This window comes from Schistocerca serialis, chromosome 7 (genome assembly GCF_023864345.2).
Source record: "Schistocerca serialis cubense isolate TAMUIC-IGC-003099 chromosome 7, iqSchSeri2.2, whole genome shotgun sequence".
NCBI lineage: Eukaryota > Metazoa > Arthropoda > Insecta > Orthoptera > Acrididae > Schistocerca > Schistocerca serialis.
The window spans coordinates 272,181,700-272,682,820 of NC_064644.1; the positions used below are offsets into that span (position 1 = coordinate 272,181,700).

The 501,121-nt window shown below is 41.0% G+C and overlaps 3 protein-coding genes and 1 non-coding gene across 9 annotated transcripts; 2 read left to right on the top strand and 2 right to left on the bottom strand.

Annotated features, from left to right (window-relative positions):
• Positions 1–86,197: 86,197 nt before the first annotated feature.
• On the top strand, positions 86,198–178,414 carry LOC126413010 (protein inscuteable homolog). The gene is made up of 10 exons (XM_050082902.1): positions 86,198–86,229; positions 99,930–100,242; positions 109,179–109,372; positions 126,487–126,723; positions 129,590–129,842; positions 134,273–134,512; positions 136,249–136,420; positions 142,581–142,938; positions 146,451–146,574; positions 174,933–178,414. The coding sequence occupies exons 1-10, from the start codon at positions 86,198–86,200 to the stop codon at positions 175,062–175,064; spliced, it is 2,055 nt and encodes a 684-aa protein (XP_049938859.1). The 3' UTR covers positions 175,065–178,414.
• Positions 178,415–202,512: 24,098 nt separating this feature from the next.
• Positions 202,513–325,650, bottom strand: LOC126412863 (MIT domain-containing protein 1-like). 6 transcript variants are annotated; one of them, XM_050082730.1, is made up of 7 exons: positions 325,577–325,650; positions 325,269–325,331; positions 283,903–284,118; positions 275,720–275,958; positions 254,738–254,943; positions 224,606–224,760; positions 202,513–203,887 (listed from the first exon to the last, which is right to left on the bottom strand). In XM_050082730.1, the coding sequence occupies exons 3-6, from the start codon at positions 284,036–284,038 to the stop codon at positions 224,616–224,618; spliced, it is 726 nt and encodes a 241-aa protein (XP_049938687.1). In that variant the 5' UTR covers positions 284,039–284,118; positions 325,269–325,331; positions 325,577–325,650; the 3' UTR covers positions 202,513–203,887; positions 224,606–224,615. The 6 variants fall into 6 exon arrangements, with proteins under 6 accessions (XP_049938687.1, XP_049938685.1, XP_049938686.1 ...); XM_050082728.1 differs by having other exon boundaries at positions 283,903–284,058; positions 325,300–325,331; positions 325,508–325,634; XM_050082729.1 differs by having other exon boundaries at positions 325,508–325,619.
• Trnas-uga (transfer RNA serine (anticodon UGA)) lies at positions 211,475–211,551 on the bottom strand. The gene has a single exon. It is a non-coding gene; the product is annotated as a tRNA-Ser (tRNA).
• Positions 325,651–325,715: 65 nt separating the features above from the next.
• On the top strand, positions 325,716–473,595 carry LOC126412861 (zinc finger protein 354B-like). Its single transcript, XM_050082727.1, has 9 exons — positions 325,716–325,842; positions 358,108–358,830; positions 383,646–383,975; positions 390,003–390,289; positions 395,207–395,518; positions 402,164–402,647; positions 424,963–425,239; positions 453,469–453,617; positions 468,763–473,595. Exons 2-9 carry the CDS (start codon positions 358,147–358,149, stop codon positions 469,033–469,035), a joined length of 2,796 nt encoding a protein of 931 aa, XP_049938684.1. The 5' UTR covers positions 325,716–325,842; positions 358,108–358,146; the 3' UTR covers positions 469,036–473,595.
• The last annotated feature ends 27,526 nt before the right edge of the window (positions 473,596–501,121 follow it).

Here is a 501,121-nt window from a genome sequence, read left to right on the forward strand (position 1 = left end):
GACTAGAAGAAGGGATCGGTTGGTAGGACATGTTTTGAGGCATCAAGGGATCACAAATTTAGCATTGGAGGGCAGCGTGGAGGGTAAAAATCGTAGAGGGAGACCAAGAGATGAATACACTAAGCAGATTCAGAAGGATGTAGGTTGCAGTAGGTACTGGGAGATGAAGCAGCTTGCACAGGATACGGTAGCATGGAGAGCTGCATCAAACCAGTCTCAGGACTGAAGACCACAACAACAACAACAACATTTTAATGTACGTGAGTCCTCTTCTTTGTCATACGGGATGATTTTACGAGATGACTCGGTTCAAGCAGAAAAAAATTTCCGACAGTGAGTACACCTTTTGGACGCTAAGGGGAAGGGCTAGAAATCTTTGCTCGGAAGACATTTACGCTCCACTGCAGAAAAAGGATAACATTTTGTTTAAAGAACCCACCCCGCCAATTGCTTGACGGTTTTTAGAAAAACCTACACTAGGCTTACTTTTTGTGTAAGTGGATCTAGTAGGCTGATGCAGTGTGTCTAAGGCAAGCTATTGAGACCCACATTGTCGGTCGCCGTGAATCATCCTGCTGGAATGCGCGGACGTGCAACTATTCCTCGTAGGCTCTGACACATGCTTACAGATGTTCCTGGACAAACAGCTACGCCTCTAATGTCCATTGTGGACGAGAACATAGCACATTATTGTACGCCCCCCCCACACACACACACACACACTCTCTAAGGTGATACATTATTCACATTATGAGAGTATACCTTCCAAGAACAATCAGGCAAAATATTAGTTCGTTCTACATACAGCGATGGGCAAATCAGAGAAAATAAAGTTCATACTGAGGGCACTGACAATCGTTTTCTCAAAGCACCACCTACATCTACACCTATTCTCCGAAGCCACCTCATTGTATATGGTGGAGGGTACTTTGTGTAACATTGTCATTTCCCACCACTACCAACACCACCACCCTCCCAAGCCGCACCTTCTCCCTTATCCTGTTAAAGGTGCGAATGATAGTAAGTTTCAGCATGAGCTCAGTCTCTCTAATTTTACCTTCATGTTCTTTTCGTAAGTTATACGCAGGTGGAGTCAATACATTGTCCAACCACATTAATGTGAACACCTCTCAAAGGCTGAATAACCACCTTTCGCTGCGCGGGCCGGTTTGAGACGTGCAGGAAGAGTGTCATTGAGTTTCTAGAAGTTACCGAAAGGCATGTCCAGCAAAGCCGACTCCAGTGTTGTGGCCAGCTGCACTAGGTTTCCCGGTTCAGGATTCATGGGCGAATAGCCCCATAGAGATGCTCCCACAGATCCTCGACAGGGCCTCAATCCGGGGAGTTTGGTGTCCAGGGTAGTTTGTGAATTCATCTGGGTGCTCTTCGAACCACGCACGTACAACGCGAGCTGTGTGACACGTTGGGCCGGCCGCCGTGGACGAGCGGTTCTAGGCGCATCAGTCCGGAGCCGCGCTGCTGCTACGGTTGCAGGTTCGAATCCTGCCTTGGGTATGGATGTGTGTGATGTCCTTAGGTTAGTTAGGTTTACGTCTAAGTCTGAGTCTAAATCGAAGTCTAGGGGACTGATGATCTCAGGTGTTCAGTCCCATAGTGCTTAGTCATTCGAACCATATGTGTGATACGTTGCATTGTCCTGCTGGCAGATGCCATAGCGCCGAGGAGAAACGAACTGCATTTAAGGGTCCCCACGGCTAAATGCATATTTGTGTTGATCCATCGTGGCTTCCAGAATGACAGATCACCCAGGGAATGCCACAAAAACATTCGCCAGACCATAACGCTCCTACCTCCTGTCTGAACCCTCCCGACGATTGTTGCAGGCTGTCGGCCGTCTGTCCGGTGGAGCATGAAACGTAATGAATCTCAGAAGGCCACCTATCACCACTCAATGGACGTCCAGTCGCGGTACTGCTGTGCAAATTCCAGCCTTTGTCGCTGCTGTTGTCAGCATGGGTGGATGAACCAGGAGCCTGCTACGGAGACCTATTTGCAGCAACATTCGCTGAACGGTCGCTGAGGAGAGACTGTTGGTAGGCTCTTGGTTCATCTGGGCGGTCAGTTGCTCAACAGTTGCGTGTCTATTTGCCCTTACACGTCTGCGCAGCCTTCGTTTACTCCTGTTATCTATGGGCCGTGGTGCACCACAGGTGCCTCTTTGCCGGTTTTGGACAGCGCCATTTTACCATGCACAGTATAGTTTAACCACGGCAGCACACGAATAATTTACAAACTTAACCGTTTCAGAAGTGCTTCCACAACCTCCTCCCGACATCTCGGCGAGAGGAGGTCATTTTGGCCAGGTTGCGGATTGGGTATTGGCGGTTTAGCCACCGCTACCTGCTATCCGGTGACCCCGCCCCGCAGTGCCCTTGTGGTCATTGACAGTGCGCCATGTTTTATTGTCGTGTCCCCGTTTTAATCGATCTCGTGTTGTCTTGGCTCTGCCATCTACCTTACAGAAAATTTTAGCTGATGACGCTCGAGCAGCTGCTCGTGTTCTTCGTTTTATTACTTTGACGGACTTGTCCAAAGACATCTAACTCTTTTAATTATTTTATCTGCGTCTTTGTAAGAACTTTCTGGTGTGTCCCCCCGCCCCCTTGAGTTTTACCAGATTATATGTGCACTTACATTTGTGACTGGGCGCTAATGACCTTAATAGTTGAGCGCCCTAAAACCCCACAAAAACAAAACAAAAAAAGTGCTTCCGCCTTTGGCCTGAAAGCCGATGATCATGGACGTCAGACAATCGCTTTACGACAACGATTGCACTGTTTTCCGCGTCTTCCTAACACTTTACATGTTGTCCACTGGCAGTGCTACCACCTGCCGCCTGAGAGTGGTTATTGCACGTTGACGTCATAGGCGGCGGTCACAATAGTGTGACTGGACCGTGTATACTGGTTTATTTTCTAGGAAGGTGCGCTCCCTGAATTTTAACAGTAAACAACGCCATGATGTACACCACCTGTATTGTAGGGTGTGCCACTGGCGTTGAGCAATCTCCCCGTGGATCTCAGTTTGTTGTCTGCCTTTTCTACGATGTGTTTTATGTTGTCGTTCCACTTTAATTCTTTCCGCACGCATATCGCCACATATTTAATTGACGAGACCGTTTCCAGTGTTGGAAAATCGTGAAATCATACAGTAACGGATCTGTCCATCTACTTATACGCCATCTACATCTACATGGTTACTCTGCAATTCACACTTAAGTGCCTGACAGAGGGTTCATCGAACCATTCCTACTTCTCTACCATTCGTCTCTCGAATTGCGCGTGGGGAAAAGGAACACCTAAATCTTTCCGTTCCGGTTCTGATTTCTCTTATTTTATTATTATGATCATTTCTCCCTACTTAGGTGGGTGTCAACAAAATATTTACGCAATCAGAAGAGAAAGTTGGTGATTAAAATTTCGCAAATAGATCTCGCCCCAAAGAAAACCGCCTTTGTTTCAGTGACTGCCACCCCAACTCGCGTATCATATGTGTGACACTCTCACCCCTATTGTGCGGTAACACAAAACGAGCTGCCCTTCTTTGTACTTTTTGTATGTCCTCCGTCAATCCTACCTGGTAAGGATCCCATACCGCGCAGCAATATTCCAGCAGAGGACGGACAAATGTAATGTAGGCTGCCTCTTTAGTAGGTTTGTCGCATCTTCTAAGTGTTCTGCCAACAAAGAGCCGTCTTTGTTTCGCCTTCCCCACAATATTATCTATGTAGTCTTTCCAATTTAAGTTGCTCGTGATTGTGATTCCTAGATATTTAGTTCAATTGACAGCCCTTAGATTTGTGCGATTTATCGTATACCCAAAACTTATAGGATTTCTTTTAGTACCCATGTGGATGACCTCGCACTTTTCTTTGTTTAGTGCTAATTACCACTTTTCGCGCCATAGAGAAATTCTCTCTAGATCATTTTGTAATTGGAAATGATCGTCTGATGATTTTACTAGACGGTAAAATACAGCGTCATCTGCAAACAATCTAAGGGGCTGTTCAGATTATCACCCAGATCATTTATATAAATCAGGAACAGCAGAGGGCCTATGACACTACCTTGCATTTGTTTGTGCTGAGAGTCAAATGCAGATCACTGCAACAAACGTGGACCCTCTACACTTATTCCCGCAGTTGGATATTGCTGTCTAGCGTTGCGATTTCTCTGCATGTAAGAATAGCCGCGAAAGCAGCCGAAAAAATGAGTAAATTGTAATGGTACAGGAAGTACCCTACGCCTCGCACCTTAAGGCAGCTTGCTGAATGTAGAAGTGTAAGTGTACCAAAACGTAAACCCATCAGGTGCTCAGACTGTGATGAATATTATGTTCCGCAGGGGACAAAGAACTATAAAAAGGCAGACTTCGTGTATATCTCGTTCCGGAATGCGTGCAGTGCGTTTGTTACTGTGACTCACGGTGCCAGGTCGCCAGACTGACGATAGCGCGAGGCAGTAAAGCAGCAAGCAGCTACCGGAATGCAGGTGTGTAAATCTCCGTCCCGGAGACTGCGCCGCGCCGCGCTCCGTGAGTCAAGCCGCACCGTCAAAGAACGGTCGCTGCTCTCAGGCCCTTAGCCGCTATCGATGCCGTCGGCTCAGAACCGCACTGCAACGTCTCTTCTACACGATGATTTACGGCGGACTCTTGCGGAAAGACGTATTTCGTTATCACATCTACTGAGGTGAGAAGTTACAGCATGAGGGGAAAGAAAGCAATGCCACGATGCGATATCAGTGATCTCACTCGACTTAGCACCCGAACGCTTTATGTTTCTTGCAAAACGACCTTCCTGTCCCTCTCCAGCGCACCAGTACGTACACACACACACACACACACACACACACACACACACACACAAAAGATTCAACCGACGTCACAAGTCTACTGGGTGACTCAAACCTTTTGGGTCAAATTGAAACAGGTGATAGTGAGTCCACAACAGATTGTAGAGGCTGTTTCACAATTTTTTACACACTTCTAGAGTTTATAAAGGGGACTTAATATATCAATTTCCACATATAAACCCATGTCGGGAAACGCCATTTAACGATTTCAAAGTTATAGGCGCCGGCGCCTGGCAATGTAGTTACGGATAAATGTATCAATACGAAGAAAGGGTCTCTCGTCCGAAACGAACAGTCGAAAGTTATAAGTGAAAATCATTCTAATACCTCTGACAGTGGAGTACATATACCGGTACTGTTGTTGCCAAGAATGTAGGGTATGCAACTTCCAGAGCTGGTAGTATGGACCAAGACAAGAAAGAATATCTAGTAAACCTCGGCTCTAAAATTCATACCTGAGCAGCTATGAGCGCTTGTTCATCTACATCTACACTCCGCAAGCCACCTGACGGTGTGTGGCGGAGGGTACATTAAGTACCTCTATCGGTTCTCCCTTCTATTCCAGTCCCGTACTGTTTGTGGAAAGAAAGATTGCCACCTGACGGTGTGTGGCGGAGGGTACCTTGAGTACCTCTATCGGTTCTCCCTTTTATTCCAGTCTCGTACTGATTGTGGAAAGAATGATTGTCGGTATGCCTCTGTGTGGACTCTAATCTCTCTGATTTTATCCTCATGGTCTCTTCACGAGATATACTCCTTGGTGAAGGTTGTTCTCGAAACTTCAACAAAAGCCTGTACCGAGCTATTGAGCGTCTCTCCCGCAGAGTCTTCCACTGGAGTTCATCTATCATCTCCGTAACGCTTTCGCGATTACTAAATGATCCTGTAACGAAGCGCGCTGCTCTCCGTTGGATCTTCTCTCTCTCTTCTATCAACCCTATCTGGTACGGATCCTACACTGGTGAGCAGTATTCAAGCAGTGGGCGAACAAGGGTACTGTAACCTACTTCCTTTGTTTTCGGATTGCATTTCCGTAGGATTCTTCCAATGAATCTGTCTGGCATCTGCTTCACCGACGATCAACTTTATATGAGCATTCCATTTTAAATCACTCCTAATGCGTACTCCCAGATAATTTGTGGAATTAACTGCTTCCAGTTGCTGAACTGCTATATTGTAGCTAAATAAGGGATCTTTCTTTCTGTGTATTCGCAGCACATTACACTTGTCTACATTGAGATTCAATTGCCATTCCCTGCACCATGCGTCAATTCGCTGCAGTCCTCCTGCATTCCAGTACAATTTTCCATAGTTACAACCTCTCGATATACCACAGCATCATCCGCTAAAAGCCTCAGTGAACTTCCGATGTCATCCACAAGGTCGTTTATGTATATTGTGAATAGCAACGCTCCTACAACACTCCCCTGCGGCACACCTGAAATCACTCTCACTTCGGAAGACTTCTTTCTATTGAGAATGACATGCTGCGTTCTGTTATCTCGGAACTCTTGAATCCAATCACACAATTGGTCTGATAGTCCATATGCTCTTACTTTGTTCATTAAATGACTGTGGGGAACTGTATCAAACGCCTTGCGGAAGTCAAGAAACACGGCATCTACCTGGGAACCCGTGTCTATGGCCCTCTGAGTCTCGTTGACGAATAGCGCGAGCTGGGTTTCACACGATCGTCTTTTTCGAAACCCATGCTGATTCCTACTGAGTATATTTCTAGTCTCCAGAAAAGCCATTATACTCGAACATAATATGTTTTCCAAAATTCTACAACTGATCGACGTTAGAGATATAGGTCTATAGTTCTGCACATCTGTTCGACGTCCCTTCTTGGAAACGGGGACGACCTGTGCCCTTTTCCAATCCTTTGGAACGCTACGTTCTTCTAGAGACCTACGGTACCCCGCTGCAAGAAGGGGGGCAAGGTCCTTTGCATACTCTGTGTAAAATCGAACTGGTATCCCACCAGGTCCAGCGGCCTTTCCTCTTTTGAGCGATTTTAATTGTTTTTCTATCCCTCTGTTGTCGATTTCGATATCTACCATTTTGTCATCTGTGCGACAATCTAGAGAAGGAATTACAGTGCAGTCTCCCTCTGTGAAACAGCTTTGGAAAAAGACATTTAGTAATTCGGCCTTTAGTCTGTCATCCTCTGTTTCAGTGCCGTTTTGGTCACAGAGTGTCTGGACATTTTGTTTTGATCCACCTACTGCTTTGACATAAGATCAAAATTTCTTAGGATTTTCTACCAAGTCAGTACATAGAACTTTACTTTCGAATTCATGGAACGCCTCTCGCATAGCCCTCCTCACACTACATTTCGCTTCGGGTAATTTTTGTTTGTCTGCAAGGCTTTAGCTATGTTTATGTTTGCTGTGAAGTTCCCTTTGCTTCCGCAGCAGTATTCTAACTCGGTTGTTGTACCACGGTGGCCCTTTTCCATCTCTTACGATCTTGCTTGGCACATTCACATCTAACGCATATTGTACGATGTTTTTGAACTTTGTCCACTGATCCTCAACTCTATCTGTACTTGAGACAAAACTTTTGTGTTGACCCGTCAGGTACTCTTAAATCTGCTTTTTATCACTTTCGCTAAACAGAAAAACTTCCTACCTTTTTTAATCTTCGCTACTATGAAATACATCTCCGTTGAACAAGTTCTAATAGCTCTTAAGGTGTGTTTTAGAACCCATGTTTACTGGACTTTTTTTTGTTGTTTTGGTCCATACTACCACCAGTGAAAGTTGCCTGCCCAACATTCTTAGCAATAACAGTACCGGTACATGTATTCCACTGTCAAAAGGTATCAAAATGGTTTTCACTTACAACTTTTGATTCGTTCGTTTCCGGTAAACGGACTCTTATCTTAAATTGATACATGTATCCTTCGTCAGTCGAATCAACAAACCTGGTTGATTTTTCATAAGCTTGTATTTTGTTCTGTGAGCTACGATGCGGGACTGTTGAAAGGCTTCCGGAAGACGAACACGGCATCAACCTGGTCCGATATCTGCTGCCTTCTGGGACTCGCGGAAGAACAGAGCGGGATATCACACGATCGTCACTAGTGGAATCTACGTTGATTCCGACAGAGCAGATTTTTGGCCTCCAGCACAAAAACTGTGACGTCACAGAATCACCCTGTATGTGCATTAATTTACAGGCGCCGGTGCCTACAACTTTGACGCTTTGTAGCGTCGTCGGATGACGTTTCTGGACATAGATTCCTGTGACAAAGTTGATCTATTGAGTCCCTTCCACAACACCTAGAAGCTTGTATAATGATTTGTGAAACACCCTGTATACTAAGACAGGGAACCAATGATCGGAGACATACCCAGAGAACACCGCGTAACAGCAACGCAGCTCATAGGAATTGTTCAAAGCGTCAACTGCCAGGTCAGACATGTAGTACACAACTTGGTTCTTAGTATGTGTGTCACGTGGCGGCCGCGTGCGTTGTATCGCCACATTAACCTATGCCGCACGCACACCACTATCCTTGGTGTCAGTTATCCATTGCATCGGACATCTTGTGATGTGCCCATGGTGAGATGTGTTATTGTGTACAGTGGATGACACGTAGCCAAAGATGGAACGAGAGTTGGCAGACATGCATTTAATTTACGGTGCGGCAGGACGTTAGTGCCCGTAAAGCAGCACGAATCTACAAATCGTTCAAATGGCTCTGAGCACTATGCGACTTAACTTCTGAGGTCATCAGTCTCCTAGAACTTAGAACTACTTAAACCTAACTAACCTAAGGACATCACACACATCCATGCCCGAGGCAGGATTCGAACCTGCGACCGTAGCGGTTGCACGGTTCCAGACTGTAGCGCCTCAACCGCTCGGCCACCCCGACCGGCACGAATCTACAGAGAACGCTTTCCCAACAGGCATCATCCTCATTGGAAGAAGTTTGTCTTTGTGGATACCAACTTGATAGAAACGGGATCGTTCACGGCACAGGGCGCCGGTCAAGGTTCCCGCCAAAGGCATCTCCGAACACAGTTTTTAGGAGATACTGTTGGAGCTAGTGATCAAACATCCAGCAATGAGTACCCGTCAACTTGCCCACGAAATGCACACTTTGAAGGATACAGTGGGGAGAGTACTGGTGAAACAAGCATTGCACCCCTTTCACAAAGAACATGCGAAAGCACGTATTTTGAACCCCGCATTTACTTTGAGTGGATTATTCACTCCAGTACTGTAGTGTCGAACTTCGTAGAGTTTGTATTGTTCACGGATGAGGCCTCCTTCTTCGTGATGGTGTTTTCAAAGCCGCAACAGCCATGTTTGCAGTAAGGACTATCCGCACGCGACCCACCAGCAATGATTCTCTGTCAACGTAAGGCCGGGCATTGTTCAACATCACCTAATAAGACCTTATTTGCTGCTTACCGTTTGACTTGTCCACATTACCTGGTGTTCCTGCGAGGTGTACTGCCACAGTTCATGGAGACTGTACCATTTTTTGTCCGCGACAGTGCACCAGTCCGCTTCGATGTTAATGTCCGCGAGTACCTGGACGACAGGTACCCTCAGTGTTGGGTTGGAAGGGGAGGTCCTGCCCCATGGCCAGCGCGAAAACCGGTTCTCTCAGCTGTGGATCTTTTCCTCTGGGGTTACGTCAAGACGTTGGTCTAAGACACCGCCGTAGAAACGGAAGACGACGTGCTTGCTGGGGTCCAAGCTGCCTGTCTCCTGATACAACAGACGCCAGTTATCTTTAAGAGAGTGCGCCAGAACTTCATGCACCGTTGCGTATGCATGCATTGAGACTCGCGATCGTCACTTAAAAACAGTTACTATGAGCTACATTGCAGTTATGCTGTACACGCTGTATATGTCCATAACAATAAATATGAATTTCCGACTATTGGTTCCCTATCTCAATATAATCTGTTGTGTACCCACTATCACCTATTTCAATTTGACCCAAAAAACACCATGTAGATCTTCTACATGAATGGATATAGAAACTTGCATGAAATTTTAACTTAAGCATAGACGTGCAGTATTTATTTTCAAACGAATGCTCCAATTTTACTATGTTATATCTCTTACATGCATGAACACATTACCTTGGACTATGGTCTACAATTACTTGTAGATTCGAAGTTTTCACGACAAACACCCAGACGGTAGTCAGACTAGTCCCATACTTCTGTGAGTTTGGATTTTTTGCATTCAGTGCTATGATATGCTACGCCGTATATCACAGCAAAGGTTCTGGAATGGGAGACACTGACAGAGTCTTTCACAAAGCCTCTCCCTCCTCTCGGAAAAAAGTCGCATACATGAACCAGGCGACCTTGAAGGCCAATGGCAATTGCGGAAAAACCCAGATGTGCAACGTATCCAGGAAACTATACATGTATCCGAGCGAGCTCTTGAATCAGCAGTTTACAAGTGCAGCCAAGGTAAGCTTTTAGTTTGCACAAGTAAGTTAAAATTCATGCCAAGCTTCATCTCCAGTCATCTTGGAGAAAATACCGTCTTGTGAAATAGGATGAATCTCTTTGGGATACTGTGTATCTTGTGAAAAGGTAATGTGCTATAGCACTGCCTTGCGGTACGCCTGAAGATTTATCCCCAGACGCGTTGTCGTCAGTCGAATCAACAAACCTGGTTGATTTTTCGTAAGCTTGTATTTTATTCTGTGGGCTACGATGCGGGACTGTTGAAAGGCTTCCGGAAGACGAACACGGGATCAACCTGGTCGTATATCAACTGCCGTCTGGGACTCGTGGAAGAACAGAGCGGGATATCACGCTCGTCACTAGCGGAATCTACGTTGATTTCGACAGAGGATCTAGGCGCTCAATCCGGAGCCGCGCGACTGCTACGGTCGCAGGTTCGAATCCTGCCTCGGGCATGGATGTGTGTGATGTCCTTAGGTTAGTTAGGTTTAAGTAGTTCTAAGATCTAGGGGACTGATGACCATAGATGTTAAGTCCCATAGTGCTCAGAGCCATTTGAACCATTTCGACAGAGGACATTTTTGGCCTCCAGCACAAAGACTGTTCCGAAATGTTCAAATGGCTCTGAGCACTATGGGACTTAACTTCTGAGGTCGTCAGTCCCCTAGATTTAGAACTACTTAAACCTAACTAACCTAAGGACATCACACACATCCATGCCTGAGGCAGGATTCGAACCTGCGCGGTTCCAGACTGTAGCGCCTAGAACAGCTCGGCCACTACGGCCGGCTCCGATGTTGCAACAGATTGACGTCAGATAGTATACACTGATGAGTCAAAACATTATGACCACCTGCTTAGTAGCCTGTTTATCCATCTTTGGAACTAAATACGTCACTGATTCTGCGTACCAGAGATCAGATAGTTTGTTGGTAGGTTTTTGGAGTTATGTGGTATCTGCTGTCTACGTACAGGTTATGTAATTCGCGTAAATAACGAGCCGCCGATTTTCGTATGCGATGACGGGATCCAGATAGGTTCCGTAGGATTTGCATCAGACGAATTTGCTCGCCGAGGTATCAACATGAGTTCCCTATAATGCTCGTCAGACCAATGTAGCGCGGTTTTAACTCCGAGAAGCGGACAATTATATTGCTGAAAGATGGCATCACCGTCGCAGAAGACATCAATCATGAACGGATGCAGGTGGTCCTCAGCTGTCACCGTGTCTTCGATTACTACCACAGGTCCCATGCAAGCGCAGAGGAATGTCTCCCATAGCGTAATACTGCTCCCACCCGCCTGCGTCCGTGTCGCGCTGCACGTTTCGAGCCGCCGTTAACGGCGATGATGGCGTTGGTGGAAACGACTATCGACCCAGACTAGCAAAAATGTGATTCACACAAAGAGCCGACTCGTTTCCATGATCGACGGTCGAATCCCGATGGTCCCGTGCTCGTCCGCAGCTCGTGGTCTCGCGGTTGCGTTCTCGCTTCCCCAGCACGGTGTCCCGGGTTCGATGCTCGGCGGGATCAGGTATTTTCACGTGCCTCGAGATGACTGGGTGTTTGTGTTGTCCTCATCATTTCATCATCATCCAGGAAAGTGGCAAAATTGGGCTGAGCAAAGGTTGGGAAATTGTACGGGCGCTGATCACCGCGCAGTTGAGCGCCCCACAAACCAAACATCATCATCGGTCCCGTGCCCAATGAAATAGTAACTGACGATGTCGTTGGGACAACATGTGAACACGTAGTGGTGGTCAACCGTGGAGCAATACACGACGAACGGTGTGGTCCTAAACCCTTGTGCGTGCACCAACATTGTTCTCTTTCTGCAGAGATGCCACATATCACCATCTACCCTACTTTAGAGAGCAGACAAGCCTCTGAGTCCCTTGTTCTGTGAAGAGTCGTGAACGTCCAACCATTTAGAGCCTAGTGATAGTTAACTCTCCTTCTACCTTTTTCCATACAAGCTCACGAAAGTAGCACGTGGACATTCGACCAGCTTCGCCATTCTCGTGATACTTGTTCACAGGCTTTGCGTAAGAATAATTCACCCCTTGTCAAAGTCTCTTATCTCAACAGACTTACCCATTTGCAGCCCATGTCTTCAATAGGGTGATCCCCCACTCGTGTCTGCTCCGCATAAATACTTTGGTTACCGCTTCCCGTGTCCGCAACGCTACCAGATGGCATCCAAGGTCGCGGTGGGCAATGGTCATAATGTTTTGGCGTATCAGTGTATAAATACTGTCTCATAAAAGATATCGGACATCCCTATATAATGCGGAATTGACCATTAGATGTCACGAAATATGAACCCGACTGTGCAAAAGTAGACAGGGTGGAGGGGGAGGATTATTGTGGTGTTAGCAGAAAAGCGGTAACAGCAGAATGGGGTCGGTCAGAGTGGTTAGTGGCTTCGAATGTGGACTGGTCACTGAAATTTCAGTTGAGTAACTAATCCGTGCGGGACATTTCAAGCCTTCTAAAGGAAGCTGTCCAAGTCGACCATTGGTGGTGTGATTGTGAAATGGAAACGTGAAGGAACAACCACAGTTAAGCCAAGACCTCCTGTACTGATCGACAAGGACCGTCGATCAAGGTGCTTGTAAAAAATCACCTGAAATCAGTGAAAGGAATCACTCGTGAGTTCCAAACTGTTACTAGCGGTCAAGGTAACATGATGACTTAGCAAAACGGGGTACAGTGGTTGAGCAGGTCCTCATAAGCCACACATTTTTATAGTCAATGATAACTAAGGTGGCGTAAACATCGGCGACAATGGATAGTGGATGTCAGGAAACGAGTGGAATCACGCTGTTCCCTGCGGCAATCCGATGGTTGGTTTAGGGTTCGGCGAATGTGCTTAACAAAACCTAAATACGGAAGGATATGAATACATTTTACAGCATTGTGTTCTGCGTACTGTAGAGCTAACAATGGTTTGTGGACAATGACATTCCTGAAACGGAATGGATTCCCCGAGCCCCATCCATGAACCGATCACCTTTGGGACGAATTAGAATGTTGACTTCGCTCCAAACCCCAGAGTGCAGCATCACTACTTTCTGTGGTTTCGGCTCTTATGGAAGAATGGGCTGCCATTCGTCCAGAGATATTCAGACACCGCTTTGAAAGTGTCCCCAGCGTAGTTCAAGCAGTCATAGAGGCGAAGGATGGACACCCCTCATATTAATGTCCACTAATGGCTGTTCGGCACTTCTAGTCAGACTGTGGTTTCGAACATTTTCCCGACGAACTTTTTTTGTAAACGGGAATGACCTGCGCATTTTTCCTACCATCTGGAACGCTTTGTTCCTCCAGCGGCATATATCGCCTGGTCAGAGCAACGAGCTTTTACGATCCCGTCGACGATGAGATCGTCAAGGGCTGCGAAGCGACTTTGGCTGCAGCTTCCGAAGCTTTTATCAGCAGGCATACAAAAGGAGACCGGAAGGACGGGCCTGTGTTGTGGCGTGATCTGGTATGGCGAGAGTGCGATGGGTCAGGGCGGAAAGACAGCTGTGTCGCTTCCTGCAGGGCAGGGCCACGCGACAGCTGCGCTGGTGTAGTCCTAGCCAGGTGTGCAGGCACGAGCCGACACGTGCGAGAGGCGCAGGGGCTGTGCGGCTGGGAATAGCAGCCCCCCCAAGTCCAGGTGCGCAGTTCCGGCTGCTACTGCCGGATTCTGAGGCCAGACGTCAGGTCCGCACTGCTCTGCAACGGAAGGAACCGCCGAGACAGCTGGAGCGGAACAAACAACAGCAGCGGCAGCGGTGTAGGCACTGCTGTTTGAATCCTCATTCTGGGGGAAATGTTTAACGTATTGTAGCTCTGGAAATTCTGTGTCACTGGTGGGAGGATAAAGATACAATTGCTAATAGGCTGCAGCGGCGGCGACGACCTTTCATTCTATGATGAAATTTGATTATTGTAAGCACACAGTATGATGAAATGTGGTAGACTATTGGAAGCATACAGGACAAAAAAGCAGCCAGAATACCGCGTAACCCGCTCCAGCCTTGATAACGACTTCATGAGTTCGGAGAGGAAGTGAGTCGACAAGTTTCCTCTGCTATTCAGTATCCACCGGAAGCCAGATTACGGTTATGTTGATTGCTAAGTTTCGCCCGCTCCTCCGGATAGTTCCAGACATTTCCTGTAGGACCAAGGTCGGGTGATTCAGAGGGCCAGGAGGTAAGACAGGATGCCTGATTGGTTCGTAAAACCAGAAACGTATGCGTGCAGCCCAGCGAACACAGCTGTTGTCACCTTGGAAGACCAGTGCGTTCGCAGCATACGTATCTTCAGTATGTACACTGATGAGCCAAACCGTTATAACCACGTACTTAAAAGCGTGTTGGTCCACTTCTGGAACGCAATTCAACCGTGATTCTGCGTGCCATGGATTAGACAGGTTTTCAGAGGTTTGTGCCACCAGATGCCTAAGTACAGCTTACACACTTCAGGTAATTTACGGGCGGCTTGATTGTGGGCGCGGAGCTGGCACCCGACAGCGTCCCAGCTGGGTTTCATCGGATTCAGATACGCATAATTTGATGGCAAATACATCAACGTGATTTCACTATCAGGCTCCTCAGCCCATTGCAGCACGATTCTGGTCTTGTGACACGGACAGTTATCCTGCTGGAAGATGCCATTGCTGTTGACGGAGACATCAGGCACAACTGGTTACAGGTGGTCCCTGATAATATTCACGTAGTCCATAGCTGTCATGGCGCCTTTCTATTACTACCGCAGGTCCCATGGAAGCCCAGGTGAATGCACCCCTTAACATGATAGTGCACGCACCGGCCCTCGTCCGTGGCGCGCTACATGTTTCGAGGAGCCGTTCGCTCGGTTGGTTGGTTTTGGGGAAGGGGACCAAACAGCGAGGTCATCGGTCCCATCGGTTAAGGGAATGATGGAGAAGGAAGTCGGCCGTGCCCTTACAAAAGAACCATCCCGGCATTTGCCTGAAGCGTTTTAGGGAAATCACGGAAAACCTAAATCAGGATGGCCGGACGCGGGATTGAACCGTCGTCCTCTCGAATCCGAGTACAGTGTGCTAACCACTGTACCACCTCGCTCGGGTGTTCGCCTAGATGACGGTGTGTCTGGACACGGACTTCGACCTGGTATAACAATAAAATCGATTCATCAGACCAGGCGACACGATTCGAATGATTTACGGTCCAATCTCGATGATCCTGTGCCCACTGTACTCATAATTGACGATGTTGTTGGGCCCTCTGCTGTGGAACACCATGTTCAACACTGTGCACTGTACAGTGTGCTCCAAAACACTCGTGCCTGCGCCAACACTGTACTGTGTTCTGTGATGAGGTATGGACGTCCAACGTCTTGTTGCCTATTCGTGGTTTCAGCATTCTTCAACTAGTTTCCGCATATGCTCACGACAGTAGCACGCCAACAGCCGACCAGCTTCGCCGTTTCTGAATTGCTCGCCCCCCAGGCACTGAGCCGCAATATTCTGGCTTTTGTCAAAGTCGCTTAAGTCGGCGGATTTCCGCATTTGCGCCCACGTATCGTCGCTATAATGATGCCCTATTGGTCCATAATCCGCGTAACGTGTCCTCAGCGCCACCAGGCAGCATACAACCTCGTGGTGCGCAGTAGTCATAATGTTCTGGCTCATCGTCTGTACTTCGCAAGTCACTTTACAGTGTATGGTGGAGGGTACTTTGTGTACCACTGTCACTTCCTCTTTTTCCAGTTGCAGTTTTGAATTGTTTGCGGGAAGAATGATCGCTGGTAAACCTCCGTGTGGGCTCCAAGCTCTCACGTTTTACGTGCTTGCTCTTTTCGCAAGATACACTTACGCCGACGGAATAAGCTAGGCTCGCTGCACGCGAGCGATAACAACCGCGCGTTTTCGCAGCGAGATCGCGGTGTCAAAAATTGTTTGAATGCAAACACGGCGACATCGCAGCGAACTAGTTTGTTCGCGTCGGTAGCTGCGCAGTCAGCGCGATTCCAGGCCGGGTCGGAGAATTTTTCCTCTCGAGGACTGGGTGTCGTGTTCTCCTTACTTCCGTATCGTCTCATAAATGACACTCCGCTGTTGAGATGGGCTCGTCCCGGAAGAAGAAAAAGGAAAAAAAAGACCAGTGAACTAGACTGCAGCAAACCATTATGACGTAGACAGAAGAAAGCAGGCAGTGTTTGCTTATTTCCATATTGGATGTATTAAAAAACGCAACAGGTTTTGGACTCACTCAATGGTTAGTTCACGTCTGCCGAAAGGAGCGTTCGTGACACTACACATAGATTTAAAAGAAGATGAAAGTAAGTTCTTCATTTTCGAATGAATTTACAGTCGTATGGTGAATTAACAATAGAACAGCAGCTGTAGCGTTAACTGTTCATATTTTCCAGATATCTGGGTAGTGGCTACACTCTGATTTGCAGTGTCAGTATAGAATCGGTCACACAACACTGTGTAAAATAGTAAGGATATTTTGTGAAGCTGTGTGGGAAGTCTTGTACAAAGAGTGCGTACCCAAATTCACACACAAGACGCCTGAAAAGTGCCAGGTGAATTTGAAAAGCGTTTTATGTGACCTTGAGAATGAAATACTGTTAACCTGAGAAGGAAGTTATCTTAGTAACACAACAAATGTTTTCATGATTACTTTATAGACTGGCAAAGTAGCATGGCTTGACGAATGTATCTGAATCTGGCCATTATCAATCGCACTGAACACTGAATCAATTATTTCCGAACTTGAAAGGCTTTTCAGTTTATATCACAGCTGAAATGTGTGTAGTTATGTATTTTGTGGCTGCAATACAATAAAGCATTGATTACCTTTCCTAAAGCCAAACTGATCGTCATCTAACACACGCTCAATTTTCTTTTCCATTCTTGTGTACATTATTCTTGTGAGCAACTTGGATGCATAAGGTGTTAAGCTGATTGTACGATAATTCTCGCACTTGTCAGCTCTTGCAGTCTTCGGAATTGTTTGGATGATTTTTTCTCGAAAGTCAGATGGTATGTCGCCAGACTTAAACATTCTGCATACCAACGTGAATAGTCCTTTTGTTCCCACTTCCCCCAGTGACTTTAGGAATTCCGATGGAATGTTATCTATCCCTTCTGCCTCATTTGATCTCAAGTCCTCCAAAGATCTCTTAAATTCTGATTTTAATACCGGATCCCCGATCTCTTCTAAATCGACTCCTGTTGCTTCTATTACATTAGACAAATCCTCGTCCTCATAGAGGCCTTAAGTGTACACTTTCCTCCTATCCGCTCTCTTCGCTGCATTTACAGGGTGTTTCAAAAATGACCGGTATATTTGAAACGGAAATACAAACTAAACGAGCAGCGATAGAAATACACCGTTTGTTGCAATATGCTTGGGACAACAGTACATTTTCAGGCAGACAAACTTTCGAAATTACAGTAGTTACAATTGTCAACAACAGATGGCGCTGCGGTCTGGGAAACTCTATAGTACGATATTTTCCACATATCCACCATGCGTAGCAATAATATGGCGTAGTCTCTGAGTGAAATTACCCGAAACCTTTGACAACGTGTCTGGCGGAATGGCTTCACATGCAGATGAGATGTACTGCTTCAGCTGTTCAATTGTTTCTGGATTCTGGCGGTACACCTGGTTTTTCACGTGTCCCCACAGAAAGAAGTTACAGGGGTTCATGTCTGGCGAATAGGGAGGCCAATCCACGCCGCCTTCTGTATGTTTCGGATAGCCCAAAGCAATCACACGATCATCGAAATATTCATTCAGGAAATTAAAGACGTCGGCCGTGCGATGTGGCCGGGCACCATCTTGCATAAACCACGAGGTGTTCGCAGTGTCGTCTAAGGCAGTTTGTACCGCCACAAATTCACGAAGAATGTCCAGATAGCGAGATGCAGTAATCGTTTCGGATCTGAAAAATGGGCCAATGATTCCTTTGGAAGAAATGGCAGCCCAGACCAGTACTTTTTGAGGATGCAGGGACGATGGGACTGCAACATGGGGCTTTTCGGTTCCCCATATGCGCCAGTTCTGTTTATTGACGAAGCCGTCCAGGTAAAAATAAGCTTCGTCAGTAAACCAAATGCTGCCCACATGCATATCGCCGTCATCAATCCTGTGCACTATATCGTTAGCGAATGTCTCTCGTGCAGCAATGGTAGCGGCGCTGAGGGGTTGCCGTGTTTGAATTTTGTATGGATAGAGGTATAAACTCTGGCGCATGAGACGATACGTGGACGTTGGCGTCATTTGGACCGCAGCTGCAACACGGCGAACGGAAACCCGAGGCCGCTGTTGGATCACCTGCTGCACTAGCTGCGCGTTGCCCTCTGTGGTTGCCGTACGCGGTCGCCCTACCTTTCCAGCACGTTCATCCGTCACGTTCCCAGTCCGTTGAAATTTTTCAAACAGATCCTTTATTGTATCGCTTTTCGGTCCTTTGGTTACATTAAACCTCCGTTGAAAACTTCGTCTGTGTTCTAGGCGGTGGAATTCCAACACCAGAAAAATCCTCTGTTCTAAGGAATAAACCATGTTGTCTACAGCACACTTGCACGTTGTGAACAGCACACGCTTACACCAGAAAGACGACGTACAGAATGGCGCACCCACAGACTGCGTTGTCTTCTATATCTTTCACATCACTTGCAGCGCCATCTGTTGTTGAAAATTGTAACTACTGTAATTTCGAAAGTTTGACCGCCTGAAAATGTACTGTTGTCCCAAGCCTATTGCAACAAACGGTGTATTTCTATCGCTGCTCGTTTAGTTTTTATTGCCGTTTCAAATATACCGGTCATTTTTGAAACACCCTGTAACAGTGGAATTCCCATTGCACTCTTAATGTTACAACCCTTGCTTTTAATTTCACCGAAGTGTGTTTTGATTCTCTTATATGCTGACTCATTCCTCCCGACAATCATTTCTTTTTCAATTTGTTCACATTTTTCATGCGGCAGTTTCGTCTTAGCTTCCCTGCACTTCCTATTTATTTCATTCCTCAGTGACTTGTATTTCTGTATTCCTGAATTTCCCTGAACTTTTTTTTTTACATCCTTCTTTCACCGATCAACTGAAGTATTTCTTCTGTTACCCATGGTCTCTTCGCAGTTACCTTCTTTGTACCTATCATTTTCTTTCCAACTTCTGTGATTGCTCTTTTTAGAGATGTCCATTTCTCTTCAACTGTACTGCCTACTTGCCTATTCTATATTGCTGTATCTACAGCCTTAGATAACTTCAAGCGTATCTGGCCATTCCTTGGTACTTAAGTATACCACTTCGTTGTTTAGAAACGTACGCTTTCGAAATTTTAACAGTAAAGTGCACCGTGAAGCACGTGCGTCTCTTGCGGCTTCCGCCGCTGGAGTTGGCTGAACATCTAAAAAAGGCGCGGCGTAGACACTAGGCCAACGAACGACGCAGACTGGATTCGGCAGAACGTTGGTCGCCAATGCATTGGCGATGGGCTTCTTGTGCACACCAAAGGAAGAGTTTGGGGCCAAGGGATTCGGCCATGTGGAATCGCACTTGGCTCTGATAATTTGACATCGTCGTTTTGCTATTGTTATAAAGTACCATTTTAATTATAGTTTCACCGGCCGATATTATGAGGAGAGAAAAGGATTTAGCAATCGTCGCATGTGCAGCAATTATTTTACTGCAAAGAGCTGATCTGAAGAAGAAGAAGAAGAAGAAGAAGAAGAAGAAACGGCGTTGTTGTACGACCTCTATTTTTTAAAGAAATAGGAAGCAGTGCGATGTGCGATGGGACGACGTCTACCTTAAAGCTGAATTGGAATACGAATTAGTTCATAATTTTTTCCTAATGAAGGCTACAGGTTTCGAATTTTTATTGAATTGTGTAGGCCCTAAAATTTCTAAAGGCAGCACTTCTTGTAGGAGAGCTGTACGTGCAGCAGTAGTTTAATTGTCACACCCAGATTTGTTTGTTTCCCTTTGTCGTCTAGGTGAAAAAAAGTCAATAGACATCATTTTCCTTTTCACATCGTACGTATCACTCTTTTATCACCTGAGCTGTCTCCGTCCAAGCGTATAGACTCTTCAGTTTGTTTTTATAATCGCAGGAGCCCGTAAACATTCCCGTTCACGATAAAACTTGTCAGCTTTAATGCGCTCTCCACATTCCACTCCATACTCCAATATTTTTAAACACAGTAAATACACACCCTTAGCGAGAGCTGATATTGCTTGCAGGGGAAACAGCGACTGTTGAAATTAACTGCGTTCGCTCTTTAATTTAACATATAACTACTGTACCTCAGACTATAAGTCTGATGATGCTCTTGTGTTACATTAAGGAGCAAAACCGTCAGTAAAACATACCAAGTGCGAAACAGAGTGAAAATCTCATTCTGTATACCAAGTGCGACTTGTGGCTTTCTTGAAATAGAAAAATACACGCCTGTTGTAGAGACCCAACAAATCGTTACTGAACAAGTGAACATTCGACCCGGCGTCCACACCAGGAGAGGGGTCCCAACGCCAACCACCAACGCTTTGATGTTACCGCCAGCAGATCGAACCGACTCAAGGCCGCCCTTGCACACTAGTCAATTCTCTGCCAACGAAGCGGTTGGCTGACGTTCATTGGCCTTGTGTGTCCGTGCCTTTAAATGAACCTCCAACCAAACGCACTGTTCTTCTACGGGTCTTCTCTGTTTCCTCTTACAATCCTAACTGGTACGAATACCAGACTGACGCGAAACATTCAAGTATTGGCCGAACAACGGTTTTGTAAGGTACCTCCTTTGCAGTTGAAATACACTTCCTGGGGTTTCTTCCGATGAATGTCTGGCACCTGCCTTACCTGCAATTTCTTATATGTGATCCTTCCAACTTAAATCGCCCCGTAAGCAATTCCTAGATATTTAATGGATGTGAGTGCTGTCGCCATTGTTCTGCAATCGTTTAACCTTAGAATAATAGATCTTTCTGCCTATTTATGTTAAGAGTCAACTGCCAAGCCCTGCACCAAGGTTGACCCCCCTGTAGGTCTTTCTACAGTTCAATGCAATTTTCTAGCGTAGAAGCGGAAAAGAGAAGGCAAAACGTCGTCACCAAGAATTTTGAAATAAACATCGGAGAGGGGGGGGGGCATGTTCACGGTAATCTGAATGAGTGGATCCAAGTCATGATATGTAAAACACCCCGAAATATCACCCGCTGCTGTTGTCTTTCGAAAAGGAAATGACTACTTCTCTTTCAAATATCACCTCAGTAACTCTCATATTGATGAGAGGGTCCCTGAGGCAGGGGTCCTCCGTATTGTCACAGAAGCGGTTGAATGTTTTGGACAGGTGTGAATTGTTTCGCGAAGGAGGACGTGCCTGCCGAACGCTTCAGCCATTGCTTATGCAGCGCGCGGTGTCTGGCGGCTGCTAGCAGTCTGCAATCAGCTCGGGCACGGTGACCTCCGCGCTGTGGTTGGACGCAGGCTGTTGTGTGCTGACGACGTCGGGTTTTGCGGGCGTCACGCCACGGGCTCCCTTTGTAGCGTCGAATTAAGTGCCTCGATCGTGGGACTCCTTTTTGTTGCGAAACTCGTTTTATTACTTCGCTGGTCGGACACTTAAGTAGCCGCCGGAATAGGCTATCACAAGTCAGGCTATGGGCGCCTTTAAAGCCAATGCAAACAGCTGAGTCAGGCCCGAGGAGCCGATTTGTGGGACCTGAGGATTCCCCCTGCTGCAGTCATTGACCCATAGCTTCATCATCAGGGTATATAAAAAGAGCTTCGTCTCCTTATAAAAGTGTGTGTGTGTGTGTGTGTGTGTGTGTGTGTGTGTGTGTGTGTGTGTACTAAACCATTGAATCGATTTCAAAGCTTGATGTACATTTATCTTACTGTCAAGCGCCAGTCACTGTGGAAGTAAGAACTACCTGCCTATAAAACAGGTGGGGGTGAAAAAGAAGCGTAGTACGCGACCCGGGAATTCCCAGACTTCATTCACACAGTATTTGAGAAGGAGAAAGCTTAGTGACTTGCAAAAAAAAACTCCACACACAGTTTCTACGTTAATTTCATGTAATCACTCCATCCAATCCAGATAACTATAGCTGTAGTAACCGCGTAATTATCAGTGTAAAGATCGAAAGAAATGCCTACCACAGTTGAGACTTTTTGGTAGGGAGATGTTATCTTGGATGGAGAGTCATCGTCATATTTAGAAGGAACTTCGGGTGTACTGCAGGGAAGTGTGTTGGGACCCTTGCTGTTTATGTTGTATATTAACGACCTGGCAGACAATATTAACAGGTGCTTCAGACATTTTGCAGATGATGCAGTTGTCTGTAATGAAGTACTATCTGAAAGAAAGTGCATAAAACTTAAGTCAGATATTGATAAGACTTAGAAGTGGTGCAAAGAGTAGCAACTTGCTTTAAACGTTCAGAAATGTAAAATTGTGCACTTAATAAAGCGAAAAAAATAGTACCCTAAGTATCACTGAGTCACTGTTGGGATCGACCAACTATAGAAATACCTGGGTGTAACACTGTCCGGTGGTATGAAATGGAATGATCACATAGGCACAGTTGTGGGTAAAGCAGGTGTTAGACTTCGGTTTATTGGTAGAATAATGGGGAAGTGCAATCAGTCTACACGGGAGATTGCTTACAAAACACTAGTGCGACCATTTCCAGAATATGCTCTAGTGTGTTGGACTAACGGGGGATATTGAACGTTTACAGAGAAGGGCAGCACGAATGGTCACGGGTTCATTTGATCTGTGGAAGAGTATCACAGAGAAACTGAAGGGACTAAACTGGAAGGCTCCTGAAGATAGATGTAAACTATCCTGAGAAAGTCTGTTAACAAAGTTTCAAGAGTTGGCTTCAGATGATAATTCTAGGAATATACTACAGTCCCCTACGCATCGCTCACATAGGGATCGTGAGGATAAGAATAATTACTGCACGCACAGAGGCATTCAAATAATCATTCTTCCCGCGCTCCATACCAGAATGCAGCGGAAGAAAACAGTAATATGGTACATTGACAAGTACCCTCTGCCATGCACCTCACGGTGGTTTGCAGAGTATAGGTGTAGTTATAGATGACCATGGAGATTTGCTCCTCAGTTTGGTTCTTGGGAACTAGAGGTGTAAAACAAAGTAAAATAAAAAGATACCAAAAAAAGAAGTCCTAAACATCCTCCGAAATTGTTTCGGTAGAGTTCTTGTTCACCCTTTTATACCCTTGTTTCGTTGATACTATAACCGTTCATAGCTTCTTAAAGCATGAACCTTCCTGATAGATTACCACAAGTGTCAAACAGGGGGTGGACCAGGTTCTTTATCAGTCGTGGCCAATACTGTTAGTTTACGAGCTATCCACGCACACGGCGCGGTTTGATTCATAGCTTCAGTCTGCGAGTATTGTATATCTCTTACTCTCCATTATTACGAAACCTCTCCTACACGGCAAAGATCCAGAAAGTTCCACAACAGCGACCACCCCGCTCCGATGATGATGATGATGATGATGATGATGATGATTGGTTTGTGGGGCGCTAAACTGCGCGGTCATAAGTGCCCGTAGGAAGTCTCAGTTTTTACATCATTTTTTTCACATTCCAAACTGGTCAATGTCACAGATGATGATGATGATGATGATGATGATGATGATGATGATGATGATGATGATGATGATGATGATGACAGCACAAACACCCAATCCCCTGGCAAAGAAAATCCCCAACTCGGCCGGGAATCTAACCCGGTACCCCGTGATCCAGAGGCAGCAGCGCTAGCCACTAGACCGCTTCAAAGAGGAAAGATTTGTAGGAAATTACTATTTGCACTCTTTGCGAACTGCATGCCGAGAAGAATACTGGAATGCTTCCTACACGGATGCCAGTGCCATATGGTCCCCTACGAGGCCTCGCTGGCTAACGTCCCCACTGCAGTGGGACGGGAGAAGATACGCAGAACAGAAATCTTCCGAAGGTCGTTGTGTTGGCAGCGGTACGTGAACTTCAAGACAGCTTATTAGGTTCAAATGGCTCTGAGCACTATGGGACTTACCGAGCGAGGTGGCGCAGTGGTTAGCACACTGGACTCGCATTCGGGAGGACGACGGTTCAATCCCGTCTCCGGCCATCCTGATTTAGGTTTTCCGTGATTTCCCTAAATCTCTTCAGGCAAATGCCGGGATGGTTCCTTTGAAAGGGCACCGCCGATTTCCTTCCCCATCCTTCCCTCACCCGAGCTTGCGCTCCGTCTCTAATGACCTCGTTGTCGACGGGACGTTAAACACTAATCTCCTCCTCCTCCTCCTCCTCCACTATGGGACTTAACATCTGAGGTCATCAGTCCCCTAGAGCTTAGAACTACTTAAACCTAACTAACCTAAGGACATAACACAAGTCCATGGCCGAGGTAGGATTCGAACCTGCGACCGTAGCGGTCGCGCGGTTCCAGACTGAAGCGTCTATAACCGCTCGTCCACTGCGGCCGGCCAGCTTATTAGGCCTCTGGGTGAAATCAGTTACCACGCCGTGAGAAGCCGATTCGTTAGGCCCAAGCTGTTTACTACTGAAAACACTGCAAGCGAAAGAACCACGAAAAAAAAAAGCTGGTGCCCCTTCGTCGTATTCTGACATGAAGTCCTGTATAGAGAAAGAGTAAAGCAAAATAATTTAATTCAGAGCTACGCAAAGCATATTTCTCAGAAATCTATAGAAACTTGTGAGATTTATTATAGTAGTAAAACTGCTATTGTCGGAGTTTCAACGACACTTTATTAACAATATTCTTCACTTCACCTATGTTTACATCGAAACTTCGCTAGCCATCTGACGGCGTGTGGCGGATATACTTCTGGTGTCAATAACTGATCCCCCCTTTCGTGTTCCACTCGCGGGTAGACGTTGGAAGAATCATTTTTGGTAAACCTATATATTAGCTTCAATTTCTCGAATTTTCTCGTTGTGGTTATTTCGCGAGACATATGTGGGAGGAAGTAATATGTTGTCCGAGTCATCCCAGAGAGTACTCTCTCGTAGTTTCAATAGTTAACCGCTGTGTGATGCACAACTCCTCTCTTGTATCGTCTGCCACTGGAGTTTTTTGAGCACCTCTGTAACGCTTTCGACCAGACTAAAAACATCCCATGACGAAACGCGCCGCTCTTCGTTGACTTCTCTCTCTCTCTCTCTCTCTCTCTCTCTCTCTCTCTCTCTCTCTCTCTCTCTCTCTCTCTCTCTCTCTCCCCCCTCTCCCTCTCCCTCTCCCTCTCCTCTCCTCTCCTCTCCTCTCCCTCTGCCTCCCATCTGTCCTACATGGGAAGCGTCCCAGATTAATGAACAATATTCAAGAACCGGTCGATAAGTGTCTTGTAACCCACTTCTTTAGTGGATGAATGACATTTCCTTAAGATTCTTCCTACAAATCTGTGTGGCATATGATTTGTCTACTGCTTGCTTTATGTGGTCATTCCACTTAAGGTCGCTCCTGATAGACACCCTTAGATATTTTACGGTGGTTACCGTTTCCAGTAGTTTGTCACCAATAGTGTGGTTGTACAGTAGTGGATTTCTTCTCCTATGTACGCGCAATATGTTACATTAACTTACATTCATGGTGAACTGCCAGTCCGTGTACCATTCATCAGTCCTCTGTAGGTAAAATTTCGAGGGAAAGACCGACTCCAGTCGCAATCGGGCATCGAAAAAAAGCAGTCATGAAAGTTGAAAATTTTTTGTGCCGGACCGGGACTCGAACCCGTACCTCCCGCTTAACGCGAGCGGTTACCTTAACCACGTCGGACATCCAAACATGTTTCCCGTCCGAACCAAATTCTTAACTTGTTACTCGCGAGTAGCGCGCACTGCCCAATGACCTACTTACTCTCTGCGAGTCCTGCGTTCCCGAAAGAGGCACGGACCCTGTTGTGCATTCGCACTGAAGTTATCGAGGCTGTCTCGCATACAGATATACTGTATAGTACGTCTGTTTGGTCCTTCTGCATATCGTTATTGTCTTCTAGCGTCGCTACCTTCATATAGGCAACCACATCGTTTGCGAACAACCTTAAAGAGCTTCTGACGCAGTCTATTAGATCATTTATATTTCATTATTAACAGTAGAAAACGGTCCTGTCACACTTCCCTGCGGTATGCCCGAAATTACCTTTACGTCTATCGATTTTGTTCCGTTAAAAGCGACATGTTGAGTTTGTCTGCAAGAAACTCTTGAATCAACCTGCGAATCTGGTCAGACACTCGGTAAGCTCGCATTTTTTTTTGCTAAGTCCATGTCGTTGTTTCGTTCCCGCCAGTAGATATCACGAGGCGAGCTGTGCGTTGTTCATAACAGACCTCAGTGTATCTCCGTAAACAGGATCTGATGATAGTAGCAGGCGAAACGACGTAATAAATAAAGAACTACATTAGCGATCGAGACGGTTTTATTCAAAAAATGTTCACTATGGTTGCGGAGTGACACGGAAAATTTATATGCTTTATTAACGTCATTTAGAGGAAACTACATTTTAGCTGTGAAGCATCTGTCTACAGCGCGTGCGAAAACCGAGGCGGCAGCGGCACTGGATGGCTCGCGACCTTCCTCAGGCCGGGAGGCCAAGGATGGGAACGGAGGCATTCCTGGCCGCCGCCACACGGCGGGTAACAACAGGTGCGGCGAACGCACGCAGGCTGGCGAAAGGCCTAAGCGGGGCTCAGGTGGCGTGAATTCCGTTTCAGCGCTGGAGGCGGCGGCTCTCCTGTCTTCTGGCCAGCGGCGCACTGAAATAAACTGCCCAGTTTTGCACCACCTTCATGACTTGCTTAGTTTCTCTTTTTGACGTGGAAAAAGAGTATTTGCTCGTCGGTCGAAATTTCTTGTGTAGCAAAATACCGTCAGATTTGAACAGCTAATAACTATGAGACTAATAATTTGTAAACAATGGTAAAAATGAGAACTGTCACGACGTCAAACACTTGAAGCATACCTCCGCCGTCTTCGTTACCCCCAAAACATTACCTTCAGGTCTTTTTCTATTATTTCGAGTCTTGAAAGCTCTTTGATAAAAAATGGCAGCTTACGTCGTTAAAGGGTTTACTACTCGTGATTGTAGTCGAAGGTCTTTGTTGGGAAGTGTTTCGTCATAGGTATAAAACTAATTTTTCCCGGATGAAAGTAAATGAATATTGAATGAATGAAATTGTAGCTGACTGCGCTAATATGTTTCTTTGATTGAAATATTATGAAGAGGAGGATTTTTTTGGTAAATCACACAGATTACTTTCTTAATCATAGATTTTCTGTACTGCAAACATTCTGAACGTTTAATCTCGTAAAACTTGTGTGCTTTCCTCTTGTATAATCGATTTAAAATAGTTAGATTTTTTTCTGATTATTCAAAGTTTGTACCTGAGTTGCATCTTCTTAGTTGTTTATTTGTAAAGCAAGCTTAGAACAATTGGCTCTGAAATTTGACACACACTGAACATGTCAGTTCTGGGGTACCCACAACCTATGTTGTAGCGAGTCTCAAAACTCAGTCTATATTGTTTGCACAGGATTTGGAGGAGTTGTCTCTGAATATAACAGGTGTAACATTCGTGAGTTAAGTTCTTCTGGTAAATATAACCGTTTGCTATCCTGAAGGACAAACGTGATTTTGCGCGTCTCAATGACTACATATGTTGACGCACTTTAAAAACAGTTTCTCCTTTAAGTGTGTTTGGTCTAGTGTATGTTTTTCCTCTGGTTTCCACATTTTTTTTCCCTGTAGTAGCCAATGATTTTTTAAGATAAATCGGTTCTGCTCCTTCGACATTTCAAGAATATTTCAGTTTGTTGACATCCACAAGTCACGCTAGGCATGGCTGCCTTACTTCTTTCCGCATTGCACACATTTATGAGCTAACGAAAAAAACGTAAGGACGTTTTTTTATTGTTGATCCCAGCCCCAAGGGTTAGTAGAGCTTTCTTATTCCTACAATATTTTTTATATAAATAATGCGTCGTGTATATACCAAATTCGGTTGATATTGCTCCAGACCCAGGCGTTCCTGAATTGTACATTTATGTAACCCTTCTTCACCTCCACCCTCAACCATAGAGGTCTTAATGTCACAGTAATTTTTTCCATATAGCAAGTAATTCGTGTGCGAAAGTCCGTAGAAATTGCTTCAGACGTTACAGAGAGATGCTAACATGTCACCGTCCAAGCACCGAACCCCCTCACCACCACTGGGCGTAAAACGTCATCTGGAATGTCACCGATGACCCTAGCGACGCTGGAAAGATTGGATTCTATACTAATACCGGTCGTTATCAATATTTTTATACACTACATCTTCTCTCTCTCTCTCTCTCTCTCTCTCTCTCTCTCTCTCTCTCTCTCTCTCTCTCCATCCCTCCCTCCCTCCCTCTCTCCATCCCTCCCTCCCTCCCTCTCTCCATCCCTCCCTCCCTCCCTCTCTCACTTCCCCACCCCCCCACTCAAACCACACCGCTAGGGGTGTACGGTTACATTAACCCGACAGTATATTTTATACAAATAGTGAGTCATGTGTATACTGCAATTTGCATGAAAATGCTGTTAGGCGACGCGGCCATTTGGATGCACTTCTAAGAACTTGTTTTGACCATTCTTTTATTTTTCAACAACCTTTGAATCTGACGGAGAGTCGAAACGCTAAGTTTGTTGAAAAATAAATGTGTGGGCAAGACAAGTAAAGTTATTAAAAGGGCATCAGATGTGTACAATATTTGTTTCCTTCAGACGTTCCTGAGTTGTGGTTCTATATCATCCGCTTTTCACCCCCACCCCTATAGGAAGTAAGTGTATCTAACCCCCATATTTTTTTTTCTTTCGAGATAGTGATATGTGTACCAAGTTTGGCTGAAACAGACCCAGTGGTTTACGAGATGTGCAGCGTACATTTATACATACAATTGTTTTTGTAAATACGAAATATATAGACGTACGGCAGCAGAAATAATAACCACTGTGCTGCTTATGAAGAAACTCTGAAATATGCGCTAGTAAAAGTTTGCTTTCAGAAGGCAGCTGCCTATTGAGGTGTGTCAACTCGTCCCGCCACTGGAATGCTGACTTAATTCGTAAGGCATTAGTCATGTCTCGGCAGAGCGCTGGTTTTATCTTCTTAGGAGGCTGTGCCAACTACTTCAGATTCAGCAGGTCCCGCCGGTACGTCGGCTGTAGCGCCACTTAGATATGGATGAGACGGCACAAAAGTGGCGTCACCTCTGCTCGTCGCCACCGCACGCGAAGTGATCGCCGGACTACCAGGAGAGGAGAGGGCACTACATACCCGGCCGGCCTTCCGGATTCTCGCTGCCGGCCACCTGCTGCGACGCACGCCGACCCTGGACAGGCTGTTGCGTACGGCTTCTCGTGGGAAGCCTCTCAAATTACGCAGCCGCTCTTTGGACGGGCATATACTGTGCACCAGGGCGACGTTCCGCTTCCGTTCCAGCTAACGGACTATATAAATTCGTAAGCTACATTCGACCTTGCCGTCGCCGCCTCAAATACGAGATTCGCAAGGGGTAAAATTCATGTGACTGGCTCTAATGTAGGCGATCGCCTTAACTTGTAACCAGACTTCATTAACAAGACTGTTGCTACATCAGTTATTTAAGGATGATCGCAGTGATTTATTGGCAGTAGAGGGTTGTTGAAATCAGTACCCGCCTACAAGCGATTATAAGCTTTGTATTTAGACCAAATGTGTAACTTGTTAAAAAAAAAGCACTAAACAATCATTTTTCGTGTAAATGTGTCAAGCGGTCGTCAAGTGAGTGGGGGGAGGGGGGGGGGGCGGGGCGGGCCGGGCCGGGCCGGGCCGGGCTTTTACTGCAGATACAGTATAAAGAGCCTTTGATAGATATCAATCGTGGAAAATTCAGAATCGAAGATAGGAATCAAAGAAATTTCATATCACCAGAGCCATTCCCAGCAACTCTAGAAGAAAAATTAATTACACAAAGAAGGGATCGTATATCTTTTCGCTAATTACGATGTACTATTTGTCCCTAATGCAGATAAACATTAGCTTCTAATGGAAGAGTAAATTTAAAAATAATCCCGAATATAAATTACGCGCTGTAAGTATTTTATACAAGCACATCGACAAGGAAATAGTTCAAATGAACGGTGAAGGTGCAGAATCTGTTCATGAGTTTTTGTATTTATGGCAGTGGAAGAACGACTGAATTGACTGCAAAAGAAATGATAAAAATAGTGGGGAATACTGTCGGTAATCTAGACAGTAATCATCTTGAGGTTGAAGCTCTTCTGTGCGTGTTCGCTTCCGAATAGATTTCTGGAGAGGGTCCGCCTTGAGCAAAACATAATTTTAATTTTTATTTCCCAGACATATTTCGCTGGAATTTTTATTACCTTTCAGTAAAACAGGAAAAATGTTTTTTACTACTTGTACAATTAAAATTTGAGTTTTTAAGACAGTATTTACATATCTTAAAAGCCCAGTTTTCTACATTTCCTTGTTACCACAAGCTGTGGATTTCCTGGATTTTTGTGTTATTTAATGCAGTTTTGTTTCACAATTTTTCATCTGCGAACATACGGAACTGTAGAACAGTTATGTGCAGCAACTTCAGCGAAACATGACTGGGAAATAAAAATAGAAATTGTGTTTGCTCAAGATGGTCCCTCTCCAACAACAAATAAATCTTTATTTTGAAAAATTTAAGAAGAGTTTAAACTGGAAAAATTTACAACTGGTGTGTATTTTATTTACGGCAGTAAAACTTCGAATAATAATTCAAAACAGATGGTTGATCAGCAGGCGTGTTGGACTTGCAGGAGGACGCAGCAAAGTAAAAATTGAATCAGGGCACAGGTTGCAGTGGAAGGTGTAATTCCGCGTACAATGAATATGCAATGGAGACAGACAGGGCACGCAGCAAGGAGAATGATAGTAGATGTAGGTCTTGGAAATTCTTCTCTAGATACAAAGAGATAAGAAAATACCGATACGATGACCTAATGGGAGGTGAATAGATGATATTGAAAACATTTAGGAGAAACATGTATGTATATGGGTGGCGACCACTGTGCATGGTAAAAATCGGAAGTTTTTACCCAGTAATGGATGTCATGTAGCTGTTGCTGCTTGTGGTTGTGGTGGTGGTATGATGATGATTAGATGATGATGATGATGATGATGATGATGATGATGATGATGATGATGATGCATTTGCCAGGTCGTCCTGTATAAGCTTGATGAATCCATGTTTGTACGGATCTAATGTAGGGGTATCACACTAATATCAGTTGCATACAAAATTGTATCCCAGTGTCTTCTCGGTAGAGCACAGAAACGACTTGTACCAAAAATTGGAAATCACCATGCAGGATTCATACCAGGCCGCTCGTGTCCAGAGTAAATCTTGAACCTAAAGCTAATTCTAAGACATGTGAAAATTTGTAGCAAAAATTTATTCCGCACTTTGTTCATTTCAAAAAAATCTTATGACTCAGTTGACTGGGAATCACTTTTCTGAATATTAAAACCAACAAGTTCTAGAACTGAAAACACAAGCAGTGATAAAACACTGACAGATACAAGTTCAGGGTTAAATTTACGGCCGAACTCTCAGATCCGATCCAAATCGAAACGGGAGTAACACAAGGAGATGGGCTGTCCCCATTGCTTTTCAACTGTTTCCCTGAGAATGTGATAAAAAAACGCGTACAGAAATCAGTCCGCAGTTGATCAACTAATCACGTTAGGTAGAGTCAACTTACCTATAGGTTTCTTGGCATTTTCCCTCGAGGGAAGGAGTGGTTTCATTGAAGCTGTGTATGACACCTTTTGAGGCCTTTTTGTGTCAGTTCCGAGCGGTGGTTTCAAATGTCTCTGGGCGTCTGGGTTCTGTCCTCCATCGCAGACTCTTCCAGAGAAGGGGTGTAACGGGGTGTGACAAATTTCCCATCGTGTGCGGTGACATTTGGTGCCAATGTGACATCGTTAACCCATCCCTTAAACTTTTCCGCATTTGTCGACACCTTGCTATTTGAAGTTACCAGAGGGTGAAGCAGCAAGGCCGCACATTTTTGCATTACTACAGAGGAAGGGTTTTACGCACCCACGAGCGCCATATTTCGAAGTTCTGTGTCGCAGTGGGAGACAGCTAGGAAATTCCGAAAAAGTAACCCTTTCCAGAATGAGATTTTCACTCTGCAGCGGAGTGTGCGCTGATATGAAACTTCCTGGCAGATTAAAACTGTGTGCCGGACCGAGACTCGAACTCGGGACCTTTGCCCTTAGCGGGAAAGTGCTCTACCAACTGAGCTACCCAAGCACGATTCACGCCCCGTCCTCACAGCTTTACTTCTGCCAGTAGCTCGTCTCCTACCTTCCAAACTTTACACAAGCTCTCATTCTGGAAACATCCCCCAGACTGTGGCTAAGCCATGTCTCCGCAATTTCCTTTCTTTCAGGAGTGCTAGTTCTGCAAGGTTCGCAGGAAAGCTTCTGTAAAGTTTGGAAGGTAGGAGACGAGCTACTGGCAGAAGTAAAGCTGTGAGGACGGTGCGTGAATCGTGCTTGGGTAGCTCGGTTGGTAGAGCACTTGTTCGCGAAAGGCAAAGGTCCCGAGTTCGAGTCTCGGTCCGGCACACAGTTTTAATCTGCCAGGAAGTTTCAAAGTAACCCTTTATTTGTGATGCGCAGTGTAGTGGTGGTGTGGAATGGTACGGCTGGGACGCGGCCAGCAGGTGGCAATGCTCAGGTGTTGATGGCACAGTGGCAGGCGTGCGTTGTTTGCCGGCATTGTGGGTGAAGGGCGCGTCCCGCCCGCTGACTCACTGCCACAGGAAGCTCTGCGCGCTGTCCCACGGGCGGGCGCGTTATCTCGCGCAGCGCCGGTTATGCAACGCGCGCATTCTCCTCGCCGCTCCCGTTACGTCCCACAGTCTTCCCTGCCTTATCTGAGTGGCGTCTCGCGTCAGGACCACGCGGGAAGCAATGCGAGCCGCCCACACAGGCGACACGACTCTCACCTCACCACAAGCCAAGCAGCATGCTCTACAAATCACCGTGCCCTTAAGGACACGGAAGAAGTACAGATTCTTCTTCGTATCGAGTACTTCTTTCTTTTCAGCCTCGGAAAAAAGTGTCGCAAATACTGACTCAGCAAACAGAAAACTCTATACAAAACTTCACCGAAATTAGAAGCAAGGGCGGGAACATTAAGAGTGCAATGGGAATTCCAGTGTTAATTGCAGAGAAGAGAGCGGATAGGTGGAAGGAGTAACTGAAGGCCTCTAAGAGGAGGACAATTTGTCTGATGGCGTGATGGAAGAAGAAACAGGAGTCGACAGGCAAGAGAAAGGGATCCGGCATTGGAATCGGAATTTTAAAGAGCTTTGAACGAATGAAGATCAAATAAGACAGAAAGGATAGATAACAATCCAACGCAATTTCTTAACTCTGTGGGGGGGGAGTGGCAACAAATCGACTATTCACATATTGGTGTGTAGAATATATGAGCCAGACGGAGTGGCCGAGCGATTCTAGGCCCTACAGTCTGGAACGGCAAGTCCCATAGTGCTCAGAACCATTTGAACCATTTTAATATATGAGACTGCTTTATACCGTCAGACTACGTCCACACAATTTCGAAGATTGCAAGAGCCGACAAATGCGAGCATTACTGCACAATGAGCCTAACAACTCAAGCATACAAGTTGCTGACAAGTGATATATACAGAAGAATGGAAAAGAAAATTGAGAATCTGGCCTGCCGCTGTGACCGAGCGGTTCTAGGCGCTTCAGTCCGGAACCGCGCTGCTGCTACGGTCGCAGGTTCGAATCTTACCTCGGGCATGGATGTGTGTGATGTCCTTAGGTTAGTGAGGTTTAAGTAATTCAAAGTCTAGTTAACTGACGACCTTGGATGGTAAGTCCCATAGTGCTTAGAGCCATTTGAACTAGCGCAAGCAAGACTGAAGAAAAATTACGACACGTTCATAGGATTTGTCGACCTGGAAAAAGCATTTCGCAATATCAAATGGTGCAAGATTTTCGTAATTCTGAAATAAATGTGGTTAAGTTATATGGAAAGACGGATAATATACAATATGTGCAAGAACCAAGAGGAACACTAAGACTGGAAGACCGAGAACGGAGTGTTCGGATTAAAAAGAACGTAAGACAGGATGTAGTTCTTCACCCCTATTGATCAGTCTATACATCGAAGAAGTAATGACGGATATAAAAGAAAGGTCAACAGTGAAATTAAATTTGAAGATGAAAGATATCAGTGATCAGATTCTCTGATGACATTGCAATCCTGAATGAAAGTGAAGAAAAATTACATGATCTGCTTAATGAAATGGACAGTCTATTAAATACAGAATATGAATCCAGAGTAAATCGAAGAAAGATCAAAGTAATGAGAAGTAGCAGAAGTGAGAACAGCAAGAAACGTAACATCAGAATTGGGGATCACGGTTTAGACAAAGTAGTTCTGCTACCTAGGCAGCAAAATAACCCATGATGGACGGAGCAAGGAGGACATAAAAAGCAGACTAGCACTGGCAAGAAGGGCATTCCAGGCCAAGTGAAGTCTACTGGTCTCAAACGCAGACCTTAATTTGAGGAAGAAATGTCTTAGAAAGTACGTTTGGAGCACAGTATTGTATCGGAACAAAAGAGAACCGAAACATTTGAGATGTGATGCTACAGAAGGATGTTGAAAATTTGATGGACTGATAAGGTCAGGAATGTGGAGGTTCTCCGCAGAAGTGGCGAGGATACGAATATGTGGAAAACAGTGAAAAAAAGGAGGTACGGGATGATGGGACATCTGTTGAGACATCAGGGAATAACTTCCATGGTACAAGAGGGAGGTGTAGAGGAAGGCCTGAATTGAAATACATCCAGCAAATAATTGAGGACGTAGGTTGCAACGGCTGCTATAAGATGAAAAGGTTGGCTCAGGAAAAGAATTCGTGGCGGGCCGCATCAAATCACCAGAAGACTGATGACGAGGAAAAAAAAGAATCTAGACCTTCATCTCAATATGTTTCAGTTGATATTTTCACCCACGTTGATACAATCGCATCGAATGATACCGGTTGCATTTTTTACTGTTGCATTCAGTCTGAAGACTGGTTTGATGCATATCTCCGGGCTACTCTATCGTGCAAGCCTCTTCATCTCCCAATAACTACTGCACTCGGCATCCTTTTGAACGTGCTTACACTTCCCTCCAGTACTATATTGATGACCCATTGATTTCTGAGAATGTGTCCTACCAACAGATCCCTTCTTTTGCTCAAGATGTGCCAGAAAACTCTTCTCCCTAGTCCGATTCAGTACCTCGTCATTTGTTTCAGCTAAACTTCTGCATTCTTCTGTAGCGTCACATGTCAAAAACCTCTGTCCTCGTTTTATCTGAATTATGAGGGATAGTCAAATGAAAACAGAGTATCCGCTACATCGGGATCATGGAATGGTTCCATTCAAAAGCAATCACCGCGCGGCGCGCATTAAGACATTTATCCTACTGGGAGATGAAACGAGCCGATACGATCAGTTCCAGCTCGTAGAATATCGGCGGCTGTTGACAGATCCACAGTCGCACCCACTCTTGCACTTCTTCGTCTGACGTCCACGCATGTCTATCTCCGGGTCGTCAAAGATATGAAAAACCACACGGTGAAAGATCCGAACAGTGTTTCCCAACCAATTCGCTGAAGCGTGGCCTTCGTCTAATTGGTAGTGTGGGGATGGGCGTTACCGTGCAACAGAATGATTCCAACAGCCCACGGGCAAATGGCAAAGCCAGCAGTGGAAACATCCCACATCTTCCCCGGCAGATAAATCCAAAGCTGTTCACACAATTTCCGGTAAGGGCATGATGGCCGCCGCCTTCGAACGTAGAGGCCCCACTGTTCGTCGAGGTTTTCGAGCGTGTGTCTAGCCACAATCACTGCGCAGCACTATGAAGACAATTTGCAGAAACTTCAACACTTCATCCTGATGCACCGTAAGGCTTGCCTCCACACTGCCAGTCGGACGAAGGCTACGCCCCAGCGATTTGATTGGGAAACACAACATCCTACTTGCAGCCCAGATTTTTCTCAGCGTGATTTTTTCAAATCTTTGGCGACCTAAAGAAAGACATCCGTGGACGTCGGTTTCAGACGGACGAGGAAGTGCAAGAGTTGCAGCGTTCTACAGCAACTGATCCTCTCGTTCCCCAGTGGGATGAATGTCTTAATAAACATGGTAATGACTTTTGTATGGAACCATTCCACGTTCCCATTGTGATGGATATTCGGTTTTCATTTGACTGCCTCTTATACTTATCGTCCACGTTTCACTTCTATACAAGGACTCCGGACAGATATCTTCAAAAAAGGCTTTCTGCAACTTTTTTTTTTAATTTCAGATTATTATCTTTCGGTTCGAACCCATTCAGTGATCTCAGTAATGGAAAGACGATAAGACAGTGTGTTTGAGACAATGTTCTTGTCAGCTACGGCGATACGAATGTAAGGACAACACATCTAGTCCCCGAGCGGAGAAAATCTCCGACTCGACCATAAATCGAACCAGGGCCCCTTCGGGTAGCGATCAGCCTCTCTGACCCCGCAGCTACCGAGGCCGATGTTTTTTCTAACACTTGAATTTATATTCCATGTTAACAGGTTTCTCTCCTTTAGGAACATCTTTCTTGTCGAGCCAGTGTACATCTTAAATCATATCTGCTTCGCCGTTGTCAGCTATTTTCTTGCCCAAATAGTATAACTCCTCAACTACTTTTAATGTCTCATTTCCTTATCTAATTCTCCCCGCATCGTTGTTGAATTCGGTTACATTCCCTTATTTTGTTTTTGTTGATGTCCATCTTATATCCTCCTGTCTAGACGCTGTCCATTCCATTCATCTAATCTTCTACATCTAAGTGATTACTCTGCTATTTACAATAAAGTGCCTGGCAGAGGGTTCAGTGAACCCAAGCCCTTTGCTGTCTCTGACAGAATTGCAATGTTATCAGCTAACCTTTGATGACGTTTACAGTTTTGTGAAGGTTAGATGGAGAAATCAGATAATTACTGACGAGGAACTGAAACGAATCAACCAAAAACACTTGCAACTGTGAGGTCCGCGTGACTAACGGAAGGTAAGGTAACTGAAGTTACCAGATTTCAAACAGCGTTATGGTCTCCCCCCACCCCTCTACCTCTTTCCAGGCCTTCATAATACAATATTTCATGTGTGTCCTCAGGCCAGAGCCTGAACCCAGTGTCGACACATAGCTTTTTTTCTGTTTGTTATATCTCTCAGTTTGCAGCACATTCCATTTTCAGTTCTCATTGTGCTACTTCCTTCCATAGCCACATGTCTGCCAATCTATCAAATCCGAGAGAGAGAGAGAGAGAGAGAGAGAGAGAGAGAGAGAGAGAGAGAAATATATATATATATATATATATATATATATATATATATATATATATATACACTCCTGGAAATTGAAATAAGAACACCGTGAATTCATTGTCCCAGGAAGGGGAAACTTTATTGACACATTCCTGGGGTCAGATACATCACATGATCACACTGAGAGAACCACAGGCACATAGACACAGGCAACAGAGCATGCACAATGTCGGCACTAGTACAGTGTATATCCACCTTTCGCAGCAATGCAGGCTGCTATTCTCCCATGGAGACGATCGTAGAGATGCTGGATGTAGTCCTGTGGAACGGCTTGCCATGCCATTTCCACCTGGCGCCTCAGTTGGACCAGCGTTCGTGCTGGACGTGCAGACCGCGTGAGACGACGCTTCATCCAGTCCCAAACATGCTCAATGGGGGACAGATCCGGAGATCTTGCTGGCCAGGGTAGTTGACTTACACCTTCTAGAGCACGTTGGGTGGCACGGGATACATGCGGACGTGCATTGTCCTGTTCCCTTGCCGGTCTAGGAATGGTAGAACGATGGGTTCGATGACGGTTTGGATGTACCGTGCACTATTCAGTGTCCCCTCGACGATCACCAGTGGTGTACGGCCAGTGTAGGAGATCGGTCCCCACACCATGATGCCGGGTGTTGGCCCTGTGTGCCTCGGTCGTATGCAGTCCTGATTGTGGCGCTCACCTGCACGGCGCCATACACGCATACGACCATCATTGGCACCAAGGCAGAAGCGACTCTCATCGCTGAAGACGACACGTCTCCATTCGTCCCTCCATTCACGCCTGTCGCGACACCACTGGAGGTGGGCTGCACGATGTTGGGGCGTGAGCGGAAGACGGCCTAACGGTGTGCGGGACCGTAGACCAGCTTCATGGAGACGGTTGCGAATGGTCCTCGCCGATACCCCAGGAGCAACAGTGTCCCTAATTTGCTGGGAAGTGGCGGTGCGGTCCCCTACGGCACTGCGTAGGATCCTACGGTCTTGGCGTGCATCCGTGCGTCGCTGCGGTCCGGTCCCAGGTCGACGGGCACGTGCACCTTCCGTCGGCCACTGGCGACAACATCGATGTACTGTGGAGACCTCACGCCCCACGTGTTGAGCAATTCGGCGGTACGTCCACCCGGCCTCCCGCATGCCCACTATACGCCCTCGCTCAAAGTCCGTCAACTGCACATACGGTTCACGTCCACGCTGTCGCGGCATGCTACCAGTGTTAAAGACTGCGATGGAGCTCCGTATGCCACGGCAAACTGGCTGACACTGACGGCGGCGGTGCACAAATGCTGCGCAGCTAGCGCCATTCGACGGCCAACACCGCGGTTCCTGGTGTGTCCGCTGTGCCGTGCGTGTGATCATTGCTTGTACAGCCCTCTCGCAGTGTCCGGAGCAAGTATGGTGGGTCTGACACACCGGTGTCAATGTGTTCTTTTTTCCATTTCCAGGAGTGTATATATATATATATATATATATATATATATATATATATATATATATATTTGCGACTCCAAATCTTCAAATTTTCTTGATCTCTTTCATCTCACTTTTTTGGTTTGTAAATAAGGTGAATGGAATATTGTTTTTAATTTTTTCTGATACAGATAGATAGAACTTTATTACGTAAGATTTTGTGTCATCCCGATTAAAAGCAATATAGCCGTCACAGGATATTACGAAGCAGATTAAAAGGTCGTTAATTCTACGTAGTTAAGAGTGACGATGTCCATGTGATTTACATTGCAATACTTAAAGGTTTGGGTAGTAAACAGACTGAATCTCAGTTCACTGCACTTTTTGAATTTTTGAGACAGAAACAGCCCAAAGCCACAGAAAGAAAATGAGAAGTGCTGTCAATTTCTGACACGTATTAAAATCAACGTGAGGCTATGGGAATCAGCACATTTACGTGAATTAGCTACGCTGACAGTTTTAGGAAATTCGGAAGTTAAATACATTTTTTAAGAATCCATATTGTGCCACTTCAAGTATATTTGTCGTGAAAGTAACGACGAAAATGATCACGCGCTGAAAATGGGTATGCTCCTTCTTGAATAGCCAATATATTAGCGGCATCCCGCAACCGAAGAGACAAGTCGATGGTACATACTGCTTGCTCTTAGAAAGCATTTCATTCCGACATCGACTGATGAAAACAATTGAAGCAGTCGTTAGAGAAACCCAATTTTCCATTATTAACTAGCTTTACGTCTCGACGAAATCGTTTGAAGATTGATATTGTTTTTTTTTTCACAATATAAAAAACTTACGGGCTCAAGCATACGCGTATGTTAAGTGTGCAGAAATGATAAATTATATCACAAAAATAAATTATCTGCTTGAAACAGGTGCGATATTCAGCAACTGCAGCCATATTTCGGTATCATTTAACGATTTTATTTCACCACAAGATTTTTAGTCAATCCAAGCGTATTCACCCTCTTAACATCTCCTTACTGCTCGTTAGACATCTTTTGTGGAATGTCACTCAGATACTGAAAGTCTTCCACTTAATGTTCTCATTGTAATTACAAACTCCTATAATATTTGATAATCCTCTGAGCTGAAACTGATTTCTGTTATCTGTTAACATACGCTAAAGAAATATCTCCCCCCTCCACCCCCTGACGTATATTAGGTCATGTGATAACCGCGCATTGACACACTCAATAATATAGAGAATTTTGGTGCTGGAACCTACGAGAATAGACTTCACGAAGATGCTCTATTAGAGAAATCCGGTAAGTTTCCAGTTTTTCAGCACTTACTTGTAAACAGCAAGCGTATGCCATATCGGTTCCCACACAGAATAATCATTGTCTTCGACTGAAGTAGTCAAATATATCGATAACAAATGAGCGTCTATTTAAAGGGTGAGTACGATATTAGAGCAGAATCGGTTATTGCGCCATCGATGTGTGTTCGCTGCACAGCTGCTTGCATCATGGGTTGCTGCTGGCAATGGATAAGATTCCAATCAACTTCGCTTCGGTGTGTTCACAGGTAACGTTCATGATGTTTTGTACAATTTGAATCGTAAACGAGAATTTGAGATTTTCACTTCGTTTGCTTTCTTCTGGGCCGCAACATATTTTGCAAAAATAAAAAAATAACGCCGTCGTTTGTTAAATAATTTTCGATTTTGCAAACTGTATATTTGTTTCTAGGTTTGTATCAATTTTTACATGCATCGTACCAGTCTATCGTCATATGCAAGTCGAAAACGCTTTAGGACCTTCAAGTCGTGCACAACTTTTTGCTTACTGAGATGTAGTTCATTTAGTTTTTAGCACTATTTGGTCCTTGAACAGTCTAATTGCTAGTAGTGGGTCAAGCGGATTTAGGATACTATACGTCAACTTCGAGCAGTGTTGTAACGTTTGTTGTGACGTTACCTCTTAATGTGTATTCGAGCTGCATTTCTCTATATAGCGTTGTCCCGTTTTATATTTTCTCTGGTTTTGAAACTCGTTTTTTTATCTCCGCTGTACATTAGAAAAGGAATATTGCATTTTCTGGTTCGGTGGTAATTATAAAATTTCGCAGAATTTTCAGTTTCGTAAAAATTAACACCATTTTAAGAAGCAAAAAAGAAAAAAAAAACAGACAGTAAAAGTTTTTGGGGCTCGCCGTTGCGAGAAGTACAGTAATAGAGATGCAAGAAATGAAGCAGTTGCTTGATTGTTGGAAAGCGAAGTGAAGTATTTTATTTGTTCAACACTTCTAAGGGACAATTGTGTTACCACCACTGAGTGGACGTCAATTTTGACGGTAGCTAAGAAATTGAATTTTTTAGGACTTTTCCCCACCCAACAAATTTGTTTCTGGAAATCGTGTTGGGCCAATGTAAAGACACAATAGAATGCAAACAAAATCTGATTAAGTTACTACGGCCAGCAAGGAAAAGGCGTTAACTCTTTTTTATAAATACATTTTTAATAAATTCCACACCCTTTGCACTGACTCGTGTTACTTCCTTTTCTGCTGTTTTGGAATTGATTTGTAGACAATGTTTCATCACGAAGTTCCGTTGGATGCTTTGTATACATTTTAATACTCTCTGATTAAGATTGGCGTCTGAGATTGGTTGTTACCCTTAACGAAAACTATCCGTGACGATTCCAAAACGTATCTGCACTTTTGCCATCAGGAGATACGATGGAGATATGATCATAGTCCATAGCGCATAGAACATCAGCAGAACGTGCTATTTGATAATAACCACACTGGGTTTTCATCATATCATTTTTCTTAATTGGGCATTTTGATCAGCCCTTTCTTCAGACAGGTAATATAGGGCGATACCTTGTGGACAGCTCTGCAAGCTGTTTGCTCCATCTTGTTTTAAACAAAGCACTACCATCATCTGAAAGCTTGCTATAGCATTTAATCTTAATGTTAGAAGTAGCTTGCACGCGTTGGAGTCAGTTGCTGGTTTCTTTTGGTGGTTTCAGTTAATACATACGTACTCCCTCAACCTTTGGTCTAACTGCTGCTGCAGTATTTTTGTCCAAGCGAAGTTTCGCCTTGTATAATTTACAGTTTAATGTCGAGAGTGAGTTCGCCGTCTGCCGTCGTGGTAAACACATCGGAATACTCAGATATGTGTAAAGTAAACGAAGGAATGTTCACATCGCGTATGTTTCTTGCTCACGGAATGCTGCCCACCACAGTGGCCCAGAACGCTTAAAAATAATTATTTCTATTACCATTACAGTGGGGAACGTAGTATCCAATAGAAAAAAGTCTTAGCAACATACGTAACTGTTCAGAGAAAATATTTCGAATTATCCTTTCTTACTCTGCTGCTGAGTGTCTATAAAATGGCTCTAAATTAATCACGTAAATTATGAAAGGTCACCAAGAACTGTCCCGAAAACTCTGCATATAGCTGAAAAATGACTTAACCTCTCCTGGCAGATCGAAGAAAATATTTCGATCTTCAATAGTGCGGAGTGGCGTTATTTACGTGTCAGCAACTTCTGTATTATTTCAGTTTGTAGTTGTACACAAGAAAAGCGTTGTTTTGTAAACTGATGATTACATTTGAACCTGTCTGCTCCATGATTTTTCCTCGGTCAGAGTTGATTTTACTTCACGACGATAGGTTACCAGACGTTGTGTGTTCATTTTGTTCCAAAACTCATGTGCCAGAACTTTATATGTAAGAATAATTTCTCGGCTCGTTAAGAGACATAATTAATGCTTAAATCTGACTGGTGATTCTGTAGAAAAGTAATACAGAGTTGTAATTTTAAATTTTTTCTAATGTTTACTGTCTAATGCCCATTTTACTTGAGCGACTTTCTGGTCAAAATCGATTACTCCAAGTGCCTGCGTGTAGATCAGCAACCAGCCACATCGCGAGTGTGTCTATGACGTCAGTGACTTCAGCTTGTGCCGAGTTTGGAGTTGTGAATTTCCGAGTATGGTTTTTCTATACAGGGTGTTACAAAAAGGTACGGCCAAACTTTCAGGAAACATTCCTCACACACAAAGAAAGAAAATATGTTATGTGGACATGTGTCCGGAAACGCTTACTTTCCATGTTAGAGCTCATATTATTACTTCTCTTCAAATCACATTAATCATGGAATGGAAACACACAGCAACAGAACGTACCAGCGTGACTTCAAACACTTTGTTACAGGAAATGTTCAAAATGTCCTCCGTTAGCGAAGATACATGCATCCACCCTCCGTCGCATGGAATCCCTGATGCGCTGATGCAGCCCTGGAGGATGGCGTATTGTATCACAGCCGTCCACAATACGAGCACGAAGAGTCTCTACCTTTGGTACCGGGGTTGCGTAGACAAGAGCTTTCAAATGCCCCCATAAATGAAAGTCAAGAGGGTTGAGGTCAGGAGAGCGTGGAGGCAATGGAATTGATCCGCCTCTGCCAATCCATCGGTCACCGAATCTGTTGTTGAGAAGCGTACGAACACTTGGACTGAAATGTGCAGGAGCTCCATCGTGCATGAACCACATGTTGTGTCGTACTTGTAAAGGCACATATTCTAGCAGCACAGGTAGAGTATACCGTATGAAATCATGATAACGTGCTCCATTGAGCGTAGGTGGAAGAATATGGGGCCCAATCAAGACATCACCAACAATGCCTGCCCAAACGTTCACAGAAAACCCGCGTTGGTGACGTGATTGCACAATTGCGTGCGGATTCTCGTCAATTGGGCCAGCTGGTGATGAATCGAGAGAGTGCAGTACATACTGACGAAACTAAAATAAGCTCTAACATGGAAATTAAGCGTTTCCGGACACATGTACACATAACATCTTTTCTTTATTTGTGTGTGAGGAATGTTTCCTGAAAGTTAGGCCGTACCTTTTTGTAACACCCTGTATACACTGCCCATGCGCAGAGACAGGGGCCTATGGCGGCGTCTGCTAACCTCGGAAGTTATAACCTGTTCTGGTCGTGCTCAGTCCCATTTCAGAAATGGTTTTAGTGCTTCCGTGTCTTCTTAATCTTTATCATTTCGTTTGTTTTGCTTTCATGGCAGAGTGAAAGGTTACACAATGTCCTATAATTTTTTTTTTCTACTAGTGTTCTTCTGGTCTTCAAGAGCGACGAAATATTCGATAGCAAAAGGAAAAAATCTATACAGACGTAAATAAGATCATAAGTAGATAAATGTGTTAAATGAAAGTTATTGGACGAAATAATTTCCGTTGTTGTTTACACTTAGCAAGAAAACAAGATTCAAAGGATAATGCAGAAAAGGCACTATTTACTGCGTCCTGCGCATTGTCTGATGTGTTTGCAAGTATGTACTTTCTACAGCGATAAACGTATATGTTCTGATATGTTTGGATGATACTTTTCGTATCCTTCCAGTGATTAAGAATGTGAACAATTTATCAGACGACATTTGCCAAGAACTTACACTATGAATTCTGCTTATATCATTAATAAACTCCATTGTCATTGCTTGTTACTACATTTTGTTACTATATTTCGATTTTTTCGTAAAAAGGATAGCCCTCATAACCTCGCTTTCAGCATTCAGATGCCAAACTGCGCACCGGCAATTTTGGCGCTGATGTCTAAATGAAAATGACCACTCGAGAAGACTCGGTACGACAATAAAACGCCATGGGCGCTACAGTAGACGCACTTGTTTAAAGTATTCAATTGAAACAAGAAAATCGATCGTATAAAAGGGTACTTTCCGGATAGCCCACGTGTGAATATATGTAGCCATTCAACAAAAGTGGTACTGGTTACGATGGTTCTTTTAGGACGCCAAACACTCTCGTAATTTGAGAGCAATCGTAGTTAAAATAGCGTCGCAAATGCACGTTGTTGACTTACAACATAGTGTGAGATTAAACACCAGTTTCTCGACGACTTTTGTAGTGGACACGAAATGATCCGTCAGAGGCTTCCTGGAATTTTCGTGAGCCGTCTGCGAACGGCGGGAAATCGGTTCGGCGGAAACGTGCCGCTTGCGCGTCGGCCTTGTGCTTTGATGAATCGGAAGCCGCGCCGCTGCCCTCGTCCCTGAGCAACCTTTACTCAGCAGCTGAGGCGTGAGTCAGTCACAAGCAGAGCTGTCGCCTTCCTGGTAAGCTGCTGACTGCTGCAGATGCCGAACCCCCTCCGCTCCCGCGTCAAGGCGCACGTGTCTCTCCGCTTGCTCACGCACTGCGCTCTACGTTTGTATGTGTGCGCTCGCGCACGTAGAGCGTCTCCGCCGTGCGTTGAAGTCTTATACAGTAGCGTAACCCTAATAGCTGTGATGCGCTGGTGCGCTAGTAGATCAGTAGTTTTGTTATGATGAAATGAGCTGGTAATTTATAAATTAGATTAGATTAGTACTTGTTCCATAGACCATGAATACGACACTTCGTAATGATGTGGAACGTGTCAAGTTAATAAAATGTGTCTATACAAGATATTACATTACACAAAATATTACATGACACTCAATTGTTTTTTATTTATTTATTTATTTATTTATTTTTGAGGTTGGGAAATTACCCACTTACTATATCCAGAAATTCATCTAATGAGTAGGAGTTGCCATTAAGAAATTCTTTTAATTTCCTTTTAAATGCTATATGTCTATCTGTCAGACTTTTGATGCTATTAGTTAAGTGACCAAAGACTTTTGTGGGAGCATAATTTACCCCCTTCTGAGCCAAAGTTAGATTTAACCTTGAGTAGCGAAGGTCATCCTTTCTCCTAGTGTTGTAGCTATGTACACTGCTATTACTTTTGAATTCGCTCGGATTGTTAATAACAAATTTCATAAGTGAATATATATATATTGTGAGGCTACAGTGAAGACCTCTAGCTCTTTAAATAAGCGTCTGCAGGATGATCTTGGATGAGCTGCAGCAATCATTCTGATTACACACTTTTGTGCAATGAAGTCTCTTTTACTCAATGATGAGTTACCCCAGAATATGATGCCATACGAAAGCAGAGAATGAAAATAGGCGTGGTAAGCTAATTTACTGAGATGTATATCGCCAAAATTTGCAATGACCCTAATAGCGTAAGTAGCTGAACTCAAACGTTTCAGCAGATCCTCATTGTGTTTTTTCCAGTCCAACCCCTCAGCAATAGATACACCTAGAAATTTTGAATATTCTACCTTAGCTACCGATTTCTGATTGAAGTCTATATTTATTAATGGTGTCATTCCATTTACTGTGTTGAACTGTATATACTGTGTTTTGTCATAGTTTAATTAGAGGCCATTTGCAGAGAACCACTTAATGATTTTCTGAAAAACATCGTTTACAATTTCACCAGTTAATTCTTGTCTGTCGGGTGTGATAGCTATACTTGTATCATCGGCAAAAAGTACAAGCTTTGCATATCTGGGTATTTAGTGGAGTAGATGTGTGTGTTAATGTATATAGTGTAACTCTTCAGGCTTTCCCGGCGAGATCTTGACACGTGGAATAATCGGGTCTACTGCCGGATGTTTGTGTCGCTCTGGCACAATATTTCGGCCACGTAACTCGTTGCCTTCTTCAGGTGCTACCTGTATATAGTGTACATAACGAATGTTTCTATTGTTTCGCTGTATACCGAATTTTGGTTAAAATAGCTAAAAAATTCTTTCCAATTATTTACTGTATGATCTTAACACAGTTCTATAAACAACGTTCCTGATCTTGCATTCTTTCGCGAGAATGTAAGGATTTAATGGATTGGATGCACCTGTGCACACCACATTGTACACATAGCACGAGCTCTATTTGTGCTCATTAGTGGACATTGCACCCTTTCAAAATGAAAAGACAGATCCGTCGGTTATAATTGGGATTCGTGTAATCAAAATATTTTCCCTGTTGATGTGCCTCTGACCGCTACGGTCGCAGGCTCGAATCCTGCCTCGGGCATGGATGTGTGTGATGTCCTTAGGTAACTTAGGTACTACATCTACATCCATACTCCTCAAGCCACCTGACGGTGTGTGGCGAGGGGTACTTTGAGTACCTCTATCGGTTCTCCCTTCTATTCCAGTCTCGTATTGTTGGAAAGAAAGATTGTCGGTATGCCTTTGTGTGGGCTCTAATCTCTCTGATTTTATCCTCATGTCTCTTCGCGAGATATACGAGATATACGTAGAAGGGAGCAATATACTGCTTGACTCCTCCGTGAAGGTACATTCTCGAAACTTCAACAAAAGCCCGTACCGAGCTGCAGAGTCTTCCACTGGAGCTTATGTGTCATCTGCGTAACACTTTCGCGATTACTAAATGATCCTGTAACGAAGCGCGTTGCTCTCCGTTGGATCTTCTCTCTCTCTTCCATCAACCCTATTCGGTACGGATCCCACAGGGAGCAATATTCAAGCAGTGGGCGAACAAGTGTGCTGTAACTTACTTCCAATAAGTATGTAACTGCCTAGGTTTAAGTAGTTCTAAGTTCTAGGGGTCTGATGACCTCAGATGTTAAGTCCCATAGTGCTTAGAGCCATTTGAATCATTTGATGTGCCTCTAATTACATAAGAGGTGACCAAAAAGTTGTCGTTGTAAGGCCGTACACTCCAGAATCGGTACACCAATGAGGCAAAATCGCCGTGAACACTGAGGCAATGATCCCTTCAACGCACCAGGCTGAAGAGATCTGTTTGGTAAAACACAGTGTCCTGCTGCGTGAAGAAGTATGTAACTGTCTGCTGCACATCCTCGTCCAACAGCAATCGTCGACCCTTCGAGGCCTCTTTTAAGGGATTGAAGGCGCCATAATCGCGTGGGGAGAGATCAGGACTATAGGTGGATTTGGGGGTGGGGAGGGGGGGGGGGAATGCTCGAGTGTCTTCCAATGGAGTTGACGTAACTTTGCTAGGCCCTATATGGGAATGTGCGTTATCTTGAAGCAAAAGCACCTACTTGTGGCAGTTTTCGACAGACAGCCCCATACGCATTTTTAATTTTCCGATGAATGCGGACCGGTGTTGGTCTTCGGCATCCAAGAAAAGAATAACAGCACGTTCGTCCTGTTTAGATGCGTTTGATGATAACGTCGCGATAATTCGTTTCCGCATTTACCGCACGCACTTCGGAAAGACACAAATGCCACACTAATACCTTGTCTACATGTCGGTGCTTATATACCCGCACCGGAGTCGCGGTACATTGCATATACTCTGCAGCAACGCCCTCAGACGGAAGTGTGTTGATAGCCCATCGTCCCCCCCCCCCCCCCCCCCATAATAGCCGTACAGTATTTCGGCCGAGTTACGATATTTGTGTGTACTATTACACAATCTGGTCGCATCAAGATTTCACAATAACAGGACCGGAACACCAACCTTTAACCTCAGTTTATGAGGAGGCACTCCTGACAGTTACAGAGTGTAAAGAAATTCAATAGCGTATGTGGAGACTTGCTCAGTATTCATAATAATATCGACAGATAGTTAACAACGGTCAGGAGCGCGCATCACTGCACCTTGTTACTGATGTAGCTGTACATTATATAACAAATTTAATAATTTTTTTAACATGGTTTATGTTCACTATGTAAAAAGTTTCATTCCCTGCTTTATCCTGAGGTAAATCGTTTTTAAGTGGATTGAAGCTACCTCTATACCAAATTTCATCGAAATAGCTTCAGTGCTTAAGTCGTGAAAACGTAGCATACAGTTACTTTCGCGTTTATAATATTAGTATACATTTCATGCTAAAGCTCTGTTCAGAGCTGTGATGTCGCTAGTTCCTCGCAAATTTTCTATCAGTTTACCTCAGGCTCCGCTAAATAGAAACCCGGTAATAGATATGTCATGTTATCAAAAAGCTCCCGAAATTAGAATTTTCCGCGTAAATCCTGACAAGTTCACTGAAATGCCGCTAGGTCTCTCTCCTGACATCCTTCTTATAGAGAGCATACATAAACAGAGTAGTATATAGACTCTCTTCCTTGTTGGATACGTGTGGCTGATCTGAAACTTGGAAAAAACGCTGAAGAAACGTATCAAATGCTGAAACAAGCTTCAGGAGACAAGCTTACGACTATATAAAAGCGTTTCGAAAACTTGCGTACATCAGCTGAAGATATCGACCGTTCAGCTCCGCTATCGACACCGGAAAATGCTCAGAAAGTGAGAGATCCGATTTTGCAAGGTCATAGACATACCATCCAAGACGTCTGCAACACCTCGGGAGTTCTTCATGGTACATGTTACCGCTTTCTGTCGGAAGATTTGAATATGAGAATGATTGCACTGAAGTTTGTGTCACGTCTGCTTCGAGGCCATTAGGAGCAACATCACCTATAAGTCGGTAGGGAACTGAAACAGCTGCTTCAAGACGATCCAGACTTCCTTTCTAAGGATGTCACTGGTGACGAAAGTTGTGTTTATGGCTACAACCTTGCAACGAAGCAACAGCCATCGCAGTGGAAGAGTCTTTCTTCACCTCAGCCAGAAGAGCGTAGAGACGTCAAGTCCTTATATATATATATATGTCCATAAAGAGTTTGTTCCTCCTGGTCAGATGATCACAGGTGGTCAATACAGATTTCTACCGGGCTTTTATGAGAAACAGGGCATTGGGAGGAAACGTCCACAGTAGTAGCGTAACAACGACTGGGTAATCCATGCATACGGACATAATTTATGACGGAAAACGATGGGTTATGGGAAACGAGACTGGAAGGGGCGGATGAGTCAGTGTGAGTAATGCACTGAATTTGAGAAACATGATTTTTAGACACGCGTTTCCTTCCTGCCCCTCTGTTTTCCGCATCATACTGGCGAGAGAGGAAGAAAGTACACTATGTCGATTTCCGTCGAGTGAACAATCATAAATAAGAAAAGTTCACAGAAAGCTTGGATGGAAAAACCATAGTGTTATTAACTAGTCAGTACTCGTGTAGTTAGCAGCCACATACCTGAGTTTTGCTCGTATGATTGTAAGAAATTGTTTTTACATGTACAGAACAAGTGAGGTACACGGAAATTCTGAGCTTACTTTTATTCAAATAAGACCTAATGCCTCGGCTACCTCTTATAGTATAACTACTACAGAAGAAAAGGCGACGTGACGCAGGATTGATCGGAGTCTGGAAAAGAAACGAGTTTGAAAATCTGCGTCCAGCTAAAATAACTGTTACATGGTCACAAAGCGGTCATTCCTTATTAATTATGAGCTCTATCCAATTATGTGGCCCAGGCTGCTTAGATGAGGCAGTAACTTCTCGAAAACGCTTATCTGTGACTACTGATGATGCTAAGCAGCGCACTTAAGACGAGATAAAACCGGTCCCTTCTGGCTACCAGGCCCGCCGTCTTAAGAGGGAAGCAACTTTATTTTGCCTCTCGAGCCTCTTTAGGAGAGCCGTAGGGAAGATAAGCTTGCTAGCAGCAGGCGTAACTTCCAACACCCACATAACTGTTGGTGGTGGGGGGGACGGAGGATGGGGGTGGAACAAGTGGGGGAGTGTCAAAAAAAATGGCTCTGAGCACTATGCGACTTAACTTCTGAGGTCATCAGTCGCCTAGAACTTAGAACTAATTAAACCTAACTAACCTAAGGACATCACACACATCCATGCCCGAGGCAGGATTCGAACCTGCGACCGAATCGGTCGCTCGACTCCAGGTTGTAGCGCCTAGAACCGCACGGCCACTCCGGCCGGCGGGGGAGTGTCACTGGGTCTCTTACGAAGAACATGGTGACCCGCAGTCAACTGTTGAAACACGTGAAAGAATGCGAAGGTTTTTCTAAATAGTTGCGAATCGTGTCGCTGAAGCGGGAATTCATGTAGTGGGGATGTGCGAAACCAGCTTACCACCACATCCAGACTGGCCGCCACACTGACCCTCGTAGTTAATCCTCCGAGAGGATTCGATTCCCAGCCGACGCACCTGCCCGTACCGGAAGCGTCTCTGTAACACACGTGGCTACTTGGGCGGGTAATAAAATTAATTGCATGCCATGTGTAAGTTTCATTTTTTCGATCGAATGCTTTTTGACCTGTACATTTCTCTGAAATCTACAAGGTGTAAAACTTTGATTCCGCCGTTTTTTCCCCAACATTTGAGGCTTTGATAAAAAAATTGGTCACACATGTATCATTCAAAGTATTTTCCATCGCTGGCCACTACTTTCTCCCATCTTTCGGGCAGTGTACGAATCCCGCGCCGAAAAAATTGTTCATATAGTGAAGCGATCCACGAATCGGTCCAGTTTGTGACTTCCTTATGAGATCGAAAGTGTTGGTCAACCAGGCCATGCGCCATTGATCTAATCAGGTAATAGTCAGAGGGAGCAATGTCTGGAGAATACGGCGGGTGGGGTAGGACTTCCCATTTTAACGTTTCCAAGTACGTTTTGACCTCTTTTGCAACGTGGGGTCGAGCGTTGTCTTGCTGTAAAATCACTTTATCGTTCCTCTTGCTATATTGCGGCTGTTTGTCTTTTACTGCTCTGCTAACACCTCATAGTACACGACGCCGAGCTAGTCCCACCAAATGCAGAGCATGATCTTGGAGCTGTGAATATTAGGTTTGGCAGTCGACGTGGAAGCATGGCCGGGATATCTCCATGATTTTTTGCGTTTAGGGTTATCGTAATGAACCCAGTTTTCGTCCCCGGTCACAATGCGCTGCAGAAATCCCTTCCGTTTTTGCATCTGAAGCAACTGTTCACAAACACACAAACGCCGTTCAATGTCTCTTGGTTTCAGCTCACACGGGACCCAAGTTCCTTCTTTCTGAATCATGCCCATAGCCTTGATGTTTTGAAATAGCTTGCTGTGTCATTCGCACTAATCGTGCCAATTCTTCTTGAGTTTGACGCGAGTCTTCACTCAGCAATGTCTCTAACTCAGCATCTTTTAAAACATTCTCTCTTCCACCACTATGCCGGTCTACGACGTTAAAATCACCGTTCTTGAAGCGCTGAAACTACTCACGACACGTTCTTTCACTAATAGCGTCCTTACCATACGTACTTGAGAGCATTCGATGAGACTCAGCCACTGTATTCTTCATACTGAAACAAAAGAGTAACACCTCCCGCAAATGACGAGAATTAGGCTCGTAAACTGACATTTTCAATCAAGAACAACTTTATGATGCAGACACAAATCGACTAATGTTTGAATGAGTATATGTTGACCGAGGTCCAAGCTAACTGCCGGACGTCTACGATCTATTTCTTCCGACCGCTACTTACCGTTGTCGCCACCTATCGGCACTGCACTGTACTAACAACTAGTCTGAACAAATTATAAGCGAGGGTTACAGCAAGCTATAACTGTGGAAGGGGGAAGAACCCAATAATAAACTCTAACCCCTCCACAGAACCCAATCCTTGATCCACACATAAACTCCATTTGTAGATGCACCTCGCTAGGGGTATACTCCTCCAGTGAATTGGTCTGGCATATGCCTTCCCGACGGCTAGACTCGATGGGGTCAGTGCTCCTTAAATCCTCTGGATGAATCCCTCTAGATATTTGAGACTAAAGATTCATGCCAGTGTCACAACGGCAATTGACTGCTAAAACGATATTTGATGTCTTCGGCATTTTACGTATTTGCTTGTGTTCGCCAGTCCGCTGCATCATTGTCTCTGGCCGCCTCTCCGCATTGAAGACATTTCTCCTACGCGAACCGTACCGCGGCTGACGACGTTTGTACTATCGTTTTTAACGGACGCAAAGATGCCAAATAGATGGTGTAGAGACGTGCATTTTCGTCGGGGACATAAATCCCGTAATTTGTTGTTAGGTATCATCAGCTTCTAGCTAGGTCTTTTGTTTTCTCTCTCACGATTAGGGTTGGCAGACCCAAAAATAGAAATGCCGGATTCAGCGTTATATTTAACCCGACATTTTCCCCTAAAAACCAGACTATCTACTTTAAAGAGAAATAGTTATGTATTTTCAGTTATTAATAATTAATTGTCAGTTTCGTGCTTGATCTAAAAAACAGTCAGTAAGCAGTCTTATAATTTGGCGGCTATGATAGCAACTAAGTGCTCAGGTTTCTGAATTGCTCACTCTTGCTCGTAAGATAACCGTATGTCGTAATAAACTAAAAGTTCTTCGTTAAACAAAATTGCCTATTCCTGTGGGACAGAAAACGAAAAGATATTCAGAAATATTTTGATTACTTCATTCACACTTATAAAGAAATAACGCAGACTTAACACTCATTCGCACAAACGTAATGGGGCATGACAGGTTGGCATCGGCTGATCGGCACATCTATTTTTTCCTCCCTCGCTCGCCCTGCGCCTAGGGTAGTTGTGACATTGTGTGTTAGGCTCTGTCGGCCTACTAACAAGAATGTATGAGAACAGTATTGGTTTCTATAACTATATCCTTGTCGTATATTTCCTTATTCCTCGCGTTTACGTCATTAGCTTCGAACGGGCCTTAGTTGTGCTTTCTCTACGTCATCGCTTAAAAGCCTAACACAAGCGGGTCTTGGGTAGATTTGGGCGGAAAAACTGACACCTGGCAGCCCTACTCACTATAGTATTTGAATGTTCGAATGATGTCGCTAGTTCGACAAAAAACTTCCTGTGCTGACAACCCTTTTGTCGTAACTGAAAATGTGCTCACGGTCACAGCCTGCAATGACCTTTTGAGCCATGTTGACAAACAGCAGTGCACACAAGCCGTATTGTAAGCAGTTTAGATTAGGCTAAATAACGTTGTTTCAAGACACAAATGACCTTATCTCGGAGAGAGAAGTTGACTAGTGTGTTGTTGCATTCATTTGTAACCCAACTCCACCCTCTCGTAACCCTCGTCGAAATCTCCTCCTCCCTGCTTTTATACCACCTCCGCCCTGGGAACCTCACCCCAGTGAGACCTGACGCATCCGCACTCCGCAGTCCTTGCGAGACGACGTGAGTCATGTGCCACATGTTGCGGTCTCGCGTTCCATCGAGGGGACGCGTCTGTCCCGGTTGCCGCCGACACGTCACTGTATTAATCATCAGCTGAGTGTGCGCTCTCGTACTCAAGTGCAATCACTCCTGCGGCTCCGTGCTTATGCGGATGTCCTTGAGGTACGGGCACAGTGATTCGGCAACTCGTGTTGTGACGTAAAGGCCCACAGCGGCTGCCAAAGCCGCGAATTTCATGATGTGACCTGCGTAGCTCTCTTCATTCCTGCGATGGACTGTGGCATCTGTATTGGCGTCATAAAACTCGACAGTATCATTACTGCTATTAGTATGGTGCTACTTTTTTTTAATACGGGAAGAACCCAAATTGCACCGTCTCAATTTGCTCCTTTTACTGCCGGTGCTCGTTGTTATACGTCCCCGTCTCGGTAGCTGCACTGTTAGCGCGGCCAGCACGGCTGATTGCCAACCGTAGGGTCCCGCGTTCAATTCTCGGTCTGGTCGGAGATTTTCTCCGCTCGGGGACAGGATGTTATATTAACGTATCAACGTAACTGACAAGAAAATTGTTTCCAGTACGCTATCGTATCGTCTTTCCAGTACTGAGATGACTCAATGGGCACGACGCGAAAGCCAAAAATTGAAATTAAAAGTTACTGTTGAAAATAGTTGTGCCCGCTTTGTTCTTAACCCTCAAACTTACATTCAATAATGATTCGTTCTGCCTCTTTTTTGTTACGGCAGTGTTAGTTGTTTGTTTATGTGATACTCAGAAGAATGGTAGGCTTGCTTACAAACGAAGGCCGGCCGCTGTGACCGAGCGGTACTAGGCGCTTCAGTCCATAACCGCGCTGCTGCTACGGCCGCAGGTTCGAATCCTGCCTCGGGCATGGATGTGTGTGATGTCCTTAGGTTTAAGTAGCTCTAAGTTCTTGGGGACTGATGACCTAAGATGTTAAGTCCCTTAGTGCTCAGAGCCATTTGAACCATTTACAAACGGAGAGTTGTCCGAAGTGCACCTCGTACATGCGTTCACTGAATGCAATGGAAAAAAATGAATAAATGTTACTAAAATATCGCTATGCTGAGCTTGTTACCACAGCGTTGGCAGTCTCCTTACAGTGTACACGTTTCGTCTTACTGCAGGCGCGGATCCTGTTTTGAGTTCTAGGATGGCGATTTACAGTTTATTACTGTCTCCTCCCCTCCGCTCCATCTCCCCTACCCACCGCAATATTAAGGAATCTACTGCTTGGCGCTACCACCAAAGCAGTACCACGGCGATTGACTGCTGCTTCATCGTTACGTTAGACGTCATTGGACGTTAAAACGTTGGAGCATTATATGGTCACAACACAGATTTCCGAGATACACATGCGAAACAAGGATACTGATCGATAACCCGTTTCAGTCCATATATGCTTATTGTAAGCTCATCGGACAAAAAATTAATCTCCCTAGAGAAACCAGTACAAGCATTATTCAGTACCTTGTAAATCCGCCTCTGGCATTGATAACAGCCTGGATTCGTTTACGAAGTGAGCCCACAGGGTTGTGCAGGTACGTCGCATCCAAGTTAAGCCACTCGCTGGGGATTTGGTTGCGTAATTCCACCAAATTGCACAGATACTGATGTTTGCGTTTTACCGGCTATTTCACGTTTCTTTCTGCGTGATTCAAAGCAGTGCAGGCTAGCCGAGATTCAATAGGAAGGGGGAGTGTTCAGAAAACCAGTCACATATTCTTCCAGACCGATGAACTTCGCTGTGCCTGTGTGGGCAATGGTCTCTTGCGAGGTGATCGAGCCCAAGCATGCAGTTCCCGTCGCAATGTTCTGTCCATTACAGGATGGGATGGTCTTCCATTCACTGCCTGCATCAATTCCTGTCTGGTTTGCAAGCAATTTGGATCACAAGCCGTGAAACGCGTCTCTGTTCTCTCTCGGTCAGGATCTTTTTCCGACCACCGTTGTGACGTCGTATTTCGTGGCCACGTGTGTTACACCACTGCTTGTACTTGCGCTGAACAGTCAGCCGCGAAACACCAACAAATCCAGCAACTTCACACACCGTATGCCCACGTCCTTACATTTACCTGTGTTTATGCACAATGCCCGCCTGAAAATTGTCTCACTGGCTGGCACTCTCCTTATGTTCACGTAAAGGCAATACGAGCCGGCTGAGCACTTGACTCGACTGCTGCGCCATCCGTAACGGCTTAACAAATGGTTCAAATGGCTCTAAGCACTATGGGACTTAACATCTGAGGTCATCAGTCCCCTAGACTTAGGACTACTTAAACCTAACTAACCTGAGGACATCACACACAGCCACGCCCGAGGCAGGATTCGAACCCGCGACCGTAAGCAGCAGCGCGGTTCCGGACTGAAGACGGCTTAACATTTCATCTGTGCGTGTGTACTGGGACGACTAATGTTTTGTCAAGTGAGCTTATTTTCCTACAATAAAAGTCGATTAATTAACTTGCAATTTAGGAAAGCATGTCTGGCACGCCTAGAGGGTGCGGTTTAGTCCTCTTTTAATTCTTATCTGTGATATTCCAAAATCAAGAACTCCTTGGGCATTGGGCGAGTTAGAAATAAGCGAACATTGAAGGAGGCAACTAACATGATGTCAAATCTGATTTTAATAAGTGGATAAATGTGAACGTCTGTTTTGTAAGCCCCGGAAACATGAAGCACTTGCAGAGCAGACTAGGATATCGATTATGCCTCACATATAGGGAAACCTTGCAGTGCCGTTCCGTCTGCAGTCGGATTAGGGGGTGGGGGAGGGGGGGAGAGGGCTTCAGCGGAAGTTGTTGGGGGCGTATGGGGGACTGCAGACAACGATGAGTCACACGTGGAAACCACATATAGCACAGGGAACACGACAGCCTGTGTTTAAAAATACGTTGCAGACTTGACAGAAGTACAGTAGAGCCCCGGTAATTCGACCTAGTTGGGACTGAAGCTACCTCGAATTACAAAAAGTCGGATATTACGGAAATATCAATAAATCAATGGGTAAATTGTGAATAAATGTTTAATGAGCACAATAGTGATTAAAAATAAGTAAAAACCGATATAGTACATACCTGTGTTATATGTACATATATGGGCACACATTTCCAAGTTGTAAAAATATGAGTTACATTTTGAAGAAATTGTTCATAGTCGTTTTTTAAATGGAATCTCGGTTTTTAGCAGCAATGTCGCTCCATCTTCTAAGACGCATGTTGTCAGTTGGAGTAGCTTCCTGTTGCTGCTTGCCACATGTAGCGCTGCCAAAGCGTCGGTGTGAGTGATCACTGGTACAACTTCTTCAGGCAATTCCTCGTTGTCACAGTCTTCAGCGGGTTCACTAACCATTTGAACAATCGCAAGATCGGTCACTTCAAACTGTTCATCTATTCTGAAATATCACTCGCATTCACATTTTCACAGCCAGCAAGCGTTTTCATCAGTTCCGCTAACGGTAGATTATCTTCGTCTGTACTGTAGGTATCCTTTTGATTCTGTAAAATCTGGTTCCAAGAGTTTTTTTAGTGTCTCCGCCTTTATTTCAGACAATGAATCGGCTGTCCAGTAAACTACGTCTTTTCTCGTAGTTTTTTTTTTAGAAATTGTTAGAAATTATATTCACCATCTGTTGCTCGTGGAAGTGTCTGAAAAACGACGACGGTACTTTTTTATTAAGCATTGTAAAACGCCTTGGTCCATAGACTGCACTGAACTCGTAAAGTTGGGATAACAACAGCGCGCAAATACCGTCACATTGTAAATCTTCCTCATCAGGGTGTGAATCAGCGTTGAGATTGCTTTGGAAGGCAAGCACCCTTTCTTTAGATATCTTTTGGTCTATGAAAGAAAATCTTCGAAAAACCACTTCTTAAAAATATTTTTGCTCATCCAAGCAGATTTTTGCTTGATGTACAGTATGTAACAGTAAGTGCAGAAGCAGTGGTAATTTTTAAAACGCTATGCTTAGCGGACTTCTCTACTACCAGCAGCTTCAGTTTGTGGTCTCCACTTGCATTCAGTGCAGCAAGAACTCTACATTTATTGTTGCCCGGGGCTGCCTTTTCTTCTTTTGAAGCTAGAGTTTTAGATGTAAGCACTTTATAATTTAGCCCTGTCTCACCACAGTTATACAGCTGATAAGGAGTAAGATTTTCATCTTGTACTATAATTTTTATTAATTTCTCATAAAACTGTGTAACGGCTTAAGAGTCCATAGAAAGCTTTTCACTGGAAATTTAAAGCCGCCTTACGCCATATCGATTCTTCCACCTATACAACCATCCCGAACTTGCACTAAAATCATCCTTACCTTTCTTTAACTCATTTCTAAAAAACTCAGCTGCTTCTTCCAGAATAGGCCCTAAAATTGGATTTCCTTGTTGTCTTTGTTGAGTAAACCAAACGTACAAAGCTTCATTCGTTTTTTTCAGATTCGTTCATTGACTTCCAGTTCAGCTGACGAAATAGAACACCTGTTTGAATAACACTTTTCAATTTTGCCTATGTTTCTACGCCAGTCTCCAACTGTCAAGATACCCACTCCATAATCAGCAGCAAGTTGTTTTTTTATGTTTCTCCATTGTATAGCCTTTCCAAAGTCTCCAGTTGCACAGTCAACACCAGAAATTTTCACTTACTTCTAGTACTCATTGTAATGTACAAGGTGTACAACTTTGCTACCGCCGTTTGCCGATAGGTGGCGATAACGGTAAGCAGCGGTCGAAAGAAATAGATCGCAGACCTCAGGTAGTTAGCTTGGACCTCGGTCAACATAATCTCATTCAATCATTAGTCGATTTGGGTCTGCATCATAAAGTTGTTCTTAATTGAAAACGTCACTTTACGAGCCTAATTATCGTCATTTGCGGGCGGTATTACTGTTTTGTTTCAAAATGAAGAAAACAGCGGCTGAGTCTCATTGAATGCTCTCAAGGACGTATGGTAAGGACGCTATTACTGAAAGAACGTGTCGTGAGTGGTTTCAGCGCTTCAAGAACGGTGATTTTAACGTCGTAGACCGGCGTAGTGGTGGAAGAGAGAATGTTTTCGAAGATGCTCAGTTAGAGACATTGCTGAGTGAAGATTCGCGTCAAACTCAAGAAGAATTGGCACTATTAGTGGGAGAGACACAGAAAGCCATTTCAAAACGTCTCAAGGCTTTGAGCATGATTGAGAAAGAAGGAACTTGGGTCCCGCGTGAGCTGAAACCAAGAGACGTTGAACGGCGTTTGTGTGTTTGTGAACAGTTGCTTCAGAGGCAAAAACGGATGGGATTTCTGCATCGCATTGTGACCGAGGACAAAAAATTGGTTCATTACGATAACCCTAAAAGCAAAAAATCATGGGGATATCCCAGCCATGCTTCCACATAGATGGCCTAACCGAAGATCATACTCACATTTGGTGGGACCAGCTCGGCGTCGTGTACTTTGAGGTGTTAACACCAAGTGAACAATCACAGTTGTTCGTTATCGAACGCAATTAATGCGTCTGAGCAGAGCAGTAAAAGACAAACGGCCGCAATACAGCGAGAGGCACGATAAAGTGATTTTGCAGCACGACAACGCTCGATGCCACGTTTTAAAAGAGGTCAGAACGTGCCGTCAGTGTTCCATCAGTCACTATCAGTCGTGGTCTAGAGCCATACCAGATCATGGGGCAAGGAGTAACAACCCTGTGCCTATTCAAAACTTGGAAGAGTTGGACCTCTCTCTAGGTGGCCGTCGGCCGCCATACCCGCTGACGCAGTGCAGAGCACGATTCTCGCTTATCACAGTAGGGAGCCACTCAACAGTCCAACCCGTTCACGGCATCTCTACAAACGCAGCCGTTTGTGTTGTGTTAACGGCATGGGAAACTAATTCCCTAGTGCGGCTGCTGTTATTCTCCGACGAATGTTGGGGGATGACATAGAACGTTATGAATAGTTTTTGGATGGCAAACACGGATGTGAAGGGGTTATCGATGTATTTTCTGTGCGGTACGACGATACCCCCTTGGGGTCGTCAGAAATGATCGGCGGGAGTCTTGACGACGCATATTCCTGCCCTCACGTTTCCAAACAGTTAAACATCGTGTCACTGTATCGTTCGAATGCCCCACAAATCTGAAGATTGCAAGATTCGCCATCCGGCAAAATGGAGACTCAAAATAAAATACCTTTGAAACTGACAGGTACTGATAACACGAACAGCACTAATGTTCTCTGGTAGCCGTTTTACGTTTACTGCAAATTGGAACTCTTAAGCATTTGCATATTCGCCTATGGTGTGTACATATACGAATTTACATTAACTTTCGACAATTTCTTCTGGGCGCTTCACTTTTTTTGACTGGTAGCTTAGTTCTTTTCGAGTAAACACACAAATTGTAATTATTTTCACAGAAATTTTGAGCGGATATTGGAAAAAAACCGTGAGTTTTTCGCACTGAAATAATCAGTAAATTCATATGTCGTTAATGTGTAGCACGATCACGCAGGCTTTTCACCAGCTTTACTTCGACCGAAGTTGTTTCTGGCTGACGTTCCAAATAAACCATTATTTTGTGCAGCTGCCTTTGTTACCTTTGTAATTAGCACAGTGTCTTTGATCGCAAACTTAGTCAGCTACTGCATCTATATCGTCAGTCTTTGCAAACGAACAAAAAGTGATTATTACATCATAAATCACACCGTAACCAGTGTCATAGTCATGCAGCCAGATATTTACGTGTTAACGCCGGTGTATGATCATTGTGGAATGTTTGCAAATGCTTCAACGAATTCTGACGTACCAACATTGTCATCAGTTTCTGTGTTCAGTGTCTGAGCTGCGTTAAAGGGCTTACAAAAGGCCGGCCACATCGTTCCAATTTGACACCTTCGAAGCTTCCACAGCAAATTCATCAGCATTTTTCAACAGTTCTTTGTCCTTTTTATATAGGACATCCAACATTTTATTTTGGACATTGCCAACTTCTTTGTCTTTGACATATCTCGCAACAAGCAGAGGCAGTACAACACAATGATATACTGTTAAATTACAATAAAAATATTCAAATGTGTGTGAAATCTTACGGGACGTAACTGCTAAGGTCATCAGTCCCTAAGCTTACACACTACTTAACCTGAATTATCCTAAGGACAAAAACAAACACACACACACACACACACACACGCACACGCACACGCACACGCACACACACACACACGCCCGAGGGAGGACTCGAACCTCCGCCGGGACCAGCACAGTCCATGACTGCAGCGCCTAAGACCGCTCGGCTAATCCCGCAGGGCTGTTAAATTAAATCCTATAAGGCGGGTCCACACAGCGCGCCACGCCGCGCAGCATTGCTGCACCCCGCGCACTGTGTTCCAGTTGGAGCGCGCGCGCGCGCGCATGGTCTTAAGATGGAGCGAGCCGAAGCCCCGTCTATAAACTTTGCGTGCGCAAACGCGCCACTTCCTTTGATGTACCGACAACAGCCTGAAAACTGCGCGGCGCGGCACGGTTCGCCGTCCACTCTGAGCGCGCAGAGCCGTTTAGCGCAGCGCTGCGCGCTCAGTGTGGACCCGCCTCTACACCGATACGTGTATGGCGGTTGGCTGAATTCATTTATTGTTGTCGTCGATTAGTGCTGTTATTACTTCTCGGATGTCAGATTCTGCTTACTCATTTATTTATTTATTTATCCAACGGTCACCTGTAGAACGTGGATGTAGTAAATGCGTTGCGCTAACAATGAGCCTCCACTGCTTATTCTCATGCACCTCGGTGTTGATCGAAAGGTTTTACCTTTTGAAGTGTTTTGTGTTACGGTCCTGATATTAATGAAATTACTACGTGGCAGGCCGCGGTGGCCGTGCGGTTCTAGGCGCTGCAGTTCTGTTGCTGATTCGCTGTACTGGCCCTATAGAGAACAGCTGTAGACAATGCGTTGTGTCATCAGTCTCCATCCGTTCTGTCTGTTGCCGATTCCTCCCAGTTGATTACATTCATAGCTTCCGCATATTCTTTACGTCGTCGTTTTTTATCCTGCCCAGGGGTCTTTTTGTTGTAACGTGGACAATGAAAACTTGCTTTGGAAGTAGTCTCTGGCATACAGATTACATGACCTGCCCATTGTAGTCGTCCACTCTCTTAATACGATGTCACCAACTGAATTATTATTCCTTGCTCTCGAAGTACATCCATCTTTCACTGGCCCCAGATTCTGCGTCGCCTTCCTTTCAAATGTTAGCGTTAGTGTCCCTCGTTTAGTTACTATCCAGCTTTCAGAGCCATAGAGGAGAATGAGGCTTATAACGGCATTTTATATCCTTATTTTCACAGCGTGTAACACGGCTTTAGACTTGAACGTTTCTCTGGAGCCTGTGGAAATTCTTTCATTTACATCTATAGGTATTTGAGTGTAAGAATCGTACCAACTTTTCAGGTACTTGTAATGATCAACAGACTTGAACTTGTCTCCGTCAACAGTGAAGTGCTCTAATCAGCTCAGTGAGTTTGTTTGGGATTCAAAACTTAACTGTACGTAAAATACTCCGGATGAATCGGAGATTCGTATTATGAAGGCAGGAGAAAAGAGCATATTGCAAAACAGTTTAAATGAAGATAATAGCAGAGGAATATTTTATCTGGCGTTCATGTACGCTACGTGCCAGCAAGGAGGAGGATTTAGAAAGTGGGAAGCAACTAAACGCTTGGTAATAATAGCACAGTTAACGTGCGTGCCCGTTCCAAATGTAAGGGAGACCGCGACTGTTTGTATACAGATAGCGAGCAGGAGATTACGACTGACTTGACTGTGTGCCGAGTCCGGCAGTATCGGCGGAAGGCTTGAAGACGCGGGGACAACTCTTCGGAGATGGTGCGTAGCCGCTTGATGTGTTGCCCTTGCTGCAGAGTGCTGCCGATTTTGACTTATGTCGAAAGGTAAACCACTGTCGTGTGTGTGTGTGTGTGTGTGTGTGTGTGTGTGTGTGTGTGTGTGTAAAATCCCATTCTCCCCTCCCCTCCTTCTACCCCATCCCCTCTTTCAATAGTTCCACCCTCATCCACTACTCTACGCTACTGCGTTCTCCATTGTTTCCTCCGTTCTTTTCCCACGGTATCAAGGCTCGGAAGGAGAAATACTTAAATGAACAAAGCGCTATTTCTTATCGTGCGTTCTTTCAGAAACAAGCGTAGTGAACAACTCCAACCTCGCGGAAGCTGGGAACGGTATTTGAACATTTTAAAACGTGACTTTTCTTAAATAACTAATATTGGGTTTTGATGTTTGTGCTTCGAAGTCACGTAAGTTTCTGACACGTCTGCTCATAAGAGATCTAAACGCTATGCATGGCCTTAGACTTAAAATAGTTGTACTGGAAAGTTTCAAATGCGGCCGGTAGGTTCCATTAAACTTTCCTAAGGTTCTGTCGCCATGTCCGTCCACACATCACACGGCAGCCGCGGGTGTCATCTTCAGGTCATCAGACGGACTACAGAAAGGATGAAACTCATGCATCCGCACTGACTACAGCCTATGAGTTGGAAAGATGTCTCCGGTGAAGGATCACCTATTTATTTCATATGGTTTCATTGTTTCCACCTCGACCAATTAGCGACGGAAGTTGTGATCGATGTGGACTGACGACACAGGGGTCACTGCGACGAAATTGTGTTGTCTTGTGGATTGCGCCTGTTCAGAATGTGAGGTCATCATCAGTCACATTTGGCATATTTCGTTCTACATTTAATACGTCCTTGGTTATAAGGAATACTTTCCATTGGCAGTTCTCAGCACCTGGCAAAGAACACTCGTAAACGCTACTTTACCGCATGGCGATAGTGTTTGTTGACATTAAGGTTGCAACACCGCGGAGAAGGGAGCGGGAGGATGGGAATACAAAGATATTCTGTTTTAAAACACTAGTAAGACGCGTGAAATGTTGAAGCCTGGCAAACTTGTAAGACGCTGGAACAAACGTGTTATTTACAAAAATTGGTCATTTGAATGCTATACACTGTATTAATATCTATCCTAATTTCGTCTTTTTAAATTGCTGTATCATGAACTGCTATCAGTAGATTTTGTTGCTCTATCGGTAGAACTTCGTTCCTATCAGCTGGATGCGACAGCGTCAGTGTCCTGATCACACACAACTACTTTCAAGTCTAATCTGTACTGAAACTTACAAGTTGCTGCTGCACTGGAACATAGTTCCCTTTGAAATATTTGAAGGTGTTCACGTCCTTTCGGCCTGTTATCTACTGTCTGTACTTTCATGTTGCTTTTTCTGTTCCTTCGTAATTTTCAACAAAACCTATAGATAACGAGTACAGGGTGCAAACGATAATTGTTTACAAGGTACCTCAGTGGTGTAGGTGAAGTCGGGACTCCTTGTTCTTGTAATAATAAAATTTAGAAGTGACTTTATCGCCAGGGTATTGAAAGAAAAGACTTTTGTAAACGTAATGGAAAAACTCTAATAACGTGTAACCGTAACTCTTACAAGCACAGTGGTTTCATTGTTAGAAGATCAGACAAACAAAACGATTTAATTCTTAATTTTATGCTGTAAAAAATCACAGTATTTTGAGGTAAGATTTACTAAAACGTGATTTTATATTTTGTAAGTGCAAGAACGTGAGGTATTTAATATTCAAGGACGATTTTAGCCAAAATCTCGCGAGGTACGCGTGCGTTGTAGCATGGGTGGCTTTTGCAGGCCAGTATGTTTCCTGGTTTTATGGACTACAAGTGTCTTGCATCAGTTTGTACGTTTCGAATTCACCAGCACCTCTGTGGCACGCTGTAAACAATCATCGTTTACACCCTGATAATTTAGTTACGTTCCGAAACAGTTCTTTTGGGTTCAGATCGCAGTTTCAGTGAAACAATCACAACACAGAAAAGTTGTTTTTCTTTTATCATTAGACCAGAGTAACGCTCGGTTTTTGGTACCGATATTCATGATTTTTTTTTCAATAAAATAGCAAACAAATTACAAAACTGCCTTTAGACCGTTATTGCTGCACACCATTAAGATTATATTTTGCATCTTTTTTTTAAGTGAAAAATGTACAGTACACGACATCGACAGAAGACCTTCGCGCAGTGCGGGCCACAATTTTGAATCTAGAACAAAATTTCAAAAAGTTACATTGAAACTGATGATATTGTCTAACGTATTATGTAGGATATTTAAAAAAAGTGGTTCTTAACAAAATGACGGCAGTTTGAAATAGGAAATTAAAGTATATCTCAAAAATCCTAGGTACTACAATAGAAAAAACTTAAGTCACAAAAAAGTATAATGTAATTGCAAGTATATTTCATCAGTTATACAAGCCACCAACTTGAAACATGTTTATTCAAAATAAAGTTTTAACATGCCTTTTTTAATATTTTAATGAAACAAACCTTTGATCAGCGGTGCCAACACCGTACAATTTTCCTTCATTTTTGCACAATTGGAATTACTTTTCGAACCTTTTCGATTAGTGTAATTATATTTGTTATTTTCAAGCACTCGCGTTTTAATTGGTATTAAAAGGAAGCACACGCAAGACAAGCACGTTCTTTCAGATTGTTTACCATAAACGAATCATGTTACATAGAGAAAACTTGTTTAGAAAAGTATGTTAGTTGCTACTAATGCGCTCTGTCGTACTATCCGAAACTAACAGGATCCCTATTCCGTCGGTAACTACTATAGTATTATATCGTTTCCATTCGAGCGCTCGGGTACGCCAATCCCCCATGCAGTAAATTGCGATTTTAACCTTTATGACACACTTTATATGAATGAATCTAAAATAGACACCTTAAGGAATAATTTAAACCGATAAAAAATTAGGCAAAAAAGTTCTACCCTAGTCTGTCTCCCTCAAATAATTTTAAAAAAATCTCTGTATTTAGTAAGTAACAATTCATAAGAATCATTATGAAATCTCAGGTTTTTGTATTCATCTGCCCTAAAAACCCTTAACGGTGGCACTGATTTGTACATTTCGATCGATCTTGATTTGAGCTCATATTAGTAGAGTAACGCAAGACCAAAAGCGAACAAACAAGTTTCAATCAATGACCTCTATATATTTTCGATGTCGGACTCCAGCTTTCAATCAATGATCTCTATATATTTTCGATGTCGAACTGCAGCTGTCTGAACGTGCCGGCCAAAGATAATCGTAATTTGTTTCTTGCCAGATTACGACATAGCTGGCACGAAATTTCACTAGAACACATTATGAAAGTACTTTGGATTCTCCTCTTACATAAACCTATTACGTCGCACATTGATATAAGATCAAAGACAGAAATAAGTAAAGAATTCTTTATAACGTACAGACCGATGGATTTTTTCCTAACTGAACCATGGCGGACTATGCAGAGGGCAAGAATATGCTGGGGCACGTCAAAAAGTTCCATGCTCTGAGAGAAGAGAGCTACATCACAGGCAGTACGGAGCTCACTGGTTTTAGTTATTGAAAACCCACATGAGAACACGTCAGGCGAATGTGAATGTTCTGTCTGTACAAGTGTCTTAGCTCCACAATGTAGACAGTAGTGAGCTAGAGCACCATCAGGTAGTAACAAAGTTACCCTTGGTATCACCAAAGGCTAGGCTTGCCATATTTTTGTGGGTCCTACCCAGGGCATATATTTTAAATTGTTTAAAAACCTTTTATTTTTCAGTTGTATTTTTCACTGTAAAAGTCCTTTTTACAGAAATGGTTTGTATACAAAGTGGGATGAACAACCAATACCTAAAATAGGTCTTTCTGAACACATTTTGGTTACCCTTTCTCTTCACATCACAAAAATTACTTTTGGTGTTATCAGCAGAACATCAAACCAATCTTTCGTCAACTTTTTACTTTTTCACACTGTACGGAAGATACCGAGTAAAAATTTTAGCTGTTTCATCGAAATTGAAAAAGTTTCACTTGGACAAGATTACTTCACTTCTGTTCGATACTGGTATGTAATCAACGTTTTGCAAAGACCGTAACACACGTTCAAGTATAAATGGCGAAATAACGCTAACAATAATTGCCTCGAATTTGTTTATAGTAGATTGAACTTTTGGGCCATATAACGTTTTAACCAGTACAGATGTGTAGTCTGATGTTTTGAAACTGAGTTCTTGTGAAGCAATGAAAATTTTTGGCGGAACCGATAGCCACGCCTCCCCGACGTTAGTGCTTGCTTAAAGATCGACTGAGAGAATGTTTGAAAACGCCATGTCGAATGTACAGGGCTGAAATTTAAGTAAGTCCTCGGCAGTTGTAATAATCTCAAACCTCGGACATATTTGCAACCCCCAGAGAGCATTAAAAAAACTAGGACTGTCTGGACTAATCCCGAACATATGGTAAGCCTACCAAAGACACGCCTTCCAACAGGCGAGGCAGGGTCACCCTTCAGGAAGTGCGTATATACCTCACCTGTGAGGCATTTAGGGAGAATGAGTGATCCCACGAGACGGTCACCGGTAATACCATCCCGCACGTTATGTTGATGGTTCGCTGCCACCATACCATGGGGACTCTTCACAGCCCACAGGTGGGTGGGCGTTGTGAAGGTTGATAATACCGCCCCTCTTAAAAATAGCCTCGTCTTTGAATGGGATGGATGATAAAAAGTGATGCAGATAGTGGCAGTTCTTGTGGAGAATGATACACATGTTGGCGAGCCACCTGCCTGGTGTTGATATTGGGGTATCTGTCAAAGATCTTTTATCTCCACCTTAAAGCGTGTGTACCACCACTGGAACACATTTCTGGTCATATGCCCACATGACCTTATTTGCCCCTACTCAGGGATCTTTTTCTGCAGCCCACACACGTTTAATATTATTGTACAATATTGCCCGTCTACAGGACGCTCTACTGCCAACCCTGGGAGGTCCAACAGTCCAGGCAAAGAGCGTCCAGCGCTCAAGTCGCGCCGAGGGGCAAGGAAGGTAGGATGCGTGCTCCCGCAGATGGCACGCAAGCACGCACGAACTCCTCGACATGGCCGCCGACAGCGGACAATGGGCAGCGCAGCTGGGCTATTCACGGCAGGATTGTGTGCAGTCTCGCAGGACCAGCCGCCGGTGAAACGACGACCGACCTTGTGGCCGGCAAATGAACCGAAGAGGACGGATACTGCCTGCACGCAGGCGACCTCCGCCAGACAACTCAATGTTCCATTGCCGAAAAATACATCCCAATTATTTTAACTAATTATTTACCACACTGCTTTACCTCTCAGTGGTATCAGACTTGCCTGTATGACTTAATGACAGCGAACCAAAACAAAACAAAAAAACACACTACACTTGATTATTGCCTCAATTAGGCGAGGAATAGAGTCCAGGAATTTCTTTAGGGGTGCTGTTTCCAGCTGAAGCTACAGACTAACAATTAGAGCTACCTCTTTCATAACTACACTACTGGCCATTAAAATTGCTACACCACGAAGATGACGTGCTACAGACGCGAAATTTAACCAACAGGAAGAAGATGCTGTGATATGCAAATGAATAGCTTTTCAGAACATTCACACAAGTTTGGCGACAGTGGCGACACCTACAACGTGCTGACATGAGGAAAGTTTCCAACCGATTTCTCATACACAAACAGCAGTTGACCGGCGTTGCCTGGTGAAACGTTGTTGTGATGCCTCGTGTAAGGAGGAGAAATGCGTACCATCACGTTTCCGGCTTTGATAAAGGTCGAATTATAGCCTGTCGCGATTGCGGTTTATCGTATCGCGACATTGTTGTTTGCGTTGGTCGAGATCCAATGACTGTTAGCAGAATATGGAATCGGTGGGTTCAGGAGAGTAGTAAGGAACGCCGTGCTGGATCTCAACGGCCTCGTATCACTAGCAGTCGAGATGACAGGCACCATATCCGCATGGCTGTAACGGATCGTGCAGCCACGTCTCGATCCCTGAGTCAACAGATGGGGACGTTTGCAAGACAACAACCATCTGCACGAACAGTTCGACGACGTTTGCAGCAGCACGAACTATCAGCTTGGAGACCATGGCTGCGGTTACCCTTGACGCTGCATCACAGACAGGAGCGCCTGCGATGGTGTACTCAACAACTAATCTGGGTGCACGAATGGCAAAACGTCATTTTGCGGATGAATCCAGGTTCTGTTTACAGCATCATGATGATGGTCGCATCCGTGTTTGGCGACATTGCGGTGAACGCACATTGGAAGCGTGTACTCGTCATTGCCATACTGGCGTATCAGCCGGCGTGATGGTATGGGGTGCCACTGGTTACACGTCTCGGTCACCTCTTGTTCGCAATGACGGCACTTTGAACAGTGGACTTTACATTTCAGATGTGTTACGACCCGTGGCTCTACCCTTCATTCGATCCCTGCGAAATTCTACATTTCAGCAGGATAATGCACGACCGCATGTTGCAGGTCCTGTACGGGCATTTCTGGATACAGAAAATGTTAGACTGCTGCCCCGGCCAGCACATTCTCCAGATCTCTCACCAATTGAAAACGTCTGGTCAATGGTGGCCGAGCAACTGACTCGTCACAATACGCCAGTCACTACTCTTGATGAACTGTGGTATCGTGTTGAAGCTGCATGGGCAGCTGCACCTGTACACGCCATCCAAGATCTGGTTGACTCAATGCCCAGGCGTATCAAGGCCGTTATTACGGGTAGAGGTGGTTGTTCTGTGTACTGACTTCTCAGGATCTATGCACTCAAATTGCGTGAAAATGTAATCACATGCCAGTTCTAGTATAATATATTTGTCCAATGAATACCCGTTTATCATCTGCATTTCTTCTTGGTGTAGCAATTTTAATGGCCAGTAGTGTAGTTCCAGACATTTCTACGGGATTAAGATTGGGTGAAGGCCTGAGAGTTCCTCAAACGGGAAACGTATGAGTGCAGCCCTGCAAACAATGATGATGTCATCGTGTATGATGATAGTATGGATGAAAGTCTTGTCTCCGAGAATGTTGAAATCAACAACCCAGTTCACGTTCTCTATAAGCTGAATTTGTTGTCATAGCTCCTATTCAAAGTATTGGGTGTGAGATTTTGGTGTGTTTCAGATTGACGTGGTCACCCATCATTTTCGAGTAGTCTTCCAGCCACAGTAATCTGGGCCATTTCAGTGTATTTGTACTGGTATTTTACAGTTGATTTTTATCTACAGTTATTTTATCTACATTTTAAGGTTACAGGCACGCCAGACGCTTGGCGCGTCAGTACTAAGCGACTCACCTGGTGCCTCACCTTGTTAAGCAAACAGCTGTTGAACTTACGAGAAAGGCCGCACTGGGCGCTAGGTGACCAAGCCAGTCTATCTGGCGTGTCGCTAGACGAACGATCGTGTTCGTTCTTCCTGGCGTGTCGCCTAATAGCTTCGAAAATTATACTACCTAATAAACACTGCTGATCACGTAATTTTGTTCGTTTCTTCTCTAAATCGGCAGTTTTCAGAAGGGAAAATCTTCAATTTCTTGGAAATGTAAATTAAGTTTTAGAAAGTTTATTTTTACTTACTCATTTTGTAGTACGCATTCGTCCTGTAGAACTCCTTTAAAAATATAAGACGAATTTATGTTTAATCACCCTAATGTTACCACTAGACGCTCCTCAGGAGATATGCTAGCACTGTAATTAGTAGTTTGTTTTTGTAGTTTTTCTATAATAGCCGTGAGAAAGATGTCGACCGATTTTAACGTCTTTCGCAAATAACCAAAAAAATTGTATTGAACGTCCCCAAAGTTTTTTGTACAACACACACACCTGGTTTACATGGGCCTCCCAAAACAGGATTTTTTAAGCCGATTTCCCAATACCGTTTCTAGGACATCATGTAAATAATTCTAAATCGATCCTGCAAATCCGCCTATAGTTGCCAGTTTTCCAACTCAGCAGTCGATTTGCGCTCCCATATAAACGCAACCGGTTGTGAAACGCGCTTGGGTTGTCAAGTTACGTCTTACTTTCAGAATACTCTTTTAAAAGGGACTTATTGTGCAGTGAAGGAGAAGCAAACATATTAGACGGAGCATGAAGGGGTCTACTTGTAGTAAGTGAAGAGAAATAACAACTGTGTTGACTGAATCAGAAACTGGAACAGCTGTTTTCCGGACGCCATGTTTAACTGTGCTAACAAGTCCGCTTCAGACGTTGACATGTAAACGCAACAGCGAAAAACTGTTTTCGAAATTCGGTTTTCGTCTTTCGAAAGATATGTCGCATGTAAAGATAGTGATTAAATTCACCACATTCACTTCTCGCACAATTAATATTATGTACCCAGTGTGATGGCAGTTTTCGTAACAGTTCATATTTCAAATATTCCAGGAGCATTTTCCGACTCAGCATTTTCCAACCTGCATTGGAAGAGACATTTCAACAGTGTGAGTGAGTAACACGTCTATGGCACCAAGCGAGGCACGAGGTAAGCTTACCCAGGGGCGTAGGGTAGGGTGACCAAACGTCCCGGAAAACCGGGATTGTCCCTGTTTTCATCCCTGTGTTCCGGTGTCCCGAAAATTTGCTTCGGGACGCTCAAAAGTCCCGAAATTCAGTTTTTAAAAACATTTCGTGAAACTTTCTCAAATTTTTGGGATTTCGCTATATTAAAGGAAATACAACACAAGAAATTAATATATTTTAGCTTATTTGCCTAAAACCTCCATTGTCCCATACTAGTAATCACACTATCAGTATTGATACACTCAGGCAATAATTTACTTTGAGCGGTACTTTGGCCAACAAGTCGTAAGTTGTATTATTGTAACAGAGCTATGAAACCGTCCGATTGTCGCGCCACTTACACTAATTGTCAGAACAGTTTAGTAGTTGATGTTTCGTCAGACAAACTGCAATAGTTTTTTCTCATATTAGTGGTGTTATTGCTGCAGTACTGTGAAACGCAATGCCGAAACGTGCCAGCAAGTTCAGTGACTGTTATTCCAAGGAATGGAATTTCATTAAGGTCGTTTTGATTACGAAGCAGTGTGTTCCGTATGTAACTGTTTTATTAGTATAAGTCATGGGGACGTTTCCACATAGTTGATCACATCAGGTCAAAGAAACACATTAACAGATACAGTGGTGCCGGTCGGACTGACCGAGTGGTTCTAGGCGCTACAGTCTGGAACCGCGCGACCGCTACGGTCGCAGGTTCGAATCCTGCCTCGGGCATGGATGTGTGTGATGTCCTTAGGTTAGTTAGGTTTAAGTAGTTCTAAGTTCTAGGGGACTTATGACCTCAGCAGTTGAGTCCCATAGTGCTCAGAGCCATTTGAACCATTTTGATACAGTTTAGTAAAACTCTACAAAATTATTTAGTGAAACATCAGTCAAGTGAAGAGATGAAAGTTCGAGCAGCCGGGCTTACACTAGCCTACCACACGGTAAAACATCACCAAACTTTTAGATCTAGTGATTGTACTAATAAGCTTAACAGCATTATGTTTGATTATTCTTCCACTGAAAAAAAGTTTAGTTCAGCAAGAACTAAAGTGTCAGCCTTAGTGAAAGGAGTTATTGCTCCCCAGAGTGTAAAGGAAAGCCTTGAACACATCAAAGTCTTCTTACTACGGAATATCCACTAATGCCAGCAATCATAAGGCCACTAAAATCTTTCCGTTTGTTGTTCAGTTTTTCGATATTAATCAGGGAATACAGACCAAACTTTTGAAGGTGAGTTCCCTACCTAATGAAACATCTGACGAAATTTCAAGATTTTGTATGAATACTATCGAAATGTTTGATCTTGAGAAAAATAAATGTGTGGCATTTTGTGGAGACAACACCAACACAAAGTTTGGTGGTTTAAAAAGACAAGGCAAATTCAACGTATTTACCAATTTAAAGGCAACATTGCATGAAAACATTGCAGGCATAGGGTGCCCTGCACATGTTTTACACAATAGCGTGCAGACATCTGCTGACAGTTGAAGCTGTGATGTTGAAGCTATCGTCATGAAGGTATACTCACAGTTCTACATATATACTGTTATAACAGAGAGGCTTAAGGAGTTCTGTGATTATGTGGGATCTGAATATATGAATGTAATGTGTCATTCGAAAACTCGCTGGTTATCACTGTTTCCAGCAGTTGAAAGAATAATCCGCCTGTTTGAATCGTTAAAAGATTTTTTCCTAAATGAAGACAAAGCCCCCAAAATATTGGTTCAGTTTTTTAGTAACCCTTTCAGTGAAGCCTACTTATGTTTCATTCACAGTCAGCTTAGAACTTTGCAACATGGGATAAAGGAAATTGAGGGAAGCACGAAAAATGTAATAGAGGTAAATGATGTTTTGAAAAATACTCTGGAAACTGTTCCTAAGAGGAGAGAACAGCAGTTCATTTCTTTTAATGTTAAATGTGTCCTTAAAAGTATCAGAAGCAGCGGAAAGGAGTTTTAGAGAAGAAGTTAAAAAGTTTTATAACACTTGTGTAGAATATCTCAGCAAGTGGAGCGCCTCATATTTACTCTCATCGCCGGTGTTTAATTGGATGCTACTGAAGAGAGTGCCAAAATGGGAAAGTGTTGAAGACACAGTTTCTTATTTGAAGAGTAAAGAGATTGAAATTGATGATTCCATTCTCTTTGATCAGTTCGGCATACTGACAAATTTTGTTGAAGAAAGCCTTCACAAGTGGAATGATGCAAAAAAAACACCATTGGAATGTCATGAGAATTGGGTGAGTTTTTTTTTAAAAGCTGTGACTATTTTCAGCATTACTCTGAGTTGGTAATAATTGCATGGTATTTATTTGCAATCCTAGCCCATAATGCCAATGTGGAAAGAATATTTTCGTTCATGAATATTCAGTGGACTGATGAAAGAAACAGAATGGAGGTGGACTCTCTTGAAGCAATCCTGCAGATCCTGTGCAACTACAAAATGGATTGTGCCGAGTTTTATCACTGTGTCTCAAAGAACAAAGACATGATCAAGAAGGCTGGAGGCAGTGAAAAATACCCTTTTCTCCAAGGACAGCCAATTCCATCTACAAGTGCTCAGTAATATTAAAGCTCATGTTAGTATTAATTGATTAAAAGATGATTGGCTGTAAAATTTTGTAAAATCGTAATACATTTCTTTATTACTGTATACGTTTATTACTGTATACGTTTATCAAATGCATTAATTATACAGATAATCTAGATATATATCAATCTTTTGTATCCTCTTATTAGTTATAATAATCGTGTTAACCAAATGTATTAACAAAACATTAATATTTAAAATTAGGAAACCTGGGTACATGTGGAATGAGGTGTCCATTGGCACCCGGGTGAATGTGTCCCGGTTTTCACCGAAAATAATTTGGTCACCCTAGCGTAGGGGGTGCGTCCGGTCTGGGCCTTATGGATGGTTTTTATAACCCTCCCAATGTGAGTGTTGCGTGTTAAATTCTTGTTTGATGACAGAGCGTGATTTCAAATTGATGACAGAGCATGATTTCAGAATATATTATTGTTTTCATAAATTTTAACTACCGTCATCTTTCTCTGTTTCACGCACAGACGCTGACGAACTCGCAGGTTAGCCCCCTAAAACACTAAACAGAAAACCGTGGTAGGAAAACATCTCCAAAATTTCACAGAATCTTCCCGGGTGTAAAGTATGCCCTCCACACAATGCGCCTTAAACGCATAATTGGGTCGTTGGTGCACTCGACGCCTTTCATCATTTGAAAACGAGCAAAATCGCGACTCGTCGGAATACACCACACGCCTCTAGGCAGCCCCAGTCGAATCGCGACTCGTCGGAATACACCACACACCTCTAGCAAGACCACCTACAATGAATGTATTGTAGGTGGTCTTGCCTCTAGGCAGCCCCAGTCGAATCGGTGTCGTTTGTCGTAATGGAGATTTGAAACTAAATGTGCCGCCGTAACAGCGGATAATGTGAGGTACCTGACTGCAAATGTAGAGTAGAATTTGGTTGAGGTGGACCTACATTTTCGCTGACAAGAGCAATTCATGTCAGATTTGAATCCGATTCTCATTTACAATGTGTAACAATCACCTCCAGTCCCTGTTGGAATATTCTTGTGACCACTGTTTCTACGCTGTGTTAATGGATGCGGGTGATCAGCCATTTCTTGTATGCACGTTGAACAGTTCTTATTGAAACAACGATAGATTGGACAACTTCACTCAAGGCATGGTCTTGAGTATGCCCCAACATGATAGTGCCATTCTGCTACTGTTTCACGCATCACGTGATACATCTTACTAGGATAATTCACTTCACTACCACGGCTCAAGTCACTTGTGGAGGGATGAACGGCTGATACCAGTTTACACCATGTACAGGGCTCAAAAACGACAAGCGTGCTATTTTGTGGGTGGGGGTGGGGACAATATGCTTGCAGGTGAGGTGATCTACCGACGGCAAGCACTGGAATCAGTCAAGCGTGATTTCAAGGATTGAGTAGTTAGTTACTGTACACTACATCCACGTTAGAACTTCGCACATTTCGTAATGGATAGGAACGGAGGAATGGGTAGCAGTTGGCTGGCATTGACTTGTTTGCCTTCAGTTCCAACAAAATTAGGAAACATTGCCGTATGCAGTGGTATTGTGTAGTAGTATTCTGTAAATTGTAGCCACAAAATAACTTTTACGGCTGTATAAAATCAGTTAAGCAGTCTTCAAATCTTCTTTCTTGTGAACAAAGGGGTCAATGTTTATGTTATACTTGCGTGCAGGACAGTACTAAATGTGCAAGACAAGGATCGTTTAATTAGCTCCCACCAATCCCCGTGTGAACTGCGAACTTAAATTACGCGTGTGGGCCTACTATAGTCTAGTCCAGGGGCTTCCAAACATTTCCTCTGACGGAACAATTTGAGGAATCTGGTACTTTGATGGAACCCCTTGCTTATTTTGAAGGGTAATAAAAGTTTTAAAAATGAGAAAAAATAGCTTTATTCAGTGATGACTTCAATTTTAAGTCGTAACTAATAAATCAGAAATCATCATAAAATAAAAACGTTGTATCGTCACTCGGAAAAAAACCGTCATGTTATTAGTAGTTTCTCGCGTATCGCTTATTCACTAAGAGTACCGTGGAAGACAGTTTGGGAAACTTTAGTCTAATGAGTCTACCCTGGCCTTCACCGCGGCTGTTATTCCTATACACTGCAGAACATCTACAATATTTTTTCGTTGGATAGTTAGAAAGGAAATATTTCAAAAGAAATTGCCACGTATCATGTAATCGCAGAGTAAAAAGGCAGTTTTCAGAATAACAGAGAGCCCTTACCGTTTCGTTACAGAACAAAAAAATAAAAAAAAAAGAATACAAGCTACGGAGAGCGGTTGTAGAAGCGGCATATCTCAAAAATTCCGTACAGATATATTGTTGCATTTGACTATGCACCATACCACACACTTTAGACAGTGAAGCTACGAACCAAGCGAAAATACACTTTGGTGTTTGGAAACAACAATCTCTCACTGTCAGAAGAAATGACCAAGCAAGAACTGTTGGAAATTAAGAACAGACTTCAGGAATAAAGTTCGACGTTTAATGACAAATGGGCTAATGCTCGGAAGGAATTTTGATTTTACACGCAGAGCATCATTATTTGAAAATCAAAGACAGTAACCTATACCATTAACCAATGTAGCGTATTTGACCATACTTTATATCTTCTTGAAGAAATACAAGGTATTAGTGAATGACGTTTTCCAAGCCTGCAGTTTTGTAGAGACTGACACAGTGCGCCAGTTTCGGCCAGGGAGTCATAACTGGAAATGACAAATAAGTCACCTCAGCTCTAGATGTTCGACGTTATCTGCTCCTCTCTTTCAATGTCATGCGAATTGGAGGATTTGTAAATAACATAAATAACCTAAATGCCTGTTTATTATGCCTCTGCTAAGCTGTGCATTTAGACCGCTAGCCTAAAGGAATGTTTCTTAAGCTTCTGCTAAGCTCCGGGTATCCAGACCGCCTTTAGTTGATATGCAAACAATGGTAACTTCCGGACGCGGGATCACACATCGCAGAAGAATATGCTGGTATTTGCTGTACATTTCCGATTTGTGGCGAGTGGTTGTTAGTCGGGCTAGTATTATGATGCCTCCTCCCGTTTTCTTTTCCTAAGCTACTAGCGAATTGTGCGCTGGAACATAAAACCATGTGTGGGAACAAGTAATATGTTGCCTAACTCGTTCTGGGTCTTATGGCTCATGAATTTTATGGCACAACATGACTAAAAGGAGGGCTCGGTTGGCGGGACACGTACAGGGGCATCAAGGAGTTGGAGAGAGACAAGAGCCAGAACACAGTAAGCAGGTCCAAATGGACGTAGATTGCAATATTTACGCAGAGATGAATATTGAACAGAATTAGGGTTGCCAATTGTCCGGCTGGAGCAAGATGTTAGCAGGCTCTTTTACGGTCGTTTCCGAGCAAACACGTATTTACAAGTCTGAACAGACCGGCTGTTGTTTAGCTTTTTATCGATGAGAAAACGCCCGTTCCAAGCTAAGCGCGAGTAACAGATATTTAAGGAGGAATAATGAAATACACCATAACAATATACAAATATACCAACAATTGCTATTTTAAAAAATCTCTCTTCTTTGTTCACTGGCGAAATTTCTCGAAAATCGTGGAACGTATAAAGACGACTGTGCCATTAACCTTTTCGGTCATGGCGTCCGCATACAAGAACATACTATATAAATGCTTAGTATATTAAAATTCGTTAAAATTTCCAATTGTAATTGTCCTCATATCGTCACAAGCAGAGCGTTTATTTGATAAGTGTCGACACCTCCTGTACACACATGGTCGCTTCCCAGTAATCTTTGTACCGCCCATCAGCGGGCTAATTTCTTTTGAGTCTAGGCAAAATATATAATTTGCGTAGAATGGTGCGTTCTTGAATATAAAAACTAAAGGTGTCTTTCAGAACGAAAGGTGACATACTTATAATTTTATACATGTCTCCAAATGAGGACATTGTGATTGAAAGGTTGTAATAGCATAGAAATTTAGGACATTATTTCGCTGTCTTTTTAGTAATCTTACGGTGACTTCACAATGCCCCGTGTCCAAGACAGATGAAGGCCACTTACAGGAGAAGTTTAGAGCTTCTTAATTAATCTGAAATTGACAATCCATCCGATGATCCTGGCGATAATTTTGAACAAGAGGATAATGATGGAGGTAGTGTTGGACGTTTCATATCATACGGTATATAGTAAGCTGAGTAGCCTAGACGCAAAATCCACTAAGTGCATGATAAATGACACTGAAATAATCCCGAAACACTCGTCCCATCCAAGTGACAATGCATTGGCAGCAAGAACGTTATTGTTCCATAAGAATTTGTTACAGCGCAGCCAACATAAAGCTGAATAAGAAAAATATCCATTCTAATCGTAACAGACTAAAAGGTAGCTCTGAATGGCCAGATTGGTAAGTCGGATATCTGTTCACGTGCTTTGTATCCGGACATGGCAGGGCGACAGCCACGCCTATTAGGCATTTAGCAAGCTTTGCACCCAAAGACAACATGCAGTTGGCTGCTTATGAAACCGAACACGATTTTCGACGGTTTATAGCCGCTTTTGCAACCTGAAAGTGGACGCATGTTTGCTCATGCAATTGATATTTCATATACAGGGTGTTACAAAAAGGTAAGGCCAAACTTCCAGGAAACATCCCTCACACACAAATAAAGAAAAGATGTTAAGCGGACGTGTGTCCGGAAACGCTTAATTTCCATGTTAGAGCTCATTTTAGATTCGTCAGTATGTACTGTATTTCCTCGATTCACCGCCAGTTGGCCCAATTGAAGGAAGGTAATGTTGACTTCGGTGCTTGTGTTGACATGCGACTCATTGCTCTACAGTACTAGCGTCAAGCACATCAGTACGTAGCATCAACAGGTTAGTGTTCATCACGAACGTGGTTTTGCAGTCAGTGCAATGTTTAGAAATGCGGGGTTGGCAGATGCCCATTTGATCTATGGATTAGCACGGGGCAATATCCGTGGCGCGGTACGTTTGTATGAGGCAGATTTCCAGAATGAAGGTGCCCCGACAGGAAGACGTTCGAAGCAATTGATCGGCGTCTTAGGGAGCACGGAACATTTTAGCCTATGACTCGCGACTGGGGAAGACCTAGAACGACGAGGACACCTGCAATGGACGAGGCAATTCTTCGTGCAGTTGACGATAACTCTAATGTTAGCGTAAGGTAACGTTGACCACGTCACTGTACGGAGAGTGCTACGGGAGAACCAGTTGTTTCCGTACCATGTACAGCGTGTGCAGGCACTATCAGCAGCCGATTGGCCTCCACGGGACCACTTCTGCGAATGGTTCATCCAACAATGTGTCAATCCTCATTTCAGTGCAAATGTTCTCTTTACGGATGAGGCTTCATTCCAACGTAATCAAATTGTAAATTTTCACAATCAACATGTGTGGGCTGACGAGATTCCGCACGCAATTGTGCAATCACGTCATCAACACTGATTTTCTGTAAACGTTTGGGCAGGCATTGTTGGTGATGTCTTTATTGGGCCCCATGTTTTTCCACCTACGCTCAATGGAGCACGTTGTCATGATTTCATACGGGATACTCTACCTGTGCTGCTGGAACATGTGCCTTTACAAGTACGACACAACATGTGGTTCATGCACGATGGAGCTCCTGCACATTTCAGTCCAAGTGTTCGTACGCTTCTCAACAACAGATTCGGTGACCGATGGATTGGGAGAGGCGGACCAATTCCATGGCCTCCACGCTCTCCTGACCTCAACCCTCTTGACTTTCATTTGTGGGGGCATTTGAAAGCTCTTGTCTACGCAACCCCGGTACCAAAGGTAGAGACTCTTCGTGCTCGTATTGTGGACGGCTGTGATACAATACGCCATCCTCCAGGGCTGCATCAGCGCATCAGGGATTCCATGCGACGGAGGGTGGATGCATGTATCTTCGCTAACGGAGGACATTTTGAACATTTCCTGTAACAAAGTGTTTGAAGTCACGCTGGTACGTTCTGTTGCTGTGTGTTTCCATTCCATGATTAATGTGATTTGAAGAGAAGTAATAATATGAGCTCTAACATGGAAAGTAAGCGTTTCCGGACACATGTCCACATAACATATTTTCTTTCTTTGTGTGTGAGGAATGTTTCCTGAAAGTTTGGCCGTACCTTTTTGTAACACCCTGTATAAATGCATGGACTGAGTACAAGAAAAACGCATCAGAAATAGGTGCTCCTAAATAATAAGACCCTTGATTTGCTTCACTTTACGGCAAGTGTGGCCAAAGTACTGACAAAAATAGATAATCTAGCTGCCAGAATAAGGATGCGTGCCATTATTGAGAGTCCAGGTACTTCAAAACGAGCCAATGCGGAAGTTCGTCCATAAGCTGAAGTTCGTTTGGACAACGGTGGGCGTCTTCCAGTGATCAGTGACAAAAAATCATTTGACAGGCGCAAGAAACCGGGTTGCAAAGGCAAAATGACATTTTATTATGTAAAACGTAACATTCACTTATGTCTGTATAGAAAAAATTGTCTCTTTGATTATCGTTCTTCCCAAGTGTAAAACCATAGTTTATGTATATAATGATTAAGTAAGCTTTGTGTAATTTATGCATGTTGGTGAAATAAAATCAAATAAACCATGATTTTTTTTTCAGGAAAAAAAAATTTTTTTGACTGAAAGGTTTAAAAAGCTCTTTGTTCATGAAAAAATGGACACCTTATTTCAAAACACGTAATAATAAAATTTTATTCGGAATTAGTGAAATTGGAAGAATATTACTTTGCAATTTTAGGCCTTAATGCCAACGTAGAAAGTGTGTTCCGTTTCGTAAAAGCCGAGTCGATAAAGGGGTGTAATAAACTGCAAAGCGACACAGTCACAAATATGTTTTTGTTATTGTGTAAGTTAAAATTGTGCACTCAACGTGAGAGAGTCCGGAGTTTCACGAAATGATTTCCAAAATAACATTTTTGATACAGAGGGTTCAAATCAGAAATATTAATGCTTAGCTACAGATTATTGTTATTGCTTTATAAATCTAATTTAAATGGCCAGAGTTAATTGAATATATTTTCGTTTTCCGTGCCATAAAAACAGAGGATAGTTTCTCGTGGAATAAAAACCGCAAACAGCTGTAAGCAAGCTCCTTTATTTGGAACCACAACCGTTTCTTAAAGCCATATGTTTAGTGGGCGTATACTGTGAATTACGTCGTATGAGGCCCAACGTGAGGATGGATAGAAGACCAGACATTCACTGTCCAAATAATAGTGATGCGCCAAATGAGCGCGTACTGTTAAATAGTAAATAGGCGAATTGTGCCATCAACATCACCCGAAAATAGAGCCGAAACCAAAATTCAATAACATGATCTCATTGCACCGTATGAACTCTAGCAACAACATGTTCGTACTCGTATGACATAATTTATACATCCTCCTGAAGATATGGCTCTAACTTGTGAAATCGGTTATGGTTCGCAATAAAGAATCTTACGTACAGCTGTCTACGGTTTTCATTCCACAAGATATACATTCATAGCTGGAGTTGCCCTGAACAAAAAGTTGTTTGGAAGAGATTTGTCTATATCCTTTCACGAAGAATTTTTAGTTTATTTCGACATAAAATTATTTTAGAAAGAAGACTGAGCACTTAATTCTATCATAAATGCCAATTCATAAGGCAGTTTACAGAGTTTTTACTTTTTAGGTTAAGCATGTTTGAGGGTGAAGAGTTGCAATACGACGGTGAACCCCGAAGGGGATATCCCGGCCTATAAATGCCATACGATCATTTCATTTCAAGGATGAACTTGCGAAAAACAAACTGATTGTTTTTCGAGAATGTTTTAATTTCAATAATATAATTACGACACAAACTCATGCAGGAGGAACGCGACCGTTATAACAATCAGTAGTTCTGCATTCAGGTTGACAGGTGAAAGCCAAACATCAGGCAAGGAATGACTATTGCTCATATGACGTATTTCGGAATGTATCCATCATCAGATATTCAGGAGCGATTGCTCCACGTAGATACGGTGTTTCAAGTTGTATGTGAAACAATCATTTGCAGACTAGTCTTGATATGCCGTATCTGCGTGCAACAATCGCTCCTGAATAGGCCGACCGCTGTGGCAGAGCGGTATAGGCGCTTCAGTCCGGAACCGCGCTGCTGCTACGGTCGCAGGTTCGAATCCTGCCTTTGGCATGGAGGTGTGTGATGTCCTTAGGTTAGTTAGGTTTAAGTAGTCCTAAGTCTAGAGGACTGATGACCTCAGATGTTAAGTCCCATAGTGCTTAGAGCCATTTGAGCTTCTGAATATCTGAAGATGGATGTATTCCGAAACACGTCATATGAGCAACAAAGTCATTCCATACCTGACATTTGCCTTATACCATTGCGACACAATCAGCCGGAATGCAGAACTACTGATTATTTTTAATTCAAGTTAGACGTCGGATAAATGATTTCAAAAGAAATATTTTTTTCGTGTGACTTGGTTACGAATTCACAATTTTCGGATTTTTTCCCTTTATTTGTAGTGTTAAATCTTACTTCACCCCAAATTTCATGATTCTAGGTCAAAGGTAAGTACCCTGTGGGTTTTGATGAATGAGTTTGCGAGTGTCAAAGTGAGACAAATGGCCGATCTTTTGATTGCATTGACTTAGAAGCTAACTGTTATTGTACCGCCAAGGGTCCATTGACCTTATGGGACATAAATTTCAGCTTGATATGTGTGCCCATTCTTGTGAAAAAAGTATCTTAACCAGACAGGAAGACAGACAACAAAGTGATCTCATAAGGGTCCCGTTTTTAACGGTTGACATACGGAACCCTAAAGATAGATAGTCTTGTCTTTCAGGGCAACATGCCCGCCTAAATATGACGCTGAATTTGGCTTTTCTATTTTTGGACCTGGCAGCCTTAAACAGGACAGTCCAGCGTGGAGTGGGCATCGAACCAGTCTTCCGACTGAGCAGTGCAGCAACGACGAACAATAAAAACAACAGTTTTTTATTACTTTGTGTAGCTAGAACAGATTGGCCCGTTGAAAGGATTGACAGGGAAATATTGGTGGAACACCTTATGCTACACCACCACCACCACCTGACTAACATGTCATTGCGTTGCAGCAAAAACGTTTGGCCGCCTCTCCAGCTGGAGAGGAGCCCCGCCTGCTGCGCTGGCCCGCATCCCGCAGTAGCAGGGTGTGCGACCGTTAGGGCAGCTGCGCCATTGGGCGTTCCAACGGTCTCCGGTGACGCAGCCACGCGCCGGGCTCTCACGGGAATGTTGCAGCGCCGGCGCCAGGGGGTGGGGTCATTCCCCACGCCCAGAGTGCCATACTGGCTTAGGGAAGTCGTCCTGCCCCTCACGTCTGCGACCACCGTGTATACAGTAGATACGATGGAGCGCTACTTGCACGTCTTCGTCCCCCCCCCTTCCCCCCAACACGCCATCCCTGCCCTCAAACGCGAAGTTCTCATGCGCAGAGACCAGTCGATCCGCAACACTCAACTGGAGCGTGCCAGTTTCTGTTTGCTGTTTTGATGTATCCTTAATTTTTATTAAATTCGGTGCAGAATACATCGCTCATATCAACAGTTAGAGGCGTCTCCTGAACTAGTTACTGGACTCATGTGCGACGATGTGGTGAAATCTCGTAATTTCTCTGCGCCTTCCTACAATAAGATCCGTGGGGGGTGGGGAGGGGGGTACGTGGGCTAAGGACGACGTGGATTTCCGTGTGTTGCTGTGCGTTTGGTTCATCGTGGTAGTTGTACGACCAGCCACAGGTAATACTTCACTATGTTCTCTGTAATTTAAATTCAACAGTTCTTTACAATGTATCAACTTCCGCCAAGAATTTTCTCTTTGTTGGAGAGTAGGTATAGGTGCTAGCATGTCTTGTGCGGACAAGTGGGTTATGGTGGTGGTGAAGGGGGGTGGGGGTGAATGATCAAGAACGGTACGGTTCAACACCATGTCGACAAAGTGGTAGTTAGGTATGCGATAGGAAACACTGCCCTATCCATTTTATCCATCCAGGTATTTGCCTTAACCGAATTAGGGCAGGTACAGTCAACATTTCGCGCTCACTGTAACGAATCACTGACGGTGCGTCACTCCCAGTGTCAGCTGAGCTGACAAATGCACATTATAACGTGACGGTTACAAAACTATTTGCGGTTTTAGCGGAAACAGAACAGTTTGTGGAATGCGTTCTACTCCTTACCTTAGCAACATGGCGAAGGGGATCTAATTTTCGACTGTGCACGTCGTTTGTTCTATAAACTATCATCAGACGGCCTCATAAAAGAAGGGTAGGCCGTTCGAATTGTTCATTTTACCTTTCAGCTATGGTAGTTCGTTATTAACTAGCGTTCCAGGTTCACTTTCATTGTTCGTTATAATGTTATCCACTGACTGATGCCGTTTAGGCACCTGTGTGTCAACTAACTTTAATAACCACGGAATGCGGAACGTAGCACATGGTCCATTTTAAATCGTTATTTGGGCTCTTATGACAGCGCTAATGACACCCAAACATGAATGACAGTGCGAGGTGTCGAAGCATGGATCTATCCGAAGGCGAGTTTTATGTTTGAACCACTGTGGCATCTTGCTTGGCATGAGGATTACAAAGCAGCTACTTGAAGTTCAAGTACCGACTAAATTTTCGAAAGCCGGCTGTAGGGACTGGAAAATCTCGTGCCAGTGTGACTGGCGCATCTCTTAAATCTGTGGTGCATAAAAGTTATGATGAACGAACTTTGTATTCCCACCTGACCATCGACATTTAGATGCTCTCTGGTTCCTGTATATAGATTTACTCGAATGTCAGGACCTTTACTTTGAAAAGGGCACTGCCAATTTCTTTAACTATGCTTCAACAAACCTAGCATGTGTCACTAATGACCTCGTTGTCGTTGTCAGGAAATTAAAACGTATTCCTCCTTTCTTTCCTTCTGGCGTCCAGGCCTTAGAAAATAAACAAACGATTGTTCTGCATCACGCAATCATCCACGGCCTGATAATTGATTTTGAAATTGATTTTTCTATACATTCTCTGTTAGATGCAGCCTAGAAATTAAATCCGCGATCTAATACTAGAAAAATGTGGCCCAGAAGAAGTCCCCGTCTTAACATTTAGTGAAACCACGGACTGCTCTAAATCTGGATGTCGGACGGAGTCTCGAGCCGCATACAACCCCAAAGGCGAGTCCAGAATTTTAACCACTGTGCCAGATTGCTCAACGTGTTGAACAAAGAAGCTGCTTGAAAGAGAAGTATCAGTTACGATCTCGAAAACCGAAGTTGTTATCTTCATGCCAAAGACTGGTTTGATGCACCTCACCATGCTAAAATAGTCTGCCCTTTGCAAGTCTTTTCCTCTCTCCCTAACTGTCACAACTTACATTCATTTAAATCCGCCTGCTGTATTCAAGTCTTGGTCTCCCTCTACTGTTTAACCCCCCCCCCTCCCCCTCATTTCCCTCCAAATACTAAACTGAAGAATCCTTGATGCTCAGAATGTGTCCTGTTAACCGATCCCTTTTATTCAAGTTGTGCCGTAAATTTCTGTTTTCTCCAATTCGATCCATTATCTTCTCATTACTTATTCGAACTATCTATCTAATCCTCAGCATTCTTCTGCGGCAACACATTTCAAAAGCTTGTATTCTCTTATTGCACGTACTTTACATAGTCCACATTTCATTTACATACAAGGCTGCACTCCAGACAAATACCTCCACAAACTTCCTAGCACTTAAATTTATATTAGATATTAACAAATATCACTTTTTCAGGAATGCTCTTCTTGTTGCCAGTTTGCGTTTTATATCTTCCCTGCTTTTGCCATGATCAGCTATTTTGCTGCATAAATTATAAAACTCATCTACCACTTTTAGTGGTTCATTTGCTAATCTGATTCCCTCCGTGTAACCTGATTTAATTCGACTACATTGCATTACCCCTGTTTTACTTTTATTGGTGGTAATGGCGAGAAAGATTGATTACGGTTTTGTCAGGTACGCTGCAGGAGTTTAGTCTCAGTGGTTGATTATGGGTCTAGGGTTCGATCCCCAGTCGATCATAGGAATTTTTTTTATCACCCTTGTGACAATGATTTTTATTAATGTTGAAAGCGTCATGTAGTGTCTTGGTTAGTCCAGAGATCGGCAGAAGGCAAGGCCATTTAAGAGCGCTGCAAAGGTTACACGAAAAAAGTGAGAAGCGTCGTACCATTTCTCTTAGCCAACCGCTCACAGCTTTTGTATGACGACAGTACGGATATGACTGACTTAATCAATATTTTCAGTCAGGAAATATGAAACGCTGCTTAGGCGGCCAAAAATGTAACTGAAAGACCGACCAGCATGCATGATTAAATACTTTCTGCAGGCGTGCTTGACCTTCTCTGTCGTATTTTGCTCAAACATTACGGTTGTTTAAGCTGCTGATCGATTTACAGTCATACAAGCTTATGCAAGCATTTCAAAGCAACAACGCTTGAGCATGTGTACCGACAATGTGCAGGCTCGTTGTGGCAAACGTCAGTTGAAGCAGTCTTCGTAGCGGTCTTAGTCGATCGGAATGAAGAAAATCAGTAGCTTATTCGCTTGTACGAAAGGTAGCCATGTTACTACAGCATTAAATCGGGAGCTTATTACTTTAAGGCAAAGAAGAATGTTGTCTACGTTATACTTGTAATAAAATACAAAGCATCTACCCCTTTCGTAAACATATCATTATCAATACGATTGTCCCAGAATCAGTTACAGGAGGGGAAAAAATGGAAGGAAGGGATGAAGTAAACAAGTCAACTCGAGTGTGTTACATGCAGTATCCACTGAGTCGTCAGGCACATTTTCTCTAGCAAATACTGTTAATCACGTCCAGTATCAACGGAAGGCGTGGGTTTGTTTCCTTGTACCAATAAAATTATTTTTAAAGCAGAATTTTACGTGCCTATTCGATAGAGGGGCCCCAAATAAGTCTCGGGCGATATTCGTTTTACCGATACGAATTAAAGGGCGCGTTGACTGCTATTGCCATGCTGCAGCATCTCGTTGTCGCCTCTGGAGTACTGGTTATTCTTCGTATTTCACGAGGCGTGTTTTTCAAGTAAGTACCGTTTTGAAATTAAAAATAGACGTGCGAAGATATCTCAATGATTTTATTTTTACATGAAAGCCTGTACTTTAATCTACGTTTCTACATAATTTCCGTCAATATTGGGGCACTTGTCATAACGTTGTACCAGTTTTTGAATACCCTCCTCATGTAAGTCTTCCGCCTGAGTTGTTAACCACTGCATCACCACTGTTTTGACTTCGTCATCGTCTTAAAGACGCTGACGGCCCAGGTGTAGATGGTAGTAACTGGGCGCAAGATCGGGGCTGTACGGAGGATGATCTAGAGTTTCCCATCGAAAAGATGTGATGAGATCGTTGGTCTGATTCGCCACATGTGGACGGGCATTGTATTGTAGCAAAACGATGCCCTTGCTCAACTTCCATGGACTGCTGCTTTGGTTCTGGTGTGACGTAGGCCACCCATGTTTCATCGCCCGTAACAATTTGGCTTAAGAAATCATGACCGTCGTTGTGGTACCGCTCAAGGAAAGTCAATACACTGTCTTAACGTTTGGTTTTGTGCACATCCGTCAACATTTTCGGTACCCAACGTGCGTACAATTTTCGGTAATTCATGTGCTCGGTCACAATGCCATACAAAACACTACGATGCCATACAAAACACTACGAGAAACGTTAGGAAAGTCATCCCGCAAGGAGAAAATCGCAAAGCGTCTGTTTTCTTTCACCTTATTGTCCACTTCCTGCACCAAAATTTCATTAAAGACCGAAGGACGCCCACTCCGTTGTTCATCATGCACATTTGTGCGGCCATCTTTAAATGCTCTCACCCACTTTCTTACCATTCCATCACTCATAATGTTTTCTCCGTAAACTGCACAGATCTCACAATGAATATCGAGCACTTTTAGGCTTTTAGCACTAAGAAATCTTATAACAGCGCGTACTTGACAGTCGGCGGGACTCATGATTATCGGAGGCATCTTAAACACTCAGTACACAACGTAAAAAAGGAAGAATCAGACTGTAATGGCGTCAGTGCGTAGATTAAGGTACAGGCTTCATGTAAAAATAAAATTATTGAGATATCTTAGCACGTCTTTTTTAATTTCAAAACGTTACTTACTTAAAAAACACGCCTCTTACTGTTCCTGTTAGTTCATATCGGTAAGACGAATGTCGCAGTAGACTAATTTTGGGTCGCTCCATCGAATGGGCACGTGAAAATCCGCTTTAAATATCGTTTTATTCGTAACTGGAAACAAACTCGCGCTTTTCGTAGACACTGGACGTCGCATGAATGACATGATGAACAGTTTGTGATGACTCCAGCTGCACATGGCCAAAAAAGAAATACTGCAAATATCTGCCGAAACACCCGAGAACAAGTACCCGACGACTCTTAGGAGACACACCCTGTATAAGCGTATTTGATCGTTTTCATAGCCCGTTCACTGCGCGAGAAATGGCAACATTGGTGTCAGTTTTTGTGTGATGTTGCAGTTTCTACCATAATTGCATCTTACTTCTTAATCAAAGATGTTGCGAACAACAGGAGATTCGAATAATTACTCTGTTTATTCTGAAATAAGTACGCCAGTCATGTGGGTACTTCTTAATGTGAGAATATGTTTCTCGCTTCATCAACCGGTCTTTCTCCAACATATCGCGTTTCTTCTTCTGCTTTTTTTCGTCATAGAGGCAAAGCCTTAAAAACTAACATCGTCTTCGCACGAGCTCCAAATAGTCGAATCACAAACTGATGCTAGTACAAGCGTGCTTGTTCTGTGTAGAGGCAAAGGGTATTTCTGAATGCTTGAACAAAACGTGCGTCTGACAATCTTGCATTTACATCTGTGATACACGTTTAGACCACGCGCTGTACGCACATAAGTTCTTTACCAAAAACTAAATAAGTTATGAATGGAAATCATCTCGATGACAATGAGGACGTTATTTAAACATTCCTGACATCAGCTTGTAGTTTCTCTGAGGTAAGTGCTTCGTAAGTGGCGGTACTGGCATTCAGTGTGAGGTATACATCATATTTTCAAGATGGACTCACCACCATTTCTGTATGCATTCTGACACCGTTTCTCAGTTTTTCCGTTTCAAAATAATTACCGTAACTGCAAACTCGGGTGTTTCCAGAGGTGGAAGTGCCACAGAAATGATCCGAAAACTGGAATGGGAAACGCTGTGCGTCCCCGACTCTAAATTCCTAGTGCGTTGAGATTGAGAAATTGAGACAACATATTAGTTCCTCCAGCATAAATCTGACGTAATGACCATTAAGGAAAAATTAAATAAATTCTGGCTTAATACAGAGGCGTGCCGACTGTATTCCGCGTACGGTCAGCAAGTGGAATAGAGAAGAGGGGAAATGGTTAGTACACTTTGTACCCCCCGGCACACACCGTACCGTGGTTTGGGAGTACATCTTTAGAAGTACAGACGTAATCGTGTTCTTCATAGTTTTGAGAAAGCGTCCAGTCACTGTCAATGTAGTGATAAAACATTTGTATTGCATTATCGCCGAGCGAGGTGGTGCAAATTTAACTCGCATTGGAGAGGACGACGATTCAAATTCACGTCCAGCCATCCAGATTTAGGTCTTCCGTGATTTTCCTAAATCCCTCGAGGCAAATGCCGGTATGGATCCTTTGGAAGGGCAAGGCCGATTTCCTTCCCTATCCTTGGCACAGTCGGAGCTTGTGCCCCGTCTCTAATGACAGCGATGTCGACGAGTCGTTAACGCTAATCTTCCTTCCTGGAGCAATATGTACACTTGACAAGGGCAACTTGAAACGTGTTACGTAATTTTCGGTGTACCTGCACCATAATAGTCTTACTTCAAAATCCACGGTGCTCACATTGTACGGGTCTTTTCCACGAGCTGTTCCGTTGCACAGTGATTTACTCTTTACTGAAACTCCACACTTCCACTTAGCTGACAAATAAGGGAAGGACGTAGGAAAACAATTTGTTTTGCGAATTGTGAGTCCATAAGTACTGTGTATGTTAATATACAATAATTTAAACAAATGTTCAGCATTTGTCAGAGATTACTTCCTTTATGACCTATGAGAATCTACGGGACATATCTGCTTCAGCGACTTAGGCTTCTATAGTCTTAAGATTCGTTAATGTTCAAACATTGAATGTACATAAATACAGAGCTTCATAGATATACGGGTTGGACAAAAATTTGGAAACACCAACAACGCAACACAGCAGCATGCATAATACGGTATAGCAAAGCATTTGGCATTTAAAACAGTTCCAGTCGTCTCGGGTTGGTAAATACAGTTCATGTGTGGTTTTCATGCGAATCTTGTACCATTCTTCCAGCAAAACAGTGGAAAATTCCGGTAACGATGATGGAGGTGGATAGCGATCACGGACCCTTCTCTCCAAAGTAAACCACAAAGGCTCTATAATACTGAGATCTGGTGACTGCAGTGGGCGGGGGATATGCGACAGTTCATTCTTGAGCTCTACAAAAAACAGACCTGGACGATACTAGCTGTATGAACAGGGCCTTGTCGTCCTGGAACATAGCGTCACCATTGCGGAACAAACATTGTACCATGGGATGAACCTGCTCAGCCAAAATGGTCACATTATCCTTAGCAGTTATGCGACCTTGCCGAGTAACAACGGTGCCTATGGATTACCACTATATGGCTGCCCAAATCATCGAACCCCCGCCGTGTTTCACTCTTGGGCGTAAACTCGACCCGAAGTTGAGTTTGCATCACTATTTTTTAGTGAGGGGTTGTGAATTTCAGCTCGCCCGCAGTTCTCTGCTCATGGAGCTCCCTTCGTGTTTTTCCTGTGCTGACAGGCTTCGCGAGTGTGACATTCATTTCTGCTGTGATATTTGCGGCTGTCGTAGTCTTATTTTTTGTCACAGTCTTAGCGGAAGATGTTTTTCCGCTTGCCCTGTATGCGGTATAAATCTTCGATACGATGCCTCTTCAAGCACCAAACACTTAAGCTACCTTGGTTACGGAAGAACTCACCATAGGAGCACTAACTGTTTGCCCTCGTTCGAATTCACTTAGCTCCGACACGGTCACTCACAACTACACAAAACACTGTTCTGACCAGGACTGACATTTGCGATGTATTAAGGACATTGCAAAGATGCTGTTTGCGGTCAAATACAACAGCGCGATTCGTAGGCTCGGCTAGCATCTGCATTTATGTCAAGCAAGCATTTCTCGCTTTGTTTGCATATTTTTGTGCAGTTTCAGTAAATCATCTTGATCGGTGGTAGAACAGCCAAGTTTCCGTAGTTTAAACTAATTTTAATTCAGTTTTAGCCATTCGAGTTTAGGTACTTTCTTGTAAGAAACTCGTCACTTCCGCCATGGAATGACCCAGAAGAAAACTGCCGTCTTTTGCCGGTGTGTCGCACCGGCCTTGTGCCCCCATGTTACACATGGTGAACTATACGGGCACTATCGTGCTTTATCTCCATGGGTGCTTGCCAAGTCACTAATCGTTTTGTCCAGTGAGCCTGTCTTCGTGTGTGAGAAAGATATTGTACTTGAATTTGGCAAAAAAAATGTTCTCACAGTATTTGTCATTCAGCTCAATGCATTTAGTCCAAGGAAGCTTCTGCTATATAGAGTAATAGAAATTTGTTTCAAACTCTGCATAGTACTCGTTTAGATCAGAAATGTCCTCTGAATTCGATGAAACTTTTTTCTGTAAATCTGATTTCTCGTTAGGGTAAAGAACGTATTAGTTGATGCTAAATCTGAAGAATAGAGTTAGTGGGAAATATTTTCCAAGCTGAACGCATATACTTTAATTCAAATAACACTACGGAGCAGTCGCTTTGGTGCTGTGTAGGGTATTCATTTCAAAGTAATTTCCAAATGTGCTTCCTTAATCGGGTTTGATCTGGAATCGAACACGTCATTAACACGCAGTCTACGTCACCAGATGCAAAAATTTCGTATGTCATCGTTCGTATGAGACGGCTGCCATCTTGAAAATCTCGCAATGCCCTTCTGCGTCCTCCACAAATTTTATAAACCATTTCTTTAGAAGAAAATACATTCGGGATTTCAAATACTTTATACTTAGATTACCACATTTGACACCATTTATCGTCATCGTCTTCAGTGCGAAGATTGGTTTGATACAGCTCTCCATGCTAGTGCATGCCGTCTAAGTGTCTTAATCTGCATAACTATGGCAACCTACGTCCGTTTTCTTCTGCTTATTGTATGAAACATATTATTTCCCTACAATTTTTACACCATACATGCATCTTCATTAACAAATTAACTGTTTGTTGATGTCTTAGGATGTATCTTAACGACCTATTTATTCGATTCAATTCAGGACAACTTCATCAGTGACCCAGTCTGCCATCCAGTCTTCAGCATTCTTCCGTGGCATATTTCTGTCCTGCTCTTGTCTGTATTGCTTATCGTCCGCGTTCCATTGCCATTTTAAGTTAAACCCCAAATACTGTCTGAATGTTTAAAACATTTCTCAATTTTAGGAAAGCCCTTATTGCTATTGCCGACCTGTGTATTATATCCTTTTATTTCGGCCATCGTCAGATATTTTGATGCTGAAATAACAAACCTCAGCTGTATGGTACCTTCATCGTCCCCTTTCCACATTAGCTCTCAGGGGCGGCTGACTTCGACTACACTCCATTATCCCTGTTTTACTTGTACTGATGTTCCTCTTATAAACTGTTTTCAAGACAGTATTTACCCCGTTCAGCTGATCGTCAAGGCCGTTCGCCGTCTCTCACAGAACTACAATGCCTCGGCATAAGTTCATCTATCCTGTAAGAAACGATAATAAGCGCTGGTGCGGTGTCCTTATGAAGTTCTTCGAAGTTGGTTTCTATATTAGTCAGGGGCGTCTATACCCGGGGGAGGGGTATAGGGAAAGGGAGAAGTAAAGTGTAATTAAATGTTTTTCTTTAAAAAAAATTAAAATTGGTAATACACACCCTTTTAACATGGTCTGAACTGTAACTTTTTAAATGGCTATTTACAAGTCGGCATTCGTCTCCCAGAATATTAAAAATACTGCATACCCCCCAGATCTAGCCCCTCCACCCTTACAAACTATTGTATGGATGCCCTTGATGTTAGCTGCGACCCTCTTATTTTCATCAATATGTTTCATCCATGCTCGAAACTGGTGTTTACTGATTTATAGGAAAATTGTGACACAGATCGCTTACCATAGGGCCATAACTGTTACGAAGTTCGAAAAAACACTCGAAATAATCATATTTTAACAATATTCATGTCTCTTAATAACATTCCCCTCTACTTCGTAGAAATTACCGTATCAATACTTGCGTTCGCATGAAAAAAGGAACATCTTAAATAAAAAGGCAGCCTGCGTGTTAATGATACGTTTGTACATGGGCTATGGAGATGGAAAAGTATACCAAAGTGAGGCTAGAAACGTTAATCTGGAAAGGAATGAGTGGAGAATTAATAAACCGATTGTTATGGGGTAACTCTGACAGTGGAATACCAAAAACGAGGAATCGTTCGTAGATGCAAAAAGTTCTAGTTGTTAACTTCGCAGTATAGGTAACCCTCAGCCAGCTTTTATGCGTATATCATGATGGATTTGGAAAAGTAATTTTACAAATTCCCTTCGTGTGGTGTATCGTGGACACACACATCGTTAGTCCTGGGGTGAATATCTGAAAAACTGCGGTGTTTGTTTAAAAGTGGAAGTGTACAGTCCATAAGCCATAGTGAAATGGCATTGTAACCACATACGAAATCAGCAGGAATGATTTTCATATACAGATATCCTAGTGGAAACTGTCTAGACTCTGACAAGCTCTAGTGTTGAAAGTGTACACAAAGGATACACCCAAAGTACACCCGGTCCCAGCCTGCCTCAGGTCTGCGAGAATAAGAAAAATACGATCTGCATCCACTTGATCCGTATATACATTCCAAGTCATTTATTCGCATCCACGAATATTAACATATTGTAAACCACTTTAACACGTTCGGTACGCTGTAGTCCTGATGGTAGGTTTGCACCTGGTCTGGATTTTGTCTGCCGAAATCGGGCCTCATAGTCATCATTTAATTATTGGATAGCAGTCCTTTAATACGGAATTTCCTAAAATTTCTGCAGAATATTTCCTCATCAGTAGAAAGGCAAACGAAGTCGTTTTACAAGTTATTACACCGTGTATACTGTTAAATGCTATTCATGTACTTCATTTGTCTACGGTAGCTGACCATCATGTGCTATACTTCTCAATGTAATAAACACTGCATTATGTATGTGTAAATATATGAGATAAAAGTTGGTGTTATCACTGATTTTAAACCGAATATGATCTGTGTCGTATGTGATATAAAAGTAAGAACATAGAGCGAAGATTACAGTGGTGTCTCAGAAGAATGTATATATACTTTGAAATGTTGTAGAAAATTTGTCCAACATCGACACATTCCTGGTTACTATCCGCGCAAACCAAGTTGACACTTTGCGCGGTGGCTGAAGGGAGCTACAGTAAATGGAAAATACATTTACGGTCGTTCCCATCTGCTGCCGCGCCGAATATCAACTTGTTTTGTGCAAACCATACGAGTCACTATTGATTCCGTTTTCGCACCAAAGTGTCTAGTGTAATTTCTGTCCACACTGCTTGAATCGCAACCCTAGTTCGTCCAAGTTACGTGGTTTACGACAGTACACCACATCTTTTACTGTGCCTCATAATATTGATGCTTTTATTCAACTTGTAAACACGAAGTAATTGTATGCCGGATACTCACATTCGCGGATGTCCGCATCGGGGCAGGTTTTAGTCTGCAAAGTCAATACTGCAGATATCCGCATCTGCGCACAACTCTAATTAAGGGAAATATGGCAAATGGTATCACAAAACGACTAGGGAGGACAATACAAAACCGAAACAAATTCTGGTCATCTGCAAGGGCTGTTAGTGACATCATTATTAGGGTCCAGATATTCGTGGACGAGACAGGAACTAAAATTGAGGGAAGCAAAGCAAAGCTAAGCCGAAATGCTGAACCCTTTTTTCAAAGTTCCTTTACAAAAGAAAATCCAAGAGTACTGCCACAATTTAAATATCGTGCACTGTAAAAATGAGGAAAATAGAAATTATTGTGAGTGACACTGAGAAACAGCTGATATCGTTAAAACTTAGGCCTAACGGAACCCATGTAAGGCACTACACAGATTTGCCGTTGTGTAAGCACATCTTTCAACCATTGCATACCGCAGATCACTGCAAGAAAAACGGTACCCAGTGATTGGAAGAATGGGCAGGTCATACCTATCTACAAGAAAGGCAGCAGAAGTGATCTGCGAAACTACCGTCCAATATCCTTTACATCCATTTGTACTCAAATGTAGTGACGTATCTCCAACAGAAAGACCTCCTCCAGTCCAACCAACATGGTTGGCTTTCAATGAGTGAAAGTTTAATTATAACCCCCCTGCAGTCCAGAGCCTCGGAAATGTCACGGCCGCCACGTGAGGGACCCATCTGACTCACTTATTAAGCATTTTAACCGTAAAACATAAAAGCATCGTTTTATAGCCAAAAGAAATTAACAATGGATGTTACACTGTTTAACTTGATAGAATAACTTGAAAGCGTTGTGAGGAAAGGAAGCAGAGGTCTTGCAAGACTGTAGATCCGTAAGAAATTATGTGGATGTGGTGTCAACCATCTCAGAAAAGGATTAGTTGGAAAACGCGTACCAGACGGGACAAAGGGGAGTGCTATTAATTACGCTGAAGGTAGGTTCACAAATACGATATTTTACGGTGTTCCGGAGTGTGCTAAAGCGAGTCTCACATATCGCTATGAGACAGTGCACGAAATAAACAAACTGGGTCGCATGATTAACACGGATAATATACTTTTATACTTGAAAGTACAGATAACGTTTCACGTCCGCAGGCATAAAGCAAGTCGGAGAATATACACTCCTGGAAATGGAAAAAAAGAACACATTGACACCGGTGTGTCAGACCCACCATACTTGCTCCGGACACTGCGAGAGGGCTGTACAAGCAATGATCACAGGCACGGCACAGCGGACACACCAGGAACCGCGGTGTTGGCCGTCGAATGGCGCTAGCTGCGCAGCATTTGTGCACCGCCGCCGTCAGTGTCAGCCAGTTTGCCGTGGCATACGGAGCTCCATCGCAGTCTTTAACACTGGTAGCATGCCGCGACAGCGTGGACGTGAACCGTATGTGCAGTTGACGGACTTTGAGCGAGGGCGTATAGTGGGCATGCGGGAGGCCGGGTGGACGTACCGCCGAATTGCTCAACACGTGGGGCGTGAGGTCTCCACAGTACATCGATGTTGTCGCCAGTGGTCGGTGGAAGGTGCACGTGCCCGTCTACCTGGGACCGGACCGCAGCGACGCACGGATGCACGCCAAGACCATAGGATCCTACGCAGTGCCGTAGGGGACTGCACCGCCACTTCCCAGCAAATTAGGGACACTGTTGCTCCTGGGGTATCGGCGAGGACCATTCGCAACCGTCTCCATGAAGCTGGTCTACGGTCCCGCACACCGTTAGGCCGTCTTCCACTCACGCCCCAACATCGTGCAGCCCGCCTCCAGTGGTGTCGCGACAGGCGTGAATGGAGGGACGAATGGAGACGTGTCGTCTTCAGCGATGAGAGTCGCTTCTGCCTTGGTGCCAATGATGGCCGTATGCGTGTTTGGCGCCGTGCAGGTGAGCGCCACAATCAGGACTGCATACGACCGAGGCACACAGGGCCAACACCCGGCATCATGGTGTGGGGACCGATCTCCTACACTGGCCGTACACCACTGGTGATCGTCGAGGGGACACTGAATAGTGCACGGTACATCCAAACCGTCATCGAACCCATCGTTCTACCATTCCTAGACCGGCAAGGGAACTTGCTGTTCCAACAGGACAATGCACGTCCGCATGTATCCCGTGCCACCCAACGTGCTCTAGAAGGTGTAAGTCAACTACCCTGGCCAGCAAGATCTCCGGATCTGTCCCCCATTGAGCATGTTTGGGACTGGATGAAGCGTCGTCTCACGCGGTCTGCACGTCCAGCACGAACGCTGGTCCAACTGAGGCGCCAGGTGGAAATGGCATGGCAAGCCGTTCCACAGGACTACATCCAGCATCTCTACGATCGTCTCCATGGGAGAATAGCAGCCTGCATTGCTGCGAAAGGTGGATATACACTGTACTAGTGCCGACATTGTGCATGCTCTGTTGCCTGTGTCTATGTGCCTGTGGTTCTGTGAGTGTGATCATGTGATGTATCTGACCCCAGGAATGTGTCAATAAAGTTTCCCCTTCCTGGGACAATGAATTCACGGTGTTCTTATTTCAGTTTCCAGGAGTGTACTTCACCCGAGAATGTTCTCAGAAAGCTGTTTAAAGTGAGGTCTGTAGCATACCGCGAGCAGAGTAAGTTCTGTCGAGATTAAGTTTTCGGAGCTTTACTTAGCAAAAACGGCAGAATTTATTTTGCTTGGAAGGCAAAAACAAAGAAAAAACTACTTCCCGAATGTCATGAACAAAGAAGGGGCGGCCTTTCAAACGACTTGAGAATAAAAACATTTTTGTTGTTATTTAGCAGACCCATGTTTTCTGACTGATGTACAAGAAGACTTAGGTATATACTAGACAACTGTGTCACTGATATTTTTACATGTTCATCATCATGCTTTCTCGCAGCATAAATCTTATATTGTGTTGTATCTGATAGAAGTAGACGTGTAAGAAAAATTAATAACTGGTTTTTTACAAACCAGCGATCTGTTTCTCGAACGAACCGCATGGCCGAACGCATACTAGACGCGCGAGACCATTATGCATAGTACTATCTGGTGTTAGAAAACTCTGACAGAGTTCCGGTTTGGAGTCGATGTAAATGTCACGTAATCGTAAGATTCGGCTCGCATAATTTTCCCCGAATGTCGAAAATTCGATAAATACGCAAGAAAATGCATCTACATCTACATTTATACTCCGCAAGCCACCCAACGGTGTGTGGCGGAAGGCACTTTACGTGCCACTATCATCACCTCCCTTTCCTGTTCCAGTCGCGTATGGTTCGCGGGAAGAACGACTGCCGGAAACCCTGAGTGCGCGCTCGAATCTCTCTAATTTTACATTCGTGATATCCTCGGGAGATATAAGTAGGGGGAAGCAATATATTGGATACCTCATCCAGAAACACACCCTCTCGAAACCTGGACAGCAAGCTACATCGCGATGCAGAGCGCCTCTCTTGCAGAATCTGCCACTTGAGTTTGCTAACCATCTTCGTAACGCTATCACGTTTACCAAATAACGCTATGACGAAACGCTCTTCTTTGGATCTTCTCTATCTCCTCCGTCTTCCCGACCTGGTACGGATCCTACACTGATGAGCAATACTCAAGTATAGGTCGAACGAGTGTTTTGTAAGCCACCTCCTTTGTTGATAGACTGCATTTTCTAAGGACTCTCCCAATGAATCTAAACTGGCACCCGCCTTACCAACAACTAATTTTATATGATCATTCCACTTCAAATCGTTCCGTACGCATACTCCCAGATATTTTACAGAAGTAACTGCTACCAGTGTTTGTTCTGCTATACAATAAAGGATCCTTCTTTCTAGGTATTCGCAATACATTACATTTGTCTATGTTAAGGGTCAGTTGCCACTCCCTGCGCTAAGTACCTTAAGTACCTATCCGCTGCAGATCTTCCTGCATTTCGCTGCAATTTTGTAATGTTTGTAGTGTTCGTGATCGCGTTCATAAGTTGTTGCCGCACATAAAAATAAAATCGAAACGTAGTGCAACTCTTCCAGAACAGACTGCCGGACACGACAGACGACACATCGACAACCTTCTCAAGAGGGAGGGGATGTAGTGAGAAGAAACTCCGTCAGAGAATACCCTTCGATTTTTTTTATCATACGAAATTGAGAACTTTCTCAGAGGATGTTCTTTTGCACTGACAATCTTCTGCGGAGTATTTTTTTTCTATTTTATTCATAGGAGCCAGTGAGTGTCCTGTGGTATATCCTAGTTTATCCAGAGTAAAGGTTGAAACCAGGATCGAAATTGGTCTGAAATGTTTAGCAGTGTCGTGTCACAGGATAAGGTGGAAGAAATGAATGGTTCAAATGGCTCTGAGCACTGTGGGACTCGCTATGGTCGCAGGTTCGAATCCTGCCTCGGGCATGGATGTGTGTGATGTCCTTTGGTTAGTTAGGTTTAAATAGTTCTAAGTTCTAGGGGACTGATGACCTCCGAAGTTAAGTCCCATAGTGCTCAGAGCCATTTGAACTATGGGACTTAAGTGCTGAGGTCATCAGTCCCCTAGAACTTAGAACTACTTAAACCTAACTAACCTAAGGACATCACACACATCCATGCCCCAGGCAGAATTCGAACCTGCGACTGTAGTGGTCGCGCGGTTCCATACTGTAGCGCCTAGAACCGCTCGGACACTCCGGCCGGCTGAAGAAATGAATGATCTGAAAGCAATTAAAGGTGTCAACTCCAGTAACTGTCTGTCTGCACTCCGGCTCCTATATACAGGTTTTGAGCGGAAACTGAACGCTTTGCAGGGTGGAGTCTCCCGGGTGCAGAGCGGCGCCCGGCGCGCCATCTGGCGGCGAGTGGCGGCGCCGGCCCAGCAAGGCGTGGGCCAGCGAGCCGCCGGGCCTGGTGGTGGGGGCGGGCCGCGCCGCCTCCGCCAGCCCCGGCGCCGCCTCGCTCGACTCGGGCTACTCGGACGCCCAGCTGCCGCCGGCCAGGCCCGCCACTCCGGAGCCCGACGCCTACGCGGACATCCTCAAGACGCCCGAAGCCTTCAACGCCTCCTTCTCCCCGCTGCGCACAGACACGCGACTCAGCTGGCTGGCGGAACTAGAGGAACCGGTGAGTGCGTTACGAAGGTCATCAAACTTGAAGTAACTAAACACACCGGGCAAAAAATTAGTCACCCACAGGTGACGTCACGCTGACGCTACGTAACAGTACTTTGAGCCTCGATAATTGACTCAGTTCGGCAAGGAAATGAACTCACAAACTTCTTCGAGTTTGTTATGTAAATTGGTGGTGGAAGGAGGAGGGGGGGGTGAGAAAGGAAAAGGATGGAAGGAACTAATGATATAAGCTGCACTGGAACCTCATGCTGAATCAGGGGCATTCAAACCTGGGATCTGTTGCTTACTTAGCAGTTGTGTCAACCTCTGCGCCACCCGGAGACTGTATTTATCACAAGTGCACAGACTTTCTCAGTCCTTATCCGTGTCCTCCACACTTGCTAATATTAGTTTCCTGCTGGAGGTCGAAAGTAAATATGCGTCTGCACTTCAGGTTCTGGATTCATTACCCATCTTTTGGACATGCCCAAAAGAACATACACCTTGCATTCATATAATTGATTCTCCTCGATGGGCAATGAACCCACACGCTTCAGTGTGGGTGCACATTTATATTCGACTTCCAGGGGGAATCTAAAATTAAAGAGCTTGGAGGATGTGGATGGGTACTGTGGATCAGTGGCACTGTGTGAGAATGTGACTCCGCTTGGGGTATTTCTGAGATAGTCCACAGCTTTTTGGTAAACACTGTGTCCGGGTAGTGCAGAGGTAAATGCAAGTGCCTTGTAAGTGGGGGATCCTGGGTTCGAGTTGTGGTCCAACACACACTTTCACTCATCACCACTGATTCCACAAAAAGTCCCAATGTAGCATGTAGCTGATATCATTAGTTCCTTCCTCTGCTTTTCCTTCTCCCCCCCCCCCCCCCCCTCCCTCCCCCCTCTTACAAAAAAATGGTTCAAATGGCTCTGAGCGCTATGCAACTTAACTTCTGAGGTAATCAGTCGCCTAGAACTTAGAACTAATTAAACCTAACTAACCTAAGGACATCACACACATCCATGCCCAAGGCAGGATTTGAACCTGCGACCGTAGCGGTCGCTCGGTTCCAAACTGTATTGCCTAGAACCGTACAGCCACTCCGGCCAGCCCCCTCTTACAAGTTGAGTTTTCATAATGTGTATTACAGCTGTTCTTTCGGACATGGCTAAAAGAACAGAGACCATGCATTAATATAATTCTTCAACTTTGCCATATCCAGCTGAAGCGACTCATATATATTTAGATCCTGCAGAGCTACCAAATTGCGGGGTTGTTGATTGCTGCATTTCACTCATCAGTGCAATTTCTAAAGGACTTGGATCGAGTGATTTAGTGTGCAAATTGAGGTGGACAGCGTGCCGGAGTGTTTCTGAAACCAGAAATATTTGTATGCAGTGCTGTCAAAATAAAGTTGTCACATTAGAAGAGGGAGTGTTCACAACATACCCATTATGAGGGTTAGGATTAAAGAGCAACACTTACCATGGGACCGCGTCTGCTCATCACCACCAATTTCATCTAGATTTTTAGCATATGTAGGGCTTGGCCAGAAATGAAAGTGACAGTATTGGGAGCTCTGGATGGCCAGGTATTTATGGAAAAAAGAAGAAGAAAAAAATAGCATAATAGCAGCAGAATAGCGTAATAGCAGCAGAATAGCGGCATAATAGTAATGGCGAGTGTTTATCAGAGCTAGAGTATCAACAGGAGTGCCACAGGGAAGTGTGATAGGCCCACTGTTATTTTCTATATACATAAATGATCTGGCAGACAGGGTAAGCAGCAGTCTGCTAATAATGCCATGGTGTTTAGGAAGATATCATTGAGTGATGTAGCAAGATACAAGATGGCTTGGACAAAATTTCTAGTTGTTGTGATGGATGGCAGCCAGCTCTAAATGTAGAAAAACATAAGTGAATGCAGTTGAACAGGAAAAACAAACCCATGATTTTTGAATACAGCATTAGTAGTGTGCTGCTTGACACAGTGACGTCAGTTTAATATCCAAGCATAACTTTGCAAAGCAATAATAAATGGAATGAGCATGTAAGTACTGTAGTAGGGAAGGCAAATGGTCAGCTTTGATTTATTGGGAGAATTTTAGGAATGTGTGGTTCATCTTTAAAGGAGACTGCATATAGGACACTAGTGTGACCCATTGTTGAGTACTGTTTGAGTGCTTGGAATACGCACCAAGTCACATTAAAGGAAGACATTGAAGCAATTCGAAGGCGGGCTGCTAGATTTGTTACTGCTGGTCGTTTATGCTAGTGGCATTTTCAGGCAGCTGTTAGCACAGTGAAAAGATTGCAGAATGGTAATTGGAGGGTCATGAATTTGAGTACATCTGCAGAAACCTTTTTCAATTTTTACTGTACTTATACTGTAAATGAACTGATACACACAATAAACATTACTTATTATAATTTTCATAAGAGGCATGAAAAGGAAAGGCATAGGAAAGTTTGGGATTGCAGATAAATTTGCAAGAATGGATTGCACTTTTAACATCCACAAGACCTATGAATCCTGCCTAACTCAGTTCACTCCTCCATCCAACCGTGATCCACCCCCACTGCCCCCAAATCACCCCTGTTAACTTTCCAGAATTTCTTAACCTCGACCTTCCCTTACCATCATTCCCCAAATCCCTCATCATGCAAACTAACCTTACATCCACAGAAAGAACCACAGTCTACCATCTAAAAACTGATCCCAGCCGTATAATCTTACTTGCAGACAAAGGTTCCACCAGAACCACAAGGATTACTTGGCAGAAGGACTCCAACAGCTACAATCCTTGCCACAGTGGCCCCATTCCAGAAATCCAGCAGGTTCTCCAGTTACTCCTCAAATCATTAAGCCCATCCCAGAACCTCTTCCCAGAGTCCATCTTTCTGCTCACCCATACCACTCCCCACACTCCTACCTTGTAATGCTTCCTAAAGTCCATAATCCCAACCACCCAGGACACCCCATTGTGGCCAGTCACTGTGCCCCCACTGAGAAAATATCTACTCTAATAGACCAACACCTTCAACCTGTGCTACCCGGAACCTAACCTCCTATATAAGAGATACCAGCTATTTCCTCCACTGACTCTCCCACAGTTCCCATCCCTTTACCACACGGTGCCCTTTACATTAACATCCCTAATACCCATGGCCTTACTGCTATTAAAAACTACCTTTCCCAGTGCCTGAAGGATTCCAAAGCGACGATCTCCTTCCTAGTCACCATGACCATCTATATCCTCAATTACTTTTCCTTTGAAGGCATTACCTACAAACAAATCCAGGGTACAGCTATGGGCACCCGCATGGCACCATCTTAGGCCAACATATCCTTCCTAAACACCCATAATCATAAACCCCTCACCTGGTTCATATTCATTTATGACATCTTTGCGATTTGGATTGAGAGTGAGGACACTGTGTCCACATTCTTCCACAACCTCAAGAACTTCTCCCCCATTTGCTTCACCTGGTCCTCTCTCTCTCTCTCTCTCTCTCTCTCTCTCTCTCTCTCTCTCTTTTTTTTTCATCAGTCTACTGACTGGTTTGATGCGGCCCGCCACGAATACCTTTCCTGTGCTAACCTCTTCATCTCAGAGTAGCACTTGCAACCTACGTCCTCAATTATTTGCTTGATGTATTCCAATCTCTGTCTTCCTCTACAGTTTTTGCCCTCTACCGCTCCCTCTAGTACCATGGAAGTCATTCCCTCATGTCTTAGCAGATGTCCTATCATCCTGTCCCATCTCCTTATCAGTGTTTTCCACATATTCCTTTCCTCTCCGATTCTGCGTAGAACCTCCTCATTCCTTACCTTAGCAGTCCACTTAATTCTCAACATTCGTGTGTAGCACCATATCTCAAATGCTTCGATTCTCTTGTGTTCCGGTTTTCCCACAGTCCATGTTTCACTACCATACAATGCTGTACTCCAGACGTACATCCTCAGACATTTCTTCCTCAAATTAAGGCCGGTATTTGATATTAGTAGACTTCTCTTGGCCAGAAATGCCTTTTTTGCCATAGCGAGTCTGCTTTTGATGTCCTCCTTGCTCCGTCCGTCATTGGTTATTTTACTGCCTAGGTAGCAGAATTCCTTAACTTCATTGACTTCGTGACCATCAATCCTGATGTTAAGTTTCTCGCTGTTCTCATTTCTACTACTTCTCATTACCTTCGTCTTTCTCCGATTTGCTCTCAAACCATACTGTGTACTCATTAGACTGTTCATTCCGTTCAGCAGATCATTTAATTCTTCTTCACTTTCACTCAGGATAGCAATGTCATCAGCGAATCGTATCATTGATATCCTTTCGCCTTGTATTTTAATTCCACTCCTGAACCTTTCTTTTATTTCCATCATTGCTTCCTCGATGTACAGATTGAAGAGTAGGGGCGAAAGGCTACAGCCTTGTCTTACACCCTTCTTAATACGAGCACTTCGTTCTTGATCGTCCACTCTTATTATTCCCTCTTGGTTGTTGTACATATTGTATATGACCCGTCTCTCCCTATAGCTTACCCCTACTTTTTTCAGAATCTCGAACAGCTTGCACCATTTTATATTGCCGAACGCTTTTTCCAGGTCGACAAATCCTATGAAAGTGTCTTGATTTTTCTTTAGCCTTGCTTACATTATTAGCCGTAATGTCAGAATTGCCTCTCTCGTCCCTTTACTTTTCCTAAAGCCAAACTGATCGTCACCTAGTGCATTCTCAATTTTCTTTTCCACTTTTCTGTATATTATTCTTGTAAGCAGCTTCGATGCATGAGCTGTTAAGCTGATTGTGCGATAATTCTTGCACTTGTCAGCTCTTGCCGTCTTCGGAATTCTGTGGACAATGCTTTTCCGAAAGTCAGTTGGTATATCGCCAGACTCATATATTCTACACACCAACGTGAATAGTCGTTTTGTTGCCACTTCCCCCAATGATTTTCGAAATTCTGATGGAATGTTATCTATCCCTTCTGCCTTATTTGACCGTAAGTCCTCCAAAACTCTTTTAAATTCCGATTCTAATACTGGATCCCTTATCTCTTCTAAATCGACCCCTGTTTCTTCTTCTATCACATAGACAAATCTTCACCCTCATAGAGGCTTTCAATGTATTCTTTCCACCTATCTGCCCTCTCCTCTGCATTTAACGGTGGAATTCCCGTTGCACTCTTAATGTTACCACCGTTGCTTTTAATGTCACCAAAGGTTGTTTTGACTTTCCTGTATGCTGAGTCTGTCCTTCCGACAATCATATCTTTTTCGATGTCTTCACATTTTTCCTGCAGCCATTTCGTCTTAGCTTCCCTGCACTTCCTATTTATTTCATTCCTCAGTGACTTGTATTTCTGTATTCCTGATTTTCCCGGAACATGTTTGTACTTCCTCTTTTCATCAATCAACTGAAGTATTTCTTCTGTTACTCATGGTTTCTTCGCAGCTACCTTCTTTGTACCTATGTTTTCCTTCCCAACTTCTGTGATGGCCCTTTTTAGAGATGTCCATTCCTCTTCAACTGTACTGCCTACTGCGCTATTCCTTATTGCTGTATCTATAGCGTTAGAGAACTTCAAACGTATCTCGTCATTCCTTAGTACTTCCGTACCCCACTTCTTTACGTATTGATTCTTCCTGACTAATGTCTTGAACTTCAGCCTACTCTTCATCACTACTATATTGTGATCTGAGTCTATATCTGCTCCTGGGTATGCCTTACAATACAGTATCTGATTTCGGAATCTCTGTCTGACCATGATGTAATCTAATTGAAATCTTCCCGTATCTCCCGGCCTTTTCCAAGTATACCTCCTCCTCTTGTGATTCTTGAACATGGTATTCGCTATTACTAGCTGAAACTTGTTACAGAACTCAATTAGTCTTTCTCCTCCTTCATTCCTTGTCCCAAGCCCATATTCTCCTGTAACCTTTTCTTCTGCTCCTTCCCCTACAACTGCATTCCAGTCGCCCATAACTATTAGATTTTCGTCCCCCTTTACATACTGCATTACCTTTTCAATATCCTCATACACTTTCTCTATCTGTTCATCTTCAGCTTGCGATGCCGGCATGTATACCTGAACTATCGTTGTCGCTGTTCGTCTGCTGTTGATTCTGATTAGAACAACTCGGTCACTGAACTGTTCACAGTAACACACCCTCTGCCCTACCTTCCTATTCATAACGACTCCTACACCTGTTATACCATTTTCTGCTGCTGTTGATATTACCCGATACTCATCTGGCCAGAAATCCTTGTCTTCCTTCCACTTCACTTCACTGACCCCTACTGTATCTAGATTGAGCCTTTGTATTTCCCTTTTCAGATTTTCTAGTTTCCCTACCACGTTCAAGCTTCTGACATTCCATGCCCCAACTCGTAGAACGTTATCCTTTCGTTGATTATTCAATCTTTTTCTCATGGTAACCTCCCCCTTGGCAGTCCCCTCCCAGAGATCCGAATGGGGGACTATTCTGGAATCTTTTGCGAATGGAGAGATCATCATGACCTCCTTCAATTACAGGCCACATGCCCTGTGGATACACGTTAAGTGTCTTTAATGCAGTGGTTTCCATTGTCTTCTGCATTCTCATGTCGTTGATCATTGCTGATTCTTCCGCCTTTAGGGGCAATTTCCCACCCCTAGGACAAGAGTGTGCCCTGAAACTCTATCCGCTCCTCCACCCTCTTTTACAAGGCCGTTGGCAGAATGAGGCGTACTTCTTATGCCGAAAGTCTTCGGCCGCCAATGCTGATTATTTATCAAAATTTAGGCAATGGCGGGGATCAACCCGGGACCGAAGACGTTTTGATTATGAATCAAAGACGCTACCCCTAGACCACGGGTACCCTGGTCCTACTCAACCCAAAAAACTACGTTCCTAGATGTTGACCTCTTCCTCGAAGATGGCTACATCAAACCCAGCAATACCTCCACTTCGACAGCTGCCACCCATTCCATACCAAGGAGTCCCTTTTATACAGCCTAGCAACCATTGGTCATCGCATCTGCAGTGATGAGTGGCGCCTCTCGAAATATACCAAGGGTCTCACTGAAGCGTTTGCTGACCATAGTTATCCTCCCAACATTAAAAACAAGTATCCTGTGCCTTATCTTTCCAGTCTCCCACCACCTCCCAAAGTCCCACTGTCCGGCTACAGAGGTGCATTCCCCCCCTCCCCCCGCGACCCCCCTAACCCCCCCCCCAGACCACCCAACCCCACCCCCCAACTCAACACCCCCCCAGGGCTGGAGCAATTGAATTACATTTTCTGCCAGGGTTTGGACTACCTCTTGTTGTGCTCTGAAATGAGAAATATCCTGCCCGCTAGGAAATATCCTGCCCACTATTCTCCCGACCCCTCCCACAGTGGTTTTCCTCGTCCACCTAACCTACACAATATACTTGTCCATCCCTACACAACACCTGCTCCCAACCCCTTACGTCATGGCTCATACTCCTGTAATAGGCCTAGATGCAACACCTGTCCCATACATCCTCCCACCTCCACCACCACCACCACCACCACCACCACCACCACCACCACCACCACCTACTCGAGTCCAGTCGCATTCACCTATCGCATCAAAGGCAGTGCTCCCTGTGAAACCAGTCATGTGACCTACAAGCTGAGCTGCAACCACTGTGCTGTCTTCTATGTAGCCACAACAACCAACAAGCTGTCTGTCCGTATGAATGGCCACTGACAAACTGTGGCCAAGAAACAAGTGGACTACCCAGTTGCTGAGCATGCTGCCAAACATGACATCCTTCATTTCAGTGACTGGTTTACAGCCTGTGCCATATGGATCATTCCAAAAAACACGAGCTTTTCTGAATTGCGCAGGTGGGAACTTTCGCTGTAATATATCTTATGTTCCCTCAACCCTCCTGACGTCAACCTTCGTTAGTCACTGTCCTTACCCAGCCAGCCTCCCTGTTCCTATTCCAGCACTATACACCCCTCATTCCACCATTTTACCCAGTCTTTTTACTTCTCTCCATTTCCACTACCTCCCCTCTCCACATCTCCCCTGCCTTCCGTCTAACCTGCAGCATTTCACTATCCGCCACCCCTACCCTACTATCCCTTCCCTTCCCCACCCCAGCCTCCTCCTTACCTCCACCCAATCACCTCTTCCATTGTGCACAGGTGCTGCTGCTCGCAGTGTTGTTTCAGTTGCCTGAAACAGCAGTCGTGTGTGTGTGTGTGTGTGTGTGTGTGTGTGTGTGTGTGTGTGTGTGTGTGTCACCATCTGTGCTATATGGTGAATAGCAAGTTTCCTTCTCATAACACTGTTACATTCCCTCCTCGATTTTCCATTGTTTGATACGTAAATATAATAATGCTACTTTGGTAGTATGTACTTCTCAAGGATTTTCAAGACAACTAGGTTCGAATTTTTATGAAACATTTAAACAACATATAAGTTATTGGAGCACCATCATCACGATGATCTATGTTGACAGACCATAAAGTGTGCCAAATGTCCTGCATTTGATTATTGTCTTTTTTTCACCCTACCAAACACTTTTATCACTTCAATGTATCATGTGCCTTTGAGAATCATCGTCATCGTCATCATCACCACCATCATCATCTTCTTCTTCTTGTTCTACATCATCATCATCATCATCTGACGACAGTGAAGACAACGATGATAATGATAATAGTGGTATACATAAGTGGTGAAATATAATGGAGATGAAATAAGGCATCTCATGAAATTACATAAATCTCTTTGGTACACCCTGTACAGTGAACTGGGTGATCAAATGCTTCTCATAAATTACAGAAATACCTATTCCTAATTTTTTGTCAAATTAGTCAGTTTCATTCACAGGAAAGACATTAAATGATGCAAAATTTTGATTTGTGCATGTGATGAGCTGTTATGAGGGCCTTTGCTGATTCAAGAGAGGATGTTTCTGTGGCAGGATGTGGACACCGATAGTAGTTCCCGCAGGGACAGCCGGCCAGAGGCAGAGCAGAGTCCCGTGGTTGACTCTCCGCTTGACTGCCAGCCTGTCTGCACGTCTACCCCCAAAGGACACACTGAGGCCCGCAAAGCCGCCAGGCCTCAGCGCGTGCGTCTGCGCCCACCACACAACCTGCTGCCAGAGTTCAACAGGTGCGTAGTTAATTGTCATATCATTGTTGAGTGAAGGTGCAGCTGTTTGTTGGTTGTATGTAAAGCCTGTTAGTGGCACCAAAGGTAGTGCCCAGTCCCTAGTGAATGAGACAGGAACTGAAATTGAGGGTAGCAAAGCAAAAGCTGAAATGCTTAACTTCATTTTCATATGTTCTTTTACAAAGGAAAATCCAGAAGAATTGCCCCAACTTAATCCTTGTGCGACTGAAAAGATCAATGACATGAGTATTAGTGTCAGTGGTGTTGAGAAACAGCTGAAATCGTTAAAATTGTACAAAGCTCCAGGCCCCAATGTAATCCCTTTCAGATTTCAAACTGAATGTCAGGTTGCGCTAGCTGCTCTTCTAACTGTGATCTATCATAGATTCCTTGAACAAAAAACGGTGCCCATTTGTTCGAAAAGGGCATGGGTCACACTCCTGTACAAGAAGGATAATAACAGTGATCCACAAAACCACCATCCAGTATCCTTGACATTGGTTTGTTGTAGAATCTTACAACATACGCTGACCTCAAACGTAATAAGGTATCTTGAACAGAATGACCTCCTCAATGACAACCAGCATGAATTTCGAAAACATCAATTGTGACAAACTTATAACTAAATTTTCCCTGAGACATTTAAGTCTCATCTTTATCTACTATAATAATGGAAGCTGAAGAGTGAATTAAAATTTGTGCCACGGGCAGGACTCAAACCTGGGTCTTCTTGTCTACTAGGTAGAAATGCTGATCATTACACCACCACAGCTCAATGGTTAACATTACTGCTTGAACTACCCTTAGTGACAATATAGGGGGAAATTAAGCTGAAGATATGAATTGAAATTTGTGTTGGGGACGGCATTTGACATGGGCAGTTCGTTCAGCAATGTTAATCATAGTGCTGTGGTGGTGTAATGGTCAGGGTTTCTGCCTAGTAGGCAAGAAGACCCGGTTTCGAGTCCTGGCCATGGCACATTATTGTCTGAAACCTCACACTTTTCTCATGACGTTCTGAAAGCCTTGCATCAAGGCATCCAGGTAGATGCTGTATTTCATATGGGGTATCAAGTGAAATTTGTGGCTGGATTGAGGACTTTTTGGCAGGGAGGACACAGCATGTTACCGTGGATGGAGAGTCATTGTCAGATGTAGAAGTAACTTCGGGTGTACTGCAGGGAAGTGTGCTGGGACACTTGGGTGTTCATACTGTATATTAATGATCTTGCAGACAATATTATTAGTAAAATCAGCCTTTTCATAGATGATGCAATTATCTCTAATGAAGTATAGTCTGAAAGAAGCTACATAAATATTCAGTCATATCTTGATAAGATTTCAATGTGATGCAGAGATTGGCAACTTGCTCTAAATGTTCAGAAATGTACAATTTTGCACTTCACATGACAAAAAAGTAGTAGTATCTTGTGATTATAATATCAATAAGTCACTTTTGTAATCAGCCAACTCGTACAAATACCTGGGAGTAACACTTTTTAGGGATATGAAATGGGACGATCAGATAGATTGCATTGTGGGTACAGATGTAGAAGTAACTTTGTTTTATTGGTAGAATACTGGGGAGGTGCAACCAGTCTACAAAGGAGACCAGTTCTATAATATTGTCCCAGTGTGTGGGACCTGCACCAAATAGGACTAACAGGGGATATTGAACGTATACAGAGAATAACAGCATGAATAGTTACAGGTTTATTTAATTCTTGGGAGAGTGACACAGAGATACTGAAGGAACTGAAATGGCAGACTCTTGATGACTATCCCGAGAAAGTCTATTAACGAAGTTTCAAGAACCGGCTTTAAATGATTACTCTAGGAATATACTACAACCCCCTATGTATCGCTCATGCAGGGATTGTGAGGATAAGATAAGAATAATTAGTGCATGCACAGAGGCATTCAGATACTCATTCTTCCCACACTCCATATGTGAATGTAACAGGAAAAAACCTTAATAACGGGTACAATGGGACGTACCCTCTGTTAGGCACCACAGAGTGGTTTACGGAATATAGATCTAGGTGTTGATGTAGACCCTTGCGAATGATGGAGAACATAACTACAAATATAACTGAACTTTCAGGAGACATTCCTTACACTGGGGTGGTTGCCTTTCCTAAAAGAAATGTGGATTGAGGATTGAATTTAATTAAATTTTATTCAGTGTCCTAAGATCCTGAATATTGTAGTTCATTAGAAATTCAGATTATTGTTTACCATTCAAAACCGAACAGTCAAAAATGGAAAAATGGGTACGCCAATCAGGCAAAATTGCTGTGAGCATTGAAGTAATCATCCACTAGGTTGAAGATATTTGTTTGGCACAACACTATGTCCTGCTGGGTGAAAAAGCCCGTAACTGCCTGGTGCACATCTTCATCCAACAGGAATCGTTGACCCTCTGAGGCTTTCTGCATGGGGAGAGGTCAGAGTTATAGAGCAGGTGCTGAGTGTTTCCCACTTGCCCATAATGAATGAGGCTGGCGTCTCAGGTCAACGGGTATCTTCTTTTAAGTACCTCTTAGGGCTATCAGCTGGCTTACCAGGTTGTAATATATGGATTGTCTTAGAGCATTCAAATTCTTGCTGGTTTGTATAATGTCTGTGAAAAAATGAACCATCCACACTTGTGAATTTTCTACAGTTTTTTAGGAACTCAGGTTGGACATTTTCAAAACCTGGAGCTTCTTATGGCTTAAAGAGCTGTTGAGATTTATTTACAAGTGAAGAGGTGGTATTGTGTGGTTTGTGTGGCTTTGGCTTTGAAGTTTCTGAGTTCTTGTTTAATCTTGATAGTATGTGCTTTTTCTTTCAGTGCTCTGGATATCTCACTAGATGTGGAACAATGGCATTTGTATTAAGTGTTGTTTTAGTCCTTTGTGTGGGGACCACCTCCTTTGTTTCCTTAATAAGGTCCACAGTTGTCTCTCGACATCTGAAAATTCAGACTTTCTACTGTCTTCAACCACTTTTGCAACCTCACCATGTCTAGACTGTTTGGTAATTCATTTGTTATTACCCGATCACCATTTTCAAGGAAGTTCTGCTATGACTCCTCACTGTTACGTATTGCTTTCAGTAGTCACTTGGTATACATTTCATGAAGTAAACAGTATATATGATGATTTATCAATACACACAGGCAACATTAAATTATTTGGTTATAAACCAGACAAAAAGCTTTGTTGAGTAAACCAAACTAAGTCTGTGTGTAAAAAAAAATGAACAGTGACCAGTGTCTGTTAAGCCAGTTGGAAAAAAATAGTTTCTAGCCAAACTTTAAAAAGTTTGTGTTATGGAACAATTTATCCATTTCTTAATTATTACATTGAACTGTGAGACAGAGAGAGACATACACCTCAATGGAATGAATATTGATATTGCAGAGAAGAGCAATTAGGTTATTACAGGGACTAAGGTGCTGTCATGACTCATTTGTCAAATATAGAAATGTGATAATATATTCCTTTTATTTGTATAAACTTTTAATTGTCATGCATAGTCAAAACAAAGTTAATGTACAGCGATATATGTAATTATGACACCAAAAGTCAAGGTAACTACATCAGACAGTGGACAAAAATTAAAAATAACAGGCGATAATCTACATATCAATGAGATAGCGGCAGGAAGGACATCCAGTCACCCCTAATACTAACCTTGCCAAATCTGTTCTAACCGCGCCGACCCTGCGGTCGCTGCAGGACTATGGCATAAGCGAAAGAAAGAAAGAAAGAAATCTACATATCAAAGAGCAGATATGGTTCAACAAACTGCCACATACTGTGAAAACTAGTGAAGTAAAGTTGTTTGAAAGGAAAATAACGCTTGCTTAATAAATGTTCAGATTCATTCAGTGAATAATTCTGAGCAACAGGACCACTGTTGCAACCCGAAAATATATTAAAAATATTAAGATGAATACCAAACTATATGTAAGTGTTATTCATATATCATACTGTAATAGTATTACTTTTCCCTAAGTGTCACTTCTGCAAAAGTCATCAACTTGGCTTAAAAAAAAGGGGGGGGGGGGCAGCCTCTGCATGTTATCCATCCTGAAACCTGGATACAAATTTTTTATTCTTTGTTGATTCTCATGAGAGAAAGAAAGAAAGAAAGAAAGATTATATGTGAGTCTACTAAATAACATTTAGCATTGTTGAGTGTGACCAGAAATTCTATGATATCAGCAATCACTTTATAACTCTGGTTTGTTTGGTTGTCTTGTCTAGCTGTTGTTGGAATGGAAAGTATGATATTCCTGTGCTAAAGTGGCAGATTTTACACTCTTGTGCAGTAAAGGTGGATGTGAACCCTTATAGAACAGTGCCGAAAAATATTACTACAATCTATTTTCTATCACTTCCTGCTAGAGCCCTTTTCAAGCTACAGAAAATAACAGGTCAAATTTATCTGGAGCACCGAGTCCATTGCCATTTCGCAGAATGCTCCCCTCCACAATGTAAACTTAAATGTAGTGTACACGAGGTCAACATTTGCCCACAATTCCCACAAGGCCAACCATCCATCTTGCATTGCAAATCGGTCATAATGCTACAAATTTACCTATAATTTATACTCATATTGTTTTCTTGACTAGAAAACAATATGTCAAATTAGGAAAATGAGGGTGTCCCAGTTCAACATTAATCTGTTAGTCAATTCTACTGACCAGTCAGAAATCGATCTTGAGAGATTTCCTGCATTCAACTACTTACATGCTTGGCCTGATTTACACACTCCACAAGCAACACAGAAAATTTAACTTCCAAAACTTATGAGTATTCGTTCAACTTTATACAGTTACCATTGAAATACAGAGACATGAAAATAGTGCAATACAACTGGTGACACAGACATATTTGAAGTATAGTAAGTAAACAATGTTATGGACGGCATCAGAGTTGAACGAATGTGTATTTTCTGTTTCTTCACTTTGAAGAGTACTCAGTCAAATTTTTGCCTTTTAATTTTTGTTGATATTTTTGATATCATCTGTATGTTGTTACATTGTTATAGAATTGGCAGTGACATGTGAGTGCTAGGTTCATAGTAGAGCTCTTATGTTTTTCCATTCATACAGCAACATAAAGCTGAAGATGGAGCTTTTGTTAAGAAATAAAAACCAGAATACAGACTCAGGGTAACAAGCAAGCAGAGACCACTTGTCTCTTATACCAATATACGCAGAAATATCCTGGGACAACTCCTGAAAATTTTCAGCTGAGTTTGGGTTCATGCTGTGGAAAGCCTTGTATAGTGCACTCTCAAGTGTCCATCAAATATTCAAGGAACAGTGCAACTGTATTGGCTGGAGAGCCATTTTTCAAGGAGCCAGAAAAAAGCTGTGCAATTTATGAGCTTAATACAGCCAGTTCAGTTATATGAAGGTAAGTTGCTGCTCACCATATAGTTGAGATGCTGAGTCGCAGGTAGGCACAACAAAGAGCCTGTTCTAAACAAAGCTTTCAGCCTGTAAGGCCTTCGTGAAAAATAGACCACACACACACACACACACACACACACACACACACACACACACACTCTCTCTCTCTCTCTCTCTCTCTCTCTCTCTCTCTCTCTCTCTCTCAGGCAACTGTAGTCACACTCACTGTTGCCTTAGACTGTTTTAATGAAGGCTGGGGGAGAGCTTTATTTGGAACAGTCTTCATTGTTTAATGTTTGTGATAGACAGGTATTGACTTTACCTATCTATAGACAGCCATAGTGTAACGGAGTTATGTTAGATACATTCATAACTTGAAATATTGGATAAAAGCAACAGCTGAGTAGCAGAAGAGCAGCAGCAGCAGTGGCTTTTATTTCTTTTTTCCCCCTGTCTCCGAAGTAACTGTTTACTCTTAATATACATAACAGTAGTAGTTCCCATAATCATTGGTATAAGTAGATTAACACTAGTTCTACTTTGTTGTTAGCATATTTTAGCACTGTTCATAATTTGTTGTTAATATACTTTACGGTAATAACCTGCTGTGCTCCTTGTCATTTTTAACGTATAACTTGCCTCATAACATGTTCCTGAAGGCTACTCGTCATGATGGGATTTACAGAACATAATATCTGAATATTGTTGTAACTTGGACACACAACACAACCAAGAATGTTAGTTCAACTTTATTAGGCTGTGGCATGTATGCCATCCACTATAACATACACTGAACACAATAAGATAAGGCAAATGCATGGAAGCAGTAATAACATGATAACTGAGTGTGAGCATAGTGCAGCAGGCTCTATCGGAAGTTCACAGTATTGTTCTCTCATGATGCACTCTGACAGATGCCAACACATTGCTAATGCACATGGCTTTCAAGTGTGTACGCATTACTTTATTCCTCTTTTCTTGGGGAACAACTCAGATTTGCGAGATGTCCATGATGTCTTCCTCTGTGTGGCTCTGACTGAGGTGTCATGCTGATTTGGTGCATATGGTCGTAAGTACTTGGGGCACAGGCAGCATCACAGTCCGCCTTCTCACGTCAACCCATACAGTAGGATGAGTGATGTTGGAACGAGCTCCATGTCCACATCATGTCCACAGCCTGATAGTGGTGGTGTCCCCCTGCAGTTGGAGGCTGAAGTGGAGGAAACAGCTCCAGTGTGGACAGAAGCTGCATTGGTACTGCTAGCGGTATTGAAAAAGCTGTGCCACGTGACAAGGGGTACCCTTGTATGTCATGACAGTGACCCATCCTCATCAGGTGATCCGTCAAGCAACACAGACTGCTGTGGCAATGTCAGTCTTCCGGCCAGGGTTGTCTGGTCATCCACGTGCAGGCAAAACTGATGATAATGATGTGCACATAGGCCCTCCTCTGTATGGACATCGTGATGGTGACCACGGCATCTGGAGGTGACAGCAGGAATCCATTTTGGGTGACGACCAAACCCGCATGCCCAGACAGCCATCCTGGGGCGGAAACGTGTCAACACCTGCACAGATTGGCATCCCTAGCTGGGCCACAGGGGATGCAGGAGTGTCCAGTGTTGACGCTTGTGGAGCATTGCGACAGGGCTGTTGTTGCCGAATGGCATGAGCTGATAGGATGACAGAAATTGATTTAAGGCAATGTTGGATGGGGACCGAGTCATGTACTCCTTCATTTTCATGTTGAATGTTCTAACCTTTCAGCCTCACTATTGGACTGCAAATGGGAGGACAGGGTGGAAATGTGGCAAATCCCACAGGTGTTGCAGAAGGTGGCAAACCCCTGCAACACAAACTGAGGGCTGTTATCAGAGACAAGTGTTGCCGGAAATCCTTCACTGGAAAAACTTTTCCAGCAGGGCTGCTATGGTGGCAGAGGCTGAAGTTGACAGGCAACAAACAATGTATGGAAACTGAGAGAATGCTTCAATTACTATTAGCCAGTATGCATTAATGGAAGGGCTCGTGAAATTGATGTAGAGATGGTCTCAGGCCTGCGAAGATCGCAGCTGTGGAGATCACATTGCCTGCAGAGCAGCTTGCTGGGCAGTGCATCGAGAACATGCTATAACCAAACAAGTGACGTTGCCATCCAAACCAGGTGGGCTAATACCTTGATGCTTGACATCCCCCAGTTATCATACTACAGCAGTTGCAAGAGCTCCAAATGGAGAGGCAAGGGAATCACAGCACGAGAACCTAAATGGTCTGTATCAAGGAGTAGAACACCATCAATGACACAGAAACATTGCCGAAACACATAGTGGTTATGGAGGGGGTCAAATACCCACAATGGGGGTACCTCAGACCAGCCACGTTGTATGAAATGTATTGTTTCTGTAAATCAGATTGGTAGCGCTAGCCTGTGCAACCCAAGTCCTGGCGATTGGAAAGCCATTGACAGTTTGTTGAGCTCATTCATGAATGTGGAAAACAGAGTAACTCCTCCTGATCAAAAACTGGGTCTGGACCGACTGAAAGATGGGAGAATGCATCAGCAATTGCATGTTTAGCTGTGGGGAAGAAGTGAATCTCGTAGATGTACCAAGAGAGGAACAGCACCCAATGTTGAAGGCAATGTTTTGCTTTTTCTGGCAATGATGCTGAGGCATTTGACACCATAAAGGAAAACATTAAACTTCTTTAAGGTGTAAACAATGGCGAGGGCTTCTTCCTCTATTTTTGAATATCTAGTTTGAGCCAAATTAAAAGTCTTCGACATGTATGCAGTAGGCCGCTTGGAGCCATCAGAATATTTATGAGCTAACATCGCACACAGCCCATGCTGGGAAGCATCTGCTGCTAACACTAAATGTTGACCCGGTTGGTAGGTTATTAGGCAAGGTGGAGATTTTAACATAGACTTCAATTTGGAAAACGCCGTTTCACACACATGCAACAAGTAGAAAGACGCCCACTTATGGAGCAAAGCATGGAAAGATTGTACAACCGGTGCTGCCCCAGGCAAAAACTGATGATAATAAGTAGAGACTGGATTATATGCATCATAAAAAGCTTAAACTATGCATGAAAAGTGCCGAAATATGCAATATAAAATAATATAAAAACATGGTTGTTACTGCATGCATTATATCTCAAAGTCGAACCTATGGACATCAATTATGAGGAAGAGCACCAGCTGCGTGTAAAATCTGTATATTTAGAATGCTGATATCTTTTTCTGAATATTTTTTGGTAGAAGTTAGGAAGGGGGACTTTCGGGGATTATTTTCTAAAAATTTGCAAAATGGGGACGCAGTCCGTGTTTCAAGAATTGTTCCTTCTTTGCTATTGTCGGTAACAAGCGGATACGATGTGAGTGAGTCACAGCAAAACAATCAATATGTCCAGGACCAACTTCGAGATATCACTTGCAGAGGGACATGCTCAAAAACTCCATAATATTTTATTTAAAAAAAAAAAAAAACCACAATGTATAATCATGAATTTTTTTGAACAGCGTTAACTTCTAATTAATGCTATTGTACCAAAGCATCATTTACAGTTTATTTTACATTGTTTCTACTATTGTAAACACAAGCGACCAAGTACTGTTCCAAATGTTCAGTAGGAAGATTGTGTCTTCAATCACTCAAAACATTTTTATTAGCAGAAAAGGACCGTTCTACATCAACTGAGGTAACTGGACAGTATTCTATGTTGGCACTTATTCTTAATAAAACTATCAATTTAGCACAAAGGTTCAAAGCCTGTGTTATTGTTTAAAACATTTTCAAACTTTTCTTTAAGTTTTCTTGGAAATAGCTCCGGCAATGAAGAGTTCATTAGAATAATTTTATTCATTAACTGAATAGGGGCAGATGTGGACTCTGACCACAATCTATTGGTTATGAACTGTAGATTAAAACTGAAGAAACTGCAAAAAGGTGGGAATTTAAGGAGATGGGATCTGGATAAACTGAAAGAAGCAGGTTGTGCAGAGTTTCAGGGAGAGCATAAGGGAACAATTGACAGAATGGGGGAAGGTTGGTTGGTTGTTTCGTGGAAGGAGACCAGACAGCGAGGTCATCGGTCTCATCGGATTAGGGAAGGACGGGGAAGGAAGTCGGCCGTGCCCTTTGAAAGGAACCATCCCGGCATTTGCCTGGAGCGATTTAGGGAAATCACGGAAAACCTAAATCAGGATGGCCGGACGCGGGATTAAACCGTCGTCCTCCAGAATGTGAGTCCAGTGTCTAACCACTGCACAGAATGGGGGAAGGAAATACAGTAGAAGAAGAATGGGTAGCTTTGGGGGATGAAATAGTGAAGGCAGGAGAGAATCAAAAAGGTAAAAAGACTAGGGCTAGTAGAAACCCTTGGGTAACAGAAGAAATATTGAATTTAATTGATGAAAGGAGAAAACATAAAAACGCAAAGGAGAAAATATAAAAATGCAGTAAATGAAGCAGGCAAAAAGGAATACAAACATCTCAAAAATGAGATCGACAGGAAGTTCAAAATGGCTAAGCAGGGATGGCTAGAGGACAAATGTAAGGATGTAGAGGCTTATCTCAGTAGGGGTAAGATACATACTGCCTACAGGAAAATTAAAGAAACTTTTGGAGAAAAGAGAAGCACTTGCATGAATATCAAGAGTTCAGATGGAAACCAAGTTCTAAGCAAAGAAGGGAAAGCAGAAAGATGGAAGGAGTATATAGAAGGTCTATACAGGGGAGATATACTTGAGGACAATATTATGGAAATGGAAGAGAATGTAGATGAAGATGCAATGGGAGATATAATACTGCGTGAAGAGCTTGACAGAGCACTGAAAGACCTGAGTCGAAACAAGGCCCCAGGAGTAGACAACATTCCATTAGAACTACTAGCAGCCTTGGGAGAGCCAATCCTGACGAAACTCTACCATCTGGTGAGCAAGATGTATGAGACAGGTGAAATTCCCTCAGACTTCAAGAAGAATAATAATTCCAATCCCAAAGAAAGCAGGTGTTGACAGATGTGAAAATTACCGAACTATTAGTTTAATAAGTCACAGCTGCAAAATACTGATGCGAATTCTTTACAGACAAATGGAAAAACTGGTAGAAACTGACCTCGGGGAAGATCAGTTTGGATTCCGTAGAAATATTGGAACACGTGAGGCAATAATGACCCTACAACTTATCTTAGAAGATAGATTAAGGAAAGGCAAACCTATGTTTCTAGCATTTGTAGACTTAGAGAAAGTTTTTGACAATGTTGACTGGATTACTCTTTCAAATTCTGAAGGTGGCAGGGGTAAAATACAGGGAGCGAAAGGCTATTTACAATTTGTACAGAAACCAGATGGCAGTTACAAGAGTCGAGGGACATGAAAAGGAAGCAGTGTTTGGGAAGGGAGTGAGACAGGGTTGTAGCTATCTCCGATGTTATTCAATCTGTATATTGAGCAAGCAGTAAAGGAAACAAAAGAAAAGTTCAGAGTAGGTATTAAAATCCATGGAGAAGAAATTAAAACTTTGAGGTTTGCCGATGCCATTGTAATTCTGTCAGAGACAGCAAAGGACCTGGTAGAGCAGTTGAACGGAATGGACAGTGTCTTGAAAGGAGGGTAGAAGATGAACATCAACAAAAGCAAAACAAGGATAATGGAATGTAGTCGAATTAAGTCGGGTGATGCTGAGGGAATTAGATCAGGAAATGAGACACTTAAAATAGTAAAGGAGTTTTGCTATTTGGGGAGCAAAATAACTGATGATGGTCGAAATAGAGAGGATATAAAATGTAGACTGGCAGTGGCAAGGAAAGCACTTCTGAAGAAGAGAAATTTGTTAACATCGAGTATAGATTTAAATGTGAGGAAGTCGTTTCTGAAAGTCTTTGTATGGAGTGTGGCCATGTATGGAAGTGAAACGTGGGCGATAAATAGTTTAGACAAGAAGAGAATAGAAGCTTTCAAAATGTGGTGCTACAGAAGAATGCTGAAGATTAGATGGGTAGATCACATAACTAATGAGGAGGTAATGAATAGAATTGGGGAGAAGAGGAGTTTGTCACAATTTGATGAGAAGAAGGGATCGGTCGGTAGGACATGTTCTGAGGCATCGAGGGATCACCAATTTAGTATTGGAGGGCAGCGTGGAGGGTAAAAATCGTAGGGGGAGACCAAGAGATGAATACACTAAGCAGATTCAGAAGGATGTAGGCTGCAGTAGGTACTGGGAGATGAAGAAGCTTGCACAGGATAGAGTAGCATGGAGGGCTGCATCAAACCAGTCTCAGGACTGAAGACCACCACAACAACAACTGAATAGGCTCATTCAACACCAAACCTTGAGTTTGAAGCCTTTTAATACTTGCAGGTACTTGGGAAAAGTGAGTGCTAATCACAGCAATGTCTTTGCTTCCTTGCACTGTCAAACTGCCAAAGCCTCTGCACTAACGAAGTTGTTTAACACCTCCAATGGCCATGAAATGTTCATTGTAGAACAACACAGCATCGGCCCACATACCCCAATGAGTTACCACTGGTTCAGGAGGTAAAGGCACATTTGCTAGTTTCTCTTTGTAGGTCTTGATGTGAACTGGAGCCTTTAGAAACATTTTCTTTGTGGGTGAAATCAGTTTATTCAAATTCACAAATGTGGAATGAGCTCCTTCAGCTAGGCGATGTACTCCATGAGCAAAACGCATCACATGAATCAAATTGGGATAAAATACTCTGAGGCCTTTTCCTGCTTTGATCGTATAGGGAGCAGCATCTGAAATAAACACACAGCCTTTCATCTGCAGAAGATTCTGGAAATATTTTTCTAATACACTCATTCACAAATCTGATGTTGGTAGAATGATTTATTTTTTCGAGCTATTTGTAGGCCGCTGAATAGGAAGAAGTAGGCTCCTCTTTTAAAGCACCAACAATTAAATTTGCAATGTAATGGCCACAAGTGTCTGTGGTTTCGTCAGCTGAAATCTGGATAATGCTCTCCTTGAGTTCATTGCATATTTCTTCCAGAACATTTACGAAAACTGTCGGTATGTTATTTTTACGCAATGTTGATTCATCTGGTAAATTCTGATTTAAGTAATATTTGCACAGGAAACCTTTGAGGATAGGATTTGTAAGTTTGTGAAGAGGAATATTGCTTGCAATAAATGCTTCACATAGGCCCATGTTAAACTGACTTTTTTGGTTATTTGTGGACAAATCCCTGGTACTGCAAACTTGCTGTTGTCAGAAGTTGTTGTTGTGGTACTTTCTTCTGCATTCCTGCAATATGAAGACTTGTCTTGTCTTGCTGGTCAATTTGAAACTTCTTTTTGCACGGAATGTTTTTCTCGCAAACTCAATAATATAAAACAGTTCCGTCATATGTAAATGTTCCAGGATGGTCAGCTATCCACGAAATGACGTTTTCTTTTTTGGGCGGCATGGTGCAGAACGTGTTACACGGTACACATTGTAAACACGTTTGACTGTGTGGAAGTAGATAGAAAGCTAAACTGAAGCAATGGACGTGCAACTAAAAGCTTGTGTAGTTTAATTTAATTGTTGCTGATGCATATGGTATGACAGTGGAGGGGCCCAGGGGTAGGTGCGCAGGAGCATTGACTCTGTCTGCCTGTTCCTGTTCCTCTTTTGTAATGATTTTGCTAGGCAGTGGCCTCTCGGTTAGCAATTGCATGCAATTCTACGTCGTGGTCAATCTTTGAGACATCAAATCTAGATTGAGCTAGAAACTGCCCATCTAAATTTTTAAAATATTATAAACATAGAGTGAAAATATGCATCGTCACTAGTTTTTAGCTAAAATATGCAATGACTGGTGAAAAGGAGCCAAATATGCAAAAGTATATTCAACATGCAAATGCATATAATTTGGTCTCTAATAATAAGTGAACTTATCTAGAAAAAACCTGGAGCTCATTGACTAATGTAGGATACGGAAGACCCATAATGGCAGAGACATTCTGTTGAAGGGATTTGATGCCGGCACTAGATACCTCACACTCAAGATAAACAATGGAAGGCTGAAAGAAGCAGCACTTTTCCAAATTGCTTTTTAATCCAGCAGCCTGTAACACCAAAAAGAGCATATATAAGTTCCTGAGATGTTCACCAGTGGTGCAGCTGGAGGCCACAGTGTCATCAAGATAGTTGGCACAGCCAGGCACAGACCAGATGAGTTGTTCGAGAAACCGTTGAAAAAATGCCAGGGCACTGGCCACACCAAATGGTAACCAGAAGCATTGATACAAGCCAAAAGGTGTGCTAATGGCCAAGAGCTATTGAGAGTCCATATCAATGGGAAGCTGCAAATACGCATCAGAGTGGTTGTTCTTGGAAAAATACTGACCACCAGTGAGCTTAGCAAAAAGTTCATCAGAGTGCAGCAAGGGATATGTGTAAATGAAAGACTGAGCATTGACAGAAACTCTGAAATTGCTGCAAATGTGTAACCATCCTGATGGCTTCTTAACAGTGACTAAGGGGACAGGCTATTTGCTGGATACATTTGGTTGGGCAGCCCCGGAGGCAGTGAGGCAATTGATCTCCGCCATGACTTGGTCACGGAGTGCAATTGGAGCTTGTTAAGCCTGAAAGAAATTGAGTCTGGCCAAAAGTTTCATGGTAATTTGGGCTTTGAAATTATTGGTACAGTCCTAACTCACAGAAAACAGGGCAGAAAATTCAGAGCATAAAGAGACGAGTTGTGTTTAAGACACTTTATCAGAGACTTCATTGGAAATAGTTAACCGGAAAAGGTTAAAGGCATCCAAATCAAACAAATTTTCAGTGTGTGCATTTTTCACCACCAAAAAAGGCAGTTGATGAACCACAGATTTGTGTGTGACTGGGGCCAAGAAACTACATAAAATCAGAATGCTTCATTTATTGTAGGTGACTAATGTACTTGACACTGTTGCTGAAGGGGGAGAACCCAAGTCCATGTATGTTTGCTGGCTGAGTAATGACACGGCAGCACCAGTGTCACCTTGCTTGTGTAAAACCTTCTGATAAACCTTGACATCAATAAAAAGCTTATTGGATGCAACAGAGATTGCTGATACACAATTGCATCCATGTTAGTATCCACCATAGGCTTTTGAATTTTGCATTACAAACAGGAGCACTGTCATTGCACTGGTGGCAAATGGCCCACTGCATAGGACTATCTGACCTATCAAGAGTGACAAAACACGACATACAAGAGGGAAGCGTCGAGCTCTTGGGTTGTTATCCATTACCGGGCTTGTACTGTAAATGCAGCTGTGGCTGCCGTACTGAGGTAGGCAAGCTGCTATGATGTTTTGCTCGCACACAGACTGCTGCCACCCTATCATTCCCCTGCGAACCATCCCGAAAATGGTGGGGGAAGCAGCTTGAACTTCTACAACCTCACACCACAATTCAATTTGAGTACCCACAGCCCTAAAAAACTCAAATGATCGTGCAATAGTCAGAATGTTGGAGAGGGTGGGGTTTTCACATTGAAGGGCTCGCTCACAAACCTCGTGATCAGTGGCCATCCGAATGATTGCACCACAAACTATTTGGTTGGCATACTACTCCTTATGTACATCATTTCTTGCGAGACCAATAGGGCTCAACTCGAGGAGCAATGACGTGCGTCTGTTTACAGTAGTATTTCGAAGGGAGGTCACACATGTTCTCAAAAGAGAGTGAAGACAGGTCCTGTGTGGCGGCCACTTGGCAAAGGAATTGATATGTGCAAGGTGATAACCAAGACAAAAATAGAAAGAACGGCATAAGGTAACATCAGTAAAACCAAATGCATGAAAATGCTACCACAACCATTTTTCATAGGCTTCCCATTCTTCGACAGACTCATTATAAGCCGAAAACAAACGACCATGGTAGCGGCAGGTGACATAGGTTGAGACAGATTCCAAACTGGCCAAAACGGAGGCAAGTGTTCATAATACCTGGATTTGATTGCGCTGTGCTGTGGCAAACGCATCCTGCTGTTGACTGAGGTGCTGCAACATCTCAGTAAGAACCCCTTGCTGATCAACCAGCTGGCATAAAAACTAATCAGCAGTACCGTCAAACATTGTAGACACAACAGAGGACCAACCAGAGACTTAAAACCACACAGAGAACAATCCCGCACTTGTCATCACGTATGTTATAACTTGGACAAACAACACAACGGAGAATGTTAGTACAACTTTATTAGACTGTGGCATGTACAGCAATAGCCATAATGTACACTGAACACAATAAGATAAGGCAAATGTGTGCAATCAATAGTGTGGCAGGGTTTAAGTAGGCAGTCATCTGTGGCAGGCTCTGTCGGAAGTTCACAATATTGCTCTTTTGCAGTGTACTCTCGCAGATGACAACACACTGCTAATGCATGCAACTTTCAAGTGTGTTTGCATTATTTCAAATACAGGTACAATATTCTTCAAATTTTGCAGTTTTGTCACCCTTCTGCTTTATATTTATAATGAGGAGCTTTGCAAATGAATTTTACTTTTCACATTCTAATAATGCATAAAATTGTGAAAAGCTCCAGATTTTTGAACAATGTTTTGCATTGATTTACATTTAAAGAAAATTCATTTCAGTGCATGCTCCGATACAATGTGATGTTCAAGTTGGGTTAAACTCCAAGGCTGTGACTAAGCCATTCTGTGAATGTTTGGGAGAGTGGTGCTGACAGATATAAATTCTGAGTGATCCATAAGCATGAACTGTGTGTAAAAGTTAAATATCCACTGTTGAAGCCATATTTGATTCTCAGTGTTACTCTTTTGAAGCCATTGACGTACAAATCATTGTCAGTGTTGTTCCTCCTTGGAGAGTTGTGCACCTGATTCCATCCTGCACTTTTCACAAACTAAAATACTGAACCTATTTTTAATATTACTGAAGTTTGATGACAGCATTAAAAATTGCTGCACCTCTGTGTAGAGCACAAAGTTTTGACACATGGCAATGTAAACATAAATTATAACTTGTGAAAACCCTCCCTATTAGAGACTATAAAATTGACTTAGATTTACTTCTATCTTGGTGAACACCATAACTGCAATAATATTTTACAGAAGAGGAAAATTTTACTCCTAAATTTTGCTTCAGCAGTTTGATTAGTTTGTGGCTGCAGCCCAAGAAGTTATCCAATTATCATACAATGTTGAATTACTGGAGCACCAGATATTCACAGTACAGCACAGTAATTGTTACCAACTTATTTCAGTTCACTTTACTGTTGTAGAGTCATTGAATTGTTTGGGCTGAATGATATGCTGAGTTTCTTATAAGCAGATTCTTATAAAGTTGAAAGAAAAATAATTTAAAGGTTAATTTGTGAGTAGGCTGGAAGGAGCTGAAGTGAACATTTTCTTACACATTGTTAATTTATATTGCATGGCAAGGCTCAGGTTACATTACAGCACCATGTCAGAAATTATTGCTCCTGGATACCTGTTTATTCAAATTGAAGAGTATAGGGTACAAATGACAGAATGAAATTCAGTAATGTTTCCATTATCTTTCTATCTCTACTGCACATCTTGTATAATATCAATCCAATGCTGGTAATGGCATACTTTCATGATGTATCCCCCCCACCCCATCTCCCAACCCTCCTTGTACTGCAGTTTTTTGGGAATATCTGATAACCACTTATCCACAAGTGAGTCTTTATTATGTAATTTTTCTTTCCAGAAGTCAATCTCTAGAAGAAACTGCAGAACCACATAAAAATTTGGCTGTTCACTGTTGGCTGAAAGATTTAGCTGGTATATATGAACCAGAGTGCACAACAACACTGCAGAGCAAGTCATTATCAGCGGAAATCACAAAAAAAGTGGAAAATATGGCAGAACTTCTTTCACATGCTAAATTTCGCCACTTACAGCAACAAACAACACTTATTTCTACAGAGCTTTCAAAGTTCAGAAGGTGAGTTCTGAGACGAAAATATAAATGTTAGAATTAAATTTGAGCACATCTTGATATTGGTGTCCTATAGTAAAAAACCAATTTTCATTCTTTTACTTAAGAGATTAAATGTTACAGTATTCTTCTTGAAGTGCTATAGTTTTTGAGGAGTACATTGTGGCCTAGCTTTTGACAAAAAATCTGTCAACTCAAAACCTTAAGTGAGCAAAGGTTCAGTTCATTAGGACCTGTAGATTGGAGAGCCTTAATTTCTAAGGCGGTTAGTGCTCACTAGCCTTAAGCAAAGCTTTTCAGTGTTCCAAATAAGAGGTGCGACACAGAACTTTCCAGAGATATTTTTTTTTTTTTTTTTTATAATTTTTGGTCATTTATACACAGTGATCAAAAGTATCCAGACACTCCCAAGAACATGGTTTTTCATATTAGGTGCATTGTGCGGCCACCTACTGCCAGGTACTCCATATCAGTGACCTCAGTAGTCATTTGACATCGTGAGAGAGCAGAATTGGGTGTTCCGCAGAACTCACGGACTTCGAACGTAGTCAGGTGATTGGGTGTCACTTGTCATATGTCTGTATCCGTGATTTCCACACTCTTATACATCCCTAGGTCCACTGTTACCAATGTGGTAGTGAAGTGGAAACATGAAGGGACACATGCAGCACAAAAGCGTACAGGCTGACCTTGTCTGTTGACTGACAGAGACAGATGACGTTGAAGAGGGTCGTAATGTGTAATGGGCAGACATCTATCCAGACCATCACACAGGAATTCCAAACTGCATCACGGCGCACTGCAAATAGTATGACAGCTAGGTGGGAGCTGTGAAAACTTGGATTTCTTGGTCGAGTTGCTGCTCATAAGCCACACATCACGCCAGTAAATGCCAAACGACACCTCGCTTGGTGTAAGGATCGTAAACATTGGATGATTGAACAGTGGAAAAATGTTGTGTGGAGTGATGAATCATGGTACACAATGTAGCGATCTGATGGCAGGGTGTGGGTATGGCGAATGCCCAGTGAACGTCATCTGCCAGCGTGTGTAGTGCCAACAGTAAAACTCGAAGGTGGTAGTGTTATGGTGTGGTCGTGTTTTTCATGTGGGGGGGGGGGGGGGGGGGGGGGCTTGCACCCCTTGTCATTTTCCATGGCACTATCACAGCACAGGCCTACATTGATGTTTTAGGCACCTTCTTGCTTTCCACTGTTGAAGAGCAATCGGGGATGGCGATTGCATCTTTCAACATGACCAAGCACCTGTTCATAATGCATGGCCTGTGGCGGAGTGGTTACAGGACAATAACATCCCTGTAATGGACTGTCCTACACAGGGTCCTGACCTGAATCCTATAGAACACCTTTGGGATGTTTTGGAAATCCAGCTTCGTGCCAGGCTTCACCGATCGACATTGATACTTCTCCTCAGTGCAGCACTCCGTGAAGAATGGGCTGCCATTCCCCAAGAAACCTTCCATTACATGATTGGAAGTATGCCTGCAAGAGTGGAAGCTCTCATCGAGGCTAAGGGTGGGCCAACACCATACTGAATTCCAACATTGCCATTGCCGATGGAGGACACCATGAACTTGTAAGTCACTTTCAGCCAGGTGTGCGGATACTTTTGATCACATAGTGTATATAATTGCATACCATACTGGTACTTGCTCGCCAGTGGAAAGAATTACAGTAATGGGCTGCAAGCACTCGGGCCCTATAGGATATATGTGAAGGATGGTCTTTTAGACGGGTGTCAAAAATATGAAATTTTTACATCAAGGTTGGAGCTTTGGCTCCAAAGAGGCCCAACAGTTTTTTAGACTCAACGTGTTGTAAGAAAGCTTTTCGAATTTAATATTTAAATTTTATCTTATGCTGTTTTAGACAGACATCATAAATTTAAAATAATGTGCAATGATAATTCAAAGCAAGGGGACTTCTTTATCTGTACAGTCATTTTTCCCTATTGTGTCTTCAGGATTCACCATCCAAATCAATACACCATATTTGCTGAAGAGCTTCATGCCATCTTGAAGGCATCAGGACAAATAAGGCATCTTCAGAATAAAATGTTAATCGTGTGTTCCAATTCCATTACTACTCCATTGGTAATGCAACGAATGCACTGAGCAAAGAAAATGAAACGAAACATATTGGACACCCTTATCCTTCTTCAATAGGAAGAAAAATATCTTTCATTCTGCTGGGTACCAGTGCATGAAGCAAGGAGACAAAGCAGCCAAGGGGGTCTGCAGACAACACAGTATAAAACAAGGCACCATTTCCTGAAGGGTATCTTTTCACTGTGCTGTCAGAGATCCAGGCAGCTGTGGAAGTTGTGGTTGCTTGCAGTGAAGAACAATAGACTGCAGTCTGTCAGAGTTCACTATTCTCAAACTTACGTCCTACACACACACACACACACACACACACACACACACACACACACACACACACACACACACACACACACACACACAGAGAGAGAGAGAGAGAGAGAGAGAGAGAGAGAGAGAGAGACAGGGACAGGAATTTCCACTGTTGTTAAACTGTGATGGTCATTATTTAAATGTTGGTGTATTACATGTCTTGTACCTTAAAGCACATGTTCACTTGCATTCCTCAGTTTGTTAAATATAATGTTTTTCATCATTCAGTGTTTCATGAGAGACATACAAACATTGATGAATGCCATCTTCTTCAAATAAGAACATAGATCTCAGCTCTCTTCCATGTGGAACTGCTTCTGTGCATTCCCATTCTCAACACACATTGAAGAAGTCTAAACTGTTTCACACTGAGAATGCTAAATTTTTTGTATTTCATCATATAATCACTTACACAAACTAATGATTTTGAATGTTCAGGCAGCTGGATTATGGTGGTCTGGAGCACGTAGGACCATTAGCGCAGAGCCTGTCTGGACACATCTTGGAATTCTGCCAGGAGGTATCCCCCACTGATACCAACATGGAGCAGCAACTGGAATCAGCATGTGACAGGTTAAGAAGTGTAGCTGCTGCATCACAGCTAGATGCTGACCAGATTGCCGAAAAGACAATGGAACTGGAACATCATCTAAGTGCTTTGCTTGATCATACATTGAAGCAGCACATACTGGTAAGCAGCATTTGAAGAAAATATGATAAACTGTGTTTAGAAAAACATAGAGAACATTCAGTTAATTACTACAGCTTATGATTCATTGACATTATATTGCTATTACCCCCCCCCCCCCCTCTCCCTCTCTCTCTCTCTCTCTCTCTCTCTCTCTCTCTCTCTCTCTCTCTATTTCTGATTTGATAGAGTGATGGACAAGTAGCTATCAGTGCAAGTAGCAAATTGAAGATTGCAAATACGACTTAAGTATCTGAGAAATGCAAAACATAGCAGGTCAGTGAATACTGTCTGCACTTCAAACAAAACCACATGTGAGGAAAAGTTTTGGAAAAAATATGTTTAATGTATCAATGAACTGATCCGAAAAGCATGTTCAGCTTCTCTCACCCAGTAGCCATCTTAGATTGTTAGCAGATGACCTGTCATTTACTGTCTTGTAAAGTCATCAGATGACCAAAATGAATTGCAAAAAGATTTAGGTCAGATGTCTGTATGGTGTGAAAAGTGGCAATTGACCCCGAATAAAGGAAAGTGTGAAGTTATTCATATGAGTACTAAAAGAAATCCTCTAAATTTTGATTACGTGGTAAGTCTCACCAATCTGAAGGCTGTAAATTCAACTAAATACTAAGGGATTACAAGTACAAATATCCTAAATTGGAACGATCTCATAGATAATGTTGTGGGTAGAGCCAACCAAAGACTGTGATTCATTGGCAGAACACTTGGAAGGTGCAACAGGTCTACTAAAGAGACAGCTTACACCAACTTGTCTGCCCTATTTTGGAGTATTGCTGTGTGGTGCGGGATCCACATCAGATGGGACAGACGGATGACATCGAAAAAGTACAAAGGAGGACAGCTCGTTTTGTATTATTGTGAAGTAGGGGAGATAGTGCCACAGACATGATATGTAAATTGGAGTGGCAATCATTAAAACAAAGGCATTTTTCGTTGCGATGGGGTCTTCTTATGAAATTTCAATCGCCAGTTTTCTCCTCCGATTGCGAAAACATTCTGTTAGCAGCCACCTACATAGGGAGAAATGATCGTCACAATAAAATAAGAGAAATCAGGGCTCTCACGGAAAAATTTAAGTGCTCGTTTTTTCTGTGTGCCGTTCGAGAGTGGAACGGTAGAGAGACAGCACGAAGGTGGTTCATTGAACCCTCTGCCGGGCACTTTATTGTGAATAGCAGAGTAATCACATAGATGTAGGAATAACAAACCAGTAGTTCCAGTTGCAAAATGGTTTGTTCATATGGACAGTTTCAATTAGCAGTTAATAAAATCATTTGTTCATAGATCATGTTCCATCAACAAAGTGATTAGTGCTAATCTGTCCACATGATAGTTCTGGGAATTCGTTTGTAAGTGTACACCTATGTATATCAGGAGAAAAGAGAGAGCCACTGTTGTCCCCTCATCAGGCGTTAGGTGAAATATTCTAATGAGATCACCTGGGTATGGGGGAGGGGGGAGGAATGACACTCCAGCAGTGGCCTTCTCCATACTAACATGCAATTTCCTTTTTTTTTTTTTTTTTTTTGCTGTGTTAATTTTATCTCTATTTTTAGATATCTATTTCATCTTTATCCTATCTTACGTAAGTGACAGATAATAACAAAAAGTAATAGATTACAAATTTTGGGAACCCCTAAACCTTTTCGCTGGCTATATTAATCTTCAGCAAGTGCATGAAGACGCCGGGACTGAAAATTCCACAGTTATTATCATCAAGATTATTTGTAATCCACCCCTCCCTCCTTTCCTTACCACCTCTCATCACCAAGCGAGGCAGCACAGTGGTTAGCACTTTCGACTCACATTTAGGTGGATGATGGTTCAAATCTGTCTCTGGCCATCCTGATTTAGGTTTTCTGTGATTTTCTTAAACACTTATGGCAAATGCCTCTGATGTTTCATTTGAAAGGGCATGGCCAATGTCTTTCCTTAATCCAAGCTTGTGCTCCAGACCTTATTGTTGATGGGACATGAAAAACTAAGATTTCTTATCACCATGCAACACAAAGATGACACTATAACACCACATACATATCCATAACAGTCACCTACACTCAACAGAAGACTATAAACTCTCACACACCATGAGGAAACTGGTCATTGTGCACTTAAAGAGTAAACCCATTCCAGTCAAGCAGTTGAAGCTACTGGTCTCCCTGCCAGTAATGCCATATAATTCCTTATTTCTTTTTAACCGCCAACACAAATAGAGGGGTGTCATAAGTTTAACATGTGTATCTCTCTGTGGTCCTTTTGCTTCCAAATGAAAGGTCTGATTTTAATGCAGATTTTTTATTTGAAAACTGTTTTAATTGGGATGGTTTTTAGCTATGTTCCATGAATGTCTGTTCTGCCATTTATATTTCATCAGATAAATGAAGTAAAAATGTTTACTGCCAGCACTCTCTCTTGATATATGCTGCGCAATATTCACGAGCTACATCAAGCTACATAGTACCAAATTGTAGAGCTCAAAAAAGACACAAATAAAAGTCCATGAGAACATATGTTTATCTTTTATGGTTGACCAACAATGATGATTTTTGTCTTTTGAAGTCTCCCTCTTCAGTACACAAAAAGCAGAAAAAGGGTGATCATGACTCAACTGTAAAAGATAAAGCTATCCTCTCACAGCCTTTTTGTATTTCTTTTTGAGGTCTACAGTTCACTATTAAATCAAATGATTGTGCCCTAACAGTTTAGGCATCCTATTGCAAGAGAGCTCAATGACACCCCACCTTCTTCAGACTTGATTTAGAAATATCACCTCTGCTTATTGCTTATGTTACCTAAATTAGCTAAATATACTAAAACATAGTCAGTAAGTTTGTGTGTGTGTGAAATAAAGAAAGACACATAAATCAAACAAGTGACAATGGTAAAATATGATGAAAACCTTAAGTGTTATAGACGAACATATTCCTGAATTAACCACTATCAGCGACAATAATAACTGTACTTGATTGCCAGTTCATAAACCGTGTAGAAAAACGGAACCACCTTTACAAATTATGAGGAAAAGAAGAGCAGAACAACTGTCTTGGTTCCACTTGGTCCCTCATGGCAGAAACGGGCTACAGGAAAATCGGTTTCATCTGATTTCACTATTAGATTGTCGACAATACCATGTCTACTAGTAAAATACAAAAAGCATGAAGTAAAACTGAAATTAAAAATTTAAAAAAGACCTTGACACAAAAAACTTCCAAATGTAAAAAAATAATATGACATATTGCCCGTTTAAGTTTAATTTAAGTCATAATTTTGGGATCCTAGCATCGTTGCATTGTTGTAGCTAAGTAAATAAAATAAAAACAGAACATATCTAAAAATGATAAAGTATGAAATTTAAATACAAGTAAGCTACCTTTGTTAATGTAGGTAAATATCAAAACAACAATACCAAGTTATTAATTAATTTACTCCAAAAATTCCACAATATAGACATAACTGTAAATGATGACTGCCCATTTGGGTCGCTGTGCTTGATATCACCTGACATGGCACATACTGCACAGCACACAACTTGGATTCATGGTTCAGTGAAGCATGAGTCAGTGCACTATCATCAAACCGCTGCAGGACTTAGGCCTCATAAGACAGATTAATGCATGAAACGAAATTCATATGTTAACTATTTAAAAAGATGATATAAGACAAATAGGTAACTCTATTCTTTAACAATGTTAGGCTAATAAAGCTAGATTTGTTTCATATTTTATGTAATAAATAATTATGCTTCACTACCTATTTTGAGGTGTGGATACGAGACACACAGGACTGGAAGAGATGACATGAAACAGAAGAGGCTTATATTTTGTGTAGAGGTTTTTTAAATTTTTAATTTAAGTTTTATCTAACAATAGGATTAGTTACTAATCAAAGCTGGTAATGTCAATATACCCTTAAGCAATTGGAGCTGTTAAGCAAGCAGTATCTCATTTCCATTAGAGCTTTTCTTGCTACCTGTGTGAAATGCTTCACTATAACTTTTTATAGTGCAAATAGAATAAGACATATTACCAATATTTTATTTTAAAAATCTCTCTCATTCTGTATCCAGAGGTATATTCTCAAATGGATCTACAGAACTCTAAATAAATACCACAAAGAAATTCTCTCGTGTGTGTGTGTGTGTGTGTGTGTGTGTGTGTGTGTGTGTGTGTGTGTGTGTGAGAGAGAGAGAGAGAGAGAGAGAGAGAGAGAGAGAGAGAGAGAGAGAGAGAGAGAGAGAGAGAGAGAGAGAGAGAGAGAGATTAAAACTGTGTGCCAGGCCGAGACTTGAACTTGGCACACAGTTTTAATCTGTCAGGAAGTTTCATATCAGCGCACACTCTGCTGCAAAGTGAAAATTTCATTCCGCAGAAATTAAATGTCGTTGTCATAATTTGAGCTGATGATTACAGGGTTTATTGGCACGTGTGGAGGAACCACCAAATGACTTAGTACTGCGAGCTGCTCTTTCTGGCCTAACAACACTTGGACTGGAGAGTCCAGGAGCAGGACAGTTGGTAGCTGAATGTGGTGGCATTCATAGTTTGCTTACCATCACACTCGATTCTCATTCAAGTTTTGTTCGCACTGCATCACTAAGAGCTCTTGCTGCAGTTTGCTGTGTTGCAATGAGCATACGACAGTTTGAACAGGTGAGTAACACTAATGCCATGTGGAATTCAGCTTTGTTTTGTTTACTTGAACTCTGTATTCCATTGCAGATATTTAGACATTGTTTAAGAAAGATAAAGTGTTCAACAATTTCAGGGAGGAAAGAAATTGTATTTACCATGTGTCTCCTTGTTATTGCAAATAGCTTTTCTTCATACTCACCTCATAAATCGCAGATAGGCACAACAAAAAGACTGTCACAAATATGCTTTCGGCCACTAAGGCCTTTGTCTACAATAGACGACAGAGACAGTGTGGTTTCAGTTGCCTGAGCTGCACTCGAGTTTGTGAGTTGAGTTTGCATCAGTGCGCGTGTGCGTCTGTTGACTATTTTGACAAAGGCCTTAATGACGGAAAGCTTAATTTGTGACAGTCTTTTTGTTGTGCCTATCAACGACTCAGCATCTCTGCTACATGGTGAGTAGCAACTTTCCTATCCCGGATTTTCCGTTGTTTGATTTTCACCTCATAAATCCTCTGTTAAAACCAGTACATTGTCCTTGAGTTGTTGCACTTCTTATACAGGGTTATTACTCTCGCACCTTTAACCATTGTTGATGATCAGTCATAGTTTTGAGCACCTGCACAACTGATGTTTTAGGTAGCAGCAGCAGCAGCAGCAGCGGTGGTGGTGGTGGTGGTGGTGGTGGTGGTGTTTTAGATTCTGTAAAAGGATGTCTAAATTTGTAAAAGTAAATGTTGTATAAACTTAGATTGTAAGAATATGTACATACTTACTTTCACTTCTTTTCTGTTGATACTAAATGTAACTGTATCCTCATTTTGTTGACCTGCATAATATTACATGTACAATTTTTGCTCCAAGATAAAACTGGACCAATACAAATCGATGCATCAGAAGTGAAACCAATGTCAAGCAAGTTGCTCAGGCAAAAAATCAGTTCGTAGTTTAAATGTGTTTCACAGATGCTGTAGAGTATTTATTGGTCCAGAAAAACAATAGTACAAGGGGCAATCAAATGAAAATGAGACATGTGGAAAAAGTAAGTAAATTATGTATTATTTTAAAAGCTATCATCATAACTATTAATACATTTATCTCACTGTGAGACAGGACAGTCAGTGCCTTTGTGGGGAAAATGTTTGCTGTTGCATACAGAACTGTGATTGTACCCAGGCAAGCACCTCTTCTCCAAAGTAAATCGACAATTGTGAATGTCCTCCTTCAGGTCTCCACAAATACAGAAATCTCATAGGGAGATAGCACCACAGTTACTGCACCAGTGGTACGTGGACACTTTGTATAAATTGAAATGCACCCTCAGGTCCAAATACCCAGGAATGTTGACAAACAACACCATTCTGTTGCAGGTTAATACCTGCCCACATGTTGCCAAGGATGTTCCGACTATGCTGTAGAAATTTTGCTGCATAGCCCTTACACATCCTCCATACAGGTCTTATGTCTCCCCACGTGATTTCATATTTTTGAGCCCTGAACAAAGACGTTTGTGGTTGGCTTGGACAAAGTAGTGCACACTCGGGTACAACTGCGGTTCCGTAAGCAACAGCAAACATTTTTTTATGAAAGCACTGACCATCTGGTCTCTCAGTGGGACAAATGTATTACCAATTATGGCATTTACTTTTGAAATAATAAACAGTGTACTTACTTCTTTCCATCTGTCTCATTTTCATTTGATTACTCTTTATAGCATACTGACCGTGTTTCAGCAACTTAGAAATATCTTTTCAGGCAGGTGGTGTTGAAATTTTATCTGAACTGCTAGCAGATGAATCGCGCCCTATATCAGAGTTGTCTGAAGCTGTTGGAGTTTTGGCTCAAATTACTTCTCCTTGGGTAGAAGATAATCACAGTGTCCATGGTTTGGCTGAACATTTGCCATCACTAGTCAAATCCCTCACGAGTAAGTTGCTTTAACTTCTTAAGTTTTTTTCCAATGCAGTTGCTCATTGTTATTATTTTTTTTTATTCTCATGTAGTGCAACCAAATTTGCTGCCAAAACAAAGGTAACACAAATTGGCATTTATGTAAATTATTGCTAATTATTTGTGTCAGTGGTTACTAAACCATCACCTGCTTTGTCTACACATTTATTTTATAAATACCTTCTTCCTGTTACACAATTCATTTAACACAGAAATTTTATAGAACACAGTGTTACTTTTAATAGTTTTATTTACAGTTTGTTAGATCCTGAATGTGCACCCACATATGAATTTTTACTTATTTTGTGTGAATGATCAGTGAGGTACTGGTATTTCATAAAGTCTTGTCATAGACATTTCTTTCTGTTACTTATGAACTTCTATTATATATGAGGCATTGCATGTTTGCATGGTTTGACATAAAACATGTAAAAATCACCTTCATGTGGTGCAATCTAGTATTACAGATGGCTTGAAAACAGATGAAAATAATTTATTATTTCACTGTCAGACTCCTAATGAACAAGCAAACAAGTAGGTAGAATATCAAAGAAAACTCTACTGCTTTCAGAGACATACTACTGTAGGGAAAAGAATCGTTAGTAATTGATGGTATAAGATAGCATATAAGTGCATTATTTAAAAGATTCAAATATATTTGTAAACTAAAGTCTAATTTCAGAAAGTGATGCCTCCTAGCAAAACATTTGTTATATTGGATTAGATTGATGTGAATGTCTATAGGGGCTGGAGAATATTGGAAAGGGGGGGGGGGGGGGGACCCATAGAGAAAATTGCTGAAGTGTAAATTCATGTGTTTCAGATAGTGGAATGTTATAAATTACTAAATAGGATACCACGCAGCCAAACTAAACTGGTGGCCAAAATTAAAGCAACAAATGGAAAATTTGCAAAGTTGCATTCGTTTTGCCATATAAAGTATAAACGTGATAGTAAAGTAGAAACATTGTAAATAATGCAGAACGTAAACAAATGCAACATGCATAATGGTAGACAAAAATGTTCTTCGTGTTTTCAAACTTAATGGATCTGCTCACACATTCCGACAACTAGTTAATGTGCTCATTATGGGATGTGACCACCCCTGGCAGCAACACAGGCCTGACAATGACAAGGCATGCTGTGAAATATGTCATCAATCTCATGTTGAGGCAGTAAGAGGCAGTAACCCCCATACTTCCTGCAGAGCTTCTCGCAAGCCTTGGAGAGTGGTTGGTGGATGCTGACGTTACGCGACCCATCTCCCAGTGCATCCCAGACGTGCTCTATGGGATTCAAATCAGGATAGTAAGCAGGTCACACCATGCATGCAATATTTTCCATATCCAAAAAAACATCAATCACCCATGCTCTATAAGGTCGAATATTAACATCCATCAATAAGAGGTGTGGGCCCACGGCACCTCACGGCAACTGCATATGAGGTCCCAATATCTGGTCACAGTACCTGATAGTAGTTAAACCTTGCTGATTTATGTGTACAGTTTCATGAAGAAGTGTTCAAGTGATCAGCATAATCCCTGTCCACATCATTAGAGATCCTCCTCAAGATTAGTCTCTTGCCACACTGTTTGGGTCCAGAAATCATGTTCAGCATTCCCTCCAGATGCAAATCCATCAAGAATCACTCTCCAGATCAAATTGTGACTCATCTGTGAAAAGACATTGACCCACTGTTCAACCATCCAGGTGCCATGTTGATGACTCCACTCTAGATGTTCCCTCTGTGAAGAAGCATCAGAGATACACACACAGCAGGTCTCTGACAATAATGGACACACTGCTGAAGCCTCTGCCGAAGCCTAATGTACACCATTTGCCTCGATACAAAGTGTCCAGTGGATGATGTGAGGCCGGATACCGGTTGTCGTGCAGTACTAAGACAGTACCATTGTGCCTTTAAAAATGGGTGTCCATTTCATTTTCATTGAAAAAGGGGACATTTCGAATAAATTAGAGAAAAACCTGGGACAATGAAGAAAAAAAAAACGGGACATAAATATTGTATTGACTAAATTTAATACACATACAACTTTAACTTTACATCGTGCACTCAGATGATCCCAAATCACTTTTTACAATTATTCTGCCACACTATCACCGTACTTTTTACTTTTATGTACATTATCAAGAAGTGCATTTTCGTTTGAAATGGTATCATAAGTCAGTACACGATACACCATTAAAGTGTGTTCTGACAATGAGCAAAGCCCTCACTGTTTCAACTTTCATTCTGTTTTTTTCATCTGACCACAAATAGTTCACTAATGAAAACACACGTTCCACAGCAGCATTTGACCCAGGAATTGCCAGACAAAACTCCACCAAATGAATCCTGTTTTTCATGTTAATGTTGTTACTTTTGAAATAAGCAAATATTTTACACCACGTTGCACCAACGCTTTCTTTCTATCCTTCTTCACTTTTAATGAAGTTCTGTGCACATGAAAATTCATCGAACAGTTCGTCTTCATCAATAGGAAAATTTGGTACAATACTTTTAACAAAAACACAACAGTCCTGAATATCCTTCCACTGTAGCTGCTCCTTTTCAGTATTAACCCAGTCAAATGCTTTAAAAGGTGTGAGAAATGGTAAACACCATTCTTTAATATACTCTATGCAAGATTCATAGAAGATGTCAGCATAAACATGAAATTTTTCTACAGTAACTTCACTCTCTTCTTCCAGCTTTCTTAGAGTCTCATGTACAAAGGATGTAAGAAATCTTCCAGATTTTCTGCATTGTAATTTGCCCAATAATTGGTTTATTTCTTGATAAACTTCCACTATTGTGATTTCTTGTTTCTCAATACATTTAATTGTTGTGGAGAAAGGTTTTAGCTGGCTAACAAGAAACCGTAGAAGAACAATAGACACAGGGTTATCAAAGAATTGTTTAAGGATAACACGACACTTATCAAGGGAAATGAAATATGACACTGGACTCGCATTCGGGAGGACGACGGTTCAATCCCGCGTCCGGCCATCCTGATTTAGGTTTTCCGTGATTTCCCTAAAATCGCTCCAGGCAAATGCCGGGATGGTTCCTCTGAAAGGGCACGGCCAACTTCCTTCCCTGTCCTTCCCTAATCCGATGAGACCGATGACCTCGCTGTTTGGTCTCTTTCCCCAAAACCAACCAACCAAATGAAATATGATTTCAAAGCAGGAAATATCGCTACAATTCTTTCCAATGCTGGTAGCAGAGATAGCCACCTTGTCTTGCTGTGCCCAAGTACAGTTTTGTATTAAGTTTCAGTAAACTTACAGAATGACTTCAGAGATTCAACCCTTACTGTATATGTGTGTGTGGAAATGATGGTAGATTTTGTTTACAATTAACTGGCAGTCGATGGGTAGGCAATCCGAGTCAGTTCGTAAGGAATTGTGCACCACATGTGCTGGCCGGTCAACACCTACTATATTATTCACTGTGTTCCGTTGCAGTTTATAGAACAAATTGTTTTTTCCTTTACCCTGCTTACTACCAAAATTGGTGTTAGTGTTGTTTGCAGAAACTGCAATCAGCTTTCCCTCAAGATCACATTTCTTTAAAACCCCCAGCACATAATTCTGAAGTAAATCTGAAGTTTCTCCAGGTAAATTAACCAATTCGAGCACTTTCACCGTGATGCCATTTTCAGGGTGAAAATACCTGATAAGGAGAGGAACCAACTACAAATCCAGATGATTTGATGTATCAATCATTACAGAAATGAATCGAGCACTTTTCAGTTCATTTAAAACCTGCTGAGCTGCATACGGTGCAATAACATTTGAGATGATTGCATTACATTTTGTGTGTCCACATGTGAATTTAGGATTGAAAAGTTTTTAACAACTGCTGTAGTACAGTCCTTTGACTTAAAGCTATGGTTATGCATTGCACTGTGGTATGCAAATGTAGCTTCTTGTGCTGCCAGCTGTCTATCCATTTCTGTTACTGATTTTAAGTTTACATAGCAGTCACTCACGCATTTGTTTGCTCTTTTCGTTTGATCACTCACGCGATGTTTCTTCGTCTTAATGTGATTCACAATGTCAGACCTTCCACCATGACCAATAGCAAATTTTGATCTGCACAACGTACATTCTACAGTTTCTCCACTACCAGTGATAAAAGGAAACTCGCTTTTTATATTGCAGTTAAAATTACACTTTCGTTTTGGCACAATGAGACAGTGATTGTACAGTGCAAAACATTAACAGTGTGGTGACGAAAGCCAGAGAGCAAGTATCAAGGTGTAAAGTATCTCTGGACTGAAAGGACGGATTCAGTGGATCGATTTAGAAGAGAAGAATCTTCGTTGTTATTCGTAACCTATAGTGCGTTTAAAATTACTTGCGATTTCTGACAGCTCGATACATGTTTGGGGTATGCTGAAAGTCATCACACGCTTCCTAGCGTAAATAATTGCGCAGTTAATAGCAAGTCAAACAACCAGTAGCGTAAAATACTCTAGCCAAGCGGAATCTTAAGAAAACGGGACATTTGAGCGTCCCCAAAAAAACTTTCGGGACAGCGGGACATTTTGGTAAAAAACGGGACTGTCCTGGGAAAAACGGGACGAATGGACACCCTACTTTAAAACCAAATAACGATCGTCTATTTCTGATGTCACTTACTGCATTGTCTGTAACTGTGTTGATGTGGAACTACCCGGCAAACATTACCCTGTTTTATAGTTGCCCTGACGGCATCATTGTCATGTTTGTTCATTGACCGGAATGCCATCTTCCATGAAGAATGCAATCAAAGGCACATCTGTTGACAGTTTATATGATTATGTTGTGAATTAGACATAGGTTGGGTAAATAGCGGTTTGTGGCTTTAATTTTGACACCAGTGGATGATGTTCACAATAAGTGAAAATATAAACTACTGATATGACAGATATTACTAGAGAAGTGATAGGACTCAAGTAAACTAAGAGACGACAGGTATTACTAAACAAAAGTCAGGAGTGATTGAGGAAGTGGAGCACTGCTGCTAATTTTGATGAAATTAGCTGCAAAGAGTGTGTATATGGGTGTTATCTGCAGAGAAAGAAAATTCATACAATTGCTCTGTTACCTCAGAAATATGCTGCAAAGAGTGTTGATTACACAAATGTCTAGTGAGTTGAAACCCAAGTCAGGTTGTCCAGAACCGGAAAAAAGACCAAGAAGTTCTCTTTTTAAATAATATTTCACTACCTAACCACCTTTGTTCAACAGTCCAATCCAACTAAAGTTTGTTGTAATTCATATTTTATCTGCTTTGTGTAGCATAATTTTTTTTTGCATTGGTTGTACATTAACCCTTTCGTGGCTTCTGGGGCCAAGTGTCCTACCAGCCCGGCTGGATGAAGGGGGTGGATGCATTGTGTGCCTCGCCAGTGGGCAACTGACTCAGCCCTAAGAATGCTGCAGACTGCAGCCACAGTTGGCTAATTGCAAATTCCAGAGCTGATGATATTGTTAAAGTGTGGTGCAGACCCCATGGATCCAAATTGTCAGCAAGGCACCGTCTAAGCTGGTGGTGGGTCCATAATGATGTGGGCTGTGATGGAATGGACTGGGTCTTCTGGTCCATCTGAACTGATCATTGACTGGAAATGGACTACTTGGGGACCATTTGGGACTTTGTTCCCAAACAATGATGGAATTTTTGTGGATGATAAGGTGCCATGCCAGAACATTCTGGACAATGCGAGCCAATTATTTGGCCACCCACATAGATTTGCATGTCTCACCTGCCTCAATTGTCAAGTATATTAACACACAGAACAGGATAGAGACAACTGAGTTATTTACCACTAATTTGGTCCACCTTATCTTAGTCTTTTCGTGCATCAGTCGGCTACATTTTGTGTGATATACCTACTGCTCATTTGAACATAAATTAAGTTTTTGATGTACAGTGTTTAGAAGAATGGGGGAATTTCTTGATCTCTTAAGAAAATCTCCAACACTAGTTAGCAGCTGTGAAGTTAAATTTGTTTGTAAATAATTAAATTTTATTTTCAATAGTTGGGAACTCAATTTGTTGTTTTTTATGTTTTTCCAATAATAACAGACATATAACTAAAACTGGATAAATAATTTCAGTGAGTACTAATATTATGTTTTAGGGATGGCAACTCCAAAAGCTGATGAGCAGACCTTGCTGTTAGTAGCTGCTGCACTTGCCAATATGAGTCACCTTGAGCCAAGGTGTGTCTGGCCCCTATTGGAATATTCAACAATAGGTCACCTTCTGGCAGCAGTAAGATACCAAGGGCCAAATGCTCCTGTTTTCTTAAGAGAACAGACTGCTACTTTACTTGCAAATGTAGCAGCAGTTCCTGAAACAAGGCATTCATTGGCATCGCAGGGAGCTACACTTGCTCTTGTGTGTTTTCTTCAAGTACGTTCCTGCCCGTTGCAGACAGGAGCAGAAATTACAGCTGCAGAAAGATTACAACAAAAATCTGCTATTGCACTGTCCAGGTATGTGGTACACTATGTGATTTATTAAAAAGTTCTGAAGTTTTCATATGTATGTATGAGCAGCAAAATCTACTTTCGTGAATGTTGACTTATTAAGATACTCTATCACCATCAAGCTGGCTGATGATTACATATCATCATAAATTTTAGAACAAGATAGTTAGTCATACCACAGTATCACTTATCATTCTGGTAGATCCAATAAATATAACATGTATTTTTTCTTTTGTTTAGCACACCTATGTTTTGAAGAAAGCAAATACATAAGGAATTTTGTGCTATTAAATAAGAGATGTTTATGATCAGTGTAGGATAAAAGAATGAAAGCATTATAACTATTGTAACTTTATTAGAAATCTAGATGGAGTTACTACTGTTGTAGACAAGACTTACATTATTTAGGCCTGAAAGTTGAGAGAGATTATGGCGAATCCTATATGTTGAATCTGAAAATGAATTTATTGTTGGTTTACTAGAGAGAGAGAGAGAGAGAGAGAGAGAGAGAGAGAGAGAGAGAGAGAATTGCCAGACCACTTATAAATGTACATTGTGGAAGTGGAGGGAAAAGTTACCACTAACCATTTCATAATCATCCTATAAGAAATAGGCATATCTGATTCCTATTACCTGCCAAGCTAGAAGCATCTCAAGGAACTTGCTGAGCAATAGCTGAGTGAATTTGATAAAGAAGTGCCTCGAGTGCCAAGATTTCCAACACCACCATTTCTCTATCACTAATAGAATACGAGTATGCTTAATCCATTCATCACATTCTGTAGCTTCCATCATGTAGGAAAACCTTCAGGGTTGTGGAACAAATCAAAACATACATTAACAAAGGGGAGCAGCTATTAATACAGCAGCTGTGTACTGTTTTAAGGATGAACCATCACAACTTTGCCATTTACTGTTTGTGCTTATACAAGCTAAAAATAAAACAGTAAAAGTAGTTACTTTGAAGAAAAAAATGAAGAGTCCAGGATGGAATAACAATATTATGAAAAAGCCTGATTGCTAATCACTTTGAAAAAAGCTGCTGCTTGTTCAGATGATTGACTTTGTGTACAATAGTGGAATATTGGACATTTCAGAAAATGGAAATCTGACTGGAAGTGCATGGATTGCATTGTGAGAAACAGAGAAGTCTCCATAACTACTTTTGTTAAAAAATCAGTATAGGGCTACATGTAAGAAAACTTTATTTCAAGAGGTGGAGGTGCTAGATTGTAGACAGTCACTGTATCTTGCAAGCCTTCTTTTGGTTGCACATACAACATGGTTGTTTTTGACTGGCTCCTGTCCCTTGTCAAGGCATAAAGACCACTGCACACTTCATGCAGCAGAGAGACAGAGCAGTCACACAGCAGACCCTCTGCAGGTCAGTGCATAGCACTCATGCAACACAGCACTCTTGAGTTTGAAAGGAATTGTTCATTTTATAATTTTATTGGCGCTGTTGGCGGGTAACATGCTACAGTCAGAGAACCTCTGTTATCTGTTTCCCCTTATTTAAATTATAAACGGCATTGCTTTGTAGTCTTAATGGCTATGTTATACATTTACTTCTATAGTTGTGAGTTAAAAGAGCAGGTTTAGTGATGAAAACTTTTTTCCAAATCAAATATTAGAAAAAAAGCTACATAATGGGATTCTACATATCCAGTTCCTGGACAATATAATGGAACTTCTCACCATGTAGCAGAGATGCTGAGTGGCGATAGGCACATCAAAAAGATTCACACAATTATAGCTTTCAGCCATTAAGACCTTTGTCAGCAATAGACACACATACACACAAGCGTGCACACACTCACGCAAATGCAACTTGTACACGTCTGCAGTCTCAGATAGCTGAAACCACACTGGCTGAAGTTACTGTCCTTGGTACCTGTATACAAATATGGAGACAATATAATAATTTAAGCTTAATCAAAAGACTAAGTTTATCATCTGTACAGATTCCCTGTTGAACCAATGTTCTTGGTAGGAAAAAAGATCCAGTACATAAGGAATAAAGTATAATTATGCTCGATATTAGAGTATGCAGGGATTCAGGGGAAAACAGAAACTAAAGTAACTATTTAGGAATAGATTCAAAAAAGTTGCTCTAAAAAGCTAAAAATATGTGTTTATCTCTTACATAGGATTATCTTCTGTGGTGAAAGTGGTGACTTTTCATCTGTGCTTTACCAATCTCTCTATGCAGTTTTATTAACCACTAGCATTTAATATACTGATATGGAAACCTATTGTCCATATTATGTTTTTATGAGAGAAGTGTGGTGTGAGAGTCGCATTCCTTTGCAGAATCTGCGGTGTCCCCTAAATTGACTGAAGGAAAAATGAGGTGGTTGAAGTGTCTCTACCCCCCCATGCCCCCTCCTGCCAAAAAGGCAGAGGCCAATTGTCCACAACAATTACAATATGATCAAAACTTGTATTCAGTTTTTAAAGACTTTGTCATAATTGGTCCATAAGGCCCCAACCATCCTATTTTTCGTCAATCGGCCATCTAGCTGTATGTATTTTTTCTTCTAGAATGAATTTTAATCTATAAACACTTCATAATTTTAGAAAAGTTTATTTTTCACTTGTTCATTTTTAAACCTACTTTTAATTTAATTCAGTTTGAAGGTGCTGAAGACTAAATTTTTAGTACCCAGAAAAAATTTCTGTCTCCAGTTCTGGAATTTTGGTATGCTGTGGTAGCAATAGCTTAACACAGTTCTGTGAAGTACTTTGTTTTCATTGTATCATGCCCCCATGCTCCCCTCCATTTTCTCTCCCATTCTCCATTTCCTTCCCCATTTGTCAGCTGCAGAATATGTTACTGACTTCTATCTCAGATATTATTTATACATACTCTATTGTTTCCACTTTTTTGTTTACTTGGGTTTGTGTCCAACCATTACATATTTTTGCTGGATTTTCCATTCATATTTAAGATTGTTGCCATAGTGTTCGTACAGTAATTACTAGTCTTAAGTAGAATTGGTGTAAAGTTCTTCTTTGTCTTGTTCTTCAAGAATTACAATTGTATATTGTTGTCTAATGTATTCAGACAGCTGCCTCAATTGGTCTTTATTTTCTGTAGTTATAGTATATGGCAGACACACACACACACACACACACACACACACACACACACACACACACACACACACACACACAGAGAGAGAGAGAGAGAGAGAGAGAGAGAGAGAGAGAGAGAGAGAGAGAGAGATATTTCATAAAACTTCCTTAGGATTAAAGCATGTTATTGTTTAAAATTTCTATATTTTGAGAAGAGTTTCTCCCTGTCATCAACTAAGTCCATTGATAATCAATGACAAAAAGAATGTTATTTGGTCTGAGATTACTTAATATGAAATTTTTACACAAGTTAACATTGGCACGAGAACTATATTTAAATTTTACATAAAGTTGTTAGCTTGATCTTGATTTTGCTGTGTCCTAAAATAATGTATACCCATAAGTTTCAAAGATATTATATTTGAAATTGCTATTTACAGGCTTTGCACCGACAAAGCTGTGGCTCAAGAGATAGTAGATCTGCAAGGGGTAACACGACTGGTGAGGCTGTGCCGGGAAGATCGTGAAAGGAATCACAGTGATGGAGTTCTTGTTGCCTGCTTGGTAATAACATCATTTCTCCTATCCCAAACATATTCAAACAAATTAGGTCTTATAGTCTTAGGCCTATTTTCTTTAGTGTCATGTACACTCATCAGGTATTGTATTAGAGGCATCTACTATGCTGCATATAATACTCCTTTCTGTCTTTGTAATGAGAATGATGTATAATGGTTTCTACAAGACATCAAAAGAATTGGGGAGCCATTCCAATCCATGACCTCCTGCATCTAGTAATGAATTGGTGCCTTGTCGCACTGAATGTATGATTCACCTGTTGGATGTAGTATGTGACAGGTGGGGATGGATGATGGAACAGTAGATTCTGTAACATTTGTTGGTGAGATACAAAGATTAGCACATCAGGTACCACAATTTCATCCTATGCATACCCCCCTCACATGAGAATCCCTTCATCAGCTAACAGTATACTGTTCGCAAGGAGGACATCGCCTTTTATAGTTTCATTGTGCTCATGTCCTGCCTTCAATGTGTCTCAAGAGCCAACAGTACAGGTGACCTGTGGTTACATGAGAGACCCAGTGGTTGTTTTCTTGACCTATGTTGATGTCTTTGCTTTGTGGAGTGCAATTAAAGTAGTACACATGTGTGGCAGTGGCTTCTATATGCTGTAGAAGGTGGTGTTTGCGGATAATGTGACAGGCCACTGGTTGTGGTTGTTGCTGTTGCTCAATATTGAATTTGTGAGTGATTTGCTGCAATGCAGCCTGTGTGCTGACTGCTGTCATCAATGTGTTACCTGTGGTAGTTAACTCTGGTGGGGCAGGTTTCCTGAATTGAAGTACTCACAGTACATCTTTGACATAATGGCACTTGAGAAGCTCAGTGGGTGCATGAACTCGGAGGTGCGCTGTCCCATGTTCTGTGTATTCAGGACGTGGCCACAATCAGATTTTTTAGTATTGCACATCTTGTCGATTTTGCACTAGACTATCAGGCCAATAGCCAGTAGATGCTCTGACAACAACCCAAGTGTCATAGTTATTGGAGTGATCTTTCTGTGACACCATACCAATCTCTAATTCAGTTGCTCCATGGGTGTATACAGTTAATGACCTGAAAAAGTTTCTCAGTAGGTCGTAATTAAGAAACATGTTAATGCAGCTATTGCTACAGGGGAAAAAATCAAATTTAATCAGTAAAAGAAGATAAACTTGCTGCACTCCTTAACTGTAAAATCGTATAACAGTGTAGGCTTCTGTGGTTGGTGTCAAAATGATTAAAATTCTTCTAACCATGTCATTGTATAAAATACTTTATATTTTAAACTATTAAACTGACATTTGGGCTGTATTACAATGGCCTTCCTCTGGGCAAGAAAGGGTCTTGCCCTGAGAAAGGCTATTGTTATACAGCCGAAATGTTGGTTTAACAGTTTAGAATAGAAAGTATTTTATACAATGACATGGTACAACATTCAGGACCATTTTAATCATCTTGTCCAGTCATAGATAATATTAAACACTTCATATATTTTGTGTTGAAGTAACATTAAAACATACCATTTAAATTTTTAAATGCATTTATAAAATGCACAATGAAAGTGCCATATATTTTGCCAAGTGTAGTTTGTGTATCGTTAAGAATTTTGTTTTTACATTGGCTAATTATGTTGTCTCTACATTATTGCAGCACATTATTTATAATTTTAATTACAGCATAGTGAAAATTAAAGTTGCATTCTGTGCCAGGTGTGTGCGCACAACCACATTCATGCTCGCTCTCTCTCTCTCTCTCTCTCTCTCTCTCTCTCTCTCTCTCTCTCTCTCTCTCACACACACACACACACACACACACACACACACACAGAGAGAGAGAGAGAGAGAGAGAGAGAGAGAGAGAGAGAAACTTCCTTATTTCCTGTTGATTCCATATGATAGACTCAGTGACAAAATCACATGTAGTGTTCTTGGTATTCTGTAGCACTCTGCATGTTTCCCAGTAAATCTACCTCACTATTGTCCATTGTATGAATGCTAGCGAGGCATGCTCTCTGCTAGGTGCAACTACTGTACATCGTAACTGAAGACAAAAGGTATAGGAAAGAACCTCTGATTAGCCTACAAGCAGTCTTAAAACATATCTAGTATAAACATAATTTACTTCTGGAACACAGTGACCACCAGAAAATGTGTACATAGTAAGTAAAATGTTTCAACCAATTCTATACCTAGCAACATACCACTGTAGCACCACCACTATTTTTTGGCACTACTGAGTAAAATAATGATGCTGTCACAGCTGTTGCAAAAGGCTATGGGAGCGGGCAAGAATGAAGCAGAACAAAACACCATTACATCAGATGCAGCTATGCCACCAGATGATTTCAACTTCACAGGCTGAGCCAGAGGCAGCAACACATTAACAACAGCAAGTGGAAAGGCAGAGCAACTGTGGCATAAGCTGGATGTTTACGATACACCCCCTCCCCCCAAGCTATGGGCCTGTTTTGGCTTACGTGGTTGGAAGCAGTGCTTCGGCGAAACAAGTAGACACCAAACTAGCATAAAGCCAATCATTTTTACCCAAAGAGATCACAGTCTGGCAGCACTATCTACAAGGGGATGTCTATGCCTGTCAGCAGGAGACATGGTCCTGCAAGCAGCCACTATGAGACTTTGCATTTACCAACTGCAGGTCTACTGCTGGCACTAAATCCACTGTGGACTTAGCACCCTCCAGCCAGTGGACTGGACTAACTACACCCACAGCCAGCCTTCTACCCAGGGAGCAGCTGTTAAAGGCTGGATGGTGGAGCTGCTCAACCAAGGCATACTAATGTAAACTTCTGTTCACAAGAGCAGACACCGTTACTGGGTGCTGTCTTCTGCTGCAAGTATCATGGTGAGTTTCTGTGCCTATTAGCACACTCTGCCCAGAAAGTGCATGTGCTGCCATGGCCTCTGTACATCAGCATTCCCATCTAGCCACTGGCATCATAACATGTGCCACCAAATGCTGTCTTTGGCAAACGCCCAGAGGGGACTGCCACTGCAGAGCGTCCCCCCAGGGGATCCACAACTCTTTTGTGGATACGTGCGTAGCGAGCGCGGGACCCCGAGCTAATGTGGCCTTCCTTCCTTTCCAGGGTGCATACCTTCCCTTTCCGCATCCTTCCCCATCCCCCATCTTGCCCCCCCCCCCCCTCCCCCCCTCACCTCTGGCTCTTTCCTTCCCTTTCTCCCCCTCTGGGAGTATGGTTTGTGCCTACGTCCGGAGACGGACGCTTGTAAATGTACCGCATTCTTCGCCTTCCTTGCTTGTATGTCTTCATCCTTCCTTTGTCCTTCTCTTTTCCTTACCTCTTCTCTTTATCCTTTTCTCAGCTGCAGCGTTTGAGACCTCTCTTCTTTCCTTTCCCTTTCTCTTTCTTCCTCCCTGTGCGTGTCTGAAGGCCGACCCACGCACTTCCATGTGTAGCCGGTGACGGGGTAACGCATAATTCCCCGCCCCGGGTAGACAGGTAGGACACGTACGTACCCCCTGGTAATGGCCAGGCCCAGGGAGGGGTGATTACCCGAGCTGATACCTTCCGAAAGTGCCGATTGGTCCCTCCGTCCGTTTGTTGGGAGGTGTGACCTGAGGTGTGAACAATCACCTAAGGCGGGAGTGCCCTCAGAGAGGGCCTCCACAAGGGAGGAGTGCGCCATCGGAGACGCCGGTAATCATGGGGGATTCTTCCGCAATGGTTTCCTCACCTTCCACTATGTCTGCTCACAAACGTAAGTTCACTGAGTCTCAGCCACAGTCAGTTCTTCCATCGTTGCCACAGTTCCTTGTTGTTTCTCGGTCTGACGGTCACGACTTCTCCACGGTCAACCCTTTCATTATTCAGAAAGGTGTCGACGCAATTGCAGGTCCTGTAAAGTCTTGTTCCAGATTACGGAATGGCACCCTGTTGTTAGAAACAGTCAGTGCCCTCCAGGCACAAAAATTGCTGCGTACCTCACTACTACACACCTTCCCTGTCCGGGTGGAACCGCACCGTACTTTACATTCCTCGCGTGGAGTCGTTTATACACGCTCCCTCGATGGATTGTCTGACGAAGAAATTCAGCACTACCTGTCTGACCAGGGCGTAACGGCTGTTCATAGGGTTATGAAAAGGGTTGACACGAACATCATTCCAACCCACACTGTCTTCTTGACATTTGACAAAGTTCAGCTCCCATCGAAAATCAAAGCAGGCTATGAGATAATTTCCGTTCGCCCTTACGTCCCAAACCCTACGCGTTGCTATTGGTGTCAGCGGTTCAATCACACCAGCCAGTCCTGTTCCAATCCGGCCAAATGTGTTACGTGTGGCAAGGATGCCCATGAGGGTGCTTGTCCACCTCCATTCCCTCGCTGCATCAACTATATGGGTGACCACGCTGCTTCCTCTCGAGATTGTCCCATTTTTAAGGACGAAAAGCTCATCCAGGAAATTAGAGTAAAGGAAAAGGTGTCGACCTTTGCTGCTCGAAAATTATTCGCCAGTCGACAGCCCACCGTGCCTCAGAAAGGAAAATACAGCACTGTCCTTGCTTCTCCTCGGCCAACAAAGGAGGCGGCCACGCAGACTTGCGACCTCACCTTTAGTGCCACGGTCGTCAGATCAGCCAGCGCAACCTCACCACTTTCGCCTGCCCACTCTCTGGCTCACCCTTCGTCGAGTTCTGCTAAATCTCGAGCCCAAAAGTCAGACACCAAGACTTCGAAAAAAGAGCATACTCGTGAAGAGTTTTTACGTACGGCAACTTCCCAACCATCGGTTCCTCCTTCCTCTAAACATCATATTTCCAAGAAGGCTACAAAGAAACCCAGTTCCTCTCCTTCTCCGCCAAGGCGTGTCCCATCTACAGCACCACCTGGCGGAAATCGCCCTCGGCCGTCTTCTGTGTCGCCGAGGCGCACTGCTGGCGGTCGATCAACCGGCTGATCGCTGGTGGCAGGAGCTGCTCCTGACCAACCTATGGATCAGGCTCTTCTGCCTTCGGCTGAATGCCATTCCATGCTGTCGGTCGCAAGCTCAGAGCAGTCGTTGAGTTGACAGCGACCTTGGTCACACTCCTCCATTTTCTGTTCACCATATGTCCATTATCCACTGGAATATCCGCAGTATTAGAGCCAATCGGGATGAATTGTCGATCCTCTTACGAACCTACTCGCCGGTCATCTTCTGTCTTCAGGAAACAAAGCTGCGTCCCCATGACCGCTTTGTTCTCCCTCATTTTCAGTCCGTCTGATATGATCTCCCCTCTGTTGAAGGCACTCCAGCACATGGAGGACTCATGATTCTTCTCCATGAAACTCTCCATTATCACCCAATCCATTTAAACACTTCCTTCCAAGCTGTCGCCGTCCGTCTTTCCCTTTCCGGATACACGTTCTCTCTTTGTACTGTAGACATTCCATCGTCCACACCAATGGCACGAGCTGATCTCCTTCATCATCTTGGTCAGCTTCCACCCCCATATTTGCTGGTTGGGGACTTCAGTGCCCACCACCCGCTTTGGGGATCTCCACATCCTTGTCCACGTGGCTCACTGTTGCTAGACGTCTTCCACCAAGCAGATCTAGTTTGCCTCAACACTCGGGTCCCTACATTTTTGTCTGCCTCCACGACAAATTTATCTCATTTGGACCTTGCGGTCCGTACTGTTCCGCTAGCTCGGCGCTTCGAATGGTTCGCCCTTGATGATACACACTCGAGTGACCACTTTCCATGTGTCCTTAGACTGCAGCCTCAACTGCCCTACATGCGCCCGCGACGCTGGAAGTTTTCCCAAGCCGATTGGACACTTTTTTCGTCTCTAGCGACATTCGATGACCGTCACTTTCCCAGCGTCGACGATGAGGTCACACATATTACTGACGTTATTCTTACAGCTGCGGAACATTCAATACCACGCACCTCCGAATTGCCCTGGCGGCCCCCAGTTCCTTAGTGGAACAAGGCATGCCGTGATGCAATACGTGAGCGGCGACATGCTCTCCGCGTTTTCCGCCACCATCCTACTTTGGCCAACTGTATCCGCTATAAGCAGTTCCGAGCACGATGCCGTCGTGTCATCCGCGATAGCAAGAAGGCAAGCTGGAAATTCTTTATTAGCTCATTTAACACCTTCACTCCCTCCTCGGAAGTTTCGAGTTGGCTTCGACGGTTCTCAGGCGCGCCTAGTTTCTCCCCGGTCTCTAGGCTCACTTTCGGGCATGACACATTAGTGGACCCCGTCGCAATTTCTAACTCATTGGGTCAGCACTTTGCTGAGATTTCGAGCTCTTCAAATTACCCGCCAGCGTTTCTCCCGAAGAAACGTGCAGCGGAAGTGCGACCTCTTGCTTTCTCCTCTCAAAATCGCGAAAGCTACAATACTGTTTTCTCCTTGCGGGAACTCCAACATGCACTCTCTTCTTCTCGCTCCTCCACCGCAGGACCGGATGGTATCCACGTCCAAATGTTGCTGCATTTATCAGCCCATAGTCTGCGTTACCTCCTTCACCTTTATAATCGAATTTGGACCGACAGTACTTTTCCCAGATGATGGCGGGAAGCTATCGTCGTTCCTGTTCCGAAACCTGGAAAGGACAAACATCTCCCCTCTAGCTATCGCCCCATTTCTCTCACGAGTAGTGTCTGTAAGGTTTTGGAGCGTATGGTGAATTACCGTTTAGCGTGGTGGCTGGAATCCCGCAGTCTTTTAACACCTGCCCAATGCGGATTCCGAAAGCATCGTTCTGCAGTTGACCATCTTCTTGCTCTCTCCACTTATATCACGAACAATTTTCTCCGGAAACGCCAAACAGTAGCAATATTTTTTGATCTGGAGAGAGCATACGATACCTGTTGGAGGACAGGCATCCTCCGCACACTGTTCTCTTGGGGCTTTCGAGGTCGGCTGCCCCTTTTTCTTTGCGAATTTATGGCAGAGCGCACATTTAGGGTGCGGGTGAACACTACTCTCTCCCGTACTTTCTCCCAAGATAACGGGGTACCCCAGGGCTCCGTGCTGAGTGTTGTACTGTTTGCCATTGCCATCAATCCAATTATGGATTGTCTCCTTCCTGATGTCTCGGGCTCCCTCTTTGTGGACGATTTTGCGATCTACTACAGCTCTCAACGGACCAGCCTTCTTTAATGACGTCTTCAAGGATGTCTCGATCGCCTCCACTCTTGGAGCATCGAAACCGGCTTCCGTTTTTCTCCCAGTAAGACAGTTTGTGTTATTTTTTGGCGACGTAAGGAGTTTCTTCCGCCCTCCTTACATCTAGGTCCTGTCAACCTTCCGTTTTCAAACATCACTAAATTCTTGGGCCTTATGTTTGACAGAAAACTGTGCTGGTCCTCCCACGTTTCCTATCTTTCGGCTCGCTGTCTGCGATCCCTCAACACCCTCCGTGTCCTGAATGGTACCTCCTGGGGAGCGGACCGAGTGGTCCTTCTCCGCCACTATCGCGCCTTAGTGCGCTCGAAATTGGACTAGGGAAGCATAGTCTACTCCTCTGCTCGGCCGTCTATTCTTCGGCGTCTCGACTCTATCCACCACCGTGGATTACGTTTAGTGTCTGGAGCTTTTTACACCAGCCCTGTGGAAAGCCTTTATGCTGAGACTGCTGAACCTCTGCTGTCCAATCGGCGAGCAGTCCTTCTGAGTCGTTATGCTAGCCATCTGTCTTCCATGCCTGCTAATCCAGCCCATGACATTTTTTTTGACGCCTCCTTTGATGTAGGGTATGCCGGCCGCCCCTCCTCCCTACTAGCACCGGGAGTCCGCTTCCGTCAACTGCTCCATTCTCTTTCCTTCCGCTTTCCTAAAACCTTCTTGACAACTTGGGGTACAGCACCGCCTTGGCTCCATCCCCTGATCTGCCTGCTCCGTGACCTTTGTCGATTTCCCAAGGATGGTACTCCTTCACTTGTTTATCGTCGGGCATTTGCTGCTCTATGTGCACAAATGACGGACGCCACATTTATTTACACTGACGGCTCGAAAACATCGTTAGGTGTAGGGAGTGCCTATATTGTTGGCGACACCCCAAATCACTTTCGGCTTCCCGACCAGTGTTCGGTTTATACTGCGGAGCTTTACGCTGTTCTCCAGGCTGTCCACTACATCCGCTGCCATCAGCGGATACAGTACGTTATCTGCTCAGATTCTCTCAGCTCTCTCCTCAGTCTCCAAGCTCTTTATCCTGTGCACCCTCTGGTCCACCGGATTCAGGACTGTCTGCGCTTGCTCCACCTGGGGGGCGTCTCGGTGGCGTTCCTCTGGCTCCCGGGACACGTTGGTATCTGTGGAAATGAGGCGGCCGATATTACAGCCAAGGCTGCAGTCTCTCTTCCTCGGCCAGTTATTCAATCGATTCCCTTTGCCGATCTACGGAGCGTTCTATGTCGACGTGTTGTTCATTTATGGCACACGCATTGGTCGACACTTACCCATAATAAATTGCGGGACATGAAAGCTCTTCCTTGTGCTTGGACCTCTTCCTCCCGAACGCGTCGTCGGGAGGAGGTAATTTTAACTAGACTATGGATAGGGCACTGTCTTTTTAGCCATCGACATCTTTTAAGTGGCGATCCTCCCCCACTCTGTCCCCACTGCTCTCAGCTGTGGACGGTAAGACACCTTTTAATTGAGTGCCCCTATTTTAATCCGTTACGCTCCCGTCTACAGCTATCGCCTGATATATCGTCGATTTTAGCAGATGACACGCGCTCAGCCGACCGCGTTCTCAAGTTTATTAGTGCCAGTGAAATGATGTCAGTCATTTGAAGCTTTTTTTGGGGACAACCAACCCCTTTCTGTAGTGGATTTTTAAGCCTTCCTTCTGCTTTTAGTTTCTCCAATTTTATGACTTTCGTTCCCATTGCTGCTTGGTTTTCAATTTCGGTTTTTTACTGTTTCCTAAGTCACGGACCGGGCGCTAATGACCATAGCAGTTTTGCGCCCTAAAACCAAAACAAAACAAAAAACTGCAGAGCGTAGCTACGAGTCTTGTAGCTGTTCTCCTATAAAGTGTGTGAGTACGACTAATAATGACATTTCTGTGATCGACCATCAGTCATCATCTTGATGACAACCCACCGCCTCAGTTCAACCCTGCTACTGTAGAGATCATTCACCTGGGCATTTCCATTTTGGTGTCAGATTTGGGATCAAGATCTGCAGCTGGACCAGGAACCTCGTCTAGAGCCACAACTTCCAGTGTAAACACATAGTAATGTTTAATTTTGTTTTTGTATGTGAAATGTGTCAGGTGAACTCTGACAAGTTTGAGACTGTGTAAATATGAATGTTGGTTTTCACCTGCTTAATACAGGAAATGTGCCTTATCATGAACAAGAGGTGTGACTTATTGTCTAGAAGTATATAGTGTATTAATGTGTAGTGATTCTGGAGGTGAAGATGAGTTTTATCAAGAAGTACTATGATAGAGTTATAATTAAGTCATTGCATTTTTGTTGTATGTACTGAATAAGAGTTTCCATGATGTCAGAGTATGAGAATTATAGGAAATATGTGCTAGTCAGTGTCATTTAATAGGGTTAATTATCTCATTGTTGATACTACAGAAAGATCCCTGGAGGGAATGTTGCTAAGAGTAGCAGCTGAGATAGCTCAAAGTACTAACATCGTAGAAGTTAAGGCGAGTGACAAAGAATCATAAGCTCCAATATCGTGTGAAAATGTGGAGTCAGGATCATCTGTAGTGCCAGACAGAGTAAGTGTATGTTCAGGGTGTAGCTGGCCGGAGTGGCCGAGTGGTTCTAGGTGCTACAGTCTGGAGCCGCACGACCGCTACGGTAGCAGGTTCGAATCCTGCCTCGGGGATGGATGTGTGTGATGTCCTTAGGTTAGTTAGGTTTAAGTAGTTCTAAGTTCTAGGAGACTGATGATCTCTGCAGTTAAGTCCCATAGTGCTCAAAGCCATTTTTCAGGGTGTATACGACCCGGGACAACCGGGAGATCCGGAAATAACCCGGGAATTTTTTCATCCGAGAGAAAACTGGGAAAAACCCTGGAATTTTTTAGAATTCTGGGAATTTTTCAATGTTTTAGTTTTCCGTTAAAGTTCTGTAATTTTGACTGGTAAGAACCGTTACTCTAACAAAGGATATTACTGTATCCTGCTACTGCAGAATAATACTTCAACAATAAAACATAAACGAGATAAAAAAAGGAAAATAACTGAAATTGTAAAGGAAATGCGCCATATACAACAACGACACATAGTCCTCATGCAAGCGTCTGCCAACAGCAAATATGTCAAAGGCTTTATGAAGACTATGCAATACTTCATAACAACAAATTCCCTCCGATGAGCATGAAGTCACAACTGTTTACATTTGATTCGTGTTAGCAATTACAAGTGGGCTCATGCGCATGCGCTGTTGAGGCGTGTTTGAGTAGTAGATTCTTCCACTTCTGGCTACAGGAATGTGGCCGTTACTGTGCAAGCAGTTGCAGCAAGCAGCTAGACGCTTCCGAGAAAAGGGGGCACCAAATTCATATTCTCGAGGAAAAAAAAAACGTGTTTCACAAAGTGCCCAGCATCCAGCACACGTTCATCTATCGATCATTTATATGATTTTGAAACACATCCCTGTTGGTTTTTGTATATTTTTGAACACATTTTAAGTTCATTTCTGAATGAATCATAAGTTGAATTTTGAATACGTGCATAGTGCATGTGATGTGTCTGTCAGGAGAATCCCCATCGCATCTAGAAATAAACTTTCCACAGACAAAAGGGGATTGGGCTATATGAGCTGAGCGGAGTAAAGCCAAATGGATGAATGCCAATGCTGTCGTGTTATATGGTTGACTGGGTTTTCAAATGATCAGCGTTGTTATAATTATTAGCGAAATCCATAGATTCAGTCTACCAGAATGGAAATAAATGACCCTACAGAAATAACGAGTGAGAAAGATTACGTATTATCTTCTTGTTGTATCCAAGAAAATGAAATTTTGACAGAAAATTTTTAGCCAGATCGCTACACTAGGAAGGACCAATTGTACAGTCCCCCGGCTAGCAGCCGCTTAAGTTCTATTTTGGAACTAACAGAGAAAATGTTTTGTACACCTAACCGCAGAATAGTCGCGGGGTAACTAAACCGGTGATTGTGGCAGGGTTAGTGAAGTTAATCGGCAAAGAGATTTTGACAATGGCAGGAATAGCTACAGAATTGGTGATGACAAGATTGTTAGAATGAGGAAACAGAAGAAACGGGGACATTACACAAATTATGGAAGAATAAGACGATTCCAAATTTATATAAAAATTTCGTAATACTACTTTTCGATTTCATGCTTGAGAAACTGGTGTGTATGAATGAAATGTGAAACTATTTCCTAACATAAAGCTTTTTGCTTGTAGTAGGCCTAATAGGCATTTGACATTGGTACTTTGTGAATTATATTCTGTTGTGTTATAAAAATGACCATTTGTGCCAAAACAGTCTCACTTATTTGGTGTGTGTTACAAAATTGCTGCAATATTAGAAATGCTTATTTTGTTTTATCTAGCATACAGTGACAAAATAGACGTAATCAGATCGAGAAACCACACCAGTCTTGGGTATTATTAATATTAACAGCTTTTTCACTATTAGATAGCAAAATTTCGATTTTCATGTAGCAAAACGTTTGATGAACTTTGGTGAGGTAATAGATTCTTGCACAGAAAGGAAAGCATGCCATGTAAAACTGTAACAAGATTAGAGAGGAAAAAATGCTAGGAGCTAAGGATTGAAGAAATTTGTACTTTCTTGCTTGTCTCTTGTCTATATTGGTTTTATGTATCCTATATTTAATTTTATGTCACACAAAACAGCAAGTTATTAGCTAATAGGCAATAAAGAGTGCAAATTTTCTGAAGAGGTCTTGTTCTCCTGATTACAAATAATCCCATCCGCTATTAATGGCGAGTTAAAAAGAGAGAGAGAGCGAGAGGGGGGGGGGGGGGGGGCAGGCTATCAAACCGGCTGACTGGGGGCAGGAGAGGTACCACAGGACATTTCAATTTCCACTGTCCTGAATATAGTTTGATGGCATCGCTTACAAAATATACACGTTTCAATTCCACAGAGTGAAATAGTGACGTGCGATACAAGAATGCTGTATGATGAGGCGTGGCATTGCACTTTGGCACACTTAAGACCAAATAACATGTCTTACATTTTCTCGAACACACGTTTTATGTTTCAAACTTTTCAGAATGATGTGCCCTACAAGATGCACATGTTTTTGAAAATTCAATTTCTTTTAGTACTGACTCGGTTCGCAAATATCGTAGATCTGGGGCTGACGCACAGAGCATCCTGAGTTATAGTGAGAAGTCTCCACGTGACCCGTGTTTACGTTTAGTGATTTTGCTGTGTCCCCTTCGTTTACTCTCACGTCAAATGAAAACAAAACAGATATCTGTGGCCGGGATGTATCAAGTGGATTAAAATACATTCACATAATTACGGAAGGCTAAAATATGTTATTAGTTCAGATTTTTTTTTTATTTCCACCTTTCTGACTGTGTATATTAATTTAAACCATTAACTTGTGTGTTACCGCTACTTAACAATGATGTTGCTATTGGCTGACTACATCACGCATCCTATGCTCTAAATATTCGCTGTCATCGGCTGGTGAGATCACGTGACATAAGCTATGACATCCACATCTGCGTGATTACTCTGCTATTCATAATAAAGTGCCCGGCAGAGGGTTCAATGAACCACCTTCATGCTGTCTCTCTACAGTTCCACTCTCAAACGGCACATGGGAAAAACGAGCGCTTAAATTTTTCCGTGCGAGCCCTGATTTCTCTTGTTTTACCGTGACGATCATTTCTTCCTATGTAGGTGGCTGCTAACAGAATGTTTTCGCAATCAGAGGAGAAAATTTGTGATTGAAATTTCATGAGAAGACCCCATTGCAACGAAAAATGCCTTTGTTTTAATGATTACCACTCCGATTCACATATCATGTCTGTAGCACTATCTCCCCTACTTCGCGATAATACAAAACAAGCTGCCCTTCTTTGTACTTTTTCGACGTCATCAGTCAGTCCCACCTGATGTGGATCCCACACAGCACAGCAGTTCTCCAGAATAGGGTGGACAAGCGTAGTGTAAGCAGTCTATTTTGGTAGACCTGTTGCACCTTCTAAGTGTTCTGCCAGTGAATCACAGTCTTTGGTTTGCTCTACCCACAATATTATCTATGTGATTGTTCCAATTTAGGTTATTTGTAATTGTAATCCCTAAGTATTTGGCTGAATTTACAGCCCTCAGATTTGTGTGACTTATCGCATAATCGAAATTTAGCTGATGTCTTTTAGTACTCATGTGAATAACTTCACACTTTTCTTTTTTCAGGGTCAACTGTCACTTTTTGCACCAAACAGATATCTTATCTAAATCATTTTGCAAGTCGTTTTGATCATCTGACGACTTTACAAGACAGTAAATGACAGATCATCTGCAAACAATCTAAGACTGCTACTCAGATTGTCTCCTATGTCGTTAATATACATCAGGAACAATAGAGGGCCTATAACACTTCCTTGGGGACCGCTGGATATTACTTCTGTTTTACTCGATGACTTTCCATCTATTACTACGAACTGTGACCTTTCTGACAGGAAATCACGAATCCAGTCGCACAACTGAGGCGGTACTCTGTAGGTATGCAGTTTGGTTAGAAGACAGTTGTGAGGAATGGTGTCGAAAGCCTTTTGGAAATCTAAAAATATGGAATCAATTTGACATCCCCTGTTGATAGGACTTATTACTTCATGAGTATAAAGAGCTAGTGGTATTTCACAAGAACGATATTTTCTGAATCCGTGCTGACTATATGTCAATAAATCATTTTCTTCGAGGTACTTCATAATGTTCGAATACAGTATATGTTCTAAAACCCTACTGCAAATCGACGTTAGTGATATATGCCTGTAATTCAGCAGATTACTCCTACTTCCCTTTTTGGGTATTGGTGTGACTTGAGCAATTTTCCAGTCTTTCTGTGAGCGAGTGGTTGTATATAATTGCTAAATATGGAGCTATTTTATGAGCATACTCTGAGGGGAACCTGACTGGTATACAATCTGGACTGGAGGCCTTGCCTTTATTAAGTGATTTAAGCTGCTTTGATACAACGAGGATATTGTACTGGTCCGTGACCGGCAGTACCCAAGATCGATTAACAACGACAAGGGATCGTGCTGTACCAACGTCTCTGTGCCATTACTGCAGAATATCCTGTTGCGCAAAGTACTTAGGCCACCAGTCAACCAGCACACCTTTAATTAGGTACAGTTTCTTATTTTTAACTAGATGTTAAGACTGTAGAACGCTATCTAATTGCAGAAGATTCCAGTTGGAGAGGAGCCTCTGATGACATCTAGAATCTAGTCCGTGCCGCAATCACACTGGCAATGAACCAATCGGACATGAAATCAGCCTTAGTACAGTTAATATTGCAGCCACCTCAACCGCTGACCATGCAAACAGCCTGTCTGCCAAATAATGGGAACAACACCCTGCCTAGACACGACGCCGAAATCATACCAAGACACAACAGAACTGCGAATAATCACTTAACAATATTCACACGCCAATGATTACTGAAGTTAAGCAGTAGTGAATAAATGGGCCCTATTTAATGAACCACTCTCGTTGTCTATGATACTGATCTCGTCAGAGCAACAAATTACTTTAATTTCAGTACCTGATTATCTTGCGTGATGATAAATGCGACATCCAACTAGCAATTGTTATCTTTTGCAACGAGCTTTTCACAATGCAGTACGTACTCTCTGACATAAACTCAGAACTATTTTATTACTTGTACTAAAATACCAATCTGTCTACCGTCTTGAAATGATTATTCTGTTTGTGGACACTTCCATCACTACTGTTCGGAATTAAAACATTTTTAATTCTCCCTTAAATATTTTTCCAACTCGACGCAGCGATAATATGTAAGTGATGAGACTTCGCATGTGTCACAGAACAACGAATCTTTGTTAGTAGCAAAATCTTTGGCCTTTCCGTAAATAATTCAATTACTTCAATTTAACTTATTCATCATTTAGAAAACTTTTTTCCTCAATTGAAATCTTTTCTTTAATATTGAGAAGATCTACTTTCAGTAGCTTATTTATAATTTCTGTCGTTCAAGAACCTTTTACCAAACACATTTGAAAACACCACATTATACGTGATATCGACTCCACTGTATCAATATCTCTAAATTACACTCTTTTATACTTCCGAAAATTATGTAGATATATTCACACTAGATACCAATTAAATAGACTGGGAAGTTTCCTTTAACCCCAATGAAATTGGATTTATTTTCCTTCTAGGTATCTCAATACACGTTGGTTATCACCAGTAAACGAGTCCAGCAAATATATTATCAGTCCCCACAATACGGAAACAAGTCATAAAAAAAATTAATCAAAAATCCTAATTGTCACCGCCACCTGTCAGCTAACTTTAAGTTACAATTTAAAAGCAAATCTTGACCTCTTCAGGCGTTGACCACACATGACCCGCTAAGTTCCCTAACATTTATATCGGCCACTCGTCACCTTGATGAATCAAGTTTTGGTTTAGCTACGTGTAGCTCGTTAAATGGTTCCTTCAGTTTACTATCGCTTGTCTACTCAGTGATACGTGCACACCATCACCATATAGTGAAACAGTTCATTGTTCTATGAGCCAGTTCGCTGTCTGCTGCAAGCTAGTGATCTTGAAAATACAACTACCAACATGTGTTTGAGGCTTCCCTTCTCGATACACACATGCACAATAGCCAAACCACCTCCATAAAAGCGACAAGCAACCCAATTACCTCTCGTCGCGACCACTCAACATACAATGCAGATGGGATATCGGTCAGACTGATTCCACAAAACTCAGCACCTAATAAATCAATCTCTCAATTAAATCAGGCTCACGCTGGACTCACCCCAGCAAATTTTACGAACGAAACTGTTCCCACAACTATAATCGACAGAATTCTGTGCACTCTCCCAAGACTTAGGTGTCAACTGAGTAGCCTCACTACACCATGCAGTGAAATGCCGTAAGACCAGACCTGATATACACCACTACCACCACTTGGTCGGTGAGAGGTCTATCCAGGAACTAACTAACCGTTTTCATTGTACAATAAGAACCATTTAAAATGAACAAACACGCAATGCCACGCCAACTTTTAACAATTAATGTAATAATCATCGATGCTGTCGATTCTTCGCAATAGCGGCCGGCTGCTGCGCGTTGCTTAGGCAGCATCTCTGGACGCAACGAGGGCAATACGGTATATCACTGCAGTCGCACATACTCGCCACCTGCTATTCCGTAGACGCTCTCATATCATCTAGAACACAATTTGATTTTGGTTTTACCACATCATACACATATATTATCATTACCACCAGGTGTTATTATTGATTTATCACACAGGACACTCAGAACCAGTGAGGGTGAACGTACCTCGTGCATTTTGACACAGCACAATATCTATGAGGGTATTTCGGAGAGTAAAGATACACCGTACGCCAGAGGAACAGAAGAGTTTTGGCGAACAAGTTGGCAACACTGGTGTTAACCTTGAAGCGTTAGCTTTCTCCTCGCGGTCATTTGGCAGTGGAACGTTGCTTCTGGTTGGAGTAGGTCACGTTTAAAATGGCTGCACCGATTCAGAATCCCGCCAAATGCGAAGTGCGCTCCATCTTACGTTTTCTTCATGAAAAAGGTCAACGACCAGCGGATATTCACAAAGAAATTGTTTCTGTTTATGGGAACATTGTGAATCGACAAAATGTAATGAAATGGTGTCGTCATTTCTCTGAAGGTAGGACCGATGTTCATGACGATCTGTGATCTCTGATGCCCTTCTTCGGAGAATGGAGGAAGTAATTCGTGTGAATAGACGTCTCACATTGAAAGAATTGCTTCAGATCATACTGGACGTGTCAATGACAACTCTTTATGACGTTGTGACTGTCAAGTTAGGGTACAGGAAATTGTGTGTGCGCTGGGTCCCAAAACTGTTAACGGAAGAACACAAAAAGAAAAGGATGGGCTTCGCACTCGACTTCCTCACACGCTATGCTGAAGCAGGTGACGAGTTCCTTGATCACATTGTGACAGGTGACGAGATGTGGGTTTATCATCATACACCTGAATCCAAGCAACAATCAATGCAATGGCGCCATTCAAATTCACCAAAAGCCAAGAAATGTAAAACGTCGATTTCAGCGAAGAAAATCATGGCTTCTGTTTTTTGGGACAGACAAGGCATTCTTCTGTTGGAATTTATGCCTCCTGGAACGACAATTAATGCTGCTGCATATTGCCAGACTTTGAAACGTCTTTGAAGGGCAATTCAAAACAAACACAGGGGAATGCTGACAAGTGGAGTCCGCTTGCTTCGTGACAATGCTTGGCCTCACACAGCACTCGTAACCAAAGCACTACTCAAACAATTCAAACAGGACATATTGGACCATCCACCATACAGCCCGGACCTTGCGCCCACCGGCCGCCCGGTGTGGCCGTGCGGTTAAAGGCGCTTCAGTCTGGAACTGCGTGACCGCTACGGTCGCAGGTTCGAATCCTGCCTCGGGCATGGATGTGTGTGATGTCCTTAGGTTAGTTAGGTTTAATTAGTTCCAAGTTCTAGGCGACTGATGACCTCAGAAGTTAAGTTGCATAGTGCTCAGAGCCATTTGAACCATTTTGAACCTTGCGCCCACCAACTTCCATGTCTTCTGTTACTTGAAGTCACATCTTGGTGGAAAATCATTCCACAACAATGAAGAGATCAAAGATGAAGTTGAAATGTGGTTCCAACAACAGGCGGCAACCTTCTATGACTGTGGGATACAAAAACTTGTGCACCGACTTAACAAATGTTTGGATAACGGGGGTGATTATTCGAAAAATAACAAATAATCCAGTTAATAAGATGTAACTGACGTTTTCTAAGTAAATGTTCTATTTAAGGACTGCGAGCCATTGTATCTTCACTTTTCGAAATACCCTCGTACTTCTATGTTTCTCATCTTGGCAGTTGTTCTTGATTGGAATTCAGGAATACTTACTTCGTCTTCTTTGGTGAAGGAGTTTCAGAAAACCATGTTTAATAACTCTGCTTTAGTGATACTGTCGTCAATGAATTCACCGTTGTTATCGAGCAGTGAAGGTATTGATTATGTCTTGCTATTGGTGTGCTTTATGTATGACCAGAATCTCTTTGGGTTTTCTGCCAGATTTCGAGACAGAATTTCGTTGTGGAAATTATTAAAAGCATCTCGCATTGAAGTACGTGCCATATTTCGAACTTCTGTAAAACTTTGTCAATCTTGGGGATTTTGCATTCTTTTAAATTTGGCATGCTTTTTTCGTTGCTTCTGCAACAACGATCTGACCCATTTTGTGTACTATGGGGGATCAATACATCTACATCTACATCTACGTCTATACTCCGCAAGCCACCTGACTCTGTGTGGCGGATGGTACCTTGAGTACCTCTTTCAGTTCTCCCTTCTATTCCATTCTCATATTGTTCGTGGAAAGAAGGATTGTCGATATGCCTCTGTGTGGGCTCTAATCTCTCTGATTTTATCCTCATGGTCTCTTCACGAGATATATGTAGGAGGGAGCAATATACTGCTTGACTCCTTGGTGGAGGTATGTTCTCTAAACTTCAACAAAAGCCCATACCGAGCTACTGAGCATCTCTCCTGCAGAGTCTTCCACTGGAGTTTATCTATCATCTCCGTAATGCTTTTGCGATTACTAAATGATCCTGTAACAAAGCGCGCTGCTCTCAGTTGGATCTTCTCTATCTCTTCTATCAGTCCTATCTGGTACGGATCCCACACTGCTGAGCAATGGGTGAACAAGCATACTGTAACCTACTTCCTTTGTTTTCGGATTGCATTTCCTTAGGATTCTTCCAATGAATCTCAGTCTGGCATCTGCTTTACCGACGATCAACTTTATATGATAATTCCATTTTAAATCACTCCTAATGCATACTCCCAGATAATTTATGGAATTAATTGCTTCCAGTTGCTGACCTGCTATATTGTAGCTAAATGATAAGGGATCTTTCTTTCTATGTATTCACAGCACATTACACTTGTCTACATTGAGATTCAATTGCCATTCCCTGCCCCATGCGTCAATTCGCTGCAGATCCTCCTGTATTTCAGTACAACCTCTCGATATACCACAGCATCATCTGCAAAAAGCCTCAGTGAACTTCCGATGTCATCCACAAGGTCATTTATGTATATTGTGAATAGCAACGGTCCTACGACACTCCCCTCTGGCACACCTGAAATCACTCTTACTTCAGAAGACTTCTCTCCATTGAGAATGACATGCTGCATTCTGTTATCTAGGAACTCTTCAATCCAATCACTTAATTGGTCTGATAGTCCATATGCTCTTACTTTGTTCATTAAACGACTGTGGGGAACTGTATCGAATGCCTTGCGGAAGTCAAGAAACACAGTATCTACCTGGGAACCCGTGTCTATGGCCCTCTGAGTCTCGTGGACGAATAGCATGAGCTGGGTTTCACACGATCGTCTTTTTCGAAACCCATGCTGATTCCTACAGAGTAGATTTCTAGTCTCCAGAAAAGTCATTATACTCTATCATAATACGTGTTCCAAAATTCTACAACTGATAGCCGTTAGAGATATAGATCTATCACTTATTGATTTATGTGGTATATATCTCTCAATTGCTGTCGATACTATCTCTCTGAAAGCATTCCACAACTTTTTTGCACTTACATGATCACATCGCAAGGAGTGAAGACAGTCTCTTAAAAAGGCATTAAGATCATTTTTATCAGCTTTTGTAATTAGGTATACGTTGCCTTTCTTTTTCATAGTTGTAGGTGTTTACGGTATTCAGCCTAGCAGCAACTACCTTGTGGTTGCTAATCCCTGTATTCGTCACAACACTCACTATTTGTCAAGGATTATTTGTTGCTAAAAGGTCAAGTATGCTTTCACAACCATTTACGCTTCGAGTGGGCTCATGAACTAATTGTTCAAAATAATTTTCTGAGAAAGCATTCAGTACAATTTCGGATGATGTTTTATGCCTGCCGCCAGCTTTAAACGTATAATTTTGGTGGTGAACTGACTATAATTGTATGGGCGGGGTACCTATTTGAAATGACTCAAGTTTTTTTGAACTGTTGAGCAGCTATGTCTTCTGAGTCGGGGGTCGGTAAAATGATCCAATTAATAGTTTAGTCTGATTGTCAGCTATAACCTCTACCCATACTATTTCACATGAACTATCTACTTCAATTTCACTACAAGGCAAACTGCCTCTGACAGCAATAAATACTCCACCACCAACTGTATTTAATCTATCCTTTCTGAACACTGTTAGATCATTTTAAAACATTTCGGCTGAACTTATTTCCGGCAACTGGCTTACAAAAGCACATCGCAATCTGAAAAAAATTCGGCTGAACTTATTTCCGGCAACTGGCTTACAAAAGCACATCGCAATCTTGATTTCAGTGATTCAGAAAGTAACATGCAGTGTTTGGTGGAATTCCAATGTATACTTTCATAATACGAAAATACGCAGCATACATGTTGCTGCACATCAAAGATATTTCCAAAACGTGTCTTTTTCCCTGAGTTTCGTTTTCTAAAGTGCCGGGAAATTCTACGCCCTTGTCCAAAACCATAACAATTTAAAGGATTGATAAGTTTTGCAGTTCCGAGGGAAAATATACTGTCACTTAAGATGGAAAAAGTGTGTTTTCATCTGGGAGAAAGTGTATTTTTAACTGGGAAATCCGGGAATTTTTTTTTTTTTCCTTGTCCGCATATACACCCTGATGTTGCACTGAAATAAAAAGTGTGTGTGGATAACCACAAGGGTGAGCTAGATACTACCACATAGTATCTACCACATTAGGTGATAATGGGAGTTATTTAGAGACCATGAAGCCTGGACCAGATGAACAGGGAAGTGCATGTGCCAATGATTTTGTATCATGTGGAGTGGAATTGCAGACAGTAATTTTGCTACAGATACTCTGAAGAATGCACAACAAGCTGTTATTCAGGTTGAGTGTGTTGCAGACGTTGTGAGTAATGAAGTGGTACAGATGTATTTATTTCTGAAGGATACATATTTGTCACCACCTGAGGTAGTGCCACCACCTCACAAGGAGGAAAACAAAATATATTTGTAATGTTAATGATTGGACTTAGTAGTCTAAATTCTGTGAAGTATGTGTACCTGAAGATGGGAGATTCACAAATGTAAAGTTTTTGCCAGTGATAAATAGCTGCAAGGTTCATCTGTCACGTAGGACAATCCAGTTTAACTGGCGGTAAAATCATTAAGGCTAAATTCGTGTGATGTAGTACCACAAGCTGCAAGGATATGTAACATCGCAAGGATGATTCAATCTGTCATTAGCATTGCAATGAAGGAAGTAAATGGAACAACTTGTCGATGTATTGTGAGTGATAGTACTGTATGTGGGTTTGCTTTAGCATAGTTTAGGAGTGTGTTATCTAGGAAAATGGAAGGGGAGCCATTGCTGTAGAGACAAAGTTCTGAATGATGTAGCCAAACAGGTAAAGAAACTACTGCATAAACAAACAGAGGTGCCAAGCATAAGATATAAATGGAGTCAGATCATTTACTGGTAAAGATGATTTGTCAAGAATAATGTGTTATGTGAGAAAGAGGGTTTTCCAGCACTATTTTTTATTTGATCTGTTTTTATTGGTGACGACATTGGAATGTTTATTATTTTACGTGAATATTTGTTGTGATTAATAGTAGGAAAGTGTTGTTCAATGATTAGAATGTCTAATGGATAACATAGTAGAGTATCTGGGAGTTCTGAGTGATTGTATCTTGTGCTGTAATTCACAGTTGAAATTAATGATGTAGTGCATTAATCAATTTTTGTACGATCATGAATAAGGCATTTAAACTATTTATGGCACTTTGAAGCTTTGTCAGTGATTTTGTGGATTAGTAGGAATCCGTGTTAACAGTTGTGTTTTGTTTTGCATAATTTTTTGGTTTCGGCAGTGTACTTGAAATGATATCTTGTTGCTAGTAATTGCAAGGGTAGACTGGGCCATCTGCCGAGCATAAGATAAAACTAAATAGAGCCAAGTGCTGTGGAAAACAAGTCGTGAAGCAAGTTTGTTCAGAAGGAAAGCATCATCATTGTACAGTTCCAATTTTCTTGTTACTGTTAATGAGCCTCTTCTATTTTCTTCTATCTGTGCATAATCTGTCACGGAGGACATTATCCATTTTCCTTCTTCTGGCAATGTAGTCTTCCTTCATCATGTCCAACCAGCGGGTTCTGGGTCTTGTTACAGGACGTTTTCCTTCCACCTCTCTTTATATATATATATATATATATATATATATATATATATATATATATATATATATATATATAACAGAGGGAAACATTTCACGCGGGAAAAATATATCTAAAAACAAAGATGATGTGACTTAGCAAACGAAAGCGCTGGCAGGTCGATAGACACACAAACATACACATAAAATTCAAGCTTTCGCAACCAACGGTTGCTTCATCAGGAAAGAGGGAAGGAGAGGGAAAGACGAAAGGATGTGGGTTTTAAGGGAGAGGGTAAGGAGTCATTCCAATCAATCCAAAAAACAACACTTTTACACCTTTTCTCCAGTTGCTTTCCAGTTCACCTTTATCTCTCCTCATATATTTTTATTTTCATTTCAGCCTCATGTTACACTTTCCACCTTCTAATACCATGTCACCCTCACACCAACCCCACAACGACCCCATTAAGTTTTATTTACATTCCCTCCGCAAACATGCCTTTGCCCTAGCCAGATTACACTCCCATATTTTATTTTCTCAGGATTGTCTGACATTTGGCATTACCCCCAAAGGCCTCACACTTAAAGTTCCCATCTCTGGCTGTAACCCTTCTTTCCATCAGTCCCTATACCAGTTCCAAACTGAACAATCCATTGCCCTCACCCACCTAATCCATCACCTACACATCAACTCAGCAAATGAACACACCCGTCAACTCCTATCCTTGATAAAAGTCCTTGGTCTTTCCTCTCCCACATCCACACTGGCTGTTCAGAGCATCCTCCTACAGGCCAACCGCAAATTAGAACAGCATACCACCCTCCACCTCAAAAAACTATCCAATCTCCTGGTTTCCCACCTCCGGAAAGGCAACTCACTCACCCTTCACAACCTTTCCAGCAAACCTCAACCTCCTCTCATTGCACACAAACCCAGTGTCTCCCATCTACTCAATCTCCCACTTCCAGCTCCACTCCCCCCAAAACCTCAAAATTCCAATCAACAGAATCTGGAACCACAACACCCTAATTCAGTAGTTAACCTTTCCTCCAAACCTCTCTCCCAATCTGAAACCTCTGTCCTATCCAAAGGCCTCACCTTCAGCCCCATTCCCAGATTCAACCAAACAGCCCTTGTCAAAGATTTACTGTCCTACACCCGTACTCTCTGCTGGAAATATCACTTTGCCACGAAGAAAAATGATCCTAATCCTACTCCTAATGATCCAACTCCCCAACAGACTATCCAAATTGAACCCTGCCTGGAACAGTTCCGTCCTCCGTCACAGCGGGACCACTTCCTCTACCTCAAAACCACCCTCTCCAACTTTCCAGGAATTTCTGACTTCCAGCCTTGCCTCTCAATCCTTCTTAAAAAACCTTAATCCTACTCCCAACATCACCACTGCTGAAGCCCAGGCTATCCGTGATCTGAAGGCTGACCGGTCCATCGTCATTCTTCCGGCGGACAAGGGTTCCACGACCGTGGTACTTGATCGTCGGGAGTATGTGGCTGAGGGACTGCGTCAGCTTTCAGACAACACTACATACAAAGTTTGCCAAGGTAATCCCATTCCTGATGTCCAGGCGGAGCTTCAAGGAATCCTCAGAACCTTAGGCCCCCTACAAAACCTTTCACCTGACTCCATCAACCTCCTGACCCCACCAACACCCCGCACCCCTACCTTCTTCCTAAAATTCACAAACCCAATCATCCCGGCCGTCCCATTGTAGCTGGTTACCAAACCCCCACAGAACGTATCTCTGCCTGCCTACGTAGATCAACACCTTCAACCCATTACATGCAGTCTCCCATCCTTCATCAAAGACACCAACCACGTTCTCGAATGCCTGGAATCGTTACCCAGTCTGTTACCCCTGGAAACCATCCTTGTAACCATTGATGCCACTTCCTTATACACAAATATTCCGCATGTCCAGGGCCTCACTGCGATGGAGCACTTCCTTTCACGCCGATCACCTGCCACTCTACCTAAAACCTCTTTCCTCATTACCTTAGCCAGCTTCATCCTGACCCACAACTTCTTCACTTTCGAAAGCCAGACATACCAACAATTAAAGGGAACAACCATGGGTACCAGGATGGCCCCCTCATACGCCAACCTATTCATGGGTCGCTTAGAGGAAGCCTTCTTAGTTACCCAGGCCTGCCAACCCAAAGTTTGGTACAGATTGATGACATTTTCATGATCTGGACTCACAGTGAAGAAGAACTCCAGAATTTCCTCTCCAATCTCAACTCCTTTGGTTCCATCAGATTCACCTGGTCCTACTCCAAATCCCATGCCACTTTCCTTCACGTTGACCTCCACCTGTCCAATGGTCAGCTTCACACGTCCGCCCACGTCAAACCCACCAACAAGCAACAGTACCTCCATTATGACAGCTGCCACCCATTACACATCAAACGGTCCCTTCCCTACAGCCTAGGTCTTCGTGGCAAACGAATCTGCTCCAGTCCGGAATCCCTGAACCATTACACCAACAACCTGAAAACAGCTTTTGCATCCCGCAACTACCCTCCCAACCTGGTACAGAAGCAAATAACCAGAGCCTCATCTCCTCAAACCCAGAACCTCCCACAGAAGAACCCCAAAAGTGCCCCACTTGTGACAGGATACTTTCCGGGACTGGATCAGACTCTGAATGTGGCTCTCCAGCAGGGATACGACTTCCTCAAATCCTGCCCTGAAATGAGATCCATCCTTCATTAAATCCTCCCCACTCCACCAAGAGTGTCTTTCTGCCGTCCACCTAACCTTCGTAACCTCTTAGTTCATCCCTATGAAATCCCCAAACCACCTTCCCTACCCTCTGGCTCCTCCCATTGTAACCGCCCCCGGTGTAAAACCTGTCCCATGCACCCTCCCACCACCACCTACTCCAGTCCTGTAACCCGGAAGGTGTACACGATCAAAGGCAGAGCCGCATGTGAAAGCACCCACGTGATTTACCAACTGACCTGCCTACACTGTGAAGTTTTCTATGTGGAAATGACCAGCAACATTCGCATGAATGGACACAGGCAGACAGTGTTTGTTGGTAATGAGGATCACCCTGTGGCTAAACATGCCTTGGTGCACGGCCAGCACATCTTGGCGCCGTGTTACACCGTCCGGGTTATCTGGATACTTCCCACTAACACCAACCTGTCAGAACTCCGGAGATGGGAACTTGCCCTTCAGTATATCCTCTCTTGTCATTATCCGCCAGGCCTCAATCTCCACTAATTTCAATTTGCGGCCGCTCATACCTCACCTGTCTTTCAACAACATTTTTGCCTCTGTACTTCCGCCTCGACTGACATCTCTGCCCAAACTCTTTGCCTTTACAAATGTCTGCTTGTTTCTGTGTATGTGCGGATGGATGTGTGTGTGTGTGTGTGTGTGTGTGTGTGTGTGTGTGTGTGTGTGTGTGTGTGGGCGCGCGCGCGAGTGTATGCCTGTCCTTTTTCCCCCTAAGGTAAGTCTTTCCGCTCCCGGGATTGGAATGACTCCTTACCCTCTCCCTTAAAAGCCACATCCTTTCGTCTTTCCCTCTCCTTCCCTCTTTCCTGATGAAGCAACCGTTGGTTGCAAAAGCTTGAATTTTGTGTGTGTGTTTGTGTTTGTTTGTGTGTCTATCAACATGCCAACACTTTTGCTTGGTAAGTTACATCATCCTTGTTTTCTTATATATATTTTTTTCCCCCTCCAACTTCATTATATGCCTGTAACACTATAGCTTGGGAGCACGGATTCAGTCTAAAACATGTGTCTTGATTCGGGAATTCTTCCTCACCTCCTCATTTCTTACTTTATCCTTCTCGGTCTTCTTAATAGTAAATCTAAGGAATTACATTCTTGATGCCTGGAGTCTCAATGTCTCTCTTTGATACTGTAGGTCAATATTGGTATGTCATAGCTGATGAATGTCACTAATTTTGCTTTTTCTGGAATTTTCTTGTCCCATAGTAGGGTTTTCACTTGTTTTTAGCAATCAGCACCCTTTTGTTCTGTTAGTAATCTTGCGGCTAATCGAATTATCGCTGGTGATTATACTCCTGAGGGCGGAAAACTGTCCACACGCTCTAGCTGGTGGTCTCCTAGTTTCACACTTACAGGATTCCCATCTGTGTTGACTGTCTTCATCTCACTGATGTGAAGGTTGAACTCATGGAAATGGGATTTCCACATGTTTGGTCTGAACTTTGTCTTCTGTTTCACCCCAGATCATGACATAATCACAAAAACAATTGCATTAATTTCACCAAAGCTTTTCCTGGTGTTCTTTATATCATACATAACAGTGGTGAAGAGTAGTGGAGACAGTGCACTGCCTTTTTGAACTCCGCTCTTGGTCTTAAACCTTGAAGGTCATCACTCTCCAACTTGTACACAGCTAGTATAGGCCTGAAATAGCATCTGGATTTTACTTACCTGTCCTTCAGGTAAATTCTTTTTCCTCTGGCACTCCAAGATCTTTTCCCTTGCAACACTATAAGATGCCTTTATGTATATAAGAACACAGTTAATGGGCCTTCACCTTTCTCCTAGCGTTTTTCCATCAACATGCTGGTACTGAAAATTAGATCCACTGTTGATACGTTATTTCTGAAACCAAACCACTCCTCTTTCAGCTGTGGCTTATGATAATTCTCAATCTTTACTCTATGATCTTCTCTAGAATTTTCAGCTCATGTGCCAACAGAGTTATTCCTCTATAATTAGCGGGCTTTCATCTACTGATGTTCTGGAACAGAGTAATTATGACACCCTTTGCTCCAGTCTGTGGGCATCTTGTTGTCTTTCCACGTTGCATTGAATGTTCTGTGCAGCCATTGTAAGTCTTGAATGCCCACTGCCCTTTCTTCTGCACCTGGAGATTTTCCTTTAGGCACAGATTTTAAAGCTGTCCCTATTTCTGTCCAGGTGGTGGAAGGGTCCTCACTGTAGATTTGAATATCTGGTTCTATGTTATGTTCTTCAACTGGGCCATTCAGTAGTTGATAGATATGGTCTTTCAGGACTTTTCTGACATTAGAACATTTTCTAAGCAGATTTCCATTGACACCTTAATGCACCTTTACGACATATCTTTGTTTTCTCTTCTGTGACTGCCAGTTTTCTTTCCCCAGTGTAAGTCGGTGTTTAAAGAAAAGTGGCCATGGGAAAATGTGCAAAGCAATGAGCTAATACCGTAACTTAAGTACACAGTCAATGAACCCAAGTATGCAGTCTGTGAACCTTGTGAGTTAACTTGACTGCATCATTAATGGCCACAGTGCCTGTTTTTATACAGTGTCTGTATCTTCACAATACAATGTTCTTTGGACATACATGTATATTTGTCTCCCTGTGCAGGACTCACAAATTGTATGAGCATAAGTGTTGTGACTATGTTGCAAAACTGGTTAATGTGACCACCTGCAATTTGTGAGGTCCTGGTCTGGCACAGATTTTCACGTGTTGCAAACAGCCAATGTGAGTGCATAGTCACAAAATGCAAATCTATTTCATAATTAAACTGACTGGTCCTAAGAAAAATGTACTGTACGCAACTGGAAAGTAAACAACAATGCAGCACAGCACTGATTGGGTTGGAACACTTCATGTGATTGTTGGATAAATTGTGTTTGCTCCTGTGTGTTAATTTAAGTGCCCTGACAAGTGCATGCGATATAGCTTCACAACCTTTCCTTTGCTATACCTCTGTCAGTAATTGTCACACTTTCATGTGTATTTCACCTCAGTTTTTTCCATTACTGTGTACATGATCTGAGTGGATGTAACTTTAGCAAAATTTCTAATAATGCTAATCCTTATCATAACTAATCTCCTTTTGGTAGACAGTTCTTACGTTTTTTTTTTTCTTTTCAACATAATATTTTCCACATGATTCACCTCAAATTCATTAAAAGATTGTATCAGTAATGTTTTATTGTTCACAGGCTGCTCTTCGCAAAATAGCAGCCAACTGTGGTACAGAGGTTATTGAAGAGCTGGATGCCATGGAACTTGTGGAACCCCGTCTGCTGGACTCTTTCCTCTTGTATTCCTCTCGTCAAGAAAGTTATGTGTGAGTGAAGTAATTTTGGCTGTGATTAGCTCTCTATGGAGGAATAGAAACTGCTCATATTGTGTGTGAGGTTAAAGAAATGTGAACCCTTTATACTGATACATAGTGTCAGAATGTAGGTGGATGTACAAAGTGGTAAATGGATTTGCTGGACTGAATGGAAGAGTCTGAATGACACAACTTTGCGTGTTAAAAGTCAACATAACATCATCAGTTAAAAGCAAAGATGTGTTCTAATTAAGTCTGAGGATTGTGATGTTTTATATGTTGTCCTTAAAAACACTATTTTCACACAGTGAATAAATAATTGCCTGAGCTGTCTCCAAAGAAGAGTTTCTCTGTGTGTCATATAAACTCAGAAAAGTCTTGTTTTTGATACAGGCAGATGTTTGTCTATTGGCTGTGAAGGTGTGTAAATGATTTAATTCTTAATGAGTCAAAAACAGTAAAAAAATTACCAAACAGAAAACCCACCAAAGACTTGAATCATAATATTTTAATAAAGCTGTTGTGTTATCAGTATCATCATGCAACAGAGGATCAAGACTTTTCTCCAAGTTTATACAGGGACCAAAGAGTTTAGTCAGACCATAGTTACTGGAAGAATGAAGATTGTAGTTATTAACTGGATTGTTGCAAGTAATGTGACCTAAGTGTACAGTTATAAGAAACATTCAATTATGACATGAACATTCATCTCATTTTGAGTACACAGTGTTCATGATGTGTATAAATAAATGACAGTTGCTCTCTAATAATATTCATACACAATGTACTTGTTTGTGTAAAGCTGTTCACTTAAGAGAGTTATTGTAAATTTTAGGATGTGTCAATGTTTCAATGTTTTTATATAATATTCTAAGTCATGTGAGGCATTTTGTTGGCTTGACAATCTTGAATACTCAATGAGCAAGCATATGTCTATGGGTGAACAGAAATTGGATTATGTCTTCAGACTATGTAAAATTCTTAAAAGTCTCTGATTTGTTAAATCAGCTACTCTTTTTCTTTTAGACTGCAAATAATTCCTCTTCTCTTTTGTTTTAAACTCTGTATTACTGCACTGATTGTGGAGTGTACTGTGAAATAGGCAATCCCTTAAGATTAAGACATTGTGCTAGATTGAGATTTGAACCCTGATCATTGCAAGCAATACTTTGCCAGCTAATGCACTTGGAGAAATCTTACGAACTGTTTGAAACCTCCAGTCTAACTGTAAGTAAAAAGGCAGCTTGAAGTCTGAGTCCTGCACAAGCAAGCTCAAGGTATAAATGTAAACAAGTGGTAGACCTGATTAATGTGCATCTGTTAAGTATAAAGAAAACATTTGACACATTGTTACTTATAAAGCTGTTGTTATGTGACATCTTAGTATCACAGTGATTTCTTAAATTAATTATTTCATTCATACTTTTAGGAGATTAATTGAATAGTTTTTTTACAGTTTTGTATTAGTTCCATTATATTTGAACTGGGAAGATATCAGAGTTTTATATGAAGCACTTTTTAAAATTCACAATTTCTGGTAACAACTCAGTTTAGCTGGTTCTGCATAATTCTGACTTACAAAAGAGTGACTTGATGAATGCCCATATCTTCATTTCACTGCTGCACAATTGTACCTACCCAGTATTTAAGCATTTTTAGTGCTGCCTTGCACTCGTTAATGATATTTTTCTCTTCCTGCCAGTTAACTGAGTGATTCTTTCCTTTCACTTTGATAAAGTAGCTATTTCTTCATGTATTGTATACCCAGTGGAATAAAGTATCCCTAAAACTCTTTCTGTATGTATATCCCCACCACAGCAGCAATACCACTCAGTAATTCTGCTTTCAGCACACCACCTGTCAGCTCCATGGCTATCAGCAAACTTCATTACATTTTGATACTCACTATGAAGTCAAAAGGAGGACTTTCGGCACAAATACGGTGCAATAAATTGATTAGGTAGGGAGGATTCATGTCTAATATTTGCAGAGCAGCCAGAAAATAAGTTATGATTGGAAGGAAATTTGGAGGAACTTCTAACAGAGAGAGTTCTGATACAAAAAATGTAAATATAGAAATCAGGGAAAATAGCAAATATATGAAATGCATGATTTTTGTGAATAATGGAAGTAGTCAATAGTGAAAGTCACTCTCACTTTAAGGGTCTTTATGCTTATTGTTCTCATATGACCTTTTTAATCATGAAACATTCATGACTATTGCAAACACTGATATCAAACACACATTTAATGTACTCAATTGTATTATAGTTCTTATTAGAGGGACTAATGTGTGGTCTTCATAAAAAAGTTTGCCTACACTTAACAAGACACAAAGTTTGCGAAGTTTGTGCTTCAACATGTGTAAATTCAAACTGTTTTAAGAAGCATCTGATGTAACAGTGGTCACATTTGTTAAAGTGATCCAAAGATTGTGCTGTGTCCTGGTACTTCTTTTTCATAAAAAGAAATTGTGATATTAGACCTTAATAAATCTTAGGAAGTCACTATTGCACTCATTAACAAGATCATCCTTTACTCTGCACAAATTATGTTTGTCTTATAATGCAGAACACTTTGTTTCTCAGCAGACAGTAAGCTCCAATATACTATTCTAGTAACTAGATGGGAATGGGGATAGGCATAAAGTCAAAAATAGGTTTGCTCCTGATGTGAAGCATGCAGAAACTGTATTTTGACATGTTTTACTGTTGATGTTGTCACAAAATAAAAGTGTAGCGTTTGTTTTCTTGTGTAGAAATGACTATTAGAAGCATGCTTTATATTTGCTGTCTGAAGATTTACAAAGAGCAAATACTGCAGAAGATGAATCCTTATCTGACCATTTCCAGCCTAAAATACTGGGAGCTTTCCAAAGTCATAATACAGTGTAGTCTATAGGAAGGCCATAAGCTAAAATTGAAACTGTGGGTACATAATTACAGTTGTTTTAAATTGTTAAGTAGTTTGAAGAAATTTAAAAACCTTTTATTGAGAGATTAATGATAATGAAATGCCTGGGATAATTGAAAGACTGTGTGGCTACACCATGCAGAGAATGCACTAAGTTAATCAACCATTGTAAACACTGTTACACACAGACAAAAATGTTCATAAAATGGCATACAATTTAATGATGCCAGGTTTTGTACCAGCGAGTTGGTGTCTGATTGCTGACACTGTAGGAAATATCAGTGGATAAAAAGTGCAATATGTGTGTTTGTATTCAGTCTCTGCATATGTCATGAATGTGTGATGATAAAAAATGAATTCAGTGTACGTAATAAGCATATAAATTTAGATACATCACTTAATATAAGAAATAATTTCAGGTCCTAAGAAAATTAGTTTCAGATTCTTTATATATATATATATATATATATATATATATATATATATATATATATATATATATATATATTTGGTAAAACTTACCAAACGAAATCGTTGGTATGTTGATACACATTCTATCAACGTACCAATGATTTCAAAAAACAAAGATTAAAATTGAAATTTTCAGTTGTCTTTTTAATCACTGTTGAATACAACAACCAATATGCAGAAATGACAAAGTGAGTGCTATATCAACTTACTGCATTGTAAGTCAGTGATACATGGTTATGTTACATATTTGGCATTATTTCAAAATCATTGTTACCAGAAATTGTCCCTTATAGCATGTCTGCTGCAAAAAATCTTTTAATTTCACTCTGATAGCTGCAACTTGCTATCTGTTTATGATGGAAAAACATAGAATAATTAATTAATTAATTAACTCTCTCTAATTAAAAATAAGACTATAGTTCATAGACCTTGGCCTCAAGTTTCTTTGAAGATGACACATAACAACAACAAAACAATTGACATAAGGTAAAATAGCCTTGAAACCTAAATGGAAAAGACTGTACTGTACTGGCAAAGGATAACTTTAGTTGAAAGTATGTCAATCTCTCATTATTGCTGTAAATTTTTGTACTTTTGTGTGTACATAAAAATGTTGACTGAAATTTAATTTGTATCTATCATTCTAATGGCCAAAGAAATTAAAATGCAATTATAGTGAAAACTAATGTATATGTTTGTAAGTTGGCAAAGCCATAAATCAGAAAAGTTGCCAGTTGGTTTTTCACATTACTTTGATGCATGCAATTGTTCAGCTATCTCTTCACCATGTCAATAGACAAATCTGTGCCTTTTTCTCATAAAATAGATATCCAACACTTCTTGAACAGGTGCTGTCCAGTCACAGAATAATACCCCCAGTCATTTCGTTCCATTCAGGACTGTAATAAACAAACCACATTTTCTGTGTAGGCTTCTGCGCCATATTGCTCTGAAATGAGGAAGATAGTGCTGATCCCTCTTGAACTATTATTCTGCCCTCCACCCAATCTACTCAATGACTTGCCCAGTTCTAACATGGAAAGGTTGCTAGTCATGGGATCAACAATTTGAAATCATTTATATGGTGATATAGTTCAAGGCCCCAGGTATTACACCTTGGAGCCATTCACCCTGGTGGACCCTCATTTATGAGTAATCACAAAAAACACAATTCTGGAATTTTGTGTTACTCTCAATAGCTTTAAAAATAGTGGCGTAGTATGGTATAAATTGGTTGTGTAGTGTAATAGCTAGGGTAAGGGTCAAAAATGCAAAAGGTTGTGGGTGCGAATCTCACCAGGTGCATTAAAATGTATTTTTAATTTCAATCAAAATGACTTTGATCATTATTTTTGGTCTATTAAGTGACATGAATGTATTTTTTTTTAATTTCTGTACCTTTGCCTCAACATTTTAATTATCATATCAGCTTCTTCAATCATTCTTGTTTTTCTTCGTATCGTTCTTTTTCCACTTGGCATTTTTGTGAATGGGAATTAAATTATATTTATTTATCTATTATAATATTTAAACATTCGAAAATGTCAGTCTATCAGTTAAAAAACAAAAGTCAAGATAATCTATTTATATTGAGTGTACAATGATGTCAAAAATGTATTTTTCATTACAAGATGTGTATTTTTTTGGATAGTAATAGTAATACAAACATTTCAAACAATAAATTCCTTTTGCTCTACGGACAAATTATGAGGATGAAGATTTAAACGAAAGAGGAGATTGGAAATAAGATGAAACCAATCAAAATAGAAATAATGAATGCAGTAATGTGGATGAAATAATAGAATGACAAAACTAAAGAAATTAAAGCAAACATAAAAATAATTAAAATCACATGAACAAAGATTCCAAGTGGGAAAAGAAAGACGGGAAGAAAAATAAGGGCAAATGAAAAATTTGATACAAGAGAGTAGGAACAAAAAATTACCCTTAAAATCAGGTAACTGAATAAAAATAATGAACCAAGTAATTTCTTTAAGATTTAAAAATAAAAATAAAAATTAAAACACCTGATGAGATTAGAATCCGCAACCTTCTGTATGTGAGGCCTATACCATCTCCATTGTGCTATGCACCATGTTTGTATAAATTAATTTGTTTCGAGCTACTGAGATTTGCACTTTTTTTTTTCTCCACTGATTACTCACGAATGAGTGCCCACCAGGGTGAAGGGCTGCAGGGTGTGTTACATGGGATCTTAAACTACATCACATCTTAAACTACAACTAAAAGTCGAATCCCACATCTCCTTTAAGTCACTCCTGCCACTAATCCCATTTGCCCATAGGTCACATCTGTGTGAAAGACACAGATAAAAGACATGTCCTACACATTCACCAGTTTCTACTTAGCCCTTTCATTGGCAGACCCCCAAGTGAAAGCAGAGAGGTTATCTACCAACTGTGTGACCACAGTGCAACATTTTATAAACCAAACATCGATCTGTGTGAATGGCCACTGTTAAACCACAGCTAAGGAACTGGACCACCAAGATGTGAAACATATTGTTCAGAATAATGTGGTCCACTTGTCAGCGGATGTGACACATGTTGTGCCTAGTAATGAAATGAAAAGGGCTACAGAATTAATTTTTTTGTTTGCTGGTAAATGTTTGCAGCCATGGTACATATGGAAATCCTGCTGCTAAATGTTTGCAGCCCTGGTACACAATGAAATCCCTCAATCACAGTACTGCATTACATCACTAGATGAGCCAAAACAAGACGGCTCAGCCTGTTGATTAAATGGCACCATTTTGTTTTGATTTCTATAGTGGCATGCTATGGTACTGTGTTGATGGAACTTCAGTGTGTACCAGGACTGCAGGCTGGTACCTGCTTACTTTACTGACCGTGTAGATCATGCACTGCATCAGCAGTCTGCCTCCATTGCATTCTGGCTGTTGCTGTTACCTCCCAGTTGACCACATTCAGAGCTTCAGCATCTTTCTATGCATCATCTTCCCACGTGTTTCATGGTCTACCCAAGGGCTTTTTGTTGTAATGTGAGCAATGAAAACTTGCTTAGGTAATCGGATCTGGTATATGGATTATGTGACCTGTCCATTTGAAGTCATCTGATATTGTAAAATGTTGGGCTGGTTCACGATCTCGTGTACCTGCTAATAAACAAAAAAATAACTTGAAAAATGTATAAAGTTCTGATTACCACATCCAAAAAAGTGATTGCCCCACATAGATAAAATGGCTGTATATCTGTGCTTTGCAACAGAAGCTGAAAGGGGGCCTGTGTATATCATAAATTCTTTATGGGAATTGTCTGGTAAATTATTTATTTGTTTACAGCCATATGTGCAAAAATTAGAGACTTTCAGATGGGAATTTATTGAACAGGTAACTGATTAAATGCTGTCTCTCCATCTGCCTGTCGTGGATTTGACAGTTAATATCGTCTGAGTGTTCGACTTAAGATTCAGTACATGTTTAACATAAGACAAACAAGAACACACAGAACCATGTCTTTTGGTACTTTACTGTTATAAATAAGTAAAAAGTTGAAACTTCCTGGCAGAGAGAGTTGCAGGAGAGCTTCTGTAAAGTTTGGAAGGTAGGAGACGAGATACTGGCAGAAGTAAAGCTGTGAGGACCGGGCGTGAGTCGTGCTTCGGTAGCTCAGATGGTAGAGCACTTGCCCGCGAAAGGCAAAGGTCCCGAGTTCGAGTCTCGGTCGGGCACACAGTTTTAATCTGCCAGGAAGTTTCATATCAGCGCACACTCCGCTGCAGAGTGAAAATCTCATTCAAGTAACAAGTTGTCTCTTAGACTTTTTAAAATATTTGTAAACATAGTTATTTACTGTTTTAGAGGTACCAAAATAACTAGGTTGTGTGATGAGCTTACACTGGCATGAGAAAAACAAACTTGCCTCAAGCCAACTGCAGTCAATATGAAAAATGCATGCTACGAGAGAAAATTTCGGTCTCTGAAATTCAAAGAGCATATCAGTGGCAACAATCTGATTAAGGCATGAACAGTTTCTCCTTGTGCAAGTCCAGTAAAAATAATGGCCTCTGCTACTCTGTTATGCAGAACTTAAACTTGCTTCCAAGAGCCATTGTGATGTTTCAGCAGTGTTTTCACTGGTGTGCCCATAGAAATTATAAGCCTATGGTATTGGAGCTTTGATAGTTTTAAAGTATTTACATGTTCTACAGGGTGATGAATGCCATCATCTGTATTTATTAACATGCCTACTGAATTGTACACCAGTTCTTCTTTCGCTTCGGCCTATTTCAGGAGCTTATGCCAATGACAGCACTTGGTCATTTTCGAGTAAGAATGGCTCTGTCTCAAAACCATTCTCTAATCTAGTCCTTAATTTGGCGCAATATCGGAACAAATTATTTTTGGAATCCTGAACTGGAGTCACTGCAATACAGAAACAGTTTAGGATAGGTACCCTATGTCTCCAACTTGATCAGAAGGTGTGGAGTATACCCATCTGAACTGAAGGTAAGATTTTAAAATACTATTAAGTGATCCACATCCACATCAACTCCCTGTCTCTGGATCTGAAATGTGTATACACACACCACCACCTACATCTACATCATACTCCGCAAGGCATCTAATGGTGTGTGGGGGAGGGTACTTTCGGTACCACTATCTGATCCCGACAATCCCATTCCACTTGCGAATAGCGTGTGGGAAAAATGATTGTTGGTAAGCCTCTTTATTGGCTCTAATTTCTCGAATTTTCCCCTTGTGGTCAATACGCGAGATGTATGTGGAGGGGAAGTAATATGTTTTCTGACTCCTCCTGAAAAGTGCTGTCCCAAAATTTCAAGTCTCTCCGTGATGCACGTCTCTCTTGTAATGTCTACCAGTGGAGTTTGTTTAGCATTTCCATAACGCTCTCTCGCCAGCGATCCCATGATGAACTGCACCACTCTTTGTTGGATCTTCTCTATCTCCTCTATCAGTCCTACCTGATAGGGATCCCAGATAGTTGAACAGTACTCAAGAATTGGGCGAACAAGTGCCTTATAAACCACTTCTTTTGTGGATGACTTAATTTTCTTAAGATTCTTCCAAAGAATCTGTGTCTTGTGCTGCTTTTCTCATTATCTGTTTTATATGGTCATTCCACTTAGGGGCGCTCTGGATAGTTATGCATAGATATTTTACGGCAGATGCTATCTCCAGCTGTACAGTAGTGGATTTCTTTCCTATGTATGTGCAATATGTTATATTTACTTACATTCAGGGTCAACTGCCAGAGCCTGCACCATCCATCAATTCTCTGCAGGTCGTTCTGCAAATTCTTACTATCTTCTGGCATTGCTACTTTGGTATAAACAACTGCATCATCTGCAACCAGCCTTAAAGAGCATTCAACACTTTCTACTAGATCATTTATATATATTGTGAACAGCAACGGTCCTATCACACTTCCCTGTGGTACTCCGAATATTTACCTTTACCTCTGTCGATTTAGCTCTGTTAAGAGTGACATGTTTAGTTCTATATGCAAGAAAGTCTTTACTGTTATAAATAAGTAAAAAGTTGAAACTTCCTGGCAGAGAGAGTTGCAGGAGAGCTTCTGTAAAGTTTGGAAGGTAGGAGACGAGATACTGGCAGAAGTAAAGCTGTGAGGACCGGGCGTGAGTCGTGCTTCGGTAGCTCAGATGGTAGAGCACTTGCCCGCGAAAGGCAAAGGTCCCGAGTTCGAGTCTCGGTCGGGCACACAGTTTTAATCTGCCAGGAAGTTTCATATCAGCGCACACTCCGCTGCAGAGTGAAAATCTCATTCAAGTAACAAGTTGTCTCTTAGACTTTTTAAAATATTTGTAAACATAGTTATTTACTGTTTTAGAGGTACCAAAATAACTAGGTTGTGTGATGAGCTTACACTGGCATGAGAAAAACAAACTTGCCTCAAGCCAACTGCAGTCAATATGAAAAATGCATGCTACGAGAGAAAATTTCGGTCTCTGAAATTCAAAGAGCATATCAGTGGCAACAATCTGATTAAGGCATGAACAGTTTCTCCTTGTGCAAGTCCAGTAAAAATAATGGCCTCTGCTACTCTGTTATGCAGAACTTAAACTTGCTTCCAAGAGCCATTGTGATGTTTCAGCAGTGTTTTCACTGGTGTGCCCATAGAAATTATAAGCCTATGGTATTGGAGCTTTGATAGTTTTAAAGTATTTACATGTTCTACAGGGTGATGAATGCCATCATCTGTATTTATTAACATGCCTACTGAATTGTACACCAGTTCTTCTTTCGCTTCGGCCTATTTCAGGAGCTTATGCCAATGACAGCACTTGGTCATTTTCGAGTAAGAATGGCTCTGTCTCAAAACCATTCTCTAATCTAGTCCTTAATTTGGCGCAATATCGGAACAAATTATTTTTGGAATCCTGAACTGGAGTCACTGCAATACAGAAACAGTTTAGGATAGGTACCCTATGTCTCCAACTTGATCAGAAGGTGTGGAGTATACCCATCTGAACTGAAGGTAAGATTTTAAAATACTATTAAGTGATCCACATCCACATCAACTCCCTGTCTCTGGATCTGAAATGTGTATACACACACCACCACCTACATCTACATCATACTCCGCAAGGCATCTAATGGTGTGTGGGGGAGGGTACTTTCGGTACCACTATCTGATCCCGACAATCCCATTCCACTTGCGAATAGCGTGTGGGAAAAATGATTGTTGGTAAGCCTCTTTATTGGCTCTAATTTCTCGAATTTTCCCCTTGTGGTCAATACGCGAGATGTATGTGGAGGGGAAGTAATATGTTTTCTGACTCCTCCTGAAAAGTGCTGTCCCAAAATTTCAAGTCTCTCCGTGATGCACGTCTCTCTTGTAATGTCTACCAGTGGAGTTTGTTTAGCATTTCCATAACGCTCTCTCGCCAGCGATCCCATGATGAACTGCACCACTCTTTGTTGGATCTTCTCTATCTCCTCTATCAGTCCTACCTGATAGGGATCCCAGATAGTTGAACAGTACTCAAGAATTGGGCGAACAAGTGCCTTATAAACCACTTCTTTTGTGGATGACTTAATTTTCTTAAGATTCTTCCAAAGAATCTGTGTCTTGTGCTGCTTTTCTCATTATCTGTTTTATATGGTCATTCCACTTAGGGGCGCTCTGGATAGTTATGCATAGATATTTTACGGCAGATGCTATCTCCAGCTGTACAGTAGTGGATTTCTTTCCTATGTATGTGCAATATGTTATATTTACTTACATTCAGGGTCAACTGCCAGAGCCTGCACCATCCATCAATTCTCTGCAGGTCGTTCTGCAAATTCTTACTATCTTCTGGCATTGCTACTTTGGTATAAACAACTGCATCATCTGCAACCAGCCTTAAAGAGCATTCAACACTTTCTACTAGATCATTTATATATATTGTGAACAGCAACGGTCCTATCACACTTCCCTGTGGTACTCCGAATATTTACCTTTACCTCTGTCGATTTAGCTCTGTTAAGAGTGACATGTTTAGTTCTATATGCAAGAAAGTCTTGAATCCAATCGCAGGTCTGTTCTGATACTCTGTAAGCTCACATTTTTTTTCATTAAACGGCAATGCGGGATGGTGTCAAATGCCTTACTGAAGTCAAGGACCATGGCATCAGCCTAAGTGCCATTGTCCACTGTGCTGTGGATCTCGTGGAGGAACAGAGCGAGCTTAGTTTCACACGATATCTGTTTGCGGAATCCATGTTGATTTTTATAGAGGAGCTGCTCATTTTCCAAAAATGTCATAATTCTTGAGCATAAAACCTGTTCCATAATTCTACAACAGATTGACATCAATGATAAAGGTCTAGAATGGTGAGGATCTGTCTTACCGCCTTCCATAAAAACGGGAATGACCTGTGCTTTTTTCCAGTCATCAGGCACCTTTCATTCCTCAAGCGATCTGCGATAAATTACTGCTAGAAAGGGAGCAAGTTCTTTTGCATAATCTTTATAGAATCTTATAGGTATCTCATCTGGTCCTGAAGGCTTTCCACTACTAAGGGATTGTAGCTGCTTTTCAATTCCGCGATCAGTTATCTCAATATCTGCCATTTCCACGTTCGCATGACGATTGAAAGTAGGGACAGTGTTATGATCTTCCGTGGTGAAACAATGATCGAATAGTTATCTTCCGTTTCGGTGCTGGTGTGGTCGCTGAGAGAATGAATAGATGATTTTGAGCCACTTACTGAATTTACATACGACCAAAATCTCTTAGGGTTTTTGCTCAGGTCAGTCAACGACGTTTTACTTTCAAATTCATTGAACGCTTCTCTCATTGCTCTGCTTACACTCATGTTCACTTCTTTCAGCTTTTGTTTGTCAGCTAGGTTTTTACTTCTCTTGAATCTGAGATGAAGTGCTCTTTGTTCACGTAGTGCTTTTCTAACATGGCCATTAAACCATGGTAGATCTTTCCCATCCCTTAAAACCTTACTCATAACATTTTTGTCTAGGGCATATTGAACGATGCCTTTGAAATTTTTCCATTTGTTACCCACATCTTTGTCCTCATCACTGAATATTTGATGCTGACTACTGAGATATTGTATCCTATCACCCTGGCTGAGCAAATATATCTTCCTACCTTTCTTAACATTCCTAGTAGGACCTGTTCGCATAGTGTAGTGATTCAAGAATTTCTGTGTAAATTCTAGAACCACTCAGCCTTCTATCGTCTCAAACACACGATATTCTGGATATGAGTGTGGTATGGTAGCATCCTACCTTCTGCACATCACATGTTTGTGTGTGCACGTTTAAAATCAGTCGCAGGAAGAAAGTAGACATGGCGGTCGGATGGCAGTCCCAGGTACCTGTCGGGCAATCCATAGATGTTTTAGTGAGTGTGTAAGGAAGAACCATGGAATTTATATGCAGCTTTGTGCTTATTTTGTCATTGACTATTGTTATTAAAACAAGAACAGTTGAAAAAGTACTCTTGTAGACTCTTGACGCAACCTTGTTAGAGGCAAGTCTCATTTTATGATTCATGTTAAGAAAGGTCTTGGTATCCAAGCCAACTTTCTTTTAACCGTAACTCAATTTGTTTGTAACGTCTGACTATATGAGAGACTTACAGGAAGTTAAATATTCATGTGAAAAGTGAAATTTTTATTGTGTATGGAGGTCAAATACATTGTTAGTTAATGAAAAGTAAAGTTTGTATGTCTACTTATTTCATAAGTAGAAAGAGTCAAAAAATTCCTGTACCTAGCATTATTTGACGGAGAAGAAGTCAAGAGGGTTTCCATCAGCCGGCTATTCAGTAAAGAAGAGTGGCTGCAAATTCCAAGTAAGTCACCTCGTAAAGAAGTGGAAGGTGGTTTGGGGGAGTAAGCCGATATAACCCTATGATCACTGATACCTTCCTGTAAGTTAACTGATTCGGCAAGTTCAGGTCTCTTTGTTGCCAGGTGGTCTAAGACGTTGCTCTCATGAGTTGGTTGTCTATCTATCTGCTAAAGGTAACTTTCAGAGAAGACATCCAGAGCAATGCCACAGGATTCTGTCTCTCTGGCACCAGTTTTGATGGCATAACACTCCCAATCTATACCTGGTAAGTTTAAGTCACCCCCTATTACAACGGTATGATCAGGAAAATTACTAATGATATTCTGCAAGCTCTGTCTGAAGTGCTCTACAACTAATCCTGACCCAGGTGGTCTACAAAAGCATCCGATCACCATTTTTGACCGTTCTTTGATACTCAGTTTCACCCAGATTAATTCACATTCAGAATCCGTGATAACCTTGCTAGATTTTCTCAAATTTTTTACCCCAATAAATACGCTGCCACCATTGGCGACTAACCTGTCCTTACAATAAACATTCCAGTCTGAACTTAGGATTTCGTTATCATTGATGTCTTGCTTCAACCAGCTTTCTGTTCCCAATACTGTCTGTGCATCATAACCTTCAATAAGCTGTACTAATTCTGGGACCTTTCCTTGGATGCTCCTGCAATTTACTAAAATCATATTAATCTTTTCTATCTCTGATCTGCGAGGACCAAGGTTCACTGAGGTCGCTGTGGTTGATTTAACTGGCAAATCATGTTTGTTCCCAAGGGAGGGGTCCTCTAACCTAAAAAAAGCCCCGTGTGCTCACCACATGTACTCTGCTACCCTACTATTCTGCAGCCGATAGTGGCTGGGGAAATTTGCGTCCAATACCATTATAGAGCCATCTGAGCATCTGGTTTAGACGTTCCACTCTGCTTCAGACCAGAGGACCGCGATCAACGCTGGGTTCATTGCTGCAAATAAACAGCTTAGCCTGCACCTCGCATGAGTTGCTAGCTGCCTCCACCAAATCAGACAGCCGCCGAAAGGAGCCGAGGATGGCCTCAGAACCCAAGCGGCAGCCATCATTTGTGCCACTACATGCAGCCAGTTGCACCCTGTGCGCTCAATAGCTGCCAGCAGGGCCTTCTCCACATCATGGATGAGACCTCCCGGCAGACATTCTGAATACACACTGGAATTCTTTTTTGCGTTGCCTGCTGTCTCCCTGAGGGGCTCCATTACCTGCCTAACATTGGAGCTCCCAATGACTAGCATACCCACCCTCTGTACTTGTCTGGACAGGGCAGGAAACTCGACTGCTGGCCCAACAGGAGAGGCATCCTGTGCTGGCTCAGAGCTATCAACACTGGGAAGCGCCTTGTACCTGTTGCTAAAGCGTAGGGAGCCAGCCGCATGGCCTGCTCCCTCTTTCACCTTCCACCCAGTGACAAGCGAACCCACCACTGTCTGCCACCCACTCTGGAGTGAGGATGGACCGATCAGATGTTGCGTATTGGAAGCCACAGTGATGTCCGGGCCACCAGGGGATTCCAGTGGCACCAAAGGTGTCACAGGTCTTGTCACTGGCACCCCAACATCATCACAACTTCGAGCATTAGCTAGAAGCTTGTCGACGGTAGCCAACGCAGCTTCCAGCTGTTTATGGACAGCAGCCAACTCTCCTTGTGTCCGCTCACAACAAGCACAGTCCCTAGCCATATCGTACTGTGTATAAAATAGATACAAGGACTCAAATGGCACTACTGAGTTTGAAAATATACCAAAGGCGAAGAAAGTAACACTAAAAGTTGGTGTGCAGATTTCTCATTGAACTCTGAGATCTCAAGCTATTAAACAGAAATAAATTAATTTCTCTACATGGAAAATTTACACTAGGAAGCTGCCTTACACAAGGATATTCTCAAGACTTGTGCAAAAAACAAAAACTACGATTAATTTTCTAACCGCTAGTCTACACAGTAAAATACGCACGTATGAGACTAAATTAATTTACAGTTTATCACACAAGTGCTGCTTCTGTTGCGCATCCGCTCAGCTTGGCGGCTGCCACTACACTCCATACTGCTCCTGATTCTTCTATTTGCTCTCATGGTTCCTTGTAGGTCCTAATGTTTTTCTGAAAAATTGGCATTCTCTGAGCTCCAGTGTATTGAGTAGGCATTCCTGATCTAGAGTGTGTGTGTGTGTGTGTGTGTGTGTGTGTGTGTGTGTGTGTGTTTTTGTTTTTTTGTAGCACAAGTACCTGAAGCCTTATTACAACAGTGTAGTGGTGGATTCTGTCATTTTTCCTCATATTTCTCATGTTTAATATTATGTTGTTCAGTGATAGTGCTGTATGCTGTTTCCAGTTTAGTCAGTTAGTTATTTAGTTAATTAGTTTGTTACATGTTCCATGGATCATTTTGCATGATGGATCACAATGATGGGGAAGGTGCCATTTTCAGTTCACAACTTTGCAAATTAGTTTGTACATACGGTTATATTCTGAACATTTCTAAGTTTTTCAAAAAGAAAAAATATATACATGGATGTGAGTTAGTAATTCCTATCCATCACCTTTTACGCATTACAATAATAGAAATTCTTCTACAGAGTAGGAGTTGTCATGAAGAAACTGGAGGAACTTTCTTAGTTTGTTATTAAATTTTACTCCACTCTCTATCATACCTTTCACATCACTGGGTAAGTGATCAAATATTTTTGCTGCAGCATTGTGCACCTGTTTTTGTGCTGAAGACAACATTAATGTGGAGTAATGAATGTCATTTTTCCTTCTGATACTATAATCATGTTCCCCATTGTTCCTTTTGAACTGTAGAGGATTATTCACAACAAACTTCATTAGAGGTCAGAATGCCTAACTGCTTAAACAGATATCTACAAGATGATTGTGGGTGAGCACGACTTATTAGTCTTATAGCACTTTTTGCACAATGAAGACTTTCTTTCTTAAAGATGAGTTACCCCAGAACATTATTCCATTTGACATTATTGAACAAAAATATGCAAAATATGTCAACTTACTGATTTATCTCTCCACAAGATTTGCAAAGATTCTAAGTGCAAATGTGGCTGAAGTAAATTGTTTTAGGAGTTCCAATTTTTTTTCTTTTTTTTTTTTTTCAGTTTAAATTCTCATCAGTATGGGCCCCTGAAAAGTTTGAAGTTTCCACTCTATTTATTATTTCCTCACCATGTTTATTCTTGGTGTAGTACTTCTAGATGTGCAGAACTGAATATGCTGTGCCTTTTTGAAGTTGAGGGTGAGACCATTCACAGAAAACCAGTCGATGATACTTTTAACAACTTTGTTCACCATTTCTTCTGTTTCCATGTGTATGCTTGGATTGATTACAATACCAGTCACATCTGAAAAAAGAACAAATTCCGCTTGTTATTTACTAGATGAAGATTGTTTACATATGTGAGGAACCATAGTCGACCTAAGACTGAACCTTTGGGAACCCCGTACGTGATTTCTCCCCAGTCAGAATTATGTCCCAGGGCTATACTACTTGAATTACTAAGTACAACTTTCTGCTTTCTTTCGGTTAGATATGACATTATCCATTGGTTCAGTCCCATAAAATGTCAATTTATCTAGGAGAATACTGTTATTCACTCAGTAGATTGCAGAAAATACCAGCTGGTGTTTTTTTTTTATTATTTGATGCTTGTCAAATCTGGTGAGTGAATGTGTAAATGGCATTCTCAGTAGTGCAACCCTTTCAAAACCCAAACTGTGATTGCTAATGCTACTATTGTTGCTAAGGTGAGATACTATTCCGGAATACATCACCTTCTCAAAAATTTTGTAGAATGATGTCAGCAGGGAAACAAATGGTAGTTGACATCTTTTTATCACCTTTCTTAAAGAGGGGTTTAACAATGGCATTTTCAGTCTCTCTAGAAAAATGCCTTGACTCAGCGATGCATTACATATTTCAGATATGACTGGGCTTATTACATGTGAACAAATTTTTAACACACTATTAGAAACACCATCAAAACCAGATGAGCTTTTATTTTTGAGAGAATATACAAGTTTCTTAATTTCAGAAGGAGAAATTGGTGACACATTCATATGACTGAATTTTATGAAAGGTACATTTTTATCATACTGACTTGATTTTGTTCTTGAACTGTTTGTTCCTATGCTTTCTACTATATTTAAGCACTGATTAGTAAATGCATTTGCTACCTCTGACTCATCATTTATAACCCTTCAAATCAGTCAGCTGTGATGTTGTTGTGTTCTGTACTGTCTCTCATTTCACTACATTCCCATATAGCCATAAGTCTGTAGTTGGAAGGACTTATTTCTGACATTATACACGTGTTCTTTGATTTTTTAAATAACCTTTCTCAATAATTTTGAGTAATTTTTGTAATGTGCAACTAATGCAGGAGCCCTTCTTATTCTTGCCAGAAGATATATTTCCTTTTCCTTTCATAAGATACTTCAATCCCTCTAGAGATCCATGGTTTTTTACTGGCTGTTTAGTGTCTTTCTGATTAGCTTTAATAATGTGAGTCTTAGTTGTCTGTCTTTCTATGATGATCTCTGAAATTATTCCACCAAAAGTACTTAAACTTTGGAACCCATTTGGTTGCAAACTAACATCCCAAACATGTTCGGGTTCACATACAGTTCCTTTTAGTCAAAATATTTTGGCTCGAACTCGTCTAAGGGTTGAACCACACATGTTGCATTACACGCCCTAAATTAGACACTTCTGACACTTTGGTTAAATTGTCTGGCTGATGACAAGTTTGCGAAGTACAAAGTTAACATAACATACAATAACAGTAATAATAATATCAGGAACTACAATGACGACCCATAGATGATGTACGCCACACAGTTGCTATTTGGTTAGAATAATGTTTATTCAGAAAGCAAACTAATAGCGAAAGTAGTCGTGTTTAGAGTTACTGTTACACTTGAACGTATATGCATTTGACACAGTTCGATAATTCACAGTCTCATTGTGAAATAAAGGTTATCTACACGAAAAGTTAAGAGTTCACACCAGGTGCTTGGCTGCTCACCAATCAGACTTAAGTCCCACGATACCAGACAACATGAAATTTTCTAAGTCATTTCACTTCCTAACTGCCTAAAGACAGTCTGTCTGTTCCAGCACTGTCTCTCTGCCCGAACCCGGCTGTACTTCCGTGCGCCGAATATCCTCGCTCAACTGACTAGGGCAGTTCCCTTTCCTGAAGCCATCCATCTGATTGGCTACAGCTTATTTTACATTTTAACATATTTAAATAATCAAAGCTTAACCACTTTCACGCTCTAAATAAAGTAACAATAATATCCATTGCATGTTGTTGTTGTTGTTGTTGTTGTTGTTGTTGTGGTCTTCAGTCCTGAGACTGGTTTGATGCAGATCTCCATGCTACTCTATCCTGTGCAAGCTTCTTCATCTCCCAGTACCTACTGCAGCCTACATCCTTCTGAATCTGCTTAGTGTATTCATCTCTTGGTCTCCCTCAACGATTTTTACCCTCCACACTGCCCTCCAATACTAAATTTGTGATCCCTTGATGCCTTGGAACATGTCCTACCAACCGATCCCTTCTTCTAGTCACGTTGTGCCACAAACTCCTGTTCTCCCCAATTCTATTCAATACCTCCACATTAGTTATGTGATCTACCCATCTAATCTTCAGCATTCTTCTGTAGCACCACATTTTGAAAGCTTCTTTTCTCTTCTTGTACAAAATATTTATCGTCCATGTTTCACTTCCATACACATGACTACACTCCATACAAATACTTTCAGAAATGACCTCCTGACACTTAAATCTATACTCAATGTTAAAAATTTCTCTTCTGCAGAAACGCTTTCCTTGCCACTGCCAGTCTACATTTTATATCCTCTTCACCTCAACCATCATCAGTTATTTTGCTCTCCAAATAGCATAACTCCTTTACTACTTTAAGTGTCTCATTTCCTAATCTAAATCCGTCAGCATCACCCAACTTAATTCGACTACATTCCATTATCCTTGTTTTGCTTTCGTTGTTGTTCATCTTATATCCTCCTTTCAAGCCACTGTCCATTCTGTTCAACTGCTCTTCCAAGACCTTTGCTGTCTCTGACAGAATTACAATGTCATCGGCAAACCTCAAAGTTTTTATTTCTTCTCCATGGATCTTAATACCTACTCCGAATTTTTCTTTTGTTTCCTTTACTGCTTGCTCAATATACAGATTGAATAACATCAGAGATACGCTACAACCCTGTCTCACTCCCTTCCCAAACACTGCTTCCTTTTCATGTCCCTCGACTCTCGTAACTGCCATCTGGTTTCTGTACAAATTGTAAATAGCCTTTCGCTCCCTGTATTTTACCCCTGCCACCTTCAGAATTTGAAAGAGTAATCCAGCCAACATTGTCAAAAGCTTTCTCTAAGTCTACAAATGCTAGAAACATAGGTTTGCCTTTCCTTAATCTATCTTCTAAGATAAGTTGTAGGGTTATTATTGCCTCACGTGTTCCAATATCTCTACGGAATCCAAACTGATCTTCCCCGAGGTCAGTTTCTACCAGTTTTTCCATTTGTCCGTAAAGAATTCGCATCAGTATTTTGCAGCTGTGACTTATTAAACTGATAGTTCGGTAATTTTCACATCTGTCAACACCTGCTTTCTTTGACATTGGAATTATTATATTCTTCTTGAAGTCTGAGGGTATTTCACCTGTCTCATACATCTTGCTCACCAGATGGTAGAGTTCTGTCAGCACTGGCTCTCCCAAGGCTGTCACTAATTCTAATGGAATGTTGTCTACTCCCGGGGCCTTGTTTTGACTCAGGTCTTTCAGTGCTCTGTCAAACTCTTCACTCAGTATCGTATCTCCCATTTCATCTTCATCTACATCCTCTTCCATTTCCATAATATTGTCCTCAAGTACATTGCCCTTGTATAGATCCTCTAAATACTCCTTTTCCCTTCTTTGCTTAGAACTGGGTTTCCATCTGAGCTCTTGATATTCATACAAGTGGTTCTCTTTTCTCCAAAGGTCTCTCTAATTTTCCTGTAAGCAGTATCTATCTTACTCCTAGTGAGATAAGCCTCTACATCCTTACATTTTTCATCTAGCCATCCCTGCTTAGCCATTTTGCACTTCCTGTTGATCTCATTTTTGAGACTTTTGTATTCCTTTTTGACTGCTTCATTTACTGCATTTTTATATTTTGTCCTTTCATCAATTAAGTTCAATATTTCTTCTGCTAACCAAGGATTTCTACTAGCCCTCGTCTTTTTACCTATTTGATCCTCTGCTGCCTTCACTACTTCATCCCTCAAAGCTACCCATTCTTCTTCTACTGTATTTCTTTCCCCCATTCCTGAGTTGAAAGGTACTTTCTTGTAAAGAGCTCCCTGGAGTCCATCACCTCATCACATTCTGGTGTCAACTGTTGGTGTTTCGTTGTATGTGAATTGGTTATGGTCTCTGTGCATTTTGTACGACCTTTCCATTGAGTACCCTCCAGCAGTTTGCCTGTTTCTCTGCTAGCTTTTGAGTGAATGTGCTTGTGATGACTGATAATGCTGTGTCAAAATTTGTATTGGTTCTCTTGGATCTTGGTAAGTGTTTGATTTTGAGTGGATCTATCTTCACGAGAATGAAATAGTGGTCTGTATGTAGGTCAAGCCTTTGTTTGACTGATACATTATGAATATCTCCATAGTTCTTAGCAGAGATGGCAACATGGTTGACCTGGAATTTGTCTAGAAGATTGTTAGGTGCTTTCCACACGTCTCTTGCATAATGGTTTACAGAAAATAGTGAGCATACCTTCAGGTGGTAATTTCTACAGAGTTCTACAATCTCACTCCATTCTTATTGGTGCTAAACTGTGCTGAAAAATTGCCTATAATGTCTTTTTCATATTGTTCATGTCCAAGCTGAGTGTTGAAGCCTCAAAGAAAAACTTTTGCATGATATTTTGGGATTCTATTCTAGCAAAGTCCAACACACTTTTACTTGTTCTGGATGCTCACTGTTGTCTCTGTTAACAAGTGCATGCTCATTGATTAATGTATGCAATTTGCATTCTTCTAAGTATACCTATAGGGCAGGGTGGGGATAGTGTAGAAGTTTTTGTTTTTTTTTTTTGTTTCATGCTTTATCCTGAAACCATTTGAGGCATTTTTTTTTAAATTCAACATCTTTGGATTCACCAGTTTTAACACTCCCGGAATCAGTAAAGCAATTCTTTGTACCTTCAACATTTTGACCACCAGCTTCCTTTTTTTTTTTAAAAAAAAAAGGGGCATGACTGTTCAGAAATATGAGTAGGCAATTATCTTTCAAACAGCTCATCTGCATGCTTCAAAACAATTCGGTTTTCATGTATCGAGATTTGTTGGCGAATCCAATACAACCACTGGTGCACCATCCACAAATTTGTCTTTCATATGAACTCGTGGAAAAATGAACACTGGTGAGTATGGCCATCCCTGAGGCTGAACAGAAAGCACACATCGCTTGTGATGCACCCATTCCCACTTGCTTCTTACCACATTCTGCAATAACTTTAGGAGGCTGCATTCTGGTAGGAATGCCACACTCGCCCAAGTTCATTATCCTGTCTGGAGTTAACTTAACTTTGTCCAATACACTCAAAAAATTGTCAAAGAAAGGGTTAACATTTACTTTGTTAAATGCTGCATCTCTTTCGAAGCTCATATTTTCAGATCTGCGAAGAGATAGCTTCTGTTTCCTATGTAAAAATCATACAAACAGTCCTTTCCTGCCATATGCCTTACATCCCAGCTCTTAGGGTAATTTCTTTTTTTGCAGTTTTTTTACTATACATATACGCTAGTTGGTGTGCTTGGTTGTAGTAAATTCGAAACCTTCATGAAGTTTTAAACTACTAATTTCTCTTGAGGATCTGTAAAAACTTTGTGAACTCTGTAATTGGACTCTGTCGTATTAAGTGTTTAGATTTCTTCATCTGAATTTCCAGAATCACTTCCATCACATGGATCTGAAAAAAATATATAACGTAGTCTGCCACAATGTGATTTTTGCAGTTACATAACTGTACCTGTTATTTGCCTACGACAGATGGTTTACAAAGAACAATATAATTATTATATGGTGGCATAATTGTTTGGGAACTCACCTGGACAGATCTGAATGTGTTCGGCAGCATATTTCTTAGCTGTGGTGACGTGTTTCTGTAGGATAGGCTTAATCGCTTTCTGAACTTTTTTGTCATCAATATTAGCCCTGTCAATTTTCCGGATATAAGTCCTCACCATCTACAATATAGATAATTTACTAAAATCATTTATAAACATAAAATTATGAAACTAAAAGTTGGCCTCTGTTCTAAATCAGGACTGGGGTAACAGTGGACACCGTCCACACTTGCCCATCTTCAAGTGTCCACACTTGCCCCAAGGATCCATGTTGTATATGAAATCAAATTTTAGCGAATGTGTTGTATTTAGATGAAACATTACACAAGCAAAACTTAGGGAAATCTTTATAAATTTATAAACCACAACTGATAATATGTTCAGTACTAACCTTTTGAATGAATCTTGAAATTTGTTTATGACAAAAATCGAATAGAAAGGACAGAAATCAAATTTTCACTTCTCTTGCTTGCAAAAATAACCAGACTGGCACCAAATTTTGTTTGATTGTTTACTACATCCTACAGAACTATGAATGTAAACACACAAAAATCCCAAAGATTATTCTTTAAAATAATTCCGTGTCCACTCTTACCCCATGTCCACACTGGCCCCTCTCTCCCATATCTGACAGTAAGTATACCTAGGTGGTTATTGATGCTGTTGTACCCAGTACTCCACAGACAATTAATTTATGCACTAGAAATCCAGTCTGCAGATGTGCCTTACATTTATTATTGTCTTGTATGTACCTGATTTGAAGAATTAATAATTGTAATGGTCCTGCAGCATGTTTTCCATCAGCACTGTCTCCTGCAGAGCAAATATCTTGACTTCTCTCTCTTCAATGGTTTTAATGAAATGTCTCAGTGGAGGTGGATTGGGCACCACTGGGGCAATCTCTTGTGAATAGTATTGTCTCATGCTTGTGAAGGTAGGTAAGGGTGTATGAGTTAATGACTGTATCACTAAATAAAATAATGGTCAGATGCAGAGTATGTAGACAGTAACACCACTACGTGAACAGACACTGGTCGGTAGCTGCTGGGTATCAGCAATGATGTTAGTGGATTTAGGCGTGTGTAGCTTTCATTTGGTCCTTAATGCAGGAGCGCCACTTCTTCCAGTTTCCCCCATACTGATGATTTTCATCTCCACCTTCACTTCTGTTGAGGTCTTTTCACTATGATCCTGGAATTGGACCCTCAAAAGATGCTGTCACCAGGGCTAGATGAACTAAGGTTTCTCTTGCAATGACCTGGGGAGGCATCCAGCAAAGCAAGCTCTATCTGGATTTTGAGACAATCGTGGCAACTGACATGTTATTTTGGTTACAATAATGAAATATTATTTCACACTGTCTCACAGGCTAACTTCCTACACCACATATTTTGAAGACTCAAAAGATCCAGCCAATTTATCTCCATATCTCACTGCTGTTCACTGGCAGACAACAGTTGTTGGTGATAGTCATTGCTGTATAACTTCCATGGAGTGAAACAGAATACACTCATCTGAACAAGTTCTATCCACCTCTATACCTGATTGTTGGTCAGTGGCTGACTGCCATGCAGAGAAGCCGGGTTTGATGCCCATTACTGCCAGAAATTTTTACTTGATTTGGTGTGTGTGTGTGTGTGTGTGTGTGTGTGTGTGTGTGTGTGTGTGTGTGGGGGGGGGGGGGGGGGGGGAGGTTGGGTGGGTGGAATGGTGTGCACTCAGCCTCATAATGCCAATTGATGAGACCTTGATTGAGTAGTAGTGGCTCCAGGTCATGAAAACTGACAACACCCACGAGAGAGGTATGCAATTCCCTACCCGGTCATACTGCATTCAGTGACACCACTGGCAGAGGATGACGCAGCAGTCAGTTGATACTGTTGGACCTGCCAGAGTATCAGCCTTGAACAGCACCTGAATCTAGCAAAATCCATATCCAAATACACTGGTAATCTCATACTGCAATACTGTAATGGCATTAATGATTGGATGTTCATGGTAAACAAATCCACCACAGTTATAAAATACTTTATTGACTGAAGTCTTACACCATGGAAGTTGCCATACACTGCCATATTTTGGGGTCTTAGCCCCATCATCGGGTACATCTGAAATGTAGGAGTAGTAGGACGTCATGTTAAGGCCCTTACAACTAATAGGCTAACATCAACTGTAGGCGGACTATCAAATGACATCCCAAATCATGGCTGCAGAGAACCCCAACTTTCAATCATGGCCTGGGAAAATACCTTTTATCCCAAAATTGCCACCAGAAATGCATGCAGTCAAATACTGATACAGTGCACCTATGTCACCCATGAGGCTATGCTCAGGGTCACACAGGTGCACTGTATCAGTGTTTGACCAAAATGCATTCCCGGTGGCAGTTTTGGGACAACAGGTATTTTCCCAGGCTATGATTGAAAGTTGGAGTTCTTTGCAGCCACAATTTGTGATGTTATCTGATGGTCGACCTATGGTAGACATTTGCCTATAAGTTGTTAGGGCAGGTGATGTCCTGTTGCTGCTAGATTTCAGATACACCTGATGATGGGACTAAGACTCTGAAACCGTGGTGTGTTTAGCATTCCGACCCAAGATACTGGAGTTGGCGGTCCTGTGTGCATGAGGTGTGCTTGCTTGTATGTATGAATGGCATGTGTTTCTCTTTTGCTAATAAAAGCTGTGGCCGAAAGCTTTATGTAAATATCTTTTAATTGTGCCTATCTGCAAATTAACTTGCCATCTTTATGGTAAGTAGCAATCTATCTTTTCCTGCATTGTTGATATAGCAACTTCTGTCATGCAAGACTTTGGTCAATGAAGTATTTTACAACTGTAGTGGATTTGTTTACCATGAACATATTGCAGAAGAGTTGTGGATGTGCAACAAATAAAAATTTATAGTAACTTTTGGCCTGTGTCAGTTGAAAGTACATCCATCTAATAACTCCATGACCTATGACCCACTGGCTATTTGACCTATAGCTTTCTCTTGAGCTAGCCTGACATACACTCATTGTGCTGTCATTTCCTGGGTGAACCATAGTGCAAAACTGCATATGATGCCTTTAGTTGGCTCTTTTCCAATTTCAAGAGGGACTGAGTCTTTAAGACTTTTTGGATTGAACAACACTTAATGGAAAATTTATGTACATTACTATTCTGTGACATCTATGCTTACTGTGTTATACACATGTATGTGAAATACTGCATGATATGTACAACAGTAGGACATATTTTTACCAGTGTGACTATTAAGTTTGGTAGCCCTCTTTGCTAATGTTTTCAGCATGCAGGTTCCTAGTCAAAGCTTGTTAAATGTTGTCCACAGTTATTAAATGATTTATTTCCAGTGCCTTCTTTATTCAATGGGGGAAAAAAAGTTATCAAGAGAAGGATTGGAACTTGGGTGTTTGGGCAATGAAGCCATACTGTTCTTGACGAGCAGGCAAGTATTGCCACATACTATGTTGTGGTGCAGTAACCAGTTGGCACAAATGTCTTTTCCAGCACAACTGATCCTTTGTTTCGGTCTTTTAAATATTTCAACATAAAAAGCATTATGAATGTCCACCCATCAGTTAACAAGCCCAGGAAGGCGCACTTTCATTCATCAAAGAATACACTGAGATTGTCCTTTGCCTAAGAGAGGATTACAGATGCCACTTCAAAGTCTGGTGTTTTATGCTCAGATCAAATTCATATAACCAAAACAACTGGTAATAATTATTTTGAATGTACTTGAGGAACAAACATGTGGTTCTAATGGTCTCCAGTTAACTTTTTGTCAACTGGCTTGGCATACACCCTAATCATCCCCAAATGCTACGTAAAATTTTTGTGTGCAGTGGTTTTGTCTATCTCTATAGCCTGCTATCATTTGTACATTTAATCAACCATCAGTATTAAACAGTTTGCACACTCCTCAGGACAAAGTCTAGATCAGAGCCAGTGTCAGTCATCGTGCTGTTTCTCTGCTCCTCATAGGCTGGTAATAAATTACTTTCCTGTAGCCAATGGGATGATATTTTCACATAACAAATGAGAGCCAAGGAAAGAGGCAATGAATTTCTAGCACCAAAATTGAAACCATTCTCTTCTTTGTCATTACAGCAACTATTTGACATATTTGGAAAACAAGTCATGAGTTGTGAGGTTGTGGCTAGGTTGGGCTCTAATAGCACAGCTTAAATTGCAGCATGTGAAATGATCAGCAATTAAATTTATAACCTTGGTAGTCATAAATTTTGGCCTGTTTCTTCCGAATATGTTAATATTTCCAAGGCTGTGTTATACTGGTGCGAGACTGTGACATTATCCCTTTGTGCTTTGTTTCAAAATATGTCAGCTGTCCACTACTATGTCACTGACTGCAGAGAATCAGCATTTGACACAGCCCCTTTCATTTCCATAACACATCATGGTGAATGCTGACAACTTTGCTGCACAAAATGCATTAGTGCACCACTGGCACTAATCTTGCTTGCTTTATCTTGAGATTTTGACAGGCTCTCACCCTTAAAGTCTGACTAAAACGTTGGGACTGTCACAGTTAGAGATCTGCCAAGATAAACACAAAACTGATGGCGTATTGTTTCTGATGGAAAAGTGCATTGTGGTCTTTGTGCATGTGACAAAACGTGTCCACTTTATTCTCAATCTTGACCAAGGGAGAGCACATGGGGCAAAGCTGAAGCTGAGACAGATTCCTACCACTACTACTGGCCAAAACAAGTGTGCAGTGAGCAATAGGAAAGCCAAGAAAAATTTGGCTGCATTATGTTCTGGACAATTTACATAAACAGCAGATATCTGAATTGTGTTCTCACATTTATTTGCTTTGTTTCCATCGGTTTTCTCTTTATTTACACATTTGTCTTTTAACACACTATTATCAGACCACAATTTCTAATTCTCTCCCATGCAGCATAAATAAATAGCCTGCTATACAAATGAGTAATGTCTGGTCTTAGCCCTCAATTGATTGCTGCTACCATTTGGCAACAAAAAGTTTACATATAATTTTAAGGAAACCACTTGCAAATGCATGATGTTACCCAATGACAAAAAACACAATCTCGCTGCATCAAGCTAAACTTTGATTGCTGTCATCAGGCTAGCAGAAAAGTTGAAAATCAGTCACATTTGCTGAAGGTCGAATGTATGTAAACACATGTGAAAGCAGCTGAAAGTGAATAATTTCTGCCACTTAGATCAGATCCAGATGGATTTTTGAGGTATTTAAAATGATGCTTAATGAATGATTAATAATTTTAACCTGAAGTACTGAATAAATCAAAATTGAATCACAATATTTATTTTCAAGCTGTTATATAGTATTTGGTGTGCCAGATCCTACCCCAGATATCTTTTTCACTGAAACTGGTTTCCAAAAAAGGTCATGCAATATGGGGTTAGTGTCTAGTCTTTTCCTCTTCCTAAAATTCAACTGTTGATTAAAATTCCTAAATTTTACAAGGTATTACTCCAAAACATTGAAAAATATAGCTAATAAAAATTAGACTCTTCAACTTTTTTTACAATAAATTGTAACATTTATTCGACAAAAAGTATTAAAAAAATCTTTTAATATTACAGTATGGATCCAAAGTCCCACATGACCTTGTTAAAATTATATAAGTACACAAGCTTCAGTCAACAGACCAAAAAGCTGGCAACTGAAGTAACAAATATTTAATTTTCAATATAAATTTTTCATTCGTCAATAGCTGAAGCTTCCTCTGTGCATGTTTACCAGATGTGTGCTACTAAGTCTTGGTTTAGTCCACTCAGTCACTGTTACTCAGTTTAAACTTGCATCAAAGGACAACTGTGGGAACCAGCATTTTGTTTTCTGAATGGAGTCTAGCAAATCTGCTTAAAGGGTATGATTACTAACACACTTCCTACCTACCCATCATCATTTAGGAACTCCAGATAAAATATAATTAAAGTTAACAAAAATGTAAAATTCACAATCCATGTACAAGCAATACCCCTTAAAAATACATGTGGTCCCTAAATATTTTAAGGTTTTACAATGTAACACTTACACAAAGATCATTATTGGCACAAAATGTAAACTTTGGGCAAGGAACTGCTATTATAAAAAGGTGTCTGAACGTGAATCAGTGTGGCTAGCTATCAACACCAGTTTTCTTCGACAACAGGCTCACAAACTGATGGAAGACATTAACTTGCAGTCAAACACAGTAACTACAGTGCCATTGTCAAATAATGACAACTTTAAATTTTGTACTTTTAGTTAGTTCATATAAATACAAACCACTGTGTGTGTAAATATGATATTCAAACACTGTTTTCATGTGTTTGTTTCAAATAATATTCATGATGCAGAAATAGTATTTTCTGACCTGAACTGAGCAGTCAGTCTCTTATCTAGCTAATATCAAGTCATACAAAAAAATTTAACCACAATTATGTTGTAATTCTTCAAGCTTTCCCAGCGAGGCATTGTCATGTTGATTAATCAGGTTTCTGCTGGTTACTCATGTCTTTCCTGCATGATATTTCACTTTGTGAAATATCAGTCTTCTTCAGGTGCTGTTGTTTATCCCCTGTGAGGAACTTCCATCTATATGTGTGTAAGTCACCCAAAGGTCTCGGCATTTTTTCCCTCTAACATAGTGAACTCCACATCATTGTATGTGCCATAAATAATCAAATTCAGTATAGAGTTCAATGTTCTATCAGTAATTAAACTGGCCATGAAAGCCCACAGACTTACGTAAGAATTAAATAATTCACAAATAAATACTCTCTCTTTAGATTGTGCGCTTCTGAAGAGTTCAGCTTATACTAAATTGAAATAACACCTTCTTTGTGCACTGGTTGATTAAGTAAAAGACAAACACAGACACTTCCTGAGTGTCAGCAGTCATTATTCTGCACTGTGGCATCCTGGAATGTGACATGGGACATCTGCAACATTTGAGATGACATTAGAACATTATATTACAATTTGTACGTCACATTCATTCCAAATGATATGAGTAGGGCTTGGATATTGTGTAATGATCAATGCCTGACAATGAGAATATTGATCAAGACACATTGGCAGACAAAATAAAAAAATCCAAAGCATACAAACAATATCTCAACTTTTGCATTATGTCTCACTATATACAATTCCAAATCACAGTAGAACTTAATGTGATTCAGACCTATTTCACATGGTATTAAGCATTGGTATGAAAGCAGTTTTATGTTGAGAACCTTGTATCATACTTTTAATCCATGTCAAAACTGCAAACATTCTTAGCAGGACTTCTTTAACTATTGAAGGCCTTATTTCAACAGTGGTACACCTCCAATTTTGATCATTTCAAGATACTGAATTAAACATAACCAAGTGATAACAATTTTCTGTTCGAGATACCTGAAATACTGCAGTCCATCAACTGCTCCAAGAGATTTCTTTCTATTGGCTTCACTCAATTTTGTTTAAGCCTCAAATATCTCAAAATGAATTAAATTGGAGGAGTACCACTTTTTAAATAAGGACTTCAATTGATAAAGCACATTTCCCTTTCTCACTAAGCTCAATGAGTCACAGTTCTCAAAACAGTACCTGAAATAAGGTTTTTTTCTAGTTCTGAAATCTTTGGTTGATTGCTATTATTAATAAGTTTGTATTGATTTTTAAAATCCATGTTCAGCTAAGATCAAATGAGACAGAACCATGACTTTCCAATGCAACTAACAGAATGCAGGCAGGCATTATTGTGGAGTAGCATCACTTCACACAATCCTTATGTTCACTGTTCCTGGATTGCACCTGCAAGACTTCTTCGTTGTTAGCAGTAAATGTTAACAGTGACGGTTACACTTTTCCTTAATCACCAGTAACGATACAGGACAGGAATGGTTGGCGTTGTTCATGAGCCAGCTGATGATAAGCAGGCAGAGATGCACATGTGGCCACCCACAGATTTTTTGACACTTTTGCTTAGAACATGTGATACCCATACACCCGATTTTTGGACCTTCCCCATTGCACGCAAATGTCAATGTGGAATGATCACAGTTCACTACATTTGCCAGTTCTCTGGTGTGGATCATTGCGGATTAATGTATTTAAATGATCTTCATCTAACCATGAATGCCTTCTTGAACTTGGAGAGTCACTAAAGTCAAAACGATCCTCCTTAGAATGAGAAAACCATTTTATTGGCATACTCTATATAACGATATTATTCCCATACACAACGGAAATGTTTCTGGCTACCTGTGCCGCTGTCAGCCCTATACTGAACTCAAACAGAAAAATATATTGGAAATGTTCTGGTTTCTTCACTTGGCACTCCATTTTCTATTGTCCACAGCTCCACTCACTACCTCCAACTGACAGTAATGACAGTATGTTAACTCAAATGGCAACAGTGAACTACAAATGAAAAATGACAACCAATGAATCAACCCATAGCAACTGGGATGACAACATGCAAAACCAAACTGCTACAAACTTATGCACCAAGCTGATACTTTCTCAGTCAATTGATACAAAATGCAAAAATGTGGAATTTATAGTGATGATGATGATGCAGCAAAGGTACATTCATCCCCTTCTTTATAGTCTCAATTTAGTGGCAATTTATTGGCATAATTTCCAAAATTTGTAACTTTTTAATACTATCACTCAAGATATTTAAAAAATGTTTTGTACAATCTATTCTCTGTAATACATTTCTGACTCATCTATGTGGAGAGAGAGTGTTGTATTCAGAATACACATAGCTCAGACTTAGGTGAAGTAGGTAGCAGACTTTGGTTCATAGGTAGAATATTGGTAAAATGAAATTAGTCTGCAAAGGAGATTGCTTACAAAAAATCATACAACCCATATTAATACTGTTCAAGTGTGTGGATCCGTACCAAGAAGGGATACTGAGGGCTGCATGAATAGTTACAAGTTCGTTTGACAAATAGTAGTGTGTCGCAGAGAAACAGAAAAACATGAACTGGCAGATACCTTCCAACACTTAGTATTACAGACCTAGAAAATCCAACTAAGGTGAGATGCAGTCAAAGACAGAATAGAGCTAGGAGAAGCCTTAATACTGGTGAAATTTTAATAAACCAAGAGCTGGAAATCATGTATTGTTTAAATTAAACCTCTGTCCTAGTTTATTAGGTTTTTTGACATTGATTTCTACAGACTCAGTTACACTGTCCCAGAAACTTGGCACTTACACCAACTGTTGTATTTTATTTCTTGATTATTCATCTACCAGAGCTGGATGATGATGATGATGATGATGATGATGATGATGATTGGTTTGTGGAGCGCTCAACTGTGAGGTTATCAGTGCCTGTACAAATTCCCAACCTTTGCTCAGCCCACTCTTGCCACTTTCAGGAATGATGATGAAATGATGAGGACAGCACAAACACCCAATCATCTCGAGGCAGGTGAAAATCCCTGGCCCCGTCGGGAATCGAACGCGGGACCCCGTGCTCGGGAAGGGAGAACACGACCGCGAGACCACGAGCTGCGGACTACCAGAGCTGGAAAACACAGAGACAATGTGTGTTACATGGACTAACAGCATGGGCTCTGGGAAACAAAAATAAGTACTGAAGAGCATTGCAGGCTCAGGGAGTTGAACTTGGCTATGAATAGCAGTGTGAAACTAACAGCACTTCAAATTCTGGTAGCGAGAATACATAACAAGACACCTTTGCAGCACTTGAAGAAAATAACTGTTTCAGTTGTCAAAACATCATACATAAAAATGGAATCAATAAGTTGGTCGAAACACAAAAGCACTCCATAACTTGTGAAGTGAGTCTCCTGTAACACTTCAGTTTACAGTCTGTTATGGGACAATATTTTATAGCTTTCTAAATGAGCAATGAAATTATTTGAAATCAGTTCTAGATTGCAACACAATATGCTATTGTGATTGATAACTGGTTTAAAACTGTTTTTCAAGCAAGCCACTTTCAATTGGTGATCCTTCCAGAAACATCATGGGTACTGTCTTTATACGAATTATGTTATGTAGATCACATATGTGGTAACAGAAAATAAGAATGAATTCCACAATTTTGCCATAATGGCAACTCTTATTTCAACCACAGTTTCCTATGGTATGTTGTTGTTTTATTATTATTATTATTATTAGTATTGTTGTTATTTCATTAGTGAGTCATCTTACAGTTACAACTGTTATAATAATTATTCTTGTCTGCTGTCTTGTTCATTTGAGACATTTACTACATATGTCTAACACAATGTTCATCTGACCATTTCCCACAAGTTTTCTGTTTCTAATCTAACGAAGTCCCACACATCTTGATAGCTCTTTTGTGTCTCCTGGTTCTCCTATTTCCTTTATGCATTATGTTGATTGCATTTATGTTTTATATTATAATTTGTCTCCAGAACTGCTACTAGAGCACTGAGAAATTGTTTACAACAGCAGTATCTTGCTGGCCATGTGATGCAGCACTGATCTGTAATGTTGTAATAGCCAGTCCAAGTCTTGCTTTCTAAGCCAGTCTCTTTTTTTCATTTTCTTTGATGAAGTTCTAAATGGCCAGAATGGTATCCAGTAACAAAATCTCTGTTCTCCTACTTGCTGTTGCGTGAACTGAATATCGACTTTTGTTAATAGTCAACCTTTTGCCTGATTGATAAAAAAAATTCATTATTTCTGGCATAGTGATCCCATATCAGTAAGCTGACAGTTCAAGTCGATACCAGTGGATTTCTAGGTTAACATCAGTTTTGTAATACCTATCACCAGAAGTGGATTTATTTATAGATAAGTTACTGTTTCCTCTAGTGTGGAAAATCAACAGCACTTTACCATATAAGAGGTATGTTTTCCATATAGAGTAAAGGAAGGCATTACAGACAATCAATTGCCAAGCCAGAATAATGTTTCTTTACCACAGTATTAGGGAAAAACTAGTGTCAAACCTGCAACCCTCACCACAAAAAGTTTCCATAGTGTGTGTTAAGTGTCTCCCATTCAGTTGACGCACTGTGTATCTTCCATATCTTCCAATAATGACAGAATATTCTATTGCTAGGAAAGTTGTTATGTCTCCTCAGCAGAGGCCTACAATACTAAAAGGACAATTTTTGCATAAGATTTCTGTAACAGTGTATGTCTAGCTCAGACTGGAACACTGATGTGTTGCAATTCATCTACATCAGTCCTGTATAGTACTTTAATTATGGCTGTGATTTCTGCTGAAGCACATTTGTATTCTTGTGTGTAGAGTGCTCTTGAATTTTATCCACTGATAGATCAATCTGCAACCAGTTTGCTGACATGATTATTAAACAGAAATAGCTTCCTGAACTGACACTATACCAGCTCTTAAGGTGATCTATAAAGCACTCATTTATATGTCTGAATGAGGTGGCACAGTGGTAAGACCCTTAAGTCACATTCGGAAGGATAGTGGTTCATATCGCTATTGGGGCACCCAGATCTAAGTTTTTTGTGTTTTCCTAAAATATGTGTTAAACCCTAATCTTTATTATGATTATAATGTTTGACTCACCTTTAATATTTACTTTCATCCAAATAATCTGCAATTACTTCAGTAGATATTATATAGTGATTTATTACAATACACATGTTGCTACCACTGGTGACCATCCTATCTTTGTGATATGAAGTCCAAATGCAATTTCTGATTTTCTGGTATCGGCCAGCTTTCTATTCTTAGTAATCAGTGGGAATTATTACTGTTTGGAAATGACACTTATCACAGGACCATATCATGGATGCCCCTGCAGTTAATTAAAATTCTCTCCTCTTGCCATAAAATGATGAATGTTCTCTTGCATATTTAATGTTGGTGGTCTATGCCTCTCTTCAAGCACAGTAAACAATTGATTGTCAGGTCTATTGAGCAGTTTCTCTACCCTTAAAAACTATGTGAGCACCCTACACGTAATTTGTAAGTAAGTAACCATTTACTGCATCTCGTACACACCTGAAATTTATCCATGCAATAGTAGACATAACAAAATCCACAAAGGAGTGTGAACTTGTGGTTTAAATCCTCCACCTGATTCGAAAGAAGGAACTGTGATCATTTGGTTATAACAAATTCCAAGATATGCTTACACTATACATCTGAAGCTAGCTCTCAACATCTATTCAGAGAGTGATGAAATGGAACTGAAGGCATCGAATGAACCCAGGCAGGAGGATTCATTGCCCACCTAACACTGAAACTCCTATTGACCACCATATCAAGCCTCAGCTTGTTTGAGGCTGCTATAAAAAGACATCAAACTATATGACTGTGGCACTGCAGATGGTACAATGCTAAACTGTCAAATTTACAAACTACTAAGAGTGAAAACAAGAAAATAAATACTGGCCCTCGTGTACTTTAGATGGTGTTAACACACACAAACTTTCTATGGAAGCCGGACAGCCAGTACAGACATAGTACTGGGCATTACAGCACCATACTTGTGCAGTCAACTCCCTAGAGTTAAAAAACATGTATATAACATACAATAAGTCTTTAGTAAACAAAGAAACTTTTATAGCTGGATGGAGAACTGATCATAATGCCAACAGCAATAATGATTAAAACAGATCTCTGTATTAGTTACATATTTATTATACCACTACATATTAATGCAACATCCATAGTAAAATAATCCCCAGCTCAGATCTTTGAGGGGAGGGGTGGGGAATATGCTGAAAGAAGGAATCAAAAATCAAGGCAGAAAAGTATAAGACATGTAAACAGGAAAATGGCAAAAATGCTGTGGCTTACATAAGACATGATTTTGAGAATGGAGGAGACAAGAAAATTAAAAAATAGGAGCAATGAAGATGCAAGAAAGACAAAAGGCTGAATAACGAACTGCATAGAGAAGCAGTGCAGGCTAAAAAAAAATGGCTTAAAAAGGAGAGTGATGCAACTGACTTGGAGAGGAAGAGAAAATATGATTTACTATAAAACACAGCAAAGACTACAACATGGGATCAAAACAGGCCAGGAACTGCTACTTTGGAAATTGTCAGTAAAGACAAAAATGTAGTGTGCAAAGATGGGACAGGAATTTTTGAAATCAGTAATGATTCCAATACTAAACAAAGAAGGAAGCGAGAAATGCAGTGAGTACATGAAATCAGCATAATTTTATATGCAATGAAGTTATGTTAAGAATTGTTAACAAAATATCGGAAAAGGTAATGGAGGAGAATCTGGCTGAGGAGGAATTTAGTTTTAGATGGAATAGAGGCAAAAGATATGCAATAGGATTCTTGTGAATTCCTAAGAGAAATTCATTGAAATGAGAAGAGAACCACCACATATGTGTGTGTCTAACACACAATTAAACAGCCAACCGGTTGCACGTAAATGGTAGGTACACTGACCTAGGTTTCGAAACCTACTAAGACTGTCTTCATGAGGATAAATGTTGCTAAATCCTATAAAATAATACATGGCAAATGAGGTATAACCAAAAACACAATAATGAAAATTACAATTTTCATGACACAAAGATTACTTAACATAAAATTACATTCCTAAAAAGCAAAAGTCAGAATTTGGAGCAGCTATGCTCCTGTCAAAAGTAAAATATAACATTATAGGCTTTGCCACGTGTGGCCAGCTGGGAACATCATCAGACTGATTGGCCCAGAGGCTTATATTGCTGCCACGAAAACAATACGCGTGCCCATTTGAAACATTATAACAGAAATTACTGCTAGGCCGTAAAGCCTAACAGATGGCTCTACTATACTTAATTGCTTGACTACTGTGTATTTTCAAACAATGGAAAATCCAGGATGGAATGTAACAATATTATGACAAGGGAAGTTGCTACTCACGATATAGTGGAGATGCTGAGTCAGACTCAGATAAGCACAACAAAAAGACTGTCACAAATAAGCTTTCTGCCAGCAAGGCCTTCGTCAAAAATAGAACACACATACATACACGACTGCAGTCTCTGGCAACTGAAGCCACACTGCAAGCGGCAGCACCACTGCATGATGGGAGGGCCGACTGAGTGGGGATGAGGAAGGACTTGGGCAGGGAAGGGGAGACAGTAAAGTGCTGCTGGGGAGCATGCAGAGGGTAGGGCAGCTATGTGCAGTCGGCAGGTGGGGTTAAGCGAAAAGGCTGGGTGTAGCAGTGGAATAAGGCTGTGTAGTGCTGGAATGGGGACAGGGAAAGGGCTGGATGGGTGAGGACAATGGCTAAAGAAGATTGAGGCCAGGAGGGTTATCGGAATGTAGGATATATTGCATGGAAAATTCCCACCTGAGCAATTCAGATAAGTTGGTGTTAGTGGGAAGGATGCATATGACACAGGGTGAGAAGCAGTCATTGAAATGTAGATCTACCTCTCACCGTGCCCTGAAATGAGAAATGTCCTGCCCACTATCCTCCCCAACCCTCCCACAGTGTTATTCCGCTGACCACCAAACCTACACAAAATATCCAGAATGAGATTTTCACTCTGCAGTGGAGTGTGCGCTGATATGAAACTTCCTGGCAGATTAAAACTGCGTGCCGGGCCGAGACTCGAACTCGGGACCTTTGCCTTTCAAAGGCAAGTGCTCTTCCAGCTGAGCTACCCAAGCACAACTCACATCCCGTCCTCACAGCTTTACGTCTGCCAGTGCCTCATCTCCTACCTTCCAAACTTTACAGAAGCTCTCTTGCGAACCATGGAGGACTAGCACTCCTGCATGGTTTGCAGGAGAACTTCTGTACAGTTTGGAAGGTAGGAGACAAGGTAATGGTGGAAGTAAAGCTGTGAAGACAGGGCGTGAGTCATGCTTTGGTAGCTCAGTTGGTAGAGCACTTGCCCGCGAAAGGCAAAGGTCCCGAGTTCGAGTCTCAGTTCGGTACACAGTTTTAATCTGCCAGGAAGTTTCATATCAGCGCACACTCTGCTGCAGAGTGAAAATCTCACTCTGGAAACTCCCCAAGGCTGTGGCTAAGCCATGTCTCCGCAATATCCTTTCTTTCAGGAGTGCTAGTTCTGCCTGGTTTGCAGGAGAGCTTCTGTAAAGTTTGGAAGGTAGGAGATGAGGTACTGGCAGAAGTAAAGCTGTGAGAACAGAGCGGGAGTCGTGCTTGGGTAGCTCTGTTGGTAGAGCACTTGCCTGTGAAAGGCAAATGTCCCGAGTTCGAGTTTCGGTCCGGCAGACTGTTTTAATTTGCCAGGAAGTTTCTACACAATATACTTGTCCATCCCTACACAACCCCAGTTCCCAACTGTGGTATACATCACTTCTAACAAACACCGAACAACGCGCTCCAGTAAGCAGCCGCCAAATACATCGCTGGCCGCACTTCTCTGGGCGGCCCGCTGCGTCCATCGCTGGCCGTCTTCACACGCACGCTCCCTTACGTGGCCGAGAAATACATCGCTGGCCGCACTTCTCTGGGCGGCTTGCGGCTACCATCACTGGCTGCCTTCGCACGCGCGCGCGTTTGTCAGCACACAGCAATTGGCTACGCCAGGAAACATTGCGATTGGTTTTCCCTGGAAAACAGTGACCCCAGCCGACGGCTCCATTAACTAGCAAGCCTTATATAAACCCGGTCGCCGCCGCAAACGACAGTTCTCATCAGGAAGTGCAGTACGCCGTGTTCCAGCTGCTTGTGGATGACTCGCCACACCACTCAAGGTTACCTGGCTGCTCGGCGGAAAATCTTGCGACTTCACTTGGAGAGACTGGACTTGGGAATAATTACGGGACGTGCACCCCACCATGCACATTTGGACATTGGTATAACCAAACTTTAATAATGCATTACTTCTGAGTGTGAGCCTGGGTAGACGCTTGGCTAACATAATTGTTAAAAAGTGATTTGTGATGTAATAAACCAGACTGAAGAGGTTATTGTGTTATTCCTGATTATAACACAAGAAAATGGCGACGAGCACGCACCAGGAGACGTTGGAAGATCTCCTCAAGAAACTTCTCCAGCAGCAGGACGAGAACCACAGGCTGCTACTCAACACCCTCCAGCCACTTATATAAGGGTTCATGCAGACGCAGGCCACGCAGCAAGTACCGCCGTTTCCGTCTTTTGCAGAAACGTTAGAGGACTGGGAAGCCTACGAATCCCGAATGCTGGAACATTTCCATGATTTCAAGGTAACTGACGTTGGCCTCATGAAATCTTTTTTTTTGTCTTGGTCTAAACCTGAGATTTATCGGCTCTTGTGCATACTGGCCCCCTTATCAAAACCTTCGGAGCTGACTTTTGCCGAGATTCGCTCGTTGCTCACTAAATATTACCAGCGCCATACCCATGTTGTTTCATCTCGAGTCGCCTTTTACCAATGCAAGAAACAGCCGAATCAGACGCATAGAGAGTGGGCAGCGGAATTGCAAGGCTTGGGGCGACGATGTCACTTTGTTACCTCTAAAAATAAGTACTCCTACGCCGAAGAAATGATCCGGGACATGATAATCAGGGGTACGCCAGACAGGGAGTTCCAACATGAGGCCCTTCAGCTCATTGACCCCTCATTGGATAAAGTCTTGGACTTGGCACAAAGCTTCGAGGTGACCCGTGCAGCAGGCGAGAAACTAGAATCATGGGTCGACATTGCAGCCGTCAATGTAAACACATCAGAGCCGGCGGCTAAGGCCCACATGAGTGACGATTCCGAAATAGCAATAGTGCGGGCAGGCCGCTGGTCAACTCAGCAGAACCGTCTGCCACCTCGCTCCAACCACTCAAACCAGTCGTGGGTGCCAAAATGTTTGCCATCATGTCCTGCTTGTTTTAAAAAATATCAACGAGATGACTGTCCTGATCGATGGGCCTTTTGCTACAAATGTTCTTCCGAGGGCCATTTAGCTTCTGTGTGTCGAAAGTCCTGCCGGCTGCAGCAACCTTCGGATCTTCCGATGGATGTTAATCTGATCGCCGCTATTGATCATCAGGAGACCACCAATAGGCTTTTTATGGAAGTCCTGATTGCGGAAAAACCGATTCAATTACAGGTCGACACTGGCGCAGCCGTGAGCATTCTAAATTATGCCACATATATGAGACTTGGTGCTCCTCCCTTGCACGACACGCAGCGACGCCTCATGGCATATGGTAAACTTTCCATTCCAGTCCGCGGTCAAGTCGACTTGCCAACGACATACCGGAATGTCACCCGCCAGATCACCTTCTTAGTCATTAACAGGGATTCCTCTGAGAATTTATTTGGGCTGGACGCATTTTGGAAATTTGGTTTTTCAATCGACGATTCTGTGAATTTGGTGTCTGACGAGGTTCTGTACTCAGATCTGGACAGGCTTTGCCAGGATTATGCAGACCTGTTCACCCCCGGCCTCGGTTCCGCAAAGAATTTTGAGGCACACATCAGACTGAAACGGAATGCGCGGCCTCGATATTTTCGTGCCCGTGCCGCTCCTTTAGCTCTCAGAGATCAAGTGAAGAAGGAGTTGGACCGCCTCACAGCAAGTGGCGTTCTTGAGCCTATTCCTTCTAGTCAGTGGGCTACTCCCCTTGTCGTTGTTCGGAAGCCGTCAGGGCAGCTCCGTCTCTGCGGCGACTTTAAAGTAACAGTTAACGCCCAATCAGAGATCGAGACATATCCTATTCCAAAGCCGGAGGAGTTGCTGTCCAAATTAAAGGATGGAAAATTCTTCTCAAAAATAGACCTCGCTGAAGCATACCTACAACTCCCACTTGATGCCGCATCTCAGCAGTTCCTGACCCTCAACACACCGCACGGGTTATATCGTCTGAAACGCCTTATGTTTGGGATAGCCAGTGCCCCTGCTATTTTCCAGCGGTTTTTGGAACAATTAGTCCTTAAAGTGGATAGATGCATTAACTATTTGGACGACATCGTGGTGACGGGTCGTACGACAGAGGAACAGCTTCACAACCTGCAATCTTTATTCCATGTCTTACGGGAGGCTGGCCTCAAATGTAGGAAAGAAAAATGTTGTTTTTTCCAACCTGAAATTGAGTACCTGGGCCACGTCATTTCCTGTTCGGGTGTTCGTCCGTTAGAGAAACATATAGAAGCCATCATCAAGCTGCCACGACCTACGACGATGACACAAGTTCGTTCCTTTCTGCGGAAGATTTCATATTACCGAAAATTCTTACCCGCAGCTGCGACGGCAACTGCGCCCTTGTCTCAGTTATGCAAAAAAGGGGTTCCTTTCGAGTGGACGCCGGCATGCGATCACACCTTCCACAGGTTGAAATCCCAATTACTGCAGGCCCCGTGCCTCGCACGTTTTGACCCTACTAAGCAAATCGTCATTGCAATGGATGCCTCGGATACAGGCATTGGGGCAGTCCTGGCTCACAGGAAGGCAGATGGATTGGAGCACCCTGTGGCCTATGCATCGAAAACATTAACCGATACGCAGTGCCGGTATTCCCAAACTGAAAAAGAGGCACTGGCCATCATCTTCGCCTTAAAGAAGTTCCATGTTTTTGTGTATGGTACAAAGTTTCACCTCATTACAGATCATAAACCCCTCATATCATTATTCAATCCTGCAGCAAAGATCCCTGACCGGACTGCACACCATCTTCAGCGCTGGGCTGTCCGCCATCAGCTTCAGTTGGTTGACGGGGCCCTTCTACTTCTTTCGGACGACGGACATCCACGGGTCGTCATTCCGCAGTCTTTAGGTCAGCACATTCTGCACCTGTTACACCAAGGTCATTGGGGGATATCCCGGACGAAGCTTTTGGCTCGCCGGTTCACATACTGGCCCGCAATGACTCAGGAGATTGAACGCCTCACGCAGATGTGCCCCTCCTGCCAACGCCAGCAGGCAGCTCCACGACATTCCTTTGCCTCTTGGCCACCATGTGCTCGCCCTTGGGAACGGGTGCACATTGATTTTCTGGGCCGGTGTTTAATGCCATGTTTTTTATTGTCGTCAACGCATATTCCAGGTTTCCATATATTGTCCGCTGCAACTCCATTTCCACCTCCACCACTATTGCAGCCTGAGAAAAAATATTTGCCATTGAAGGTCTGCCGGAGGTTCTCGTCTCGGATAACGGTCTGCAGTTCCGCAGTGAGGGTTTTCGGATTTTCTGTGCCCGGCATGGCATTCGCCACATTCCGACGCCCACCTTCCATCCTCAATCTAATGGCGAGGCAGAGAGGATGGTCCGCACCTTCAAAACACAGATGAAGAAATACCTCCAGGATCACTCCCCGACGCATCTCTTACTTTTTTCTTGAGCAGTCACAGGTCCACGCCAATCGGAGATAAAAGCCCGGTGGAACTTCTTCACGGACGGCAGCCCCGGACCCTCTTGAATCTGCCTCTGCCGACACCTCGGTTGGCTCCGTCGCTGTCTGCATCTCGTTTCCGCCCAGGTACTCTGGTGTGGGCGAAGGGATTCGGCCGACAACCAGCCTGGATTCCGGCCACCATCATCCAGGGCTGGGGCAGGAAAGTCTTCCGGGTTCAACTTCCCGACCGGGAGGTTCTTCGACATGCCAATCAGCTTCACCCTCACCTGCCTTCCCAATCGTTTTTCTCCTCCCCCCCCCCTCGGCATATTCTCCTCCCGTCCCCTGTTTCCCCTGATTCCCCATGCCAACCAGAGGAGGACACGCCAGGGTGGTTCTCGCAGTTGGCCCCCGGTCGGCTCACGGATGACGCCTCCCAGCCAGAGCTTCTTTCCCCGGGCGTGGACCAGACCCAGCCACAGCCAGCCGGGGTCTCCCCCGATCACCACCCCCAGGTCACTCAGGATGCTGATGAAGACATGCCACTGGTTCCTCCTGCACTGCCTCCTCTGCTGCCGCGGTCCGCACGCTATAACCTTTGCCCCCGGCCGGGGCGTTTTCGCCCGTATGCTCCTGTGACCAGTCTCACCGCCGACGCCAAGGTTTCGGAGGGGGAGGACGCCATGGACGTGGCGTTCATTCGCAGCCAATGTTTCCACGCTTCCCCACGAGGGAAGGGGTGTGGTATACACCACTTCTAACAAACACCAAACAACGCGCTCCAGTACGTGGCCGCCAAATACATCGATGGCCGTCTTCACACGCACGCTCCCTTACATGGCCGAGAAATACATCGCTGGCTGCACTTCTCTGGGCGGCTCGCGGCTATCATCGCTGGCCGCCTTCGTGCGCGCGTGTTTGTCAGCACACAGCAATTGGCTACGCCAGGAAACATTGTGATTGGTTTTCCCTGGAAAACAGCAACCCCAGCCGACGGCTCCATTAACTAGCAAGCCTTATATAAACCAGGCCGCTGCCGCAAACGACAGTTATCATCAGGAAGTGCAGTATGCCGTGTTCCAGCTGCTTGTGGATGGCTCGCCGCACCACTCGAGGTTACCTGGCTGCTCGGCGGAAAATCTTGCGACTTCACTTGGAGAGACTGAACTTCACTGGACTTGGGAATAATTACGGGAGGTGCACCCCACCATGCACATTTGGACATTGGTATAACCAAACTTTAATAATGCATTACTTCTGAGTGTGAGCCTGGGTAGACGCTTGGCTAACATAATTGTTAAAAAGTGATTTGTGATGTAATAAACCAGACTGAAGAGGTTATTGTGTTATTCCCGGTTATAACACCAACCCTTTATCTCATTGCTCATATCCCTGTAACAGATACAGATGCAAGAACTGTCCCACACATCCTCCCACCAACACCTACTTCAGCCCAGTCAAACGTCACCTATCCCATCAAAGGCAATGTTACCTGTGAAACCAGTCATGTGATCTACAAGCTAGGCTGCAACCACTGTGCTGCGTTCTTTCTGGGCAACCAACAAGCTGTCTAGCCACATGAATGGCCACTGACAAACTGTGGTCCAAGAAACAAATGGACCACCCTGTTGTTGAACACACTGCCCAACACGACATCCTTCATTTCAATGAGTGCCTCACAGCCTCTGCCACATGGGTCCTTCCCACTAACACCAGCTTTTCTGAATTGCATAGCTTGGAATTTTCTCTGTAATACACTCCTGGAAATGGAAAAAAGAACACATTGACACCGGTGTGTCAGACCCACCATACTTGCTCCGGACACTGCGAGAGGGCTGTACAAGCAATGATCACATGCACGGCACAGCGGACACACCAGGAACCGCGGTGTTGGCCGTCGAATGGCGCTAGCTGCGCAGCATTTGTGCACCGCCGCCGTCAGTGTCAGCCAGTTTGCCGTGGCATACGGAGCTCCATCGCAGTCTTTAACACTGGTAGTATGCCGCGACAGCGTGGACGTGAACCGTATGTGCAGTTGATGGACTCTGAGCGAGGGCGTATAGTGGGCATGCGGGAGGCCGGGTGGACGTACCGCCGAATTGCTCAACACGTGGGGCGTGAGGTCTCCACAGTACGTCGATGTTGTCACCAGTGGTCGGCGGAAGGAGCACGTGCCCGTCGACCTGGGACCGGACCGCAATGACGCACGGATGCACGCCAAGACCGTAGGATCCTACCCAGTGCCGTAGGGGACAGCACCGCCACTTCCCAGCAAATTAGGGACACTGTTGCTCCTGGGGTATCGGCGAGGACCATTCGCAACCGTCTCCATGAAGCTGGGCTACGGTCCCGCACACCGTTAGGCCGTCTTCCGCTCACGCCCCAACATCGTGCAGCCCGCCTCCAGTGGTGTCGCGACAGGCGTGAATGGAGGGACGAATGGAGACGTGTCGTCTTCAGCGATGAGAGTCGCTTCTGCCTTGGTGCCAATGATGGTCGTATGCGTGTTTGGCGCCGTAAGGTGAGCGCCACAATCAGGACTGCATATGACCGAGGCACACAGGGCCAACACCCGGCATCATGGTGTGGGGAGCGATCTCCTACACTGGCCGTACACCACTGGTGATCGTCGAGGGGACACTGAATAGTGCACGGTACATCCAAACCGTCATCGAACCCATCGTTCTACCATTCCTAGACCGGCAAGGGAACTTGCTGTTCCAACAGGACAATGCACGTCCGCATGTATCCCGTGCCACCCAACGTGCTCTAGAAGGTGTAAGTCAACTACCCTGGCCAGCAAGATCTCCGGATCTGTCCCCCATTGAGCATGTTTGGGACTGGATGAAGCGTCGTCTCACGCGGTCTGCACGTCCAGCACGAACGCTGGTCCAACTGAGGCGCCAGGTGGAAATGGCATGGCAAGCCGTTCCACAGGACTACATCCAGCATCTCTACGATCGTCTCCATGGGAGAAAAGCAGCCTGCATTGCTGCGAAAGGTGGATATACACTGTACTAGTGCCGACATTGTGCATGCTCTGTTGCCTGTGTCTATGTGCCTGTGGTTCTGTCAGTGTGATCATGTGATGTATCTGACCCCAGCAATGTGTCAATAAAGTTTCCCCTTCCTGGGACAATGAATTCACGGTGTTCTTATTTCAATTTCTAGGAGTGTATATCCTATTTTCCGTAACTCTCCTGGCCTCAACCTTTGTTAGTCATTGTCCTCACCCATCTAGCCCGTTCCCTGTTGCCATTCCAGCATTACACAGCCCTCATTTCACAACTGCACCCAGTCTTTTTACTTCTCTCCTTTTCCACTAACCCCACCACCTCTACTCTGCTCTTCATCTAACTTTCCAACTGCACATAGCTGCCCTACCCTCTCTCCACCTCGTCTCTGTGTGCTCCCTAGCAGTACTTCAGTGTCTGCCAGCCCTTCCCTACTATCCCTCCCCCTCCCCCTTCTAGCCTTCTCCTTACCCCCATCCAATCACCATTTCCATCATGCACTGACACTGCCATTAACATTGTGGCTTCAGTTGCCAGAGACTGCAGTCAATTGTGTGTGTGTCTCATCCATTTTTCATCATGAAGGCCTTGCCGGCCAAAAGCTTATTTCTGACAGTCTTTTTGTTATGCCTATCTGCGATTCAGCATCTCTGCTACATGGTGAGCAGCAACTTCCCTTTTCATAATACTGTTCTCCCCCCCCCCCCCCCCCCCCCAAGTATTTCTGTTATAATGTTTCAAATGGGCACATTTTACTTGTCCACGCCTGATAGATGGCGCAAATTGTATTGTTTTCAGCCTGATGTTATTCCTAGCTCTGCACACATGGCAATGGCTGCAAAGTTATATTTTACTTTTCACAGGAGCATAGCTGCTCCAAATTCTGTCTTTGGTTTTATAGGAATGTAATTATGTAAATAACTTTTATGTGTCCTGAACATTGTCATCTTGATTAATGCGTTTTTGGTCACATCTCATTTCCTATTTATTATTTTATACCATTTAGCAACATTTATTCTGATCAAGACACCCCTAATAGGTATCGAAACCTAGGTCAATGTACCTATCATTTATGTGCAACCGGTTGGCTGTTTAATTCTATGTTGAAACCAATATATGGCTGCTGAATAACAACCATGTTCAACACTGATAAGAAGCGACAAAATAATCTTACAGTTTTTGCCGCCACATGGTTGAGCAAGTGGTTGGTGAGGGATGGTGTGGATAGGCGCGTTTCACAGCATACACATGGACATTTGTAGTCGCCATGGAGCAGTGGTCAGTTGAGCATTGCACATTTGTTGTCGAGGCATTTTTTTAAAAGTGGTGATTCCTGTGTTGGTGTGCAGCAGTAGTTCCATAGGCATTTTAATTTAGGTATGCGAGGAAAAGTTCTGACATGCAACACAATTATGCTGTGGATGAGTAACTTCAGAGCTACCAGTTCAGTGTTGAAACAGAAGTTGGCAGGCCATCCAAGGACAGCCCGGACACCAGAGAATATCGATAGAGTGAGAGTTGTGGAAGCTAGTCCTCAGGGCTGACCCTTAAACAAGCTGCTGCTTTGCATATGTCTGACTGCTCGGTAAGATGAATTTTGTGGTTTGATCTGCATTTCCATCCATACAAAATGGCTATTGTTCAGCAGTTAAAGCCCAATGACTATGTGAAGCGAAAAGCATTTTCAGAGCAAATTACTGATTTGATGATATACGAGGTGCATTCAAGTTCTAAGGCCTCCGATTTTTTTTCTCCAGACTGGAAGGAGATAGAAACATGCGCATTGTTTTAAAATGAGGCCGCATTCATTGTCAATACGTCCCAGAGATGGCAGCACCGTACAGCAGATGGAATTTTACTGCCAGCGGCGAGAATGAGAACTGTTTTAAATACTTAAAATGGCAACGTTTTCCTTACTTGAACAGTGTGCAATCTTTCGTTTTCTGAATTTGCGTGGTGTGAAACCAATTGAAATTCATCGACAGTTGAAGGAGACATGTGGTGATGGAGTTATGGATGTGTCGAAAGTGCGTTCTTGGGTGCGACAGTTTAGTGAAGGCAGAACATCGTGTGACAACAACCTTGGGCTCGCACAAGACGGTCTGATGACATGATCGAGAAAGTGGAGAGAATTTTTTTGGGGGATCGCCGAATGACTGTTGAACAGAGTTGGCATTTCTGTGGGTTCTGTGCACACAATCCTGCATGACGACCTGAAAATGCGAAAAGTATCATCCAGGTCGGTGCTAGGAATGCTGACAGACGACCACATGGCTGCCCGTGTGGCATGTTGCCAAGCAATGTTGACGCGCAACGACAGCACGAATGGGACTTTGTTTTCGTCGGTTGTGACAATGGATGAGACGTGGATGCCATTTTTCAATCCAGAAAGAAATTGCCAGTCAGCTCAATGGAAGCACACAGATTCACCGCCACCAAAAAAATTTCGGGTAACTGCCAGTGCTGAAAAAATGATGGTGTCCATGTTCTGGGACAGTGAGAGCGTAATCCTTACCCATTGCGTTCCAAAGGGCACTATGGTAACAGGTGCATCCTACGAAAATGTTTTGAAGAACAAATTCCTTCCTGCACTGCAACAAAAACGTCCGGGAAGGGCTGCACGTGTGCTGTTTCACCAAGACAATGCACCCACACATCGAGCTAACGTTACGCAACAGTTTCTTCGTGATAACAACTTTGAAGTGATTCCTCATGCTCCCTACTCACCTGACCTGGCTCCTAGTGACTTTTGGCTTTTTCCAACAATGAAAGACGCTCTCCGTGGCCGCACATTCACCAGACTGCTGCTATTGCCTCAGCGATTTTCCAGTGGTCAAAACAGACTCCTAAAGAAGCCTTCGCCACTGCCATGGAATCATGGCGTCAGTGTTGTGAAAAATGTGTACGCCTGCAGGGCGATTACGTCGAGAAGTAACGCCAGTTTAATCGATTTCGGGTGAGTAGTTAATTAGAAAAAAAATCGGAGGTCTTAGAACTTGAATGCACCTCGTATTTAAAAAAATTTCGTGATGAGGGATGAGGTGCATTTTCATCTGGATGGTTATGTGAACAAACTGAACTTTCATTATTGGTCAGCCACAAATCCTGAAGAACTGCATAGTCCTAAGGTCACTGTGTGGTGTGGTGTAACAAAAACTTGTCACTGGGCCATACTTCTTTGAAGAGGGTGGTCAAACTGTTATGGTCAATTCGCAACATTATCTGTTGATATTACAAAACTTCTTGATCCCTGAACTTTGGAGAAAATGCTTAGTGCACAGTAGAACGTGGTTCCAGCAGGATGGGGCAACTGCCCGTACAGCCAGCAAGGTGATGGACTTTTTGAAAAGTAAGTTTCATGGTCGAGTAATCTCATGTTTCCGGGATATTGCATGGTCAGCACACTCCTTTGATCTAAGAACTTGTAATTTTTTCTTGTGATCAAGAGCCGACACAAACAAGCCCTGCACATTGGGAGAACTTAGGGTGGGCATAACTCAAGAAATCGCCAACCTGCCTTCTGCAATGTTAGGGAAGGTATTTGACAGTCTTGGTGCGAGATTAGAAGAGTGCTTCATCACAGAAGGGCACTGTTTGAAGGATGTCATCTTCAAATCTTAAAGTGATGAAATTGCTTGTTCCAACATTGTTTTCTTTAATTTCCATTAACACTATTCTGTAATAACCAATAAGACATTTTTATCACTCTTAATATTTGTGTTATTTGTACTTTAAAACTGTCAGATCATTTTTCCGCTCCCTATATATGTGTTTTATACCTGGAAAACGCACTTGATAATGTGTCTTGGGATAAGCCTGCAGCTATAATGTGGGAAAAGAGAGTGGACTGGAAAACTGGATGACTTTATATTATATTTTAATAAGGAAGCACTGATGGAGGCAAAAGTACCACCTGGCTAGGACTATAAAAAGAAGTAAGACAAGGCTATTGTCTGTCTCGTATTCTTTTCAATCTGTACTTTAAAAAATTACTGACCATTACCCACTGAGTGACAATTGCTTAACAGTCAGAGGATGAAAAATACGATGTTTGAGATTAGCAAATGATATGGTCCTTCTAGCAACAGATGAAAAAGAATTACAGGATATAGTGGATTCCATTAAAGCTAACAGAAAGATTTACAGAATGAAAACCAATACTATGATGAATGTGCATGTGCATTGCTGTGAATATATAAGAAGCAGGATACAAACTTTCTAAAAGAGTAAACCAACATTAGACTGTGTTTTACTGTATTTATCTTCTACACTTTCTAGATTTCTGTTTTTATGCTGTTATCAAATACAATTATGAAAGATGTTAGAAAAATGACATAATAATGGTCTAACAACATTTAGCATTGTACTTGATAATGGCATAAAAGTTGAAATCTAGAGAGCACAGAAAATAAATATAGTAGAACACAGTCAAATGACAGTTTAGTCTTTTAAAAAGTATTGTGTGACTGTGGCTCAACACCATTGAAAACTTTTTAGGATAGAAACTGACTGGAAGAACAGCACAGAAAACCAGGATAACAATAGTGAAAGAGGCATTTTGTAAAAAAAGGAAAACTTTTGTAACAATATGGACAAAGACTTGAGGAAAATATTAGTAAAATGTTTTGTATGGAGTGTTCTCCTGTATGGTGCTGAAACATGGACACTATGGAAGAAAGCTAAAGCAAGGCTGCAGGCCTTTGAGATGTGGAAGATGGAAAGAATAAGAGTGAAAAATGTAGATGTACAAAGATGACTGGAAGACCAAAGACAATACTTGAATGTAATAAAAGGAAACTGGATTGGACATATATTGAGAAAGAAGGAACATCTTGTAAAAACAGTCATAGAAGGGTAGGTGGATGGGAAGGGAAGCTGAGGGAGGAAGAGATTTCACATCCTGGGTATTGTGGTGGATGGCAGCACTTACAGTAACATTTAGAAGGAAGCAATGGATCACAGGAGGAAGCTGCTAATGCAGCTGAGAACTGATGACGATGATGATGAGATACTTCTGTGTTTCACACCTTTGTCTTCAAGTGGTAAATCACACAGTTACAGATGTGAAATCAATGAAGAACACAGATGCCTTTTCACAGCAATTGGAAAACTGAAAACCAGGTTATATTTTGACTTCTGAGCAAAAGATAAAATATAACCTAGTTCCCTCTTGGTTTGCTCCTGTGCAAAAGCATCTGTGCTCCTCACCAATACCATAAGGAAACTACATAATTTTCAACCAAAAGATGATGGTGTGAACCACTGAAATGTGCAGTGCTAAAATAAATACACAAATGATACAAAAATGTTTCATTTGTGTTTAATAAATTAACAGTAAGAGACAGTTAGCATTAAACTATTTTTCTGCCAGGAAGCTGCAATAAATTTTATAATAAGGTTAGAAGGAAATTACTGTACAAATCTTACCATTTAGCTTTTATTTCTTTGAATGATAAATGTCAACTGTGGTCTGGTAGCAATATCTGAAGTCAAGTTCAAAGTTCCCAACTGCAAATTTATTTTCTGGTGGTTTGAAATAGTCAAGTCCTCGACCAATTTTAATGATCCACCCATTGTCCAATCTGAAAAAGAACAGCACAAGTATAATGTGAGTACAAAGTTAGCTAAAAATAAATATTTTATTTTGCCTTTTTTATAAAAATTGGTGGTGATGCATTGTGCGGCACTGTCATCATTCATGTAATTTATTTGTTCAGTTTTTGTATTGGGCACCTCATTAGTGGCACAATGTTGTAGGGTACTTAATAATATGCATACAGTATAATGTACTGAATGACAATAAAACATGAAATGTCAGAATGAAAATAACAAGAATATGATATGATAAGGTTAGTGACTGAAATTAGAGAAAGCAAGTCAAAATTTTGACATTTTCATCTCCACTATCTGCTGTTATCCTCAACACAAAAGTCAGAACTCTGACATCTAAAGGGATCTGTAACATGATACTTTCAGATCAGATTCTTACTGATATAAACCTCCAAGAATTTAGAATATTCTCTTTCATTTATTCATTTTCCTTCATGCATTATTATTAACAGTGTGTCACACTTTGGGCTGTATGTAATTGCAAGTACTGTATTTTATCTAAGTTCCAGTTGCAGAGAAACAGTAAACACCCCTCAATAAAATTTTCTTTGCATTTCCAACTTTTGAAGTCTAATAGACTTTGTTATAATACTTGCAACATCAGTGAAGTGAACTATTTTTGCTTCTTTGATATGCCATGGCAACTAATTTACGTATAACAAGAATGTGAACCATAGACCTTGTTGTGGTGTGGTGGCTTGTGTGTCTCAACGCATACCCGAACCCTAGGTGCAACCGCAGTGGAGATAGATCCGATGGGAGGCCAGAAAAACATGTAGTGACTAAAGAGGGGCAGCAGCCTTTGGGCAACAGTCTATATGATTAACTGATATGGCCCTGTAACATCAACCAACACAGCCTTGCTGTGCTGGTAATGCGAATAGCCTAAAGCAGTGGAAGACTACACTCACTATCTTCACCAAGGGCATGCAGCTCTACTGTTTTGACTGAATGATGATGGTATTCTCTTGAAGAAAATATTCTGGAGGTAAAATAGTACCCCATTTGGATCTCCAGGCAGGGACTTCTCAGAAGGATGTCCCCAACAGGAAAAATAAAATGCATCTACAGGGTGGAGCATTGAATGTTATGGGCAGATAGGTTGAAGTTAGATAGAGTGGGATTTAGTGAAGTTTGTTGGCAGGAGAAACAGGGTTGTAAATACAAAATTAAATACGGATAATGCAGGAGTAGGTCTAATAATGAAGATCAAAATAGAAATGTGGGTAAGTTACTATGGACAGCACAGTTAATACAGTATCATATCCAAGACAGACACAAAAGGAACACCTGCCACAGTAGTACAAGTTTATATGTCAACTATCTCTGGAGATGATGAAGAGATTGAAAAAAATGTATCATGAGACAAAAGGATGAGTTAAAGGAGCGAAAAATTTACCTGAGATGAGGGACTGGAATTTGATGGCAGGAAAAGGAAGAGAAGGAAAAATAGGTAAATACGGACTGGAAGAGAGGAATGAAAGAGGAAGCTGCTTGCTAGAATTTAGCGCAAAGCATAATTTGATAATCGCTAACACATAGTTTAACACATTCAACACTGCTATCTCTCCTTTTCAATTGCATAGGTGAACCAGCAATTTTCTAGCAAATTTAAAGAATAATTACATAGCGGTCAAGCATCTTAAGGCACACATGTAGCATAATTTTTAACTTCTTACTATATAAATTAGGAAATATGCTTGCTTATATATATATATATGTTCAGATCAGTACTGGTGCATTAGCATTTCCTAAAACAAGGAAACAACTCCCCCCCCGCCCCCTCCCCCCAGAAACATTTGCTCACAAAGATATTGATGAGACATAAAAAAAATATCAGAAGTGCATATTTATTTCATATCTTATAACAAAAAAATATTACATGTAATTTATATGTAATTTTCTTCCTAATGGTAGTCTTGAAAACATTGCAGTATGCAAAACCCATCATTGCAGGCTTTGAACAACCCTTTGCTTCCTTTCCTTATCCGCCTGCCAGTCTCTTTCTTTACTTTGTTGGAGCTAACCTCATAATAGCATGTGGCATTTCTTTGTTGGCAGTGGAGGATCTATTCCAGAAAATGGCGACCAAAATTTCTATCTAGGCTAGCGGCTGTTGTTGGTTCCAATGATCAAATGTCTCCTTCTGCAGCTTCTTTTATAAATTTCACCAGATAGTACTTCTGCTTGGTGACACCCTTATACAATATAAAATGATTCACAGCAGACATTAGGAAAACATGAAAGAATAGTTTTTTCCACCACTTGACTGTTTTGCTTGCAAATGGGTAGGAACTGTAAAGCTGATTGATGCTCTATACCAGTCTTGCTCATGTTATAATCTATGCCAATATTCAGTTTTACTGTTCTTGTAAAACTTTCTTTTGAACATACAGAAACCCCTTTGGTAATTGCCTGATGTTTTGTGGAGAGTCAACATACATCACATTTACTTTTGCATTGTATCTCTAGAATAGGTCCCTTCCCAAAAAAATGAAAATTCATTTTGCTTCAGCTTCCTTGTTTTGATACTTATTGGTAGGCCCTTTCTGTTCTTCATGACAGTTCAGCCAGCTAGTGTCAGATGTTGCTACAAAATGTTCAGTAAAGACACACTTGTAAATTAACTCCTGTTGCATCTAGTGGACAAAATATGAACTGCTATGGCTATCTTACAAGTGTCAGTTGTGTAGCAAGTGGTAGAAACACATTTCAGTGAATGGAAAACCTACACCTGTATGGGACACAGGCACTGTCCACATGGCTGATAAATGCGTGCCCATATTACATAGGGGCATAGTGCTGAATGTGTTAAGAATCATGAAAGAAGGTTCTGTATGTGGACCTAGAGAAACTGAAAAGTTTCAGTAAGACAGAGATTCTGGAAACAGATTTTAAACTGTTAGACATTTCGGGGGGTGTATGTGGACTGTGCTGAATGTGTAAGAATCATGAAAGAAGGTTCTGTATGTGGACCTAGAGAAACTGAAAAGTTTCAGTAAGACAGAGATTCTGGAAACAGATTTTAAACTGTTAGACATTTCTGGGGATGTATGTGGACTGTGAACACAATTTATTGGTTATGAACTGTAGACTAAAACTGAAGAAATTGCAAAACGGTAGGAAATTAAGGAGATAGGATGTGGGTAAGCTGAAAGAACCAGAAGTAGTTGAGAGTTTTGATGGAGCATTAGGCAACAACTGACAGAAACAGGGGAAAGGAATACAGTGGAAGATGAGTGGGTTGCTTTGAGAGATGAAATAGTGAAGGCCTAGAAGAAATCTTTGGATTTCACTGGAGATACTGAATTTAATTGATGAAAGGAGAAAATGCCGCAACTGAAGCTGGTGAAAGGGAATACAAAGTCTAAAAAATGAGATTTACAGGAACTGCAAAAAAGGCCAAATGGGAATGGCTATAGGACAAATTAATGAGAAGCCACTGTATTAACATCAAGAACTCAGATGGAAAACCAATATTAAACAAAAATCAGAAATCTGAAAGATGGAGTGATTACATAGAGCCATACTAGGGAAATGCACTTGAAGGCAACATTATAGAATAGAAAGATGATTTAGATACAGAGAAATGGGGGAGTGTGAGAAGAATTTGACAGAGCACTGAAAGACCATCATCATCATCATCATCATCATCATCATTTAAGACTGATTATGCCCTTCAGCGTTCAGTCTGGAGCATAGCCCCCCTTATACAGTTCCTCCATGATCCCCTATTCAGTGCTAACATTGGTGCCTCTTCTGATGTTAAACCTATTACTTCAAAATCATTCTTAACCGAATCCAGGTACCTTCTCCTCGGTCTGCCCCGACTCCTCCTACCCTCTACTGCTGAATCCATGAGTCTCTTGGGTAACCTTGCTTCTCCCATGCGTGTAACATGACCCCACCATCTAAGCCTGTTCGCCCTGACTGCTACATCTATAGAGTTCATTCCCAGTTTTTCTTTGATTTCCTCATTGTGGACACCCTCCTGCCATTGTTCCCATCTACTAGTACCTGCAATCATCCTAGCTACTTTCATATCCGTAACCTCAACCTTGTTGATAAGGTAACCTGAATCCACCCAGCTTTCGCTCCCATACAACAAAGTTGGTCGAAAGATTGAATGGTGCACGGATAACTTAGGCTTGGTACTGACTTCCTTCTTGCAGAAGAGAGTAGATCGTAGCTGAGCGCTCACTGCATTAGCTTTGCTACACCTCGCTTCCAGTTCTTTCACTATGTTGCCATCCTGTGAGAATATGCATCCTAAGTACTTGAAACTGTCCACCTGTTCTAACTTTGTTCCTCCTATTTGGCACTCAATCCGTTTATATTTCTTTCCCACTGACATTACTTTCGTTTTGGAGATGCTAATCTTCATACCATAGTCCTTACATTTCTGATCTAGCTCTGAAATATTACTTTGCAAACTTTCAATCGAATCTGCCATCACAACTAAGTCATCCGCATATGCAAGACTGCTTATTTTGTGTTCACATATCTTAATCTCACCCAGCCAGTCTATTGTTTTCAACATATGATCCATTAATAATATGAACAACAGTGGAGACAGGTTGCAGCCTTGTCTTACCCCTGAAACTACTCTGAACCATGAACTCAATTTACCGTCAACTCTAACTGCTGCCTGACTATCCATGTAAAGACCTTTAATTGCTTGCAAAAGTTTGCCTCCTATTCCATAATCTTGTAGAACAGACAATAACTTCCCCCTAGGAACACGGTCATATGCCTTTTCTAGATCTATAAAGCATAGATACAATTCCCTGTTCCACTCATAAGACTTCTCCATTATTTGCCGTAAGCTAAAGATCTGGTCCTGACAACCTCTAAGAGGCCTAAACCCACACTGATTTTCATCCAATTGGTCCTCAACTAATACTCGCACTTTCCTTTCAACAATACCTGAGAAGATTTTACCCACAACGCTGATTAAAGAGATATCTCTGTAGTTGTTACAATCTTTTCTGTTTCCATGTTTAAAGATTGGTGTGATTACTGCTTTTGTCCAGTCTGATGGAACCTGTCCCGACTCCCAGGCCATTTCAATTATCCTGTGTAGCCATTTAAGACCTAACATTCCACTGTATTTGATGAGTTCCGACTTAATTTCATCCACCCCAGCCGCTTTATTGCACTGCAATCTATTGACCATTTTTTCCACTTCCTCAAATGTGATCCTATTCCCATCATCATTCCTATCCCATTCTACCTCGAAATCTGAAACATTACTGATCGTATTTTCACCTACATTGAGCAACTCTTCAAAATATTCCCTCCATCTGCCCAAGGCATCCACAGGATTCACAAGCAGTTTTCCTGACCTGTCCAAAATGCTTGTCATTTCCTTCTTACCTCCCTTTCGAAGACTGCTAATTACACTCCAGAATGGTTTTCCAGCAGCTTGACCCATAGTCTCCAACCTGTTTCCAAAGTCTTCCCACGATTTCTTCTTGGATGCTGCAATTATCTGTTTGGCTTTGTTTCTTTCTTCAACATAACTTTCTCTGTCTACCTGGGTTCTGGTATGTAGCCATTTTTGATACGCCTTCTTTTTCTTTTTACAGGCTGCCTTGACTGTATCATTCCACCAAGCTGTTTTCTTCATCCTACTTTTACACACTACTATTCCAAGACATTCTTTAGCCACTTCTAGTACTGTGTCCCTGTACCTTGTCCATTCCTTTTCCAATGACTGTAATTGACTACATTCAACTAACTGGTACCTTTCTGAGATCGCTGTTATGTACTTGTGCCTGATTTCCTTATCCTGAAGTTTCTCCACTCTTATCCTCCTACATATGGACCTGACCTCTTGCACTTTTGGCCTCACAATCCCAATTTCACTGCAGATTAAATAATGATCAGTGTCATCAAAGAATTCCCTGAATACACGTGTGTCCCTCACAGCCTTCCTGAATTCCTGATCTGTTATTATATAGTCAATGACAGATCTGGTTCCCCTGCCTTCCCAAGTATACCGGTGAATTTTCTTATGTTTAAAAAGGAAGTTTGTGATTAGTAAGCCCATACTGGCATAGAAATCCAAGAGTTGTTTCCCGTTCCTGTTGGCCTCCATATCCTCTCCAAATTTACCCATAACCTTTTCATACCCTTCTGTACGATTTCCAATCCTGGCATTAAAATCACCCATGAGCAGAACACTGTCCTTGTCCTTTACTCTAACAACTACATCACTGAGTGCCTCATAAAAACTATCCATCTTATCTTGATCTGTCCCTTCACAATGCGAATATACTGACACAATCCTAATTTTCTTGCTAGACACTGTCAAATCTATCCACATCAGTTGTTCATTTACATATCTTATTGCAACTATGCTGGGTTCCATTTCTTTCCTGATGTAAAGCCCTACACCCCATTGTGCTATTCCTGCTTTGACTCCTGACAGGTAGACCTTGTATTCTCCCACTTCCTCTTCTTTCTCACCCCTTATCTGGATGTCACTAACAACTAAAACGTCCAGCCCCATCTTACTTGCAGCCTCTGCCAGCTCTACCTTCTTCCCAGAGTAGCCCCCATTGATATTAATAGCTCCCCATCTCATTACCATTTGTTTGCCAAGTCGTATCTTAGGAGTCCCTGGTTTGTCAGTTAGAGGTGGGACTCCGTCACCTCCAAAGGTCCGAGGCATTTTGCTCTGATTGTTGCCAGCATCATATTTAAAGTACCAGGGAAGCAGGTTGCTAGCCTTACTTGCCCCGAGTCCCATTGGGTTTTACCCCTAACGGCTGAGGGACTAACCGGTGGATTTGATAGTCTTTGCCTTATGAGAACAAAGGTGACCACAACTCAGAATATGTCCGAGATGCCCAGCCTTATCCCAAAGTAACTGGTATCCCGACTGTCGGGACCACTTACTTGACCACTCATACGTTGCCCGTGGTTCATGAACTAGGACATGACTACAGGAACCCACTCCATGAACCACTAAGTTGAAAAAATGCCAATGGAGCAGATGACATTTGTTTAGAAATTACTGACATCCTTGAGATAGCCAGACATAAAAAATCTATTCTACCTGTTGTGCAAGGTGTAGACATAGGCAAAATACTCTCAGACTTAAAGAAGAATGTAATAATCCCAATTCCAAAGAAAGCAGGTGCTGACAGAAGTAAATATTACTGAACTGTCAGTTTAATAATTTAGGATTGCAAAGTACTAACACAGATAAGAAGAATGGAAAAAGTGGTAGAAGCCAACCTTGAGGCTCAAATGGCTCTGAGCACTATGGGACTCAACTGCTGCGGTCATTAGTCCCCTAGAACTTAGAACTAGTTAAACCTAACTAACCTAAGGACATCACAAACATCCATGCCCGAGGCAGGATTCGAACCTGCGACCGTAGCGGTCTTGCGGTTCCAGACTGCAGCGCCTTTAACCGCACGGCCACTTCGGCCGGCCAACCTTGAGGAAGATAATCTTGGGTTCTGGAGAAATGTAGGAACATGCAAGGCAATACTGATGCTATCATTTTTCTTAGAAGATAAGTTAAGGAAGGGAAAACCTACACTTATAATATTTGTAGGCCTAGAGAAACCTTTTGACAATGTTGACTGGAATACACTCCTTGAAATTCTGAGGCTAGCAGGAGTAAAAGCCTATTTACGACTTGTACAGACATCATGCAGCGGTTATAAGAGTCGAGGGGCATGAAAGGGAAGCAGTGGTTGAGAAGGGAGTAAGACAGAATTTTAGCCTATCCCCAGTGTTATGCCATCTGTGCATTGGGCTAGCAGTAAACTAAACCATTTTGTTATGGACTTAAAGTTCGAGGAATTGGAAGAACAGCTGAACAGAATAAACAGTGTCATGAAAGGAGGATATAAGATGAACATCAACAAAAGCAAAACAAGGTTAATGGAATGTGGTCATATTAAATCAGGTGATACTGAGAGAATCAGATTAGGAAACAAGAGACTAAAGGAGTACTAGGTGAGTTTTGCTATTTGGGCAGTAAAAAATCTGATGTTGGCCGAATTAGAGAGGATATAAAATATAGACTGGCAATAGTGAGAAAAGTGTTTCTGAAGAAGAGAAATCTGTTATCATTGAATGTAGATGTAGATTAGATTAGATTTACTTTCATTCCAATTGATCTGTAGTGAGGAGGTCCTCCAGGATGTAGAACATGTCAGAAAAACAATAATACATGACAAATATTTACAACTCAAACAAATAAGCTGATGTACCATTCCACAGGTCACAAGTGGAATGATCATTATTTTTTTTTAATGAACACTATATGAAAGAATCATTTTACAAACACTAATGTACATTGCAAACAGGGATTTGTTAAGATGCTTCAGCAGTTCTGTGGTGTGCTCCTCCCAGTTGAATTTATCATCAAGCTGTAATCCCAAGAATTTAACACTGCCCACTTCTTCTATCTGCTTTTCATAGTATATTAGGCATATACTCGTGAACTGCATTTAGTGTGTTTTTTCAAAGTTTAGTGACAAAGAATTGGCTAGGAACCAGTGTTTAATGCTCACAAATATTTAATAGCCGATCTTTCTAAGACTACACTTGATTTGCTATTTATTGCAATGTTTGTATCATCGGCAAACAAAACGAACTTGGTAACTGGTAATGTTACTGATGAAAGGTCATTGATATACACCAGAAAAAGTAAGGTCCCTAAAATGGAACCTTGTGGGAACCCACATGTAATTAGTTCCCAGTTGGATGATGCCTGATAGCTTAATACATGTCTCTTTCCTAATAACACCCTTTGTTTCCTGCCAGAGATATAAGATTTGAACCATTTTGCAGCATTTCCTGTTACACCATACTATTCTAATTTACTTAAAAGGATATTGTGATTTACACAGTCAAATGCCTTTGACAGATCACAAAATATACCAGTTGCTTGCAATTTTTTGTCAAATGAATTAAGCACATTTTCATTGTAAGTGTAGATAGCCTTCTCAATATCAGAACCCTTTAGAAATCTGAACTGCGACTTTGACAGTATGTTATTTGAGGTAAGATGGTTATAAAGCCCATTGTTCATTACTTTTTCTAAAATTTTTGAGAATGCTGGCAAAAGTGAAATGGGATGGAAATTTGATGCTATTTCTTTGCCACTTCTTAAATAGTGGCTTGTTGTTGTTGTTGTGGTCTTCAGTCCTGAGACTGGTTTGATGCAGCTCTCCATGCTACTCTATCCTGTGCAAGCTTTTTCATCTCCCAGTACCTACTGCAACCTACATCCTTCTGAATCTGCTTAGTGTATTCATCTCTTGGTCTCCCTCTACGATTTTTACCCTCCACGCTCCCCTCCAATACTAAATTGGTGATCCCTTGGTGCCTCAGAACATGTCCTACCAACCGATCCCTTCTTCTGGTCAAGTTGTGCCACAAACTTCTCTTCTCCCCAATCCTATTCAATACTTCCTCATTAGTTATGTGATCTACCCATCTAATCTTCAGCATTCTTCTGTAGCACCACATTTCGAAAGCTTCTATTCTCTTCTTGTCCAAACTATTTATCGTCCATGTTTCACTTCCATACATGGCTACACTCCATACGAATACTTTCAGAAATGACTTCCTGACACTTAAATCAATACTGGATGTTAACAAATTTCTCTTCTTCAGAAACGCTTTCCTTGCCATTGCCAGTCTACATTTTATATCCTCTCTACTTCGACCATCATCAGTTATTTTGCTCCCCAAATAGCAAAACTCCTTTACTACTTTAAGTGCCTCATTTCCTAATCTAATTCCCTCAGCATCACCCGACTTAATTAGACTACATTCCATTATCCTTGTTTTGCTTTTGTTGATGTTCATCTTATATCCTCCTTTCAAGACACTGTCCATTCCATTCAACTGCTCTTCCAAGTCCTTTGCTGTCTCTGACAGAATTACAATGTCATCGGCGAACCTCAAAGTTTTTATTTCTACTCCATGAATTTTAATACCTACTCCGAATTTTTCTTTTGTTTCCTTTACTGCTTGCTCAATATACAGATTGAACAACATCGGGGAGAGGCTACAACCCTGTCTTACTTCCTTCCCAACCACTGCTTCCCTTTCATGTCCCTCGACTCTTATAACTGCCATCTGGTTTCTGTACAAATTGTAAATAGCCTTTCGCTCCCTGTATTTTACCCCTGCCACCTTTAGAATTTGAAAGAGAGTATTCCAGTCAACATTGTCAAAAGCTTTCTCTAAGTCTACAAATGCTAGAAACGTAGGTTTGCCTTTCCTTAGTCTTTCTTCTAAGATAAGTCGTAAGGTCAGTATTGCCTCACGTGTTCCAGTGTTTCTACGGAATCCAAACTGATCTTCCCCGAGGTTGGCTTCTACTAGTTTTTCCATTCGTCTGTAAAGAATTCGTGTTAGTATTTTGCAGCTGTGGCTTATTAAGCTGATAGTTCGGTAATTTTCACATCTGTCAACACCTGCTTTCTTTGGGATTGGAATTATTATATTCTTCCTGAAGTCTGAGGGTATTTCGCCTGTTTCATACATCTTGCTCACCAGATGGTAGAGTTTTGTCAGGACTGGCTCTCCCACGGCCGTCAGTAGTTCCAATGGAATATTGTCTACTCCGGGGGCCTTGTTTCGACTCAGGTCTTTCAGTGCTCTGTCAAACTCTCCACGCAGTATCATATCTCCCATTTCATCTTCATCTACATCCTCTTCCATTTCCATAATATTGTCCTCAAGTACATCGCCCTTGTATAGACCCTCTATATACTCCTTCCACCTTTCTGCTTTCCCTTCTTTGCTAAGAACTGGGTTTCCATCTGAGCTCTTGATATTCATACAAGTCGTTCTCTTATCTCCAAAGGTCTCTTTAATTTTCCTGTAGGCAGTATCTATCTTACCCCTAGTGAGATAGGCCTCTACATCCTTACATTTGTCCTCTAGCCATCCCTGCTTAGCCATTTTGCACTTCCTGTCGATCTCATTTTTGAGACGTTTGTATTCCTTTTTGCCTGTTTCACTTACTGCATTTTTATATTTTCTCCTTTCATCAATTAAATTCAATATTTCTTCTGTTACCCAAGGATTTCTACTAGCCCTCGTCTTTTTACCTACTTGATCCACTGCTGCCTTCACTACTTCATCCCTCAAAGCTACCCATTCTTCTTCTACTGTATTTATTTCCCCCATTCCTGTCAATTGCTCCCTTATGCTCTCCCTGAATCTCTGTACAACCTCTGGTTCTTTTAGTTTATCCAGGTCCCATCTCCTTACATTCTCACCTTTTTGCAGTTTCTTCAGTTTTAATCTACAGGTCATAACCAATAGATTGTGGTCAGAGTCCACATCTGCCCCTGGAAATGTCTTACAATTTAAAACCTGGTTCCTAAATCTCTGTCTTACCATCATATAATCTATCTGATACCTTTTAGTATCTCCAGGGTTCTTCCATGTATACAACCTTCTTTCATGATTCTTAAACCAAGTGTTAGTTATGATTATGTTGTGCTCTGTGCAAAATTCTAACAGGCGGCTTCCTCTTTCATTTCTGTCCCCCAATCCATATTCACCTACTATGTTTCCTTCTCTCCCTTTTCCTACACTCGAATTCCAGTCACCCGTGACTATTAAATTTTCGTCTCCCTTCACAATCTGAATAATTTCTTTTATTTCATCATACATTTCTTCAATTTCTTCGTCATCTGCAGAGCTAGTTGGCATATAAACTTGTACTACTGTAGTAGGTGTGGGCTTCGTATCTATCTTGGCCACAATAATGCGTAATAGTGGCTTAACTTTAGCATATTTCAACCATTCAGGAAATATTCCACTTATAAATGACTGGTTACACAGATAGCTTAATATGTTACTTTACTCAGAATCACATTCTTTAATTAACTTTGTTGATATTTCATCATACCCACTAGATGTTTTTGATTTAAAAGATTTTATGATGGACATTATTTCTGCTGGGTTAGTGAGGGTCAAATTCATATTGTGGAAGTTACTTGAAACGTCTGGTCTGAGGTATTCCATAGCAGCATCTACAAAACCCAACAACCCCATCTTTTCACTGACAGTTATAAAATGTTTGTTAAAAAGTTCTGCAACACTATAAACTTCTGTCACCAATGTATCATTTACTCTTAATGCTATTTGTCCCTCTTCATGTCTGGTTCTACCGGTCTCCTCCTTCACTATATCCCATATTGTCTTTATTTTGTTATCTGACATGACTGTCTTTTCCTTGTAATATATTTGCTTTGATGTCCATATTACAGTGTTTAATATTTTGCAGTATTTCTTGTAATGTGCTATAGCATCAACATCAGAACTGTTTCGGAATGACAGATGCAGTTTTCTTTTTGTTTTACAAGATACCCCTATTCCTTGAGTAATCCATGGCTTCTTCGTAGACTTTGCTCTAACCTTGGTTAGTTTTGGGGGAAAACTGTTCAAATAAGGTAAGCACTTTATTAGCAAAAGTGTTATATTTTTCATTCATGCCATGAGCACTGTAAACATCAGTCCAGTGAATGTCTCTGAGGAGTGTCCTAAAATAATCAATTTTTGGCTTATTGATTAACCTCTTGAGCTCAGATTTAACAGATTTTATATCTTGTTAAGTATTAACATTTAACAGAAGGTCTCAGAGGCCACTGACATTAGGAAGTCTTTACTGAAGGTATGTGTCTGAGTGTAGTCTTGTATGGCAGTGAAATGTGGACAATAAACACTTTAGATAAGAAGAGAACAGAAGCTTTTGATGTGTGACACTACAGAAGAATGCTGAAGATTAGATGGTTAGATCATGTAACTAATGGGAGGTACTGAATAGAACTGGAGTGAAAGAAAATTGTGACGCAACTTGATTAAATGAAGGGGCTGATTGATATGACACATTTTGTGACACCAAGGGGTACTGGAGGGAAAGTGAGTGAGTGTGTGTGTCTGTGTGTGTGTGTGTGTGTGTCTGTGTGTGTGTGTGTGTGTCTGTGTGTGTGTGGAGGGGGGGGGGGGGGCAATTATAGAGGAAATCAAGAGATGAATACAGTATGCAGGTTCAAAAGGACGTAGGTTGCAGCACTTATTCGGAGATAAAGAGCTTGCATTGGATAGAGTGCCATGGAGAGCAACATCGAACTAGTCTTCGGACTGAAGACCACAACACAACAAGAACAAAAGAGATATTCTCTGACACCATAATATTTGAGCCTCTCAAATGCTTTTGACAAACTTATAGGAAGTTCAGAGCCAGTTAAATAGGGCTGCCAATGAAGTATTTTTGTGTTGTATTTGTTCCACTGTAAGGCAAGTAAAGTTGTGCACAAGCCAATGGTTGGTTTGAACATTGCAGTGCTTTATTAAGCATGGTGTTTTGCTCTGGACTTCCTCCCACCTCTGAATTGACTAACACAGCAAATTAAGAGGAGACCTGCAGTTCAGCATTTACTCCAAAAACATGGCACAACTTGACTTGGCATTTTTCTCATCGTGAGAGATGAAAGAAGCAATAAGTAACAGCAAAAAATCATAGAACTAACATGTGATTGAATGCAGAACTTTTGGCTTTGTGATCTGGAACTTAACACACTGCAGCACTGAAGCGCATTTATGTACAATCCATTAATAAATTATTTCTCAAATAAAAACTGCACTTATTCAAGGACAGTAAAAACAGAAAATACAATGGCATTCTAAGTTATTCATTATTTAACTCACAAATACTTTATTTGCAAATAAATTTGTTTGAATGATCTACTTACTTGAATAATTATCTAGATAGAAATTTATTTGACTAATACTCGTCTCTGCTTTACCTCCACACCTGTGCTTTCTTCCTCTTTCTGTTCACTGCAGTTCATATTATCAACAGTACCAATCCTATTAGTCCATTTGTTTGATTTATGCACAACAGCCTACAGTGAAACTATTGAATTTTTTTGTCAATTATAAACAAATTTGACAATTATAATCAGTTGTTATGCTCATCGGTATAAATCTGTTTCATTTGTTCTGTCTAAAATGTTTCTCAGTGTCAGTACAAGTTTAGCAGCAAACTGAATATGAACATGATTTCATCAGCTATTCTTTCATGCAAATTTACAGGTCCCAGCTAAATCAATCACCTTCAGTTTTCAATTATCACTTTAATGTTTGTTATATATGATCACACCCAATCAGTGTGGTAATACTCCATGAATCTCAGGTATATAACATCCACTTCCCTCCATAGAAAACATGGAAAATAAAAAGCTAAAAGGAAATTCCAATTTTAAGCATATTTCCACGCATGCAGAGCCCATTAGTGCCACTACATTGTGATGAAGCTGTATTTAGTCTATGTTTCTGTAGCCATGTGGCAGGGGCAGCCATGACAGCACACTTCTCAATGACTGTGAGCTGCCAGCTCCATGCTTCTGCAATGCATGCAAGTGAGTTATGGTAAGTCAGTGCTGCTCATGTGGTTTCACCACGCAGATGGATTGCTCTGTTTAGAAGGGCTTGCTAGTATCTTAAAATCTATTAACCAGTTGTCAAATGATTTCCTCCTGGTCAAAACTAATAGTTCAAAGCAAGTGAAACTTCTACTGAAGTCAAAAAAATTGGGTGACTATGACATAGTTGTTGAGATGCACACCTTCCTTAGTCAGGCAAGTGTGTTGTCAGAGCCCTTGGTGGAAGTATGAACATTGTTCTATAATCAGGGACAGGAGGGCAGCTATGTGAAGGTTGAATCAGTGCTCTTCGGATGAGAATCTTGCAACCATTTGGATGGTGAGGACAAAGGAAAAGAATTCCTGAACTACATCAACAGGTCCATACACACACGTAAAGTATGAGAAGCCATTAGGAGGTTTTCCAGGTGGAACTCATGACCATCAATAGCAGCTACATGAGAATATAGGTGCCTCATAGTGTTGCTGGGATATGTCACTTGGACATTGGCTGAATCCTATAAGAACATTATGACTGATTATGGTTAGGATACAGGTTTTTGATATTATCAGGCAACACTGGAAAGGGTTGGTCTTGATTTCCATTCCACCAATATGGAGGAATACAACTCTTTCTTCTTTGGGAGTTGGAATCTGCATAGCTCATGACACTGTGCCTGGTCACAACCTGATAATGTACAGCATGTTAAAGCAGTTGAATGAGCAGTCAAAGGACATCCTATTTCAGCTTTTTAATGAAATTTGGATGACAGGAGTATTTTCCAACTTGGGGAAAGAAACTGTTTTAGTCCTCATTTTAAAACTGGGGAAGAATCACACTAACCCCAGTGGTTATCAGAGTATAAGTCCCACTAGCTGCATAGGTAAGCCATTTGAGTGTATGGTCAACTGGTGTCTAGTGTGGGTTCTTGAAACTAGGTTGGTTCTCGAAACCAGGTCACTACTAAGTCACCCCCAGTGCAGGTACACATTCGATAACTTCACCCTACTAGAAACAGCAGTTAACATGCTTCCTTATGTAAATAGCACCTTGCTGGTGTATTTGGAAAAGAGCTATGACACTACCTGGAGGCAAAATATTTTGTTGGAGCTGTGTGATTGAGTTTTCCTTACAAGGGAACCTCCCCATCGCACCCCCCTCAGATTTAGTTATAAGTTGGCACAGTGGATAGGCCTTGAAAAACTGAAAACAGATCAATTGAGAAAACAGGGAGAAGTTGTGTGGAACCGTGAAAAAATAAGCAAAATATACAAACTGAGTAGTTCATGGGACGTCAAGGACACTCCGAAGGCAGGAGCGCCGTGGTCTCGTGGTAATGTGAGCAGCTGTGGAGTGAAAGGTCCTTGGTTCAAATCTTCCATCGAGTGAAAAGTTTAATTTTTTATTTTCAGTTTATGTGACAAACTCTTATGTTTTCATCACTTTTTTGGGAGTGATTATCACATCCACAAGAAAACCTAAATCGGGCAAGGTAGAAGAGTCTTTTTACCCCTTCGCCAAGTGTACAAGTTAGGTGGGTCGACAACATATTCCTGTCATGTGACGCACATGCCGTCACCAGTGTCGTATAGAATATATCAGATGTGTTTTCCTGTGGAGGAATCGGTTGATCTATGACCTTGCGATCAAATGTTTTCGGTTCCAATTGGAGAGGCACGTCCTTTCGTCTACTAATCGCACGGTTTTGCGATGCGGTCGCAAAACACAGACACTAAACTTATTACAGTGAACAAAGACGTCAATGAACGAATGGACAGATAATAACCACGCAAAAATAAAGAAAATAAAATTTTCACTCGAGGGAAGCTTTGAACCAAGGTCCTCTCGTTCAGCAGCGGCTCACGCTACCACGGGACCACGACGCTCAGGAGCTCACTGTCTCCATGATGTTGCCTATCCGTCCCGTGGACTACTCAGTTTGTATATTTTGCTTATTTTTTCACAGTTCCACACAACTTCTTCCTGTTTTCTCAATTGATCTGTGTTCAGTTTATCAAGGCATATCCACTGTGCCAACTTATAACTAAATCTGAGGGGGGGCGATGGGGAGGTTCCCTTGTTAGATGTCTCCCCACTTTCCTACAGTCCCCCCTCTCAGAAATATATTTCAGATTCAGGATCAGGAAATTCCTGTCTGACTATTTTAAGTAGGGGAACAGCATCCCTCAAGGGGGTGTTTTAAGTGTAATGGCATTTGCCATTGCGATAAACAGTATTAGGTGCACAGTAAGGATTTCATTATTCCTGGGCATTTTCTTCATCTTATGTACATGCTCCAACCTTTTTAATCGTTCCCTCTTGCTTTTTAATCTATCTGTTTCGAAACTGGGGTATCTCGTTTTCACTTTTTAGGAGAAGGTGAAATATTTGGGACCTACTTTTGATAAATGACTTACATGGCTGCCACACCTTACAGAAATCAAATTACAATGCGTCAATGCTTTAAACATCCTCAAATGTGTCAGTCAAGTCTTGGGGTGCCAACAGGGCACATCTGCTCCTATTTTATAAAGTTTCATGCAACCCCGGCTTGAACACGGCTGCAAAGTTTATGGATCAGTAAAGTCTTCACACCTCAAAATGATGCTGGATGGGGTTCACAAGGATTGCATTAAGCTGTCAACAGGAGTTTACCACATGAGTCCAATTACTAACTTGTGTGCAGAGGCTGAGGAGTCTCCACTGTCTGGGAGGTCTCTTTCCTGTGGTATGCCGAGCATATCAATACATGCTCTTTCTGTTCCAAAAACACCAGCACCCATCCCTATTGCTGACATGCCACTGGAATGTCTGTTCCATAACTGTCCATGAGCAATGAGGTCATTTGGGATCCATGTAAGGGAGAGCCTTGAGGTATTATATGTGGACAGCATTAAGGTCCAAAGCCAGGGTTGGAGTAGGGAATCCCCTTGGCTACTAAAGAGGCCCAGGTTACTTTTTGAACTGACTGGATAAAGGGTGAACTACATACCAGATTATATTTTCAAAATTAAATTTTACATTGTTTTAAACCATCACCAGGATTTTATTAATATCTACACTGTTGTGTCTATGCAGGGGGTCTTTGTCAGCTCCTCCATCATTTTCCCTGAATTTGTTCTTAGGATAGGGCTCCCAGGGCAGTTTTCTGTTTATTATGCAGAACTGTTTGCTATCCTGAGGGTGCTGGGGCAGTTGAGATGGAACTGTGGCAAGAATTTCCTCATCTGCCCAGATCCACACAGCACACTTTTCGCTATTGATCAGATTTACTCAGTTGATAGCTTGGTGCAACAAGTCATTGTTTTGCAAAAGCAGCAAAAACAAATAATTTTCTGCTAGGTTCTAGGGTACATAGGGATCCTAGGAAACGAACTCCCTGATGTGGCTGCCAAGGGGCTCGCTCCCTTTGAACTCATGCTCACTGTTCAGTCTTCCTTTTACCACAAATGTGACCCAGAAGATCATGTGTTAGTGGGGGGCTCAGTGGTTGGAAGCAATGAATAATAAGCTATGGTCAGTGAAATCTTCAGGGTGACCATGGCTTACCTTCTTCCAGCCACGACAAATTGAAGAAGTAGGCCTTACAAGGCTTAGAGCTGGACATTTTTCATTGAGACCTGGCTTTCTCTTATGTTGAGAGAAGCCACCACTGTCTCACAGATGTGGAACACAGCTGTCAATAAGACATATTTTAATTGAGTGTGTTTTATGTGACAACCTGGGGCAGACCTGGACCTTCCTTAGGATCTGCCCTTTATTTTAAATGATAATGAGGTAAGTGTGGCTTATGTTTTAAGATTTTTTTGCTTATGTTTTAAGATTTTTTTGTGATGTCAGGACTACTTTCCAAGATATTGGAAGTGAGATTTTAATGTTTCCCCTTGGCCCCTATCTGGTTATTTTGCTGTGTTTTGTCTGCATTTTATGGTACATATTTTATGAATCTCAAATGTCAGTTCTTTATTTTCAACTTTTGTTTGGTGATATAGCTTGGTTATAAAATGTATTGTTATTTTTTAATACAATTCACCACTTTCATGCAAGGGAGCTGATGACCTTGCCATTTAGTGCCCTACCAAACTAATCATCATCATTATCCAAATACCTAAGGGAACAGAAATCTAGATGTCTTCCGGTATTTTAAAATGAATCATTCCTTCCGCAGCATTGCCTTTATTTTTTTTTTTTTTTTTAACTTTCCAGAAAATTAAAACTGTGTGACAGACTGGGGCTTGAACCTTGAACCCTTGTTTCATGGACAATATTCTTACTGACCGAGCTATGCAAGCTCAATTCGTGAGTGACTGAAATTCACAGGTTCTCTTCTGCTAACACCTCTTTCCCATTTTCCAAACTTCACAGAAACACTTCTACATACACTAAGTGATCAAAAGTAGCTGGACACCCCCCAAAACATAAGTTTTTCATGCTAGGTGCTTTTTGCTGCCACCTACTGCCAGGTACTCCATATCAGTGATCTCAGTAGTCATTAGACACTATGAGAGAGCAGAATGGGGCGCTCCGCTGAACTCATGGTCTTCAAACATGGTCAGGTGATTAGGTGACACTTGTGTCATACATCTCTCAGCAAGATTTTCACACTCATAAACATCTCTAGGTCCACTGTTTCTGATGTGATAGTGAAGTGGGAATGTCAAGGAGACGTACAGCACAAAAACATAGAGGCCAACCTCGTCTGTTGACTGACAGAGACCGCCAACAGTTGAAGAGTGTCATAATGTGTAATAGGCAGACATCTATCCAGACCATCACACAGGAATTCCAAACTGCATCAGGATCCACTGCAATTACTATGACAGTGAGACAGGAGGTGAGGAAACGGATTTCATCGTCGAGCAGCTGCTTGTAAGCCACACATCATGCCGGTAAATGCCAAACGCCGCCTCGCTTGGTGTAAGGAGTGTAAACATAGGACGATTGAACAGTGGAAAAACATTATGTGGAGTGACGAATCATGGCACACAATGTGGTGACCCGATGGCAGGGTGTGGGTATGATCAACACCCGATGAACGTCATCTGCCTGTGTGTGAAGTGCCAACAGTAAAATTTGGAGGCGGTGGTGTTATGGTGTGGTCGTGTTTTTCATGGAGGCAGCTTGCACCCCTTGTTGTTTTGCACGGCACTATCACAGCACAGGCCTACATTGATGTTTTAAGCACCTTCTTGCTTCCCACTGTTGAAGAGCAATCTGGGGATGGTGATCACATCTTTCAACACGATTGAGCACCTTTTTGTAATGCACGACCTGTGGCAGAGTAGTTACACGACAATAACATCCCTGTAATGGACTGGCCTGGGCAGAATACTGACCTGAATCCTACAGAACACCTTTGGGATGTTTTGGAATGCCGACTTCATGCAAGGCCTCAACGACCAACATCAATACCTCTCCTCAGTGCAGCACTCCATGAAGAATGGGCTGCCATTCCCCAAGAAACCTTCCAGCACCTGACTGAACATATGCCTGCAAGAGTGGAAGCTGTCAGCAAGGCTAAGGGTGGGCCAACACCATATTGAATTTCAGCATTACTGATGGAGGGTGCCACAAACTTATGTAAGTCATGTTCAGCTAGGTCTCTGGATACTTTTGATCACGTAGTGTAGCTTGCTGCACTATCATTCCAAGCAGAAAGAGAAGTTACTTCAATAGAGTGACTCAAATGTAGTGATGAAGCAAGCATTACCATTTTTATTTACAAAAATTATGTAATGGAACAGAATCAGACAAACAAAATGTGTCACAAGTACTGCCACTAAGATGCCATAGTTGTGCACAACTGAGTAAGGCTTCCCAAAGTTTGTAGAGTACATAGGTGTGTTAGAAAAAGGAATTGATGAATATGTAATTAATTCATTTGGGGAATTAGTACTTGTGACTTGCATGACATGTTTGAGAGAGTCCTGGATGCCGGGGAGTTTAGAGCATGCAACCAAGGATTGCGGAACGGGTTGCTATTAACTCTGCGTTACACAGTGGGTTTGGGCCACTGAGGATCTGAGTCCAGAAAGTCATTAATAACTAACAATAAGAACACAAAAGAATATCTTACTAAATAATTATTCTTGTAACAGCATATTATCAGTTTCATGTTTTTTTATAGTTATCCTATCTGTGTCAGTGCTCAAGTTTGTGTTTTATGTGTACAATGATTCCACACACAATCAATAAATGTAAACCGTATCACATAGCAGGGACACTGAGTTGCATACAGGCACAATGGAAAGACTAGACATTCAAGTTATTGGACAAGAGAGTCATTCTTTAAAAATAGAATCCACACACACATTCACAAAAGCACAACTTCACACACATAGCTACTTATCCAGCCACTGTGGCCCTGCTGTGGACTACAACAGCATCTGATGACAGCAGAAATCCGGTGAGATTCCTGTTCACATCAGATGTGGCTGCAGTCTGTAGTTGGATCACAGTGGCTGGAGAGAGTGATAATGGGTGTGTTTTCTATTTTAGAAGGAGGACTCTTTCTTACCTGAAAGCTTAAATGTTTAGTCTTTTCATTGTACCTGCCTGCGACTCAGCACCTCCTCTTTGTAGTGAGTAGCGACCCAGCCTTTTGTAATATTACTGTTATTCCATCCTGGACGTTCCATTGTTTGACAACCATTACCTGTATTTAATAAAAACGTGTGTGTGTGTGTGTGTGTTTATATATCACCCCCACTTCCACTTGATTGTGTTGATAACATTAATATAATGACTCCTTCTTCCTTTAATTCTTTCTTTATGCCAGTTTAATATACTCTTATAATCTCCCAGTTAATGAAAAAGATACAAAAATCTTTACACAGAACTGTGTACTTCACAATTCCAGTGGCGTTGTGTTTGGCTGTTGTGCACTTATGCAGATAGGAAGCAGCACTCGAGGCTGCAAATAGGTGAGAGCATTGTTGCTTGTGCATTCCCGATCAGGCATGCTGACTGCTGGGGAAAGGTCATTCCTTTTTATTTATTCCACTTGTGTTGGGCTTAAGAACTGTGTACCATATTGTTGAATGTGATAACAGGTAGAATAAGATTATTATCCAGCTTCCAGCTATTTGATTCATTTTTCAGTTCTTTTGTTTTATAGAAAACTTTAACTATGGTCTTGCATCCCTAATAAATAAGTTCTGTGGCTGTAAGTGAACTTCAACACATTAGGTTTCCACAGCTGTCTCACCACAAGAAAGTTACAACTAAGAAAGAGAGGTCACCCAACATCTGATATTCTAACATCTCAGTCACACATAAGCAACAATAAGAAATATATTCATAGCTTTAATTCTGAATGTTACCAATCGGAAGCTTGCACAGGATAGGGTAGCATGGAGAGCTGCATCAAACCAGTCTCAGGACTGAAGACCACAACAACAACAACAACAACAACAACAACAACAACAACCAATCGGAAAGTTGACTTTGTAGCTGTGAAAATTGTTTTTCTTTCCATGTCTACTATTTGGAGATGATATAACACAGATAAAACACAGTTTTAGAAATATAAATAAAAAGAAAGAAAAAAATGAAATGCATGAGACGTCAAATAAAAATATTATGAAAAGGAAAGTCGCCACTCACCATATAGTGGAGATGCTGAGTTGCAGATAGGCACAACAAAAAGACTCTCACAATTAAAGCTTTTGGACATAGGGCCTTCGTCAACAACAGACAACAGACACACACATGCACACACCCTCACAAATGGAACTCACACACACAAATGAAAACTCAGGCAACTGAAAGCACACTGTAATAAGTATGCTGGTAATGTAGTTTCACTGTCACTTTTAGGAAATGAATGTATTCAGGAGAAACTTAGTGAGACATATAGGCTATCAATCAATGAGAATAATATAAATGTTAAAAAATACTGTGAATTTTTTTGCAAAATAATATATTGCATTTTCTTTTGTGGAAACTTCAAAATTCCCTTAACTGGACATGGTGAAACCAACTATTCAGTGAAGCCATTTAACTTAGATTCAGATTTGAAGAATTATTTATAAATCGGTGCAGTCTTCCAAGGTGTTTCTAACACCATTCAGAACTGGATATTTCACCACCTCTTACAAATATACCAGGAGGAGATAAGGATGGAAATTAGAAAAGTGTCCTTTGTATCTGTCATTCGTAATGACAACAGATGTTTCAGAACATACTCAAATGATCCTTATTCTATGGTATGTACTGAGTGGGGAAATATCTGAGCATTTTTTGGGACTCTTTGTTCTAGAACATAAAACTGTAGACGTCATATCATAACTTATTTTTGAACAACTGGACATGATCCTTCAAGGAAAGAACACAAACTGATAGCTCAGACATCTTTGGTTGCGCAAATGTCACAAAAGGCAAAGAACAGGAGTTGAAGTAAAAATAAAAGTAGTTTATAGTAATGCACATTTCACCCAACTGTTATGCACAATTTAATAATGAGATATGCATCAGGTATTACATGACGTAACACAAGAATAATTTCCTGTAACACACTGGCTATTCGAACATTCTTCTTAAGAAATACATAGACATCAACATTCCACATCCAGCTTCTACAAGGTAAAGCTGAAACATATGGACCATAACCAGACTTCATGAAAATTGGTAAACTTAAAAAAAAAAAAAAAAAAAAAAAAAAAAAAAAAAAAAAAAAAAAAAAAAAAAAAAAAAAAAGAAACCTGACTTACTGAAATTCAGTCAACATCAAATGCAGATCAAACCACTACAGAAGTAACAGGAATTTTAAAACACCTGATTAATGATGATTTCAAGTTTTGTTTGGAGCTTTTGTAACAGACTGTGTTGAAATAATTTACAATCAAATGCAGTCTCAAGAAATTAGTGTTTTCAATTAATAAATATGTAACAAATTTCAAAACTATTATTTCAGAATTAATAAATTCAATGGTGTTCATGGTGTGGTTTCCTTTAGTCATGTCCTAGTTCATGAACCATGGGCAACGTATGAGTGGCCAAGTAAGTGGTCCCGACAGTCGGGATACCAGTTACTTTGCAATAAGGCTGGGCATCTCAGACATATTCTGAGTTATGGTCACCTTTGTGCTCATACGGCAAAGACTACCAAATCCACCGGTTAGTCCCTCAACCGTTAGGGGTAAAACTCAATGGGACTCGGGGCAAGTAAGGCTAGCAACCTGCTTCCCTGGTACTTTAAATATGATGCTGGCAACAATCAGAGCAAAATGCCTCGGACCTTTGGAGGTGACGGAGTCCCACCTCTAACTGACAAACCAGGGACTCCTAAGATACGACTTGGCAAACAAATGGTAATGAGATGGGGAGCTATTAATATCAATGGAGGCTACTCTGGGAAGAAGGTAGAGCTGGCAGAGGCTGCAAGTAAGATGGGGCTGGATGTTTTAACTGTTAGTGACATTCGGGTAAGGGATGAGAAAGAAGAGGAAGTGGGAGAATACAAGGTCTACTTGTCAGGAGTCAAAGCAGGAATAGCACAATGGGGTGTAGGGCTTTACATCAGGAAAGAAATGGAACCCAGCGTAGTTGCAATAAGGTATGTAAACGAACGACTGGTGTGGATAGATTTGACAGTGTCTAGCAAGAAAATTAGGATTGTGTCAGTATATTCGCATTGTGAAGGGACAGATCAAGATAAGATGGATAGTTTTTATGATGCGCTCAGTGATGTAGTTGTTAGAGTAAAGGACAAGGACAGTGTTCTGCTCATGGGTGATTTTAATGCCAGGATTGGAATCGAACAGAAGGGTATGAAAAGGTTATGGGTAAATTTGGAGAGGATATGGAGGCCAACAGGAATGGGAAACAACTCTTGGATTTCTATGCCAGTATGGGCTTAGTAATCACAAACTCCTTTTTTAAACATAAGAACATTCACCGGTATACTTGGGAAGGCAGGGGAACCAGATCTGTCATTGACTATATAATAACAGATCAGGAATTCAGGAAGGCTGTGAGGGACACACTTGTATTCAGGGGATTCTTGGATGACACTGATCATTATTTAATCTGCAGCGAAATTGGTATTGTGAGGCCAAAAGTGCAGGAGGTCAGGTCCATATGTAGGAGGATAAGATTGGAGAAACTTCAGGATAAGGAAATCAGGCACAAGTACATAACAATGATCTCAGAAAGGTACCTGCTAGTTGAATGTAGTCAATTACAGTCATTGGAAAAGGAATGGACAAGGTACAGGGACACAGTACTAGAAGTGGCTAAAGAATGTCTTGGAACAGCAGTGTGTAAAGGTAGGATGAAGCAAACAGCTTGGTGGAATGACACAGTCAAGGCAGCCTGTAAAAGGAAAAAGAAGGCGTATCAAAAATGGCTACATACTAGAACTCAGGTAGACAGAGAAAGTTATGTTGAAGAAAGAAACAAAGCCAAACAGATAACTGCAGCATCCAAGAAGAAACCTTGGGAAGACTTTGGAAACAGGTTGGAGACTTTGGGTCAAGCTGCTGGAAAACCATTCTGGAGTGTAATTAGCAGTCTTCGAAAGGGAGGTAAGAAGGAAATGACAAGTATTTTGGACAGGTCAGGAAAACTGCTTGTGAATCCTGTGGATTCCTTGGGCAGATGGAGGGAATATTTTGAAGAGTTGCTCAATGTAGGTGAAAATACAATCAGTAATTTTTCAGATTTCGATGTACAATGGGATAGGAATGAGGATGGAAATAGGATCACATTTGAGGAAGTGGTGAAAATGGTCAATAGATTGCAGTGCAATAAAGCAGCTGGGGTGGATGAAATTAAGTCGGAACTCATCAAATACAGTGGAATGTCAGGTCTTAAATGGCTACACAGGATAATTGAAATGGCCTGGGAGTCGGGACAGGTTCCATCAGACTGGATAAAAGCAGTAATCACACCAATCTTTAAACATGGAAACAGAAAAGATTGAAACAACTACAGAGGTATCTCTTTAATCAGCGTTGTGGGTAAAATCTTCTCAGGTATTGTTGAAAGGAAAGTGCGAGTACTAGTTGAGGACCAATTGGATGAAAATCAGTGTGGGTTTAGGCCTCTTGAGGTTGTCAGGACCAGATCTTTAGCTTACGGCAAATAATGGAGAAGTGTTATGAATGGAATAGGGAATTGTATCTATGCTTTATAGATCTAGAAAAGGCATATGATCGGGTTCCTAGGAGGAAGTTATTGTCTGTTCTACGAGATTATGGAATAGGACGTAAACTTTTGCAAGCAATTAAAGGTCTTTACATGGATAGTCAGGCAGCAGTTAGAGTTGACGGTAAATTGAGTTCACAGTTCAGAGTAGTTTCAGGGGTAAGGCAAGGCTGCAACCTGTCTCCACTGTTGTTCATATTATATATGGATCATATGTTGAAAACAATAGACTGGCTGGGTGAGATTAAGATGTGTGAACACAAAATAAGCAGTCTTGCATATGCGGATGACTTAGTTGTGATGGCAGATTCGATTGAAAGTTTGCAAAGTAATATTTCAGAGCTAGATCAGAAATGTAAGGACTATGGTATGAAGATTAGCATCTCCAAAACAAAAGTAATGTCAGTGGGAAAGAAATATAAACGGATTGAGTGCCAAATAGGAGGAACAAAGTTAGAACAGGTGGGCAGCTTCAAGTACTTAGGATGCATATTCTCACAGGATGGCAACATAGTGAAAGAACTGGAAGCAAGGTGCAGCAAAGCTATGCAGTGAGTGCTCAGCTACGATCTACTCTCTTCTGCAAGAAGGAAGTCAGTACCAAGCCTAAGTTATCCGTGCACCATTCAATCTTTCGACCAACTTTGTTGTATGGGAGCGAAAGCTGGGTGTATTCAGGGTACCTTATCAATAAGGTTGAGGTAACGGATATGAAAGTAGCTAGGATGATTGCAGGTACTAGTAGATGGGAACAATGGCAGGAGGGTGTCCACAATGAGGAAATCAAAGAAAAACTGGGAGTGAACTCTATAGATGTAGCAGTCAGGGCGAACAGGCTTAGATGGTGGGGTCATGTTACATGCATAGGAGAAGCAAGGTTACCGAAGAGACTCATGGGTTCAGCAGTAGAGGGTAGGAGGAATCGGGGCAGACCAAGGAGAAGGTACCTGGATGCGGTTAAGAATGATTTTGAAGTAATAGGCTTAACATCAGAAGAGGCACCAATGTTAGCACAGAATAGGGGATCATGGAGGAATTTTATAAAGGGGACTATGCTCCAGACTGAACGCTGAAAGGCATAATCAGTCTTAAATGATGATGATGATGATAAATTCAAAGTGCTGTGAGAATCCTTCAAAGATACTCAAGCCAGAAGCTAGTGTGCAGTTATATACGTGCTGATACAATGAACCGATATTCATCCACTAAACACATTTTAGCTCCTAAGTTGTTAAACAAGAAAAGTTTGACTAGTTTTTTTTTTTTTTTTTTTTAAAAAAACCTACAGATGACATAGTACTGACCAGTGAAGCATAAATCGTGACTGACAAAGAAAAGCGTGAACTGCACTAAAAGTATTCTGCTGTAGGTATAATATTCCTGGTATGCAAATTAATCAAACTGCTGAAATTTATCTTCAAAAATAATCTATATGATGTTCTTAGTGGGTCTATGAAACTGAGACAATCCTCTTGACAGTTGCCATGACTACATCAGATGCAGAACATTGCTTTTCAGCACTGAAAAGAATAAAAACTTTTCTAAGAAACTTTATGAATTAAGAAGGACTAACTGCACTTGCAATGTTTTCCATGGAGAGAAATTTCCTTAGTTGTCTTCCAGAGATCAAGAAGAAAATTACTGATCTTTTCATGCAAATTGAAACAAGAAGAGTGGATTTAATTTTTAAATGCACATATCAAGCTCGAATTGTAACAATTTAGGTTAAAGTAACTAAAAAATATTTGATTTTCTTCTTTTATGCAAACTGACTGAGAGGTAGTGGCTCTGAGGTCGGAATGTAGACAAGGGATAGGAGTATGGTGTGTTGACCCAATGCTCCTCCATACTGCATCCAATCATGACTGCAGATGACATGGTGGCCGGTCAACTATTCACGATCTTCAGGGCCTGGTCTTGGGGTTTCCTTTTCCTTTCCTTTTACATCTATATTCTGCAAATGACTGTGAAGTCCATGGCAGAGGTTATGTCTCACTGTATCAGTTATTAGGATTTCTTCCCGTTCCATTCCCAAACGGAGTGCAGGAAGAATGATTTTGTAATTAATCATTTAACACTGCTAGGAAAAAATAACATAAAATAAAAATGTGATGGTAGCAGCTGGCATCAAACCCGAGCTGACCAATTGCCAGGTGGTGTGCACGATACATGAACTGTGCTCAACAATCCCCAATACTCTAGGCATAAATCTTTAGAGAGCATTTTACCTCTTCCTATGACCCACTCAGGCGAAATATCTAGGAACTTGAAAGGTGCATCTGCTTCTATTTACATAGTTTGAGCCAAATCAATGAGCCTCATCCCAGGTCTTCCTGTTGGAGTAGATCTATGTAACTCTTTAAATATCACTTTCTCCTCCAAAAATCTACTGGAAAAGAGACTCTTTAGCAGACCATCTACAGAAAAAAATTTTATATTAAATTTCCTCATACACTTGCTTTTTTATCACCATCTATAGTCTTTTGACTTGGAAGAGTAATAATCATAACTAAATTGAATATATTAATTTTAAATATGTAAATTGAACTGTTTAAATGTATTTAACTTTTATAATTAAAAGTTTAACATTGCAAGTGACAGAAAGAGGGGGGGGGGGGGGGGGGGGGCATGGACAGAAAAATGATGGTGGCAGCAGCAGGAATTGAACTCAAATTGACAGATTGCCAGTCAGTGTACTTGACCACTTGGCCACAGCAACATTATGTCAACTGCTCCTTAAAAATCCCTCATACTCTATGCTTGCATAATACGTTACATGCACTGTCAAAGACACATACTGACCTGTTGCTGTGAGCAATGTGGAAGGAATGATGTCACATGAGAGCATGAGTAGTCAAAAACAGACAGCTGTGTCCCTTCTCCGAGTTGATCATCATTTTCGTTCTCGGCACTGGTTTCTAATTATCAAGGAGAGAGTGCATACCAACACATATTTGGAGAGAAATGGCATAATTTTAGTGTGATTTCCAGCTTGCATTCGAAGAGAAGTGGCTAAATTTTAGTGCGATATCTACAGTGAGCTATAGCACATTAGCACTTGATAATCGGGCACCACTGGTTGTTAAAGATGTGGGTAACTATTTTTCTTTTAATAATGCCAAAGGGGATAAACAGCAGTTTTTTTTTTTTCGAGCTAGTGGCTTCTCTTCTTATTTACAAAGTTAAATTAACCTAGCGTAAGGTCCAAATACAAGAGGTACAATGAATCTTTGTTGTTAATACATTGTACAAATTAAGTTTCTGAGAGTCAACCCTATTTTGTGAATGCATATCTTGACTCTTTCTGCATGCCTGAAGGTTCTCTTTCTTTGCAGGATCAGTGGATTAATGGTGTGGGAAAGAGCATGTATACCATTATCAACACTTGAAGCCCACTTTATGAAAGCAGATTAGTTTTTAAACTGTTAGCTAGTACCATGATAAGGTGCACTGGACACAAAATGCTGAAAAGGAGGACCCATCGAAGAAAAAGAGGAATAATGTAACAAGGGTGTTCATTGCAAGTGCAAACATCAGCACATTAGGAAAGTGTTGTACCGCATTTCACTGAGGACATAAAAAAATACATTGTTGATAGAAGACACCCAAATGGGAATCACTTGTTTGACTTTGAGAACACAAAGAAGTTGATAAAGAAAAAAATGCTACATTGCTTATGGTCTATAGGATTAATTTAGTCAAGTTAACTGGTTTTCATCTTACAAGGTCATGATCATTATTGTCACCAAAGAGGTTGCAGTGTTTGCATAAATATTGGAAAAGATGTTACTGAACTAGACTGAGGCACAAACATCCAGTAAATGTCTCTTTGACAATGCACTGGTAATGCAAAGTCAAAGCATTGTCAAAGATGTCATTTATTGGAAGTTTGTGCCTCGATCTAGATCAGTAACATTTTTTCCAATGTTGTATATAAACATTGCAACTTATTTGGTGATGACAGTTAGTTAAGGTCTGATGATGGCCTTGTAAACTAAAAACTGGTTAACTTGAATAAATTAATCCTGTAGAACAGTAGCAATGTAGTACTTTTCACTTACTATTATGTTGTTCTATCAAGAAGTGACGTAAGAATCAGTTAGCATGACAGAGATGCTGGGTGATTAACCTCCTGAGAAAACATAACAAAAGAAGGCACATTATTAACTAAAAATATTTTAGTCAACTGAAATTAAGGCTACTAACTCAGATTCACAAGTAATTGCAGGGAAATACAAGGTACTTCAAAAATTACATAACATATGACATAGCTAGTTCTCTGCATCTGATAGTATGACTGCTAATGATAGGCATCAGTACTACATGAATATCATACTTTACTAAGACTGAAAGATAAGTAACATGCAATGACAGACTTACCTAATCTGTCGATCATGAAGTGTTGGAGAAAGCTGTACAACAAGTTCAACATTCTCTTTCAGAAGACTTGTTCTAATATCCTGCAGCCACTTCATCTGATTAGTATGCTCATTCACTTGAAGTGGAGATGATGTAACCAACACAATACTCTTCAAATTGTTGCAGGATTGTAGCAGCAACTCACATAAACGAAGAAAATTCTGGCACTGAAATTGGAATTTAAAGTATACAGATCAGGGTGACATGTGAAGCACTTCATGGAAAGTATATCAGAACAGAAACCCGCTAAAAGGTTTTAAGATTTTTCAGGTATCATTACTACACAAATACGTACCATAGCAAATCTGTATTATTACAAAAGTACTTTGTACTACATAACACATAAACTGTTGTGCCATTGGCATGCAGAAATTCTTCCATTTCATTAATTAACAATAACTATTGTTTTGCCAGTACAGTTGTTTTGTTGCAACAAAGCTTTGTGCAAGTACTTCATGAGAAAGCAAATAAGTCAATAATATTTGTTCTGCATTAATGTCGAATTTCTGGAGCAATAAATCACAAGAATGATCCAACATTAATTAATGAAGCACTTGAATAGCATAATATTTCATGACTCCTACAGATCATATAGCATGATGATCACTGCCCCTAAATCAGTACCAAGAAGCAGTATGCAGAGAGCTACCACTATAAATGCCAATGAGTAACTTTGGCATAGTCTCAAAAGACAGAAATTTAATGTTAACAAGCATGCCATTATTTTATCATGACTTTCTGGTTAATGGCATTATTGAGCTTTATATTTTTGTAATCTGAGAATAAAAAACACCATGATGGTAAAAGCAGAACATTACTGACATACTTTTATACAGAGTTTATGGAGGAAATTAAGTGTTGTTGTTGTTGTTGTTATTGTTGTTGTTGTGGTCTTCGGTCCAAACACTGGTTTGATGTGGCTCCCCGAGATACTCTACTCTGTGCAAGCCTCTTCATTTCTAAATGACCACTAAAACCTACATCCTATAGAATCTGCTTACTGTATTCATATCTTGGTCTTCCTCTACAATTTTTACTCCTCCAGTATTAAATTGATGTCTATCAACTGATCCCTTCTTTTAGTTGAGCTATGGCACACATTTATTTTCTCACCAATTTTTCTGAAAGCACCTCATTTCAATTGCTTCTGTTGTCTTCTTGTCTGAACTGTTTATTGTCCATGTTTCATTTGTGACAAGGCTACACTCTGGTATTTTACTCCTGCTACCTTCAGAATTTCGAACAGTGTATTCCAGCTGACATTATGAAAAGCTTTCCCCAAATCTACAAAAGCTATAAACACAGATTTGTCATTCCTTAATTTATCTTCTAAAACAAGTTGTAACGTCAGTCTTGCCCTGTGTGTTCATACATTTCTTCAGAATTCGAACTGAACTTCCCTGAGGCTGGCTTATACCACTTTTTCTACTCTCTTGTAAACAGTGTGTGTCAGTATTTTGCAATCATTACTTATTAAACTCGTAGTTTGGCAATATTCGCATCTGTCAGCACCTGCTTTCTTTGGAATTGGGAATATCACATTCTTCTTGAGGTCTGGGGGTATTTTGCCTGTCGCATACATCTTGCACACCAGATGGAATAATTTTGTCATGGCTGGCGATCCCAAAGATATCAGCAATTCTGATCGAATGTTGTCTACTCCAAGGGCCTTGTTTTGACTTAGGTCTTTCAGTGCTCTGTCAAATTATTCTCACAGTACCATATCTCCCATTTCATTGTCATTTACATCCTCTTTCCTTTCTATAATACTGCCTTCATTTCTCTTGTGTAGCTCCTCTATATGCTCCTTTAACCTTTCAGATATCCCTTCTTTGTTTTGTAGTGGTTTTCCATCTGAGCTGTCGATATTCATATAGCTGCTTCTCTTTCTTCCCCAAGGCCTCTTTAATTTTCCTATAGAGAGTATCTGTCTTTCCCCTAGTTATACGTATATGCTTCTATATCCTTATATTTGTCCTCTAGCCATTTCTCTGCTTAGCCATTTTGCAACTTCTGTCAGTCTCATTTTTAGGTATATGTATTTCCTTTAACCAACTTCATTTGCTGCGATTTCATATTTTCTCCTTTCATCAAGTAAATTGAATACCGTCAGTGATATCCAATGCTTTCTTGTAGGCATACACTATTTCATCTCTCAAAGCAACCCATTCATCTTCCTCTGTATTCCTTTCCCCTGTTTCAGTCAATTGCTGCCTAATGCTCACTCTGAAACTCTCAAAACATTTGGTTCCTTCATTGTATCCAGGTGTCAACCCCTTAATTTTCTACCTTTTTGCAGCTTCTTCAGTTTTAATCTACAGTTCATAAACATTAAATTGAGGTCAGAGTCCACATCTGCCCTTAGAAATGTCTTAAAATTTACAATATGGTTCCAAAATCTCTGTCTTACCATTATCTAATCAATCTGAAACCTTCCAGTGTCCCCAGGTCTCTACCGCATATACAAACTTCTTTAATGATTCTTAAACCAAACAACAGTGATGATTAAACTGTGCTCTGTGCAAATTTCTACTAGGTGGTTTCTTTTTCATTCCCCCCCCCCCCCCCCCCTCCCTTGTCCACAGTCCTCTACGATTTTTCCTCTCTTCCTTTGCCTGTTATCAAATTCCAGTCCCCCCCATAACAATTAAATTTTTCTCTCCCTTAACTATCTGAATTTCTTTTGTCTCATTATACATTGTTTCAATCTCTTATTCATCTGCAGAGCTAGCTGGCATATAAACTTGCACTATTGTCGCGGGTGTCTACTTTGTGTCTATGTTGGATCATCAGTACATTAACTATGCTGTCCATAGTAGCTTACCCAAATTCCTACTTCTTTATTCATTATTACTCCTGCTCCTTCATTACCCCTATTTGATTTTGTTTTTATGACCCTGTACTCATCTGACCAAAAGTCCTGTTCCTCCAACCACCTAACTACACTAATTCCCACTATAACTTCAAACTACCCATTTCCCTTTTTAAATTTTCTAACCTACCTGCCCTATTTCAAATTCTGATCCATAGAATGCCAGTTTAGTTTGTGCTGGTGATGACATCCTACTGAATAGTCCCCACCTGGAGATCTTAATGTGGAACTATTTTACCTCCGGAATATTTTACCCAAGAGGATGCCATCATCACTTAACCATACAATACAGCTGCAAGTCCTTGGGAAAAATTACAGCTACAGTTTCCCCTTGCTTGCAGTACCAACAGGGCAAGGTAAAGCTGGTTGATGTTACAAGGCCAGATCAGTCAATCATCCAGCTGCCCCTCTACACAAACCACACATTTGTTTTGCCTCTCACCAGACACCCTTCCACAGCGGTTCCCTCTATGGTACAGCTATCTGTATTGTGAGGCATGCAAGCCACCAATACCATAGCAAGTTCCTGGGTTCATGAGGGAGGAATTACACATTATGGATTTATTTACACTGAAGTGCCAAAGAAACTGGTATAGGCATGTGTATTCCAATACAGAATTATGCAAACAGGCAGAATATGGTGCTGCGGTCGACAACGCCTATATAAGACAACAAGTGTCTGACGCAGTTGGTTACTGCTGCTACAATAGCAGGTTATCAAGATTTGAGTGAGTTTGAATGTGGTGTTATAGTTGGCACATGAGCGATGGGACACAGCACCTCTGAGTAGTGATGAAGTGGGGATTTGCACGTATGACCATTTCACCAGAGTACCGTGATTATCAGGAATCCAGCAAAACATCAAATCTGTGACATCGCTGCGGCCAGAAAAGTACGGGAGCAAAGATGACTGAAGAGAATCATTCAACATGACAGAAGTGCAACCCTTCCACAAATTGCTGCAGACTTCAATGCTCGGCCATCAACAAGTATCAGCGTGCGAACCATTCAACGAAACAACATTGATATGGGCTTTCGGAGCCGAAGGCCCACTTGTATACCCTTGATGACTACGTGACACAAAGCTTTCCGCCTCTCCTGGGCCTGTCATCACCAACATTGGACTGTTGATGACTGGAAACATGTCAGCCAAGTCTCGTTTAAAACTGTATTGAGCATATGGACGTGTATGGGTATGGAGGGATCTTCATGAATCTATGGACCCTGCATGTCAATAGGGGACTGTTCAAGCTGGTGGAGGCTTGGTAATTTTGTGGGGTGCGTGCAGTTGGAGTGATATGGGGCCCCTGATATGTATAGTTATGACTCTGACAGGTGACTCTTACGTAAGCATTCTGTCTGATCACCTGCATCCATTCATGTCCACTGTGCATTTCAACGGACTTGGGCAATTCTACCAGGACACTGTGGCACGCCACACATCCAGAATTGTTACATAGTGGCTCCAGGACCACTCTTATGAGTTTAAACACTTCAACTGGCCACCAAACTCTCCAGGCTTGAACGTTATTGACCATATCTGGGATGCCTTGCAACATGCTGTTCAGAAGAGATCTCCACTTCCTCGTACTCTTACGGATTTATGGCCAGCCCGGCAGGATTCATGGTGTCAGTTCCCTCCAGCACTACTTCAAACATTAGTCAAGCCCATGCCATGTCATGTTGTCGCACTTCTGTTCGCTGGTGGGGTGCCTACACGATATTAGGAAGATGTACCAGTTTCTTTGGCTCTTAAGTATATGATTCACATAGGGTAATGCCACTTACTACATCTTCCATCTACATCTACAGTCATACTTAGGGTATCTTTCTATTTCACACGCATACTGAGCACGAGAATAACGACTCATTACAGGAGCAATGTGTAGGGGGCTGTAGTACATTCCTAGATTGCCATCTTAATACTGGTTCTTGAAACATCATGGATAGCTTTTGGCAGGATAATTAGTATTTTATCCATCTTCAGCAATTTTAGTCATATATAATGAAATAATAAGCAACCAGTTGCATAAAAGAAATTTAATTTCTTTGCTGGTTTCGGACACTTCGTGCCCTTCTTCAGAAGGCTATACCTATTGCAAATAATGCATTAGGTGACTGGTTGCTTATTTTGCAGGATAGTTGGTGTCTCTCTCCTGTGAGTTAAAAAAGTCTGTGACCATCCATGCTACTCGCCTTTATGTGTGTTCAACAGCCACAAGCTTGAGCAATATTTTAAGATAAGTCACACAAATATTTTGTAAACAATCTTCTTTGCAGACTTAATACATTCTCTCAATGTAACATCAAAAAACCAAAGTGATACGTGATCATTCAGTGTATTTGTAAGCACAAATTGTCATATCCAGGTTTTTGTATGAGTTGACTGATTCCAAATGTAACTCACCGATATCACAGCCACAGAATATCACATTTCTGCCTATTCTAAGCAGCACAGTTTTATATTTCTGAACAATTAAAACCCCACTGCCAATGTTTGCAACATTCTGAAATTTTTCAGATAGTACAGCATAGTAGAAAACTGCATCATCTGCTGAAAGTCTAACAAGAAGACCAACCAGCTATTGGATTTTTGTAATTTTTTTATGTTTATGGTATGTGAAGTTCAATTGTCAAAAACTGTTCAGTGCAACTCTAAACACTTCTCGAGAAAATAAACTTTGAAGCTTTCTGAGGAGCTTTAATGCACTTCAGTGCATTAACGCAACTTTCATATTAGGCCATGTGGCTCCCTTATTAGCATCACAGAATGGTAATTAATGAACTGCTCATTTGAGTCTCACTACGGCCCTTTTTTTTTTAATTCTAATATCTACATCATATAAATACAAAATTCAGCAAATATGAGCTAATTAACACATATCTAATCATCATTCTTTTTTTTATGAAAAATGCACATCATCTTGTTTCTAATGCATATCACTTTTAAAATTTGCGTTTTTCACTGCCAAAATAAATTCTTAATTATTGATATTTTTTAAAAGATTGTTAATAATTTTGTAATGTTTTTTAATTTAAATAATCTTTATTAACAATCGTTTATAAAATATCAACAATTAAGAATTTATATTTGCAATCTTCATGACATGTAATTAGAAAAAAAAGACATGCACTTTTCATAACAAGTGATGTGTGTGTCAATTTGATGAACTTTACTTTTAAATGATGTAGATATTTGAACTAAATAGAGAAAAATTAAAAAGACCATAGGGAGATTCAAACCAGTGATCCATTGATTACCCAACTACCAATGTTATCAAGTGAGCCATGTGGCCCATCATGAAAATGGCCTTGTCTTTAATGAATTAAAATTCCTTAAAAACTGAAGTCGATTTCTCAAGAAGTTTTTTGAGTCCCATTGAAACGCTTTGGCAATTGATATTAAAATCCTGAAACTCATGTACCATAAATGTAAAAATTACAAATATCCAACTGACGGGTGGTCTGCTTATGAGGTTACTATTAATAGCTTCAGCTAGCTCATTAATTATAATGTTTTCAGTAAGGGTCCTAACACACTTCTCTGATACATGATTTGAAGTTGCTGCCACATCTGTCTCTCGGTCCAAGATAACATGCAGTGTTTTTCTTATCAAGAAATTCTCAGACCAGTCACAAAATCCATTTGACACCTTAAATGATCATACTTTAATTAATGAACATTGATGTATAGTTGGGTCAAAAGCTTTTCAAAAACCAATAAACACTGCAACCACCTAAATGCATTAGTACATGGCTTTCAGGATGTCCAAGATGGGTTTCACATAACCAATGTTTTCAGAATTCATGCTGTTTGTCATGGAGACCGTCATCCTGGTCAAGATACAGCATTACACTTGAGCTTACAAAATGTTCTACAATTCTACAACAAATGGATGCCAAGGATACTGGATGATGATGTTGTGGATAATTTCTGTTACCCTTGTAGATGGGTATGACCTGAGCTTTCTTCCAACCACTGAGCTCAGTTTTTTATCTGAGATATTCACAGTACATTATGATTATAAGAGTGTCTAACTCAGCTGCAGGTTCAAAATAGAAACAATCAGGTCAACTATTCTTCCAAACTTGAGCCACAGTTCCTTTACATGTCCCTGTCTAAAGCTGAAGGTTTCAAATTTCTCTTTTGAGATATGACATTACTGCCTATTTATATAGTCTACTGAGCATGTAAATCTTTCTGTTTCTTTTTATTGCCTTTTGTACTTCAGTAATCAATTTTTCTTTAATTGCTTCATGTTCACTGATGCCAGTTTCAATATGAGCATCCTCAAAAAGTCTGAGTGGGCTTCTGAATCCTCTCTTCAAAGTTGTCTTCAGAGAAAGCATCCAGTATTGTTTTGCAGGATGTCTTACATGCCCATAATTTACAAAATTAATTAACCCAATCAATTGTTGCATACTTGATGTCACCTCCAATGATGATAGCATCATTGGGTAATACATATAAAGCAAGATAAGGTTTCCCTAAAGCTGTTGGTTACATACAGTGGTGAATCTGGTGATCAACAGAAGGACCTAATTATAAGCCTTGCCCATATGGTCTTACATGCAGCTTTGGTTTCTATCTCACTGGATTTGAGTTTACTGTTTGAAGTGCTGAAAACACTACCCATTTGATGTACACAAAAGATTTACCATAAAAATCTCAAATTTCCAGTTATGTTTGTTTATAGTCTCGTGTAAGCATTCACAGGTTACATATCGCATACACTTTGCGATAACTGCCGTCAAGTAACATCTTGTCAAAAACATAACTGTCAACATTTAGCTGTCTACAGACTTTCTTGATCATAGTCTGCAATCATCACGGATGATTGGCTGAGATGCTGTTCATTATGAGGGAAGCCAGCTGGGCAAAACAGCCGAGGGTGTGGTTTATCGTATGTATCCTTTTCATCTCTAGAGAAATATAGTATTCACTGCCTCAGATTACTTGTGTATACTGTATTGTCTCCAAGTGGAAATGGATTTCAATTGCTGCTCTTTGTTTAGCAGTGAGGAACTGAATGACACACATCTCTGTTTTATATGCACCTCAATGTCAGATGGAATTTTGGAATGCTCCGCTGCTGCTGTTGTCTGTCACAGGACAACAAAACCAACTGGATATTAGCAGGAAGAATAAAAAATTAGTACTACACCAACATAATCTAGACTGAACTCGCAAAGTCTACACAAAAAATAAGAGGCCTTCATTTTGGGATGGCCTTCATACTATTTTCTTTTCCCTTAATGGAGAAAGGCACCTTCAAACATAAGAAGCTGATCTCCTGTTGATTGTTATGGAATGACGCTAGCAGTTTCTACATACTATATGAAATGGACTGGTTACTTGTATAAGGCTGCAGGAAAGTTAACACTGATTTGGAAATCACTTATATTATTTGATGATTGGTTCTTTCATTTGTTGGTTACCATATAGGTGCTCCAATAAGATGGATGTTGGAATAGTGATGTTCATTGGAAGCATAAATTTTCCTTTAGTTTTGGTCATTTGATTCCAATAAGAACTTCCAAAACCTTCTTTGGTTAGTGATGCATTGGTATATGTGCACATGATGCCTACTCACTTGCAAAATTAGTTTACCAGGAGCCAGAAAAAATTAGGCCTAATGAGGCTTCTAGCTGAGAAAGGTGTATTGATAACCAGCATAAAAGTGGTGCACTCTCTGGGCATATCTGTTTTGGTAATATAAGGTCGCATATTCACAAACTCCACCATGCCAGGGAGTGGGTGGAGAGGTACAAAATATGTCTCTTCCCTCAATATTTAAGGGTAAAATTTACACATATTAGCTGTTGAATATTTGCTAAGAACTTATTGTCTGCAAAGTGGGTGGATTTTAATAATTATTTTACACTGAGATATTGATGTCGTATCTGTAGTCGGACTTGTTCATCTTTACCAGCAAGGCATTTGTTGATAGAGAGACTAATTCACCAAGGCGAATTCCAAGTGTATCATATTGCTGCTTTTCAATCCAATAAAATCAGAAGCAAAACCAAAGTACAGAAATGATTAACTGAAATGGGACATAATGACAATATAATGAATATTTGCGACTCACTAAACAGCAGAGATTCTGATTTGCAGAAATACACAACAAAAAGACTGTCACACAATTAGCTTTCAGCCAACAAGCTTTTGTCAAAATTAGACAACACACACACACACACACACACACACACACACACACAGAGTCTATGGCAGCTGGAACCAGACTGCAAGCAGCAGGGTATTTTGGGAGAGGCAACCGGGTGGGGATAAGTAGGTGACTGGGGTGGGGATGGGGAGGGACAGCAGAGTAGGGGTGGGAGATGGTAAAGTGCTGCTGGGATCATGCAGGGATGAGGTGGAAAGAGGGGCAGCTAGGTGGTGTGGTTGGGAGGTTAGACGGAGGGCAGGGGGGAGAGAGAGAGAGAGAGAGAGAGAGAGAGAGAGAGAGAGAGAGAGAGAGAGTGAGTGGGGTTAGCAGAAAAGGAGAGAAGTAAAAACATTGGGTGCTTGGAATGGCAACGTAGAAGGAGCTAGATGGGTAAGGACAATGACTAATGAAGGTTGAGACCAGGAGGGTTACGGGAACGTAGGACATATTGCAGGGAGAGTTCCCATCTGCGCAACTCAGAAAAGTTGGAGTTTGTAGGAAGGATCCAGATGGCATAGGCTGAGAAGCAGTCATTGAAATGAGGGACATTGTGTTGCGTGGTGTGCTCAGCAACTGAGTGGTCCAGTTGTTTCTTGGCCACAGTTCGTCGGTGGCCACTCATATGGACAGACAGCTTGTTGGTTGACATGCCAATGTAGAATGCAGCACAGTGCTTGCAGCTTAGCTTTTAGATCACATGACTGGTTGCACAGGTAGCTGTGCCTTTGAAGGGATGGGGGATGTTTGTGACAGGACTGGAGTTGGTGGTGGGAGGAAGATGCATGGGACATAATAAAGTATACTAGGAGTCCAACTATCTAGTCTCCTTCCCAGTTGACATTCTAATATGTTTAAGGTACAGGAGTTCATTTCAGTGGATAACCTCTTCATTTTGTGTCCAAGTACAGTATCAACAGCCTTATTTTATCATTTTCATACAAAAAATTGAGACAAAATTATTATAGATTTACTTTTGGAGTATAGATTTCATAATTAACAATCATGCAAATGATCATGCTGCAGCTATCAGTAAGTTTTTTACTTACCTTTTCTAACTGAAATACAAATGAAAAATGTTTCAAAATAATAATTTCATTTCACAAAATTAATTTTCATAATCATATATTGTTGCAATAATTAGAATGTTTACTATTTGCTTATGTCCATCATTGTTTTGTATTTTCTTTCTCTGTAAAATATGTCTCTGTCTTTATTCTCTTTTGGATGTTTTGGCAGGGGATGTTGTTGTACAACAGTTTTGGCATAGCAAGCAAAGTGAGTAGATGTTCATATGGTTGCATCGAAGAGAGATGCGTTATGGCTAGCAATGTGTCAAATTGTGTGTGCACAGGCAGAGTGGAAATATATGTTTAAAATGTTATATGTAAATAAGCAGTTGAGTGATTAACACTGGATGTTGGGTTCAATTTAAGAAACATCTTATCCGCATGTTGTATTCAAAATAATTAAAATGCAGAATTTTTCTGAAAATAACGAAACAGCTATCAACAACCACTGAAGGCAATACATAAAGATAAAAGTTTTGCTTCCTCCTCTTGAATAATTGTATATAATAAACATCATTTTTGATTAAACAGTAGCAACAGTTAAATTCTATATAAATTCAATATTCATGATTCAATGAGATCAGGAGCGTTAGAATGCCCATTGATAAAGATATATAAATTGACTTTTTACAGCTTTCAGTAGGGTATTTAATGTGCAGATTCCACTGGGACTTTTTGTCACTGAAGTCTGAACCTGAAAATCATATGTTCTAGCTTCAAAATGAGAGTCTATGGTAGCTGGTACCATGTAACTATAACTATGGAAGATATGCTATCAGAGAGGCTTAAAGTCTAGTTGCTATCAAGTATGATGATAATTTAGACATAGAACGGTCAGTTTTACGCAGGCTCTTGCTACCATTTCATAGCCAGAATAAATAAATAGACCATGAACACATTATTGAAGCTTTATGTTAGGATTTAAGTTTTTATGTAAGTATATCACAAACATGTCAACAGGAGTGGTGGTGGGGAGGGAGATGGGGGAAAGGTGGAATGCCATGTCTACAGTTTCTTAGCTAACTGAGAAACAACACCTTGTTGTTATTACCACCACTATGATCTTTGCTATGTTATCCTTCCCAGGACTTGAGGGTGCAGTTTAGAGACATTTTGGGGCTGTAACTGAGGGCACTGCTTGGAAGCTGACAATATTTTTTAACAGAAACAACTAGGGTCTTCTTCCAGTCCGGCACTTGACTAAAACCACTGCAAATGAGTTTTTGTTCTTGCACTGGCAGGTACAATATTGTACGCTAATGTATGTTGTGGAGGTCTTTTACCTTGCAGCATTGCTCAGTACAGTTCTTCAACTTTGAAATGTTTACACAATCATTGAGGCTGTTGTGGGTACTTTCTGACAAATTACCTTTTGTCTTTTGTCTCAGAATCTTTGGCTGCTGTCTGATTAATAATTTTTTTGATGTTTTGCCACAAACACATGCTGGCAAAAGACATTAAACATACACTGGCTGAAGATGCCAAAACAAAAACCAACAAGCAATATGTTTTGTGCATTTATTTACAAAACAATCATTATCTTCCTTTATCTAATTTGTATGCAGAACAACTGAATTATGTGCTCAGTGCTGCAGCAAGCAGTTCACAATACTTGATACTTATGTACGAAATCTGTTGCCATCATATGTTCAGCACAGTCTTATCTTACGTCATATGATCACCCAATGATTTTCTTATGAAATGAATAACAGAAGCTGAAATGTAGCAATGTAAAGCTTTTCTGCTTGGTTTGGTATAACTTACAGATTAAGTAAGTGCTATTTTTTTTACTTTCTGAAATTTACATTTACACGTACAAACTGTTTGGAAGGTATTTTAACATAAAAATTTCATTGCTTATTTGAAAATGTAATAATACTGGTTACAATTCCTTCAAAATAATAGGGCCTAGCTAATTAGTATTCAAAAATATGTACAAATTTCTAACAGAACAAGGAAATATTTGTTAATTATGTTAGTTATAAATGGAAATGGAAAAATGGAAATGAGCGTTTGACGTCATGGGCTGGGAGGCCCATTGTGGGGCAGGTCTGGCTGCCTTGGTGGAGGTCTTATTACATTCAATGCCACATTGGGTGACCTGTGCGCCAGATGGGGATGAAATGATGATGAAGACAGAACAACACCCAGTCCCTGAGTGGAGAAAATCCCCGACCCAGCCGGGAATCGAACGTGGGCCTATAGCACGGCAATCTGTCACGTTGACCACTCAGCTATCGGGGCGGACAATGGAAATGAAGTTAGTATAATCTGCATGAAATAAGCCTTTTTAAACAATTTTTGAAGTAATAGTAGAAATACAGTATACCTTTTAAGAGAGATTTGTGACAGTATTGTTAATAGTAGTATGTGATGTATGACACTCTCATTGTGTAAACGGAGAGCTGCATAATTACAGCACAGGAGTTGAAGTTGATTACCCTATCAAGAGTGCCCCATTAAAATTGGCTGATAAATATTCTGAAAAAGCCAGTTGATTATTACACAGTAGATAACCAGGCAGTTTTTAAAAAAATGTAAAAGCACTACCAGTGTTCAAAATAAAACTAAGACAACATAATGAAAAGTATGGATTGTTACTCACTGTATAGTGGAGGTATTGAGCCACAGATGGGCACACCAAAAACACTGTCAAATGAGTAAGCTTTCAGTCAAAAAGGCCTTCATCTGAATCTCACACACACACACACACACACACACACACACACACACACACACATGACCACTTTCTTTGGCCAGACTGTGAGCAGCTGCACTTGATGGGAGAAGCAGTCTGTGTGTGTGTGTGTGTGTGTGTGTGTGTGTGTGTGTGTGTGTGTGTGTGTGTGTGTGGTTTTTTTTGGGGGGGGGGGGGAAGGAGGAGGCTGGGACAGAGAGGGGGAAGGATAGCAGGGCAGGGGTGCTTGTGGGAGGATACAGGGATGAGATGGAGAGAGGGTAGAACAGCTAGCTGCAGTCAGGAGGTTAACAGAGAGTGGGGGGGGAGGGGTGAGAGGGAAGGGGAGGCAGCGGAAAAGGAGAGAAGAAAAAAGACTGTGAGTCCATTGGTGGAGTAGAGGGCTGCGTACTGCTGGAATGGGAACAGGGAAGAGGATAGAAAGGAGAAGGGTAATGACTAATGAAAGTTGAGGACAGGATGGTTACGGGAATATGGGTATATTGCAGGGAAATTCCCACCTGCACATTTCAATCTGAGGTACGGCAATGGGCACCCACAAGGTGCTAGCCTATGCCAATCTATTCATGGGCCATCTAGAGGAATACTTTCTAAGCAGCCAGAATCCCAAAACCTCAACTGGTTCAGATTCATTGATGGCATCTTTACGATGTGGATTGAGGCTAGGGACACCCCATCCACATTCCTCCAGAACCTCAACAACTTCGCCCCCATTCACTTCACCAGGTCTTCCTCAACCCAACAAGCCACGTTCCTTGTTGTTGACTTCCACCTCAAATATGGCTACATCAGTACCTCTGTTCAAATCAAACCTAGAAACAACCAGCAGTACCTCCATTTCGACAGCTGCCACCAAGAGCCCCTTCCATACAGTCCAGCTACCGATGACCATTACATCTGTGAGACAAGCAGTCCATCTCGAAATATACACTCCTGGAAATGGAAAAAAGAACACATTGACACCGGTGTGTCAGACCCACCATACTTGCTCCGGACACTGCGAGAGGGCTGTACAAGCAATGATCACACGCACGGCACAGTGGACACACCAGGAACCGCGGTGTTGGCCGTCGAATGGCGCTAGCTGCGCAGCATTTGTGCACCGCCGCCGTCAGTGTCAGCCAGTTTGCCGTGGCATACGGAGCTCCATCGCAGTCTTTAACACTGGTAGCATGCCGCGACAGCGTGGACGTGAACCGTATGTGCAGTTGACGGACTTTGAGCGAGGGCGTATAGTGGGCATGCGGGAGGCTGGGTGGACGTACCGCCGAATTGCTCAACACGTGGGGCGTGAGGTCTCCACAGTACATCGATGTTGTCGCCAGTGGTCGGTGGAAGGTGCACGTGCCCGTCGACCTGGGACCGGACCGCAGCGACGCACGGATGCACGCCAAGACCATAGGATCCTACGCAGTGCCGTAGGGGACTGCACCGCCACTTCCCAGCAAATTAGGGACACTGTTGCTCCTGGGGTATCGGCGAGGACCATTCGCAACCGTCTCCATGAAGCTGGGCTACGGTCCTGCACACCGTTAGGCCGTCTTCCACTCACGCCCCAACATCGTGCAGCCCGCCTCCAGTGGTGTCGCGACAGGCGTGAATGGAGGGACGAATGGAGACGTGTCGTCTTCAGCGATGAGAGTCGCTTCTGCCTTGGTGCCAATGATGGTCGTATGCGTGTTTGGCGCCGTGCAGGTGAGCGCCACAATCAGGACTGCGTACGACCGAGGCACACAGGGCCAAAACCCGGCATCATGGTGTGGGGAGCGATCTCCTACACTGGCCGTACACCACTGGTGATTGTCGAGGGGACACTGAATAGTGCACGGTACATCCAAACCGTCATCGAACCCATCGTTCTACCATTCCTAGACCGGCAAGGGAACTTGCTGTTCCAACAGGACAATGCAAGTCCGCATGTATCCCGTGCCACCCAACGTGCTCTAGAAGGTGTAAGTCAACTACCCTGGCCAGCAAGATCTCTGGATCTGTCCCCCATTGAGCATGTTTGGGACTGGATGAAGCATCGTCTCACACGGTCTGCACGTCCAGCACGAATGCTGGTCCAACTGAGGCGCCAGGTGGAAATGGCATGGCAAGCCGTTCCACAGGACTACATCCAGCATCTCTACGATCGTCTCCATGGGAGAATAGCAGCCTGCATTGCTGCGAAAGGTGGATATACACTGTACTAGTGCCGACATTGTGCATGCTCTGTTGCCTGTGTCTATGTGCCTGTGGTTCTGTCAGTGTGATCATGTGATGTATCTGACCCCAGGAATGTGTCAATAAAGTTTCCCCTTCCTGGGACAATGAATTCACGGTGTTCTTATTTCAATTTCCAGGAGTGTACCATGGGTCTCATTGACATCTTCACAAACTGTAATTACCCTTCCAACCTTGTACAGAAACAGATCTCCCATGCCTTATCTCTCCTATTACCCCCTCCCCCCCACCTCCCAAAGTCCCACCATCCAACCACAGAGGATCATTCCCCTTGTGCCTCAGTAACATCCAGCCGGGACTGGAGCAACTGAATCATATTTTATGCAAGGTTTTTTCTACCTCTCGTCATGCCCTGAAATGAGGATTGTCATATCCCCTATCCTTCCCACTCTTCACACAATGGTATCTTGCAGCACACCAAACTTACACAATATCCTCTCCCATTCCTACACAACTCCTGCTCTCAACCCCTTGGCCCACAGTTCACATCCGTGTAACAGAATTAGATGCAAGACCTGTCCAATGCATCCTCCCACCATGGCCTACTCCAGTCCAGTCACAAGCATCACTTACCGCATCAAACGTCGGGCTACCTGTGAAAGTAGACATGTGATATACAAGCTAAGTTGCAACCACTGTTTTGAATTCTACATGGGCATAACAACCAAAAAACTGTCTATCTGCCTGAATGGCCACCAACAAACTGTGACCAACCAGTTGGTGAGCACACTGCACAACACAACATTCTTCGTTTTAATGACTGCTTCACGAGCTATCCATCTGGATCCTTCCTACCAACACCAGCTTTTCTGAATTGCACAGGTGGGAACTCTCCCTGCAATATATCCAACATTCCTGTAGCCTTCCTGGCCTCAACCTTTGTTAGTCATTGTCATTCACCCACCTGTCGCTTCCCTGTCCCTACTCCTGCACTACACAGCCCTCTATTCCACCAACATGCCCACAGTCTTTTTATTTCTCTCCTTTTCCACTGCCCCCACCCCATCCACCCTCTGTCTAACCTCCCACCTGTACCTAGCTGCCATATGCTCTCTCCCCCTCATCCCTGTATCCTCCCACAAGTAGCACTTTTGTATCCCCCAAGTCCACCCTGCTATCCGTCTTCCTCCCCACCCCTCCCTCCATGCCAAATGGTGAGCATTAAACCGTCTAGTAGTAATTTAGGATTTGTACTGCATTGTCCGCCTCCATAGCTGAGTGGTCAGCACATCATAATGCCATGCGAGAGGCCCGAATTAGATTTCTGGCTGGGTCAGAGATTTTCTCTGCTCAGGGACTGGATGTTTGTGTTGTTTTCATCGTCACTTAATTCTCATCGACATTCAAGTCGCTGAAGTGGCATCAATTAAAAAGACTTGCACCAGGTGACAAGTCTCCTTGACAGCATGCCCTAGTCACACGTTTCATTTCATTTGTACTGCATAGATAGTCACTTTCAGTACATATGACAAGCATTCCCTATGGTGTCATCAAGTGATACAACAATACCAGTCTCAATAGAATATGGTGGGACAGTGACTAAGGCAGTGTTGTACACTGGTTAGTCTTAGTAAAGAGAAAACTGTGGTAATACAACACTGTCTTGCACTCAATTTTGGAGTTCTGCAATATTTATTATTGTTATAAACTTTGCTATGCTATCACAAAATTTCAGTTACAGTAATTCTTAGATCCTTAATTTTATAACAACTCACAAACACCATTTCATTTATGCCACAGTATCAGCTACTGGTGTCATAAGAAAGTACCAACATTTCCTAATGATAGTTTTCTGGCATTGTTTAGACTGCAGCTGACAATATAACCTTTAGTGGTTCAACAGTATTTAAGTTGTGGTCTTCAGTCCTGAGACTGGTTTGATGCAGCTCTCCATGCTACTCTATCCTGTGCAAGCTTCTTCATCTCCCAGTACCTACTGCAGCCTACATCCTTCTGAATCTGCTTAGTGTATTCATCTCTTGGTCTCCCTCTACGATTTTTACCCTCCACGCTGCCCTCCAATCCTAAAATGGTGATCCCTCGATGTCTCAGAACATGTCCTACCCACCGATCCCTTCTTCTAGTCAAGTTGTGCCACAAGCTCCTCTTCTCCCTAATTCTATTCAATACTTCCTCATTAGTTATGTGATATACCCATCTAATCTTCAGCATTCTTCTGTAGCACCACATTTCGAAAGCTTCTATTCTCTTATTGTCTAAACTATTTATTGTCCATGTTTCACTTCCATACATGGCTACACTCCATACAAATACTTTCAGAAACGACTTCCTGACACTTAAATCTACACGCGATGTTAACAAAGTTTTCTTCTTCAGAAACGCTTTCCTTGCCATTACCAGTCTACATTTTATATCCTCTCTACTTCGACCATCATCAGCTATTTTGCTCCCCAAATAGCAAAACTCCTTTACTATTTTAAGTGTCTCATTTCCTAATCTAATTCCCTCAGCATCACCCAACTTAATTTGACTACATTCCATTATCCTAGTTTTGCTTTTGTTGATGTTCATCTTATACCCTCCTTTCAAGGCACTGTCCATTCTGTTCAACTGCTCTTCCAAGTCCTTTGCTGTCTCTGACAGAATTACAATGTCATCGGCGAACCTCAAAGTTTTTATTTCTTCTCCATGGATTTTAATTCCTACTTCGAACTTTTCTTTTGTTTCCTTTATTGCTTGCTCAATATACAGATTGAATAACATCGGGGATAGGCTGCAACCCTGTCTCACTCCCTTCCCAATCACTGCTTCCCTTTCATGCCCCTCGACTCTTATAACTGCCATCTGCTTTCTGTACAAATTGTAAATAGCCTTTCGCTCCCTGTATTTTACCCCTGCCACCTTCAGAATTTGAAAGAGAGTATGCCAATCAACATTGTCAAAAGCTTTCACCAAGTCTACAAATGCTAGAAACGTAGGTTTGCCTTTCCTTAATCTTTCTTCTAAGATAAGTCGTAGGGTCAGTATTGCCTCACGTGTTCCAACATTTCTACGGAATCCAATCTGATCTTCCCCGAGTTCGGCTTCTATCAGTTTTTTCCATTCGTCTGTAAAGAATTCGCGTTAGTATTTTGCAGCTGTGACTTATTAAACTGATAGTTCGGTAATTTTCACATCTGTTAACACCTGGTTTCTTTGGAATTGGAATTATTATATTCTTCTTGAAGTCTGAGGGTATTTCGCCTGTCTCATACATCTTGCTCACCAGATGGTAGACTTTTGTCAGGACTGGCTCTCCCAAGGCTGTCAGTAGTTCTAATGGAATGTTGTCTACTCCGGGGGCCTTGTTTTGACTCAGGTCTTTCAGTGCTCTGTCAAACTCTTCATGCAGTATCATATCTCCAATTTCATCTTCATCTACATCTTCTTCCATTTCCATAATATTGTCCTCAAGTACATCGCCCTTGTATAGACCCTCTATACACTCCTTCCACCTTTCTGCTTTCCCTTCTTTGCTTAGAACTGGGTTTCCATCAAAGCTCTTGATATTCATGCAAGTGGTTCTCCTTTCTCCAAAGGTCTCTTTAATTTTCCTATCGCAGTATCTATCTTACCCCTAGTGAGGTAAGCTTCTACATCCTTACATTTGTCCTCTAGCCATCCCTGCTTAGCCATTTTGCACTTCCTGTCGATCTCATTTTTGAGACGTTTGTATTCCTTTTTGCCTGCTTCATTTACTGCATTTTTATATTTTCTCCTTTCATCAAATAAATTCAATATTTCTTCTGTTACACAAGGGGTTCTACTAGCCGTCATATTTTTACCAATTTGATCCTCTGCTGCCTTCACTATTTCATCCCTCAAAGCTACCCATTCTTCTTCTACTGTATTTCTTTCCCCCATTCCTGTCAGTTGTTCCCTTATGCTCTCCCTGAAACTCTGTACAACCTCTGGTTCTTTCAGTTTATCCAGGTCCCATCTCATTAAATTCCCACCTTTTTGCAGTTTCTTCAGTTTTAATCTACAGTTCATAACCAATAGATTGTGGTCAGAGTCCACATCTTAGCCTTAAATATTAAAAATTGAAGCCTGTGGAATCAACTGAACTAAAAATATGGACACACAAAGAATTTCTCCAAAATATAACAACAACATAAAATAATACAATTAAATACTACAACAATGTATACTTGCAAAAAATCAATGGTTGTACTCTACAGGCATCTGTAATATTAGCAGTAAATCGTTGAACAACATAGTTACTTCTCCTTTGAAGGAAAGGTACACAAACAAATCTGTGGCACAGCTATAGGCACCCCTATGGCAACCTCCCATGCCAGCCTGTTTACAGGCCATCAAGAGGAAACTTTCCTAGTCTCCCAACCCCCAAACCATTCCTTCATAATCTCAATGCCTTCTCTCCCATTCACTTCACCTGGTCCTCTTCAACCTAGCATGTCATTTTCCTAGACATGGACCTCCTCCTTTCTAATGTCTCCTTCCACATCTCTGTCCACATTAAACCAACAAACCACCAACAGTACCTGTGTTTTACCAGTCGCCATCCCTTCCACACACAAAAAAATCCCTTCTTCAATAGCCTGGCCACTATGGGAGAGTGTCTCTGCAGTGACAAGGACTCTCTCTTGCACTATTCCCCAGACCTACTTCGCAAATAGCTTTCCCCATGTCATATCTGCACACACTTCCCATCCACCCAACACCACCAAGAACCAGCTACAAAAGAGGGACCCCTTCATCACCCAACACCACTGTGGACCAGAACAACTGAACTAAATCCTTCATCAGAGCCTTATCTATCATTATGCTCTGACATGAGGGATATCTCACCTAAGCAACTTCCCCACCCCTCCTAAGGTGGTGTTCTGTACTCACATAACCTCCACAATATTATGTGCATGCCTAAGCCACTCCAAATCCCAGCCATTTGTCACAGGGACCATATCCCTGTAGAAGACTGAGGTGCAAGACCTTCCCAAACCACCCACCCAGCACTTCCTATTCCAGTCTTACCACAAGCTTATCCAAACCCATCAATGCTGGGCCACCTGTGAAACCAGCCACATCATATACCAGCATCACTGCGATCACTGCACAGCTTTTCATATTGGTACAGTTACCAACTTGCTGTCCACCAGGAATGACACGGCCACCACCAAACTATGGCCATGAACAAAGGGATTACCCTGTAGCAAAACACGCAACTGAACATAACACACTTGATTTCAATTTCTGATTCACAACACAGGCCATCTGGATACTCCCCTCCACCACCAACTTTTCTGAACTATGTGGATGGATGGAAGTTAGCCTTACAACACATTCTCTGCTTCCAAAATTATTCTGGTCTCAACCTATGATAACCTACTGTCCCCACGCCTTCCACCCAACAGTTTTCTGACCCTTTTAAACTATAACATCCTCCAATTCATGTCCCCTCACCCTTGTTGTGCACCACTCTCTACCAATGCACCCACCAGTCTTTTCCCTTCCTTGCTCCTCTCCTTTTTCACTTCCCCCCCCCCCCCCCCCCCCTAATCCCTTCGCCCCGAAGTCATCCAATGCTGCACTTGGCAGCATTGTTCTGCCATCTTCTATGACTTGCATGCTCTGCTGGATAGTTCTCTTCTCTCCTCCTCACTCATGTACTGCTATCTCTTCCCTTCCCTGCCCCACTCCAGATTGTTGCTTTCATTCAACACAACAGTTGTAGTCTGGCCAGAGCCCACAAAGATAGTCATCATGTGTGCCTGCTTGTGTGCATGTGTGTTTGTTTTCCTTTCTTTTTTGATGAATGCTTTGGCTGAAAGCTCACAGTGTAATAGTATTTTTGCTGTACCTGGCTGCAAATCAATATGTCATCTTTATGGTGACAGCAGTCTATCCTTTTCATAATTACCTTAGAATTATACTGACAAAAAAACATACCTGATGAAATGTTCTAATATAAGGATCCTCTACTCTGACTCCTGTAACATCTGCATCAAGGAAACGGCCAAAGACACTTTTGTAACTATGACCTCTTGAATCATTGTCAATCACAACTTGTTCATGGAAACTACCAGCATCTTTCTGTGTTTCTATATGTTTTTTCAGTTTCTCTGCACGCTGCATATAACTTTCAATCTTCCCACGCACAGCTGACTTTTTCTGGGCATTTCCTTCAGCTAATAAAAAAGAAAACTCTGATGAAACAAAATGCAACAACTACTCAGTTTCTATATTTCTATCTCTCACACAACTGGATAATGGCTACTTTCTGTGTTAATGTTTCAATTTTTAAAGAAAAAAATGTAAATTACACATCTATTTACTTTGTAACGGAAGTTCCTAAAGGAGGTTTTTGCAGAAGCCAGAAGTGGAATACAATCAGATGGAGAAGGGAAGGAGACAAAGAATCCATTTCTAAAAGGTAAGGAAGGTAAAGTCTTCAAGAATTTGTCTAGTAAAGAACAGAAGTTAATATGGAATAGAGTTTGAAAATTGGCATTAACAAAATTTAAAACAGAACAAATGCATCTGCTCAGCAGCTGGCAACATAGAAATAGCTTGTTCAGAGCTGACTGGCATACAGATTAAACAAACACCATTAAATCTATAGCTTTTGAAATACTTAAAAAATCTTCATCATGAAAAACAGGAATTAGGAGAATGGAGTTGAAGAAAATTAAAAAGTACCTCAAACTTAGCACTAGCATGACATGAGGTACGATAACGTCTCTCTCCTGTACACTACACAGTGGTCTGAAAAATGTAGATATAACTTCAGTACTTGTGCATCTTATCCTAGTCCTGTTTATTTGTCAGTTTTTATATTTAAGGAATTATTTTTTATTCTGAAATCTACAGTTACTACTGTGTTTTTAATGTCTTCCAGCCCTGTAGTTATTGGTGTTTCCTTGTAAACTCATTGTTTTAATTTTCCCCACAGACAATAGTCAAGAGCTGTTAGACCGGCAATCGTACTGGCTGTCGTGTGTTTCCAAAACGACCAATTGAATTATCTCCAAATGTTCTATTAAGAAAGTCTGTAATTACCTGTGCAGAATGGTTGGGATATCCATCATGGTACCACATGGATTGCTTTATGTCCAACAGGATGTATTTCAATAACCGTGGGAGCACATCTGTTATGAAGTGTAGATACATGTTACTATTTAGGGTCTCATCAGTAAAACAGGAAACAATGATGCAATTTTTGAGAAACCCACACCACACATTGACACATCAACATCATCGTTTATCCACTTTGCTCAGTAAGTGTGGAATTTCACAGTCCAATAACGCATATTGCAAAAACTGATTTGCACACCATTCGTAAACTATACTTCATAGGTAAACAAAATTTTGTACAGAAATGCAGCATTACTCCGCAGTTTTTGTATGCACCACTTGGAGAATGGTAACCAATTCTGAAAGTTATTGCTTTAAAACTGTTGGTGGAGCAAAATGTTGAAAAGATAAAATGTGTTGGGATGTAGTATTCACAGAAAATGCCTTTGACTGATCTCTCTTGCACACTTAAGTTCTCTCATAGTGACAACTGTTTGTTCCTTTTGTAACTTGAAAAGACATATTTTCAGCAGCTGGTCAGCATCCAAACCATCACAGAGCTGCATGACTGATTGAGATTACAAAGTAACACCTACTGCTCTACCAAGAGAAAGGCTATCTGCTAAGATAAATAAGATAAATGGAGGACTCTGAGATGGTATGGTGAGCCACATTTGTAATGTGATCCACCCACTCCTAGATGCTATCTCTGTATTAAAAATGGTCAGTTTGTTGTACAGCAACCAATTTTCTGTGCTGATCATTCTTCTTGGCAGCTTCCTTTAGAGGACTAATCTGGGAAATGGATCCAGAGTAAGAAGTGTACAGTGGAATACAATGTATCACCGACTTCCCCATGAGGAGAATCTACAGGGACTGAGGAACAGACGTCTGTGGTGAAGGATGACCCTGTACTAGTGTTTAAATGTTTGTACCAGCGAATGTTGAGGATACAGAGCACCTAAGGCTCTATGAGACTCTACAACTTGGCACCTTGGAGAAGTAAAGCATGAATGTGTCAAATTTTTACAGCAGTGAAAACAGTCAGAAGGGTTGTATTATGAAGTTTGTGGAAGGTCAGTGCCTCTTGCAGATGTAAGCAGTATGAACAAAGAGTTATCTTTTCTGGTACAAGAATTTTTCTAGCTGCTGTATGAATGTCTGTAACCTCGGGGGATAACACAGCAACCTCTCTTTTGACCTTATTCTCAGTATAGTTATCCTTAGAATAAAGGATGTAACTGCTCAACAGAGTGAAATCAATGAGTTTCAAATTCACTTCTTGCAAACATAAGTGCAGTGGTGTTTAATGTGTCATGAGTTTCAGTTTCTCTTTGTGTATCCTGAATCTCATGATGTTTCACAGCAATGTGAGAACAGTCTTAGTGGTGCAGTTTCTCATCTTTTTCTTCCAGAAAGTCTTAATTACACAGGTAAAAGTATCATTAGATTCACCAGATAAAACTAGAGTTGAAAAGGCAGAAGGCTTTCATTATTATGCTTTCTGCTTTATGTTCCCAGCTTAGTTTTGAGTGATGAGGATGGGCAGTTAATTACTATAGAGACAATAATATAATTAATTTTGACTTATGTGCAAACATGGTTTGCTGCACATTACTTGAAAGAGTAGGCTTCATTAGCTGCACTTTAACAAGCACAGGACTTTTCAGTTTCATTGCTCTCTGTCCCTCTAAAAATGCTAACACTTTGCACTAGTAATTTAGTGCAGTGGTAAAAGATGAAAATATTGATGATACTAGTATCTTACTTTTTTCCTCTACTGTGTGATAAATGTTTAATTTCCCGACTTTTTTATCAGGTAAAATTTGCTTTAATATATTCTGAAAGAATGTATATATTGAAAATCAATGCCTCTCTCAGCACCTTTCGTAGCTCACCATTAACTTTTTTTATATTATTTCATACATCAGTGAAACCATCAGCCTTCCCTTCACCATTAACACGTTAGAGTTTAAATCCATTAAGGTGATGTAAGACACAGGCCCTTTGCTGAAATTAAGGGTAGCGTACAGTTTTATCATGACTGGGTGCTCATCAAGTTGTTTTGTGCACCGAAAAATTATGTATTTAAATGAAGTGACGGTTTCTACAGTAAAGCCCCATTCCAGAGGTCTTTCATTGACTTCAGAGTTATTCTGTACAATGCTTTCTGTATGCAAAAAGGTGAAAGCTTTTCTATGTACCTTCTTTTGCCTATACAATCAAAGAAAGTCCTGCTTAATAATCACACTTCGGAAGCAAAGTGAGTCAGAGTCTGCTACCCACTGGACTAAATGTATTATGAGTGAAAGAAAGACTGGCTGACTAACAGCTAGCTAAATCATGACACTGAATGGAGATATCAAGGCTCTACTGGCAAGTGATCACCGAGCAAATTGGTTATGAGGCTCTAAGGATCTGAGATTCAGAAGTGCTCAAGTCTGAGTGGAGACCACTGTGAGCGTGCTCTGCCAAGATTTAGCACTGTTCATAGCTTGTCAAACTCTTTGCACCTTCGCAAGCTACTGTACCATGAGTAGGCTTGTTGGAGGCTCTACAGTGGCATGCTAGTTGCTGAAACTTTGTCATCCCAGATCAGGTGAAAGAATGTTGGGAGCAGTAAACTGATGGAAATCTGACAATGGCATTGGGTCATGTGGTTCACTCAGATGTTTACGCCACTACACTTGTTACGTGAAGTTTGGATAAATAAATAAAAACATGGATATTAGAAACCCAGCTGCTTCTACTCATTTTTTTAGGGTGCATAAATTGCATAATTGAAGGATTCAAAGAGTTTGAAGGGTTAAAACTTCTCCTTACTCTAAATTCAATGATTAAAATTCCTGCAACTATTTAACTACTCTCAGCAAGATTCTGAGATCTGACCATTTGTCTGTGATAGCTAACAGCTCATGCACTGCTTCCAACTGGTCCCTAACAAATTCCACCAACAATCTCGACAACAACAAAATGGGAATACAGACACCGATGAAAAAGTCACACAAAAAACGCCAAAATTCATTTTCTACAGAAACAAATATAATTTCTTTATTTTAATTAAACACTATCAAGTCTTTTTCATTCATTAAACACCACCTCCAGCTAATTAATGACTTCATGTTCTGCTATGAGTCATTTTCCAACTGAGTAAGTTCACACTCACAAAACCCTAACACCTATTGAGGGAAACATGAAAATATCTAAGCAGCAGAATTCCACGTTCGTGTTTGGGAGACCACTTTTGAATGCTTTGTATGCCCTCCAAACTGAAAAAGTGATCTTGTTAATCACATCGGTTGACTAACTCCCGACATCCAAAATTATAAACACTCTTAAAACAGAAACTCTGGGCAGCGGAGACCATGACTTGCCATTTAATCCCCATGAGGGCTGCTGGCTGACTCCAAAAATCTGTGCACACCAAACTGCTTCACAAAATTGTTATAACATCTTGTTCTTTCAGTCTCTGGAACTAAAAAGCTGGCATTTTGCATTCTCACTAACAGTGCTTCTATAAGCTGCTGCGCCCTGCCAGGATATTTTGAAATTTCTTTCCATAAGGTTTTGGGAAATATTGGCTAGTGTGGAAACTCACAAGCCCTTTTAGCCAGCTGTGCAGGCTCCAGGCACAATCTGTTTAGGAGGATTAGCATGAGCCTAGCGCATCATCACCAGGCTGAATTAAAACTTCCTGACGCTAGTAGCAACACTCATGTATACAATAGCACTGGTGCGGTCAGAAAATTATATGTTGTAACCGTGGTCACCATAACATGCTCAGAGCTTAAAGTTGTAGAAGACTGGTGGCACCACCTGCTCCTCAGTTTGGGAACTTTGGGTTTGCCAAACCTGTATCAGAGCAAGACTGGCAGAGTTTGCCTAGGTACGTGCCATTCAGCATGATCCAGAACGGATGGTGTGGAGAAGGAGGAAGGGGCATATATGTCTTATCAGATGACACAGGCATGGAGAGCATTTATCTAAGTGTGAATTATGGAGCACTTTCAACTGAACTTGGTACACGTAACTTAGTACCTGAAAAAAAAGAGTACTATTCAGATGAGACACTACTAAAAACTGTAAGGGAATTCTTGGTGTTGGTTTTGGTGGTGACAATGGTGGTGAGCGACATGTAAAAATGATGGAAGATCATCTTTTTTTTTTTTTTGTAGTGTATTCAGCATGACCAGATTAGGGCCTTAGGTCCTCTCTTACATCTGACCAGGAACAACACATACAAAAAATATTAAATAACAATCACAATAATAATAATAATAATAATAATAATAATAATAATAACACTAATAATGATGATACAATAATAGAGGAATTATGCATATTAACTACTTACTACACAACAAACTCAACAATAATAATTTGCACTATTAACAAAAGTAATAATCTGCAGTAATAAAAATATTAGTAATAATAATAATAAACATTGGAGGGCTTGAGAATGATACTGATGCTTAATTTAGAACTTCAGAAGCCTTGTTTGCTATTAGAAGAAGTGGAAGGGATAATGAAAGAGGAGAGGACTGAAATGAAAGTGATAATGGTTGATAGGAAAGAAAGAATTCCAACAGCGAGCTCTGTAGACAAGGGGAGGGAAAAGTGGTGGGGGAGAGCGGAATGGTGAGATTGAGCTGCAAGAAGAGATCACTATTGTGATAGAAGGTGGGCTCTTAGCTGCCTTTTGAAGTTTGAAAGGATTTTAATTTCTCTCATATTTTGATGAAGATTTGTTGAAAGTCAGGTTCCTGATATAGAAAATGATTGATAGAACATGGTAGTGCTGTGTAGTTGTACAAAGAAGATTTTACTTTGTTGGGAACAAGTATTTCTGGTGTGACATTCAAATAGTAGAGTAAGGTTTTAAGATAAACTGGAAGGAGTGTAATGACTGAGAAAACGATACAGTAAATACAGGGTATGACAGTCTCTATTCTTATTGGCACTGAGCTGCTAGGCTGACTGGTGACACTACTCTCGGGGTGGAAGCTGACCTGCAAAAATTGCCCATCAGGGTTCCTAAATGCATTTAATCTAGCTCAGTTGTCACTATAACTTCAATTTAAAGTGTCATCTCTCATAACCTTGACACACCAAAACTTTGCGGCAGCTAAAGGTCAGGTGTAAAGACGATGCTGCACGATGCAATTGCAGTGATCATCGCAACAAGAAAATGAGGGGTTGAGTTTCAGTTCCTATCCCATTAATTCAGACAACTCTCTCATTTTAGCTTAAAAGAGTGCAAACTCTCTCAATTTAGCTTAAGAGAGTGCAATTTCATGTGAGATTTCCACTCTGGATCATGATAAGCAACTCATAAGGGCAGTCCATTAGTTTTGTAGTGAGAGAGAACTTTTGTGGTTGAATGGCAAAAACACCCCAGAAGGCGGGAGGCAACAAAATGAAACTTCATGGATTGAGAGGGAATGTGATTTTATTTCAGCGAGTCAAATTTACAATGAGTTGGCAATGTGAACCCATTTAGCACTATGACACTGCACCCTCTCTGGGCCAGACGCATGCACCGATTCTTGATATCCTGGACATAGCATTGGGATGGAGTTGATGTCTGAGCTGGTTCCACAAATATTCTGGGGATCTTGGCTGCCCATGAGAGTGCTTTAACATCACACACACAGTTCATAGAGACACATGCCGTGTGAAGGTGATCACTATTCTGTTGAAAAATGGCACCACAGTACTGCTGCATGACAGGTAACAAATTGGGATCCTGAATATTCTTGACGTACAATTGTGCCTTCATCACTACCAACCATGACCCGATTGCTCCCAACACCATGACCCCAGGTGTAACACCACTGTGGTTCTCTAAAACATTTGAAGAATGGGACCTCTCCCCATGTCACCACCACACGTGCTGCCATTTGGGCTAGTGCAGAACCATGATTCATACTTAATATAGTGCGATGCCATTCATCAGCAGTCCATGCTTCCCCATCACAGCACCACTAAAAATGCAACTGTTTGTCTTGTGGTGTTCACAGCAGCCTATGCATGGGATAGTAATTCCCTAGTCTGATTGCTGTTAAGTCTCTGATTAATTGTGTGGGATGATACAGAATATTGCAGGGAGTCCATTAATTGTTCTCAGATGGCAGGCACATTTGTGAAAGAGTAACAATATGTTTAGTGCACAATATGGCAGTCCTCCCTTGTAGCAGTCAGATGTGGTTGGCCAGATCCATGATGAGGAGTGTGGCTGCCCTCATGTTTCCATGTTGTCCAACGTCGAGCCACTGTCACATCCGAATACCGCATAAGTCTGGATACTGCACGATTTGACCAGCAGGCCAAATGGAGACCCAGAATGAAGTCCCTTTCATACTAAGTCTGGTGGCAACAATGCTGTCTCGTGCGTACGCAGCATCTGTGTGTCCTTAACAGCAATCATTCAATGTCTGACACTGGTCTGGTAACAACACTAAAAATGAACTACACTAATTCATTCTGGTAGCTATTCTATGTGGCACAGAGAATTGCAGATCTAATCATTTACATATCCACTGATGGTGTGTATGTGAACAAAGGTCCATTGACATCTGACAACGCTTCTGGGTGTTTCACACTTTTTGTCAGGCAGGTATAACCTGATAATGTCAATTAGTCAAAATTGTGATTGGCACCAATAAAATTTGTTGGACCCAGTCTCATCAAATTAACTTTATGTTACTTGCTCAGTGGTAAGTTCACCCACAAATCAATTTATTTTCACTCTTGGAGAAGACACTACTCAACTAGTGGCTTAAGTTAATATTATGGTGAACTTGCAAAGACTTATTTTCTGTGTACTGCATTCATACTTCCAAAAACAAGTCAATAAAATAATTTTGTTTTTACACTATAGATAGATCTGATTCTTTTTCCTGTCTAATAGAAGACTGGGATGAATAAGTAAGGAGGCAATGCCAATAATCAGTTAACACAATGCCAATAATCAGTTAATAAGCTCATAAAGAAAGATTAACTAGCACGTAGGCATATTGAATTTTTTCTCATGCTGACTCTCTTTTCAAACAACTTACTTTTGAGAAAATTCACCAGAAGTTGTAGACCCTCCTGGTAACAAACCAGTGCTTCAGTGAAACGATGCTTCTCATCTAGCTCAACAGCACGACAAAGTATGCTGGTAGCTGCTTTCTCCAAATTTGAATTACTCATGGTCAGTATGCACAAATGTCCTAATATTTTTCAAAATCTGTAAGTATTCATATTTCTAACAACTTCTTAACATTTCTCATCTGGAAAGAGGTAAAAATGATCACAATATAATTAAAATACAAAATTACCTTTTCTTTGTTTGCCTTATGTCTATAGATAGTTTGTTAATAGCATTTACACTAAGACAACCCACTCTAAACTCCTGACAAGGAAGTAAAGCTTACATGGAACTAGTTTTTGTGTCTTGTGTTGAGGCTGTGTAAACCACAATTTATCTAAAATGGATTTAGTCTAGTGTATACCCAGGATCTGAGCAAAGGGGCACAGTGCTGAGGGTGAGAAAGGGGAAGCAACTCATTTTTTTAGTTTCAAGGACAAATATAATTACTTATAAAATGAAACACAAAACTATAAAAAAAGTGTTCATTACTAACCAAACATACTAAAGATACAAACTACTAATATGATTCTATAGTACAATGTACTGACTTTTGCTGCCCCTTACTGGGTATAAACTTGACCAATAAACACATTGGAAAATAAAGTGGAGGTATTCCAGTACATCTGAAGAAACAAAGAGTTTCCTTCTTCTCACAAAATTGCACTCGCTCTCTCACTGTGTGTGTGTGTGTGTGTGTGTGACAAGACCCAGCCATATAGCTTTGTTTCCCATCTGCTGCACGAAGCTTACTCTTCTTTTAAATCTACATATACATTCATATTCCACAAGCCAGTATATGGTGCATGGTGGAACATACACTGTACCACTACTAATCATTTCTTCCCCATTATGTTTGCAAACAGAGTGAGGCAAAAACAGCTAACTGTATGCCTCTGTACAAGCCCCAATTTCTCTTATCTTATCTTGGTGGTCTTTATGTGAAATGTAGATTGGTAGCAGAAGAATTGTTCTGCATTCAGCTTCAAATGCCTGTTCTCTAAATTTGCCCAATAGTGTTTCTTGAAAAGAATGCTGTCTTCCCTCCAGGGATTCACATTTTTTGAGTAACTTGCATGTTGATCGAACCTATTGATAACAAATCTGGCAGCGCACCTCTGAATTGCTTTGATGTCTTCTTTTAATCTGACATGGTGGGGATCCCAAACACTTGAGCAATATTCAAGAACGGGTCACAGTAGTGCTCTACACATGGTCTCATTTACAGATAGACCAAACCTCCCTAAAATTTCTCCTAATTGACCAAAAATGATCATTCACTTTCCCTACTACAATCCTTACATGCTCATTCCATTTCATATTGTTTTGAACTGTTTGCCTAACTAATTGATGTGACTGTATGAAGCAGAACACTACTAATGGTGTACTCAAACACTACATGATTGTTTTTCCTGCTCATTTTTAACTTACATTTTTCTATGTTTAGATGTAGCTGCAATTCATCACACCAACTGGAAGTTTTGTCTATGTCATCTTGTATTCTCCTTCAGGCACTCAAAAATGGTATCTTTCAATACACCACAGCATCATCAGCAAAAAGCTTCTGACTGCTGCTCATTGTGTCCATCAGATCATTTATTTATACTGAAAACACCACACCACACTCCCCTGGGGCACTCCTGATGGTACTCGTGTCTCTGATGAGTGCTCACTGTCATGGAAAACACACTAGGTTCTATTAACTAAGAAGCCTTCGAACCACTCACATATCTGGGAATCTATTCCATATACTTGTACCTTCCTTACCAGTTTGCAGTGGGGCACCGTGTCAAACACTTTTCAGAAATCTACGAATAAGGAATCTGCCTGCTGCCCTTCATCCATAGTTCACAGGATATCATGTCAGAAAAGGGCAAGCTGAGTTTCACATAAGCAATGCTTTCATCTTCTATTAACAACAAATGCAAAACTTCTTTGTTTGCACCATAACACAGCAACAGTTTAGCAGTGAAAAAAATAGGAATCCCCGTTATTTGGAAAGAAAAAGACTGTGAGAATCAAGACAGTCATATCCATAACAATAACATGAAAGGAAAAACTGCTACTCAGCATACAGCGGAGATGGTGAGTCACAGATAGGCAACAACAAAAAGAGGGTCAAACAAGCGAGCTTTCAGCCAAAAAGGCCTTCGTCAGAATTAGAAGACAACACACACACACACACACACACACACACACACACACACACACACACACACACATGAACACAACTCACACAATCATGACAACAGTCTCTGGCTGCTGAGGTCAGACTGTGAGCAGCAGCACATGATGGGAGGAGCAGTCTGGATGGTGGGACTAAGGAGGAGGCTGTGTTATGGAGGGGACAGGACAGCAGGGTAGGAATAGAGGATGGTAAAGTGCTGCTTGTGAAAGCATACAGGGACAAGGTGAAGAGAGGATAGGGCAGCTAGTTGGAATCAGGAGGTTAGATGGATGGCAGGAGGGAAGGAGCAGTGGAAAAGGAGAGACGTAAAAGGACTGCTGGTGCACTGAAAGATCTCCTGTGCCTTCTCTTATCCCCTACCTCCCAAAGTCCCCACACTCCAGGCATAGAGGAGCATTCCCCTCGTGACTCAGTACCACCCAGGACTGGAGCAACTGAATCACATTCTCCGTCAGGGTTTCGACTAACTCTTGTCATGCCGTGAAATGAATAATGTCCTATCCACTATCCTTCCCAAACCTCACACAGTGGTATTCCACCACTCACTGAACCTACACAATACCCTTGTCCATCCCATAACAACCCCTGCTCCCAGCTCCTTGCTTCACAGCTCATGGCTCATATCCCTGTAATAGACCTGCCCACATGAATGTCCACTGACAAACTGTGGCAAAGGAACAGCTGGACCACCCAGTTGCTGAGCACACTGTCCAACACAACATTCTTTATTAAAATGACTGCTTCACATCCTGTGCCATCTTCATCCTTCCTGCCAACACCAGCTTTTCTGAACTGCAGAGGTGAGAAATCTCCCTCCAACATTTCCTACATTCCAGTAACTCTTCTGGCCTCAAAGTTTGTTAGTCATTGTCCTACACCCATCTCTCTCCTTTCTTGTTCCCACTCCAGCACTACACAGCCCTCAATTCCAGCAATGCACCCACAGCTCCATTTCTTCTCTCCCTTTTCGTCCCCCCCCCCCCCCCCCCCCCCCGCATCCCCCCCACTGCCCTCCTGACCGCACTTAGCTCACCTACCCTCTCTCCATCTCGTTGTCCCTGTATGCTTCCACTAATTCTGAAGATGGCTTTTTTGGCCAAAAGCTTACTTGTTTGACAGTATTTTTCTTGTTGCTTATCTGTGACTCAGCATCTCCACCGTATGGTGTGTAGCAGTCTATCATAATACTGTCATTATTCCATCATGGACCGTCTTATTCACATTATATGTATTACATATATGATGGGAAAACAAGTTATATGCAACTACGCACTAAAGTAACATCATGAGTCAGTCTGTGGAGGCATCTGTATTTCTTTCCAAATCTGGAATGGAGAAAAACAAAGATATGCAGTTGCACTTATGACATAGTATTAACTATTAACTATAATATCCATTGTTTATGGTAAAACATGTCTTTAGAGTCCTGTAATCAGTATTTAAAAGCATGAGTCTCAGTATTATATACTATTCCTATGAAGATTCAGTCCTTTGCTACAGTAACAATTTTCAGGGATCGACTACAAAAATGATTCATAGGAACAATAATGAAAACAATAACCAGACTTACTGCAAAAAATTTCCACAAATAGTTGGGGATTCTATCCAAGTACATCTACTAATGCATTAAGAAAGAACATTAGTAACTATTACACTGCCAGCTCTGTTAACTATCATGGAACATGGCCTCAGCAGCCAGAGACAGTGGTCATGTGTGTGTGAGCTGTGTGTGTGTGTGTGTGTGTGTGTGTGCGTGTGTGTGTGTGTTTGTGTGAGTGTGTTGCCTATTTTGTAACAAGGCCTTCTGGCCATAAGCTTTCGTATTCTGTAGTCTTTTTGTTGTGCCTGTCTGCAACTCAACATCTCCACTATATGGTGAGTAGCAACCATAATATTAATTTAGTAGCAATCATAATATTACCATGGAACAAGAACTAGAGTTAATTTACATGTAGCAGGAAAATATAAACAAACTGCTCAAAACAGTATTTTCTGGGAATCTCCTGGAATAAACAGCTTATGGAAATGAATAAGATAATTAAAATCAATATGTTTAATAAGACTGTTAAAGCATATCTCTTACACAATACATACTACACATTGAAGGACTGCTTAAATAACACAAAAGAAAGGTTTATTAAAAAGGCTGGTACAGATGAAAATTGAAACATATACTTCCACACATTTCTGACAAACTGTCAGTAGGAACAGTGACCAACACAATCAGAGAAAATGATTTGCTGTAGTCCATTGTTGCACTGCTTATTCAGGCTACTGGCTACTGGTTTCAGTGCAAAGTACCACAATTAGACTATCCGTGGCATGCAGTCACCAAGTCACTAGATAAAAATAACATTTAGTGTAGTGAAGGTGTATTACATTCACACTTTAAAATGTAACTGGATAGGGAAAAATCTACTCACCAAGTGGTGGCAAGGTTTCAGAGCCAGTGGCTCCTTCTTCAGGGCGAAGGGTTGTGGGGGACGCAAGAGGGTTGAAGAAAAAGGATCGGAGAAGTCTAAGAAAAGGGATAGAGTTTGGAAAAGTCACCCAGAACCCCACGTCAGGGGAACTTACCGGACGGGATGGGAAGGAAAGACTGATTGTTGAGGACTGCACCCGCTGAGATTTGAAAACCTGAGAGCTTAAAGGTGGAAGACAGGGTAATATACAAGGCAGAACTTACTGCTAAAACATTGTGTATGAGTTAATAAATGTGAGAAGCTAAGTGCATTGCACATTAACAGAGCTAGCAAGGGGACGGCAAAAAATAAGACAGGTAAGAAAGTGAAAGGTGCAGAAAGCTAAAATGGACTGAAGAAAGGAGTAGTTACTGTGAAGAAATGCCAAGACAGAAGAAATTAACATAAATTAAGGCCCGGTGAAAGGTGAGGACCAAGGACATGTTGTAGCGCTAGTTCCCACCTGTGGAGTTCTGATAAACTGGTGTCTGGGGGAAGAATCCAGATAGCGCATGTTGTGAAACAGGCACCAAGGTCATGATTATCCTCCCAGCAGACAAAGAATCTGCCACTGTGTTACTTGATTGAAAGGAGTATGTTAGTGAAGGTCTACGCCAGCTGTCCGACACCTCTACATACAGCATCTACCATTAAGATCCCATCCCTGTGATTCAAATTACCTGCAGTTCCTCCTTAAAACATCAGGTCTCTCACAAGGACTAACACATCAATCCATAGAACTTCTCACCCCCACCAAAACCATGCACCCCACCTTTTACGTTCTTTCTAGGATCCACAAACCCAACCAATCTGTCCGTCCTACAGCTGCTGGCTTCAAAGCACCCACCAAATGTATATCTGCCTTAGCTGCTCAACACCTACAACCCCTAGCACAAAGAGTTCCTTCCTACATTAAAGACACCAACCATTTACTTGATTGTTTGAAATATGGGTCTGTCCCACTCTCATCACACACCTTGTTTGTCAACATTGATGCCATCTCTCTCCATACTAACATGCCCCATGTACATGGTCTGTCTGCTGCTGAGCATTTCAGCACTCATCTGATTCCAAAACTATGACACCCTTCCTACTCACCTTAATCAACTTTATACTCACCAACAACTAATTCACCTTTGAGGGGCAGGCCTACAAACAAATCAGGGCTATGGCAATGGCAACAAGGACGACGCCTTCCTATGCAAACCTTTTCATGGGTTGCTTGGAGGGGGCTTTCTTGGGATTCATAAGTGTTTATATCCTGGTTTGGTTTAGATACATTGATGACATCTTTACCATACGGACTCATGGCGAGGCTGACCTGTTAAAATTCCTGGAATCTCTGAATACCTTCTCCCAATTATATTTCACATGGTCCTATTCTGAATCCCCTGCCACTTTCCTTGATGTTAATTTTGCCTTCATCAAAGCCCAGCTACACACCTCTGTCCACATTAAACCTACTAACAAAAAACTGGGCTTACATTTTGACAGTTGCCATCCTTTCCACGTCAAACGTTCCCTTCCACATAGCCTTGGCATTTGAGGCAGATGTATTTGTTAGGGTGCAGACTCTTCACATTGATACACAACCATTCTCACCTCAGCCTTCACTGGACGCAATTACCCCACCAGCCTAACTCGAAAGTAGGTTTCCTGGGCCATCACATGTGATGCTGGTACTACTGATCCCTTCAAAAAAACAACTTCAGAGCACACCACTGGTCACTCAGTATTATTCTGGTCTGGAATATATTAATCAGCTACTTCGACAAGGCCATGACTTCCTAAAATCATGGCCTGAAATGAGGCCCATTCTGTCTGAGATTTTGCCCACCACACCTAGAGTAGCTTTTTGTCAGCCTCCCATTCCCCGCAATATTCTTGTCAGACCTTACCCTCCTCCTACACCCATCTCCCTACCCTACGGCTCCTACCCCTGTGACCATCCCTGCTGCAAGAGTTGCCCTATGCACCCTCCTACCGATACCTATAGCAGCCCTGTAACAGGAAAACATATACTATCAAAGGGAGGGCCACCTGTGAAACAACACATCATATACCAGCCACCATGCAAACATTGTTTGGCCTTCTACATCAGCATGATTACCACCACATTATCAGTAAGGATGAATGGGCATAGGTAGAGGGTATATATTGGCAACATACAATATCCTGTTGCAAAGCATGCTCTACAATATGACAAATGTGACGTTGGTGCCTGTTTCACCTCATGTGCGATATGGATTCTTCCTCCAGACACCAGTTTCTCAAAACTCCACAGATGAGAACTAGAGCTACAACATAGCCTTGATTCTTGCCATCCACCTGGCCTCAATTTACGTTAATTTCTTCCATCTCAGCATTTCTTTACAGTAACTACTCCTTTCTTTGCTTCATTTCAGTTTTCTACATCTTTCATTTTCTTACCTGTCTATTTTTCACCATCCTCTCACACCTATGTTATGTACAATGCACTTAGCTTCTTACGCTTATTAACTCATACACATTGTTTTAGCAGTAAGCTCTACCTTGCGTATTACCCTGTGTTCTATCTCTAAGCTCTCAGGTTTTCAAATCTTGTCCGATCCAGTCCCTAACAACCAGTCTTCTCTTCTCATCCTGTACCGTAAGTCTCCCCTGACCCGAGGTTCTGAGTGACATTTCCGAACTCTACCCCTTTTCCTAGATCTATCCAGTACTTTTGCTTCACCCCTCTTGCTTCCCCTTCAGCCCTTCAGTCTAAAGAGGGAGCCACTGGCTCTGAAACCTTGCCTAATCATAACTTTCTTTTATAAGTGTGTTCTGCCACTGCATGGTGAGTAGATATTTTATCTATTCAATTACATTATACTGTCAAAAGTTGATTGTTTTTGTTGTCATACTAATTCACACTTTGACGTCTATGTCCACAGATAATCTTACCAGCCCCTTGTCTCAGTACATAAATCTGATAATGCCCCATTTCACTAAATGTTAAAGAAAAAAATGTTTAAAATGTTTAAAGAAAGACAAAATAACAAGAAAAACGAGTAGTACTAAAGGAAACAAAGGAGCAACATACACTGCAGCTGTCCACTGTAATGCATCTCCTTGTTAGCAAGAGGAAGTGGAAAGCTTTGAGGTATACAGTGAGTTGTGGAACATATTTTTGTGGCGGCGTTCGTAGCGACAAACAATTCGCTGTAGAAACGGCTTACGAAGTCACCGCCACACTTTTAATAGCGGGCCGACCGGTCCGCTGGAACAGTGAACAGAAAGATGAAAACCCCAAACACTCTGATTAAATAAAAGTCCGTACTTATCTTTATTAACGAAGATACCGAAACACAGTAGTGAACTCCGTGTCTACAGAAATCTGTCTAGTTCGAGTCGGAGCGGCTAGGTCAACGTCGGCTGACGACAAACAACACTCTGCTGCGAAGAACACACAACTGACTAGCAAGTACACAATTCAGTGGCGAGTATACAACTGAGCGGCGAATACAGAACTGTCCTAGTGCTCGCGACTCCAGCGCTTAAGAAACCAGAAGCCAGCGGTGGCGCGCGCAGACTTGCGGCGATTTCCTGTCTCGCTGGCGCTGCTTATGCGGACGGCGTCCGGACTTTGATGCTGCCAACCTTTTGGCAGCGGGCTCGGGTGGCATTACTGGCTAGGATATAACACTCCTCCCCCCCAAATCGCCGCACCGTCGTTGAATAATGATGTGGCGAGCGTCGATGGCGGGGGAGGGGTCTGGCCGCAGGCGTAGCAGAAGAGACCGGGGCGGAGACTGTTGTCGGTGGCAGTCCCCGGTCCGCACCCCAGCATTGGCTGCGCGGGGCCTCGGGAAACACCGACTGAAAACCGAGGTCAGGGTGCACGCCTGTGACCACGGGCGCAGCTTCTGGTACTGGACGCGACGGGGCGTCGGGACCCACGAAGAGAGGCAGCGTCTCCTGACGCTGCGTCGACGGCTGCTGAGTGGGCGCCGGACAAGGCGCTGCGGTGTCAGACTCCTTGGGGGTGCCCAAGAAAAGCGGCTGCAGGACAGGCTGCACAGCTTGGGAAGGCGGCCCGGCTGAGGGGTCGACGTCCATCAGCTCCGAAGGCGGTGGCGACTGAAGAGGGACCGCAGGCGCCGGAGCGACCACCTGGGGCGCTCCCGGATGAAGCTGCGTGGGAGGCGTCAACGGGACGGGCTGTCGGCGTGGTAGCGGCGACGGCTGCTGCTGCTGCCCTGGGGGTGGCAGCGAAGTTGGAAGGCGCGGCTGGAACCCGCCGTGGACCAAATCTGTGGACAAAGAACGAGCAGCAGAATCCGGGCGGCCAGCGCGGCGCAACTGGTTCTGATGCCTCCTGTGCACCCCAGTAGCACCTTGAACAGTATAAAAACCGCGACCCTGGACACTTATCACGGTACCACGTTCCCAACGACGGCGACCGTGATAAACTCTGAAAAAAACGGCGTCGTTGCGCTGAAAACGCGTGCGATGCTCAGAAGCGGCGGGTCGATCCGGGGGGGTGCAACAACCGTAGTAGGGTGCGATGACGACGGCCGTGGAGAAGCTCCGCAGGCGAAGGGCTGTCGCGTGGCGTGGTCCGGTACGACGACAGGAACGTGATGAGGGCCTGCTGACGGGAGTGCGTAGCACGAAGGCGGTCCATATGATCCTTGAATGCGCGTACAAAACGTTCCGCTGCACCATTCGATTGAGGGTGGAACGGCGGAGTAAGAACATGGCGAATGCCATTGGCAGAACAAAAACTTTCAAATTCAGCAGAGGTAAATTGTGGACCATTGTCAGACACTAAAACTTCTGGAAGACCCTCAATACAAAAAATTGAAGTCAACGCCTGTATAGTTTGTGCAGACGTTGTAGACTGCATGGGCACAACAAACGGAAAATTACTAAATGCATCTATCACAATGAGCCAACGAGAATTCCAATATGGACCAGCGAAATCAATATGTACTCGCTGCCAGGGACCGGCAGGGCGTGCCCACTCAAAATAGCGTTGAGGCGGAGCAGCTTGGTGTTCGGCACACGTCGAACAATCTGTAGACATCTGCGTAATCTGCTTATCAATGCCGATCCATGTACAATGACGGCGGGCAAGCTGCTTGGTGCGGACCACTCCCCAATGACGATGCAACAAGTCGAGGACCTTGGATTGGAGCACTTGGGGAACCACTACACGAAGCTGGTCATTCTCGGTGCGTAACAGCAAAACTCCGTGCGAAACAGACAACAGATGACGTTGCGGATAATAGCGACGAACCACAGGATCCGATATGTCCTTTGCCTTGGACGGCCAACCACGTTGAACAAAACGTAATAGTAAACTCAGATGAGGATCCGTAGCTGTCTCACGTGCCACCTGACGATAATCAATCGGAAAATCCCGGAGGGATTGATGCTCATCAGCGTCAATCTGATGGCAAGAGTCGTCAGAGGAATCGAAGACATCATCCGCAGCAATCGGCAATCTAGAAAGCGCGTCAGCGTTTGCATGCTGAGCTGTAGGGCGATACAGTATCTCATACTGGTATTGTGATAACAAAAGAGCCCAACGTTGTAGTCTCTGAGCTGTCCGCTGAGGAACTGGTTTAGACGGATGAAACAGTGACGTCAGGGGCTTGTGATCTGTTACTAAATAGAATGGTCTATCATAGAGGTAGTGATGGAATTTTCTGACACCGAACACAATAGCCAACGCTTCCTTGTCCAATTGGCTATAATTACACTGAACTTTGTTTAGCAATTTAGATGCGAACGCAATAGGACGTTCGGTGTTACCGACTCGGTGAGACAACACAGCACCGAGGCCGAAAGAAGAGGCATCACAGGCTAACACCAGAGGCTTGTTAGGGTCGTAATGGACCAGACAACGATCATTCAATAAAGCCTCTTTAAGCTGCTGAAAGGCTGATTGGCAATCAGCTGACCACACAAACGGAACATTCTTACGGCGGAGACGATGCAACGGTGCAGCAATCTGTGATGCATTAGGTATAAACCTAATATAATATGTCAATTTGCCAAGAACTGCTTGCAATTCCTGCAGATTGCGAGGGGCGGGCAAATCACGAATAGCTGCTAAATGTGACTGGGAGGGATGAATGCCTTGAGCATTAATAACATGTCCCAGATACTCCATCTCCGTAAGGAAAAATGAACATTTATCAATGTTGCAATGTAGGCCTGCCTGAGACAACACTGTAAACAAACACTCCAAATTACGGAAATGTTCAGCAGGCGTCCGACCGGACACAACAATATCGTCTAAATAGTTGCAACACGATGGCACATTAGCCAGAAGTTGTGACAAAAAACGCTGAAAAACAGCTGGAGCTGACGCACAACCAAAAGGCAAACGCAGAAAACGGAACAACCCCAACAACGTGTTTATGACAAAATACAGTTGTGATTGCTCGTCGAGGGGCAATTGCAAATATGCTACACGGAGATCAATTTTGGAAAAGAAACGAGCTTCCCCTAACTTATCCATCTGCTCATCCGGTCTAGGCGAAGGAAAAGAATCAATGACAGTCTGAGGATTAACTGTCGACTTAAAATCAGCACACAAACGTAACTAGCCAGACGGTTTCTTTATAATAACTAAGGGAGAAGCCCACTGGCTCGCTGAAACGGGTTGAATAACACCGTTGTTTTGCCAACGACGAAGTTCATCTGCTACAGGTGCCCGGAGGGCGTGAGGCACTGGACGAGCACGAAAAAATCGAGGCTGAGCATTATCTTTTAACGTAATATGAGCGGCAAAGTTCGCAGCACAACCTAGTTCGTCTTTAAATATGTCACTGTATCGGTTACACAAATCGGTTATGCTGTCTTGAGGAACAACAACAGAATTAATTTGCAACACACTGTCTTGGATAGACAGGCCAAACAAGTCAAAACAGTCTAATCCGAAAATGTTTACACTGTCTGTAGCGCGGAGCACTGTGAATGAAACTGTTTTTGTATTGCCACGGAATGTGGCTGGCACGCTACATACACCTAACACAGGAATTTGTTCTCCACTATAAGTAGCCAAAGAATGTTTTGCCGCTGAAAGTTTAGGGCGGCCGATAGCCGCATACGTAGCACTATTTATGAGAGTCACAGACGCACCAGTGTCTAGTTGAAAATTGAAGGTCTTATCCTGGATGCGTAGCTTCACAAATAGTTTATTACACTGTCTCTGGATCGGTGCAGTGGAGGCGGAAGACACAAAATCAGCGCGTTTAGCGCGTGTTCGCTGCTTACGACAACTCGTGGGTTGGGCGGGTGGAGCAACAACTCCCGCTTCACTTGCAGTCTGTACATTACGTTTTACAGCGTTTGAATTACGCTTGGGTTGCATAGCAGAGGGCTGGGTGGGTGGCTTATTGCGAACAAGTTTATTACCCACACGAACCGTGGAAGAGTCTTTAAACGCGACCTTCTGGGCGGGCTGGCTTTGAAGAACATGAATATCCATGGGCTGGGCAGCACTAGAATTGTTCTTGCGTTTACGCAAACAAACAGTCTGGATGTGTCCTTTCCTTTGACAAAAGTGACAAACCGCGTTTCTTAGCGGGCAACGTTCACGAGGATGAGCAAGAACACACTTAGGGCAAGACTTAACTCTATCATTTTGCACACGCGGCTGACGAATGTGTTTAACATGACGCGGCCGGCTAGTGTTTACAGTCTGACTCTGCCGGTGGGGCCGCGGGCGTGACATAACTTGCTTAGCACAGGCAATTTGAGAAATACATGGCTGATCTAACTCACACTCAGCATAGTCAAAACTATCTTGGACTTCAATGATGTTCATCACAGTCTCTAATGACGGGTCAGGCAACTTTAAGACAGCAGCACGAATACGAGAATCTGCAATGTTTTGAGTAATAGCGTCTCGTAACATGACATCACTGTAGGAAGCTCCACACACACAATTAAATCGACACTGACGGGTGAGGCCCCGTAAATCTGTTAACCACTGTTTATTAGATTGATGTGGCAGTTTCTTTAATCTGAAGAACTTGAATCTGGCTGCTGCCACATGAACTCGCGACTCGAAATACTCAGCAAGCTTGTTAACAACTACGTCATAGTCTAAAGCTTCTGGCTTGGATTCCGGGAACAACTTACAAAGTAATCGATAGACTTCCACGCCTGCAGTGGAAATTAAATAAAGCTGCCGCTCAGTACCCGTGATTTTGTAGACTGTCATGTGCGCCTGCAACTGCGCGAAATATCCTCGCCATTCTTCTCTTGATGCATCAAAAGCACGGAAAGGTGGTGCTGCCTGTGCTTGTTCCTTTTGTGTTGGAGGATTAGCCGCTTGTTTGGCGATTGCTTCCACCAGACTTTGTATTTGCCGACTCTGTAACAAGATCAACTGTTGTAATTCGGCAGACATAGTGAACACAAATTAAACCAGCCCCCAAAATTTTATCGCTATAAGTAGTATAGCCAGAAACAAGTTGAACCAGCCCTGCACACGAGTTCGGAAGCCCTCGTCGCCAGTTTTGTGGTGGCGTTCGTAGCGACAAACAATTCGCTGTAGAAACGGCTTACGAAGTCACCGCCACACTTTTAATAGCGGGCCGACCGGTCCGCTGGAACAGTGAACAGAAAGATGAAAACCCCAAACACTCTGATTAAATAAAAGTCCGTACTTATCTTTATTAACGAAGATACCGAAACACAGTAGTGAACTCCGTGTCTACAGAAATCTGTCTAGTTCGAGTCGGAGCGGCTAGGTCAACGTCGGCTGACGACAAACAACACTCTGCTGCGATGAACACACAACTGACTAGCAAGTACACAATTCGGTGGCGAGTATACAACTGAGCGGCGAATACAGAACTGTCCTAGCGCTGCGACTCCAGCGCTTAAGAAACCAGAAGCCAGTGGTGGCGCGCGCAGACTTGCGGCGATTTCCTGTCTCGCTGGCGCTGCTTATGCGGACGGCGTCCGGACTTTGATGCTGCCAACCTTTTGGCAGCGGGCTCGGGTGGCATTACTGGCTAGGATATAACACATATATTGGAAAGGCAGATAACAGGCCATAGGAGGAGGAGTGTTCATCACAGCTGACAAAAATATTGTCTCTAGTGAGGTCAAAGTTGAGTGTGACAGTGAAGTCATTTGGTCGCATATAATGGGTGCAGGTGAAACCAAGTTAATTGTTGGATGTTTTTACCGGCCACCCGATTCTGTTGTGACAGTTCTAGATTCATTCAAAGAAAGTCTTCTGTCGATAGTGCATAGATATCCAGATCATGCGATACTAGTTGGGGACAACTTTGACCTACCGAGTATAGATGGGGATGTCTATGGATTCACTGTGGGGGGTACAGACAAATAATCTTGAGAAATACTTATGAATAAGTTTTCTGACAACTGTCTTCAGCAGCTAGCTCAGCAGCCCACACACAATGGAAATATTTTAGACCTTGTAGCTACAAATAGGCTGGTGCTTATCAACAATGTCAATATAGAAATGGAGATTAGCGATCATGATGTCATCATAGCAACTATGATTACGAAAGTTAATAAATCGGTCAAGAAGGCTCTGCTAGATATAGCAGATTAGTAGATATTGATATCTTACTTAGACAGTGAACTGGCATCACTTAGTTCCAGTAAGATCTGTGTAGAGGTATTATTGCCAAAGTTTAAGCGGCTTGTAAATTGTGGTCTGGGGAGTTATGTCTAGTAAGTGGATAAAGGATGGAAAAGACCCATCACGGTTTAATAACAAAATTTGGAGGAAGCAGAGGCAATTGCACTCTCAGTTCAAAAGGAAACGAACAAACGAGGACAACTGAAGGTTGCAGAAATTTGTGCGTCTGCAGAAAGATCTATGCACAAAGCATACAACAGCTATCATCAACACACCTTAGCAAAAGATCTGGCAAACAACCCAAGAAAATTCTGGTCTTATGTAAAATCACTTAGTGGGTCTAAGTCTTCCATTCAGGTGTTTGTTGACCAGCCAGTCTGGATGGCAGTTGAAGATGGCAAAATGAAAGCCGAAGTTTTAAATTTCACATTCAGGAATCATTCACGCAGGAGAATAGTACAAACATACCATCATTTGAGCATCAGACAGGTTCTTGTATGGAAGGCATAGTAATAAACATCCCTGGTGTAGAGAAACAACTGAAAGGTTTGAAAGCAAATAAATCACCAGGTTTGAATGGAAGCCCAATTCAGTTTTACAAAGAGTACTCTACGGCATTGGACTCTAACCTAGCCTGCATTTATCATGAATCTCTTGCCCAGCACAAAGTCACAAGTGAAGACCCGCAAAATTACAGACCAATATCCCTAACTTCTGTTTGCTGCAGAATCCTTCAACATATTCTCAGTTTGAATATAATAAATTTTCTTGAGACTGAGAAGCTTATGTCCACAAATCAGCAAGCTTTTAGAAAGCAATGCTTATGCGAAACTCAGCTTGCCTTTTTCTCACATGATATACAGCGAACTATGGATGAAGGGCAACAGGCAGATTCCATATTTCTATATTTCCAAAAAGCATTTGACATGGTGCCCCATCGCAGGGTATTAACGAAGGTATCAGCATATGGAATAAGTTTGCAGGTATATGAGTGGCTTGATGACTTCTTAAGCAATAGAGCCCAGTATGTTGTCCTCAACGGTGAGTGTTCATTGGAGACAAGGGTATCATGAGAAGTGCATCAGGGAAGTGTAACAGGACCACTGTTGTTCTCTACATGCGTAAATGATTTGGCAGAGAGAGTGGTCAGCAATTTGCGGTTGTTTGATGATAATACCATGGCGTGCGGTAAGGTGTCACAGTTGAGTAACTGTAGGAAGATGCAAGATGACTTGGACAAAATTTCCAGTTGGTGTGATGAATGGCAGCTAGCCCTAAATGTGGAAAAATGTATGTTAATGCTGATGAGTAGGAAGATCAAACATGTAATGTTCAGATACAATATTATTAGTGTCCTGTTTGAAACAGTCAAGTTGTCTAAATATCTGGGTGTAATATTGCAAAGCAATATGAGACTGAACGAGCATGTGAGAACTGTGGTATGAAAAGCAAATGACCGACTTCAGTTTATTAATAAAATTTTAGGAAAGAATGGTTCGCCTGTAAAGGGGACCGCATATGGGACACTGGTGCAACCTATTCTTGATTATTGCTCGAGTGTTTGGGATTCGTACCAGGTCAGATTGAAGGAAGACATCGAAGCATTTCAGAGACGGACTGCTAGATTTGTTACTGGTAGATTTGAATAACACATAAATGTTATGAAGATCCTTCAGGAACTCAAATGGGAATCCCTGGAAGGAAGGCAATGTTCTTTTCCAGAAACACTACTGAGAAAATTTAGAGAACTGGTATTTGAAGCTGACAGCCAAACGATTTTACTGCCGGCAACATACATTGCGCATGAGGACCATGAAGATAAGATAGGGCTCATATGGAGCCACGTCCGCCTCTGTAGTGCAATGTTAGCATTAGCACCTACCAAGCAAGGGGACCCAGGTTCGATTCCTGGAAGGGGACTTCATCATCATTTTCATCATCATTGACATGCAAGTCGCCGAAGTGGCATCAACTAAAAAGACTTGCAATATGGCGGCCGAACCCCAAAGGGGATATCCCGGCCAATGAATGCCATATGATCATTTCATATGGAGCCACATAAACAGTGGCTTTTCCCTTACTCTATTTGCGAGTGGAACAGGACAGGAAGTAACTAGTGGTGGTGCAAGGTCCTTCCGCCATACACGGTGCCCCCTGCCACACACTGTTTGATGGCTTGAGGAGTTTCTACGTAGATGTTGATGCAGATGTAGAAGTTTAATAAATTTTCTGAACAGGGCATTGATCAGCGCATTGTTACATCCGCATTGTTAGATCCGGTAATAGTTGGCTACCCCGAAGAATGGCCTTAGCTCACATATAGTGGAATGCTTGGGAAAGGTTGTAATAGCTCTCATTCTCCTGCAGCAGGCACATTTACTGCCCACTGACTGAGCTGCCTATAAACTCCAAACTTCTGCTGCTCTGAGTATTCATTTTGATGGATTAATGACCATGTTGTGTTCACACAATTGGGTGAATACCTTACAACAGTGACTGAAGTGTTCTGCCTCATCATGCAACGTGAATTAGTGTGTTGTTCATGTACATGTAGCAGAATATGAAGTCACATGTCATCTCATCTGTAAATCGCTGAAAAGTTTGTGCTGTTTCACAAAGTGCAAATGGCGTTTTGGTAAAATCAGTGTACAAACTGCAGCCTTCAAAATATTCTGAAGAGTAACTGGTATGTGGCAGAATGCAAACATTTAAAATATGAAATTGCCATGAAGAAAGGCAATACGAGGGAAGAAATAGTGGTTTTATACTGTTTTAGCCTTAAGTTGTCTGTAATTATCATCTGGTCACCAACTGTTATCATTCTTTGATACTACACTCCTGGAAATGGAAAATAGAACACATTGACACCGGTGTGTCAGACCCACCATACTTGCTCCGGACACTGCGAGAGGGCTGTACAAGCAATGATCACACGCACGGCACAGCGGACACACCAGGAACCGCGGTGTTGGCCGTCGAATGGCGCTAGCTGCGCAGCATTTGTGCACCGCCGCCGTCAGTGTCAGCCAGTTTGCCGTGGCATACGGAGCTCCATCGCAGTCTTTAACACTGGTAGCATGCCGCGACAGCGTGGACGTGAACCGTATGTGCAGTTGACGGACTTTGAGCGAGGGCGTATAATGGGCATGCGGGAGGCCGGGTGGACGTACCGCCGAATTGCTCAACACGTGGGGCGTGAGGTCTCCACAGTACATCGATGTTGTCGCCAGTGGTCGGCGGAAGGTGCACGTGCCCGTCGACCTGGGACCGGACAGCAGCGACGCACGGATGCACGCCAAGACCATAGGATCCTACGCAGTGCCGTAGGGGACCGCACCGCCACTTCCCAGCAAATTAGGGACACTGTTGCTCCTGGGGTATCGGCAAGGACCATTCGCAACCGTCTCCATGAAGCTGGGCTATGGTCCCGCACACCGTTAGGCCGTCTTCCGCTCACGCCCCAACATCGTGCAGCCCGCCTCCAGTGGTGTCGCGACAGGCGTGAATGGAGGGACGAATGGAGACGTGTCGTCTTCAGCGATGAGAGTCGCTTCTGCCTTGGTGCCAATGATGGTCGTATGCATGTTTGGCGCCGTGCAGGTGAGCGCCACAATCAGGACTGCATACGACCGAGGCACACAGGGCCAACACCCGGCATCATGGTGTGGGGAGCGATCTCCTACACTGGCCGTACACCAATGGTGATCGTCGAGGGGACACTGAATAGTGCACGGTACATCCAAACCGTCATCGAACCCATCGTTCTACCATTCCTAGACCGGCAAGGGAACTTGCTGTTCCAACAGGACAATGCACGTCCGCATGTATCCCGTGCCACCCAACGTGCTCTAGAAGGTGTAAGTCAACTACCCTGGCCAGCAAGATCTCCGGATCTGTCCCCCATTGAGCATGTTTGGGACTGGATGAAGCGTCGTCTCACGCGGTCTGCACGTCCAGCACGAACGCTGGTCCAACTGAGGCGCCAGGTGGAAATGGCATGGCAAGCCGTTCCACAGGACTACATCCAGCATCTCTACGATCGTCTCCATGGGAGAATAGCAGCCTGCATTGCTGCGAAAGGTGGATATACACTGTACTAGTGCCGACATTGTGCATTCTCTGTTGCCTGTGTCTATGTGCCTGTGGTTCTGTCAGTGTGATCATGTGATGTATCTGACCCCAGGAATGTGTCAATAAAGTTTCCCCTTCCTGGGACAATGAATTCACGGTGTTCTTATTTCAATTTCCAGGAGTGTATGTACATCAGTGAAGACTGTCGGCTGCTTGAGCGGCAGACTCTGTGGGTGAACAGTAGGAAGAATTTTTGACTGCTTAACTTTCATTTTTCAGGTGTCAGTCTGTACAGTCTAACATTAACAGGACCTCAATGCAGTGTGAGAATTTGGTGTACAGTTGAATGGCGTATAGGTACTAATGTAAGTGAGTAGTGGGTGGCACACAGAAACTTAAATAGTAGGTCACCATATAGTCCTACCAGGGACCATCAGAATTCCAGTGTCTATAGTGTGGTATAGATATCCATGGCATGCCAATCAAGTTATGGAATCAGTGAGGCAGTGGTAGTGATGATCAGTCAGGCTGCCGTAAAAAGATAGAAAATCTGCTTTGATAATTGACTGAAGTAGACAAGCAATATCCATGGCATGCCAATCAAGTTGTGGAATCAGTGAGGCAGTGGTAGGGAAGATCAGTCAGGCTGCCGTAAAAAGATAGAAAATCTGCTTTGATAATTGACTGAAGTAGACAAGCAACCAGATGACTTAACAACAAAGATGAAAATTGACTGGTAGTGTTACATAACTGTAGATCAATATGACTGACTCATGGGCACATACAAATATCTATTATCTGTTAATGAAGGCAGGGTGGTGAATAAACAGACCTGTGTCCACTAGGAACAGTAATTTGGCCTTAAGTTCTGCAAAAGTTATTTGATGACTTTCTCTGTGGTAATCAATAACCGTTATTACTGACTTCACTGTTTTGTTTCCCATTCTGCTAAAAAAAACTGATTGGCATTCATACCAATATATACTTGTTTGTACATTTAGGAATCCACTTTAGCTTATACACTTGTTGCCACAAAGAACACATAAGAAACTTTATGTGAAGCTCTCCTACTTTCCTAGTTAGTTCAGTAACTTGGACTCGAGATGCCCCTAGATGATCTTACATCTCTAGTATGCAACTGACGATCTGTGACAAGAGTATTAACATCTCTAGTGCATACTGTGATAAATTTTCGGATGTTGGACATCATATTAAGCAGTGATGGAATGTAATTTTTACTCCAAGGTCTTCAATAAATAAAAGCTTTGCTAAGTGTTTCGTCTTAGGCTACCACAGCTGATGAATAAGGATGTGCTTTTAATTGTGCCATATGTGTCTGTGCTTGGAAGTACAGCTAAGGCATTTGGCATTTCTGTCACAATATGTCCATTTAGGCTGGCAACCACATAACTCTATTTAGTGTTGTCAGGGGTAATGTGAGCCAGAACTTTTTTTTCTATGTAGATGAACAATAACACTAAATGATTGAGCTCAAATAGTTGAGGCTTTACGGCAGTCGGGTTGAATACAACATCTGCCATCAACCCTTCAGTGTTTGTGATGCTTGTCTTAGTCAACAAGACATAATGAATGATGTATGTCACTCATGAAAACAATCAAAGAAGACTATGTAATTAACTACATTATTTACAATGTCATTGTTGTTAAGTTTATCATGGCAAAGTCACAAAACTATTGGGTTCACAACATTACTTGACTGCGGAGGTCTCAGTTAAAGTTAACAACAAAAGAAAGAAAGCACGAACCACTAAATTGCATTTGGCAGCAAGAGAGTCATTCTTGAACTAGCTTCACTCATAAGTCCAATGATCAAAAAGACATGAAAGTATACACCACATTCAGTAGAGAGATGAAAAAGTAAGAATGAGTTGTGGAAAGAAAACTGCAGTTAATGCAACATGCTCATGGAGGAAGTAGAACTTTCATATGCATGGAAGACAATAAAACAAATTTATAAATGAAGAAAGCTCATGTCCGTGTGTGTGTGTGTGTGTGTGTGTGTGTGTGTGTGTGTGTGTGTGTGTGTGTTTCCTCTGTATCAGATTGCTCTGAAGAAGGGCACTGACCAACATTTCTAGTCTTGTTTAGGGACCCATCACCCAACCACTTAATGCCTTAACTATAAAGTGAATTGTTACACATTTCAGTATTTATATGTAAGTTATATTTGCAAAGGAGGCAACAAGAATGATTATTCTTATTACATAGAAACTCTGTCACCAGCTCATTAGGGAGGGGTTATACAGCAAAATATTAAAACAGGACAGAATGCCAAATACAAGATACTGAAGAACAGCATGGTTTCTGAGCTGTCATGTCATGACTGGATAATATGTTTGTCCTAAAACAGCTAATCAAGACATGATTAAAAGCCAACTTGGATAACATTTAGCTTTTGTAGGCCTGGGAAAAGCCTATAGTAGAGAATGAGATAACAAATTATTAAAAAGTTTTACATATATCTGAATTACAGCTGATATAATTCACAACAATGAACAATACAAATTATACAATAAAACACAAAAGGGTCACACTTTTTCTTTGACATTTATAGGCAAGAATCTCTCAAGGAATGGAGAAAATGTGTACCAAAACAAGTGAAAATTATTTGTACACTCTCTTGTTCACAGGTGAGTAGGTTCTGATTGTCTGTGATGAAGTATAAACTATATGACAGGAAAGCTAATGGAGAAATGACCAAAACTTGATATGGTTATAAGCATTGGGAAAAAATGCAATACTTGAGAAGTTGTCTAAATGCTGTATATCCTGAATTAGAAAACACAACAATTGTAAGCAGTATAAGTAATTTGAAAAATTTGTCTCAGAAGATGGTAAAAACAAAATAGTAACACAATAGAGGAAATGTTTCAAAATTCTCAATTTCTGGCTTTCTTCAGCAAAATAAAAACCAAAGATACAGAACAGTTACTGAGACAATTAGTACTTATAGAGCAGTGTGTCAGTAAATGAACAACAGTGATAAAAACAAACTGAAAGCACTATAGCAGACTAGATAAATATCTCCTCTTCCTCTTCTAAACAGCAGCACTAAGAACAAGCTTGACTGAAACATAAAACTGTCCACATGCACCTTGGACATTCGGATGGAAAGAAATGTGAAAGGAAGGAAAAATATCAAACTCTCCAAACTATGCATTAAGAGAGGTTCATAATATTAACAGAAAATAACAATTGAAGAAGTGAGCTTTGATAAAAGTCTGACTTGCACAGAAAGCATTCTTTCATAATGTTCTGTAGCTACCACCAAAATGGAAAACCTTCAAGTATACATAATGCGTCAAAGTATTCATTACCAAATGAGAAGAAATTACTAGAAACTTAATCTGCACACTGTATTAGCAATAAACTGTCACTACGCTGCTAAATACTACTTGTGCTTGCATCAGCTAAATATAACCCGCTAATTTAAACTTGAAGAAAATCATTTGCTCTGAAAAAGGCTCCCACTTTCCCAATTATATTAAATACCTGCTTTTTCTCTTCTTTTGGTGGTTTAATATTCACTTGATTTCCATGGTCTCTTTTGAAGGAAATGGTTATCTACAACAGTAACAATACAGGACACTACTAGTTGTCATACAGCTGTACTCTAACAGTATTTGTGCTTAACACCAACCCTGAATTTATAATGAACTCTGCATTTCACAACCAGAGTACCAGAAGAAAAAATAATTTACATATAAAGTACGCATTTTTATCTAAGTCTCAAGATATGAGTTTTATACTATGGTGCAAAAATGTATACTGCTACTTCCCATATAACCAACTGGAATTTTGGAGCATAAATCACTGCCAGTTCAGTGAGGAATGGCAAATATAAGGGAAGGAAATAAAGTACTACAGTGTTCAAGGAGTGAGGTAATGGAAACAAAGTTTTGACTGGAATGGCAGCTACTGCTGGCCTAACCACATTTGATAATAAGACTGGTAACTGCTTCATATTCTTGCCCAGTTCAGGGGAAATATCCTGGTAAGAAATAAAAAACAATAAGTTAAAAAAATATTGTATTGCCCTGTGGGACATCAAGATGTATTCTTACAGCAACAGTTCAACAATTTGTAACTACATTTACACCTACAAAATATTTTTTTACAGCACTGCTTGGTTTAGTACATAATAATGCTGTTCCATGAACATGCAGCATCTCATATAATAATTTTTTTAGAATTGCTGTAATGATCTTTCAGTAACTAAATAAATGGAAAATTGTTCAGCCCTGATTTGAACTTTCTATTTTCTATAAATCACACAAGGTAAGAATGGAATTGAGAATAGCAACACACAGCAATGGAACAAACCAAGCAAAACTGTCTTCAAGATATGCCTTTTATGCACAGAGTTGTTTTGATCTGCTTAACAACCACAGAACCAAGTGTTTTTAAGTAGTCCAACAATAAAAAGTTATAAAGATTGTGTATATCTGAAACATTTGCACTTATGCCTCACAGCATACACTCAAAGACAAGAATACTGTCTTATGTCACATTAATCCATTCACAAATCAGATTCTGTATATTCCATCTTTAGATGTGTGAAGTGAGTCAAGTTATATATTAACAGGCAGAATCAGCCACTGCAGGGTAAATCTGTAAAATATGCTAACAGCAAATTATGATTACTGCTAATCTACTCACACTGACAATTGTGGGAATTACTTCTATATACTTTATATATATACTTATATATATTAGGAAATTGCTACATTCCTCTTAGATGGGGCACTGAACAGTGGACGGGCACAATGAGAAAAGACTGCTGGATATAATTAGGTATGGGGAGCAGCGATATTTGCTGGGTTGGGTAGGTACAATAAACTAAGATGCAAAACCTGTGTCATACATCATTGCACTGCCATCTGCTCCAGTCCTGCCACAGGCACTTCTTACCATCAAAGGCAACACAACCTGTGAAAGCAGCCACATGATCTAGAACCTTAGTTGCAATCACTATGCCAAATTCTACATGGGTATGACCATTAACATGCTGTCTGTTGGCGTGAATGTCCCCTTGTGGCATAGATGACAACTGGACCAAACAGTTGCAGAACATGACGCCAACACCGAGTACTTCACGCAACTGCTTCACAGCCTGTACCATCTTGATTCTTCCCACCAACACTAGCTTTTTTTTTTTTTGCAACATGTCCTTCATTGAAACTTCCTGGCACATTAAAACTGTGTGCCCGACCGAGACTCGAACTCGGGACCTTTGCCTTTCGCGGACAAGTGCTCTACCATCTGAGCTACCGAAGCACGACTCACGCTCGGTACTCACAGCTTTACTTCTGCCAGTATCTCGTCTCCCACCTTCATTCCCAAAATCCCTTGCCTCAGCCTTTGGTAGTCCATGTCCTGCAACAGCCTATCCCCTTGCCTGCTTCCACCTGTGGTCTACACATGTCTTTCATTCACTAGTGCAACTGTATAGTCCTTTCCCCTTCTCTCCTCTCTCCTTTGCCCCACTCCCCCTCCCTCCACACAGTCTTTAGATGCTACACACAGAACCCCATTAACCTGTCCCCACCATATCCATTCGCAGTAGCACCTCCTCCCAGTCCTACCCCTCCCCAACACCCATCAACAAGCTCACTGCTCACCTGAGATGTAATTGGAGTTGGCCCTCAGTGCCTGTCAATGACAATGGCCTTGTGTGCGTGTTTTGTCCACATGTGACGAAGGATTTGGTCTGATAGCTAGCAATGTCTAGCAGTCTCTTCAATGAGCCTGGTTGCCATTCATGACATCCTCTATGTGATGAGTAGCGATATATACCTTCCGTATAGCTGTTATTCAAAAAAGGTTCAAATGGCTCTGAGCACTATGGGACTTAATATCTGAGGTCATCAGTCCCCTAGAACTTAGAACTACTTAAACCCAACTAACCTAAGGACATCACACACGTCCATGCCTGAGGCAGGATTCGAACCTGCGACCGTAGCAGCTGTTATTCCATCTGGTATTTTCCATTGACTGGTTAGAAGAAACACACTTATTTTGGAAAAGGCTACTGCTCCTTCTCTTGTAATACTCATCTTCGGTTTTTATCTAATAACTGAAACATCATACTTATTTAACGCAGACTATTTTAAGCTCTTTGTATACTGGCAAAGTCAAGATCTATTTAATATCAGTATTAAGCAATGGAAAATCCAGGATGGAATGCAAAAATACCAGAGAAGGAAAGTTGCTACTCACCATATAGTGGAGGAGTCGCGATAGGCACAACTTGCACACACGTCTGAAGTCTCAGAGAACTGAAACCACAGTGTGGTTTCAGTTCTCTGAGACTGCAGACATGTGTGCAAGTTGCATTTGCGTTTGTGTGTGTCTATTGCTGACAAAGCCCTTAATGGCCGAAAGCTATAATTGTGTGAATCTTTTTGTTGTGCTTATCGCAACTTAGCATCTGTGCTATATGGTGATTAGCAACTTTCCTTCTCTGGTATTGTTGCATAATATCAGTATTAGTGTTACAGAAATTTACGTCTCCAAGTCCAAATATTCTGATAAATTGTAAGAGTGGCAAATGAGGTACTCTTTTTCCTATGTTTTTGAATATCCAAGGATTTTAATTTTCCTGACTGATGTTTGTTTGTAACCTGTTATACACTTTTGCACCAGAATAAAAATTTCATTCTGAATACTAGATAGGGATGTAAAGTTTATATGGAAATTATTTTTACTTATAGTATTGTGGTTGTGAATTGTTATTGAGTAAAAATACTATTAGGGAGCATACATATTGGTACCTCCTCCCATGAACCATGGGCCTTGCCGTTGGTGGGGAGACTCGCGTGCCTCAGCGATGAAGATAGCCATACTGTAGGTGCAACCACAACTGAGGGGTATCTGTTGAGAGGCCAGACAAATGTGTGGCTCCTGAAGAGGGGCAGCAGCCTTTTCAGTAGGTGCAGGGGCAACAGTATGGATGATTGACTGATCTCTGTAATGTATCATATTATTATTATTATTATTATTATTATTATTATTATTATTTCTTTTCTATTCTCCCTCGTTACTTTATATTCATTTGTTTGTCTCTATAACTGATAGCAGGCAGATGTATTACAAGTTCTGCCGAGTTAATGTTGTTAAAAAATCTGTTCATCTCTATAGCTGATAGCGGGCAGACATATTACGAGTTCCGCCAAGTTAATATTGTTAAAAAATCTGTTTGTCTCTGTAAGTGACAGCGGGCAAACATATTATGAGTTCCGCTGAGTTAATATTGTTAAAAAATCTGTTTGTCTCTACAAATGGTGGGTGGCAGATGTATGAAGAGTTCGACCGTATTAATAGTATTCAATAATGTGTATTCTAACCAGACATTAAAGAAGTGTTATACAAGTTTTTTGGGAGACAAAGTTTATTAAAAAACCATCTGTTCATCATTCTGCGACGGGCTGAGAATCCTGCATCAGGAGGATCGAAGCAAGCGAGGAATTTGCATGAGGAGAGGAGGGGCAATCGTCATAACCAGCTCTATACACAATGGCGATAACGAGAAGTATGGAAATTTAAATGGTGAATGTTGATCTTAAATGTATTTAATAGTGAAGGTCTGTTGATATCAGTGCTAGTTAAAGTTCACTCAGGATATGTGTACCTTCCAATTCCTTTCAATCTTCCTTTTAATTATTTAAGAAGCAATTTTTAATCAGTTTCTACAATATACAGGGTGGTCCAATGATAGTGACTGGGCCAAATATCTCACGAAATAAGCAACAAACGAAAAAACTACAAAGAACGAAACTCATCTAGCTTGAAGAGGGAAACCAGATGGCGCTATAGTTGGCCCACTAGATGGTGCTGCCATAGGTCAAACGGATATGAACGGCATTTTTTAAAATAGGAATCACCATTTTTTATTACATACCTGTGTAGTATGTAAAGAAATATGAATGTTTTAGTTGGACCACTTTTTTCGCGTTGTGATAGATGGCACTGTAGTAGTCACAAATGTTATCAGTACGTGATATCATGCAACATTCCACCAGTGCGGACTGTATTTGCTTCGTGATACATTACCCGTGTTAAAATGGACCGTTTACCAATTGCGGAAAAGGTTGATATCGTGCTGATGTATGGCTATTGTGATAAAAATGCCCAATGGGCATGTGCTATGTATGCTGCTCGGTATCCTGGACGACATCATCCAAGTGTCCTGACCGTTCGCTGGATAGTTACGTTATTTAAGGAAACAGGAAGTGTTCAGCCACATGTGAAACGTCAAACATGACCTGCCACAAATGATTATGCCCAAGTAGGTGTTTTACCCGCTGTTGCGGCTAATCTGCACATCAGTAGCAGACAAATTGCTCGAGAATCGGGAATCTCAAAAATGTCGGTGTTGAGAATGCTACATCAACATCGATTGCACCCGTACCATATTTCTATGCACCAGGAATTGCATGGCGACGACTTTGAATGTCGTGTACAGTTCTGCCACCGGGCACAAGAGAAATTACGGGACGATGACAGATTTTTTGCATGCATTCTATTTAGCGACGAAGTGTCATTCACCAACAGTGGTAACGGCATAATATGCACTATTGGGCAACGGAAAATCCACTATGGCTGCGACAAGTGGAACATCAGTGACCTTGGTGGGTTAATGTATGGTGCGGCATTATACGAGGAAGGATAATTGGTCCTCATTTTATCGATGGCAATCTAAATGGTGCAATGTATGCTGATTTCCTACGTAATGTTCTACTGATGTTACTACAAGATGTTTCACTGCATGACAGAATGACGATGTACTTCCAACATGATGGATGTCCGGCACATAGCTCACATGCGGTTGGAGCAGTATTGAATAGCATATTTCATGACAGGTGGATTGATCGTCGAAGCACGTTCTCCAGATCTGACATCCCCAGATTTCTTTCTGTGGGGAAAGTTGAAGGATATTTGCTATCGTGATCCACCGACAACATGCATCAGCACACTGTCAATGCATGTGCAAACATTACGGAAGGCGAACTACTCGCTGTTGAGAGAAATGTCGTTACACATATTGCCAAATGCATTGAGGTTGACGGACATCATTTTGAGTATTTATTCCATTAATGTGGTACGTACAGGTAATTGCACTGTAACAGCATGCGTTCTCAGAAATGATAAGTTCTCAAAGGAAGATGTATCACACTGGAACAACCGAAATAAAATGTTCAAATGTACCTGCATTCTGTATTTTAATTTAAGAAACCTACCTGTTCCTAACTGTTCGTCTAAAATTATGAGCCATATGTTTGTGACTATTACAGCGCCATCTATCACAAAGCGAAAAAAGTGGTCCAACTAAAACATTCATCTTCTTTATGTACTACACCAATATGTAATAAAAAATGGGGGTTCCTATTTAAAAAAACACAGTTGATATCTGTTTGATCTATGGCAGTGCCATCTAGTGGGCTAACCATAGCGCCATCTGGTTTCCCCCCTTCCAGCTAGACAAGCTTCGTTCTTTGTAGTTTTTTCATTTGACTCTTATTTCGTGAGATATTTGGCCTGGTCACAATCAATGGACCACCCTGTATATTACATCTTATCCCCCTTCCGCCACTATTCATCTGGCCTCATAACATTAATCAAAATGGCCGTGCTGTGCTGGTACAGTGAAAGGCTGAAAGCAAGGGGAAACTACAGCCATAATTTTTTTCCGAGGGCATGCAGCTTTACTGCATGGTTAAATGATGATGACATCCTCTTGGGTAAAATATTCCGGAGGTAAAATAGTCTCCCATTCAGATCTCAGGAGAACGTCATTATCAGGAGATAGAAAACTGGTGTTCTACAGATTGGAGTATGGGATGTCAGATCCCTTAATTGGGCAGGTAGGCTGGAAAATTTAAAAAGGGAAATGGATAGGTTAAAGCTAGATATGGTGGGAATTAGTGAAGTTCAGTGGCAGGAGGAACATGATTTCTTGTCAGGTGAATACAGGGTTATAAATACAAGATCAAATAGGGGTAATGCAGGAGTAGGTTTAATAATTAAAAAAAAAAAAAAATTAATAGGATGCATGGGTAAACTACTACGAACAGCATAGTGAACGCATTATTGCAGCAAAGATAGAGACGAAGCCCACGCCTCCCACAGTAGTACAAGTTTATACACCAACTATCTCCACAGATGACAAACAGATTGAAGAAATGTACGATGATATAAAATAAATAATTCAGATAGTGAAGGGTGACAAAAATTTAATAGTTATGGGGGACTGGGATTCGATAGTAGGAAAAGGAAGAGAAGGCAAAGTTGTTAGTGAATATGGAATGGGGATAAGGAATGAAAGAGAAGCCACCTGGTAGAATTTTGCACAGAGCATAACTTGGTTTAAGAGTTATGAACGAAAGTTGTGTACATGGAAGAGGCCTGGAGACACTGGAAGGTTTCAGATAGATTGTGTAATGGTAAGACAGAGATTTAGGAATTATTGAAGTTCGGTGGTTTTAGATTGTAAGACATTTCCAAGGGGTAGATGTGGACACTGACCACAATCTATTGGTTATGAACTGCAGATTAAAACTTAAGAAACTGCAAAAAGGAGGGAATTTAAGTAGATTGGACCTGGATAAACCGAGAGAACCAGGGGTTGTAGAGAGTTTCAGAGAGAGCACTAGGGAACGATTGACAAGAAGGGGAAAATAAATACAGTAGAATAAGATGGGTAGCTTTGAGGGGTGAAATAGTGAAGGCAGCAGATGATCAAGTAGGTAAAAAGACGAGGGCTAGCAGAAATCCTTGGGTAACAGAAGAAATATTGAATTTAATTGATGAAAGGAGAAAATATAAAAATGCAGTAAATGAAGCAGGCAGAAAGGAATACAAACGTCTCAAAAATGAGATCGACAGGAAGTGCAAAATGGCTAAGCAGGGATGGCTAGAGGACAAATGTAAGGATGTAGAGGCTTATCTCACTAGGGGTAAGACAGATACTGCCTACAGGAACATTAAAGACACCTTTGGAGAGAAGAGAATCATTTGTATGAATATCAAGAGCTCAGATGGAAAACCAGTTCTAAGCAAATATGGGAAGGCAGAAAGGTGGAAGGAGTATTTCATCAAAATATAAGAGGTATTAGTGATAAACTTACTGAACTGCTTATAGATGTTGACTTTGAAATCATTGATATATCGGAGCACCACTCAAATAATTTGACAATTCAGTGGTTTCCTTTATCAGGATACATATTAGCTGCCTGTTTTTCAAGGAGTTCCTTGCGGGGTGGGGGTGTGGCCATGTACGTAATAAATGGAATACTGTTTATTCCATTTGAGTCCACAGATGTAACACGACACTGCACTGACAGATATCTGAATGTTGTGCAGCAGCCACTGAATTTAGTGAAACTAAACTTCTAATTGTTGTTGGTGATAGGTCCCCTAACTCTGAATTCAGAACATTTCTTTTCAAGCTAGAGAGGGTTCTTGATTCACTTTATACGAAGTACGAGAAATTAGTTATATGTGGTGATTTCAATATTAATTTTGTGTATGATGGTGCAAGAAAAAGGATGTTGGTAGATGATCTAAATTCATATGATCTGATGTAGAATGTGTTTTTTCCACCTAGGTTGCAGGAGAACAGTAGTCCAGCCATGGGCATTCTGCTAGTAAAAGGATGAATGGCATTTCAGACCATGATGCACAAATTTTAACACTAAAAGGCTTTTGTACACAAACAGATGTCACATATAATTACAAACTATGTAGGAAAGTTAACCCAATAGCAAAAGAGAGTTTTTTAAACCTCATCAAGGAACAAGAGCGGCAGGATGTTTATAGTGCTGATAACATGGATGACAAATGTAATGCTTTCCTTAACACATTTCTCATGCTCTTTGAGAGTTGCTTTCCAATAGACCATTCTAAATGGAGTACTAACAGTAAAAGGCAGCCTGGGTGGTTGACTAGTGGGATAAGGAAATCGTGTAGAAAAAAGAGGGAATTATATCACAATGTTATAAGTAGTCACAATCAAGCTACAATAGCCCATTACAAACAGTACTGTAAGGTGCTTAAAAATGTTATTAGGAAGGCAAAGAGCTTGTTGTACACAAGCAGAATAGCTAATGCATATGATAAAATTAAAACCATGTGGTCAGTTGTGAAGGAAGTGTCTGGTCAGCAGCACAAGGTTGACGATATCAAGTCGGTTCGTAGTAAAAATATTTCTGTTACTGATAAATCAGATATATGTACAGTATTTAGCAACCATTTTCTGAGCATTGCTGGTGAGTTAAATAAAAATTTAGATTCTACAGGGAATCATATAACTCTCTTAGCAAATGCCTCGCCGAGATTGATGTCTGAAATTCTCCTTTGTGATACAGACAAGGGGGAAATTGAGCCAATAATTAAATCACTGAAGACTAAGGACTCTCATGGATACGATGGAGTGCCTAGCAGATATTAAAGTACTGTGCTGCACATGTTAGCCCTGTATTTAGCCATATTTGTAATCTGTCCTTTAGGAGCAGTCAGTTTCCTGAATGATTACAGTACTCACTAGTAAAGCCACTTTATCAAAAGGGAGAAAGGGATAATGTAGACAATTTTAGACCTATTTCTATGCCACCAGTGTTTGCTGAAGTTACTGAAGAGGCTGTGTATGTAAGGATAATTGATCATTTTATAGCACACGATTTGCTATCAAATGTACAGTTTGGCTTTAGAAGTCATTTCGCAACCGAAAATGTAATATTCGCCTTTCTCTGTGAGGTATTGGATGGGTTAAACAAAAGGTTTCAAACACTAGGCATATTTTTTGATTTAACTAAGGCATTTGATTGTGTTGATCACAAAATATTGCTCCAGAAGTTGGACCAGTATGGAATACAGGGAGTAGCTCACAATTGATTCACTTCTTACTTTAGCAACAGACAGCAAAAGGTCATTATAATTGTGTTGAGAATGGCTTTGATGTGCGGTCTGAGTGGGGCACACAGTCAAATGGGGGGGGGGGGGGGGGGGGAGGGGGGGGTGCGCCAGGTATCAGTGTTGGGGCCACTCCTGTACCTTATTTATATAAATGATATGCCCTCTAGTATTACGGGTAACTCTAAAATATTTCTGTTTGCTGATGACACTAGCTTGGTAGTAAAGGATGTTGTGTGCAACACTGGCTCAGTTTCAAATAGTGCAGTTCATGGCTTGTTGAAAATAAACAACACTACATCACAGTAAGAGCCAGTTTTTACAGCTTCTAATGCACAATTCAACAAAACCTGACATTTTAATATCACAGAATGGGCATATGATTAGTGGAACTGAACAGTTCAAATTCCTAGGTGTTCAGATAGATAGTAGACTGTCGTGGGAAGTAGACATTCAGGATCTTGTTCAAAGACAAAATGCTGCCATTTTTACTATTCAAATGGTATCCGAAGTGAGTGATTGTTCAATATGAAAATTAGTATACTTCGCTAATTTTCATTCCCTTACGTCATATGGTATTATATTTTGGGGTAACTCTTCCCATTCTAAAAGGATATTTTTGGCACAGAAACCGGCAGTCTGGGCAATAAGTCATGTAAGTTCACAAATCTCTTGTTGGTCCCTGTTCACGAATCTGTGTATTTTAACATTGGCCTCTCAATACATATATTTGTTACTGTCATTTCTTGTTAACAATATTAGCTTATTCACAAGAATAAGGAGCTTTCAATCAGTTAATACTCGGCAGAAATAAAATAGGCATTTGGATCGGACTTCCTTAACTCTTGTGCAGAAAGGTGTGCAGTATACTGCTGCATACATTTTCAATAACCTACCACAAGGATTATAAAACCTTAGCAGTAATCCACATGCTTTGAAATCGAAACTGAAAAGTTTCCCCATGGGTCACTCTTTCTATTCTGTCAAGGAGTTCCTTGCAAAATTAAACTGATTCTTGTTGTATTGTTGACTGTGTTTACTTACACCTATGGCTTCACTATTTTCGGGTTCATAAACATTTCATTTTTATCTGTTATTATTTTTATGTTGTAATTTCATGTACTGGCATGTTCCATGACCTTCGAGATTTGCTCCTCAATTTGGTCCTAAGGAACTTGATGTGTAAATAAATAAAAATAAATATAGAGAGTCTATACAAGGGCAATGCAGTTGAGGGCAATATTACGGAAATGGAAGAGGACGTAGATGAAGATGAAATAGGAAATATGATACTGCGTGAAGAGTTTGACAGAGCACTGAAAGACCTAAGTCGGAACAAGGCCAATATTCCATTAGAACTACTGACAGCCTTGGGAGAGTGAGCCCTGACAAAACTTTACCATCTGGTGAGCAAGATGTATGAGACAGGCAAAATACCCTTAAACTTCAAGAAAAATGTAACAATTCCAATCATAAGGAAAGCAAGTGTTGACATGTGTGAAAATTACTGAACTATCAGTTTAATAAGTCATGGCTGCAAAAATACTAACATGAATTCTTTACAGACAAATGGAAAAACTGGTAGAAGTCGACCTCGGGAAAGATCTGTTTGGATTCCATAGAAATGTTGGAACATGTGAGGCAATACTGACCCTACGACTTATCTTAGAAGATAGATTAAGGAAAGACAAACCTCCATTCCTAGCATTTGTAGACTGAGAGAAAGCTTTTGAAAATTCCAAAGGTAGCAGGGGTCAAATAAAGAGAGCAAAATGCTATTTACAATTTGTAAAGACACCAGATGGCAGTTATAAGAGTCGAGTGGCATGAAAGGGAAGCAGCAGTTGGGAAGGGAGTGAATATAAAAAGTAGGAATTAAAATCCACTGAGAAGAAATAAAAACTTTGAGGTTTGCTGATGACATTTCAATTCTGTCAGAGACAGCAAAGGACCTGGAAGAGCAATTGAATGGAATGGACAGTGTCTTGAAAGGAGGATATGAGATGGACATCAACAAAAGCAAAACAGGGATAATGCAATGTAGTTGAATTAAATCAGGTGATGCTGAGGGAATTAGATTAGGAAATGAGACACTTCAAGTAGTGGATGAGTTTTGCTATTTGGGGAGTAAAATAACTGAAGATGGTCGAAGTAGAGAGGGTATAAAACGCAGACTGGCAATGGCAAGGAAAGCGTTTCTGAAGAAGAGAAATTTCTTAACATCGAGTATAGATTTAAATGTTAAGAAGTCTTTCTTGAAAGTATTAGTATGGAGTGTAGCCATGTATGGAAGTGAAACATGGACAATAACTAGTTCAGACAAGAAGGGAAGAGAAGCTTTTGAAATGTGGTGCTACAGAACAACGCTCAAGATTAGATGGGCAGATCACGTGACTAATGAGGGGGTACTGAATAGAATTGGGGCGAAAAGGATCTTGTGGCACAACTTGGCTAGAAGAATGTATTGGTTGGTAGGACATGTTCTGAGGCATTAAGGGATCATCAATTTAGTATTGGAGGGAATTGCAGAAGGTAAAAATTGTAGAGAAGACCAAGGCATGAACTCCAAACAGATTCAGGATGTAGGTTGCAGTAGTTACTCGGAGATGATGAAGCTTGCACCGAATAGTGTAGCATGTAGAGCTGCATCAAACCAGTCTCTGGACTAAAGACAGACAACAACAACAATCTATTGGTATGTTAAGTGTAAGAAAACGTATGTTCATAAAGAGATTATTACAAGATGTTGGTTAGCGAGCATATGTATTGGTATGTTCCGTGCAAGAATATCTACGTTCATGAAGAGGTTTCTGTAAGATGTCTGTTATCAACTCTACACAATATTCTTATTACATGCTTCTGTAGGGTAAATTCTTTTTTGACCTTGCCCCAGAAGATTATGCCATAGGAAAGTACTGAATGAAAGTATGCAAAGAATCCTGTCTGTGAGTCTACATAATAAGAGAAAGATTTCTATGCGCAAATCAGGTAGGACTGAGCTTTTTGGGTAACTTATCTATAACCTGGTGCAACCTCAGTTTATTCTCCAGCTGGATGCCTCATAACTTCACATATGAACCACAGCCTATTTATGCCCAAAGCAGGAATCATGCATCAAGACCACTGAACAACTGTAGCTATGCTGAACCCCATGCCATCCCGACCAGATCACCTTGGTCTGAAACTCTACAAAGCAGTCATAGAGTCACTGCTGGAGTATGCAGCAGTTGTGCAGGGTGACACACATTGCAGTGCCTAAAGACGAATCAGAACAGGGCACTGAAGCACACACTCTATCTCCTCTGGGACTTGCCCACCGAGGAATAGGACATGCGCTGATGTTCTGCAGTTCCACCAGTAGCAAGAATGTTTATAAAACTGTTCTACTGGATCAAACTGTACCAATCAAAAGGCTTACAACTAAGAAGCTCACACATTTTGGTGCAGGCACAATAGCAATACACTATTTGAATTTCACTAAACCCTGAAACCAAACTATAAGGTTTCAAAGTGATGCTGGTCGCCAGTGTATGCCCACTGATTACATCTGGTGCCTGTAAGTCATTTTGACTTGTCTGGATCTGTGCTGCATGAGATTTTGTAAGATCAAGATTTAAGCTGTTAGCTATGAAGCAGCTGGAAGCCCATTCCCTTGTTCTCCTGGCTGTGTTTGGAACATTTGCTCAATATACTTATCTTGTCAGCAAACATATAGTTTGTGAAGAGTCTTCCATTCCCAAATAAATCATTTGTGTCAGTCAATAAGAGGAATGTGGGGTACCATGTTTAATGTTTCTCTATCCTGAATTCAGTTTTATACCTGCCTTATCACTTATTAATGTGATACTCTGTCTTCTAATGTTAAGGATGCAATTCTATCCATGTAAGGGGAATACTTTTAACACATCTAGTGGAGTTTTATGACTACACAAGCAAAGGGATTGGCAAGATCATAGAAAATGCCAACTTTTTTGTTTTGTTTAATTCTACCAAAACTGAATCCATGAGATTATATATTGCTTTCTCAATACATAAGTCTTTACAGAAGCACAACTGAGCTGAGATGTTCAATATTATGCTGTATGCTACCTTCTCATCAATTTCTGAGAACATGTGAAAGGAGATGGGTTGATAAACAGACTTGACTCTTTGACTGGTTGAAAAGTTAATTCAAGGACGACATTAGAAATAAAAAAGTTAGCACAAGATTCTAGTATTTTGGTTAAAAATACAATCATATCCACATAGGTTACTGTTTTTTAGTGACCTAATGATTTTTGTGATCTATCTCTAACAGAAGATTTGGCAAACCTGATGACCTGTGGTGGAGTTTGCAATGTCACTTCAAGTGTTGGTGGTAGCAGTAGGGGGAAAAAATACCTTCTCTACATTGGGGGGGGGGGACAACAACAACAACATGTATACAGGCATTTACACACTAACAAGTCTAGTTTGACAAGAATGGCCTTGTATTAGGAACTATTCTGGCATGTGCCTGAAATAACTTAAGAAAATAATGGAAAATCTAAATCCCAATGGCCAGATGGAGATTGAAGCCTCCCTCTTCCCAAATACAAGACCAGTCTGTTTAAAACAGAGTCACCTCATTCGATTTGTCCCTATATACAGTACTGCTTTTAAAGAATTTGCTTAATAACGTAAAACAGTAGCGCTACACTGTTCATACATTTCTCACTATTAATCAATGGAAACACGTTATTACATAATTGTAACACTACATGCACTATCAGCTGATATCAGGAAAATGGCAATATTGTTTTGCTTCCACAGTGTGTACCATAGCTTTTCATCTGCTTCCTTCATAAATTGAGTCAGCATCACTCCATAATGAATGAGATGCTAATTCAATAGATCTGCTTATGATAGTTTACTTTTGTCTCTGTGATTTCAGCTGCTTTTTGGGAGAATTAATACTATTTAGTGGCCAAGGATTAGAATTTAATATCATCTGCCTCACTGCTGCTGTCATCAAGGAGTTGAATATCATTTGCTGAATGACTGATAATGTTGCACATTGACCCTGCCTTGTTCTTGGAATTCTTAACATTTTGTGCTTAAGTACACAGGTTTTGTCTTTTTTGCAGACTGGAGAAGAATTTGCCATACTATTTGTAGTGAGTTTATAAGTCTTGGCTATAGCCTACTCTGCAATAAAGCTCTCTCTTCCTAACACATAATACTTTAAAGCCAGATGTTGGCCACCCTTTCCCTCAGCTTACACTGTAATTGTCCCTGACCTGTGGTCAAGGAAAAGTGGATCCATAGTATTGTACAAATATTTAGAGGAAAAAATTAAATTTCTCATCCACTGTGTCCTTGTTAAATCTCTTCCTATGTCTCATCCTGTAAATTCCCTTTGAACAGCATAACTGAGTCAGCATCTACACTTTCCTTAGTTAAACCTGATTGATGGGGACACTTTACTTTTAACCATTGATAATCATGATCAAATAAAACATTTATTATGGGACTCTCACCTGTTTCATAAAAGATAGTTCAATTTACAAATAAATTATCAATCATTGTTAGAATACATCCTCCCATTCTTGTTGTGAATGTTACTGTGGGGCTCAAACCACAGCAGGACATTAGCAACTTCAAGTGCACTCAATCAGAACTATCCTAGACGAAATCAATATTGAAAACTCAACATATACCTTCTCTAATTGCTTAATGAAGTTTCAAAATTTCCTGTTTGGGTCCTGCACAATGTCTGAACTACTGTTCTGTGTGTTTCTATGTCTCTTACTGATGTACAGCATTCAATGAGCTGTTCAATGCACAGCTTATTAAAGTCTATGGCCTGGAATTGTGAACTGCTCTTTATCTATCTAAGTAGCTCCCTCCCTTTTCCTGCATATTATACCCACAGTAATGTGATACTAACTTGTACCCATGTAGGTAAATGTGTTGCTTTTTTGGGACTTACAAATGATGTTCTGTTATGCACAACAAACCTGTAAAAAAACCTTGTGTTTTTTTCAGTTTCCTGTAGTGATAATATAGCTCTTCTTTATCATTTAGCAGGCTTCTTATGTTTTTATGGAAAAATATAAATGTATTATGATTTTTTTCCCATCTCCACTGATGGTTGCAACTGTCTCCGAAGCGGTCTTTTGGTAAAATTTCCCCTAAAAAGGCCTAGTGAAAATACTGGAAATCAAAGTGCTCCAATTACACTGAATGCTTCTAGGTACCAGTCCTGTACGTAACCTCTTACTGGAAACATTCAGATGTAGACCATGCCAAGTTTGGGGGCAATCGATTGCATGACATGTGATGTGTCAATTGCACCTATATGTCATGGCTCCACTCTGTACTGAACATCTGACAGAGTGCATCATCCAGGGGTTGTGTATCATCCAAAGAATGACACAATCTCATTTGTGTGAGAAACATCACTAGTCTTTGGTTGACACTATTCTCAACTGAGTAGCTGAAGTTGTAGTTAAAACTGAACATGACCCCCCCCTCGCATAACCAAATACACCACATCATGATCTTCTTTACCGTGATCTTCCCTCATAGAGCCTAAATTGCTGATGGTATTGCTGAGCCCATTCACCTCCTGTGACTACTCCCTTGCAGGACCCTCATCTTCCTGACCCTCTGACTACAGTTAGTCATAACTTGCACTTTTTCCCTCATCTTATCACAGTGGTCCTGAGCTCTTTGGAATGCCTGTAGGTTTGTCCAGTCTCCAAAGCAATGAAGCTGTTGGAGACATCTAGACTGAAGATAGCAGACTGGCAGCATCTCTTCAACCTCTTGTTGATACAGCAGGTCTGACCACAGTCCAGCAACCTATCCTATTCCTAACTTCACTGCTATCAACTGCAACTAATTCTGCTGCTTCTACTGCCAGATCGGCTGTTCTGTATCAACAGTTGTGGAGTGATAGACAAATACTACAGTGCAAAAGGTTAGCCACATCTACATCCAAGCCAGTTCCTTTACCACAACCAACATGGAAAAAAAGGCTGTCTTCACACTGTTGAGCATTCTCACTGCTCTGCAGCACCTACCACAACTGTTGATTGTGGCAGTATTTTTTAACCTAAACAAATTATTCAGTGATAGTTGTTCAATGAAAAATTGTAATTACAAATTTTTGATATTCTATTTAATCAAAAAGACTGACATATGATACAAGAAATACTTGTAAGTGATATATATATAAACATTACTGAATTTGCTAAGTAACAGATTACTAAATCTTTCACAACGAAAGGTGAAGTTTCCCGTACGTGATTTACCTGCCAGTACTATACAGACTTGAGATTAGGTTTAGGTCTGTTTGCTACACAATTATAAACTGAACAAACATTCAGCAAAATACAGCAGTGCAATTAATTATTTGTTTTCCTTTAAATTGATTAAAAGCTCGTAACTTGTCTTTACAAAATACTGATTATTGCTTACAATACTTTAGCACTTACAATGTATATTATGACTATTTGGTGACACTGAACTACCATAAATAAGTGTATGCTAACACATGTATACTGCAGATACACAATAGTTAAACGGAAATATGAAAGCATCCGATCCCGCCCGTCTGCTTTGACCCATGACATCACAAATATGGTGGAAACGACCATAAACCACGATTCCAATACGGCGCATATAAAGTCATTACGTACACATTATGAGGACAAAAATACATTGAAAAACAAACACACACAAGTTCCACAAAAAGCCTAATGACACTAATGGGACAAGTGCGAGAAATAGGGGGTTTTTGGGTGGGGACAAACTAAATATATACAAATTTAGACACCCACCCCCATACAAAACCACGCAAAACAACGAAAAAAAACTGACATCACAAAACTCACCCAAATACCACTAAACACATCATCTGGAATCAGATACTTCCCTTGAACTATATAGCTCAACAGCAGCTCCAGATCCCATAAATTGGGATCAAACACTTCCCTTGACCTATATAGCTCAACAGCAGCTCCCGATCCCATAAATTAGGAACTAACACTTCCCTTGACCTATATAGCTCAAAAACATCTTCCGATACCAATATTCAGACACACACATTGGGATCAAACTTCCCTTGACCTGTTATCCTTACGACATCTCCACATACAGCCGTCCCTGGTCCGAGACGCCGGAACTTTAAGTAAGCGTCATTTCTTCCCGACATACTGAACACTTCATAACTTCATCCAAAAATCCGAATAGTTGAAGAAATTTTATTAGAGACAATGCACTGTCCCCCATAATAGCCGACAAACGAAAACTGTTGACCCTGTCAGTCATATCCATACCTACCAAAGACATAAAAAAAACAATTTACCAAAATTCACACACAACGCCACACTCGCAAACTAAACCAAAAACATCACCTAACACACCACCAGAGAGCACTACCGATCGCATCAAAATGACACCTACAAACACGCCACTCTCACAAACTAAATTCCGCGCCGTCGTGACGTCACACACCATAACAGCCTTACGTCACGGGTCAAAGCCGACGGGTGGGATCGGACGCTTTGGTCGACCCAGTTAAACTTACAATTTGCTATTACTTTTACTGCAGCTTTTTAATCACTAAAACATCACACTCAGTGACAATTTAAAACCGCAAATTTAATCAACCTCTTCAAAGATCTCATAATTATTACTTACTTCCATGTATGTTTACTCCTCCATTATATTTATTGCTAATAATAAAAACCAGTTTCGGATGAACCATGATTTACACAAGCAAACTATGAGACACAAAAACACTTTTCAAGTAGATTTAACTCCCTATTATAACCCTGGTCCAAATGCCTTCAAAAAGCTCTCATGAGATATAAAACAAAAAACTGTAGACATCTAGGAAATGAAACTAACAATTTTAAATTTTTTATCAGCAAATTATCTGATTATCTACATGCTTCAACTGAAAATTCTTGGAAGCTGAATGACAAGACACAATGCTAATACTAAATGGGACCACTAATCTTACCATATACAGATAATAGTTCTATGACAGATGCCAATGTGGCCATGTAAATATGAAGCTAGCAATAGGAAATTAAGAGCATCTTTAATATTACAAATTTTTAGAAGCAGTTGCCTTCCTGCTAATGTTACGGAGTAATGAATGCTTAATAAAGGAAAGTATAAATAGTTTATAGCAGTCTAATGATGCTTAGTTTTCAATGTATTGGACTGAATTAACTGCTTCTGCCTGTTAATGCACACCTTTATTCGTTCCACATTATAGAAGGCCTTGCTCATGATAAGATTTGCAGAAAATGACAAAACGGTGAAACCTACTGGCAATACAGAAACATATATTAGCTATGTTTTAATGCAGATAGCAATATAACCACTAAAACTTTTCCATAGCCCTAACCTCCCCCCAACAAACAGATACCCACACACGCTTAGTAAAAAATTATATACTTCTCAAAAAATAAAATAAAATAAATAAAAAATCTTATAACACATTTTCCCCACATACAGATAGCTTACAGATCTTATAATTTAAAACTCGAAATGTGGTGCTACAGAAGAATGATGATTAGATGGGTAGATCACATAACTAATGAGGAGGTATTGAATAGAATTGGGGAGAAGAGAAATTTGCGGCACAACTTGACTAGAAGAAGGGATCGATTAGTAGGACATATTCTGAGGCATCAAGGCATCGCCAGTTTAGTACTGGAGGGCAGCGTGGAGGGTAAAAATCGTAGAGGGAGACCAAGAGATGAATACACTAAACAGATTCACAAGGATGTAGGTTGCAGCAGATACTGGGAGATGAAGAAGATTGCACAGGGCAGCGTAGCATGGAGAGCTGCATCAAACCAGTCTCTGGATTGAATACAACAACAATAATTTAAAACAGTTATTAATATTTATCTGTATAAAAACAAATTTATCAAAATGAAGGTCGAGCTAATTTTCAGTTACGTATCAGAAAACTGTATCACAAAAAATATTTTGTATTACAAAATGTTAGTTAGGAAAAACATTTATCAGAAAAACTGACACATCTCAATACGTACATAAAACACAACAGTAATAAACACAAAGTACCGGCGCTGATATGCTTCAGAACGCTGATATTCCTGCAAAATGTGAAATAATTTAATTTTCTAAAAATAATAACGTAATTTATTTTAATCTTATATTCGTTACATTTAACTCCGGATGAATGTGTCCATTAAAATACGGTAAACCACCAAAATATTACACAGAATTAAAGGTTAACTGATATAGACTGTACGCAAGTATTTTTTCGCACATGGATAAATATTTTCTTTTTCATCTGCTGGGCAAAAGATAACAATATAACACAATTAGTTGTCCGTACACTTTACGCCAAACTCCACCAGCTGATATTTCGTGTTATGACAACAAACTCAGTAGCCATATTAATACTGCGCTGCCCTCTAGGTAGCTTGTAGCCGAGACTTCTACTTTTTCCGGAAGTTCAAGCGACTTCCGCTTAATGGAGGCATTGTTGTCACATTTTGCTATGGGTCTCATGAGTTTCGTTTACAAGTTAATTTTCTAGTATATTAAACATTATGATGGCGCTATAAACGGAGACATTGGCTTTGGTACAGCTTTACTGAGGTGAGTGAATGAATTTTATGTCCAAGGTGCGGAGTATCTCAATGTGAAAAGTGGGAGCTGTCTCATACAAAGTGTGACCTTGCAACTCCACTCGTTCGTCACTTGTTTTGGTGTGATGGCTTCCTTTTGACTTTTCAGTTGTACTTATTAAAACGTTTGGAGTGCTGTAGTACACTAGTAATGCAAATACGCGCAATTCAGTTTCACCCACCTTAATAAAAGAGAAAATGAGTTTACCTTTCCCCATCTAATCTCCGTTTCTCATGTTTCTTTGTTATGTGGAGATGGTGGTGTTTATGTTTGAGGGGACAATAACCAAAGTGAGAGACAACATATATTTAAACTCCCTTATGTTTACTTCCTACATTCATTTCGTTCAGCTTGAGTCTTCAATAAAATCTTTTTAATCTATGTTGAATTATACGGTCAATCTCCAAATATTTGTTAAAATACTGTTACATTTCGGTGCAATATATGCGATTCGTCGCGAGGAGAGCGTATTTCTTTCCATGTCTTTTGCGGAACGTAATGTGAAATATTGTTATCCTTCCCAGACGAACATAATAAATACCTAATACACTACATAAGAAAACTGTTAGGTTTTATTATATAGTTATTAATAAAGCTGCCAAGATTTATGTGTAAAGCAATCAGCTTGGTTTAATGTCCTTATTTCTTTTTAAAAAAGCACGTCATAATGTGCTTGTAATTAGTGTTACTCACGCGATCGTGAAATTCACAACTTTCCGTAAGCAGATAACTTCTTATTAACGTAAACAATACGCGTAAATAATTGCACACATAAGTATAGTAATGGACGAAATACTTCATCCCTAATAAATTCAAGAGACCACAGTTTTTCCAACTATAATACTGACATCAAATTCTGTGCTGGTGGCGAAAATTGAAGAATGGTTTATTATTATCAGGCTTTTGTTTTAATGTGGTTGTGATGGATTTAATGGTGGCCCTTTTACTCTACATTGAAATATTGGTCGAAGTATGTCTCATTTAGCCGATAAGAAGGACGTATGTTCGAAACTATTGTCTGAGCAATAGTGTGGATCATATTGTGAAATTCAGTGAATTTTTAATGTTGGAAGCGGCATTTTATTTTAAATGTGGAAAACACCATTCACTGTTTCTCTAGACAATGTTATGGTTATTTATGCGACCAGTGTAGAATTTAACTAACCTTAAAGTGACTGTTGTGCACTAATGTGGGCCATTTGAAAGGCATTATTGGGTGAGAGTAATAATTCTCAAACTACTCGTATATGTCTTATAGGCATAGTTTGTCGTCACATGCTCACTTTTCCTGTGGGGGGTGCCTCCACTTTTAGAAATGTGTTCATGTAAATTAAGGCCATACTGTTTACACTTGATATGTAGTAAAAATGGTAATGAATAGAGTGCAAGAGAAGGAACATTAACAATTGAGTACAGTGCCTAGCATGATGAGTTCCCCAAAAAAATAATGTTTTATGACATTGTGGACTGAAAGGAGGCATAGTGTGCCAGCAAAAGCTCTTACATATGTCTGACAACATTTGTATTGCTAATAGAGATGTAATGAGGTGCTTCAGTAGTTGTGTGTGGTATGCTCTTCCCACTTAAATTTCTTATCAAACTGTAATCCCTAGAATATAGTACTATAAACTTCTTATATCTGTTTGCCATCATATGGTGGAAACCTCTTACAAGCTCTAAACTGCATCTAGTGTATTTTTAAGTTTAGTGACAAATAATTGGCTAAGGACCTTTTATTAATATCCATGTAAATTTCACTATCCCTTCTTTCTAAGGCTACTTAATTTGCTATTTATTGCAAGGTTTAATCATCTCCAAAGAAAATGAATTTGGCATCTGGTTATGTTACGGATAAAAGAACATTGGTATACACAAGAAAAAGTAAGGGCCCTAAGATGGAACATTGCAGGATAGTGCACGTAATTAGTTCCCATTTCAATGATAGCTGGTAGTTCAATACATATTTCTTTCCTAATGACACCCTTTGTTTCCTATCAGAGATATTGAATTTGAACCATTTTGCAGCATTTCATGTTACACTGCTTTCTAATGTACTTCCGCCTCGACTGTCATCTCTGCCCAAACTCTTTGCCGTTACAAATGTCTGATTGTGTCTGTATTTGTGCGGATGGATATATGCTTGTGTGTGCGCGCGAGTGTATACCTGTCCTTTTTTCCCCCTAAGGTAAGTCTTTCTGCTCCCGGGACTGGAATGAATCCTTACCCTCTCCCTTAAAACCCACATCCTTTCGTCTTTCCCTCTCCTTCCCTCTTTCCTGATGAAGCAACCGTGTGTTGCGAAAGCTTGAATTTTGTGTGTGTGTTTGTGTTTGTGTGTCTATCAACATGCCAATGCTTTTTTGTTTGGTAAGTTACATCATCTTTGTTTTTAGATATAAAAGGATATTCTGATTTACATAGTCAGATGCTTTTGACACATAACAAAATATACCTTTAGCCTGTAATTTCTGCATCTACATCTCTACCCTGCAAACCACCATGAAGTGCATGGCAGAGGTTATGTCACATTGCACCAGTTATTAGTGTTTCTTCCCATTCCATTCACATATGGAGCGCGGGAAGAACGATTGGTTGAATGCCTCTGTGTGTGCTGTAATTATTCTAATTTTATCTTCAGAGTCCCTGCATGAGTGATACATAGGGGTTTGTAGTATATTCTTAGAGTAATCATTTAAAGCCGATTCCTAAAACTTTGTTAATGGACTTTCTCAAGATAGTTTATGCCTATCTTCAAGAGTCTTCCACTTCTGTTCCTTCAGTGTCTATATGACTCTCTCCTGATACGGGTCCCTCACACTTTTAGCAATATTCTAGAACTGGTCACACGAGTGATTTTTGAGCAGTCTACTTTGTAGACTGCTTACACTTTTCCAGTATTCTACCAATGAACTTAACTACTCCCAGCTTTACCCATGACTGAGCCAATTTGATCATTCAATTTTATATCCCTACTACAAAGGATTACATCCAGATATTTGTATGAATTGGCCAGTTCCTACTGTGGCCCATTGCTATTACAGTCATAAGATACTACATAATTTCCTTTGTGAAATGCGCAATTTTACATTTCTAAACATTTAAAGCAAATTGCCAATCTTTGCACGACTTTGAGATCCTATCAAGATCTGACTGAATATTTATGCAGCTTCTATCAGATGATACTTCATTATAGATAACTGCAATGTCTAAACAGTCTGAGGTTCCTATTAATATTGTTTCCAAGGTCATTAATACACAACATGAACAGGAATGGTCCCAACACACTTCCCTGGGGGACATCTAAAGTTACTTCTACACCTGTTGATGGGTCTCCATCCAAGATAACATGCTGCGTCCTCCTTACCGAAAAGTCCTCAATCCAGTCACAAATTTCGCTCGATACCGTGTATGATCATGTTGTTGTTGTTGTTGTTGTCTTCAGTCCTGAGACTGGTTTGATGCAGCTCCAGTAAAGCTGCATGCCTTCGGGAAAAATTACGGCTGTATTTCCCCCTTGCTTTTAGCCGTTCACAGTACCACCACAGCAAGGCCGTTTTGGTTAGTGTTGCAAATACTGAGTGAAATACTTTTAGGAAATCGAGAAATACAGCATCTACGTGATTGCCTAGATCCAAAGCTTTCAGTATGTCATGTGAGAAAAGTGCGAGTTGGGTTTCACATGATTGATGTTTTTGAAATCAGTGCTGGTTGACATTGAGCAGGTCATTCTGTTCAAGATAACTCATTATTTTTAAGCTCAGCATGTGTTCTAAGATTTTACAAAAATTGATTTCAAGGGTATTGGACGGTAGTTTTGTGGGTCACCTCTACAACCCTTCTTTTAGATGGGAGTGACGTGTGCCTTTTTCCACAAACTGGGCAGGTGTTTTGTTGAAGGTATGTAGGATAGATTACAGTTAAAAGAGGGGCTAACTGTGCTGCAAATTAAGTATAGAAGTTGACAAGGATTCCATCAGGCCCTGGAGCTTTGTTCAGTTTTAACGATTTCAGCTGTTTCTCAATACTACTGACACTAATACTTATTTCATTCATCATTTATGTGGTGCGTGGATTAAAATGGTGAAATTCTCCTGACATTTGAAAACAGAGTTAAGAATTTCATCTTTTGCTTTTCTACCCTCAATTTCAGTTCCTGTCTCATTTTCTAGGGACTGGATACTAACTTTGGTTCCACCATTGCCTTTACATACAGTCAGAATTTCTTGGGGTTTTGTGAAATATCATTTGACAATATTCTATTACAGTTGTCATTGAAGACATCATACATTGCTCTCTTCACATCTATTATGCAGTAATCTCTGTTCCTTAATAGTTTCTTTACAGTGGCTGTATACCATAAATGTTCCCTCCGCTTATGAACTGTTCTTCTGGGTACACATCTATCTAATGCATGGTCACCTATTCTTTTAAACATCAGTCAGAGTTCTTCTGCATGCTCCTGCCCTGTGCTGCAAGTTTCAGGTTCCTCATTATTATCTAATTATCATTATCTAATAAAATATATAAATTCTTGATGTATGTGTAGATATCCTTCTCAATACCCAAACCCTTTGGTAGTCTGAACTGTGACTTTGACAATATATAATTTTCTGTCACATGATTAAGAAGCTAATTGTGTATTACCTTTGCTTCTATTTTTGAGAATGTCAGCAACAGTGAAATCTGACAAAAATTTGATGATATTTTTTCCCTCTTCTCATAAACAAAGGCTTAACTTCAGCATCTTTTAACCATTTAGTAAACTTTCCACTGATAAATGACTGGTTACACAGATAAGTTAATGTCACAAAACTCAGAAGCACACTCTTTAATTTATGCCACTAATATACAAGGCACACTCCATATCAATAAAGGCAGGCTAGGAAAAAATCTTTCCTTCATAGTCTCGATATTGAATTTTGCATATGTTAAAATTAAGGACTAAGTAAGGCACATATATTTTTTTGTTTTCTCCAAAAAAATTCTGCTCCTAGATACAGCCCTCCAAAGATGACACTGTGCTTACCATTTTGAAGATGCGAATTTGGAAAAAAAAATTAAAATGCTGTATCTCTGGAATAGTTCTAGATATTTTGATGTGTGGTTTTTTTGTAAGATAATTGCTTTATGATTACAAAGAAATCCTCCATTTGGACTTACCTCTCAAAGTTCTTTCACTGTAGCTTTCTAAACTTGGTTATGATTTACAGAAAAAAAAAAAATTGTTCAAAAATGCCAGTCCATAAAATTTTGATTATTTTCTGTTGATTATATCAATAGTTCTACATTCCCTGACAAGGAGAGCTTCCAGTTTTAAGTTGAACAGGTTTTATAAACAACTGAAATTTTTGCCATACATAAAACCTGTTTTATTACCACATTATCACATTGTTGTTGTGGTCTTCGGTCCTGAGACTGGTTTGATGCAGCTCTCCATGCTACTCAATCCTGTGCAAGCTTCTTCATCTCCCAATACTTACTGCAGCCTCCATCCTTCTGAATCTGCTTAGTGTATTCATCTCTTAGTCTCCCTCTATGATTTTTACCCTCCACACTGCCCTCCCTGCTAGATTTGTGATCCCCTGAAGCCTCAGAACATGTCCTACCAACCGGTCCCTTCTTCTTGTCAAGTTGTGCCACAAACTCCTCCCCAACTCTGTTCAATACCTCCTCGTTAGTTATGTGATCTACCCACCTAATCTTCAGCATTCTTCTGTAGCACCAGATTTTGAAAGCTTCTATTCTCTGGTCCAAACTATTTATCGTCCATGTTTCACTTCCATACGTGGCTACACTCCATACAAATACTTTCAGAAATGACTTCCTGACACTGAAATCTATACTCGATGTTAACAAATTTCTCTTCCTCAGAAATGCTTTTCTTGCCATTGCCAGTCTACACTTTATATCCTATCTACTTCAACCATCATCAGTTATTTTGCTCCCCAAATAGCAAAACTCCTTTACTGCTTTAAGTGTCTCATTTCCTAATCTAATTCCCTCAGCATCACCCACTTTAATTCGACTACATTCCATTATCCTCGTTTTGCTTTTGTTGGTGTTCATCTTATACCCTCCTTTCAAGACCCTGTCCATTCTGTTCAACTGCTCTTCCAAGTCCTTTGCTGTCTCTGACAGAATTATCACATAACAGGCTTATAAAAATCAAAACCTATCCTTATTTAACATAATTTTAGTTTTGAAAGATGAGTAAGAGACTCATTTTTCAAGCATTTTAAATGGTTCCAAAATGTATGTGAAAGATCCAAAGACATAATGGTTTCAATTTATACAACTTCTGTGCATTCTGTTTTGTACTGAAAGTAGCTTTCAATGAACTAAAAATGTGTTCTGCTGCTTCAGTATCTTCCTTTGATATAGAGCGATGCCTTCCTGTTGAACCAATAGAGCCTGGAGCACTTACTATCTTCAAAATATTGTGAACAGGAAGTGAATGATGATGGTGTTGTTGCTGTCCTTCAGCTGGAAACCTGTATCAGCAGCTGGTCCATGTGATAGCATAAAGTTCACTACAAATTCGTTTAACTCATAACTGGTGTCTATAATCTCTGCAATCCACTAGTCACAGTCATACATACACGCCACAAACATCCCCCTTCTCAGGTTGTGAATCTGAATATTATCCTGCCGTTTCTGAGGTGTTGGCCAAACGAATGAAATTTCTTCTTTCTTGTTCTTTAAAGTGATTGCAATGTGAGTTCGCCCATCACTTTGAGTCCATAAATGTGTCTTCTGAATTCCTTTCAAAGGAGTAGTTTGTTCGGACCATTCTTTTTTATGCTCACAGAATTCTTCGATTTCTTCTTTGGACAAAAGAATGAGGCTGTGGATGTGTAAGATTTCACGACTCTTGTAAAGTCCTCAGCATTCTGAATCACAGCCGTATTTGGTCTGGAAAGATAATGTTTTGTAGCATGGTGCTTCAGCAGGCCTCCTGCACCATCACAAGGCCCCTTCCCGTGACCAGTAGCACTGTATACCCAGTCAGTTGGCACAAGTGACTTAATTCAAACAGCAGATAATTTTTAAAATGACTAAGAGCACCATCGGAAATAATGATGATCTTCTCTGCCCCTGTTTGCAGTTGAAGAATTTTGCACATTGCTAGCAAAGCATTTGCCGAGTCATGTCCTGTGTCATCACTTATAACTGAAACACTTGTGATCTTGTTTTAAAAATATGCCACTCCAGTAAAAATTGAAACCTGGTCATTACTCCAATGATACCCCTGTACTTTTTGCGAGAGAATTACAGACCAGTTCTCAGCAAAATCACAGTGAAGCACCAAACATAGTTCTTCAGCCTGTATGGACCCTTCCACTTCTGCAGTGTGTTGTTGTTGCAATTTCTTCAGATGCTGTTGTGTTACTGCTTTCATTGACCATTTACCAAGTTCATCAATGAAACTGTCAAAGGCAAGAGTTTTCTTAATTAGTTTATTTTCCTCCCATGTTGCATATGTAATTTCTGCAGAGTTTTCTGCTATTTCTTCCAGGCCAAGTGTCTGTAAAGACAGTCCTCCCTTTCCAGGGCAGTCACCACATTCTTGAAACAAACAAGTCTCTTGCTTTATGTCATAGACTACTAATGACTTCACACACCCAACCAATGTGTCATATGTCATGTGCTCCAGTAAGTTCTTCAAAGTTACCACACAAAGTTTAAAATTTGCACAGTGCACACATAAACAGAGATCTCTAGGTGGGTGTGGAACTACCCGCTTAGGTCGTAGAGCGTAAAATTTTGATCTTCCAATATGTGAAGTTGTGTAATTGCTCTTATAAATTGCAAAAGTTTCTTTAATACTGCGAGTCATATATCACTTCACTTTCATATCTTTTTGACCTTAAACTGTTACAGTTGTAGTGTCCTTTTTGTTGGCACTTTGGCGAGAAAAGTCCCATTTATCTTCCAGATAAAATGACTTCACTATTTGAACTTGAGTTGCTTCCACAGGATGGCCATAATAGGGATCTGGTCTTCCAAAGACTCCTTTCACAGACCTCACATTTCTTGACTTGTGTACCATATACTTTGATACTGATCGAACGTGGTTCAAAATTGTTTTCTTTGAAAATGTCTCTGGAACAATAGTTAAAACCCGCACCTTTTCACTGTAGGATGCACAATATTCAACACTTAATTTATATTTATGAAAAATTCCTGTCAAGAGACGCTAGAGTGCTTTGGTTCATTTTCTTCTGAAGATGGAATTTCTACTTTGAAGAGTGTGGTCAGTTTTGTATTCATCCATAGCTTTAGTAATTTCTCTGTGCATCCTTGATGCATAGAGCTTATGACTCGACTTCATTCACCACGGTTTCTTAACAGGACTAACACCTACCTCTGTAGTTGACTGATTCAGCGTATTTAATTCTTCCTTTATTGATGCAAAATCTGCATCATCTCCACCATGGGAGGCTTCACCTTGTTCAGATACTATCATTGCTGTTATTCTGTCAAAACATTTGGAACACACAAAGTCGTCACTGGGAACATCTTCACTTTAAAACATAGTCTTCAAATGAGAACATTTATTCCCAACCTGAACAAAGTCTGTTTTTTTTTTTTTTTGTTTGTCCTGTACATCACTCTTTGTGGATATGCAAGTAATCAGAACACTTTACTCTCCTGTGGCCCCAGTCAGAGGACATTTCAAACAGTCCTTTTCACAAAACACTGCAACTGTGTCAACTGACAAATTCCTCATAAAAACACAGAACTCACTGGATGGTCTCAAGATTTCTTAGAAGCCTCTTCAGTAAACAAATTACCACTGAACAACTACAATACAGAAACCTGCTATGAACAACTACAACAAAGAAACTGGCAAGAAACTACAACAAAGTGTGAGAAATATCTGCAACAATGAAAATGAAAAGAAAGAACTGTAACAGTGAAAGTGAAAAGAAATAATTGCAACAGAGATAATGATAAGAAATAACTGCAACAAAGTCAATAGAAATAATATATAAAAACAAAGATGAGGTGACTTACCGAACAAAAGTGCTGGCAGGTCGATAGACACACAAACAAACACAAACATACACACAAAATTCAAGCTTTCGCAACAAACTGTTGCCTCATCAGGAAAGAGGGAAGGAGAGGGGAAGACGAAAGGAAGTGGGTTTTAAGGGAGAGGGTAAGGAGTCATTCCAATCCCGGGAGCGGAAAGACTTACCTTACCCTCTCCCTTAAAACCCACTTCCTTTCGTCTTCCCCTCTCCTTCCCTCTTTCCTGATGAGGCAACAGTTTGTTGCGAAAGCTTGAATTTTGTGTGTATGTTTGTGTTTGTTTGTGTGTCTATCGACCTGCCAGCGCTTTTGTTCGGTAAGTCACCTCATCTTTGTTTTTATATATAATTTTTCCCACGTGGAATGTTTCCTTCTATTATATTAAAGTCAATAGAAATAAACATTGTAACAAATAAATTAATAAGAAACAACTTCTGAAGATACACATTACCCTTGAAAGTTTAAAAAACAATTTTAAAAATAAAACGTGTCCAACTTAAAAGTGGAAGCTCTCCTTTACAGAGAATATAGTACTACATGGTACTAGTCAACAGAAAAAAATCTAACTTTTCTGGATTGGCATGCTTGAAAAAAAAATTTTTTTCTGTAAATTGTAAAAAAATTTCAAAAGGCAACAGTTGCCCAAACAGAGGATACCATTGTAATCATAAAGCAATCATCTTTGAAATAAAAAAAAAAAACTCTAACAAAATATCTTGAACTGTTACAGAGATAAGCATTTTAAAAATCTTTCCAAAATTCACATCTTCAAAATGGTGTTAGCAATGTCATCTTTGAAGGCCTGTATCTCAGGGCAGGATTTTTTTTTTTTTTTGGAGAAAACAAAACAATACATGATTCTTACTTACTCCTAAATTTTAACATATGCTGAATTCAATAACATCCGAGACTGTGAAGGTAACCCCCCTGCCTGAAGTGATACGGATTACGCCACAAGTTAATGACATTTTGTTTATAGCCTTTCCTTCATGTCCCACTTTTGCCACCAATTTACATTTCTGTAACTGCTATATACTGCTAATATAAATATGCTATTCATTTTGAAATGACTTGGAATGCAGAGTACTTTTATTTTTTATCACCATGTTCAGTTTTGGCCAACAAGGTGTTTATTCAAGTGGTTATCTGAACACTGTTGTGAGACGAATTACAATGGGATATTTTACTGTTTTTATGGACACAATTATTTTTTGTGCTCTCTTTCAAGTAATTTAGCAAAATTGATGTCTTTTGGTGGAGTATGCAATGCCTGTCAAGTACACTGATAGAGACAAAGAAACTGGTACACCTGCCTAATATTGTGTAGGGCCCCACAAGCATGCAGAAGTGCCGCAACACGATGCGGCATAGACTCGACTAATGTCGGAAGTAGTGCTGGAGGAAATTGACACCATGAATCCTGCAGGGCTGTCCACAAAATTGTAAGAGTGCGAGGGGGTGGAGATGTCTTCTGAACAGAACTTTGCAAAGCATCCCAGAAGTGCTCAATAATGTCCATATCTGGGGAGTTTCTTGTCTGGGAGACCAGTGGAAGTGTTTAAACTTGGAAGAGTGTTCCTCGAGCCACTCTGTAGCAATTCTGGACATGTGGGTATCACATTGTTGTGCTGGAATTGCCCAAGTCTGTCGCAATGCACAATGAACACCAATGGGTGCAGGTGATCAGACAGGATGCTTACGTATGTGTCACCTCTCACAGTCCTATCTGTACACATCAGGGGTCCCATATCATGCCAACTACACATACTCCACTTCATTACAATGTTTCCACCAGCTTGAACAGTCCCCTGCTGACATGCAGGATCGGTGTATTCATGAGGTTCTCTCTATACTCGTACATGTCCATCCACTCAATACAATTTGAAGAGAGTCTCATCTGACCAGACAACATGTTTCCAGTCATCAACAGCCCAATGTCAGTGTTGGCAGGCCCAGGCGAGGCATAAAGCTTTGTGTTGGGCAGGGTACACGAGGAGGCCTTCACCTCCAAAAGCCCATATTGATGATGTTTCGTTGAATGGTTCGCAAACTGACACTTGTTGATGGCCCGGCATTGAAATCTGCAGCAATTTTTGGAAGGGTTGCACTTGCATCACATTGAATGATTCTCTTCATTCGTCATTAGTCCCGTTCTTGCAGGATCTTTTTCCAGCCACAGCAATGTCGGAGATTTGATGTTTTACCAGTTTCCTGATAGTCACAGTACACTCTTGGAATGGTCGTATGGGACAATCCCCACTTCATCAATACCTTGGAGATGCTGTGTCCCATCGTTTGTGTGCCGACTATAACACCACATTTAAACTCCCTTAAATTTTGATAACTTGCCAGTGTAGCAGCAGTAACCAATCTAACACTGCACCAGACACTTGTTGTCTTATATAGGCATTGCCGACCACAGTGCCATATTCTGCCTGTTTACAGTCCGCTGCATTTGAATACGCATGCCTATACCAATTTCTTTGACACTTCAGTGTATTAGTACCAGTAATAAGAGGAGGGGGAAGAGTTTCATTTTTTAAATTTTTGTTTATTTATTTATTTTTTAAAGAGTATCACAATATGAGAAGGAAAAATTGGTACTCGCCGTATAGAGGAGATGTTGAATTGCTAACAGTCATAGTGAGAAGATGGTTAAACTTTTAGCTTTTGACAGAAAAGTCCTCCTCCAGAAGCAGAAACGCACACCGAGCTGAACACCCATAGATAGTAGCCGTGTGTGTGTGTGTGTGTGTGTGTGTGTGTGTGTGTTTGTTTGTTTGTTTGTTTGTTTTCTGCTTTGGCAGGAGGAGTGTTTTGTCTGAAAGCAAGTATCGACAGAACACATACGTAAAAGAAGGTAATAATTAGGCAAGCTTTCAGATCCAGTGGCTCTGTCATCAGGCAGAAGGGGAAGGAAGAGAATTGAAGTAAAAGGACTGGAGAGGTCTAGGAAAAGAAACGTCACCCACAGGTCAGGGGAGACTTACCAGATGGGATGAGAAGAAAAGACTGATTGTTGGGGACTGCACTGGTTGAGATTTGAAAACCTGAGAACTTAAAGGTGGAAGACAGGGTAATATGCAAGGCAGAGCTAAGTGCTAAAACATTTTGTGTATGTTAATAAGAGTGAAAAGCTATGGGCATTGTATGTAACAGAGGTTGGAGAGGAATGGAGAAAAATAGGCAGGTAAGAGAATGAAAGATATAGAAAACTAAAACAGAGCAAACAAAGGAGTACTTATTGCCGAGAAATGCTGAGATGGAAGAAATTAATGTAAACTGAGGCCAGGTAGGTGGCGAGAACCAAGGACATGTTGTAGTGCTAGTTCCCATCTGCGGAGTGCTGTGAAATTGATGCCTGGGGGAAGATTCCAGATGGCGCATGTGGTGAAATGGGCACCAAGGACACAATTGTCATGTTATAGAGCATGCTATGCAACAGGATATTTTGTGGTACCAGTTAGTTAGTTAGTTATGTGTTCCATTGATCAATAGCACGGAAAAACTGTTATGATGTGGAACGTGTCAAATGCACACGGGAAACAATTTTTGTGTGTGTGTGTGTGTGTGTGTGTGTGTGTGTGTGTGTGTGTGTGTGTGTGTGTGTGTGTACACCCTCTATCCGTGCCCATTCATCCTAACTGATAATTTGGTGGTACTCATGCTGATGTAAAAGGCCATACAGTGTTTACATAACAACAGGTATATGACATGCTGTTTCACAAGTGGCTCTGCCTTTTATAGTGTGTGTTTTGCCATGGGCAAAATCTCAGGGAAATAACAGAAAATGTGAATCTAGGTGAACTATTGCACTGCTATGGTCAAATCATTATTTGTAACATTTTCATTTGTTTGTTACTGGAAACAAAACTTCACAAATTTACTCTGTCAGTACTTTGGCTTCAGTTGCTTCACATTAACAAACACAGCTATTCCTGCAGACATAGTTGTTGGGCTAAGCTTTACAAAGGGTCATCCACACTCAGCTCTTGTTCATGGATAGAGGATATGTTGATAATGTGTTTCCGTTTCAAATTGTAGGCAGCCAGTGGGAGAACATTACTTGGAATCAGTTTCTGACTGTGTAGCTTTTTATATTCATCAGACAGGCAAAAACTTTGAAACCAGATACTGTACAAGGAACATACAGAAACAGGAAAAAAAAACACAGTAGTTAAAACCAATTTTGCTTTCCGCCCAATCACTGGAGGACAAAGTTTTAATTATATTGAAACTAATCTTTTGATGCTGTGTGAAATGTAGAAGTGTATTTCTATGGAATTCCTGGAAGACAGGGAAATGTCTAACCATGTGGACCACAATAAGAACAAAATTCTTAATGAACAGAAAAACTTAGAAACCAGTTGTTGGTGTTTTTCAGAATGTATTTGATGTGTTGCAATGTAAATGAATCTGGTGCAGGCACTTACTGTTACACAAAGTGTGTGTGCGCCTCACTTATTGTAAGTAACAGGCCACACTCATCAGGCTTCATGCCATGTAGACATCTTGTTTTTGTTCTGAGATGCATTTGCTAATTCTGCCTGTTTGCCATTGCTGACTTTTCAAACACAACCCTTATTTAGTCTTAGGTTCTCTCTGCACCATCTGCTGTTTTTACATCATAGGCCTACTTCTTTTTTTGATGCTTTGTCATATGTGTCTGTAAATCTTTTAATGACATCTATTTCTGTATTTTATTTTTAAAGCGTTGTAGTTATTTCATTTGTATTATTATTATTTGTTTCTACCCGTCCAACTTCCCTGATCTCAACAAACCTTCACTGTCTCTACCCCCCTTCCTCCTTTTCTCCCTTTGAGATCAACTTGCACAAATATTAATTGCAACATTCAGCCAGAAGGCAGTGCGTATGCAGCTACATTGTGGAAATTGGACATATGCACTTATACCCCTCTGTGCGAAAAAGAACAAATTATATGCAGTTTGTTTATCACTACACATAATATTCTTTGGAAGAAAAGGAAAAAAATACATGATAATTTAAATTACTCTCTCCAGTTTTTCTCCTTGACCTGCCAATTTCTCATACCCATGAGCGTAAGTCAGATATAAACAATATTTATTAAAAAAAAATCCTATTTTAGAATAAAATTTTCCCAATGAGAAGTGTTGCGGAGTGAAGCTGGTTGTGTTGGGAACCAATTGCACATGAATCCCTCGACACTCTCTTCATTTTCAAATCATTGCCCTCCTAGAGCTTCTTCAAGTGGCCCAAACAAGTGAAAATCACAGGGTTATAGGTCTGAGCTGTAAGGAGGATGATCACGAAGAGTCCATTGCATTTCTTAAAGTTTTGACATTGCTAGAGCTGCAGTATGGGGCCTTGTGTTTTATCGAATTAGTTGCTTTCATCTTGTGCAGCGATATGCAGCCCTCACCTAGTTCAACAAGTCACACTAACAAGCAAAATTGATTGTGCCTTGCTCATGTAAAAAGTTGATGTGCAAAATGCCTCATCATTTGAAGTAAACAGTTGAAAGAACCTTGCCAGCTGATGGTCGAGCATTGCCTTTCACTGGGTCTGTTTCCTCTTTCCTCCACCACTCCATACCGGCTTGTTTTGACTTTGGATTGTAGTGCTGGACCCACATTTCATCGCAAGTTACAATCTGAACTCAAAAATCCATCACCTTGTTTTGCGAGCCTTGCTGTAATCTGTGACAGACCTCCAAATGTCTCAACTTCTGATTTTCAGTTGAAAGGTGAGGAACCCATTTGGCAGAAACTTTGCAGAATTTTGGCTCATTTGTGATGATTGCTCGACAGCTCCTATAACTTATTCCAACCTGCTCTGCAATTTTGGGTACACTCATTCATCTGTATTTTTCAAGAATATCTCGAACCATGCGAATGTTTGCATCGTTAATCGTTGTCTGAGGATGCTTACCATGTTTATGATTTTCCACATATTCTTATCCTTCCTTGAACTCTTCATGTCAAGCAAACACACGAGTCCTTGGCAGTGTTTTGTCCCTGAACAGTACAGCCGGTTTCATAAAAATTTCCATCTCTTGAAATTCTTCACAAGCAAGACATTTTAGTTTTGTGCTGCACAGCAGAGGGGTGCACCTCGTGCTCGAACATCATGTGTGGTACTGATGAACTGGTTGGGAGTGTGGAATGTCCATCTCTCCCCAATTCTCACGGACTTTCCAAGCATGCTAGAAGCAAGTGTCCAGTGCTACCAACCACAAATGTTCAGGAACAAAAATCCCATTTATATTTTATTTAGCCTCGTGGTTTCAATTACTTTAACAGATTATTTCTATTGATGGCAGGACAACACAATTACCAACTGTTTCTTATCCTTACACACATTATTTTAAACTGAAGCTTAGTTCCTCCACCAATAACTGTATGTGCAAGTAGATCGTTTACTGCTTGCTCTGTTTAGATTCGGAAGGGGTTTGGATGCATTGTGTGAGAACTTTTGTCACTTTAGAATATAAATGTTCTTGTAATTGTGCACATTCTGATAAATAACAGTACAATTTGAGAGTCCTTGAAAGCGTGCTTGCTCCTGGCTGCTTCTGTTCTACTGAGAGGGACTATATACAGATGATAGGCAAAAATATGGAAACAGAAAAAACATAACACAGACCCATGCCTAATATGGCGTATGGAAACAATTGGCATTCAAAACAACATCCAGTTGTTTCAGAAATACGTGCACATCTACACCTACATATTTACTCTGCAAACCACTGTGAAATGCATGGCAAAGGGTACATGCTGTTTTATTAGTGTTTTTTCGTGTTTCATATACATACTGAATGCAGGAAGAATGAGTCTTTAAATACCTCTGTGTTGTTGTGATCAATCTGATGTTCTCCTCATGATCCCTGTGTGAGTGATAAGTAGAGGGTTGTAGTACATTCCCAGATGCATCATTAAAAGCTGGTTCTTGAAATTTTGTAATTAGACTTTATAAGGATAGTGTATGTCTATCGTAAAGAGTCTGCCAGTTCAGTTTCCTCAGCTTTCTGACACTCTCCCACAGCCCAAACAAACCTGTGTCCATTCATGCTGCGCTTCTCTGTAAAGGTTCCGTATTCCATGTTAGTCCTACCTGGTATGGGTCTAACACACTTGAACAGTATTTCAGACTGGGTTGCACGAGTGATTTGTAAGCAATCTCCTTTATAGATTGATTACATCTACCACCTGCTTTACACTCAACTGAGTCTATGTGATCATTCCATTTCATATCCATACAAAGTGTTATACACTGGTGTTTGTATGATTTCTGCGATTCCAATATTGACTCATTGATACTGTACTCACACTTTTTTTGTTTTGTAAAGTGTATAATTTTACATTTCTGAACATTTAAAGCAAGTTGCCAATTTTTCACAACTTTGAAATCTTATCAAGGTCTGTCAATATTTGTGCAGCTTCTTTCAGATGGTGGTGCTTCACTGTAGATAACTGTGTTATCTGCAAAATGTCTGAGCATACTATTGATAGTGTCTGCAAGGATATTAATACACAACATGAACAGCAAGGATCCCAACACACTTTCCTGGGACTCACTCAAAATTACTTTTGCATCTCTTGGGGACTCTCCATATGAGATAACATGCTGCGCCCTCACTATCAAAAAATCCTCCATCCATTTTCCTTGATATACCACATTATTATATTTTTGACAATAAGCATAGCTTTGATACTAAGTTGAACACTCTTCTGAAATCAAGAAATACTGCCTTGATCAAAACCTTTCAGTGTATTGTGTGAGAAAAGTGCAAATTGAGTTTCATGTAACTGATGTTATACGGTTTTCAAGGGAATCTTATACCATTCTTCCTGCAAAATAGTGGCAATTTCAGGTAATGATGGTGGAGATGATAGTGATCATGCACCCATCTCTCCAATGTATGCCATGAAGGCTTAATGATATTGAGATCTGATGACTGTGGTGGCCAGGGAAAATGCATTGGTTCATACTTGTGCTAATAAAACCAGTCCTGCAGCACAGGGTAGCTTCGCGGTCAGAGGCGCCTTGTCACAGTCCGTGCAGCTGCCCCCGTTGGAGGTTCGAGTCCTCCCTCTGGCGCGTGTGTGTGTGTGTGTGTGTGTGTGTGTGTGTTGTCCATAGTGTAAGTTAGTTTAAGTTAGATTAAGTAGTGTGTAGGCTTAGGGACTGATGACCTTAGCAGTTTGGTTCCATAAGACCTTACCACAAATCTCCAATTTCCAGAAACCAGTCCTGGATGATGTGGGATGTGTGAACAGGGGCCCTGTCATTTTGGAATACATCAGGATCATTGGGTAACAAACATTTTACCACGGGATAGACCTTCGGATCTGTCAAAATGGTTGAACAATCCTTGGCAGTTATGCAGCCTTGCAGAATGCCCATGGAATACCACAATACAGCTGCCCAAATTATCACCAAAGCCTAACCATGGTTCATTCTTTGGATGTAAACTGGGCCAGAAGTGAAACAAGACCCATCTGACCAAATGACTTCTTCCATTCCTTCCTACATTTGAAGCCACTTAGCTCTGACATAAAGCACTTGCATCTACACAGAACACTGTTTTGACCATATCTGACACTTGCAATGTGTTGAGGACATTGCACAGGTACATTTGTGGTCAAATACAACAGTGTAACCTGTGGGACCAGCTATCATCTGCATTTATGTTCAAGCATGCATTTCTTGCTATGTTCCCGTATTTTTTTCCAGCCCTGTATATCAGTAAGTCTTGAATTGTCAGTGTTAGAATCAGTTTTCCCACTTGTGACTGAGCTTAGGTCCTCACCACTGAGAAAGGTGCTGCAGTTGTTAAAATGTTGAATTGACAGTTGGGAGGAGAGGGGCTGAAATTCTAATTTGACCATCCAGATTCAAGTTTTCTGTGGTTTCTTGAAATTGATAAAGCCAATGCCAGGAAGGTAGGTTTGAAAAGGACACAACCAAAATCCCCTCCTATCATTGTACTTTGTCTTCAGTGAGCTTGTTGTCAATGCAATGTTTAATTTTAACCTTCATTCTGTCCTCCTTCCTTCACTCCCTCCCTCCATAACCTCTCATTATTTATTGATCATTAGTCAGTCACTGTAAATGTGGATTTGTTTATGTGGATAGTTATTGTTTCAGAAATTAATAAGTTGTTACCAGGATTTTAATAGATATCATCTCTTCATTGTACTCTTTTGTGGCAAATGTATCTATTTTACTGAAGTCTTTGCTGGTTACCAGACCACCAGTCTAGTAACTGTAATTTCTTTATCCATCTTTCACAGCATAGTGTCATCAAATCATGTTAGGAACATTTATCTTTATTCTATCTACATACATACTTTGCAAACTACTGTCAAGTGCTCAGCGGAGGGTACTTAACATGGGGCATTTCACATACATGTTAGCAGGGCCAGAGGTGAAAAGTGGGAGCTGTCTGCTCTAGCTGAAGGCAGAATTATGAGGGAGAAGCAACTGCCCTCTGCCCTCCAAGATCTTCCAGTGACCATACATGTGACTCTCTTCCCATGTTCCATATTGTTTAACACGGTGGCATGGGTATACTAGCTTATTAAGCAGAGGGCCAAAGATATCCCTTGTCAGTGGCCTTTGCTGGAATGCACTACTTCTATGCTGAAGGACAGGCTGGTTTGATATGTTGGCACTGGTGGTGGTATACTGGGACAATACTTGGAAGACTCAATGGAAATCAAGATTTGAAAAATTATTTTGAACAAAATCCTAAATATTACAAGACTGGCTGCTCATCCTGTACATCTGTTCCCCATCTGTAAGGGCTGGTGCCTGACATTGTTTACGAAAGTGCACCCCATCAGAAGATGAGGTGCCCTGATAGGGGACCTGCAGACTACGACAGGGCTTTGTTACAATTAATTTTCTGTAGTGCTGTAAACAGAGGTTTATTGTGAAGTGTCACAGAAATTTAGTTGATCTCAGCTGTCAAAATATCAAGGCACAGCTTCAAAATGAAATTATCTTCCTGTAAACATCAGTGGTAACAATATAGCAGTTGGATATCAGTCTAGTGGGTGCTTACACTGAAAATAGCCACTAAGCATAAATGACTTCAGAGGTATCGGTAAGTGTAAAGGCTAAATTTACTGCTGTTTCTTTCATACACACCATCTCCATTACTAAAATTCTGTCAATAAATTTCCTGTCTGCTCAACATTGTGGTCCCCACTAAGAGAAAACATGCAACTGCATAACTGCCTATAAATAGACTAAGTATACTTGTGATATCCTAATCATTTTGAGGTAAGAGACTTCATTTTTTACTTAAAGTCACTCTATCTTGACTCACTACTTTAACACCAAAACTATATCCTAGAGCTATACAAATACATTTCTAATACCAACATTCCTGGTAAATTAACAAATGTAAAGGTAATAGTGATCTGATACATCACTGTCTTAGACAGTGCAATTCTAATACAATAATGAAATGGAACCCGCACACACAAGCGCAAAATACTACATTACTGGGTAAGTGGGAGGAATCAGTTTGTAACAGCAAAACCACAGGAATGGGGCTATTGGGTAAGGAGTAGACAGGGGAGGTCAAAATAAGCTTGGTGTCAGGTGACGGCGAATGATATCAGCAGAATGAACGGTTGTGGCCTTTCCTCCTCAGCAGTGTGAAAAATACTGTGCCATCAAAAGTGCCTGAAATAGTCATGGGTCGCCATAGGAGAGAGTAAGGCAGTTGGATGGAGTAAAATACAATTCATAAATAATAAATGAAATCACATTTAACCTCTGTGTTGACCCCATTACGCCAGACCACTAGCACAAATAGAGAGTGTTGCGAACATTGGTCCTTGGCATAATTATACAAATCGTAGAAAGATCAAGTGATTATTGGAATTGATCCTACAGTTTACAATTAAAATTTATGTGACATCACAGAAGATTGAGTCAAAAGACAATATACTGACTAAATGTTGGAGTTGTAGATAAAATTAGGAGACAACAAAGACAAAACACAAAAAACCAAAAAATATATTAACATAAAATTCTTAGACCCAGATGCACATGATACCCTTTGTTGACAGTTTAAAAGGTTGAACTCAGTTATCCCACAATGAACTATTTTCAGTATGTTCACTTAACTAAGACCTCATTTAAAGGACGGGATAAAATGCAAAGAACATGTGTATGGAACTATTTTTAGGTCAGAGCACAAATTGGTGTTACGCATGCGATCTGTCTGTCGGATATACTGTGCAGTTGTGGAAATAACGGGCCTTCAGTACACACAGGAAGACACACTAACAATATGTGGAAAACAGCAGATTAGTATTCCTTCAGAAGCAAACATTATACTAATGCTAACATTGTAAATCAGTTGTCCTCCTCATTTACATTCCAGCTTGCGTGATATAAACATTAAATAAACAATTTCTTAAAAACTTTAAAAGAAGTTGAAAGTTATCCTGTTCCGTCATAGTGTTTGCATAAAAACGAATTAAGATCCATTACAGTAAATCCAATAAAAATGAGAGTGACACAAAATAGCGCCAGAACTGTGGGAAAAGTACACCAGACTCTCAATAATTCGGCCATTCCTGACACACATGGGTGCCGGATTAACAGAAGTGCCAGATTATTGAATGCCTGCAATTTATTTTATTCATTTAATTTTTTTTTTTTAATTTTTAATTTTTTTTAATTTTGAAAACATAGGGGATATAGTGTACTGTACTTAAACCGATTAAACCGAAGGATACAATTTTAAAGCATAGAGGATATATTTTATTAAATCCAGAAATACATTAATTTTCAAAGAAAACTTAGTCCTTGAGTGTATACTGTACATAATTATACAGTCGTATCACTCACTATGAAATATGTCCCTAATTTTTAACCGTCGCAATGATGATACACGACGGTGGCACGCTTTATCATGTTACTGCTTTACAAGCATTACATCAGTACTGCATGTATCTAGTTGTTGCATAATGTACTCCAGGAAGACCTTGACAGCTTCAGCATCAGCAGTGTGAGAAATCTTCATGCTCTCTCCTCCTGTGTCCTTTTCTTCATCACTTTCATCATTACTGTCTCGCACGCTTTTGATTATTTCTTCATCTGTTAAAGGTTGGTCCATATCACAGTATTCCTCTTTCAGCCACTTAGTAACATCTTCATCATTAATTTCTTCTCCTCCTGGAAGGTCGTGGAACATGTCAGTGTACAAAGTAATTGATGATTCCGAATTGATGGCTCATCGCTGTCACTCACTACTTGACCCAATTTGGCATCAGTGGATGTCAGTAATTTTCTCCAGCTCTTCATTATTGTAGCACTCTCCACTTTATCCCATGCTTCGGCTACTTGGAAAACTACATCACGTTTGTTAATTGCTTTCCACGCCTTCAGCATAGTCTCGATAGAGTCGTTTTCACTTTCATTCAGCAAGGAGATGAGAAATGAATGTTGATAATGATGTTTAATTGATTCCACCTCCCATGAACCATGGATATTGCCGTTGGTGGGGAGGCTTGCGTGCCTCAGTAATACAGATAGTCGTACTGTAGGTGCAACCACAATGGAGGGTTATCTGTTGAGAGGCCAGACAAACCTGTGTGGTTCCTGAAGAGGGGCAGCAGCCTTTTCAGTAGTTGCAGGGGCAACAGTCTGGATGATTGACTGATCTGGCCTTGTAACACTAACCAAAACGGCCTTGCTGTGCTGGTACTGTGAACGGCTGAAAGCAAGGGGAAACTACAGCCGTAATTTTTCCCAAGGGCATGCAGCTTTACTGTATGATTAAATGATGATGGCGTCCTCTTGGGTAAAATATTCCGGAGGTAAAATAGTCCCCCACTCGGATCTCCGGGCGAGGACTACTCAAGAGGACGTAGTTATCAGGAGAAAGAAAACTGGCATTCTACGGATTGGAGTGTGGAATGTCAGATCGCTTAATCAGGCAGGTAGGTTAGAAAATTTAAAAAGGGAAATGGATAGGTTAAAGTTAGATATAGTGGGAATTAGTGAAGTTCAGTGGCAGGAGGAACAAGACTTTTGGTCAGGTGAATACAAAATCAAATAGGGGTAATGCAGGAGTAGGTTTAATAATGAATAAAAAAATACGAGTGCAGGTAAGCTGCTACAAACAACATAGTGAATGCATTATTGTGGCCAAGATAGAGACGAAGCCCACACCTACTACAGTAGTACAACTTTATATGCCAACTAGCTCAGAAGATGACGAAGAAATTGATGAAATGTATGATGAGATAAAAGAAATTATTCAGGTAGTGAAGGGAGATGAAAATTTAAGTCATGGGTGACTGGAATTCGATAGAAGGAGAAGGGAGAGAAGGAAATGTAGTAGGTGAATATGGATTGGGGGTAAGAAATGAAAGAGGAAACCACCTGGTAGAATTTTGTACAGAGCATAACTTAATGATAGAAGAATCCTGGATATACTGGAAGGTATCAGATAGATTACATAATGGTAAGACAGAGATTTAGGAACCAGGTTTTAAATTGTAAGACATTTCCAGGGGCAGATGTGGACTCTGACCACAATCTATTGGTTATGAACTGTAGATTAAAACTGAAGAAACTGCAAAAAGGTGGGAATTTAAGTAGTTGGGACCTGGATAAACTGACTAAACCAGAGGTTGTAGAGTGTTTCAGGGAGAGCGTAAGGGAACAATTGGCAGGAATGGGGGAAAGAAATACAGTAGAAGAAGAATGGGTAGCTCTAAGGCAGGGCTTAACAACTGGCCGGTTTTGAGCGCGAGTACTCGAGTCTGCTCAGGCACGTGCTCGCTAGCAGGTGCAAGGTCGCGGAGTAGGGAGGGAGGGGAAATGCGCGCGCACGTTTGAATAGGGCCGCAGCGTGCCTATTGAATTCGCGCCGACTGTGTAGCGTTTAAAGTACTACTATCAGCTCTAACAGTCACTTCGCTGGTTAAGAATCATGTTAAGTCGCCATTGTGTAACCCCAACCATGCTTTCGCAGTTCAACCCCCATTGGGAGGAGTTGTATCTGTTTACAGAAAAAGATGGTGTTGCAAAATATTTAGTACGTCACAAAACGCTGAATTCTTTTAGGAAATTTAATTTGCTGCGACATTATATGTCGTACCACGCGAAAGACTGCGGAAGTGGAAAATGTGATGGACCAGATCGTGCACAGGAAGTTATTAAACTTAAAAGAAAGCTATCCGAAGAAGATACGACAAAGAAAAATCAACTGAGGCAACTCTCAGAGTGAGTTACAAAATTGCTTTGCTTTTAGCAAAATCCCTGCGCCCCTTCACTATGGCGATTTAATAAAAGTATGCTTGGTAGTTGCAGCGGAACATTTGAGTCTATCTCAAGTTGAACAGTTTCTGATTGTGCCATTATCTAACATGACCATTATGCGTCGCATACAGGACATGGCAGACGACGTCCAGAGCCAGCTTGCAAATATCTGTAAAGATTTTATGGCTTATTGTCTAGCTCTGGACGAAAGTGTTGATATCACTGGAACAGTGCAGCTTGCCATATTTATTAGAGGTGTTAATAGAGATCTTCAGGTGTGGGAGGAGCTCCACGATGTAGTAGCCATGAAGAACACTACAACCGGAGGTGATATTTTAAGTAGTGTGAAGAAAATGTTGAAAATATAGGATTGTCGTGGAATTCTTTAGTTTCAGTGTCTACAGACGGTGCACCAGCGATGACAGGAAAAAAGTCAGGTTTCGTTGCGCTGTTGAAGGAGAAAATGCAAAAACTGACCGTGCCGAATGCAATAAGGGGCGTTCACTTTGTGATCCACCAGGAAAACTTATGTGCAAAGAGTATCACTCTAAAGAATGTGATGAGTGTTGTTGTTCGTACAACCAATTATATTAGGAAGCATGGGCTACAACACAGGCAATTTAAAAGCTTTCTTGAGCATGAAAGCCAGTATGATAGCCTGCCTTATTACAGCGAGGTCCGCTGGCTTAGTCGTGGCGAATTATTAAATCGATTTTTTTGCCTGTTAGATGGGATAAATATGTTCATGGAAATAAATAACATGTGTGTTCCTGATTTGAAAGAGCCTTCATGGAAATGTGATCTCGCGTTCTTAGCAGATTTAACTAGCCATTTGAATGCTTTGAACATTTCACTACAAGGTAAAGATCTGCTAATTACTCATTTCATAGATCGAACACGAGCTTTTAAAATGAAAGTGACGCTTTGGGTGAGTCAACTGGAAACAGGAAATCTAGCTCATTTTCCTAAATTATCATCCGTGCAAGATGTTCACAAAGACTGTGAACGTTATTCACATAGTTTAGTTGCCCTTAATGAAGAATTTGATCAACGCTTTCAAGATCTGACAGCACTAGACTGATTTTGATCTGTTTTCCTCTCCATATTCAGCGAATATTGAAGAGATTCGTCCTGAGCTGCAACTAGAAATTATTGACCTTCAGTGTGACAGAGAATACAAAGACAGATTTCAGAACAAGAAAAACATTTTGAAATTCTAGAGGCACTTCCCTCAGGATAGATTTCCTCGTTTGTACAAATTGGCGGCTAAAATAATATCAATGTTCGGTTCCACGTATGTTTGTGAACAACTGTTCTCTGCAATGAAATGTAACAAGACGCGCCTGAGAAACGCATTGTCTGATCGAAATTTAAACTGCACGCTGCGCCTACAATGCACAAGAACAATTACTCCGAACATAGACGCAATTGTAAAGAGCAAAAAGTACAAGATAACCGAGAATCCCACATTTCAGTGACATCTTTTATTTTGTAACAGTGCACAAATTAATACGAATGTAGAGGCATACACTAAGCTAATAAAATTATGTGGCACGTGTACATTCTCCTTTATTTGTTTCATTTGTCGCAGTAATAGTTCGTGAGTGATATCCCTGCAGGTGGCCGCAGATTTACATTGACTGGCGGCAGCTGTTGTGTACCCCACGTGACTCTCCCCACTCTCCGCTCTGGTCCGGTAGTGCGGGTAGCGTGCTCGCGCTGCTCCGTGCTCGCGCCTTGCTGCTCACAGCTTGCTCCACGAGTACGTATGTTGTGAAGCACTGTTCTAAGGGGTGAAGGCAGCAGAGGATCAAGTAGGTAAAAAGACGAGGGCTAGTAGAAATCCTTGGGTAACAGAAGAAATATTGAATTTAATTGATGAAAGGAGAAAATATAAAAATGCAGTAAATGAAGCAGGCAGAAAGGAATACAAACGTCTCAAAATGAGATCGACAGGAAGTGTAAAATGGCTAAGCAGGGATGGCTAGAGGACAAATGTAAGGATGTAGATGCATATATTACTGGGGGTAAGATAGATATTGCCTGTGCAGGAAAATTAAAGAGACCTTTGGAGGGAAGAGAATCACGTGTATGAATATCAACAGTTCAGATGGAAAAACAGTTCTAAACAAAGAAGGGAAAGCATAAAGGTGGAAGGAGTATGTAGAGGGTCTATACAGGGGCGATGTTCTTGAGGACAATATTATGGAAATGGAAGAGGATGTAGATGAAGATGAAATGGGAGATATGATACTGCGTGAAGAGTGTGACAGAGCACTGAAAGACCTGAGTCGAAATAAGGCCCCGGGAGTAGACAACATTCCATTAGAACTACTGACAGCCTTGAGAGAGCCAGTCCTGACAAAACTCTACCATCTGGTGAGCAAGATGTACGAGACAGGCGAAATACCCTCAGACTTCAAGAAGAATATAATAATTCCAATCCCAAAGAAAGCAGGTGTTGACAGATGTGAAAATTACCGAACTATCAGTTTAATAAGTCACAGCTGCAAAATACTAATGCGAATTCTTTACAGATGAATGGAAAAACTGGTAGAAGCCGACCTCAGGGAAGATCAGTTTGGATTCCGTAGAAATATTGGAACACGCGAAGCCATACTAACCCTACGACTTATCTTAGAAGAAAGATTAAGGAAAGGCAAAACTACGTTTCTAGCATTTGTAGACTTAGAGAAAGCTTTTGACAATGTTGACTGGAATACTCTCTTTCAAATTCTGAAGGTGGCAGGCGTAAAATACAGGGGCCAAAAGGCTATTTACAATTTGTACAGAAAGCAAATGGCAGTTATAAGAGTCAAGGGGCATGAAAGGGAAGCAGTGGTTGGGAAGGGAGTGAGACAGAGTTGTAGCCTATCCCCGATGTTATTCAATCTGTATTTTGAGCAAACAGTGAAGGAAACAAAAGAAAAATTCGGAGTAGTTGTTAAAATCCATGGAGAAGAAATAAAAACTTTGAGGTTTTTCGATGACATTGTAATTCTGTCAGAGACAGCAAAGGACTTGGAAGAGCAGTTGAATGGAATGGACAGTGTCTTGAAAGGATGGTGTAAGATGAATATCAACAAAAGCAAAACGAGGATAATGGAATGTAGTCGAATTAAAGTGGGTGATGCTGAGGGAATTAGATTAGGAAATGAGACACTTAAAGTAGTAAAGGAGTTTTGCTATTTGGGGAGCAAAATAACTGATGATGGTCGAAGTAGATAGGATATAAAGTGTAGACTGGCAATGGCAAGAAAAGCATTTCTGAGGAAGAGAAATTTGTTAACATCGAGTATAGATTTAAGTGTCAGGAAGTCATTTCTGAAAGTATTTGTATGGAGTGTAGCCATGTATGGAAGTTAAACATGGGCAATAAATAGTTTGGAAAGGAAGAGAATAGAAGCTTTCGAAATGTGGTGCTACAGAAGAATGCTGAAGATTAGATGGATAGATCGCATAACTAATGAGGAGGTATTGAATAGAATTGGGGAGAAGAGGAGGTTTTGACACAACTTGACAAGAAGAAGGGACCGGTTGGTATGACATGTTCTGAGGCATTAGGGGATCACAAATTTAGCATTGGAGGGCAGCATGGAGGGTAAAAATTGTAGAGGGAGACCAAGCAGAAGGATGTAGGTTGCAGTAGGTACTGGGAGATGAAGCAGCTTGCACAGGTTAGAGTAGCATGGAGAGCTGCATCAAACCAGCTTCTGGACTGGTGACCACTACAACGACAACAACAACAGCAGCAGCAATTGATTCCAAAATTCCTTGGTCTTGGGCTGAATTCGGGGTGTCACATAGAGTGGGAGAAAGAGTGCTTGTACATGTATACCATTGGACTTTAGAGAAACATTTGAAGGATGACTGGGAGCATTGTCAGTTATAAGGATAGCTATCAGTGGAAGCTTTTTCCTTGTAACTCTTTTCTCACTGCTAGTACAAACATTTCATGGAACCACCAAGAGAATATTTGTCTGTCCATCCACACTTTCTACTGAGTGCAATGTTGCACTGGTAGAGTATTTATGTCAGTGTGTTGAAAACAACGTGGACTTTGGAATTTTCCAATCACCATAAGCGGTAGTTTATGAATCCCATTGGCATTACTACAAGTCATTAATGTTACGCACTGTTTCTGTTGTTTGTAACCACGAGCTTCCTCCTCGTTCTCGGCAGTTAATATTTTTGAAGGAAGCATCTTGTAAAAGAGTCGTGTTTCATCAGCAGTATACGAGGCATCAACAGTTAAATCTTCATCCTCTATTATCCTCCGTATCTTGCTTACAAACTCATCAGCATCCTTATCATTAGCTGAGCAACTTTCTCTGGTGACAGTCAGCTGCCGAATGCCATGTCGTTTTTTCCAGTTTTATAACCAGCATTCGCTCGCTACAGACAAGTTATTACCGCCAAGTTGTTTATTAAATGCAGCTGTTTTTTCCTTTATAATCGGGCCACTGACTGGAATTCCTTTACTGCGTTGTTGTGTGAACCATCAATAAACAGCTACGTCCAGTTCTTCATTCTCACTCAACCTTCTGCTTTCCCAACTCACTATCCATTTGTGTTGAGTACTGTTGAATAACATCTTCTTTCTTTTTCATGTCATAAATAGTTGCTTGTCCAACATTGAACTCGATGGCAATGGCATTCTGCGAAGAACCTTGATTTAACTTATTTAAAATCTCAAGTTTGTGTGTTTCCTTTTAGAAGACATGATTGTGAACAGTAAAGAAGGCTACAATTTAAAATACAGTATATAAAGCATTGTTGTGCATGATACTTCATTGTGCACGTGATTTTGGATGTGCGCCAGACTACTGGGAGCCCGGACTACTTGGGGCCGGATTAGCAAGAGTCTAGTGTATCTCTATATTTTTAAACAAATGAAAAGAACATGTAGCGTAAGTGTCTCAGAAAGTCTATGAGCATCAGATTTCCTTTAATCACATCCAGTTCACTGCAAATGATCAAACCCAACAGAAGTTTAAAGTGAACAGTATAAACTGCAGTAGCAGGTACAGAAGAAATCACAAACACAAAGCACTCCCAGCTCACATCATAGTTATTGCAATGGCTGCAGAGGGAGCACAGCTCATATACCAGATTTGGGTATATTGGCTGAACATTTAATAGTGATTCTTAGCTTCAGATATCTTCATTCTCCTCCATTGGTAAATTGAGGGTACAAGAATAGTAACAGGCCAACTAAACTTTAGTATCAACTCCTAAAACATCAATGAAAGGTAAATCACCTAGAAAAAATGTTTGTTGCTTAAAATTCTAACACAAATGACAAAATAACACTATGAACATTATAAAAAAGGCAAGGAAAGAAGGTATCCAGTTGACAAGCAATTCTAAAGTTATTAGAGGGCTACATTCTGGCCAAAACACAACACTGCACTGTGTGAGAATTCACATGAAACCAGGAACTGTCAAATGTCACTTGTCTGCAATATCCCACATGCAGATAAGAGGCAGAGATCTATTACAGGCCACAAATTCATAACGGCTGCTTCAGTGGAGGTTGGTGGAGAAGGGGACACCACTTGCAGCATATGGCATGGGTTCTGTATAAGGGAGAGGGAAAGGAGAGGCAGGCAGTATGAGGTGCAGAAGGCAGGGGGTGACGGGAGAAGACACGGTACTGCAGTAGGTGTGAGGGTTGGAGGAAAGGGGGCAAGGCACGACCGTGCACTGGAGATGCATGTATGCTTGCCAAAATGACCCAGAAGAAAGCTAAATACCATTCAAAAGTCAAGATTGTACGAAATATTTTTTTTATTCAAGACAACCAGTTTCAACAGTCTTAACTGTCGTCTTCAGGTTTTAAACATTTTTTTGTAGTAAAACATGTTCATTTTTTGCTAATGACATGCACAAGATGACAAGTGAATAAAACTCGGCACATTATAAATGTTTGTCATCACTAAAATGTTTAAAAACACTCAACATTTATAATGTGCTGAGTTTTATCCATATGACATCTTGTGAAAGAGGTCAGCGTAAAATGTTTAAGACGTGAAGATGACAGCTAGGACTGTTGAATCCAGTTGTCTTTAATGATATATATATATATATATATATATATATATATATATATATATAATGGAAGGAAACATTCCACGTGGGAAAAATTATATATAAAAACAAAGATGAGGTGACTTACCGAACAAAAGCGCTGGCAGGTCGATAGACACACAAACAAACACAAACACACACACAAAATTCAAGCTTTCGCAACAAACTGTTGCCTCATCAGGAAAGAGGGAAGGAGAGGGGAAGACGAAAGGAAGTGGGTTTTAAGGGAGAGGGTAAGGAGTCATTCCAATCCCGGGAGCGGAAAGACTTACCTTAGGGGGAAAAAAGGACAGGTATACACTCACACACACGCACATATCCATCCACACATACAGACACAAGCTACTGCAGCCTACATCCATTTGATCTTGCTTAGTGTGTTAAACCTTTGGTTTCCTCCAAAATTATAACCCATCACGCTTCCTTTGATTTCATATGGATGATTCCTTGATGTCCCAGCATATGTCTATAACCTTTAGTTACATTGTACCATAAATTTCTTTTTTCACAAATGCAGTTCAGTACCATTTCATTAGTCATTCAATCTACCCATTTAGTTTTCAACATTCATCTGTAGCACCACATTTCAAGAGCTTCTGTTCTCTTCTTGTCTAAAGTGCTTGTTGTCCACTCCAATACAAAGCTACACTCCATACAGATTCCTCCAAAAAATACTTCCTGACATTTACATTTACATTGAATTTTCCAAATTTCTCTTTTTCAGAAACACTTTTCTTGCCATTGCCAGTGTGCATTTTTAACCTGTCTACTTTGGGCATCATCAGTCATTTTTTTGCCCAGATAGGAAGACTCCTCTACTGCTCTTAGGGTCTGATTTCCCAATCTGATTGTGTTGGCCTGATGTGATTTAATTCATCTGTATTCCATTATCTTGATTTTAGTTTTGTTGATATTCATCTTATAACCTGTTTTCAAGACGCTGTCCCTCCTGTTCAACTACTATTCCAAGACCTTTGCTATCCCCGACAGTATTATATCATCAGCAAACAGCAATTTTTTTCATTTCCTCTCCCTGAACCTAAATTCCCTTTCCAAATTTCTTCTTGGTTTCCTTAACTGCTTGCTCAGTTTACAGACTGAATGACATCAAATGTGAGGTACACCCCTGCCTTGCTCCCCTCTCACCTATCGCTTCCCTTTTATGCCCATTGACCCTTATAACTGCAATATGGTTTCCGTAGAAGTTGAGATAACTTTTCACTCTTTGCATTTCACTCTGGCTACTTTTAGAATTTCAAAGGGTGTATTCCAATCATCATTGTCGAAAGCTTTCTCAAAATTTATAAATACTATCAATGTAGGTTTGCCTTTCTTTCACTGATATTTTTGATATGCCATGGGATCACTATGGACTCAAGTGTTTCTACATTTCTTCAGAACTGAAGTTGATGTTTTTTGACTTCTGCTTGTACCAATTTTTCCATTCTTCTGTAAATAATCTATGTCCATATTTTGCAAGTGATGTGTATTAAACTTTTAGTTTGATAATATTAACACCTGTCAGTACCTGCCCTTTTTTGGAAAAGGAATCATTACATTCTCCATGATATCTAAGGATATTCTGCATGTCTGATTTATCTTGCATACAAGATGAAATAGTTTTGTCATGGGTGGCTTTTTCAAGGATCTCAATAATGCTGAGGGAATGTCATCCACTCTAGGAGACTTATTAGGGCTGTAATGAAAATAAACTGGAGGTGGGTAGGATATGTAGCCAGATGAACTCTAAGAGGTAAAAAAATATTGAAATAATGACCAAGATGGACACATCTCATTACAGTTATGTGGGGGTAGATGCATGTAGTTAAAGATAGCAATGCTTGAAAAAGTGTAGTGGTGGTTTTATCCAGCAGCATTAAATAGCTTGTGGCGGTGGTATTGTCACCACTTGCTGTACCACAAGAACCCCTATATATGCAATACTGGCCATGTCATTGGCGAGTTGCTTTCCACATTGAAAACTGCCAAATACTGCAGTTCCTACTGGAGAATCGATGTGTTGAATAAGATAAGCCCAATTTTAATTGTCTGAGTGACTGTTGTGAATAAAAGATGACTGTGAAGCCTTTCTGTCATGTCAATAGCAAATTCCATTCTTCAGGTAATCCTTAAGGTAAAAATCAGATTTAATCTGAAATCACCATGAAATAATCCATCTTTGAACTGTTTGTAAATGTTTGTATTCAGGCTAATATTGCTTTCATTGTAGCATTGAAGTGTATTCACCCCGGAAGCTAAGAAGATAATGGAAAAGGGGGATAAAATGCAAAACAGCAGTAATGGGATGTAACAGGCAGTTCAGAATTTAGGATGCAAGATTTATTTGCACTTTTTTAAAATTCTGCTTCACTGATTGTAATTGCTATGATATTGGACATTTCAGTTACTTAAAGTTATAATAAACTTTCTCAGTGAAAAATATTGCAATATGCATAATAACCTTAAGCTACCTTTAGTATTATAGGTATGGTGATCAATGCCTTACTCTTTTGTCCTCTCTCTCTCTCTCTCTCTCTCTCTCTCTCTCTCTCTCTGTCTGTTGACCATTTGTATCCTGAACTTCATCTTGAATTTTCTTTGCAGCCTTTCAATTTTTTGTGTGTCCAGTGTGCTTTTTATTTTCAACAGCTGGAGGGGGATCTGGATCGTAAGGCAATATTGATGAAGCTACTCCACTTGCCCTTTTGTGTAACAGTTTTGTAATATTTCTAATTTCTTTTACTCATTTTTGGTGTTCAGGTTATTTAAATGTCAGGTAATGTACTCATCTTCAAATATAGTTCATTTATATATATTCTGTTTGGTGTTACAGGCTGTGCTGAGAAACCTGGTTTCGGAGGTGGTATGACAGATGATGGATGACGACACAAGATCACAAGAACTGTTGGACAGTGTTGACATCTCACAGTTACGACCTGATGGGAAACTTAATACATCAGTTGCACCACCTTCCCTCAAGGTTGATGAAGATGGATGTGCAGTTATTGCACCACCTGTTACGCAGTATGTCAACATACACAGGTTGGCTGAACCTTCTCTTGGTGCTGTTGGGGGTAAGGGGGGGACAGGCGGTGGTGTCCCTTCGGACTGCGGGCCTACTGGCCTTGACCTGGTTCCTCATCATGTTGTGCATAATGGACTTGTGGTTGACATGATGGTACCGGGAAGTGCTGGTGAATTTGTGGCACATGGTGCAGCTGGCTACCTTCCTCCTGTGGGTGACCATTATGATGAAGATGTCTTACTGACGGAAGATGATCGTCGCCTTGCAGCAGCCCTCGTTGCTGTACAGATTGCTCAGCAGCAGAAGCATCATGGAAATGTGGGCAGCAGTCATCATGGTTTGCCTCACCCCCAGGAATTAGGCCTAGTTACTGTTAATGGTGCCCTGCCGTGCCTTACTAAGGTTCCTGATCATCATAATGGAAGCAGCGTACCTATGTCACCAGACCGTGCTGCTGTAGTTCAGGGGTACATACAGACAGCAGGTGTAGTTGTTGATGATGACCAGGAGCACCAACTATTGACTGAACAGGTATGTTCTTTAAAAATAGTTAGATTTCTATTATGAGATCAGTGTGGTAATCAGGTTGCCTCGCATTGGTTGGAAGTAAGAAATTGTATGAAAATTCTGTTTACTTTATTTAAACATTCTGTTGTAAAACATCTATTTGTTAACAAAACATACGAATGTGGTGTAGACCCTCATGACTGTTGTATGGGAATGGAACCAAGGAACAAAACAGAAACTGTATCTTTTTTTGTTCTGCTGTACTGTACTGTAAAATAATGGCTTGAACTCTGTACATTTCAGCACAAAGAGTGTAAGATCGCAAGACTTAAAGAGAGGAAGCCACAGCACGGTAGTATTGTCACTCTGGTATTGCTATTTTTGCACTTAGTACAGCATTCATCTAGCATCTAGTGGTTTCTACACTGTATCGTTTTGTGTTATGCTGTGATACATTCCAGACGCTGCTAGCCTTATCAATAAATTAATGAAAAAAATCAACCCTATGGTCCGTGAACTTTTCATACACTTAAACTCTTTGATTATGGCTCGATTGTTAAGTAGATAATGCCATACAATATACATTTGTTTACAATCAGAAACTGTACAATATACAAATCTGTAAAATTATTCTGTTTTTCTTGATTTGGGAAAAATATTTCAATTAAATCATTTACTGATACTCATTTTAGTAGGAAGTAGGATAGATATAGAAATAGTCTGAATAGAAGGCTAAGCACTGATGTCATTAATTTGAAGATATACACTTTCACAGTTTTATATAAGCACTCAATTACATATAATTTCTTTTTCTTGATTGGTGTTGTGGTCTTCAGCAATCTTTTGTAGCACCAAATTTGTAAAGCTTCTATTCTCGTCTTTCTGATTATTGCCCAAATTTCACTTTTGCATAACACTTAAAATTGTATTTGTTGTTAACAAATTTCCTTTTTTCAGAAGCACTTGTCTTGCTATTGCCTGTGTGCAGTTGATATCCCCTCTACTTCAACCATCATCACATATTTTTCTACCCAAATAGCAATACTCAGCTAATACTTTTAATGTCTTGTTACTTATTGTAATTCCTTCCACTTCACTTGATTTTATTCAAGTACATATTGTACTTTTGTTGATATTCATCTTATAACCTGTTTTTAAGACACCATCTTTTCTGTTCAATTGCTCGTCCGCGTCCTTTTGCCATCTCTAACAGAATTACAATGCCATCGGCAAACCTCAGAGTTTTTGCTGATTTTTCCTGAACTTTAATTCCCTTTCCAAATTTGTATCTCATTTCTTCTTTGTCTACTTAAATATTCTCTTCAAGTTCATTTCCCTTGTATAGCACTTCTATTCCTTCCATCATTCAGCCTTCCCTTCTGTGCCTTGTACTAGCTTGCCACCTAAGCACTTAATATTCATACAGTGATTCCTTTGTTCTTAATTTTTTTTCCAGGTGGCATCTATCTTTCTGACAGGTTTGCATGCTTCTGCAGCATTGGATTTCCCATTTAGTAATTTCTGATTTTGCCATTTTGCACTTCCTATAATTTTTTAGACATTTTTTTTCCCTCTTCACTTTCTGGGTTTTTATATTTCCCCTTTCACCTATTAAAATCAGTATGTCATGTGTTACCTAAAATTTCTATTGTGCCTTGTCTCTCTGCCTAATTGTTCCACTGCTGATTTCACTATACCATTTCTTAAAGCTACCCATTCATCTTCTGTAATATTTATCTCGCCTGCGTCAGTCAGTACGTCCAATTCTTATTACAATATTAAAATGATGAACAGGTGACACTAGTCCAAAATTAATGGTTGCAATGTGGTGCATCGTCCCATTAGTGTTACAGGACAGTGTATTGCCCATAGTCTCAGCACCAAAGCCAGCAAAGGTGGCTACAATATTATAAAATCTCGTGATATGGGCACATGTCTGACATTCGTGATTGTCTCTTCCAAATGCCCATGCAAGACATAAACAAAATGGTGCTTGCTAGTATTCTGCATGAATTATGAATCAAAAAAGTGTAAATGCAACAGGGAATAACAATATTAATGTGCTATTAGTAAACTGCAGGAGCGTCTATAGAAAGGTCCCAGAACTCATTAATAAATGGTCACAATGCCCATATAGTACTAGGGACAGAAAGGGCTGAAACCAGATGTAAACAGTAATGAAATCCTAAACTCAGATTGGAATGTATACCGCAGAGACAGGCTGGACAGTGAAGGGGGAGGCGTGTTTATAGCGATAAGAAGTGTAATAGTATCGAAGAAAATTGACGGAGATCCGAAATGTGAAATTATTTGGGTGAAGGTCACGGTTAAAGCAGGTTCAGACATGGTAATTGGATGTCTCTATAGGCCCCCTGGCTCAGCAGCTGTTGTGGCTGAGCACCTGAAGGATAATTTGGAAAATATTTCGAGTAGATTTCCCCACCATGCTATATTTCTGGGTGGAGATTTTAATTTGCCAGATATAGACTGGGAGACTCAAACGTTCATAACGGGTGGCAGGGACAAAGAATCCAGTGAAATTTTTTTAAGTGCGTTATCTGAAAATTACCTTGAGCAGTTAAACAGAGAACCGACTCATGGCGATAACATATTAGACCTTCTGGTCACAAACAGACCCGAACTATTTGAAACAGTTGACGCAGAACAGGGAATCAGTGATCATAAAGCGGTTACTCCATTGATGATTTAAGCCGAAAATAGAAATATTAAAAAAGGTAGGAAGATTTTTCTGTTTAGCAAAAGTGACAAAAAGTAGATTACAGAGTACCTGATGGCTCAACACAAAAGTTTTGTCTCAAGTACAGATAGTGTTGAAGATCAGTGGACAAAGTTCAGAACCATCGTACAATATGCGTTAGATGAGTATGTGCCAAGCAAGATCGTAAGAGATGATAAAGAGCCACCGTGGTACAACAACAGAGCTAGAAAACTGCTGCGGAAGCAAAGGGAACTTCACAGCAAACATAAGCATAGCCAAAGCCTTGCAGACAAACAAAAATTACGCGAAGCGAAATTTAGTGTGAGGAGGGCTATGCAAGAGGCGTTCAGTGAATTCGAAAGTAAAGTTCTATGTACTGACTTGGCAGAAATCCTAAGAAATTTTGGTCTTATGTCAAAGCGGTAGATGGATCAAAACAAAATGTCCAGACACTCTGTGACCAAAATGGTACTGAAACAGAGGATGACAGACTGAAGGCCGAAATACTAAATGTCTTTTTCCAAAGCTGTTTCACAGAGGAAGACTGCACTGTAGTTCCATCTCTAGATTGTCGCACAGATGACAAAATGGCAGATATCAAAATAGATGACAGAGGGATAGAGAAACAATTAAAATCGCTCAAAAGAGGAAAGGCCGCTGGACCTGGTGGGATACCAGTTCGATTTTACACAGAGTACGCGAAGGAACTTGCCCCCCTTCTTGCAGTGGTGTACCATAGGTCCCTAGAAGAGCATAGCATTCCAAAGGATTGGAAAAAGGCACAGGTCATCCCCGTTTTCAAGAAGGGACGTCGAACAGATGTGCAGAACTATAGACCTATATCTCTAACGTCGATCAGTTGTAGAATTTTGGAACACGTATTATGTTAGAGTATAATGACTTTTCTGGAGACTAGAAATCTACTCTGTAGGAATCAGCATGGGTTTCGAAAAAGACGGTCGTGTGAAACCCAGCTCGCGCTATTCGTCCATGAGACTCAGAGGGCCATGGACACAGGTGTTTCTTGACTTCCGCAAGGTGTTCGATACAGTTCCCCACAGTCATTTAATGAACAAAGTAAGAGCATATGGACTATCAGACCAATTGTGTGATTGGATTGAAGGGTTCCTAGATAACAGAACGCAGCATGTCATTCTCAATGGAGAGAAGTCTTCCGAAGTAAGAGTGATTTCAGGTGTGCCGCAGGGGAGTGTTGTAGGACCGTTGCTATTCACAATATGCATAAATGACCTTGTGGATGACATCGGAAGTTCACTGAGGCTTTTTGTGGATGATGCTGTGGTATATCGAGAGGTTGTAACAATGGAAAATTGTACTGAAATGCAGGTGCAGGGAATGGCAATTGAATCTCAATGTAGACAAGTGTAATGTGCTGTGAATACATAGAAAGATAAATCTATTATCATTTAGCTACAAAATAGCAGGTCAGCAACTGGAAGCAGTTAATTCCATAAATTATCTGGGAGTACGCATTAGGAATGATTTAAAATGGAATGATCATATAAAGTTGATCGTTGGTAAAGCAGATGCCGGACTGAGATTCATCGGAAGAATCCTAAGGAAGTGCAATCCGAAAACAAAGGAAGTAGGTTACAGTACGCTTGTTCTCCCACTGCTTGAATACTGCTCACCAGTGTGGGATCCGTATCAGATAGGGTTGGTAGAAGAGATAGAGCAGATCCAACGGAGAGCAGCGCGCTTCGTTACAGGATCATTTAGCAGTTGCGAAAGCGTTACGGAGATGATAGATAAACTCCAGTGGAAGACTCTACAGGAGAGACACTCAGTAGCTTGGTACGGGCTTTTGTTGAAGTTTCGAGAACATACCTTCACCGAGGAGTCAAGCAGTATATTGCTCCCTCCTACGTATATCTCGCGAAGAGACCATGAGGATAAAATCAGAGAGATTAGAGCCCACACAGAAGCATACCGACAATCCTTCTTTCCACGAACAATATGAGACTGGAATAGAAGGGAGAACCGAAAGAGGTACTCAAGGTACCCTCCGCCACACATAGTCAGGTGGCTTGCGGAGTATGGATGTAGATGTAGATGTAGATGTAGATGTAGATCTCTTGTCACTGCAGCCCACATTGCTCCATCTGGATTGTTTGAAGCTTATACTAATTGATTCTCGTTGTTTCTGTCATCAGTGGTAGGTTTGGTTTCATACAGTTCTCCATAGCCATCAGTTGCTATGAATTCCTTTCCTTTCAGTGTAACTGCTGCAATATGCATAATCAACAAACTGCCGTACTTACTCTTTTTTATTATCTGTTTCATAATGATTGATATGTAATGTCGAGCTCTACTACTGAACACATAGCTTGAAGATTACCATAGGTGTGCTGCATTTCACCAGAACTGCGGAAATGTCTATTTTCATTTAGTACGTGAATACTAAATTTTACTCGGGAACAAGTCACCAGATGCTGAAGTATTTGCAAGAAAACATACTTTTTCAAGCATTTTTTATGAGTATCAAATCTGAAGAGTCACAGATGCCGAGCTGTGCTTTCACACTCTCCTTTGCACAGTTTGAAGATACAAAAATTAGCTTCCCCCCCCCCCCCCCCCCCCCCCCCAATTAATTTCATCTTAATGCTGATAAATGCAAAATACTGGGATTGAGATTACCATCACAGCTGTTTTGATGGAGGAAAAAAACCTGTAAAGTGTGAAAAGTTTGAACTTGTGTTGTTTTTGTTTATTATTAACAATGATTAATCTGTGAGCTAGAGTTGTTGGCCAATAAATATCTTCAGGAGGCGAAACACATTACTGCTTCTGGTAGACCCACATAAACGTAACAGTGAAACACTTCCTAGCTTTCGTATCTGATAGCCCTTCCTTCCAGAGGAGTCTGGGGTAGGTTGGGGAACGTTAAAAGGAAGGAAAGATCACTTGGACCCAAATTCATCACTCCCCTTGCATTAACAAGACCAGTCACAGAACCTGTTGGCAGTAGATTGAACTCGGCGAGGTTGCTGGTTGAGACCCATTCATCCCTTGTATCTCGCTGTAAGTACCTGAAATGCACTAACCTGTATCTTTCATATAATGATGTCCCCTCTGCATAGTGAAAGTACTGGTTGTGGATTTGCAGACTCAGGATCTGGATGACTAGCTGTAATGGTGTAGAATGATGTGAAGTCTGACAGTGGTAAAAAGTAAAATAAAGTTGTATGGCATGAATGGCTGGAAGACTCTGAAGGACAGGTTCAGCCGGTGAAGTGGAAAGATTTTCCCTATCCTTCATGCCCACAGGCACTTTTCCTTCGTGAGGTGTGATTGCTGTCTACTGAGTATATCTGGCAAGTGTGGGCACCAGTTACCTGTTATAAATCTTGCTTTTAGAAATTGTTCTGGTGGTCCAGCAACTCAGTCCCATCGCCGTGTATGAACTTGCTTTTCTTCTGGCAAGTGACTATACTGGGTGCGTGTGTAGTGTAATGTCATGTTTGTTTTGGAGATTATGAGAGGAAGGGAGAGGGTGAAACCCAGTGCCAGAACATAGCCTCCTATTCTCGGAAGACCACCAAAGGGGCTACCGAGCTTAATGTCCCCTTACGATGGATGGATCACCATCAACAGTGTCACATGCCCTCACTTCATGCGGCAGTGTGGAGAGGTTTGGAATTGGATCCAGGACATTTGGCACAAAGACTGGCGATAACAGACTCCATGCCACCACCCTTCCTGACCCCTATACCATAAAGACATAGGGGAAAATGTTAATACTGCGTGGCACACCTGGATAGTAATCCACCCAAGTACTGGCCACACCCGTCAGTGCTTAGTTTCAGTGATCTGACGGGAACTGGTGTATCCACCTTGACACGGCCATTGCAAGTTAGTGGTCAAATAATAGCATGCATGTTTTTTGAAGGTATGCAATTTTTAATTCTAGTCGTTTCCTTTGTGGTGGTTTACAAGACATCACATATGGTGAAACAGAAGGATTTTTCTTAGTGGTGCACTTCAGCTGCTGTCTGCACTTGGTTTTCACCATGTTGAATCTGCCAGTTACCTGTTATAAATCTTGCTGATGAACAGTCACCTTTTAGAAATTGTTCTGGTGGTGCAGCTGCTCAGTCCCACCTCCATGTATGAACTTGCTTTTCTTCTGTTCTTCCCTCCTTGTTGGGTGATGAAATGTTAGATTACGACTATATTTCTAGCTACTAAGTGAACTTTGAACTGTCATTTGCACATATCTGTATTTAAACAGGATTGCCACAAGTTCTGGAAATCAGAGAATATCAGAGAATTTCAAATATGTCAGGGAAATCAGTGAAATGTCAGGCAGATTTGGGGGGGGGGGGGGGGGGGGGAACTGGAAAAATTTCGTTTTTGTCCCAGTAGATGAAATGGTTTGTTTACAGAGGTGTCGTGCATCGTCACTGGCTGGGCACAGCTGAGAATGTGCGCTGCTTCCCTTCGTCCTTGTTTTCTACCCTTCTTACCCTTCCTCTCAGCTTGCTGTCAGTGCTGCTACCGCTTCTTGCTGCTAGCCTAGAAGCTGCCAACAAGAGGCAGGGAGGCATGAGGAGTAGTTTGTTTGGATCTGTGTCTCAAAGATTGTTGACGCAGTGGCTGGAGACGGTGGTCATGGGTGCATGAGTTGTATGTGAGTGATTGTGTGAATGTGTCTGTGCTGTCATTTTCTGACAAAGGCTATGGCTGAAAGTTTAGTTGTGAAAATGTGTTTGTCTTTTCTACGGGCCTGTCTGTGGCTCATCGATCATCTTGAAGTTGGGTTGCTACCTATTGTCATTAGTTCTGATTGGCAGAGTATTTGCACAGTTATCTGTTCCATGGATTGATCACTGTGGTCTCACTTCATCAACATCGTGCGACATGTGAATAGCTGGCCACATGAGTGGATTTCCATGACGGCCCAAAAACGCAGGCCATTTCTGCTGGTATCTCTTAACATATCGGACCTGCCTATTTGAAGCCCATCGTTTCCCTCTAATGTGCAGGCCCTGATCATTGGATATAGTCTCAGTGATCTGCCTGCAGGCCAATCTGCTTGGGTGTGCCATGACGTGGTGGATTTTCTTGGTTTATCCATGGACCCAGGACTGAGGTGCTCTTCGGCAGGCCCAAGGCCATGGGCGATGGATTTCAGGAATTGCAGCTGTCTCACTCCAAGTACATTGTTCAGTGCAGCATTTTACAGACATTTTATGTATTGCTGTATATTGTGGCACTTCAAAAGTAGTTTACATAGGCCCTACTAGAAAGTATGGACGATAGTAAGAAGAACATTTTGACAGTTGCTGGCAATTTGTATGCTGTGTACTGATGTATTTCTGTACCTGTAAGACCAAACAATGGAAAATCCAGGATAGAATATTAAAATATTATGAAAAGGAAAGTTGCTGTTGCTACACACCATATAGTGGAGATGCTGAGTCGCATATAGGAAAAAAAAAAAAAAAAAAAAAAAGGAAGCCTTTACAATTAAAGCTTTTGGCCGTTAAGGCCTTCGTCAACAATAGATGACACACACACACACACACACACACACACACACACACACACACACACACAGAACTCGCACGCACTACTGCAGTCTCAGGCAACCAACTGGGTCATTTGCCTGAGACTGCAGTAGTGTGTGCGAGTTGCATTTGCGAGCGTGTGTGTGTGTGTGTGTGTGTGTGTGTGTGTGTGTGTGTGTGTGTGTGTGTGTGTGTGATCATCTATTGTTGACAAAAGGCCTTAATGGCCGAAAGCTTTAATTGTAAGAGTCTTTACGTTGTGCCTATCTGCGACGCAGCATCTCCACTATATGGTGAGTAGCAACTTTCCTTTTCATAATATTGTACTTGTAAAACAATAGAGATAACACAGTGGATAATAATCGACAATAACGAACATAGTAGAACCAGCATTTTATTGGTGGTCACTTATAGTGCTGGTTTACACAACACTTCTTTTAAGAGGCCTACTTTTTTCTGAGGTTATTTCTGAAATCAGTGAAGGTATTTTAAATCTGTTGTTCAACTCTGAGGAAATGTGTATTTTTGTTGTGAGATGTGTTTCATTTTATTTAAATAAAATAACAACAGTGGCCTTAATAAAACATATATATCATTTGGTTTGCTTTCTCCATCTAAAAACAGTTCATTACAAAAGATGTTGATCTTAATACTTAAGATTTTTGCTCACACAAGAAGGAATACAGAAGTCCTTAGATTTTTTGTGAACTTACTTCTTTACTTACCCTTGAGACCTCAAAATCTGTCAGGGAAAAATGCTAAAACTTATCTGGAAAACGGGGAAATATCAGGGAATTTGACTTGGGGAAACTTGTGGCAACCCTGTTAAAGTATTCACTTTTCACCCTGACATATTTCAGTAATTATAACTTAAAGTAATTTAATTAGACATCAAACATTAACACCTACTGATACAGAACGCCTGACCCCTATGTCATCAGAGTTATCTTTAACATAAAAGTTATTCATTTGTTTTTGTCTCCCTGTTGACATTGTCAGCAGTCCTCTTACTCTGTTCAGTCTGTGATACTGCCAGCTTGGAGTTCCGAAGCATACTTATAGCCTTGTTATAGCAAGTGATCGTCGCACAATGCATGACAGCTTGCCACTACACTTGTCACGGGGCGTGCACCTTCTGTACAAACATGATTGGGGCACACAGTACCTGCTACTTTCATATATACTATTTAACAAATATCCATTATCATGATCATCTTTAGCTGGTACGAATAGTGATAGTGGACCAGGGTATTTGATAAAACGCCCTGTTACACTACATATCCCCATGCTCAATAGAAAGATATGCATAATTGTTTATTCATATGCATCAAAATTTTCATTTTCTCAACAGGTATGTCATTTATACATATCATTAGTGACTATTACTCCAGCTCACATTTAACAATATTTGAGAAAACCTGCTTTGTTCAATATAACTATCATGTATCATATTTAAACATTAACGGCTGAAAGCAAGGGGAAACTACAGCCGTAATTTTTCCCGAGGGCATGCAGCTTTACTGTATGATTACATGATGATGGCGTCCTCTTGGGTAAAATATTCCGGAGGTAAAATAGTCCCCCATTCGGATCTCCGGGCGGGGACTACTCAAGAGGATGTCGTTATCAAGAGAAAGAAAACTGGCGTTCTACGGATCGGAGCGTGGAATGTCAGATCCCTTAATCGGGCAGGTAGGTTAGAAAATTTAAAAAGGGAAATGGATAGGTTGAAGTTAGATATAGTGGGAATTAGTGAAATTCGGTGGCAGGAGGAACAAGACTTCTGGTCAGGTGACTACAGGGTTATAAACACAAAATCAAATAGGGGTAATGCAGGAGTAGGTTTAATAATGAATAGGAAAATAGGAATGCGGGTAAGCTACTACAAACAGCATAGTGAACGCATTATTGTGGCCAAGATAGATACGAAGCCCACACCTACTACAGTAGTACAAGTTTATATGCCAACTAGCTCTGCAGATGACGAAGAAATTGAAGAAATGTATGATGAAATAAAAGAAATTATTCAGATTGTGAAGGGAGACGAAAATTTAATAGTCATGGGTGACTGGAATTCGAGTGTAGGAAAAGGGAGAGAAGGAAACATAGTAGGTGAATATGGATTGGGGCTAAGAAATGAAAGAGGAAGCCGCCTGGTAGAATTTTGCACACAGCACAACATAATCATAACTAACACTTGGTTTAAGAATCATGAAAGAAGGTTGTATACATGGAAGAACCCTGGAGATACTAAAAGGTATCAGATAGATTATATAATGGTAAGACAGAGATTTAGGAACCAGGTTTTAAATTGTAAGACATTTCCAGGGGCAGATGTGGACTCTGACCACAATCTGTTGGTTATGACCTGTAGATTAAAACTGAAGAAACTGCAAAAAGGTGGGAATTTAAGGAGATGAGACCTGGATAAACTAAAAGAACCAGAGGTTGTACAGAGATTCAGGGAGAGCATAAGGGAGCAATTGACAGGAATGGGGGAAATAAATACAGTAGAAGAAGAATGGGTAGCTTTGAGGGATGAAGTAGTGAAGGCAGCAGAGGATCAAGTAGGTAAAAAGACGAGGGCTAGTAGAAATCCTTGGGTAACAGAAGAAATATTGAATTTAATTGATGAAAGGAGAAAATATAAAAATGCAGTAAGTGAAACAGGCAAAAAGGAATACAAACGTCTCAAAAATGAGATCGACAGGAAGTGCAAAATGGCTAAGCAGGGATGGCTAGAGGACAAATGCAAGGATATAGAGGCCTATCTCACTAGGGGTAAGATAGATACCGCCTACAGGAAAATTAAAGAGACCTTTGGAGATAAGAGAACGACTTGTATGAATATCAAGAGCTCAGATGGAAACCCAGTTCTAAGCAAAGAAGGGAAAGCAGAAAGGTGGAAGGAGTATATAGAGGGTCTATACAAGGGCGAGGTACTTGAGGACAATATTATGGAAATGGAAGAGGATGTAGATGAAGATGAAATGGGAGATATGATACTGCGTGAAGAGTTTGACAGAGCACTGAAAGACCTGAGTCGAAACAAAGCCCCCGGAGTAGACAATATTCCATTGGAACTACTGATGGCCGTAGTAGAGCCAGTCCTGACAAAACTCTACCATCTGGTGAGGAAGATGTATGAGACAGGCGAAATACCCTCAGACTTCAAGAAGAATATAATAATTCCAATCCCAAAGAAAGCAGGTGTTGACAGATGTGAAAATTACCGAACTATCAGCTTAATAAGTCACAGCTGCAAAATACTAACACGAATTCTTTACAGACGAATGGAAAAACTAGTAGAAGCCAACCTCGGGGAAGATCAGTTTGGATTCCGTAGAAACACTGGAACACGTGAGGCAATACTGACCTTACGACTTATCTTAGAAGAAAGATTAAGGAAAGGCAAACCTACGTTTCTAGCATTTGTAGACTTAGAGAAAGCTTTTGACAATGTTGACTGGAATACTCTCTTTCAAATTCTAAAGGTGGCAGGGGTAAAATACAGGGAGCGAAAGGCTATTTACAATTTGTACAGAAACCAGATGGCAGTTATAAGAGTCGAGGGACATGAAAGGGAAGCAGTGGTTGGGAAGGGAGTAAGACAGGGTTGTAGCCTCTCCCCGATGTTGTTCAATCTGTATATTGAGCAAGCAGTAAAGGAAACAAAAGAAAAATTTGGAGTAGGTATTAAAATTCATGGAGAAGAAATAAAAACTTTGAGGTTCGCCGATGACATTGTAATTCTGTCAGAGACAGCAAAGGACTTGGAAGAGCAGTTGAATGGAATGGACAGGGTCTTGAAAGGAGGATATAAGATGAAAATCAACAAAAGCAAAACAAGGATAATGGAATGTAGTCTAATTAAATCGGGTGATGCTGAGGGAATTAGATTAGGAAATGAGGCACTTAAAGTAGTAAAGGAGTTTTGCTATTTGGGGAGCAAAATAACTGATGATGGTCGAAGTAGAGAGGATATAAAATGTAGACTGGCAATGGCAAGGAAAGCGTTTCTGAAGAAGAGAAATTTGTTAACAACCAGTATTGATTTAAGTGTCAGGAAGTCATATCTGAAAGTATTTGTATGGAGTGTAGCCATGTATGGAAGTGAAACATGGACGATAAATAGTTTGGACAAGAAGAGAATAGAAGCTTTCGAAATGTGGTCCTACAGAAGAATGCTGAAGATTAGATGGGTAGATCACATAACTAATGAGGAAGTATTGAATAGGATTGGGGAGAAGAGAAGTTTGTGGCACAACTTAACCAGAAGAAGGGATCGGTTGGTAGGACATGTTCTGAGGCATCAAGGGATCACCAATTTAGTATTGGAGGGCAGCGTGGAGGGTAAAAATCGTAGAGGGAGACCAAGAGATGAATACACTAAGCAGATTCAGAAGGATGTAGGTTGCAGTAGGTACTGGGAGATGAAAAAGCTTGCACAGGATAGAGTAGCATGGAGAGCTGCATCAAACCAGTCTCAGGACTGAAGACCACAACAACAACATTTAAACATTATGCTATGTCATGACTCTTTTTACAAAGGGCGTACACACGTTTCTTTTAAAATAACTGAAACTTCTCTCTGTAGGTGGGTATTGTTTGTTTCCTTGGTCTGTTATCTCAATAAAGAGACTGATTTGCTTTAAGTTACATGAGATTTTAACTCTTTTTATGAAGCAGTTCCCCTATACATAGCTGGCTGCTGTGGCTGAGCGGTTCTAGGCGCTTCAGTCCGGAACTGTGCTGCTGTTATGGTCGCAAGTTTGAATCCTGCTTTGGGCATAGATTTGTGTGATGTCCTTAGGTTAGTTAGTTTTAAGTATTTCTAAGTCTAAGGGACTGATGATGACCTCAGATGTTAAGTCCCGTAGTGCTTAGAGCCATTTGAACCTTATACATAAATGTACCTAACCCACTCTGTAGACCAATCTCTCTCATGAATCTGTCTATCCGTCTCCCATTTCTATTTTTCCTGATGTGAGTAAACTTTATATTATAAACGAATCACACAGCATTTATCAACTTATTTTCTACTTATCTCCTTACCTCAGTTTGAAGAGATTTCTTGACTTAATACTTGACTGTACCCAGATGTCAACCTGTGTTGCTCCTCAGCTTATATCTTATTTTTCTTTTTACTCTAGTTCTTTCCAGTTATTAAAGCAAATCCACATACTTGTAATATTTTATAGACTAACACCCAGGCCTACCTATTTACTCAGTCACACTTTATACATTTAATTAACTCTTTATTAACAATATTTCTAAATAGTATATGTGAGATAATACTATCTTGTGCTTTTAACCAATCTGTATTCTTGAAACATTTTATATGAGAACTTATTTTGTACCAGTTTGCTGATATATGTATTCTTTTATACATATAATATGTTGTCATGCATCAGTAATATCCAGTTTTCCTAGTTATGAATTTTATTTTCCCTTGCTGTACTCTGTCTTGAAGAAATCAAGTTTTCTTTTATTACGTCAATGGATCTGCTGTTCGAGCAAATGGCGCTTCATTCACCATTCACGTGTGTTTAGCATCTCACTTTCGATGCAACTGTTGCATCGCACCTGGCTATCGCCCCAGAGAATGTCTGACATGCCTAAACATCACCACACTTGAATGTTTGTCATATTGTCATGGCCTCATGTCTCATGTTTGCAGATCAGTCTCGGGAGTCCTGTGAAAACAGGTCGAAACTTAACAGAAATGAGAATGGTTGCAATTGGGGACTGTTGCTTGTGGAAAGAGGAAAAGATATAATAATACCACCTAAAGGAGAAAAAGGGGAGGAAGCTAGGAATGGATTTGTGGAACTTTAAGAATAAAACAAGATAGATCCCAAAGATAGATTCCTGTCTCACCCTCCACTCCAAAACAACCCTGCCTTGTTTGTTTTTGTTGTTGTTGTTGTTGTTGTTGTGATCGTCAGTCCAGAGACTGGTTTGATGCAGCTCTCCATGCTACTGTATCCTGTGCAAGCTTCTTCATCTCCCAGTACCTACTGCAACCTACATTCTTCTGAATCTGCTTAGCATATTCATCTCTTGGTCTCCCTCTACGATTTTTACCCTCCATGCTGCCCTCCAATGCTAAATTTGTGATCCCCTGATGCCTCAGAACATGTCCTACCAAGCGGTCCCTTCTTCTTGTCAAGTTGTGCCACAAATTTCTCTTCTCCCCAATTCTATTCAATACCTCCTCATTAGTTAATGTGATCTACCCATCTAATCTTCAGCATTCTTCTGTAGCACCACATTTCAAAAGCTTCTATTCTCGTCTTGTCCAAACTATTTATCGCCCATGTTTCACTTCCATACGTGGCAGCACTCCATACAAATACTTTCAGAAACAACTTCCTGTCACTTAAATCTGTAATCGATGTTAACAAATTTCTCTTCTTCAGAAATGCTTTCCTTGCCATTGCCAGTCTACATTTTATATCCTCTCTACTTCGACCATCATCAGTTATTTTACTCCCCAAATAGCAAAACTCCTTTACTACTTTAAGTGTCTCATATCCTAATCTAATTCCCTCAGGATCACCCGACTTAATTTGACTACATTCCATTATCCTCATTTTGCTTTTGTTGATGTTCATCTTATATCCTCCTTTCAAGACACTGTCCATTCCATTCAACTGCTCTTCCAGGTCCTTTGCTGTCTCTGACCAAATTACAATGTCATCGGCGAACCTTAAAGTTTTAATTTCTTGTCCATGGATTTTAATACCTACTCCGAATTTTTCTTTTGTTTCCGTTACTGCTTGCCCAATATACAGATTGAACAACATCGGGGAGTGGCTACAACCCTGTCTCACTCCCTTCCCAACCACTGCTTCACTTTCATGCCCCTCGACTCTTATAACTGCCATCTGCTTTCTGTACAAATTGTAAATAGCCTTTTGGCTCCTGTATTTTACCCGTGCCACCTTCAGAATTTGAAAGAGAGTATTCCAGTCAACATTGTCAAAAGCTTTCTCTAAGTCTACAAATTCTTGAAACATAGGTTTACCTTTCCTTAATCTATCTTCTAAGATTAGTTGTAGGGTCAGTATTGCCTCACATGTTCCAACATTTCTACAGAATCCAAACTGATCATCCCACAGAGGTCGGCTTCTACTAGTTTTTCCATTCATCTCTAAAGAATTCGCATTAGTGTTTTGCAGCTGTGACTTATTAAACTGATTGTTCGGTAATTTTCGCACCTGTCAACACCTGCTTTCTTTGGGATTTGAAATATTATATTCTTTTTGAAGTCTGAGGGTATTTCGCCTGTCTCATACATCTTGCTCACCAGATGGCAGAGTTTTGTCAGGGCTGGCTCTCCCAAGGCTGTCAGTAGTTCTAATGGAACTACTCCCAGGGACTTGTTTCGACTTAGATCTTTCATTGCTCTGTCAAACTCTTCACGCGGTATCATATCTCCCATTTCATCTTCATCTACGTCCTCTACCATTTCCATAGTATTGTCCTCAAGTACATCGCCCTTGTATAGACCCTCTATATACTCCTTCCATCTTTCTGCTTTCACTTCTTTGCTTAGAACTGGGTTTCCATCAGAACTGTTGATATTCATACAAGTGGTTCTCTTTTCTACAAAGGTCTCTTTAATTTTCCTGTAGGCAGTTGAGACACACAGGTCCATAGCTTAAAGCTCATTTCATATATTCGTTGATGTTCACACGCGTATTACTATAAATCTTAAACCCAATACATTTATGACTATCTCTTTCTCATAAGACTACTTTCTTGATATGTGGTGAAGACAAAACTCAGTTCCTCAAAAAATTCTGTATAAATCCCAATATTAGTAGTAGTTTGTCTACTCTATAGTGTTTTCTTAGTTTCTCCTAACATATCCCATATATTTTGAAATTTGTGTTGATTGTTTACAGTATTATCCACAGAATTGGTCTTGCTAGTGCTTGATTCAATGGTGTCCTGTATTTTCTGTTCAATGAACGCTTGCAATTTCTCTTCCAAACTAGTTAAGGTAGATTCTGGGCTCAATATCCTATCTTGCTCTAATGATTCTACGCTCTTATATGTGTTTGAAATCTCGTTGTGTACAGATTTATGATTTTGATTCACTTCTTTGAAATATTCCTTAAACTCTTGACAAATTACACTATGTACCTCTGGGGGTAAATTTATCATTAACACATTAACTTTACTTTCTAATTCTGTTATTTTGTTATCCTGTTCTGCAAACCTAGACAAATTTGGTCTGAATAATTTTTGTCTATTTAATTAGAAATGTTTTCCTCTGCATTCTCTCATTTTCATCCAGCTTACTGCTAATAGTATTTTCAACCGTCTCCATTAGTATTTTATTTTTGTCCATTAATTTCGCAAATAATGATGTTATATCAACTTTCTCTGCCTCTGTGTTCATCTTACAAGTTAACACTGGCATAAACTTACACACTGTAGTTAACAATAGATTCAACCCTCAATATAATATCACTATGTCCAGTGGTTACATGCAACAGTTAAGATTTGACATCTGTTTGATTGTAGGTGACTGCCAATGAAACCACCGTTGAACTAGGAACAGTGCTTCGCAAAGTCTCGGCGTCAGTGGCTGCAAGATGAGAGCTGATGTGTTGTCCACTGGCTGCAGTCATGTTAATTATCTTCCTTGCCAACCCTGCCACAATCTCTTACACATTGCAATCTCCGCCAGTCTCGCTTTATACTTTCAGTGCAAGCACGTCATCATATTATGTTGCTGGGTGTTTGGTATTCCAGCAGTAAATGATTCCTTCTTCATGAAAATTGTTCATTCACAAGTTTGAGTAATGTTCTTCAACTCAGTCTGGATAGTACTGTCATCAAAAATTTGAGACTAACTTATGCATTCAGCTCATGAAGATCAGTTGTTGATTATTAGTTGTCAAGGGCAACAAATTAATGTTTCTTAATATCTTGTCGAAATTCTTGAAATTTTTTATTTTATTTTATTTTGTAAATAGTGATCTTCCCATAATCACTGCTTAGTTTACTGGTTGATCGCCACATACAGTTAAAAAAGAAGGGGGCGGGGGGGTTCATAGTGGCGTACTTCAGCAGGGTGTTTACAGGACGTGAAAGTAATGAAAAAGTTATGAAAATGAACAGGTGGTCATGAAAGTAATGAAAAGGTAATGAAATTGAGTGGGTGATCATGAATTTTGTTTTGGCATCCTTGAGATGGAGATGGAGAAATTTGGAGGTGTGGCTTTGTTGATTTATATGTGGTGTAAACACCTAGTGGAAATGACGTACAGTGCTGCCATCTCATGTGTTTCTGGAGTATTATTAGTTAGAACAGTTGTTTCTTTAATTCTGCCCAATCCCACTTCTGTTTAAATCTCTTTAATCTGCGTCTTTTTGGAAAGAGGTTTTCTTGAAGGTTTTTGATAGTTAATATAAAACTATTGTAATTTTAATTTTGACCTTAGTGCCAGTGGCATTTCATGTGTAACACTCATGAAAGTGGAAAGAGAGATTCTGTTTTGGTTCACTCACTAGTTTCAAGGCAGCAAAACAATTTGCCTTTTGCTGCAGTAAAACAGTGTCAGCACAGCCACAAGTTTCTGCTGAACAGAATTTGAACGGCTGTAACCAATTACTATCACTTGCTCAATCTACACTCTCTAGAGCTTCAGTAGAAGAGAGTTCCAAAACAAACTTATTAAAACACTTTTTAGTTACTGATGAGATAGTAAAAGTTGAAAGCATGTGGTCTATGAATAAAGTCATGTCTCATTCATCAGTAAGAAGTTCTGGAAACACAACAGGCGTATCCCAAATTATGTATCCTGGCAGCATGATTGAAAATATATGGCACTTACTCACTTCATATAGTGATTGGAGCTTTGAAAACTGTTCATAATAAAAGTGATTGGAATGTTTGTGTATTTCTTAGGGTGATCTGGTACTCTATGAAGGATTTTCCTTCAAGGAGGGCAGCCCTTCTCAAATATCACTGCGTTTTCCAAGTTTCCTCTCAAACCTTGTTCTATAAGATGGACTGGAAATATTGAAGCTATGAAAATAGCACTTGAACTTATTTCACATTTGAAGAAGTATGTGCTGAAGTACATTAAAGACCAGCTGAAAGTAGAAACTTTGAAAAAATTAAAAATTACTAGAAGATAAATTTCTTTGTGCAAAACTCAAGTTTCTTATATCATTGTTGATCAGTTTTATGTACATCCTTGCTTTTCAGTTCATAAAGAAAACTGTTAAGGAAATGGTGACAAATTCTAACAAATTGCTTGCTATTGATGTTACCAAAGCACGTAGTCATAAAACAACTCCTGGTGCCACTGCAGCTAGCAAGAACTACTTGGAAAAGACTATCCTTATTTTTAGAAATGAGTGCACAGGTATTTTGCAAAGTCTGTACCAAAAAATTGCTGAGAAGAATCAAACAACAGAAACTCCAAGTAGGAATGTCAATAATGGTTGCGTTTCATTGGCAGGACACTTAGAAGATGCAACAAGTCCACTAAAGATACAGCTTACACTACACTCGTTTGTCCTCTGTTAGAATATTGCTGCACGGTGTGGGATCCTTACCAGGTGGAATTGACGGAGGACATCGAAAGGGTGCAAAAAAGGGCAGCTCGTTTTGTATGATCACGTAATAGGGGAGAGAGTGTGGCAGATATGATACGCGAGTTGCGATGGAAGTCATTAAAGCAAAGACGTTTTTCGTCGCGGCGAGATCTATTTACAAAATTTCAGTCACCAACTTTCTCTTCCGAATGCGAAAATATTTTGTTGAGCCCAACTTACATAGGTAGGAATGATCATCAAAATAAAATAAAAGAAATCAGAGTTCGAACAGAAAGGTTTAGGTGTTTGTTTTTTCTGCGCGCTGTTCGGGAGTGGAATGATAGAGAGGTAGTATGATTGTGGTTCGATGAACCCTCTGCCAAGCACTTAAATGTGAATTGCAGAGTAATCATGTAGATGTAGATGTAGGAAAAGATAGATCTTTATCTTTTTCTACATTGTTAATTGCTGAGAAGAATCCTTTGAAATTAAAGATAGTCAAAGGTGGATCATGTTTAGCCTCTGAAGTGAAGCAGAGCTCCAGTTTGAGAAATTCTTGAGTGACAATTGCAGTGGAGAAATTTGCGGAGGGGGGGGGGGGGGACACCACATGACTCCATCAACAGATGACATAGTTAAGAGAGAATTCTTTAAATTTTGTGAGTATTCTGAGAAACAGCTGAAACAGTTCAATTCTAAGGGGGACCAGCTTGATAACTTCCTGAAGAATTTTCTGCAAAGTGCAGACCATGACTTCATTAAATTTGTGCAGAAGCTGTTATGCATGTGTCATGGAAATGCTGCAGTTGAAAGAGGCTTTTCTGTTAACACACAAGTTTTAGTTGAAAACATAGGAGAAGACAGAATTGTTGGCAGAAAAAAGAGAGATAGAATTGTTGGCAGAAAAAAGTGTTTACAATGCAGTACAATCATTAGGTGGCTTACTTAATAGCGAGAAACAACTGAATGTGGACATAACAAAATCAGTGATATTAGTTGGGAAGAGTGCATCACTACAAAGAGTAGAAGCCTTAAAAAAGAGGACATCTGATGAAAATGAAATGGCCAGTCTTAAAAGAAGACAGTTCAAGAAATACAAGCTCAAAAATAAAGAAGGAATGACTATTGAGAAGGCGAAAGAAGCAGCTGAAGTTGTAGATGTTGAATTTCAATTTTAGCTAACGTAGTAACAAAAATAATCACTTTTTGACAATATGATGTATGTGGATGGACAAAAAAATCTGGTCACCAAGTGGCGGCAGGAGAAAGCACGTGCGTGCGCATGCTCTCTCTCTCTCACACACACACACACACACACACACACACACACACACACACACACAAAATACTTATGCATGCTTTCTGACCCAGTGGCTCCTTCTTCCAGAGGAAGGGTTGAAGGGGTAGGAATAGGGGTGAAGGGAAAGGTACTGAAGAGCTTTAGGAAAAGGAATACAAGGTGTAGTTCAGAAAAGTCACACAGAACCACGGGTCAGAGGAGACTTACCGGCCGGGATGAGAAGGAAAGACTGATTATTGGGGACTGCACCCGATTATATTTGAAAACCTGAGAGCTTAAAGGTGGAAGGCAGGGTAATATGCAGGACAGAGATTACTGCTAAAACACAGTGTACAAAAAGCTAAGTGCACTGTAAGTAACAGAGCTGAAAGGCGAACAGCAAAAAATAGGCAGGTATGAAAATGAAAGATGCAGAAAACTAAAATGGAAGGAATAAAGGAGTAGTTACTGTGAAGAAATGCTGAGACAAAAAAATCAATATAAATTAATGTCAGGTGGGTGGCAAGAACCAAGGACATGCTGTAGCACTAGTTCCCTCCTGTGGAGGAAGAATCCAGATGGTGCGCGTGGTGAAACAAGCACCGAGGTCATGACTGTCATGTTTTAGAGTATGCTCTGCGACAGGATAGTCTGTGTTGCCAGTATACACCCTCTACCTGTGCCCATTCACCCTAACTGATAATTAATTTGGTGGTAATCATGCTGATATAAAAGGCCAATTAGTGTTTACATAACAGCTGGTATATGACGTGTTGTTTCACAGGTGGCTCTCCCTTTGATAATATATGTTTTCTCGTTAAAGGGCTAGTGTATGTGGTGGTAGGAGGGTGCATAGGGCAAGTCTTTCAGCAGGGATGGTCACAGGGGCAGGAGCCATAGGCTAGGGAGATGGGTGTAGAAGGAGCATAGGGTCTTCCAAGAGTACTGTAGAGATTGGGAGGGCAATGAAAAGCTATTTTAGGTGTGATGAGCAAAATCTCAGACATTCAGGGCATGATTTTATGGAGTCATGGCTTGTTGAAGTAGCTGATTTATACATTCAAGACCAAGATGATACTGAGTGACAAGTGGAATGCTCCAAAGATGTTTTCTGGAGTGATTAGCTGTACAGCGTTGGATGTGATGGCCCAGGAAATCTGCTTTTGAACTAGGCTTGTGTAGTAATTATGTCCAGTGAAGGCTGAGGTGAGAATGATTGTGAACTGCTATAAGGAGTCTGAATCTAAACAAATACATTTGCCTCTAATGCCAAGGCTGTATGCAAGAGAACATTTGATATGGAAAGGATGGCAACTGTCAAAATGCAAGTACTGTTGTTTGTTAGTGGGTTTAATGTGCACACAAGTGTACGGCTGACCTTCGACGAGGGTGACGTCAACATCAATGAAAGTGGAGTGGGGGGGGGGGCAAGGTACTGTTGTATAGGATGTAACTAAGGAAGGTGCAGACTCATATATTATTGCTTGGATGAATGTTATCATGATTCATAAACCTATGAAAGGGAGTAAAGTTAGTTGTTACATGTTAGACACTAATGATTATAAGGGTTAGGAGGTAGGAAATGGGATTGGTGCTGGGGTAGATGTCGAGGGTCAGTTCTCTCATGTTTTTTTCAGTCATCTCCCTCTCCTTCCATTCTCCCATGTCTTTCTGCTCCCCGCTTGCTCCCACTATGTGCAACACAATTCCATTCTTTAAATGTCACTGTGTGTACTCTAGTCCCCTCTTTGCCCGTCCCTCCATTGCCGGTGCTATCTTTTCCTATTTGAACCGCAATCAGTAGGTTAAAATGAAATACCAAATTATTCGGTTACTACGTCTGTTTTGCAAATCACAGACCTATGGAATATACAGCTTCTCATGGACAAATCAATGTCACTGTCTACATATCTTCTGTAGCAGAACATGGAGCATTCCAGTATGTGCTTCTACACTGCTCTTTTCTCATTAGCTCTTGTATGCACTAATCTAGTCTGCTAGAGATTTGTCACACAAAATATTCCAGTCTAATTTAGTTTAGTGTTTTGAAAATGGTATGATTGACAGCTTGCACTTTGCTTGTAGCTTATGAGTGGATAAAAGCTAGCTCATTTTATGTACACTAAACTGGGGTTTTTTGGTTACTAAACTATTGCAGTAGATCCGCTATAGATGATGAGAGAGACAGAGTTTGCTGTAGCAGCAAAGCATTGCTTTTTGTGAGCAATAGCAGAAGCAGCAGGAGCAACAAAAACAGCAACAATAATAATAATAATAATGATAATAACAAAATTTCTTACTTTTGTATGTTTTAAGTTTCAGTTGTCTGTGTGACATGGTTAGCTAATATTTTGATGTGTAAATAAGTTAATATTTTAGTGGAGTTAATGGTTACTATTGAGAGAAGGAGCTCAGTGATTAAGGCGCAAGTATTTGAGAGGAGCAGGATTCAAATATCCAGCCTGTCATCCTAAGCTAGAGTTTCAGAGCTTTACCTAAATCAGGTGAGATGTCTGCTGACTGGATTCCTTTCATAAGGCTGCAAATAAATCTTTTTCCCATCAGTCTCCAACTGCATTAATGATTTGTATGTAACATCATTGCTGATAATGTGATGTTAAACACCTACATACTTCCCTTCTTCAATAATTACTTTTACTTTCATTCAGTGAAGACACTGTTTTACTTTTTTCTACATTCATTTCGATTTGTGAATCTCTCTGACAACTTGCAGATTGCAAAGTCCCCACTGGGTACTTATGGATCTTTTATCCAACTAAATGACATTGTGAATCACCGCAATTTTTAAAAAATATGTGGCACCAGGTAATATTATTCAGTCTTGACTGTAAAATAATTTGCAATTTCTAGAAGTAATTACTTTGAGCTTACAGATCTGAGAGAGTATTGTGTTCAAGAAGCTTTACTTCTACTGATGAAGGTACCAATGAATATCTCTCTTTGTGATGGTTAAAGAATAGTTAATATTGTTTTTTTTAGGGGGATTAATCCTTTCCTGTGGTGAACAAGCACATATACAAATACACTCCTGAAAATTGAAATAAGAACACCGTGAATTCATTGTTCCAGGAAGGGGAAACTTTATTGACACATTCCTGGGGTCAGATACATCACATGATCACACTGACAGAACCACAGGCACATAGACACAGGCAACAGAGCATGCACAATGTCGGCACTAGTACAGTGTATATCCACCTTTCGCAGCAATGCAGGCTGCTATTCTCCCATGGAGACGATCGTAGAGATGCTGGATGTAGTCCTGTGGAACGGCTTGCCATGCCATTTCCACCTGGCGCCTCAGTTGGACCAGCGTTCTTGCTGGACGTGCAGACCGCGTGAGACGACGCTTCATCCAGTCCCAAACATGCTCAATGGGGGACAGATCCAGAGATCTTGCTGGCCAGGGTAGTTGACGTACACCTTCTAGAGCACGTTGGGTGGCACGGGATACATGCGGACGTGCATTGTCCTGTTGGAACAGCAAGTTCCCTTGCCGGTCTAGGAATGGTAGAACGATGGGTTCGATGACGGTTTGGATGTACCGTGCACTATTCATTGTCCCCTCGACGATCACCAGTGGTGTACGGCCGGTGTAGGAGATCGCTCCCCACACCATGATGCCGAGTGTTGGCCCTGTGTGCCTCGGTCGTATGCAGTCCTGATTGTGGCGCTCACCTGCACGGCGCCAAACATGCATACGACCATCATTGGCACCAAGGCAGAAGCGAGTCTCATCGCTGAAGACGACACGTCTCCATTCGTCCCTCCATTCACGCCTGTCGCGACACCACTGGAGGCGGGCTGCACGATGTTGGGGCGTGAGCGGAAGACGGCCTAACGGTGTGCGGGACCGTAGCCCAGCTTCATGGAGACGGTTGCGAATGGTCCTCGCCGATACCCCAGGAGCAGCAGTGTCCCTAATTTGCTGGGAAGTGGCGGTGCGGTCCCCTACGGCACTGCGTAGGATCCTACGGTCTTGGCGTGCATCCGTGCGTCGCTGCGGTCCGGTCCCAGGTCGACGGGCACGTGCACCTTCCGCCGACCACTGGCGACAACATCGATGTACTGTGGAGACCTCACGCCCCACGTGTTGAGCAATTCGGCGGTACGTCCACCCGGCCTCCCGCATGCCCACTATACGCCCTCGCTCAAAGTCCGTCAACTGCACATACGGTTCACGTCCACGCTGTCGCGGCATGCTACCAGTGTTAAAGACTGCGATGGAGCTCCGTATGCCACGGCAAACTGGCTGACACTGACGGCGGCGGTGCACAAATGCTGCGCAGCTAGCGTCATTCGACGGCCAACACCGCGGTTCCTGGTGTGTCCGCTGTGCCGTGCGTGTGATCATTGCTTGTACAGCCCTCTCGCAGTGTCCGGAGCAAGTATGGTGGGTCTGACACACCGGTGTCAATGTGTTCTTTTTTCCATTTCCAGGAGTGTAGATGTAAATATTGCTGTAGGGAATAATTTCAGGAGAGTCAAATAAACGTCCTAGAGTATCTGAAATATTTCTGAAATATGTATTTTTCACATGCTGACTCAGTTTTAAAGTAGAGGGGTTCCACATTTTGAATTGTAGACTGTAATAATGATTTTTACGTCCTGAATCATATCTTCACAGTGTTGGTTCCAATAAATTTATTCATTAGAATGATGAAACACATATGATACAAATATAGATTTTTTAGCATAATTTCTTATTAAGCTTACCTGTTTTCAGGGTGATCGTATCTTAAAATTGTACCATCAAGCAGAGCAAGCTGCTGCATCTGCTCCTTCTACAACGACAGTACAGACACGTCGCCACCATGTGCAGGCAATACAACATGAGCTTCCGAGGTCACCGAGAGATGAATTGAAGGAAGAATATGACATAAAAAGTGAGGAAGATGAGAGTGGAGATGAGCAGGCATTAGATCAGGAAGCAGACATTGATGCTGGATCTGGTTCTTCTGATTATGGCACAGGTCGTGCTTCTCGTCGCAGTCTTCCTCATAAGAAGCGCATACCACGCAAACTGAAACAGCAACAGCACCAGCACCAGCAACAGGTTTGATTGCACAGCTACTCAGAATAAACAAACCACCTTCTTATCCACTAAAAATAAATGTGTTTAAATACTGTGATAAACATTAGTCTGTAGTATTTGGAGATTTTTCAGTCGGTATTTACATGTAATAGTCTCTGTTTCATAATATGCCAGAAGAAGAACTATCCTACTGATAAGAGGAATCTACAATTTTGCATGTGAAAGAACAAAATAACTCATCACAATAGTTTTTATGGTTTTTTTTTCTGGGGAGCAGCACAGTAATTTTTAGTTTTTTTTTTCTGGGGAGATGAGGTTATATTGGAAGTGTGAGCAACCCATAAAACTTTTATTATTTATTCAGTTAAATATTGGAGTATGCCATTAGTTTTGTTGGGAGTGGGTGTGTTGCCATAATATCCACAAATTTTGACAACTTTTTGAACTTCATTGTTCCTCAGCAAGTAATAGTAGTCCTACGTCTTGCTGTGTGGTAACACAGGACACACCACATTTGTGTTGTTTCAGAGAACTACTGGCAGCATCATTACTTGTCTGTTGTGTCTGATTATTATTATTATTATTATTATTATTATTATTAGCAATTGTTAAAACAGTTTGAACTTACTTTGTGAGTTCTGATTGTAGCATTTTTTGTGAATGTTGATTGGACAAATCGGCAATAATGAAATATAATAACTAAGAATTAAAAACATTTACACAAGGAGAAATGCTGATATGACTACAGAGAAAGTTAGAGAAAAAAATTCCTGAGACCTCTTAAAAGAATTAAATTTTCTGAATAACTGAGAACAATCCTACCGAAATCTCCTTAAGAATTGTTTTGTATGTGATTCTCGTTTCTTAGAAGAACTTTTTCATCAGTGCAAAATAATTCAAATTCCAAGAGAAAGATGATCTCTTACAGCAGGAGCTGTTCCACATATTTTTTTTTTTTTTTTTTTAATCGAATTACCAATTCAAACATAACAGAAGGCAGTTGGTAATCAAGAAACTGTTATCAAAGAAAGTTGAAGTGTCTACTAGAGTTTCTTTTGCCCAACTAAATGGACAGAACAAATAAGTTCCTCAGGGAACTGTTCCTAAAAAATATTGCATGGTAAGGAAGTAGACATCACACAGTTGTGAAATAAACTAAGAGTAACCAGTGCTGAAATCAGTCTATTGCTTAGGAAACTCAGGGACTATCAGTTGACACAGTTAAGCCAGACACCAGTCTCATTGCTTGTGCTTGTAAGACACAGTAGCACTGCTGTAGGCAAGACGCCGTTCGTGTGTGTATCGAAAGTGCCCTCTGGGGTCTAATGTAGATGGAGATCGTTGTTGATGAAGACTTTTATTTTAACAGGTTACAATGGTAAGGCTGTCATCAACTCAAAAGTTGATTTAAACAACACAGCACTTTACTAGGTATGGTTCTGCAGGAGAGCTGGTATGGATTTGTCTTCCTCAGACCTTTATTCTTATTTTATTTGAACTGGCTTACCAAGGTAGTTATAGGGGTACTCTTTATAAAAAAAAACATTTTTGAAAGAATTGATACAGGTGATGGATAAAAATCCTAGAACAGACCTGGGATGAAATGCAAGACCTATGGATTCATAGTGTGCCACTTTACCCTGAAACAATGAGTCACTGGTTACGTGATGACCAGTTTTATACAATTTAGACTGCATTAGTGTTCAGATTTCTTTCATAGGATATTATTAAGATCGTGTGACATACAGAGATCTCAAGGTGATTATCCATTACATGAATTGCCAATTTTTTACCGGCATTAAACAAAGTTGGGAGGAGCTGAAGTTCTTAAAAAGTCAAAAAGTCAAAAAGTGGGCAAGATGACGCAGTGGTGAAACACTGGTCTCACCTCCGGGAGGGTGGCAGTTCAGGTACTTTTCTGCTCATCCGGATTAGATTTTCCATGGTTTTACAAATCACTTAAGGCAAATGCTGGTATGATTTTCATGTGGGAAATGTGAGAGTTGGCTTTCGCATGATTAATGTTTTCGAAAAGCATGCTGATTGGCATTGAGGTCATTCTATTCAGGATACCTCATTATGTTTGAACTCAGAATATGTTCTAAGATTCTACAACAAGGTAATTCAAGGATATTGGACAGTAGTTTTATGGTTCACTTCTACTACCCATCTTGTTGATGGGTGTGACCTGTGCCTTTTTGCAAGAACTGGGCACGGTTTTCTGTTTTATAGTGAGAAGAGAGGCCCTAAATGTCCAGAAATGTAAAATTTTAACTTCACAAAACAAAAAAAACATAGTATTCTGAGGCTGTAACATCATTGAGTCACTGCTGGAATCGGCCAACTCATACAAGTACGTTGGTGTAACACTTTGTAAGGATATGAAGTGGAATGGTCACATAGCTTCAGTCATGGATATAACAGGTGGTAGACATCAGTTTATTTGTAGACTACTGAGGAAGTGCAATCAGTATACAAAAGAGATTGCTTACAAATCACTCACAAGACCCATCCTAGAATATTGCTCAAAGAGTGTGGGACCCATACCAGACAGGACTAACCGGGGATATTGAATGTATTCAGAGAAGGGCAGCACAAATGGTCACAGATTTGTTTAATCCATGGGAGAGTGACACAGAGGTACTGAAGTTACTGAAATGGCAGACTTTTGAAGACAAATGTAAACTATCCTGCCTGAGCAAGTCTGTTAACAAAGTTTCAAGAACTGGATTTGAATGATTACCCTTGGGATATACTACAACCCCCTACGTATTGCTTACACAGGGATCATTGAGATAAGATTAGAATAATTACTACATGCACAGAGGCATTCAAACAATTATTCTTCCCATGCTCCATATGGAATGGAACAGGAAGAAACCCTAATGACTAGTGCAGTGGAATGTACCTCTGCCGCATACCTCACAGTGGTTTGGAGACTGTAGATGTACGAGGTGCGGCTAGAAAAAAACCGGACTGATGCAGGAAAAAACATTTATTTACAATTATTTACAATTTCATGTTATCTCCTTCAATGTACTCTCCTCCTCGGTCTCTACACCGCTCCATACGAATTTTCCACTGTTCATAGCAATGCTGCAGATCATTTTCGGTAAGTCCATACATTACTTCCATCGCTTTTTCTTTTACTGCTTCAACAGTCTCAAATCTAGTTCCTTTCAAAGCTGACTTGACTTTAGGGAAAAGAAAAAAGTCACAGGGGGCCAAATCAGGTGAGTAGGGTGGATGATCTAAGATGGGAATGTTGTGTTTTGCCAAAAACGTCTTCACTGACAACGCACTGTGAGCTGGGGCATTGTCTTGGTGAAGGATCCATGACTTTTTTCTCCACAAATCATTCCGTTTTCTCCGTACTCGCTCACGTAGGGTAGCCAGGACGCTAATGTAGTAATGCTGATTCACTGTTTGTCCCTCTGGTACCCAATCAATGTGCACAATCCCTTTGATGTCAAAAAAAAACAATCATCATTGCCTTGAATTTCGATTTTGACATTCGTGCTTTTTTTTGTCGTGGAGAACCAGGAGTTTTCCAATGCATCGATTGGCGTTTAGTTTCGGGATCGTAAGTAAAAAACCACGATTCATCGCAAGTAATAACATTTTGTAAGAAGGTGGGATCACTTTCAATGTTTTCCAGGATGTCAGAACAAATCTTGTCGAACAAGTTTACCGATTTTTTCAATGTTTGCATCAGTTTTTGCTGACAATGGTCTGCCAGTGCGAGTGTCATCACTGGTGTCTTCGCGGCCATCTTTAAATCGTTTAAACCACTCAAACACTTGTGTTCGTGATAAACAATCATCGCCGTACACTTGTTGTAACATTACAAACGTTTCACTTGCAGATTTTCCTAGTTTGAAACAAAATTTGATGTTAACACGCTGTTCTTTCTGTACACTCAACATTTTCTGACGCACAGACAAAATGTCAACTACTTAAAACAGACGCCACGGGCAGACTGAGTGCAGGAGGCAGATGAAACTCGAGCAGTAGGCGGAGCGAGAGTCATGTGACAGGCCACGCGACTTTCAGCCTTATTGCATTCGTTTTATTGTTTCACCAGTACTAGTCCGGTTTTTTTCTAGCCACACCTCGTACATGATACCTTTGAAAGAACAAGGCCGCTTTTCTTCCTCAGTAAGAGCTTGTGCTCTAGCTCTAACAACCTGATTGCTGGAAACATGTTAAACCATATTCTTCCTTCCTTCGTCTTCTTCTTCTTCTTCAAAAAGTCAAAGTAAAAGTTGGTTCAGGTACCATCTAACCTCACTTTTCCTAAAATGTTCAGTGATATAATTTCATTAGTCCCACACATCTGTACATTCCTTTGCATAAATTCTTGTTGTAGCAATGGTATCATGTGCAGCAACTTGACTCTCGTAATGGAAACTCTTAACCAGGGGGTCTTGATCTTCCACTTTCTGTTCGGTATGCTTCTCATTTATCGTGTTAAATGTGCCATGCTGGATGAATAGAACCTGCTGAACAGTCTTCATGATTTCTCTGTTTTTCTCATCAGCTGTTGCTGTTTGACAGCTAGACAAATAATGGGGATAGGCTGATAGTTAAGAGTTTCCAGTATTTCTAAATGTTTGGTCTTATCTTTGAACACTTTTGCAGTACATTAAACACATCTTTTTTTTTTCACAAAGATAATGAATTTGTGGGCGTCTTCCTTTAACCCTTTTGCAATCCAGTTGCGAGTGGTGCTTGGCATTGTGAATTTTGTTTCCCACTCCGATGTGGAACCACATTCGGCATGATTTTTCGTAGCTCTCACATGTTCCATTCTCAGTTTGTGTATCAACCATGTGTACAACCAGCCATACAAGTTGAGACAGATAATTATTTCTTCCGAGATGTGTTGTTTCACTTTCCACATTACTAAAGTGAACTGAACTGGTGCAGTGGTTAGCCACACAAATTATGACAGGTAATTATTTGATTTGAAGCACATTGTTTCACTTTCCACCTTACTGAAGTAGGGTGGTATAGTGGTTAGAATACTGAACGTTTTTCAGAAGAAACCAGGCTCTGGCCCTAATGAGGTAGGTTTTATGAATATTGCCTAAATACCGAATGTGTGGTAATGGTTCTTTGGAAAAGGTCACTGTACATCTCCTTTCCTGTTCATTCTGAGCTTGTTCTCCAGCTCCAAGGATCAAGTTGACAACTGGACACTAAACCCTATTGCCTACATCTCTCTTCATCAGCACATACATCTCTTCTCTGCAAGCGACCTTTTAGAGTGTAGCAGGGATATCAGCTGTGCTGCTTCTTTTTCTGCAGATTTGAGAATTGTAAAGGGAAGTGCTGATAAAATGAAACTTGAATCAAAGCCCCGAAAAAAAAAAAAAAAAAAAAAAAAAAAACACCCATTACTAATTTGCTAATAATGTGCTCATTATACATGACTTCAGATGATTATAAAGGAAATGTTCATTTCAGGGCAATTATCTGAAATAGTAGTATCATGTAAATGAAGCTACTCTTCTTTCCTTTTACAGTTATTTGGCTGAATTATTTGAAAATATAATATGATTAAACTAAAGTAATGTTCACTTAGAATTGTGTTAGTGCAGCATTGCAGTGCAGCATGGAGTTTGCTTAATGTAACTCATATTTTTGAAATAGGAACAACATATGGCTGCAGTTTTGAGAATGGTGATTCATTCCTGCAACACACCTTCTTTGGTGACAGTTGCAAATTATTTTAGTTGATCAATATTCTCAATCTTATTTTTCCCAATTAGGAAAAAGAGAATGGTAATTTAGTAACTGAGAGAAACTGAGCAACAATCATCAGCTGCTTGTTTATACACTAGCTACTGTGTAACAACATTTGCATGTCATGAGTTTTGGTTGTTCTTCATAATATTGTTTATATTCTGTTCATGATTTTTAATGAGCACATAATATCTAACAATCTAACATATATGTAAAGAAAATTGTTTACTATTATATATATGCAAGAAAACTTCTGTTTGACAGAACACAGAACGAAGCACATTTTATTTCCTTGTTTAGGTGCAGCACCAGCAGTCCCAGAAATCATCATCATCTCCGTCTCGCAGTTTATCAGCACGCCATTATAAGTGCAATCGATGTGGTGCACAATTTAATTCACAGTCGTCACTGGCCTCTCATCGACAAATGGCGCATCATTCTCAAGCCTTCAGTTGTGAACTGTGTGGCCGTGTCTTCACACATCAGATTAAATTTTTTGAGCATCTGAAATCACATTATGAACCTTTATCTGCTACTAGCACTGTAATGGATGAAGAAGCCACAGACCATGTTGATGAGCCAGATGTGTAAGTAGATTTTACATTGCTCATATCTGAACTCAGTATTATTGTGTGAATACTACACTTTAAGTAAGATGATTTGCAGGTTTAACTGGTGTGACAATTGATAACTAACAATTGTTATCTTTTTGAGACACTTCCTGTCAGATTGAAGTGTAGGCTTTTTTATAGGCACTAAAATTAAAAACAGTATTACATATATTAAATGAATCTCATACAAAATAGCTAGACTTGTCTTAAAAGTAATAAAAAGAAAAGATATCTAATGGAAATCACTCGAGTTACTTCAGTGATGTGTTGAAATTCTGATGAAGAGGCAGAATATCTCTACAAAGAGTTACAAAAACTGACAAATCACAACAAATTCCACTAGAAGAATATTAATTTTGGGGGAGGGGTGGTTTAATATTACATTGATACCAGAAATGTCAAGAGCTCATACACAAGTAGAATTTGCTGAGAGGTAAAATATTTGTCATTTTCTTCCTGAAGAAAACAAATAGAAAAATGATTTGCAAAGACCAAATGGGACTAAAAATGAAGTTTTCTATAGTAGCAAACAATAAAGAAATTGCACAGGATGAAGTATTTCTAAATCTCATTTTGACTGGTAAGGTGCAGAGTAAAAATAGAAGTTAAAGCTAATAAACACAACAAAAAGATGTTCTTATGGGGCAGCTGCAACTGTATAATTACATTTTGTAAAGTGAAGAAACTGCAAAACAGTTGCTTAATCTACAATCATGAAACATATCTGTTCTATACCACACCTGTGCTTGGGCCTCAGTACTCACAGCTAGTATTTACTATTACAGTTTTCCTGTTTGTCTATGTGATCACACAGCATGGGGAACAGTTTTTATGGAATTTATGTAATTAATTCCACACAATACATAATTTCTCTCCCCCACCACCTTATTGATTTTTACATGTTTCAAGATTGTGATGACTTTTGGTGTCTAGTCATGATGTCTGTTTTTGTACATTTTTCTTGGTCCCTTTTATCCTTTTGACATGGAACCTTTGGTTTGGGGTGAGGATGTCCACAAATGGTTAAGTCATTTTATTTATAATCAACATCCTGTTCTATCTTTTGATTTATTTTAATTGATTTTAGAAATTTTTCCCGTGTAGTTCTTTATCTGATATTCCAGACTTGAGGAACCACTCCTATTGTCATGTAACACAATATTTTCATTATTACAGTTTACACCAGATGATGGAACTTTTAAGCGTTCCGAAACTGGTCGTGTACACAATAACAGAAACAATACCTTCTTCTTTGCTGAAGGGGCCTGAGTTTCCTTCAGTATCTTGTGGAGGAGTTCAATATCTCATTGTAGAACTGTCCAGTGATGCTTCTTTCCTTTATCTAAGAAGTTTACGTGTATGACACCCTTCACATACTAAAAAATTGTTGCCATAACTATTTTAATTTATGAGACAGTCGTCACCCTCTTTCTAGCATCTTCTTCAGAAGTAACCCATTGTTTTCACTATTGTTTGCTATTGTGGGTATAATGATGAATCCAGGTCTCATTGCCAGTGAAAACTCAACACACTCATTGCTCACATACAAATTTGAATTTAAAACCACACCCAATTGCAGTTCAACATTAGCATTGTGGAACCAGTTGGGCTGACCTCCTTCTTCTTCTTCTCGTCCTCTTTTTTTTATTTTTATTTTTTTTTACCATCTTATCATATAAAATGTCAATTGTCATTTCTGACAACACACCTACTGCCTCTGCTGCTTGTGCAGTTTTGTTTCCTGATCAAACAGAATCATAGTGTTTACTTTTTCAATGGTTTCTTTGGTAACCACAGCTGTGAGGCATTCTGAGCAGTCTTCATCAAAAGTGGATTTTTTGCTGCATTTAAATTTGTTAGTTGCGTATTCAATTCATGTCATTGATTGTGAAGGGTCATCGTAAACATTATCCAATTTTACATTTATCTTATCACACAGCTTCCTGCATTAGCAACAACATCTGTCTTGAAACATGGGTAGTCACTGAACTGGCTTCTTACACTGATTGCACGGATGGTAAGCTGTTGCATGTCTGGGTTAGAATCCCAGTCTCGCATGTAATATTAGTCTGTCACAAAAGTTCTCAGTATTTAAAGCTCATTTCATTTATCTCAACTTGTACACAATTTAAACTTTCAAATGTAGCATGAAGACAGCATACTGTGAATTCCATTGTAAATAGCTGAGAAACTGAAGGCAAGTAATGCACGTTGTTGGAGCAATGGCTCTATGTTACATAGCCTAAACTATTACAAAATGTTCTCACAAACAAACGGATCTCCTTTGTTGCAGAAGTTTGTGGTTTTGAGTATTTAGAAGATATTTACGTGCTCCTTGTACAAGCCAACTGTGTGCACTAATGCTTGTGGCTTATTAATAAGTGAGAACATATTTTGTGAGAATGGGAGCATGTTGTCAAAGGCCTGCAGCACCAAACTGGACCACACAGTTGTTGCCAATCTATTTGATTTACCATCTAGATTGCAGCAAACACTTCAAAGATGGGCCATCTTAATCTGCCATTGAGTGAAAACTGGTCTTCAAAGGTCAAATTCTCTTGTCTCATTTTTATTTTAATCCATCAGATTTTATTGTTACCATGTGTCTGGCCATTTTATTTCTTCATTATGTTCATCATTTCTCATTTTCTTCCCTTTCCTCTGTCACATGGCCACCTCCAGTCACCATTTTACACCCTGAATGCTTTCAACTAAAGCAGCTGTTTATATTTTACTTGGAAAGAACTGGTAAGTTCAGTAATTAATAAAACTGTGTGCTTTATGTGATGTATTTTGTCACTGTGTCCAGCTTCAGCATTTGTGTGAGCATTAGTGTGGTAATGCCAGAATTTTAACACAATAGTTGTTATTGTTGATGATGTGCTTGCAGGTATACATCTGAGTTGTTATTTCCATTTTATATAGAATATTTCAATGACTGATGCAGCCATCTTTTTCAGGTGCATCGAGTTTTGCTCTTATATTTTTTAATGTATTGAATTTTTGAATTACTTTGGGCTCTCAAAATGATTGAAATGAATCCTCACTATGGTGATATACACTGACGGAAAAAAAATTGCAACAACAAGAAAGAGTTGCGCAACATAAAGCAAAAGTTGGTAGGGATGTTTCTACATTTGAAAGATGATGTCTATTCAAATTCCATGCCAGCTGCATAAGAGTGCCACTAGTAGGACAACTATGAGGATACACATCAGTTTTGCTTTAAAGACACGCTGTAGCATAATGGTCTTTAGCATTAGTTACCTTTGAGATAGGATGTGGTGAATTGATGTTAGTTGAGAATGCCTTTAAGTTGACAAAGACACCATTATCAACATGTCACTGAATGTGGGTGAGGTTATGTAATAGGACCCCGAGAAGCTGGTTTTTCCTTCTGAGATGTTGCAGAAAGACTTGTAGGAATTTAGCCACTGTACGTATTTGTTGGCAGCGGTGGCCACAAGAATATACAGTCGTACGAACAACAGGCTCCGGAAAGCCGTCTGGCACTACCAAGACGCTAGACCATTACATTCAGCATATGGCTCTGGTACATTGTGCTGCATCTGCAGCAGCAATTTGAGGAGCAGTTGGCACCACAGTGACACAACGAACTGTTACAAACCAGTAACTTCAAGGACAGCTCTGAGTCAGATGTCCTTGTTGTGCACATTCCACTGACCCCAAACCACTGCCATTTGTGACATCACTGGTGTTAAGCAAGAGGGTAGGGTGGAAATCTGTTGTGTTTTCTGATGGAAGCCGGTTCTATCTCGGTGCCAGTGATGGCTGTGTGTTGGTTAGGAGGACGCCAGTTAAGGGCCAGCAACCAGCCTGTCTGTGTGCTAGACAAACCGGACATACACCTGGAGTTATGGTCTGGTGTGTGATTTTGTATGACAACAGGATCACTCTTTTGGTTATACCATGCACCATGACTGTGAATTTGTACATCAGTCTGGTGATTCGATCTGTTGTGCTGCCAGTCATGAACAGCATTCAAGGGGGTCTTTTCCAAAAGACCAATGCTTGCCCACATATCACTGTTGTAAGCCATCATGCTCTACAGAGTGTTGACATGTTGCTTTGGCCTGCTTGATCACCAGATCTGTCTACAATTGACCACATATTGGATGACAACTCCAGCAGTCATTCATGAACCACATTAACCATCCCTTTATTGACCAACCAAGTGCAACAGGCATGGAACTACATCTCACAAACTAACATCTGGCACTCTACAATACAATACATACATGTTTGCATGCTTACATTCAACTTTATGGCAGTTAAACCACTAGTTATTAATGTACCAACACTTCACATTTGCAATGGCTTATCTCACACTTACATTAACCTGTGATCTTGCAGTGTTAATCACTTAAATATGTTACCTAGACAAATTTATTCCTTAAATTGCATTACTCTACATTAATTATTTTTTGTTGTTGCAATTTTTTGTGTCAGTGTGTATTTGAAAATCCATTAAATATTTCCATGCAAATTATTTCATAAAGTGGCATAGTTTTTGCACTTGATGATGATAGCAGTCTTGATAGTGGAAAAGAAATCCAATTTTTATGCACGCACACATGTACGCATGTGAAGGAAGCTTGAGTAGACTTATTTTATGATATTTCATTATACCCGTCACTCCTCTCAATCAAAACTTCGTCATTGCTTGTGTCTGTGTTTCAGTAATACATTCAATTGTGTGAAAATCAAATATTTAATGCAACAAGAATTTAACAAATTTATATGCAATATGATTATTGTAACGATGTTTGTTTAAAGAGAAAGAAGAAGGTTTAATTATATGTTAGTTCATTTTGTAGCAGTCTTAAAGAATCATATTTTACATGGCAAATCAAATAACTAAATTTTCCACAGACCACAAGAACAGGATGAGTCGCAAGTAAAACTTGAACCACTTCGTCCTGTCGCACCTAACAGTTCCTCAACAGCTGTACCTGTGTCATTGCCTCAGTCTCCTCCAACACCAGTGTATAGTTGTCCACACTGTGGGAAGACATTTCGGCGCCAGAAGGTTCTTGAAACACACATCAGTCAGACCCATCCGAAACAAGAAGAGATTGAATTCAGTGATCCAGAAGATCTTATGGAAGGCATTCGTGATGTGGTGAATGTGACAGCAGCTGCAGATGACGCAGATCCATCCAATGTTGTGAAAGGTGGCCCAAGGTAAATAAACTTATATATTTATTTTCTCTAGGTGACATTAAACTTTCAGTTACAATTAAAATTAAATTTAATGATAACTGTATTTGCATTACTGAATTGTTTCACTATTTGATAAAGATAGACATTGGTTTTTGAGTTCCTTGAACAATGCTCCTTGCGTAAGAAAGTAGGAGAATGGATAATATCATTAATAATGAAATGGAAATTGACAAGTTGCTGAAAGGCTACATGGAGATAGCAAATAAAATGCAAATCATTACAGGAGAATAGTTGTGGATTATCCAGGACTGTCAGTGAGTGAGTGTTTTCCATAAATGTATAAAGGAGATGCATTTTGTTTGATGCTATGTACACATTGTTTCCCTTTCATGTGGTTTTCAGATTAATAATCCATTTTCTCAGTTACCTAAACTGCTTTAATGAGGGGTCATTGTTTTAAGAAAATTTTCTCGGGCTTCCAGCCATGTCAGGTGATTAAAAACCCACACGGCCATGGCGACACAGCAATCAGTCTTACCACTTGACAATGACTGAGGAGAGCTCAGCCGAAAGCTCGTGGGATTGTAACCACTTGATGTGGCTGGAAGCCCGAGAAAATTTTATTAATTCATATCACCGCGAAACCATGCATTCATACAGGGGTCATTGCTTTCTAACGATTATCTAGTTGTGCTTATTCTCTATAGTGTTTTATTTCTTGTTTTATAGTTATGTTTACTGAAGAAGAATTGCTACATAGAAATTTCTGAAATATTTTAAGGTCGTAAATTGGTTTCCTCAGATGTTGGTTACATAGTCGAGCATGAAGCTATAACATGATTCGTGTAACATTCACATGCAAAATGTTGTCTCATAGTATGTGTTTCAGTTTCATATTACCCATGTAAACAAATTATGAAACACATTATGCATGAGCAGACAGGAGCTCTGTGTTGTAGGTTAGTAGTTTTTGCTAAAATTCCTACCTAATTTCAATTTGGAAATCATTTTATAACATGTATTGTGCAGACTTTCTACTTTGAGTACAAAAAATTTAAAATCATTATTTTGCATAGTATTGCCAATTTGCAGGCGAAGTAAATGCATCACTGTTGTTGTGAGATAATGGTTTAGTTCCAATCATCATCACTGCCTTTGGGTCCTTGTTGGAGGGTAACATGTAACTACATTACTTCAGTTATTAGGGCTGGCGTGGTGACCCAACTTGCAAGTCATGCATTAGTTTTGGCTCATTGGAGTTTTCCATAGCAACATAATTAGAAATTAAGTATGTTGAAATTGTCATTATTTTGGGAAAAGGGGGAATGAGCTTGTGCTTGGAGCTACAAGAGATGGAAATATGGAAAAGTTACTAGAAGAAAATGTAGTAGGAAGAACTGAAAGTATATGTGCCGTACCAATTTCTCCTCCCTCAATCAAAGCTTTACCTATGTATCCCATAGTAGTGAACTATTGAGACAAATGCAAAGAAGTTATATTTGCAACTTGTATAGAACACTGATAACAGTACTGCCCAGACGGCAAGCACATTAGAAGAGCAGCTACCCTACTCAAAGTTAACAACTCTCTTCTCAAGAGAGAAAACTGAGGAGAGAGAGGCATCATAGAAACGCATTATAGGAGTGTGTGACCTAAAGATTGATCATTTCTGAACGCTTTGATTAGATTCCAAAAGTAGTAGCTTTGCAGTAGTAGGTACCTGGAAAAGGAGAGGGTAAAGCTTCCAAATTGTGCTAAAGAAATAAAAAAAATTCGAAACTTTAATGTCTAGGTGTAACAAAGGGATATCAACAATGTAGGAAAAGATAGGTTGCTACTTACTGTAAAGATGACACGTTAAGTTGCAGACATGCACAATTGAAATATACTTGCACAAAGCATACATAACTGCCAACTCCAGCAGTTCGGATCAGAAGGTCAATAAAGGGAGGGGGAAATGGTAACAGTGATTACCAGGCAGGATAAGGTATTGCAGTTACCAACACGTTTAAAGCTGAAGTGTCTATTTCTACTGCTTATATTGTCATAGAAACTTCAGCAATAGTGCTCCAAATTTTATATGTGGACCAGGAAAGTGGGGATTGTGTCTATAAAAATATTTGACCTGGTTTGCAGAAGATGCCATAGGACACAGCAAGTGTGGCCACTTAAATGCATAACTTCTGACAGCTTTCAAGATTGTATCTGCTGTGGTCCCGTATCGGTAGGTGTGACTTCTTTATTTATGTCACTGAGTCATATGGCGAGAAGGGCAGTGCATTAAAGACCGACTTAACCAGTAAAATAATTTTCAGACAATCATCAGTGTTTTCTCAAACCTTCTGTTCCTACATCACTTATGCAGGCCGGCCGGTGTGCCCGTGCGGTTCTAGGCGCTTCAGTCTGGAACCGCGTAACCGCTACGGTCGCAGGTTCGAATCCTGCCTCGGGCATGGATGTGTGTGATGTCCTTAGGTTAGTTAGGCTTAAGTAGTTCTGAGTTCTAGGGGACTGATGACCTCAGATGTTAAGTCCCATGGTGCTCAGAGCCATTTGAACCATTTTGAACTTATGCAGAACTAGTGAAGATACAAAAGTACAGTAAGTTTGATTCATTACTCCTTCTCTTTCTCCTACATCATCATCAATTCCTTAATATTGTACCTACCAGATCTTGTGCTGCATGCAAGCCCCCCCCCCCCCCCCCAAACACACCAAAATCCATGTTGTCAGTAATCATACAGGTAAGTGAGTAATTACAGTGATGCTAGAACAAAGGATCTACGACAGACAGAACTATGCTGGTTCTTGGGCTGCTGAACTTATGAGAGTTCTTTTTAGTTCCCTTTCTATCCACCACGTAGGATGTTAAGCAGGCAGAAAATTGATGACTCTTTTTTTTCTGCATTTGTGGACTTAAAAACTCACATTGTTTTGTGACCCATATCCTCCTATCTGCTACCATAACTGCAGATCTTAATCATATTGAATCCTACTTATGAAACCATAATTACACTTGCTGTAGCTTTTATAAGGACGTGATTTTATTAGATTTGCACTACATTCTTGTTCTTTTTTTGAGCTGGTTTCTTGTAGGGCTATGTCCAAAGGGTGAATAGGCTGCCTTATGCCAAACACTGCATTATTCAAGAATGAAAAACTTTATTCTTCATTACAGTAAGTGGATCAATAGTAATTATACCCATCAATATTTTAAACAACTTCAGTCAAAACAAAAAATAACTGAGTGTACTAAGGTCACCCCCCCCCCCCCCCCCCCCATGAACCATGGACCTTGCCGTTGGTGGGGAGGCTTGCGTGCCTCAGCGATACAGATAGCCGTACCGTAGGTGCAACCACAACGGAGGGGTATCTGTTGAGTGCTACAGAAGAATGCTGAAGATTAGATGGGTAGATCATGTAACTAATGAGGAAGTATTGAATAGGATTGGGGAGAAGAGAAGTTTGTGGCACAACTTGACCAGAAGAAGGGATCGGTTGGTAGGGCATGTTCTGAGGCATCAAGGGATCACCAATTTAGTATTGGAGGGCAGCGTGGAGGGTAAAAATCGTAGAGGGAGACCACGAGATGAATACACTAAGCAGATTCAGAAGGATGTAGGTTGCAGTAGTTACTGGGAGATGAAAAAGCTTGCACAGGATAGAGTAGCATGGAGAGCTGCATCAAACCAGTCTCAGGACCGAAGACCACAACAACAACAACAACTAAGGTCACTGGATGTGCAGGGAATGTCAGGATGTAGGAAAAATACGTTGGGACAAGGAAAAGTATAGCTACTAATTCCTCAGAAAACAACTGTTGACATGTTGAAGGAAGATCCAGGATGAAATGTAAATAAGTGTAGGAGGCTGGAGCACTACTCAAGTATCTCGTCATCAACACCTCTTCTCTTCATTGAGTCCTTATATACAGAGTGTAAACGATAATAGTTTACAATGTACCGCAGTGGCGTAGAAGAAGGTGAAAGAAACAGTTTGGTATAAGACACTAGTAGTCCATTGAGATGAGAAACAATCTCTAATTGGCCTACAAAAGCCACCAAGATACAGTGCCTGATGCTGCATAAAATTTTTATTATCTTCTCTCCTCTTATGCCAATGGCTTAGTCGTACTCTTACCGGTTGTAAAATAGTCATTTGTATAAATTTGATGTCACCATTTTGTGAATTTTAACATTGAAGTTCGCCCCGATAGCTGAGTAGTCAGCGCGATGGAATGCCATGCAAAGGGGCCCGGGTTCAATTCCTCGCTGGGTCGGAGATTTTCTCTTCACGGGGACTGGGTGTTGTGTCATCATCATCTCATCCCCAGCGACGCGCAACTCACCAAAGTGGCGTCAACTCAAAAGAGTTACACTAGGCGACCTGCCTACCTGACGGGAGGCCCTTGCCACACGACATTTCAATTTCAGCAGAGTAAAATTAACAAATGGTTTTGTTTCTCTGACCTTACTACGAGACAGCTCGAATTAGAGAGATGATTAGTTTTTGCGTAACTTGTTGAGAATCAGTTTTCTTTCACTGCCCTCACAGTACAGGTTAACTTCCTAATGTTAAGGAAAGCCAGAGGCTGAGATGATATTAAAAATCTCATGGTATGTATATGCACCACATCTTAAGTGGCTTTTGTAGGCCAATTTGAGGTAGTTTTCTTTATTGATAGACCACAAATGACCTTTATCAGATTTTTCAGTTTATCATTTATACCTTTTAGATGTTTAGCTATTACGAGGGCAGTTCAATAAGTAATGCAACACATTTTTTTTCTCGGCCAATTTTGGTTGAAAAAACCGGAAATTTCTTGTGGAATATTTTCAAACATTCCCGCTTCGTCTCGTATAGTTTCATTGACTTCCGACAGGTGGCAGCGCTGTACGGAGCTGTTAAAATGGCGTCTGTAATGGATGTGCGTTGCAAACAACGGACAGTGATCGAGTTTCTTTTGGCGGAAAACCAGGGCATCTCAGATATTCATAGGCGCTTGCAGAATGTCTACGGTGATCTGGCAGTGGACAAAAGCACGGTGAGTTGTTGGGCAAAGCGTGTGTCATCATCGCTGCAAGGTCAAGGAAGACTGTCTGATCTCCCGCATGCGGGCCGGCCGTGCACAGCTGTGACTCCTGCAATGGCGGAGCGTGCGAACACACTCGTTCGAGATGATCGACGGATCACCATCAAACAACTCAGTGCTCAACTTGACATCTCTGTTGGTAGTGCTGTCACAATTGTTCACCAGTTGGGATATTCAAAGGTTTGTTCCCGCTGGGTCCCTCGTTGTCTAACCGAACACCATAAAGAGCAAAGGAGAACCATCTGTGCGGAATTGCTTGCTCGTCATGTGGCTGAGGGTGACAATTTCTTGTCAAAGATTGTTACAGGCGATGAAACATGGGTTCATCACTTTGAACCTGAAACAAAACGGCAATGAATGGAGTGGCGCCACACCCACTCCCCTACCAAGAAAAAGTTTAAAGCCATACCCTCAGCCGGTAAAGTCATGGTTACAGTCTTCTGGGACGCTGAAGGGGTTATTCTGTTCGATGTCCTTCCCCATGGTCAAACGATCAACTCTGAAGTGTATTGTGCTACTCTTCAGAAATTGAAGAAACGACTTCAGCGTGTTTGTAGGCACAAAAATCTGAACGAACTTCTCCTTCTTCATGACAACGCAAGACATCACACATGTCTTCGCACCCGAGAGGAGCTCACAAAACTTCAGTGGACTGTTCTTCCTCATGCACCCTACAGCCCCGATCTCGCATCGTCGGATTTCCATGTGTTTGGCCCAATGAAGGACGCAATCCGTGGGAGGCACTACGCGGATGATGAAGAAGTTATTGATGCAGTACGACGTTGGCTCCGACATCGACCAGTGGAATGGTACCGTGCAGGCATACAGGCCCTCATTTCAAGGTGGCGTAAGGCCGTAGCATTGAATGGAGATTACGTTGAAAAATAGTGTTGTGTAGCTAAAAGATTGGGGAATAACCTGGTGTATTTCAATGCTGAATAAAACAACCCCTGTTTCAGAAAAAAAATGTGTTGCATTACTTATTGAACTGCCCTCGTAATAGTTAAGAAAATGCTAACAAATTAGCAGTTGTAATTTGCAGGTACTTTATTGTACAAAATGTAATTAAGATGCCAAAGTATATCTTTGTGTCATGGCTCAATATAAAATGTCATTAAGCTGATTTTCTGGTGGAATTAAGTTATGTAAGATCCCAAGATCAAATATCTTTTATAGTAAAGAGTTTGATATTTTGTTATAAATCTTGGGAATTTATTTACACTGATTCCAATGTCTTGATGTTACTCCAAGAGTCCTATTTCATGTGACATGACATTTAATGTAAATCTGAAAGTAAAAAAGCTGCATGAGAAAAGTACCAATTTTTCACCTTTATTGATGCACATGCACTTTTTTTTTACTTTTATTTTTATTACTGAAGAAAAATTTATATTTGTTAGTTATTAATTAGTTTGTAAATTACTGTAGCATGCAAGAAACACTACTAGAGGTTTTGAATTATTTTATCAGTAGCAGGAGTTTTTATGCTTTGCCTGGACCACTCTTGCATGCTTGCACTACCTTAACCTGTACCCTGCCATCACATGACATTTTTCCCATGTTGCCTCTCACAGCTGGTACCACCATGTTGGCAGTGGTGATTGGTACCGTGAAGATGAACTGACAGCAGCTGAGGCAGATCTTCATGAAATTGAAGACTCTTTGGCGTGTGAATTGTGCGGTGATGTTTTCACAAGCAAAGAATTGGTGGCAGAACATGTACGCCGTGATCATCTCGACATGCCTCCACCGCCCCCACCAGATGCTCACAGTGATCCAGATGGTGAAGCTGAAGCAGATGGAGAGGATCCAGACAATCCCCCAGCACCAGATCCTGGTCCTGCCAACGAGACCTCTGCCCCCGCATCGAACGGCACAACAGGTGGAAAGCGAAGACCCAAGAGATCACGAAGAGAACTTCAGTTAACGTGCCCTGAATGCTTTAGGAGATTTAATCACCGAAACTCTTTGGTATATCACCTTCGATCACATTCTGGTGAAAGGCCGCACCAATGTGAAGTCTGTGGAAAGAGTTTCTTTGCTGCAAGTGCACTAAAGGTAAGTGTCTTAAAATCATGTAAATATGCTTTTAATGGGGATTTTGAAAGAAGCAGACAATTGTGTTTACAATGTAGAACTTCTACAAATCTTACATGGTTTACTTTGTGCATTATTCTTTATTAAGCAAACCAGTTGTGCATTCATTTCTGTTGAGCTTCTATTCGGAAAAGTCAGTGACATGTATGACAGCAATCATCTCTTCATTTATAGTACACAATATTTCAGTCATGTGAATGGAAGTGTACATATTTTATATTGGGTTTTGATTTTAATTCCTAAGATTACAGCATCTATTTTATTTTTGAAAATGTAATATAATTGGAGAGATAAAAATATCTACTTACCAAGTGGCGGCATGAGAAAAACGCATATAAAAGTTAAAGAAATGTGCAAATTTTTGGAGGCAGTAGCTTTTTCTTCTGGCAAAAGGCTTGAAGGGGATGGAAGAGGCATGAATGAAAAGAACTGGTGAGATTTAGGGAATGGGGAGAGGTTCAAAAAAGTCGCCCAGAACCCAGGGTCAGGGCAAAGATGGGATGAGAAGGAAAGACAGATTGTTGGGTTCTGCACTGAACAATATTTGAAAACATGAGAGCTTAAAGGTGGAAGATAGGGTAATAAGCAAGGCAGAGATTACTGACAAAACATTGTGCAAGAGTTAATAAGAGCAGAAAGCTAAATGCATTACATGTGGTAGATGTAGTAGTGGAGAAAAATAGTCTGGTCAGAAAATAAAAGATATAAAAAACTAAAAGGGAATGAAAAAATGAATGGTTACTGAGAAGAAATGCTGGGATCAAGTAAATTAGAGAAAATAATTCACATAAATTAATCCCACATAGGTGGTGAGAACCAAGGATGTGTAACATCAGTTCTTGCTTGTGGAGTTACGAGAAAGTTGCCATTTCTTTGGGCAGAGCATCCGGATGATGTGTTTTCCGTAATGTTGACTTCATCCACACCAAGGGTTAGTTATACACTTCTGTTTGCAATAATCCTATAAACAAACAACAGTACATACATTTTGACAGTTGCCATTTCTTCTCTGTCAAACATCATTTGCCCTCCCCACACAGTCTTGGCGTTCGAGTCAACCATGTTTGTCCATATGCAGACTCTTAACAGCAATACACCACTATTCTCATTTCAGCCTTCACCGGACGTAATTACCTCACCAGCCTAGTTCAAAAGCAGATTTACTGGGACATTGCATCCAATCCTGGCACCACTGATGCCTCCAAAAACAACTATTAAATACACCTCTCATCACCCAGTATTATCCTAGTCTTGAATGTATTAACTAGTTACTTCTGCAATGTTATGTGGAATGAGGTCCATTCTGTCCAACATTCTGCACCTATTTCCCTATCCTATGTCTCCTACCCTTGTGACCATCCCCACTGTAAGACTAAATACCACGCCAGCACCACCTTTACCAGCCTTGTAACTGGCAAAACATGTTATCAAGCAGAGAGCCAACTACGAAATGACGCATATCATGTACCCTGTGTTATATAAACACTGTTCAGCCTTCTGCATTGGTCTGATTACAACCAGGCTATCATGTAGGATGAGTGGGCATAGACAAAGGTTGTTTGCTGGAAACACACAGTATCCTGTTGCATAGCATGCTCTGCAATGTGACAGTTGTGACCTAAGTGCATGTTTCGCCACTTGTGCCATCTGGATTCTTTCCCCAAAGACCAGTTTCTCAGAATTCCACTGGTGGGAACTGGTTATGACTTATCCTGGATTCTCACCACCCACTTGTCGTTAATTTGTGTTGATCATTTTCTCCCATTTCCTTGGTCGGAACATTTCTTCTCAGTAGCTGTTCAGTTCTTCATTCCCTTTTAGTTTCCTATATCTTTTTTTTCTTCTTATTTTCTGACCTGACCATTTTTCCTAGCCCTCCGCCCTCCCCCTCTGCCCCTACCCCTCCCTCACCTCTACTGCATGTAACGCAGTTAGCTTTCAGCTCTTACTAACTTTTGCATGTTTTGTCAGTAACCTCTATCTTGCTTGTTAGCCTATCTTGTAACTTTAAGCTCTCAGGTTTTCAAATCTTGTCTGGTGCAGTCCCCAACAGTCAGTCTTTCCTTTATCCTGTCCAGTAAGTCCCCCTAGAAGTTTATGAACTCTCCCCTTTTCCTAAACATCACCAATCCTTTTCCTTCTTCCCTCTTCCTTTCACTTCAACTACTCTGCCAGAAGGAGGAGTCACTGGCTGCGAAAGCATGTACATTTCTTTACATCTACATACACTCATGCTCATAGTCCGCAGCCCGTGGTCTTGCGGTTGCGTTCTCGCTTCCCACGCACAGGGTCCCGGGTTCGATTCCCGACGGGGCCAGGGATTTTCTCTGCCTCGTGATGACTGGGTGTTGTGTGTCTTTCATCATCATTTCATCCCCATCGACACGCAAGTCGCCAAAGCAGCGTCAACTCGAAAGACTTGCACCAGGGGAACGGTCTACCCGACGGGAGGCCCTAGCTACACGGCATTTCCATTTTTTCATGCTCATAAATTAAGGATAATTGCAGAATGTGGTGCCACACAACGTGGCACAAACACAAAACTGGCGCTAATAGCATAGGCACATAGGGAACACAAACGACACAGATCTGTAAGTCCACGGTATTGGTGATAAGTTGAGAAAACCGTCCCGAAACACGTGCTACAAAACGTCACTGTTTCCTGTGCATGTACGCCAACGTCAATATGGGATATTATCACCATGCACACGCACACAGGCCGCCCAATGGGTTGGCATACTCTGGATCAGGTGGTTGAGCAGCTGCTGGGGTATAGCCTCCCATTCTTGCACCAGTGCCTGTCGGAGCTCCTGAAGTGTCATAGGGGTTCAAAGACGTGCAGCGATACATTGACCGAGAGCATCCCAGACGTGCTCGGCAGGGTTTAGGTCTGGAGAACAGGAAGGCCACTCCATTCACCTGATATCTTCTGTTTCAAAGTAGTCCTCCACAATGGCAGCTCGGTGGGGCCATGCGTTATCATCCATCAGAAGGAAGGTGGGACCCACTGCAACCCTGAAAACCTGCAACCCAGACATACTGGTGCAAAATGAGATCCCGATACACCTGACCTGCTACAGTTCCTCTGTCAAAGTCATGCAGGGATGTACACACACCAATCATAATCCCACCCCACACCATTGAACCACGACCTCCGTGCAGGTCCCTTTCAAGACATTAAGGGGTTGGTATTTGGTTCCTGGTTCATGCCAGATGAAAACCCAGCAAGAATCACTGTTCAGACTATATCTGTACTCATCTGTGAACGTAACCTGGGACCACTGTTCCAAGGACCATGTACTGTGTTCTTGATACCAGGATTTATGGGCTCTCCTGTGACCAGGGGTCAGTGGAATGCACGTTGCAGGTCTCCAGGCGAATAAACCATGTCTGTTCAGTCGTCTGTAGACTGTGTGTCTGGAGACAACTGTTCCAGTGGCTGCGGTAAGGTTTTGAGGAAGGCTACCTGCAGTACTACATGGCTGAATGCGGGTACTGATGGTGAGATATCGGTCTTCTTGTGGTGTTGTACCCTGTGGACATCCCATACTGTAGTGCCAGGACACGTTTCCTGTCTGCTGGAATTGTTGCCATAATCTTGAGATCACCTTTTGTGGCACACAGAGGGCCCGTGCTACGACCTGCTGTGTTTGACCAGCCTCCAGTTGCCCTAGTATTCTGCCGCTCATAACGTCATCAATATGTGTTCTTTGAGCCATTTTCAACACACAGTTACCATTAGTATGTCAGGAAACATCTGCAGGCTTAGTTGCTGCACCATACTCTGACATGCACCAACACACCTCAGCGTACGTGGACTGCCGCCAGCGCCACTGTGCGACGACTGCAGATCAAATGTACCACATGTTCGTACCCCGAGGTGATTTAAACCCGCAAACTGCCCACCAGAGTGTTGTTTCACCATTTAACAGCATTATCCTTAATTTATGAGCATGGGCGTAGATACTCTGAAAGCCACTGTATGGTGTGTAGCAGAGGGTGGCTTTAACTTTTATGTATGTTATCTCCTGCTGCCATTTGGTTAGTAGATATTTTTATATATCCAATTATATTAATACCTATTTTATTGTATCACATCCAGTCTTTATCCTTACATAAAGTGAAAACTTACACACACACACACACACACACACACACACACACACACACACACACACACACAGAACTGAGAAAACCTTAAGGTTGGTTTGAACAGTGACATTGCTTTGCCTTCATCAGACTTTTGAACTGACTTATCCAGAGTCAGATAACAGTTACATGAGAATTTTAATTTTAATCTGGACACTGGTGCAGTGTGGTTTTTTCATATTTGCAAATCATTGTCAAGGGGCGAAGGAAATAGTAAGTGACTTTTGGTGTGGCTCTCAGCCAACAGGTTGTAAACACATTCACTGGGTGTAACAAAATGATGCTATCAATCTTCTAAGAGTTCTAGAGGGTTTCTTATCCATACCCAGAAACTTCATCCAGTGTCTGCATTATACGGTTCAACACCTACCACAATGCCACTTCTTCAGCAGCAGATGAACTGTATGTTGATGGACTGCAAGCAGAATATCTCACAATGGGCCTGTTATGAGTCACAACGTCATGTGGTATCAAACGTGCCTCTGGTTGTCGCAGCAACATTGTAGAGGCTGCTAAGTGCAGCGGCAGAATAGACATCTATATACAAACTAAGATTTGCTGTCTAAGAAATGGATGACATTTCCAGAGATATCTTCTTTGTCTGAATTTGTTTTTCAGCACATCGTCTACAGCCATTTGAAATTTGTCAGTGTTAATCTGTTACATCCTATGTACACTGCCATTTACATTTAGGATAAATGAAGTTTACCCATAGGAGAGGGCCAGAATTGGCTTTATAGTGGCCATTTTGAATTAATGGACCTAGATAACATTTACAATAATGTCGGAACCCATCATAATAACTAATATTATACCAGACGACTCTCCTAAGAGTTATCAGGCGCGTAGTCTCTGGTGTTTTGGCAGATACTTGCAATTTCAATTTTGCGTTACTTAGCTTGAATCAGCCCCAACAATTACTGCCCATCACATCTTTCATGCGGTGCCCAGTGTCATCAGAAAGCATTAATTTGTTTCTCATTACAAAAAAATGTATTTGTAAATTGGAAGACTGAACAGCCATCCAGCAGCAACTCAGTAGTGCTGCACACTTGCCAGTAGCATCAGTGTGGACTAGGGCGTGCTGTCACTGTTGGAGTGATGGTTATTCTTAGAGTTTTCTTGTCCCTGTTAATAGAAATCGATAAAACAAATATCCAGGTTCCATACGCCCCGGGACAACTGGGAAATCAGGGAAAAACCCAGGAATTTTTCAGAATTCTGGAAAGTTTCCATTGTTTTCACTTTTAGTTAATTTTTGTCATTTTAACTGGTAAGAACTGATAATCTAACAAAGATTATTACATTATCCTGCTGTTGCAGAATAATACTGCAGCAATAAAACTTAAACAAGAGGAAAAAACCAAAATAAAACTTTAGTTGCAAAGGAAATGCGCCATTTACAACAATAAAACACTGTGCACACACAAGCTTCTGCCAACAGCAAAATGTGTCAAAAGCCTTTGGACGAAGACTATGCAATACTTCGTAATAACAAACTGCTTTAGATGAGCATGGCAACTGTTTACATTAGGTTCACTTGATCAGTTGCCAGCGGGCCATGCACGTGAGCAGTTGAATCCCATAGGAACAATAGCTTCTCCTGCTTCTGGCTACTTCAAGTGTGGCTGTTAGCTTTATCGTCAGTAGCACCAAGCAACCAGATGCTAACCGTAAAAATTTATCTGGTCCACCCAAGCTGCCAGATTCGCGCAAAGCAGGAAGGGATGGGGGTGAGGGGGTAGTCTCCATGGTACCCTTGTTTACTTTCAGCGATTTTGCTGTTTCCTCTTCGTTTACAGTTCCCATGTCAAATGTAAACAAAATAGATTTCTGTGGCCGGGAGCTATCAAGTGAATTAAAATAGATTCACATAATTACGGAAGGCAAAAATACATAATTAGTCTCAGATTACTGATTTTATTTTGTTTCCACATTTTTGGCAGTCAAGCATTAATCTCCTTGCCAAACAATGACATATTTTTTTTGTCAGTTTACTAAAGAAATTTGGCTTGTATTACTATTTTCCTCTGAGGCAGTCAATTTATTTGAAACAAAATGTTTCATTCCATAGTATTGGCTAGTTCCAATTGTTCACCGAATTTTGAGTGCATGTTTTCATCTTCTGGCATGTGTGGCATTATGCCATAATAAAGAACCAAACATGAGGTAGTACAGTACTGGTACTCCAAGACAATTTACATCCCTAAAACCACACTGAAGAGCTTAATATCAGGTTGTGGCCTACTTCATTGTGAATCTGGACGTACGAATGTTCACTTCAAGCCTAATTATGCATTTTAGTATGGTTTACGAAATTCTGATGCTCTTGGAGTATCCTTTGACGTCCTGTTTCTTTTATGACTTAATGTGAGGTCTCTTAATGCTCTATACGTACGAACATAGGGACTTCGTACGTCATTGTAGCTGTGCACATGCAGTAACATGTGTTTTCTGGCGCTCTCTGGCAACTGTTGAAAACTTATTGCTAACAGGTCTCGGGAAAATATTATGGATGTTGGTTTGAAAAGTGTTACTTTCCAAGTATATTTCCTATTTCCTTTCACGCAAGATGGATTATGTTACATGTGAGAATGTCTGATGAATTTCTTAAATTACAGAGTGTTTGACTCTCCTTTAAAACTTAACACTTTGAGGACCACCCATTTAGAAGAATTTCTAGCCCAGAAGACAAGACATTTATGTCATTATTTTAAATTTTATTGGCATATTTGTGTGACATATCTTAAAGTGTAACACACACAAAAAGACCATTATTACAAGTGAAAACATAGCGTCTCTTGTAGCTTATTAATCTTAGAGACCAATATTGAAGTGAGCTTAGCTCTTCTTATAGCTATACTAAGTATGTTTATATAAACCATTAACTTTTCCTCTACTTAACAGTGATGTTGCTACTGACTGACTACACAATGTATCCTATGCTCTAAATATCTGCTGTCATTGGCTGGTGAGGTCACGTGACATGAGCTATGATTGGCTTACAAAAAGGCATCACAATCTCGATTTCAGTGCTTCAGAAACTAACGTGCTGTATTTGGTGGAATTTGAATATATACTCCATAATATGAAAATATGCAGTGTACATGTTGTTACACATCAAAGATCTGTCCAAAAACTTTTTTTCCTGTGTTTCGTTTCCTTAAGTGCTGGGAAGTTCTACGCCGGTATATAAAACATTAACCTTTTAAAAGATTGGTAAGTTTTACAGTTCCAAGGGAATGGATACTATCACTTAACACAGAAAAAGATACTATCACTTAATGTGGAAAAAGTATATTTTCGCATGGGAAAAAGTGTATATGTTAACAGAGAAATCCAAGAAAAATCTGGGAACTTTTTTCCTTGTCTGCGTATACTCTCTGATATCACACTAGACTAATCTAGGATCACTCTATTGAAAGGGTGTGTAAAATACTGCTTTAAAAATAATTTTGCTTCTAAAGCGAAACCAATCGACGCTTTCCTTCCACACTGGGCCTCACATGAAAGATGTAATGAGCATTATTTGTTTGGGCTGAGTCCGGGTACACAATGCAAAAATGAAATTGCAAATATCTGCTGAAACACCAGAGAAAATTTGCCTGATGACTCTTAGGAGACACACCCTGCATAAAACTTCTCAGATTAAAACTATGTTTTAAACTGGGACTCGAACTGGGGACCTTTGCTTTTTGCAGGCAAGTGCACTACCAGCTGAGCTACCCAAGCATGACTCAAGAGCTGTCCTCGCAACTTTACTTCCCAGTACCCGGTGTCCTAGCTTCCAAACTTTACAGAAGTTCTGCGAAACTTGTGGGACAAGCACTCCTGGGAGAAAGGAAACTGCAGAGATATGGCTTAGCCACAGCCTGGGGGATATTGCCAGAATGAAATTTTCACTCTGCAGCATAGTGTGCACTGATATGAAACTTCCTGGCAGATTAAAACTGTACGTCAAATTGAGACTCGAACTCAGGACCTTTGCCTTTTGTGGGCAAGTAGTCAAGCACTTACCTGTGAAAAGTAAAGGTCCCGACTTTGAGACTCAGTCCGGCACACTGTTTTCATCTGCCAGGAAGTTTCATATCATTGCACACTCTGTTTCAGAGTGAATACTTAATTCTGGACACCCTGTACAGGCTATAAGTGTCCATCGCCCCCTCCCCTCCCCTCCCCTTCTTCTGCCACTCCCTAATGTCCTGCAACCAAGCACTCGTGCGCACGCGTACACACACACACACACACACACACACACACACACACACACACACACACACACACAGAATTATTGGCTAGGTGACGTGTTCCTTTTACTTTTTTGTATGTCTATAAATGCATAATTTATTGAAATTGAAACCATAATGAAAGTAGTGGCAGTGTGTTTCATAGTGCACACCTTAGAAATAAAAAATCTGGTGCACGGTAACATTCAGTACTGCTTTGCTCCATCTTCTATATTGTAAGATGCTTGGATCCTTCTTGACATACCCTCTACAATGTTGTTGAGGCATTACTGCTCAAAACAGCTCCACTCTAAATGACGGCTTCTTGAAATCACCTGGTGTGAAAGGGGGAGTGTGGTTTCTGTGATGGCTCACTTCAAGTTTCAACAATTTCCCAAGTTAGGTTCATGTCAGCAGATGCCGCAGGCCATTACATTTCCTGTCTCGTGGAGGAAGGAGTTTGCTAGATGGTTATAGTGCACTTATGTGTTTAATCATCTTGAAAGACAAGTTCATCAGCAAGAATTCTCTCTTGATACCACAAAGCACTCAAATTACTTTTCATAACCTTGTGGTATAACATATCATTTTGGGGAAAGTGATGTGTTACCCTATGTCTTCCTGCCTGACAAATGATAGTTGCAGATTTAGCAAGTGATTTTTCTTATTAGTTAAGGGATAAGTTTCAACTCGCCTATTGCAGGTGAATGGAATAGCAAAGATCATCAAAATCACAGTGACGTCACTAAAAGTGAATGCAACAGTTGTTTGACAGATCTGTACAGAGATAGACTGATTATGTAGACAAGCATTGTCTGATAAAACTCTGTAAGTGAACTATGTGTGAAATGGTTGTGTGTTGTGACACATTGTGTATGAATAATTTACAAAGAAGAAATTGTCGTCATTTAGTAGAGTCTGAAGACTAATGTAACATTTCAGCCAGCACAGAAGATGATGTAATGGTGCAGATGCTACAACTATGAGATATAGACGTAGTTATTCTGACATTGGTTTGCAACACAGAAAGATGGAATTATTAAGCAATGGCAACTGAAATCTTTTTCACAATAAACCAACATAGAACACAACACATCATTCTAGCTCAGTTTCATGTAGGACTGAGTGAATTCTGGTGACCGTGTTTTCCTCAGTCCTATCACGGAACTGAGCCAGAACGAAGTGTTCCATTCCAGGTGTGTGCTAAGTAATTATGAAAAGATTTCGGCCACCGTTGCTTATTAATCTTGACTTTCTGTGTTGCAAACCAGTGTCAGAACGACTGTGTGTGTATCTTATAGCTGTAGACTCCATCACCAATGCATCTTCTTTGGCACTAGCTGAACTGTCACTTTAGTATTCAATCTCTACTAAATAACATCAGCTTCTTATTTATGAATTATGCACATAATGAACCTTTATTTACAATATGAAACCACTTAACATACAGTTTGTTTACAGAATTTCACCAGGCAGTGTCTGTCTATGCAATCATTCTTTCTCTGTACAGAGCCGTCAAATGCCTGCATTCATTTTTGTCATGTTACCATGAATGTTGCTATCTGTGCTATTCTATTGCCTGCAGAGCGTTTCCCAGCCAAGAGAGCAGGGGCATTGACTAGCTGCCCAAACAGTGGGTGCCATGGCATGCGAAAGGACTATCCTCATCATTTTACTTGCTCATCAGTATTCTGGTTCATTTCATAGTTGCCAGAATGAAGTGTTCTGTTCTATGTTGGGTGACTGTTTAAAAAAGTCAGTTGCCATTGCTGATTAATTCTGACGACTGTGTTACACACCTATGTCGAATAATTGTGTGTGTGTGTGTGTGTGTGTGTCGCATCTGTAAACTTCTTCACCACTGTATCTTCTTCAGTGCTAGCTGAAATGTTAATTTACTATTTGACCTCCATTAAATGACAATAACTTTTTCTTGGTAAATTAAGCATACACTGTACCTGTAGTTACAATATGGAACCATTTCACAAACACTTTATTTACAGAATTTTATTGGACAAGGCTTATCTACACTATCTGTCTATCTGTGTTTAGATCTGTCAAAAGATTGCTGCATTCATTTCTTGTAACATCACTGTGATTGTCATGAGCTTCACTATTCCGTGGTCTGCAGAGCAATTTCTAGCTGGGTCAGAAGGAACACAGAATAACTGCCCAATAGCAGTTGCCGCAATGTGCAGAAAGACTGCCCTCATCGTTCTGCCTTTAAGACATGCTACATCCGTCCACACCTACGCTCATGCCCAACAGAAACAAAATTCACACTGTCAATGCTTATTCCTTAAGCAATAAATCAGCAAAGCATTTGCTAAAGTCATGACCATCATTCATCGGGCAGAAAGACATGGGGTATACATCATTTTTTCCCAAATGACACGTTACATTACAACCTGTCTGATAAATACATTAATACACTCTTCTACTACAATCTTCAGGCATGACACACATCCTGCATCTGCTGATGGAGGGAACATGGTAGCCTTCATGGCTGTTTCATTTCAAGTGTTCGATTCCCCACTTCTTTGTGCACACAGTGATAGTGGATTTGTACTGTTGTTTGTGAAGGACACCCAGAAACCAGTTTGTTCATGTGGAGAAGGTTTCATACTGTCAGGGTAGATACAGGCCTCCCAGTTCCTTCCAAAAAGGCAACACACAGTTCTGTTGCATTACACTTTGAATACCAGTGAGTCATAATTTGTACTTACTGGATAACAGCTGGTTTGTTGAATATGACCAATGACTGCAAGGCAGATGTTGAGTATTATGTGTCTAATGATATTGGGCATCTGTGTTAACAATCGTCCTTGCCTTAAAGTGATAATGCACACAGGCGATAAGCTTGAAATGATCTTTCAGGACATCTTGACACACTTTACAGTGCATATAAGCTGCATTACGTAATTTTAGACACAGCACACACTACTGCACTGTTTGTGAATGGCATTTTAGTTTTGCCTCCAGTACCTAGATGGCTATACACTGAAGGTGACAAAAGTCACAGATAGCGATATGCACATATATATAGATGGTAGTAGCGTTGCATCCACTGGGTATAAAAGGGCAGTGCCTTGGCGGAGCTGTCATTTGCACTCAAGTGATTCGTGTGAAAAGGTTTCTGACGTTATTATTGCTGCACTACTGGAATTAACGGACTTTGAACATGAAATTGTAGTTGGAGCTAGATGCATGGGACCGTCTGTTTTGGAAATGGTTAGGAACTCAATTTTCGAGGTCTGCAGTGTTGGGAGTGTGCCGAGAATAACAAATTCAGGCATTACCTCTCACCACGGACAATGCTGTGGTCGACGGCCTTCACTTATGGCCAAGAACAGTGGCATTTGCCTAGAATTCTCAGTGCTTATGGACAAGCAACATTGTTTGAAAAAACCGCAGTAATCAATGTGGGACATATGATGAATGTATCCATTAGGACATTTGGTGTTTTGGGCTATGGCAGCAGATGACCGATGCCAGTGCCTTTGGTAACAGCATGACATTGTCTGCAGCACCTCTGTGACCTTGTCAGGTGAGCCTCGATTTCACGTGGTAAGAGCTGATAGTTGGGCATGAGTGTGATGCAGATCCCACAAAGTCATGGACCCAGGTAGTCAACAAGGCACTGTGCAAAGTGGTGGTGGCTCCATTATGGTGTGGGCTGTATTTACATGGAATGGACTGGGTCTTCTGGTCCACTGGAACTAATCATTGACTGGAAATGGCTACTTGGAGACCATTTGCAGCCATTCATGGAATTCGTGTTCCCAGACAACAATGGAATTTTTATAAATGACAATGCACCATGCACCGGGCCGCAGTTGTTTGCGATTGGTTTGATGATGAACATTCTGGACAATTTGAGCAAATGATTTGGCCACCCAGATTGCCCAACATAAATCCTATCGAACATTTATGGAACATAATTGAGAGCTCAGTTTGTGCACAAAATCCTGCACGAGCAACAATTTCACAGTTACGGATGGTGATACAGGCAGAATGGCACAGTACTTCTGCAGGATACTTACAATGCCTTGTTGATTTCATGTCATATCGAGTTTCTGTACTATGCCTGACAAACGGAGATCCGACACAATGTTAGGAGGTATCCCATGACTTGTGGCACCTCAGTGTTAATTTTAATTTTAATAATTAACAGCCTCAGTTGCACCGTTTGTCTAGAATTTACCTAGGTTCCAGTCGGGATAACCCAACCTTTTCCGGATTACAGTAACTACTGTCTTTCCATAGTGGGTTATCCTGACTGAAACCTAGGTAAATTCTAGGCAAATGGTGCAACTGAGGCTGTTAATTATTAAAATTAAAATTAATATTTACACAGTTGCTGACAGGGCCGTGAAATGTTGAAGATATTTAAGCACCTCAGTGTATGTAACTATAGTCCATGTGGTCAAAAGAGTGTTGAGCATGTATATCCACAGAGAGTATTCAGAAATATTGGGTTGTTTAGTCATTTTTTAGTACAGAAAATGTTTTTATTGGTAGTTTTGGTTTCCTACATGTGTACTTCACTTTTTTGCGTAACTGCCACTAACTTCTAAGTACTTGGCATAAAGTTGCACTAACTTCTTCAACCTGCCTGCATAGAAATTCTTGCGAGTTGAACCAATTCACAATTGTGGTCTCGAATTCATCATCTTTGACTTGTTATCCACGTGTCATTGTTTCATATACAAGAACAGGTATTAGGCACTAGGTTGTAGGTTGGGAGAGTGGTACAGGCGATCAAAACATTTCCGATGGAAATGCTGAATCTTATCCTTGGCATGGACAGCAATGAGGGACACACTTCGTCATGTGAGATGTCATTTATGAATGGCAGTTTCTCACCCCATCGATTTTGGATGGCACATTTTAATTTGATGAGCATTTATTAGTACATGTCTGCTGTAGTTGTTGATGTACATTCCATGAAACGAAACAGGAGAGTGCCTTTTTCAGCCTAGAAATTAATAACCATCATTTAATGACTTGGGCAAGGAGAATGCTTGAATTTTTTCAGTTTTGGCGCAACTGAATGGTGCCACTGCATTGATTATTGTTTTTGCTTCTGCATTGGTGTATGATAGCTACGCCTTGTCATATGTAACACTGTGGGGAAATAAATCATCTCCATCTGGTTCAAACATGCATGTCCACTTGTTATTCTATGTTTGGTATGATGATTGTTTTCAGTACCCACCTTGCATAAAATTTATGATTATCAGAGTTTTTCTGTGACGGTCTTATAAATAGAAGTGTATACAATATGAGGAAATTCATCAGTTTGAGCACCAATAATCAGTTGTCAATCAGATTGCATTTTCTGGTCCACTTGTTATACAATTTCAGTGGTGTGGATACTGGGCCTTGCATTCCATTGTTCTCCATCCAAGTTTTTACATCCTCTTTTAAAGTCATAACATCATTGTCTAACCTTTCCAAAACTCATTACTGTTGGCCAATAAAACAGACTCATGTCCTTATGAATTTGAGCAATTGCAGATCCTTGGTCTGGGGTTAGCATCTTTGGCTAGTAATCAAAATCTCATGGTGTCCCTAGTTCAGTCCCAACCACTGCTTAAATTTTGAAAAAAAAAAAAAAAAAAAAAGAATCCTCAGCAGTGGTGGCAGAAGATTTCCAGTTTAAGGAGTCACTCTCTTTCTGCCAACAGCTTTGTCTAAGAGCACAGAGGAAAGGTCAGAGTTTGAGGGCACTTTCATGCGCATGAGGAGAAAATCTGAACCTTAAAGGTGGAAAAAACAGCAATGATCAATGGCATGAGGATGCAGAATGCAATGGAAACCACTGCATTAAGGACACACAAAGTGTAAGCACAGGACATGGGGCCTGTAATTCAGTGTCATGATGATCTCTCCATTTAGATAAGATTAGAAATTAGTCTCCCATCTGGATCTCTGGGAGGCAACTGCTAAAGGAGAGAAGACCATGAGAAAAAAAATTGAGTAACCAGTGAAAGAGTAATATTGTAAGAATAATTAGTGTGTGGAATGTCAGAATTTTGTATGTGGTAGGGAGGCTACGAAACCTGAAAAGAGAAATGCTAAGGATTTTTGGTCAGACAAATGTGGGATAATATCAGTAGTAGTGAAAAACTGGAGTAGGATTTATTATGAGTAGGTAGTTCAGTGAGAGATTTGTTCTCACCAGAATCAACAGCAAACCAACTTCAACAACAGTAGTTCAGTTACATATGCTGACACCACAAGAAGAAGATGAGAAGACAGAGAAAGTATGTGCAGATATTAGACGGGTAATTCAGTAGGGAGAGGGTAAACTAAATCATTGGAACGTAGTAGTAGGGGAAGGTATACAAGAATTGGTTATGGGAGAATATGGGGTCACTGGTACAAATGAACGGTGAGAAAGAATAATTGAGTTTTGCAATTAATATCCACTAGTAATAGCAATTATGCTGCTGTAAAAATCACAAGAGGAGGAGGTATAGAGGGCTGGAGACATGAGAAGATTGTACCTGGATTACATCATGATGAGAGAGAGATTCTGAAATCAAATATTGGGTTGTAAGCTGTAGCCAAAAACAGGTATAGTCTCAGATCACAATTTAGTAATTATGAAGGGTAACTGCATCACTTGAAAGAATCAGTGTGGAAAGAAATGGAATACTGAGTACTGAGAAATGATGGCATGCATTTGAAGTTTTCTAAGACTGTAGATACTATACTAATGAATACCACAGTAGGCAGTTCAATTGAGGAAGAATGGACGTCTGTGGAAAGGCTGATCACAAACATTGGACAGACGAACATAGGTGTAAGGAAGGCACTGGTGAAGAAACCTTTGGTAACAGAAGAAATGCTTCAACTGATCAATGAAAGTAGAAGTACAACAATACTACTGTCTTAAAAATGAAATAAATAAAAATTGCAGGGAAGCCAAGCCAAAATGTCTGCACAAAAAATGTGAAGAAATCAAAAAGAAATGGTTGTTGGAAGGATTGATTCAGCATACAGAAAAGTTAAAACAATTATTGGTGAAATTAAAAGAAAGGACAGCAATGTTAATAGTGCAATGGGAATACCACTGTTAAATGCAGATGAGAGAGCAGGTCGGTGGAAAGAGAACATTGAAGACCTCTCTGAAGAGGACGATTTGCCTGATGACAAAGGGGGGGGGGGGGGGGAACTGGAAGTCAATATGGAAGACATAGGACTTCAGTTGAGTCAAAGTTTAACAGGGTGTTGGAAGACTTGCAGTCAAACAAGCCAGGAGGAATAGATAACATTCCTTTTGAATTTCTAAAATAACTGAGAGAAGTGGCACCCAAATTATCGTTCAAGTTGGTATGTAGAATTATGAGACTGGAGAAATACCGTCAGACTTCTGGGAGAGTATGATCTACATAATTTCGAATACAGTAAAGTCAGATACTAGTGAGAATTATGGCACAATCAGCTTAGTAGCTCATGCATCCTAGATGCTGACAAGAATAATGTAAATATGAATGGATAAGAAAATTGAGAATCTGTTATATGACAGTTTGGCTTTACGAAAGATAAAGGAATGAGGGAGCTTGTTCTGACATTATGCCTGATAATGGAAGCAAGACCTAAGAAAAATCAGGACAAATTTATAGGATTTGTTGACTTTGAAAAAGTATTTGACAATGTAAAATGGTGCAAGATATTCGAAATTTTGAGAACAATTGGAGTAAGCTATAGGAAAAGATTGGTAATATACACTACTGGCCATTAAAATTGCTACACCAAGAAGAAATGCAGATGATAAATGGGTATTGGACAAATATATTATACTAGAACTGACATGTGATTACATTTTCATGCAATTTGGGTGCATAGATCCTGATAAATCAGTACCCAGAACAACCACCTCTGGCCGTAATAACGGCCTTCATACGCCTGGGCATTGAGTCAAACAGAGCTTGGATGGCGTGTACAGGTACAGCTGCCCATGCAGCTTCAACACGATACCACAGTTCATCAAGAGTAGTGACTGGCTTGTTGTGATGAGCCAGTTGCTCGGCCACCATTGACCAGATGTTTTCAATTGGTGAGAGATGTGGAGAATGTGCTGGCCAGGGCAGCAGTCTAACATTTTCTGTATCTAGAAAGGCCTGTACAGTACCTGCAACATGCGGTCGTGCACTATCCTGCTGAAATGTAGGGTTTCGCAGGGATCGAATGAAGGGTAGAGCCACGGGTCGTATCGCATCTGAAATGTAATGTCCACTGTTCAAAGTGCCATCAATGCGAACAAGAGGTGACAGAGACGTATAACCAATAGCACCCCATACCATCACGCCGGGTGATACGCCAGTATGGTGATGACGAATACACGCTTCCAATATGCGTTCACTGCGATGTCACCAAACACAGATGCGACCATTATGATGCTGTAAACAGAACCTGGATTCATCCGAAAAAATGACGTTTTGCCATTCGTGCACCCAGGTTCGTCGTTGAGTACACCATCGCAGGCGCTTCTGTCTGTGATGCAGCGTCAAGGGTAACCGCAGCCACGGTCTCTGAGCTGATAGTCCGTACTGCTGCAAATGTCGTCGAAATTTTTGTGCAGATTGTTGTTCTCTTGCAAACGTCCCCATCTGTTGACTCAGGGATTGAGACGTGGCTGCACGATCCGTTACAGCCATGCGGATAAGATGCCTGTCATCTCGACTGCTACGACTGCTAGTGATACAAGGCCATTGGGATCCAGCATGGCGTTCCGTATTACCCTCCTGAACCCACCGATTCCATATTCTGCTAACAACAGTCATTGGATCTCGACCAACGCGAGTAGCAATGTCGCGATACGATAAACCGCAATCGCGATAGGCTACAATCCGACCTTTATCAAAGTCAGAAACGTGATGGTACGCATTTCTCCTCCTCACACGAGGCATCACAACAACGTTTCACCTGGCAACGCCGGTCTACTGCTGTTTGCGTTTGAGAAATCGGTTGGAAACTTTCCTCATGTCAGCACGTTGTAGGTGTCGCCACCGGCGCCACCCTTGTGTGAATGCTCTGAAAAGCTAATCATTTGCATATCACAGCATCTTCTTCCTGTTGGTTAAATTTTGCATCTGTAGCACGTCATCTTCGTGGTGTAGGAATTTTAATGGCCAGTAGTGTATAACACGTAGAAGAACCAAGAGGGACCAATAAGAATGGAAGATCAAGAACGAAGTGTTCAAATTAGAAAAGGACATAAGACAGTGAAGCAGTCTTTTCACCTGTATTGTTTACTCCATACATGATGAAAATAAAAGATATGTTCAGGAATGAGATTTAAATAGAGAATGAATGATATCAGTGTTAATATTTTCTGATGGCATTGCTACCCTTAGTGAAAGGGGGAGAGAATTGCAGAACCCATTGAAAGGAACGAACAGTCCAATGAATACATAATGTGGATTGAGAGTAAACCAAAGACAAAAGTAATGAGTTGCAGCAGAAAAGAGCTTAGCGATAACCTTTGCATCAAAATTGGTGACTGTTAAGTAGATGAAGTTGTTGTTGTTGTTGTTGTTGTGGTCTTCAGTCCTGAGACTGGTTTGATGCAGCTCCCCATGCTACTCTATCCTGTGCAAGCTTCTTCATCTCCCAGTACCTACTGCATCCTACATCCTTCTGAATCTGCTTAGTGTATTCATCTCTTGGTCTCCCTCTACTTTTTTTACTCTCCACGCTGCCCTCCAGTACTAAATTGGTGATCCCTTGATGCCTCAGAACATGTCCTACCAACCGATCCCTTCTTCTAGTCAAATTGTGCCACAAACTCCTCTTCTCCCCAATTTTATTCAATACCTCCTCATTAGTTATATGATCTACCCATCTATTCTTCAGCATTCTTCTGTAGCACCACATTTCGAAAGCTTCTATTCTCTTCTTGTTTAAACTATTTATCGCCCATGTTTCACTTCCATACATGGCTACACTCCGTACTAACAAATTTCTATTCTTCAGAAATGCTGTCCTTGCCATTGCCAGTCTACACTTTACATCCTCTCTACTTCGACCATCATCAGTTATTTTGCTCCCCAAATAGCAAAACTCCTTTACTACTGTAAGTGTCTCATTTCCTAATCTAATTCCCTCAGCATCACCCGACTTAATTCGACTACATTCCATTATCCTAGTTTTGCTTTTGTTGATGTTCATCTTATACCCTCCTTTCAAGACACTGTCCATTCCGTTGAACTGCTCTTCCAAGTTCTTTGCTGTCTCTGACAGAATTACAATGTCATCGGCGAACCTCAAAGTTTTTATTTCTTCTCCATGGATTTTAATACCTACTCCGACCTTTTCTTTTGTTTCCTTTACTGCTTGCCCAATATACAGATTGAATAGCATCGGGGAGAGGCTACAACCCTGTCTCACTCCCTTCCCAACCACTGCTTCCCTTTCATGCCCCTCAACTCTTATAACTGCCATCTGCTTTCTGTGCAAATTGTAAATAGCCTTTTGGCCCCTGTATTTTACCCCTGCCACCTTCAGAATTTGAAAGAGAGTATTCCAGTCAACATTGTTAAAAGCTTTCTCTAAGTCTACAAATGCTAGAAACGTAGGTTTGACTTTCCTTAATCTTTCTTCTAAGATAAATCGTAAGGTCAGTATTGCCTCACATGTTCCAACATTTCTACAGAATCCAAACTGATCTTCGCCGAGGTCGGCTTCTACCAGTTTTTCCATTTGTCTGTAAAGAATGTGTGTTAGTATTTTGCAGTTGTGACTTATTAAACTGATAGTTCGGTAATTTTCACATCTGTCAACTCCTGCTTTCTCTGGGATTGGAATTATTATATTCTTCTTGAAGTCGGAGGGAATTTCGCCTGTCTCATACATCTTGCTCACCAGATGGTAGACTTTTGTCAGGACTGGCTCTCCTAAGGCTGTCAGTAGTTCTAATGGAATGTTGTCTACTCCCGGGGCCTTGTTTCGACTTAGGTCTCTTCAGTGCTCTGTCAAACTCTTCACGCAGTATCATATCTCCCATTTCATCTTCATCTACCTCGTCTTCCATTTCCATAATATTGTCCTCAAGAACATCGCCCTTGTATAGACCCTCTATATACTCCTTCCACCTTTCTGCTTTCCCTTATTTGCTTAGAACTGGTTTTCCATCTGATCTGTTGATATTCATGCAAGTGGTTCTCTTTTCTCCAAAGGTCTCTTTAATTTTCCTGAAGGCAGTATCTATCTTACCCCTCATGAGATAAGCCTCTACATCCTTACATTTGTCCTCTAGCCATCCCTGCTTAGCCATTTTGCACTTCCTGTCGATCTCATTTTTGGGATGATTGTATTCCTTTTTGCCTGCCTCGTTTACTGCAGTTTTGTATTTTCTCCTTTCATCAATTAAATTCAGTATCTTTTCTGTTACATAAGGATTTCTACTAGCCCTCATCTTTTTACCTACTTGATCCTCTGCTGCCTTCACTATTTCATTCCTCAAAGCTACCCATTCTTCCTCTACTGTATTTCTTTCCCCCATTCCTGTCAATTGTTCCCTTATGCTCTCCCTGAAGCTCAGTACAACCTCTGGTTCTTTCAATTTATCCAGGTCCCATCTCCTTAAATTCCCACCTTTTTGCAGCTTCTTCAGTTTTAATGTACAGTTCATAACCAATAGATTGTGGTCAGAGTCCACATCTGCCCCTGGAAATGTCTTACAATTTAAAACCTCGTTCCTAAATCTCTGTCTTACCATTATATAATCTGTCTGAAATCTTTTAGTATCTCCAGAGTTCTTCCATGTATACAACCTGCTTTCATGATTCTTGAACCAAGTGTTAGCTATGATTAATTTATACTCTGTGCAAAATTCTACCAGGCGGCTTCCTCTTTCATTTCTTAGCCCCAAGCCATATTCACCTACTACGTTTCCTTCTCTTCCTTGTCCTACTGTCGAATTCCAGTCACCCATGACTATTAAATTTTCGTCTCCCTTCACTACCTGCATAATTTCTTTTATCTCATCATACATTTCATCATCATCTGCAGAGCTAGTTGACATATAAACTTGTACTACTGTAGTAGGCATGGGCTTCGTGTCTATCTTGGCCACAATAATGCGTTCACTATGCTGTTTGTAGTAGCTTCCCCGCACTCCTATTTCTTTATTCATTATTAAACCTACTCCTGCATTACCCCTATTTGATTTTGTATTTATAACCCTGTATTCACCTGACCGAAAGTCTTGTTCCTCCTGCCACCGAACTTCACTAATTCCCACTATATCTAACTTTAACCTATCCATTTCCCTTTTTAAATTTTCTAACCTACCTGCCTGATTAAGGGATCTGAGATTCCACGCTCCGATCCGTAGAACGCCAGTTTTCTTTCTCCTGATAACGACGTCCTCGTGAGTAATCCCCACCCGGAGATCCGAATGGGGGACTATTTTACCTCCGGAATATTTTACCCAAGACGACGCCATCATCATTTAATCATACAGTAAAGCTGCATGCCCTCGGGAAAAATTATGGCTGTAGTTTCCCCTTGCTTTCAGCCGTTCGCAGTACCACAACAGCAAGGCTGTTTTGGTTAGTGTTACATGGCCAGATCAGTCAATCATCCAGACTGTTGCCCCTGCAACTACTGGAAAGGCTGCTGCCCCTCTTCAGGAACCACACGTTTGTCTGGCCTCTCAACAGATAGCCCTCCATTGTGGTTGCACCTAAGGTACGGCTATCTGTATCGTTGAGGCACACAAGCCTCCCCACTAACAGCAAGGTCCACGGTTCATGGAGGAGGGGGGGGGGGGTAGATGAAGTTAAGGAAGTAAAATAACACATGGTAGATGAAGCGACAAGGACGTAAAAAGCAGACTAGCACAGGCAAAGAGAGCATTTCTGCCCAGAAGTCAGCCTATGTCAAACATTCGCCTTAAAATGAGGAATAAATTTCTGAGAATGTAGGTTGGGAACACAGAATTGCATGGAAGTGTATCAAGGACAGTGAGAAAACCAGAAAAAGAATGAGAATCAATGTGTTTGAGGCATGGTGCTACAGAAGGATGTTGAAAATTAGCTGGACTGATAAGATAAGGAATGAGGAGATTCCTTGCAGAATCATTGAAGGAAAGAAAATATGGAAAACACCGACAAGAAGTGACAGTAAGAAGGGATGGAGAGGTAGGACATGTGTTAAGACATCAAGGAGTAACTTCCATGGTATTAGTGGGAGCGGTGGAGGGTAAAAACAATAGGGAAAGACAAAGATTTGAATACATCCAACAAATAATAGGGTGCAAGTGCAACTCTGAGATAAAAAGAGTGACATGTGAAAGAAAATTGTTGTAGGCTGTACTGAACCAGACAGATGACTAATGAGTCAAACCATAGTCTTCTGCCATCCATTTTGTAGATAATAAATAATGGCGCTGCATTCTTGTGACTTAGTTTCGCCAGCATTGCCTGCTTTTTGGATATGCTTCATGTACATGCTTCATGTACAAAGAGAGTCTATTTGTGAGATGCATCACTTAGGTCTGAATCCTAAAGTATATTTTAGATAATAATAAGTTACATTATTGAAGCCTTTACAAGATGTATTTTAAGCAATCATAGTATCAATATATATCTAGCTGATTACCATTTAAGGCATACTGTTTGCTGACACTTTTGCTGCATGTGTTCCAGTCACCTATTTGTATCAGTTTCTTGGTATGTATACTTCCAAGTACTTAAGGAATAGTAGTCTGCTCAAGTTGCACACTAAAATTTTTAGGGGGTGTTCAAAATACAAACATGATAGGTTGACTTGGGAGTGTGTTCATGAACATTTGATTTTCGAAAATTTTTAATTTAGAAAGTCTGGAATATTTGGCAACAATGGACTTTTAATATTTTTACATTCAGTTCATCTTGTTTATGTAGGTACATATGCGGCTGCATTCGGGTGATAAGCCTTACAAGTGTGAATACTGCGGTCGTCACTTTCGACAGTGGGGTGATTTGAAGTACCATTGCATATCAATACATTCGGAAGAAAAGAATTACCAGTGTGAATACTGTGGGAAAGACTTTGCCCGAAAATACTCTCTCATTGTGCATAGACGTATTCATACTGGCGAGAAAAATTACAAGTGTGAATTTTGTGGGAAAAGCTTCCGTGCCTCCTCATACCTTCAGAATCATAGACGGATTCACACAGGTGAGTTAAAAGTTTCTTTTTGCTTATTATTCTTTGTTACATAACTTTTTCCTGTGACTGTGTTTTACATTTATATTGCAGGTTCAGTTTTCATTATTAAATATGATTTTGCTGTGAGAAGTAAACCATGTTTCAGTTGTAGCTTTGTTGGTTTTTTTTGCCAGGTAGTGTAATTTTTTTAGGATGTTTGTTATAGTACTCACTCGCATTTGTTGGCATCATTACTGTAAAATATAAGGACGACAAAATTAATCTGAAACTGCAATGAAAAATAGACTGAAACATGTAACCTGCCCACTGCTCTCTAATTGGTGGCGAAAAGCCAGCAGCTCTGACATCCCTTTCTGTTTCTATCATACATCACAACAAGCATTGACAACATGTTACTCTGCACTCCTTGACCCTATGTAAACTTTTATCATCTCTTGCAGAAATGTCTACTATATTTGAATATTTACCCAAAGTCATTTCAGTTCCGACTGCTGATGAAAAGGCAGTTAACTCACAAAAAGATTTAGTTGTGATCTTTTTTATTGCTATTATGAAAACAGCCATTTTCTTTCTTTTGCCTATATATAAGATATTATATTAAAGTTAATGTTATGTTTGTGATAACTTACTCCAATCAAAGCAGAAAAGCAGTTAACAGTAATTCTAAAGAGCAGCATCTATACAGCCCAAGGAGCTTAGAATAGATTATAACCACCTCGATGCAGTCTCTTGTAACTTGTCCTCGGTAAATAGCGGTCAGTCTGTTATGCAACAGATGAGCAACAGTTGGTTGCAGTGCTCGCTCATCTCTCACAAAGTTAAAGAAAGAACAACCAAATGCTTGAGAAAGAAAGAATTAAATATATCAAATAATAGTTCAGTAAAACAAACCATACTCAAATTAGACATTGCCTGGGATTGCACCAATGGCAGGAGTACAAATGCCAGTGTCAGCAGTTTCGTGTGACAACTCAGCCTTTCTGAATTGTTCAAAATAAACCTGCATGTGATCTTAGTTGCCGGAGTTTCATTTGTAAATGTAATAGAACCTCTACATTAATTGATTACACAATGTAAAAACATTGACTTCAGCAGTAATAGTTAATCTGCGAATGTAAGATGACCCTGTATTTTTCAGATGAAGAATTTGGGGAAAACCTTATCTTATAATTGGGTAAATATGACAAAAGAGATGATTCAGGTTTGATATGAAGTTGATTGCTGGATGATACTGGTTCCTGTGGGCTAGCACCTGTAGTGTGAATAGATCAAATTAATAGCTAAATGAAGGAAGAGAAATTTCAGTACTCACTGTGGTTGAAGTGGCAAGTAAATTGGTCCCATTATCAATATATAACACATCAATGAATTATTTGGAAAGCTCGTCCTGAAATGGAGGAAGTGTAAAAATCAAAATGTATTAATGAAACGGTTAAGAGTATAAAATTATACCTAACTGACGTTTAAGTTCATGTGCGTTTATCTTCAAGTGAGATGAAACGGACATAAACTGCTAAAAAAAATTTTGCGCCAGCTGCGTTTCTGCAAATGTATGTGGGTTTATAGCAAAGGCATAATTACACAGGGTCTATACGCTCTGGGACAACCCAGAAATCCAAGAAAAACACGGGAATTATTTCATCCAGGGGAAAACCGGGAGAAACCTGGAAATCTTTTAGAATTCCGTGAATTTTTCATTGTTTTAGTCTTCAGTTTAATTTTTTTTAAATTTTGACTAGTAAGAACTGATAAACAGTAAAATGTGTCAAAGGCCTTAGGATGAAGACTATGGAATACTTCATAACAATAAACTGTTGCCGTCGAGCGTGATGTCAGAACTGTATACATTAAGTTCGTTTGAGCAGTTGTGAGCGGGCTTACGCGCAAAAGCAGTTGAGTTGCATATGGGCAATACCTTATCCTGGTTCTGGCTACTTGAAGTGTGGCTGTTATCTGTATCAGCAGTAGCAACAAGCAACCAGATGCTAGGTGGCAAAATTTTTCTGGTGCACCCAAGCTGCCAGATTCACGCATGTGCATAGCAGTCAGAGTTGTAGTAGGGAGGGGGTTAGTCCTTGTGTATGTTGTGTTTATGTTTAGTGATTTTGCTGTTTCCTCTTCATTTACACTTCTCACATCAAATGAAAAAGAAAACGGATTTCTGTGGTTGGGAGCTATCAAGTGAATTAAAATACATTCACATAATTACGGAAGGCTAACATATGTTATCAGTTTCAGTTTTCTGATTTTATTTTACTTCCGTGTCAAGCATTAATCACCTTGCAGAACAATGAAGTTATATTTGTAGGTTTGCTAAAGAAATTTGGCTTTTATTAATTTTTTCCACTGAGTCAGTCAATTTACATGAAATGAAGTGTTTCATTCCAGACTGTTGGCTAGTTTCAGCTGTTTGCTGAATTTCAAGTGCATGTTTTCATCTTCTGGCAGATACGGCATTAGGCCACACTAAGGAACCAAACATGATATTATACAGTACTGGTACTCCAAGAAAATTTGCATCCTGAAAACCTCACTAAAAATCTTAATATCAGGTTGAGGCCTACGCCATTGCGAATCTGGACATATTTATATATAAAAACAAAGATGAGGTGACTTACCAAACAAAAGCGCTGGCAGGTCGATAGACACACAAACAAACACAAACATACACACAAAATTCAAGCTTTCGCAACAAACTGTTGCCTCATCAGGAAAGAGGGAAGGAGAGGGGAAGACGAAAGGAAGTGGGTTTTAAGGGAGAGGGTAAGGAGTCATTCCAATCCCGGGAGCGGAAAGACTTACCTTAGGGGGAAAAAAGGACAGGTATACACTCGCACACACGCACATATCCATCCACACATACAGACACAAGCAGACATATTTAAAGACAAAGAGTTTGGGCAGAGATGTCAGTCGAGGCAGAAGTGTAGAGGCAAAGAAGTTGTTGAAAGACAGGTGAGGTATGAGTGGCGGCAACTTGAAATTAGCGGAGATTGAGGCCTGGCGGATGACGAGAAGAGAGGATATACTGAAGGGCAAGTTCCCATCTCCGGAGTTCGGATAGGTTGGTGTTGGTGGGAAGTATCCAGATAACCCGGACGGTGTAACACTGTGCCAAGATGTGCTGGCTGTGCACCAAGGCATGTTTAGCCACAGGGTGATCCTCATTACCAACAAACACTGTCTGCCTGTGTCCATTCATGCGAATGGACAGTTTGTTGCTGGTCATTCCCACATAGAATGCATCACAGTGTAGGCAGGTCAGTTGGTAAATCACGTGGGTGCTTTCACACGTGGCTCTGCCTCTGATCGTGTACACCTTCCGGGTTACAGGACTGGAGTAGGTGGTGGTGGGAGGGTGCATGGAACAGGTTTTGCATCGGGGGCGGTTACAAGGATAGGAGCCAGAGGGTAGGGAAGGTGGTTTGGGGATTTCATAGGGATGAACTAACAGGTTACGAAGGTTAGGTGGACGGCGGAAAGACACTCTTGGTGGAGTGGGGAGGATTTCATGAAGGATGGATCTCATTTCAGGGCAGGATTTGAGGAAGTCGTATCCCTGCTGGAGAGCCACATTCAGAGTCTGGTCCAGTCCCGGAAAGTATCCTGTCACAAGTGGGGCACTTTTGTGGTTCCTCTGTGGGGGATTCTGGGTTTGAGGGGACGAGGAAGTGGCTCTGGTTATTTGCTTCTGTACCAGGTCGGGAGGGTAGTTGCGGGATGCGAAAGCTGTTTTCAGGTTGTTGGTGTAATGATTCAGGGATTCCGGACTGGAGCAGATTCGTTTGCCACGAAGACCTAGGCTGTAGGGAAGGGACCGTTTGATGTGGAATGGGTGGCAGCTGTCATAATGGAGGTACTGTTGCTTGTTGGTGGGTTTGATGTGGACGGACGTGTGAAGTTGGCCATTGGACAGGTGGAGGTCAACGTCAAGGAAAGTGGCATGGGATTTGGAGTAGGACCAGGTGAAACTGATGGAACCAAAGGAGTTGAGGTTGGAGAGGAAATTCTGGAGTTCTTCTTCACTGTGAGTCCAGATCATGAAGATGTCATCAATAAATCTGTACCAAACTTTGGGTTGGCAGACTTGGGTGACCAAGAAGGCTTCCTCTAAGCGACCCATGAATAGGTTGGCGTACGAGGGGGCCATCCTGGTGCCCATGGCTGTTCCCTTTAATTGTTGGTATGTCTGGCCCTCAAAAGTGAAGAAGTTGTGGGTCAGGATGAAGCTGGCTAAGGTGATGAGGAAAGAGGTTTTTGGTAGGGTGGCAGGTGATCGGCGTGAGAGGAAATGCTCCATCGCAGCGAGGCCCTGGACGTGCGGAATATTTGTGTATAAGGACGTGGCATCAATGGTTACAAGGATGGTTTCCGGGGGTAACAGATTGGGTAAGGATTCCAGGCGTTCAAGGAAGTGGTTGGTGTCCTTGATGAAGGATGGGAGACTGCATGAGACCAACAATTAAAGGGAACAGCCATGGGCACCAGGATGGCCCCCTCGTACGCCAACCTATTCATGGGTCGCTTAGAGGAAGCCTTCTTGGTCACCCAAGTCTGCCAACCCAAAGTTTGGTACAGATTTATTGATGACATCTTCATGATCTGGACTCACAGTGAAGAAGAACTCCAGAATTTCCTCTCCAACCTCAACTCCTTTGGTTCCATCAGTTTCACCTGGTCCTACTCCAAATCCCATGCCACTTTCCTTGACGTTGACCTCCACCTGTCCAATGGCCAACTTCACACGTCCGTCCACATCAAACCCACCAACAAGCAACAGTACCTCCATTATGACAGCTGCCACCCATTCCACATCAAACGGTCCCTTCCCTACAGCCTAGGTCTTCGTGGCAAACGAATCTGCTCCAGTCCGGAATCCCTGAATCATTACACCAACAACCTGAAAACAGCTTTCGCATCCCGCAACTACCCTCCCGACCTGGTACAGAAGCAAATAACCAGAGCCACTTCCTCGTCCCCTCAAACCCAGAATCCCCCACAGAGGAACCACAAAAGTGCCCCACTTGTGACAGGATACTTTCCGGGACTGGACCAGACTCTGAATGTGGCTCTCCAGCAGGGATACGACTTCCTCAAATCCTGCCCTGAAATGAGATCCATCCTTCATGAAATCCTCCCCACTCCACCAAGAGTGTCTTTCCGCCGTCCACCTAACCTTCGTAACCTGTTAGTTCATCCCTATGAAATCCCCAAACCACCTTCCCTACCCTCTGGCTCCTATCCTTGTAACCGCCCCCGATGCAAAACCTGTTCCATGCACCCTCCCACCACCACCTACTCCAGTCCTGTAACCCGGAAGGTGTACACGATCAGAGGCAGAGCCACGTGTGAAAGCACCCACGTGATTTACCAACTGACCTGCCTACACTGTGATGCATTCTATGTGGGAATGACCAGCAACAAACTGTCCATTCGCATGAATGGACACAGGCAGACAGTGTTTGTTGGTAATGAGGATCACCCTGTGGCTAAACATGCCTTGGTGCACAGCCAGCACATCTTGGCACAGTGTTACACCGTCCGGGTTATCTGGATACTTCCCACCAACACCAACCTATCCGAACTCCGGAGATGGGAACTTGCCCTTCAGTATATCCTCTCTTCTCGTCATCCGCCAGGCCTCAATCTCCGCTAATTTCAAGTTGCCGCCACTCATACCTCACCTGTCTTTCAACAACTTCTTTGCCTCTACACTTCTGCCTCGACTGACATCTCTGCCCAAACTCTTTGTCTTTAAATATGTCTGCTTGTGTCTGTATGTGTGGATGGATATGTGCGTGTGTGCGAGTGTATACCTGTCCTTTTTTCCCCCTAAGGTAAGTCTTTCCGCTCCCGGGATTGGAATGACTCCTTACCCTCTCCCTTAAAACCCACTTCCTTTCGTCTTCCCCTCTCCTTCCCTCTTTCCTGATGAGGCAACAGTTTGTTGCGAAAGCTTGAATTTTGTGTGTATGTTTGTGTTTGTTTGTGTGTCTATCGATCTGCCAGCGCTTTTGTTCGGTAAGTCACCTCATCTTTGTTTTTATATATAATTTTTCCCATGTGGAATGTTTCCTTCCATTATATTGATATCATTAATCTGGACATATTTATGTGTACTTTAAGCTGAATAATGCATTAGTATGTTTTACAAAATTCCCATGTTCTTGGAATATCCTATTTCTTTTATGACGTCATGTAAGATCTCTTACTACTATATTCATACGAACATACAGGCTTCCTAAGTCATCATAGCTGCCCAGGCACAGTAACACCTGTTTTCTAGCACACACTGGCAACTGCTGAAATGAAGCTATTTCTAACAGGTTACAGGGAAATATTGCGAATGGTGTTTTGAGAAGCATTAGTTTCAATGAAAATTTCCTTTTACGCAAGATGAGTTATGTTACTTGTGTGAATGTACTATGAATTTCTTAAATCACAGAGTGTTTGACTCTCATTTTGCACTTAACACACTGAGGGCTAAGACACTTAGAAGAATTTCAAGCCCAGAAGACCAGAGATTATGTCATTATTTAAACTTTTACTGGCACATTTGTGTGATGTATCTGAAAGTGTAACACATGCAAAAAAGACTAACATTATATGTGAAAGCTTAGTTTTTTCCTTGTAGCTTATAAATCTTCAAGACCAATATTATTATATTTGAAAACTTAACTTTTCTTGTAGCTACACTATGTACATTAATTTAAGCCATTAACTTTTCCTATTTGTGTATTCACACTAGTTAACAGTGATATTGCTATTGGCTGACGATGTCATGTATCCTATGCTCTGAATTTCTGCTATCAATGGCTGGTGAGATCACGTGACATGAGCTATAATTAGCTTTTGCTTACAAAAGCACATTTCAATGTGGGTTTCAGTGCTTCAGAAACTAATGTGGTGTTTTGAATCTTTACTTTCGTAATCATCATCATCAGTTATCTGCTATATTAGCAGGTCCTTTGCCTCTCCATTTTCTGCGATACATTGCTTCCTTCTTAAGGCTGCTGTATGTTGTACCGTCCATCATGTCATCCAGTATCTGGAATCTCTTCCTTCCTCACTTCCTTTTCCCTTCTACATAACCTTCTAAAACTGTTTTTATCAGTCCGTCATTCTTTCTTAATATATGCCCAATCCAATTTCTTTTTCTTCTCTTTATTACATCTAGTAACTGCCTTTTCTCTCCCACTCTTCTCAGTACCTCTTCATTTTTTACTCTGTCCATCCAACTTATTCTTTCCATCTTCCGCCATGTCCAGATCTCAAAAGCCTCCAGCCTTTCTCTGTCTCTTTTCCTCATAGTCCATGTTTCAGCGCCATATAGAAGAACACTCCATACAAGACATTTTATGAGTCTCTTTCTGAGTTCTCTGTCCAGACCGCTGCAGAAGATTCTCCTTTTCTTATAAAACGCCTCTTTTGCCATTGCTATCCTTGTTTTAATTTCTGTGGTGCACTTCCAGTCTGTGTCTATCCTGCTTCCAAGATACTTAAAATTTTGCACCTGTTCTAGTGTTTCTCCATTCAGCACAATTTTTATTTCCTTATTTCCTCCTATTGCCAATAATTTTGTTTTATTTGTGTTAATTTTCATTCCATATTTTTTTCTGTTAGTTGCAATGGTGTCCACCAAATCCTGTAATTCTTTTTCCCCTGTGGCTAGAAGGACCATGTCATCAGCAAAACTCAAGCACCCTACTCTTCTTCCTCCAATTTCTACTCATTTGTCATCTAATGAGCATTGGTCAATCATATTTTCCAAGTACAGGTTGAAAAGAGTAGGTGATAAACAGCATCCTTGTCTTACTCCTTGCCCTAGTCTTATGCAGTTTGTACTTTCTCCTCTCACTTTAACTGAAACTTTTTGATTAAGGTACAATGAGTTTATAAGTCTTCTGGTTTTCCAGTCCACTCTCTTTTCCCTCATAATAGTCGCCAGCTTGTCCCAAACCACAATGTCAAATGCCTTTTCTAAATTGATGAAGCACATATATAGGTCTCTTCCTTTTTCAATAAACCTTTCTCCCAAGATTCGTAGGAGCCCTATTGCATCTCTGGTGCCCGTATTCCGTCTAAAGCCAAACTGCTCCTCGCCGAGATTCTCCTCTATTACTTTTTCAAGTCTTTTATTAATTATTCTTAACATCACTTTGGCTGCATGTGAAATGAGGCTGATTGTCCTGTGCTCGCTGCATTTCTTGGTTCCTTGTTTTTTCGGTAATGGAATCATTACTGTTGCCACAAAGTCCTCAGGCCATTCACCACTGTCATATATTTTATTACATAACCTCAATATTTCTCTTATTCCATTGTGGTTCAAGCATTTTAGTATTTCTCCCGGTATTGTATCTGTACCTACTGCTTTGCCATTTTTCATTGCAGCAATGGCAGACTTTACTTCTTCCATTATGATGGTCGGTCCTTTCTCTTCTTCACTTACACTGTTGTGTGATTCAAGTTCCAGAGTTTCTGGTTTGCTATTTGTGTCATATAGCTCTTTTATATATTCTTCCCATCTCTGGAGGACATCGTCACGATCTTTGTACACTACCTCTTCGTCTTTACTCAAAATTTCCGTAGTAGCACTTCCTGCTCTGTTTTGTTCCCATGTCATAGTCTTTACTCTGTTGTATAGTAAGTCGTATCTTCCCTTCCTGTCCAGTTCTTCAATTTCATCACATTCCTCTTTTAGCCATTTTTTCCTAGCCTGCTCTGTTTCTCTTCGCAGTTCGTTATTTAACCTTCGGTATATCTTTCTTGCATCTTCAGTGTTCTTGTTTTTCAATTTTCTTCTATCCTCCATCTTGGAAATCATTTCTTGTGTGACCCATGGTTTTTTTGACCTTTTCCCTTTTACATATCCTATATTTTGCTGTCCTGCTTTAATGATTCCTTCTTTCAGCATATTCCAGTACTCGTTGGCATTATCAGGTGCTTCTTTGTCTCGTAATGTGTTTAGAAAGTCCCGAGACAGCATTTCTGTAATTTGTTCTTTGTTGGACCTTATCTTCTCTAGATCCCACTTCTTCACCATTGTCGCCTTTTTCAGTTTTTTCATTCTTATTTCTATTTCTGCCATAAGTAAGTTGTGGTCACTATTAATATCTGCACCTGGTAATGTGTGCACCTTCTTGATTCCATTCCTGTATCTTTCTTCTACCAGTATAAAATCGATTTGGTTTCTATATTTATCCCCTGGTGATTTCCAAGTGTAGAGCCTCCTCTTATGGTTCTTGAACCATGTGTTTGCCGCTATCAGCTGCCTTTCCCTGCAGAAGTCAATTAACCATTCACCTCTGTCATTTCTCTTTCCAAGACCATGACTGCCTACTATGTTTCCCTCTTTCCCTTCTCCCACAATGGCGTTCCAGTCTCCCATTACTATTTTGCAGCATTTTTTATTTTTGTCCATTATTCTCTCTATTACATTGTACGTTTCCTCTACAATTTGGTCATCATGTTCTGAAGTTGGCATATACACCTGGACAATCAGTAAATCTTTTTGTGCTCCTTTCAGCCTTACACCAATAACCCAGTCATTTGCATAGTCTACATATTCCACACATTTAGCCAATTCCTTTGTCATAATCATTCCTACTCCATTAATTCCTTTTACTTCTCCTCCTGAGTAGTAGAATACATATTCATCTGACTGCAACTCTCCATGTCCATTCCATCTTACCTCAGCAACTCCTACGAGGTCCATATGATTCTTTTCCATCTCTCTTTTAAGGTTTTCTAGTTTTCCTGCTTGTAGCAGAGTTCTGACATCATTCCAGGTACCAATTCTCGTTTTGATTTTTTGCCTCCTCTCAAGTTGTCCCCCCCTCCCCCGGAGATCCAAATGGGGGACTATTTTACCTCCGGACACTGATTTAACATGAGAGGAAGCCATTTTTTGTGCATAAAATGGAGATTGCATTATGCAGGGAAGATAATCTGCGGTGGTATTCCGTTGCCTTCCGCAGTTCTGGAGGCCGCCCCTAACATGGGATACAGACGCCTTTTGCAGCCGCCCGCTCCGGGTCAGACGCTGCATGAGAAGTATAGGTTGGAAAATGAAAGACCCCTAGCCCTCGAAACCTAATAGCGTCAGGGTCGGAAAAGAACAAGAGCTGGCCGAGGGTGGCCAGATAGGAAAGATAAAAGTGAGGAGCCTGGCATAAGTAAGTGGAAGCAATGCCAGGACTCAGCTCGGGGCCTCGTGGTCGCCAGCCACGTATCACTAGGTGTGACTCCCTGAGGGCAAATATGAAAATGTGCAGCGTAAATGTTGCTGCACATCGCAGATTTTTCCAAAACTTTTTTTTCCCCCTTGAGTTTTTTCATTCTCTGAAGTTCCTCATTGGTGTATAAAACCTTTACCATTCAACGGCTTGATATTTTTTTACAGCTCCAAGGGAAAGTATATAAGTGTGACGCTCTCCCCCTCCTCCTGAGTTGCTCCTCCTCCTTTTCCCCTTTCATAACTACTTCATCTCTTACAGCCATGTCCTCCCTCCCCATTATGCTACCATTTGTATGTACTGAAAATTCTATTAGGCAATGAATTTCAGTTTCTGATGCTTCATCGTGGACAATTCCAGCTAACTCTCTGGCTTGGAGACTAATGTCATAAATTGTTTCAACCTCTTGAAAGGAGACATGTCTTTGCATACTTCTAATGGTAAATGATTTGCAGCTGTGTTTGTGCTGCTACAATAGTTTGTTGTGTATTGCAAGGTAGTAGCAGGTATTATTGTTCCTATACAAGAAGGTGAAACAGTAGAAATATTTGTATTATCAACAAATTAACTACTGATCAACGGTTGATTTTCAATTGTCTAAAATATTTGTATTTACAGAAATTCTTAATTCATTACCTATCTTAATTATTTTTAAAGGTTTTGACAAGAAAAGTAAGCTGAAACATTTCATTGTTACTACTGTGATATTTTTACCTTCATGTGGTTTATAATATCTGTAGTGCATCGATTCATTTTGACGGGATGTCTTGTCTTCCGAAACATGATTGAACTTGAAGGTGGACAAAAATTAATGAAATATCTTTAAACTGTACATATTATGAGAGTTATTAAATTTATTAAAACTATCCTGACTGTTATGTGGCTGTCCCACATTTGTTTGTGTAAAAAAATTTATACTACTGTGGATAACGTCTTCAAGAGATGGCAGGGATATTCGCTCGGTTAACACCATGGCTTGCTACTGACTGACATAAATATCTGTTGCTGTGCATCTTGGTGCAGGGACTTGAAGTAATTTGTTACTTTTTGTATTATTTATCTTTTTCAAATTTTGAATGCAATTTGGCCATTTACAGTTGTAAACATGTCCAATGTAGAAGATTATTACTGGAACACTGTTTCTTCATAACCAAGAACCGCAAAGTTTACACTGCCTCTTTCTGATTAAAGTTATTGTTGTATGTAGTAACCTTTATCATCTCTCATTGCAATTTACTGCAACATCCACTCATGGCTGCCAGAACCTACACATTATCAAAAAGAATCTTGTATTTTCTTCTCTGCAACATGTGTCCGACTGTAGCTGATATAGCCATTTCCTCTCTTCAAAAGTTTCCTTTGTGCTCCTCTGTTCATTTTTCTAGTGTTTTTCGTATTTTGTGAATTTCTTTTTTGCAATTTTGAATAGCTAAGATCAGTCAAGGATGGTCGCCAGGTGTTAGAAGAATCGTGGACATAAAAGCTCACCCGATAAAATGTTAGTCATTAGTGAAAATGAATGTATCTTTGGATTTAGTAAAGCATAATCCCTGTGCACTCACACTAAATGTAAGACATTCTTAATAATCTGGCACTTTCACAAAGCCGGTTAAAAATCTGAAAGGAACTGCCAGATTAGCAGTAGCCTAGTGTAATATGACTGAGTGGTTCAGTTGCACATGCCACTTCCAGTGTGATAAAACAAGTCTGAATGATGAAGAACGAAGTGGCAGACCATCTCTCTGTGAAGAAACCAGGTGTTGCACGAGAACAAATGGCACTGGTGCTTGAAGAGCGATTCATCACAAATGAAGTGATAGTAGAAAGCGTGACGATTTTGTGGATCAGTTTTCAACATCTTGTACGACATTTTGAATGTGGAAAAGATCGCTGCTACAGGTACTTGTGCCCATTCAAAGAGACTGTGAATGAGGAACAATTCAAATTGTTGCAACAATGTCATGCCAGTCCAGATGACTACAATCTAACAAAAAGAAAATGATGCACCACGAAGGAGTTATGTCAGTGTGTTAATATTTGATATTCATACAGTTATCGATGGAAAATGCAAAATTGTAAGCTTTGACATCCGAGGGATTAAAGTGTGATGCTGTAGCATAATTTCATCGGCTTGCTGGCAAGATTAGTGAACAGGGGACATGTCGATACCGGGGCGTAAAGTCTGCAAATTTCATTCCACGTACTCTGTTGCACAGTAACTATGTCTCTCAGAGAGACAAGTTAACAATATACGCAGATGTCAACATTTGACAAACTCAAAGAAGCTGGTTGGAGTAATCGGCTAATTGCTCGAAATTTCAGTATGAGCAATGCCACTATTCTATGCTATTGGCAGGAATGGGTAAAAAACCATCACTGAAGCGGTGGTCGACCTAGAGAGCCGACAGAATGTGAATATTGATAAAATCATCAGAGAGGCACTCAGAGCTGTGTGGATTCATCATCATCATTGATCCGACGTGGGAATAATGTTCCAGTGACAACAAGGACCATTAATAGGCGACTCGCAGAAAGGTCAACTACCATGGACCTCTGTACATCAGAAAGCCCATTTGCAGTGGTGCCTAACACAATCGGGCTGGAATCTCATTGACTGAAGAAGAATTGTCTTTAGTGATGAGACCCGCATTGAACTGGGCTCCGATGATTAGTGAAGGAGTCTCTGGAGACGCCCCAGACTGTGTTGGGATACTAACCTGACTGTCACCCACCATGTGGCTTGGCAACCAAGAGTGATGATCTGGGGTGCCATTCCGTTTCATAACAGGACCGCTCTGGCTTACATTTCAGCAACATAATGTCTGCCTACACACGGTGAAAGTTCTGCTGCTTGTGTCTGTGCTTGCCAAACCCTACTTTATTAAGCAAGGTCACCAGATCTCTCACAAATTCAGAATATTTGGAGCATTATGGGCCCTCTAACCAGCTACAAATTTTGACGCTCTAACTTCTTAATTGGACAGAATTTGGCACGATATCTCTCGAGAGGACATCCAAAAATCCTGTCAGTGAATGCCAAACTGAAAAACTACTTTCCTAAGGGCTAGGGATGGCCTAAAGTGTCATTATCTTGTTAAATCTGTAAATCTCTTCCCCATGAATAATCCATCTTTCTGAAATTCTCATTATTTGTTTGTCTGTAAGCATACATCACATGTACCGATTTCCGTCCATTCGTAAATTCCTTCGGATGTGTCGTCTTTTTTTTTCCCCTGTTGCCACAGAGTGGGGTCTAACTGTCTATTTATGGACAAGTGCTGGGTGTGCCACTATGATTCTGAAATGGAGCAAAGCAAGCAGTCCAACGGAAAAACGCGTAGTCGCAACCATCACCAGAAAAGGTGTTGCTGAGGGTTGTATGGTACTGTTATGATGCAATGTTAACAAATTATGCTCGTAAGGGCTAAACCGTCAGATGATCATATTACTGAAATCTAGTGACTGGGTTACCGGAGGCCGTGAAGACAAAACATCTTGGGAGGCTGTGCAAGGCGGCATTGTGGTCCACACCAACACTCCAATTCATTCAGCACAGCACACAGTACTGCTTCTTTGGAGCAGTTCACACTGTGATGATATGACGTTCCCACTGGTACTGACTTGTCTGCTTGACACAAGATTACTCAAATGTCTAATAATAATTTGATTTTAAATAGAAATTGAAATTAATTACTGGAAAGAAAGCTGTTAAAATTAACTGGAGCAGACGACCATTCTTGATGGTGGATGCATTTTTGCTAGTGGCCAAACTGACTTAGAGAAAAATGCTGTAAAATTTAGAAAAGATTACATCGTTTAGTACCACCATCAATTTTCCTGGGCCCGTATCTGTTATTTGCGGGTGAAAAAGAATCATAGCTTGGAGACTGTGGCCAGATCATTTAAGTTTCTGCACTTGCATTCAAGTTTTCAAAACACTTCGTGATGATCGGCAATTAATCTCAGGGGCACTGTAGCAAATTACAAATGAATAAAAGGCAGAATACTAATTGTATTTGGCCATTGCATCTCTACGCCATGATCCGTTAAGCTCGTATTGGTGATTGGCTCTTAACAACAAGCTGTCACAATATTTCATGTATCATATATCTATTAGGAAAATTCATGAGTCTTAAATAATTTACCTTAATTTAATAGCAAATGGTTCTAAAGCTAATACTAAGGAGCTCTGTGCTTCAGCGTGCTCATGACCACTCCGTGAATTAAGTTGCCCAATTTGTTTGTGTATCAACACAGACTGCCAACTGTACCTACAAGAATGGTGTACCACTCACACCATGTAACACAATGTGAGAACAGTGGTCGTAAAAATTTCCTGGTCAACAGGGTCAAGAGAAGAGTGTCACATCTTGTCAGTGACAGTTGGTTTCAACTTGACGGTTCAACTTGATGATAATTGCTGATGTCAGTGAATGCATGTCCATCTCAACCAGTTTTTGAGCAAACACTTTGAAGGGAACTGCACACAGTGGACATTGGGAGTTGCATGCCTCACAGAAGACCATTGCTCACAGTGGTGTGTGAAGCTGCGCATCTTCCACATGTCATACAACACAGAAACTGGACAGTAGCTGGCTGGAGGCATTTAATGTGGTAATACAAATCACAGTTAAGCGTCTTTTGAAATAGTGCAAGATGTTGAGAATGGTGATGGCTTGTGGAGGATGTAGTTCAGGCCAGAAGTGATTGTGTGTGGAGATACATATATTTTTTACAGTTACTTGGGTCTACACATTCAGGTTACCATTAATTAACCACGAAGTTTATTTCAACATATTCATTAACAAAGTATTGTCCCATCTGTCACATCTTCATGATTAATATACTGTGGACGATCCATTTTTCTAAGATGACAATAGTCATGTTCACAGTCGCAGGGCACCATACTTGCATTAGTGACTTGACAAAAACTCGCACACCTTAATGCGCCTTGATTTGCCTGCTAAATCGTTTAAGCTTAATTTTGTACAAAATGTGGTGTCTATTTGGAACAGCAGGTGAAACATAGCAGTCAGTATCCCCCAGCTCGGTAACTGCATGGGGTCTGATCATCAGTGGTTCACTTCAGCTGGATATGCATACCGGAAGAAACTTCCTTGCCAAATTGTGCCATTTAACAATGCTGGAGGTGGCATTACGAGGTATAGTGTGATGTCTCCTTGGGATGAATAGTTCTTTTCTGTCTATTGTGCTTACAGTACAGCAATTTAGGAATGATAGTTTGTGCTCTTCACGTAGAGGAGGTGTTGAGTTGCAGACAGGCACAATAAGAAGATTGCTAAAAAATTAGGCTTGGGAAAAGGATAATTATTTTACTAGTCTTTTCATTGTGCCAGTTTGCAACTCTGTGCCTCCTTTATGTGGTGAGTAGCAATGTGTCCTTTCCATGTTGTTGTTATTTCATTCTGGACTTTCCAGTTCTTAGAATGCAGTGTAGTTGTGGGAAGGTGTATGCAGGATGTAGGTTCTATGAAGAGAGTGATGGAAATATGATTAGCAGAGTATAAAGACAACTGTCAAAGGAAAGAAACAGATATTCCAGCTGTAGCAGATTACATTTTGCAGCTAGGAAACAACAGGATTCTATTTAAGGGGACTGGTCCGTGAATACCAGGGGAAATGTTGAAAAAAATGGTCAGTTTTTTAAATAGTGTAAATCAAAGAATAAGATTTGTAAACCCATATAATGCTTACCATCTTTTATGACCTTTTGGGAACATTTTTATGTATGAACCACAGCTTTAGCTCTCACACTTTTTTTAATTGTATTTTTTGTTGCAAGTGAAATAAACCGGGCTAATTATTTATGAACATCTTAGGTACACATTACTCAGAATACAAAGTAGAAGGTTTATTTTTTCCTGTAATTTCTTTACACTATTATCTTTAAAGCAGATTATTGTAAAGATGGTGCTGTCATAAGTTATGGTACAAAAATTTTTAAGGATGATTATCAAAAATTTTGGAAATGAATTCAGAGTTTTTCTTCGAAAAAAGCATTTTATTTTCAAAGTTAAGTCACAAGGGTAGTCTTCTTTTTAGTTAAGTATGTTTTAGGACAGTATAAAATAGTCTTTAACAGTTTTTAACCGAAGTGTACCAGAACATGAAATAATTTAACTTTCCGGAAATTCAAGTTAAAGTTAAAACTTGCTTTCTCTATTAAACTTGCATGGCACTAGTGCATTCCAGGTCTAGATTCATCTTGTTTCTTGTGTTCTTCCTCCCTTCTCTTTTTCACACTTGTTCTTATTCTTGCTTCTTTAGTAGCTTCCAACACTGATTTTTCTGCTTCAAAGAGTCTTCGTTGGTCAATGGCAATTAGAGCTCTATGCATATTTAGTCCACCAGGCACTCTCATCAGCTCAATAAAGTTAAGCCTTGACACTGCACCATCATCGAAACATAGAACAGCATTTAGCACACCTATTTGCAATGTTTTTAGTCCTATTAGAACAGTTTTTGGTATCCGTTCCCATACACAATTGTTGAAACTTTCATTTGGGTTTTGAGTCCTACTGTGTAAAAATTTCTCTAATAATCTTGTGTCACTAAGTTTTATAACTTCCGTTATAGCTAATGGCAAAGAATGTTTATGGTTGTAGGTCTCTCCTTGTAACAGGCCTCTGGTAGCCACACCATGAGTCACTGCCATGTGGGCAGAGTGTATGACATGAGTTGTCGTCTATGGAGAATTTATGAAAGAAGGCAGCCCATACTGCCTTTTTCATTCCCTCAGGGTCATTTTTATTTTGTCTTATGGATTGTCCATAGTAATACTGCAACCTGTGTATTTCTTTGTCTTTAAGCCGACCACATCCACTAGTGCACTTACCATCAGCTAATTTCTTTTGTTTCAAATTCCTCTTCAAGTTACTCAATCTTGTACCTAACTTTTTGTGGACATGGCCAACACGTTCCATTTTTTTCAATTTTTGTGTCAGCATAAGGTTTGGATTCACAAACTTTTTGGTACCTTTTGAGTCTCCGTCTCCTAGGTAAGACGTATGCATCACGCCATATTTCTCCACTGACCTTCAGATTCCATCCGTCCACTATAACACCAAAATTAATCAAACATTTATGATATTCAGTTCGATTAGTACAGCCATGACAATATTTGCTAATACATTCCACATCAAGGACTTCACCATTGTTCAGCGAGGTAGCTGTCACTAAACCATTTAGGGTACTATGGCCTCTTCATTTCCAGGATGCGTCCAGGCTGCAGACATACATGTATTGCTGTCGTTCATGGCTACACATTCCTGAACAGCATTTTTCATACTGTCATTTGCTACTTCTTCTAAAGTCTGTAGAATAATTGTATTGTACCTGTCTAATCCTGTAGGAGGAGGTGAGTCCATAAGAGCACGGAAAATTGTGCACTTCTGTACCCTTTGCCTATACACCTCATAGCATAAGCAAGCTTAATATTTGTTTTATACACTCTGTTTAGTTACGCCACAAGTATAACTACATTCACTTAAATCACAAAAATGACAAACAATTCTTAATTTTGATGCACAACCTCATCTAGCACGTGTCGTCTCAACTACCTTCACACCACTATTGCCACATTCCTTACACTGCAAAGCTTTATTTATTAGTTCAGATAGAGCAGAGAGTTCAACAATAACACAATCTGATTCAGTAGTTGGCATCTCTGCAGTATTCTTCTTCTTCTTCTTTTCTTTCAACATATGTCCCGCGTGCCAGTGGGATCCGCCACATAGGTCCGTTGTCTCCATTTCGCCCTATCACTGTCTGTGGGTGGATGTTCACACATTTAAGGTCTTTATTAATCGTATCAACCCAACGTTGCTTAGGTCGTCTATTGGGTCTTCTGCCGATGACTTCAAGTGTGTAACCCGCCTTGGCAATAGAGTCATCACCGGCCTGTAAAACATGCCCAAACCATTGAAGACGACTCTCATGCAACTTGTCTTAGATCGGTGCAACACCAAACTGTTTTCTAATGCTGTCATTGCAAATGTGATCTAACTTAGTGAGGTCTGCTGTCCACCTTAGCATCTTTTGTTTCCATTACACTTAGATGGTGTTTTGTCTCAACTGTAGTTGGCCAGCACTCACAACCGTACAAGGTGACTGGTCGGATGATAGAGTGATAGATTTTTGATTTTAAATTATCTTTCTTCCTGTAGTCGCAAGTGACTCCGGTTGTTGTTCGTCACTTCATCCAGGCTGCCTGAGTTCCAGCGTTGACCTCTTCTGTGAGTTGGCCATCAATAGTGATTGTGGAACCAAGGTAATAAAACTTACTCACGCAAGTCATGAGTCTGATCTTCACCATTAATCGTGATGGTTTCCATTTTGTGTCTGCGTGATGTCGTGTACTCTGTTTTCTTCAAATTAAGGCACAAACTGTATTGTGCTAACCGGTCACTCCATTTTTGAGTTTGGCTCTGCATATCAAGCTTGTTTTCTGCTTCAGCATCACATCATTAGCATAAAGTAGGGTCCATGAAAATGGCCGGTGCAGGTCAGCTGTCACGATGTCCATTACAAGAATAAACAGAAGTGGTGATAATGCAGAACCTTGATGGATGCCGACTGTGATGGGGAAGTCCTTGGATAGTCCTGTGGTTGTACGGACATGACTTCTTGGCTGTGCATAAAGTAACTGCACCCAGTTAATAAGCTGCTCTGGCACATCATGCTGTTGAAGTGCTAGCCAGATGAGACTATGTGGCACCCAATCAAAGGCCTTTTCGAGATCCAGGAATGCTAGATGCAGCGGCTTGGCTTTCTCATGATGTTTCTCAACTAAGAGTCTTGCAGCATGAATCGCATCAGTTGTTTCACAGTTCTTCACAAATCCAGCTTGGTTTTTGAAAATCTGTGTGATCTCATGAATCCTTTGGTCCAGAACATGCTCAAAGATTGTCATGGCCTGGCAGAGAAGTCGAATTGGATGGTAGTTGGTGCACTCAGTGGGATTTCCCTTCTTCTTAAAGATAGGCACGGTGGTGCTCTTTTGGCAGTCAGTTGGTGTTTGTCCCTCGTCAATGATCTTGGCATCTCTTTATTATCAGCATTAATACTGTGAAGCCATTGTCCAAATATTTCAGTTTTAGCTTCAAAGCACTTGGAGCAGTTGAAGCCAATTCAATTGTTGTATCATGTATTTCAGTATTAGCAGAGTTAATCCATTTGGTGAACCAATTTCCATAAAATTTACATTTTTTAACACTGAACTTCTTAATTCTTCCCATTGATTTCAAGTGGAATAAGAAACACACGCACACAAAAGGGACTCAAGTGCACATTAAGAAACTCATGCATACAATTACAGTAGATTCCCGTTAATCTGAACTAATTGGGGCCAGACCTTGTTTGGAGTACTGATTTGTTCAGATTAGCCGGAATTATGGTGACAAGTTTCTAGAATGTAGTATACCAAGCAGATAAGTAGGTACACCATGGTAACAAATGGGAACAAGTGTGGGACAAATGGCTCACTCTCACTCCCTGCCCTTTTTGTAGTGCATTGTTGAGACCTATGTAGTGTCTGAGGTCAGTGCACTGCCAGTTGGCTTGCAAAGCACTTGGTTATGTTGGTTATCAATCGCTGGCACGCATAACGGTTGTATTATATTCGTTCAGGTGTAGTGGTGTATGTATATTCGTCATGAGTAAATGGAAACATACAACATTAACTCTTAAAGAAAAACTGAATGCTTGGAAGCGGATTGACAATGGTGAGAATGTATCTAAACTGGCAACGGAACTGGGTGTTGGTAAAGCAACCATTTGTGATTGGAAGAGGAACCAAGTGAAGCTTGAACAGTCCTGTGCAACGTCTTTGGGAAATACACTCGAAATTCGGCAGACTTTGAAACAGTCCCAGTACGATAAAGTGGATGAAGCTCTTTTCCTATGGTTTACGCAGGAAAAAGAAAGGGGAACTCCTTTGAGTGGAGCACTGGTTCAGGAGAAGGCTGTTTATGTGAACAAGTTAATGAATGGTGATTAGTCTTTTAGTGTGGGTACAGGTTGGTTGGACAGTTTAAAAAAAAAAAACATCATGGAATCCATCAGCTAACAATTACTGGAGAGAAGTTTTCCGCTGACCGTGATGCAGTGAAGGAATACCTGGGTGAGTTTGAAAAAATGATTATAGAGAGAAAGTATTCTCCCCAACAAATTTATAATGCTGACAAGACTGGCCTTAATTTTAGGGCATTGCCAACAAAAAGACTGGCATCTAAAGCAGAAGACCATGCTCCTGGTTTTACAGTTGGCAAAGATCGTGTGACTTTATTAGGGTGCAGCGACACTGCTGGTAATCACAAGCCGCCTTTAATGCTGATCAGCAAATATGCTAGGCCCAGAGCTTTTAAAAACTGCAACATGAAGTCCCTGCCCATATATTATCGCAACCAGAAAAAGCATGGATGGATGGTAAGCTGTTCAAAGAATGGTTTCACGACCAGTTTGTTCCCTCTGTTCAACGGTTTTCTAAGGAAAATCATTTGTCTCCCCATGCACTCCTTTTGACTGATAACACGCCATCTCATCCAAGCACTGAGGAATTACGTGATGGAGAAAGTGTGGTGAAGTTTTTGCCGACAAATGTTACACCACTTCTATAGCCAATGGACCAGGGCATACTGCAAACATTAAAACTGATTTACAGAAAACAATTTTTAAGAATGCTGATCCAAGATTATAGCATTCCTTTAGTGGACAAAATAAAAAAGACAAATGTGAAGGATGTTGTTTATTGGGCCGCTGAGGCATGGCAGAATATTTCAGAAAATACTCTGAGAAAATCATGGAGAAAACTGTGGACATCTGTTGAATTTCAGGACAACGTAGTTGAAAATGAAGAGGAAAATCTACTGCAAATGATACAGACAATCCCTGGATGTGAAGAAATCGTGAAGGAGACATAGATGAACGGATGGCAGCGGATGGGGAAAGTGTGGAGAACCTTACTGACACAGATTTAGTTGCTGCTGTTACTCAAGACCAGGAAGAAGTGGACTGCTGTGACAGAAGTGACAATGAGCCTGAAAGCGACAAAGGAGAGCTGGTGCCACAGAGTGATGCAGCAGAAGCCCTTGACCTCACACTACATTATTTGGAGCAACAGCTTCACTGCTGATTTGATGTTTATGAGACAATGGCACAATTATGCATCATATAGCAGACTGTCTTCATTATGCCAAAAAACAATGACTGAGTTTTTGTCATCTAAAAAATAGGGATAAAATGTCCGCTGTATTTTAGTAAGTTTGACAGCTTTTCTCTCATTGTTATGCATTTTTTAAATGTAGTTTTTTCTTGCCAATTTTTCTAATACATGTTTACTGTACTGTGTAAATTAAAATAGTGTGTATGGACAGCAGCTTACCGCACAGTTTTCCATACTTAGACTAACATTTTTCATGTTCGGATTAACCGGACGTTCGGATTACCGTGGTTCAGATTAGCGGGACTCTGCTGTACTTCTCTGTAAACAAAATATTCACACCAAATAACAGCAAACAGTGACTAAACTCTCTGTATAACAAAAGATAAGAAACTGTTAAGCTTTCACAATTTAGTCAACTTAGGGGACCAAAAAGTCATAAAAGTGAAACGAATGAGAGCAAAACTTTATTTTTAACATAGCTGACTGTCTGCCATGGGGATGTCATGGTGCAGGCAGCCACTTTTAAATTCCTCTAATTTTGGCACTTTCTGCGGTCCATTTTCCTGGACGTAAACTTTTTCTCATTCAGAAAACTACAGAGAATTTTTTAAGACAAACATTAAAAAATTGATTTTTTGACAATTATTCATGTACAAGTCCCCTTAAGAGGACCCAGGTCCTGAGAGCCATAAGCATATACTTTGGTAGATTGTACAGAGAATCAACACAGGTTACCATACACACAAATAAATTTAATTGGAAACAGGAAGGTGGCATACTCTGTACAGATTGAAATACATTTAGCTCACATTCAAAGTGCTATTCCTGGAATACAAGTACTGACCAGCTATCGGCTGTGAACATTTATTAACACACTTTAACACATACCATATTTTCTGTTTTCCCAACTTTCCTTTACATTGTAAGTTTTCATTATTTCCTCCATTGGGCTTCTTTTGTGCCAGGGCATGAAACTAGCTGTGAAATTCAGTGATTGTCTGGATGAGCCATAATATGTTTCAATTTGGTTTACAGTCATTGGCTTACTCAGTTTAATTGAAAATACGTTGTTTGACCGTAGAGTGAAGAGAGAGAGGAAAAACTGGTCCAGTTGCTGCAGTATTTTGGCAAACTAACTCATTGCTATCCTCAGGCAGTGCTGAAATATTGCACTAACTTGACGATGCCACCCGGCTGAAAACTTGAGTGTAGTTCAGGAACACTGAGCTGCATTCGGGAGGGTGACTATTCAAATATTTGTCCACCCATCCAGGTTTAGTTTTCTGTGGTTGCTCTAAATGCTGGTATGGTTCCTTGCAAAAGGGCACAGCTGATTTCTTTCCATAAGTGTGATTTGCTGCATGTGAAAATTTCCTTTCAGTAAAATATATGCCACCAGCACAATTGTTTGGTTGCTACACTCGATTGAGTCACTGGAGAGTGCTGCTCTCTCTCAAATTATTTGTACCAGAGGGGCAATGGCCAGAATGCCAACCCTCCGTGGGTGGCTAATGGAAGACTCGCAACAGCTAGAGGGAGGTCAGTTGTGAATGAGCACTCTGTCAGGCGGCTGCCCTAGATCAGATCCCGTTTGCCTTATAGGACCTTAAAGGGCGAATATGTATATTTTCTTTTGTGTGTGTGTGTGTGTGTTAATTGTCAATAATAAATGCTTCTGTATAAATGTTGTCATTAATTACAATCCGAATGGGTCCAAACAGTACTTTCGATTCCTGGTCCTCCGGTAAAATGGATGATCCAAATTTCTGTCTGTTGATTCTAACACAATTATTGTGTACTGACAGAGCTATTCAGCCAAAAACTTTTGAGTGGAATAACAAAGTAGGATTAGCTGTTTACAGTAAAAACTAAGACCTATTGGATAATCTGGAGGGGGACAGATTCATAGAGGGTGTTACCCAAGATCTCCCTTATGTCATAACCCTTGTAGGTTGTCAGACATTCATAAACATTCATCCCTGTAATTATGACATTGTCTTCACAGCTTTGTCGTGTGTGGTGCAAAATACTGAACAACTGCTTTAGAAAATTTATGTGGTAATATTCAATCGAGCATTGTACCTAAAAGACCAAGATATTCCAACAAGTTGACGCCGAGACCTCAAAGTTTCAAATGTCATGAGAGTGGTTGTCTTTCATCTTTTACTGTCTTTAATGGCAGTAACAAGTTTTATAATGGGAGGGAGTGGTCTGAAGGAACTATTCTATGTCATTTATGTCTTTCGCTGGCAGGCAGAAGTTGCTTGACTCAGGGCTTCAAGGAGCTTTCAGAATAAAAGGAACCCCCCCTCCCCCCCAAAAAAAGACCTTTTGGAGCACACGATAACCCATCATAAACTTTGCTTCTTTTGTCATGTATAGTTTCCTTTGGATGCACACTTCTTTCATTCTTTGAGGAAGTTGTTTATTCTCTTCTTGTGTCCACTTTCTTCCAGTTCTTGTTTTTTTTTTCTGTCCTGAAAGCCTGTCTTTGCTATTGCTTCTTTAAAAAGCGATCTTCTTCTTGTTGTGTTCAAGTTGAATCCTACATTTTTGATATTTCTTCCTACTTGTCTCAGCCATGTGGTTTTGAATTTTTTAATTGTTTAGTATGTCAAAGATTTGTTTAGTTATTCCGTCATTATTCATTCTGTGTGTGCGCCCATAGAATTTTAATCCCATTTTTCTCATTACATCTGTTACATATCTGGATTTCAGATAATGCTCAGTATTAAATCTTTATTTGTATTCTAATTCACTGCTGCCTTTGGGTTCTATTATTTTTCTTAGGATTCTTCTTTCAATTTTTTTGTAATTTTTCAAACCCTCCCTTCATAGTCAGTTTAAGAATTCCTACTGCATTCAATGTTCCAGTCAGGGTAAAAAGTTTTTGGTATAGATGTTTTTTGTTTTTTAAAGGCCATCTCCATTTTATGTATTCGTGTCTCTGTTGCTGTTTTTCCCTTCATATTGTTTGATATCCATTCTCCTGGAGACTTAATACTTTAGATATTGTGTTGTTATTTATTTCAAGCTTTTGAAGCACACTACTGATGTTTGTCATGAACTGGCTCTTTTTCCAAATGACATTTGTAATCCTTCATTTGCTACTTGACATTGTAGTTCTGTAGTTTGTTCCTGTGCATTTTTAAGCGAATCTGTAATAAGCAGCACATTATCTGAAAATTCTAGACACTGTAGTGATCTTGTTTGCTTTTTTCCTAGCTGTACACCCTTAGTATGTATGGCCTTCCACCATTCACCACCCACTTTCTCTAATGCAGAATGAAAAAGAAGGTGTGACAAGCCATCTCCTTGTCTTACTCCTGATTTCATTTCAAAGTTTTTGGGCATTTCTCCAAAAACTTTTATTTTTGATGTTGCATTGGCTAAAGCTGCTTTAATTATTTCTGTTGTTTTTTTATCTAGTCCAAACTCTTTTAAACCACCGATTAACAGCATGCTGCCAAATGGTTCATCAAACAGCAAAAAAACTCATAACATAAAATTTCTATGAAATTTAGTCTTGCTAAATTTAGTTACTCAAAAAATGCACCATTTTAAGTTACAACCAAATTATGGTGAAAAATGGATTGTTTGTGATTTAAAGGTGGCCAAACTGAAATTTGAAACCATCACATTTAAATAAATAAAAAGGAACTAACTTGAGTATGTTTTCAGACTTCTCCAAAACTTCCCATGTAAAATCACCGTATGACGAGACTATTAGTTGTTGCCAACAAAGGTTACTGCATGGAGGTTGTGGACTTGATAGCTAATGACCACTTTGGGTTTTACTGTTGTCAGAATGTCTGAAATAGGATACATTAAGTCTTGTGAGAGTAAATAAGAAGCTGGAGTAGGCAGCAAAACTGACTTTCTAGCTGCCCAAGTGACATTAAATTGTAAGACTGCATCACGTGATAGTCCCATACAACAAAAATTTATTTCACTTCTCAAAGCTGTCATCGTCTTTTTGTTCTGTGGTGGTGGAGGAGGTGGAGGTGGAGGTGGAGGTGGAGCTCATATTGGTGGTGGTGATTAGAAGCATCCAGCACAGAAGGAGCTTGGAGAAGAAGTTTGGCCCAGCTATATTCCATTAATGAATTTTCACTCTGCGAAGTTTGTCTGCTTATTTTAAACTTTATGGCAGATTGAAACTGTGTGTTGGACTGGGATTACAACCTAGAACCTTCGCCTTTTGTGGGCAAATACACTACCAGCCATGCTATCCAAGCATGATTCATTACCCGCCCTCACAATTTTACTTCCGCCAATACCTCTCTCTTACTTTTTGTACTCCACAGAAGGACTCCTGTTTAACTTTTCAGGATTAGAACTGCTGGAAGAAAGGAAATTGCAGAGAAATTGTGGAACCACTGCTTTGGGGATTGTTTTTGGAATGTATCTCCACCCTGAAGCAGAGAATACACTGATTTGAAACTTCCTGACTAATTAAAACTGTGTGCTGCACCACGACTAGAACCTGGAACCTTTGTGTTTCATGGGCAAGTTCTGTGTTGACTGAATTAATCAGGCATGAGGCACTGGCAGAAGAAAAGCTGTGAGGATGGGTTGTGAATCAGCTCAGTCGCTAGAGCATTTACCTGTGAAAAGTGAAGGTTCTGGGATTGAGTCCCAGATATATGCCGTTACTAGGGATATTTTCCAGAATGGTTTGCTGTGTAGTTAACTTATCAAAATAAATGGGAATAATTTATTAGACAAGAAGCACTTGCTTGGTGTGTTACACCCTACTGGAATCCGAAGTAGTTTTTCACAGAATGCTCCGAGAGTTGACCACTATATTTCACTTATCTGGTGTTTTTATACTTTTATAGTTTAATGTTTTATTCCATTAATGTGGACTGGGTGCAACGATATAGAAATTTTTGAGATATGTAGGGTAATTGTGAGGTCCATGAAACATTTCAAAAAATTGGTACAGATAAATGGTCAAGAACAATGTAACAGATGATACAGTATGTGAAAGACAAACACCCAACGTTTTTTTTTTTTTTTTTTTTTTTTTTTTTTTTTTTTTTTTTTTTTTTTTTTTTTTTTGTCCACTTCCTGCCACAAGACACACATCTAATCAGTAGTCCAATTCTGCCTGTACCCATCCAGCACATTAAGAGTGTCAGTAAGGACAGCTGTTGTGATGCCTTGTCCCAAGTTTTTAAAGTTCTATGCTAGAGATGGAATATAAACACTATCTTTGACGTAACCTCAGAAGAAAAAATAGCAAGCCATCAGATCCGGTGTTTGTGGTGGACACTCAGTAGCACAAGGGCAGCAGCCACAACACAGCCTATTCTGCGACATGGCAATGTCTCATTAAAGGAATGAAATCTCAGCTATAAATTTCAATTTGTGACATGAGCCACAACTGCAGCATGTTGAGGTAGGTGGTGATAAGGGTTTTTCATACTGTTAGGTGAAGGGTGTTCATTTTGCACTCGCTCAATAGGTAGACTTTGTGGGACTTCACATTATCACATCCCTCACACAGTCCACTGTCTATTCTGACAGTCCTGTCATCCTTAACATTTTACATCAAACTAGCAACCACCTCCTTGAATTTCATACATCACTTCCCTATGCTGTTGTAAACTGGTGGTGTCTTGCAAAACTTGAGTAAGAAAGCTTTTTGCACCCTCACTACTGATTGATAAGAGGCAAATTGTAGCACACAAAATGCTTCCTCTCTTCTTGGTTCATCACCATCCTCAGCAACTACAGTTTGTGGCATTCCTGTTGGCAGTTTTACAAACTAACTTGCTGGTACCACATAAAACATTGAAAGTTTGTCTTTCACGCACTAGGTACATGAGATTAGATGAAAAAGAGCACAATTTGCATATTAGTGTTTTATTCAAATTCATAATTGCTTCCAATCATTGATAGAAATTCTCTGGTGAAAGCGTCTGTAAACTGTGAGGGCAAATTCCAAATGCTTCAGGTCAGTCACTTGTCAGTCTATCTTACAACCCATATCTGATTTCAAATTCTTCCCATTTCTTCACAGAAGAGGAAACAGTCAGAAATGGGCACTATCTTGAGTTCTCTAAAATGGGTACTTCCATATACAAGGTGTTTCTAGTCAAATTTTTCATTGTAGCGTTTGTTGATCTGAGAAGAGAAGATGGACCAGTGCATACAACTTGAAGGAGAAAACTGAGAAGGTGAATGCAAGATTTTTAGAAGCAATACTTGCTGTACTTTTCCAAAGCGTGGCCCTTGTACATGGTGACTCTGGTTTCTGTAGCTGGAATCAATTGTTAGTGATAATTAACGGGAAAGACCACAGGTACAACATATTATACCAGAAAATGAGAAACTGAGGATTGAATTAATGCCTAAGAGATAGGATCACTTTGTCACAATATTGTTTGTGGTTAGGGTAAAATGTAATTACATATAAATGTAATTCAATATAAGTGAAGGTGACAGTGATTTGTGGATGGGACAATGTTGAAGTTAAAAAACAAATTGTTTATGCTACTATGCTGTTGATTAATTTTGTTCTACAGTTGCCAGTAAATGGATAGCCTGGCCAGGCAATGATTAGTTTACTTCCTCATAATACTGATAAGAAAAGTGGCAAAATTTCCCAAATGCTGATTTGGTAGAGCAGGGCCACACTTTTATTATATGGCATCAACATTATTTTGCACTTGCAGTTGTATTATTCAAAAAAGTCTTAGTAATAATTACTTTCAAAATCAGTTTCATGGTATAGTGATTGATTTTCAATAATTATGATTAATATTTTCTTCGATTTAAATGTTGACGTTATGAATGGAGGAATTGTTTTTTAGGTGAGAAGCCACATCCATGTAATGTGTGTGGCAAGCCATTCCGTGTTAGATCAGACATGAAGCGACATCTCAACACGCACAATCGAGAACGACACAGAAGTAATGGGGCTCGTATAGCGGCCTCCTCAGCTACAGAGGATCAGTTGAAGGTGACAAAATTTTTAATATGAAAGATTGTTATAGACTTATATGCAATGACAAATATAAATTATAATTCAAATTGTGTTTTAATCATTGGGACAACTTTCAGCAAACATAATTATAGAAATTCTTCCATCACATGACTTCTTACATACACTTAATCAATTTCCTTCTCTTAAATTGCCTGTGAGTATATACTTGAGGGTGTGTGACAGCTTTATTTGAAGGAAGTAATGTAAAAGAATGAAATTTCGGTGATGTTCATGTAATAATACTAGTCCTGCAGAAGACAGGTGCTGGCAGGTTGAACATTACTAGCATCCGCTATTTACAGAAAAATGGAAAGACTGACATAAGGGTGTAATGTTGATGCATTAATTTGTTCTGAAAGCGGTGCTGATATTCAAGACAATAAAAGTGGGTTAAAAGCTGTGAGCTATCTGGGGAAGTTAACCTTGCATTACTGAGCAACTGTTTCACCAGGTATCCAGTCTAGCTTACCAAATTCCCAACCTGACTAGCATTAATTATAATCTTTTAACAGTTATCTTACGACAACCGGTGATATATATATAAAAAGAGAATTTAAATGAAAAGAAATAAATCAGTTTATGTTTGGACATTTATTTTAACATTGATCATTGTTCCGTTAAAATTTCAGCATATTAAACTTGAATCATAACTAAACTGGTGCCTTATTTAGGATTGTGAAAATGTGAGTTTACAATCTTAAGGAACACATCAAATATGGAGCCAAGATTGGGAGACTGCGTGCAACACTGCATTCATAAAATAACACACGAAGAACATTGAAACATATGCAAGAGGAAATTAACCACAACCAACCGATTCAATTTTCACCCAAAGAAGTTACGTTCGTAGCGCAATCCCGTCCGTCATGAAATTACCACACACTGGTATACTAAATTCATACTAACTCTCTGTGAAATCTTCCCGAAAAGAATAGCTGAGGGCTACTTTGATGATTACACCACATGCTTCACGTGGTCAACTTGGTTTACACAAAGAGTGTAGCTCCACAATAATTTTGATAATTAAAATAAATTACATCGAAACGTAATTTACAAAATAAAAACCTCGAACTGGTTACTATTGTCTTACTATTAACCTGATGGGTCAAACAATTGAATAAGCATGTGGTACGGATCCTCAACACGTGGTTCCACTTTGCTCACAAGTAGTGACTAAGCAACTACTGGAAGATATTCTGAACTTCACACTCGAATTACACTGCGTTGCAATTTAAGATAACATAAGATTGGGTAACAGAAGAAATATTGAATTTAATTGATGAAAGGAGAAAATATAAAAATGCAGTAAATGAAGTAGGCAAAAAGGAATACAAACATCTCAAAAATGATATCGACAGGAAGTGCAAAATGGCTAAGCAGGGATGGCTAGAGGACAAATGTAAGGATGTAGAGGCTTGTCTCACTAGGGGTAAGATAGATACTGCCTACAGGAAAATTAGAGAGACCTTTGGAGAGAAGAGAACCACTTGTATGAATATCAAGAGCTCAGATGGCAACCCAGTTCTAAGCAAAGAAGGGAAGGCAGAAAGGTGGAAGGAGTATATAGAGGGTTTATACAAGGGCGATGTACTTGAGGACAATATTATGGAAATGGAAGAGGATGTAGATGAAGATGAAATGGGAGATAAGATACTGCGTGAAGAGTTTGACAGAGCACTGAAAGACCTGAGTCGAAACAAGGCCCCGGGAGTAGACAACATTCCATTAGAACTACTGATGGCCTTGGGAGAGCCAGTCATGACAAAACTCTACCATCTGGTGAGCAAGATGTATGAGACAGGCGAAATACCCACAGACTTCAAGAAGAATATAATAATTCCAATCCCAAAGAAAGCAGGTGTTGACAGATGTGAAAATTACCGAACTATCAGTTTAATAAGTCACAGCTGCAAAATACTAACGCGAATTCTTTACAGACGAATGGAAAAACTGGTAGAAGCGGACCTCGGGGAAGATCAGTTTGGATTCCGTAGAAATGTTGGAACACGTGAGGCAATACTAACCTTACGACTTATCTTAGAAGAAAGATTAAGAAAAGGCAAACCTACGTTTCTAGCATTTGTAGACTTAGAGAAAGCTTTTGACAACATTAACTGGAATACTCTCTTTCAAATTCTGAAGGTGGCAGGGGTAAAATACAGGGAGCGAAAGGCTATTTACAATTTGTACAGAAAGCAGATGGCAGTTATAAGAGTCGAGGGGCATGAAAGGGAAGCAGTGGTTGGGAAAGGAGTGAGACAGGGTTGTAGCCTCTCCCCGATGTTATTCAATCTGTATATTGAGCAAGCAGTAAAGGAAACAAAAGAAAAACTCGGAGTAGGTATTAAAATTCATGGAGAAGAAGTAAAAACTTTGAGGTTCGCCAATGACATTGTAATTCTGTCAGAGACAGCAAAGGACTTGGAAGAGCAGTTGAACGGAATGGACAGTGTCTTGAAAGGAGGATATAAGATGAATATCAACAAAAGCAAAACGAGGATAATGGAATGTAGTCAAATTAAATCGGGTGATGCTGAGGGGATTAGATTAGGAAATGAGGCACTTAAAGTAGCAAAGGAGTTTTGCTATTTAGGGAGTTAAATAACTGATGATGGTCGAAGTAGGGAGGATATAAAATGTAGACTGGCAATGGCAAGGAAAGCGTTTCTGAAGAAGAGAAATTTGTTAACATCGAGTATAGATTTAAGTGTCAGGAAGCCGTTTCTGAAAGTATTTGTATGGAACGTAGCCATGTATGGAAGTGAAACATGGACGATAACCAGTTTGGACAAGAAGAGAATAGAAGCTTTCGAAATGTGGTGCTACAGAAGAATGCTGAAGATAAGGTGGGTAGATCACGTAACTAATGAGGAGGTATTGAATAGGATTGGGGAGAAGAGAAGTTTGTGGCACAACTTGACTAGAAGAAGGGATCGGTTGGTAGGACATGTTTTGAGGCATCAAGGGATCACAAATTTAGCAGTGGAGGGCAGCGTGGAGGGTAAAAATCGTAGAGGGAGACCAAGAGATCAATACACTAAGCAGATTCAGAAGGATGTAGGTTGCAGTAGGTACTGGGAGATGAAGAAGCTTGCACAGGATAGAGTAGCATGGAGAGCTGCATCAAACCAGTCTCAGGACTGAAGACCACAACAACAACAAGATATTTTAGATCTAAACCTGAAATAAAGGTGATTAAATTTTCAGTTAGGCTGAACGTAAGAAATCCATTGTCCTATGGACTTAGCAGAGACGCGCTTAGCCGGAGATCTTACCATTTCAGACGCTCGCCACGGACAGACTGCCGTGGGCCCCTACCAAGGGTGCTTCCAGATACAAAATGGAAGTGACCAGAGAGGCAGCTTCCTATACCAACATAAGGGATGGACAGGACCATACTAAGAATAGAAACCTCTTTGCTTTTAGAAAGCGTAGCTACCTGTTCCGACATTGGTCCTACTGTTCTCTAGCAGACAGGCTTGTCTGCTACCATCAAACATGCAACTAGAAATACATTTGCTCATTCATCCTTTCACACAGAAGGGAAGGGGGATGACAGTATCATATCATATATACAGTATATAAAAGAAAGCGGATGTAGGTTTCGTATGAGACTGTGTGATGTGAATTACATATAAACTATGTTTTAAAGTGTAATAATGTGACAGATCGTTCTTGTTTATGTGTAAAAGTAACATGTTCCATTGCTCAGTCTCTCCCAGATAGAGTCAGAAACACCACAGTAAATTTAGAAGTGGAATGTATGCCGTAAATGACAACAGTTTTAAGAAATTAACATGAAAGGAATGCAACAGAGACCTTTCAAGGGAACCTTGGAGAAGTTCAGTTTGAATTCTGGAAAAATTTAGGATCTCATGAGGCTATACTGACACTACCGTTTGTCTTAAGAGTTAGACTGAAGAAAAGCAAACCTATGTTTATAACAATTGTTGATTTAGAAGATGACTTTGATGACGTTTAGTGGAATACACTATTCAAAATTCTGACGAGAGCAGGGCTAAATACAAGGCCTCCTTAGTTACAACTTGTACAGAAAACAAACTGCAGTTATAAGAGTTGGACATGAAAAGGTGACAGTAGTTGAGAATGGGGTAAGACAAGGTTGTAGCCTATCCCCAATGTTTATCAATCTGTACATTGAGCAAGCAATAAAAAGCATTGAAGAAAAATTTAGAAACAGGATACGGTAGGCAGGTTCAAGAGGGCTAGAATGGAGAGCTGCATCTAAATCAGTCTTTCAACTGAAGACCATAACAAGAACAACACATAATTACTTGTTGGAGTTGCAGACATTTTCATTGTATTATCCCAGTCAACATTTTCTGCGTGTTGTTATGTATACTTCAGAAACTATAAAGAATGAAAGCACAAGATAAAAAAAATGAATGACTGTGTTATGGATTTATGGAAGATATTGTATAGGAGAGATTAAAAAGTGTTTACTGAACTAGTTAGTCTTCAAATCCACGTAATCACACACTTCTGCAAGCATTGGCCCTTCGCAGTGGTTAGACACTGGACTCGCATTCGGGAGGACGACGGTTCAATCCCGCGTCCGGCCATCCTGATTTAGGTTTTCCGTGATTTCCCTAAATCACTCCAGGCAAATGCCGGGATGGTTCCTCTGAAAGGGCACGGCCGACTTCCTTCCCAATCCTTCCCTAATCCGATGAGACCAATGACCATGCTGTCTGGTCTCCTTCCCCAAACCAACCAACCAACCAACCATTGGCCCGTGTTTAATATATTTTGAAGTCATTGGTACATTGTCATCAATGTGTAGAAACACATACCACGACTTGTCATTCCAAGTGGTCATTTTAATCCCGCAAATATACTATGATATGCTGTTTTCATGGGCTTTTGTGCAGGTGAATTACATCTCTAACTTTTTTGGCAGCCAATGGTTGTGAATGGTATGGGTACACACATGTTGTCCATAACAGAAATTTTAAATTGGCTGCTGTCAGCTATCGTAGTACTGATGAGCTGCATTCCACATTTGCATAGCTGTCCTGAAATGATGTACTTGTGGCAGGGTGTTGGCCCAGTTATCCATGAAATACCCAATGCCTTCATGACTGCAGGGAGAATGTCTTTTTTCCGCAAGTAAAATGTTCTCTTATGTGAATTGTTTAGCGGGGTCATTTCTGTGTATTACTTTTATATTGCGGCTTATTATCTGTCAAATACGTTGGAACTTTCCTTATAATGTGATGACACATCCAGATATTTTTGCCCAGTGATTGCATTACTTAATTTGATAGGAAACAAGGTCGAATAACTTTGTAGCAGTCGGTAAAATTAAACAAAACTTTAAGAATTTAATATGGTATGAGGTAGTAATTTTATATAGTTTATGCAAATGTCATCTTATTAAAATTTTATGAAATATTTATTACATGATTCATTAGGTCTAGTACAAATAGATGTTTGGAGTTACATAGTTGAATGACGCATCAGGGTTTATCATTGCTAGATGGCAGCACTAGTCCAGTGGCAGTTGATGATATTCAATGCACAACATTCAGTCTCTATGAAAGCAGACTGTAGTTGCAGTATCGAGCCACCTCACTGTGAGGCTCCTGTCTTTCTCTGCCTGAGATTAATTAATAGCTTGTGGCTCATCAAATACTTTGACTGACTGACTGCCTGTGTGGCTCATTGATATAAATGGATGTCAGGTGGTTGCCACATAAATGTCAGCTCATGATTCCGCAGCATGAGTAACATGTCACTTTAATGCAAATATTACCTACATTCTATTTTTTTTATTTATTTACTCGTCAAGTTCCATAGGACCAAATTGAGAAGCAAATCTCCAAGGTCATGGAACATGTCAGTAGTTGAGAATGGGGTAAGACAAGGTTGTAGCCTATCCACAATGTTTATCAATTTGTACATTGAGTGAGCAATAAAAAGAATTGAAGAAAAATTTAGAAACGGGATATGGTAGGCAGGTTAAAGACGGCTAGCATGGAGAGCTGCATCTAATCAGTCTTTCCTCTGGATCAAAGGCATCAATTCAGTCCTTGCAGGGCTGAAAAGTAATAAAGTGACTTTGTCGATTCCAGAACTGCAAGATGTGAGGGGATAGCAACACACAATCCGTTTGGTCTGATTGAGGAAAAGAATTTGTGAACACAGGGACCCAGTTAAAATCTGTGTATTTCTTAATTAATTTTATGTGAACAAGCTGTGATGAAAAATACAGATGGAATTTTATTGAGTCAGGGAGAAATCAGAGTAACAATTGAACCAGGGTTTTGATACATGCGGACAGTTTACCTGTATGCTGTAATGTAGATTGCAGCAGCGACAGTGACTTCAGTGGTGCCGGACTCTGGAGATAGGTGTTGTCCGGACATTGTCAAAATGCGATTTCGTTCCCCCATACTTGATACCCTCTGAGCTAGTGCTCTGTCTCTAATAACCTCAGTGTCGACAGTACATTGAACCCAATCTTCCTTTATTCTTTTTTTTTTTTTTTTTTTAAATGTGCATGCCCCCCCCCCCCCCCCCCCCCCCTCCTGTATGCCCCCTCCTCTCCTGTCTTAACACATTAATCTCAGAAGAACTCACCCGTCTTAATTTACCTGGTAAGGTTGATTTTTACGTGAAGCTTGTGACTATCATCATTTTTATCTTCTTGACTGAATCTAAACTTTGTGCAAAACTGCCTCAAAATACGATCAGGGGTCATGCATCACCAAATGTAAACAATACTATTCCTCTGTTATGTTTCTCATTTGTATCTTTGACTGTTTTAATTCTTCATCTGTAAATATGTAGTCTTCCCTCATTAGCATATGTCTGGCTGTGTAGTAATGAGCCAAAATGTCTGTATCACTACTGTACAATCCAAAGCAGTGCTGTGCAGAGCTGTTTTTGTGAACAAAAGGTGTAGGATAAAAAAATTATAAAAAAATACATTTCATCTGTGCTGCCTGTCATGTTAATTTGTTTAAACATAGATGAAGTAATTCTCTGAAGTGGGTACAGACATTGGAGGTGGACACGGGATTGATTGAACAGGGGGATACCCATAAAGGCAATTACTTGAATTATCAATCCAACAAAATAAGGGAGTAACTCCAATTTTTTCCTGTTGGCTCTTGGAACGTGGATATATGCCTTCCTACTCAATAATCTCAGATGTCGGAAACCATGGTGGAGACTGCTTCCCCCAAAATTTTGTAAATAATTTCACATCAAACCACAAACATCTTGCCCGTTAATTATTGTTCTGTTTTGTGTTTGTTCTACGCCATTTTGTTCTGGTGTACGGGAAACTGTGGTTTTATGTTTAAGTCCTTTGTACATTAAGAAATTAATTAGTGTCATTTACATATTCCTTTTCATTATCAGTTCATGCGATACAAATTCTTTCAGCTGTCTGATTCCCCACAAATCTTTTAAAATCATGAATAATCTCAGGTATATGGTATTTATTGCTGACAATGTACAAAAGAATCTTTCTAAAAATCATGGATCAGAGCTGGGAAATATTTAGTTCCCCTGATTGATATGGTTGGCACAGGCGTGCCCAAATCTGTATTTATTAATCCCAAAATCCTTTTAGCTTTGTAATTGGAATATGGGAAATGCAGTTTGTCTATCTTCTGGACATGTAATACATGAAGTATCAGTTGCTCCTTTGTCTGATGCCACTGGCCAAACCATTTTGTTATTCTGCCATGTCATCTGATTATAGGTGGTCCAGTCTTCTGTGCTATAGATTTGGGTCGTTAGCTGAGGAAGCAGACTTTGGTTTGTCACTATGACTTTTGCTTTATCGAGTTGTACATTATGTTCATTAACGTAGTTGTAACTATCATTTCTTCTCTGCATCATGAATATGACAGTCTTTATGAAAAAAATGACTGAGGGTTAGTGTTTCACTGTTTTGCTTATGGAAAGTAAATTTATACTCAGTTGAGGTACGTAGAGCACATCTTTTACACTAATATTTGTCTTCCGTCTGTCTGCTAATGCTTCAATGTGTGTGCAACATATGCCTTCAGAGGATAAGTTCTCACTGTTAACCGAGACCACCTGCTATCTGAGCACTGGTTTTGTGAAATTAAACTCATGTATGTGCTCTGACATACCCAAAAAGACTCGGAATAACAATGCTGTGGGCGGAGCTTGTGTAGTACCTCTGCCACTAGGCATGTGCAGCGCAACTCGTTGCCAGTTCAGTGCTGTCTGTGTGACCTGGCTTGTTCTGTTCATCTGCAGTGATTCTTTTCTCAAGCACTATTTTGTTCTTGTTTAGTTTTTTTATGATGGCAGGTATAAGTGAACAACATACAGCATGAAATTTAGTTTTCTACTCAGTAAAAATGCTGCTGAAACTGTTTTAATGTTGAAAACGGCTTACCAAGATGACACCATGGGAAAAACTCAAGTGTATGAGTGGTTTGCTTGATTTAAAAATAGCAACATGTAGAATGATAATGAACCTCATTCTGGACATTCGTCAACTGCCCAGATCGACGAAAATATTGAAAAAATTGAGAGCTTGTGCTCACAGACCGGCGACAGACAATTGATCAACTGTCAGTGATTGCACAACAGTGAGACTGGTTTTGCACAACGACAACGCATCTGCACACACAACCGTCTCTGTTACACAGTTTTTGGCTAAAAGTGGCATGATTTCGCTGCCCCGCACACCTTACTTGTCTGACCTGGCTCCGTGCGACTTTTTCTTATTTCCAAGCATGAAAACGGCATGAAAGGACACCGATTTGACAACATTGAAAAGGTCAAGAAAAAAAAGAGGGAGGAGCTGTCAGCCATTTCTAAAAATGGCTACAAAAAGTGTGTTGAACAGTGGAAGCGCTAGTGGGACAAGTTGTAATGAAGGGTGTTTTGAAGGGGATCAGGTTGTTTTGTGTGAAGGGGATCAGGTTGTTTTGTTTTGAAGGAGAATGGGTTGTTTTGTTTTGAAGGGGCTCAGGTTGTTTTATTTTGAAGAGGATCAGGTTGTTCTGTAAACAATTTGAAAATAAGTAGCTTTTAAAAAATAATTCTTGTTCTTTTTGTGCACCCCCTTGTATGTGGTCATGCCCTTGAGTATACATATCAGTCTTTGTTTGTGACTTTACCTGATGCTAGCATAATTAAGAATGCCCTGTAACTCTTGCTTTAGCAGCAAATGTTGTGACTTTACCTCATGCTGGCATAATTAAGAATGCCCTGTAACTCTTGCTTTAGCATCAAGTGTTCTGGTTGTCTTTTCTTTGCTGCTGTTCATACTTGTTGCAGTTGTAACATCCAGGACCATGAATGTAATGTTGGTTATTGCAGTTGGCTTGTGTATTTGCTCTATAGCTTTGTCATTAAAACTTTAGTTGTTGCATGCATGATTTTGTAATTCAGTAATTATCAGCATATTGGAGTCATCTGAATCTGTTGACCTTGGTTTGTAATCATTACAATATTATGAAAATGATAGATTGCTACTCACCAAATAGTGGAGATGCTAAGCTGCAGACTGTCGAACAAGTTAGCTTTCGGCCAAAAAGACCTTCACCAGAATTAGTCAACAAACAAACACACACACACACACACACACACACACACACACACACTCACTCACTCACTCACTCACTCACTCATGCAAACGCTACTCAAACATGCGACCACTGTGTCTGGCTGCTGGGCCAGACTGTGAGTAGCAGCACATAATGGGAGGAGCAATCTGGATGGTGGGGGTAAGGAGGAGGCTGGGGTGGGGAGGGGGAGGGATAGCAGGATATGGATGGGGGACAATAAAGTGCTACTTGTGGGAGCATACAGGGATGAGCTGGAAAAAGGATAAGGCAGTAGGTGCAGTCGGAAGGTTAGATGGAGGGTGGAGGTGGTGGGGGAGGAGGGGGGCAGGCAGCAGAAAGGGAGAGAAGTAAAAAGACTGAGGGTGTGTTGGTGGAATAGAGGGTTGTGTAGTGCTGGAATAGAACATGGAAGGAGCTGGATAGGTAAAGAACAATGACTAACAAAGATTGAGGCCAATGGGATTACTGGAACATAGGATATATTCCAGGGAGAGTTCCCATCTAGGGGACTGATGACCTCAGATGTTAAGTCCCACAATGTTTAGAGCCAAGTTTCCACCTGCGCAATCTAGAAAAGCTGGTGTTGTTGAGAAGGATCCAGATGACAGAGACTGTGAATCAAATCGTTGAAATGAAGAATGTTGTGTTGGGCGACATGCTCAGCAGTGGGGTAATCCAGTTGTTTGTTGGCCACAGTTTGTTGGTGGCCATTCATGTGGACGGGCAGCTTGTTGGTTTTCGAGGCCACATAGAATGTAGCACAGTGGTTGCAGCTTAGCTTGTAGATCACATGACTGGTTTCACAGATAGCCCTGCCTTTGATGGGATAGGTGATGCTTGTGACCTCCCAAGCTTCTACTGTCTGGCCACAGAGGAGCATTCTCTTCATGATTAAGTACCACCCAGGACTGAAGCAACTGAATCACATTCTCCACCAGAATTTTGGCTGCTGCTCATCATGCCCTGAAATGAGGAATGTCCTACCCACTATTCTTCCCACCTCTCCCACAGTGGTATTCTGCCACCCACTGAACCTACACAATATCCTTGTCCATCCCTACACAACCACTGTCCCCAACCCTGTGGATGGCTCACATCCCTGTAATAGACATAGATGCAAGACATCTCCCCTAGATCCTGCAGGGCTACTTGTGAAACCAGACATGTGATCTACTAGCTAAGCTGCAAGCAGTGTGCATTCTATGTGGGCATAAGAACCAACAAGCTGTCTGTCTGCACGAACGGCCACCAGCAAACTGTGTCTAACAAACAGCTGGATGACCAAGTTGCTGAGCATGTTGCTCAACGTGGTGTTCTTTGTTTCAGTGGCTACTTCACAGCCTGTGCCATCTGGATCTTTCCTACCAACACCAGCTTCTCTGAGCTGCACAGGTGGTACTCTCCCTTGAATATATCCTATATTCTCATAACCCTCCTGCCCTCAACCTTGTTAGTAATTGTTCTTCGCCCACCTATCATCTTCCCTGTTTCTGATCCAGCACTACACAGCCCTCTATTCCACCAACGCCTCCATAGTCTTTTTACTTCTTCTTCTTTTCCACTGACCCCACCATCGGGATTGTTTCTTCCATCATGCATAGCTGCTCACCGTCTGGCCTTGGCAACCAGAGACTGTGTGGCAACGTAAACTTGCTTGTTTGGTAGTCTTTTTTGTTGTGCCTATCCGTGACTCAACAATTCTGCTATGTGATGAGTAGCAGTCTATCATTTTCATAATATTGTCATTGATCCATCCTGGATGTTTCACTGTTTGTTTGTTATCAGTAGTCATTCTTTCTAATAAAATATGTCCTATCCAATCATCATTCACTTCGAAGATAAAGTCATTTGTTTGTTTGACACTGAAATAATTTTCAACACTTATTCTTCCACAGACGAACAGTTCCGCAATATAATTGTTAAGAGCATTCTCAACAACCCTTTTTCTTTTATTCCAGTCCTGAGTCCTCGTAGATTTCTTTTAATTTCTCCCATGCTCTATTTGCAGTTGATTCTGCAGATGCATGTAAATGGAAGGTACAATTAACATGGTTATTTTAGCCCTTGCTGTATAGACTTAAATCTCGTCTGTGGTTTTGCTCGTTATGCACGCCTACAGTTGTTCATATTCCAAGTGAGTTTTTATAGCGAACTGCTTTGTAGTGTAATTTTCTCTTCCATTTAGTTTCTTCATTAGTGACAACAAATTAGCACTGAGGAAGTCATAATGTTGGAATTTCATATTCGTGTCTTGCAGGAACACACGTAATTAATTTTCTTTGCTTTAAATAAACCACTGTTTGTGAGAAACTGGGTATATTGGGCCTGAAACCTGTTGTTTTTAGTTCCTTCAGTAAGAAGTAGTTACAGTTCGAAACTAGTGGAAAGGGTTTATTTTCACACATGTAACATAAACTATTACACAATTTAAAAGCATAAATGACAAAAAGAGAAAATATAAAAATTCAGTGAATGAATCAGATCACGGGGAATACATATGTCTAAAAAATGAGATTGGCAGAAAGTGCAAAATGGCTAAATAAGTATGGCTACAAGACAAATACAAGGCTGTAAAAGAATGCATGACAAGGGGAAAGATGGAGTATGTTAATTGGAAAATTGAAGAGACATTTGGAGAAAAGAGAAGCAGCTTTATGAATAATGAGAGTTTGTTTATTTACACGTCAAGTTCCATAGGACCAAATTGAAGATCAAATCTCCAGGGTCATGGAACATGTCAGTACATGAAATATCAACATAAAAGTTCAGATGGCAGATGAGAGCTAAGGAATATTTAGAAGGGTTATACAAGAGGAATCAACTTTTAAGGCAATATTATATAAATGGAAGCGGAAGTAAATTAAAATGATGTTGGGGGGAGAGGATACTGCCAGAATAATTAGACAGAGTACTGAGAGGCCTAAGTTGAAACGAGTCCCCTCTCAAGTAGACAACATCCTACCAGAATTATTGAGGTCCTTGGAAGAGCCAGCCAAAAAACTATTTAATGTAGTATCCAAGATGTATGATAAAAGTGAAATACTCTTACACTTAAACAAGAATGTCATAATTCCAATTCCAAAATAAGGTAGGTGTGAACAGACATGAATGTTACCAAACTACTATTTTAATAAGTATTGGATGTAAAATACTGACATGAATAATTTTCATAAGAATGGCACAAGGTGAACCTGAGAGAAGACCAGTTTGGATTCTGGAGGAACATAGGAACATGTGAGGCAATATTGGCCTAAGACTTTTTGTAGAATAGATAAATGAAGCCATACATACATTTATGACATTTTTTTACATTTAGAGAACACTTTAGACAGTGTTGAATGGACTACTGTCTTTGAAATTTTGGAGATAGCAGGGATAAAGGTAAAGGTAAAGATTACTTACAGCTCGTGCATAAACCAAGCTGCAGGTACAAATGTTCAAGGACTTGAAAGTGCAGTGGGAGTTGAGAAGGGAGTAAGACAAGTTTGTAGCCTGTCTCCAGTGTTAGTCTATCTGTACATTTGCATTTAGGAAACCAAGGAGAAAAGTGAAATAAAGTGCAGGGAGAAAAGGTTAAAACCTTTGAGATTTGCTGATGACATTGTAGTTCTGTCAGAGATGACAAAGGACTTAGAAGAGCATTTGAATGGAATGGGCAGTGACTTGAAAAGACATTGTAAGATAACGAGCAATAAAATTAAAACAACAATAATGGAATTGTTTTTTAACATAGAATATAAATTCAAATGTTAGGATTTTTTTCCTCAGGATATTTGTCTGGATTGCAGCCTTGTACGAAAATGAAATGTGAATCGTAAACAGTTCAGACAGGAAGAGAGTAGAAGCCTTTGAAATAAGGTGCTACAGGAGAATGCTGAAGGTTAGATGGACAGATAATATAATTAATGAGGACACACTGAATCAAACTGAGGAGAAAACAAATTTGTGACACAGCTTGAATAGGAGGAGGTGGCTGCTGATAGGATAGATACGGAAGCATCAAGGAATAGTCAGTTTGGTTTTAGAAGGAAGTGTGGGGGAGGTTACAATTGCAAACAGAGACCATGGCTTGACTACGGGAAGCAGTTTCGAAATAATATAGGTTGCAGTTGTTACGCGGTAATGAAGAGGCTTACACAGGATAGATTAGCATGGAGAGTTGCATCAAGGCTACAGTGACAATCACAACAACAACAACAACAACAACAACAATGAGGTGTAGAGTGTTGACATTATAATTATAGTGGCAGTCAGCTGGAGTGTAAACACATGAGAAAGGATACTGACAGACTACATTTGTGTTTTGTGCTCCTGCAAAACCAGTAACCATCCACCAAAACACCACCACCTAAGACTGCCACATAATTTGGCCACATAATACCAGTATGAGAAAAAAAAAATATTGATTTTATGCTAGAATGAGAAATTTTCATATAGCGCTAATAAATCAAATTATAATTTATTCATGTAGCAATTAAATGTTTTGCATGGGCACTTTTGCAAGATATGAATTTAGAAGGTGAAAATATTCATTTTAACTAAATGTTTATTAGCTTCCATTTACCCTGTCAACATAGCTGATTTACATTCTTTGACTCATGAGCACTTGACCAACACTGTATTCAACTAATAAAACATTAAGTAACCTATATTAGCTGTTCCTAGATCTACGTTTACATCTTCTTCTTAAGATTATATTTTGAATGTTTATCTCTATATACCTAACATAAATAAAAACAAAAATAGTAAAAAGATGATCTGCTGTTGATTAAAGATTATGTATGGTTGTATGTTTCACTCTTTGTAGCTTGTTACTCATTGCCCAGCTATAAGTGAATCTTGCTCAGTCTGCACAGATGGCAGTGAGACAGTGAATAAGTCCCACTAACTCAAATGGGCTGTACTTAGGTTGCTGATTTTCCATTTTTCTGTGGACTGAAATGGCCACTACTTCATGTTTCTTTCTCAAATGCAAATTCAAAACATCAATTAACGCTAAATAAAAATTTTGACAATTAGTAAGTACACATAGACTTAAAACCAATAGCTCAATAAATCCAAGTTTACCTCACTCTTGTCAGTTATGGTAACTTACTTTACCTTTAAATTGGGCTGCAAATGCCAGTTCCACCTAAAAGTGTGTAATTTAATGGATAAAGTTTATCATCACTTTGAAAGAGTAACTCTTTTAAGGACTGGTTGATTACAGCAATCTGTGCAACCAAATTTGAGTTGCAATCCTCACCTTTTGTATTACTTCTCTTTTTAATAAATTCACCTCATCTTAGTGCAGTTCTCCTACCATAAGTAACAGGAAGACATTATCTCAGGTACATTGTGTTCGTTTTCTTCTTTTAGACAGTTTGTGTCAGTTATTTCTGTTTGATAGTCTTACTTGTTTTTGTATTTTCCTCTCCCATCTGTGTTTTATTCAGTCTTGTCATAGCAAGTTGCAGTTTGTACAGTTTCTTTAATAGCACAGTTTATTCACTTGGCTTTTAGTTTATAAAATTTAGTATTTTTGCTTTATCTCCTAGGTTGAAGAAGCAGAAGTAGTTAGTGGCTTGAGCCACACAGTTTCTGTGGAACATCAAACAGCCACACAGCAGTCACTGAGCACAGTTGCTGAAATATCCGTGCAGGATGCTGCTCCTCCAGATAGCCTTTTGCCGGAAGAAACAGGTGGCTCAGGTTTGCGGCACAGTGCACTGGGCGCTGCTGCTGAGGAAGTTCTTTACCACACCAGGGACACACTGGATGCTGTCCGCGATTCGAGCACACTTTATGTTTGGCCGATCTATATGAGTTAGCACAACCACTTAGCATTCAGGCTGGTGCCTACTCGCTGATAATTGACTGATTTGATTGTGATTGCCCGGTGTAACAGAGAAGACTTAATTAGAATGACACGGGTTTTGTACAAAGCTGTCGAACTCAGGTGGTTGAATGGGATTCAATTTGTCTGTATTTCCATGTCTGGGCTTCTGTGCTGTGTTGTGTTGTGAATGAGAAACAGTATTTTGTACTGCAAGACTGGAATATCATTTAAATAATATTTATATAAATTGCATCTATGACTGTTCCCAGACAGATTGTACCTGTTTGGGAGTTCTGAATGGCATTGCTGGAGATAACCCAGCATTCTCAGATATTACTAGCTTGAGATATTTTTTCTGGTCTGAATTGTCAGTACTATTCTCACCATGGTTGTAATTGGGATGTACAGTAGAGAGTTCTGGAAGAGATTTTCAGTACTTGTTAATGTGCAGATTGCTGGTTTCTGCTGTATTACATTTAGAGGGATGTGGAGAAGCAAGGTGCGAGATATGCGGACTGGATTTGGAAGTGATGAAATGGAAGTCTTCCTTAAGTAGCTTATGACTGTTAAGATGTTGAATGCTTGTGGCATTTGTGCTGTGTACCACTAATTGTTTGCTTGTGCTAATGAGGATTGAATCATTGTTTGTTAATTGTGTATATGTTTTTATACTGTGTATCTTTGGTATTCTAGAGTTCTGAAATAACTGATCATTGTATGGAATTGAAAATCCAGTAAGTAATACTCAGCAGCTATTGGGATACATTTTAGGATTAAGCACAAAGCAAGTTCTAAGGTTTCACTATTTTTTTAAGAACCTTTACATATACTTACATCTGTATCAAAATTGAAGCATTCCACTGCAAATTTTATGTAATATAATAATGATTGTGTATGTTTGTACTGTGTATGAATTTTGTTGTGAGCCTGCAGGTTCAGCTACAAGAATGTGTGCTGATACTATATTAAAGAGTTGAATTACGTACTAAAGCGAGAAAATATTTTTCTGCTTATGTCTTAGGTATTGTGATTATTTATCTGTACCTACATTGAGACTGAAATAATAGTTTTAATTATTTAGTTTTGAGTGCTTTTGTCCATTTTTCAGAATGAAGAGATTGTAGCTATGTTATATAATATTTTTCAGTAGTAATCTCTTCTGCATCCCTTTTTGGACAGATTGCCTTAAGACATTGCTGTGTTTTATAAATGGAAGCAGTAGATGCACATATGAATGGATCCAGAAAATAAGTCTTTAATTTTATTGTTATCTTAACATGAGAAATAGGGAATGATTGTGTGATAATTGGTGCAGATTGTTGTAAAATTATTGTGTGACCAGACATTCTGCATAGACATTTATTTTTCTTAAATATCTTTTACATATTTGTTCTAGATGTTGTGTCATTACATTTCTACCTTTATCTGATTGCAGAATGCATCTTATGTACACTGTTTCTCCCTGTCACTGCGTCTTAAGAATTTACAGATATTTAATGCTAGAACTATTCTTATCTCTATGATTCAATTCAGTCTTCTTCTTTATCACCTATATGCTACTTTTAGTTTTAATGAATAGGAAATGTGGAATGATATATAGTAGTTTATGCAAACTATTTCATAGACTTTAGCAGATACTGTTCATTCTTTTCGTGGCTGTACATTTTGGTTTGTGACTACAGGTGCAAAATCAGAGGATAATTTATTGGGAATATTGAAAATAGAATTAAAAAGAATTGTATTTCATTATGATTTTGTGAGATATGTTGTGAGAATACTTTATCACAAGTATTCTTAATCTATTACTTGAATTTTATACAATGCACTGATGTGAGTTCCTCACTTATATTTCTGTTTGGTGGTACACTTGATTTGTGTGTGTGTGTGTGTGTGTGTGTGTGTGTGTGTGTGTGTGTGTGTGTGTGTGAAGCGTGTAGTATGTAATAATTTTATTTGCAGCTGTGTTTCATAGGCTTCAACTTAATTAACTACAGTGTCTTGCCACTGCTGCTGTCTTTGCAGCTGCTATCTCCTCTGTTTATTCTACTGTCCATCTGCTTTTGATGTTCACTGAATCCAATAGTTTCAATAGAATTCATTTAAAAGTTGAAAATATAATGACTGGATTTACTTCATATCCCCTGCAAGAATAACATTTCGTTTAAATGTAAAATAATTATGCTCCTTGTATAATATATTTAGTCATTCCAGGTAATTTATTGAATAATAAATGCAGATGGGGATTTTAATATCTTTTGAACACGAACGTAGTTTTTAAAGCCTTCAAGCTACTGTACCAAAGACATGATTATTTTTATAATGTTTTCTATGGTTTTATCATGTCAGTATTTTAAAGAATTGTACTTGAAGGTATCATGGTGCTAATGAAGAGGTTTGTCTTTTAGAACAGCATTTGCCAGATTAGTTTCGTGTATGGAACATTTGCCGTTTAAAAGAGGACAAATAATTTGCCATGGATTTGTGAGGGCATCAGGTATGTTTTTCAGTGGAGCAAGCAGCATTTATTACAGTTGTCATCCTTAATTATAAGGTTAGCAGCTGTATTAGATTTTTTAGACCCCCTTGTGCTCTCTCTCTCTCTCTCTCTCTCTCTCTCTCTCTCTCTCTCTCTGTGTGTGTGTGTGTGTGTGTGTGTGTGTGTGTGTGTGTGTGTGTGTGTGTAAGGTGGCCTAAAACAACTATAAACTGTATCTAAATTATAATAATACTTTTAACATTTTTTTGTGTATTTTGGTACTTGCAGTTCACTCAATAAACCACCTCTCATTCATTTATTGTATTGGCTTGGATTTGCATGAGAAGGACCTTCATTTTCACATCTTATGTTCGTTCATCATCTGAGTGTGTCATGAACATGTATGATTAGTGAAAAATTTATCTGTGTCCAGGTCTGAATGGTTGTTTCTCTATTTTTTGTCTGCTTTGTGGAAGTTATTTTCTTTTAGTGACTAGTTTACAAACAGATTTCATTAGTATAATGAATGTAACTGTGAATTGTGGGATCATTAGCAGTTTGTAAAGAAAAAGTGAATTTTTCATACAGGAAATGTATGTGCAATTACTTTTCAAAATTGGTTAACTAATTTGTCTTTTATTACCAGAACAAAAATTATCTTCTGGAAGATGAACCATTAAAGTATATAAACAGCGAGCTCAAAATTGTTTTAGATTATCACGAAATTTAGCTTTCACCTATTTTAATGTCAGACAATAGGAGTAAAGTATTGCAACTTGGTATACTTACTTTCCCCGTACATCTTCAGTGATTTTCTCACACACAAATAACTAATTGTGTGTCTCCTTTTTTAATGTTTTTCTGTTGTTGGCTGACACCTTTTCTAAAATGAACATGGCCAAAAAATTGAGGTAATATTCAATGTCAGTTTCTGATTGTGTTTCATAAGAATTCAGCTTCATGAAACATTAAAAACTTGTGATATTGTCATGTATATTCATAAAATACTGCTACAGGAAGATATTCATCTCCAATATGTGGAGTGTTGGAACACTAAAACATTTTTTATTTATTGAGGGTTTCAGAAAATATTTCGAATAAATGATGCTGTTCATGACAGTTGTGTTACAGTGACAGGGAAAACAAGTCAAAGTTGTATATGAAAATATTTCTTGTCAACCCTTGTTTTATGTACTAATTTTTTGTGTATTTTTATGTTGTATATAAAATGTAACTGTACATTTCTAATTATGGTGCTTTCTATGTAAAGGGCACTTTTAGACTGATGGACAGACTGTGTAAAAATATCTGTAATATTAGGAAAGTGGTTTGTTGTGAAAAAGTACTATTACTGTGACTTAACTTTGTATCATTGTTATTTCTAATCACACAAGCATCTTAAAAAGTGTTTGCTGTATACATTGCAGTTCTATACTTATCAGAGTGGCTCCCCTGACACAGTCTGATATACATTTTTATATGTTAGCCTCATATCATAATTTTGTTTGCAGCAAGTGTTCAGACATTCTTTGTCATGAATGCATTACTAATTGATGTCAACAGCGTATGCTTTGTTGCCTATGTATTCAACTTGTTTCTTTTATTTCTATGGCTATGAATATATATGAGAGAGAGAGAGAGAGAGAGAGAGAGAGAGAGAGAGAGAGAGAGAGAGAGATTGAGATTGAGATTGAGATTGAGATTTTCATGATAACTGCTTTTCCTTATTCTTATTTTTGTACCAATAGATTGGTGGAAAACTGAGGAGAATTTCATTAAAAAAATTATCATCTGTGCTCTGGGGAAATGCATCAATAATCTACCAGTCAAGAAAAGAATGTCTGGGTCACTTTTAACAACTTGTCCATCAATAAGATCTCATGATTAAGGAAAATGTTAGAAGTATCTGTACCGTAGTTTGTAATTGCTTGGAAGCTGTAATAAGGTCAAATTCTGTGATGTTTTGACTCTTAAGTACAGTGCTATTTCTAAATAATCTACTCTTTACAAGAGTTTATAAAATGTTGAATATGAATTTTTGTACTGAGGAGTATATTAAATATATCTTCTGTATAAGGTGATGTATTTATTCATTTATCAAACAACAGATAGACAGACTGACTGATAGACTGTTCCTTGGGAATATAAATAATGTTGAAAGCCGCATAGAGTACAAAAGAACAAAAAAGTTAGCACTGGGAAAAAAGAAGTTGTGAACAAAAAGTTAAATTTACAAGTACACTTTGCCAAAGAAACTGCTTATTAATAATTATACAGCTACATTGTGGATTGGTGGTTTGTTTTGAAATAAGCCAAAGGTGAGCTACATTGTTTAACAGTAGAGAAAGAATGAAGTTAACAACATGACAGAGCTTCATTTCCTGTCAACACCTATGTGAAAATTGAGTGTTGTCTTTTCATTTCCTTACCAACTAGCTAGGAGAGCCCCCCAGCAGTGGGATCGACATTTTGAAACCATCTATTCAGTATTGTAGGTTAAGGTCCCAGTCATTCCACTTGGTGGGCCCTCGTTTGTGACTAATCAATGAAAAAAATTTCAGAATTTTCACATGATGCTCTACAGCTTTAAAAAAGCAATATGATACAGTTTGGTTGTGTATCATACTTATTATAGTACAAGCCTCATATTGAAGTTATAGGTTCAAAACTCATCAAGTACTTTAAAAGATTTCATTTTTAAATTTTAATTCCAGTCGTAGTCATTATTCTTATTCAATTAATTGGTTTAAATTTATTTATTTATTTTTTGGTCACATCATTTTAAACACTGTATTGACTTTTTAAATTGCTCTCTTTTTCTATTCATAATTCTTTTTCCATTTGGAATCTGTGTGCATGTTAATTTAATTATATTTATTTGTCTATCATAATATTCAAACATTTGAAAATGCTAATCTATCAGTTAAAAAGCAAAAAAACTAAACAATAAACAATCTATTTATGTTGACAGTGCAGTGGTGTCAAAAATGTAGTTTTCATTAAAAGAAGACTTTTTTTTTTTTTTTTAAATGGGCAAAATAAATCAGTTGAAGGTTTCAACGAAGGAAGAGAATATAAGTAAAACAAAATTCAAGCAAAATTAGGAATAGAAATAATGGAGGCAATAACAAGGACAGAAAAATAGGATTATGAAATGGAAGAAATTAAATCAATGTTAATACATGGAAATAATTAAAATTACACACACAAAGATTCAAGTGGAAAAAGATTTGTGGGAAGAAAAAATAAGAGCAATGAACTGATTGAAAATATGACAAAAAATGTTTCAAAACATATATTGAGATTTGAACCCACAGCCGCCTCTATATTAGGCCTATACTGTACCCTTATGCTACACGATCAGCCTCTAAGATACTTCTTTCTTAAAGCTGTAGGGCATCATGAAAAGTACCTTTTTGGGGGGGGGGGGGCATCTGGTTGAATGGCTGGCTTCATAACCATACAGATGCTTTCAGAAAGTTGATCCACAGCTGGGGACCTCTCCTTGTAAGTCACAATGTCAAACTTGGTTCTGTGATCTATTGGAATAGTGGCTACATTTGCAGTCTGTTTTTGGTTTCTTCATTTCTCTTTAGGAAAGCTTTGAGAAACAAGAGCAGTCTTAACTTTCTAGGCTATCTACTTTCCTCTTCATGTGGATATAATCACAACTTAATATTCCATGTTGCCAACAGTGTCATAGTATACTGGACTACATTATATTTCATTTTATCATTATTATGGAATTTTTCTGTATGTTTGATATTTTTTTTCCCCCCTACCACGTAACAGATAGTTAAATTTATTCAGTGTGTGTGTGTGTGTGTGTGTGTGTGTGTGTGTGTGTGTGTGTGTGTGTGTGTGTAAATTTTAAAGGAAATGCAGAGAGGAGGGAAAAGCCATTATTTGGAATCTTAGGTGCAGTTCCGCAGAGGCAATGTGTGGTATGGTCATGGCATATGCCACATGTATCAATTCGATCAGAGTGCATCACATGATGCACTGCAGCATATGGCACTTGGCAGACTGTTGCCAATTATATGTGCCATATGTCCATTAGAAATGATAAGTTGCATCCTGTCACCAACTATCCGTTAGTCAATGGATCAATGCGGTAGTAAGTGGTTGACCGAGAAAAAGATTTCATATATTGGAGATTACCAAAATTCACATATATTTGGCACAGTATGAAACTGATTTTCTTGTCACTGGAATGTCCTCATCCAGCAAGTTCCTGAAATCTTCTGAACTCATTTGTGTATTTTTTTTAAACATAACTTCATTGTCCTCCACCTGTTACCTAAAAAATTCATTGTGAGGTTCTTGACATCCAGTGATGTTCTGTTTTCCCTATTTTGATTACTCAAGGTTACACCAAGAACATAGTTACTACTACAATTTGTAAAGACATTGCAACAGGCAAAAGATGTGCTTTGTTGCGCCGCGTGGGATTAGCCGAGCGGTCTGAGGCGCTGCAGTCATGGACTGTGCGGCTGGTCCCGGCGGAGGTTCAAGTCCTCTCTTGGGCATGGGTGTGTGTGTGTTCATCCTTAGGATAATTTAGGTTAAGTAGTGTGTAAGCTTAGGGACTGATGACCTTAGCAGTTAAGTCCCATAAGATTTCACACACACATAAACTCACACTGCAGCGTTGTTCTTCGGAACGCAAGTGTAGAAGTGGGCACAGAAACAGCTAAGAGAAAAATCAGTGCAATACACATATAAGCCAATTTCGGAATTTTACTTCGTATGAGACCGTGAGTACAAGATTCATGTGTCGATTTAAAGTTCTGGATTCACGTATTGTACTGTTCGCATCACTTCTGCATTGTCTTTTATTGGTTGTGTTAACACCCATTTGTTTTGTGATATATTGTGAAATTTCAATCATTCGTGAATGCTGCGATAAACTTGTACTGTTATTGTTAATTATAGGCTTAAACTTAACTGCTATTTAAAATTTTTTGAGAACATTAGGCATATCCTCGATCAAAACAGTCGCCACTTACATAAGAAATGGGTTACTTTTTAGAATTTTTGAACTATTACAGAACTATTTTTGTAAGTTAGTGGTACGAGTGTTTTGCATACGTAACATATTTCGTAGCAAATCAGCATTTTGTGGTTCACACTTCTGTCAAAGAAAACATTACCTCTGAATTTCATTATATATCAGTGCAAATAAATGGTGCATTTTTGAGAATTTTTGGAAGCTACCAATGTCTTCACATAATCTACAAGCAATTTGTAGTAAATTGACATTTGTGATTTAATTAGTGTAGCAGATATTCTAACTAACAGTTGTGTTACATCTTGTTTTCCATTAAAGAGGAGTATCCATATATATTATGTGCATTTATCGTAAATTAATCTCAAAACATTTTAGGAAACTAGTAATTTTTAAACAGGTTTCTGTCATGCCTTAATAGAAATCTCGTTTTGTGTATTTGGTTCAATTCTTGTAGGGAATTAGTGACTTTTTAACTCGACAGATTAAAAGACAATCAGCAGCCTGAGTTTAAAGTTATTTGCTCACAGCCTTGTAATAAACTGCACCAGCAGAAATGCAGCCCCACTGTGAGTGCTGTTCTCGAAAATGGGATAAGGTGGTTGACATTTGTAAGCAGCTGAAAATTGCCCTGACTGCTGTCAAATGATTGGCAGCTGCTGCGAAATGGTGTGTTGGAAGAGCTCCCGAGAGTTACTGGTATGAGAGGTACCTTAGGTACTATCCTTTCCTGTGGGTCCCGTCTTTGCAGAATGTACAGGATTTGTTGTTAGTTGTCAACTTGACTGTGAGTGGCGGGTCAATGGTAGATACAGGTGTCCTGTATGTGGTGGATAGGAACTGACAAGTTTGAGATGCTATCTTTCTCTAAATCTGAAACTGAGCCAGTGGGATTCTCTTCACCTGTTCTGTGGAAACCTGTGTTGTCTGGTGTCAAGAGGAGGCAAACAGAAAAGTGTACGGGTCTATTAATCATCAGCTGTTCAAACATAAGGCAAATGATGGTACCCCTCAGGGAAATGGCAGCAAGGGATGGGAAAGGGCAGCAGGTACACTCAGTGTGTATGCATGGGGGCCTCATTCAACATGTTGAAGAGGCTGTTCCGTCAGCCATTGAGGGAACAGAGTGCAACTATCTGCAGATTGTGGGGCATGTTGGAACAGGTGATGCCTGTTGTCTGGGCTCAGAGGTCATACTTGATTCACTACAGCGACTGGCAGAGAAGGATGAGACCAGCCTTGTGAATTGAATTTCAACGAAGCTCACAGTTTGCAGCATTGTCCCCAGAAATGATCATAGGCCTTTAGTTCTGAGTCGTGTGAAAGAGCTGAACCAAAGACTTCAAAGCTAGGCTGTGACTTCCTGTACTTGCGGCATAGGATTGGGAAATGTAGAGTTTCCAAGAATGGGTCAGGTGAGTACTACACATCAGAGGCTACTCAGGTAGCTGACTATGCGTGGGGTGCATACAAGGGGTTTTTTTTTTAGATTAGGTGACTCGCCATCTAATCCAGATGATGACAGCTGTAGTAAATCTGGAAATATCAGCATAAGATCAAAAGAAGCCCCTCCCATAGATGAAAGTATTAAAATTTTAATTGTAAAGTGCTAAAATTTTTCCAACAAAGCACCTGAGTTTGAAGTGCTCAGGAAAAGCAGTGAAGCTTGCATAATGCTAAGTACAGAAAGATGGTTGAAACCTAAAGTTGACAGCAGGAAGATTTCTCGTAAAATTTAAGTGTATATGGAAAGGACAGGCTAATGGGAAATGGAGGTGGTGTATTTGTCACAGTAGCAAAGGAACTGAAATCCATGAAGATAGAAATTGAAGCTGCATGTGAGATTGGGCAAGACTCAGTGTCAGGGGTGGAATAAAATGGTAATTCGGTCATTCTTTCACCCTCCAGACTCATCTCCTGGAGTATCCGAAAACTTTAGGGAAAACCTCAAGTTATATCTACATGTTGTTGTTGTTGTTGTTGTTGTTGTGGTCTTCAGTCCTGAGACTGGTTTGATGCAGCTCTCCATGCTACTCTATCCTGCGCAAGCTTCTTCATCTCCCAGTACCTACTGCAACCTACATCCTTCTGAATCTGTTTAGTGTATTCATCTCTTGGTCTCCCTCTACAATTTTTACCCTCCACGATGCCCTCCAATACTAAGTTGGTGATCCCTTGATGCCTCAGAATATACCCTACCAACCAATCCCTTCTTCTAGTCAAGTTGTGCCACAAATTTCTCTTCTCTCCATTTCTACTTAATACCGCCTCATTAGTTATGTGATCCAATCCTCAGCATTCTTCTGTAGCACCCCATTTCGAAAGCTTCTATTTCCTTCTTGTCTAAACTGTGTATCGTCCACGTTTCACTTCCATACGTGGCTACGTTCCATACAAATACTTTCAGAAATTACTTCCTGACACTTAAATCTATACTTGATGCTAACAAATTTCTCTTCTTCAGAAACGCTTTCCTTGCCATTGCCAGTCTACATTTTATATCCTCTCTACTTCGACCATCATCAGTTATTTTGCTCCCCAAATAGCAAAACTCCATTACTACTTTAAGTGTCTCATTTCCTAATCTAATTCCCTCAGCATCACGCGACTTAATTTGACTATATTCCATTATCCTTGTTTTGCTTTTGTTGATGTTCATCTTATACCCTCCTTTCAAGACACTGTCCATTCCATTCCATTCGACTGCTCTTCCAAGTCCTTTGCTGTCTCTGACAGAATTACAATGTCATCGGCAACCTCAAAGTTTTTACTTCTCCATGGATTTTAATACCTACTCCGAACTTTTCTTTTGTTTCCTGTACTGCTTGCTCAATATACATATTGAATAGCATCAGGGAGAGGCTACAACCCTGTCTCACTCCCTTCCCAACCATTGCTTCCCTTTCATGTCCCTCGACTCTTATAACTGCCATTTGCTTTCTGTACAAATTGTAAATAGCCTTTTGCTCCCTGTATTTTACCCCTGCCACCTTCAGAATTTGAAAGAGAGTATTCCAGTTAATGTTGTCAAAAGCTTTCTCTAAGTCTACAAATGCTAGAAACGTAGGTTTGCCTTTTCTTAATCTTTCTTCTAAGATAAGTCGTAAGGTTAGTATTGCCTCACGTGTTCCAACATTTCTACGGAATCCAAACTGATCTTCCCCGAGGTCCGCTTCTACCAGTTTTTCCATTCGTCTGTAAAGAATTCACGTTAGTATTTTGCAGCTGTGACTTATTAAACTGATAGTTCGGTAATTTTCACATCTGTCAACACCTGCTTTCTTTGGGATTGGAATTATTATATTCTTCTTGAAGTCTGAGGGTATTTCGCCTGTCTCATACATCTTGCTCACCAGATGGTAGTGTTTTGTCATGACTGCCTCTCCCAAGGCCATCAGTAGTTCTAATGGAATGTTGTCCACTCCCGGGGCCTTGTTTCGACTCAGGTCTTTCAGTGCTCTGTCAAACTCTTCACGCAGTATCTTATCTCCCATTTCATCTTCATCTACATCCTCTTCCATTTCCATAATATTGTCCTAAAGTACATCGCCCTTGTATAAACCCTCTATATACTCCTTGCACCTTTCTGCTTTCCCTTCTTTGCTTAGAACTCAGTTTCCATTAAAGCTCTTGATATTCATACAAGTGGTTCTCTTTTCTCCAAAGGTCTCTTTAATTTTCCTGTAGGCAGTATCTATCTTACCCTTCGTGAGATAAGCCTCTACATCCTTACATTTGCCCCCTAGCCATCCCTGCTTAGCCATTTTGCACTTCCTGTCGATCTCATTTTTGAGACGTTTGTATTCCTTTTTGCCTGCTTCACTTGCTGCATTTTTGTATTTTCTCCTTTCATCAATTAAATTCAGTATCTCTTCTGTTACCCAAGGATTTCTACTAGCCCTCGTCTTTTTACCTACTTGATCCTCTGCTGCCTTCACTATTTCATTTCTCAAAGCTACCCATTCTTCTTCTACTGTATTTCTTTCCCCCATTCCTGTCAATTGTTCCCTTATGCTCTCCCTGAAACTCTGTACCACCTCTGGTTCTTTCAGTTCATCCAGGTCCCATCTCCTCAAATTCCCACCTTTTTGCAGTTTCTTCAGTTTTAATCTACGGTTCATAACCAATAGATTGTGGTCAGAGTCCACATCTGCCCCTGGAAATATCTTACAATATAAAACCTGGTTCCTAAATCTCTGTCTTACCATTATATAATCTATCTGATACCTTCTAGTATCTGCAGGATTCTTGAACCAAGTGTTAGCTATGATTAAGTTATGCTCTGTGCAAAATTCTACCAGGCGGCTTCCTCTTTCATTTCTTAGCCCCAATCCATATTCACCTACTACGTTTCCTTCTCTTCCTTTTTCTACTGTCGAATTCCATTCCAGTCACCCATGACTATTAAATTTTCGTCTCCCTTCACTATCTGAATAATTTCTTTTATCTCATCATACATTTCATCAATTTCTTCATCATCTGCAGAGCTAGTTGGCATATAAACTTGTACTACTGTAGTAGACATGGGCTTTGAGTCTATCTTGGCCACAATAATGCGTTCACTATGCTGTTTGTAGTAGCTTACTCGCACTCCTATTTTTTTATTCATAATTAAACCTACTCCTGCATTACCCCTATTTGATTTTGTATTTATAGCCCTGTTTTCCCTGACCAGAAGTCTTGTTCCTCCTGCCACCGAACTTCACTAATTCCCACTATATCTAACTTTAACCTATCTATTTCCCTTTTTAAATTTTCTAACCTACCTGCCCGATTAAGGGATCTGACCTTCCACGCTCCGATCTGTAGAACGCCAGTTTTCTTTCTCCTGATAATTACGTCCTCCTGAGTAGTCCCCGCCCGGAGATCCGAATGGGGGACTATTTTACCTCCGGAATATTTTACCCAAGATGACGCCATCATCATTTAATCATACAGTAAAGCTGCATGCCCTCGGGGAAAAATTATGGCTGTAGTTTCCCCTTGCTTTCAGCCGTTCGCAGTACCAGCACAGCAAGGCCGTTTTGGTTAGTGTTACAGGGCCAGATCAGTCAATCATCCAGACTGTTGCCCCTGCAACTATTGAAAAGGCTGCTGCCCCTCTCCAGGAACCACATGTTTGTCTGGCCTCTCAACAGATACCCCTCCGTTGTGGTTGCACCTACGGTACGGCTATCTGTGTCATTGAGGCACGCAAGCCTCCCCACCAATGGGAAGGTCCATAGTTCTTTGGGGGGGGGGGGGTATATCTACGTAAGTTCCCCAATCATAATGTAATTATCGGTAGTGACTTCCATCATCCAGCAATTAAGTGGAAATATTACAATCTTGTTAGTGGTGGGCGTGATAAGATGTTCTGTGAAATGTTGCTAAATGCCTTTTGTGAAAACTATCTAGTTAAGAATCGCACTCATGATGGAATTATATTGGATCTAATGGCTTCAAATAGAGCTTACCTCTGTGAGGATGTCCACATAGAAACTAGTATCTGTGACCATGACACAGTTGTGTCAACATTGATTACCAAAGTAGAAAGGACAACTAAAAGCAGCAGAAAGTTATATATGTTCAGTAAACCAGATTTTTAAAAAATTAGTAGTGTCCTATGTCAGTGAGGAACTTGAAGCTTTCAGCAAAGGGCTGAAGCATGTAGAGGAACTATGACTCAAGTTTAAAAGAATAGTTAACTGTGCACTGAATAGATTATGTACCCAGAAGAACAGTTCATAATGGGAGGAACCTTCGAGGTATACAGTTACTGTAAAGAAACTTCTAAAGAAACAGAGATTACTGCATAATAGGTACAAAACAAAACAAAGGGCTATAAATAAAGAGATCATGAATGAAATTCATTTGGCTGTCAAGAGAGCAGTGCATGATGCCTTCAACAGTTACTGCAGCAGAATACTGTCAAATGATATCTTACAAACTATGAAGAAATTCTGGTTGTATGTAAAGGTTGTTGGTGGCACCAAAGTTATTATCTAGGAACTGAAGTTGAGTATAGCAAAGCAAAAGCTGAAACAGCTAATGCCATTTTCAAATGTTCCTTTACTCAGGAAGACGCAGGAGAATTGCCCAGATTTAACCCTTGTACCAATGAAAAAATGGATGAAATAAGTATAGTGTCTGTGGTGTTGAGAAGCAGCTGAAATTGTTAAAATTGGACAAAGCTCCAGGGCATGATGAAATTCCTGACAGATTCTTTATTGAATTTGTGGCTGAGTTAGACCCTCTTCTAACTGTAATCTGTCGTAGATCCCTCCAACAAAAAACTATACCCAGTTCTGGGAAAAAAGTGCAGGTCACACCCATCTACAAGAATGGAAGTGCAAGTGATCCACAAAGCCACTGTCCAATATCCTTGTCATTGATTTGATGTAGAATCTTAGAACATAGTATGAGTTCAAACATAATGAGACATCTTGAACAGAATGACCCCCTCAATGCCAACCAGCATTAATTATGAAAACATCGATCATCTGAAACCCAACTTGCATTTTTCTCAAGTGACATACTGAAAGCTATGGTTCAAAGTGGGCTGGTAGATGCCGTATTTCTCGGATTTCTGAAAAGCATTTGACTCAATACCACAACTACATTTGTTGTCAAAAGTATGATCATATGGGGTATCAAGTGAAATTTGTGACTAGATTGAGAACTTTTTGGTAAGGAGTTTGCAGCATGTTATGTTGGATGGAGTGTCATCATCAGGTGTAGAAGTAACTTCTGGTGTGCCCCCAGGGAAGTGTGTTGGGACCATTGCTGTTCATGTTGTGTGTTAATGACCTTCAAACAGTATTAATAGTAACCGCAGACTTTTTAGATGATGGCATTATCTATAATGAAATACTATCTGACAGAAGCTGCATAAATGTTCAGTCAGATCTCAATAAGATCATGAAGTGGTGCAAAGATTGGTAACTTGCTTTAAATGTTTAGAAATATAAAATTGTGCATTTCACAAAGGGAAATTATGTAGTATCCTATGACAGAAATATCAATGATTCACAGTTGGAATCTGCCAACTCAGACAAATATCTGGATGCAACCCTTTGTAAGGATATGAAATGCAATGATCACATTAGCTGTCATGGGTAAAGCAGGGGGTAGACTTCGGTTCATTGGTAGAATACTGGGGAAGTGCAACCAGTCTACAAAGGAGACTGCTTACAAATCACTTGTATGACCGGTTCTAGAATATTGCTCAAGTGTGTGGGACCCATACCGAGAGAATGTCACAGAGATACTGAGGAAACTGAACTGGAAAACTCTATCTACATAAACTATCCCGAGAAAGTCTATTAACAAATTTTCAAAAATTGACTTTATATGATTACTCTGGGAATATACTACAAACCCCTATGTATCGCTCACACAGGGACCGTGAAGATAAGATTGGAATAATTATTGCATGTACAGAGGCATTAAAGAATCATTCTTGTGCTCCATATGTGAATGGAACAGGAAGAAACCCTAATAACTGGTGCAATGAGATGTAACCTCTGCCATGCACAGTGGTTTGCAGAATATAGATGTAGGCTAATGGTATATTTTGTGATGTGTCAAAAGCATCTGACTTTGTAAATCAGAATATCCTTTTAAATATGTTAGAATACAATATAACAGGAAATGCTGCAAAATGGTTCAAATTCAATATCTCTAACAGGAAACAAAGGGTGTCATTAGGAGAGAAACATGTATTGAACTGTCAGCTATCATCCAACTGGCAACTAATTACATGCAGTATGCAGGTTCTAGAATATTGCTCAAGTGTGTGGGACCCATACCAAACACAACTAAGAGGGTGTATTGAATGTACGGTATACGGAGAAGGATAGCATGAATGGTGACAAGTTTGTTTGATCTGTGGGAGAGTGTCACAGAGACACTGAAGGAACTGAACTGGCAGACTCTTGAAGACAGATGTAAACTATCCTGAGAAAGTCTATTAACAAAGTTTCAAGACTGACTTTAAATGATGACTCCAAGAATATACTGCAATGACCTACACCTCAGTCACATAAGATTCATGAGGATAAGATGTTTCAGGTACATAGGCATTCAAACAATCATTCTTCCTGCACTCCATACGTGAATAAAATGGTAAGAAATCCTAATAACTGGTACAGTGGGACGTACCCTCTGCCATGCACCTCACAGTGGTTTGCAGAGTATACATATAGATGTAGACATGATGCACTATTCTGAAGCTACTTCCATGGAATCAGCTGAGGTGCATGTACAAACACAGGAAACTTGCAGTACATGACATCAAATGACAGCTTGTAGTATGTGACATAAAATGACACATTCTTCTGGGCAAAAACAATTTTGTAGCATGGCGTCATGGGACACCTCAAAACTTACCAACAGTATATAACATATAGCTTGTGATTTGTGGCAATGTGTTACCTAGTGTTGCCTGTAAATTTCCATTTCTGATCTCCACATAACAGAAAGCAACTTTCAGGAAGGATGGATGATAAGTAAATTGCAGCTAATAGGGAACTGATTGAAGAGTGTAACAAATATTCAACATTTATTCTGTAAAATTACAGTGAGACTGAATGGCTGGCCTGTTCATACATTCAGGAGGCAAAAGCGTAAGTCCTGTCAATAGAAACATTTAACATTAGAAACACTGTACTTTGCATTTGGAACTCTTAGTAAAGTTGGAATGGAAGGGCGAGTCACTCAGCCCCCACAGTGAGAAGGATCCATGTGTTGTGAGGGTGAAATTCTCCAAAGTGAATTTTCCTTGTCATGCTGAACATCTATTCTTTATCACAATCTCCCAGTTTTGTCAGATTATTTGTGCTTCGACCACTTGGTTTCATTTGTAGCTTGTGGAACTGTCACAGGCAGTGGATTTCAGGAGAGAATGAGGAATGCTGTATTTTATGTAACTTGAGAATATTAGGGTAATGACCACAGATATTGTGAACTTAGAGCCATATACAGTATTGATCAGTAATTGGGTAAAAGCTGTATAGCAGTTTAAAATACATGATTAAAAGGCAATGCTCTAACATAACTGATTCTATTTAATGGTAACACCCAACCTTAGTCAATTTCCATACTTTTCTTAGTTCTAAGTAACTGTTTGTAGGCTAAGTTGTTATTGTATTTGATTTTTATAATTTATTTATCCAATTGTGTAGAAGAATTTGAACATGGGGCTCTTAACGTTTCATAACACAGTTTCTGAACAGCAGAATACTAAAAGGATGTTTGTCTCACTGGACAATAGGAATGTCTGACATAGTGAAGTGTCATATGTAAATCAGGAAAATTCTGTTTGCATTTTATGACTTCACCTTTGTTGTAACAGACTGACAACAGCCTGATAGTGCTTCAATATGCAAAGATAAATATCATGGCAATGTACATAAATATTCCCCCCAGGGGACTCGCAACTCATTCGTGAGTATATGCGGAGTGTAATGGGGCAGCAAGTCATAGCAGTACTTCCTCCTTTGCTGTGCTACAATTTTACTCTCTGCCTATATCTTTTCTCTGACTTATTTTGTAGGACAGATTCCCCTGCTGAAAACTTAGTACAGTTATAGGCCATCAGTTGTGGCTTCTCCCAAGTTGTTCCCTTTATTTTACACCAAGCTCAGTCACCAAATGTGGGTACGACCTGTATGGACCATGTGAGGAGGTTGCCCAATACGCAGTATGGTAGCTGGCCCATGTGGGGATGGGAGTCTTCAAGTTCCTATATGATAACGGCACCCTCACCATACGGGGATTGCACTATTGATGCCTGAACTGTCACCTCCCTTTACTGCCAGGGAGTAGCTGCCTGTTTGTCTGGGGGGTGCCAGTACTGTGGGCAGTGGCCATCACACCAGATGCTTTGGCTGATGGCACCCGGGGGCAGAACCCTCATTCAGAGTGGGCAGCATTATAGCTTATATTTGACATGAAACAACAAAAGTTATCAGCCAGTAGCCTTGAGAGACCCAGCAGCCTTTTTAGACTGACACAATTCAGTGCCCATCATTACAACCCTAACAACTTTCCCTCATTGGCCGTGCCATGGGAGACAAATAAAATCAACTGACTTGCAGACAGTTATTCCCCTGAGTCCCTTGTTTGCAGCTGAACAGATGGAGGGTCCTTTTTCTCTACAAAATTGGTATTCATTGCGGAGGGTATTGAAAACTGTTTTGGCGAACTCTCTTAGCAAATTATGAAGTGGTTCCATCTTAATTAAGATGGCAAATTCTACCAAGTCCCAGGTGTTACATTCTTGTAGATGACTTGGTGATGTGCCTGTTACTATCACAGCCCATAAGAATATCAACATAATACAGAGATTAATTTTTCACCCAAAATCAACACTGCACATGGATGATCTACTACACCAGTTATTAGAGAGGTGAAAGATTCACTTTGCACGTCATGTACATTGAGGCCTGCCAGACAAGGTTGATACCGGCACACTCAGTCTTGTTTTTGAGCGATATTTGTTCCCAGGAAAGTTTGAAATTATGTGTTACCACTACAATGTGAATCCTTGTTTACCACCACCAATGTCAACATCAGCCACTCCTTTGGGCAAATGTCTTCTCAGTGTACATATAACCACATCTGTGGGAACTGTTGGTTAGCCACTTCATGGAAATTCACCATGTGCTCTACCACCTGCCTTTGTGAGCTGTGTGAATGACCACCCTTCCCTGTCCTCAAAATGTGCTAACCTTTTTGAGAAAATAAAATCCAGGAACTGAAGGTCAGAGTTCGCCTCTCATAATTTGAAGCTCATAAAAAATATGAATGTTTATATCCAGTCTCATTCATTTTGACTTTTGTTAATACTGCGGCCTGGTCATCAGCAGTATCTGGTGTATTTACTCCTTTGACATAGCCATCTGCTTGTTATGCAAATAAACTTGACCATGGGGGCAATAGGCCCTCTCCTCTCGTGCTTCCTGCAGCATCATCTTTGGGAACCATTTCCCACACCCAGCTGGAGAAGCAGCATCTTCTCCATTCTGCCTGTTGGGAACGCTGTCACTGGAGAACCACAAATCAGAGACCTGAAAGCAGTCAGTGGCTGAAGAAACCACGGATTGTGGGACACAGGGATGCCAACTTTTTTTCTATTCTCACACACACTGTGGATAACCCTCACAGGAATCTACATCGTGAAAAAAAAAAAAAAAAAAAAAAAAAAAAAAAAAAAAAAAATAAAAAATAAGAAGAAGAAGAAATCTGGTGAGAAGGCTATCCCAGAGGCACCAGATCCCTCCAATCTACTGGACCTTGAACTGATGTTTATTGATTTTATTTTACCCTGAGACATGGCCTGTCCTTGTTGCCTCTTCACACCTAGCCAGGATACCCCCAGTGTGATGATCAAATGCAACTACAGTAGATGCTACTGTCACCTGCCAGAATTACAACAACCAATTTTCTCCTGGTCGTGATCTGTGTTACTCTTCAAGAAACACACCTTAATAGTGATCATACCCCAGCTATTCAAGGATACTGAACATTGTGTTGTAACTGTACTGGTTCCAAGAAAGCATCTGGAGGGTTCTGTACATTGGTGCTCTCACATGTCATCAGTGAGTGTGGAATGTTTTAATTTTTCCCTACAATGAATTTTATTTATTTAGCAATTTTGATGCTAATCACCATAGAAACTGCCATAATCAATATTTTGTATGTTAATTATTCCTGAGCTTTTCATACATCTGTTAACAGGGAGAGAAAATAAAAAGCCAAAAATTCACTCCAGCAACCTAATATAATAATTTGATACATTACAAATGCCAGGATGTTTTTGGATTTGCTGGCAATAAATCATATGATATTCTACAGGACACAAACTAAACTAACAACCCAGTCATGACCAGAAGGTCACTAGTGACAACCCATTAGCAATGCTGAGACATTATACAACTAGATAATCTAAGTCATCTTATTGAGTGATCATATATTATGCAACATAAACTTTAACTAACAAAGAGATAGAGGGGCTGGCCAGTACTTATCTCAGCTCAGTACAGCCGATAGATAACACAAAACAGAACAGAACAAAATTTACATTCCTAGCTTTCGGAACTTTGTTCCTTCTCAGGGAAAGCTAGGAATGTAAATTTTCTGTTCTGTTTTGTGTTATCTATCAGCTGTACTGAGCTGAGGTAAGTGCTGGCCAGCCCCTCTATCTCTTTGTTAGTATTTGTTTCACATCTTTATATGAGATTTTCCATTAATCATTTAGCAACATAAAACTTTGTTTATTACACCATCATAATCTAAAGCTGTAAATATTATCACCATCTAAATACACTTTAACAACACCAATTAAATGCACTGTCTAAATACCCAGACTTCGTTGGCATAAACTGAACAAATACAAAGCATATGCAAGTGAGGTGGAGCTGCTGTTTGATGTAAGTCCTGTCTCCGACAATACCCAATGTGCCCTCCCTTACACAATGATATGTCAGCCCTCTATGTCTTTTTGGAGTACTGTGATATCAGACAAGCCATCTTACTAATGCTTTTCTTTTTATAATATAATGGAATAAGAATAGCCATTGGCACCTTCGGATTAGTCCTGTAAACAGTTTCCTTGCTGAAGTGGGAATATTCAGTTCCGATGGTACCAGCTCTTGCTCACTTTTGCAGTCATCATCTGGCAATTTTCTAATCATCCAACCTACGAAATTCTTTTTGCATTCAAGGAAAATTGATCTCCTGACACCTGCCCTCGGGTGGGATTACCTGCCTCCTGACAGATTCTACACCTGATCCTCCTTAGGATGTTTTCTCACTCCCCCCCCCCCCCCCCCCCCTCTTTTCTTAATAGCCTGACAACAAATTAGGACCGATCTATTTCAAAGACCTAAAGTTTTAGTTGCCTGCATGATGTTTCAGCATCTGTTCCTGTCTTCTGTGCAGAAGTTTGAGGCTAATACCGTCATTTACACTGATGTCTCTAGAACCTGGGATAGGATAGGATATGCTTTTACACTTCCCATCAGTCAAAAAACAACATTTCTTGCCAGAGACATTTAGTGTTATTATGGTAGAGTTGTTAGCCATTAACAGAGCTGTCAGAGAACTCCCTCAACTGTGTTTTTATTTGTTATGACTCAATGAACAGGCTGCAGACAACTGTTGATGTTACTCTTGGCACCTTGTGATACCTGCAACTCATAATCTTCTTGGCCTTCTATGTACTGCCTGCTTACTAGCCTTTTTCTGGATCCCAATTCATTTGACTGAGCAAGGTGTCAAAGTGGTTAACAAACTCAAGTCTCATTCAGGAGGATGATGGTTCAAACCCACATCCAGCCATCCAGATTTAGGTTGTCTGCGATTTCCCTATATCATTCAAGGCAAATGCTGGGATGGTTCATTTGAAAGGGCACAGCCGATTTCCTTCCCCATCCTTAATCAATCTGAGCTTGTGCTCTGTCTCTAATGACCTCAGTGTCAATGGAACATTAAACCCAATCCTACTTCCTTCCTTCTTTTCCAAGTCATGTGGGAAATCCAGGGAATGAACTGGCCAACTGTTTGGCTAGAGAAGTGATTACTCAGCCAACATTCACTTTGACGATCCCAGATGTGGATTTTTGATACAAAAGAGCCTTTTCCTGACTCAGAGATGGAACACCAGGTGGGCTGCTGAACCCCCTAATAAATTCTGCATTACCAAGAAGACGACTGCTGCATGGCAGTCTTCCTTCCATTTCTGCTGGAAGAATCCACTATCCTATGTCACCTTCACATTAGTCGTAACAGAATAACCTGTACGTTTTATCTTATGTAATGAGCCATCATTGCCATGCTAGGGACATGGTGAGATACGCTTCTGCCGAGGGCAGAGGCACTGAGGGGGTGTAAAACTGACCTGAAAAAAAAAATAGAAGAAAGGTGATTCAAGAATTAAGCATGAGAGATACGTCAGTTCACCTACCTTTCCTATTGCTATCTTCTGCCTATGAGAAGAAGCTTAGGAGTGTTCCCACCAGTCTTTGATTGCAAACATAAGCTGCTGTTATGGTGTTATTTCTACAGTGTCATTTTGTCCAAATAGTAGCAGTACAGAAACAACTACTACTAAACAGATGTCTATTGCTAACATAATTTAAGTAGCAACTGCCACTTGGTTCAGGAAAATGGAGGGGATATGTAATTTACTTGTCTCTCCACACAGTATTTTCACTGCTCCTAAGTTTCACTTGGTACAGTCAGCTGTGTAAGGATTCAAGAATAAGGCTTCTATACTGGGTGGTCCATTGATTGTGACTGGGCCCAATATCTCTCGAAATAAGCATCAAACGAAAAAGCTACAGAGAACGAAACTTGTCTAGCTTGAAGGGGGAAACCAGATGGCACTATGGTTGGCGCGCTAGATGGAGCTGCCATAGGTCAAACGGATATCAACTGCGTTTTTTCTTTAATAGGAACCCCCATTTTTTATTACATATTCGTGTAGTACGTAAAGAAATATGAATGTTTTAGTTGGACCATTTTTTTCGCTTTGTGATAGATGGCGCTGTAATAGTCACAAACATATGGTTCACAATTTTAGATGAACAGTTGGTAACAAGTAGGTTTTTTAACTTAAAATGCAGAACATAGGTACGTTTGAACATTTTATTTCGGTTGTTCCAATGTGATACATGTACCTTTGTGAGCTTATCATTTCTGAGAACGCATGCTGTTACAGTGTGATTACCTGTAAATACCACATTAATGCAATAAATGCTCAAAATGATGTCCGTCAACCTCAAGTCGAAATACGCGTAACGACGTTCCTCTCGACAGCGAGTAGTTCGCCTTCCGTAATGTTCGCACATGCATTGACAATGCGCTGACACATGTCAGGCGTTGTCGGTGGATCACGATAGCAAATATCCTTCAACTTTCCCCACAGAAAGAAATCCGGGGACGTCAGATCCGGTGAATGTGCGGGCCATGGTATGGTGCTTCGATGACCAATCCACCTGTCACGAAATATGCTATTCAATACTGCTTCAATCGCACGCGAGCTATGTGCCGGACATCCATCATGTTGGAAGTACGTCGCCATTCTGTCATGCAGTGAAACATCTTGTAGTAACATTGGTAGAACGTTGCATAGGAAATCAGCATACATTGCACCATTTAGATTGCCATCGATAAAATGGGGGCCACTTATCCTTCCTCCCATAATGCCGCATCATACATTAACTCGCCAAAATCGCTGATGTTCCACTTGTCGCAGCCATCGTGGATTTTCCATTGCACAATAGTGCATATTATGCCGGTTGATGAATGACGCTTCGTCGCTAAATAGAACGCGTGCAAAAAATATGTCATCGTCCCGTAATTTCTCTTGTGCCCAGTGGCAGAACTGTACACGACGTTCAAAGTCATCGCCATGCAATTTCTGGTGCATAGAAATATGGTACGGGTGCAATCGATGTTGATGTAGCATTCTCAAAACCGACGTTTTTGAGGTTTCCGATTCTAGCGCAATTTGTCTGCTACTGATATGCGGATTTGCCGCGACAGCAGCTAAAACACCCACTTGGGTATCATCATTTGTTGTAAGTCGTGGTTGACGTTTCACGCGTGGCTGAACACTTCCTGTTTCCTTAAATAACGTAACTATCCGGCGAATGCCCGGACACTTGGATAATGTCGTCCAGGATACCGAGCAGCATACATAGCACACGCCCGTTGGGAATTTTGATCACAATAGCCATACATCAACAAGATATCGACCTTTTCCGAAATTTTAACACGGGTTATGTATCACGAAGCAAATACCGTCTGCACTGTCGTTATACTACGTTTGTGACTATTAAAGCACCATCTATCACAAAGCGAAAAAAGTGGTCCAACTAAAACGTTCATATTTCTTTACATACTACACGAATGTGCGATAAAAAATTTGGGTTCCTATTTTAAAAAATGCAGTTGAAATCCGTTTGACCTATGGCAGCGCCATCTAGTGGCCAACCATAGTGCCATCTGGTTTCCCCCTTCAAGCTAGACGAGTTTCGTTCTTTGTAGTTTTTTCATTTGATGCTTATTTGATGAGATATTTGGCCAGGTCACTATCAACAGACCACCCTGTATACGTATGTGGTGTCTGTTTTTTCAGACATGTCCGAAAGAATAGACATCACCTTGATCCAGCAGCCACTATGAATTAAGATGCAAAGGAATTGCAGACATTGGCAGTGAGTGGGCATTGTTCTAAATCAATGGGGAAAGTTAAAAACTTTTGCTGGATTGGGATTCAAACCCAGGCCTCCTGCTTACTAGGCAGATCCTTTGACCACTGAGCCATTTGGACACAAAGGTCATTGCAACTGCAACACGTCACCTGTCAGACCCACATTCTCATCTTATCCATACTCTATGAATGGAATTCCCCTTGCCTATTCTCCTCATTACTTGTTACATTTCGCAGATTTCTGTAAGAGTTGGAGCCTAGTGTGCATCTACACTGAAGAGATCATTGGCCGTCCTCATTTTACCATACATATCATTAAGCTGAGGAAGGTCAATTATCTCTTCAGAGCAGGTGCACTCTAGGCTGAAAGTCTTATGGGAATCGGCAGAATGCCATGAATAATGAGGATAATGGGCAAGGGGCACTACTTTCATACTGTGTGGATAAGTTGAGAATTTGGGTCCAACATGAGATGTGCTAGGGTAATCCATGCTGTTGCAGTGACCACTGTGTCGGGATGGCTCAATGGTCTGATCACCTGCCTAGTAAGCAGGAGACCTGTGTTCGAATCCTGTCTGACACAGATTTTCAACTTTCCCCTTTGTGTCTTACGAAGCCTTCTGTTGTGTAAACAAACTTAAAAGGGATATTTTCTCTTTATTATTAATTTTATTTATTTATTTAACCTGTTCAGATTAAGGTCTTTGGGCTCTCTCCTACAGCAGACCAAGGTTTCACACCACATACAATACATTTTTTACATCATAGTTACCTAAGAAATAACAATAATTTAAATATGACAAATACGGTTAAAATGATTTGAGTGTCTGTACAGACTCTGTGAGTTAATAGTACTGACTAAGAGCTAATAAAATTAATATTAGACATACTTCTACTACCACTGCTGCTTCCAATAATAATAGTAATAATAATAATAATAATAATAATAATAATAATGGTAGTGGCCAATATAAACACAATTTATAGAGGTACAAAATAGATGTTTACTGATATAGCAAGTTCTGGGGAAGCGAAATTTTAGGAGACTGGACTAGCTAGGAATGCTGAGAAATGAGGTAGATCTGGCTGGAAAGACGAATGTACAGGGACGATGGTAGTCTTTGCTGTTGCGACAGTAGAAGTGTCATACTATCTTTTGAAACTGGAGATGTTCTTCGTTTATCTAATGCAATGAAAAGGGTTATTCCAGAGTTGTGGTCCTGCTACTGAAAAGGTCTCTGAGAAAGTGACTGAACAACGAAGTGGCACAGAAAGAATTGTGCTCTGATAGGAATAGCTGTTTCTGCCATGTTTTTGAGACAAAAACATCAAGGTCAAAGAAAGAGATAAGGAACAATGCATGTTGATAAGATGGTAGAGAGACAGGGTGTATGGAAATCTCTGTGCTTGTCTGGATGCAGCCAGGATAGCTGTGCATATGATGCTCAAATATGATCAAAGAGTCGAATGTCACAGATATATTGGACAAAGGCATTCATAACCAGTCCCAGGTGCTGTGAGCTGCTTGAGAAAGTACTTGTGGTATAACATCGCCTTAATCAATAATTGGAAGTATAAGCGTTTGTACAAGTTTCTTTTTCAGGTCAAGGGGGAAGAGCTTTTTATGTCTATATAGGGCATGATGAAATGCGGATGCCTCCTTGCACACTGCAGTTACGTGCCCAATCCAATTTAGACATTCATCTATTATTACTCTTAAACTGTTTGCTGAGGTAGAGAAGTTGATATATGCTCGATATAGTATTAAAGACGGTAGGAATTCCTGATATTTCATGCTAATGAGCTTAGAATGATCAACTAACCCTTTGGGTTTTGGATGGGTTGCGCATTCGCCCTATATTTTGACAGTGCACAAAGGTCAGTATTGAAATTCTCAATAGCTGTCTTCAGGTTTATCGGTTGTGCACTTAGATACAACTTGAGGTCATCAGCATACATGTGATTTTTGCAATAGGACAAAACTGATGACACGTCATTGACATATAATGAAAAGAGTGTAGGACCTAATGCCAAGCTCTGGGGGATGCCTAACACTGCCTGCCTTCATTGCGACTTTATGGTGCCGGATACGACGCATTTCTGGTGAGACGTCAGGTAAGAGCGAAACCATTGCACTGCACTAGGCAATAAAATGGGACAGCTAAATTTGGGGAGCAAAATGTCGAAGTCAACAGTATCAAAGGCTTACCTGGAGTCTAGAAAGCACATGATAGTCTCCTCTTGTTCATCTATGACAAGCTTGAGGTTATCTGATACTTTTGTTAACGCAGATCTTATGCTGCGGTGTTTACAGAATCCTGACTGCTATTTGTCTAGTAGGTTGTTGGTAGTTAAGTAGCTTGTTAGCTGATCGTCCACTACATATTCTAAAGTCTTGGACAGTGCACGAAGGATGCCAATAGGGTAGTCAGAGGATGTTGTGGCGTTTCCAGGCCTCAAGGAAAACACTTGTGGTTAAGCAGTGGTTGAAAATATCTGTTATAGTGGGCAGTAGCGAGTCAGTAATAAGCTTCATCATTTGGACTGTGATGTCATTGTGTCCAGTAGATGATGATCTCATATGCATTATAGCTTTTTTAACTGTATTGCAAGAAACATGCTTTAGATCAGCGGTCGTCAAACTTTTTTGCTCAAGAGCAATTCACTTGGCACTGCGCGTGCACAACCACACATGTGCTGGAGGGGCCGTAGATACCAGACCTCAGGGAGTTTTATCTAGTATCACCTGAAGATGGCCAGAAGACGCTGCGCCGAAATATTGTGGCAGGAAGTTGCAAACATCCGGTAGTTCGCCCGAAATTCTGTGGAACAAGGCTAGATTATTTTACACAGGGCCTGTGAACGAGTATCTCGAAAACGGCGAAGCTTGTAGAATGTTCACATACTTCAGTCGTGAGCATCTGCGGAAAGAGGCAGAAGGATAGTGAAACCACCGCTAGACGCTAAATGGCTGGATGTCCACGACTCTTCACAGTACGTGGGGTTTGGAGTCTTGTCTGCTGTGAAAAGTAGGATAAATGGTGATGCGTGGCATCTCTGCCGAAAGAGCACAATGCTGGAGCAGGTACAAGTGTTTCGGAGCATACCGTTCTTCGTAAATTGTTGAACATGTAGCTCCGCAGAAGATCACGCATATATGTTCACATGTTGACCCAACGACATCGTCAGTTACAACTGCAGTTGGCACGGGACCATCGGGATTCGACCGTCGACCTGTCGGATCTTCGAATGAATCACATTTTTGTAACACTAGGTCGATGGTCGTTTCCACAAACTCCGTCATCGAGGTGAACGGCGGCTCTAAACGTGCAGCGCACCACGGACGTAGGCTGGTGGGAGCAGTATTTCTATGGGAGCCATTCTTCTGCGCTTGCATGGGACCTGTGGTAGTAATAGAAGACACGCCGACAGCTGCGAACCACCTGCCCATTCATGCTTGATGTCTTCGTCGACGGCGATGTCGTCTTTCAGCAGTATAATTGCCCGTGTCTCGGAGTCAGAACCCTGCTACAGTGGTTTGAGGAGCGTTATAGTGAACTCACGTTGATGTCTCGGCGACCACATTCGCATGATGTAAATCCTATGGAATCATTTGGGTCGCTATCGGGCGCCATCACCGCGTACGCAGATCAACGGCTCATTATTTAACCGAGTTAAGTGGCCTGCGAGTAGACATCTAATGCCACATACCTTCACAAACCTACCAACAAACTGTTTGATCCCTGATACGCAGAAACAGTGATGATTTCGTGTCAAAGACGGACAAACAAACTACACTACTGGCCATTAAAATTGCTACACCACGAAGATGACGTGCTACAGACGCGAAATTTAACCGACAGGAAGAAGATGCTGTGATACGTAAATGATTAGCTTTTCAGAGCATTCACACAAGGTTGGCGCCGGTGGAGACACCTACAACTTGCTGACATGAGGAAAGTTTCCAGCTGATTTCTCATACATAAACAGCAGTTGACCGCCATTGCATGGTGAAACGTTGTTGTGATGCCTCGTGTAAGGAGGAGAAATGCGTACCATCACGTTTCCGACTTTGATAAAGGTCGGATTGTAGCCTATCGCGATTGCGGTTTATCGTATCGCGACATTGCTGCTCACGTTGGTCGAGATCCAATGACTGTTAGCAGAATATGGAATCGGTGGGTTCAGGTGGGTAATACGGAACGCCGTGCTGGATCCCAACGGCCTCGTATCACTAGCAGTCGAGATGACAGGCATCTTATCCGCATGACTGTAACGGATCGTGCAGCCACGTCTCGATCCCTGAGTCAACAGATGGGGACATTTGCAAGACAACAACCATCTGCACGAACAGTTCGACGACATTTGCAGCAGCATGGACTATCAGCTCGGAGACCATGGCTGCGGTTACCCTTGAAGCTGCATCACAGACAGGAGCGCCTGCGATGGTGTACTCAACGACGAACCTGGGTGAACGAATGGCAAAACGTCATTTTTCGGATGAATCCAGGTTCTGTTTACAGCATCATGATGGTCGCATCCCTGTTTTGCGACATCGCGGTGAACGCACATTGGAAGCGTGTATTCGTCATCGCCATTCTGGCGTATCACCCGGCGTGATGGTATGGGGTGCCATTGGTTACACGTCTCGGTCACCTCTTGTTCGCATTGACGGCACTTTGAACAGTGGACGTTACATTTCAGATGTGTTACGACCGGTGGCTCTACCCTTCATTCGATCCCTGCGAAACCCTACACTTCAGCAGAATAGTGCACGACCGCATGTTCGACTGCTGCCCTGTCCAGCACATTCTCCAGATCTCTCACCAATTGAAAACATCTGGTCAATGGTGGCCGAGCAACTGGCTTGTCACAATACGCCAGTCACTACTCTTGATGAACCGTGGTATCGTGTTGAAGCTGCATGGACAGCTGTACCTGTACACGCCATCCAAGCTCTGTTTGACTCAATGTCCAGGCGTATCAAGGCCGTTATTACGGCCAGAGGTGGTTGTTCTGGGTACTGATTTCTCGGGATTTATGCACCCAAATTGCGTGAAAATGTAATCACATGTCAGTTCTAGTATATGAGAACCCGATTATCATTTGCATTTATTCTTGGTGTAGCAGTTTTAATGGTCGGTAGTGTAGTCATAATTTTTGGCCGTTCAGTATAAATTTTGTTTGACTTACAATTCTTTTAGAAACATTATAAAAATTTTTATTTATTTACTACGGTGATACATTTAAGTACCTATGTGGAATATTTTTCATCAATTAATTATAGTTAATTTAAGTAATATTTTTCAATAATGATTAACTTTTAATAAAACTACTTACAAAATCATAAAATTTGCTAAATATTCGAACAGTTTTGTGTGGCGGCGGCGATGCAGTCCTTGGCAGTTATGCCAGGGACGCAGGATCAGTTCGGTGCAGCTGTGAATGGTACAGGTAATAAAGTATCGAAAGCCCATAGGTCACCTTTCTGTCATGTCCTGCGCAATACGAACGGCCAACCATATTTTGATGTACTATTCCTTTTTCTTATATCTTTCTGGAGTGATGACAAGTTTTTAGTTCAAATTCACAGTGCGTCACCAGTCAGTGAATGATATCGCGTTTTACTGATAAGCACTGTCTTGGGCTGAAGACGTAATCGAAGCGAGGGAACAATGTCGGCCCATTGCGGTAGCTTGTAGCGCTGATAAGTACAACAATGTAGGCAGCCACTATCTTCATGTCGCCAAAGCTGACTCCACAAAAGGAGCGCTTCTGTTTACAGCCCACGTTGAAGCTGCCATTTAGCTGCGTGCTGCTGTTTAACACCGAGAGATTTGCTGATAACATCGACTTTCCGCTGATGATGGCCGCTCACTCTGTTGCAGTTTACGTGTAGTCGTAACGGAATTTCTACTGGAGGAACGAGAGTTGTGTGTGTAACTCGCGCTGCTGTTGATGTGCTGGTTTAACAGTACCGCACCTCCAGCAAATTTTGCTATCTGTTCGTGCCACGATCACTGCAGAAGCCAACATTATAATTAACTGAAAGTTCACCTCAAAGAAGTGAAGAATCACATCGGGGCGTCCGCAAGGAGTTTATACAGTAAACTTAACCAACAACTCGCACATAAATGCTTGCCCAGTTGCCGACTCTACTTGGTTTCCTGGTCGCATGTGAAGGGCAAAGGTTTGGCTATGACGACCACTATCCAAAGGATATCCTTATGAAGACTTCTTTCGTTGGGGATTACCGGAAGCAGTTCCATTCTAGCTGCCTGGTCGTATTCGAAACCGCAAGAAATAAAACGACAGGTGCGCAGTCTTGCTTGAAACTGCCTTTGTGGTTAGTCTCATTATCATTTAGCCTTATCCACGGCTTTCATCATATAGTGAAAGTCAGTCCCATACTCCAGAAATGAGCTCTGGAAGGAAGTTCTGGAAATGTGGTTCAAAATGGCTCTGAGCGCTATACGACTTAACTTCTGATGTCATCAGTCCGCTAGAACTTAGAACTACTTAAACCTAACTAACCTAAGGACATCACACACATCCATGCCCGAGGCAGGATTCGAACCTGCGACCGTAGCGGTCGCTCGGTTCCAGACTGTAGCGCCTAGAACCGCACGGCCACTCCGGCCGGCCTGGAAATGTGCAATGCTGTACTCGACAAGGTCATAGCAGAGGTGGTTTTCAATTACCTTCCTCCGACTTGTTGCGAAGTGTTCATGTGGATGACAATGACGAGTGTTTGTATGGTGCTCTATTAGTGTTGCTAAGCATGAAGGGGAGGGAGAGTGTGAAAAGATATGCCTGCACGTAGCATATTCCTTTAAAGTAGCATTAAGCTGACCACTGAGAGTAATGTCCGCATCCAACGGGTTGACTGTATAGCATGACCCCAGTCCTTGAGAAACTTGCCACGCGGGATTAGCCGAGCGGTCTCAGGCGCTACATTCATGGACTGTGCGGCTGGTCCCAGCGGAGGTCCGAGTCCTCCCTCGGGCATGGGTGTGTGTGTGTTTGTCCTTAGGATAATTTAGGTTAAGTAGTATGTAAGCTTAGGGACTGATGACCTTAGCAGTTAAGTCCCATAAGATTTCACACACATTTGCACATTTTTTTTTTTTTTTTTTTTGAGAAACTTAAGCCACGACAGCCGTCCGGTTATCTTTTACTTGACATTATCGGTCTCCTTCCTTGTCGGCCAAATACTCACGCTGAGAAGTTTCCCCACCACCAAGATTCTATCCACCGTCATCAAGTCAAACGCTAACGCAGAGGCATGCGTTACTGACCTCGGTTCATCACAAGAATGAGAACCTAACAGCTAGTACTAATTGATCGGTAGCGGCTCAAGTTCACATACACAAGAGCAATTAAAGAACAGACGACTGATTTACTGGAAGAAATAGAAGGAAAACAGATAAAGTGAAGAAATGATTTCATTGTGGTGTAATTCTTATCTCATTTACTAACAACGAAGATGGAGGGATCTGGCATTTTAATAGGAACACTACTCGGAGAACACGAGTGTACTACATTTCGTTGCGCCAAATGTTTATTACATTATCGTTGTTTTAAACCGTGTTACCCATGATGAGGTTTCAATGTTTGGAGGAGGGGGGGGGGGCGGATAACAGAATGCCTTTGCCAGAATTTCCACTCACAACAAGGGAAGTAGTCCAGTTCGAAAACCTAAACCCGAGTAAAAATGGAGACCCGTCTATTCCAGCACCCATGAAACACATTTAACTGTAATACTCTGCGTCTGTGTACAATTAATGTTTGAAGATTAACGAGTTAACAGACTGTAGTAGTCGAAGAAGGAACAATACCATGTTACAGATAATTAGGACCAGCAGATTCATAAATGAGGTATTATTCCGAAAAAAAACTAAACATTTACTAGAAGAAATATTAGTTGCACATCAAATACTTACAGAACAGTGTTTCCCAAAATAGGCATTGCTGTGTTATCGTACATTCCTCCATTATTCGACGTTGGACTGCAAATGTGGAGTTTCAATGAAATGATTGAAACACAGAGGAATAGAACATTTACACACTCTCTAAAAGCAATATAGTATGTATCCAACGTGCACATTCCAGTATCAAAAGCCACATTGGTTGTTTTAACAAATGATGCAACAGAAATACTAACTTCGTTTCTCTAGCCAGCATATTCTTCAGATCTCTCGCCCACTGGAAACATCTGGTCATGGGTTCCAAGAGACTGACACTACACAACTCGCCAGCTACCATGACTGATGGTTTAGAAGTACTGTTGCTTACAGAAGTGGCATCTTTGTTTACTAAATTTTGCATTTATTGCCAAATAACCTCCTCATGTATTGTTTCTAGTATGTAACAAGTAAAATTTAATTAGTCAT

What these genes read in the sequence shown, in the direction of transcription:
- LOC126412863 (XM_050082728.1), bottom strand. An exon ending in TCTGAAGCATATCAGCGCCG is followed by an intron (nt 284,059 to 325,299) that starts GTACTTTGTGTT and finishes GAAAAATATTAG; the next exon opens with GACATTTGTGCATACTGACC. An exon ending in CTTCATGATCGACAGATTAG is followed by an intron (nt 224,761 to 254,737) that starts GTAAGTCTGTCA and finishes GTTCTTTTTCAG; the next exon opens with ATTGGACAATGGGTGGATCA.
- LOC126413010 (XM_050082902.1), top strand. Translation starts at nt 86,198, where the DNA reads ATGGCGAGAAAGATTGATTACGGTTTTGTCAG. An exon ending in GAGCTTTCAAAGTTCAGAAG is followed by an intron (nt 126,724 to 129,589) that starts GTGAGTTCTGAG and finishes TTGAATGTTCAG; the next exon opens with GCAGCTGGATTATGGTGGTC. An exon ending in ACTAGTCAAATCCCTCACGA is followed by an intron (nt 136,421 to 142,580) that starts GTAAGTTGCTTT and finishes ATTATGTTTTAG; the next exon opens with GGATGGCAACTCCAAAAGCT.
- LOC126412861 (XM_050082727.1), top strand. Translation starts at nt 358,147, where the DNA reads ATGATGGATGACGACACAAGATCACAAGAACTGTTGGACAGTGTTGAC. An exon ending in TTGCTGCAAGTGCACTAAAG is followed by an intron (nt 402,648 to 424,962) that starts GTAAGTGTCTTA and finishes TTGTTTATGTAG; the next exon opens with GTACATATGCGGCTGCATTC. An exon ending in TCATAGACGGATTCACACAG is followed by an intron (nt 425,240 to 453,468) that starts GTGAGTTAAAAG and finishes ATTGTTTTTTAG; the next exon opens with GTGAGAAGCCACATCCATGT.